The sequence below is a fragment of the Podospora pseudoanserina genome, chromosome 6 (genome assembly GCF_035222485.1).
Source record: "Podospora pseudoanserina strain CBS 124.78 chromosome 6, whole genome shotgun sequence".
NCBI lineage: Eukaryota > Fungi > Ascomycota > Sordariomycetes > Sordariales > Podosporaceae > Podospora > Podospora pseudoanserina.
In genome coordinates, this window is record NC_085925.1 from 2351691 (window position 1) to 2764793 (window position 413103).

At 52.4% G+C, this 413103-nt stretch overlaps 141 protein-coding genes and 5 non-coding genes across 146 annotated transcripts; 70 read left to right on the forward strand and 76 right to left on the reverse strand.

Annotated features, from left to right (window-relative positions):
* Positions 1 to 6396: 6396 nt before the first annotated feature.
* On the reverse strand, positions 6397 to 8730 carry QC764_600550 (uncharacterized protein; the record flags this gene model as incomplete). The annotated part of the gene is made up of 1 exon (XM_062948572.1): positions 6397 to 8730. The coding sequence occupies one exon, from the start codon at positions 8728 to 8730 to the stop codon at positions 6397 to 6399; it is 2334 nt and encodes a 777-aa protein (XP_062797703.1).
* Positions 8731 to 11251: 2521 nt separating this feature from the next.
* Positions 11252 to 12205, reverse strand: QC764_600540 (uncharacterized protein). The gene is made up of 2 exons (XM_062948571.1): positions 11674 to 12205; positions 11252 to 11612 (listed from the first exon to the last, which is right to left on the reverse strand). The coding sequence occupies exons 1-2, from the start codon at positions 11843 to 11845 to the stop codon at positions 11467 to 11469; spliced, it is 318 nt and encodes a 105-aa protein (XP_062797704.1). The 5' UTR covers positions 11846 to 12205; the 3' UTR covers positions 11252 to 11466.
* A 4892-nt stretch (positions 12206 to 17097) lies between these two features.
* Positions 17098 to 17316, reverse strand: QC764_0094940 (uncharacterized protein; the record flags this gene model as incomplete). The annotated part of the gene is made up of 2 exons (XM_062940969.1): positions 17098 to 17129; positions 17217 to 17316. The coding sequence occupies 2 exons, from the start codon at positions 17314 to 17316 to the stop codon at positions 17098 to 17100; spliced, it is 132 nt and encodes a 43-aa protein (XP_062797705.1).
* Positions 17317 to 20926: 3610 nt separating this feature from the next.
* Positions 20927 to 23611, reverse strand: QC764_607300 (uncharacterized protein). Its single transcript, XM_062949232.1, has 2 exons — positions 22133 to 23611; positions 20927 to 22070 (listed from the first exon to the last, which is right to left on the reverse strand). The coding sequence occupies exons 1-2, from the start codon at positions 22756 to 22758 to the stop codon at positions 20969 to 20971; spliced, it is 1728 nt and encodes a 575-aa protein (XP_062797706.1). The 5' UTR covers positions 22759 to 23611; the 3' UTR covers positions 20927 to 20968.
* Positions 22672 to 25261, forward strand: QC764_607310 (uncharacterized protein). Its single transcript, XM_062949233.1, has 3 exons — positions 22672 to 23947; positions 24014 to 24371; positions 24437 to 25261. Exons 1-3 carry the CDS (start codon positions 23354 to 23356, stop codon positions 25066 to 25068), a joined length of 1584 nt encoding a protein of 527 aa, XP_062797707.1. The 5' UTR covers positions 22672 to 23353; the 3' UTR covers positions 25069 to 25261.
* Positions 25262 to 25446: 185 nt separating this feature from the next.
* Positions 25447 to 25863, reverse strand: QC764_0094970 (uncharacterized protein; the record flags this gene model as incomplete). Its single annotated transcript, XM_062940970.1, is given in 2 exon segments — positions 25447 to 25645; positions 25658 to 25863. The coding sequence occupies 2 exon segments, from the start codon at positions 25861 to 25863 to the stop codon at positions 25447 to 25449; spliced, it is 405 nt and encodes a 134-aa protein (XP_062797708.1).
* A 119-nt stretch (positions 25864 to 25982) lies between these two features.
* Positions 25983 to 26975, reverse strand: QC764_0094980 (uncharacterized protein; the record flags this gene model as incomplete). Its single annotated transcript, XM_062940971.1, has 1 exon — positions 25983 to 26975. One exon carries the CDS (start codon positions 26973 to 26975, stop codon positions 25983 to 25985), a length of 993 nt encoding a protein of 330 aa, XP_062797709.1.
* Positions 26976 to 27508: 533 nt separating this feature from the next.
* QC764_607330 (uncharacterized protein) lies at positions 27509 to 28855 on the reverse strand (the record flags this gene model as incomplete). Its single annotated transcript, XM_062949234.1, is given in 3 exon segments — positions 27509 to 28171; positions 28179 to 28590; positions 28671 to 28855. Coding segments are annotated over 3 exon segments (1260 nt in total).
* On the forward strand, positions 28854 to 29319 carry QC764_0095000 (uncharacterized protein; the record flags this gene model as incomplete). The annotated part of the gene is made up of 2 exons (XM_062940972.1): positions 28854 to 28896; positions 29054 to 29319. The coding sequence occupies 2 exons, from the start codon at positions 28854 to 28856 to the stop codon at positions 29317 to 29319; spliced, it is 309 nt and encodes a 102-aa protein (XP_062797711.1).
* On the reverse strand, positions 29087 to 29619 carry QC764_0095010 (uncharacterized protein; the record flags this gene model as incomplete). The annotated part of the gene is made up of 3 exons (XM_062940973.1): positions 29087 to 29192; positions 29283 to 29423; positions 29588 to 29619. The coding sequence occupies 3 exons, from the start codon at positions 29617 to 29619 to the stop codon at positions 29087 to 29089; spliced, it is 279 nt and encodes a 92-aa protein (XP_062797712.1).
* Positions 29618 to 38475, forward strand: QC764_607340 (Type I Iterative PKS; the record flags this gene model as incomplete). Its single annotated transcript, XM_062949235.1, has 15 exons — positions 29618 to 30321; positions 30383 to 30827; positions 30894 to 30962; positions 31018 to 31141; positions 31200 to 31312; positions 31378 to 31828; positions 31899 to 32357; positions 32460 to 34597; positions 34667 to 34763; positions 34823 to 35748; positions 35887 to 36180; positions 36241 to 36315; positions 36385 to 36725; positions 36792 to 37269; positions 37330 to 38475. The coding sequence occupies 15 exons, from the start codon at positions 29618 to 29620 to the stop codon at positions 38251 to 38253; spliced, it is 7638 nt and encodes a 2545-aa protein (XP_062797713.1). The 3' UTR covers positions 38254 to 38475.
* A 253-nt stretch (positions 38476 to 38728) lies between these two features.
* QC764_607345 (uncharacterized protein) lies at positions 38729 to 39934 on the reverse strand (the record flags this gene model as incomplete). Its single annotated transcript, XM_062949236.1, has 1 exon — positions 38729 to 39934. The coding sequence occupies one exon, from the start codon at positions 39932 to 39934 to the stop codon at positions 38729 to 38731; it is 1206 nt and encodes a 401-aa protein (XP_062797714.1).
* Positions 39935 to 47454: 7520 nt separating this feature from the next.
* Positions 47455 to 48870, forward strand: QC764_0095040 (uncharacterized protein; the record flags this gene model as incomplete). Its single annotated transcript, XM_062940974.1, has 1 exon — positions 47455 to 48870. One exon carries the CDS (start codon positions 47455 to 47457, stop codon positions 48868 to 48870), a length of 1416 nt encoding a protein of 471 aa, XP_062797715.1.
* Positions 48871 to 49202: 332 nt separating this feature from the next.
* On the reverse strand, positions 49203 to 50015 carry QC764_600510 (uncharacterized protein; the record flags this gene model as incomplete). Its single annotated transcript, XM_062948570.1, has 1 exon — positions 49203 to 50015. One exon carries the CDS (start codon positions 50013 to 50015, stop codon positions 49203 to 49205), a length of 813 nt encoding a protein of 270 aa, XP_062797716.1.
* Positions 50016 to 50736: 721 nt separating this feature from the next.
* On the forward strand, positions 50737 to 53483 carry QC764_600500 (uncharacterized protein). Its single transcript, XM_062948569.1, has 2 exons — positions 50737 to 51289; positions 51986 to 53483. The coding sequence occupies exons 1-2, from the start codon at positions 51251 to 51253 to the stop codon at positions 52190 to 52192; spliced, it is 246 nt and encodes an 81-aa protein (XP_062797717.1). The 5' UTR covers positions 50737 to 51250; the 3' UTR covers positions 52193 to 53483.
* A 592-nt stretch (positions 53484 to 54075) lies between these two features.
* On the forward strand, positions 54076 to 55619 carry QC764_600495 (uncharacterized protein; the record flags this gene model as incomplete). Its single annotated transcript, XM_062948568.1, has 3 exons — positions 54076 to 54080; positions 54107 to 54169; positions 54249 to 55619. The coding sequence occupies 3 exons, from the start codon at positions 54076 to 54078 to the stop codon at positions 55036 to 55038; spliced, it is 858 nt and encodes a 285-aa protein (XP_062797718.1). The 3' UTR covers positions 55039 to 55619.
* A 178-nt stretch (positions 55620 to 55797) lies between these two features.
* QC764_600490 (uncharacterized protein) lies at positions 55798 to 58577 on the reverse strand. Its single transcript, XM_062948567.1, has 3 exons — positions 56882 to 58577; positions 56037 to 56832; positions 55798 to 55971 (listed from the first exon to the last, which is right to left on the reverse strand). Exons 1-3 carry the CDS (start codon positions 57078 to 57080, stop codon positions 55845 to 55847), a joined length of 1122 nt encoding a protein of 373 aa, XP_062797719.1. The 5' UTR covers positions 57081 to 58577; the 3' UTR covers positions 55798 to 55844.
* QC764_600480 (uncharacterized protein) lies at positions 57561 to 60197 on the forward strand (the record flags this gene model as incomplete). Its single annotated transcript, XM_062948566.1, has 3 exons — positions 57561 to 58073; positions 58129 to 59215; positions 59277 to 60197. The coding sequence occupies exons 1-3, from the start codon at positions 57922 to 57924 to the stop codon at positions 60195 to 60197; spliced, it is 2160 nt and encodes a 719-aa protein (XP_062797720.1). The 5' UTR covers positions 57561 to 57921.
* A 533-nt stretch (positions 60198 to 60730) lies between these two features.
* Positions 60731 to 62581, forward strand: QC764_600470 (uncharacterized protein; the record flags this gene model as incomplete). The annotated part of the gene is made up of 1 exon (XM_062948565.1): positions 60731 to 62581. The coding sequence occupies one exon, from the start codon at positions 60731 to 60733 to the stop codon at positions 62579 to 62581; it is 1851 nt and encodes a 616-aa protein (XP_062797721.1).
* Positions 62582 to 63006: 425 nt separating this feature from the next.
* Positions 63007 to 65014, forward strand: QC764_600460 (uncharacterized protein; the record flags this gene model as incomplete). Its single annotated transcript, XM_062948564.1, has 3 exons — positions 63007 to 63747; positions 63813 to 64371; positions 64440 to 65014. The coding sequence occupies 3 exons, from the start codon at positions 63007 to 63009 to the stop codon at positions 65012 to 65014; spliced, it is 1875 nt and encodes a 624-aa protein (XP_062797722.1).
* A 992-nt stretch (positions 65015 to 66006) lies between these two features.
* Positions 66007 to 68794, forward strand: QC764_600450 (uncharacterized protein; the record flags this gene model as incomplete). The annotated part of the gene is made up of 4 exons (XM_062948563.1): positions 66007 to 66187; positions 66245 to 67351; positions 67411 to 67999; positions 68066 to 68794. 3 exons carry the CDS (start codon positions 66007 to 66009, stop codon positions 67752 to 67754), a joined length of 1632 nt encoding a protein of 543 aa, XP_062797723.1. The 3' UTR covers positions 67755 to 67999; positions 68066 to 68794.
* QC764_600435 (uncharacterized protein) lies at positions 68158 to 69634 on the reverse strand (the record flags this gene model as incomplete). The annotated part of the gene is made up of 2 exons (XM_062948562.1): positions 68158 to 69115; positions 69276 to 69634. 2 exons carry the CDS (start codon positions 69632 to 69634, stop codon positions 68158 to 68160), a joined length of 1317 nt encoding a protein of 438 aa, XP_062797724.1.
* A 1910-nt stretch (positions 69635 to 71544) lies between these two features.
* Positions 71545 to 73953, reverse strand: TPO5_1 (polyamine transporter tpo5; the record flags this gene model as incomplete). Its single annotated transcript, XM_062940975.1, is given in 4 exon segments — positions 71545 to 71897; positions 71914 to 72566; positions 72620 to 73250; positions 73306 to 73953. The coding sequence occupies 3 exon segments, from the start codon at positions 73951 to 73953 to the stop codon at positions 72520 to 72522; spliced, it is 1326 nt and encodes a 441-aa protein (XP_062797725.1). The 3' UTR covers positions 71545 to 71897; positions 71914 to 72519.
* A 30-nt stretch (positions 73954 to 73983) lies between these two features.
* On the reverse strand, positions 73984 to 75065 carry QC764_0095150 (uncharacterized protein; the record flags this gene model as incomplete). Its single annotated transcript, XM_062940976.1, has 2 exons — positions 74126 to 75065; positions 73984 to 74064 (listed from the first exon to the last, which is right to left on the reverse strand). The coding sequence occupies exons 1-2, from the start codon at positions 74291 to 74293 to the stop codon at positions 73984 to 73986; spliced, it is 249 nt and encodes an 82-aa protein (XP_062797726.1). The 5' UTR covers positions 74294 to 75065.
* A 147-nt stretch (positions 75066 to 75212) lies between these two features.
* QC764_0095160 (uncharacterized protein) lies at positions 75213 to 81340 on the forward strand. Its single transcript, XM_062940977.1, is given in 5 exon segments — positions 75213 to 75555; positions 75692 to 76106; positions 76170 to 76908; positions 76964 to 79179; positions 79192 to 81340. The coding sequence occupies 4 exon segments, from the start codon at positions 75457 to 75459 to the stop codon at positions 77076 to 77078; spliced, it is 1368 nt and encodes a 455-aa protein (XP_062797727.1). The 5' UTR covers positions 75213 to 75456; the 3' UTR covers positions 77079 to 79179; positions 79192 to 81340.
* Positions 76228 to 77099, reverse strand: QC764_0095170 (uncharacterized protein; the record flags this gene model as incomplete). The annotated part of the gene is given in 3 exon segments (XM_062940978.1): positions 76228 to 76553; positions 76558 to 76872; positions 76955 to 77099. Coding segments are annotated over 3 exon segments (786 nt in total).
* QC764_600400 (uncharacterized protein) lies at positions 77160 to 79275 on the reverse strand (the record flags this gene model as incomplete). The annotated part of the gene is made up of 3 exons (XM_062948561.1): positions 77160 to 79028; positions 79100 to 79125; positions 79248 to 79275. The coding sequence occupies 3 exons, from the start codon at positions 79273 to 79275 to the stop codon at positions 77160 to 77162; spliced, it is 1923 nt and encodes a 640-aa protein (XP_062797729.1).
* CSK1 (mitogen-activated protein kinase) lies at positions 80111 to 81657 on the reverse strand (the record flags this gene model as incomplete). Its single annotated transcript, XM_062948560.1, has 3 exons — positions 81337 to 81657; positions 81194 to 81269; positions 80111 to 81136 (listed from the first exon to the last, which is right to left on the reverse strand). Exons 1-3 carry the CDS (start codon positions 81402 to 81404, stop codon positions 80111 to 80113), a joined length of 1170 nt encoding a protein of 389 aa, XP_062797730.1. The 5' UTR covers positions 81405 to 81657.
* A 149-nt stretch (positions 81658 to 81806) lies between these two features.
* Positions 81807 to 85435, forward strand: SYP1 (SYP1 family protein). The gene is made up of 5 exons (XM_062948559.1): positions 81807 to 82214; positions 82287 to 82379; positions 82431 to 82520; positions 82566 to 84255; positions 84309 to 85435. Exons 1-5 carry the CDS (start codon positions 82167 to 82169, stop codon positions 85025 to 85027), a joined length of 2640 nt encoding a protein of 879 aa, XP_062797731.1. The 5' UTR covers positions 81807 to 82166; the 3' UTR covers positions 85028 to 85435.
* Positions 85436 to 85515: 80 nt separating this feature from the next.
* On the reverse strand, positions 85516 to 88831 carry MAD1 (coiled-coil domain-containing protein mad1). Its single transcript, XM_062948558.1, has 2 exons — positions 87992 to 88831; positions 85516 to 87926 (listed from the first exon to the last, which is right to left on the reverse strand). The coding sequence occupies exons 1-2, from the start codon at positions 88193 to 88195 to the stop codon at positions 85743 to 85745; spliced, it is 2388 nt and encodes a 795-aa protein (XP_062797732.1). The 5' UTR covers positions 88196 to 88831; the 3' UTR covers positions 85516 to 85742.
* Positions 88832 to 89013: 182 nt separating this feature from the next.
* TAM41 (Mitochondrial translocator assembly and maintenance protein 41) lies at positions 89014 to 91065 on the forward strand. Its single transcript, XM_062948557.1, has 2 exons — positions 89014 to 89180; positions 89244 to 91065. The coding sequence occupies exons 1-2, from the start codon at positions 89139 to 89141 to the stop codon at positions 90780 to 90782; spliced, it is 1581 nt and encodes a 526-aa protein (XP_062797733.1). The 5' UTR covers positions 89014 to 89138; the 3' UTR covers positions 90783 to 91065.
* A 464-nt stretch (positions 91066 to 91529) lies between these two features.
* PMP3_2 (plasma membrane proteolipid Pmp3) lies at positions 91530 to 92060 on the forward strand (the record flags this gene model as incomplete). The annotated part of the gene is made up of 1 exon (XM_062948556.1): positions 91530 to 92060. One exon carries the CDS (start codon positions 91530 to 91532, stop codon positions 92058 to 92060), a length of 531 nt encoding a protein of 176 aa, XP_062797734.1.
* A 363-nt stretch (positions 92061 to 92423) lies between these two features.
* Positions 92424 to 96496, reverse strand: QC764_600340 (uncharacterized protein). The gene is made up of 7 exons (XM_062948555.1): positions 95323 to 96496; positions 95207 to 95273; positions 94864 to 95148; positions 94526 to 94813; positions 94236 to 94476; positions 94036 to 94181; positions 92424 to 93978 (listed from the first exon to the last, which is right to left on the reverse strand). Exons 1-7 carry the CDS (start codon positions 96102 to 96104, stop codon positions 92671 to 92673), a joined length of 3117 nt encoding a protein of 1038 aa, XP_062797735.1. The 5' UTR covers positions 96105 to 96496; the 3' UTR covers positions 92424 to 92670.
* Positions 96497 to 97573: 1077 nt separating this feature from the next.
* QC764_600330 (uncharacterized protein) lies at positions 97574 to 98644 on the forward strand (the record flags this gene model as incomplete). Its single annotated transcript, XM_062948554.1, has 1 exon — positions 97574 to 98644. The coding sequence occupies one exon, from the start codon at positions 97574 to 97576 to the stop codon at positions 98642 to 98644; it is 1071 nt and encodes a 356-aa protein (XP_062797736.1).
* A 1243-nt stretch (positions 98645 to 99887) lies between these two features.
* On the reverse strand, positions 99888 to 101107 carry QC764_600325 (uncharacterized protein; the record flags this gene model as incomplete). The annotated part of the gene is made up of 3 exons (XM_062948553.1): positions 99888 to 100343; positions 100398 to 100513; positions 100669 to 101107. 3 exons carry the CDS (start codon positions 101105 to 101107, stop codon positions 99888 to 99890), a joined length of 1011 nt encoding a protein of 336 aa, XP_062797737.1.
* Positions 101108 to 101522: 415 nt separating this feature from the next.
* QC764_600320 (uncharacterized protein) lies at positions 101523 to 102952 on the reverse strand. Its single transcript, XM_062948552.1, has 2 exons — positions 102264 to 102952; positions 101523 to 102207 (listed from the first exon to the last, which is right to left on the reverse strand). The coding sequence occupies exons 1-2, from the start codon at positions 102577 to 102579 to the stop codon at positions 101846 to 101848; spliced, it is 678 nt and encodes a 225-aa protein (XP_062797738.1). The 5' UTR covers positions 102580 to 102952; the 3' UTR covers positions 101523 to 101845.
* cdc4 (myosin II light chain) lies at positions 102931 to 104180 on the forward strand (the record flags this gene model as incomplete). Its single annotated transcript, XM_062948551.1, has 3 exons — positions 102931 to 103393; positions 103704 to 103857; positions 103918 to 104180. Exons 1-3 carry the CDS (start codon positions 103391 to 103393, stop codon positions 104178 to 104180), a joined length of 420 nt encoding a protein of 139 aa, XP_062797739.1. The 5' UTR covers positions 102931 to 103390.
* A 1025-nt stretch (positions 104181 to 105205) lies between these two features.
* Positions 105206 to 107582, forward strand: PRD1 (metalloendopeptidase; the record flags this gene model as incomplete). Its single annotated transcript, XM_062948550.1, has 2 exons — positions 105206 to 107094; positions 107157 to 107582. The coding sequence occupies 2 exons, from the start codon at positions 105206 to 105208 to the stop codon at positions 107425 to 107427; spliced, it is 2160 nt and encodes a 719-aa protein (XP_062797740.1). The 3' UTR covers positions 107428 to 107582.
* Positions 107583 to 108243: 661 nt separating this feature from the next.
* Positions 108244 to 108337, forward strand: QC764_0095300. Its single transcript has one exon. It is a non-coding gene; the product is annotated as a tRNA-Ile (tRNA).
* A 527-nt stretch (positions 108338 to 108864) lies between these two features.
* Positions 108865 to 111972, reverse strand: QC764_600290 (uncharacterized protein). Its single transcript, XM_062948549.1, has 2 exons — positions 110007 to 111972; positions 108865 to 109944 (listed from the first exon to the last, which is right to left on the reverse strand). The coding sequence occupies exons 1-2, from the start codon at positions 110643 to 110645 to the stop codon at positions 109213 to 109215; spliced, it is 1371 nt and encodes a 456-aa protein (XP_062797741.1). The 5' UTR covers positions 110646 to 111972; the 3' UTR covers positions 108865 to 109212.
* Positions 111973 to 112902: 930 nt separating this feature from the next.
* Positions 112903 to 115669, forward strand: QC764_600280 (uncharacterized protein; the record flags this gene model as incomplete). The annotated part of the gene is made up of 4 exons (XM_062948548.1): positions 112903 to 113061; positions 113117 to 113410; positions 113465 to 114311; positions 114357 to 115669. The coding sequence occupies 4 exons, from the start codon at positions 112903 to 112905 to the stop codon at positions 115667 to 115669; spliced, it is 2613 nt and encodes an 870-aa protein (XP_062797742.1).
* Positions 115670 to 116391: 722 nt separating this feature from the next.
* On the forward strand, positions 116392 to 116963 carry QC764_0095330 (uncharacterized protein; the record flags this gene model as incomplete). Its single annotated transcript, XM_062940979.1, has 2 exons — positions 116392 to 116804; positions 116861 to 116963. 2 exons carry the CDS (start codon positions 116392 to 116394, stop codon positions 116961 to 116963), a joined length of 516 nt encoding a protein of 171 aa, XP_062797743.1.
* Positions 116964 to 117017: 54 nt separating this feature from the next.
* On the forward strand, positions 117018 to 118378 carry QC764_0095340 (uncharacterized protein; the record flags this gene model as incomplete). Its single annotated transcript, XM_062940980.1, has 3 exons — positions 117018 to 117048; positions 117103 to 117205; positions 117259 to 118378. The coding sequence occupies 3 exons, from the start codon at positions 117018 to 117020 to the stop codon at positions 118181 to 118183; spliced, it is 1059 nt and encodes a 352-aa protein (XP_062797744.1). The 3' UTR covers positions 118184 to 118378.
* A 1557-nt stretch (positions 118379 to 119935) lies between these two features.
* Positions 119936 to 121771, forward strand: QC764_600260 (uncharacterized protein; the record flags this gene model as incomplete). Its single annotated transcript, XM_062948547.1, has 4 exons — positions 119936 to 120284; positions 120410 to 120889; positions 120941 to 121408; positions 121465 to 121771. Exons 1-4 carry the CDS (start codon positions 120136 to 120138, stop codon positions 121769 to 121771), a joined length of 1404 nt encoding a protein of 467 aa, XP_062797745.1. The 5' UTR covers positions 119936 to 120135.
* A 282-nt stretch (positions 121772 to 122053) lies between these two features.
* On the forward strand, positions 122054 to 125728 carry QC764_600250 (uncharacterized protein; the record flags this gene model as incomplete). The annotated part of the gene is made up of 3 exons (XM_062948546.1): positions 122054 to 122148; positions 122219 to 125300; positions 125354 to 125728. The coding sequence occupies 3 exons, from the start codon at positions 122054 to 122056 to the stop codon at positions 125651 to 125653; spliced, it is 3477 nt and encodes a 1158-aa protein (XP_062797746.1). The 3' UTR covers positions 125654 to 125728.
* A 145-nt stretch (positions 125729 to 125873) lies between these two features.
* Positions 125874 to 127155, forward strand: RIP1 (Cytochrome b-c1 complex subunit Rieske, mitochondrial). The gene is made up of 4 exons (XM_062948545.1): positions 125874 to 126350; positions 126461 to 126549; positions 126626 to 126776; positions 126845 to 127155. Exons 1-4 carry the CDS (start codon positions 125933 to 125935, stop codon positions 127024 to 127026), a joined length of 840 nt encoding a protein of 279 aa, XP_062797747.1. The 5' UTR covers positions 125874 to 125932; the 3' UTR covers positions 127027 to 127155.
* Positions 127156 to 127808: 653 nt separating this feature from the next.
* Positions 127809 to 128822, forward strand: QC764_600230 (uncharacterized protein; the record flags this gene model as incomplete). The annotated part of the gene is made up of 1 exon (XM_062948544.1): positions 127809 to 128822. The coding sequence occupies one exon, from the start codon at positions 127809 to 127811 to the stop codon at positions 128820 to 128822; it is 1014 nt and encodes a 337-aa protein (XP_062797748.1).
* Positions 128823 to 129181: 359 nt separating this feature from the next.
* QC764_600220 (uncharacterized protein) lies at positions 129182 to 130591 on the reverse strand (the record flags this gene model as incomplete). The annotated part of the gene is made up of 1 exon (XM_062948543.1): positions 129182 to 130591. One exon carries the CDS (start codon positions 130589 to 130591, stop codon positions 129182 to 129184), a length of 1410 nt encoding a protein of 469 aa, XP_062797749.1.
* A 2116-nt stretch (positions 130592 to 132707) lies between these two features.
* On the reverse strand, positions 132708 to 134074 carry QC764_600210 (uncharacterized protein; the record flags this gene model as incomplete). Its single annotated transcript, XM_062948542.1, has 2 exons — positions 132708 to 133073; positions 133137 to 134074. 2 exons carry the CDS (start codon positions 134072 to 134074, stop codon positions 132887 to 132889), a joined length of 1125 nt encoding a protein of 374 aa, XP_062797750.1. The 3' UTR covers positions 132708 to 132886.
* A 784-nt stretch (positions 134075 to 134858) lies between these two features.
* On the reverse strand, positions 134859 to 136370 carry QC764_600200 (uncharacterized protein; the record flags this gene model as incomplete). The annotated part of the gene is made up of 1 exon (XM_062948541.1): positions 134859 to 136370. One exon carries the CDS (start codon positions 136368 to 136370, stop codon positions 134859 to 134861), a length of 1512 nt encoding a protein of 503 aa, XP_062797751.1.
* Positions 136371 to 137865: 1495 nt separating this feature from the next.
* QC764_600190 (uncharacterized protein) lies at positions 137866 to 139214 on the reverse strand (the record flags this gene model as incomplete). The annotated part of the gene is made up of 3 exons (XM_062948540.1): positions 138927 to 139214; positions 138619 to 138876; positions 137866 to 138565 (listed from the first exon to the last, which is right to left on the reverse strand). The coding sequence occupies exons 1-3, from the start codon at positions 138998 to 139000 to the stop codon at positions 137866 to 137868; spliced, it is 1032 nt and encodes a 343-aa protein (XP_062797752.1). The 5' UTR covers positions 139001 to 139214.
* Positions 139215 to 139572: 358 nt separating this feature from the next.
* On the forward strand, positions 139573 to 140986 carry QC764_600180 (uncharacterized protein; the record flags this gene model as incomplete). Its single annotated transcript, XM_062948539.1, is given in 2 exon segments — positions 139573 to 140089; positions 140106 to 140986. 2 exon segments carry the CDS (start codon positions 139573 to 139575, stop codon positions 140984 to 140986), a joined length of 1398 nt encoding a protein of 465 aa, XP_062797753.1.
* On the reverse strand, positions 140034 to 144172 carry QC764_600170 (uncharacterized protein). Its single transcript, XM_062948538.1, has 2 exons — positions 143407 to 144172; positions 140034 to 143356 (listed from the first exon to the last, which is right to left on the reverse strand). Exons 1-2 carry the CDS (start codon positions 144124 to 144126, stop codon positions 141134 to 141136), a joined length of 2943 nt encoding a protein of 980 aa, XP_062797754.1. The 5' UTR covers positions 144127 to 144172; the 3' UTR covers positions 140034 to 141133.
* Positions 144173 to 144518: 346 nt separating this feature from the next.
* QC764_0095450 (uncharacterized protein) lies at positions 144519 to 145202 on the reverse strand (the record flags this gene model as incomplete). Its single annotated transcript, XM_062940981.1, has 1 exon — positions 144519 to 145202. One exon carries the CDS (start codon positions 145200 to 145202, stop codon positions 144519 to 144521), a length of 684 nt encoding a protein of 227 aa, XP_062797755.1.
* Positions 145203 to 145322: 120 nt separating this feature from the next.
* Positions 145323 to 146308, reverse strand: QC764_0095460 (uncharacterized protein; the record flags this gene model as incomplete). The annotated part of the gene is made up of 3 exons (XM_062940982.1): positions 145858 to 146308; positions 145663 to 145764; positions 145323 to 145584 (listed from the first exon to the last, which is right to left on the reverse strand). The coding sequence occupies exons 1-3, from the start codon at positions 145866 to 145868 to the stop codon at positions 145323 to 145325; spliced, it is 375 nt and encodes a 124-aa protein (XP_062797756.1). The 5' UTR covers positions 145869 to 146308.
* A 752-nt stretch (positions 146309 to 147060) lies between these two features.
* QC764_0095470 (uncharacterized protein) lies at positions 147061 to 147612 on the forward strand (the record flags this gene model as incomplete). The annotated part of the gene is made up of 1 exon (XM_062940983.1): positions 147061 to 147612. The coding sequence occupies one exon, from the start codon at positions 147061 to 147063 to the stop codon at positions 147610 to 147612; it is 552 nt and encodes a 183-aa protein (XP_062797757.1).
* A 1990-nt stretch (positions 147613 to 149602) lies between these two features.
* Positions 149603 to 152571, forward strand: QC764_600160 (uncharacterized protein). The gene is made up of 3 exons (XM_062948537.1): positions 149603 to 150032; positions 150150 to 150340; positions 150391 to 152571. Exons 1-3 carry the CDS (start codon positions 149655 to 149657, stop codon positions 152108 to 152110), a joined length of 2289 nt encoding a protein of 762 aa, XP_062797758.1. The 5' UTR covers positions 149603 to 149654; the 3' UTR covers positions 152111 to 152571.
* Positions 152572 to 153983: 1412 nt separating this feature from the next.
* QC764_0095490 (uncharacterized protein) lies at positions 153984 to 155620 on the reverse strand (the record flags this gene model as incomplete). Its single annotated transcript, XM_062940984.1, has 4 exons — positions 153984 to 154435; positions 154498 to 154599; positions 154665 to 155097; positions 155266 to 155620. The coding sequence occupies 4 exons, from the start codon at positions 155618 to 155620 to the stop codon at positions 154126 to 154128; spliced, it is 1200 nt and encodes a 399-aa protein (XP_062797759.1). The 3' UTR covers positions 153984 to 154125.
* A 633-nt stretch (positions 155621 to 156253) lies between these two features.
* QC764_600150 (uncharacterized protein) lies at positions 156254 to 158847 on the reverse strand (the record flags this gene model as incomplete). Its single annotated transcript, XM_062948536.1, has 5 exons — positions 158661 to 158847; positions 158248 to 158607; positions 157186 to 158186; positions 156681 to 157128; positions 156254 to 156627 (listed from the first exon to the last, which is right to left on the reverse strand). The coding sequence occupies exons 3-5, from the start codon at positions 157837 to 157839 to the stop codon at positions 156254 to 156256; spliced, it is 1476 nt and encodes a 491-aa protein (XP_062797760.1). The 5' UTR covers positions 157840 to 158186; positions 158248 to 158607; positions 158661 to 158847.
* A 238-nt stretch (positions 158848 to 159085) lies between these two features.
* QC764_600140 (uncharacterized protein) lies at positions 159086 to 160339 on the forward strand (the record flags this gene model as incomplete). The annotated part of the gene is made up of 1 exon (XM_062948534.1): positions 159086 to 160339. The coding sequence occupies one exon, from the start codon at positions 159086 to 159088 to the stop codon at positions 160337 to 160339; it is 1254 nt and encodes a 417-aa protein (XP_062797761.1).
* A 643-nt stretch (positions 160340 to 160982) lies between these two features.
* On the forward strand, positions 160983 to 162615 carry QC764_600145 (uncharacterized protein; the record flags this gene model as incomplete). Its single annotated transcript, XM_062948535.1, has 2 exons — positions 160983 to 161380; positions 161455 to 162615. 2 exons carry the CDS (start codon positions 160983 to 160985, stop codon positions 162167 to 162169), a joined length of 1113 nt encoding a protein of 370 aa, XP_062797762.1. The 3' UTR covers positions 162170 to 162615.
* Positions 162616 to 164101: 1486 nt separating this feature from the next.
* On the forward strand, positions 164102 to 165808 carry QC764_600130 (uncharacterized protein; the record flags this gene model as incomplete). Its single annotated transcript, XM_062948533.1, has 1 exon — positions 164102 to 165808. The coding sequence occupies one exon, from the start codon at positions 164102 to 164104 to the stop codon at positions 165806 to 165808; it is 1707 nt and encodes a 568-aa protein (XP_062797763.1).
* A 635-nt stretch (positions 165809 to 166443) lies between these two features.
* QC764_0095540 (uncharacterized protein) lies at positions 166444 to 170733 on the reverse strand. Its single transcript, XM_062940985.1, has 4 exons — positions 170174 to 170733; positions 169987 to 170116; positions 166648 to 169920; positions 166444 to 166569 (listed from the first exon to the last, which is right to left on the reverse strand). Exons 1-3 carry the CDS (start codon positions 170407 to 170409, stop codon positions 167683 to 167685), a joined length of 2604 nt encoding a protein of 867 aa, XP_062797764.1. The 5' UTR covers positions 170410 to 170733; the 3' UTR covers positions 166444 to 166569; positions 166648 to 167682.
* QC764_600120 (uncharacterized protein) lies at positions 166599 to 167715 on the forward strand (the record flags this gene model as incomplete). Its single annotated transcript, XM_062948532.1, has 2 exons — positions 166599 to 167203; positions 167300 to 167715. The coding sequence occupies 2 exons, from the start codon at positions 166599 to 166601 to the stop codon at positions 167577 to 167579; spliced, it is 885 nt and encodes a 294-aa protein (XP_062797765.1). The 3' UTR covers positions 167580 to 167715.
* Positions 170734 to 171128: 395 nt separating the features above from the next.
* QC764_600090 (uncharacterized protein) lies at positions 171129 to 171434 on the forward strand (the record flags this gene model as incomplete). Its single annotated transcript, XM_062948531.1, has 1 exon — positions 171129 to 171434. One exon carries the CDS (start codon positions 171129 to 171131, stop codon positions 171432 to 171434), a length of 306 nt encoding a protein of 101 aa, XP_062797766.1.
* Positions 171435 to 177482: 6048 nt separating this feature from the next.
* On the reverse strand, positions 177483 to 178882 carry QC764_600075 (uncharacterized protein). Its single transcript, XM_062948530.1, has 6 exons — positions 178451 to 178882; positions 178258 to 178388; positions 178174 to 178203; positions 178005 to 178121; positions 177761 to 177938; positions 177483 to 177705 (listed from the first exon to the last, which is right to left on the reverse strand). The coding sequence occupies exons 1-6, from the start codon at positions 178647 to 178649 to the stop codon at positions 177572 to 177574; spliced, it is 789 nt and encodes a 262-aa protein (XP_062797767.1). The 5' UTR covers positions 178650 to 178882; the 3' UTR covers positions 177483 to 177571.
* Positions 178883 to 180031: 1149 nt separating this feature from the next.
* Positions 180032 to 183121, forward strand: QC764_600070 (uncharacterized protein; the record flags this gene model as incomplete). The annotated part of the gene is made up of 2 exons (XM_062948529.1): positions 180032 to 180755; positions 180804 to 183121. 2 exons carry the CDS (start codon positions 180032 to 180034, stop codon positions 183119 to 183121), a joined length of 3042 nt encoding a protein of 1013 aa, XP_062797768.1.
* A 10-nt stretch (positions 183122 to 183131) lies between these two features.
* Positions 183132 to 185025, reverse strand: QC764_600060 (uncharacterized protein). The gene is made up of 5 exons (XM_062948528.1): positions 184876 to 185025; positions 184739 to 184814; positions 184491 to 184645; positions 183757 to 184430; positions 183132 to 183703 (listed from the first exon to the last, which is right to left on the reverse strand). The coding sequence occupies exons 1-5, from the start codon at positions 184934 to 184936 to the stop codon at positions 183326 to 183328; spliced, it is 1344 nt and encodes a 447-aa protein (XP_062797769.1). The 5' UTR covers positions 184937 to 185025; the 3' UTR covers positions 183132 to 183325.
* Positions 185026 to 185466: 441 nt separating this feature from the next.
* Positions 185467 to 188941, forward strand: QC764_600050 (uncharacterized protein). Its single transcript, XM_062948527.1, has 3 exons — positions 185467 to 185807; positions 185852 to 187017; positions 187081 to 188941. Exons 1-3 carry the CDS (start codon positions 185597 to 185599, stop codon positions 188758 to 188760), a joined length of 3057 nt encoding a protein of 1018 aa, XP_062797770.1. The 5' UTR covers positions 185467 to 185596; the 3' UTR covers positions 188761 to 188941.
* Positions 188942 to 193837: 4896 nt separating this feature from the next.
* Positions 193838 to 195132, reverse strand: QC764_0095610 (uncharacterized protein; the record flags this gene model as incomplete). Its single annotated transcript, XM_062940986.1, has 3 exons — positions 193838 to 194228; positions 194280 to 194866; positions 194935 to 195132. The coding sequence occupies 3 exons, from the start codon at positions 195130 to 195132 to the stop codon at positions 193838 to 193840; spliced, it is 1176 nt and encodes a 391-aa protein (XP_062797771.1).
* Positions 195133 to 198466: 3334 nt separating this feature from the next.
* Positions 198467 to 199459, forward strand: QC764_600030 (uncharacterized protein; the record flags this gene model as incomplete). The annotated part of the gene is made up of 1 exon (XM_062948526.1): positions 198467 to 199459. One exon carries the CDS (start codon positions 198467 to 198469, stop codon positions 199457 to 199459), a length of 993 nt encoding a protein of 330 aa, XP_062797772.1.
* A 1349-nt stretch (positions 199460 to 200808) lies between these two features.
* QC764_0095630 lies at positions 200809 to 200897 on the forward strand. The gene has a single exon. It is a non-coding gene; the product is annotated as a tRNA-Phe (tRNA).
* Positions 200898 to 203804: 2907 nt separating this feature from the next.
* On the reverse strand, positions 203805 to 205843 carry QC764_600020 (uncharacterized protein; the record flags this gene model as incomplete). Its single annotated transcript, XM_062948525.1, is given in 6 exon segments — positions 203805 to 204599; positions 204655 to 204782; positions 204848 to 204979; positions 204987 to 205145; positions 205275 to 205657; positions 205708 to 205843. Coding segments are annotated over 6 exon segments (1530 nt in total). The 3' UTR covers positions 203805 to 204007.
* A 505-nt stretch (positions 205844 to 206348) lies between these two features.
* On the forward strand, positions 206349 to 209131 carry QC764_600010 (uncharacterized protein). Its single transcript, XM_062948524.1, has 3 exons — positions 206349 to 208240; positions 208291 to 208758; positions 208824 to 209131. Exons 1-3 carry the CDS (start codon positions 207293 to 207295, stop codon positions 208947 to 208949), a joined length of 1542 nt encoding a protein of 513 aa, XP_062797774.1. The 5' UTR covers positions 206349 to 207292; the 3' UTR covers positions 208950 to 209131.
* Positions 209132 to 211737: 2606 nt separating this feature from the next.
* Positions 211738 to 213124, reverse strand: QC764_606200 (uncharacterized protein). The gene is made up of 3 exons (XM_062949124.1): positions 212520 to 213124; positions 212206 to 212454; positions 211738 to 212154 (listed from the first exon to the last, which is right to left on the reverse strand). Exons 1-3 carry the CDS (start codon positions 212685 to 212687, stop codon positions 211924 to 211926), a joined length of 648 nt encoding a protein of 215 aa, XP_062797775.1. The 5' UTR covers positions 212688 to 213124; the 3' UTR covers positions 211738 to 211923.
* A 3081-nt stretch (positions 213125 to 216205) lies between these two features.
* QC764_606210 (uncharacterized protein) lies at positions 216206 to 216890 on the reverse strand. The gene is made up of 2 exons (XM_062949125.1): positions 216570 to 216890; positions 216206 to 216476 (listed from the first exon to the last, which is right to left on the reverse strand). Exons 1-2 carry the CDS (start codon positions 216867 to 216869, stop codon positions 216261 to 216263), a joined length of 516 nt encoding a protein of 171 aa, XP_062797776.1. The 5' UTR covers positions 216870 to 216890; the 3' UTR covers positions 216206 to 216260.
* Positions 216891 to 221762: 4872 nt separating this feature from the next.
* On the forward strand, positions 221763 to 225571 carry QC764_606220 (uncharacterized protein). The gene is made up of 2 exons (XM_062949126.1): positions 221763 to 223647; positions 223698 to 225571. The coding sequence occupies exons 1-2, from the start codon at positions 222216 to 222218 to the stop codon at positions 225056 to 225058; spliced, it is 2793 nt and encodes a 930-aa protein (XP_062797777.1). The 5' UTR covers positions 221763 to 222215; the 3' UTR covers positions 225059 to 225571.
* A 1076-nt stretch (positions 225572 to 226647) lies between these two features.
* QC764_606230 (uncharacterized protein) lies at positions 226648 to 237044 on the reverse strand (the record flags this gene model as incomplete). The annotated part of the gene is given in 7 exon segments (XM_062949127.1): positions 226648 to 226773; positions 226789 to 232825; positions 232880 to 233054; positions 233115 to 233214; positions 233268 to 234469; positions 234526 to 234882; positions 234943 to 237044. 7 exon segments carry the CDS (start codon positions 236774 to 236776, stop codon positions 226648 to 226650), a joined length of 9831 nt encoding a protein of 3276 aa, XP_062797778.1. The 5' UTR covers positions 236777 to 237044.
* A 445-nt stretch (positions 237045 to 237489) lies between these two features.
* Positions 237490 to 237684, forward strand: QC764_606250 (uncharacterized protein; the record flags this gene model as incomplete). The annotated part of the gene is made up of 1 exon (XM_062949128.1): positions 237490 to 237684. One exon carries the CDS (start codon positions 237490 to 237492, stop codon positions 237682 to 237684), a length of 195 nt encoding a protein of 64 aa, XP_062797779.1.
* Positions 237685 to 237774: 90 nt separating this feature from the next.
* Positions 237775 to 239002, reverse strand: QC764_606260 (uncharacterized protein; the record flags this gene model as incomplete). Its single annotated transcript, XM_062949129.1, has 3 exons — positions 238609 to 239002; positions 238338 to 238549; positions 237775 to 237778 (listed from the first exon to the last, which is right to left on the reverse strand). Exons 1-3 carry the CDS (start codon positions 238846 to 238848, stop codon positions 237775 to 237777), a joined length of 456 nt encoding a protein of 151 aa, XP_062797780.1. The 5' UTR covers positions 238849 to 239002.
* A 3175-nt stretch (positions 239003 to 242177) lies between these two features.
* On the forward strand, positions 242178 to 243346 carry QC764_606275 (uncharacterized protein; the record flags this gene model as incomplete). Its single annotated transcript, XM_062949130.1, has 4 exons — positions 242178 to 242226; positions 242331 to 242533; positions 242617 to 242627; positions 242699 to 243346. The coding sequence occupies 4 exons, from the start codon at positions 242178 to 242180 to the stop codon at positions 242967 to 242969; spliced, it is 534 nt and encodes a 177-aa protein (XP_062797781.1). The 3' UTR covers positions 242970 to 243346.
* A 726-nt stretch (positions 243347 to 244072) lies between these two features.
* Positions 244073 to 244552, forward strand: QC764_606280 (uncharacterized protein; the record flags this gene model as incomplete). Its single annotated transcript, XM_062949131.1, has 1 exon — positions 244073 to 244552. The coding sequence occupies one exon, from the start codon at positions 244073 to 244075 to the stop codon at positions 244550 to 244552; it is 480 nt and encodes a 159-aa protein (XP_062797782.1).
* Positions 244553 to 245102: 550 nt separating this feature from the next.
* Positions 245103 to 245809, reverse strand: QC764_606285 (uncharacterized protein; the record flags this gene model as incomplete). Its single annotated transcript, XM_062949132.1, is given in 2 exon segments — positions 245103 to 245384; positions 245396 to 245809. The coding sequence occupies 2 exon segments, from the start codon at positions 245807 to 245809 to the stop codon at positions 245214 to 245216; spliced, it is 585 nt and encodes a 194-aa protein (XP_062797783.1). The 3' UTR covers positions 245103 to 245213.
* A 350-nt stretch (positions 245810 to 246159) lies between these two features.
* QC764_606290 (uncharacterized protein) lies at positions 246160 to 247330 on the reverse strand (the record flags this gene model as incomplete). The annotated part of the gene is made up of 2 exons (XM_062949133.1): positions 246531 to 247330; positions 246160 to 246477 (listed from the first exon to the last, which is right to left on the reverse strand). Exons 1-2 carry the CDS (start codon positions 246711 to 246713, stop codon positions 246160 to 246162), a joined length of 501 nt encoding a protein of 166 aa, XP_062797784.1. The 5' UTR covers positions 246714 to 247330.
* A 749-nt stretch (positions 247331 to 248079) lies between these two features.
* Positions 248080 to 249537, reverse strand: QC764_0095760 (uncharacterized protein; the record flags this gene model as incomplete). The annotated part of the gene is made up of 1 exon (XM_062940987.1): positions 248080 to 249537. The coding sequence occupies one exon, from the start codon at positions 249535 to 249537 to the stop codon at positions 248080 to 248082; it is 1458 nt and encodes a 485-aa protein (XP_062797785.1).
* A 21-nt stretch (positions 249538 to 249558) lies between these two features.
* QC764_0095770 (uncharacterized protein) lies at positions 249559 to 250499 on the reverse strand (the record flags this gene model as incomplete). The annotated part of the gene is made up of 2 exons (XM_062940988.1): positions 250035 to 250499; positions 249559 to 249940 (listed from the first exon to the last, which is right to left on the reverse strand). Exons 1-2 carry the CDS (start codon positions 250079 to 250081, stop codon positions 249559 to 249561), a joined length of 429 nt encoding a protein of 142 aa, XP_062797786.1. The 5' UTR covers positions 250082 to 250499.
* Positions 250500 to 251178: 679 nt separating this feature from the next.
* On the forward strand, positions 251179 to 252702 carry QC764_606320 (uncharacterized protein; the record flags this gene model as incomplete). Its single annotated transcript, XM_062949134.1, has 1 exon — positions 251179 to 252702. The coding sequence occupies one exon, from the start codon at positions 251179 to 251181 to the stop codon at positions 252700 to 252702; it is 1524 nt and encodes a 507-aa protein (XP_062797787.1).
* Positions 252703 to 255979: 3277 nt separating this feature from the next.
* QC764_606330 (uncharacterized protein) lies at positions 255980 to 257131 on the reverse strand (the record flags this gene model as incomplete). Its single annotated transcript, XM_062949135.1, has 1 exon — positions 255980 to 257131. One exon carries the CDS (start codon positions 257129 to 257131, stop codon positions 255980 to 255982), a length of 1152 nt encoding a protein of 383 aa, XP_062797788.1.
* Positions 257132 to 257846: 715 nt separating this feature from the next.
* QC764_0095800 lies at positions 257847 to 257939 on the forward strand. Its single transcript has one exon. It is a non-coding gene; the product is annotated as a tRNA-Ile (tRNA).
* A 2015-nt stretch (positions 257940 to 259954) lies between these two features.
* QC764_606350 (uncharacterized protein) lies at positions 259955 to 262185 on the reverse strand. The gene is made up of 4 exons (XM_062949136.1): positions 261797 to 262185; positions 261361 to 261739; positions 260433 to 261288; positions 259955 to 260379 (listed from the first exon to the last, which is right to left on the reverse strand). Exons 1-4 carry the CDS (start codon positions 262006 to 262008, stop codon positions 260159 to 260161), a joined length of 1668 nt encoding a protein of 555 aa, XP_062797789.1. The 5' UTR covers positions 262009 to 262185; the 3' UTR covers positions 259955 to 260158.
* A 478-nt stretch (positions 262186 to 262663) lies between these two features.
* QC764_0095820 (uncharacterized protein) lies at positions 262664 to 263153 on the reverse strand (the record flags this gene model as incomplete). The annotated part of the gene is made up of 2 exons (XM_062940989.1): positions 262664 to 262765; positions 262908 to 263153. The coding sequence occupies 2 exons, from the start codon at positions 263151 to 263153 to the stop codon at positions 262664 to 262666; spliced, it is 348 nt and encodes a 115-aa protein (XP_062797790.1).
* Positions 263154 to 263172: 19 nt separating this feature from the next.
* Positions 263173 to 263616, reverse strand: QC764_0095830 (uncharacterized protein; the record flags this gene model as incomplete). Its single annotated transcript, XM_062940990.1, has 1 exon — positions 263173 to 263616. The coding sequence occupies one exon, from the start codon at positions 263614 to 263616 to the stop codon at positions 263173 to 263175; it is 444 nt and encodes a 147-aa protein (XP_062797791.1).
* A 2868-nt stretch (positions 263617 to 266484) lies between these two features.
* On the forward strand, positions 266485 to 270094 carry QC764_606380 (uncharacterized protein; the record flags this gene model as incomplete). Its single annotated transcript, XM_062949137.1, has 2 exons — positions 266485 to 269512; positions 269574 to 270094. The coding sequence occupies exons 1-2, from the start codon at positions 267223 to 267225 to the stop codon at positions 270092 to 270094; spliced, it is 2811 nt and encodes a 936-aa protein (XP_062797792.1). The 5' UTR covers positions 266485 to 267222.
* A 677-nt stretch (positions 270095 to 270771) lies between these two features.
* Positions 270772 to 271875, forward strand: QC764_606390 (uncharacterized protein; the record flags this gene model as incomplete). Its single annotated transcript, XM_062949138.1, has 1 exon — positions 270772 to 271875. One exon carries the CDS (start codon positions 270772 to 270774, stop codon positions 271873 to 271875), a length of 1104 nt encoding a protein of 367 aa, XP_062797793.1.
* A 692-nt stretch (positions 271876 to 272567) lies between these two features.
* Positions 272568 to 273329, forward strand: XYN2 (Endo-1,4-beta-xylanase 2; the record flags this gene model as incomplete). The annotated part of the gene is made up of 1 exon (XM_062949139.1): positions 272568 to 273329. One exon carries the CDS (start codon positions 272568 to 272570, stop codon positions 273327 to 273329), a length of 762 nt encoding a protein of 253 aa, XP_062797794.1.
* A 396-nt stretch (positions 273330 to 273725) lies between these two features.
* QC764_606405 (uncharacterized protein) lies at positions 273726 to 274643 on the reverse strand (the record flags this gene model as incomplete). Its single annotated transcript, XM_062949140.1, has 1 exon — positions 273726 to 274643. The coding sequence occupies one exon, from the start codon at positions 274641 to 274643 to the stop codon at positions 273726 to 273728; it is 918 nt and encodes a 305-aa protein (XP_062797795.1).
* A 424-nt stretch (positions 274644 to 275067) lies between these two features.
* Positions 275068 to 275812, reverse strand: QC764_0095880 (uncharacterized protein; the record flags this gene model as incomplete). The annotated part of the gene is made up of 2 exons (XM_062940991.1): positions 275068 to 275265; positions 275786 to 275812. 2 exons carry the CDS (start codon positions 275810 to 275812, stop codon positions 275068 to 275070), a joined length of 225 nt encoding a protein of 74 aa, XP_062797796.1.
* A 10-nt stretch (positions 275813 to 275822) lies between these two features.
* Positions 275823 to 277496, reverse strand: QC764_606410 (uncharacterized protein; the record flags this gene model as incomplete). Its single annotated transcript, XM_062949141.1, has 1 exon — positions 275823 to 277496. The coding sequence occupies one exon, from the start codon at positions 277494 to 277496 to the stop codon at positions 275823 to 275825; it is 1674 nt and encodes a 557-aa protein (XP_062797797.1).
* Positions 277497 to 278688: 1192 nt separating this feature from the next.
* On the reverse strand, positions 278689 to 280144 carry QC764_606420 (uncharacterized protein; the record flags this gene model as incomplete). Its single annotated transcript, XM_062949142.1, has 3 exons — positions 279569 to 280144; positions 279327 to 279504; positions 278689 to 279268 (listed from the first exon to the last, which is right to left on the reverse strand). Exons 1-3 carry the CDS (start codon positions 279633 to 279635, stop codon positions 278689 to 278691), a joined length of 825 nt encoding a protein of 274 aa, XP_062797798.1. The 5' UTR covers positions 279636 to 280144.
* A 123-nt stretch (positions 280145 to 280267) lies between these two features.
* On the reverse strand, positions 280268 to 282930 carry QC764_606430 (uncharacterized protein). The gene is made up of 3 exons (XM_062949143.1): positions 282082 to 282930; positions 281455 to 282029; positions 280268 to 281406 (listed from the first exon to the last, which is right to left on the reverse strand). The coding sequence occupies exons 1-3, from the start codon at positions 282471 to 282473 to the stop codon at positions 280535 to 280537; spliced, it is 1839 nt and encodes a 612-aa protein (XP_062797799.1). The 5' UTR covers positions 282474 to 282930; the 3' UTR covers positions 280268 to 280534.
* TPN1 (Vitamin B6 transporter) lies at positions 282806 to 284847 on the forward strand (the record flags this gene model as incomplete). The annotated part of the gene is made up of 2 exons (XM_062949144.1): positions 282806 to 283884; positions 283938 to 284847. The coding sequence occupies exons 1-2, from the start codon at positions 283217 to 283219 to the stop codon at positions 284845 to 284847; spliced, it is 1578 nt and encodes a 525-aa protein (XP_062797800.1). The 5' UTR covers positions 282806 to 283216.
* Positions 284848 to 284949: 102 nt separating this feature from the next.
* Positions 284950 to 285041, forward strand: QC764_0095930. Its single transcript has one exon. It is a non-coding gene; the product is annotated as a tRNA-Glu (tRNA).
* A 522-nt stretch (positions 285042 to 285563) lies between these two features.
* Positions 285564 to 287882, forward strand: QC764_606450 (uncharacterized protein; the record flags this gene model as incomplete). Its single annotated transcript, XM_062949145.1, has 3 exons — positions 285564 to 287031; positions 287082 to 287193; positions 287252 to 287882. The coding sequence occupies 3 exons, from the start codon at positions 285564 to 285566 to the stop codon at positions 287445 to 287447; spliced, it is 1776 nt and encodes a 591-aa protein (XP_062797801.1). The 3' UTR covers positions 287448 to 287882.
* Positions 287883 to 287995: 113 nt separating this feature from the next.
* Positions 287996 to 288067, forward strand: QC764_0095950. The gene has a single exon. It is a non-coding gene; the product is annotated as a tRNA-Cys (tRNA).
* Positions 288068 to 288127: 60 nt separating this feature from the next.
* On the reverse strand, positions 288128 to 289003 carry QC764_606460 (uncharacterized protein; the record flags this gene model as incomplete). Its single annotated transcript, XM_062949146.1, has 2 exons — positions 288128 to 288683; positions 288763 to 289003. 2 exons carry the CDS (start codon positions 289001 to 289003, stop codon positions 288175 to 288177), a joined length of 750 nt encoding a protein of 249 aa, XP_062797802.1. The 3' UTR covers positions 288128 to 288174.
* A 713-nt stretch (positions 289004 to 289716) lies between these two features.
* On the reverse strand, positions 289717 to 290742 carry QC764_606470 (uncharacterized protein; the record flags this gene model as incomplete). Its single annotated transcript, XM_062949147.1, is given in 3 exon segments — positions 289717 to 289977; positions 290041 to 290143; positions 290155 to 290742. 2 exon segments carry the CDS (start codon positions 290044 to 290046, stop codon positions 289717 to 289719), a joined length of 267 nt encoding a protein of 88 aa, XP_062797803.1. The 5' UTR covers positions 290047 to 290143; positions 290155 to 290742.
* A 2295-nt stretch (positions 290743 to 293037) lies between these two features.
* On the reverse strand, positions 293038 to 294099 carry QC764_606480 (uncharacterized protein; the record flags this gene model as incomplete). The annotated part of the gene is made up of 1 exon (XM_062949148.1): positions 293038 to 294099. One exon carries the CDS (start codon positions 294097 to 294099, stop codon positions 293038 to 293040), a length of 1062 nt encoding a protein of 353 aa, XP_062797804.1.
* A 388-nt stretch (positions 294100 to 294487) lies between these two features.
* QC764_606490 (uncharacterized protein) lies at positions 294488 to 295588 on the reverse strand (the record flags this gene model as incomplete). The annotated part of the gene is made up of 1 exon (XM_062949149.1): positions 294488 to 295588. The coding sequence occupies one exon, from the start codon at positions 295586 to 295588 to the stop codon at positions 294488 to 294490; it is 1101 nt and encodes a 366-aa protein (XP_062797805.1).
* Positions 295589 to 296428: 840 nt separating this feature from the next.
* QC764_0096000 (uncharacterized protein) lies at positions 296429 to 297604 on the reverse strand (the record flags this gene model as incomplete). The annotated part of the gene is made up of 1 exon (XM_062940992.1): positions 296429 to 297604. The coding sequence occupies one exon, from the start codon at positions 297602 to 297604 to the stop codon at positions 296429 to 296431; it is 1176 nt and encodes a 391-aa protein (XP_062797806.1).
* A 562-nt stretch (positions 297605 to 298166) lies between these two features.
* On the forward strand, positions 298167 to 300003 carry QC764_606500 (uncharacterized protein; the record flags this gene model as incomplete). The annotated part of the gene is made up of 2 exons (XM_062949150.1): positions 298167 to 299503; positions 299566 to 300003. The coding sequence occupies exons 1-2, from the start codon at positions 298532 to 298534 to the stop codon at positions 300001 to 300003; spliced, it is 1410 nt and encodes a 469-aa protein (XP_062797807.1). The 5' UTR covers positions 298167 to 298531.
* A 17-nt stretch (positions 300004 to 300020) lies between these two features.
* QC764_606510 (uncharacterized protein) lies at positions 300021 to 301476 on the reverse strand. The gene is made up of 2 exons (XM_062949151.1): positions 300455 to 301476; positions 300021 to 300383 (listed from the first exon to the last, which is right to left on the reverse strand). The coding sequence occupies exons 1-2, from the start codon at positions 300850 to 300852 to the stop codon at positions 300143 to 300145; spliced, it is 639 nt and encodes a 212-aa protein (XP_062797808.1). The 5' UTR covers positions 300853 to 301476; the 3' UTR covers positions 300021 to 300142.
* Positions 301477 to 301713: 237 nt separating this feature from the next.
* QC764_606520 (uncharacterized protein) lies at positions 301714 to 304999 on the forward strand. The gene is made up of 2 exons (XM_062949152.1): positions 301714 to 302411; positions 302469 to 304999. Exons 1-2 carry the CDS (start codon positions 301748 to 301750, stop codon positions 304025 to 304027), a joined length of 2223 nt encoding a protein of 740 aa, XP_062797809.1. The 5' UTR covers positions 301714 to 301747; the 3' UTR covers positions 304028 to 304999.
* Positions 305000 to 305027: 28 nt separating this feature from the next.
* QC764_606530 (uncharacterized protein) lies at positions 305028 to 307543 on the reverse strand (the record flags this gene model as incomplete). The annotated part of the gene is made up of 2 exons (XM_062949153.1): positions 305028 to 306644; positions 306764 to 307543. The coding sequence occupies 2 exons, from the start codon at positions 307541 to 307543 to the stop codon at positions 305028 to 305030; spliced, it is 2397 nt and encodes a 798-aa protein (XP_062797810.1).
* A 2076-nt stretch (positions 307544 to 309619) lies between these two features.
* Positions 309620 to 310475, reverse strand: QC764_606540 (uncharacterized protein; the record flags this gene model as incomplete). The annotated part of the gene is made up of 2 exons (XM_062949154.1): positions 309620 to 310185; positions 310424 to 310475. The coding sequence occupies 2 exons, from the start codon at positions 310473 to 310475 to the stop codon at positions 309620 to 309622; spliced, it is 618 nt and encodes a 205-aa protein (XP_062797811.1).
* A 648-nt stretch (positions 310476 to 311123) lies between these two features.
* Positions 311124 to 313392, reverse strand: ADA2 (Transcriptional adapter ada2; the record flags this gene model as incomplete). The annotated part of the gene is made up of 2 exons (XM_062949155.1): positions 312747 to 313392; positions 311124 to 312617 (listed from the first exon to the last, which is right to left on the reverse strand). The coding sequence occupies exons 1-2, from the start codon at positions 312837 to 312839 to the stop codon at positions 311124 to 311126; spliced, it is 1587 nt and encodes a 528-aa protein (XP_062797812.1). The 5' UTR covers positions 312840 to 313392.
* A 148-nt stretch (positions 313393 to 313540) lies between these two features.
* Positions 313541 to 315133, forward strand: GAL7 (galactose-1-phosphate uridyl transferase; the record flags this gene model as incomplete). Its single annotated transcript, XM_062949156.1, has 3 exons — positions 313541 to 313959; positions 314014 to 314846; positions 314910 to 315133. The coding sequence occupies exons 1-3, from the start codon at positions 313859 to 313861 to the stop codon at positions 315131 to 315133; spliced, it is 1158 nt and encodes a 385-aa protein (XP_062797813.1). The 5' UTR covers positions 313541 to 313858.
* A 50-nt stretch (positions 315134 to 315183) lies between these two features.
* ERG28 (ergosterol biosynthesis protein) lies at positions 315184 to 316131 on the reverse strand. The gene is made up of 2 exons (XM_062949157.1): positions 315801 to 316131; positions 315184 to 315732 (listed from the first exon to the last, which is right to left on the reverse strand). Exons 1-2 carry the CDS (start codon positions 315864 to 315866, stop codon positions 315283 to 315285), a joined length of 516 nt encoding a protein of 171 aa, XP_062797814.1. The 5' UTR covers positions 315867 to 316131; the 3' UTR covers positions 315184 to 315282.
* Positions 316132 to 316301: 170 nt separating this feature from the next.
* Positions 316302 to 317662, forward strand: QC764_606580 (uncharacterized protein; the record flags this gene model as incomplete). The annotated part of the gene is made up of 2 exons (XM_062949158.1): positions 316302 to 316469; positions 316535 to 317662. The coding sequence occupies 2 exons, from the start codon at positions 316302 to 316304 to the stop codon at positions 317387 to 317389; spliced, it is 1023 nt and encodes a 340-aa protein (XP_062797815.1). The 3' UTR covers positions 317390 to 317662.
* Positions 317663 to 317858: 196 nt separating this feature from the next.
* On the forward strand, positions 317859 to 322961 carry QC764_606590 (uncharacterized protein). The gene is made up of 3 exons (XM_062949159.1): positions 317859 to 318557; positions 318614 to 321765; positions 321828 to 322961. The coding sequence occupies exons 1-3, from the start codon at positions 318263 to 318265 to the stop codon at positions 322626 to 322628; spliced, it is 4248 nt and encodes a 1415-aa protein (XP_062797816.1). The 5' UTR covers positions 317859 to 318262; the 3' UTR covers positions 322629 to 322961.
* A 755-nt stretch (positions 322962 to 323716) lies between these two features.
* Positions 323717 to 326371, reverse strand: QC764_606600 (uncharacterized protein; the record flags this gene model as incomplete). Its single annotated transcript, XM_062949160.1, has 2 exons — positions 326274 to 326371; positions 323717 to 326020 (listed from the first exon to the last, which is right to left on the reverse strand). Exons 1-2 carry the CDS (start codon positions 326328 to 326330, stop codon positions 323717 to 323719), a joined length of 2361 nt encoding a protein of 786 aa, XP_062797817.1. The 5' UTR covers positions 326331 to 326371.
* An 805-nt stretch (positions 326372 to 327176) lies between these two features.
* On the forward strand, positions 327177 to 330194 carry QC764_606610 (uncharacterized protein; the record flags this gene model as incomplete). The annotated part of the gene is made up of 1 exon (XM_062949161.1): positions 327177 to 330194. One exon carries the CDS (start codon positions 327177 to 327179, stop codon positions 330192 to 330194), a length of 3018 nt encoding a protein of 1005 aa, XP_062797818.1.
* Positions 330195 to 330297: 103 nt separating this feature from the next.
* Positions 330298 to 331182, reverse strand: QC764_606615 (uncharacterized protein; the record flags this gene model as incomplete). Its single annotated transcript, XM_062949162.1, has 1 exon — positions 330298 to 331182. The coding sequence occupies one exon, from the start codon at positions 331180 to 331182 to the stop codon at positions 330298 to 330300; it is 885 nt and encodes a 294-aa protein (XP_062797819.1).
* A 592-nt stretch (positions 331183 to 331774) lies between these two features.
* ALG9 (mannosyltransferase) lies at positions 331775 to 334085 on the reverse strand. The gene is made up of 3 exons (XM_062949163.1): positions 333829 to 334085; positions 333055 to 333736; positions 331775 to 333002 (listed from the first exon to the last, which is right to left on the reverse strand). Exons 1-3 carry the CDS (start codon positions 333921 to 333923, stop codon positions 331962 to 331964), a joined length of 1818 nt encoding a protein of 605 aa, XP_062797820.1. The 5' UTR covers positions 333924 to 334085; the 3' UTR covers positions 331775 to 331961.
* An 85-nt stretch (positions 334086 to 334170) lies between these two features.
* QC764_606630 (uncharacterized protein) lies at positions 334171 to 337162 on the forward strand. Its single transcript, XM_062949164.1, has 2 exons — positions 334171 to 334593; positions 334648 to 337162. Exons 1-2 carry the CDS (start codon positions 334495 to 334497, stop codon positions 336751 to 336753), a joined length of 2205 nt encoding a protein of 734 aa, XP_062797821.1. The 5' UTR covers positions 334171 to 334494; the 3' UTR covers positions 336754 to 337162.
* Positions 337163 to 339177: 2015 nt separating this feature from the next.
* QC764_606640 (uncharacterized protein) lies at positions 339178 to 341654 on the forward strand (the record flags this gene model as incomplete). The annotated part of the gene is made up of 2 exons (XM_062949165.1): positions 339178 to 339397; positions 339994 to 341654. The coding sequence occupies 2 exons, from the start codon at positions 339178 to 339180 to the stop codon at positions 341652 to 341654; spliced, it is 1881 nt and encodes a 626-aa protein (XP_062797822.1).
* Positions 341655 to 342496: 842 nt separating this feature from the next.
* QC764_606650 (uncharacterized protein) lies at positions 342497 to 344507 on the reverse strand. Its single transcript, XM_062949166.1, has 2 exons — positions 343436 to 344507; positions 342497 to 343376 (listed from the first exon to the last, which is right to left on the reverse strand). The coding sequence occupies exons 1-2, from the start codon at positions 343867 to 343869 to the stop codon at positions 342776 to 342778; spliced, it is 1035 nt and encodes a 344-aa protein (XP_062797823.1). The 5' UTR covers positions 343870 to 344507; the 3' UTR covers positions 342497 to 342775.
* Positions 344508 to 344510: 3 nt separating this feature from the next.
* On the forward strand, positions 344511 to 346102 carry QC764_606660 (uncharacterized protein; the record flags this gene model as incomplete). The annotated part of the gene is made up of 4 exons (XM_062949167.1): positions 344511 to 344858; positions 344927 to 345255; positions 345326 to 345869; positions 345929 to 346102. Exons 2-4 carry the CDS (start codon positions 345167 to 345169, stop codon positions 346100 to 346102), a joined length of 807 nt encoding a protein of 268 aa, XP_062797824.1. The 5' UTR covers positions 344511 to 344858; positions 344927 to 345166.
* A 280-nt stretch (positions 346103 to 346382) lies between these two features.
* On the reverse strand, positions 346383 to 349163 carry QC764_606670 (uncharacterized protein). Its single transcript, XM_062949168.1, has 9 exons — positions 348628 to 349163; positions 348548 to 348569; positions 348467 to 348493; positions 348338 to 348402; positions 348137 to 348278; positions 348025 to 348077; positions 347897 to 347971; positions 347629 to 347837; positions 346383 to 347575 (listed from the first exon to the last, which is right to left on the reverse strand). Exons 1-9 carry the CDS (start codon positions 348840 to 348842, stop codon positions 346728 to 346730), a joined length of 1656 nt encoding a protein of 551 aa, XP_062797825.1. The 5' UTR covers positions 348843 to 349163; the 3' UTR covers positions 346383 to 346727.
* A 185-nt stretch (positions 349164 to 349348) lies between these two features.
* On the forward strand, positions 349349 to 351342 carry cct1 (chaperonin-containing T-complex alpha subunit Cct1; the record flags this gene model as incomplete). Its single annotated transcript, XM_062949169.1, has 3 exons — positions 349349 to 349436; positions 349514 to 349599; positions 349668 to 351342. The coding sequence occupies 3 exons, from the start codon at positions 349349 to 349351 to the stop codon at positions 351198 to 351200; spliced, it is 1707 nt and encodes a 568-aa protein (XP_062797826.1). The 3' UTR covers positions 351201 to 351342.
* An 879-nt stretch (positions 351343 to 352221) lies between these two features.
* Positions 352222 to 353400, forward strand: QC764_606690 (uncharacterized protein; the record flags this gene model as incomplete). Its single annotated transcript, XM_062949170.1, has 1 exon — positions 352222 to 353400. The coding sequence occupies one exon, from the start codon at positions 352222 to 352224 to the stop codon at positions 353398 to 353400; it is 1179 nt and encodes a 392-aa protein (XP_062797827.1).
* A 25-nt stretch (positions 353401 to 353425) lies between these two features.
* QC764_606700 (uncharacterized protein) lies at positions 353426 to 354928 on the reverse strand. The gene is made up of 2 exons (XM_062949171.1): positions 354435 to 354928; positions 353426 to 354376 (listed from the first exon to the last, which is right to left on the reverse strand). The coding sequence occupies exons 1-2, from the start codon at positions 354627 to 354629 to the stop codon at positions 353606 to 353608; spliced, it is 966 nt and encodes a 321-aa protein (XP_062797828.1). The 5' UTR covers positions 354630 to 354928; the 3' UTR covers positions 353426 to 353605.
* A 2752-nt stretch (positions 354929 to 357680) lies between these two features.
* Positions 357681 to 358208, reverse strand: QC764_606705 (uncharacterized protein; the record flags this gene model as incomplete). The annotated part of the gene is made up of 1 exon (XM_062949172.1): positions 357681 to 358208. One exon carries the CDS (start codon positions 358206 to 358208, stop codon positions 357681 to 357683), a length of 528 nt encoding a protein of 175 aa, XP_062797829.1.
* A 916-nt stretch (positions 358209 to 359124) lies between these two features.
* On the forward strand, positions 359125 to 360222 carry QC764_606710 (uncharacterized protein; the record flags this gene model as incomplete). The annotated part of the gene is made up of 1 exon (XM_062949173.1): positions 359125 to 360222. One exon carries the CDS (start codon positions 359125 to 359127, stop codon positions 360220 to 360222), a length of 1098 nt encoding a protein of 365 aa, XP_062797830.1.
* Positions 360223 to 364364: 4142 nt separating this feature from the next.
* Positions 364365 to 367982, reverse strand: NWD3 (NACHT and WD40-domain containing NOD-like receptor 3; the record flags this gene model as incomplete). Its single annotated transcript, XM_062947592.1, has 3 exons — positions 367095 to 367982; positions 365432 to 367047; positions 364365 to 365378 (listed from the first exon to the last, which is right to left on the reverse strand). Exons 1-3 carry the CDS (start codon positions 367588 to 367590, stop codon positions 364365 to 364367), a joined length of 3126 nt encoding a protein of 1041 aa, XP_062797831.1. The 5' UTR covers positions 367591 to 367982.
* A 3090-nt stretch (positions 367983 to 371072) lies between these two features.
* QC764_606720 (uncharacterized protein) lies at positions 371073 to 372098 on the reverse strand (the record flags this gene model as incomplete). Its single annotated transcript, XM_062949174.1, has 1 exon — positions 371073 to 372098. One exon carries the CDS (start codon positions 372096 to 372098, stop codon positions 371073 to 371075), a length of 1026 nt encoding a protein of 341 aa, XP_062797832.1.
* Positions 372099 to 377899: 5801 nt separating this feature from the next.
* Positions 377900 to 378836, forward strand: QC764_606740 (uncharacterized protein; the record flags this gene model as incomplete). Its single annotated transcript, XM_062949175.1, has 3 exons — positions 377900 to 378244; positions 378304 to 378499; positions 378574 to 378836. Exons 1-3 carry the CDS (start codon positions 378107 to 378109, stop codon positions 378834 to 378836), a joined length of 597 nt encoding a protein of 198 aa, XP_062797833.1. The 5' UTR covers positions 377900 to 378106.
* Positions 378837 to 379122: 286 nt separating this feature from the next.
* Positions 379123 to 379719, forward strand: QC764_606745 (uncharacterized protein; the record flags this gene model as incomplete). The annotated part of the gene is made up of 2 exons (XM_062949176.1): positions 379123 to 379441; positions 379523 to 379719. The coding sequence occupies 2 exons, from the start codon at positions 379123 to 379125 to the stop codon at positions 379717 to 379719; spliced, it is 516 nt and encodes a 171-aa protein (XP_062797834.1).
* Positions 379720 to 380159: 440 nt separating this feature from the next.
* QC764_606750 (uncharacterized protein) lies at positions 380160 to 381274 on the forward strand (the record flags this gene model as incomplete). Its single annotated transcript, XM_062949177.1, has 3 exons — positions 380160 to 380621; positions 380687 to 380774; positions 380829 to 381274. 3 exons carry the CDS (start codon positions 380160 to 380162, stop codon positions 381272 to 381274), a joined length of 996 nt encoding a protein of 331 aa, XP_062797835.1.
* An 876-nt stretch (positions 381275 to 382150) lies between these two features.
* Positions 382151 to 382952, reverse strand: QC764_0096300 (uncharacterized protein). Its single transcript, XM_062940993.1, has 2 exons — positions 382608 to 382952; positions 382151 to 382553 (listed from the first exon to the last, which is right to left on the reverse strand). Exons 1-2 carry the CDS (start codon positions 382783 to 382785, stop codon positions 382492 to 382494), a joined length of 240 nt encoding a protein of 79 aa, XP_062797836.1. The 5' UTR covers positions 382786 to 382952; the 3' UTR covers positions 382151 to 382491.
* A 1839-nt stretch (positions 382953 to 384791) lies between these two features.
* Positions 384792 to 385024, forward strand: QC764_606760 (uncharacterized protein; the record flags this gene model as incomplete). Its single annotated transcript, XM_062949178.1, has 3 exons — positions 384792 to 384878; positions 384929 to 384947; positions 385005 to 385024. 3 exons carry the CDS (start codon positions 384792 to 384794, stop codon positions 385022 to 385024), a joined length of 126 nt encoding a protein of 41 aa, XP_062797837.1.
* A 397-nt stretch (positions 385025 to 385421) lies between these two features.
* ESF1 (pre-rRNA-processing protein esf1) lies at positions 385422 to 387635 on the forward strand (the record flags this gene model as incomplete). The annotated part of the gene is made up of 1 exon (XM_062949179.1): positions 385422 to 387635. One exon carries the CDS (start codon positions 385422 to 385424, stop codon positions 387633 to 387635), a length of 2214 nt encoding a protein of 737 aa, XP_062797838.1.
* Positions 387636 to 387744: 109 nt separating this feature from the next.
* Positions 387745 to 388749, reverse strand: QC764_0096330 (uncharacterized protein; the record flags this gene model as incomplete). Its single annotated transcript, XM_062940994.1, has 1 exon — positions 387745 to 388749. The coding sequence occupies one exon, from the start codon at positions 388747 to 388749 to the stop codon at positions 387745 to 387747; it is 1005 nt and encodes a 334-aa protein (XP_062797839.1).
* A 16783-nt stretch (positions 388750 to 405532) lies between these two features.
* Positions 405533 to 407017, reverse strand: QC764_606790 (uncharacterized protein; the record flags this gene model as incomplete). Its single annotated transcript, XM_062949180.1, has 3 exons — positions 405533 to 406331; positions 406394 to 406896; positions 406948 to 407017. 3 exons carry the CDS (start codon positions 407015 to 407017, stop codon positions 405804 to 405806), a joined length of 1101 nt encoding a protein of 366 aa, XP_062797840.1. The 3' UTR covers positions 405533 to 405803.
* A 393-nt stretch (positions 407018 to 407410) lies between these two features.
* On the forward strand, positions 407411 to 409959 carry QC764_606800 (uncharacterized protein; the record flags this gene model as incomplete). Its single annotated transcript, XM_062949181.1, has 5 exons — positions 407411 to 407751; positions 407808 to 407899; positions 407956 to 408786; positions 408848 to 409061; positions 409118 to 409959. The coding sequence occupies exons 1-5, from the start codon at positions 407451 to 407453 to the stop codon at positions 409957 to 409959; spliced, it is 2280 nt and encodes a 759-aa protein (XP_062797841.1). The 5' UTR covers positions 407411 to 407450.
* A 425-nt stretch (positions 409960 to 410384) lies between these two features.
* QC764_606805 (uncharacterized protein) lies at positions 410385 to 411109 on the forward strand (the record flags this gene model as incomplete). The annotated part of the gene is made up of 5 exons (XM_062949182.1): positions 410385 to 410487; positions 410547 to 410675; positions 410739 to 410868; positions 410923 to 410982; positions 411040 to 411109. The coding sequence occupies 5 exons, from the start codon at positions 410385 to 410387 to the stop codon at positions 411107 to 411109; spliced, it is 492 nt and encodes a 163-aa protein (XP_062797842.1).
* A 238-nt stretch (positions 411110 to 411347) lies between these two features.
* Positions 411348 to 412871, reverse strand: QC764_606810 (uncharacterized protein; the record flags this gene model as incomplete). The annotated part of the gene is made up of 1 exon (XM_062949183.1): positions 411348 to 412871. The coding sequence occupies one exon, from the start codon at positions 412869 to 412871 to the stop codon at positions 411348 to 411350; it is 1524 nt and encodes a 507-aa protein (XP_062797843.1).
* Positions 412872 to 413103: the final 232 nt, after the last annotated feature.

Here is a 413103-nt window from a genome sequence, read left to right on the forward strand (position 1 = left end):
GTCTTATGGCCCCTTTGAATCCTCTCATTCCCACCTCGTTTTCGTGATTGCATAAGCCACCAGGTAGGTAGACACCCCGTCTTTCCGGTAACCAGAACCACTGTCTGCGCAAGAGCTTCAATATGTGCATTGCTAGACTAACACTCTTCCATACTGTGTCCATCGCGATTCTGCAAGGGGATAAGAACCTGTTCGGCATCACTCCACGTTTCTGTTGTGATTGCACCAACTAGCCGACAGTTGTTTGTTTTGAAGTTTGTAGTGCAACACGTCGATCTTCGACCCTAGCCAAGTCCGTGCCTCCTCCGCATATCTCCACTTTGCCCAACGACATCCGTACTCTAATGATCGCCGGTCCCGGTCCCGGTCCCAGAGCAGGACTCCCGTCTCACAGATCAAACACAAGCAATCGCTTCGGGTCAAAGCTACAATACAACCATTTGTCATCGACTCCTCAACGCCATGCTATCGACTAAGGTATCATCGCATCCCTATTACTAACTAAAAAAGTCCCTCAAGAAGTCTTCTTCTCTGGCGTAGGACTCCTGCCCCCACATGCTTCAAGAAGCTCGGGGGATAAGGAGACCATTGATGGTATCAGCATCGGCGAATAGCCAGGCTAGCGTACACACCCCGCTACCGTATACCGAGGTTGAGCCAGAGTCACCTCGGAACTTGTTGATGAGGTTGGCCCCAACAACACCATTCAAGAACTGCAAGCCATGCCAATTGCGGGAGAGTGAAACCACCAAGGCGAAAAGTCCCTGGCAGTTCGGTAGACCCTCAAAGGTATAATGCCCCTCGCAAAATATCTGAGATCGAAGGCAGTGGTGGCAGGTCGTGGCCAACAGGGCGAGCAATTGTAAAATTTATTGGAAGTGGAAAGAATTGAAAGAGGAAATTTTTGCAAGAGAGAATTGAGGGGGAGATGTGGGAGGGAGGAGTTGAATATATAGCCGGTGGTCGTGGGTCTTTGCGTGCCTGCAAATTCTGGGAGCAGTTATAAATAGTCTGTGCGTGGCCTATAGAATCTCATGGACAATACCGTCGTCATCTTTAATGCTTTATTGCTTTCTGTTGTGGTCTTCTTTCAGTACCTGCCGCTGTGGGAGCAACCTTGATGTCTGAGGATCAGACGACAATGGGATAAGTGGGCCCAACAGACGGCGTGGAATCTCCTGGATGCTACTGTCATCAGCTCTGGGGCCTTCATTAGCTGTTATTGACGTGGGAAAAAGTACCTTGATGGCCCAACATTAGACGAAGTCGAGATACGTGGGACCGACGGAAGACACCTTGACACCTACGACTGTGCTAGCCTGCGTGCCTGTCGATCAGAAGACAACGAAGAGCTTGTCTATAGATTGCCAAGTTCTTCCTGATTTTACGTAACTCCCAAATTTCCACTTTGTTAGCTCTCTCTTTCGCTATTTCACCTGTCTATTTCCCTCTTAGCTTATATTTTTCAGTCGGCATTTCCCTCTTTCAAACAAAACTGCAATCTTAAAATAGTCTTAACCCGCAGAAAGGCTTACCCTCGAAAGGTGTCCAACTTTAGTATAGTAGCTAAAAGGTCTTGGAAGCGCCGCGTGAAGCGTGCTTCTGCTACTACTGCTACCGCTGCCAGTAATACCACTAACTCCTCGATTATCGTCACTTCCGTCGAAACCGATAATTATCTCGTATCCGGGCCCCCTCTCTCGTCTAGTCCCGGCCCCGGCCCCGGCCCCGGCCCTGCCCCCTGCGATCCTTCCGAGACTACTGGTATCGTTAAGGCTGACTGTCCCAACTTGCCTAATAAAGCGATAAACCTAAATAAATCTGATATTGTCTTAGGTGAATATCTTAATATATATTAATATTTATAACTTGTCTTACCCTTTACCTAGACCCCGCCACTTTGAATATTTGTTATAGTACCATATATTATATCCTGTAACCTATTTATTAATTCCCGTTTTCTAGGCTACCATTGGCTCTAATCATAATGCAATGTCTAGTTCCAACCTATCGTCGACTGTGCTCCCCGGACAAGGCAAGAAGCGTTACATTAAGGAACAGCGAGAAAAGCACGAGCTGAGAAACGATACTAAGATGCTGGTCAGAAAGAACTTGGATCTGAAGGCCCGGGTGGAAAAGCTGGCGAAGGAGAAGGACCAGATGTTAAAAATGCTCTCGGGTATGTAGGTATATGCGGACGCTACTAAAGATGTGTTGGCCTACCTGCTAAACTAACGGGAGGACAAGTACAAAGGCGCTAATAAATTAGTAAGAGGCCCCCTTATATTATTTAAGTTAGGTATTATATATTAATTACTTTTTTTTAAACTATAGCCGAATAGAAAGTGGAAAGATTTTAAGAGATAGAGCTATTAGCGTCGTCTATTTAAGATAGGCGTGGTGTAGTATAGCTATATAAATCTGGATTGGTTTTAATTAAGGTATTAGAAGGAATGTACGGTAGATCGGTTAGCTTAAATAGCTAAATAGATATCTATATTAAGTAGTAGTTTTATTTAATACTTAAGATCTAATAAGGCCGGTACGATGTTCTAGTTCTAAGATTATGGTCTAAGGGGGCTCTAACTCTGCTTTATTATCTCCTAAATATCTTATCCTCCAGCTTATATTTAAAGTACCGTAGATCTTTAAAAGAAAGTCTATATTTATTTCCCTACGATATCGGAGTAGAAAGATTATCCGAAGGCTTATAATTTAGTAAGCTGAGATAAGCTATAATAACTTTAAGATAAATTAAAGTATTGGGTTATCTATTCTCTCTTTAAATTCTAACTAACGTCCCCCGAAGTTCTATCCTAACAAATATCCCCCTAAGTAATAATTAAGATTGAAAGCGAAATTACAGTTTTCCTATCTTGGAACCTATCTAAATCTTTGCCCAGAACTTTACCAAAACTTCTCCCAGATTCATCCCAGAGTTGGCCCCCTGGCAATATTAGCAGTATACACAAAGAAAACCAAACCTATTCCATCATTAAACAAAACCACCAAAAGAACACCACCCCCCCACCCAACCCAGTCCAGGTTTCCATACTGATTACTACTACTATGAGAGTAAACCACCATCTAACGCCACCTCCACAATCTGGGCATCCTCACCCCCTCAAGTCCACAATCCCAGCCTTTTTCCCCTTCGGGCACCAGCGAGCCTCCCCATCACAGAAGTCAGAGTATCACCTGTTCGCGCTGCTGGATATTGGGGGTTGGAATGCAGAGATGGAGATGCCCGTCTGCGCGGGACGGTTACGGAGGGGTTGCTCAGAAAAGCAGCGACAGAATGCGTCTAAACCCACGACCAAAAGTAGCGTGAGCAGTTGCCGATACTGTTATCTAAGTATATGGGGAAATGAAAATAGCGGATTGAGACTTCGTTTCTAAGATAAGAAAGAGGAAAAGAAGTGCCAGTAATAATAGATCGATATAATAGAGATAAGTGTGAGAACATTACGACCTGGAATAAATGGTTAAAGTATAATTGTATTTAGGATAGATAGTAGGCTAGAAATATATAAAGTTAGGAGAATAATCAATATAATTTAAATACCGTTCGCAGTAAAGATATAAGAGTAATAAAGATAAATATAGTATTAGGAAGACATCCGGAAAAATAGTAATGGCCTTTAGATATAACAGATAAGCCTCCGTAAATAGGCAATGTCCCTTAAGAGATAACTACTCGGCCTTTCCAGGTCGTTTAAGGGGTTCTAAAAAAGTATTTTCGGCCTTTAAAAATGTTAAAAAGGCTTTATAAATATAGTTTAAAGCCCCCAAACGATTACCTAAAACGTCTTGCGAGGTAGCCTTGAGGTATAGTTCTAGTTTTCAAAGCCTTTCAACCTTATGCCAGTCTTTATTCTCCCACCTAGGCAACCTCCTCTCTGACCCCCCAACTAATACCATAACCATAATCCAGACTAACCTCTTTACTACCCAGTCCAACTCCCGTATATTCTCTAGCTCTATATTAGCTACCTTACTCGCGCTGGCGGGAGTGAAAATCTCAGGAGAGGTAGGCTGGTCGGGAATAAAGACGTATTTTTGCCTCCCGTGTGACCACTACGCAGGTGATTAACATTGATGGGTATTATGAGCAGGTGAGGGAGTTGATCATTCGGTGTCCCAGGGCAAAGAGGGTTTTATTTGGGGGGGGGGGGGGGGGCGGTGACGGAGTTTGCTGAGGGGGGAGGGGTATGAGATTGAGGGGAGGTAGTGATTGCTTATCGGGTTGTGGTTGTCAAGAGGGTGGGATGGTGGGGAGGGAGAAGAGGGGTGAGTTGGGGGGAGTATAGAGGGGAGGTAGGGAGATGAATGTTGGGTGATGATGAGGAGGTGGACAGGGAGGAGGGGATTGAAGTGGGGCATATGGACTTTGAAGAGGAGGAAGAGGAGGAGGAGATGGGTATTAAGAGGGTTGTAGTTAAGAGTGAGGAGGGGGGGGTGGTGGTTTTGAGTATGGACGATGAGGTGGACTGAAATAAGAACGTGAGTTTCCATTATGGGTGTCTTTGATATTACACAAGAAACCAATTAACGCTATAAGAGTTATTAAAGATAGATATTCGCACGATTCGCGGCTTAACGGCTTAACATACATTTACCTATCTTAATAACGAGGTATCCTCCCACCCCTCCCATCGCTCCGCTCCCTACTCTATCCCCTTCCATTTATTCTACTGGCCCTCCAACGGCTAATACTAAAGCCTATCCCCCTTAAGCTCCTCACTCTTCACCTACAAAACGTAACTTATCGCCCCATTTAACTCCTTCACCTGACTCTCCAAACTCTCGATCCTAGCCTTCAAGCCCTCCCCCTTAACCCTTAACTTCTCCCCCTCCCTCTTTAAAGCCGCATTCTCCTTTTGCATGTCCATGAACACGGCGCGGTTCTGGATGTTGATGGTGCTGATGTCGCTATTAACCTGACATTTGGCTTTGCGGAAGCGCTTGGACATGTGATACATGGTTTTGTAGGTAGATATTGCCCTGCGGGAGTTCTCCCGATCCACGACGCGCGGACCGGGGGTGGTGGCGGCGGGAGCGGCAGCGGTGGCTTCCGGTTAATATTGGCAAGGTATAGGCAGCATAAATCTTTGATAGTACATAATGCTTCATATTGAGTGAGTGATTCCATGTCAGACAAGCCTTTCAAGTGAGGACCAGACATCCGGATAGGTGTATGACCAGTGTCTCAGTTTGTGTTCGTCCAACTCTTGTTTGAATTCAAGTGTGGCTGACATCGGGATTTTGAAATGGCTTGAGCAAGAATGCAAGGAGACAGAAATGTAGTATTATCATGAGGGAAAATTTACAACCGGGGCAGCAGGAAGATCGGCCGCGGTGGGAGCGGCAGCAGGAGCGGCACCAACGGGCACGGCAGCGGGGGCAGACAAGCCAGCATCAGCAGCGAGCGTCTGGCGAGCGCCCTTCTTCGCCCGTCAGGTCGCATTCCTTCGCGCGAACCATTTTTGATTTGATCGACTGTAAACGCTCAGATCAGTAAATATCCCGATCAAAGTCTCCAAAAGATTGAAAGCTTACTTGTTTGTGATTAAAAATAAAAATAAAATTAAAATTAAAATTAAAAAAAAACGTCACGGGCTCTTTTGCTGCTGTTCTGGCTGCGGCTTGTGGTGTTTTGAAGAAATTGGGGACCACAGCAAAAGAGTTCCTGGCGACAGGTATTACCATTCAGTTGCGCTGGGGCAGCGAGGAAGGTGGTGGGGTACGAGCTGTTGAAGTTGTTGCTTTTCCTCGAGGTATCCCTCGTGCTTTCTTTCCTATCTAACCAGGAGCTATCTTTTCAACCAGATAGCTGGTCGGACTGGCTCGCTGAGACAAAAGCTGGGATGAGAGGGAAAGGGGGTTGAATGATTTCTTCTTTGCACCTGTTTGTATTTGAAATGCCTATTGAGCGATCTGAAGAACCAGACAAAGACTGGTGATGGGAGCTTTTGAGGCGAGAGCCATATTGCAGGTGTAACTGAAATCGACATCTCGGCTTGGATCGAAGCTTTCGTCGGGTTAGTTCATCGAGTCCAGCATCACCCAAAAGTCTATACCTTTTCCTTTTCCCACCCGACGTGTGCAATTCAAAGCGATGTATATTGGAATACTCCCTGTCGACTCTTTCGCTTTGGCAGGGTGAAAGCTGAAGTCACGGATGTATTGCTTCTCACTGGCGTATAAAGAAATAATAAAGTCAGAAGTATTATTGTTACTGATGCCTGTGATGCAGTGCGGGAAACACGGCCAATCAGGCCTGACTGAACCGCTAAAGTACTCAGACAAACCAAAACCCTATGACAGAAAAAGAAACCACCGCCCTGTCCTTACCATCCAACACTGCCTCTCTCTGGTCAAAGGCCCCTGTCCTGATCATTCAAACTCGATCCATTGTGTCTCCTCCATAAACCTCTGCACTTGCAGATCCCCTTGCAAAGCTCTCTCCAACACCTCTTTAACTGACTCCTTGTCACCCTCGATCTTGAGTCCGTCAAGAGTCTTGGCCCGAGAGAGGGCCACATACACCTGCTTGTCCTCAAAAACGTTCTCGAGATTGATAACGACACGCTCCAGTGTCATGCCCTGCGCCTTGTGAATGGTAAGGGCATACCCAGCCATGAGTGGGATCTGTGCCCGCCAAACAGAAGAGTACGGGGCAGGATCCCCCACCTCGTTGACCAGGCATTCCGGAAGAATGGTGCGCTCAATCCCGTTCTGGAAGCGAACCACGGGCAACGCGATCATGCGGGGCTCCTCGGAGTTGAGGTTACGGCTTGCAAAAGTGCCGATTGCTTCTTTCTGAGTGTAGGTAAGTCCCGGTCTGCCTTCGAGCGTTCTCATCAAGGACCCAACACTGTGAGATTCGAAGTCGACAATGATGCCCTGGCTACCGTTGCAAAGACCCTCGCGCAGATTCAGATTGACGAGCAACAGAACTGACATGTCTTTCTTGAGCTTGAGAACCTTTTCAAACCGGTGATTGTCGTCTCCAAAGTTGATTACTCTGTGGTTCCTGTCATCCCCATTTTGTTCGAGGGCGTATTTATACTCCAGGTATCGATGGTTTTCTTGTATGTGGCGACCATCAGAACATTTGTACGAGAACTCTGGGTCTGGAAGCTTCTTAAAGGCCCTCTCATTTGTCTCGTAAACCTCTTCTCTTGTCGGCATCAAACGGACGGCGTCTTCGGTGCTGGACTCATGGTTCATTAGAATATCAATGTCGGCTTGGCTGAAGGCAATGCCGGTTCGGCACTTTTCCAGCAAAGCTCTGAATTCTTCGTCTCGTTGGCGGTGTATCGTCTTGAGGTGAACATAGTTGAAGTTGCACTTCTGCCATGCTGCGCTGGAGAATGCGAACTGATCCTCAAGTCTGAACTGGCTCTGGCAACAGGCTCGATTGGCGCAAGTCTTGGTCGTGCTGAGCTCAAAGCCACACGTAACACAGTGTTTGAACGGCTTTATCGGTGGAAGCTGGCAAAAGTCCCCCGTCACGATAAGTTGAATGCCCCCAAATGGTAACGATGCAGGGTCTGGCCCTGTGTGCCGGCCTTCTTCGGGGTCCCTTTTCCTAACGAACCTCAGCGCGCTATCCATTCTCTCAAAGAAGTTGCTCTCCACCATGCTGATCTCGTCGATAATAAGAGTGTGGACCCGACGGAGAGCTTTTCGAACTCTTTCATTGGCCTTTGTTACCCCGCATAGCTTGTCCAATGGCATCTTGTTAAAGTCCGGAGCCCAGCCCATGAAGGTCCAGGTGGTTGAGCCATTGATGGCCAAGGCGACAAGGCCAGTTGGGGCAATGACTTTGACCACTTTGCCTTGTGCCTTTAGTCGCCGCTTAATCTCGTGCAGAACAGTTGACTTGCCACAGCCAGCAGATCCGGTGTAGAAGATGTTTCTGCCTTGCTCCGCCAGTTTCACAACTGCTTCTTGTTCCCGGCACAGGGGAGGTCTTTCCTCCAGCATTGGCTCTGGTCCTGGGGTTGGCTCTTGCGGCTCTTGAGAATTGCTTGATAGCTGCTGGGGGGAGACTTCATTGGGAACTTGATGCGGCGGAACAGAAACATGAGAACCCACCACACTGTTGTACTCTCGTCTCCGGCGCTCCGCCTCGACCAACTCGTAAATGGGCCACTGTGTCCCGGACCTGGGGTCGAAGTCATCAAGGCTTTGTTTTAATTGTTGATATTTGCTGACACAGTCTTTGATGGCCTGGTTCCGACTTGGGTCGACGAAAGGATCTAGGTAAAGGTCGGGTTCCGGGAGAAAATCGTGTTGAACCAGCGGAAGAGGCTCATATGTCCGTGACTTTGGTTGCAGGACATGATCGAGCATTTTCCAGCCAGCTGCCAAGCGGGTGTACTCTCTCCTGTGCTCAGCTTCAAGAGTCAGAAGACGAATGACATGCTGAGAATCCAGGTCGGCATCCTCAATATTGTCGATCTGCCTGCGGATCCTCCGCCATTTCTCTGCCGCATTCGAAGCTTGTGGGGTAAGGGGACGATTCCATGGGTCAAATTCAACGGGTGCCGGTCGACCATTGCGTCCATGACTTGCATCGGGGCTGGCCCTTCTCTTCCTGCTCATTGTGATGCTTTGATGAATCTCGCGTGTCGCTTGGGCGTGTTTTGCTGTCGTTCGGATAGCGACCGTGGTCTGGCTGGAAAAAGAAAGTGTGCGGTTGGACAAGGGGAGAAATGACATTGTGGACTCCTATCAAATCGTATATGGGGTGCGAAAAGGTGTTAATTCTGTTGTTTTCACGAGGGTGAGTTGCCCAGTTGGCTGGAAAAGGCCGAACCCAGCGGCTCAGGTCTCACTCCCAAGATATTAATTCCTTAACAGTGGGCCTCATTGACTATTCTGTTAACTCCCAGTGAATTTCTTGTGGGGCATTGCACGTGAATGCTACCACGATTAGCGCCTTGGCATAACTTTATTTTAACGTCTCTCCAATATACATATAAGTATATATCGGGCAACTCTCTGATCCATTACCGGCACTATTTCCACCTCTTTAGACACACCCATCAGGAAGCATAATGGTCAGCGGGGGCCATTAGTGAACCACAGCGGAAACCTATATATATTATATTTATCTATGATCCTTAGAGTCGACGAAGTCTTTAGACCTAATAGGTATATTAAAGACATATATTCAATGGGATTCTGATTTGCAGCCGGTGCTAATTAGGATAGAAGCTTTCTTTTTAATTGCCCTTATTCCTTCTTTCACTTTCTTTTAAGTTCGGATGGGTTGATTTGTAATGATATGTTTTACCTGGTAATGGGATACCTTATCTTGGAGAAAACCCGCGAATTGCATCAGTTTCTATAAGAAATTTACTATAGAGTTTGCTTCTTCGGTATATATTCTCTTTAAGCAACGGTATTTCTATAATCCGGTTACACCGCCCATAAGGTGCTCGACTTTTCCTTTTGCTATATTGGGTATAAGAGGATTATCCTTCTTTAGTAACCAAAGAAGGATGTCTGAAGCTAAAAGGCTTAGCTAATCTCAACGAGTAGTAATAGAGGTACGTCCCGTTAGCTGGAGCTCAGAAGCATTAAACGACACTTAGGTAAAAGATTATAGGGTCTGGTTTCTTAAGTAAGGTCTTTATATTAAAAGAATAACCCTGAAGTCGTTCTGGCTAGCAGATATAGAGACTTCGAACAGCCGTTAGGCTAAAGGTTCTATTATTGGAAGGTTCATATTGGTAGTTCATCTTTCCCCCCTACATTACTAATATCATCACTCATTGCTCTATCCAGGGCTTCCGTCATGACCCTTCTCGGAGCTGCTCTTGAAAGATAGGTCCGTGTGACTCTCAGCAGTCCAGCTGAAGGAGCAACATAACCATCCTCACTACCCCAACCACACCAAGAGCAACCTGGAATAGAAACATGTCCAATGACCTGAAGGTGGTCAATTCGAGCAAATGTGAAGTTGCAAGCGTGCACAGACCATCTACGTGGGGGTGTTATGTTGTATGTGTAATTTTTGTAGGGGGGTGGATGTGTGGGGAGAAAAGGGGGATATATACTCGACTTTCTTCCCACCAAATTCCCAACTCTTCCCTCTTCTCTTTTCTCAGCTCTCGTCACAATACCTATCTTTGCGTTTTGCCGCCCTTTTTTTCTGTTCCATTTTTTCTTCTTTTTCGGAAAAGAATCCCGCGCTGCCTGCTCGTCCGCAATAACCCAGCCCAACTGACACAAGCGTTCTTCCGAACGCCCAGACTTGGTAAGTCGCTTCCGCATCCTTTCCCCTCTGTCATGTGAGCCATTTCTCCTGCAAGAACCTCTCGGTTCCGGGGAAGTTTTCCGTGATAAGCTGCTTTGTCTCACTGGGATCACATCGTTGAACTGTTGGCTTCGCCCGACCAGAACGATGCTGATCTCGTTCAAAGTTGGAAGGTGATGGCCACCCAGGAGCCGCACTTGTGTTGGATTCGTGTGTCTGGTTCCAAGAGACCTCAGTCGCCTCACACAACGCCCCTGATGATAGGGAAGTGGTTCCACGGTCTCGCCGCCTAGATATCCTAGTTGCCGGTGCCCGGAGGGCCAAGAAGAGGTTCAGATTTGGAGGGTGCGCTGTCAGGTGCAGAGTAATGATAGTGGAGTCACTTGCATGGCAGCTTGGAAACCGACTTACTCAGCCTTTATGCAGATTCGTAATTGATGACTGGGTGAGCAGAACCTCTTCGAGCATTTCCAATTTCGCCCGCCGACGTGCCGCGTACAAATGTCATCAGCACGTAGGTTTGTCTCCAATGTATCCTCCATCTGATAGACACCAAAGCTCCAGAACCGAGTACAGGATACGAAGAAGTAGCAGCGCCGGATATATCAGCACTCATCTTGAATCTGTTTTTGTGTCTTTTGGCTACTTCATCAAACCTCAAACCTCACAGTTACCACTTGCTGGACATATGCTGGGATAAATATCTATTCGTCTGCAGGCGTTTCTTGAGTATTGGCTCCATCGTTTATACATGCCACACCATAAAGCTGGGATGCTATACATGCGCCACGCTAAAACGGCCAAGATTAACATTGACGCTCCCGCAAAACGTTGCTACAAATTTGTGGGCTTCAGTTCATCTTGATCAGAATGTCAAGAGTGTCACCTGACAGCTTTTCATTGCGTATCAATGTCTCAGCTGAAAACACTTAGTTTCTGTTCAAACAAAGAGTTACATCCAACGGAGACTTCTCATCAATGCGTCCAAGCTGGGATCTACCTCCTATATCCTAAAATCTCCTTCACCAGTCCACCTGACCTGCCAACACTTTTTCAATTCCAACGCAAAATCGACCACGCGAAAATAACTATTCAATTGACTCCCTAAATATCATACATCTACCACCAAACCCACAACAACAAATCCCACATCAATCTACTATCTTACCTCCCCCCGACCCACAATAACCAATCTAATTCGACCTCTTCTTCGTCCCCCCAAGAACATCCTGCACGGTACCCCCAATAGCCCCCTTATCAGTAAACTGCTTCCCAATCATCCCCTCGCTATGCAGCGGTCCACCAATGTTTTGACCAATGCTCCCGATAACGCCGTCCTCTGCTCAATTCATCACCAGTCAGTTCTCCCCTTTCTATCTATCTTGCAGTGAAGCACTGACCGGTAAACTGCTTCCCAATTGCGCCCTCGGAATCAAAAACCTTGGGCTTGTCCTCACCCAACCCTGCTGTTGCGCCTGTGGTGACGGAGCCGACCTTTCCGCCGGTGGCCTTGGCGCCTGTGTGGGAGTTTTGGGGGACTTTGCCTGAGGAGCCGAGGCCGGAGGGGTTCATTTTTGGTTGATTGCGGGGGTTCAAGTGATGTTGTGTTGAGATGCAAATATGATTGAAAATTGGAGGGAAAAAAATCAATGCTGTGAAGGGGATGAAAGAATGTTATATAGGTATGTGGTGGCCATTGTTGCTACCTGTTGTTTGGGGTCCAAAAGTGGTGACATAATAGGGGTTGAGCTGGGTGGGTTGGTGTGGTGATGTCATCATGTCGATGCGCCATATGTCATTGTTTCCCCCTGGGCCGCCGCGCCGGAGATAAGCCCGGATAGATCCTGGGCGGGTTCAAAGAGGGATTAAAGGGTCGGGATGGATAGCGAGTTCTTTTCTGACATGGTGGCGTCAAATCTGGTTGAACTGTTGTCTTTTGCACAAGGGGGGGTTGGTGCAGAGATTAGGGCCTACAAATGTGCATTGTTAGGCAGGCATTACCAGTACATAGGCAACTTCCACAAAAGCCGCCTTAACCCCTTCCCTTCAGATACGTCCCGCTTATTCCCTCCTCACTCCCCCTCAGAAACTCCCTCCAACCCGGCCAGCTTCACCCCCCACTCCTCCGTCTCCTCCCTCTTCATAAACCTCCCCATCACCCTCACCGCCAACCCAGTCGTAACAAACGGATCCTCGCCCTTCTCCCTCTCAACCTTCTCGTCACTCACCTCCTCAAACCTTATCTCCCTCCCCGTCACCCTCCCCAGTATCTCCATCACCTTTTCCGGCGTTAACTCCTCCCCAACAATTTTTACCTCCATCCCCTTCAGCCTCCCCACCGGATCTTTAAACGACTCCACGGAAAACTTGGCAATATCCACAGTAGCAACAAAAGGCAGTTTCACTCCCCTTTTGAAAGGCATCCTCCAGACACCGGTTTTCTTTCAGCCCGGGGTACATCCCCACCTTTGGCTCAAGGAAATTCTCCATGAAGTTCGCGCCTCGCAGGATCGTCCAGCTGTCCCAGTCCCCAAGCTTGATTTCATTCTCGATGGCTTGCTTAGACTTGAGGCTGGCGACTATGACAGGGCTGCTGTCTCTGTCGACGTCGAAGTACTCTTTCAACGAGGACAGAGCGGCGGCGCTGGAGTAGACGATTTGTTTGATGCCGGCGGATATGGCGAGGGAGAGGATGTTTCTTACTTGGGTGAGTTCGTGGGTGGGGTTGGAGGGGTCGATGGTGAGGTTGAGGAAGAGGGCGGTGCAGGATTGGAGGGCGGAGGAGAGGGAGGGGAGGTCGTCCCATGACCCCTGGGTGAGGGTGACGCCGAGGAAGGAGAGGGTGGTTGTTGCGGGGGAGGTGAGAGAGCGGACTGTGGCGTGGACGGGGCCAAGGGGGGGATTGGGAGCGGAGGAGACCAGCGAGGTTCAGGCCCTGGGATCCGGTGGCAGAGGTGAGGAATATGGTTGGATCTTGGGGGTTGGTGGTGGTCATGTTGATTTTGGGGGGTTGGGTGAGAGTGTGGCTTAGACGAGAGAGGGGGATCATCTGGAAGTGAGACGGTGGTTAGTTGGCTGTCATGGCAGTCATGGTGGGCGGGGAAGGTCAACTTATACTCTTGTCATGTTCTTATCTTTGCGGCTTGCCGCCCTGGATGGCATGATGGCGGCATGAGATGGTACCTTCACACCCAGAGAGTGTCTTGCTTCGTTCAATTTGACGTTTCCAGTGTTTTTGCAACACCAACAGGCAGTCAATGCCGGACCGATATGAGGTAGCACTATGCTTACACCGTGAGTAGACGACATTCCATTAGCCAGTCACAAGTTCCGCAGCGGCGGAAATCCGCCAGTTCTGCTGATAACAGCATGAGGACTGATAAACGCCACCGCAGCTCGTTCTACACCTCTTCAACTCGACGCCAAGTGGACAGCTCCCCAACCTCTGGCATAACTGCGCCGTTCACCCCATCCCCACGACTGTGGCAGTAGAGTCTCTTTTTGCCCGTTTTGCCTGGACCATTTTAAGCCCCCGTGTTTTCGATATATTCCTCCCCTCGACGTTTGTACAGAGGCGCCTGCTTCTCTAGAGTCACGAGAAGGGTAAATGGGAGACCGAAGAGGTTAGCCCTGAGCTGTGCAGGCAGATGTGGAAGAATGCTAGGTCGCGCTCTCCTAGGAAGAGAAGCGCACCGAGGTCCGACGATGCCGCTGATGAAATACTAGTAATGGAAAGCCCTAGTCCACATGATAGCGGCTGCTTTGGAAGGAATACCCTGGAGAACGATGACTGTTATAATGACGAGTTCGTTTATGCTAAGCAATATCAGGGGGAGCGTTTGGGGCGGCTACGGAAGCGGAAGCGTAGCTCCGAGGAGCTTGGTGATGTTGAGAGCTCATTTGCTACAGCAGTCTAGGAGCTTGGCCACTAAGATATAAGCTCCGATCCATACTCATTTTGAGGACCAGCCTTGTCTGTCAAAGCTTTCAAATGTCAATCTCAATTGGAGTTTTCGCTGACAGTCCCTGTTCCTTCCTCCTCCTCTTTTGTAAACCCTGCACTTTGACCTCCAAGTTAAGTCTTCCAGGTTGAGGTCACTTTTATTCTCAAATGCCCGTTACCCCCTCTCGACTATCCGTTTAATTACCCTCTATTTTATATTTTTAAATAGTATAGTAAGGTGTCACGATTCAGAAGAAGCGGGGACGCCAGGACTAGTGGGACTGGAGCGGGCGGTCAAGTGGGGCCTCCGGGGCAGGAAATAGCACGGGCCAGAAGATCTAGGATTTGGAAGGTTGATCCATGGATCTAGAGATTCAGAGCTAGATCCAGAGGATCTAGGAAATAAGAGATAGATCCAGGTACGGAGGTACTTGGAGCCCTAGGTCTATATACGCGGAGGAACTGGCCGGTTAGATAGACAGTTCCGCAGTATACAATTCAAGTCACAGTTGTTTGTATCTAGACTATTGTGATTAAGACAAGCCACTTATTGTACACTGTTTAGCTGTACCTAACCAGGATTGTTCAGAAGTGCCTTCGACTAGTATCCCTTTCAGAGGTTCTAGAGAGAGGTTCGTCACATGTTATAAGAGGAGAAGGCCGGTTTAAGGAAGCTGAACATTACTTTAAACTTTACTTAAAGTCGCCCAGACTCTCCGAGTCTAACCGGCTCCTGATATTATCTAATTTAACTGACTTTAACTACGAACTTAAGTACCGGTACACTTAATATTATAGGGAGAATTTAGGGCCGAGGTCTAGCTCTTTTTTTTTCCCCTAGTTAGGTAATAACTTATAGAAAAAATATAAGCTTTTTTAAGTTATGAGCCTTCGAAAGGATACCGACGGATACTACTCTCCTTGGTCGAGATAGGGATGAGGTTAGGGTATAAAAAAGAAGCCCGTCATAATGTCGATCAACTTCTATACACATATAGAAGCCTGATCGCACCAGATATCGTCGATCGACTGAGACACGTCAGGGCGATTATAGTTACCGCGCGCGTTTCCAGTCTTGAGAATGCTGAGAAGCTCTAGGCGGATACTTTACACCAAAATACCTTCCTTAATTCTTTAGAGGAGGAGGTTTTACATGCGGCGTAATCTACATGTATATATCCTTGGGGCAATACAAGCTTGGAAATCGCAATGAAGGTAGATAATATCTGGAACGTGCTCAGAGGGTCTTTAGGAAAAATGGAAGGCAATTCTTGATACCAGGGGTTGGGACCTATTTACTTGATTTTATCGTTAAGGAGATAGATAATTTGAATGGGTGGAATTGCGGGATCTAAAATCCTCTACTTCTTTCATAGTTATGATAATGCCTTGGGTGAAAAGTCTCTATTACGAGGTTTCTCTTACCTGGGCTCGATGCCTAGAAAGAGAACGCGATAGACGGCGCGGCGCTTCGAAGACAAGGAGAAACTCGATCCCGTCAGGTAAATCACCGAGGGGTCACAACCCCTCCTCCTGAAGCCATCCGAGGGCATTGAGTGGCTCCTCATGGTTGACGAAGAAGTTCGTATTGACACCTGAGACAAGATCCGCGCCCGGATCTGTTTTCTCGGGGTGGAAAAGCGAGCCGCAGAATTCAGCGTCTTTAACGTAGGCAATCGGAAAGCCGGCTATCACCTTGCTCGCAGAGGTTTGCATAAAACCGAGTGGGACATGCGGAAAAGAAAAGTCAATTAATAAATCTGAATGGGAAATATAAGGTGAGCCAGACCGGGTACCCACCGGCGCATGCCTTGGAGATGGCGATAAGAGCGGCCGGATAGGAGCTCATTATTCCAAAGATTTCATCATCTTTCTTACGAAGCTTCTCCAGAAGGCGGGTTGCGAGGCGGCGCTCCCTGAAATCGCGATGGACGACGAGTTGGGTCACCGGCACACTTGTCGACCCTCGTGGGCCCACCGGCAGGCAAATGCATTACCAGCGAGGGTGTTGTTAACATGGATGCTAACCTAGGAGGACAAGGCACCGACGGGTAGGTAATCCCTCCGGAGCCGAAGCGGGCTCATCTTAACACGGGTACCTAAAGCTAGTGTTAGCTACTTGCAGCGTTTCTGACCGGGAGAGGGCAATGGAGCGGCAAATACCTCGCTTGCCTCCCTGGCAGCCGTCAGGTGTGTCCCAGATGCCATAATTTTCACTGAACAGTTGAGCCGCCTCAGTGAGCATTTCATCCGTGACATGATTCGGCCCAAACTCCTTGAAGATCTCAGTAGTGATCTCGGCTGCCCTCGTGAGGCGATGCTTGCTGGTCGTTTGTTTCTCAAACTGAACAGTGGGTCTCCGAGAATCCAGCGCGGAATCGCCAGTGAGGCTGATATTAGGATATTGTTAGGGACGAAATAAAAAGGTTACTCTAAAGCTGGCCAATGCTCCCACCAAATTCACTAGTATCCAAATAACATCAACCGCAAAACTTGATCGCAAAGCAACTTCGCCACATCCGGAAAGTTGTCACACCCCACATGCCTGAGAAGGAAAAAAAACTTCGGCAAGTATCGGCGGGGATTGCCCCAATTAAAGGTGTAAGAAACGGGGAGAAGGCTCGACTGCGTGCGGGCGATTGGACACTACCATAACTGCACAAAAATAAGCTGCATGGCAGATCAACCCTGTGGCTGCAGTGTCAATAATTTCATCCAGACTAATTTGATTTAGACCACATTCGGCGACCAAGGTACCAAGGAAGTGGCGCTGAAAATGGCGCTGAAAACAGCACAACTTCTCGCAAGCCAGATTACACCCTTCCACCTCGAACGCTAGTCCCCAATGTGGCGTTGCTTTTCAGAATCCTTTCTTCTCTTCCTAACGGCTAGGCTCGCCGTAGCTGGTCGAGACTGAATACGTGTCAGAAACCACCTAGGCCTTGGCCACGGAACAACGCTGGGGGGATCAAGGGGTTATCAAGAGGGATCAGGACGTACGATTCTTGGCATAATTCCGACAGAATCCATGGTCACAGGCCTCGATCCACTCCCACTCGTTGGTGATGGTACTCTTTTCCCATTTGGGGTTGGGCGACATGTTCTTGAACCACCCACTCGTGTTACGCCCTCCGCAGTTGCAACAGGTCCAGCCGGTGCCGCCGCTGCGGTAGTCTCAGTTGACAAGCACACAAACGGCATTGGATGGCCGCGGAGCAACGAAGGTGACATTGGAACACGCTGTCTCGCATCCCGTCTTAAGGTCGATCAAAGCTGACGGGCAGCAGTGCAAAGTCATGGATTGGTGGCCACAACCGTGGATATGTGGATGTCCGTGACACATGATGGGCTATGTGGGGGGAACGAGTAATGGCTAAGGAGCCACTTTGGGATGCTTGAGGATTGTTGCGGGTGCTGCGTTGGGGGGAGTTGCTGGCGTGCGCTTTACTGCGGAGAGAAGGGTAGAAGCTGCGAGAATTGAGAAGTGAGATTTGGCAAATGGACGAATCCCCAGTGCTCCCTCGTTTTCAGAGTTAGGTTGAAAAGAGACACCGGAAGTGGCTCCAAGTTCAACAGAATCCCACGGATTTTTGACCAGGCTGTGGTACAAGCTGGAATCTGGCTCCGGTGTCGTATTCACACCCATCAGGGCGGTGAGTCATCAATGAATAGAACAAGGCGCGGAAGCCATTAGGGCCTTGCCCAATTCGATCGCGGCATCCATGGCAACGCCACAGCGTGGAAAGACAGATCGTGATGCTTGGTTCGAAGCGCAGAAACTCCATTGACTGATGGGATGACAAAGGAAAATAGCCAATGAACTAGCGTCTCCGGACAGTCGAGCCGCTATCGTTGTCAATGCTAAGATATCTGGTTTGCCAAGTTTCTTCAACCATTCACAAACTGTCGTCGCCCATCGTGTGCCAAGATTCGTGAAAATGAATTTCTTATTGGACTCCTGGAATGTAAGGCGGGACCATATCTTTCGCGCGTGCAAGAGGTCAAGATCTGGCGAATTCTGATCAAGAGGATTAGGTGAGCGGGACTTGATCTCGGCCATTGATAGAAGACAAATAAGGTGAGGGAATCCTCCGTCAGTACCAGAGGCAGAGAGGCGACAGACCCAGGATGCGACCATCCATTCGCTTAGGGTTTATCACTGACCTTGCAACAGGATATTCTCTCGGTACTGGTCGAGCAGGGGTGATTTGCGTGCGAGAAAATTTACTGTCGGGGAGAGGTTGTGGAAGGCCAAGGAGGCGGTGGGGGTTGGGGTTGAGTGGGGGAGGGGGAGGTGGTGGTTGTGAAGGATGTGGAGCGAGCTCTTTTGTCTTTTTTTTTCTTTTTTCTTGTTTCTTTCCCAGAAAGGGACTGTGAGTGATGGGGTTGGCTAACGATGTGAGTGTATCTAGTTTTCGAGATGTGCTAGGTGAGGCGAAAGTGGAGGAGGTGGATTTGTTAGGCAAGATGGTGTTGAGTAGCTTTTGGGGGATTGATGAGACGAGGGGGCGGTTGATGGGTGTTGGGGGGGATTTGTGATGGGTTTTTTGATGAAATGGGCTTGGATAGGGGTGGGAGTGGTGTGGCATCTTTTTGTTTAGCTTGGATCTTTCGGTATCAAGCATTGTTCTTTTGTTTATAATGAGAGATAAATGTCGACTTTGCTGTGACTGGGGTGGTTAATGTGCAGAGCCAATTCCATCCTTCTCACAACTTAGCTTGCGGGCTTGCCTGCCCTGAGGCTTTTCTTTAAGAGTCTTACTTTGGCCATAGGTCAATTCAGACTCGGGATGAAAAATAACAAGATCGGTGGTAAGCTTGTACCTAGTGAAGTTTCCAGATAGGTCAGATAGGTATCCCATTGTTCAAGCCGAAAGCTCGGTATTACCTACATTGTCGGCAAGCTACTCATAAGTCTTATCGGTAGTCTTGCAATTGGAAATTGGTTCTTAGGGGGGGCAGTTTGATAGGATCTTATAGGCCCTATACAATTTCAAAATTTCGTCACTTATGTAGCATCAGAGGTTCTATTACCCAACCAGCTCCAGCCAGCTTTTTCCCTGACAGGTTTGAAAGCGTCATTTGTGCGCGGCCATCAGCGACGAGGTCGAGTTGCGGTCTGGGTGGGAGCGAGCAGAGGTCATCTGCGCTTCGACGCTGCCCCACTTCTCGATTACCGCGTGATATCAACCTGTTCACCTGTCTACGACAATAGCAACAACAATAGTGACGCGTGGTGGGTCGCGGAAACTGTGAGTACTCAGTCGTGTGTTCTAGATAATGGGTTTTCACTGGATGACGGGGATGTTCTGGACATTGAGGTATGGCTGACTGGATGAGATAGGATGACCAGACACTGGCGTGGACGAAAGACGGCGAAAACGAGGTCACTCTGCTGAAGTAGTTGACATCATTTGGGAGGCTTGCGTATCACGTAGGTGTCAGACTTTGTTTTCTTGGACTGATTACCCTGACTTGGTCACCAGAAGCGTCCTGTGATTCATTGTACGACAAATCATCATCTTATGACCGTAACAAAGATTCTCCTCCCATCCCAATATCCTTTGACTCACCTGTCCTTTAAGCCCACTCCCATTGGCTTGCTCTTCGTCCAAAGTCGATCAAATCTACGCGACTACAGGTTTGCTCTCTGTCGCCGCCCCACTTGTCAACAACTGCCTATCGTAGCAGTAAAGAAAGATAAAGAGAAAGATTTATAATAAATAAAGTTAGTTATGATCCGGGGAGAAATGGAATGATCTAGGTCTTGGCATTATGTTTATATATACGGAGGAACTAAATAGCTTCTAGATAGTTCCGCAGTATGCAATTACAGCTTATATTCACTATATCTTATATTTATATTAAGATATCTTATTGTACACTATTTAGCTACACTGATCAAATTGTTAGAAGTAGCCTTTAACCACTATCCCATTCAGAGGTTCTGTATAGGAGTTCGTCACGCCCTCCCCATCCGGCCCCATTTTCGTCCTTGTAGGTGAGCGAGGCTCTAAACTTGAATATGAGGGCATCGCGTAAAGTTGTCGTTTTTAGAGAATGGCGAGCGTAAGGTGAGTGTAGGGTGAGCGGTGGTAAGCTAAAGGTGCGCCGTTAGCTGCTCCCTCCAAGCCCGCCAATGAGAGCTCCCATGACGAGGTTGATAACACCTCCCCGTGTCGGCATTGGGTAGTTTGCGTACCTGCTGCCTTCCTTAGATGCAGTAGTCGTTTCTCAAGCTCCTTCTCCGGAGTCGAGTCCTAACTCCCCGTTACCCGTTGTCGCCATAGCTAGCCAAAACTTTGCCAGGCAATTGGCCAGCATTAAGCAAAGCACCAACTTCAATGCCTTCCAAGAAGGCCGACGAGAAGAAACAAAAGTCGGTGAAGCAGTCTCGTGCTCAGATTATCGACGAGAAGGGGGGATGGGAGCCGGGTAGGTATCTTAGGAGACAGTTGTTTTCGAAGCCTAGGTGTCGGGCTTTTTGGTCCAGAAAAGACAGGTCTTTGTTTTTGGTCTCGGGGGATCTCGGAACGTCTGGGGAGTCCCATGCACCCATCCGGTAGGAGACGAACCACCCTGCTTCGTTTGGTGTCTGCTGGTGATGGAATAGGATGTCTAGGATGGGACGGGAGTTGACGGATTTCGGACTCGGAACGGATGAGATGGGGGTTCATGATAATCGGGTTGAAGGCAGGCCAGAAATCTTCGAAAAACATTCAGGGTACATCGGGGTGCATTAGGGTGCAACATCATTCTCCGTCCTTTCGGTTTGAACCCAGTCTCAAAATCTCTTGGCCAGACTCTTGCTTTTCTTGCTGGAAACGGTGGTCAGTGATGTGTTCCTGATCCATACTGTATTCCTTGATGGTAAACTGTGACAACATGGTCACGCCTGCCAGACCGCACATGGTCGCCCAGATAACTTGGAAAGTTCGGACAAGGGCGCCTCTCAACGCCATCACCAGCGGGGACCCCGAGGGCATGTTCTTCATCATGGATGCCAGCGCTACGGCTCCAATATTTGCAATGGCTGGTGGCAGCAGCGAGGCGATTTCTGGTTGCTGGAGTTCCACCTGCATGTGATTTTCTAGAATCGATCCACCGATGGCCACGCCGACCGCTTGTCCGAACGAGCGGAAGAAGAGAACCAGCGTTGCGGCCGTGGCCACGTCTGCGGGCGGGACCGAGGCTTGCAGCGCGAGCGTGATGGACGGGAATAGGATCCCCATGCCCAGCCCGGACACGGCAGTGAGGAAGATCCACGCCGGGATGCTGGTGTCGGCGCCCAAGAGTATCAGGAGCCCGCAGCCCAAGGTTGCCAGCACCCAACCGGTCCAGACAGCCCAGCGGTAGCGGCCGGTCTTGGACACGACCACGCCGACGAAGATGGCGCATGGAACTACCGTTGCAGTCTGGGCGAGAGCGGCGACGCCTGCAATCAGCGGGCTGTAGCCCAGGACGGCTTGGAAATACTCGGGCATGTAGTACACGAGAGAGTAGAGGATGAGCCCGTGAACGAAGCTGCCGGCGTATACTGCCGTTGTTGAGTAGTTCCGGAATATGTAGACGGGGATGAAGGGCGTGGACGTGCCGTAGCACTCGAACACAGCAACACCCGCCATGCCCGCAGCACCAAGACACAGGGGGACGAGCGTGTGCCAGCTGCTCCAGGGAAACTGCGAACCCCCCAGAGTCACCGATACAAGGAAAGCCGTGACGGAGGCGATGAAGAGGGTCGAGCCGAAGTAGTCCAAGTTCCGCAGCCTGGCCGTGGTGTCACCGCTCGGCCGGGTAAGCTTCAGGAAGAAGCCAATGCCAATCAAGCCGAGTCCGACGACGGGAAGGTTGAGCCTGCCGAGTACAAAGGTGAGCATGTAGTTAAGTACACAGGGCCATGTACGAGCGCAGCTCACCAGAATATCCATCGCCACTGGCCTGCTTCAGCACAAGCACCACCAATAATGGGTCCGGTAGTGCTGCCCACGGCCCAGATGGAGCTGATCAAGGCATAAAGACGAGCGCGCTCCCTAAGAGGTGCCAGATCGGTCACCAACACGGTGGTGAGACCAAGCACTCCGCCGCCGCCGAGCCCCTGAACGGTCCGGCCGGCGATCATGACAGTAAAGTTTTGGGAGACGGCACAAACCACGGAGCCGGCGGCAAAGATGACCAACGCCAGCATCAGAACGGGACGGCGGCCAAAGACGTCGCTCAGGGATACCCAGAGGAGCAACACGACGGTGCAGGCGAGTAGGTAGGATGTCCCGGCCCAGAAGGCCTCGGTCTGTGTGTTGCCATCGCCGCCGATGGCCGCGGATATTGCCTGTCCATGTTGTGTTAGCCCGGTGTTCACATCGTTTCTACTTGTGGGGGAGAGGTCGGAACGCACCGGCAGGGCGACAGATAGGGACGTGGCGTCCAAGGCTGCGGCGAGATTGGTCAGGGCTATGGCCCAGAAGGCAAGCCAGAAATGGAGCCCCGGCCCACGCCGAGTGTTGGCCCTGTCGGGCTCATTCACGTTGATGTCGACGCTGGCCATTTGGGAAGACTGCCACGCCGCGCGAGGTTAGGCAGAGGGTTCCAGAAAGGATGGGAGCGAGCCAGAGCAGTCGATGGTCTCTAGTACGCCTCACTGGGTATATTCACAGGAAAGTACGCTCGTCGGCAGCAGGATCCAAGGCAAGGGCAACGCGGAACTAGACTCCCAGTGGGTAAAATTGCCCTGCGTTACAGTTGGTTCAGTCGAAAAGCCATACCGGTGGGCCACTGCATCCACGCACGATAAGTCACCAGTCGAGCGGGCGTCATCGCAGTCCCGACTCTGCCGTATCAGCGACCCACTTTGGATCGGAAGTCCGATGTTGACACATGTTCGGAAGTCCGACCGCTTAGCGCTGACATCTTCCTGCCGACCTATGGACGGAAGCCGGGGCCGAATTCTGCCTGTCCACGGCAATTTGGCCGCCGGGCGGCTTCCGGCATCGCTGCGGATGTTGTCGTCTCTTACTTGGACTTCAAACCTGTTGGAAGGCCCGGACCATGCCGCATGCCCGAGCCCGTGGCATCAACACATTTGCCGCCTTGGTCTCTCGACTGTCATCAGAATCCTCTGCTCTTACCCAACAAGACCTTAGATGAACCGAAACGACATCGAGATGCCATACCCAATCTACTACTACGTTGCCATTCTTTCCATAGCTGCTCTCTTCACCCGCTCTCTCTATGTACGAATTAGTCTCTTCCAGCGCAAGCGGCGCTTTGCCCGCAAGCATGGCTGCGCGCCTGTGACGCGAGTGCGGGCGTGGGATCCCCTGCTTGGTCTCGACCATTTCGTCCGCCTAGGGAAGGCCGCCGCGCAGCGCCAGTACCTGGAATACTGGCGGAAGAACATGTTCGGGAGGTACGGCAACACGTTCGAGATCAACCTCATGGGCCAGCGCCTGCTCTTCACCAACGAGCCGCGCAACATCCAGGCGGTGCTGGTGACGCAGTTCCCTGACTTTGACATCGGCCAGCGGCGGCGCGACAACTCGGCCCAGCTGTTGGGCGTGGGCGTCTTCAACGCCGACGGTCCCACGTGGGAGCACGCTCGCGCTACCCTGCGTCCAAACCTCACGCGGGCTCAGGTGGCCGACTTGCAGCTCTTTGAGAAGCATGTCGGCGTATGGATGGCGGCCCTGCCCAAGGATGGCCAGGCGGTGGATATGCAGGAATGGGCTTTCCGATTTGTAAGCTGTCGATGGACAACGCACTCGAATTCATCTCGGCACGTCCTTTGCTAACATTGGCCACAGACTTTGGACGTGGGAACCGAATTCCTGCTCGGCACATCTTCCGGCGTACTTGATCCCCAAGCCACGGCGTTGGGGCGCCGCTTTGCCTGGGCCTTTAACCTCGGGGTGGACGGAGTGGCGCAAAAAATCCGCCTCGGAAGCCTGGCACCGCTCTACTACAATGCCGACTACGGAAAGGCCTGCAAGATGGTGCACGAATACGTCGACCCCATCGTGCTTGCAGCGATCGAAGCAACCCAGAAGACCGGGTCTGAACAACACAGCAACGTCGGAGACGAAAAGCGGTACACCTTCCTTGCCGCTCTCGCCAGCGAGGGTATCAGCCCGAAGAAGATACGTGACCATGTATTGAACATACGTAAGTAGCACTTACAGGGCATCTGCGTGTTTATTTGGAATTATCCGACCTGACCAACCTCTCAGTCATTGCTGCGCGCGATACATCGGCCTGTCTTATGAGTGCCGCCTTCTTCGAGCTCGCAAGACAGCCCGCCATCCAAGCCAAGCTCCGAGCCGAGGTCGACAGACAGCTCGAAGGACGGCTCCCCCGCTACGACGACCTCAAAGACATGACCTACCTTAACTGGTTCATCAAGGAGGCCCTGCGCCTGTACCCCCCAATCCCCATGAACATCCGCGTAGCGAACAAAGACACGATCCTCCCCGTGGGCGGCGGTCCCGACGGCTCGGCGCCCATCTTCGTCCCCGCGGGCCAGGAGGTCGTGTACCAAATCTTCTCGACACACCGGCGGAGGGATCTTTGGGGCGAGGACGCCGACCAGTTCCGCCCGGAGCGGTGGGAGACGATCCGCCCGCACTTCCAGTACCTGCCCTTCAACGGGGGTCCCCGCATATGCCCTGGCCAGCAGTTTGCGCTGCTGGAAACGAGCTTTGTCCTCGTGCGGTTCCTGCAGGAGTACTCGCGGCTCGAGGCGCCCGCAACCTCGCAGCAGCCCTGGACCGAGAATTACACCTTGACCTGTTCAGTGGGACAGGGTTCGTGGGTGAAGCTGACGAAGAGGGGGGGTGAAAAGGGGTCAGAAGTCTCGGCTTAATTAGGTAGTCTCGTAGCCAGCAGAATTGTAGTTGATGCAGCTTAACAAGGCCAGCATTAGCTAGATTACTGCTTAGAACAGAATGGAGTGTATTAGGAGAGACATTTGCTGGCGGACCTCCATAACGAACGGCCATGCACGGTGATGATAATCGAAAGGGCTTAGATACATTCAATTATCTGTGATTATGCTCAAGTTACATTCGCAGCTCTTATCTGATTATACTCAAGTTACATTCGCAGCTCTTATCTGATTATGCTCAAGTTACATTCGCAACTTTTATCTGCAGGGCCAAGTGCAGTGCAAAGAGATGGAGAGTCGCCCCAGGCTAAGTACTTGGGCCGGCAGGCCAAGCATCACCGACAACCGGTCAGTCCTTCAAGCCCCCTTGTCGTCTCCAAAGACTGCCACCGCGAGGAAAGCGGCAAGACACAGCGAGTGCAACGCCAAATGCACAGCCGGCCCTCCCAACGCGGCGCCTTGTCCTTCGCTGTCGCCTTGTACCTTGTATTGTAGACGCGGGAGAGCACGATGGATGGGCCAGGCGTGATAAGTGCCTAGAGCCGCAGCGAGAAGTCTCGTGGCGCCCGTGCCGCAAGAGGGTGGCTGGTGGTGGAAGATGGCGACCAGACAGACGAGGTTTGTTGAGAGGAGAAGCCCGCCGTACTGGCGCAAAATCAGCTTCGCAGCCGCGGAGCAGTCGGGCAGTTGTTGTTCCGGCCGGAAGATGAAGGACGCGGCTGCGGCTGTCTCGATGAGAAGATGGAAGACGAATGGAAGGGTTTGGGAGGCCATGGCGTCTGGGCAGGACGGGGGTTGGAAGGGTGGGACAGCAATGGTGCGGGTTGCCAGGACCGGATATTGAGGGTGCAGGCGACCCGGACATAAAAGACACAAGACGGTCTAGTCTCCCTTCATAGCTTTGACTCGCCATTTAGTTGCGGCAGAGACTCCCCCATCCAGCAGCCTTGGATGGCACGCCAATATTTGGTAGCGTCCTCGGTGACGAGTGCACAGTGGGGTGCCTCTCGGAAGAGCACAAGCCCAACCTCACATCCAGCTTCTCGCGCGAGCTGGGCATGGGATTGAACGTCAGCGGGTCCCACCATGCGGTCAGCACGGGAGAAGAGATAGAGCCGACGGGCGGCGGTGCCGAACAGGGTTGGCTTGTTCAGCTCACGCCGCATATCGTTGACTGAGGACATGAAGCCGGCCTTTTGCAGCGCCGTGACGGTGGCCACAGCCGCGAATACGGCAGCCGTGCCGAGCGCTCGGATGGGGGCCGAGCTGGTAGCGGGCAGTGACAAAATCGCCGCATTGAAGGCCTTGGCGAATGAAGTGTCGCCCGGGCAGCAGTCGAAGACAACCTGGCGCAGGTGGTCGCACAGAAGCGTGCCGGCCACCTCGGATATGGACAGGGCCAGTTGTATGGCCGTATTGCAGCCGCCGTGGGAAAAGATGTGGAGCAGGGCCTGAGGAATGACAGGATTGGTGGTGCCGGACTCGGTAGTCCGAGTTGTCGTCGGCGGCGGCTGCAACGCCTTGATGATGGCGTCTCGGGCTGGCCGCAGCCGAGAACGGACGGCCGCAAACGAGCGAGCCGAGATATCGGCAAAGACTGTACGGACCAAGACAAGGGTTGCATCGGGAAATGCTTTCCGGTAGCCCTCGACGTATTTGGCGACCCGTGGCGTGGTCGCGCCCCCAAGCCACGTGCAGAGAATGATCAGGGACGGCGGCGGGCATCCGCTGGCGCTGCCACTGCCACTGATCTTGTCGTGTGCCGCTGACGGGACACTGGGTTCAAACAGGAAAATGTTGTTGCCCAGAGGCACCAACGGAGTTGGAGGTGCTGGCAGTGGTCCCTCTGGGCTGCCGTCGTCGCCCTCCGTGTGCGGGAGTGTCATGGCTGTTGTGGCACGCCGGATGGGATGGTTGACGGTTGATGGCTGATGGATGTGTAAGGGGATAATCGAGAGTCTGTGAGTGTGTGTGCAGTGGATGTTTTTGTTTGTTGGAGCTATTCTTAATTACAGGCCTTGGATGATGTTTTGGTCCTCAACAAAAAGACCCGAACTCTAACCCTAACCCTAACCCTAAGTCCTCAACAAAAAGATCAGAAGCATGTAGATCAGACTCTGCAGAATACCTTCCTCATTCGTTGACTCGGCGATCGATTGGTCACTGTCGTCAACCCATGATACGTTTGGCTTCGTTTTAAAGCAGAACGTGACGTATTAGATGTCGAATGGTACTAAGAGTGACTACCTACTAATGGTAGTATTTCAAGTAACTTACCAGGTAGCGATTTCACTTGGTAACCGGGCCGGATACAAGTGACACTGAGTAGTACGGACTGCAAGCGTGTAAGTCGGTCTTGATTCCTCCTACACACAATTGCTGGGTAGATAACTAGTGCTCGCAAGTATGTCCATATCATTCAAACACCGTCGCCCGCCCGGCACCGTTTGAGTAAAGACATTTCAATAGCCAAGCCAGGGCCAAAAGATGTCGCAACAACATGATCCTTGCCGCGGCCCATCTTCCGCAACAGGTCCAGCACTGCCAATACAGTTGGACTGGATGAGTTGCCCCGCGTCCTGTATATCTCCCGAGTAGCCCGCAGCTGTTCGCTGGTCAAATCCAGCATCTCCTGCGCCCCTTGGATGATGGCCTCTCCGCCCGGGTGCAGAGCCCAGTCGAAGTCGGCCACATCGAGACTCTTCAGCCCCGTCTTCTCCCGAAACCCCGGCAGCAGGTCCCTGAACATGGGCCCGATGGCCGTCTTGGTAAATGAGGGCACATCACGGGTCAACACAGTACGGAACCCGGTGCCTTCGGCGTAGAAGGCCATGTGCTGCATCGTGTCCGGGATAGTCGCGTTGTCCCACTCGAGCAGCTGGAATAGCGGCTCAGCCCGACCTGAGTCCCTGCCGCCGTCGTCGTCACCGGCGTCGTCCTGCGGTAACAGCAGCCCGGCGTCGTTGCAAAGCACAAACGCGGCGGCGCCATCAGCAAACAACACGCCCGCGATGCTCACGTCGGCCGGGTCTGCGCAAGCCGCGGCCTCGGCCAGGTCGTGCCGCACGTTGGGCGTGCACAACTCACACGCGAAGGCCAGCACACGCGCCGGCTTGCCGGGACGCGGCGCCGCTGGCGACCTGGGCCGCCGCGCGCATGATGGCCAGCCCGCCGGCGCAGCCCACGCCGTGCAGCAGCATGCGGTCAACCGTGTGCGGCAGGCCCAGGCGGCGCGCCACTAGAAGGTCGTAGCCCGGGTTGCCCTGGTTCGTGCAGGTCACGGCGATGGTGTGCGTGATGTCGCGGGGACGGCCGCCCCATTCTTTCAGTGCCTTGCGGCATGCCTGCGCGGCGAGGTCGACGCCTGCCCGGCGGTAGAATTTGTCCAGATCGGCAAGGGTTGGGGCCTCCGGGCGGCTGGCGAAACCGGTTTGGTAGTCCCCGATGGAGGCGCGCGTGTCGATGCCACTTGTTTTGTTGATCTGGAGGAGCTTTTTCAAACTATTGCCAACCACAGCATGTCAGCATGGCTCAGAAGCGACAGAGTCAAGCGGGGAATGGATTCGACCTGCACCACTTACCCTGGCTTCTCCACGTCAAAGAACCTCTTCGCAAACTCATCCAACTTCTCTGGCCCTAGGAGATATGGAGGATATTGGGAGGCAATCCCCGTGATCCAAAGTCCTGGCATTGGCGGCGTGGCATGAGTGCCGTTAGCCCCATTCGTTTCACTCTTTTCACCCATCTGAGGTGCCATCACTGCCATGCTGAGACTGTCTGTGGAGTGCGATGGAATTGACGAGGCGCGTTAGAGATGTTGATGTTGGTAGCTTGGGAGGCGTATCGTCTTTAGGGACAGTTATGAGTGCAAATACCTGCAGGTCATTAGCAGTATTAGGCAAGCACTTCGCAACTAAGTCTGCTGGCGTTGGACCACTAACAGAATGGCCGCTGTGATGCCCAGGAATCCCGTCCGTCCGGAAGAGCCAGCACATCATCACGTCCGGCAGACTGGCTGTTTCGGTGCTGAGTGGAACAGCCGAACAGGCAACAATCCGACAAAGTCGGTGTCGTATCGGTGATCCGACTTATCGGTCTGTTGGCTGCGGGTTGCGGTTTGCGGATTCCCGACGCGTGTCTGCGGCGTGCTGCGTCAGAACCATGAAGCGTTCTTTCGACGCCGATGGGCTTACCGAAGTCTACGGAGGATTGCCGGGTGCACCAAGATGAATATGCCACGTGCAAGCGTGACATCCGGCCTCGCTGGGTTCGGAAGCCGGATTAGGGGAACAGACCAAAGGAGACATCCCGAGACGACGGATGCCACTATAAGGCTATTGATATTAATGCCATGTCTGGTATGTAGACGGGAGACTGTAGGCTGCTGCTTACTTGACTCTTTTGTTTAGCGTTCCGTACCTTGCACATTCGTCGAAGCTTTGTAACTCTTGCCTTACTACAACACAGCCTAGCAGTTACTTAGCACTCGTCGCCATACCTTCGCTTCTCGGTGCTTTCCACAGGAGCCATGGCCGACCTGAGGTTTGAAGATCAACCCGTGTCTCAGGAAGGACGGAATGGCCGAACCAATGGCAATGGCATTATGAATGGGGACCACCATCCGACGTCTGAAAGGACCACAAACGGAGACTCGGTGAACGGCCATCCCAATGGCAACGGACTCTCGAATGGGAGTGGTCTCCCCAATGGCAGCAAGACCCAAACCCCACCGCCGGTCGAGCCTATCGCCGTCTGTGGCATGGGCATGCGACTCCCAGGCGGCATCACCGATGCTGCAGGCTTCTGGGACATGCTCTACAACGGACGCAGCGGGCGGTGTGAGGTTCCAGAGGACCGATACAACGCCGAGGGCTGGTACGGCCCAGGCAAGATTGGGCACACAGCCAGCAAGTTCGGCTATTTCCTCGACAACGTCAACCTGGCCAACATGGACTCCTCGTTCTGGTCCATGACCAAGAAAGAAATCGAGGCCATGGACCCGCAGCAGCGACTGACGCTCGAAGTCGTCTACGAGTGCCTACAGAACGCTGGTCAGAAACCCGACCAGCTCCGAGGTAAGAAGGTCGGCGTGTACCTCGGCACTTTTGAAGGCGACTGGCTGGAACTCGACGGCCGCGATCCTCAGCACTACCACATGTACCGCTTGACGGGGTACGGCGACTACATGTCGGCGAATCGTATCCACTACGAGTTCGGCTTCATGGGCCCAAGGCAAGTTGTCACAACACAACTGCTTCGTTGGGGGTGAGCGAGGTGACTAATTCCTCTATAGTGTCACCATCAGGACAGCCTGCTCGTCGTCGCTGACGGCACTCCATGACGCCTGCCACGCTATTTTCTCCGGAGAGTGCGAGTCGGCCATCGTGGCATGCGCCAACGTCATCTGCTCGCCGCGGACGACCATCACCATGCAAGAGCAGGGCGTCATGTCTCCGAGTGCTCTCTGCAAGACATTTGATGCAGACGCCGACGGCTACGCCCGCGGCGAGGCCGTCTCGGCCATCTACGTCAAGAAGCTCAGCGACGCCATCCGAGATGGCGATCCGATTCGGTCCGTGGTCCGGTCGACTGCTGTCAATGCCGGCGGCAAATCCTCGACGCTCACGGCTCCGAACACGGCTGCTCATGAGGCTCTCATCCGGCGCGGCCACCAGCTGGCGGGCATTTCCGACTTTTCTAAGACAGCTATGATTGAGTGTCACGGAACCGGAACTGCTGTACGTGTATCCATGCGAGTGTGATATTGGTGTGATATGATCCTTATTCCGCCGTTCAACATCTAGGTCGGGGACCCCATTGAGACACTCGCGGTGGCCAACATCTTTGGAGATTACGGAATATACATTGGATCGGTGAGTAAATCCCCGCATTTTGATAGCTGTGCCTGGCAGAATCTGATTGAGGCAGGTGAAAACAAACCTGGGGCATAGCGAGGGAGCCTCGGGTCTTTCGAGTCTGATCAAGATGACGTTGGCTCTGGAGAACGAGACGATTCCGCCCAATCTCAACTTCACCACGCCAAATCCCAAAAGTAAGACATCAGCGCCCCAACCGTGCAAACCGCTTCTTTCTAACCATGTATGTTGCAGTTCCGTTCAAGGAGTGCAAGCTCACAGTCCCGACTGAGCCCCAGCCCTGGCCCAAGGACCGAGACCATGTTGTTGGAGTCAACAGTTTCGGAATAGGGGGCTCTAACGCTCATGTAAGAAACAATGCATAAAATGCACGCTGCAACTCAGACACTCACCTGTATCTTTATCCAATCAGGTCCTACTCTCGTCCGCTTCCTCATTCGGAGCTGCAAATGCGATGGCACACAAAGGCGATGTCGAGGCCTTCGATGCCGACCCCGACTTGCGCCTGCTTCTCTTCTCCGCCAAACACCCCAAAGCGCTCCAGTCGATGGTGTCACAGCATCAAGCCTACCACCTCTCTCACCCGTCACAGCTGCGCGACATGAGCTTCTCGCTGGCCCTAAAGCGCGACGCCCTGAGCTACCGGGCATTCTGCGTAACAGATGGAGTGGACGACTGGACGCCAGTTGTCTCGCCCCGCCCGGCTTCTCGCGAGCCGTCAAGGCTCGTCTTCGTCTTTAGCGGGCAGGGGGCACAGTGGGCGCAGATGGGCATGGCGCTGATCAAGAATGTCCCCGAATTCAGACAGAGCCTCCGAGACATGGACAAGTTCTTGCAAACACTTCCCGACGGCCCGCAGTGGAGTTTGATTGGCAAGTCATGACTAAGTTGTACCCCGAGTCCCAAGTTCCCAAGTACTAACACGCTGCATAGACGAGATTCAGGCTCCCAAGAGCCGCAGCCGCATTTCCTCAGCTGAACTGTCACAGCCCTGCTGCACCGCTATCCAGATGGCGCTCGTGGACCTTTTGACGAGTTACAATGTCACGCCAGGCGCTGTGGTCGGCCACTCGAGCGGTGAGATTGCCGCGGCGTATGCCAGCGGCGCCATAACGGCGAACGAAGGTATCGCAATTGCGTACTACCGAGGCAAGGTCATGCTCTCGGTAGATTCGACAAAAAAGCCAGGCGGCATGGCTGCCGTGGGCCTCGGGCGCAAGGAGGTCGAGCCGTATCTCAGCAGCGGCGTCCTGATCGGCTGCGAGAACAGCCCTGAGAGCACAACCCTCACTGGAGATAAAGACGCGCTGGAAGGGGTGATGCAGAATATCAAAGAGGCGAACCCGGACATCTTGGTTCGGGCATTGCAGGTTGACCGGGCATATCATTCTCGTGAGTAATCTCTCGTTCCCCCCTCGCCTGGTTCTCTTTGTGCATACACCAGCACAAAGCAGCCTCTCGGGGCACCTTCACGTTTGCTAATGACATGAACAGATCACATGCGACAAGTGGCACCGCTCTATGAAGAGCTCCTCAGCAACATGATCAACGCAAACGACCCCAACATACCGTTTTACTCCACTGTCTCCTGTAAAACAGTAAAGAGCGGCAGGGAGCTGGGGCCTGAGTATTGGGTTAACAACTTGGTCTCGCCCGTTCGTTTCTCCACCGCCGTCAGCCAGATCCTGCGGGAGCCGGGGCGCAAGACGTTTGTCGAGATCGGGCCGCACTCGGCGCTGGCCGGTCCACTGCGCCAGATACTCAAATCCGCCAAGTCCACCGACGAGTATATGAACATCCTGACACGCGGGAATAACTCCCACTCTGACCTGCTCCATGCAGTGGGCCACCTGTGGTCCGCCAACCAGCCCCTACATCTCGCCCCGGTTGTCGGTGAAGGTAAATTCCTCGTGGACCTGCCTCTGTACCCCTGGCACTACGAAGAGCCCATGTGGTACGAGAGCCGCCTGGCACGAGAGTGGCGCCACCGGAAGTTCCCACACCATGATGTGCTGGGCTCCCGGATTCTGGAAAGCACCGATTCCAGCCCTGCCTGGCGGAACCTGCTGCGGCTTGAGTCGGTGCCCTGGATCAAGGAGCATGAAGTCGCTGGCGACATCGTCTTCCCCGGCGTGGGCTACGTCACCATGGCGGGCGAGGCTGTGCGGCAGCTCACGGGCGCCACCGACTTTACGGTTCGGCGTGTGCACATCAAGGCGGCCATGATCCTAGTCCAAGAAACCGCGACGGAAACCATCACACAGCTCCAGCGCGTGCCGCTGACCAACTCGGCCGACTCGGTCTGGTACAACTTTACCATCTCCAGCTACCAGAACGGCAGCTGGCTGAAGCACGCCTTCGGGCAGGTCTCGGCAGGCTCCGAGTTCCCGCACGAGGCCCCCGATCTGGCGCCGTTGCCGCGCGTGGTTTCGCGAAAGGCCTGGTACCGCAAGCTGCGTTCGCTTGGGCTCGAGTACGGTCCCCGGTTCCTCGGACTTAGGGACATCACTGCCAACCCCGTAGAGCCAACGCTGCTGACGCACATGACAAACGATATCCGCGACGGTGAGTCGCTCTACGCCATCCACCCCGTGACGCTGGATCTTGTGCCACAAGCAATAGCCCCGGCATTGACCAACGGCCTGACCAGGCGGTTTGACCGGGTGGCCATCCCCACGTACATTGACGAGATGTACATTGGACCCCCGGCAACACCAGACATGGCCATGGAGGTCCGCATCACCGAGGAGCGCAAGAATGCGCGCATTGCAGATGCTGTTGCCGTGTCAGACGGCAAGGTAGTCATCTCGGTGAAGGGCATGCAGGTGTCCGTCATCAGCGACGCCGAGGGCGACGGCGGACAAGACCCCCACGCGGCTGTCGAGCTCGAGTGGAAGGAAGACGTCAACTTGATGGACACCACCACCCTCATCCGCCCGGCAAAGGACCGGCATGACGTCCACAAACTACTCGACAGGTTCTCGGCGCTGTGCATGCTTGACGCCGCCGAGCGGCTGCGGGTCGTCGAACCGTCCAGGCCCCATCTCGCGCACTTTCGACAATGGCTGGACGGCCTTTGCGTTGACATCTTGGGTGGCCGCTACGGATGCTTGTCTTCTCAGCAAAGCGATGTCGACATGTCCCCGGCTCGCCGCCAAGAGACGGTCGACACGCTGTACGCCCAGCTCTTGGACACGGAGGCGCACGCAGCGGCGACGGCCGTCTACCGCATCGCCAGCAACTGCGACTCCATCTTCAGCGGTACCACGGACGAGCTGGCCCTCCTGCTTGAAGACAATGTCCTCCACCAGCTGTACGATTTTATGCAGAATTCGGAGTACTCGGCGTTCCTTGATCTAGTGGCTCACCGAAAGCCCAACCTCAGGGTGCTGGAGATTGGCGCGGGCACCGGTGGGACAACGGCGACCGTCCTGCCCGCTCTCAAGTCAGCTTATGGTGAGCGCATGTACCTGTCGTACACCTACACTGATGTGTCCCCGGGCTTCTTCCCCGCTGCCAAGGAACGCTTCAAGGAGTATGAGGGCCTCCAGTATGCCGTGCTGGATATATCCAAGGACCCCCTGGAACAGGGTTTCGATCCCGAGAGCTTCGACCTTATTATCGCCTGCAATGTAAGTGACAGACCACAGCCACAGTGATGGTGGTGGAAGAGTGAGTGCTAATATCGATGCCATCGCTAGGTCTTACACGCAACACCAAACATCCACGAGACCCTGTCCAACGTCCGCAAGCTCGTCCACCCTCGGGGAAGGCTGTTCCTGCAGGAACTTTCTCCAGGTAAGTAACCGCATGTTCCTAGACGTGATGGCATCAGTCACTAAATACTCGGCTTGCAGAAACCAAATGGATCAACTTCGTCATGGGCGTCCTGCCGGGCTGGTGGCTCGGTGGCGCCGATTTGCGGTTTCCCGAGCCGTACATGGACAGCGCCCGCTGGGACACAGAGCTGCGCGCGGCAGGCTTCGCCGGCGCAGAAGCAGTCGCATACGACGGCTACCTCAACAACAACATCATCACCACGCCCGCCGCACCGCAGCCACCACCCCCGAAACGAGTCACCCTGCTCCATTCGGGAGAGACCGCTACCACCACCGCCATAGCCGTCATAGCCTCTCTTCGCGCCCAGCTCCAGCTCTCCGGCTACCAAATCGACCTGCACACCCTCGACACCCCGTCCCTCCCAGAAAACCAAGACATTCTCGTAGCACTAGACCTCGCCGAACCCTTCTTCCACAACCTCACACCGGGCCGGCTTGCCTCCTTCCAGGAGCTGGTGCGGCAGGCGCGCGACCGCGGCTGCGGCGTGCTGTGGCTCACGGGCGCGAGCCAGGTCGGCTGCGTGGACCCGCGCTTTGCGCCCGTGGTCGGCGTGGCGCGCGTGCTGCGCACGGAGACGGGGTTGGATTTTGCGACGCTAGAGTTGGATTGTTTGGGCCAGGTCGATGTTGAGTTTGGGGCCGTGCCGGCTGTGTTGGCCGAGTTTCAGCGCCGGGGGCCGGAGGAGGAGGATGTCAGGTCTGAGGCGGAGTGGGCGTGCGTTGGGGGTAGGGTGCTGATTGGCCGATACCACTTTGTTGATGTCGCAAAGGGGATTACCACGGCGGGTGATGGAGAGGATGGGCCCGCGAAAAAGACGGTGCTGAAGCTGGAGCAACATCGTCCTGGTCTGGTGAATACGCTATTCTGGGAGCGGAGAGCCGAGACGGCGCTGGGGGAGAATGATGTTCGGGTTGAGGTGCAGGCTGTTGGGCTGAATTTCAAGGTAAACACGGCCTCGTCTTTTCCGCCCCTTAATTTCTTTCTTTCCCTTCGAGCCGCTTGCTAGGTTGTTTGGCAACTTCCCTCACCTCCCTCACCCAACATACACCCCGTGAAGGCCAAGCTGACAGTATTATTACAGGATGTCCTCGTCTCGCTGGGGATTGTGGCCGAGCCCTACTCCATCGGGCGCGGCATGGGCTACGAGTGCAGCGGCACCGTGACAGCCGTCGGATCCAGCGTCACCGAGCATCGTGTCGGCGATCGCGTCATTGCCAGCTCGAGCGGGTCGTTTACCACTTCTCTGCAAGTGTCAGAAACGCTATGCGTCAAGATGCCAGATACCCTGACGTTTGAGGAGGGTGCCTCAATGCTCGCCGTTTATTGTACCGCTATATACTGTCTCCTCGACGTCGGTCGCCTAGCAAGGGGCATGGTAAGTCAGCCCAGTGATGATTGCGTGCTTCTCACAGCCAATACTAACAGACGTCTTTAGTCGGTGCTTATTCACTCGGCCACGGGTGGTGTTGGTATCGCGGCTATTGAAGTTGCCAAGATGATTGGCGCTGAGGTACGTGTTGGAAACGCCTCCATGTCCGGGGTCGTCGACATTGAAAACTAACAAAGTTACGCGGCGCAGATTTACTGCACCGTCGGCAACGAGTCAAAGGCCGAGTACATTGTGGACCGCTTCCACATTCCGCGCCATCACATCTTTAACTCCCGAGATGCGTCTTTCCTTCCCGCACTGCTGCAGGAGACCGGAGGGCGCGGCGTCGACGTTGTCCTCAACTCCCTGGCAGGCGAGCTCCTGCACGCGTCCTGGAAGTGCGTAGCCAAGTTTGGCACCTTTGTCGAGATTGGTCGCCGCGATCTTGTCGGTCAAGGGCTGCTGGCCATGGACGTGTTCGAGGCGAACCGGGCATTTGTTGGCTTTGATCTACTGCGCTTCTCCACTGAGCGACCCCTGATGATCAAGAGGTGAGTGGACTCGACGGCAGTGAGCCTGGCACTTGCTTTTGAACTGTGTACTGACGCCGCTAAAAGCCTCATGGAACGCGCCCTTGCCTTCTACACGCAAGGACATCTACGCCCCATTTCCCCCCTGACAACCCTGCCCGCCACCGGCATATCCGACGCCATTCGGTTCATGCAGAAGGCTCAGCACATGGGAAAGATCGTGGTCACTATGCCCGAGAATCGCAACGAACTCGTGTCTGAGGCGACCCGCAATCCGATAGTGTTGCGGAGCGATGGTGCGTATCTTCTCGTCGGTGGTCTGGGTGGCCTGGGTCGCGCCATCACAACTTGGCTTGCCGAAAAGGGGGCTAGACATTTTGTCTTCCTGTCCCGGTCAGCCGCGTCTGTTTCTGACCATGACCCTTTCGTCCTCGAGCTTGAAGCTCTGGGCTGCACGACCGTAAGGGTATCAGGCGATGTGTCCAACTATGAGGATGTGTTGCTGGCCATCAAGGCAGCGGGAAGGCCGATTGCTGGTGTGCTGCAGGCATCCATGGTCCTCCGGGTATGTTGCCTCCTATCTACTTACTAATAGTGCCAATGGGCGCTAACGTTTATTGTGCAGGACAACAGTCTGGTCGATATGTCGTGGGACGACTGGGTGACGGCGTCCCGGCCCAAGATCCAGGGCACCTGGAATCTGCACAATGCACTCGCCCGCGAGCAGGCCGAGCCGCTGGACCTGTTCTTCCTCTTCAGTTCCGCTGGCGCCATGAGCGGGCAGTGGGGCCAGGCCAATTACAACGCCGGCAACACCTTCCTCGACGCCTTCGTGCAGTACCGTCACTCGCTCGGGCTGCCGGCCAGCGTGCTCAACATTGGCGTCATCGGGGACGTGGGCTATGTCAGCGAAAACACGGACGTTCTCGACTCACTACGGGCCACATCCCAGTACATCATGGAAGAGCCCGCGCTGCTAGACTGTGTCGAGCTCATGCTCAAGCGGTCGGCGGCCCGAGCGACGACGCCGGCCGCCCCCGGCGGTGATGATGCCATGTACCGCTATGCACAGCCTTCGCAGATGGGTATCGGCATGCGCTCCCTGCTGCCCATCACGGCACCCGCCAACCGCACCGTCTGGCGCAAGGACCCGCGGATGCTGGTGTATCGCAACCTGGAGGACACGGGCGGCGCCGGGTCGGGCGGCGGAGCGTCGTCGTCGGACGAGGAGCTGACGCGGTTGCTGCGGGAAATCAGCTCTAACATGACGCTGCTCCGGTCGGCAGATACGGCGGCGCTGATCGCACGCGAGATCAAAAATACGCTCCTCGGCTTCATGATGCGGTCCGAGGACGAGCTGGACCTCGACGGCCCGCTGGCGTCGGTGGGCATTGACTCGCTGATCAGCATCGAGCTCCGGAACTGGATCCGTCGACGGCTTGGGGCCGAGGTTACTGTGCTGGAGATTGTGCGCGCGCCGAGCTTGAGGGAGCTGGGCGTGACGGTGCAAAAGAAACTCGTGGAGAAGTACGAGGCGCGGGTTGGATAGGAGTTGTAGATAGAGCACCACATGGTGGGAGTTTTGGTTGGTTTACTTTGCCAGTTTTCATGAGCACGCTTTCTCGTTTTTTCGGGCCATATCGGCCATCGACACACTGGTGTTTGAGGCACATTCAAAGACCTTAGAACCTCTAGATGGGTGCTCACAAGGGGCACTCTTCGTGGATACAAGCTGGAAAACCTTGTTTGGAGAGGGGGGACTGGCATAGAACCGCCACCGAGACTACCCAACGGCTTGACATAGGTACCTGTGTACATATTCATGTATAGCTAGTGTACGTCTGGTACCTATCATTAAATGGATTTTTCGAGCGATCTCCCGCCTCGTGGGGTCGCCTTCGGCAAATAAAAGCTCACAACAACAACGCTTTCTCGTTCGTTTCTCAACGGTGGTTGATGATTATTATATCTCATCATTGTTTGCACATCTCCATATCTAGCTCTTATCTTGTCTGGATCCGAGTCTAATATTGCTTCAATGCGCTTCTAAGCTTGTCTACAAGTCCCGTCACCACCGAGCGCTCCGCGGGCACAATGCGAATACCTTCATCCAACATGCCAAAGGTGGGCCACTGAGACTCTGCTTCCTGCCCCCCAGAAGATGTGGGGTCCTTCTCGGTGAATCTTAGTTCAATCTTCATCGAGATGTCGGTAAAGACACGCTCGGAAGCATCGAGCACCATCTCGGCCTGCAGCCGCTCACTCCCGTCGCCGAGACAGACTGACCCCAGCTGCACGCGGGGGAACAGGCGAAACAGCGGCGTCTGCGAGATGGTGCTGCCCTCGTCGAGAATCCGCTGGAGGCACTCGAACACGTTGCGGAAGATGGCTGCCAGGCGCGAATAGCACGAGAGGAAGAGCAGGGCCGTCGCCGGATCATGGGCCGGCGCCGACTGGCGGAGGATACTAAGCAGCTGGAGCGCTATCCGCAGCGTTTCCTCCAAGTTCAAGCAATCGCTCTGGCGGCCGCCATACGCCTGGGCTTCTGGCGACGCCCGCAGTGCGTGGATGGACTCTGCCGTTGCTTCCTGCTGACTCACCAGAAGAATGTTGAGGCGGGCGAGCTCGTGGACCTGAGCATCCAGGCCGGTTGTCCGGCTTTGTCGGTGCCCAAGTGCTTGTTCGCTATCGTTCATTGTGCGGTCAATTTGGCTCGCCTGGCTCCCCTCAGCTTCACTCGCCGAGGCATTCTGGAGCCCACCCAGCTGAGGCTTGCCGCCCAATGCCGTCGGCACCTCTGTGAGATGGAAGAAATCTTGGTACAATAGCGGATTGATAGGGGAGGAAATGTCAGATCCGCTCAGCCGTGGCCACGAGTCCATGGCCTGGAGCATACGTGAGTCGAGTGTATCGAGAGTGCCAAGACTGGACGAGTCCAATGCCTTGATATTATCAGGCGGTGTTGTTGAGCTGGTAGTGCCGCCCATGCTTAGATCCATGACCGGCAGAGTGGAGCCCGTCCCTTGGGTTGGATACACGGCATTGTTTAGATTCGCCGTCGTACTCGCAACCTGCTGGCCCCGCCGCGAGGGACGAGGGGAGCATTCGGCCTGGGCCCGGATGCACCGGTTGCATGCTCTCTGGTTGGGAGCCCTCCTGCAGCGCAATTTGGAACTGTGACACCGGTGGCAGGCAGGCCACCTGGTATGACCATCGCTGTCGTCATCCATGGCCCATGTGTTATTGCTGAAGCTCGGGATATTATTTGCTTGCTCGTAGCAACGAATCGGGCCGGAGGTGAATATTGGAGAAGGATTTCCGGTAATGTCGCCATTAAGGGCGGATCTCACACGGTTACTAGCATCTTATTAACCATGGGCCCCAGGGCCCGGTCTGTCGGCTTGGGGCATTCTTATATGGGTCGGAGATAGGCCGGCGTAGCCCCAGGCTACTGCCCCCAAAGCTCGCTTCTACGCCCTTAAAAGGTCGTTGGATGACCTTCACCGGCACCAAACTGCCGAATTCTGTTGGAAGAGAGTGGGTTTGCGAAGGCGCAGCCCAGAGCCAACTACCAATTGGAAGGTCCAGCCTATCTAAGCCTATAGTACGGTCCGGTGGCTGCAGTTGCTGCTCTCGCTACGCAGCCAACGTACTTATCAATGCGGTGCTATGTTACCTTGCATGCTTACTTTAGTCAGCGAGCGGAATCTCTGCGTATGAGGCTCTCCTTTGGGGTTTGAAAGCTGATAGATGTGGAACCCGCACCTTGTCGCGCATCCTTTATCACTCAGCACACCGATATTCTTTTAGTTTGCCACTTGTACACCGTTATGGATCCTCAAACCACCTTTGCTCTGGATGCTTGCAGGACGGCACCTTCCGTGGCCCGTGGGATTTGATAACCCTTTCAAGTGAAGGCGGCAACTCCGAGGTGAAGGAAACTATGGAACAGGCCCCTGAAACTCAGATGCAGACACATCCATCAATGGCGCCAACCCTTATAGGAATGAAAAGAAGATTGGCGAGGCTATCAAGCAGATCGGCGTCCGCATGGATAAGAGCTTTGTCAAATGACCCTTGTACAGGTACCAACGGGCAAGGGTTTGCGGTGGCCTAGTTGATGAGACTTGAGAGGCTGGTCCAATTAGCATACTTTACGCTGGTGTTCAGGGGTAATAGGGGTGCGGGACCTTGGCTGTGTGTGGCCTCGTGGATTTATTGTTACCTGTAGCAGAAGAAATATTGGAGCAAGAGCACGCCGCTCCCGTTACGTCTTTGCCAATCACAATTCGAAAGCCACGGGGCTACATGTTATCTTGATCTAAATAGGCAGTTCAGGCAGGAATTAAGAGGGATCAGTGATTACCTATCCCTACAATCCCTCTCCTTCTCGTCTCAGCTCCACCATATCCCAATATACTCTCCTTTGCTGGGTATAACCCTTACCTTGGTCCCCTTCAGCCCTCAACCAGCTTCGCCAACTCAGTAGCAGCTACATATCTCCACGGCAAGCCCTCCCGAGCTGCTGTTTATCCATCCGAGGTTCCATTGAATACTAAAGCTATTCCCAAGTCTATGACGCGGCTGAATCCTTCCATTGCTTGGCGTTGCACTAGGTACTACTTTTCCTGCTCCACACACAACTTAATTACGCCACTCTGACGCTAATCAGTTCAAGCAGAGTCAGCAGAGAAAAAAGAACAGGGGATACCGGACAATACATAGGCAACAGCTGCATTGTAGCAGCTCGACCCGCTATAGTGCACCGACGCAACGACCTCGTCGAGCTGCAGTAGCGGCAGCATATCGACGCTCAGCCAGTCCATGATCTGCACCCGGCTCTAGCGCAGATGCCCAGGCAAGACTGAGAGAAGGCGTCGCCGATGACGTCAGGGTTTCTGGGCATCTTCTATAGAACTTGGACGGTAGAATTGGCGAGGACGTGTTGGATTGCCTCGCCCGTTCTAGGGTATACTTAAACAATCTACCTACCTATATAATCACACCCGAAAATTTTTTTAGCTCAGTCCGTATTAGTCTTACGAGGTGAGCAAATGGTGAGCGCAGTGAGCATTACCCTGAGCTGAAGTAGGTCCAAGGACCGTTCGGCTATACTTGCTGCAACTAAAACTGATCATGACTTCCGTTTTCTTCTTACGCGTGCCAGGAGCCCGTTATTAAACTCACTAAAACCACCATTTATATTAAAATTATAACTTTAAATATAAAAGAACTTCTGCATTTTTCTAATAGAAGAAGATACTTTTAAATTAACGTTATGGTACGCTGTTCAATGTGGTGTTGGGGGTGATGCATGCGACCGGGGTTAACCCCAACTGTTTGCACTTACAGCTATCTTCAACCTTCCATTTCAACACCTTCTATACATCGTACAGGGATACAATCTGGATTTTTAAACATTGATTTGAACTCTATCAGATTGTCACATTTTCCTTTGTTTTAGCCCAAGTTTATTAACGGATCGTACCCCCTGTCTCCAAAGTGGGGCGGAGCTTTTGGTGCACTTTTCAACGGATTGTACTACAATCCGTCGGATAATAATACCTAGGGTTCGATGTTGTTTTTTCACGATATATATTCTCTCTTATTAATGCCAGTGTTATCTGCTACCCCGTTCAGGCGCGGGTAACACCATCCCTGCTCAAGATCAACCTAACTCCCAACTAAACGATCGTCCTTTGTCTATGAGAGAATTTGACAGAACCTGAAAAGAATAAGCTGTGGCTAACGTGCAATGACTTCAGTCCGGGAAGGTGGTACGCGGCTGATTTGCTCAAGTATACCATTGTTCATCTGCTTAAGACATATGACTTCATGCTACTTGATCCAGAGCAGGCTTGAGAGCCGATGGTTTGGACGACAGCTATAGTTCCTTCGTTTGGTGCCAAGATATCGCTTCGACTGAGGTGATGGGAGTCACAGGACTTAGACAAAACCGCATGTAGAGTTTTGCTACCTCTCCCTGTACAGTCCGACCAACAACCGCAGAACCTTCAATTTTGTGTAGACTAGATATCTGCCTCACCTGTCATTCATCCTACTGAAGCGAAACATAATATTTTTATATCGCAACTCTAAACCTAATTCTCGGTATCCATTCCTTCGAAGACTCTGGTCTGATATGGCCAGGGCCTGGTTCTTTTGTCCTATTGGTCACACCGAAATCTGTCAACCGAATGCCGCCGACGTTGCCACTGCAATCCTTGACTAAAAGCTCCCTGCCTCATTCCGAGGATACGAGGACTCCTGGCTCAAGCTGGTTCGCCATCAAATGTCGTCAACCTGGTTCGTCCCGCTAAGCTGCAGTCGCATGTACGGCACAGCAATGCACGCAAGTTGCATTCTCCCCTAAATGTACAAAATTAGCGAGGCCCCCCCGCTTCGTCAGGCCGGGCGAGACGGTATACCCAGCCAACGTTCCAAACTTTGTTCTCAAGACAGCGGCATCCGATGCAGTTTCATTATGACCACGAGATGCTCTTCTTCCCACGAGGGCCAAAGCTCAAGTCCGCTTGAATTCTTCAGCAATATACTCCTTGAAGATAGCCCTGAATATATTTGGACGGAACTGGAAGCTAAACTATCTGGCTTATTCATCACGCCCAACAGCAATTGTAGACTGGAGATAGTCGAAATAGTCCGTCCCTCGCACTGCTCTCATACGCCGCCGTCTACGACAAGTAAATCCCGCACATCTAGCGGCGAAGAAAACGTGCAAGAGTGGGCGGCATCTACAACAGACGAGCTCAATGCAGCCTTGGCGGTATGCGACTCCCTTCCACCTTGGTATTAGGCTTCCATTGAACTTAGTAATAACAAACTTACAGAAGACGCTACCGCTAGGCTCCTCCAGGGTAGTGTAGGTGATCATCCTACGCACATAACTATATGTTTAACAGCTGATAAGTTACTATGAAGGTTTTTACATCGCTTGAACTCATGGAGCCGGATAGATGTCACGCTTGAGATGTTTCAACGGATATACGTCTCACAACAACTTACTCCTTAGTTTCTAAATTTTGTTTCGGGGTTAGGAAGAAAGCTTTCGTCCTCGGATAAAGACTTCATGGTATGCTATAACTACTTTTCGCCGTCAAGACCCGGCAGAGCGTCGCGGAATAAACGTAGCAAGGCCGTGGAAGAAAATCCGGTATTTAATATATATCTCCGTCTTGGTTTCCATATAAAGAGACTAAAAGGTGATTCCAGACCTTTGCTATAACGTTCGTTATTTCGAACGCTATAGGCGTAACCTCGAGGATCTATAGTCTTATCGCCAGTCCGCCATTTAGCAAAAGTACTTCTTTAGAACTGGGCAATCGTGCTGGGTCATTATACAGCCTCCAGTACTGTTCAAATCAAGCCTAAAAAGCATTAACCCGACCTATATATTATATCCCATGAGCCTACATATCCGGTACCTCACTGATTCTACCCTATCTTGGAGGGGATATTTTAACTACATTGCCGATAAATTACGAACTTTCGTAAGTCTAATATTGTCCTGGTTCAGAGATTTCAGCGCATTTATGCATTATAGAGACAGTTCTAACTCAAGTATGCAATTTATCGCGATTGACAGGACAGCAATATAGCGATCTACAAGCCGTATAGCGAGTTTGGGCTTAGTTTCTTATCTAAGTAGTAAGTTTACCAATTACAACAGAAGCTGCACCACTCCCGCTCGATCCTGAACAACACACTAAGCACCGTATCTACTATAAATATACACGCAGAAGACTTTTCCCAAGCTTACAATCTCTCTATATCTACCCAAAATGTCTTTAAGCTGGAGCTTCGAAACCTCACTGGGGAACTTAAGAACTATCAGGAAACGATACGGAAACTGCTGAGGCTTGCGGATAATATTAGATTGATGGTAAGGCTTATCCGTTCGGATGTAGCACGCACATTATCGTTAACCATAATCTTATTTAAGTATAATAACATCTTGAGGTTTCACGGACAAGAGCTCTTCCACCACAACGGCATGGAGCTGACGCGAATTTCCCACAACCAATTAGTCGAAACTAAGCTTATAGTCTCACTTACTGATAAAACACGTCAAGATTTACGCACAATGCGTATAGCGACAGTTATTGCCATGTTATACTTGCCTGTAAACCAAGTCATGGTGTGTTCTCTCCATCTTGTTTTGGTTATTAGATGTCTGAAATAACGCGATGCTAATCCGGCTAATTCTATTCTTTCTTCAGTACCACCTTAGTGTGGTTTAATAATAACAGTGAGACAGCAACAAGCAGTGGCCAGGGCTTTGTATTGCGGATACATCGAGAGATTTGGATTGCTATTTTATCAATTGCTACACTCGCTTCTTGTACAATCTTAGCCTCTTCGTGGTGGGAACGAAGAGAGACAAGGCGCTGTCCCGAGAGGATTTGTTAAATAGACGATTGACGCCACAAACAGATTTCCTCCAGCTATGCTGTAAGCTCATGTTTGCTTAACCCATGCTCGCCAGCGTAGAATGATGATCAGTCCCAGGCTTATGTAATGATGGGGATTTCAACATTTGTATTGGTTGCTAGTGTAATGGGGGATGTTGTTTGGAAGTCGGCCATGAACCGTAACTACTATTGTTGTCCACAACCAAATCGGCTTCTCTGCCAATCGACTTTACGTCTCCCGCACGCTTTAACTAATAAGGTAGGTACCGAGTGATTTCCAATGTCTCCATCTTGCTATCATCCACATCAACGAATACCACCCGAAGTCTATCCTCGAGCCAGGGCATGAGAGGTAACTTTGTGGCCCTGTTGCAATGCAGGGGGCAACCTCCCCATGGTGAGTAGCCGGGGTCAGTAGTCTGCTCTTACAAATACTTCAAGCTCTTGGAAGAGGCGCGATAGTTGCTTCTCGTCCGGAAGACTGTATATGCTCTTCCTGAACATTTGGCTGACAGGATCGTTGAATACACAATACTGGTTCGGAAACGACGTCCCAGGCCCTAGAATACCGCAGAGCCCTTCATCTAGCTTGCTCTTGCCGGACACAAAAAATCCAGAAATCCGCAGATTGCCTGGAAAGGATGCAGCACAGGCTGAAAGACCGGATTTCTCATTCTTTGGAAAAGAGCCGCATGAATCACGTCTTACATCTCCCTCCAAACATTGTTCATCCCGGTTCACCGAAACTTTGGATAGTTTCTAACTTGATCAGGCATGTAAGATTGCATTTTTACGCTAGTTCATACTTGCCTTACGGAGCCGCCAGCCATCGAATGCTACCTTTTGAGTGGGTCTGTTTGATTCCTAGAGCTATGTTTGGAGCAGAGCCATTTTTGAGCAGAGCTAGTTAGCTTAACAATATAAAAAGGAACTTCTGCCCCCTGCAGAGCCAAAAACAGCTTCCACATAATTACAACGCAAACCATTAAGGCAAAGACAACGCTAGATTATAATATAAAATCTCAGCCTCTGTTAAAGCTAGAAACAGCTTCTTTTATTTTGTTTATATAGGCAGCGATGGTCTGCATTTGTTAGAGCCAGAAATAACTTTTACGTTTTGACTTAGGTAATAAGTATGGGGAATCGCTGCCTCTATTAAAGCTGTAAATAGCTTCTAATAGTAATATTGTGACGAACCCCGATCCAGAACCTCTGAGAGGGATACTCAGTTGAAGGTGCTTCTTGACAATTGATTCAGTGCAGCTAAACAGTACACAACAATGGCTTGTCTCAATCACAATCGTCTGATACCAACGAATGTGACTTGTATTGCATACTGCGGAACTGTCTATGAGCTATCTAGTTCCTCCGTATCTATAGACCTAATGCCAAGATCTGGATCATTCTGTTTCCACGAGGATCATGACTTACTCTCGAGGATCATGACTGATTCCTGGGAATCACTCATGATCCCTTCATGTCCTGAATGATCACCTCCTATTGGTCTATTCTCCTCTCTTCTGATTTTCCACCGAGTCTCCACTTCCCAATTGGTTGTTCCTTTCGAGTGTCCACATTATATTCACGACACTATTCCCTCTATATAATTTTCTATGCTCCTGTCTTTTCCCTGGTAAAAAACCTCTTAAGAGCCTTTTTTCTCAGTATTATAGAAGGCATAGTAGAGAGCTAGTGTAATAAAAATATAAGGCCGATAACGATCAACTAACGACATCTCCCAGATCTGGGAGGATCTGCAAGGTCTACAGCGACTGGGGATCTTGGTTCGAGATATTCACCTGCGCAACTATGTCGCCGGAAATCTTGTCGACTTTGGCAGGGCCTGGACCATGTTTCATCCATGCCTTGATCAGATTCACCCGTACTACTTGAAGAGGGAGCGGGAAGGATATCTCTTTGCGTTTCAGGAGCTGTTGATTGACTACTGGTACAACGAGGAAGTGACCACGGAGCTAGAGTGGCCGAAGGGACCTCGCTCGTGATCTCATGACCGAATCAGCCCTACACTGTGCCTATTGAGCTTGGCTGCTTTGTGATGACCTTGGCACTCCATATTTTGCCCTGCGGTTGGTGGCAGGACGGGGAGAAACGTGCCTGGTAGGTTATTAGCGCCACAACGTCAAGTTCCCCGTTGCCAAGGCCTCATTTCTTCTCTTTCATAGTCGCACTGTACATCTTGCCGAGAGACCCCTGTCATCACAAAGCTGAGCTCAGGTCTTGTATGCACCGGACTGGCCCTGCTGTCTTCGTTACGGTCTCTTCTCTTTTTCACAGACCATTTCGACTGCCGTATCCTCGCGATGACCAGTGCCCTTCAGCCAACATTGGCCAGTGAGTGGACAGGGTGGACTGGCACAGAGTTACAGGCCTATGCAACAACATACTTACCATATGGCTGTGATCCGGAGGACACTGCCGAACTAACATCATGCTACACAACATTTATTGCGGACCGCCCTTACAAGGTGAAGCATACCAACATACCCTCCGGCGTTTCGCCGAGGTCGACCACAATGGTAACCAACCGTGACTGGGACGTTGAAATGGTAATCATTATCCTGCCCGCCGACTCTATTCCCCGTTCAGAGCTCGAAAGCTGGTCCCGGTTCCATATTATGTCGACCCGGACCGAATCGACAACCGACAATTGGATAATTCACCACACTCTCACCGCCCCCGCCAGCTGCCCGACCTCATTTGAGTATACTACATCTACTCCGCTCGGTGACTGGGGCGACTACCTCCCGTCCGAGTTCCTCACCGAATATCTGCTCCCCAAAGCCACCATCCTTCCAGTCAAGTCGCACACAAGTACTTACCACGAATCCCTCACGATAACAAAAATGACCAGGACTATCCACGTCAAGGCAGCAGATCTACCCCCAACCCGCTACGGTGGGCCCCCTTTGAACGGAAACTACCCGTTCTACAGGTTGGATCTCGACATGCTCAACACATCCTACGTCCAACACTGCTATCTCCCTGGCGAGCCGCGACCGCCGACCCAAGCCGAGCTCTGCCCTTACACCTACGCGGGGAAATGCAGCAGGCTCGAGCCGTGGATGATTATGGTCGCGGCTGTCATTCCGTCTATCATTCTTCTTGGATTTGTCGAAAACTTCTTCTGGTTCAGGCGGCTGATGCTGGGCAAGACGTGTCTCCGGATGGGAACCGTGTGCTGGGCTTCGATCTTCATTTTCGTGGTCGGTTTCACGATAATAGAGAAAAGGAGGAGCCCTGAAGACCGGGCCGAGTTCACGCAGCAGTGGAAGACGATGCAGCTGAAAACGAAGATCAAGTTGTGGTGTCAGTTTGGATTTAGGCATCGGTATCCGGTGGCTTGGTTGGGGGAGAGGAAGGCGGTTCGTCACGAGGAGAGGATTGAGGTGCGGAGGGGCGGTGGTACTGGCGGCGGTGATGGAGGTCCTGCGGGAGGTCAGAGGGAGGAGGACGATACGCCTCTGCCGGCTTACCCCGGTCCTCCTTCTTCGGTGACTAGTGGGACTACTGCTGCTTCTTCGGGGCCGGTGTTGGTAATCCCAATGCAGTCCTCGCCTCAACGGGGTCCGGGGCAGCCGTCGTTGGGCCGACGTTGCCACCTGTTCAGCCTCAGTCACCTTCGTCTCCTCAGCAACCTGACGCGAGTCTGGGGTCAGCAGGTGATGGGTTCCGAGTTGTTTAAAGGACCGAAGGTTCATTGGTACATCCACGTCTAATGTTTATTGTTTTCTTCGAGAAATGTTTAGTCTCGGTGCCTAGGTATGTTAGATACTTAAAGACGTTAATCACAATGATAGTTACGTATAATTTCTTGTTTGCCGTCAATAAACTCCAAAATAAATTCCAGAAAAAGAACTGGATGGGAAGTCGAACCCACCATCAAGCGAAGGGTCAGGCGGGTCTACACACACAACTCTTGACTGGCCAGGTCGGGTTGCTCGCGGCTCTCTGACCACTGCGCTATACACAAGCTGCAGTGTTAGATACTTTGCTGGTGTGATGAGCCAAAAGGTGGTATATATTTCGCCGTCTTGTCTCTGTTGCTCACCTACCACCACCACCACCTGCACAAAACCGTCACTGCCACTGCCGCGATGCCCAGCTTGCTCCCTGCACTCATTCCAGGTGATGCTGCCGCTGAAACCTCCTCTCCTCCACCCGCCGACTTGATCGCCCTACTCAGCGGCTTAAACCAACACTCGGCCACCTTCTCATTCCCGGCATTGTTAGGATGCACCCCATCGCTGGTCATACTATCCGTGTCGAACCCCGTCCAACAATCCACCACCTCGATCACACTCTCCGTTGTATTCATCCCCTTAGCCCACTCTGGAATCGCTTCATTCAACCTGACCACTCTTTCCCCACACTCTTCACAAAACACCGAGTCCAACGGAATGATCTGAGCAACAATAATCCTCATGACCTTCTTACTCTCCCTCATCCAATCGACCATCGTCCCAAACGCCTGCAAGATCTCCGCCGTCGGCTTGTTGTTCAACACGTCGTTAGTTCCCAAGTGCATCATCACCACATCAGGCTTGGAACTCTCCAGCCACGGAACAAGTTTCCCTTCCGAGACGATTTCCGTGGCCTGTATCATAACGTGTCCTTCGTTTGCCCCGTCATATTCGAAATCGCACTGTTGACCAGACCGGGAGCCGACGAACTTGGTGTTGGTGATGGAGGCTTGCTGGAGGCTGCGCCAGAGGAGGGCTTGCCAGCAGCTTTCAGGGCCGCCGGTGATGGAGTCGCCTAGGGGTAATATCCTCACTGTCGACTGGGACCATACTGGGAGAATTGAAGCGCTGAGAATGACGATGAGAGGGTACGAGCTGCTATGTGACGGGGAGAGTCGCATCTTGACAGCCGAGGCGGGAGACAGTCAGGAGGCCCCGAGGACACTGACCAATGTTCTTTCTGATGAGAGAAGACGGCATTTTAAGAGACCGAGGCTGACGTGGTATGATCCTCCGTATGTGTGATCCTTGGCGGCCCCTTTTCTCCTCTTACCTAATGACCCCAGGACTTCCAGCTGCGGATTGGCAAAAGGGGAAAACAAAGCGCTTATTTCCAGCCTGGGTCTAGAACCAGTTGCCAACCCTGGCACTAACCCATGCTCCGCCTCATTCAGGTACCCGTGTGTGGGATTTTACACAAGGCCCGCGCATTTACGACGGCGCAGCGGCCCGTTAGCGACATCGATAATTCTGGGAATAACTTCAACAAATCTTTGAATGAATAAACATTTTTTTCTTCAACAGAACCTACAACATCTCAAGCTTTGGTAGCTTGTCTCGTCACAGGCCGACAGATGGGTAGCTCATTATACTCCAGTCGACTCCCACGTCCTGGAGGTTCATAGATATAACCGAATTCAATTGGCCACTTGAAGACGAGCGATGGGCATAACCTCACGAGTTGGATTTTATTTTTTCACCCAAACTGCCATCTCTACCCCATATGTATGTGTTCGAATGCTCTTCTGACGGCGCCAGAAAATTCAAAAGCACCTATGCCATCCCTGATGATGTTACATCAGCCGCCATGTCAAACTCCATCACATGGCAATCCGACTCAACCCCTTTCTCCGTGTCACTGTCCAGACAGCCGTGCAACATCTGAGTCCCGTCGCAATGGCATTGAACGTAATTCTTAGGAAGAGGTTAGCCCAACTTTTGCTTTCTCCTGCCCACGGCAGCAAAGCCCAAGTGTGCTAGAAAATGCTCACCCTAGAGACCCCGAACACGTCCACGTTTCCCTCAAACTCAAGCTCATATCATCGAAGTCAAATTGAAACTCAACCCCAGGGTCGCTGCATTGGGACCACTGCAGCTTTGCTAGGTCAACGTCCTGCGCCAGACACTCCACCGTTCTGTTCGTCGCCGAGGAGTAAGACGTGAACCCAAACGTGCCCTTCGAACCCCCGTTGTCCCAGTCGTTTACCTTTAGTACCAGATCATCGATTTCCAGTAGGAAGGGTATTGGGAGGCTGCGGTGGAGGTGGATGCGTGACTGAAGGTCCCTTCAAAGAGTTCGTACCTCTTTATACCCGATCACCCAGTACCGAGGTGACTAACTTCCTTCAACAGCTACATGGCCAACATCGGTCCCGGCGCCCCAGTGACGAACAACGTCCCCAAGAACCCCCTCCCCAGCGACGGCGGGTACAACCCCCGCTGCATGCGTCGCGACATCAGCGTCGACGCCGCCCTCGGCGCCACCGCGGACCGCTCGTACAATCTCATCATGAGTCCAAGGACACCAACACCTTCTACAACACCTTGTTGACGCCACCCCGGAATGCGAGTGACCCGTACAATTTTGGGATCCATACAGCTGGCCATTACATTTCTGGAGGAGACCCCGGGGGAGATGCGATGGTCTCGCCTAATGATCCGATTTTCTATTTCCATCATGCGATGCTGGATAGGCTTTGGTGGGTCTGGCAGATGCAGGATCCGGATAAGCGGGTCAATGCCCAGGTGACGCTTGGTGAGAGGGATGCGGCGACGAGGAAGCTTGATTCGAAGTGGCTTATTGCTGATGTTATCTCCGTTCTTGAAGCGCATGATGGGCTTGGGCGTGCGGGAGGGGCGTTTTATCATGTGTATGTATAAGTCTTCGAAATAGGTTGTCGCAGTGTGGTCAGCCTTCCTTCGATGAATTCGATGTTTTCATATACCACAGTGAGAGGGATGAATGACCCTTGTCTGGTCCAGAGCTCACACAATGACGAGGTCCTCTAGTCGTCTCGGAACCGCTGCTTTTGCCTTTATGTCATTGATATGCTCCCTAAAGGCCTCTGACCCTGTGATCCCACGGAAAAAGGAGGCTGCTACAAGCGTCACGACATTCCGCTCCTCGGAAGCCTTCTTTCTGCAAACAAATGGCATGTCTAGCTCTTCCAACACCCACAGGGTATCACCTATTCTCCGCATTCGCTGGTACGAGTCCGACGAGACCGGTGTCGGTGACAGCAAGTTTTTTGCCGTCACACTTGGAGAAGATTATATCGAGCTGTTGATGATCGAGTGATCAAAAATTGGCCGAGGAAAGTAGGGATTAGAAAGGCTCACTTCCATAGCCGTCACCTTTGGCCAGCGTTCTGTACCAGCGTCGAAGAAGATCATACCAGTGCTTGACCGGATCGATGCGGTGTCCACCTGTCGCTGATGCCGCCTTCGCTCTTCATCCGAAGCCAAGGGTTGATTTGAGTTGCAAGGAAATCCCTCCAGTTATGGAACTTTGAGCATGTATGATATCGGTAGTAGCGCCCAAGACCACAGAGTTTGTCCCATTCAGAGTGGGAAGAAATCATCGGCGATGTCGGTGAAGATCTTGGGGGCTGAGCGAGAATGGTCCACCTTGATCTCTGGTGACATGGTCCAAGCCTCTGCTTCTGGATTGCGTTCGGCTTCCGAATATTATTTCATACTTTTCGGGTATTGCTGAACAGCATTATCATTCTCGGCATTTGCAAGTGAGAGGATGGCGGTCTCACTTCGCGGCTGTTCTCACAGCTCTCGTCGAGATAAACGATGACTCTGGAAGCTGTCTGGTAAATACATGTCATGAGATTGAGCTGATGATTTCGCTCAGACACAACCGACTGGTTGATACAGATCGAGCGACCCACGGAATCCGGTCAGCTTCACGGCTCCGGAGGCGCTTGAGAGCTGCATGACGGTTGGCCGTGATGCATATTTCGGTGACTGGTTTGGTGCTTGACTTGTCTTCGTCAGAGAGCACCTCAATCGTAGAGGTCAATGTTTTGATCCCCCCAGGTGTAGAAGAGCGCTTCGTGGGAAGGAGGAGTTCGATTCGAGAATTTAACAGCCGTATTCTGACTGGCTCCTCTGGATGACCTGGAAGCAGATTCAAGAGGCGAATTGAATCATCGAAATCCAGCGGGAGGCCTAAATAAACCTGATAAGGGGTGTTTTTCATTTTATCGTCATGGATAAGCTTTTTTCAAGAGCAGTGAATCGGGAAAAGGCGGGCACTCTGGTCCAAAAGGCAGGTTGGGCACCAAACAGCCGGGGCAGAGGTGTGAAAGCCTGGGTGAAAGTGGGACTCCAGGCACCCAAACAACCCCGTGGTATGCACTAGAAGGGGGTGTTTGGCCCTGCGCCAACGCAGCGACCTTACCAACCACAATCTATCAAGCAGTGCAAACGTCGCATGCTCCATCCTGGCGATCAACCTTATACCCTTGGTAGTCCGGATCTTGCCCATGTCGTCCTGTCACGATGCTTTCTGACAGCATGCAAGAGACAGTTTGGAGCGAACAACAACCTGACGTCGGACCTATTCCCGGATGATATCCAGATTAGGGTTGCGAGTTAGAAGACTACGCCCCTCTGTTGGAGGCTTGAGAGACGTGTTAGGAATACGGAACTCCGTAAGGTTTGTTGCGAGGTCTCACCGATTGTGAAGGATAAATGAATCTCTAGGCTGTAGAATTCATTTCTTCTTTCTTCATTTTTATCTAACAATTCAATTTACTATTCAGGCCTACACCTGTGTCCAGCCGTAGTAGGCCCAGGTCAGGACCCCATAGCCGTCAAAACAATTTGCTTCACTTGCTCCCCTGAGCGTCGTCACCGCCACGAAGAGCTGGGAGCGACGAAACCGTCAGACCCATCCTCACAGGTGAATATATCGGAGCAATGAAGTCGCGACCGCCAGTGAATTGGACGGAGCAACCTGACGGGAAGGGAGGGCATAAAGCTTTTGCCTGCGATCTCTGCCATGCACCTTACCACTTTTCACCAAACATGCCATCCGCACACTGCCTTTACCATAATTCTCTTGCCAACTTGATCACTTACCTATTCATTCTCCTCTTCGACACAGATCTCCACTAGCTTCCTGGCAGAGCCCATTTTATATACACATTTTCTGCAACAGTACCGATCATGGGGTCAGCCGCTTCCTACGTCTGATCAGACGGGAAACGGAGCAGGGGAACAATGGCAACTTTCCCTACCGCGCCCTGGCTCATGATGTCCGGTTAGTCGTTATCCATTTGTACCTCTTGATGGTTTGTGCGAAAGATGTCGGCCTGCTAACCGATATTCTCGCCATTCAGATCCCTCGACGTCTGCGTTCAACACCCCGAGATCGCAAAGGTTGCCTACTGGGAGTTGGACCCGTCAAAGCCAGTCAGTCTATGCGACAAGATCATTCGGCTCATCACCGCCCTCCCTCAAGTTCGCAGTCTGAGCTTGGACTTGCGCGATTTGGACAATGCTCAAGTTGGCCATATGGTCACGCTGCTTCATAAATCCACCAATATCCTTCCCCGTGTTCGACAACTCAAATTCATCTCGGCTGAGGACGCTTATGGAGTGAGCGACAGCGCGTTCAACCCGAGCCTTTGTGGGCGCCTCACGTCCGCTTTCTGCACCGCGATGGGTACCAAAGCCGACGAGCTTACCTTCATTCGAGGCTCCGGTGCTGCCAACAATCAAGCCTTGCTCGACACGATGACAGCCTTTGCCGATATTCAACCAGGCAGCAGTCCCCACCGCCAGCTGAGACGCCTATTGATCGCCGGCTTGGGGTCCGCAAGCGGTCTCAATATCCTCCCAGCTCGCGAGATTTTGGAGACGGTCGTCGCGCCACACAGCGAGACTATTGAGACCATCTTTATCGCTGATGACGTGGACTTTGCACCTCCCGGTGGCCACCAGGACTTCAATACCAACCAGAAGGCAATTGACCACTTGGTCAACGCCCTGGCTGGGATGCCTGCCCTTCGCCGAGTCGCGTTCCCAATGGTGGGATTTCGTGTTGAGGGTATTGAGCGCCAGGACGATAAGAATCTCGAGAAGCTGGCTCTAGGTACGGCCATGAGGGCGATTGCGGGTGGTGTGTGATGGAGCAGCTTCCTCATTTGGAGCACGCGGCCTTCTGGTCTTTGTGGCAGAATTGCGGTGTGCATTCGAGACGTATCGATGGGGACATTTATAGCAGATGCTACGGTGTCCCTGATGACTGGGTGAAGCCTCTGCATGGACGGAGGGAGAAGTGGCCCATGGGGCTGTGGGGGTATCGGTGGTAGATCCGGGTGTTGCGTTGGGACCAGGTATCACAGGGCTGAGAGAGGAGATGTCTGTGCCATTGGCTGGAGGAAGCACCGATGGCATCGTGAGTCTCGGAGCCTTAGAGCCTGGAAATGCGAAGAAAGTGCTTTTCACCGAGTGGGAGATACACGTGGGCCAGTACTCCCGGCTGAAAGAGGACGTCTACATGATGGCTTGGGGGCATATGATTCTGATTCATGAGGTTGGGCATACCAAAAAGAGCTTTGATTCATGGGATAGTATGCAAACGTAAATATAAAGAATTAAAATGAAAAATACAATGATAAAATAAAAAAAGAAAAAAGAAAATTAAAAGAATAAGATATAAAATAAAGGAATAAAAATTAAATAAACTAAAGGCTATTTGCACAGATTCTTGATCAAGTCATTGGAACGTGGCCATCGTGAGCGATTCAAGGTTAGGCTTCTTGAATGCAAAAACTGCGACAAAGGACATGATATTCTTGGACTGATGATGCACCAGGGCTGGGACCGACAACATGAGGAACTGGAATCGACGGGACATCGTTCATATTGACATTGCCAAACCTAAACAAACTCAGATAATGCCCTCGACTCTTGTACAAATCCCTTGTACTCTACGCCGGGAGAGCATTGATAGCCCTCACATGGTCAGTAACCAAGCAAGTAGCCAACGAAGAACCATAATAAATCGTGAACCCATCATTATGTGTCTGCCCAGTACTCAACTGATCGCCCCATTGCCTATTATTCATCACAATTAGTACATATATCATCACTTCTCAACCAGGAAAAAAGAAACCACCTACCAAAACAAATCACCACTCATCCCATCCCTGCTCAGCTCCCTCGACGCCTGCTGCCAGCCCTTCTGCACATTACACCTATCACTCTCAAACCCATACTCCTCCAACAAACACGGCTTCCCCGCCGCCCTGCAAGCCGCCGCATGATCCTTAATCCACCCTGGCCCAAAGCTCGTCGGCACCCCCCAATGACCAGGATACATATGAAACGTCCCAAAGTCCAGATTCTTAATCTGCAGATTCTTGACGAAGTCGGTCCCCTCCCCATACTGATACGGATACGTCGTCTGCCCCGGCAACCCGAACCCCTCATCCCCAAGGGTGATCAAATGATCCTTATCCAAGCTCCGAATATAATCTGAAATCTGCGTCGCCCAGTTGAAAATAACATTCGTGTTGCACCCCTTGCACCTGGGCTCGTTGGCAAGTTCCCAGGCAAAGATTGCGGGGCTGTTGACATATCGCGAGACGACAGTCTGGATGTAACGCTTGTACTGCTCCTGAGCGCGGGCGTTGGTGTACCAGGATTCTTTTGTGCCTCCAAAGGCGTTGACGTAGGCTTTCATGCCGCCAAAGTCATCCCAGTAGTTGACCAGCGCGATGATGAGCTTGATGCCGCGGGTTTCGGCTGATCTGACGAGGTAGTCGAGGCGTTGGAGGCCGTTGGGGCCGGTGTTGATTTGGGAGCCTGAGGAGGCGAGGCGTTGGAACCAGACGGTGTTACCGGATGGTTGGTTGTTCACGTCGTTGAAGCCCCAGACGCGGAGGATTTTGAGGCCCGAGGAGGCGATGTGGTCCACTGGGGAGTGTTAGGAACGGTAGAGGAGAGGATGGTGGAAGGGACGAACAGGTTGTGTCGACATCTCTGTTGTTGGTCAGGAAGCCAATCCAGTAGGAGTTTGTTCCTGCAAAGTAGCCGGTTTTGCCGTCTATCACGAAGCGGGTGCCGCTGACTCTGGCTGAGGCGGCTGCTCCTCCACCTTGTGCTTGGGGGAGGGCGTTGACTAGAGAAAGAAGGCCGAGGCCGAAGGCGAAAAGTCCCTTCATCTTGGTGGTGATCGGTTCCTCGTCGTGTTCTTGTCAAGATGACTTCCGACAGACAGCCATCAACCCGCCATCCGCCCCCATTAAATACTTCTCCAGACCTCTCATGTTCGCCGATGATGTTCAAGACCAAGAAGTTCGCTCTGGTCCCCTCCGAGGTGTGAGGCCGTCGATATGAGAAAGCTCACCAATGAAATATTAGCCGCCTCATGAGGGCGGGGCAGCGGGCTCCGGTTAGCCCGTATTGGAAAAAGGTAAACAATGAAGCTGGGAGGAATGGAAAGTGTGAAAAGGGGGTAATAGTGATGCCAGGTGATCTCAAGTATAGTTACATGCGCACCGCTCAGTCTCCCAGCCGTAGGTAATGTGAAGCTGACGAACACACATGTGAGGGGTCGAGCTTAGGTGAGGGGTTGAGGGGTCGAGGGGCTGGTGATGTCTCAGGTGAGAATTGCCCCGCAAATGTTGGAACCAACCCCAATTCTCCAACAGAAAAAGAGTCCCAATGATGGGCTTTTGTTTTGTCTCTCCAATGGGCTTAGCAGGTCATGGGACGTGGCGAAAGGGACGCGCTGAGGGACAATTGAGGGCGGCTCAGTCATGCTTGAAACAAGCAATTTTTAGGGGTGGTCTGTGTCGGGCTGAGCCGCCGAGGACGAGGACCCTGGAAAATAAGCGACCCAACCGAATATGGCCTAGAACTGCCCGCCATCTCCATTGCGCCTGATCACGAACTGAGAGCATATCTTTTCATTCTTTCCCTTTCCCCTCCCTTTCCAGGTTGTCGGTTGCTTCTGCTGTGCTACGAGCGCTGCTTCGCTGCTTGCTGCCATCTCACCATCCAATGCCTATCCGTGTCAAGTCGCGCCCGCAGGGTGTGCAGCGCACCGAGAGCCTGCGCACCCCTTCCCCGCGCCACAAGTTCGGCTTCGTCGCGGAGCTCCCCGACATCAGCGAGGAGGACAGCTTCCGAGATGTTGTCAAGAAGCTTTCCGTGTGAGTATTTTCTACGGCATCTCCCCAATTGGTCTTTTACTGATCATCTTGTCAGCTATATTGCCGACACCGTGGTTTTGCCCAGCACTTTCGAGCAGCTGAGGACCACTGCTGCCGGAGATGGCCTTCGTGCGCTCGTTGACCATCTCGGCCGAACATGCACTCACCCCGCCATTGTGAATGCCCTCCTCGCCCTGAAGTGGCACTATGGCACCAGCGTCGAGGATAAGGGCTTGATGGACGCCAGAGCCAACGCCTGCGAGATTGTCGCTTGGCGCTTTCTGACCCACCTGTCCGAGAGGGAGGCTGTCGATTATTGTCTCTATGAGATCCCAGACCCCAAAGATGTCGAGAGCCACAGCCCAACTGATGAAGAGGAGGGCGAGGTTGACGAGCACAGTGCGCTTCTGGCCCAGGCCTTACACAGCAGTGTCGGTTCATCCCGTAGGACACCCCATAGCGCAAGCACCAAGCGCAACCTCTTGCTCAGTTCCATCTCGCGCCTGACTATGAGCATGACGGGAGACGATGAAGGTGGCGAGGGAGAGGAGGAGGATCCAACCGCCAACTTCACCAACCTCAATGCCTTGGAGATTGCCGCTATTGCCGACGCCAAGCGATTCCTCAGCCAGGCTGTTGTCCAGAAGATCATCACCGGCATCTGGGAAGGCTCCATCATCTTCTGGAAAGACCTCAGCGTGCACTCGGAGAAGAAGCCTCAGTTCTACAACCCCAGCACGGCCGACCCATTCTCTCGTCTCAGAGTCCCCAAGTATCTCAAGTCTTTCGAAGTTTTATTTTTCCTCACCTTTTTGGGCCTCTACTATGGCGTTTTGGTCGAGCGGGATCCCACCCGCATCACGCCCCTGGAAATCTTCTTGTACATCTGGTTTGCCGCCTTTGCTTTGGACGAGCTGAGCGAGTGGATTGATGCCGGCTCCATTTTTTATGCTACCGACATATGGAACGTGTTTGACATGGCCATGATAGCAATCGGCGCCACCTTTGTCGGCTTGCGTATTGTTGGCTTGGAAACTCACAACGAGGAAATGGTGAACCTTTCCTTCAACGTCTTGGCGCTGGAAGCTCTCTTCATGGTTCCAAGGGTCTTTTCTATCCTGAGCTTGAGTCCATACTGGGGTGTAAGTCGATATCCTGAGCCGAACAGCTGATTGAAAGAGAAAGCGCTGACAGCCACACCAGACCTTGATTCCTTGCCTCAAAGAAATGGGCAAAGATTTCATCAAATTCATGGTCCTCGTCGTAGTCATCTACTGTGGCTTCCTAACCACCTTCTCCCTTCTCGGGCGCGAACACCTGTCGCTTCACGACATGGTCATGTCCCTGACCAAGATCTTCTTTGGTTCCAGCTTCGTCGGCTTCGACCTGATCCCCAAAATGGACACCCTGCTCGGCCCTCCCCTCATGATCATCTTCATCACCCTTAGTTCCATTCTGCTCACCGGCTCCCTGACGGGTATGCTCTCCAACAGCTTCTCCCGCGTCATCACCCATGCCCGAGAGGAATACCTCTACGTCTACAGCGTCTACGTCCTCGAAGCTTCGACTAGCAATCGGCTCACCCACTTTTATCCTCCGTTCAACCTCCTCGCCGTCCTCATCTTCCGCCCCCTTCGCCTCTTCCTCCCATCCGACAACAAGTTCCGTGCCGCGCGCATTCTCTTGCTCAAGGCAACTCACCTCCCCATCGTTGCCGTCATTGAATTCTACGAGTGGCTTACAATCGGCTCGTCAAAGGGGACGCAATACAGCGGTTTCCGCGGCCCCAGACAGGCCGTGATCGGGAGCCCTCATCCGGCTGCTGCGAAGAGGTTTGCGCAGGCTAGGCTGTCGAATAACAGCTTGCGGGCTGATAACAATAATCATCTGTCGCAGTTGAGACCGCCAGCGATTACGGCCATTTCCGAGGGCGCAATTGCCGGTCGGAGGGCGCAGCAGCAGGCGGTGGACGAGGCGGTGGAGGGGAGGGCGTTTGGGCAGCATGAGGGGGATGTGGAGGCGAGGATTGCGGATTTGACGGCTAAGATTGACAGGCTGACGGAGCTGGTGCTCACGTTGCAGACGCAGTCGAGCACGACGTTGGGGAATGTGGGTGTGGCTTAGTAGGCTGCGGACATGGACGTTGATGTTGGGTTGTGAAGGTATGTACGGAGGGATTTTGATTTCTCTTGCGTCAGGTCAGGATTGTTTTGTATGAGGGTTGACATTAGGGAGAGGACTTGGCCAGAGGTAGTTGTTTGCTTGCCGGTCGGTGGTTGTGCTTGTTTGGATACTGTTTAGCGTTGGATGTAATAATGCTGATGAGATACGAGGGTATGAATATGGATAATGAAATATGAAATATCTCGTCTGAACTTTCTTTGGGACACCAGGGTGAGGTGCGCTAAGGTTTCATTGTCGGAGCTATGGGTAAAAAGGCCTGGGTCAAGATGAAGTACGAAACAAAAGATTATGCTGTATAAATGCCATCTCGAAGAGCTCACCGGGCAGCGAAGAGGAAAACAAGGCGCAAGAGGGCTGATTAATAAGCAGAGATTGAAAGGCACCTGCTCTGCCGCCTGCCCGCCATCCAACCGTTTGACGCAAACAACACCGACTTTCCTCTGCCACCATCGGAACCATCAGAAACGACCACAATGGAGAGCGAAGCTCATGCTGTCTATAGGGGACAGCCCCTCGATCTGGATGACTCTTTTCGTCTTTTGCAACTCCTACCAGGCCATCTCGACGAGCCTGTCAGAATCCGCCTGTTCAGTGCTCAACTCAGTGCCGCTCCTTCCTACGAGGCCCTGTCTTACACATGGGGAGATCCAACTTTGACATCTGTGATCGAGGCACTCTCTGACAAGGGCGAGGATGAGCACAAGCCGGGTGTCGAATTCCGCAGCACGGCCAACTGCCATGCGGCCCTCAAGCGTCTTCGAAACCCCGATGCCAACCGAGTTCTTTGGGTCGATTCGGTCTGCATCAACCAGTCACATATCCCAGAGCGAAACCACCAGGTCAATCTCATGGCAGGTATCTACCGAGCAGCTTCCAGGGTTGTTGTTTACCTTGGCGAGAGCGATGAGAATAGTGTCGTGGTACTTTCATGGGTTCGAGAACTCGACCAACCATCCGATTTCGGCAACGGGAGCGGTGCTTTGCCACCTAGCAAAGAGGCGGTTGAAGGATTTTTCAGAAGGCCGTGGTTCCATCGCATTTGGGTTATCCAGGAGATTAGTCTTGCACAAAAGGCAGTTGTTGTTTGCGGGAAGGATGAGGTTGACTGGGGAAGCTTCACTGTTCTTTACCAACACAACGAGAATGCGACACGGGCAGGCCGGCTTGAGTTGCCATACCCCGTCACGTTTGCGAGCCGGTACAACAAGCCATACCGGGATGGCGCTATGACGTACGCCAGGAGGCTGGTGCGGATGCTTGGAAGATCACGGCATTGTGAGGCGACGGATCCGCGGGATAAGTTGTATGCCATCATCCCGCTGGTGAATATCCGAGATGGCTCAAGGACGGAGGAGTCGTGGGGAGACGTTCTGGGGATCAGTGTGGACTATTCATTGTCTGTTGATCGGGTGTTCACTGACACGGCCGTTGCGTTGCTCAACCAACAAGTTCCGCTTGACGACGTTCTTCGCCATCACGTACCGGGCCATGAGGCACGAGGTCTGTCTTCGTGGGTACCAGATTGGAGGATTCAGCGGGAGAATGGCTGGCGTCATGCAAATTATGAGCGGATATTTAAGGGGTTTCCCGGATTTCGAGGACACCCAGTTGAATTGATGTTTGATGGGGTCCCGGGAATCATTTTGGACAAGAATGGAACGCGACCAGCCGTGGTCGGATATACGGATTCCTCCACGGAAAGGTGCCCGATACGTGTGCACGCCATCAATGTTGGGAATATCATCAAGACTGGCCCTGTTTGCTCAGTTGCTGATGATTTCTTTCCTGTTTCAAACTGGAAGCAACTTGTTGAAGAGGCGCGGCGACAGGGATCAGTCGTGCCAAAATTGGAGAGACTCATGGAGATAATGATTGCTTTGAAGTTGGGGTATCCAAATTCTGTCCCGCGAGGTGTTCGGCTTATTGAGCGGTATAACGAGCAAATGGAAAAGGGGACGTGTCCGAGGAAGCCGTTAAGGCAGGTGATTGGTGAGACGGCATCTCGTAGTGGGGCGAGGGCTCGGCATGAGATGGATGCGATCTTGTCAGTTTGCGATGGGAAGAGGCTTGCGATTACTGATGGTGGGTTTGTTGCTGTTGTACCGGGGAACGCGGAGGTTGATGATGCTGTTTGGGTGTTGGATCGGGTCAGGATGCCGTTTGTTTGTAGGAGGACCGGGTCTGGGGAGGCAAATGTGGTGAGGCTTATTGGAGCTTCTTTCTTTTTTGGTATCATGGAGTTGGAAGCTATGAAAGAACATGTAAGTGACGTGCGGGCTAAGGCGGAGGTTATGAGGCGGGTGGAGGAGCTGGTTGTTGAATGATGATGGGACGTGATATCGTGAGTGCCCTCACCTTGGGGACCAATGATGCCGCTGATACATCTTTTTCCAGATGGTGCACATCCAACTACCTCCAGACTGTGTGTAGGAAATTTCCTCCTCGTGTCAAGACAGGAGACCCAACGGAGTTTGGAGATCAGGGATGTCCTGATTCCGATCTAGTGATAGTTACCCCTGCTCTTCAACACTGCCAAGAGCACTAGAAAGGCCCACGAGTGGGCTTTGATGCCCCCGGTGATTGGGTCACCAAGTGCCAGCGCCTTCCCCCTGGAATAGCGTGACATCGCTCGGGTCTGGCCGCCGTCTACCCTGTTCGTTCTCCTAACCTTGTTGATGGATGCCGAAATCCTTCCTCTTCTAAATTTTTCTTCCAGTAATGGTTCATCAACATCGACTCAGACATCGCCATGGCCGATACTCAAGTGGAAGCCGATAATGACTCGTGGAGCGTCAAGAAAAAGGAGCTGCTGACAGAGCAGCCTGGTCTTGAGGTCGTCCCGCAAGAGCTTCTCGAGAGCAAGGATCATTTGGCACAAGCTCGCCCACCAGAGACCGCAAAATACCCAGTCTCGCCAACGGTTTCGACTCACGATGCAAAATTCAAGATTGAGAGCGGCCCGAGGACCGGAGATTGCTCTCCTGAGCCCGTAAGCACCAACTTTCCCGAGGTGGCGGATCCGCGACAGGTTGAGGCGGCCAATCAAGCTAGGCACTCCTCACGACAGAGACGGAGGAGATTGATCATCATCGGAAGCGTTGTCCTGGTCGTAATTTGCGTCGGTGCTGTTCTGGGCGGGGTGTTGGGCAGCAGGGCCGCCAGTCAACGAGGGTCCATGGGAGAGAAGGCAGCTACAACAACGGGTCCTGCAAGTCCAAGCAGCGCGGACAAGACGGCTCTTGGGTACCAAGCTATTATGGATCGCAGCTCCCTAGCCGTGACAGCGAGAAGAAGGCGAGATGGAAGCACTGAGGGTTGGTTGTTCTACGAAGACCAGGGTGGTGAACCGCAAATGCTCCGATGGGATACGAAGCGAGGAGGCATGCTGAAGGCCACCAACGAGTTTACAATAAAGGAGCCAGCCTCGTACCTAACTTCAAGGGCTACAGGGATGGCTGCAACTACGATTCTCCAAGGTCCTGAGGACAATGTTTGTCAACCTTCCTTGTGTAACTTTTATGGCACGCCTGCACTTACACTGACCATATTCCACAGCCTAGGATCCTTCTGCTCGTCAGCAAGATATTCGATAGAGGATTTCAAGCCGATTCAGATCCCAATTTGCCAGGCAGAGGTTCGGTAGTGTTTGGTTATGAACTGGACCGGGACGGTAATCTCGGCAACACAAGCCGTATAGGGGATCATGCACTGATCGTCAACAAACAGGACAGTATGGAGGTCCGCTTATCGAGTGCGTCCACTGTGACAGCTTACTGGCCTTGGATTATTCACGGGTCTGGAGGATCTCCTGCATCTGGCCCGTCTCAGGTCGATAACCCGGTTGTGAAGGTGATAGAGGCGCGCAATCAGATGGGCGACAATTTTGCGCAAGGACCAGATTGGGCCTTCCGAAACTTGTCTATAGGGGGAAAGGTAAATACCAAGGTCTCAATCGTTCCTCTCAGTGCCGACTTCAAGAAGTCATCAGACCCAAACTATGACAAGGAACCGCGAAACGGGTACGGCATGTTTTACCACGATCCAGACGACCGTCTCAAGTTCGTGCACCGAAGTTGGGGCACTGAGAGATCGCCAGCATTTTATCTACCTCAGCGTAAGACTTTTCGTCATCTTTCTTTTCCCCTTCTCTTCCAAAGCTAAAGGAAACCCGAACCGCGACAGTTCCCGATAAGAGGCTCCCGACCGATGATCAACTAGGGAGATCAGCCATCTCGGCTTTTGCCGTGGCGAAGCGGCCGCCAGAAAAGATCTCGACAAGCACCCAGCAAGCCACTTTTACTCTAATGATTCCCACTGAGACCGTTAATCTAGAAGTGGTGGTATGGGCTGGGACGGTGGCGACCCCAGAACCAACGGCCCTCGTGGATGCCGAGCTGCCTCCGAACAGCGTGGATGTCGGCGTTGCCTACATCAACCAAAATCGACAGTTTGAGCTCCTGTTTATGTCGACCAATACCGGATACAGTAACTGGTACACAATTGATACAACGGAAGTCAACAAGCTGGCGCCACCAGATCTCTTTACTGATGTTGCCTGTCTCACCTTGGCAAGCGGCGCTGTTGCTGAAGATGGGGAGGAGTGGTTGCTGCCACGGGATCAGGATGAGGAGGGGACCATCGCTACGTGCTTTTACCAGAGCGGCTCCAAGGTGGTCAAGGTGAGGTGGATTGGGGAAATGTGGGACACCAAGTGGGATGTTGAGTGGTTACCTATTCCGACGGGGGATTCTGGGTGAGAAAGGGGCGTTGGTTGTACGCACATGGGCGGGCAAGGCAACATATTTGAGGGTTGGATACACGATGGAAAACATACTCGCTACGAATACGACATAATAGACACAAGGATTGAGCTAAGACTCTTCCGGCCATTCTTGGAACACTGGAGCTGACAGTGCGTTGGCTACTACTCTGAACATACACATCACACCACACACGTCCAAAACAGGTGAGTGCTCGCTATCGCCAAACAACTGCTAACCCAGCGCAGGCTTCCTTCTGTGATCAGCACCGTTATACCCTATTGCGGCATTGCTCGAAATACCTCATTTTGTGCCAACTGGCTTGTCTGCACTGCCGATGCCTGGTCGCGGCATCGGAATCTTTTGGCTGCGAGCACGGCCCCCATTGGGAAATCGTCAAATCATGTCCCCAACCGTTACACGACGTGCATACGGGCATCGTTCCTGATCGATCCCGCTTCCGTGTCATTGGGTGGCCCCCTGGTCGCAAGTGGACGGCTGAAGACGTGGACGCCTCGCTGTTGGAAGCGTATATGCACAGCGAGCTTGGCGACTGCTACGCTAGGTCGTGGTCTTGCTCGTCAGCATTTTCCTCATTGGGCCACTCGTTTTGTGAATGGGTATCATGACCACGGTTCAGATGGAAAGAGGCGGCATGGCAGCCATAACCGAATATACCCGAGCGGTCAAATCCACTACCGTGCCGCGAATTACAACTTGGTGGCTTTTTGGTGGTGGCACGACGGGTCGATATTGTGGATTTTTGGAGGACCATGGACCATGGTTGGGTGAACGGCAGGGCACACGAACTGCGTGATATCGGACGAGGGGCGGACGGGCATACGAGTGTGACTGTTGGGCCTTGGTGCTGTTGTTTGTGGTACAGAAATGTCTGGCGCCGTGGAGGATATAATGTCTCAGACGTCTCGATGCCTTTCACCTTTTCTTTGCGCTTCTAGCGACAGGTCACAGCAGCATCATCATCCAACATGACGGACAGCAACGACCCACCAACAACAGCAACCTACACCCAGTTCGCCTGCATCGGCGCAGGCTTCTCAGGCATCGGCCTCGGCGCCACCCTGAAGCTCAAACACAACATCACCGACATCCGCATCTTTGAACGAGAAGCTGAGCTGGGCGGCACCTGGCATCTAAACCAATATCCCGGTATATCTATCTTCCTTCCTTTCTTCTCCCCTTTGACCTGTGTTAACACCACCCCAGGAGCCGCCTGCGACATCCCCTCCTCCCTCTACACCTTCTCCTTCGCCCCTTGCCCCCAATGGACCTCCACCTCCCTCCCCACCGCCCCCCAAATCAAGTCTTACCTCGTCTCCATCGCGGAAAAATACTCCCTCCTCCCAGGCAGAATAACATTTTGCTCGTCGGTCCAACAATGCGAATGGCTTCCCAGCCCCATCTCCCGATGGCGACTGACGGTCCTCTCCCACAACGCCATCTCCCACCACGAATGCCAGTTTCTTTTTTCCGGAACTGGGATTTTGTTCCATCCGAAAACATCCTCTTTTTTCTCCCTCCCCGGTGCCGGGTCGTTTTCTGGGACGGTGATGCATTCTGCTAGGTGGGACCACAGTGTTGACCTCGGCAACAAAAAGGTGATGTTGTTTGGGAACGGGTGTTCCGCTTCGCAGATTGTACCGGCGTTGCTTGGGAGGAACAACAACGCTGAGGTTTGCTCTTCCGGACGTGACTATAATGTTGATAAGATAACGCAGTTTGTCCACTCGAGGCATTATGTCATTCCCTCCTTGGCAGAGCTTTTTCCTTTGGCGCTTCTGGAACGGCTGCCGCGCGGGCTTCAAAGGTTGTTGTGTATCTTGATTGGGGAGATGGATTTCATCGCGATGAGGGAGAACAAGGTTGGGAGGTGGATCAGACGGAAAAAAACGGAGGAGGTGAAAAGGTATATGAGGGAGACGGTGCCGGAGAGGTATAGCGATTTGGTGGTGCCGGAGGGGGTTGAGTTTGGGTACAAGAGACGGGTGTATGACCCGGGGTATTTGAGGGCGTTGCATGATGAACGGGTTGAGTTGGTTGGGGAGCGGGTTGTGGAGGTGGTACCTGAGGGAGTGAAGACGGAAGGGGGGAGGTTGGTGGAGGGGGATGTGATTGTGCTGGCGACGGGGTTTGAGACGAATAGGTTTTTGGAGGGGGTTGAGGTGGTTGGGAGGGGGGGGGAGAGGTTGGGGGACCATTGGGGGGAGGATGTGAGTGATGGGGATAGTCTGGATGGGAAGAAGGGGGTGAAGGGGGTGGGTGCTTATGAGACGGTGGCGGTGGGGGGGTTTCCGAATTTCTTTATGTTGGCTGGTGAGTTTTCTTGTCTCTGTTGGGTTTGGGGGGATATCTTACTGACATGCGATGAAAAGGACCAAACTCTGTCACGGGACACACCTCTGTTATCATCGCCATCGAGAACGCCATCACGCTCGCGATGAACGTTATCAAGCCTATTCTCTCCAAAGGGAGTAAAGTGAAAGAAGTGGAAGTAACACCCGAGGCGGAGAGGCAGTGGGTGAGCAATGTGCAGGACGAGTTGAACAACAAGACGATCTGGGGCGGTGGAGGTAACAAGACCGCGGCGGAGTCGTGGTATGTCAAGCTTGATGAGAAGACGGGCAAGAGGTGGAACGCGATGTTGTACCCGGGATATCAGCTCGGTGCCTGGTACCGGGCGAGGAAGCCTAGGAAGGAAGATTGGGTGTATCAGTAGTGCTGAAAGGCATGATGGACAAGTACCAGCATCTGCACAGTAATTTTCTTTTTTTCTACATTAACATCTACTTTGGCATGCCCTGCAGAGAAAAAGATACTCTTCAGCTTCGCAAAGCTGGCCAACCTTTTTGATCTCAAACACAATTCGCCATGCCATCTGATTCCTTGCTTCACCGCACCATATCGCACAAGATGTCCGCCAGTACTAAAACATTATATTGAATACCCGCTATCTTCGAAAAGGTAATCTATACCCTACTACTTCCTAGAGAAACCCTCACCAATGCCACCAAACTACCACATGTCCAGTCTGCCCACCAACCTTAGCGGTAGCCAACCAGAGTTAACAACCAAGCAATCACCAAACCACCCTCACCACCCTCACCAATCCTCACCTATCCTCACCACCAACGCCCCCAAATCCCCATCGGCCACGCCCCCCTTCCACTTCTCGGCCGAATCCAATCATCCCTCACCTCATGAAAACTCCACCCCAACCCCGCCTCCCCATCCCCCTCCCTCCAAGCCTCAACCCCCATCTCCTGGTACTGCGACCAAAACGCCACATGATCCAAGTTGGGCAACCTATCCATCACCGCCCCAACAACCCTCCTCATCTCCTTCTCCACCTCCTCCCTTGCAAAATTCTCATCCCCAGCCATATCCCTCACCCCCTCACACCGAAAATCCACCACCGGAAACGCCACCCTTTTCAGATTTGGCATTTGCTCCAACGCGCCAACAATATGGTCAACAGCCCCGTAGTGCTCCCTCCACTCCTCCCTCCCCCCTTCAGGCTCCCACTCGGCATCATCCCCGATAAAAATCTCCTCAATGCTCTCTCTGTGCGGAGCAACGATTTGCTCCAAAATCTCCCTCGCGCCAAACATATCAAACCCATGCATCGAATCGGTGGACGCAACGAGCAATTTCTTCATTTTTCTTTCGCCGTTGGTGAATGCCTCCGCGACTTCAAGCAACGCTTCATTGTTTTCTTGCTCTGTGCCACGGATGAATTCAAAGTCCGTTACGTGAGGCCCGAGGGAGCGGCAGACGGCTGCGATGACTCGGCCGCAGGTGATGGGGTCGAAGCTACGCCGTTGTTGCGCGGCGTTGTGGTCGTGTTCCCCAGTGGTGAACCTCACTTGGCGAGCCTGGGGGAGGATGGGGGTTGAGTTGATACCCAGGAGGGTGATGAGGTGGGCGACCTGTGGTTGTTGGAGTTCTCTGAGGTCCAGGTTGAGGTTCTGGACGTTTGGGAGGAGGGAGAGCAAGTCGAGGATCTTGTTGGCTAGTTCGGGGTGGTGGGGTTCTTCACGGTCGAGGGGATCGTGGTGTTGGAGGTAGAGGTTGAGGTTTCTGCGGGGATGGGGGGTGGTTAGTCGACGTTTCAGTACGAGGAGGAAGAGAGTGAGGACTGAAGGTCGACTGGCACCTTGACCGAATATCGCTACAACAAATGACGGCGTACCAGAGCACCGTTACACAACAATCGTGTGACATGGGATGAAAAACATACTTGACATCCTCCACAAACGGCCGACAAGGCAGCTCGCAGCGCTGGAACCTGTCCAGCTCGGCCTTCGCGCGGGCAACAATTCGGCCCAGCTCCTCCCCAAACCTCGCGTGCGAGTCCGTCTTGAGCACGAGGGACTGCCAGATGGCCGGTCTGAGCATGTACCCAACCTGTTTGCAAGCCGCACCAAACGCCATGGCCTCCGCTTGTGTCAAGTACTTGCCGATTTTGACAAACAACTCCATGGGCAGGGTGAGAACGGGGGTGGCATCATCGGTCTTGATGATGTAGTTAGGGTTGGCTTTTGGGCGGCGGTGGTGGTAACGCCACCGCTTGGTGTGTCTTCGCTTTCCCTTTGACATTCTTGTTAAGAGATAAAAAGACGTATATATATGTGTGTGTGTCTCTTTGAGGAGACGTAGGAGCCAAAGCGATGCTGAATGGGAACAAAAAAAAAACAAGAAAAAGCGAAGAGGTTAAGCAAAGATGTGGTGATGATGGCTGGGGGAGGGAGAGTTAGAGAGAGAGATGGGAGGGAAGGATGGACGGGAGGTGGCAGCCCGTTGAATACCCGAGGAAGAGGCCCCGGGCAAGAGCAAGACTGGGCTTCACCTCCCCGTATTCGCTTGGACCCGCTTAATCCACTTTGCCAGGCTCATCTCGCCAAAATGGATTCACTAGGCGTCGGCGGTGCTCTTGTATATTCACTGGTTCCAACTTGGGGAGTAGAGGTGACGTGATTGTGGTTCTTGATACGGAAGTCGTTAGGTTACTCTCCCATCTTTAACGTCGGGATAGTGAATGTCACCGAGGCTGGGGGTGCTGGTAGGGGATGGGGGCTGCTACCACGGGGCACGTCAAGGACAAGAAAATAGAGACAGTCTCCGTGAATGAGGGCCTTGGAAGATGGTGAGAAGACATCGGTACACAGGGAGTTGAAAGGCCCATGGTGTAGATGATTGATCCTTGAAAGGATCGTCGGTAGACTTTCAAAGACGAGTAAGAGATAGTTGCGAAGCCTTTAAACATGGTCGGGAGGCATACTAACTATGTTCAAAGCCCTTGATATCTCGCCGCAGTCTTTTTTCTTCTGTCTACAAGGCCGTTAATGATAGTCTTGGGGCATGTTGGGTATCCCAAGGACGCAGCAAAGTTGTGAACAAAGGCGATGATATTATCATGTATAAAAAGAAAGAGGACAGGCCGTAGACTAGACTGAAAAGATGTAGAAGACGAAGGCAGTTGATCCGTGCCCACGTGACATGTCCAGGACTGTTTTTCACTCCCTTGATACCCCATCGCAGTCTCCTTTTCTGTTCACATCGTATGTGCTGGGTATGCACTTTGCGACTAGCAATTGGCATATTTTCACTTGATAACACTTGCAAAAGTGATCCCAGAATGTCAGGACGGAAGATGATGTTTGCTGTGATGGCTACCATGATGGCGACGGCTATGCCTTAGCATTCATGATGGGCAACCATACCATTGTGTGATGAATGATGGATTGGGTTTCCCCGGTTAAATATGGGAGTATAATGCTGTAAAACATTTGGAATCTCATATCCATATTGTATCATGGAACATCACGGACTGGCCTGTGCTGGGAAAATAGCTGCATGGCTCTCTTATACAAGGTGCAAATACCCCTGAATTCCCCCCTGAGCAACAAACATCAACAAACTGTGCCAGAATGGAAACACTGACCTGTCCCTTAGTCGATATAGATTGCAGGATTGCACATATACCAGCGCGCAAACAACATTTCACCATACACATCACCAACACCTTCAGATACCATTCTTAGTACTCTCATTAGGTGATCTCTTTTCAGCTGCTGCTACAAAAGACTTTTATACCAGCAGGCTCCCATTCATCGCTTAATCATACTCAAAGATACCACATCGCTACCAATGTATGAAAAGCTGAGCTGGGCAACCCTTCCTGGTTAGGTAGCCTATGATATGTTCGCTGTATCATTGTATAACTGAATCTGTTTTTGACTTTCTTTGATTGGTTTCCCTAGCCAAAGCAGAATGTGACTTTTGCAGCAAGCAGTCAGACCGGGTGACGCGCCGGAGGGCAAGGCAGCATACGACACAACATCTTTCCACTTGAGATCTCGCATCGCAATTTTCTCCTGATTTTTCCTTTCTTTGCATCTCACCAACATTTCTTACCAACATCACGAGCGAAGCATCGCGACATCTCGGGCAACAAACACATTCTCGCCGTTGCTACAGCAACCCTCAGGGGCTCCATGAAAGCATGATAGCAATCCAAGACTTGATTTTAGCCTAGTATACTAAACTACCGCCGAACCCATCGAGCGGAGATTCCAAGAAATCTATTCCCTTCATCTCAACAACCCCCATTTTCGCATTCCACTCCGGCCTCAACTCTTTTCTCACACTCTCTGTAAACCCCTCAAGAGCAAATTTACTCGCGTGATAAAACGCACTGCCAGGGGCGGTAAGCCGGCCGCCGATGGAGGTTATATTCAAAATCACCCCCTCCCCCCCCCCCTTTACCACCAGACTGCCCCACGTGTCGAACCGCATGTAAGGTTAGTAAGGCTGCGGACCCCAGAAGTTTGTCTGGAATTGGTCTTGGGCAAGGGAGAGGTTGGCGCGGGAGAGGTTGGCGCGGGAGAGGAGGATGGACTTGCTGTCCCCGGTGAGGAGGTAGCCTCGCGTTGTTGATTACGATGTCCAAGGCGCCAAAGTGGGTGAGGGTGGTGGATATGGCGGGGGTGATGGTTGAGAGTGTGTGTTCGAGGTTTGCTGATTGTGATGGGGTGATGTGACGATGTGCGGGAGGGGAGAGAGGTTGATGGCGGTTTATATAGATGATGATGAAGATGATTGGGGGGGGGGAGGGGGAAGCTTCGATGGCAGTGGGACTGCTATCGATGGACGGCGATGGTATTATTACCTATGCTACCAGCAACATATTCTTGTTGCCTCAATGACAGGCCGTACAGCAGGTAAGATATTCCCTTGTGTCATATGGCAGTCTCTCAATATGGCGACCCACAGTAAGCAATACCTATCGTAGCATCACAGCCTTAGCTCTGGCATTCTAACCCGCAGCCGAAGCGGACACTAGCGGATCAGGTTTAACGTGTTACCATCACCCGCCATAGCCATAGCCATAGCAATAGCCGGCACAATACCACTTGATCATCATAGGCCTGTAAATCTCAAATCAAATCTTCCATTGCGCTGCAAACATGCCTACCGTTCGATCACCTCTCAACTTTAATCCCATCCGACTCAGGAGGCCCAACATAAACTACCAAAATCATCAGCACCCACTCATCATCAGACCCCAAAGAATCAACTCACCTTTCCTCGCATAAACCCCATACCAAACCGCACTCAACACCATAAACCCCATAAACACCACAATCGCATAGTTCATCGTCACCTCATCCACCGGCAACACCTGCGGCATCGAAAACAGCACCGTCTCAAACACAATCCACAACACGGCAATCACATTTACCACCCACCCAACCTTCGCCCCCATCGTCCACCGCGCGGCATTCACCTCCCTCCGGCGATGCCACATGCTGATCGAGATGGGAATCGCATACGACACGGCAAGTGATATCACGCCCACAGAGACAAACGCCAAGAAGGCAGACGACGACCCAAGGTTGATCAGCCCGAGCAGCATCTGAACAACTGTCGTCAGCGCCAGAGCCCAGATGGGCACCCCGCGGCGGGCATCAACCCTGCTCCAGAGTCTCGAGACAGGTATGGCCTTGTCACGGGCGAACGCCCAGGTGCAACGCGACGCGGCGACGGTGATGGAGATGGAGCAAAAAAACGTGATGATCAGGACGAGGATGCTCAGTCCCAAGCCCCCAGCGGGGGAGCCCATGACAGCAGCAAAGATGTAAGGCAAAGCCTGGGCGACGGGGGCGTCGAGGATGTATTCCAAGGCCGGCATGGTGGCGCATATAGGGATGATCTACACCTGTGGTCAGCAACTCTCTCTCACGGACGAAAAGAATAGCAAGACATACGAAGAAAAGCCCAGCAACCCCCCCAACCGGCACACAAAGCGCAATCGCCCTCGGCAGCTTGACCGCCGGATCATCACACTCCTCCGCCATGGCCGACACCATCCCAATGGCACTAAACGTATACGCCGCCGGCAACACCCCGATGAAGAAACTGAAACCCCCCCACCCACTCAAACTGGTATCATACCCCCCCAACGTCTCCCCCACCTCATTCCTCCCCACCTCCGCCTTGGCAGATAAACAAACAAGCGTCGCCAAAATCGCCACGGCAGTAAACGCCGCGCAGGCGGTATCAACCGCCGGCAGCAACCTATTCCCGTAAGCGCATATCAAAAACGTTATACCGCAGATCGCGTAGAAGATGAGCAGCAACTGCCACGGCTCAATGATAAAATCAGGGTGGTACAGCGCCACGCAGGCGGCGATGAGGGAGGCAAACCCAAAGTTGACCGAGAGAGTAATTGTCCAGTTGCCTATCAGCCAGGTCCATCCTGTGACGAAAGAGAGGACGGTGCGGAAGCGGGGAGGGGCGAGTTGGAAGGACCAGTAGTAGGGGCCTGCTGAGGTGGGATAGCGGGAGGCGAGCTCGCCTAGGGAGAGGGCGATGCACTCGTCTACGATCAGAACTAAGATCCAGCCCAGGAACATGGGGAGTTGGCCTGGTTTTGTTAGTTATTATCATTTGTTCTGTAGGCAAGGAAAGGACTCGCCCCCGCCGTAGATGGCGCTGATGAGGGGACCGCCGAAGCCGTAGGGTATCTAGAGTTCAAATCACACATCAGTCTCCTCTTAACCTTGCCCAGCATGGCGATGATCGTACAGCAGCAATAGCCAAGCTCTGAAACAACAGCGTAAACATTGACCGGTTCCGCTTCAGCTCAGGCTTGTACCCCAGCAGATTGAGGATGTCCGTCTCGGGGGTGGCGTTTCCCAACTGCGCCTCGACAGCCCCATTGCCCACGGGCGGCTTCTTTTCCATGTCTGCCATTTCTAGAGGTGAGTGATTCGGTACGGGCCGAGAAGCTACACTAGGCAGTGTACATGCAGGGCCAAGACGGATGGAGGGTATTCTTGGCAGTAGCGGTGGTGGTAGATTGCAGTAGACAACAAGATATGAGTGCTCGGAAAGAAAGGCCTTGGCGGAGGGTTTTATATGCAAGATTCCACGGCAGCCAGTGAACCAGTACAGGGGGGCGTTGATTCCCTCGCTAGGATGGAGGTCTCACAAGCTGTGTGCCGGATCACCAACCAGCTGCCCCGCGTGCATCATCGGGTCGATAGTCTGGGATGGGGAAGCAACGACATATCGCCCGGGAAAGGGCGTGATAGGCTGAGGATGGTGTGTCATGGTGGTGGTTGTACACGACGGCGCAGGGGGCTCAGAGAATGATGGATGGATGCAAACCTGGGGATTCCGATGTTTTGTTAGCTGACCGAGTAGGTGTGGTAGTGAGAGTGCTTTGTCTGGAGCTGTAAATGGACAAATTGATCAACATCGGGGAGTCCATCCGGCGCTAATCCTCATCGAGCAAAAAAGTACAACCAACCAACCAACCAACCACTTACACATGCATAGCACCACGGCGTTGCATCGGAAGCTTTTGTTCCCCTTATCTCCACCGTAGCTCTTATCAGAGGGGGGGGCCGGTTTGTATGTACATAAATGTCTTATCAACAGGTATCACAACGCATCATCTCCTCCCCAACCCAACCCAACCCCGCTCTTGGGGGAGCTGTATACCACTTTCAGAAATAATTGGGAGAGAAAAAAGAGGAAAATGAACCCAAAAGAAGAAGGTGATTACCGAGGTCGTGGTTTTGTAGAGGAGGGGGGGAAGAGGGCGCGGATGGCCGGATGGGTACATATATATTGATCCTACCTACCTTCGCAACCAACAGCATGATGTCGACCATCTGCGTGCGGTATTGTTGGTTCTCAGAGGGTAATTTTCTTATCTTTTTCGACATTGGGAAGATATTTCTTGCTTGCTTGCTTGCTTGCTTGTTACACACCACGAACAGCACCTTGTTTATTGGGTTGGGTGAATGACACACTTTTTTACCTCGTTGCTTTCCTTGTATCCATCCGATTCATTAAAGTAAGCACGACAGACAGACAGACAGACAGACCGATTGGCAAAAAGAGGAAAAATGGCCTCCTCGGTCGTCGCCGCCTGGGAGGACTGCGATAAGATAGACACCCTGTTTATCCTCGTCTGCACGGTAATCTGCTGGACCATTGTCCCGACTGTATGTTTTCCCTCATCACCACACCATCATCACAAACCCTAACCCACCCCTTCCCTCTTTTCCCTTTCCCCTTTCCCCTTTCCTCCCCCCCTTCCCCTTACAAGTCATTAACACCCCGCCCCCCAACCCCCCACAGGTAGGAATAGCCTACAGCGGCTACACCTGGCGCCGCAACTCCCTCACCGCCGCCCTCCCCGCCGTCCTCGTGATCTCAATCTGCTCCATCCAGTGGTTCGTCCTCGGCTACTCCCTTGCCTACGGCCCGGGAAACGGCTGGTTCTTCGGCTCCTGGACCGCCCACCTCTTCCACCGCGACGTCCTCTCCTCGCCCGTCGGCACCATCCCCGCCATTTTGTTCAGTGAATTCCAGCTCGTCTTTGAAGCCACGGTCTGCGCCATCGCAGTAGGCGGGTTCGTAGAACGGGGCACCATCAAGTCCTGCGCGGTGTTCATCGCGTCATGGTCAACATTCATCTACTGTCCCCTCGCGCACATGGTCTGGGGGGGTGGTGTGCTGGGGGAGGAGCTTGGAGTGTTGGATTTCGCGGGGGGTGAGCACCATCCCATTTCAATATGCTCCATCTGTTTGTATTGACTGTGAGGTGGAAAAAAAGGAACCCCCGTCCACGTCTGCTCCGGCGCCACCGCGACCGCAATCTCCCTCTACCTCTCCTACCCCCTCTTCCGCTCCAAGAAATCCCCCCTCCGCACCCCGACCCACATCCGCCTCCACCGTCCCGGAAACTCCTTCTTCCAGCTGGTCAGCATGATCATCATCTGGGGCTCGTGGCTCGCCTTCGACGCCGGCACCGCCCTCGCGCTAAACTTCCAGTCCGTCATGGCCCTCTGCGTGACCAACCTCTGCGCCGCCTCCGGAGCCCTCACCTGGTCGGTGATGACCTTTCTCGAATCGGGCAAGTGGTCACTCGACGCGACGTTCATGGGCGCGATTGCCGGGTTGGTGATGATCACGCCCTCGGCGGGGTTCATCGACATGCCTACTGCGTTCTTCTTTGGTGTCTTCGGCGCGGTCGTTTGTCGCCAGGCGTTGAGGATCAAGTTCACCAAGCTGGCGCATAAGTGGAGGTGGGTCGACAATGGGGATACCTTTGCTACTCATTGTGTTGGTGGCGTGGCGGCCACCGTCATGACGGGCTTGTTTGCGCGGAGGGAGGTGGCGGCGTATGGCGGGCTGGATGTTCCCGGGGGGGTGGTGTTTGATGGGAACGTGAGGCAGTTGTGGGTGCAGATCGTCGAGGTGTTGGTCGGCTTCAGCTGGAGTTTCTTTGGGAGCTGGTTGATCATCGCGGGGATCGACTGCATCCCCGGGTTGGAGGTGCTGGCGGTTGACAAGTAAGTTTTCATTTCGGGGGCATCTGAAGAGGATGGGCTAACCTACCGTGATTAGGCATATCCATGAGGGGCTTGACTTTCACGAAACCGAGGAATCTCTCGGCGTTTTGGTGCACCCCGAGGAGGAAGATTATACCCCTACCGACAAGGGGACGATTGCTCTCGACTGAGTTCGCCCCCCGGCGTGTCATCTGTAGAAATCTTGACCTTCACTTGTGGTGGAGAGAATGTCTTGTAGTGTTAGGATCACCTCATCCGAATAGACTGTGGAGGCCTGTCTGGCTCATCACATCCAGCCAGTGCGTCCGACGTGCCAGCCCAATCTCTTCGTCATACGCGGTCCAGACAGCACGCAGCAGCTGCTTGGCCACACCAATCGGCTTCGGTGGCAGGCTGTTCTCCAGCTGATCCAACCGGGCCATGATGAACGACCGGGCCTGTGACGTCTTGATGGCATTCTCGGACATCTCGGGCGTGGGGGCGAGGGAAGAGTCCGTGTCAGCGACAATATCCGATGTGGGTGTGGGGATCGCCGCCGCAGCCGTCGACTCGGTGCTGAGCAGGAAGCTCTGATGGCCGCGACCGAGGGGGACCTTCCTGTCGAACCGCAGCCCGCTCCCCGCGCAGAGACAGAGCAGCGGTTGGATACATCGCATGCTTCCAACTGGCAGAGCCCTGAGAACATCCGTGACGTGAAGGGCCAATGGAGATACCCATGCACTCCAGAGAATGGCTCCATCTTGGTCCTCCAAATCGGGCATTCGCTTTGCGACGAGATCGGGGAAAGTCTCGTACAGCTGGAGGAGTGATGAGAGCCGATAGGCTTGCGTAGCATTGTACAGATCAGTCGATATCGTCGAAGCCGTATCAGGCGTGAGGCTGGTCTCGACAGGCGTGATATCAATGGACAGCAGTGACTCTTCGATCACGGTAGCCTCCTGGATGTCCCTCATGGCACCTTGCAGGACGCGATAGCTCGTCCCATCGTTATGCCGCCATCGTGTGCGGGACCGCCGGCAAAGGGCAACAGCCTTGCCGAAAAGTCGAAAGACGTCAGCAGAAACACCTGTCCATGCGTGCGGTGTTGCGGCCACCAGCGGTCCTTGATCTGTCGGCTCTGCCCAGCTGAGCATGTTGGCGAAGTCTATTTCCTCCTCCGACACCACACTCCTCAGCGCCTCTTCGTACAGCAAACATCCCTTGAAGAAGTCGAGGAGTTCCTGCGATTCGGAATCGAGCGTCTGGCGGTCGAGGATCTTCAGCACGTTGTGGGCCTGTCGTACGTATTGCTGGCCAAGTTGTCGCGACTCCATCCAGCACATGGACGAGCTCATACAGAACAAGGATAACAGGAGCTCAACCGGGAAACGCGGACGATAGCCTGTCGAGAAGGCGACGAGCTCTTTGTGGATGGCCTCGGCAGCCTTTCGCGGGGCGGCACGGGCCGTGTCTTTGATGACATGAGGAAGGCGCTCGACAAGCGAGGCTGCCGAGATGGCTTGGAGGGCATAGAACACGGGTGTCGATGTGTTCCACAGTGTCGAGGTTAGTCGGCGGTAGGGGTTTGTCTGAGAGTCAAAAGCCGACCAGGAACAACAGACAGACTTGAACCAGTGTTCTATCAGGAACGTAGGAATATCCACCACTTGCTGAAACATCATGGGTTCCTGTTGCCGATTCGTCGGAGTCAAGCCGCCACTCTTCCGGGCGACGGGAACAAGAGTGCCGCCATCACCGCCAGTACCATCCTCGACGGGAGCCTCTGACTGGGGTGGTGGCGAGAGGGTAAATGAAGACGGTGGCGGCGAGGCGGATAGTGTAGCCGACCGCGGTGCCGAGGAAGATTCCCGGCTTACAGCCGCAGCTGGGCTGGGAGTCGTCGGGCTTGCGGCCGGGACGTTGGCGTCAGACCCAGATGGGTTGCCGGCAGGGGAGGCGGTCTTGACGATAGAGGCCGAAGCAGCGGTGACGAGCTGGGCAAAGTTGTCAGGCCCTGTCGTGTTAACCACCGTCGGCCTTTCATGCTTGGTCGACCATTGGAGACGCTGCTGATAACCAGGGCACTGGAAGCCCTTCTTGAGACAGTTCTCACAGGCGGGTTTGGCTTCATCACATCGCAGCTACAGAGAGGATAGGTTAGTCTGGCCAAGGGACAGAAAAGTTAAACTCAGAATCATCCTGGGCCGCGTACCCGCCTGACTTTACAAGTTCGACAACCTATCGGTCAAAGTTAGCAACAGCGCGCGTCAGATAAGGCGGAGGAGGGTCATCATCATCAACAACAACAACAACAACAACAACAACACTGTTGATGAGGGGGACGAGAAGCTCTCGCGTACCAGTTCTCGACTTCTGTCTGTTCTTCATGGTGTGCTCTTCCTCATGATTCAATCCGGATTAAACACGAAAACAAAAAAACACTGGACAAGAGTGGAAAGCAAGGAGAAGAGAAGAAAGAGACTGGTTCGGGGGTAGTATGTCGGGATCATGCAGTCGACCAGCAGTAGTGCTTTCTTCCAGCCCGGGGGCACAGCCCAGTCAGCCATGGGCGACCAGCATCGAGCTGCCTACCATTCACCCCCCCTCCCAAGTCTCGTTGATAGGTGCATGGGCGACGGACCAATGATGGCGATCCCGACAATCAGAAGGTTGGTGACCCAGGCGGGAGCAGCCCCACTTCGGCTTCCTTGGAATCAGTGAGATCCAACCAATTAAGCCCGATGTCGAGCGCCACCAACAACCTCGATACCATTTCTCGTGTTGATATGAGTTTGAGGGAAGTGAGGGGGGGATGAGGGGGGAATATCATGACCCCCACCTTCTCTCTCCAAAAGAGAAGCTGAAGTGAACATTCCAATGTTCCACGAGCCAATTTTCTTCTGCGGTTCAACGGCGCAGTTCGTGTGTCATGAAGCTCTTATCGATCGGGTGCCATCCCGCCAAGCCTTCTTCACTGCGACAACATGATCCCAGCTCCCTGCTTCCCCGCGTGACTTTTGGGTCCCCTTGTCCGCCGCTAGGCCGCGTTGGGCGGACCCGATGTACTGGGGGGGGAAGGGGGGCGGCCGGTTCGGAGTGCCAAGCCGGCGCCAGACACAGTTCCCGGGTCGGCCCACTCCGAAGATTAACAGCTGCTTGTCCGGGCCGATAATGTCATTCTTGGTTGATTGCTTTGTCATTTGGATTTGGTCAGTCTAACCTCTCACTTCCCCCCTCTCAAAATCTCCACCGCCTCTCCAGCCCTGACCCTCCACCCACTCTGATACCTCACACACCTCCCCACCAGCTCCCTCCACCTGTCCCCCACCACCTCCGGCAGCACCTCCTCCCACCCCCTCCTTTCAAAAGCCCTCCAACTCTCCCACGGAACAGTCCTCAACCCCTCCTTCCCGCCCCTCCCTGCCTCTGGCCAGGTCTCCTCTGTCGGACTCCCAATCGTCTTGAAAATACTCAATATCAACCCGAGCTGGTTCCCATCTTCGTGTACACCCCTACTTTCAAACAACGGCCTGGGACACGGCTTCATGATACACTCCGCCAACATCACGCCCGCAGCCCAGATATCCACCGCTGTGGTGTACGACTTGTTGCCGAATAGCACCTCAGGAGCACGGTACTGGCTTGTGCCAATGTCGAGGATTTTGTTATCCGCTGGTTCGGTTGGCGGTGAGTGCTCGGGTGACCAGGCTGTGCCAAAGTCTATCAGTGTGATGCTGGGGACGGGAGATGAGGCGGAGAAGGGGGAGGATAAAAGCAGAGACGAGGGTTTGATGTCCCGGTGGATGATGCCTTGGGTGTGTAGGTAATCCAAAGCCGAGAATAGAGCGACAAAGATGTGGTTAGTTTGTCGGGATGGGAGGGTGGTGTTGGATTCGGTGTGTTGCTCGAGAACCCGGTTGAGAGTCAGAGGCATGTAAGGGAAGACGAGAACGAAGCGGGCGGATTGGTCATAAAATGTTTCGATGAGGTTGATGATGTTCTCGTGGGACAAGGACGACAAGAGCCTAGCTTCGAGGCGGGGGTTGTGAGGGGCGATGTTGGTTTCGACAATGACTTTGAGGGCGTAGGTATCGGAGCGATAGACTTGGGAGGTGGCGCCGTCATCGATGCAGTGACAGTTTGCATAGCTACCTATTTTGATGCCGGGACTTGCAGGAGTAGTGACACCTTCTGGTGGTGAGTATGGCGGAGAGGATGGTGGTGGATTGCAGGCGGAATCATATTCTTCCTACAACCAGTTAGAGCCCATCGGCAAAGTAAGGATAAGGTAGGTAGTGAAACCTACTCTGCTGGTAGATGTCTTGTAAGCTTCATCCTCAAAGCTAAACGCACCACCTCCAGAGGCAGTCAGTGCCTTGGTTCTGTTTTGTTGTGCATATAATCAGTATCAAAAAAGAAAAGAGCTAACAACAACAGCAATAAACCCACAGCCTCTGGATGTTGTCATATCGTTCCGAGGCTGTAAGTGCAGCCCTCCAATCAGCCGAGTCTGACATCTGGGAATGAGATGGTGGTGTCTGTGTGTTGAACCCCTGAATGCGTCCGCCCTGAGTTACCTTCCCGAGGTAAACGGCAATTGGGGAGGCAGCAAGCAGTAAGATTGGCTATTGTTAGCTGGGAACAGTGATCAACTCTGAGGACAGTCTGAGGGAAGTAAAGTTTCAGAGAGACAAACTGTCCGCATTGGCTCAAGGCAGGTCACTATGATGATGTTTCCAGAAGCTCTTTCAGGAACAGTTCCAGGGTCTTCTGCATCTGCTGTGGATCGAGTCTGATGCCCTGTGGAAGGGATGCGGCTGGCTGGCGGTGCTTGGCATCGCTGGCAGGGAGCTCAGTGATTGGCTGGAGGGCAATTTGTCAATTCAAACGACGGGCTGTGCAGCTTCCCCACAGAAAATGCGAGCTTCATCCCCGTGACATCAACTGTCCACACTGTCCAGGTCCAGGCCCGAAAGCCGCGAACTTGCAATTTCAGACACTGCCTGCACGCCGTTTAAGCTGCCCCAAGCAATTTATCGTCGTCCCTTTGTCTTTTTGTATTCTTTTGCCATCTTCTTCTCACTCTCGCTATCTATCACTCTTTCTTTCTCTCTCTGTCGCCGCTCGGCGGCCAAGTACCACGGTTGCATTTACTGGCATGAGTTGATTTAACCAAACCCAGCGCCGCTCCGTCCCCTCCTCTCTTCGCTTGGCTCGGCTCTTTTGACTTTTGGCCAATTTGCGCCTCACGACCAACTCGTACCAACACATTGCCGGCCATGGCTGCCACCGACGACCTCTCGCGGGCCGAGTACCCAGCTATGCTGGTAAGCTCATTTGTTTGCCTCCTCTGAATTCCCCTTGCGATGCTGACCGACTGCGTGTCTTCCCTGTCGCAGGCCAACCTCCAACCAACCCAAGCCGTGCAAACATTGTCCGACCGAGTCAAGCGCATCACGAAAGTCAACAACGAGATCGCCGACTGGCTCCAGGTACGCCTTTTCGACGCCCGGGAACCGGACAGGAGCTAAAGAGTGGAACAGGAACGCAAAAGGGTTGAGGAGCAGTACGTCGCCGGCCTGCGAAAGCTGCTTGTCTTCAAGGTGCCCAACGCGTCATCCGAGCTTGGGTTGGTGACTCTCCCGTACTCCTTGAAAGTCCGCGTTGACTAACATCAGGTTGCGCAAAGCGTCTTCCAAGCACCATGGGATAAGATCCTTCAGTCTACCGACGCCATTGCTGCTTCCCATCACTTGCTCGCTCAGCGCATCGAGAAAGATGTCGAACACTCCTTACGAACCTTTCAGAACAAGAAGGAGATGCAGAATATCCAGAACATCGGCGCGAACCTCCAGACTATGGCCAGAGAGCTGGACGATGCCGCCGAAAAGTCGGAGAAGCTGTCCAAGAAGGGCGGCAAGGCTAATGCCCAAAAGGTGGATCAAGCGGCATCCAGGTTGGAAGCTGCCAACCAGCAATGGGAGTCGCAGGCGCCCTTCATCTTCGAAACGCTTCAAGCTTTGGACGAGCAGCGCATCAACCACTTGCGCGACGTGCTGACCCAATTCGAGACACACGAGGTGGACCAGGCAACGCGAACCCAGGCCGCTGCCGAAGAGGTGCTGAACATGATGCTGGAGGTCAACACTGCCAAGGAGATCGAGAACTTTGCGAGCAAGGTCACGGCTGGGAAGCCGAAGATTGAAAGGAGGTCGACCAACACGAGGGCCTCCAACGTCACCACGCCAACCGCAGCAGCCCCCCCTAGCGTTCATGGCGGCCATGACGATGATGTTACTAGCGAACACTCCTTCCAACACCAGGGACACCCAGAATCGAAACTCCGGAGTCGGATCGGCACCATGTTGGGACGCCGACGACAGAGTGTCCATGCCGGGTTTGGGCAAATATCTCCTCAGAAGGGACTCGGCCCATTTTCTCGGAACCTCGGAAGCAGCCACGGCCACGCCCTGTCACCGAGATCTTCGTCTCACAACTTGAACAATGACTCTCAGAATAGGTTATCGTCCGTTGTCGAGACTCCCAAGAGCCCAGGTGCCGCGGATCATCGCGACTCGACAGCGGAGAAGGAGAATGCCAGGGCTTCACATGAGGGTCCTAACGGCACGAACGGGGTCACTGGTGGGGATGGCAACAAGGATGTGCAGTCATCCAGCCTTCTGAATGGAACCGCCGAGGACATCTTTGACGTTCAGCCACCTCCAGGGCCTCCGCCAGCGCAGCAAAAGGAGGAACCATCAAAGGATGCGGAAGGGTTCACGATTCCAGGTGCCATGAACGATCCCATCTCTCGGGCCCAGAGGGAGGCGGCGGCCGAGGAGGGGGATCACATGTTTAAGCTCAACATCCAAAACGAGCCCATCGCCGAGGAGGACCAGGATGCGAAGCAAGCAGCCTTGTCCAATGTGGCCAGTGTTCTGACGACCATGGGGGCGCCTGCTAGAAAGACGGGTACTGTCCGTGGCAGGAGAGATGTAAGAAATACGGTTTACATGCCAGCCCCAACACACGAAGTACCCGGGAGCGCATTCCCGCCATCACCATCACTACCTCCCACGACACTGGCAAGGCCCACGCCGCCGTTCTCGACAGAAGGGAGCCATACCTCTCGTGCTTCCGACACCCAGTCGATCCGCTCAGGCACCTCGCTTGGCGGCGCATCATCCTACAGCGGTTTTGCTAGGCTGCGGCACCCGGACATGCACGGATCCGAGCATGCGACCGGCCTGAACTCATCAGTGATTGAATCGGTGTCTGCCATCTTTGAAGAGGGCGAGGTCAAGTCTGTCAAGGTGACGGGCGAGATTGCGTTGTCCTACAACCCTGACCCCGACGCTGCCCAGCCAGGTATGTTCTCCTCGGTCTCTCACGGACGGGCGTAGTTAACCAACTCGGAACAGACCACGAAACCATCAAGCTTAACAAGTTCTCGCTGCTCGAATCCATCGGTCCTAACCGCACCTTTGTCGGCAACACGCTTTCGCCCGATGAGTTTACAGTCGATATTTCGCACCTCGGCAGCACAACCACCGCCTTCACCTACCGCGTCCACTCCGATTCGGATACGGCTTTAGCCAGCCAGTGTCCGATTGTCATCCACCCCGTATGGAAGCCTCAAGGTGACAAGCTTGGTCTGCTGCTGCAATACCGCCTCAACCCGGCCTCGAACCTGCCCCGTCCAGTAACACTCTCGAACCTCTCTTTCGTAGCAACATACGAAGGTGCCAAGGCAAGCGGCGTGCAGACCAAACCTTCGGGCACGCACCTGAAGGACAAGCACCTTGTATACTGGCGCCTCGGGGACGTCACCCTGACCCAAGACTGGGGCAAGATCATCTGCCGGGTGATTGGAGAACAAAACGCCGAGCCACAACCGGGTCATGTGGAAGTGAGGTGGGAGTACACATCTAATGAATCGGAAGGGCCAGGAACAGGCAGTGGGATTTCGGTAGCCAGATTAGGGGAGAGCAAGGGCAAGGAGAGGGAGCTGGACGAGGAAGACCCGTTTGCTGATGCGGGGAGCTTGGCGAGTCCGAAGGACACGAGGAGGTGGGTTGACTTGCCAGTGGTGAGGAGGATGGTGGCGGGGAAGTATATGAGTCGAAGTGAGTCGAAGTGAGTCGGGTTCAAAAAGATATGCGTTCTTGCAACGATGTGTGGAATGAAGGAGTTTCATGGGGAACCTATTAAGCCAGCATGGATGGATGGAATGATGTGGAAGAAGGCAAAGGAAAGCCTTGCTCTCGTTTATATAATTTTCCTAGGGTTTTTTTTTTTTTTTTTTTTTTTTTTTGTTAACTTTCTTACTTGTATCACTTTTAACTATTCTTATTCTTGGATTATTATCGCTTTTTTTGGGCGTGGTTGTGTGAGTGATGTGGTGAGTAAAGGTGAAAATGTATGTGAGTGGTGAGGAAGCTGGGAGGATGGGAGCATGATGTATACCTGGTGGGCAAGTACACTTTTGAAGAAATGAACATATTTTCTTTCCAACACGAAAGTTTTAGGCAGCTACATATCACAAGCCATCAAGTGTAGGACAGTGAAGCACAAGTTGACCAGTAAGTGCTGTCACGTCATCACAATACCCGAACCACCTGTTTTTGTGGTGCCTCTGTTTAATGTGTAATACTCGATTATCTCTTCATCTATGTCCTTCTTTGCGATGCAATGTTCATATTTCATTAAAAACCTTGACCCTTGATCCATGTAAAAACTCCGTTTTTCGCCCACAGAAACAAACAAACAAGCCCATTCTACGCCACCTCCCTTCCATACCACTTCCTCTCCCACTCATCATCCCCCTCCTCCCCCTTCATCCCATCCTCCCCTCCCTAAGAAGAGTGATCCTCCTGCCCCCCATGCCTCTCCTCCCAAAACTCCAACGTCAAAGCCGCCAAAAACCCCGGCACGCACCCCCTCTCCCTCACCCAGAATTTGATCAGATCCCCAATCCTCACCGCAAACTCGCTCCTCGGCCCACCACCAACCTTCATCGTCCCCTTCTCCCCATCAAAAACAATGCTGTTCTCGTGCTCGTCCGTTTTTGAGGGGTAGTAAACGCTCTCGACCCTCATCTTCCCCCCAGGGATAAAACTCACCGTCCACCCCAGCGTGCTAAAAACAGCCTCTTTGAACTCTGCCGACTTTGCCGCCCACACCTCCTTCAGTCGACGTGAACTCTTGTGCGCCGAGGCGGTTTCTGCTTTTGCCTCTGCTACCTCCCTTTGGGCAGCGGCGAGTTGCGATGTGGGTACGGTGGAAAACAGTGTTGGCTGACGTTGTATGTGAGCTACCAGCTCGGCGTTTTCGGCTTTCAACGCGGCCAAGGTGGCTGTCTTGATGGCTTCGTAGTCGGATGTTGGGTTAGACCTAAGAGACAAAACTCGGGTCGAGGCCCGTTCTTTTGCCTTGGCTAGCTGTTCAACCGTGACGGCGTGTTCTTTTCGTAAAAGATGTAGCGTTTGCTGAACGTCGGCAAGCTCAGCCTGGAGTTTCCTGTTTTTCCTGGCCAGCTGCCCCAAATGTTCGGATTCCGCGTCGTCAGAGTCTGATCGGGGACGCTTGCTCCCAATGACAGGCTGAACCGGAGACACAGCGGCAGATTCGAGAGACGTCAAATCGGCGTGAAGCGTCGCAACCTCGGTCTTGTACCGATCAACCAGATCCTCCAGCTCCTGTATCCTCTGCGCCTTTTGCTCGTCCACTGTCTCAGGCTGCATGGTGATATCCTCCATGTCAAACGTCCTGAGTTGCGCCCTAAGGTACTCAACCTCCTTAACGGCAAGGGCGCGCTGCCTGTCCAGACGGGCACGAGCCTTATCGTTCCCCCCACTGGACCCCCCAGGAGCCTTGAGTTTCTCAATCTGCTCCAGCAGCCCGGCCTTCTCCTCCTCAAGAGACCTAATAATATTATCCCGATCAGCAACCTCAGGCTGGAGAGACCCTATCTTCTCCAGCAAACTCGCCGAGCTGAGCCGCTCAGCAACAAGAGCCCTGGCCACCTCCTCAGGCGAGTCAAACTCAGCCTGCCCCTCACCCTCCAAATACGCCGCCCAAGCCATCCTCTCATCCTCCAACCTCTGCCTCTGCGTCCTCTCCTCCGCCAGCTCCCGCTCAACACCAACCGCAGCCTCCACCTTCCGCTGCAAAGACCTCTTCTCCTCCTCGACCACCTCCACAGCCTTGTGCACCTGGCGCAAGTGCCTGAGCTCGGTAATCTGCTCCCTATTCTTCGCCTCCAGCGCCCTAATATGCGTCACCTGATCCGACAGCTCCCTCCTGATAACAGCAATAGTCTCCGCGTCCCCCGTCTGCGCCTTGAGCATCAGCACCTGCGCCTCCAGCTCCCCAATAATCTCATCCTTCTCCCCCAACGCAGCCTGCACCCTCTCCAGCATCTCCTCCATCCCCTTATTCCCCTCCTCCAACTCACTCTTCCCCCGCTGACACGCCGCAAGCTTAGCCCGGAGGTCATTAACCTCCCGCTCCGCCACCCTCGCCGCCTCATCCTTCTCCGCACTCAAATCCTCAAGCTCCTCCCTCAGCACCCTCGCCTCATCCACCGCGCTCCTAGCCTTGGCCTCCAGCTCCCGTTTCTGCCTCTCCTGCTCCGTTCTCAGCTCGTCAAGTTCCGCCTGCAACACCTCAACCTGCCGCTGGGCACGTCCCTTTTCCGCGTCGGCGGCTTGCTTCGCCTTGAAGTCGTCTTCCGCCCGTCGCTTGGTGTCTCGAATTTCATTCTCCATCTGCAGACGCGCCAGCTCCTTTTCTTGCTCGTAGTTGCTGATTTGGTATTTTAGCGTGCCGACCTCGGCTTTGAGGTCCTCGATTAGTTTTCGCTGTTCGTCGCTCTCGCAAGGTTCGTGGTTCTCTTTGCTGCTTTCGCGACTTTCTCTGCTCGTTGCGGGGGAGGGTCCGCTGAGCCGTGACATGGTGCTGGCTCGGGGGTTGGGGGCGTTTGTTGGTTCGCCCGTGAGGAGGTTGTGGGAGGTTGTGCTGTTGCGAAAGGCGGCGATCTTTTTTGGTGTCTTTTTGTCAGCCTGATTGCTTCCGGCGCGCGTCGGGCGTCGCGAAAACTTACTCTGGATTGGGAAGAGAGCGTCGGTCTTGAGGCGCCGCCGGCAACGGTGGCGCGGAAGCTGGGGGCGCCGTTGCTGGAGACGGAGGGACGCCGGGCCGACCCGGGCGGCTCGCCTTTGGGGGTGAAGGACCGCATTAGTTGGGAAGTTTTGCTGTTGTTCACCGGTCGCGTTTTGGGTGTGTTTGGTTCTGGGGGTTCGGGCATTTTGGAGAGCGATTGTTTGGAAAGGGTTGCTGTGGGGGGAGGGGGCGATGATTGGCTGCTGGCAAAATAAAGCGGGACTTGTCAATAAAGAGGGCTCGGCTGGGATTTCGGATGTGATGGTGGCTTCTGGAGAAGAAGCTGTCGCGGTTGAGATGTTGAGGGTACCTACAGAGTAGGATTTGGAAGAAAAGTTAAAATTTTGATGGATTGGTCGGGTTTGTTGGCCGGGGCCTTTATGGGAGAGCCCAGCACTCTCGGGGCAGGAGCGGTAACTGCTGTGTCCAAAGTACTTTGCTGTTTGCTTTGCTCCGCTGTCCGCTGTTGTAGCATGTCTCCCAGTATTTCAATCCGTAGACTACCGATGTCCTGACATGGGAGTGCGATAGAATGGAGGCTCTCTCTCTCTTTCTCTCATTCAATGAATATCCTGAAGACGAGAGCTCTTGTCAGTCTGGCCGCCGTGGTTGTGTACGTCCAGCTTCGGCATTCAGCAGTCACCGCTCCGCCTGTTACGGCCAGATGTCGGTATGTATACTGAATGCTGAGAGCCCTGTCCAGGTGAAATTCCTTCCTCCTCCTCTACCAAGACAAGCAACACCAGAGATGCTTTTGTGATATTAACTCAGTAAAGAAAAGCTTGGCATGTCGATGGAATGCCCGCCAAGGCTTCGATCTGTGGGGAGAACAAAGAAAGCGCGTGTGCCCCTGCCAATGACGCGGAACCGGGAGGCCCGTGCCCGAGCTATGGCCCGCCCAGGGTCTTCATCGTCCTGGAGCTCCCAGCTTCAACTTTCCCTTGGTTCCACAACATCCATGGCTTTGGATACGGACACCAGGTGATACTTCCCGCGGCATCCGCTGCTCTTTTTTTAAGAAAAACAACATTCCAGAAGTATTCAATCTTTTTTTTTTATTTTTATTTTACTCTGAAATCCAAATCCCAATGGCTGCTCCCACCTCCAACCGCCTCCCGTTTCTGCTGAGGGTGAGTCCCCGTCCCCTCCAGTGGTTGGCCAACGTCATAGCTCACCAAAAGCTTTCCATCTAGGGTCGCCTCCCACTGCGCCCCCGGCCCACCACGACCAGACCACTTCCCTTTGGAACTGCGCGACGATACGGAACGAACGTTGAGGATAAGAATGAGCTGGACAAGGAGACAAGGGAGGGCGCCCAACACGATGCTGCCGCCGACCAGGCCACCGACACATCAAGGTCCGACACCAAGTCTGCCCAGGCCATCGCAGACGAGGCCTCGAGCAGATCCGACTCGGAGTCTTCGGTTGTCAGCGACCTCAAGGACTGGGAGACGAACCCAAACTTTAAGATCGAATCCTTTTCCGACCTACCCCACGCCAACTTTGGCGTCAACCAACACATACCGTTCGACGCCGAGTTCAAGGAAGTCTTGAAGGCTATCCCTTGGGCGTTCCGGGCGCCGATCCGTTATGCATTTGCTTATGGATCCGGAGTGTTTCCACAATCGAAATCCAACGGCAAAATGGCAACCCCCGAAGAAGTAAAGGCTATACATCCAAAATGCCCACCAGCGGTAGCAAGACATCAAGATGGCACACCGAAAATGATTGACTTTATCTTCGGCGTGTCCCACACGCAACACTGGCACTCTCTCAATATGAAACAACACCGCGATCATTACTCGGGCCTTGCCACGCTCGGGTCGGGGGCCGTATCTTATGTGCAGGACAGAATGGGTGCTGGTGTCTACTTTAACCCATATGTTGTTGTCAACGGGATTTTGATCAAGTACGGAGTGGTGCTGCTAAAGACACTGGAGGAAGACCTGACCAACTGGGACACACTGTATCTGGCCGGTCGGTTGCACAAGCCAGTGAAGATTCTGCGCGATGACCCCAAGATTCGTCTCGCCAACCAGATCAACCTGCTTTCCGCTTTGAGGACGGCCCTGCTGCTGTTGCCGCCAAAGTTCAGCGAAGAAGAGCTCTATGCCACCATTGCCGGCATCAGCTATCTCGGCGACCCACGAATGGCCCTGCCAACGGAGAACCCAAGCAAGGTCAAGAACATTGTCGGCAACAACATGACCAACTTTAGACGGCTGTATCTCCCACTTATCGAGACACTCCCCAACGTCGAGTTCAACGACCCGGGAACCAGCGCCAAGGACTGGGTGTGGGAGGCTAGCAACCTCAACCTCGTTCAGGATATGGACCCTGTCAAACGCGGCAACATGGTGCGCCGGCTGCCAAAGTCATTCCGGTCACGTCTCTACTTTCAGTACCAGAGGAAATTCGCCATACCGCAGCTAGAGTTCAACAAGATGATGGAGGAAAGTAAGAATGAGGACTCGATCTCGTTCAAGCGTCGCGAGGGCGGCGGGTTTGAGAGGCGTATTGTGCAGGACGACCCCACCGAGCTGCGCAGCTATATTCGGGAGGTGATTAAGCAGACTATCAGCTGGCCGGCCACGACACAATCCCTGAAGGGACCCCTCACCAGCGGCTGGACGAGGACGTGGCGGTATCTGATGGAGAAGATGGCCAAGTACCGCGAGGGAAAGGCCAAGGAGGCTGAGGAAAAAGAGGAGAGCGAGGGGAAGAAGGCTTGATGTACGTTTATGATGACAATAATGAGCGTTGTTTTTGGGCTACATTGGCTGGAAGCGGTGGTTCGGGTTGTGTTGGGTCATGATACACGGGCCTCGTGTTTTTTTTTTAGTGTACATATCACCATGCATATGACTGTAGAGTAGAGGTTGGCGTTTTGTTACTATGAGCGATTGAGAGGGATGGGTCATGAATAGAATGAATATACTTGGCATCTTGTTTACTATTCTAGGCATAGGTATGTGTGGCTTTGATGAAGGGATGTGGTTATAATGCCGCGCGTGCTAAACAGTGGGAATTTGGCTGGGCATTTGTTGAGCATATTTTGTGGCACGGCTAACACGGGAAGTAAGGCTAAAGGTTTTGGTGTGGCGGTGGTTAGTGGGTGGCGAGTGGTTGGAGCGAGGTCAGCGGGTGCTGGTCGGGTGTGTTCTGGGCAGAACGAACTATGACGTAGATTTGCCTGACTTACACGCAAAGCTACCGTTTGTGTCGATCGATCAGGCCGGATTGAGACGTCATTGAGGGATGGTTTGGGACCGTGGGGGGGAATATAAGGGTCTTTTTTTGGTGCGGTTTTGAATTTGTTCTTAGCGACAGACTTTTGAATCAAGCATCACCTTGTCACCTACAGAACTATCACGAGTCAAGCAAGTTTGATACCTACCACAAGTAACAACACAGTTTGATTACATACCTACAACATACCTACCTACTACCCAACAAGAGAGACCACGACCAGCTGCAAGATGGAGAAATCACCGGCATACAACTACAACTACAACAACAACAACAACAACGGGGGCATGGGAATGGACACGGGCATCACTGGCGGCACCTCCTCCTCCTCTGCCAACCCTATGCAACAACCTGTGTACACCGACAACACCAAACCCCACACCAACGACTACTACGCCGCCCCTCCTACCTCGTCTTCCGCAGGCGTAGGCGCAGGAGCAACACCAACAACCCACCCCGTGGGTATGGACCACACAAACCGTGACTCGATGGCATCCACCGCCGTACCCCCAGCTACCACCAGGACGAGTTCATCAAGTTTCACAGGAAGTGACGTCATCCTCCTCATCATGGCCATCTTCCTCCCCCCGGTGGCGGTCTTCTTGAAGAGGGGATGTGACGCGCATTTTTTTATCAACATCCTGCTCACGATCTTGGCGTGGTTGCCGGGCATGATTCATGCTTTTTATGTTGTGGTGAGGTACCCTGGTGATTTGGGGGATCGGAGGGCGAGGAAGGGGGAGGGGAAGAGGGGTATTTGAGAGATGAAGGTTTTGGAATGGGGCAATGAATGGGACAATGGTAGAGCATGGGGGGGAGGAGGGACTTGGGGGATATGAAGGGAGGGAGGAAATATGATACCAATTTGAGTAGCTATTTTGATTTTTTGTTATTGCGTCTTTCAGGTGTGTAATGGAGTGTTGAATTTGGCAACCGTGAACTCGAAAATGGCACCCGCAGGTAGTTGACCACGTCCTCACGCTGAACTTGCACAAACTGCCCAGCCCGTATCATTCCGCACCTTCTTGCCCAAAACAAAACCATCCGTAAACGCCACCGCCGAATTACAATCTTCCAGAGCATTCCCTGCGGCTTTTTGGCAAATGGTCTTTGAATACTGCAATAGAAACACAACGTGAGGAGTCTTTGTTTTCTTATATTGTTTCCTGCCAGAAACCAAACCAATGTTCCTCATCATGTCTATAGCTATTTAATTCAGTCATGCAATGCATACAAACTCCACCAGGTAAACGCTTCAACATGCACCTCGACAAAACCACAGCCATTTATCCCACGCTCCATGATTATCTACTGCAACAAAATACCCACATGCAAAACTATGTTCCCCTCAACCACTAGCCCCAAAACCCTTCAAGAAAACCCATTCAAAACCGTCGTATGAATAATAGCCTCCACATACATCCTGTTCCTCACCGTACACCCCGCCCCAGCCTTGACCTTGAACATCCCATGCGGCCCCATCACAAACTCAGGCTCCTCCCCAATCTTGACCCTCAACTTCCCCGCAGCAAGCGACACCAGCCTGAGCTGGTTCTCCTCCCCCTCGATCTTGAAAGTCTGACCGCTCCTGATAACATCCACCCGGAAAGCCACATCCTCGCACACCTCCACAGCATGCGTGCTCGAAAGAAAAGACTTGGAAAAGGCAATGCTCTCGGATTTGGGGTCCATCTCCCTGATCCGCCCCGGCGCAACCTCCCAGTCTTCCATTTCCAAAACTTGCTCCGCGATGATGAAGCCCGTGGTTTGGACACCGTTGGATGATGGTATACCTTCCAAAATGCGGCTTTTGGGTTGCCGCCGCTGGTGTTTTACGATGGGTGATGGTGGGGCTGGTTCTTCTGGGATAGACTCGTCAGGTTCTGCTGGAGCTGGAGGCGGCGCCTGTGGGTAGAAATGTCCCGACTCAGAAGTCCGCGCCCTCAGCTTGTACCGAGTGGAAACACCCTCATGTTCTTCCTCAACCCCCTCCACGGCAGCGTTGCGTGCAATATCCGCCGGCTGTTCAGCTTGCGAGACCTGAGGGGCCTGTGGAACAGCCTGCTGAGCCTGGGCTGTAGCCTGCGCAGCTTGTGGAGACTTTGGACGCGGTGGCACGGGCCTTTGATGCACATCCGACCATCTCAGTGTGTGCATACGATATTGTTGTTGTTGTTCCTTCCTCATAACCCCGGGCGTCTTAACCCCCGGGAGCCAAACATTCATATGAGCCCGGTTGGTTCCCGGTATTCTTCTAAGTGACCTTCCTGCCATCACATTGGCCATTGGTTCCGCCGGGCTCTGCTGTTCCGCTGCCCTCTGCTGCTCCGCCGCCATTCGACTGGCGTTCTCTTCTGCCACCGCCCCCTGACTAGTTTTCTCTTCCGCCTCCATATGATCCCAGGTGCTTTTTGGCGGCCAACTCCGATTAGCCAGTGCTTCATCGCCCACGGGCACATCGGCAGCAGCAGTAGCAGGCAACATATGATGCCGCAAGATCCACCAGTTCGCCGCCCACTCAACCGACCCATCGGGCCGCGTTTTGGCGACAACAATCGAGGGGCGCGGGTGAAGGATCTTGCCGCTTGGACCAATGTTGCCTCGCTTGGGGGCATATACACCAACGAGATCAAAGCTCCCATCTCCGTTGTCTTTGAGATAACTTGCATAATGGGAGCGCTAGGAAAGACATCAGAAAGGTTCGCAGACAATGACTTCTCCAGCCAGGAGACGTACCGAGAAATGAAAACCCAGATCCTTCACCTTTATACACTTTGTCTCGCAGCTTCTGATTGGACACCGGAACGGTCTCGGTCCCGAAAGCTCAGTATATCCAGCAGGAATCATGACTCCGCATAGCGATCTAGGGTCTCCGTTGTCATCTGCGACTCGTGAGTTTGTTTTGTCTCCATCACATTCATCAAATGCACACGTACCATCCCATTCCGTGTACCTTCTTCCCGGTGAAGCAAATTCGAAGCCGTCAGAAGATGAAACGGTCGGAGAAGTCTGGGTGGTGTTTGCGGTTAGCAAACCGACAGCTTGCTCCGACACATTCGACGTGCTGATGTCTGCATCGTCCCATCCTGGATCCTCGTAGTCCTGTTGGGCCCCTTGCCCGCTGCGAAGTATCCTGCCTGCCCTCTCCCTTCCCCGGTCCTTCAGAGTGCAATACGTCTGGTTAGGATGGTAAAAGCAGTTCGCACAGCCTGATCACCTTGCTAACAATATCATCAGGAGCTCGAGGAGAAATCATGACGCATGACTGAAATAGGCCGTTGCCACTTGCGCCTCGGCCACACGACTTGGGGGCAGGCTCTCCTGTCACTTGCAGGATTAGGGCAGTGATGTCTCGCGGGTTGGTATCAGAGAAGGGGTTGGTCCTGATCCGCATGTGGTTCCAGTCGAAATCTGGTAGTTGAGGAAGAGAAAGCAAGGTCCTGACATGCCCCTTGCTAGGAGGCTCCCGACCTTTGAAGTGCCTAAGGTAAAGGCTGGAGGGCTTTCCAGAGGGCTTTGGGGTCGCCGGGGGGTAGGAGAATTAAAATGAGATGCTGAGCTTACTTTGGCAAGACTGGTCATAGGACTCTGGGCACCACTATATTCGCTTCCAGCTCCCGATGGGGGCTGGCTGTTGTCGACATCGTATCGTCCGTGTCCTTGTTCCGGTAGCGAGGGAGCGACCATGAGAGGTTCAGACGGATCCAGAGCTCCTACCGAGACCACAATGCCCGGTTTCGGTTTGGCACCCGAAGCTTGACCTTCACCATCCCGGAGTTTGGCATAATGTCCTCGTACCGAGAGGGTTCCGTCCATATTGTCGTGCAACAGGGAACCTCGATGTTGACGCTGTGGCAGAGTGTGAGCAATCATGGGTGGAAAAAATACAATTGAAGGCAAGGCATACGACGAAATGTCCACCCAGCTGCTTTATGGCAGGAAAAAGCTTCCGACACGATCGAACAGGGCAGATCCTAAAACATTAGTACATACGACTTCAGAAGTAGAAATTCCGAAACCTACCAGGGAAAGCCAGGACGAGCCGAGGACCACTCATATCCATCTGGTATAGTGGTACCGTACATAGACTCATTATTCCAACGCAAATAAGGTCGTCCGGATGGAGTGAGGTCTAGGGCGTGCGGTTCGACCTTTGCTACTTCGGCGGCCTCGGCCTGAACCTGGCTGTTTACGGGGGTTGTGAGGACAGAGACCTCACCTACTTCCGACCCCTCTTCCCAGTCACCATCGTTACTGTCGTCCGGGATGTTTTCTGGTGGGAAAACAGGGTCCAACTGGTCCATCATCTCGACATCAGAAGTCTCCGAAGTAGACGACGATGATGCTGGGGCTGGTGCAGAGACAGTGGGACGGGACAGACTTTGAGCAGAGACATAGGCCGGCAGAGGGACGGGTGATATAACTGTGGGTTGAAAGTTGACCGTTTGCAACTTTTTGTGCTGGCCATGGCTTTGGTCATTGGCTCCCGAAGTGCGTCGTCGTTTCAAAGCGTCAGAGATGGCTTTTCTCCTTTCAGCATCGGTAGTATACTTTGTACCTTTGAGGCCGGCATCTCCCTGTGCAGTTGAGGCAAATTGGACTGCGGGGCTATGGGTTGCGGTTCGGGGGGGCAAAATGTCACTGATGATTGGGGGAGGCTCCGAGCCCGAGTCGGCGGGCGGCGGCAGGGTGGGGTTTTCCTTGGCGGGGGTGGTCATACCCGTGGACGCACTCTTGTCGCGACCTCCGAAAATCCAGCTTTCTATTGAGCCATTCGCAGCAGGGTCCTGAAATGTCCGCGGCATTTGAGCTGTGATAGTATTGGAGGGCTCTTTTCCAGGCCGCCTTACCAAGGCAATGCCCGCCTACACACCGTGGAAGGAACTCCGCCTTGCTGCTGGCTACGTCGACGGAGATTCGAGAGCTGATAAAGCTGCGGTAAGCCACCACGCAGATCCTGAATGGGCGTTTGCGTCGCAACTGTAGTAATTAAAGCCTGAAAATAAGCATCAGGCTGGAAAGCGTAAGTAAGTACCAGGTAGGTAAGAATTAGGTCAGCTGAAGTTTGAGGGCTTGTTGGTCGTCTGAAATGAGGTTTGTAGGAGTCGTCTTCTGTCCGGGATAGGGCTTCAGACGGAAAAAAGAAGTTTTGGTTAGGCTTTAGGCACTGTTTTGTGCCTGGGCTTAAGTGGCCTGTGCGTGCTTAGCGCCTTAGCCTAAAGTAGCTGAAAAGAGAAATATCTCTTTACTTTACTAAGCTAAATCCTTCAACTCAGTAGCAGGTTTTATTTACGTTTACGCTCATGTAACGAACTCTGATCCAGAACCTCTAAAAGGGATACATAGACCCGTGGATCACCTGGATCACCTTTCCTTCCTGTCGCTCACTATGCTCATCGTGATCCTGTCGCTCGCTCACCGGGATCACCGTGAGTTCGTCGCTTCACTTCCAATTAGTCAGTAATGTAGCCAGGGGCATCCCGCGCCCCGTGCGTTAGCTCTTCATCCACAATTGTACAGCTCATAATTCTTTTTAAGTACTACCTTACTTACAGCAGGCCAAACAGGCAGAGCCCACGAGGCTTTACGTAGGTAGTAGGCCAGACTACTCCTGTCGCTTATCGGCTCCAAGCACCTGCAGGGGCAAGCGCCCCAGACCCGCACCAATTGCCGGGCCGTTCCATTCTGTGTCTTTTTTAACTTCAACTCGAGACAAATCACACGACTACATGGCAAAGAATTCTCAAGACTACTATCAGCTGTTTGTCTCTACTCCCTTTCGTCTGACGAGAGCACTGCAGCTACCATGGAGTTCGCACAGAGCGCCACACAGCAAGCGGAGTCCTTGGCCATCCATCATGAGCATAGCTTCCAACTACCTACCCAGCATTCCCGCTCACCGACGCCGAGAACACGGAGCGCTGATCGAAACCGGTACGGCCATCTCTCGCCGAGGCCAAGGCGGCTCCAGTGGGCTTTTCCGAGAATTGGGTTGTCCCGGGTTCTTGGGTTGCATGCGGAGACGTGAAACACTTATTTACAGGCCGTTATTGTTAATAAACCCGTGCTGGGATCTTTGATTTCCGCCAACGATGTCGCCGCGGAATAATTGCCTCCGCTTTGGCGAACATATTAGTGACACCTTTCGCTCGAGGTAGCGGAGGCGCCTTGGGGGGCTGAGGTAGGGAAATATATGAAGTCAGCTACTTACCACATCTCTAGTCGGTAGTACTCCCCCAGGATTCCCTTCCCGGCAAGCAGTCTCGCATCAACCATGACGCAACTCAGCAGCCTCTTCCTGACCGCCGTGCTCGCCCTTGCCTCGGGTGTCCGGGCCCAATGCGGTGCAGGCAGCCCCCATGCCACCGTGTCCGGCTCAGGCAATTCTTTCAGGACAACCAGAGGCTCCACTCAACTCTACTCTGGTTCCGACTACAGAGCTGCCATTCAGGCCGGTCTCGATGGAATCTCCAGCGGGCAGCGTGTTGCCGTTCTCGCCTCAGGATCCATCGGCGCCGGCACCATCACCCTCGCCTCGGGCAAGATCTTTGAGGGTTGCGGTACCATCAACGTGGGCAACCGCGCCGGCCGAGGCGCCATTGAGATCCAAAACGTAAACGATGTCCAGATTCCTTTCCTCACCATGACGGGCAACCCTTACTTTGGCCTCCGTGTCTCCGGCACCCGCAACCTCAAGCTCGGCAAGCTCAACTTCAACCTCAGCGGTGGTCTCGCCATCCGTTTCGACCGCGACGCCGCCATGAACTACAACGTCGAGATGGACACCATCACCGTCACCGGAGCTGGGAGCCATGCTGTCGAGACCTGGAACATTGACGGCCTGAAGATCAACTCTGTCATTGCGCGCGACGTGGGCGAGTCCGGTCTGCTGCTGCAAAACACCAGAAACGCTTGGGTCGGTCTCGTCGATGGCAACAACGTCGCCACCGGCACTGGGTATGCCACCTTCCGTATGGCCAACGAGAACGGCAAGAACGCCAATGGGAACTACAACACCAACGTGTACATCGACAAGGTCATCTCCCGCGGTGGTGGTCGCGGTATCTTCTGCGTCTCTCGCTCTGGTGGTGTGGTTATCCAGAACGTCGACTTGTCCAACAACGGGAACAACGCCATTCTCATCGAGAACTGCTACAACGTCTCGATCCGCAGCGGCACCGTCAACGGCGGTGGAGAGGTCCGCCTGTCTGCCCGCTCAGAATTCCCCAACAACAAGGACATCTGGATCACCCTGCAGGTGAACAACAACTCTGTTCGTGAGTCGCCATGTGGCGAGAACACAAACTTCTCCATCAGTGGCAACGCCCGACAGCAGATCTGCTAAAAAGGGGCTGGTGGAGCCAGTACTTTTGGGTTAGAAGTCAAAAGGGGTGGAGCAAAAGTTGCCATGTATATACACGGTTAAGCACATAGGAATGCACTTTCCATAAATCTTGATATTCAAGCTCGAGGCATTTGCTCGTCTCCGGGGAGTTGACTGAGGGAGTTGACTTGAGCAGACCTTGTTGGAGGTGCACTCGATCGATCTCGGGACCCACGGGGAGTTGAGCTAATCACACCAGATCACACGTCGGCAGCAGCAGCCACAGGAGGATAAGCAACACGCGAGGCACAGGTGTACGGGAAGCACTAGTAGCAAGCAAGAGAACACGGGCAGGAGAAACACATGCAAGAGATATCACGAGTGTGACATCAAAGCATATCGAACGCAAGACATCACAGCAAAGTAAACACCAAGGTTCAACCAGAAAAGCATGCTTTGAATTTGTGCAGCTGTTCCAAAATTGAACAACAATAACAACAACAACCAAAAAAAAACAAAAAAAGACCCTCACTAAAATCCTTTCCTTGGTCCCTTCATGCGAACCACACGAGTAGGAAAAGAGTGGCCCCCTTTCTAAACCTGTCATCACACTCATACATACATCCAATCATGATCATGATCATCATCCATTCATTCCACCATCCATCATCCATCATTCATCATTCATCATTCATCATCCATCCATCCATCCATCCATCCATCCATCCATCCATCCATCCCATCTTGATCATCATCCAACCGTTCAAATATACTCCTCCAAGACAGCACGGGTGTGAAAACATAACCCTTGCCACGGGTCTATGGGGTACGACAACACGGCCTTTCACCATGACCGAGTTGCCGACGTTGTTGTTGATATCCCTCTTGATCATGTCGAGGGGCGTGGCGCGGCGAGGAGAAGTTGGCGAAAAGGTGCAAAGGGGGTGTGACTGTCTCCTCTGTAAAATCTGATCACGGCTTCTTAAGTTGCCGTCCTTGATTATATCCTCCCAAATCCTCGTTTTTGTTCCTGTTCGGACCCTCTCCTCACATGTATGTGGCGGAGCGGAGCGGAGCGGAAGGGGAAAGGGGGAAGGGGAAGGGGAAGGGGAAGGGGAAAAAGAGGGTAGTCAGTGCAGAGTGTGAAGGGAGGAGAGGATCAGAAGATATGTCGCTGCAGCCATCCCATCCTATCCGTCAGTTTCCACGCAGCCAGCCATCCGTGATTGTAACCGCCGCCTGGGCGGACGTCGTCATCGTCATTTCACTTTTTCCCCCTCTTCCTCTTCTGCACAACCGTGCACCACTGCCTACCATCTCCCTCCTCTTTCACCACACCACCACAACACTGACCGACAGGCCCGGCCGATAGCCTCCACTCTTCAACCTTCTGGACCTTACAGTCCTTTTCCCCATCTGACGACGACGTCCGCCTCTTCCTCTTATCGGTGTCGCCCGCAAACGACGCTGGCGCCTGGGAGCGCCGCCAGGATTGGTCAGTCTGGCGCGGTGGTGGTGGTGGTGGTGGTGAGGGACTGGCCGCCAAACGCGCCGGTGGAGTCGACGGCGGCGTTGGCAAACCGGCGAGAGAGGGCCCAGAGGCGGTGGTGGTGGCTGTGGTCACCATGGCGTTGTTGACGTCGCGCCAGCGCTGCGGAGCCGCCTGGCGCATGTGAGCGAGGAGGTCAGAGAGGGGCTCCCTCGTCAGTTGCTTGTTCTCCTGCCCAGGCCAGGCGCTCAGGCAGGCCGCCGGCACGGCCTAGACTCTGGTTACGTCGATCCACGTCGGGAAGTTGAAGTGGATGCCGTGCTGGAGCTGGATGAAAGGCCGACTGGGATCGGGCCTTTCCGAGTTGCAGTTGGCGGCTGCGCGGAAAACCTTCTTGTCGGCTGTGAGGTAGATGGTTAGCAAGGTTGGACATGAAGATGGATATGAGGGTGATACGATGGTAGCGGGAAGGTGACAGGAAGCTGACAGGAAGGTGACAGGAAGCTGACATGAACTGAGCACGGTATGCATGATAATGGATTGGCGATGTACTTACAATGTATCTTCCTGAGGTCTGGCCTCCCCCATGGAGCTTGCGCGGTCCCACGCGAAGAGCACCCGAACGACGAGATCAACGCAATCAGGGCCATGAACCCGTCATGCGACCGCTTCAGGAGAATGAAAGGGTGGCCAAAGCCTCCCTGATCCATCCGCGGTGTGATCTGGTTGATGTCGCTCTTGTGGATGAACTTCTCGCTCATCAACCTAACAGATTGCCCCGAGGGCATGGAGTCGATGGCGTGTGGTGCCATATCGTTTGCAAGCGATGGAATGACTGCGGTTGCATAAGAGAGAGAAATGGAAAAAAGCAAAACACCGGGGCAGAAGAAGAGTATATGTAACTGAAGTAAGCTTAAACTTTTTCGAAACCAATGTGGGCCAGGGAATCTCTTCAAAGCCACTGCAGTGACGCGTCGTGGCCGGGACTCAACCATCGTGAGTCTGATTATGGTCGATGTGGAGAAATGGGCTGGACGCCGTGTTTCTCAATTTGTCTTTCGATGCTTTCAATGCTTGTTGGGCACGATTGTGGACTTTGTGGCAGGACTGTCCAGTGAAGTGAGATGGAGACGGTCCAGCTGACAACTTGCAAAATTATTGACTGATTTCTGGGGAAGAAGTAAAAACAGCTTCTTGGGGAAGTGAAATTGGTATAGCAACCGGGATAATTTGAATATTCCGTGTGGCGGGATCACATAAGTTTCAATCTACTGCCACCTATTGAATATTCACCGACTTCTGGTTATAGCGTAGGCTTCCGGTTTTCTTTTTGGGTTCTGAGGTGGCTCTGAATTGGAGGCCCGCTGCCCCCGACTTGATCCACACATTGTTCCAACAACCCACCTCGAGAAGATTCTGCCTCGGTCCTGAAAGCTGATTAAGACTGAGGAAATGAAAACTGATATACATGGTGATGGGAGTTTTGGTTGTATCCTGCACTTCACAAAACATACTACGGAATAATAAATTTCCCAGGGGCGCTTTGTCTTATAATCAGAGCTACCTAGTTCCAGATTAGCAACTGTTCTATGAGACCGACTTCCCAATACACAAACCATTGTGTCTGCAACATAAGAATTCCAGTAACAAGTCATTATATGACAAGCACGAAGGAAACAGCAGATCAGGATTGAATCCCAACATCTAGGCTCATGATAACAAACTCGTCTCTCTCACAACTTCCCCACAGCCTTCAACCCCCTCTCCCCATCAACAAGCACACACCACCCCTCCCCTCCCCAACCCCCATCCCCCGCAACCACGGCCCTAAAGTTGTTCTTCGCAAAAGCCAGCACCTCATTGTTAAAAGTGCCCGGCTGCAAAAACACACTCGGGAAGCCGAGCTCCTTTGCCTCTTTCAAACTGGCAAGGGTAACAGCAGGGGGGGTGATGAACGAAACTGAGGTCTCCTCTGGCTTCTCGATCTCTTTGAGCGAGGTGACAACGGGGTGGTCCTCACCGTCGACGGGAATGGGCTTGCCGGAGGGGTTGATGGGGGTGACGGGGAGGTTGTGGTTGAGGTACCATTTGAAGACTTGAACCGGTGTTAGTATGTGTTGATTACCTAGGGATGAGGTTGGTGATAGGTACCTTTGTACCCGTACTTCTCCTGGTTGGCACTAGCTCCCACGACGGCATACTTGGGAGACTGGAAAAACGTCCTGAGTGTCATATCGGTGGCAGACATGGTTGCGAATTGAGCTGTCTTGAGACGGGGTTTGAAGAAAGTGCGGCTGTGAGAGTGTGATGCCGTTATGAGTAGAGCACAGTTATGGCAGTTTATAGTTGTTGGAGTGTGGAGAGGAAACCAGGTGTAAGCTGGAGAATGCACTCGAATGGATCGTGAAACTGGACGGTGAGCGAGGTTCAATCGAGAGGACAAAGAGGGAAGAAGCTGACGATGCATCTAAATGTATTTAATGCGCTTAGGTGAGAGGAAAATGACAAATCTTTGCGGCACACGCTGCAAGCCGAATCACACAATGTCAAGCAAAGAGCCGCCAAGGACCCTAAGAGATGCGGGCGACGCCGATGTTATAGCGGTTTACGCCCCCGCAAACGGGAGGTGCTAATGCCGCTGGAGGCTGGAGCAATGACGTGCCTCGGTCTGGGAGACGAGAGGTGCCCCGCTGGCTGGTAAGGTATCAGGCAGGGACAAAGGGGTCGGACTGCTGTGCAACAGACAGCTGATGGATTGCGACCTGGAGCTAGTCGGATAAGAGATAATCCAACCAGTGAAACTCAAAGAGACAGAACTGTGCCGATGTGTGTGCTGTCACGTGCCTGGAATGAATGACATCACGTGCTATGGCTTCCCCGGTCCTCTCGTTCTGGCACTCCTGCCAAAGATTGGTTGACCTTGCCTTGAAGGCCATCTTCGACTTCAACTTCAGGGAAACTGAGTGCCCCGTATCGATAAGAAAAGGAGGGGCAGTGCCAAGGCGTGTGGTGGGTTGTTGCTGGAGCCGTTGCCCCGTGAAACAATCAACAAGCACCGGCATGGAGGCACAGACCAAGACAGCGCAGCACGCCCATTTCAGCTGGCGGTCAAACCAAGGCCATAGAAATTGGCAACCCCCCGTCTCTGAATCCACTCTCTAGACCGCACATCAACTTCCGAATAGCTTCGTCTTGTTCTGCCCTCAGCATTCCAGCAAAGTTTCCTGCCCAGCCTTTTCCGCGCGTTCCTTTAGTTTTGCATCACACACGCAATCAAAATGGTGAGTACATTTGCCACGCACAGTTCGAGGATCAGGAGAGCGCCATCAAAGCAGCAGCACAGCCAATCAGCCACCACAGTCCCCCCCAAATTGTTAGCGCACCGATGCAGTACGGCGGTACGGCGGTTACCTGTACCTGGCGGGCAGTGGTGCCAACTTTAAAAGTTGGATGGTCGTCTTGTCTTTGACGGCGACGACAACGACTGACTGCTTTCTATTTTTTTTGCGCCCAATTGCTTCTCTCTCCCGACCTCGAATCATCGCATCGCATCCTAAAAAGATGGCCACTAATCAGTTTGACTCCCCGCAGGCTTCGACCAACTACAAGGAGGCTTTCTCTCTGTTCGACAAGCGCGGCAACGGCCGTGTCACCCTCGATAGCTTGGGCGATCTCCTGCGCGCCTGCGGCCAGAACCCAACCCTTGCCGAGATCCAGGAGCTCGAGAAGAACGTTGGCGGTGATTGTGAGCAGATGAACATGGAAGTGCACAAGGCACAGTGACTGACAGACGACTCCAATATAGTCGACTTTGAGACCTTCCAGCGCATTCTGAACCGACCGGGCGGCTTCCGTGACCCTGGCGAGCCCGACGAGTACTGCCGCGGCTTCCAAGTATTCGACAAAGACATGACGGGTTTTATCGGCGTGGGCCAGCTCAAGTACATCCTGACGAACCTGGGCGAGAAGATGACCGAGGAGGAGGTGGACGAGCTGCTCAAGGCGGTGGACACCAGCAACGGGCAGGTCAACTACACGGAGCTCGTCCGCACCATTCTTGCCAACTAGAGGGAGGTGAAGCTACCGGACGTATGGGGGTCTGCAGTATGACAGACATGTTTTCATTTTGGGGGCACTTGCATCGATTAAGAGGCGGGCCAGGCGTTGGAGTACTTTTGTGGCGATCTATCATGTATCGATTCTGGGCAGCTGGATGAGGCTCTGTTGTGCCCTTTTGGTTTGGGATAGTAATAGAGACTTGTTGGCAACATTTGATGAGACTGCGCTGGTGGCTGTGACTTGATGGATGGATGTGGATTCGAGCAGGTTCCAGCAGGGATATGGCTTTTCAGTCCCGGACATGGATACATGCAGTCTTCACTTCCCAACTCTGTTTCCAAATGTCTTCGCGAATACTGGGCTCTCAATGCCCTCAAAACTCCAAGTCCCGTGTCGACAACCCTGTATATGTCCCTTACGCCGACATCGACAGCAGGGGTAGATCGCCAGATGCACGGACCCCTGTCGGGCCTGGTCCTAGCTCAAACATAGCATGCCGGACCTCGATTACCGAACATCATCGTTCGAGCTGCAGCAAGTGAAGACAACACTTGACGACGGATGCCAGTGCCGCTCGGCCTCCTCCCTCGGACCACGTAGCTCACGATTGAACTTCTGTTAAGCACACCGCTCCCCCGCCTCTCGTCACCCGTCACCCCGTAGCACCTTGTTCTCTATCCCTCTCACAAACCCCGCAGTTGGGTTCCCTTATTGACATCTGTCTCCGTGCGTACAGTGCAGTTGTCAACCTGGCGCCCAACATTCCCTCCGCACGGCAGGCCGTCTTCCTGCTTCTCTTTTCCCTTCTCCTCTTCTCCACCGTCACCGTCATCCTGGCCGCGCCACGGTACGCCCCCCGCATTTCTGCGCTGTTCACGCAGTTACGGTACAGCCGGCCCCACCATTTCAAAGGTCAAGCTCCTCTCGGTCACGTCTTCAATGTGGTTACTGCTGCCACCACTACCTCCGCACGTCTAGCTACACTGTCGTACTCAACCCTAGGCTCCTTCTACACACACGCACCCGACGTCAACATGGCCAAATACGCCAACCCTCCCCAGGACCCCCCGCTGTTCACCGGCACCAAGGACTCCATCGTCGCCGACTCCAAGGCTCTCTGCGACAACACACGCTCCCTGCTCGACAAGCTCGTTGCTGAGATCAAGCCGAACGACGCTGCCACCTTCGAGTCCGTCCTCCGCCCCCAGATCGAAGACGAGAACCAGAGCTCGCTATCGGCTCGCATCCTTGGCTTCTACCAGTATGTCAGCGCTGATGCCGCCCTGCGCGATGCCAGCACCGAGGCCGAGAAGATTATGGACGAGTTCGGCATCGAGGTCAGCATGCGTGAGGACGTCTTCAAGCTTGTCGATGCCGTCTACAAGAACAGCGGGCTTGCTGAGAGCAAGGAAAAGGACAAGGACCGTCTGATCACCGAAGAGCTGGCCAAGAGCACCGGTCTGGAGAGCGTTGAGAGCGCCAGACTGTTGGAGAAGGAACACAAGAGCTACATCAAGAATGGCCTCGGTCTTCCCGAGGGTGAGAAGAGGGACCGCTTCAAGGAGATCAAGAAGAAGCTTAGCCAAATCAGCATTGCCTTCCAGAAGAACCTCAACGAGGAGAATGGCGGCCTCTGGTTCACCCTAGAGGAGCTCGATGGCGTTCCGCAGGATGTCTTGGACGGCCTGGAGAAGGGCACCGGCGAGAACGAAGGCAAGCTACGTCTCTCCTTCAAGTACCCCGACCTCTTCCCCACCCTCAAGTTTGCCAAGAACCCCGAAACTCGCCGCAAGGTGTTCATCGCGAACGAAAACAAGTGCAACGACAATGTAGAGCTGTTCCGTGAGGCTATCGAGCTTCGTGACGAGGCCGCTCGTCTGCTCGGTTACCCTGACCACGCCACCTTCCGCATTGAGGACAAGATGGCCAAGACGACCAAGACTGTTCTTGACTTCTTGAACGATCTCAAGGAGCGTCTCGGCCCCGGTGGTCTCAAGGAAATCGAACACCTCAAGGAGCTGAAGAAGAAGGACCACGAGGAGCGCGGTCTTCCGTACGATGGCAACTACTATCTCTGGGATCACCGTTACTACGACCGCCTGATGATTGAGAAGGAGTACAGCATTGATGAGAATGCGATTGCTGAGTACTTCCCAATCACCTCCACCATCGAGGGCATGCTCAAGATCTTTGAGACGCTCTTTGGCCTCGTTTTCAACCAGTTGACTCCCGAGGACCGCGCGCGTATCTCGCCTACCGGGAAGGCTGAGGATATCGCGTGGCATGAGGATGTTATCATCTTTAGCGTATGGGACGACAAGTCGGAGGGTGAAGGGTTCGTCGGGTACCTGTACCTGGATCTCCATCCCCGTCAAGGCAAGTATGGCCACGCCGCCAACTTCAACCTGCAGCCTGGCTTCATCCAGGCCAACGGTTCAAGACGCTACCCCGCCACCGCCTTGGTATGCAACTTCTCCAAGCCCACCAAGGAGAAGCCTTCTCTCCTCAAGCACGACGAGGTTGTCACCCTCTTCCACGAGCTGGGTCACGGTATCCATGACCTTGTCGGCCGCACTCAGTATGCTCGCTACCATGGCACTTCCACGGTTCGAGACTTTGTGGAAGCCCCCAGTCAGATGCTGGAGAACTGGTGCTGGACCCCCAGTCAGCTCAAGAGCCTGAGCAAACACTACAAGACGGGCGAGTCGATTCCCGACGATCTTATCGAGAAGCTCATCTCGACCAAGCACGTCAACGATGCTCTCTTCAACCTGAGACAGCTGCACTTTGGCCTGTTCGACATGACAGTTCACACACCCAAGTCGCACGAGGAGCTCAAGAAGCTGGACATCAGCAAACTGTACAATGACCTCCGGGCCGACATTTCCAAGATCAAGGGGCCCGAGGAGCAGGGTGAGGCCAGGTAAGTTTTTTTTTTATTGTCAAGGGCTCGAGTCAGTTTTCAATGCTAACTGTTGTTTGTAGCAACTGGGGTAATGGCCAGGCGACGTTTGGGCACTTGATTGGGGGTTATGATGCGGGCTATTATGGTTATTTGAGCTCGCAGGTGTATTCGACTGACATGTTTTATACCAAGTTCAAGAAGGACCCGATGAACGGGGTGGAGGGGAGGAGGTACAGGCATACGGTGCTGGCTAAGGGAGGGTCCAGGGATGAGATGGTTTCGTTGGAGGAGTTTCTTGGGCGGAAGCCGAGTTCGGAGGCTTTTTACAAGGAGTTGGGGTTGGAGGGTTGAGGGGTGGCCGCTTTTCTTTTGTGTTTTGGGCTGGAGTACTTTGCTAGCTATCGTTATCAGGAACAATGTTGCCAGTGTGTATCGTTCTCGAATGAAAAGAATTTTGGACTGGTAGATGAGGTGGCAGTTGTGCTGGGGTGAGGAGGCTGAAAAAAAGGCTTGTTTCGAGTTTGCCACTTCCGTTTGGGTCATCTGAACTTTTGTACATTACGCCTCGGCCCGCTTTCTAGTGTCTCCGAAGGGAAGTCCCGTCCCTCCATGTTGGACTACAAACGACTGCCGAGATCATCTAGATGTTTGTAACTACCGCGAGTCATCACGTAGCAGTATTGGAGATACTTGCGCTTCCTCATTTCCGAAGTCCGGTTCTGGTTCTGGAAGCTGCGGGTGAAGGATGAAAGGGGGAGAGGCTGGCTCACCGACAACGGCGGTGGGGGGGAGGTGGGTTTGGGCTGGGGATCCTGACTTGGACGGATTAGGAAGGTGAGGTATAGGATCAGCTCTTGAAGGGGCGGGTTGCCGGTGGAGGTGAGTCGTCGGTGACGGATTTGGCTGCCGGTTGAGTAATGGGGAGAGCTTCCGTTTGGCCGTCGGCAGTTGGAGGGGGTTGTTGTGCTGGGTGCTTTCCTGAGGTATCTGCTAGCTGGTGAGGCTGTTGGTCAGGCTGGTTGTGTACGGAGTACAATTCAACAGGAAAGGACTCAACTGACCCGTTAGGAGGAGGAGACGAAAAGGGGGTGACCAGGAGGTTTTGCAACATGGCGCAAAAAACAATGTAGGGTGAGGGTGGGAAGTGAGAAAATAGTAAACCACGAAGCCCGATTAGCTCAGCTGGTTAGAGCGTCGTACTAATACTGGAGACAGTATGTAGTCAATGCGAAGGTCAACAGTTCAATCCTGTTATTGGGCATCTATCTTTTCCTTTCCTATCTTCTTTTTCTTCTTTTTCTTATTGTCCATTTCTTTGCTCTCGTGGGTGTGACCTCCTGATGGTTTATGTATGGCTTGGTGGTTGTGATGAATGGCTATGTGACTATTGAAATTTTGGTGTGTAGATTTAATCAAGATTAATTAATGCTAAAAAAGCAAAGAAAAAACTATACATACATAAACACAGTGTGAGTCAAGATGTAAATTCCAAAGGTCCTGATGGAGCATGAAGGGTGTAAGTAAGACTTGAGCTTTGTTTAACCCAAAATGAAGTTGGGCTTGGATAAGCTTGGGTGAATAGTTCCCCTTATTTTCCAATGTGGGGAGTGGGCTGCTTTGTCAGAGGGAAGATGGTATTTTTGGACAGGCAGATTCTATTAAATAGCGAAATGTGATATTTTGGGATATCGATTTCTTGGGGTAGATTTAGTAGTGTGGTGGTTGTGCGAGGCGCTGAAAGAACAATCAGAAATGGCTACAAAACAATCACAACCAAAGACATCAAGATTGACACATATCAGGTATCATTACTCCCCTACATCTACTTTAAAAACTCATTGGTATCCAGTCGCGCGCAACAAAAGCAACGCTTGATAACACAAAAGAAATACCCCCTTCCCACAAGAGAAGAACAAGAAAAACGCCGCTTCCGACCCAAAGCCCAACACTAAGAAAAATGCCCACCATAAACCCCTCCAATGACCATGCCCATGCCCGATCCTTTTTGGCCATGAAACCCTCATGAATACTCCAAAGACATTACCAGTTATGAGTTATGAAGGAAATGTTTGATGTTGTAAAAGGAAAATGCCAAAAACTCCGAACCGATTTCCCCCCCAAACACCGTTGAAATGCTCAGCTCAGGTGAGTGGAGCGCAGCCGAAAGAAGTACCAACGGCACCCGTCTCGTAGCGGATTGTGATGTCCTTGACAGCCGAGTAGGTGCCGAGCCCGAGAATGACCATGCCCACAACGAAAGCCACCACGTTGAGCGCACCCAGCATGATGTTCCATGGCGTCCACTTGCCCTCCTTGATGAACATGAACCACATGATGGCCGGGAAGTAGAATGTGAAGCCGGACAGGAAGATGGCAGCGCAGATGGCCAACAGGGGCGAGAAGAAGGGAATGGCCTCGGCAACGACAAAGGCGACGATTGTGATGGCGGCATCGACACCAATCCAGGTGATCCAACCCATGGGGGTGTTGACGTAGCGGATAACCGAGTCCTTGAACCATTTGCCATGGATGTAACGGGCGCAGACAACGGTGTTGATGCTGCCAGAGATGTAGATGACGGGCAGGGCGACACCAAAGGCAACCTTGGACATGGTGGGGCCAGCCGAGAGGAGAGCAGGGGCCTGGACATCGTGACCAACAAAGGCGAACACGAGGGCGCCGGTGATGGTGTAGAGGAAGATCTCGAAGATGCCGAGAGAGAAGATGGCGCGGGGATAGTCGGCTGGAGTGTGCATCTCGTCCATGAAGCTGAACTGGCAAAGTGAGTAGCTGTATGCGAACACAATGTTGGTGACCGCAATGAAGCCCTCGTGCAGCGTCAAGCCCTCCTTGGGGTAGGCAGACCAGCTGACAGCAGCCAGACCGCCGTCAGCGTTGGCCGACTGGATGCCGGTCGCGAAGATAGTGACACCGATGGCACCAATGATGGAGACGAAATCGACGTATCCAAGAATGGCCATTTCGGAGAAGGTGGGCGGGATGGCCAGGAGGAACAGGAGAATGCCCGAGACGACGGCAAAGACGACAGTGCAGGCGCCATTGTTGGTCAGGTTGCCAAACATGATAGCTCCCGTCAAAACGTGGGAGGCGGTGGTGAAGGTGAGCTGCAGGACGAACATGAACGTCATGATAATGTACCCCCACTTGCCAAACATCATTCTGCCGGCGTCGGTGTAGTGGGCGATGTGGGGGTACTTGACCTTGACCTGACCGACGACATAACTGCAGTACATGGCCAAAAGACCCATGCTGACAGAAATGATAACGCCGAGGATCATGCCCAGTGATGCGAAGGCGGCCGGAAGACTGAGACTGCCCAGGGCGACGGCAGTCACGATGAGCACAACCGTCAGGCGTTTCCATCCAAGCTGGTGGAAAGCGGCCTCACCCTCTGCCAGCTTCTGTCTCTCAAAGTCGTAGTCGGCGGCGCCCCTGTTGGCGCGGACGTCACCCTCCATGGAAGAGGCATGGCCGGAGCCGGTTCTTTCGATACCGGCCTTCTCCTTCTCGGTAAGGCTCACGCCCGTGCTTGGAGTGATTTCCGTCATGTTGAAAAAGCCTGTCGTCCCAACACTAGGTAAATGACCGGCCTGCTGAAGCTGTTGAAATTCGACAGGAGCGTGGCGTGATGGGCCGGGGTAGTGCCAGGTAGGGCGATGTGGGGATGGCGAAGTGGCGGATGGATGGGTGAAGAGTGAAGAGAGAAGAACCGAAGTCCGTGGGGAGATGGACTTTATGAACGAGTGTTGCAGGTCAAAAATTGTTGAACAGAAAAATGACCAGGACAAGCACCATTGACACAAAGCCAGTTCCCAAAATGTGTTCCGGATTGGATGGAGAGCCGAACTGCTGGGGAAGCAGGGAAAAGAGAGAAACTTTAAAAGAAAGCGTCAAACCTCAGTTCCAAGCTCGAGTCAGGCAACGGCAAGCACATCCCTACCATGCCGTTCATGCTCCGGCCGATCTCGGTGAACGAATTGAGGCGCGGGAACACCGGCAGGGACGTCCCATCGCCACCGAGGAGGATACCCCGATGGTTATCCCGATGGCTGTTGCTGGCTGGCCAGTATCATCAGATGAGCAGCTGTTCACCCAACGGCCCCGGAAAGAGCTCTCCCCAGATTTTGTGAGTAACCAGCACCGGTCCAAAACACTAGCTTCCATTACCCAATGCCGCAGGGTCTCAAGGACTTCGGGCTATCCTCACACGGTGTGTTGTCAAGGCCAGGACCCCTCTGCAAGCCCTAGGCTGCCCTTGCTCCTGCATGTCGCAGACGGAGTTCATGGCCGGCCGGTCCACCCTCCCCGCATGAAGCATCTCTCCCACAGGTTCTAGAAGATGAGAAGCGGCAAACGGCGTATCTGAGAAGCCCTGTGTTCATGTGGCGGCTCGAGAATGTGCTGATTGTGGGGGCGCGATAGCGGACCTTCCAATGTGTGTACCGGTAGACGAATTGCCGTATCACTGGAAAACACCATAGGGCAAAAACGGTTCATCTCGACAAGCCGGGAACCAGCAATGAGCCAACTGCCAGTAGCGCCGGTACTTTGGTAGCTGGTGTGGTGACGACACTGTGGGACCCCTCAAACGCAGAAAAGGCGCCGTCTCGCCAGCCTCATGCCGATGTCCGCGGCAAAGCTTATTTTCCTCCTGATGCCCAATGCCAATGGCTGCGCTTGCACCGAGGAGGCACGGAGGTAGCACCCTGAAAAAGCTTGGTTCAACTGCGCTGTTCCGGACTGTCTGCGCCGTCTCCAGAGATCGTTGGAAGAGCTCGAGGTGTTAGATGGACCGGGATTCGCATTCTCGGGATCCTCGATGATTCCATCTCCAGCTCAGGCGGTGAAAATTGAGATGGTCGGCAACGTGCGAGATCGGTGTTGTGTCTCCGGGATCCCATCTCTCGTTCGCTGGGGGAGGCGGTGCAAACCCCAGAATGCAACTGCCAGTCCCCACCAGCCGCTGATGGGCGAGGCTTTTGTTGATGACCAATGCCAAACTTGTGAAGAAAACACTTAGTCACGGTTTGCTTGGGACCTGTCGTATATGTTTAATGTGGCCGCCTTGGTCTCTTGGAGTCTCTTGGGCACAGCAGGCCCAGATCTTTCGGGTGATCGTCTCGGGAGTCCACATTTTGTTTTGCCTTCTCAACATGTCTCTGAAGCATCAAGTAGACCGGCACTTGAGAGGTCTGTTGTGAAGCTGAGAAAGAATGGGAGAGCGGACCATTGTTGAAGGTGGAAGAAGCCAAGAAGTTGGTTTTTGGCTTCAGAAGCCGTGGAAGCATCCAATATTGACTTCATGCAAGATGCCAGGAAGTGTGCGCTTGGCACACATTCCCGAATCAAGTGAAGTCTGGGCATTGAGAAGATCACAACCCTAACCCTTCACTGGAATCTGGTGGCGCTATCTGTGGCTGAAGCGAAGCAAGGTGTGGCGCACGTGAGGCTTGGCCTCCACATTGAAAGTAAACAAACGGAGCGTGTTCTAGCCAATCAACGACGTCTGGCATTTTATTGACTGCGACTTCCCTGCTCCCCCTCCAAATGTCAATGGATCCCACAGTTTGACTTTTGACACCATCACCAAACACGCGACTTGGGCTGACGATCCAAGCCTTCCTCGATTGGCCCGTGATTGATTATTATCTGATATCGCCAGACGACAATGTCCGTATGTTATTGTTGAGGAGAAACGAACCCAACCCATATTCCAGTTAGCGGTAGCGGTAGCCGACTCGATCGCGTCTTAACTCGCGACAAACCCTCGAAACTCGACCTCTCTGAGCAAACAACCACACAAAAATGTCTATGATGGACTCGGAGGACGTGTTCTTCTGCCTTGAGAACCGGCTGGCATCGTTCCAAGCAACACAACCTGCCTCCAAAGGCAGAGCCTCCAATGCAAACTCTCGCGGTCCAAAACAGCTGCAATGGCCACACAAAACCCTCTCCCCTGTCGCGGTAAGCTTCCTAGCTGATTCCCTTGGGGTTTCAAGACTGACTTTTGCTGTGATAGTTTGCAAAAGCCGGATTCTTCTTCGAGCCATACCCGCAAAGCCCCGACAATGTTGTGTGCTTTTTGTGCGACAAGTCACTCGACGGGTGGGAAGAGCATGACAATCCTCTGGAGGAACACCTGAAGCACTCGCCAACGTGCGGGTGGGCCATCATGGCAGCCATCGAGGCCGGCATGGGCAACTATGGGAAGGTACACCCTCTCGACCCGTTCATGGTCGAGGCCCGCAAAGCAACGTTTGCCGGCAGGTGGCCCTACGAGACCAAAAAGGGCTTCAAGTGCAAGACTAAAAAGGTAGGAACGACGAACCCTTGACCGTTGGCCCAAGACTGACTCGCCGGAACATAGCTTGTCGAGGCCGGTTGGAAGTACACACCATCGCGGGAGGCGGAGGACATGGCCACGTGCGCCTACTGCCAACTCGCCCTCGAGGGATGGGAGTCGGACGACAACCCGTGGGACGAACACTACAACCGTGCGCCCGAATGCCCATTCTTCACTCTCATCAGCTCGCAACCGGCACCAAAGAAGTCGGGGAGAGCCAAGACAGCTAGACCCTCCAAGGCCTCGCGGCTCTCGGTGCAGTCCATTGCTACCATCGCCACTGGTGCCTCCGACTTGACCTCTGTTGGAGACCTCACCCTCGACCAAGACGACAGTGTTATGACAACTGCGTCCACCATGACCCAAGGTGCCAAGAAGACGACAAAGGGACGCAAGGCGACTACTGCAAAGGGCCGGAAGACCAAAGCAAAGAAGGAAGAGGTCGTCGAGATCCACGAAGACGAACCACAAGTAGAAGCACCTCCACCAAAGCCCGCCAGAGGACGTAAGCGTTCTAGCGACACAATGGAGGAACCTTCCATGATCAACGCCGAGGCTCCAGCTCCCAAGAAACGGGCCACACGCACCAAGAAGAACGCTGCCGTAGAGCCGCCCGCAGCGCCACAAGACGTTGATATGGTCGATGTCATTGAGCAGCCACCACCCCCTGCCAAGAAGAAGGGCCGGGTGCCCACCACAAAGTCCCGCAAGGTCTCGCAAGCCTCGGTCCAGTCGGAGCCATTGGATGTGCCAGATGATGATGAGATTGAGCGCCAATTAGAAGCCGATCTCGACCGGTACGAAGAGCCAGCTCTCGAAGAACCAGTCGTCGAAGAACCAATCATCGAAGAGCCGGTTGTCGAAGAGCCGGTTGTCGAAGAGCCGGTTGTCGAAGAGCCGGTTGTCGAAGAGCCAGCTGCTGCAGAGCCGGTTGTCGCAGAACCCGAGGTGAAAGCGCCACGGCCAAAGACAAAAGGAAGGCCCAAGAAATCTACCACTGCACGCAAGACAAGTCAGGTGGCGGAGGAAGAGAGCAGGATACACCCCATGTTCGACGCAACACCTGCAGAACCTGACGAGGCTGAGATCGATGCTGAATACAAGGCTCTTCTCGCCGAGCTTGATCCAGAACCAGAGGAGCCAGAGGAGCAAGAGATCATGGTCCCGAAGAAGGGACGGAAGGCAGGGACTCGGAAAACATCAAAGACGAAGAAGCCTAAGGAGCCTGTGGCCGAGCCAGAACTTGTGGATGAGATCGCAGAAGCTCCTGCGCCATCAGTCGGTGATGTCCAGTACCCAACCCTTAAGATGGAGGATGCCGTTCCAGAACCTGAGGCCAAGTCAGAGCCTCAACCAGAAGAAGTTGATCCGGATGCCAGCAGCGGTGCTGTTGTAACCCAGCCTGTGAAGAGGGGTCGCGGCCGTCCCTCGAAGAAGTCTTTGGCTGAACGGGCATCTCTCGAGGCACGGGCGTCTCTGGAGGTCCGGGCATCACTCGACGCACGAGCGCCCGTCGAGGACGTCGAACCGGCACCAGGCCCACGACGATCATCTGCCAGAATAGTCAAAGCTCGCGAGTCTGTTTTAGCGAAGGCGACGACGCCAGAACCGGTCCAGGTTGAGAAAAAGCCTGCCAAAGCTCCAATACCACCACCTGCCCCAGTTGTCGTAGCTGCACCTGTCCCACCGACCCCGATGAGAACCAACAAGTCTCTTCCGCCACCTCCTCCTTCATCTGCCAGCCAGCACCCATCAACGCCGAGAACACAACCCAGCCGACGGGCGAAACAAGCAACCATGTCCCCTTCGCCGTCGCTGCAATCCTCGAATGCAGAAAACACACGGCGATCGCTGACCAAGACAACAGCTGTTAGCGTCGTCTCCAACAGAGTTGCGCTAGCACCAGTTGTTGCCACCCCGAGTCGGAGTTCCCCGTCGAAACGAGCTACGCTGGGCGGACTTCAGAGTGCCACGCCCTGGCAGCCAACAGACCTCGAGATGGTATTTTCATCGAACAATCCAAACAAGGAGAATGGTGTCTCCAGGTTGCTGAGCAAGGGCAAGGACTTGACCAGCCCTGAGAAGGGCATGACGGTGGAGGAGTGGATTTACCACAATGCTGAGCTGGCAGAGCAGATGCTCAAGATGGAGTGTGAAAATATGGTCTCGGCCTTTGAGAGGGAGGGTACGAGGGCGATGAGGGTGTTGGAGGGGCTGATTGTTGAGTAGATCAAGGTTGTGTGGGTTAGCGAGGGTTCAGGGTGCATGGAGCATTGTTGGCACAGTAATAAGGCGTTGTTTGGGTTTCGGGCGGTTTTGCGCTTAAGGTTGTTTAGCTGCTCAATCAAGGGTTATTGTGTTGTATGCCTCAGACTTTACCTCATCCACACGAAGAACTCATCAAAAGAGGGCATATTAGAAGCTGCTGAATGTTTGTCAGCCAGAAGTTGTTGGACGCCACTCAGGATCAAATTGCGGCTTTTCTCCCTGGACTTCACCACACCGTGGTGTGTAACACCCCGCATGCTAGACGAATACGCTCGGTACGCTCTTGTGGTTGGAGCCATATGATTGGAGGGTCGACGGAGATCAACATGAGCATGCATGAGCATTGGATATGTGCACGGTGCATACACTCGCACCAACTACGAAACATCGAGTGAGAGAGCTGTGCGAATGATTACAGGTGGGAGTCGGGCTTGACAATCACTTTGATCATACATGGCAAGCCCTCCCCACTCGGGGATAGTTGAGCAGTGAAATGCACCTAATGTATGGCTCACACCCTTCCACACGAGTTGAGGTATTCATCCATGTTATATCGTTATATCTACCACTGGGTCCCTCGCCCATAACTACTCCGTTGTCAATCTTTTTTGGCCGCCCCATCTTACTCTCTCTCCTTGCAAATCCCTTGAAGAAACAAACCACCACCATCAATCACCACCATCATGTCCCACATCACCCTCTCCCTCCTCCTCTCCCTAACAGAACTAACCCTCTCCCACCTCTTCCTCCCCCCCCTCCCCATCCCTCCCTCTTACCTCCTTCCCCTTTTCCTCGCGCATTACCTCCCCTTGAAAATCTACTCCCTCTTCCTCCACCCCCTTTATTTCTCCCCGTTACGCACCCTCCCCACACCTGGGGGAAACCTCCCCTTGCTAGGCCAAACCCTCACCCTCCTCCGCGCAACCTCCCCCGTGCAAACATACGTTGATTGGGCCAACCGTTACCCACGTGCCCCGTTTATTCGGTTTTTGGGTCTGTTCCATTCAGAGATGGTACTAGTTGCCAGTCCGGAGGCGCACAAGGAGGTGTTGATGACGCACTGTTATGAGTTTAAGAAGCCGGATATCATGTACAGGTTTGTTGTGCCAGGAATTTCTTGTGGTTTTTTTTTTTTACTAAGATGATGCACAGGTTTATTGGGGATTTTGTCGGGAAGGGGTTGTTGTTTGCTGAGGGGGGGGAGCATAAGATTGCGAGGAGGAGGTTGAATGGGTTTTTGGGGTTGGGAGTGTGAGGAGGGTCATGGGGGGTGCTTTGGGGGGATGGGGGGGTTGGGGGTTGTGGAGGGATGGTAAGGAGGAAGGGGGGTGTGGTTGATGGTGAGTTGATGGCGAACGCTAAAAACGGGAAGGGGGCTGATGAAAAAGGGACAGTGAATGAGCTTTATGTCAAGGCTACTATTGATGTGACGGGGGCGACGATTTTGGGGGTTGAGTTGGGGAATTTGAGGGGGGAGGAAGAAGGGGGGGATATGGAGTATGTTTTTCAGACTTTCGGTTTGGCCATGGAGGTGCTGATATAGAGGGTAGCTTTCTCACCTCCTTCCGCCGCGTCTTCCAGCAGCCCCCGCTTTCCGCCCTCATCTCCTTCATCAACCTCTTCCTCCCCATCCGCCGCTTCCTCCCCATCGAGGCCAACCTAGGCTACCTCCGCGCCTCGGCCCAACTCCGCCGGATGACCCTCGACATTGTCAAGAACCGCGTCAAAGAACTGGCTCAACCGGACTATCGCAACCCTGTCAGCAACGGAGCTGACTTGCTCACGATGATGCTAGAGGGGGAGATGTCCCTCAGCAAAGCCGGCGACAAAATGACAGAAGACCAAATCACGAACGAGCTGCTGACCTTCATCGCGGCGGGGCATGAGACCTCGGCTAATGCCCTCCTGTGGGCGAGCTATGTCTTGGCTGTCCACCCTGACATACAGACGCGTCTCCGCAGGGAAATCACATCCCATTTCGAGGCTGGCAAAACCCCGACTTATGAGCAGCTCGAGTCGCTTGTTTATCTCCACAACTTTTGCAGGGAAATCCTCAGGCGGTATTGTCCTGCGTTGATGACGTTTAGGGAGGCACTGAAAGATCTTACCATTTGTGGCACTTTTATCCCAAGGGGCACCGTACTTCTTCTCCTCCCGGCGGTGGCCTCACGGACGGCCTGGGTTTGGGGGGAGGATGTTGACGAGTTCAAGCCGGAGAGGTGGGAGAATTTGGCAGGGACGGAGGCGGACAGCCCTTATGCTTTTGGGGCGTTTATGCATGGGCCGAGGATATGCATAGGGAAGCAGTTTGCCATGGTTGAGTTCAAGGTTTTGGTTGTGGAGCTGGTGACCAGGTTTGAGTTTGGGATGACGGAGGAGTTGGAGGGGCTTGGGGGGAGGGAGCCGAGGACGACGAACCCGGGGATGGGGTATGTTCCTGCTGGGGGGATGAGGGTTAAGTTTAGGAAGATTTGATTCTTTTTTGGGGTGTTGAATCGAATATTTTGTATCACCACATGGACGGCATCACCGGTGACTTTGGGGTTTACATGAACATTTTGAGTCTGATTTGGACACCGGTTGTCAAGTTGAGCACTTATTTCTAGAAAATTTCCATTTATGATACTGTGCAAGCTGAGAAAAGAGAAGAAAAGCTGTGAGAATACCTAGAAAACAGACACAAAGGAAGTTAGATGAAAGGTAGTGTGAAATGCCCAGTTCATAAATCCAAATGCCCCTTGTCAGGCCTTCAAAATCGGCGCTTGACCATGGCTTTCAAGATCAAGCCCTGACAAGTACCTTGCCGGTTACCTAAGTCCAGTGGTTACAGTGCCTCTCTCCGAGACCATTCACCAGAATATTGGTTTTTTTTTCGCATAAGGGATGATTTCTCTCTCCGCCGACTTGGTGCTTCATCCTAGTCCATCATCCTAGTCCATCACCCGGAAGATCACCCGGACACGCTTCTCTAGCATGTCTTCACCATCTTGGCGTCCGGAAAAAGATCACCCATTCGTGGCTACTTCAGCCGAGCTTGATTTGCTAGCCACCAAGGCCCATGACAGAGAGCGAATAGCGTATCGCTCAAGCCAAATGGTGGGTGGACGGTACCTAGGGAGCATGTCAAAGGACTGGGAATGCGGGGCGCCAGACTGGTTGAAAGCGGTGTTGTGAGGCCGAGTCGAGAGAGGCCCCGACCACGCCTACATGATACATTTACCGGAACACGGTTTCAGTCGTGTATCGTCCACCGCGGCCAACGGGAAACATGAACACGGGGGTTTGTAGAAGCGATGGAAGTCGACTTCTTGGAGCCAGGGTTGCAAGCACCTGACGTGTTGGTTGAGGAAGGAAAGCCCCCAAGGTATCTCGAGAATGGCTAAATAGGTACGTAGAATACACCACAGGAAGGCATCGACATAGCCTAGAGGCGGAGAAAGCAGCGTCATGTGAAGGTTCAAGTCTCTATTGACCTCTATCATGGCCTTTGCTTCTTCGCCGCTGATCATGAAGAGCGGTGGTGCCCAGTCGTGGCTTTATTACAGGAGGGTGAATAGCAAACACGACGGGTAAAGACAAGGTTTGCTTGGCCACCCCAGCGCATGCTGATTCGCCGGCTATCATTCCAAACTTGAGTACTTAAGGTAGGCTATGAAAAGGGTACTAGGTTGAGAAGATGGTGAGATTGAAGTAATTGGAGAATAATCGTTAAAAGCAAGTATATATGAAAGATTGGCAAAGCAGTGGGCTGTTGCTGTGGGCAGCGCAAGTCTGTGCTTCAATAGCCGATGAGCATCTCAGGGGTTTGTTTACATGCCCCTGTTTTTCTCGACTGCACGCCATATTCAAGGGCTGAGCTAATATCTTGGCTTGTACAACACGGTCTAGAATAGTGTGTCTCCGTGGAAATCATCTACTGAATATTCATCTTGCCCGAAGAATTTCCATTTGTGCAAAAAAAAAAAAAAAAAAAAAAAAAGAAAAGCCATTTTTGTGAACAAGCACACGAGAGGATCACAGCAACAAAAGCAATCGGCAACGCTAATATCCCCAGCGTCGGCCCGAGCACCCACCAAGCCGAAGCATCCGCACCGAAAGAGGGGCAACCGTCCCCACTACGAAGGAAGGATCATCCGATGCAAAGAACCAAGAACACGAAACTGGCTCTCTATTTATGAGAAGGGGTTACATTGAATGGCGAATGAAGTTAAACGTAGTAGTAGATTAAAATAAGGAGACGCATGTTAAATACTCCTCAGCCAACCCCTGACGAGTGAGTCAACATCGTGACAAGGTTTTAGTCCATCACCACCAGACATAAAGTCAGCACCTTGGACTCCATCGATCCGAACTTGAGTAAATCCCTTATACACATCCCTCCCCCCCATCGTCAACAAAAACAAACAAAAAAGAAAAACAAAACAAAAATGCAAACCTCCTCCCAAGACATCGCCGCCACGGCCACCGAGTTCGGCATCTCCACCAGAGGCGCCTACAACCAGCTGTACATGCGCGGATGGAGCTTTTTCGAACAATGTCTAGCAACACCGTGGTCACCCACGACTCCCGATGGGGTGTAAGTCACATAAACACACACACGCACATACACACACGTACACACACATACACACACATACACACACACATACACAGCCAGCCTCAAGACTCACACCACTGACACCATACCTACACACACACAAGAATCAACCTAGGCGTGGCAGAAAACTCCCTCATGCACAACCAAATCGTCAAATTCATTGAGCAAAACACTCAAGTCGACCCAATCAGTCAACTCACCTACGGCAACGGCCCCCGAGGCTCCCCCCGTCTCCAGCGTGCCCTAGCCAGCTTTCTGAACAGAAAATTCTCACCCCTTGAGCCGGCAAAGAGTGATGACATCATCGTCATGGCCGGCGTGACGCCCGTGATAGATGCTCTGACATGGGCGCTGTGCAATGAGGGGGAGGGAATCATCATCCCCCAGCCGTACTACACTGCTTTCGCGACCGACATTCCCGGTAGAGCAAGAGGGGTGATAATCCCGGCCACATTTCAAGATATCGAGGGATACAAAGGGTTTGACGATGTTTTTGACGCGGAGATGAACGTCCAGGCTCTGGAGACGGCCCTCAGCAATGCTGAGAGCAAAGGCGTCAAGGCGAAGGGGCTTATGCTGGTCAAGTGAGCACCTCTGGCTTTGGGTTGGGGTGTAGGTACTGACTGTTGACACAGCCCGCACAACCCGCTCGGGAGATGTTATCCCCCAGAGACGATCAGGGCCATCGCTGGTTTTTGTCAAGCTCATAACCTCCACCTCATCAGCGATGAGATTTACGCTCAGTCTATCTACAACAACCCAGACGCCACAGACGTAGTGCCGTTTACATCTGCCCTTGCGCTGGATCTCCCTATTGACACTCAAAAACTCCACGTTGCGTACGGCGCAAGCAAAGACTTTTGCGCCAACGGTCTCAGATTGGGGATGCTGCACACCCGGAACAGGGGACTGATGGGCGCGATGGCGAGCAATGCCATGCTTGGCTGGCCGCCGTACTTGGTGCAGGACATTTGGGCCGCCATGCTGGAGGACACCGATTACACTGATGAGTTCCTGGGGAAGAACCGGGAGCTGCTGGGGGAGTCATACAAGGTTGTGACTGATTTTTTGAGGGAGCAAGGGGTGGGATACTATGGGAATTCGTAAGTCACCACGGATGAGCTAGTGAGGAGAAATGCTGACGATGGGATGGGAAAAGAAACGCGGGTATGTTTCTTTGGATAGATCTCAGACGGCACTTGGTTGGGAAGAAGGAGGGTGGACAACCGCCTGAGTTGAGGGTTGGGAAATTGAGCCCGGGGGATTTGGAGAAGTATCTGGAGAGGGAACAGCATATTTGGAAGGTTTTGGGTGAGAATAAGATCTTGTTGGCTATGGGCAGTGTGTTTGCGAGTGAGGAGCTGGGGTGGTTTAGGATGACGTTTAGTGCGTCGAGGCCGGCGTTGGAGGTTGGGTTGGAGAGGTTGAAGAAGGTGTTTGATGCGCTGAAGAGAAGTCAACTGTAAATACAGCGGAGGGTTGGCTGGGTTGGGTCGCGTGTTGCGACGCGCCGCCGCGGGGTCAAATGCAATTAAGGGAGATAAGCGGGAACAAAAGTGGTTGAGCTTAATCTTATCTCCGACAATTGATTGCATCACCAATCCAACTGATCGTTCGTTCGTCCTCCACTTCAAGCAGAGCCGCAAAGCTCTGCAACAGCGCTCCCTATACTGCGGCTTCTTTCCGTCTTCTTCTCTTGTTGTTTGCGAGCGATATTGATACCCAGATCCGAGATTGTTTCCGTCATAATGGCCTACATCGCCCCAATCCACCGGCCAAGCAGTGTCGACCATGCCCTGCTCGCCAATGTCTATTCAGAAGAGGAGCAGAGCTTGGTTCTCTCGTCAGGATCACCCCCTTCTTTCGTTCTGTATACTACCAAACCAAGTTTACTAACAAACATCGGAATGCAGACGAACAAACCGAGTAGAAGTATGGCGCCCCTCCCCCGACGGCCTCCTCTCCCAAGCCCACACCACCAACGTCAACGGCACCATCGCCATGCTCCAAAAACTCCGACCAAAAGATGCCGAAACAGACCTCTTATTTGTCGGAACCGACCGCTTCGAGTACTTCACCCTCTACTGGAACCGGGAAACGTCCCAAATGGAAACCACGAATGCGACCCGCGACCCTGGAGAGCACTTTATGCGCAACTCGCAGTCCCTCGACAGAGCGATTGTCGACCCGTCAGGACGGTTCATCGCCATGCACCTATGGGAAGGCGTCATGACGATCGCCCGCCTCGGCACCCGCAAGACAAACGCGGCGCAGCTGGACTGGATGGGACAGATCAGGCTGGCGGAACTGTTTATCAAGGCCTCGACTTTTTTGCATAACGAGACGGGACACCCGACGGTTGCTTTTCTTTACCAGACTAGCGCTAATGCGCAGGATTCGAAGCTGGCGACGTACCGCCTTACGTCTGACGACAGGAACACGGTGGCCAGCGAGTTCAACGCGCAGAAACACAGGATCATTGATATCACGATTGCGGATGCGGGGGCGAATATGTTGATTCCCGTGAGGAAGGTGGAGGAGGAAGTGAAGAGGCACAACTTTCGCAATACGGGATCGGCTAAGCCGCATCTTGGGGGGGTTGTTGTGGTGGGGGAGACGAGACTGCTCTATATTGACGACGTGACAAAGGCGACGGTGGAATCGAAGCTTGACAAGGCGAGCATTTTTGTCAAGTGGGCCGAGTACAATGTTCAGACGTATTTCCTCGCGGATGACTACGGCTCGTTGCACTTGTTGACGATCAACACGGACGGGGCGGAGGTGAAGGGGATGGTCTTGACCAAGATTGGGGTCACGAGCAGGCCGAGCGAGCTGGTTTATCTGGGGAATGAGATGCTGTTTGTGGCGAGTCACCATGGGGATTCGCGACTGTTTCAGCTTGACTTGAGCGCGGATAAGCCGGCGGACAAACCTTTCCTGACGCTGATCCAGACGATATCGAATATTGGGCCGATTATGGACTTCGCGGTGATGGACATGGGGAATAGAGGGGGGGAGGATAGCCAGTTGGGGAATGAGTACTCTTCGGGGCAGGCGAGGATTGTTTGCGGGAGTGGGGTTTACAAGGATGGGTCATTGAGGAGTGTGAGGAGCGGCGTTGGGCTGGAGGATGTGGGGTTGTTGTTGGAGGATCTTGGGCAGCATGTGAGGGGGGTGTTCTCGTTGAGGGGGGCGGTTGGGGAGGGGAAGATGGACACGCTTGCTGTGAGCTTTTTGACCGAGACGAGGGTTTTCAGGTTTGACTCTGAGGGTGGGGTGGAAGAGGTGGGGGACTTTATGGGTTTTGGGTTGGATTGCCAGACGTTGTTGGCGAGGAATCTTGGGGGTGGGATGATTTTGCAGGTTACGACGAGGGGGGTTGTGTTGGTCGATGCTGAAAGTGGGGTTACGGTGGCGACGTGGGTGCCTCGGGATGAGAACACCATCATCAATGCTTCTGCGGACGGGGAGTGGCTGTTGTTGTCGGTGGAAGGGACGGGGCTGGTGTCGATCAGTACTGCTGGGAACGAGCTGCAGTTGGTGAAGGAGAAGGATATTAGCCAGCAGGATCAGGTTGCTTGCATACATGTTGCGCCGCAGTTACAAGGGATCGGTGTGGTTGGGTTTTGGACGTCAGGGACGGTGTCGATTATTGACTTGAACACACTTGAGCCAATGCATGGGGAGTCACTACGGCAGAGCCAGGACGACGCGTCGATACCTCGGGAGGTGGTGCTTGTTCAGGTGGCTTCGCCTAAGGTGTCAGGGCCAACGCTCTTCGTCGCCATGGAGGATGGCCATGTTGTCACGTTCAACATCTCGGCCGATTTTGAGTTTTCGGGGAAGAAACAGGTTATCCTTGGTACACGGCAAGCCAGGCTTCACCTCCTCCCGCAAGACAACGACAGCATCTACAGCATCCTGGCCACGACGGAGCACCCAAGCTTGATCTACGGCGAAGAGAACAGGATAGTATACTCGGCTGTCACCGCAGAGGAGGCCATGTTCATTTGTCCTTTTGATACAGAGGCATTCCCCGATTCGATCATTGTGGCGACGGACACACAGATTAAGATCTCCAAGATCGACCGCACGAGACGAACACACGTTCGCGAGTTACCCATGGGCGAGATGGTTCGTAGGATCGCCTACTCGCCAAAGGAAAAGGTGTTTGGTCTGGGTTGTATCAAGCGGTCGTTGGTGGACGGGGATGAGGTTGTCCAGAGCTCGTTTAGGCTGGTGGATGAGGTTATTTTCCAGCCTGTCGGTAAGACTTTTCAACTTGAGAGGACAAATTACGTGGAGCTGGTTGAGGCGGTTGTCAGGGCTGAGCTTCCAGACTCGTATGGGAATCCTGCCGAACGGTTTATTGTCGGGACGAGCTTCTTGCCTGACCCGGATTATGCCATGACTGGTGAACACCGAGGGAGGATTTTGGTGTTTGGAATTGATGATAACAAGGACCCCTACTTAATCCTGAGCCACCTTACCAAGGGTGTGTGCAGGTGTCTGGAAGTCTTGGACGGGAATAAGATTGTGGCTGGGCTGGCCAAGACGGTGGCGATTGCGAGATATGACGAGACTTCTACGACGACGGCGACGTTGACGAGGCTGGCTTCGTACAAGCCGTCGACGCATCCGATTCAGATTGCGGCGCAGGGGAATATTATTGGGGTGGCGGACGTGATGAAGAGTATGACGCTGGTTGAGTACATGCCTGGTGACAAGGACAGGCTGGTGGAGGTGGCCAGGCATTGGCAGTCGGCTGCGGGCACCGCGCTGTGTCATGTTGATGGGGATGACTGGCTGGAGGCGGATGATCAGGGGAACCTGATGATGTTGAGGAGGAATGCGGATGCAGTGGTGATGGAGGATAGGAAGATTATGAGCGTGACGGCGGAGATGAATTTGGGGGAGATGGTGAACAGGATCAGGGCGGTGAGGGTTGAGACGAGTAGGGGGGCGATGGTGGTGCCGAGGGCGTTTTTGGGGACGGTAAGTCGCTCGGTGGTGTCCAATATTGAGACGGTTATGCTAACAAGAGACAGGTCAATGGCGGGATTTACATGTTCGGCACCGTTGCGCCCGAGGCTCAGGACTTGCTATTACGATTCCAGGAAAAGCTGGCGAGGGTTGTACACACGGCGGGGGAGATCGACTTCAACTGCTACAGGGCATTTAGAAATGCAGAAAGGGAGGGGAGCGAGCCGGTTAGATTCCTAGACGGGGAGCTATTAGAGCGGTTTCTAGACCAGGACGAGGCAACGCAGAGGGAGATTTGTGAGGGTTTGGGGCCGAGTTTAGAGCACATGAGGAATGTTGTGGAGGAGTTGAGGCGGATGCACTGAGAGATATCCGTAAAATGTACATGAATTGATCTGCTGTCGATGTTGATAATGACCTCTTCTTCAGTGAGACTCTTCATGAGAATGAGTGATGTCAGCAAGCATGAGTGTCCTGTGGATAGTGTAGTGTAAAGCGGGCTTGGCATGCCACGGGAAGAATCGGAGTCCTTGGGGTCTGTCCAATCACCAGCCAGGCAATTGCAAATTAGCTGCCTCAGGCACGCCACCTTTGCCAGACGTTTGACATTTGGTGCACAGGCCAAGTTCACAACTGGTCGGGAAATGTGGGAACAGCTCGGCCCAGAGAAAGCGAAAGTGAGACTAACCAAAAAACCTCAGTCCACGGACGCCGACGTCGACTTTGTGTGTCTCTATCTCCTCTCTCCCCTCTACCTACCACTACCGCTCTTTTTTTTTAAAGAAGCAGAAGCAACAATGGCGCCCCTCTCGACCGTGACGCGCGCCCTCGCCCGGCCCTCCGTCCTGCGTGTTGCCGCCCGCACCATCTCGACGACCCCGGCCGTCCGCGGCGACTCTTCCTACTCTAGCCCTTTCAAGGGCGAGAGCAACAGCACCAAGGTGCCGGATTTCTCAAAGTACCTGTCGGACAAGAAGCCGAGCTCGAATGCGCTGATTAGCTATTTCATGGTGGGCACGTTGGGTGCGATCACCGCGGGGGGGGCGAAGAGTACCATTCAGGGTAGGTGATTTTGGGGTTAGGAAGGGGGGGGGGAAGGGATGGAGGGGATCAATTGGAGGGATATGGGGTTGGTTAAGAAGGGGGAGGCTGACAGTATGGTTGCTATACAGAGTTCCTCGTCAACATGTCCGCCTCTGCTGACGTCTTGGCTTTGGCCAAGGTTGAGGTTGATTTGAATGCCATTCCCGAGGGCAAGAATGTAAGGATTCTTTCTCTCTGGAGAATAGTTGGGAAGGGATAGGAAGGTCGGCTGACGGAGACAAAAAAAATAACAGGTCATCGTCAAGTGGAGAGGCAAGCCCGTCTTCATCCGCCACCGCACAGCCGCCGAGATTGAGGAGGCCAACAACATCAACGTTGCGTCGCTAAGAGACCCCGAGGCCGACAGCGATCGCGTTCAGAAGCCTGAGTGGCTTGTCATGTTGGGTATGTCAAGAGACAAAAAATATGGGGGGGGGGAGGGTGATGGATGATACTGACAGCAACACAACTAGGTGTCTGCACACACTTGGGCTGCGTCCCCATCGGCGAGGCCGGTGAGTACGGCGGCTGGTTCTGCCCCTGCCACGGCTCCCACTACGACATTTCGGGCCGCATCAGAAAGGGCCCTGCCCCTCTGAACCTCGAGATTCCCGCGTACGAGTTCCCCGAGGACGACAAGCTGGTTATTGGTTAAACGCTTGCTACTTTGCTGCGGTTTTGTTGCGGAGAAAATAAAAAGCGAGCGAATCGATAGAAAGAGAGAGAGAGAGAGAGAGAAAGAGAGAACCTAAAATGCAAAAACTTGTATATTCTTGTCCACCACCAATTCGCAGGTTTTCTAGAGGGGTTAGGGGGTTGGGGTAGCTGGGAGGAGCTGACGTTGAAATTGTTGTATTAGTACCATGAGAAGGGGAGGCGGTGGTTTGAGCAATATTGATAGACGTGTCAAACAGACAGATGAGAGAGGGTAGAAATGGATATACTGGAGACTCAAGCACGCAGGGAATTTTGAAGTAACCTGTTGTCTTTGCCAATGCTAGTGAGTGTTTCTTTGGCTCAACATATGGCTCAACTTTGCTGTTCATGGCTGGCGAGGACTGAAAATTGTCTTGTATTTTGAGACAAAGCACCCACGCCGCTTTATTCCAGCCTAATCAAGTCGACAACATGAGTTTTGGTGGCAGGGTTCCGGAAACGTGCCTCTTGACGAAAGAAGCGGTTCGGAGTTAGTTGGCTGTTGACTATTACGAGAGTGGTGTTGTTAAAGTATCCTCTCCAGCCTTTTCCGGTGATGATGGTTAACCCCCCTTTTAATACGGGAGTTTATAGGACTGGGACGCAAGTAAAACTCTCTGCTCAAAGTGAACCTCTAGGGGTTCTCGTTAACAAATACGTTGTCTGCTCTTTTCTTATGGTGGTAGCCCTCCCAGTGGGATACGCCAGCAAATATCCCTTTTTATAGGTACATCCATCAACATGGCCTCCTCCTCCTCCTCCCCCCGCCGCGCCCTCCTCAACCACGTCCACCAACTCCGCACCTACCTCTCCTTTTCCCCCGAGCAAAAAGCCCGCCGCCCCGTCCCGTTTGTCCGCTGCGACATCTGCCGCTCCGAAACAGGTGAGATCATCACCCCCGCGACCCCCGGCTCGGCATTGACAACCTTCCCCCTCAGCCCGACGGACCGCGTCCGCGCTGGTCTTGTCTTGCCGTGCGGCCACATGTTCCACACCGAATGCTGGGACCCCTACCCAGCCACGTTCCGCGGCAAGGGCGCCATCACCTGCCCGCGCTGCCGCCTCCGGCTCAACTTCTCGGGGATGGAACGCAATAGATGTGCTGATCTCCCCTGGCGGTACCACATGCCCGAACCGGACAACCCCAGCTGGAAGTGGGAGATTGAGAAAATCCCAAAGACGGCGCAGGAGTATATCCTCGAGGGGAGGGAGGCCGAGTTTGAGTTGGGGGCCATGTGCAACGTTGACAGGTTGATCGGGGCGAGTTTGCTGGGGAAGAATATCGAGGTGGAGAGGGACTTGGTCGAGGGGAGGGGGGAGAGGGTCGAGTTGAGCAAGTTGGTGGACAAGGTGAGGGCGGATGGGTGGTTTTTTGAGGAGGAGATTGATCTTGCTTTTCCGGGGTGGTTGCCGAGGATGGAGTTGGGGGATATACGGCGGGAGCCGCCGAGGGGGGGAGGAGGAGGCTTGGGTGGAGGGGCGGTTGAAGAGGTTGATGAGGAGGGAGGGGTACACTTGGGGGGGAGCCGCCGCCGGGGAGCAGGAAAAGGGGCCGTAATTTGTGGAATATTGGTGGGGATTATGATGAGGATGATGAGGATGATGAGGATGAGGATGATGAGGATGAGGATGATGATGATGAGGAGGAGGAGGAGGAAGAGGAGGAGGAGGAGGAGGAGGAGGAGGAGGAGGATAGTGAGATGGATGATGAGGAGGAGTAGTGAGGGAGGGAGGGAAGGGAGGTTGGTGTTTTGATCTAGAACCAAGAGATGTCTTGTGTATCTGTTTACACACACTCTTCTGGCCCCTTTGATAACCCGAGTGCGGGTACTAATCCACATGAGATGTAAGCCCCAGCTCCAAGACATTTCACACAAAAAGTCACACTTGCAGGATACACACTTCACCAAAAAACACACAGACAACAAAATAGTAACTATTCATTTCCGTTTCCATTTCCCTCCTGCTCCCTCTCAAAATAATAATAATAAAAAGTCACGCCTCACAGCGTAAAGAATACCGGGTTAAAACTGTTTCCATGATTTACCCTTCATATATCAAAAGTATACATCCTCCTCGAACTCCGCCCCCTTCACAAACTATCCTACATCTGTTCACAACCCCAAAGCAGCATTAAACACGCTAGCAGCCTGAGCACCCTCAGCCTGACTAGCAGCCGCCGCGCCCTCCTCACAAGCCTCGATCGTCTCGGGGCTAGCCTTGCACGCACTATCCAGCCTCTGGCAGACAAAGAACGAAATAATATCAATGTTGAGCGCAGACCCATGCGAGAAATCAGCCGCGTTCACAGGCTGGAAGCTCTCCTCCTGACGCCCGTCAAGCCCAGCAGCGAACTGAATAGCGGGGCTGCCGCAGCTCCCAAAGTCCAGGACATTCTGGCGGCGACCGACGACGGAACGGCGAGCCTTGCGACGACGAGCAGCAGCCAAGCAAGCGGCCTCCTGCTGGTCGCACTGCCCAGTACCACCCTGGATCTGACCAGAGTTAGCAGCGTTGGCGCAGGCGTTCTTCTGAATGGCGCACGAGCGCTGGATGGCGGCGCCGGCTTGGAGGAAGGTGTTTCCGTTGACGGAGAAGGGGCGGTTGGAAGCAGGGTCGGAAATGACGGCGGGGGCAGGGCCGCCGAGGGCGCCGGTGAAGGTCTGGACGTTCACAGTGCCGGTGGGGACCTCCTCAACGGGGGGTTCCTCAACGACGGGTGGCTCCTCATCTTCAACGACCGGCTCGCAGACCTCCTCCTCGTCAACGGGGGGCTCCTCGACAGCCGGGGGCTCCTCGACAGCAGGCTCGTCATCAACAACAGGCTCGCAGACCTCCTGATCGCCAACAGCGGCGAGGATGTCGGCCTCCGAAACAGCAGGCACCAAAAGGTTCTGGGAAATGATGCACCCAATCGCATCGTTCTCGTCGTTGCAGGTGTTACCAGCAGCAGTAGGGTCGCCAATCTCACCAGGGGCAAAGGTGCCGCTCTGCAGAGCAAGAAGCGGGTCGGCCCCGATGGAGAACAAAGCCTTGGCCACCTCGAGCTCGACCTCGGCGTTGTTGGCCGCCTCGGCAGAAGCAGGGTCCTGGTGCTGGTTGATGTTGACGAGCTCGGCATTGACAGGAGTCTCGTTGCAGAGGGGGGAAGCCTCGCCGACGGTCAAGGTGTTACGCTCGAGGGCACGGAAGAGGATGGCGTTGATGGCCAAGTCGAGGTCGTTGGCGGCCTTGGCGTTGGTGAGAGCCTGGTCGGCGACGATCTGCTGGAGGCAGTCGAGGCGGTCGGCCGAGATGTCACCGGCGCCGTTGGCGGCGGCGGCGTTACCGAGGAGGGGGAACACGCAGTCGAGGATGTTGTTTGGGTTGTTGAGCTTGAGGGCGACGTTGCAGGCGCGGAGGACGGCCTCGTGCGAGTGTTCCTGGGGAACCTCGCGCTTGGTGGCTCGGAGGGAGTAAGTGGGCACATCGCGGGCCGAGGCGAGGCCAACGGCGATGGCTACAAGAGCAGTTCCGTACTTCATGGTGATGGTTGGTGTTTGTGGTGGTGGTGGTGATGTTTACACACAAAAAGGGACTGATATGTACAGTTGAAAGAGAAGGGAGGCCCGGCCTAAGGAAGTAAAAATGATCGTGTATCAAAAGAGCGTCTTGGAGCCAAGTTCACAGAACTAAAGCTAACAAAAAAGAGAGGACGAAGTCGGGGTGAGCGTGAGGAGAGAGGTGGAAAGGAAACGGTGACATTGTGAAGGGTGGTGGTATCTTATATACGGAGTATGGGCATATGCCACTTGCCTATGCCAGGGGCAGGAAGATCGGGAGGATGTGCCGCCAGACGGGGGGAGCATGGATCCTGGGATTCTCTTTCTCCTTGCCAACGGTGAGCAAGGACTGTACCGATTGTCAGGACGAAGCTAGAGACCATGACTAGCAAGGTGGTCCTTGTCGATACACCAGCTACAGGGTGCTGTGAGCCGCTGGCCTAGAAGGGCGCCACCGGTTGCGATGTGTTCCGGAACAAGACGAACACCGCGAGCCGCGTGGGCGCTTGTTGTTGTGGGGTTTGACCATAACCCAGCTTCCCACTCAGGAGGTGCGGCAGACCCATGCTTGTTGTAAGTGCGTTGGTGAGAGTCCGGATTTCCCGTTTGGACTGACGACTGCCTGCTTTGACCCCTTGGCGATGCCTGGGCAGCTTGAGATTCTTCTTCCTGTCATGATTACAACTGTTCGGAGGTAAGGATTGCGGTGGACTTGTACAAGATGACAAGGTCGCATGGCAGGGCGAAGAATGGCCGTTCTTGGTGTTGGCAACCGAGAGAGGCTCCAGTGGGCTCACCGTAGCAATTTCCTTGTGATGTCACATTGGATTCCTCTCTGAAGTCCATGATCAGATCAGACGGAACATGGGACGTCGCTTGTCTCACCTTGGTGGATGCATGGAGAGAGCCGCATGCAGGGGGACGCTGAAGGTACGTAGCGCCCCGCTCGAAACGATGAACGGTGGCTCGCGAGTTGGCGGCATCATCCCCGCTAACACCGTTCCACCCAATTTCTGTTGCCAAGTGTTAGTGACGGTCCATCGGAGATTTCCTCAGACACCACAGAAACATGTCGACTGCGACGACATTCCCCTTGAAATCCCCAACCACGGCGTCGACCCAACGTGTACGCGAGCAAATCTTTCCTGCCGTTTTCATGATCACCACTGTCATCCAGCCACAGGAAAAAGAGACAACCCTCTCCGGGTTTCTTGGAAAAGGTCAACATCAGACGAAAACGAGATGAGCTTGCGAGCCGTTAGATAATGGCATTCGCCCGTCTTCACTTGGCTGAAGAGATGGGATTTCGACATGGTATTTGCCGCCCTCTGATACAGCATGTGATGTACCTTCGATTTCGAGCATGCTCCCATCTATCACAATCGATCAGATCTCATTCGGCCTGTCGTCCGAACAATTCTAACGCCTCTTCCGCTGTGGCTGTCTATCATTCAACTATCACGGATCTCATCCCTATTTCCCACCATTTACTACGCAACATCCTCTCCTGCTCAACATTCCCCATCCCATCCCATCCCAACCCCCACGCATCACCCCCCCTGCCCAGAAACAACGTCACTATCACCAAGGCATAAACCCTCCAACCGGCACATCCATTCCCCGAATCATCAAAATGACACTCAACCTCTTAACCTCCAAGCGCCTGCATGAACCGTTTTAGGGGCTTCGTCTCCAAAAGAATTTCCCCTAAGCAAATACATGTCGGGTAGGTCAAGCTTCAGTAACGTCAACCGGTACTTGTATGATCGGCGCCCTATTGAGGTGACAGTACCACTCTTTATCAGAGAAAGGGGGTTATATGATCAAGGCATATACGCCTGGGCAGCAGGGGTGCAGGTTCATGATCGTTGACGCATCAAACAATGTGACCATCCATCACCGGTGCTCGAACGTACAAGTACTATACGAGTACGCGTGCCAGCTCCCAGAGGGTCGCTATTTGCTATCGAGACTGACAGTGCTCGATCATTAAACACCTACCACTGTTTCTCGCCTTCGATCGGCATGCCCCATTCTTGGAAGCTGGACCCAAATCTTGTGCAACAGACCCGAGGGCAAGGACCAAAGCAAGTCACTCTCGATCCATCATTGCCCTGTGGACTTGATTTCTTCCGAGCTGTATACCTATCCACGCCAGGTCAGGTCACCCGAGGTGAACCCAAATGCTTCGGAAATATATATACGCTTGCCCATCACGCGGTGTAACTGGAGCTCTCTGGAGCAGTAGCAATCTTGCCCAGCTTACCAACCCCCAGCTTAGAACATCTCCCACAGCGGCGGTGGCAAAACAGGCAAATGCTGCTCCTTCACGGCCACCTTCCTCTGCTGCTGCTTCTTCACCCCCACAAAAATGACCTTCTTCCCCTTGCTACCCTGCCCCTGGACGAGAAAACTCTTAGAGTCCAAGCCATAGTAATCAGAGATGGAGTGCGTCAACCACCGCCTAAATGCGCGCTCATTAGCACCCTCGTATCACACACACAGTCACTGGGCAGGAGAAACATACTTAAACGCACCCCCAACCTCATCATCCCCCGCCGTATCAAGCACCATCCCCCTCTCCTGCTCCCCACCAACCCGCCTCGTAGCACTCTTGATCTCGGTCTCCACGGGCGGCTTCCCCTCCCTCACTTTATTTCCCCCCCTCCCCACAAACACAATCTCCTCATCCTCCGGATCCGTCTCCTCACTCTCCATCGCCTCCTCCTCCTCCCGCCTCTCCTGCTCCTCCACCGTCACCGCCAGCCCCCTCTCAACAACAAACCTCCTAACCGGCTCCTCCAACACCCTCAACCACCTCCCCACCGCCGGCGTCCTCTTCGCCGTAGCCCGAAAGTTCTGGGGTATATATCCCAGCTCCCCCGGGGCCGGTTTAGTTTCCTGCCTAGGATGCTTCCTCCCCTCCACAACCTCCCTCAACCCCCGTTCCCAGTACCCCGCAAGTTGGTACGGCACCGTGGGCAAGACAGGATACGTAGGCTGAATCTGGTAATCACTCGGCAGAGGCGGCTGCGCGTTGGGGACCCCCAAAAGGTGATCATTCTCCCACCTCCTCCTCTGTCTCGACCCAGGGTTTCCCTTGATCAACGCCTCCCGTTTCTTCATCGAGTCCCTTCTTGACGGGGGGCGGCGAGGAGGGGTGATTGTTTGCCCTGCTGCACCCGCAGCGGGGTCAAACCTCAGCTTGAGAGCCGCGGCAGGGGGATCATGGCTATCAATCGGGATAGCGAGCGAGTTCGAGGTCCCGCGCGCGACTTGGGGGGTGATGTTCAGGGACTCGAGCGCCGAGACGGTCCAAGCTTCGATGTCGACCGTGGCTGTTGAGGCGGAGGAGAGGGTGTGCTGATGCAGGGGAGCGGATGGGGGGTGCTGCTGTTGAGGGTGGCTGTCGGAGTGTTCGCCGTCCTCGGAGGGGGCGGAGGGGGGGTGCTGGGTGATTGCCATTGTTTTCGTATGGTCAACCAATACCAACTTGTAGATATCGCGCGCGCGCGCAAAAGCCAGAAAATCTTCGCGAAGAGGTTGTGCGAAGAAGGGTGGACGGCGAAAGCGCGTAAAGTGGCGACCGCTGGCCGTTGAACTTCCCCGGCAAGATGCCAAGAACGGGGCTTATCTCTCGGCGATAAGAACCGCGGGGCAGCTGGAATAGAGGTCCGGATAGGAAAAGAAAAGAGTTCAGGAAAAAGAAAAGGAGAGGGGAAAGGTTGAAAAGTAAATAAAAGAAATCCTCCCCAGTCCCAGAAGCGGTGAAACAATGCTTAGGAAAGATGGCCGATGATGAAAGAGGGGGAGGAGATCATGACTGGCAGTGACACATTGACTATTGTCCGGGGTGAGCAGCCAATCGGAAGCGGAGCGCAAGGCATGCGGAGCTCGGCGAGTGACTCCAATTCATCATCGACGACCACATGTCTCAAAGGCACGCCTTATTGATGATGGGTCTTGGATGTCTGAGGAGGGCCCGAGCAACGGTCGATAGGCTCTGTCTGACAAGTTTTCCAATGCCCGCCCTTCTCAAGTCCAGGAAACATGACTCTTCCCCTCAAGCAGAGCGTTTTGAACTCGAAACATTGGGAACGATAGTGAGCAGCACCAAAATAAACAGCACATAATAACAAAATGGTATTACCTCCAACTCCACCTCCCCCAAAGACAATCCTCTATCCTACCCGCTTTTGTTGCCATAGTCCGTCCATCCATTCACCATCACCAAACATTACTACACCCCTCACGACCACCGATTCTGCCCCAACCCATTCAAACTACTCCTCAACTCCCTCAGCTCCGCCCTCCCATTCCTAACCTCATAAACCTTCACCCCTCCCCTTTCCCCTTCCTTTTCCCCTCTCCCCATCTCCCCCTCCTCAATATCCCCCAGCCTCTCCATCCCCCTCCTATCCCTGTCCCCCACCATACCCAAAACACTATTCCTCACACTATTCCTCCTTTCCCCGGTATTTACTTCACTAAAATTCCCCATCCTCCTCCCGTTACTACCCACAGTAGAGCTCCTACTCACATTACTATTCCCTATCCCCACCGGCAAAGGCGGAACCCTCGGCACTGGACTGGAAGACCACCGACTAGGCAACCAAGCGGTAAACAACCCTGATATTGGCGACGGTCTAGAAATGTTCCTTCTTGGCTCGGTTGGGGACGAAGAAGGGGATGATTGCCTTCGGCGTTTGAGCATGATAAAGGATATCACTATCAGTGCTATGGCAGCTACTGACCCGACGACGGGCGCGGCGATCCAGGCGTTGCTTGAGGGGGGGTCTATGGAGGGGTCGTTGGCGCCGCCGGAGAAGGTGTCGGGGAACTGATCTGGCGAGGCTGAGGGGGCAGGGAATGGGAAGGCCGGCGGCGGAGCGAGGGTTTCAGTGGTTGAGCTGATATCAGGGACCGCAGTGGTGGCTTCGTCTGGTAAAGCCGTTGTGGTGGCGGCGGGTGGGAGCTCAATAGAAGATGGGGTTATGGATGGGTTCGCGGGAGGAGTGAAGAAGACCACCCCGTTGCCATTCGCCGCTCCCCCCGGTGGCACCGGAATAGTCGACACCCCCGGCCCGGGCGGGGGCTGATTCGGGTCAACCGCCGCCAACACACGCGCCGAATCCGTCCTCCGGTCCGCGGCTAAATCTCCAGGGTCGGCGACGCCGGTCTTGAGATAACAGTTCTTGAACCCAAGGTTCAAGGTCGGATCGTAGCTCACGGCTGCGCACCCTGATGTAGCAGCACACTGTCCCAAGCAATCCTGGAATGTCGGTGCAAAGTTCTGGCTCATGTCACTCCCAGCAATAATGAACCCGCACATGACCTGGAAGTTTGTCCCCAGTGCCACCTGGGTGCCGGGTAATGCAGGGCAGTTGGACGAGGCTTCGGGGAAGGAGGCGATTCCGGAGTCGATACCACGCACGAACTGCCTCGGGTCGACCGGTGCGAGGCGGGTCTTTAAGAAACATCTTGTCCCGTCGTACGACGCCCCATCGCAGCGAGGGTGGAAAGAGGAGCAGAGATCCATGCATGCCGTCAAGTCGAACGCGTCCAACCTCTCCACAACATCCCCGTCGAGGTTGGTGTTGCAAAACAGGGTAAAGTCCTGAACACTCCCTATCGTCGTCCCATTCCCGCTCGCCCGAGTGCAGGGATTATTCTGTCGTCGATTCATCCTCGCTCGATCCAGTATTTTCGTATGTGGTAGAGTGTGTGAAGGTGACATTGTGATATGTGTGTGATCAATCATCCAACCCAGTTGGAATGTATGTGATGACAAGTGTGATGGGAGATCAGTGTTCGAGGAAAAGTGTCAGGATAATCCGTCATCTAGACAAGCAATAAACATTATGATGAGACGTCCACCATCCTCAACACACTTTGGCAAGACCAAGAAGAAAAAGAGAAGGGGGAATCGAGCACACCACAAACCCCAAAAAACCTGCCCAACACCCTTTATACCAACCAACCTCGCGGAACATCGCCAGTCAGTCCCCCAAACCCGTCGCAGACAAAGCATATCGCATACGCCAGACCTGATCGACCTTACATCAACCCAATGCCGGACAGTGCTTCACCCACCACGACCACCACAGCTCCAGCCCATCTGGTCTGTGGCTACTTGTGGCGGGTAAACTACCACATGAGACGGCACTCTTGAAGGATGTCCCAACAGCCTTGTTCCATGTAAGCAGATCATCCCCCTCAACCCGTGCCCCTTCCGGTTCGCCAAACACCCACACCACCGGAACAATCCCCCCAAGAGCCCCAAGCCTTATTTCTCTACCCGCTGCCCCAATCCCTCAGGATAAATACCTCTTCAAGTTTGATGTTTTGTCGCGGCCATCGATCAGGACAGACAGGCATTTTGCCGCCTGCTTCGGAGCCAAATGTTAACCAAAAAAGGGGTGGTCAGCCCCCGGGTCATCACCATCGAAGGCAATGCACAAAAGAGAAAACCAGCCCTCCATCCCTCCCAGATACAATCTGCAGGGACCCACGATCTATCCCAGATGTGTCCTCGCCCGTCAAGCCACTGGCGTTTGGGTTCTATGCCCGTGCGCGCGCGCGGGGTTGCATCAGATCGCATTGTCAAGCATATCGCGCTCAGATGCCAATCCATCCTCAGACAACAGGCCTTCCCCAGAAAACCCATCAGACGGGGCGTGCAAAGATCTGGGGAGGAGGAGGAGTGTCGCTTAGCATCTTGCAGATTCTCGGGGTGGGCGATTGTCGAAACAACACGATCCGTTCAATATCACTCATGGTCGGCGACGCCGTCGCTGTCAGTCAAGCAGTCAGTGCTGCTGCAGGGGAAAAATTGGCGTAAAGATAGTCGTGTTCGTATTGATCAACCATCGTACCGTACCTACACATCATGTAGCATGATCCCCAAATCTGCGATTGCTGGTAAAAGTCGAAAGATAAGAGTCGCTCAAGCAACCGACCACATGCTACATGCACCCTAACCCTAACCTAACCATCCGTCATCCTCCCCAAAACACAGAACCACTCTGAGAGCGCTCCTCTTCCCTTTAAAGCCAAACGCCATATATTTCAGACTCGATAACCCTACATGCCAAAAGATGGGCTCAAGCCGCCCTCATAACGCCGCCTCCCAATGTAATGCAAGTCGTTTAGATACCGGACAGAGTCGTCCTCTGTTCCTAACTGGTCAAGAAATGAAATATGAACCTAACAATGCTTAACCGCCCTCAATACGGAATATCAGACTTTCCGTTATCCTATCCACGGTTGGTGTCAAAATTCCTGTGAGGGTCGCCAATACCGCCGGGCTTGAGCAGCGGTGTGGTCTCCGCTGCTGCGTCGCTATCCTGACGATCCAAGATGGTCTGGAGATGGTCTGGGGAGTTGGCGTAGTGTTCGGGGTGAGAGGTGTACCGGCCGGGAGTATCATCATCAAAGCCATTAGCGTGAAGATGTGATGGCGGCAGGCTGTCAATGGTTGAACTGACGAGGCCGTTGCGGGATTGGATCTCGTAGTAGATGGCGAGGTACAGCAGCAGGCCTTGCATGGTGGCCGTCAGGACGAAAATGCCCCACGAACTCCAACCAGCCAAGCCAAGGCGCGCAAACAAGCTGGCCGCAAAGAGGAAGCCACCGGGCGTCTGGATGCACATCATGGGAATGCTGAGACTGCCCACATGCTTAAGATGGTAAGTCGTCCAGATTTGCGGAACGTATTGCACTGCCGCCAAAAGAGCAGCCATGACGCCCAGTACGTTGGCCCAAATTTCCAGGTGGTCCTTGGCAAGCGTCGACAGAATGCCCGTAACGAGAATGACAGCGAGGCCGTGGAGCAGGGTCAACGAGGCTACCAACAAAGCTGTCTGCCACCTCGGCTGGTCCTCCTCTTCACCCAGCTCTTCGTTATCGGGGTCGTGGGCGGGATTATATCGGAAGAAGACGAGGAACAAGACGAAGCTATGCGTTTGTTAACAACGGGATCCCGCCATGCCCAGCAAATAAAGACTTACATGAAGGTGAAGCAAATCCACTGCACACCTAGTTGCGCAATCCCAAGCAGTCCAGCAACACAGTGCAATGTCTCGAGCTCCTTGCAGCAGGCGACGTCTTGTCTCGATTGTGGAAGCAGCAAGATGTTGGCAAAAGCCGATGTCGCCGAGGTTGTACCGAGCAGGATAAAGTACGGGGAGATGCCCTCAGAGGTGCCACGCGAGATGATTCGGAAGTGCTGGGGTAGGTAGCTGATGAGCATGCCAACCACGATGACGCTGCGGGACTGTCAGTACAGGAAGAAGGCATGAGAGAGGATCAAGCCCACCTCGAAACGATGAGGTTCACAACGTTAAGGTCGCGAAGTTTCTCGCAGCGGTCTGCACTGAATAGTGACTCCATCTTGAATACCTTGATGGGTTTGATGATGGCTGATAACGGTGGAGGCGCTTTTGTTGCAGGGAGTTCTCAGGAGATGCTGGCACCAGGGCTCCTGCTCGACGTTGGTTCTGTCCCACAAAGAGTCTCTCTCGTATGACACTGCGTCTCAATCGTCTGGTAACTTTGGTGAGGAGCAGCCGCGACTCTCGAGGCTGATGTCGCGACTGGATGTTTGGTGAGCTGGAGAAGGCGTCAGGCGGACAGCTCATGCACGGTTGCGTAGCTTTCCCCCTGCAGTTGCCTGCCGGGCGCTGGTCTCCAGGGCGCCCGCCGCCATTGTGGGGGAGGAAATGTGGGGCAACGAGGCCCTAGACCTTCAAGGTTCTCGCTATTAGCGCTTTCCATTGATCAAGGTACTTTATCAGCAAATTCATGTGAGAAGATACTTGACAAAGCGGTCTACACTATTTGCAGCTTGACTTCAATTCTCATCTCGTCGCAACTATCATCGAGCTCAATATCAAGACGATTTCCCTCAGACTCTCTCTCATTCAACATTGACTCGAAAAAATACAAAATACAGAGTATCCAAGATGTCGACAGAACCCAACAAAAATCCCCCGACTCACAAACTACCCACCCAACCACCAAGAGAACCTACTCCCGAAATTCAACCACCAACCACGAGCAAACCCTCCCTCAACCTCCTGACCTCAACCACCTGCCCAACTACCTCCCCCCCAAAATCTCCCGACCCCCGCAACCGCGACACCCCCTTCTTCAAATCAGCCCAATGGACAGCAGACGGCACAACCCTCCTAACCCTCACCTCCCACCCCTCCATCCAAACCTACGTCCTCCCCTCCACCCCCTCCTCACCCCCCCTCACCCCCCCTCACCCCAACATCAACCCTCCCCTCCCAGAACCAACCTCATCCTTCTCCCCCTCCCCCTACTTCTCCCTCTCCCACCCCTCAACTCAATACCTCCTCACCGCCACCACCGACCACCCCATCCACCTAACCCCCATCTTCTCCCCTGCTTCCCCCCCCTCGCCTCCTTCTTTTGATAAAACCAGAAACAGAATCCTACCTCCCCATCACCTCCCTCGTCTGGCCCTCCCCAGGTACTCACTTCATAACCGGAACAACCAACCTCCTCGCCTTATTTGACATCTCCCGCCCTGATTCCCTGCGCTCTACCCCCCTCTTGAAAATCCCTACCATCCCCTCCACTCGTCACATCAGCAAGGGAAATGGTATAGGAATGCGAGGGACCGTTTCCGCGTTGGGGCTTCAGCCGACAGGTGCTGGGGAGGGGATACTAGCTGCGGGAACTTGGACAAGGTGGGTGGGGTTGTACGACATTTACCGCTCCGGCAGCGTCATCGCCAACTTCAGCGTTAAATCCTCCGCTGATCACGAAGTGGGGATTAAAGGCAAGGGAGTAGTCCAAACAATCTGGAGTCCGTGTGGGCGGTACTTGGTTGTGAATGAAAGAGGGAGTGAAGGGTTGCTGGTTTATGATGTGAGGGGGACGCATAAACTGCTAGGGTGGTTATCCGGCAGAGATGGGACGACAAATCAGCGACTCGGCGTCGACGTCTTTCCCGATCAAAACGGCAACGGGTTTGAGGTTTGGGCTGGGACCAAGAACGGGACGGTGGTCATGTATGAAGGGGTTGGGATGAACGAAGAGGAAACGAAGCCGACTTGGGGGTGGGGGGTGAATGATGGGGAAAGTGCGGTTGGTGCGACGGCTATGCATTCGAGTGGGAGTGTGCTGGCTACTTGCTCGGGGAGTTGGAAGGTGGCGGAGGATGATAGCAGTGATGAGGGTAGCAGCGATGATAGCGACAGCGACAGTGAGGATGACTCGTCATCCGGGAAAAAGCCAGCTTTTGTCGTCGAAGAAACAAGCCTCAAGGTCTGGAGTATTGATGCCAGCAATGGTACGGCAGCGCAAGAATTTGAGCCACTAGAGGGAGATGTGGAAGAGAAAGAATGAAGTTTGGTATTTGAGCAAAGCATTTGAGCAAATATCGCAAGGGGTCAACACCACCCATAGCTACCTGGTATCGAGCAAACGATTTTCAGAGCAAAAGCCGGCAAAAGATCCGAGTACACCATCCGACATCGATCGCCTCCCGCCATCTTACATGTCAGAACCTTCAAATACATCGTCATCGTCATATTCGCCAACCGCATGTTGGCCCCACGGCTCATCAAGAACCCGGCTGGCTCGTTCCAATATCTTCCGCCCCCCAAGCAATTCCTCAAGCATGGCGATTCTATCCTCCAACGACATCATCAGAAACTTTGGCAATCCATATGACTGCCCTCTCTTGCCTCCTACGGCCAAGTCATCTGCCGGGACAGGCAGTTTTTTGAGAATGACCTGGGCGGCAAACACGTTCATGCCTGCCCGGAAGAGAAAGGCCTCGTGGTGAGTTTCCGGAGGAGTCAACAAGCTCCTCACATCAGCTTGCTCGCTGGCATGGTCACAGATCGTCTTCGCCACCCACTTCGCCAGCGTCTCGGTTCCTCCTCCTACATACAACACACGCACCTCTGTGTCCAAACCGCCCACAAATCCCTGAAACTCGGCCAGCGCCTTTGCATCTGACTGAGACAGCGGTGTCATCGCCTCATTGAACTTGTTGCCCTCAGACACAAAGACGATCAACCGCTCGTACCGCAAAGCAGCATTCTGGACCACGCCGTGATAGTTCACTGTCTTGTCCGGTTGGCCTGGCATGGGCCTTTGACGCAGCTTTACCATGGTCAGCAGCATAATCCCAGTGGCAGGGGATATCGTCAAGTCAGCGTCGTCAAGGTTAGGCGAACGAAGGCCTGGGAACCATGTAGCTGGTCGGTGAAGTTTGTAGTCGCGACGTACAATCTCTATTCCGGGGAGGAGCTTCGCTAAGAACTGCGCCATCGGGCCAACCGCCGTGAAGGATGCAACTATTCTGGGCCGCTGTTCCGGAGGCGCAATGTCTGGAGCAGCTGCTGGGATCTCAGGAAGAGCAGGGAGCGACTCCGCTGGTTGTGTGGCCCCGAATAGTTTATTGACCCGATAGCTGGGATGGCCGTTGTTGGATCGGTCTGTTACAGCGCGGAAGTTGACCGCAACAAAAGAATCGAGCAACGTTCTGAAGTCGGGGTATTCTTGCACAAGCCCCCCGAATAGATCTGTTGTTGGGACCGGCGGGAGGTTATCACCTTCAGCTAGGCCAAGCATGCGGCGCGTTGGTGGGTGGGCAGATGGCCTTGGTATTGGCCTTATCTCTATGGGATCTGCTCGAAGTCTTTTTTGGCCGGCCAAAACCGCAACGGGACCTGGGACCGGCGGCTCCATCACACCATCTTCGACTGGCCGGGCTCGGTGTGTGACTGTTGTGCCGGACAGTGGTTCGCTCGAGCTCCCATCTTCTCGATTAGCACGTGAAGTGGTCAATGTCGGGTCTCCCGTGGAGGACAAAGGTAGTAATTCTTCATCGTCGTCAAGATGCATCTGCAAGATCAACAGTCCTGGTTTCTTGCGCACCAGGTCTTCACTTGTCATCACATGTTCGTCTTCTCCATGTCCTAGGAAGTGGTCAAGGTGCCCCTGGTCTACCTTGATGGCCTCAGGTGCCAATGTCTTTGCTTTCATATGCGCCATAGGCGTCCAGACCATCCGCTGATCAGCCGCTCTGTTGTGACCCCACTTGGTCCCTTGCCAGTCGACGTCGGTTGTCCCTCGAATAAAGCCGAATTGTGCCCTGGCGCTCTGGAGCTGTTGCTCCCATGCCGGGGTCGGCAACGAGAAGTCCATGAGAGGAACTGAAACCCGGGCTATGGCGTCAAGTGGCTCGAGTCTTTCCTGTTCAGCGTATCGCACGAGCGTGGCAGCCTTGTCGTCAAAGAACCTTGAAAGATGGCGTTCCTCCTCATAGATCTCTGGGGACATGCTTCTTGGCTCAGTCAGAACACCTGCATGCGTAAGGTCTTCGAGCCAAAAGGCATCGTCAGGTTGCGAGTGCTGAAGAGGTGGAAATATTGGCACGTCGAGATACGGGTGCTCGGGGAGCGGGTGGTGTATCGGTGGCACCACTGATGACTCAAAGAGCCCACCTCTTATCATTTCCGTGATGTCCATATCATCAGAGCGGTCGGGTGAGATTTGAGCTGTCGACGCCGCATCCCAAAAAATCTCGTCTTGCCGAAGAAGCTTGTTCTCCGCAACCCGGATCTCTTCACTGATGTCAGAAAATGGAGAAGAAGGTTGCGGAACCCGACATGTCTCTTCATCAGGAACAAACAGATCGTCGAATGGTTCCAGCATAGGACTCAGGGGCGGTGACAAAGGCTCTGTAGCTCCAAAACTTGGAAGCTTCACACAATATTAGCATCTAGGCCAACCCACGAAGCTGCCGAACTTACACCATGATAAGTGCTGTTACTAGCCAACAGATCCCTCTGATCTTTGTCGATCCACTCCGTCTTGAGAATCTGCACAAGATATCCTACTGTCTCCTTTGTAACCTCGAGCGGCTCAGTTGCAGCCTTCTTCAACAATTCCTTCTCCATGGCATTTGCATTTTCGGCAAACTCAAGCCCTTCACCCTCGGCCACATCGGCATCATCCAGGGGAAGGCCGTGGTCTGGCAGCGTGTCCTTCCGGAAAGAGGTGACTCTCCGTCTCAACCTGTGGCAGTCGCTATTGTGGTCGCTTCGAATGATGGGGGGTTCGAGCTTGAGATTTTTCAGGCTAGGGGCTTCCTCCAGGCACAATTCTTCCATCAGATCGGCAACCTCAATCGTAGTGCATCGTTGAAAGGTCTGTTGAAGCAGTTGCATTGACTCAGCCGGAACCTGCCATTGCTCCGGTGCGGGGATGATGGGGCGGAAGGCGCATTCTTGCAGTGTTCCATTTTCGATCAAATGACTGGGTTGGACGTCGACAATGGTGGCAGCAATGGTGCCGGTTTCGTCGAGAATGTCGGACCAGGGGTCAATACCGGGGAATGTAAGGCCATGGTGGAGGGCATATTCGTCCGCCTCCATGTGTGCGGGTGAAACCTCGGTCGGCGGGGAGGAGGGACCTGGACTCCAGGATGAGCCATCCAGAGAGAACAGGTTAGACTCTGAGGTGAAGTCCATGTTGCTTGCCGTGTTGGGACAGCCACGCTGCCATGCTTTAGTTCATTCGGAAGTTGCTTCGGAAGAATTGCGAGAGGTCTATTAGAATAAAGCTTCCTTGTGTGGGTCAGATCAGCCACAGTGTGGCTCTGAAAACATATCGAGGGCACCGAGGGGAAGGCACGACCATATTTGCCTATAACCCACCTTCCTAGTAAAGTTCAGATATATGACGCAAGCAGAACAGTCGAACACGTCGGGGAAAATATTCTAGGAGGGTGGGTGCTCGATATATTGACTCTGCCATGGATCTTGTACTGTATTCATCTTGCATTGTATAAGGTAATCTATGACATGATCTCCCTGTCATGGCACACTCTGATGCCCATCACCAATGTAGCCTCAACAAAGAATCACGTAGTTGACGGTTCTCTGGGTCGACCAGCGGAGAAAAATGACATCTGGCCAGGTGGTGGGGAGGTTATTGTAGCGGATGCTGGGCCAGTTGCTTCGTTGGCCACGCGCGTCTCAAGAGATGTGGAGATATCGGTTGGTTGAACAACAGCAAGGCCCTCGTTAGAAGTGCCCGATACATCAAATGACACATTGGTGTCCAACGTCGTGGCCAAACAATAACAGCCTGCCGAAGACTCCGAAGAGGCAGCTTTCTCATTTTCAGCACTTTCAATGCTGGCATATCTGTTAGCCTCCTTGGCCTCCAGCACGGAGACTACACCAACCGCAAGCGAGCCTGTGGCGATGAGAAAGCCAATCAAAACAAGAACAAGCTCAAGGAGTGCGATCCAAAAGGTCCACCATTCGCGAAGGTTCCGTCGGTCTCGCCAAAAACCCAGGATGGTCTGGGGAGAGGCACGATTGTAGGTGTCTTCAAGCGCCAAGAGTCGGGCCTGCCAGATGCGAAAGCTGTCAACCTGCCTTGACATGGGCATGATGGTGGGACCCCACATCTGGTCGCTCGGCTCGGTGGTGTTTGTTGAGGAGTCGATAGTGTTGTGCCAGCTTTTTTCATCTGTGATGTGGAAGTGTGCGTCGGTATTCCGGCCATTCAAGACCACCTCCCCCATCTCGCTGTTCATCGAACCGCGAGGCTGTGTCGAGGTTCTCGACGGGCATGAGTAAGCCCAGTGTCTTGAGGGTTTCCTCTGCAAGCTCCCGGTATGGGTGCTGGCCCCCAGCTGCGTATAGCCACATTTGTCTCAGCACAGTTGCGTGATGAAAAACGTAGCTTGATGGCTTCCTTTTTTCGAAACTTTGACAACAAGATGCTCCAAAATGTCATTTGTCCATACGATGTGGAAGGACGTGAGCCTCATCATGTGCTGGGGGGAAAAGGTGGCTGCAAAGACACGCGCACTTCGCTGGCCGCGTTGACTTTCCGATGAGGATTTTTCAAGAATTCCAAGATATTTGGCCATCCTCTCAATAGCTATTGAAGGATCCTGTTGAGAGTTGTCAAGGCTATGGGAGTTGCCGAGTTTGATGAAGTATCAGTCTTGTGGCGTCAAGGGCGATATGATAGCCATCACAGCCTCGTACAGTGTCTTATCTCCATCCCACGCAAAGCCACCTTCCCTCTCCATTTCAAAACCGAACATGAGCCATAGGCGTGCGGCCAGATCTAAAGAGTTGTTAAGGCGCCTGGTCTGGTCGAAGTCAGCACCGCCCGAGTAGGTACCTGGGTTCGGTACGTAGGTCCCGATGAAGGTCACACCAAGAAACAGAATAGCCTACATTGTGGCCATGAGGAAAATCGTGGCGATCTTGTTGTGCGATGTCAGACTTTGTCACCCCAGAGGAGTCTCGTAAGATCCTAAAGAGGCCAAACAAGTCGCCAAATTTTCGAGTACGTGGTCTTGAGGGTTGAATTTGTACGGTAGATATTGTTCTTCAAGGCCGGTTGCATGGCCGGGGGGGTACGCCGTTCATCTTCAGGAGTTCCTGGAAAGATTAATAGCCTGAACCCCGACAAGGGGGGAGGAGGAGAGGGGGGTTCCGCCATAATTTTCCGGGGTGCAAACCGTGGTGGTGTTCGTGGTTCGTACAGATGAAGCTAGATGGCTGCCGAACTTGTAAGTGAGGCCGAGATGGGTAGGTCCTCACATCCATCGCACCATATTTCCTGCCCACAGCAGACATGCCGCTCTTATTCAGTTGGAACCGGGATATTCCAAACGCGAACCGCCGCGTCTTGAACCAATGTGATTTGCGTGTTCTCACAAGTGGCGGCCACACCTAGCTCTCCCGCTCCAGCTGCCCTCCAGCCTGCCTCAACTTTCAGGCTGGGTAAGCATCTTAGCGTTGCATCACATGATCACATGCAGTGTGGCGTGCAGTCCATCTGTGATGCTCACCCGTCACCATAGATCTCACAGCGCTAATCACCATGCTCAGAGCCTTGTGATCATTGGTATCGTCCCAGCCACTTAATTGTTTGCGTAGATGGGTTTTAGCTGGCGTCTTGTGTGCCAGTATGGGATTGCTAATTGCCTTTTGTGGAGGAAGAAAGTGAAAATGTGTAAGGTGCCCTAACAGTGTTGTTTGAGGGGGCTGTCTTGGAAGAAGTGTAAAAGGTGGGAAAATGTGCCTCATGATTAACGCTGCTGGTATCAGAAATGAGGCGGGAGGCCTGGTCACCGTTATTTGCAGCGCTGCAGCGCACTTCTTCCTTCTGACTTGGAACTCCCATCTTGCCTTGTATAATCGGTTTCTGTCACTTGTGCTTTCTGCCTCTTGCCATCTCTCCCGCCTCCGGCGTCAAAATGCGACCCCGACGTAGTTCGATAGACAAAGGGCAATTCCGAACAACTGTAAGATTGTCTCCCACCATGCCGACGGACTACATATTTCGCATGTGCACATCGACCCATCGTCCACATGCAATCGGCGACGATAGCCCTGAACAACGCGACTGGCAGATAGTTGCTTTCGGCAGAAATGAAGTTACCCCCCTCGACAGTGAAGCCAAAAAAGGTGTTCGAAAGCTTCCTACTACGGCTGATCTCGATTGAACGAAATATTCCACTTTCCTCCATCAAGCAGAACAAACCTGCGGCGAGGATTCCGAGCACCACGATAGCCGGCTACCAAGTTACCAGAACAGACAAAGCGAACGATAAGGGTGTGGAAGCGGTAGTTATTTGGAGCAGCCCGCCTCCATTTGCAAAAGAGCTGAAGAAACAGATACTACGGACACGCACTCTGGAATCCGGGAGAAGGAAATTTACAGTGGTTGTTCCGAGTTCGGAGGAGGTACCGCAGTGGTATTGCCGCTCTGATATAGCAAGGGGCGGACCCGATCCACTGGGATACCGACGGATAGGAGTCGGTCCCGAGTCTCGCTCACGGCGGAGGAATCGCACCACCAAGTGGGTTCTAGTGCGTCTCTTTCGCCCATTAACGCACCTTGTCAGTATGCTGAGTACGCTCTCTGGTGGCTCACGCCGGCGAAAGTCGAAAGAGCGGGATAAAGAACTGGGATATACATAGGGATAATCACGATATTTGGCTCATGTGTAGCCTTGCCAATACTCTCGCCCCGCGCTGGCTGTATCCCATCTATAAAGCACAGGTTGTATCTTCATCAACCGAGTCTTCAGCTGAGCGATGGACAAGAACACACGGCCTGTTCCTCGTGATCATAGGCCTCTTAGTAGTCTTAGTATCACTCTTCCTCACCAGCTTGGCAACCTAATAGTCATCAGTTCCAAATGACTAAGGGTCGGCAAGCAAGGGCCATAAATCGGCTTTGACGTAGGACAACATCTCCACTCCCAAGGAAACATGCGCATCATGCTGCCTCTGAATCATGTGGAGCTTTCGAAACCCAGTAATCATTAGCCCACATCGAGGAAATGGTATTCCTTTTGTGGTACCTGAAATTACCAGAAGGTACTATGTCTTGAATTGCCAACTCGTGGGAAACAACCGCTCTGATTGCCACAAACTTACTGACCTCCGTCCCACCAACCACTGTTAAATAGCAGACCGCTGCTAACACCAGCATGACGATGACGAGTCATCTCCCAAATTGTTCATTGATTGTGGCCGTTATAGGGCTTTCTTGATTTGCCAAAATACCTACGTTACAGTACCGAGATGGGAAGCAAGGTCTCCAGGTCGGGTGTCAGTCGTAGCACAAATGGCTGTTAGCAGAGGGATTCATGCTTGAAGTTGTGCTGGTAGCGGCAGCTCTATCTGATGACAAATGCACTGATAAGTAGGTATTTGAAAAGTGAGAAACGGATTCCATCTTGTAGACCTTGGGTGCCATTGGCGCTCTATCAACACTACCTCAACATCTTACACATCTGGACGTCCCATCTACTTCCAAATGTTTCGTACCAATTTCTATACACGCGGAGACCTGCGTTATGCCGTCTCCATGCCGTCAAAATGCTTCCGTAGCCTGATAATTATTGGGGTTGCCTGACGGCATCAAATCATGGAAGCTGCCGTGCGTCAGTTGCTGGGACTGTGAACCTGCCTCATTTGTTAGCACATGAGCATAGGTAGTAGAGGGTGTAAAAGATGACCGGCAGGCACTATGCTCCCTGGCAACTGAGAGATTACATACTCATATTCCTCCTGCAACCCCTCTCCCAGGCGTGAAGTTCTACGAGTGAACCCAATCCTTGTTCTGGAGATGGTCTGATGTCCTGGAGGATTGTGTAATGGCAGCGGTGAGCTTTTCTGGACTCTTGCTGCTTGGAGATGTTTGTAGGAAAGGTAGGCCGTTGCCATTGTCAGCAAGGAGGCAATGATTCCAAAAACAATGACTTGAATACTCTGGGACTGTGGTGATGTCCACACTGGTGTGCTGGCGGGGTCGTGATTTTCTGTAATGGAAACAGCCATGTTGTAGAACACAATGGTCAATTATTAGAGCAACACACCTGGTGAAGCAGGGATAGGTGGTTAGAAAACAGAGGGAGATCAAGAGTGTTTAAACCTAGGTTATTGAACATATCCATTGCGAAGTGAAGTGTGATGATGTGGACAGATCTGAGGGGACCAATCGCAACATGGGAAGATCAGAACCCGGTAATGCCCTGAGCGACATAAGGAGTTCTGTCAAGCTAAGGTATCTTTACTCTTGCGTTGCTACAACGTGCCGGCATTTTACTGTCATGATCGTTGCTCATTCCCACAGCCTCACCGAACAGCAATCGCGAGGGCAGTGCACATCAGCACAGTCGACAGCATGGTGATGACATAGGTACATCCATGGGTAACGTGTCCCCGATGGTGGACTGAGACAAGTATCCAGCGGGGGCGTTCAGTCGTTGCATAATGGCTGGCCCTTACTGAGAAGGTACGAGTAAGATGCGACGAGTGCAAGCAGGTGCGATATGTGAGGCATGTGCGACAGCAGGTGACACAAGTGCGTCAAGTGCGACAGGTGCGACAGGTGCGATACCTGATGTCGGTTGAGGCTGCCCTGCGCCACCACAGCATGGTTTGGAGTTGCACCAGCACATGCACATCATCACCAAATAAAACGAGTGAAAGATGGCTGACCGGATAAACGCATGTTAGCGGCACCCATGAAGGCACCTCAGCGCCCAAGACCTTTCCCAATACATTGCCTACCTTCATCAACCCCCCGGGAGCCAATTCCAGCCGAACTTGCACCACGCCAGCTGTGCGGCATCCCGTTTTTCCTGGATTGCGACACCATATATCTCTCATTCGGGACTGTGGTTCTCTATACTGCCTCCCTCAAGCTTGACGTCGCTGATATCTGGGTGCGAGGCACTAATTGCCCCCTTCTCACTGGCAACAGGAGCATTATGGAAGAGTGGCAAGTCCAGCCACAAACGATGAATCCTACTGGGCCATTGGGGCGGGGCTCCCGTGGGAAGCTCGACCTTGCGAAATGCGATCACTGCCGTAAAGATAGGAAGAAGGTGAGTAGATATTTCACCTCTTCATAACGTGCACTTTAGGACTTTGGAAATGGAAGTAGCTACTATAAACCAACCTCTGTTTCTGCTTCTTTTCTCTTTGACTAACCCGCAGAACAGTGCACACCACAACTACGCCAATGGCCTCAGAGATGTGATCGTTGCGAAGACAAAGGCTTCAAGTGCTCGCCCAGCACACAGGCTCGCAAGCGAAGAAGAGAAAACCCAAGAGGCCTCCTGCTCTCGGCAAGCTTCCTTCCTCAGGACCGCCCATCGACTCATCCTTGTGACGATTGGACCCATGCAGATTTGTATGCAACCCCTACATGTCCCAGAGTAAGCGTTTGCTGACAGACTTCAGGTCGGACGCGATTAGCTTCTTGAAGATTTTGTATCGTGTGAGAACGAAAATATCCCTTTGGGAAAAGGATCTAGGTACTATATATGTGCGGGAGGACATCGAAACCCTTTGCAACATCGAGTGTGAATTCGTTACTGTCATAGAGACTCTCCATGAGAATCTCCTCGAACACATCGCTTCTAAAATTGCTGGTCTTTCGACCGGACAAAACGATTCGGAGAACGCGGCGTTAGAAGCCTCCAGATTACACCTTGCGGCCTGCAGCATCCTGCAAGCCAAAAACACCGAATGGAATGAGAAAGACTACGAATCACTCTCTGTTACCGAATCCACCCTCATCAACTCGATGATCAAGAGTAATCTTCTCAATGACGAGATAGGTGCTGTTTTGATCTTGGAGGATGAGCTTTTGGCCAAGAGGGCACATAGCCGCAAAGACAGCTTACATGCCGTCGAAACCCTAGTCAGTCGATTTGAGATGTTCCGTCCTGTCATGGAGAAACTCTGGAACTGGTGCACGGTGCCATCCAAGGCAACTAATCTACTGTACGGAGGGATGTCTGTAATTGAAAGGTTTCGAAATGCTTCCGTCATTGACGTCAATGCTACTTGGATTCGAACATTGGTCATGGAAAAGGCTACCTGGAGCCTGCAGGACTGTCTTGGCTCCCCCATTCTGCATGGTATTCTTCGAGGACTTGGCCGAGGGCTGTGGACCCCATCACGAGAAGAGGAAAAGTACCTATACAGCAACATTGGCCCTTACTGCGACCAACACAATCCGGCAGACATTCTCGGTCGCTCTGCCATACACATTGCCGTTCAATACAACGTACCTGGAGCTGTCACAGCTCTACTTGAGTCAGGTATCAATCCCGACCAGGAGGCCGACAACGGGAAGCTCGCACTGCACTTGGCAGCCGCCTCAGGACATTTGGAGGCTTGCAAAGTTCTCCTGAACCACACCGAGAAAGCCCGGTGCCCTGATCACCTCAAAAAGACTGCTTTAGACTATGCTTTACGCAATGACAATCGGGATATTGTCAGGCTTTTATTGGAGAGTGGCATTGGGGAATACGACGTCGCGAGCATTTCGTGGATGGCACTAATTGATGCAATGGAGCAATATAAAACCTTTGGTGTGTGCACAGAGGTTTTGAATTGGTACGAAATGGCATTTTCCCCTGCCTCCCTTGACACTATCCAGGATAGCGATGGAGCCACGGTGTTACATATCGCAGTTCTTGTGGGCAATCTCGAGGTTGTTCAGGAGCTTGCAAAACGGAGTGCCAAGTGGCGCCGGGGCTCGATCAACCTACAAGATAAAAACGGCCGAACAGCGCTATGCTTAGCGGTGTGTAAAAAAACAGAAAAGGACTGGTTAGCTATCATCCGGACTCTTTTAGGGATTGATGGGATTGACATCGACGTTCGGGATCACAAGGGAAAGGCGCCAATGGATTATGCAAAAGAACGCGAACTATCTCTGGTGGTGCGCATGTTGGAAAATAAGCAGAATGCATCAACTCGAGGGGAGGCCACCAATTCCAGTAAACACTGCCTGCAGACAACTCATTCTGTGCCAGAGGGTGTCGCTTTACCTATACCTTCGCAGCAGCCACTTCACCTCCTGCCTCCTCCTGCTTCAGAACCAGGGTATTGGTCGCAAGGTTATTTTCCTCATTTCTCCCAAGACAACAACAACAACCAACCATTCTGAGCCTTCACCTTCATCCCGCCTCGGTCATATACCATAATCAGGCCAGTTTCGTTGGTCTACATGTGCCCCGAGGATGGTCAACGGCGTTGTCGGGTCTGTCTTGAAGTCAGGGATGCGAGTTTATTGGTGTGGTTTCCTTTGCTTTTGTTGTTGCAGATCCATTCATCTGTGTTCAATTTCTTTCACGATATGAAAGGCCATGCTGAGGTTGGGATGAACATAATGCCGCCTTCAAGAAGCTCATGGGAGACTATGTAGGTACCTAGCTAAGCCTCTCTACTAATAGATCTCACCGAGGGAAGTCGGTTTGCTTTATCAGAAGTCTCAGGTAGTCTGCTTACCAACCTTGGATAATACCGTTACGAAGTTCGTATAAATCGTATAAAACCTTGGATGCCTCAGGTAACAGGCTTCTTTGTAAGGTCGGGTATTTGAAGCTATTGAGAACCTTATGCCTGCAATCATCAGGAGGGCGCATCTCTTCGGCCTGCCCTTTTGCTGGAGGTGCAGGAATAGGTAACATCATGTAGGTAAGTCATGGCGCTATGCCCACTCAGACGCTTATGTCTTCGTGAGGTGTGGTTTGAGAAGATGGGAAATCTGCCAAGTGGCGTATCATGTTCTGGCTATTGTGATATTTCTATTTTCTCTCTTTCCATGGCACCCGCCATCTTGTTTCACCTCTTCAGAGCCACCCTGTACCATTTGAATGACTATACCTAGTATGACTTCAGCTACCGTGCAATCAACCTTGCCTACGGTGATATTCTCAACACCGACATCAGAAGTATCCCAGAGCTTGACCCCTACAGGACACCACCAGAAGCCTCATACATGCCTACGGAAATTTGGGGAGAGCCCGCTCTCATCGCCCTTCGGGATAAACTGGTCTTGCGACATTGTCGGAGGCCCACTTAAGGCAGCTGCACTTGCTCTTCGCCCGCGATGGACTACTCAGCCAACCTCCCTGGTGCCAACCACTTCAGGGCCGCTGGGTGTCACTCTTGCGCCGAGGAAGGTCGATTGGGCCTGCCGGGGACTGAATGGATCTCATCGCAATCTCAGCATCAAGCCGGACTGGGTGGTATTCGATCGCGAACTACACAAGGAATACGCGTTGGATGGAATAAAGGTCGAAAAGCCTGTCGTTGATGAGCGGCTTTGGCCATTCGAGCAAGTCGCGACCTACTGCAGGTACGGCGAGACTCGATACGCCTTTATCGTGACGCAGAAAGAGTTGATGGCTCTTTGCGTCAGTGCTCTTCCAATGCAGACTGAGGTGGATGCGTATGAGAATGGTACTGAGTGGCATCACGCTGCTGTTGAGTATGCCTCGATTCCGTGGGATGCCGCTGCTGCTGATGGCCTCACTGTTCATCTTGCGATTTGGGTGCTGGGTTGCATGGGCCTGAACGATCAGAATCGTGACCTCGTTAGTCCTGAAGCAGTGACGAGACTTACAGATTGGGTTCAGCACCGGGATTCAGAGATTGGGACGGTCTATTACGAGAATTTGATTTCGAAGCGAAGGAAAAACCAGGTAGATTGGTATCCAAGCAACTCTGAGTTCCTTAATATCCAGGGTTCCACCTGATAGAGTCGTCTAGCTCGTGGGACACGGGCCTGACTGAAACTGTGTCACACAGCTTCAATTGACACAGCTTCAGTTAGACAGCAACTAGAAAACATGAATCTTGGCTTTGGATAATGGTACTAGATTATTTGAAGACAAGAGCAAAGTTGGTTCGAGACTCGGGTCCCACGGCGGGATGCCCGTACAGAAGACACAGATCCCAGCAGTTCCAGTCCACAAACCCAGAAAACCAGAGTTCAATCCGAGCACTTTGGTTACTTCATCCAGACATTATAAAGACTTGGGCGTGATTCTTGGGTACATTCATCCCCCATGGAATAACTTGGCCTCTTTAACACACACCCATTCCTAAGGTACCTTACCTATTCTTCCCCAGATCTCCCCCCTTTCTCTTTACCTAGCCAAGTCCCACACGTCCTCCCTAATCACCCACAACCTCACGCGTCACAGTCACAGTCTTCAGTATCCCACCATTCCCGCCATGCTCCTGGATCAAGTCTTGACTGCTCTCTGTCCCCACAACTTTGGCTCTCACAGGCACTGCCGCCACGCCATGCGCGGCTGGCCAAGTCTTCCATTGACCCAGTCTGATGTCAGGCTCTGTTCTCTGCTTGCACCAAAAGCCAGATCTCAATGTCGCGTAGAGTCGTGTTTCTGTAAAGATGCGAGTCCAAAACGTGTACAAAGCCGGTGCAGAGGCGACAATCACAGTGCCGAATATTTCCACATATCTATCCATCACGTCAGCTGGGTAGGTAGACATCACCAATTGAAAAGAAGGCCTTCAACATACGCAGTAACAGCCACCTCAGCCCCATCCCAAGAAGGGTCCTCAGTCCCATTCACCACAATCGATATCCGATACGCCAGACTGACTGTGCTTGTGGCAATAATCCTGCCATCAAATATCTCATCAGCACATAGGTAAAGTTCCCAATTTCCCCCAAGGACGACACTCACAGAATCGCAAACCCAAACAACACCACCAACCCCCTCTTCTTATCCCTCCCAAGCCTCAACCCCCTGATAACCGGAAACGGCATCCCAAACAACATCACATCCGCCACCACAGTGAACACCCCTCCTGCTAGTATCAACGGCCCTGTCTCATCACACACAGGCAGCTTCGAGTTCTTGGGTACGCAACCAGCGACGTACCAGAGCCCAATCATACCGTATATAACCACCGACAGGCTCAAAAGAGAGTAACACATCCACCTCACCCAGTGCACTGTCCCAAAAAGCCGGAGATAAAACGTCAGGATGAGGGCCTTGGTGTTGAAAAAGGAGATGATACCCAGAACAGTGTGCGCAGCCCAGACTTGGTAGACTTGAGGGTTGATGCTGGTAAGCGGAATGTCCCAGGCGTGACGGGCTACGCCTAGCCGGGCGACTTTGAGGGTTAGCTTTGAAGGCCCGGATGGTGAAAGAGTGAAGGTGGGGAGCGCTTACGGCGGTACATCATTGCCCATTGGGCAATCCCAAAGGATAGGGTGAGGAGACAGACGTCTTTTGATAGTGTCAGCTCTTGATCTGCCAGGTAGGTCATAGGGATGCCTACAATCGTCAACATGCAGTTTTGAAACTGCCCGCCCGGTTGCAATCCGGACCATCGCGATGGCGACAGTGATGGGCATCAACGCCGCGCCTGTTCCCAGTATAACCGGTTCCAAGTTCTCGACTTGACCCGATGGTGAAGGCGGTCGGTTTCCGTTGAGGTTGCCGGTGGTGGCATGCTGCAGGGTAGTCATGTTCCAAGACTGGTGGTTTATTCCATTCTCGAAAGGTAGTTCAGACAGTGCATCAGAGTTGGAGATAGGCAGAGACTGTATTTTGGTTTCGTATTCTAAGAACAAACAAAGAGCTGGTAAATAATGGCCATCGGGTTTGCTGTAGACTAATTCCCAGAGTCGCATCAATCAGACACTGGCTGTTGGCTATGGCGGAAGAGGATCGAGCCGCTTACATGCTTGGCCTACCTATCTTGGGCCTATCAGTGAAAACAAATCTTGTCAGTGCCTCACCTGAACATAGATCGAAGGGACCATAGATTGCGGCGCGCCCGAGACATACGGTGTCTTCCCCGAAATGTCCGACTGGTTTGCTGGGCAAAGGAAGCCTGTGTGACCTTCCTAAACCATCAGCTCTTGTAACGTGGTGTGAGGGGGCAATGCGAATGATGAGAGATGCTCTATAGAAGCCGAGCGTTTTGGTCAGATTTGAATTACATAAATCCACTTCGTGTCTGTCGCAGGCAAGGCAGAATCCACTGATATCCCAATCGTGTCGTTTTCCCGTCACACTGACTTCTCCGCCTCCCACCCGCGGCTTGCCATTCAACGGTCTGCTTTCCAGCTGCTGCATGGCCAGTCAGTCCAGGTGTCTACGTTCAACCGTAGGCACCTTGGCGGCGGAAAAGCATACAGCTACGGCAAGAGTTCAATTCCACTCTGCACAACAACGTTGCGTCCCGAGCAAAAGTCTCCGCCTTCAGCCACTCCTTGAAGTAGCTCTGGCGAGGAAACTCTATTGTGCCCCCCCGCGCCGGCTCATGGTATCGGCACCACCCCAACCTCAGTCCAAATCAAACCCTCAAAAGCTACTTCAACAACAGTGCCATTACGCTGAAAATAACACCGCACTTCGCCACGCTCCAGCGGGACCTCCTTCCCTTCCCAGTCCATGTTTGTGACTGCCAGGGTGGAACATGCAATGTCCGAATCTTCATCAACCTCCTGGAAAACCGCAGGGAATTCCTCCCTCCAAGAGGATGAGTTCTCGCTGAACCAAACGGCAAATTTGCCAGTGTAACTCTTGATGACAAGGTAGATGTCCACGAGGCTGTCGTTGTCGTTGGAGCCTCGGGGGACGGCAAAGGCGGCCATCGGAGTCTGGGGCGGGAATGTGTAGAGCTCGGGGAATGCTAAAAGTTTGGTTAGTCGACACATTGATGGGCCGTCTTGAGCGATGACCTACTTTCAGGAACCCGTTCGAGCTGCACGGCGTCGGGCGTGCCTGGCTCAAAGGCAGGGTAATGGATGGCCAAGCCCTGATTGGGCTTCTGGTAGACTACACCATAGGCTTTGGATTCCTTGATCTCGGTGAAGCTGGAACTGGTGGGTACTATGCATAGCGACGAGCCCTCGTAGGCGGTGATGTTGAGATTCTGGACATACCAGTCCTCGGTGGGGACAAGACCATCCCCCAGCATGTGATCAACTTGAATGATATCACCCGTCTCATGTTGAGCCACGACATAGGGCCAGTATGCCGCAAGTTTAGCCGCGTTACCCATGGCTAGGTCCGCGAAACCACGACTGTACCCTCCCGAAACGTTGTCGATCAGAATGTTTGGTTGTCTGGCTTGATTGAACATGGTGCCGAAGACCTTTCTGTCCGCCTCGTAAAACAATGCAGTTTGCGGCTATCGGACATCTGGTGAGCTCGGGAATTATTGTAGTGACAAAAGAGATTGACATACATTGTAATCTTTGCCATGAAGGGCAATGGTGGCTGCCAGTGAGGTGCCGTTGGTTGCTTCTAGGTCAAGCACTGGCAGCACTTCCCATGTGGAGGTAGAATTGCCCTTGCCGGTGATACTTCGCGAGCGTCTGATCTGACCTTGAGGGTCGAGATAAAAGAGATACCTCTCAACATAACCATTTTCTTTGCGCCAGCCCGCTGCTGAAAGCTTTGAGCCTTGGCGGATGGTTTCTGGTCCCGACGTGCCATTTATGGCGGCGTTGCCATCATTGTTGCGGGCTTTCAGTGATAGCACAACACCTAGAGTAACGCCGACAACAATGGCAACTACTGCACAAGCAGTACCGCCAATAATCCACCATTTTCGCCTTTGGTAGGATTTGCTGACAGGAGGAAGCGTGCCCTTTTCTGTTGAAGCTGGGCTACCAACCTCTATTTCCCCGTTGCCGTCGACTACCTGGGGATAATCTTCGCCGAGGACGATCTTTTGATTCTGATATTGAGCCGGTGACAGATAGAACTTTGGCTCTTCCTCGGGTCGAACTTCGGGGAGGTTATCGTGCGGCACGACCTCGAGGCCTGGCTGGTCGTCGAGGGGCTGTGGAGAAGGCAGCTGCACCGAAGGCTGCATGGAAGGTGACGAGTGGGCCATGTGCTTCTCTCATAAATGCCGGTGCTACCCCGGCTCAGGCGGCATGTGGTTTTCGGTTGTCGTCGTTGGCCCTCCGGTGTCAGTTACAAAGAGCAAAGAAAGCAAGCCGAAAGTCCGACGGGATTTTGAGGGTCACGCTGGCCAGCTTTACGTGCGAATGGGAGGAGACGCGGTGGAAACAGTTGGGCTTGCCAAGCACCTCGAATTTCCACCCCGAACACACCGCTTGTGTACCGGAACATTTCCCCTAGATTCCGCTCTAGGAAAGGGGGTCCTCTCGCGTGCTCTCGTTAACAGAGATGCTCCAATCACCTTGGTCTGTGCGTATCAACCTCAAGGGTTCTGTTCTGGTTAGACAGCTTGACAGGCCAACGCTAAACGAGGCAGGTCCACTTGGTGCTCGCTCACCCTTGTCATGATCTTCCTCACCGTGGTCAACGACCTTGATGATTGATAGGTATGGAATAGAGAAATGCTGTGTCGAGGCTGGTCATATTGAGGGCTGGTGAGACTGCGGAATCAGATCCGTATGATCAAATTCAGCTATTAAATTCTCTATGTCTCATGTTACGGATCACGTACCTGCTTCGGGCTTTGCCTGTGTTGATAGACGTAACGGCAACCTGGAAGTCATGATGATTTGTGTGTTTGGGAGTAATTCAGCATCCTGAGTTCAAAGCCCAACGAGAATCTTTCATATCAGTTTTCTTGTGCGGTGCCCGGAATCCGAACTTCGGAGCCTTGGAAGATGAGATGGTGAAAATGCACCTAATAACGTCAGTGTCAAATTGAGGTCACAATCGGACAGGAAGGGAACGGACCTGTGGTGTTCTCTGATGTATGTAGACATTCTGGAGCTCTTTCGATTGTTCGGTTTTATAAGCGCGCCCTCTCACGTCCGAGGTCATCCATACCTACTCTGATATGTGTGCCCGGTTGTTGAGTTGAGGGGATCACCCCCAACCCTTCCAGGGTGACCCCAAAATTTGAACCCCACTACCCACAGGGCTGTGTGCCAAGCCACTCCCGCTCCCTAGCGCTAATTAAACGCGATTCCAGCGGCTCCACTCAGAAGTCAATTCCAACGGCACAGCGCCGGTCAGCACTGCAAAACCGTCTCTTACCTCATATTCCCATTCTCAACATGGCTAACGCCAACACGCACCAATTTTCTCGTCCCGACAACACCAAACACACTCCACGGCAATTCTGTGCAGGGTGAAACACTCCCTCAAACAGCGATGAAATGAAACCACGAGCCCCTTCTCTCCCCTCCTCGCGATTACTCCGCACCCTCCTCTCCCGCTCAGCCCTCAAGAAGGTCCTCCTCGCCTTCTTCCTCTGGACACTCCTCGAGTCCCATATCATTTACTACCGCCTCATCCGCACCGAGCGAGAAGCCCGAGCCCATCACTCCCTACAAACCCGCCGAGTCTTCATTGCCAGTTTGCATTGGAACAACGAGAAAATCCTCCGCTCTAGCTGGAACGCCGCCGTTCTCGACCTGGTTAACACCCTCGGACCAAACAATGTCTTTGTCAGTGTATACGAAAGTGGAAGTTGGGATGACTCAAAGGGGGCGCTAAGGGAGCTGGATGAACAACTTGAGAAGACGGGAGTAGGGCGGAAGATTGTGCTGGATAAGGAGACGCACAAAGACCTCCTACACAGCACCCCGGGGCAGGAAGGGGGTTGGATTGCGGTGGGCAAAGAGAAGCAGTTGATGCCGAGGAGGATACCGTACCTCTCGAAACTGCGCAACAAGTCTTTGGAACCGCTGATCGAATTGGCTGAGAATGGGACGAGCTTCGACCATGTGCTATTTCTCGGAGATGTAGTCTTCAACACGCAAGATATCATGATGCTGCTGGATACCAACAAGGGGAGCTACGCTGCGGCATGCTCCATGGACTTCAGCAAGCCGCCACAATTCTACGATACCTTTGCGCTGAGGGACTCGGCTGGGCATGAGCATGTAACACAGACTTGGCCATACTTCAGGTCAGGGAACTCCCGCTCAGCTTTGATAAACGGACTACCTGCGCCGGTGTCCAGTTGCTGGAATGGTATCGTGGCCATGCCAGCGACGGCTTTCATGGGGATCCAAGGACTGAAGTTCAGGGGCGTTCAGGACAGCCTTGCGGAATACCATGTTGAAGGGTCAGAGTGCTGCCTGATTCATGCCGACAACCCGCAGTCAAGGACGAAAGGAGTATTTCTCAACCCAAATGTCAGGGTTGGGTACAAGCCGGAAGCATACAAGGCCGTGCATCCGGTGGGCAGCAGCTGGGTGTCGCTGAGCCAGATCTGGTTTGGGCTATGGAAGAATCGGCTGGGGCGGTGGCTCACTACGCCTTGGTTCAAAGAGAGCACGATACGCAGGAGGGTGGCTCAGTGGGCAGGCGAAGGAGGAAAGGGAGTAGTGCGGGAGGAGAAGGGTGGGTTTTGCCTGATCAACGAGATGCAGGTGGTAGTGCATAATGGGTGGAAGCATTTGTAGGATGGTGCATAATATCTGGCGTTTTACTACTCATAGACACCTTAGGGCCGGCGCTCCCGCTGCTTTTAACATAAGCTTAATACAACGTTATATGACTCAGGTACCGTAGCCTATCTGCAACCAAAACGAGATCTGATATCCCCAGAGATTCGGTGGCAAGCCTTTGCCCTATTGGACAGAGGGCCAACAGAATCAAAACAGCGGCAGCGCGTATTATCATCAGCTTCCTACTAGGCAGAGCTCTTCAACATCCCGCTTCACGCTGAGTTTCTTGCAATTGCGGGGGTGGTGCAGATGTCGAGCTTGATCGTGGGGCGAAGCTCCCAATGAGCATGGAGAATGCACGTCGAGGATGCGACTCCATTTTCCCATTGGCAAGTCAGATGAAAGAGGCATACGAAAACATGCCAAAAGGTAGCTGGAAGATTCGATCTGCCTGGGCACCATTGCAGACTGCCGCGGTTACCCTAGTTCATTCATGCCAACTCACTCTTGTCCAGATCGATGCGTGGTGTTGTGGGAAAGTAAAGACGGGCTAAATCCCAGCAATATTTCATGAGGGAATGCGCGGTCTTCAGCCATTTCTGATTATCTTTCTGCCTACCTGACCCGGACAATTCCAAGGTACCCCGTCTTAACAACAATGGATCCATTTTCTATCGGCATTGGCTGTATCACCCTACTCGAAGTTGCGCAAAAGACAATTAAACAGCTTTACCAGCTTAGCAAGCGTTATAATGACGCCCGATCAGATTTATTCAAGACTATGACTCAACTTCGAAGCCTAACCTATGTACTGGAGCTTATTCGGTATGACGAAGGAACCCAGCACACGGATAGCCCGAACCGAAAAAATGATCTCATTATGGACCAAGTCAATCTCTGTATGGACATCATCGAGGAGCTCCAGGTTGTGATTACCTCCATCAACGACTCACGCGTCAAGTGGGCCATCTCTGGCAAGGCTGCGGTGGAGAATATCCACAAGCAATTACAAACGGCGACTGAACAGCTTGAGCTTACCCTGGGGGTGCATACGTTGTGAGTTGATACCTACAGCTATATTCTGTGACCATCGTAGTGTGTTCTAAACTTTAGTACTAATGGCTGAACAGAGCCGTCGCCAAAGATATCAAGAACGACGCTACTGAACTGCTGTTGGGTCAAGAACAGATCGGTGCCCAGGTTCAACGCCTGTCCGAACATATGGGACTGAGGGATAACACCGGACCGTCCCATCGGTCTAGTCCCACCACCATTCCATCATGGTCAAGGACCTCACAAGGTGTCGGTGTCGAAGTCAGCGGACAGTGCGCTTCATCTGTTGGTGCCATGGCTGGCATTCATGAGTCTGTCAACGATGGAAACTACACCAACGACACACCATCACCAACAAACAGCAGTCAATGGAGTGGATCAACTGCATACTCGCCACTTGCTTCTATCTCTTCTCCCATCAGTGTTATCGACGTAACTGCCACTCTCGTCACCCCCAACGTCAACCCCATCTATCATCATACAGCCGAAACTGGATCGTGGTCTCAATACCAGGACCCGGCTACAGTAGCTCCAGATACTCCCGATATCACATTTTGGTTTAGCGAGATCCAGTACTCACCAACAACCATGGCGCATAAGACCGCGAAACTCTCTAAAGAGATCACCGTTGAACATGTCGAGACACCCACCGCTCCCTCAAAAGAAGAGGTTATTCGAAACCAGTTCAAGGAAGCCGCTTGGTCATTAGCTCCTAAGAAGAAACAAAAGTCAGTCAGGGAGACATTCAAGGAGATGGTCAGGCTGAAGGCTGCTGCGTCTGTCGCTGCTTGACTACAGCATACAGTGTACATTATCCTAGCAATACAGTCTTTTTGTCAAGGCACGCTGCACCATCTATCTCGGCATATAATTACCTCCACAATTTGAGCACAGATGAGAAGGTTAGTTGATCCTAAATGGCTTAAACCACGGCGTCGGTATCATACCCTCCAATAGGCAAGCGTGCGGCGTATGTTCTCATGATGCTCCACCGCGACATAGGCACTTTAGAGCCACATTTGAGGCACAGCTTTCCCGAAGCCGAGATGAGCATCAGACCAAGTTTTTCCGCTCCCTTGAGTGCGAGTGTGGGTCAAATCCAATTCCAATAAGGAACACTGGCCCAAATGCAGGTTTTCTCGGAGCCGTTGATCGGAGGGCAAACAGTTACGCGTATGTAGACAAACAAGTGCAACCAATTGACTTGCTGCTATGTAGGTATCAGTGACCTCCCCACCAATTAACCTCCAAAATACCATAGTAGTATGTGGCAACCTTTTTATCTCTGGAACACAACCATAAACTTGGTTCGAGGGGAAAATCCCCAAAAGTGAAGCCGTTTTTGACGTTGCCATCGATGTCATGATGGAGCACCCCTGCAACGGTGACCCGCTTCGCACCGCCACAGCTTCGGCAGCAAAGTGCGCTAGCCACGCTAGCCAAGAGTGCGGGGTACTAAAAAAAGAACTTGGGGGGCCACCGGGACGGGGACAAAGCCCTGTGGTGATCTTTTTACCTTTTCATGTGCGCTTCGAAGACCCATTCAGCGACTGTCTTCCCTTATGACCGTAAAACACTGGAGAGATTTGTCCGAGATCCGAAGATGGCGACTTGGTTATGCGGATTGCCGGACGTTTGTTTTGGATGTCTCGTTCAAAGTGGGGATGGGTTGATAACGGGCACCAGTCCCCGTTCCTGGCAAGCTGTGGCGTTGATGGTTCATTGACTTTGCTTTGAACGGTTACACAAGGCGATAGTGCCGCTCCTCTACCATGCCCGAGGAGAAGGAACGTAACGGTTGGGAATATCGGCTTACAGGCCGCTAAGACAAGCCGACGGCATTGGGAGCCGATCGATATTCCTCATCAACCGGGAACCGTCGACTTCAAGCTTTGCCCTCTTGTGTTTCACCGGCGACTCACATCCCCCAAGATGGCCCGGTTTGCAGGTCCACCAGCCGGTAATTGCATGGCTGCTGCTCACTGCACAAACTACTGCAGATGCACGTCAGGTTCCAAGCCGGACCTCCAGTCTGCTCCTGTTGGTCGGCGGTTTCTGCTAACCACCTCCGCCGCAGAGCCAGGGCCGTGGGAGAACGGCCAAAATGGAATATCCAGTTGACATTTAGACATCCAGGTTGGCAACGTGTTGAGGTTTGGGAATATCCCAGGGCCTTCAATGATGGCTTATCCGGGTACGTCCTCGTACCTGAGCCTGAGGAAGTCAAGATACACAAGATGCCCTTCTCCGCAGTGGGGTTTGTGTACCTGACACCAGGGCATGCACCCGAACATGGGGGCGTCAGTGGAAGGACACCACCCGACATGCAGCGACCATCCTTCCAACCAAAGACCCTGAAAGGCCTCCCCCCCCCCCTGCCGAGCAGATCCCTGCTTGCCCTGGAGGCTTGGATTTCGCATTGCGAGCGAAGCTGCGTGGTGCTGCTCTGGTGGGTTAATTGCCTCCGCCACTGTGCCTCTTCCTGCCACCAACTTCCTCCCAGTTTGTAGCAAATCCAGATCTTATTTGGTCTCTTTCCATTCTTCCCTGCCCCGACTGTTATAACCCTACCTGCCTGCGCGCCCTCGAACCGCGCCGTTGTTTTTTTTTGGTCTCTTTCTGGATTCTGGAACCGGCCGAGTTTAGGAACCACCACCAAACACCACCACATCTCGAACAATAACCAAGCAGGCGCATACCGAATGCGCGTGCGATAACAGCGAGATGAGATCCGATTTCTTTGATCGATTGCCACCACCGACAGCTCTACTGTTGCTATCGAGTCTGCTTGATCTGAGCAACGCCCATATTCTTCAACCGTTACCCAGGAGGGTACCAGTTGTTCCGCCAACCACAACGGTCCTATACCACCCATTGAGTGTTGTCTCATGGCCTCTTCGACCAACACCACCACCTTCACGAGACCTCTTTGCTCTTCGTCGGCGACAGGACAATACAGTATGCGGTTACTTGGGAGGTGACCAGAATTTGGCAGCGACGTGTAGCGCCGGTTCGCATTGCGTGCTGGATACGGAGAACAATGTGGTGGGGTGCTGCCCAAACGGAGAAGCTTCTTGCACGGCAGGTGTTTTTACCGGATGTGTAGATGCGAACAGCGGGCCACAGACGGAGGTGAACCCATACGTTTTTACCTGTGGGGGAAGTGATGTGTGTTACAAGAATGTTTTTCAGGGAGGAGCTTCTCAGTACGGGTGCGGTTCTGCGAGCGACCTGGCCACGATCGTTTTGACGAGCGCAAGTGGTTTGACGACGCAGGTCACCTTTCCCACCGTGAGTCTCAGTCTGACACAAGCTGTCTCTACGCTGAGCGAGCCAACAACGCTGGGGACGGTAACCGATACCGCCTCAAGCTCAACAGGAACGGAATCGGCCAGTTCAACAGAAACAGAGTCGACAAGCTCAAGTGTTTCGCCCTCCAGCTCTACTTCTCCCTCAACATCAACCTCCTCACCATCATCAACGCAATCTTCAACACAATCATCCTCCACCTCCACGCCAACCACCACCGAAACCACCTCCCCCGCAACTGACGCTCCGGAAACTGGGCGAGCGCAAACAACGAACCGAACTGGCGTAATAGTAGGCGCCACAATCGGCGGTCTCGCCGTCCTCATCGCCCTGGTAGCCCTTCTCGCCTTTTGCATCCGCCGCCGACAAAACGCCAACGCGAGATCGGGCCCCGGGAAAGGAAGCATCCGCGGACAAAACATCAGCACCCCCCGCCCCGGTCCAGGAACAGGCTTCGCCGCCATCCCCCAAGACAGCGACGCCTTTGAGACCGGTCCCAGCCCCAACCCGATGTTCGCCGGGCAAAACCAACCCTCACCACAACAACAAATGAAGAGTATACCCCTCATGACAGCAGTGCCGCCCCGCATGCCCTTCCAAAACGACGTCTCACCCATCGGCCAAGACGATATTTCTCCCTATGCTTATTCTGGCGCCGGAGGAGTGGTCTCAGCTATCACCCCCCACTCTCACACCTCTTACCCCCCTAGCGACGAGTTGAGCATGCAATATCAGCATATGCAACAGCAGGGACAATACCCGGCTATCTACAGCGGCGCGGCGGCTATCCCTGTTGTGCACAACGGGAGGGGAGATGAGAACAGACTCGAGTCGGATCAGGTACCGCTCACAAGGGAGATTGACGATTTTAGCCACGGGTTTAGTGCGGCGCTGGATAGGATCGGGGAGGAGGATGAGGAGGATCATTTGAGGAGGGAGGAAGGGGGGGATGATTTGGGGGAGATGAATATGAGTGGTGGTCGGCGGGGAGATGTTGGGGAGGGGCCACCAGGGGATCATAGCAGGGTGGCGAGTTCGGTGTATAGTCGGGGGAGCAATGGGGGTGGGAGGCCCTTGTGGCAGCAGAATAGACGGCCGAGTAAGACTGGGATGTGGATGTGATGACTTGTGGAATTGGAATACATGGGATGGCGTTTTGAGATTGGGATACGGGAAAAAGATGACTGGGTTGGCTTTACGGGGTGGGCTGGCTGTTGGAAAGGGATGGGTTATACTTGTTTTAATGTAATTATGAGCGAGCGAGCGCGCGCGGCATGGTATGGTTAGTTACTGTTGGGGTCTTTTGGGTAGGAAATACCTCTTTGTATAAATGAACTCTACGGCATTGGGTACCGCTTTTTGCAGTTTGTTCCGTTCCCTTTTTTTTTAATGATGGGAACTCGCTCATGCTCCGGGATTGGCTCGGGGAAGCTCAAAGGATACCACGATAAAACCTCAATTCCACCCATCATCAATAAGCCATTCCAAAGCCGCCCCCTTCATCGGAATCTTTGCATTCAACAATCACGACATGGTCAAAGACGCAAGCTTCCTCGGATTGCTATTCCATCCCAACACTTTCCTCTGCGCTACCGTCGGGTTATTTATCACCCATGCCAAGACTTTGAACATCTAACTCCGATCAGGGAGATAGGCGATAACCCCCCTTGAGTTACCCTCGGAATCGAGATTTTCTGCCATGATAGGTTTCGTCGCATCTCAGGGGTCCACCATTCCGTTCTTCTGAGAACCCTGGATTTAAGAGATGGCGGCTCACCCCACAATCCAACATTGATCGGATGGAAACTGTTGGAATTGGGTTGAGTGTGACGTCACTGTTACATCGAGGGGGTTTTCGGCTTAGTGAGCAGGACATGCATCACCTCCACCAAAGGGGCCGTCAGAATTACCAATGGAGATCGGATCGTGGAGTTTGGCTTGTGAAAGAAGGGGGCTCGTACATAGCTACATAAAAGTTTGGTCTTTCTCTCACTCACTGAACATCAATATTTCACTCAGCCAACACCACCACCACCACCATCAACAATACCACATCTCACCAACGCAACAAACACAACAATACAACAACACACTCACGCCCAAAATGTCCCCCTCCATCCTCGTAGTCCTCACCTCCCACGCCGACCTGGCCGACACAGGCAAAAAAACAGGCTGGTACCTCTCCGAGTTTTCCCACCCCCACCACGTATTTGCGTCTTCCTCCCCTCCCCCCAAAATCACCGTCGCCTCCCCCCGCGGCGGCGCCGCTCCCCTGGACCAGTCCTCCATCGAAGCCGCCAAAGACGACGAGATCTCTGTTGAGTTCTTGCACAAGCAATCCGCCCTCTGGGAGGCCACCACTCCCCTTTCCCAGATCCTTCAACAAGGCATCGACAGCTACGACGCCCTCTTCTTCCCCGGCGGCCACGGCCCCATGTTTGATCTCGCCGGCGATAAGGAATCGCAGGAGATTGTAAAGAGGTTTTGGGAGGCGGGCAAGATCGTCAGCGCTGTTTGGTAAGTTTTTACCATATAATTTATCGTGCTTGTTTCCAAGTCGAGAGAGAGACCATTTTTCAGCTGTTGGCTAACAAAGACACCCAATTCAAATAGCCATGGACCTGCCGCGTTGGTGAATGTCAAGTTGAGCAATGGGGATTACCTCCTCAAGGGGAAGAAGGTGACCGCTTTTAGCAATTCCGAGGAGGACGGCGTTGGACTTTCGGAGAAGATGCCTTTCATGCTGGAGACCAGGATCAAGGAGGTTGGCGCGGAGTACGAAAAGGCTGGCCAGGACTGGGGGGAGAAGCTCGTTGTTGATGGGAAGCTCATCACGGGGCAGAACCCTGCAAGTGCAAAGGCGGTTGGGGAGGCTATTCTGAAGGTTATTTAGGTAGTTTGGTACCTGGCGATTTGGTCTTTGAGCTAGCTGCATAGAAATGATGAATCAGTGCCTACATGGGCACTGGTTCAGGATGATGAATATAACCTCCCATCTAGAAGAGATAAATGCGACGTCTCTCCCAGTACTTTTTAAGCTCTATTGGCATGATTGTTTCCGGCAACCATCCTGGCCACGGGTTTGGCAGCTTCTTTTTCTCATCCGATGATGAAGGGTCAAGATAGCAATCTCCAACCACCGCATATGCAGGACCTTCGAGGGATTCATCGCGCTCAGGTAAGCGGAACCGGAGCACAATAGGTGAGCTAGTACCCGGAAGCATCATCACCTCATCTCCCACAGTCATGCTCCCCGGGCCCAGCCCAAGAGTGCTGTCGTTCAAGGCGAACATGACCCTCCCCGTTGTTGCAAGAACGAGAGCCTCGTTGAGAGGTTTCATGTTTGCATCGTCTGGGAAATCGTGACGTTCAAGCACATGATCAAGCCACTCCAGAAGCAGCGCTTCCACAGTATCACGATGGCTCTCATCTCCAACTCCATCGACTTCAGCTGTACTCTGTAGTGTTTCGGTGAGATTTGTTTCGCCCAGCAAGGTCTTGGCCAACTTCACCCTGTGATACCCTGACATCTTTTCGTAGTAGGAGACCCATTTCGAAATCGTGCTGAAAGCGGAATCGCGATCGTCCCAGGAAAAGATTCGCTCGCCAACATGTCTTACGGTACCCAGAGGCATGGATTCCATTGACAAAAAACTCTTTCGTCTGCGTCCATCAGGATACCATCTCGATTCATCAAGCTCCCATCTAAAATGATGCTGGATAGCAGTCTCCGATTTGGGGGTTCGGAAAGTGACCGTTTCATACCTGATCACCATCCGATCAAGCCAAGCCGCTGTGTCTTTTCCAAACCAGAAATCATCCCGAGATTCTGAGTCCATATTGGGGGTAACTTGGCCAACCTCAGACTTTGATTTTACCTCGCGATAAAAAGCCGCCGAACGACCAAATGCGCTGATAGAAGGGTGTTTGGCGAGGTCCTCATATGCACTGCCCCAAGAACAGTGAGCTTTCAGGTTGATGCATAGCTCCTGTATCCTCTCGACGGTGGTTACCAACGCGTTGGCGCCTCTCCTCCGGTAGAAATCCAAGCAGGTGATGTTCAGTAGTCGGTGGTACGAGTCGAATTCCTCCTCCATGCGTTTCGGTAGTTTTCGTTCTTGTGGATTCTCGTTGATCCAGTGCAACAACAGTGTCATTCCTTCGGCCACAAACTTCCAGTATCCCCCCTCTGATTGTACCACAGTCAGTTTCCACGCCGAACTACGTTCGCCCTTTTCACTGCCACCTCTTTGTGCCCGCTGGCGATCACCTTCATCGTACACTGCGCTCCAGTCTGGAACCCAGCTTGCAAGATCTCTCCTGTTCTTCCGTGCCAAGTCACCATGCCATATTTCCAGAGAGTGACCCCGACGAATAAGCTCCACGGCTGTTGCTCGGTACACATCGGCAACTGAGTCCTCATAGCTTGCCAAGGCAAGGAATCTCTGAGAATGGGATGCCAACCCCAGCAAGGCAAATACCTTGTCTCGCTCATCAGTTGCCCGTCTCGCGCTGAAGTCCTGGAGGAGAGTCAGCATAGGGGCGCCGAAATTCTTCTTCCACTGGTTGTGTAAATCGCGGAAGCTGAGAACCTGGCGACAGAAGTACTGAAGCACCTTGATGCTATCGGGACGGAAGATTGTGGACATGTCGACAGAGGAGCTCGAAAGCGATGAGGCGGCAGCAATAAACATGTCCCATGGGCATGTCACTGTGCCGCAACGGACGACTGCCACTCGACTGACAATCATCTCCTGCACGACCCAGATGCGCTGCCACCATGGGTTGAGGAGCATACAGCGCAGGGTTTCGACCATAGTACCAAGCAGGTCGCAGGAGGGGTCCATGGCGGTGAGTTTGCGCATCCTGTCGACAAGGTCAGAAGTCAAGACTTCGTCGCCCAGTACCCGGAGGAGACAGAACATGTGGAATGTTGAAGAGAGATGCCGAGATCGGATCCGTGGCCGTTTGCTCCCATCGTTCATTGGGAGGGAGGGCATGGCTGAGGCGGAAAGTTCGGCCCAGAACTCTTCAAGATGGACCCCATCGCGTTCGTCATTGTAAAAGTGTTGTTGGGTAGGAGCTTTGGAGATTATGTGGTGCTCGGAGAGGCGCTTTGGTCGGTGGTTCTTTCCATCGCCGAGGTACACCACAACTTGTGTGCCGCCTGAGTAAATGTCCTTCATCAGCTGGACTTGTTTACCCCTCTCCTTCAGATTGGATTGATCAATGCACTGGTATCAGGCTCTCATTAGCACCCTGTTTATACTTGAACAACCGAAGAAACAGGGCACACAAACCAGCGCATCGATCCACATTTTCACAGGCTTCTCATGGTCTCTAAGGAAGAGTAGAGCGTTGGCCAGGTTGACAGTAACCGGCCATGTTCGACCCTCGAGTATGATGTTTTCGGCAACTCGAGGTGATCCCCTGTCCTCACATGTTCAGCTGACATAACTGTTAGCAGGGCAGCATCGTACCACATACCATGCATACGACAAGGTCGAATACTCAGTTATATCATCGACGTCCAGCGAGTGGCATGCCAGCTCACAGCTGATTGGATCCGTCCATTTTCCCGGCTTGATCGTCACCAGCCTTATCTCATCCGCATCACTCAATTTATGGTAGTGATACGGGTCGTTCTCGTCGGGGACCTCTGTGATCTTTAGCATCAACTCCTTGTTCGTCCATTCATCCTTCGGCGGTGCGGTTTGCTGCATGAGGAAAGCGGTTGACAGGATTGTGCGTGGTTTCTGCAGAGCAGCTCAATTGAGGGGTAGCGCGGCGGTAGGGGCCCACAAATGTCAAGACAACGAGGCATGAAATCCAACCTGGTGACACAGCTGAAGATTCTGGTATGAGAGCAGACTGCTTATGGCTGGAGATAATATTTCATAACAATATTGCAGTTTGTGAGGGTGAGGGTGAGGGTGAGGGTGAGGGTGAGGGTGAGGTAACCGAGCACAGCCACGAGCATCTCATGCAGGCAAATCTCACAGCGGCCTAATTCTGCCCGAAAAGGCAATAATAATACTGCACCTTGGATCCTGCATGAATAATGAGGCCCCCAAACTATGCTGGTGATAGTTGAGCATCTTACAACAGCGGCATTCCACCAAGAGCCAAGCTAGCCTATTGCCTAAGTCGACCAATCGTAACTTTACATGGATCTACACAGCCTTTCAATTCCGCCCAAGCGTGAGATGGGTTACATCGCAAGCGGACGGAGAGAGGCTGTGCATTTGAACAGCTGACATCCTGATGGCGGTTATAAAGAAGATTCAACTCCCCTGTAGGGTGGCACCCGGTGTTAATCGTTCACCAACAACAACAACAACCACGACAACAACAACAACAACAACAACAACAACAACAACAACAACAACAACAACAACAACAGACGAACACCTCGGCCCAATCAGTGGTCCCACCGCTCAAGATGGACAGCAAATCCCAAGTTTCAACTGCACAGAACAACAACACGAAGAGATTCTCTCTAGAGTCTGAGTCTTCCGTCGGGCAGTTTACCCTGAAAGAGGGACAATCCTCAGGCGAGACCAAGCCAAAGAAATCCAGCAGACTGAGCAAATTCTTGTCGAAGATGCAAAGCCCTGCCGTCCGAAACGGCGCGCAGATGCAAGAGAAGGACAAGGAGGAAGAGAAGCGCACGGGGGTGAAGAAGAAGGATAATTCGGAGAACCCGTATGTGACGGAGTTGATGTCTGACTATCGCTATGTGCTTTGATGCTAGCTATGGTTCACAATGTGAGGAGTTAAGGATGGGGACGGGAGCGGTGGTACGCTGCATAGATAAGGTACCTATGAGCTAGAACCAGGGTTTGAATAGGCCATCTTGTAGATATCAAAATTCCCGTGTTCATTGATGAAGTACGGAACTGTCCGAGGTCCCTTGCACTCCATTGTTATGGACCATCTTGCTTTGGGCTACAATAGGTAGACATAGCCTATACCTAGAAACGGAAGGAAGGAGAAAGATCTGGTGCCTACAAACTGAGAGCTCGTCGGTCTTCTTAAGCAAGATATGTGGACGTTGTGTCCCTCCCAAACCTCTCATCTAGAAGGCTCACCACCAACCACCTAGTCATAAAAGACTGCCTAATCACTTACCTACCTTGGGCTGGTAATTCTGTTGTTATCCCAGCCACAAAGCCTTTAATTCAATCATATTGAAGTCTGGTCTAAACACTTTGAAGCTCTGATCCAAGCCCTTTGAAGCCGTTATCCTAGCTTGATATAAACGTGATCTGAGCATTCGAGCAACTGTATCCAAGCTCGGCATCCCGATGAAAATGCCCCATGTCCAATTTAGGCAGTCTCTTTCATTCATGGCAATAACCAAGTATTGACCGGATTATGAATTTTACTAGATGGGTCAAATTTAGCTAGAGCTCGCGAAGATGAAGATATGTTTACCTACACGAGACTCTGGGCCAATAGAAAAAAAAGCGAAAAGAGGCAAAATACCGTGAGCGTTTAATGTCTGCCTCCGGCTTGACTTCACTTGCCGATTTGCAAGCCTTCCGGTGGTTTTCCGGCCCGGTTTTTGGTAAAATACAGGGACTAACTTAACACTTTCACTACTATAACCCAGCTATCATCAGTATCTATAGGGGGAAAAAAAAACCTTACAGGCCTTGGCAAGTCGGCAAGTCAAGCTTACCCTGGGCTTGAATTGACTTGCGTAAAAGTCCGGCCGGTTTGGCTTGGCTTGTTGCCCACCCTGGCAGGGCGCGCAGTACCTACCTGGTCAGGCAGACTGGTAGAGCCACGTGTCGAGCTGACTCCGGCCACCGGGTGCGGTACTCCCATGAAATCAGCATCAGATCTTTCAGGGAGGCATTGATTTAGCTACGTCGCGGGAAGGTTCCCGTGGAAAGTAGGACGAACAGGGGAAGTTGTGGTACTGGTACTGTGGCGAGGTTGAGGGCATAGGCATCGCCATGCCCATGAGAGTCTGAACCCTGTTAGCGTGCTGGCTTGTTAAAACATGGCAGGATAGAGTTACGGCTCAAGGTTTAAACTCTAAGACAGATCCTGGAAGATGTGCATGAGATAACTATATAAATAAGGTAAGGTGTGTGACGATGGGATGTCGTCAAGTGGGACTGTCAAACTGTTGCCCATGACCTTTCCTCCCTGAATGGTTACCCTCGCCACTACCGACAACAATGAGTCCCTCAACGAATGTGACCCGCACAACTTGCAACAGCTCTAGGACCGCCATATTCCCTTTTTTTTCAAACGCCCCCCCCCCCTCTGCGACTTGCAATTTTGCATCGTTCCCTGATGAGGCCTGCTTACACTCCTCCGCCCTCCAAGCTGGATCAGACGGGATAGACGGAGGGACCTTGGAGATCTCTCCGGGCCTGTTGCGCTCGTCACAGATGGGAGCTCTGACCCCCCTGTCTCGTCTTCCCTTTCCCCATACTCCAGCGGTGCATTTTTGCACGATAACCTTGAAAGCTTGTTCCCTAGAGTTGGACAGAATGCCGCTTTGATTTATCGTCCTCTTGACCTCCCCGGCAAAAGCTGTCGAGTTCGACATGACGACGGCAGCGTTGAAGGTTTCGGATAATAGTGAGCCCCTTTTGTGTAGTGTGTATCCTTTGATTGTCGCCACGGGGGTCCTCCCCGTGGCTGGCGTCCGCATGTGTCGGATCATGCCCTCGATTCGGGCTCGCTTTGGTTGAAACCCCTTTTCAACATCTGGATCGAGATTGAGGACATCGTAATTACCGAAACAGACTACTTCCAGTTGCTCTTGATGACGACGTCGGGCGATACAATTCTGGTTCTGTATACGGGGGGGGACGGGCAACTGGATGTGCCTTTAGAGGGGGGGGAGGGCATTGTCGGCATTGGTATCATTGCTTGTTGTAATCTTGTCGATGTTTCGACATGCATCGCCAGCTCAGCGCATCACTGCTGGACAGAGTGTCATAATTGTAGTCATATTCTGATGTGATGAGCTAAGGTAGCACAAATTGAGAAGCGGCTGAGAAGGAAGCAGAATTCTTTTGAAAGAAGATGGGATGAAAGAGGATAAAATCTGACCTGGTACAAACACGAAATTTCTGCGAACTGTACAGTACCTATTTATACTGTGAGATCGGTCTTCCTCACATCCCATTACGGAGTATGTACCGGAGCTCATTTCCCAGACGTTGTCGGTTGGGGAGTGCCACAGCCGGACGGCGTGTCAATGAGTCAAACCCGATCAGCACATCGGGTGGGGTGGAATCCAGGGACAGACCCTCATTGCGGCCAGTGTTTCCGTCTGGAATCACCCTCGTGCTCAACTGCCCTGGGTAGCATCGCTGAGTAGGGAGTGTATCACAGCTGCGGCTTGCCTCCCCCACAATGAGCCAAGTATGTCCAGGCCCGAGGCACGTTCTGCGCATGATGGTTCGTTACCAGAGTGATGTATCAGCCTCGACGACGTGTCAGGAATCTGTTAACCTTCAAGTCAATAATCGGCTGCCAGACTCTGTCTTTGCCTTACAAGACCGCGATCCCCTCAACAAAGTTTTTTTTTTCCCCCTTTGTTTTATTTTTTTGATAACTCTTTGGTTGGGATCAGTCCTTGTACCGCCCAAAAAATACCCAGCTAGCAGCTGGCGCAGTCATGATCGCCAACGGGGCCTCATGCTAATGATGAGACACGAAGCACCGCTGCACTAGGGCGGCGTGATATGTTCAACTGTAACAAGTCGACGCTCGTGCTCCCGTATGGGTAAATTGATCGTCCAGAATCACCTTACCTTACGAGGGCGTCCATGTAGCATGAAATGCCCACAGTCCGCGTGCGCCAGGTTGGTCCCGATCTCTACTGAGCATGGCCTGCTCTTCCATCTCCGAGCAGGCATGAGCTAGAGAAGCCTAGACCCTTTTCACCAATCATTTCCACAAAACACGATACAGCGCCGTTACCTTAGGTGCCTATTCTCCGACTTACGAAACGTGTTCCGCCTGCGCACATCTCTGTCTTAAGCATCATGCAACAAATCCCTCAGGGTGACATACGGCGAGAATATTCGCTTACCCGGTTGAGTCAGGTAAAGCTCGAGGCACTCCAGAGGACCAACTATATGAGGCTCCCGGTTTTAATCGGCATTTAAGGATGGATTTAGGCTACCGCGCAGCGCTAGTCGAGGGAATATGGGGGACGAGACTATTTGATGCGACACAGTTTGACCCTTGTGCCCACATCACGACGAGGTAGCTATCAGCTAGACTGACACAGGACTCGCCGCAGGGAAGAACACCAAATCTTTCTGCTCGGTCCTCAGATGACCAACTGGACACGAGAGACCTTGCAAAAGCTACAGCAAAAGCTTTTGGAAGAGCCTGATCTCGGCTTCATCAGACAAGCCCTCCTCACTCTGCCTTCTCTTTCATCCATACTCGGACAACAACTCGGCCTCGACTTCCACCTTGGACGAAGCTTTCATGAGCTGGCTAACTTTGCTCAGGGCGGTCAGCTTCTCCTTGACAATGATAGCTGGCGACACAACACCTTGCTGGCCCCATTGACAGTCGTGTCTCAGGCGATAGATCTCGCCGTTCAGTTTTCTCGTCTTCATCCTGACGAGCCTCTGTTGAAATCCCATCAACAGGTTCAAGGCTTCTGCGTTGGATGGCTTTCTGCGGCCTCCCTCTCAGCATCCAACAACTTTGGTGCCTTCAAGCGGAATATCGCTGCTGCCCTACGCCTTGCTGCTTGTATCGGCACAACAGTTGATGCTGACAACCGGATCCTTTCGGACCAAGCATCGGCTATTTGTGTTCGACTCAAGACACAAGCTGACAGATCATTGTTGGAGACATTGTTGGACCAAATCTCAGGTGTAAGTGCCCCTATCATACCCTCACTGAAAAACACTCACACTGAACAGGGCTACATCTCTTGTTTTCTGGATGAAAATGTCTTTACCGTCACTGTCCCCAATAGCAAACGACATTGGCTGGAAGCACGGCTGCAGATAGCAACCTTTTCATAGACCGACATTGGCCTCTCCGGTATCTACCACCACACAAAGCATGAAGAGAGAGCACAGACCCTCAAAAGGATCTGTTTTGACCCAGAACTCCGACTTCCCGCCGCTTCAGAACTGCAATCACCACTCAGATCCACCGCCGACACCAACTTCATAACATCCGACTCGGCACCACTGCACGAGATTGCCATTGATCTCATCCTGTGCAAACGAGCACATTGGATCCGGACGTTGCGCAAAACCATCGAGAACGTTGGCAACTTCATGGTCATCCCCATCGGGTCACACACTAGTGGTCTCGTGCCCCGTTCTCTTGTTCATCCTACATCGCCCACCATGCGTTCTCTCGGACCAAAAGACGAGATTGCCATTATTGGCATGTCTGCTCGCTTCCCTGGTACGGATTCTCTATCAGAATTCTGGAACCTCCTGATGTCTGCGGGCAAGACTGGATTCGGGCCTCTTCCAGGATCCCGGTTTGATGCATCTCACCCTAGCATCACATCGCGCTGCCCCGAAGCAAAATATCACGGAAACTTCCTTCGTGAAGACATTGTCAAGGGATTCGATCACCGCTTCTTTGGAGTTTCAGGACGAGAAGCCAAGAGCATGGATCCCCAGCAGAGATTGGTGCTTCAGGTTGCCTATGAGGCATTGGCGACCGCTGGCTACCACCAGGCCAGAGCCGGAGCATAAACCTCTGAGGTTGGGGTGTACATGGGCGTGGGCGAGGTAGAGTACCAGCATAACCTTGCCGGTCACCAAGCCACCTCTTTCAGTGCTGTGGGCTTGTTGAGGAGCTTCATCAGTGGCCGCATCGGCCATTTCTTTGGTTGGAATGGGCCGGCGATCACGGTTGATACGGCCTGCTCGTCAAGCGCGGTGGCGATCCATACAGCTTCGCAGGTACGTACCTACTCTTTTACTACTTTGTCGTTCACTAACATTGGTGACTAGGCTCTTTTGGCTGGTGAGTGTGAACTCGCCCTGGCGGGTGGAGTGAATGTCATTACCAGTCCAGAGCTACACTAGGCTCTGGCTGCGGGGTCCTTTTTGAGTCCCAATGGATCGAGCCACGCTTTTGATGCCTCTGCCGCTGGCTATTGTCGAGGTGAAGGCGCGGGGGTTTTGTTCTGAAGCCCCTGTCCAAAGCAATCGCGGACGGCGACAATGTCTTGGGTGTCATCTCAGCTTCAGCAATCAACCAAAACTCCAACTGCAGTCCCATCACGGTCCCCGAATCATCCTCCCAGAGCTCTCTTTACAGGAAGGTTTTAGATATGACCGGAGTCAGCCCTGGAGAAGTGTCCTATGTTGAAGCGCACGGAACAGGTGAGACAACTCTCTTGCATTGGGATCAAATGACTAACAGGTTCACAGGCACTTAGGTCGGTGACCCCAAAGAATATGAGAGCATCAGAATTGCTCTTTCTGGACCCTTTCGAAAGGATGAGCTCTTTGTCGGTTCGGTAAAGGACAGCATTGGTCACTGCGAAGCGGCCTCGGGGGTCGCGGGCCTCATCAAGACTATCCTCATGATGCACTACAAGACCATCCCTCCCCAGGCTGGATTAAACAGTCTCAATCCTCGTATCAAGACCGGCCCTAGGGACATGATAACTGTCCCCAAGGTTTCTCATCCCTGGAACCCGACCCATTCTAGAGTTGCCCTGATCAACAACTATGGCGCCGCAGGAAGCAACGCCCGCAAGGCCGTGAAGCGGTACAAGAGGGATTTGAGTTTTTGGCGAAGCGTGTGTCCTGCTGAGAGAAATTTGTTGGCCACGAGCTGTAGTGATTTGCAATCGATGATAAAAAACTGCTAGTCTAGGCTGCAATAACTCCCCGAGAAACCACCATTCGCTTATCCAATATTGAAACGTGGAGATCTCTTCTCCAAGAACGCGGCTTGTCCTTCACGGAAATCTCCCAAGTCAAAGGTCGAATAATACAATGACTTTTCCAACGACATGCCGGCTTCAAGATGTGTGTTCTCGGCTAATGACACAGTCAGACACAAACACGACAAGGGGGCTTCACAGTGAATGCTTACCGGTGAGAACAGCTTTCTTGCCGAACTTGAGCACGGGGGCTGATTTGGTCGCAATTCTCTGAGCGAGTTTAATACTTTCACTCTCCACTTCCTGACGGGGAAAGACTTTGTTGACAAGTCCGTACTGGGCGAGCTCCGAAGCTGAGATGGAATCGCCAGTCAAGATCAATTCCATAGCCTATAAGTCACCCTGCGTTAGCCAATCTAATGTCACTGTGAAACATGTCGAGCGCGGCTTACGCACCTTGTGCTTGCCCAACGCTCTGGCCAATCTTTGTGTACCCCCAGCGCCAGGGATGGTGCCAATTTTGATTTCGGGGAGACCAAATAGTGCATCGTCTGCAGCATAGATGATGTCTGCCTGTGTGCAAGTCAGTATACAAAACGAAAAGAATGGGGACATAACAACATACAGCCAATGCCAATTCGAACCCTCCACCAAGCTGTGATTCTATCAGCTATAATCACTCGTGAGCAATGGTGATAGGTACACTCACAGCAAGTCCGATGACCGCGGCTATGATGGGCTTTGTGAGTTGTGCAAACGCATCCGTCAGATCTTTGAGAAACGAACGTTCGTGAGCAGCCAAGGTGTCGAGTTGTGATAGCTCATTGATGTCCATGCCCGCTAATAAGCCACAACTTGTTAGTTTGGCCGAAAATTGTGTCACTCAAAGAAGTATCTCTTACCGCAGAATGGTCCGTCCGGGTTGCCTGCTAAAATGACAGCTCGTACAGAGTCCAAAGCATCAAGGTGACTCAAAGCCGAGACCAGCTCGTGAATCGTGTTCTGCGAGAAGGCGTTCCGTTTGGCTGGACGATCAAGACGGATGATGGCAACACCAGTCGAGTCATCCAGACTCAGCTTTACATCTTTCAACGAATCCATTTTGCAGAGGAAGAAAAGTTCAACTTGGATTGGAACGGCGGCGGCGGTGGTCCAAGTGCTGCATCAATTGTGTCATCTTAATACTTTGGATGAGATATTCCAACCACTTATCATCCGATATTCTCAACATCCACACGGCTTGGATCCAAGTCGCTGCTTACCCGATTTATCTTCACATGATGAGGTGGCGTTTGGTGCACAGACTGGATGGTTACAGTGACCGATCGTGGGGCTAAATTACAGTTACATTTCAAACGGCGCTGCCACCTAAGGATCTAAAAGATCTGATCCACTGCTGTGGTAGGTGCACAACGGCATTTTTTCCACGAGTGTCACTGGCAGATACCCTAACGCGCTACCCGGTCAGGTAATAACACCCGTGTTCTGTAACACCACTCATTCTTTACCCGCTGGTTGGCAACTTTTATACGAGGAAAGATACTATCCCAACCTGCTTGCATCAGCATGACAAAACTCGGTAGAGAAGGTTAGCGAAGCTGTCCCTGCAGCAAACGTCTTGGCCCATGCCAGGTTTCCCCGGACCGAATGGAAGATGCCGCGATGCTACTGCGCGTATAAGTCGATGGCATCTTGGCAGCATGTCTTGAAGGGGACTACACATAATTGAACAGCCATATCTGGATCAGGGCCGAGATTAGGTGATGGTGTCAACCATGGGAATTAGTATCATGGTGCAAGCGGGTGAGTGACCGAGTGTTTCGGGTTGAGATGACAGCTACCTAATCCTCACTGATAGTACCATCATACCTCACAGTCCTCAACGGCCAAGACCGGGTCTTGCTTTCGGTGTCATCATCTTGGCGTGATCTGCCGATTTTGAGTTTTCGTTAATTAAGCGGATGGATGGATGTTAGAGCACAATAGAGCTGGCTACCTATGCACTGGAAGGTTCAGGCTTCTGTATGAACAAAATACCCTTCTTGGGAGGGCCTCACACCTCAAGAGACTATCCAAGCAAAGAGTAAGAACGGAGCAACTTTTGAAAAATTGGTTGAAAATTTTTGTTTGAGCAAGAAATTAAGTTGGCTTTGTGGAGAAGGGAGATGCTTAGATGGGAAGACTTCCAGAATCGCCGTCCCCAGAATGGTAAGACGCGACGTGCTGCAGATGTGGAAGGGTTCCATTCGCTAACAAGTTACGTCCTGTCCTAGCATACCATGATGGAATCTGTGTGGACATGCTTAGGTAGTGATTAATCAGCGTAGAATGGTAGTGCGGATGGTCACATACCTGAGATAGGAACCTTCTAAGCAGCCTTGTATCACCAATCGCCATCTCCATTATAAGGGGACAGTGTCCCTGGAACTGAAGACTGTTCTATCACCCAATCAAGCCGGCCACCAACGATCATAGTCGTCAACATGGGCTCACAGGTTGAACCAGGCTCGTTTTACTCTCTTGAGTCCCTATCGACAGAGGACCAACTTCTCTTCAACCGCTTCGGACGTGGAGAAACCATCCCACTGCCCTTCACAAGAGTCCACCATGCATTCGAGTCGATAGCTTCACAACACCCCGGCGCAACAGCGGTCCGACATTTCGATGGCACCTCAATGACATACGGAGAACTTGACCGCCATGCCAACATACTGGCCAACGAGCTTCTCACTCGGTTTTGTTTCAAGAGAGGGGCGCGAGCGGTATTGGTGTACTCGCGCACCATCGAGATGGTCATCTTTATCCTCGCTGTGCTCAAGGCAGGAGGGCAGTACGTTCCCATTGACGGCGGCATCATTCCAATCGAAGCCCTCAGTCACGTAGTCTCGGACTCTTCAGCAGATATCGTCCTTTGTTTGCCCAAATACTCCGACAAGGCCACCGAGGCATGCCGCCAGGGACCAGCCATTCTCAGTCTCAACCTCTCCAGCGACATCTGGACATCAGGCGTTGCCAGCAGACCAAACGTGGACGTTCAGCCTGAGGATGGAGCCTACGTTATTTACACCTCGGGTACGACTGGGCGGCCAAAGGGCGTTGATGTCACACATCATGGTGTTTGCAATTCCTTGCTGGTTGAGCCTGCAAAGCTAGAGATCACTGTCGGCACAAAGGTGGCACAACAGTTGAGCGTGGCTTTCGACATGGGTAAGTAGCCATCCATTTTAGGCCCGAGTTTCCAACTAACAACCCTAGGCGCTTGGGAAATTTTAGCGACCGTCATGAACGGCGGAACTCTGTATATCAGAGGCAGCGGAAATGACCTTTGGAACGAGTGCCTCAAGCAAGTCGACGTCGTCATCTCCACCCCGTCCGTAGCGATCAAGCGGTTCCCCAATTATGAAGACTTCCCCAACCTCAAGACGATCGTGGTGGGCGGCGAGCCATGCCCAAAGACCCTTGCTGATCATTGGGCGAAGCACACTGGGACGAGGTTCCTGAATGTCTGTGGTCCCACGGAAATCAGTGTCCTCAACACCGTCCACGTCCACAAGCTTGGCGGACCATTGACCATCGGCAAGCCGAATCCCAACACTACACTCTACATTCTGGACGAGGACGAGAACCCAGTCAAGATTGGCGAGGCTGGTGTCATGTGGGTGGGAGGAGTCGGTGTCTCTAGGGGGTACCTCAACTTGCCCGAATTGACTGCGACGCGATACAAGCTCGACAAGTTCACCAGAGATGGCAGGATGATGTTCAACACTGGGGACCTGGTCCGATGGAATGCGGACGGATGCCTCGAGACACTTGGTCGTCGTGATGATCAAGTCAAGATCGATGGCTTCCGTGTTGAGCTAGACGGTGTTTCCCGCGCCATCGAGTCTTGCCCGGATGTGATCAAGGGTTGCGCTCTCAAGATTGACACGAGTCTGTGGGGCTTCTACTCTGCCATTCACCCCATTGACCAGGCCGAATTGCACAAGGCAGTCAGTGCACAGCAGCCTTTCTATGGGGTCCCCAAAGTTTGGCACTATCTTGGCCCAACAATTCCACTCACGGCAAACGGCAAGATCGACAAGCGTGTGCTGCGGGAGTTGGCGACCGCTGTCAACTCGGGTGCTCAGCAGACAACTCCACCCGCAGAAGTTGGGCTTCTGGCTCCGAACATCACCGACGTGGAAAAGGCGTCTGTTCCGAGCAGCAGCAGCTCGGCTACCGACGAAAAGCCCGACCCCGTTGCACCCATCCCGCCCAAAAAGGGGTTTCATGGTTGGCGCTGGCTGCGTCACCGCGGCCTATCGGCTTACCGCAAGCTCTTTGGCATTATTTTTGTTGCCAACGCCATTGCCTTTGTTGTCATGCTTTGGAAGAGCCGAGAGTCCAACTTTGAGCTGCCCCTCGACAATCTAGCCACGGCCGTGAGTGCAAACTTGCTGGCATCTGTCTTGCTTCGCCAGGACTATGTCGTGAATGTGGTTTTCTGGCTTGCAACTCGAATGCCAACATCCGCACCCCTGGCTATCCGACGACACCTCGCTCGTGTCTATCACTACGGCGGGGTCCATTCCGGAGCATCTGTTGCCGCTTCGCTTTGGTGGCTGGTGTTTACTGTGGCTGCCACTCGCCGTCTTGCTCCAACAGGGTCTACCCAGCCGTCTCAGCGAATTGCGGTCCTGGTGTTGACTTACTTGATCTTTGTACTCCTCGTCGCCATATTGGCAATGGCATGGCCTAGCATCCGTGCCAAAATGCATGATCAGTTCGAGTGGACGCACCGCTTCGCCGGTTGGACCGCCCTGGCTTTGGTCTGGGCTCACCTCATGGTCGTCACCGCGGCGTTGCCCAGCACCCAGCCCTTTGGTGCCGCACTTGCTCGGACGCCTGCGTTGTATCTCCTCAGCTTGACAACACTCTCCATCGCCGCTCCGTGGATGCGTCTCCGCCGCGTCAAGGTGGTTGCCGAACCCCTGTCAAGCCATGCAGTCCGCTTGCACTTTGACTTCAAGACCCCACGAGAATGTTCATCTTTGGGTATCCGCATCACCGACCGCCCCTTGGTGGAATGGCACGCTTTTGCGGCTATCCCTGAGCCGGACAACAAGCCAGGACTCTCCATTCTTGTCTCCCGTGCTGGTGACTGGACAGGTCGCATGATTGACAAACCACCAACATATCTTTGGACGAGGGGTGAACCAGCCTCGGGAGTGCTGGCTATTGCACCTCTTTTCAAGAAGATTGTTTTGGTGGCCACAGGCTCTGGAATCGGTCCTTGTCTTCCAGTCATCATGGAGCGCAAGGTTCCTTGCCGGATCCTGTGGAGCACCAAAAACCCACTCAGGACATATGGCCAGGGCATAATTGATGAAGTGAAGAGGTGTGATGATAGAGCTGTCATCTGGGATACGGACAGTATGGGAAGACCAGACATGGTTCACTTGGCTTGGGAGCTGTATCATGAGAGCGGCGCCGAGTGTGTATGCATTGTCAGCAATGCAAGGACAACTAAGAGGGTCGTGTATCAGTTGGAGGCGAGAGGAATCCCTGCCTTTGGACCGATTTGGGATTCGTGAGAAGAGATTGTAACAATATAAGTTTCTGAGTATATGATAGGTATGATTCATTCTACTGTAAATTTTCCATTCATATAGGGACTTCGACTTAAAGATATTGAACAGTTGATCTTTTAACTTAGGCATTAGCAATGGCTTACAATGCCATGTAATTTGTTCAATGAGGGGTGATGGCTATCCTTTCATGCCAGCTTGTCTTCCAACTCAAGCACGTTGCTGTTCCATATTGTTTAGCAAAATGCCCCTTTTTCCCGAAGGAGAATCGCGCGGCCTTGGCTGACTTGAACAGCCAAAGAGTGAAGCTAGCCCGCCCGGTAATCGCAGCTGGTCGTTTTCGCTTGCCTTCCAGAGTAGGAGAATGCCAATGGTAACAGGGATGGCTGTAGCAAAGAGATACCAGATGTCTTGATTGACCTGCATGTGGTGCTCATTATTGTCCGGGAAACTGAAGAATTGTGTGCCAAAGATAGAGCTTGCGGCGCTGAAAGGGATGAATATCAAGCCGACAATAGAAATGATCCGGACGCTGCGGCTGTTCATCATGCCGATACGACTATCTTGGGCATTGTTCAAGTGAAAAGCCTAAAAAGAGTTTGTATGAGTCTCTGTTCCACACATGCTTCATTTGTACGTACCAGATCCACTGCATTCTTGATCCTTTCGTGAGAACTAACAATCCTGAGCCTGGTGGAGTTGAAAAGCTCGCTCCGGTATCTCAACAATCGATGGGTGTTTTCCCATGTCCGATCCTCCGTTCTCCACTTGTTTTTTGGATCATGCAGAAGCTCCTTGTGTGCCGATAGTGCCCTGTCAACTGCTCTAAGGATAGCGTCCAAGGCTTCAGTCAGGTAGATGGCGTTCTTAGCACTGGTATGAATTCCGTGTAAATCCAGGCTTGAGAGGTGACGAGAGTGTGAGCTAGGGTCAGTCGTTTCAAGTATCTTTGCCCGCTCAAACAACCTTTTCTCGTCAGTCCGTACAAGGTGAGTAACATCCCAAGCAATACTATCCACTCTCTGATACCAAGATGAAAGTGCCACGTCCACAATCACGTAGGGATCGTTGTTGACATGGTTCCAGGTTGAAGACAAAATGAATGTCACCAAAGCCTGGATAGACTCAAGGGGAGGCTGGAAGGCAAGGAAAGTGACACAGTACTCTGAGTTCTCTGGTTCCACAGTGTCTCGTTCAGTTGGGGTCATAGGTTTCGGCTTCCATGTCATGACAAAGCCCCATTTTAGCCAAGGCTCATGTTGGTTGGGTTGGGAGGCTGTTGTTGGAATTTTGACCAGAAAGTGCATCCAAAGAGCTGCAATCCAGCGTCAGCAAACATCCATTATTTCACTGTAGATAAGGCTAGCGGACTGACTCTCTACTCCATTTTCTCCCAGTTGGTGGCCAAATGAGTGTGTGACACTCCGCTCACGCTCAGCCACAAAGTCGTCGGGTATGTCGTACAGCTGAATTAATTGGTCATATTCTCCCGATGGCGCACCTCGGTATCTGCCGTCCAGGGGCGCAAAGCTGCAAGGGACTATCAGTCTTCCATCCATGGATAACGGATTCCAAAAGAGGAAATTGGGCGTGATGCGACAGTCCAGCCGTGTGAGCACGCACATCATGTCAAAGTCGTACCCTCCCCATCTGGTCAACTCGGTTACATCTGACTGTATTCTGCTGGGACGGTCGTCCCCTTTTCAAGCCAGAAACAATTAGTTTTGCGATACAGGGTAAATACTCAGAAGGAATGGTACCTTGTTGCCTTATCCATCTCTCAAACCGCAGGAAACCATCTTGTTGATTTGTTGATGCCATGGTCAATGTGATGTTGATTACAAGCCAGAAGAGAGAAGCGCTTGCATTGGAAGCTGAAGAAATAGAGGAGATGGAAAGTGGGAGATGGGGGGTAGGAGGTGGTTTTTTGGGCGTCTTTTCTTGGGAACACACCAATGTAATTGCCAACTGTGGGCGAGGGGCTGAGCGGTGCATGCTGTGTCACATACCATGCTTGCGGACTACCATCAGGCTACCAATAGAACAACATGGTTAACCACATGTTGGGCGTCTAGACCACGGCAGATGCAAAGAAAAGGAGCAATATTGACACCACAATCATGCCATTCCCTGTCCCAGCTCCAGACCCTGGGAAAGATTGTTTCCCGAGACAGCTGAGCCTCATGTGAATACTGCGGCGTTTCCCGGGGACAGGAAACTCTGTATCAGGTAAGTGACCATTGCAATAAATGGTTTTTTCAAGATATGACGGAGACGTTGCTGAAGTGCGCAGGGAATATCATCTGGGTGGACCTAATATTTTGTCCAGGGCTCCGGACGCGAGACGATCAACAGATACCAATGTCACATTACCAATCTGACAAGGCTCTCAAGATAAATACTCTTACCCTCCCTCTCTTCATAAAAATCTGTTGCCTTTGTTCTTTTCTCCTTGTCACTCTTCCCAGGCTTACTTAACTCATGGCATCCACTGGACGCCAGGTAGACTATCACGGTGCAGACATCCAGCCCGATCGTGATCGGATCAACGGGTTCCTGACTTTGATGAACGAGGCTGTCCCTCCAGCACAAGTTCATTCGAGTTCCCAGAGCGTCTCACACCCTCCCCAATATCCTCCCGCCCCCCGACCAGTTACAAACACACCAGGATCAGGAGCTCTCCCTGCCAACAGTGAGTCAACTTTCACACTACCTATAGAAATCATTCTAATTCAGACAGGCAATACTGCAGCACGTCCGGCTTTCACCAACAACTCCAAGCCCAAGTCGCGACGAAGACTCTTTTGCTTCTAGACACACCGGGTACCGCTATGTCAGAAAAACCTCTTTCTACGGGCTCAGGGGCGAGCTCCCATCCTAACCCATACCAGGATGTGTCCAGTTGGTGGGCTGCCTTCTTCAAAGGGGGCTTTTCCTGGCGTTGGTTTGGTGGACCTCACCTGTACTTTCGCCCCAACCTCGAGTATGCCGACTCGACACCGTTTTTCGTTACAGATGGTCTGGGAAGGGAAAAGGTGTACAACCAGCCGTTCGAATGCTACATCGACCCATTCACCGGAAAGATTGAGAAACTTTATGTCCAAGCACCTTCTTCCATTTGTCTCCTTGGCTCTGTCGACCCCAATTGCACCTGGAAGCGAACGCCTATTCGAAATGTGACACCGTTTCTCTTGCGGGTAGGCAACCTCCCCTTTCGGTTTATACCGGCCGAGAGGAGGGGTCACAGATCCAAGTTCACCTTTGAAGATTGGTGCATTGTCATTGGAATGTGGATCCCGTCTGTGGCAATCTTTCTCATGTCGTGGACGGTGTATGACCCCTCAGGCCCCGTTGAAGGAAAGGATCCTACCAAATATCTGCCGCTGATGTACCGCGGCCTAAAGTATCCTCGCCTGGCCCGCAACATGCTGGAAAATCGGCACCAAGTCGCTCAGTTGCTCTACAGGTACACTTCCTGGAATACCACGGCGGCACTCTCGTCATACCGGACTTTTCGGCCAAGGTTCCTCAACTACCTGGTGCAGACAGAGCTTCCAGATGGCCGCAAGTTGTTCTCGTTTGAAACACGCCCGGTGCCTGACAATGACATCACCCCATTCATCATGATTGCCTGGTCTTCGGCACACTATGAGCTCAAGTCGAGGGAGAACGAGTCCGGGCTGCCCCGCAACAACGAGGGCGACCTCGACGCTCTTCTCTCCGTGGGCGTGAAGGCGTCTGTCAAGTACTTTGGGCTCGAGCCTGAGAAGCAGGATCTACGTCAGCACCCCAAGGCCTTTTGGTGCTCTGCAAACTGTATGCCGCCGACGAAAAGGGTAGACCACCTTGGAAGAGTGGTTAATGTGGACGGAGAAGAGAAGGAGCTCCTTGCCAACCAAGATGTAAGCTCGATACTCCCAGTCATTGTGCTGGATGTATATGTCTGACTGACTTTGCGTACCTAGACCTACAGTATCAGCGATATTATTCGAACCGCACAGCATGTGGCCGTTGTGGTTGGTAACCTGCAAAGACCCTGGGATCCCAACGCACTCCGTGTGTGGGGTGAACGAGTCTGGACTTTACCAGAGATCGTTCTCAGCAAGGGTGAGACAGTCACCGTCTGGCACTGCGGCACTCGACCTTCCATGAATCCATACGAATTCACCGAGATACCCAAAGCCCTTTTCCCAACCTGTGCATGGGCAGACGCCTTGAACTCGCGCCAGCTGATCGAGCACTATGGCAACCTTCACCTCAGCCGTCTCGAGCTCGTCAAGATTGCTCTAGAGTGCTTGATGAGCCGCCATTTCCGTGCGATGCATCCAGGCGACCGTGTTTACGTCCTCATGGGTCTCTTGCGTATCCGGCCTCCCATCGACAGCACCGACACTTCTTTCCAGGCCTTTGCTCGTTTGTCTCTGCCTCAGGACAGTGATCGTCTCATGGAGCGTCTGATCTGTCTTTTGCCCGACTTTCCCGGGCAGAACTGGGAGCTCATGACAGACCAGTACAAGGCTAGCTTGTGGGATGTGTACCCAAACACGCAGATCTGCGCCATTGGCGAAAATGACACGGTGGTGATAGACGATGCCAAGGGCGCCCAGATTCAGTGGTCAGAGTTCACGCGGGTTCGAACGCTACGGAAGCTGACGGCGAAGCGTGAATTCTTCATCTACTTCCTCGTCTGGTCCCCTTTGGTCTTTTTTATCGGCGTCATCCTTGCAGCCCTGTTTCAACCGCCGCCTCCGATGCCGAACTCCATGTATAACTACCCAGTGCCTACCAACCCAGCCTACCAAGCGGGTGTTGCTATCACGGTCATCACTCTTCTCTTCTTCATTCTGCCGGCCCCCTATTTCCTCTGGCACATTTACTCTGGAAAGCTTTGGGAAGTGGAGCCGTGCTTCTTTGGAATTGAAGGCTATGTTCCCATCGAGGCGATTGAAGAGAAGCTGTTTGGTACCAGAGGTAGTCATGCTCGTCTTCAGTGGAGCACATGGGGTTCACCTCTTTCTCGACACACCCAGGGCAGAGTCACTCGCGAGCGGTCGGTCAAGTTCAAGTACCAAGACGCCATCGACCCTGGAACTGGTATCCAGAATGCGGTGCCGGTTCTCAGTCTCGACGGGAACATTGACACGTATCATGTCGAATCGATAGACCCTACCAGCCCCTGTTCGCACTGCTCAAGCAACGCTAGTGGCGGGCGGTATTGTAGCTACCATCCGACCGTGGCTTCCTGTCAGGACATGAGCCGCAGCAAAATGGGCCAGATGAAGGTGTTCACACTTGTGGACACCTACAACATGACCGTCACACTGTTTTATGCTGTCCGTCCTCCCACGGTTCTGGTACTCGGTGGCAGCGAAGGCGGCATGAAGCGTGCCATTGCCTGTTCCTTTGATATCACGACCGGAACTCTGTACAGGGAAACTGTCTTGAGAATCCCTTCTCAGAGTGCGGATCGCATGGAAGGGCTTGGCCGGCTTCGCCTCGGGCTGGTTCGGCCGTTCCTTGACAATGATGTGCGAAAGACACTCTCCAGCCAGCCCGTACAGCAGCAGCAGTCCTCGACAGTCTTTCAGGAGCAGGCCACTCCCACATCTGTCCATGTGCCCATCGTCCACGAACCAAAAATCTGAGGGTCTCGATGATGTTCAAGTCCGGTTGCCAGCCAAGTCAAATTTCTGTGGTCTTGTCTTTCGTAACGCATATAGAATGTGATTCTTGGCTGTCTGAGTTTGCTAGTCTTTTCCATAAAAATATATTACGTACTTGCCTGACAAAGATGGCGAAATCTGGGAAGCCAAGTTAAACTTTGAAGCTATTCCCAGACGGCCAAATAAAGTGGGTATTTGTGGGTTTGTTGGTCGCCAAGCCAACGCTGCCATGACGCGGATGGGGGCTGTTAAATCGTATATGGGGTGCCAAAAGGTGTCAATTCTGTTGTTTATTGTACCAGGTTGAGTTGCCCGGGTGGCTCCTAAAGGCCCAGGTCCCACTGCCAGATATTAATTCCTTAACAGTGGGCCCGGTTGACTATTTTGACAGGGGCAAGACCCTGCGAGCGATGGTCTTGGCATTCGAAGGGTCCCTCCTCCATCTCGCCCGGACACGACTGGGCTCACTGGTCTGCGTGTCTGCCATGGACAACGCAGAGACGGGCAAGACAACCAATGTGGATGCTCTTCTGCAACGACTCCGTCCTACATCCGAACTCCGAGCACGAGGTACCCCACCAATCAGCGTCACCGTATATCATCAACCTGGAAGGCCACTTTGAACCGCGTGCACCTCTACGGCCACTTACTTCAGCACAACGACCGTGGCGAGTCCAGAGCAACAGCCGCCCATTGCCACGAAGGCTCGGGAATCGTGACAATGGCGATTGCTGAATAATACACCTTGAGAAAGAATGAGAGGAAGGGGGAAGCGGGGCAATAGCTATGTCGCGATCTTGCATCTTGCCCCTCACCATGCGGGGTTGACGTGACGGTACTTGGTGAGGTATGCGTGTCCATGGGTGGTAAGTGGTATGTGCTTGGTCACTGTTGGTGTTTGTGTGTGAGAGAGAGAAGAGCGGAGTCGGCGACTATTCTAAGATCCAGATGCTTCGACCGCGATCTGCACCTCCCGTCGGACCCCTCCGGCCCTCTTTCCCCTTCGCACAGGTATGTTAGGCAGTGGCCCCTCTTCTTCCGCCGCCGTTTCCCGCCTCCCCTAACTTCCCCTATTCATCCTTTTCACTGTCTTGAGCAACCTGTGGCTTTGCTTTCTCTCACTTTGCTCCAACACCACACATCACACACACATCTTCAAGTCTTTTTCTTCGAGTCGTCGACAAACCGCCATCATGGGAGAATGCCCCGTCAAACACAGCCCGGTAGCTGGAGGTGGTACCCGTAACCTCGACTGATGGCCGAACCAGCTGCGTCTTAACATCCTTCGCCAGCACACGGCCGCCTCCTACCCCTTCCACAAGGAATTCGACTACACCGCCGCCTTCAAGTCCCTCGACTACGATGCCCTCAAGAAGGACCTGACCGACCTCATGACCGACTCGCAGGACTGGTGGCCTGCCGACTTTGGACACTACGGCGGTCTCTTCGTCAGAATGGCCTGGCACAGTGCCGGCACCTACCGCGTCTTTGACGGCCGTGGAGGTGGTGGCCAGGGCCAGCAACGCTTTGCTCCTCTCAACAGCTGGCCCGACAATGTCAGTCTCGACAAGGCTCGCGCCTGCTGTGGCCCATCAAGCAAAAGTACGACAACAAGATCTCGTGGGCTGATCTCATGCTCCTGACGGGCAACGTGGCCCTCGAGTCCATGGGCTTCAAGACCTTTGGCTTCGATGGGAAGCCGACGAGTCTGCATACTGGGGTGGTGAGACTACATGGCTGGGCAATGAGGCTCGCTACGCCCACGGCCAGGAGGGCATTGCCGGCAAGGGCATCGTCTCTGGTGACGAGTCCAAGAAGAGCCATACCGACATCCACAACCGCGAGTTCGAGTCTCCTCTGGCGGCCGCCCACATGGGTCTGATCTATGTCAACCCCGAAGGCCCCGATGGCAATCCAGACCCTGTCGCGGCTGCCCGTGATATACGCGTCACCTTTGGCCGCATGGCCATGGATGACGAGGAGACGGTGGCTCTGATTGCCGGTGGCCACACCTTTGGCAAGACCCACGGTGCTGCCCCTGCCGACAATGTTGGCGCTGAGCCCGAGGCGGCTTCCATTGAACAGCAGGGCTTTGGCTGGAGCAACAAGTATGGCTCGGGCAAGGGCCCAGACACCATTACCTCCGGCCTTGAAGTTATCTGGACTAAGAACCCTACTAAGTGGACCAACCAGTTCTTTAAATACCTCTTTAAGTACGAGTGGGAGCTTACCAAGTCTCTTGCTGGTGCCAACCAGTGGGTGGCCAAGAACGCGGAGCCTTTTATTCCTAATGCTTTTAACCCCAATAAGAAGTATCTCCCCCGCATATTAACCACCGATCTCTCTCTTCCCTTCGACCCTAGCTTCGAGAAGATCTTTCGTCGCTTCCTGGAGTACCCCGACCAGTTCGCCGATACCTTTGCCCGTGCCTGGTTCAAGCTTCTGCACCGTGACATGGGTCCCAGATCCCGCTGGCTCGGCCCCGAGATCCCATCCGAGGTTCTTATTTGGGAAGACCCCTCCCCCCTCTGGATCACCCCGTTATTAATGCCAACGACATTACCGCCATCAAGCGCGAGATTCTTGCCACCGGCCTTGCGCCACACAAGCTTATCTCTACCGCCTGGGCCTCGGCCTCTACCTTCCGCGGCAGCGACAAGCGCGGTGGTACCAACGGCACATGTATCCGCCTGGCTCCTCAAAAGGACTGGAAGGTCAATAACCCTGTGTAGCTGGCTGAGGTTCTTGCGGCCTTGGAGAACGTCCAGAAGAGGTTCAACGAGCAGGCTACGGGTGGCAAGAAGGTCTCGCTCGCCGATATCATCGTTTTCGGTGGTGTCGCTGCCTTGGAGCAGGTTGCCGGTATCTCGGTGCCCTTCACTCTTAGCCGCACTAATACTTCCCAGGAGCAGACTGATGTGCACTCTTTTGAGCACCTCGAGCTATACGCTAACGGCTTCCGCAACTACGGCCACGGTAACGATCAGGTTAAGACTGAGTAATACCTAGTGGATAAGGCTCACTTATTGACCCTGACTGCCCCCGAACTTGCCGTGCTCGTCGGCGGTTTGAGAGTCCTCGGTGCTAACTATAACGGCTCCAACCATGGCTTCTTCACTGCTCAGCCAGGTAAACTTACCAATAACTTCTTTATCAACCTCTTGGACCCCAACACCGAGTGGACCAAGGTCGATGACCAGGGTGAGCTCTTTGAGGGCAGGGATCGCAAGACTGGCGAGAAGAAGTGGACGGGTATACGTGCCGACCTTATCTTTGGTTCCCATTCCGAGCTTCGTGCCATCGCCGAGGTGTATGGCCAGGCTGATGGTCAGGAGAAGTTCGTCAAGGACTTTGTGGCCGCGTGGGACAAGGTCATGAACCTGGACCGGTTCGACCTCAAGCAGGGTGCTGGATCAACCCCCAAGCTCTAAAAAGTATCGGGGGATGGTGTCTCATGTTATGTCATGGATTATAATGCTGTGAATGAAGTAATGAATATGCCAAACGTCTATGATGTCACGGCTTGAGCTTTGAGTTTGGTCACTGTTGGCCTTGAAAATGTATATAGATCAGGCAGGAAATCCGAGATCGATTACACTATGGCTTGCAGAATGTGTCATTTCACGTTACCTCCCCCTCATTGTGCCGGTCACATTGTCGACCGAGTTGCTTCCACATTGATCGCTTCATTACATTAACTTTAGATATACTCCTACCAAGCAGCATTATTACGCCTTCATTGGCCCCTGATCAGCCGCCCACTTAGCGTTTTTGGCCAGAAACTTTTGTCTGCACCTGCTGATGGGCTTAATTCTGCCCTCGAGCTTGATATCCACCGGTGTAGTGTACCCAATGTAGTCAACCAAGACTGTATCTTGGGTGTCGAGGACGACCGGGTTCTTGAAGGGGGGGTACAAGAAGTTGTCACCACCTCCAGCCAGGAAATCCAGAGTCACAATGCGGTACTCGGCCGCCTTGTCCAGGGGCTTGCCGCCAATCGTGACAGCAACGAGTTTGGTGGTAGCCGAGGCGTCAGGGTTGTACTCGATGACGATTCCGCGGCTGACCTGCAACAGGGAGGTGACGGGACGGCCGTTGACCTGGTTGACCTTAGACATGATGCCCTCAAGAGTCGACCAGAGGAGCATGGCAATGCGGTTTCTCAGGGTTAGCCAAGGTTTAAAAGACGGAGAAAAGGGTATATACTCGGCCATGAAGTTGCCCAACAGGCATTCTTGCTGCAGGCACAAGGACTGGTCCAACACCACCTTGCTCTCTCCCACAACCTGGGCGGCAAACTCTTCAAAAGGCTTCCTCCACCCGTCAATCTGACTTTGCAGATCCTCGTCCTGAGCCGTCGTGTTTGTCAGGTGGATAGGGACTCCGTGGTAGTCCAGGATCCTGCCGGCGGCATCGTAGGTAACGTCAATGTAACCAATGTACTCGCCCCACGGATACGCCTGCACGATAAACACCTCCTCGCCCTCCGAGTTCTCAACAATGGTCGGGTACTTGCCCACCGCACCGGCAAAGTCACCCAGCGGGGTTTGGCTGTGGCCTCCCATGATCAAGTACAGGCCGTTGGCGTTGCGGGGAGACATGGGCCATGCAGTATGCACCGATGATAAGCACACGGCAAGTCGAAGATGCTCAAAATTCAACGGCCCGGTTCGAGCCGATAATGTTTGTGATGGCATGAGACAAAAGATGGATTGGAGATGTTGGTCTGATTTCCAGGCAGCTAATGGAAGGTCTGGAAAAGGGACTGGACTCGGACGACATCACCGCACTGTGCCGGGTACCTGCAGCATGACAAATTCTCAAGCGTCGCGTCAGAACCCATTGACTGTTCAAATACATTACTTGCGTCTTTATACTACTATCTTCGGGGTATCATAAGAAATCACAAGTCGGCAATGGCATATACATAATACATAATACACGTTTTTTGAACGACAGACATCGAGTATAACACTCGCACCATTGAGGTGAACCCCCTCCCCCCCCCCTCCTTTTTTTGTTGTTGTTTTGGCTTCCGCTTCGCCTTCGCGTCTCCAAATCACCATCCGTCTGGTTTTGCTACCCGCTCGGGCTTCCTGTGCTCATTTTGCACATTCGCCCCCATGGCATCCGGTTCCGTCAGCTCGGCGGTGCTGCAGTGGAACGAGCGCTCCTCGAGGATGATGTATTTGCCGTCGGCATCCATGTCGTTGATGGTGTCCAGCTGCGAGATGGACTTGCTGCGCGAGCGTCCCTTGTTCTTAGCATAAGATCCGATGGTGACGACAGTGTTGGTGCGTCCAGTGTTTCCACGGTACCCGCCCCCTGATTTGGAGTTGCCGCCCGTTGGACCAGAGGTGCCCCCGAGAGCAGAGTTGCCGAATAGCTTCCTGATGAGGGGGTAGAGGCAGGGAATGCAGGCGCCAATGATGACGCAGTTTGCTTCGATACTGTTTGCCAGGTTAGCATTGTCCGTCCACATGTTCCGTCAAGTTGCTTACTTTGTCCAGAGAACCACATCGTCGACGGTATACGTAAAGTCCACGACCTCGAGGAGGCCACTCAACGTGTAGCACTTGTAGCAAGTGATGACACCGGCACAGTATCCGAAGCCCAACGACGACGAAAGAGCCAGCTTCTTCCTCCAGTTGAGCTGCAGCTGGAAAAGAACGACGGTGGGATAGATGGCGAGATAAAAGTCGAAAAGAACCGAATAAATTCCGAGGGCCATGGCATAGTCGACCGTGATCTGACGGTCCCAGCATTTGCCTGGGGCGTCCAACCACTGCGCACGAGCTGGGGTGCATTGGGCAAAGTTGATGACGAGCATGCCAATGGCGAGGAGGCCATAGATGACCGAAACCACCCACATGACCATGCGGTGCGCCCGGCCCGGGTTCAAGATCTTGCGCAGCAAAACCACCACGGCAAACTTGGGGATCGTAAAGGACGACACGCCAGGTACGAACGAGATGACGGTGTAATAGAGGGCTTTTTTGACATCTTCAGGGCTTAGGGTATCGAGATGTCTACCACCACCATGCGAAATGGCGGCACCAGCCAGTCCAACATATATAACACAGAGAGTCTAACGGGGGCCCCGGGTCAGCTTCCAGTCCATCCAAGCGTGGCTTGCTTCGTTCGACATCAGCTTACAATGGAAAAGAGAGTGATGTAGTCGTCGAGGTAGATCTTGCCCATCGAGATCACTCTGCTGTACACTCTTGCCGCCACAAACACGATGCCCAGCAACGTCATGGCCGACGTGACGCCTAGGATGGTTGGGCCCTTATTTTCGGCCGCATACCCAGGATAGGGCTCCACGAAAGGGGAAGAAGCTTCAGTGGCAGACATGTTGTCGAAGGATGGTCGTCCTCGTCGTCTTCGTCACAAGAAGAAAAGGTGTGGGAATCGAAAGGTGTTGTCGACCCAAGATGGGTGCTCTGCTGGTCGATCAAGACCAGGCCTGACCGTGAGGAAGATCCAGACAGACGGTACGGACGGGGACGGGGGATCCAGGAAAGTTGGGGAGCGGCAGGGTGATCTTTATCAAAACCTCGGGACCGTTCAAGAGGGCGAACCAGAGGCCCTATCACGGGTAGGTCAACCGCCACTGGAAAAAAGGCATTTGGGGAGCGTCAAACGCAACCATGGGACTCGCTTACACGCCAGGGTAGCAGCGATGTGTTTCTCTGAATGTCTGACCGGTGTGATGGACGTTGGGGGTCCTGCTCGACGCAACAGATGCAAGGCACCCGAAAACCGAACCCGGCCTGCAGGGAGCCCAGCGGTGGGTCACGGGCAGAGCTGAAGACTGACAGTGGATCATCATGAGATTCTTCGACTCAGGCCCGCAGCATGAGCATCTCTGAAGGGAAGCACGGACAGGCCGTCAGCATGTGGCACGCAACGCTAAAACAACTTGAGCTGCCATTACCGACCAAGATCCCAACGCATGGTCAATCGCTCAGTGCTTAACTCGAGTAAAGGGCTTTTCAGAACCTCTCTATCCCCACCATTATCGCCATCGTCCGCCGTTGCTTCTCCATTGCACAAAGTATAAACGGAAATGGCCTCTCATGCTCTTCACTTTATCCGCACCCAGTGACATGGAAGGTGAACAATGGACAGGGCTCGGTACCTTGGCAGGTCCCATCAAGGCTTGGCGGTGGTTGTGTGGCAGGGCTCTGCTGCTGCAGATGTCCCAGCTGATTTCATCGGATGTTATCAGCGGAATCACCCCGCTTCTCTTACACGACGGGGCACTGCGGAGCAGGGATACGGATCGTACGACTTCACGCTCGGTCGTCTCTCTCACATTCGGGATGGTTTTTCTGCAGCGGTTTCTTGACTTGCCGCAAACAAGAGCAACAACAACACGGCACGGCACGGCAGACCAGAGAGGTTGTCTCGGTCCGGGATGTCACAGGTCGGGAAACTGTGTTCTTGCCGTCCCACCAGTCTCAGCAGCACAACACAGGAATTGCCGGTAGCTATCATTAGACACTCCACAGGACTGTGTTGTAGTGTGCACTATCTGGCGGGTAGAATGGAGAACATCGGCCAGTTGAAAGAGGAAAAAGACCGGGCAAACACCGTGCGCAGTGTCGGCAGGCTAAAATCAGGACCTCGATCTCAACGGTCAATCCGCCAATGGACAGCACTAAGGATAAGAAGCAATCTCTTCACCTTGCTTGCATAAAGAACCCCGAATAACATGATTGCTGCATCCGGCCGACTGCAGAGAATACAACATGAGTGAAGAAATGTCAGTCACACATTGAAGTGATGCTGGCAGAGGCAGGGCGGCCCCTTTTCCTCCTTACCCTTTCGGAAGTTGTGTACTCTACCCCCTTTCCATTTGCGTCCTTGCTAACAGAGGCCAATGGCAAATGGCAAGCTGCACAGTCAACCCAGTCCATACAAAGCTCCGACACTCGTGGGATTGCGTGGAGGACGCTGGAGATCCGCATGCCGATGCGATAACGGCATTGGCAAGGGCTTCTCTCCACATGCTCCACGGTATCCGTTCAACTACGATTTTAGCCTATCGTTCAGGAGTTCGGACGACGTTTTGTTTCCATCACGCTCACAAGGCAAAACAGACAAGACTTTTAGCAACGCGTGTTAGAAACAGATAGCTCCTGCCAAGCTACCTCGGTCTGTTCTGCAGTAACCCGGGATCCGAGCGAGTACTCGTGGAAGCCCCTGGCGTGTTTTTATTTGGTTAGCTGATGGCATGATGTTCCCAAAGAGGGCAACCAGCCGAGGGCTGGGCGAGAAGGCTGCGAAGTGGCAAGCTAAGGTACCTTACGGTGCTGCCCTCAGATAAAGAGAAGGGACGCAGTTTGTTGCTGGCCTCGTGCAGCCTTCCTCTCAGAAGTCTTGACACATGCAGAGTTGCTGGTCCCTTTTATCGTCAACTCGGTCAAGCAAGGACATGGGATGGGTAATTCCGCGAAAGTTCAGATTCTGAACCCTGCCACTGATCCTTCACCCCACAGTCTAGGCTAACATTAACCCTGCAGCCGCAATGGACCCCTCTTTCTTTTCCAGCCACGGTCATTCCCCGCCAATCAGCGTCATCAGATACTAAAGAAAGGCTGGGGAAGCTGAAAAAGAACTGAAAAGGTCCAGAAGGCCTCCCTTCCTGGCAACAAGCCCCCGGGACGTGAATTGCTTTTGGTGATTGCCGCTCGGACTGGGGTCGAGTCGAGGCAGAGTGGCAGACAAAACTCGGGGCAGGCAATGGCAGGATGAGTGCGGATAAGAAATAATATTCATGCATTCCATTTCTGATGTCACCCACATCCCGTACCAACAATGCTCGAGGTCACATTGGTATACTATTCTCCACTCACCCAATCTTCTCCTGGTCTTCATTCGCGTTTGGTATCGTTGCGTTTGTTTTGGTGGTGAAAGATAGCCAGCACCACGTTCCTCTTCGCCATGCCCTGGGTATTCGGACCGGGTCTGTTGTGGCATTATAGCACTAGGTAATTAGTACAGTCTAACCTCATTTTCCTCGTCGAGGTCACTTCCAAGACTGCCGAGGTGAGCAGTGGGCGGGGTACAGCTGGTCAAAGCGAAGTTCTTCAGGGTCGCAGTGCAGCTCACTGCCTTCGCCAACAGCATGCGTGGTGCTGTCGGCAATGCAGCTGCAGCGGAAATTTTAATGATGTCTGCAGGCCATCATATCGTTGGCGCAGGTGGTCGAGCCGCTAAGAGGGGGTTATTCCATGTCTGTCAAAGTCTTTGACCTTTTCCAAGTCTTGTCCATTGTTTCTTAAACCAAATGACGAGGACTGGACAAGACGATATATCCCAAAAGTCTTTGTCATCGGCGAGTTGCATTGCAACGTTGCCTGGAGGAAAGAGGAACAGCCTGGGGTGCTATTGGATTCTGCTCGCCGGCGTCACCATATCCGGGGACCTGACGAGACCCGTCTCCTCTCCTTTCCGGCGAACATCCTCGACTACCACGTGGAACTGGGGCTCGGCAGCGGACGGTGACCGGGCAGGTTAAATAGCACTGGACATCCACCCCCTTCAACCTTTTCATCTTGTTGCAGCAGTCACTTCCAGCTTCAGTCACTCATTTCTCCCCCAGCTGCAGCTCTCTCCGCACACTCGGTCGCTTCCGTACGCGTATTTTTCCTCATTATTAGCCCCCCGGGTTGCAACCATCATGCTGCCTTCTCTGGTTCTCCTTCCGGCCATTGCCGGCCTCCTCCCCTCCGTCTCGGCCGCGGCTCTCTCGAGCAACGCCCAAAAGATCGAAGACCGTGCCATCACTCCCCTTGCATGCCTCTTCTTTGGTGATATCGTTTCGCCATGGTGGCTCAACAGATGCAAGCAGCACCTCGACATGGTGGTCATTGACCTCCGGTCCGCTGAAGAGTATGCCGTTTCCCACATCCCCGGCAGTATCAGCGCTCCCTTTGAGCCCATCTCCGCCTGGTCTCAGATGGGCCCCGGCGATCTCCTTCTCGAGCTCCCAGAGTACAATGACCTCGCCGCCTTCCTCGGCTCCATCGGCGTGGGAAACTCCCCATCCACCGCCACCAAGATCGTTCTCGTCAACGGCGTCGGTGTTCCCGCCTTCCCTCAGGCTGCCGGGCCCCGTGTGGCCCTGACCCTCAAGTTTGCCGGTCTCTCCACGGGCCGTGTTGCTATCCTGGATGGTGGATTCCCTGCCTGGACCTCCGAGTCTCTTCCCAGCACCACCGAGGTTCCCGTCCCTGTTCCCAAGACCTTCATCTCCTCTCCTGACAGGAGCTTCCTCGTCGACATCAACTACGTCGCCTCCAAGATCAACAAGAACAGACAGGGCATCTTCATCCTCGACGGCCGTGACCAGGCTGTCTACAACGGCTCTATCCTCGAAGAGTGGGCTCAGAGACCCGGCCACATTCCTTCGGCCAAGAACCTCCCCACACAGAAGGTCTGGAACCCTGATGGAAGCTTCAAGAGCACCTTTGAACTTCTCGCCCTGCTCCGCCAGCAAATCGGCTATGGCGCTTCTCGTTCATACGGTGAGATCATTGTGAGCTGCGGCGTTGGCGGATACGCCTCGGGGCTTTACTGGGTGCTCACGAGAATGCTTGGATTCGACAATGTGAAGTTCTTTGACGGAAGCGCCCAGCAGTGGAGCAATGAGGGCTACCCTATGGAGTTGTAGCCACAGAATGGAGGAGTGAAGAGTGGGGCTTTTTTATATAATAATAGTTAAACAGTGTACCTTTGCAATTGGACATGGATTTGAACTTGGTGGTCGTGATCTTGGTGTTTCGAATCGCGATTGTTTTTGGTCTCTAATTTTGAGCCTTTTCGATGTCTGATGCCAAGATTGAGCTTGTACCAGACAGACCATTCGTACTGTAGACTAGCGTCATGGATGAGATAAGATGGTTGGCCATCAATCGGTACACTCTGCAGCACTGTGGGCCCAACCTTTTTAATCAGACCTCACCCTTTTTTCTCACATGCACCACATGTCTGCGCAGAAATGGATCACGATATTTTTGTGGCGAACCACACTTCAGATGGACCACAAAGTGGATGGGCAGCAACAACCAAAGTCAACAGAACAGGGATATCTTGGTATCAATTGTCTGCATCGGTGAGGTGTGCGTGATGCTTCGGAAATTACTTGTGTCTGTGCTCGCTTGGTCTCCTTGGCGTGTATCATTCATGAATCACACCTCAATGCCCCCTTCAAAAAAATCCGAGTTGTTTATTGACTGAAGAATTTGTTAAGACACAGGGGGAACAATCACTACTACAACACAACTGATACAGGAGGAGGCAATGAGCCTGAGTGAAACGCTCTTCCGTCAGTGTGGTATTGCCTGTTGTTTACCGAGTGAGACTGTTATAGTTTGGGACAATGAGACTGGAAATGGGTTCCTCCCCGATGCAAGAAGCCCAAAAGAGGTGAGGCAACGTCCCTTTTTGACCGATATCGAGATTTTGACGTGACCACAAAATTTTCTTTGATGGATCGTGGCTGAGGTATCTTCCATGTTGGAGTCTGCCGTGTGCCCGAGTTCACAAAGAAGGTTTGGTGATGCTTGGCATCCAAACCACCTCTTTTTAGTGTAGGTAGTTTCACCACTCGGAGAATTAAATGCCTTCCTTCATGTTCGGGTTGTCAACGGCCGCTAAGACTTGAGACTTGAGACAAGCATATCTGTCGTCTAAATAGCGCAGAACTAAGCATTTGTCCAAAAGTCCTTCACACCACGAAGGATTTTCACCTTCAGGTAATAGCAAAAGGCCTCACCAACGAACCTGCGATGAAGGCAATTGACCTGGGCATTAGTGCGCTGATGTAGTACTCACGTACTCCCGTCACTGTCACTGTTGCACACAAGTCGGAGCTTTCTTATTTGTTGGGGATTGCAAAAAAGAACAACTTTATGTGGCAATGTGGTGATATCAAGTCAATTCCCAGTCGATTTTGGCCGTGGGAGCTCTGCCGAATCGTCATTTGATGCAGATAACTCCACAAAAGTGTGCAAAAGAATATGCGGTTTATGTGGATCGAACACATGACCTTCAGATTAATGATTGAAGTGGACTTCAGTCTGACGCTCTCCCAACTGAGCTAAACCCGCAAACTTGGATGGCTCAGCAACCAGTCTTTTGGTCTGAATAGCAGTGGCTGTTGACTGTACATGTCACACCACATGGTAAATAAACAACAGTAGGTAAATATTGGTGAACAAACATGTGGAAGTAAATTGTTTTGAACAATGAGATTGCAATGGGTTCTATAGAATATAAGAAGGCTGTCAAGTATACCTACTCGTGAAAAGCCAGCTAATTGGAAATGATGATCAAGTTCACTTTGCAAGATCATGAATTGGTCTCACATCATGATAATAGCTATGTAGCAGGTTTAATAGGGGTTGAATGATAGTCTACAGTGCCATTTCTTCTGTGTGGGGGAGGCTTATCTACCAGTTGAATGGTACTGGCGACATTTCAGGTTCATGATGCCAATGTTATTGCCGCTGACACCTCTCAACATATCATCAACCGAGGGTCCCACGCCTTCATGAGAAACTTAAGACCTGTCCATAACACAACTCAAATAAACAGCACTGCATAACGTGAATAAAGCCAAAGGATAGAACACAAGTGTTGAAATGCGATACAAAGGCCTTCAAAGACAGTGAAAAGGTGTTGTAAGGTAGTTCAACCGACATTGAAAGCTAGTTTTCAGGTCTTTGGAGATAGCAACAGGCCCTAAAAGATTGTTGATGGGGGCTTAATGATATCTCACAGTGCCCCTGAGGTATCTTGTTTGGGGTGTGGAACACAGAAAAGCAACCCCCAAACAATTCATTCGGCCTTTATGTTACTCGCGACAATATTTACGGTAGAGATAACATGCACCGTCGTAATCGAGGGTAATCGCACATCCCCTCTCCTCCCGATCCGCACCGCACAACATTCCTGGAACAAACCTTCCTCTCTGGGAGACATAAACCTGGTTTACTTCAGCGACGGCTCAGCAAACAAGAGACCAGCGGCATGTTCTTCCTGCCCCGACCCCAAAGACCAATCAAAGTGTGGCGGCTACGCCATCGTATGCAAAGAATCCTGCCCCGGTGATGCTGGCCATGGCGAGGTACACGCCTGCGGATGGTCCATATCCCCCGTCCTGCACAACCACCTAGCTGAAGCAATCGCGGTCCTCTAGACTCTCACCCACGCGCTCCAGCAGCTGCGCCCGGCCGCACTCAACCGTCCTCTCCCAAAAAGAGCCAGCTTACAAGTTTTCACCGACAGCCAGGGTGTGCTGAAACTAATCGCCTCAGGCAAGCACCCGCATGCCAGCCCAGTCTTGTCCCGGTTTTGGTCGCTCGTCCTGAACAAGACCGACACAGCAGCGTAGGAGCTGGCCGTGTTAACCAAGATCAACATCATCCTGCACTGGATAGCCAGCCACCTCCCAGAGGACAAGGCCCCCAAGGCAAAACCGCACTCCCTGGCTGACAAGCTGGTCGGCAAGGCCACGCAAAGGGGCCAAGCGCTGGCCTCTGACAAGAAAACGGGGTTGTATAAAGAGTTGGATGAAACCACCGGGGTGTTCAGTGCGTTCGAGCACGAGTTTTTCCAGGCTTATGTTGTTGTGGGGGGTGTACCGTTGCCTACAATGCCGAAGGCCATCATGTCCCACTACAAATCGTCTAGCGTGGTCGCTAGTGTCGCCTCGCCGCTGCTACTACCACACCTAGAGACGACCAGAGTAGCCCTCTGAGGCTTCGGAATTCCTCCTACAAGTCTAAACAAGGATTTGCGACCGAAAATTGACGGCGGGAATACACCGACTGTCGCGCCAGCAATGTCATTTTCCAGTAATCCTATTACCTGTTAAATGGCAGGCATCACTTGTCAAATTTGATTTGTTGCTGCCCCTAGATGATTGTTTGACATATATTCTTGTCCTGACCTTAGATGGACGGCAGAGCAGGTGGTGACAAGTTAAACCCTGTCCGTAGCTATACCAGTGCTCTCGAGCCGCAGCATCAGACATTGCAATGAATCTTGGAGAGCTTGTGTAAGCTAGTTGAGCAACCAACAAGGCCTCCTCACCTGGGGCATGTGTATCCGTCGCGAGCCCACAAATGGTCGGCTGACAGCCGTGAAAATACAGAGCGTTTCCCAGAAGAAGATGAAAAGGCTTGACACCAACGTCATGAGGATGGAAATTGAAGAAATATATCGACAATCCAGAGGCTATGTTGATCTCGCCTGGAGGCGTTACCTCGGCCTCGGGCGTTGCTGCGGTGTAGGGGGGAGTATCACGGCGCTCGAGTTCTTACATTGCTCTATATGTTGTCAAGAACATACTATTCGACGGCTTAGCGCAGGAAGTGAAACTAGGACTCGAAGTGCCAAGGGGGCAAAACATCGAGAGATCTTGTACAAAACGTATTACTACACCCTTCAAGTCCTACAGAACCAACTCATTAACCCCACAGATGAGCCCGCTTCACACCAATTTCCATCAACCAGACACAAGTCACTCCTCTTCCATCTCTTCATCAAACCAAGCCCTATCCCTCAGAGCCTTCTCAAACTCCACCGCGTCCAACCGGTATCTGGACCTCCACAAGACCGCCTTCACCCGCTCCCTCAGTCTGCACACGCGCACTGCGATCGATATCTGGTTGTCCACAAGTGCCAACTCCAGTCCATTACCAGCCGACTCGAGTTCATAAGGTATTCCAATCAGGTCCAACGTAGTCGTAAATGAAAGAATGACACAAAAAGAAAGAGAAGCAGTTCTAGGAGCTCCTGTAACTGCAGGTTGAAACAGGAGTCGCATCTGGAACTGGTGTCGCAACTGGAGCTGGTGGAGGTCGGGGAGAACTGCACGATGCTGCACATTTGCGATTGAGAAGTTGGAGCAGATCAAAGTTCAACATGAAAAAGGCCCAAGCTCCATTCCGAGCTTTGTGGCTTCTTCTGTGGTTGGCGAGGGAAACAGGCAGGTGCTTCCAGGTCGGCCGGTGGTTCCTGCTCTGTCTGCTCCAGAGGGCCCAACAACTTATCCATTGCTCGACATCCATGAGGTTGACAATGTTAAAACCACCAACTGTGTTGAAATGTAGATACATGTAGGGCCATAATTGACCAGTCCCAGGCCCTGAAAATTGTCCTCTTCCATTTAGGTCTACATCACCTGCCACCCCACAACCACACCTACGGCTCATCACCGAGGCAAAAACACCGCCTCAAAAGGCCCAGCCTTCAAAATCAAATTGTCCTTCGACTCCGTTCGGATCCTCTTCCAATCCTCCCCCGGCGCCTTCTCCCAAGTATAGTTATACACCGTGTACGCCATCACAAGCCGAAGGACGCTCATGGTCATCCTCTTGCCGACACAGTTATTCGGGCCGACAAGAAAGGGGATGAACGCCTCGGCATTTTTGACATACTCTTTGTTGTCGTCCAGCCACCTTTCCGGCCTAAACTGAGCTGGCTCGGCGTAGAACTGTTCGCTGCGGTGGAGGGCGTGCGCCGGGACCCGGACCGCCACGCCCCCGGGGATGTGGACGCCATCGACCGTGATGCCTTCGGGGGGTGTCTGTCTGGGGTCGTTGCTGGCGATCAGGTTGTCGACACGCATTGTTTCGTTGATGAGGGCGTCGAGGAGGGAGATTTTGGAGAGGTCTTGGTTGGTGAATTCGTCTGGGATGGTTTTGCCGTAGGCCTTTTGAAATTGGACGTGGAGGAGGTCTTGGTAGTGGGGGTGGTTGGCGAGCTGGTAGAACAGGTGGGCGAGGACGGCGCCGATGGTATCACTGCAATGATGGAGATCAGTCACCGAGAATATCTCCTGAGAAAAAAAAGACCTACGTCGCTCCGGTCAGGACCAAAGCCGCGTCCGAGTACAAGATGTTTTTGTTGGTAAAGGCAATTGACTTTTCGGATCTCATGTCGTCCAGGAAGTGCTGCAGGATGTCGCCCTTGTTGTTGTCTTCCGCCTGTTTTTCGGTCTTGTGTCAGCTTTGTTCATCTTCAGACCAACAGTATCACAGTCCTAACTTACCGCGGCCCTCCTATCAGCCATCAACATTGTCAACTGGTCAAACTCGGCGGCTGTCTTGCTCAGCTTCACATTCTGGGCAATGCTAAGTAGCCACGTCAATTCTCCCATTTGTCCAATCTCTCCAAACATGCTCTCTAACAAGTGTAGCATCCTGTGTTCCTTTCCGGCTAATCGATCGGAACTCGTGCGAAAACTCAACCTTTCCCATGTGATCAAAAGAGATCAAGAGCGAAAACAACGAAGTGTCAATCGGTTTACCATTGAAGCTTGCAACCTTTGCCAACCAGGTATGGCAGACCTTTCGTGTTTTCGGCTCGTGGATCGCCAACGATAAAAGACAAATTCTATCAGTACACATGCTCTCCCCCGCAATGATCTACTACTACGCTTTGTACTCACCCTTGGTAGAAAGCGCCCGCTCCCCCACCTTTCTCCGAGGCGCGTGTTCTTCCCTCGTCATAATGGAGTCGAGGTTATACTCCCCCTCGGAATGGATAACATCATAGACTCCGGCATTCAGCTTCCTGCATCCGCTGTCTCTCACGTGGATCTTTCTGATCCCTTCGACCGAACACATAAAGACTTCGTTAGGGGCTACGCGCACAAAGTTGCCGTATTTTTCAAACAGGGCCGCTTGCTCGAGGTGCTTTTGGCCGTTGCGAGCTGCGTACAGGCTCGTGAGCTTGGTTATCTTGGCCAAAAATAGACTGCGGATGTGGCGTAGGGGGTGGAAGAAGAGGCGGTAGATGATGATGGAGGTGAAGAGGGCGGTGAGGTAGGAGAGGAATAGGGTGGTGAAGAGGAGTAAACCTGGGAGGAGGGAAAGGCGGCCTGTTGCGTAGACGGTGAGGAGGAGGTACGAGGTGAGGTGGAAGAGGATGATGCGAAGGGCGGAGGTGTCGTGAAAGCCATGGATGAAGTAGCAGGCGTGGGAGAGCAAGCCTGTGAACGAGGCAAGGAGGCAGGGGAGGACAAGAGGGGGAGGGTTGGAGCCATCGCTAGGAAAGAGGAGGAGGTCCATTTTGGTGGAGGTAGACATGCGGAGAGGCGAAGAGCATGAGAGCAGGAAATGGGATTGTGGCTTCTATGTCGCTATCTATAGGTACCAAGCTCCAAGACCTTCAAGCTGGAGTCGTGTTAGTGTCGTGCCTCACAAGAGGTGTGATGTGGCATGACTGCGGGGACTGGAACACCAAGACCCTGTTATCTTGGCGGATCCTCGCTCTGCAGTAGGGAGTTGGTAACTTCGGGCCTGGACAGAGAGATCAGATCATCGCTGAAGTTGTGGGGTAGAGGCCTTTATAATGGTTAGCTAAGATCTTCTCCCGCTGTCGAAACAGCGTTTGTCTTATCCTTGCTGCTGACGACGCGGCCCGGGTGGTGCATATGCATGCCGACGGAGTTCGGCGGGGGTTGTCTTATCCCCTGCCGAAAGGCATGTTGGTGAGATTTATGCGGGCCAGTGGGTAGAATATAATTGTACTCATGCAACGAACTTGTGCAAACGGGTATGATGACGGCTTGTGTGTTTGAGGCTCGCAAAACCAATGTTGTGAAACACTGCTGATAAATAGATATTTCGACGATCTCCCGTCATTGTGATTCAATATGAGCGACTGGCCGGGGACGATTGGTGAGTGGCGTGATACTAACTAGCATGCTGACATGCTACAGACAGGCAATTATTGATCGAGAAATGCAAATGTGGTTCAGCACTTGGTTGTCCTTTCTTCACATCCCGTTAGACCTCCTTGGCAAGCATCTCTGTCTGGCCAATTCAAGGCAGCGAGTCGCAAACCGCCTATCTCTGCCTAGGTACCCCGCCATCCCACGTCGACAGCGAATGCAGAGTCAACTGCCGGTCCACATATCAGGCAACCCGGGGAAAATGAAGTCGTATTCCACCCCATCCTCGCGAGTCCCCGACATGAATCACGCTTACACGATATGCAACAACATGTGCCTCAAGGGTACAGGGCGGCAGCGAGGTGAGCTTGTGTATCCTTTGAACAACTCCCCTGCGCACTGGTTTCCTAATTCGAAGTAGTGGTGCAGTTATGGCCTTGATTCTATTCACGATCTACACCGTGGGGGCCTCTGAGAAGCCGCAGCGTTACATAAACGCGGTTAGTGCTCTGGTGCGACGTTACACCTAGTTTACATGCATGGAACTATATGTTGATATTACCATGTCGGTTCGCATCTTTTGCAGCTCTCGAGGAAACCGGTGAGATATAAGACTATGTTCTCCTCGTCTTGGCTACAGCAAGGCAGACCTTGTGGCGAGGTCGGTATAGGATGGGGGTTGCAGCAGCACCCATGTGAAACTAGAAGGCAGTGAGCTTCGAGTACAAGAAGACCACTCACCCTGGCCTGTGGAGTTTATCTTGAAGATCCAGTCCCTCCTGTCAAGCCTTTCTCATCCAGGCCCAGGATCAAAGCAAAATGGACTTCTTTGACGACCTGATCAACCTTAACTTCGACCTCAACCCCACCACCGCCCTCACCCTCGCAGCAGGCTCCTTCGCAGTCTGGTACATCACCACCGCTTTCATCTCCTGGTACCGCTACCGCCACCTCCCCGGCCCCTTCGTCGCCAAGTTCTCCTACATCTGGCAGGTCTACACTATCGCCACCGGCCACGTCAAAGAAAACTACATCAACCTCCGCGAGTATGGCCCCCTCGTTTTGACCGCCCCGGGCACCGTCGTCACCAGCGATCCCGAAATCTTCCGCAGGGCCAACGGTGCCAGGAGCAAGTATGATCGATCCCCTTGGTACGCGGCCGGCAAGTTCAAGCATGACACCACCAATATGGGGACTTTGATCGACACCCCCCAACATGACGCGATCAAGTCCAAGACTGCCGGGCCCTACGCCGGGAGGGAGGCAGAGGGTGGGTTGGAGAGTGTCGTTGATGCCCAACTGGTGAGACTTGTGGATTTGATCAAGCGAAAGTATGTCTCTAGGAACGGGGAGTTGGTGCAGACGGACTTTTCCAAGATCTCGCGGTTCTTTACACTGGATGTGATCTCCAAGCTGCTCTTTGGGACCCCGTGGGGCCATCTGGATGAGGGGATCGATGTACTTGGTTGGTGTGTGGCGATGGACGACAGGTTGGTGTTGATGTTCTTGATGATGGAGCTTCCTGCGTTGAGGTACCTCTTTGGCGGAAGCTATGGACTTTTGAGATGGTTTGGACCGCAGCCAGGCGATAAGTTTGGGTTGGGAGTGGTCATGGGCTACGTTAACAAGCTCATTGGGGAGCATTTTACCGACAAGGATTTGAAGCAAAAGGACATGATGAGTGGCTTCATTCGCAACGGACTGTCAGAGATGGAATGCCAGGGTGAGGCACTCCTTGTAATTTTGGCGGGCTCCGATACTTCTGCGGTTAGTTATATCACTACCCAACATGAGAAAATACAACTGACACATCCCAGGGAACCATCCGCTCCACCATCCTCTACCTCATGTCCAACCCCCAAGCCTACGGCCGCTTCAAGAGGGAGATCAAAGAAGCCCTGCAGCAAGGCAAAGTCTCCTCCCCCATCACCAACGAAGAAGCCCTCAAGCTCCCCTACCTCCAAGCCATCATCACCGAAGCTTCCCGGATCGGCACCCCCTTGACCTTTGGCCACTACAAGGTCGTCCCCAAGGGCGGCGATACTGTGAACGGGATGTACCTTCCGGCAGGAACGGAAATCGGACATAACGCCCTCTCGTTGACGCACAATAAGGAGATCTTTGGTGAGGACGCGGATATCTTCAGACCGGAGAGGTTTCTGGAGGCGGACCCGGAGAGGAAGGCACACATGTTGAAGGCGTTGGATATGCTGTTTGGGTCGGGGAGGTGGACTTGTGCAGGCAAGAACTTGGCGCTGATGGAGTTGAATAAGATTTTCTTTGAGGTAAGTTGATGGGTGTGGTGATGTGGTGATGTGAGGAGAGATTGCTTACGAGGTTTACTTCACAGTTGCTAAGGCACTTTGACTTTCAGATTGTCAATGTGCAGAACCCGGTCAAGGAGAGGGCGTATTTGACTAAGTTGCATGAGGATATGTTTGTGAGAATTACGGAGACGGATTGGAGTACTATTTGAGGGCTTGCTAAAGGGGTTTTCGTGAACTTCTTTGTATTTGTTATGAGTTGTTATGAGTGGATATTTGATGGCGTTTATCTGGTCTTTTGTATTCTTTGATCAAACGCGTGGCCTTTGTCTTCCAGAGATTAAGAGTTACCTAGCTGGAATGAAGTTTTGAACCAAAGCACGATATAGTGAACTGGGCATGCTCCTCTTAAAAAGAATAAAAGGCACAGGAGCTTGAATGAAGGACTTAAAGGGTAACTAACAGACTAACAAATATAGTGGAATAGAGCAGACCCCCAGTACACTAAGTACGGAGAGCCTTTTAATGCCAACCTATAGGAGGCTTCGAGTGCAACGAATGGCCGGATAATGGCACATCTCCCCCCCACTACATACAAATTCTAAATTACATATGGATAGATAAGGTAATGCAGATTCTTATAAATTATTTAATAATTTAGCTTAGCCAGCGAGTCGAGACGGTGCGGAAATTAAACCACAGCCTTATAACAGATTCTTAGGCATATGGTTAGACTGGAGACTAAACTGGAGAGCACACAAAGGGAAGGTAGTTGAAAAGCTGAGGACTCAAGACTACGCACTATCCAAGATTGCAGCTAAAACCTGAGGCCCAGGCCCCACCAGAGCGCGAGAGGTATACACCAAGTGCATCAGAAGCGCCATAGCTTATGGGGCTGTCACTACCACACACCCACTCCAACTCGAGGTCAACCACGGGGTCTAGCGAAGAGGCTAGCGAAGGCTCAGATAAGGAACCTCAGGATAGTGGCTGGAGCATATAAGGCTACACCAATCAGAAGCTTGGAAACCGAAACCTAGATGCCACCACTGGACCTATACCTCAACAAGAGACTGGCAGACTTTAAAGCCCGGCCACAGAACCCATGCTTACACAGCGGGCAAGGACTAGATGCATTAAAGCACCCACTAGGGCAGCTCGTCTAAGAAGCGTGTAATAGGATATACCGACGCTTGTAAAGACGGAGACTAGGCTGAAGACCCGTCTATTAACAGGAACCCACAGTTATTAAGAGAATTGTTATTACCGCTAACCAGTAGGTTAGCCAGCACCAGAGCCAAAGCGAGAGCCAGAGAGAGACCCCGGTACCCACGATAAAGGTAGCACTATACTAAGTATGGGAAAACCGCTAGAAAAAACAGGTCGAAGGCCGACCTGCCAGGATAGTAGACGAAGGACCACCAGAGATGCTTTTCACAGACAAGACCCTGAAGAAACATAAGGATTTAACTAAAGCTTAGAGCTCTCTACTAGTCCAGGCTCGTACAGGAGCAATAGGTCTACAGGACTTCCTATTCAAGCAGCAAATCCCAGGCCTAGCCACTCCCTACTATACTTGCGGAGAAGGCTGTAAAACAGTCGAGCACCTCGTTATATAGTGCCTAGTATTACCGAAGCCTAGATCCTGGCCAACAAGCAGTATCGCACGCACCGAAATCTTAGCCTTATACTGTAAGGTATAGGGTCCCGGAACCGAAGGCTGTTAGGAAAGGTCTGGGTTGGCTGATGGATTTCGCCGCTTAATAGAATATAGTTTAGCGAGGAAACTGGAATTAGAATAGGAGGATATATTCATAGGAGAGGAAGAGGTGGAAGCGGCGGCTGGAGCGGAAGTCGAGGACATCTAGCCCTCAAGGCCTTGTTGGGGCCTTTCCTTATTTTGCAACTATCTGGCTTTTTTAATAACTGTTTCCTATTTGTTACCGATATTGTTTTTCACCCAGCCTTAGGGCACGGTTTTCCTATGTAAATAGCATCAGCAGGACCGGCACACTCTTTTTAGGGTAGAACGGAGTAGGAATAATAATAATAAATAAACCAGCAAGAATCTCCACGCTTTCTTTATTTTCACCAGGTGGAAAATCAAGGATGTCAACATCTGTCACAGCGGTTGCATCGTGACCGTCGTTGATCCACTGATGGAGCTTAGCACGTGCAGAGCACGGCCAATGCGACTAAAAAGGTTTTGCATCTCGCTGCCGCCAGACCTGTTTGTAGCTCTTTGAGCTACGTCTTGACAATAGAGCCTGCCCGTAACAGATGGAATAGAGCCCAGACTGTAGTTTAGCTGAATACTACTGTCATCAACCTGTCCACCTGTCCTACCCGTGACAGCTAGCACGAAAATAAAGAAGGTTACCCACTAATTCTTTGCTCTACAGTGCCTATAAAGTTCTGTAGCCCCAGTGCCCCAGCAGTGAGCTACAGATATCAAGTGACAACTTCCGCTGCACTAAGTGTACTATAAATACGACCGCTTACAGGGCCCGTAGGCTGGTATGTAGCTCATATCCTTTTAACAGAACTGTAGTAGCATAAGCAGTATGTTGGTTTATATCACGATTCAACTAGGCCTTTACCTTGATTTGCAAATTCGGTATTCGAACTTCAGCTGGTTAATTTGGACATTTCGAAATCAAACACATTTTTTCCAAGCTGAAATTGACAGGGGAGTAGGGTGGAAGAGGCAGCGCTGCTCCTAACTACACACCCCACCCCAGTCCAAAAGCGGCAATACATTTCCCTTGACCGGGAAGAACAAGGATGAAACAACTTCATTTTTGTCCCCTTTCACGGCGGCTTCTGTTGGTGGTGGATGTGTAGCATGTTGCTGCACCATTATGGCTGGAACTTCAGGCGCAATATCGTCTCTGGCAGCGCCAGTGCTGCAGACGTCCACTGCCACGGTCGTCGTTGTGGTGGAGATTACATGGACTACAGAAACCTACATGTCCCTATCAGCATCTACGGCTTGCCCAACCTGGTCCAGCACAAGTCTAAGATGGGACATGGAATATCAGCAGGTATCTCAGAAGTAGGCAAAAACACTGGAAGTCAACTATCCATCTCTGCTTTGATACTCGTGTGTCTATCTCCCTAACCATCTCACCTCACCCGCTTTCCGTTTTCTTGCAAGTACATGCCTGTCTCATCTCCCTTTCCGCCTTAGTCGTTGTAGCAGCCACCGTTAACGTTCCCACCGGGATAAGGGTAGGTGTGGGGGAAGACATTGGTGGCGTGGTTGCAGTTTCCATAGCCGAGCCAAATGCTGTATCTTCCGTCCTGGTAAATGTGCCCAGATCTTCCAGCCCTGTAGCCTCGGCAGCAGTTGAGAATGATATGGTTCACCTGTCTCCCGGCAGTGGAGCAAGGGATGGAAACATCCGAGCTGTTCTCCTGCAAAGAGGGTTAGCACAATGTTACATGGGACGGTGAAGGAGGACTTACACTGCAGATGTAACTGGCGGTGGTGGATTGGCATGTCATGCGGCGGCAGCGCTTGGACGGGGCACCGCAGTTCTGGCCTAGCTTCTTGAGATCATTGGCAGCAGTGATGGACCGATCGAGGTCGCCGGTAGCCATTGTTCCGCAGGTGAGCACCTCGGCACGCTTCTCCAGGGCCTCGAGGGCATCCTCGGGAGCGATCTCGGCAGCGTTGTACTCGGGGTTGATGGCGAGAATTTGGGCGAGAATTTCCTGTAGGGCAACCGCTGGTCAGTCAAGGGATTCGGGAAGTGTTGTTGTCAAGGCAAGATGTATACCGTAGCCGTGCCGTGAAGCTCGGTGACCTCTGTATCGGTCTTGAAGATACGACCGGTCCATGTCATTCCATCGTCCAAGTCAAGATCGGGAGCACGAGGACTAGCGACAGCAGCGAGCACGCATGGGATGGCGGCAAGGGCGAAGAGGATGCTCTTGGGGAGAACCATGGTTGCTGTTTGGGCTGGTGTTGTTGAGGATGGAGCTGTGGAGTCTGAGGAGTGACGACTGAAGAGTGAAGTGAGAAGAGAGTGTCGAAACAGTTGAGGACGTGCCTTCTTATTGAACGAACGACAACCTGATTCCCCACTGACCTCGGCTTCTCAAAGTCTCAGCTCATCATGGTTCATGGCTGCTTCAAAATCCTTGTCAAAAGGCCGACTTGTCTCACCGATCCTTGATGTTGACTGGAGACCTTGATGACCGGAAACCACTCTTCTTCACGGAACATTGATGATCGGAAGGAATTAGCCGGTAAGCTGGATGGATCACACTGTGTGTCTTGTGGAGCTGGCCAGCCCACGTATGGATGAAAGCGAATGATATCTTCTTGGTGGATCGGAAACGAGCCTTTGTTGATATACGCAAATGCAACATGTAAGATCTCGAGTTGTCATGATATCCACCTTCTACTGCATCCATTCATGCCGTCGGACTTTGACAGCAAAGCTGCGTCTAGATGATAGTGCGGATTGGTTGCACTCTTCCCGCACTACCTTGGCGGTGGAGCAATTGTAGCGGGTTATGGCTGCCTATAACTGGACTCTGTGCTAGTTATTCTCCTGCCCTATCGCTGACACCGAGACCAACCCTGCAAAAAAAAAGATCGTCGAGGGCCATTAAAGTGGAAAAGATGATTGGCTGTCCCGTCGCATCCTCATTGCAGGTTCCAGTTCTAGTTTCGAAACCGGCTAGACATCATGGACCACGAAGATCCATCACCGAGACGAAATGCGAACTGCAGGATTCATATGGCTTTTAGCAGGCGAGAGAGTCGCATAGAACTACCAAAGGGCTCAGGACGAGTAATGCACCTTGCCCTTGATGCATCTAGATCGTTCATCGACACGAGTTGTATGGCTACTAATTATAAGCATGGCGGAGTTGTGGAAGCTTTCTGTCCGCGCCAAGCTGTGTGATGATCAAGTTGCTCTCTTTGAGACCAGCAGTCAGGTTTCTCCTCAACCTTTAGCCTTGGGGCCCCAGCTTGGCCCCAGACTCATAGATATTGGTTTCTTTTCTTTTTGCTTGTAGCTTTTTCCTATACACTACGAATAGTACCATCCTCTTCTACACAAAGGGCGTCCGACAGAAGCTCAGATATTTCCATTGAAATTACTAAAAAGGCTCGAATAATATCTAGGGTGGTCAATAACACGAGATCTTCGTGGCTTTTCTTGTTAGATGAGGCGGCAAGTTAAGCCAGGCCCATGATAATTTTACGCAACCGAGTCCAGCCTCCTATCGGTTTGTGCTGTGGTATTGCAATCTGTGGGCCATCTACGGGCCACGGCTTCCCCAGGCAAGCCATCAACTCATGCAGGCCTTCGTCGCTCATGAGAATATTCCCCTGCCATCACCATCCAATTGCATACTTAGTCTCGGGATTGAAGGGCAAATAGTTCATTAATTTATACTGATATTTACCACCACCGCATCCGCTATTGCGTGTCCTTGATTTCCAGTATCTATGTTATCCACCAGAATGTGGGGCTAGATTGGATGTTTATGAGGAAAACAAAGTCAGCTCGTTCTTCAAAATCAAGGACACAGGAAGTAGTGGATAAAATCCGATATCGATAGGTTCTGAACTGAACTCAGTAGTGGAACAAGGCCGGTTAATATATACATAGCGCCTGACTGGATGAGTCTGAGAAATGACTTCCAGTGGTGAGTCCTGAGGGCAAATCGAACCTGGTGTGAACCAGCCAAGCCAAACAGGACCAAACAGGCAGCCCTTTGGCTTATTCTAGATACTTCTCCTCCTGCCTGTTTAGTGATGAATGAGACAGAACAGAACCTTTGTGTTGATTAGGCCAGGGCGGTTAACAAGTTAAACTTGACTTGACTTGCAAGTTCAACCGCCAGGGCAAGTTAATCGGCCCGATTTTTACGCAAGCTGAATTAAATCCGGCCTAGACTTAACCTTGAGGATTTGCCAAGGCCCATAATGTATTTTTTTATAGAAACACTAGTGGTCGATGACTGAGTTCATGGTGGTGAGGTTATTGTTAGGTGTGAGGTTGGCCTCTGAGTTTAGCTCGGCAGAACCCAGACCGGAACCTCTGGAAAGAAAAGGCGCTAGAACCCACTACTGTAGGGAGTTTAACGCCAAAGAGCTATAGATAGTTGAGAAAATTGAAATCCGATTTGCCCTTACCTACTTTGCTAAGAATCGGGCCGGAGAACTACCGGAAGCTTGCAAGTCGGCAAGTCAAGTCAAAGCGGTAAGGACCTTGAGTCAAATCAAGGACCTGGGCGGCAAGTCAAGTTCAATCGAGGACCGACTTGACCTGACTTGACTAGTTGACCACCTTGGATCAAGTATAGTGACTTACAGCTCGAACTTTCCCGTAACCCAACCTATTCTCCTCTGGAAGAACCTTCGACTCGTTGGTTTACGTGGGTCTTCCCGGATAATATATTCCACTGAGTTCCTGCTCTCCTGCCCTTTTTCTCCGATTGAATTTCCTCTACAGCTTTTTTCATGGCCTGGATGGACGTCTCCGGGCCACCTGCAATAATAATTGCGTCGAGGGCGGCTTCAGTGCTGCGTTGAACCTTGTTTGCAGAGTTTATAGCCCTCAATAAACGCCTGGTCTGACCGGCCGGTTGCGGGTGGTCTGTCTCGAATAGTTCACCTCACAACATCTAGTTTCGCCGTCCTTGCTCGAGATCTCATGCCTCTTCCGCGCTGAATGGGAGGACGTTGTATATCGCGCCATTGACCTCAACCACTTCCACACCGGTAGGATCGTCCTACCTCTAGCCTTCCGTGCTGTATTTTGGCTGGTGAGTGGGCAGGTTATTCGAGAAGTCCGAGGAATGGAGGGTGATGATGGCGGGGGCACTGAGTCATGGGCGGGGTCAAAATCAGCGGAAGAACGGTATAAGATCTACCTACGCCTAGCCGAGCTTTATCCTAGCGTAGTAGGGACACTATCTAAGCTTCTTCTATTAGAAAGCCAAGCTTCTTCTGTCTAAAATCCAAACTCTCATACATAGTATCTAAACTTTTACATCAGCTATCTGATAATTATAGGATTCCCATATCGAACTAAATTCAGTCTTTTGATAGTGGGTAAGGCCACTGTTCAATGTTTCTTCCGTCGGCTCCAGCCTTTTTCTCTTTTTCTTTTTTTTCCTTTTTTCGTTAGACTCATGAAATTCCGATTGGGCTACCTTACCTCATACTGCGCGAGGAAAGTTGTGTGGGTTAAAGTAGCATCTTGAACCTATAGCCCAGTCAGCAGGACGATTTCGCCGCCCTTCGGTATCTTTAATTAACTCCAGCGCTCGGGATAAAAGCCGAGTTCAATGCAGAGTTCACAACTCGCATCCTACTGTTACATATGTAGTAACGCCGCGCTTAGGTACTGTCACGGGACCTGAATATTTTGAAAGCCCCCTTACAGAATCAAGAATGTGATGATATTGGGAGTACACGTACCAGGAACAAAGCTACAAAAGAGCATCTTCATCTTCCTTGCCCACTCAGTTCCGTCACTGACAACCACCCCCCCTTAAACAAAAGCAACAACGCCAAACACCGCCCCAGCAAAGACCCGCACCAGTGAACCACCAGCCCCGACAACACACCCACCATTCCCCGTCGCCGTCGTCGTAATCGGAGTAGTAACCTCCTCCTCCTCATCCCCAACACTCGGCCCATCAGTAATCACCGCCGATGTAGAAGTCGTCAATGTCGTCACCAAAGGAACTGAGCTACTCCCAGTAGCCTGTGACTCGGAAAGTGTGAGCGCGCCGGTCGAAGAGTCGATCGTCTCCGTAGAACTGGACTCTATCACAGTAGGAAGGGGCGTAGGACTGACAGTCGGCTCCTCCGTGGTGAGGACAAGCTTCCCAGAAGTGAAGCACGGCATGTAGGAAGCCTCTGTCCTGAGGGTTTCGGTGCCGGTGTAGAAAGCGCAACCGGGAACATCTTTTCTAGGGGGGGCGCGGCCACCGCCGCAGTCGTGAGGGTCGCAGATTTGACCGTCGTCGGGGTCGTACCAGTGGACGATGTTGTCTTGGCATACGCCGAAGGTGTGTTGGGCGCAGCCAACAGCGAGAGTCTTGCCCGCGAGGAGCGCTAATGGAAGCAAGGTTGACACGGAGGAGAAGGGCTTCATTTTTCCTAGATGTCGAAGCTGTAGCCCTTGGATATGGTTCAGCTTTGCCGAGAAGATGAGGGCGAGGAGGACGCTTTTTTTTTATATCCGTGTTGAAGACTCGAAGGATTCCTGGGAGGCGGAACGAGGCGTCTAGCTTGCCCCTTCGCTAAGATCACAGCGTTGGATCTAAACCGGCTAATCCCTGTCATTTCATTAACCCGAGATTAAAAGCCCCGTCCTCAAAGCCGTAGGGCTGGACCAGTTTCAAAAAAGCAGGCCGACATCCTCTGACATATGCTTTCTCCATAAAAGGCACGAGCTTTTAGATAGCCAACTTTTTGCATGAAACTTCGCCTCATATAACTTGTGAACAAACCCAGGGGCAATTGCATGTCCAAACCCCCCCTTTCCTGACGTAAGTTACCGCTGAACAGTTGCCATGGCAACCGCTTGATTGAACCATCGAGCGATTACCCCCTATCATACTGCCATCTCCAACAACTGATGAAGAGAAAAATGCGAAGCTTGACGTTCCATTTTCTTCCTTCTTCTAGAGACTCCTATGCTGGAACCTTATCAAGGGAGACTACAGGTAGTTGATGTTTTGGGTTGATCCGCCGAAAGGAGGGTTGTCACGGTTGGCTCAGCGGCCGTGGAGCTGATGCATGTGAGAGGTCGTAGATTTGATGCTCAGAATCTTTTCATGGGGACTACCTGGGGATGCTGAGGGGATGGTGGCCTGCACTAGTGAAGACGTTTCTCGACCAGCATCCAGTACGACGGCCGTTGAAGTCTCGTTGTTGTATGCCATAGTTAGACAACAGCAATCCACCTGCCCGCTGAGATATTGGGTACCGGCAGCGGAGTCTGTCGACTAGCAGCTATACTCGCAAACCTGTTGGCCTCCTGAGCTGCGTTCAATTGCAAGATCCTTCCAATGAAAGCTCCAATGGCGAAGATCAGCCCGATGGTTACGAAGACGGGGCGTAGGCCGACAAACCAAAAGGTAAAGTATTCGCGTTTGTTTCGCTTGTCAAACCGAAAGCCGCAAATAGTCCGTGGTGCTGTGCAATTGAATGTCTCTTCCAAGATTAGAAGGCGAGCTTTCCAGAACTTGAACCGTCGACCTGTCTTGACACAGTATTGATCCTGTCACCCCACATTTGAGTATGGGGCGGTACTTCCTGGGGATACAGCAGCTGTGTGCCGGCCCTGGGGTCAACCCCTCGCACCTTGCGAACATAGCCAGGCCACGGCATTTCATCGTTATGTAGCTTTCGCTGAAACCAGAGGAGGTTGTCAATGTCCGTGTCGGGGATGAGCAAAGCCAGGGTCTTTAAGGTTTCTTCAGCGAGTTCTCGGTATGGGTATTGGTTTCTGGTGCGAGGATATCTGGTGAGCAAAAGTCATGCGATTTGTTTTGGAAGCACTGCTCGAATGTCATGCCCTACTTGGTCCTCCATCTTCGTCTTGTCGATGATGCCCAGAAACTTGGGCATTGTTTCCACTACAACTTGTGGATCGTGCATTGGGTTGGTCTGGTAGTCGGTGTTGCCTAGACTGATGACATATCGGTACTGTGGTGCTGATGGTGGCCCCAGGGTGGCCATTACGGCTTGCTGCAGTGTCTTGTCGGCATCCCAGAGAAAGTTGGAATCTCCCGAGGCAAAGCCGAACAGCAGCCAAATTCGCGCGGCCATATCCAGAGAGTTGTAGACGCGTCGGACCTAGAGTGTGGTAATACACCAAGCGTGCTGTGTTAGTGATGGCTGGTGTTGATGTGTTTGACGGACTGGAATCATGAAAACAACACTATACATCAAGCCCATGGGGATAACCAGGTCCATAATTTTGCGCTAAATCAGACTTGGTCATTGCGGTACCATGTGAGTTCCTTAGTGTCGCAATCAAGCTGAATAATTCGCCGAATATCTCGAAGATGCAATCTTGTGGTTGGTTGTCATCGAGTTGTCTCTCGAGGTACACTACAGAACTATCATACCCGTCTTCACCTTTTACCCGAAATGCATATCAGTGAATAAGATACCATATTGTGGGAAACATAGCTTACAAGACAGTGTTACCATACCCATTGCCCCAAATGCCAGCGATAAGTTGGTCGCGGTAGCTGGGTCCGATCAACTGTGGTCGATGGTTCGGAGATGCGGGATTCAAAGGCTGATTCTAGGGAATTCCTTGGAAAGCTTTAAGTATCAAACGCCACAACGGCACCTGAGAATGAGCAGAATTGTGTACCGGCATGGTAGCGAACAACCAGGAAGAGAAACCAGAACGCCCATTTCGTTTAGGGTGGAAGTAAGACTTGGCGAGGTTTGTAATAGCTCGTGCGTAGGACGAATTGAGGAGTTGTGTTCTGAATCCTGCAACTCGGAATAATGTGTTGTCAGTAATACTCTCAACACCCCACAGAACTAGGAAACCCAAAGTCGTAACGCAAGACACAAAGTGTACGGCATCTTAAAAGGATGTCTACATACTTTGGCCATCTACTGATTGAGGGCAAAAGAGAGACGGGAAGGAAAGTCAAGCCACACCGCGCCTTGTAGGGCAGGAGAAGTTGGGCTACTTGGCCTCTCGGAGACCGGCGGTAACAAAAATGCCTTCTGGGGCAGTTTTACGGCTGCCCGGGTCCCCGCCACCTGTTACACCCCAATACGTGTTGCAAAGGCACACATTGCCACAACTTGTCACATCAGGTGGAAGGAACGACGCAATTGAACATTATCTTTGGTAGGTCCTTGCGACCAAGCCTCCACGTGCCTGCCCGCGTTTACCCTCTGGAAGGCACCACTAAAACAACTGATTAGATAAAAGACGGTTCCAAAGTATTCCATACACAGATCTTCACGATGAAAGGCTTCGACTCGAAACCGTGACACAACTCTATAGCTAAATCCCCTCCACCCTCAATTGCCGAGTCAAGTTCACGACTTCCTCCACTCAGACCAAGGGTATATGCTGCCCGAATGACTGCAGCCGCAATTAACGATAACGTCCCGTTTCGCTGTACACATGTCATCGAATACGATGATGCCGAGAAGCGCAACTGGCGAATGGTCGGGTTTGGTAGATATACGTCAGACCTCTCAGCCCCGAAGCCGAGCAAGCATTCCAGAGCATCCGACCGCAGCTCATCTCCATCACCCACAACATACCATTGGCTTCCATCAAATGCAGAGGACCTTCTGCGAGAAGTCCTGCGGCAACTGTGGAAGGGTACCGGGTCACAGACAAGAAGAAATCCGACCCGGATCGAGACGGCGTGGATGCCGTGGTGCTTAGGAATAGCTCGCGACCCTTTGTAAAGGAGATCAAGGAGCGGATCAAACAAACCCGTATCCTGGAGTCTGGTAGAACCAAATTTGCATTGATGGTGCGGGATGAGCCACCCGGGTGGGATTGGCGTCCAGAAGGAGCGAAGGACACCCCGGAAGAAGCCAAGGCCACAGAGTAGGCAAGGTTTCTCTTTTGTCGGCGTTATCCTGGTACTGTTTTCGGATCATAGACTATGTTGGAGGTTCTTTATCAGCATCCAACTGTTCATTTATCATCTGTGTTGCTTTGCCTTTTCTTCCAACTATGTCACCTGGTTGAGAATATTATCTCAGCTTTCCATCACTCAACCTGAGCTTGATCTGAGCACTGTCTGGACCTGATCTAAGCATTATATGGACTTGATCTGAGCACTGACCGGACCTGATCCAAGCTTCCCAGCAAATCTGATGATGGGGCGTGGCTGACTAGCCCTATTGATATGAGCCGTGCAGACCACCGAGCCATAAGAGCAAGCGTGGGACAATGAAGCATGTGATTTTCTCCAGCCGCGGTGTGTGTCATTGTAAGCGCTAATAAGCGCTGCATAAAAGTTCCTTTTTGGTTCGTTTAATGATTTGGAAGTCGAAGAGAGATGAAGATTTGGGCCATTCTGTTCATGTACCAAGCTTCCAGAGACAGAGATGCATTTTCTGTAATACTATGATACCTACCTTGCTGTCCAGTGCCCCCTCAACTCAATGCATGCTTCCAGGTTCTCAACCAAGCATGAGGCATTGACACATGACAAAAAGACAGATGCGCAAATAAATACTTTTAGTGATAGGCAATGCGTTCAATGCACTCATTGTGGGTATTCTAGAAGGCTGCAAAGCATGTTGCATATGCATGGAAGCGGAATCCGAGGGGGCTTGGCACTGCAGCAGCAGCAGCAGCAGCAGTTGCGGGCTGAAGACAATCCGAGGGAAAGAGCGCACAGGAATCAGGTCATGCTGCTGTTCTGCACCTGCAATATTTGAACAGTGCAGTTGATGAAACCGGAGATTTATCTGTGGAAATCAAGTGACCCAAGAATCGCATGTCGTTGGGACAGGAAAGAAAATGTTCACCAGGAAAGGGAACCGGCCCGGCTGCCGAGAGGACTGGCCGTTGCAACCTCAACCTCGGAGAATTGACCACCGCGTTCTTTTGGCGTCTGTATATCCGTAGCGTCAACAACAACACGATGCCTAAAAATACTGCGGCGCAAGATGTAAACACCAAGGCTGAGACGGCAAACACGGCCATTTTTAACGCTGTTTTCTCGATAGCGTCAGTGCGTGGACTGGGAGGGATGATGATGACAGTTTGTGGGGGGAGCACGGGGAGCAAAACCGTTGTTATTTTATAGCGGACCCGGAAAGGCAGCCCGATCAGTTTTTTATCAGATCTCCCGTCCCGAGCTCGTGGGCAGAGAGAGGAAACACATCAATCTGAGATTGGCGATGTGACCCTGTTGCGGTGCTTGGGGTACAGGGGTCGGCCCCAGGACAGGCTGCCTGAACCAATAGGCGGCCAGCACTGTTTAATTGGCCGACGCCACACGGTAGCGATCGAAATTACGCGGTCAGGGGAGATTGCGGAAAGCGCGAACTGATTCTTGGGGTTTCTTGGGGCCTTTGAATTCTCCAGTTGTCAAACTTTTGAACTTTTGCGACTGGAGAAACATGACAGGCGCCGACATCTCTTGTTCGGCAGACTGACTGACTGACTGACTGGTCAGGGTGTGTCGTCCTGTCCGTTGGACCCAATCTCTCTTTTGTTATGCGCTCTCTCTCGTCGTTCGTTACAGCCAACCCACTCTCTCTGCCCATTCGCGCATGAACAGTCACTCCTTTGATCCCGCCCGAGTCTCCGCATCCCGACACCTACCTACGAACCAGTCTCGGTGTACTCCGTCTCTGACCACCCGCGCACCGCGCGCGCGCTGTCTTGTCTGTCTTAGCCTGCCTTCGATAGGAGGAGGGGCCTGAGGCTCGAGAGCCTGACCTGACCTCATTTTATCACTGACCTGGCAGTTCAAGCATCACCATGGAACCCCGCGGCAGGTCCCCCGTGCTGTCGTCGCGTGTTGCACAGAAGGGAGGCAGCATGAATATATGCATCCCCCTTCGACCACGGCACCATGACCGGAAGACTGCAGCCGCCGACATTGACCTCAAGGCACAGGGTCAAGACCCTGTTGACCGTTACTCCAGGCCTGCCGCAGATGCTTTGTCTCTGTCTGGGTCAACACCGCCCCAGAGCCCAACCATGGCCAGCTTTGGCGTTGGTGGAGGCCCCAAGGTTATCATATCAGATATGATGACCAAGCCTCATAGCCGCCCTCAGCTCAAGTCCGTGGACTCACGCAGCAGCCTCAAGAAAGCCAAGGACCAAGACACTGCTGAGTACCAGCCTGCAGACAAGGACTTCCGCAAGACCCATCGGGTCGTTGGGTCCATCGACTCCATTCTCACCTCCACAACCTGTGTCAACACTGCTTCTTCCTGCAGCCGCGCAGAATCACGCCTTTCCCGGGAGATCCGCATCGAGGTGGAAGATGCTGACGACGGAGAGGCCCCGATACTTGCCTACCACCCCAACCTCGCCAACATGTTTTACTCGGAAAGCAGAAATCATTTGGGTGTGCCATCCCGACCTAGTTCCAGCATGACTTGCAAGAAGCTGGAGGAGGAAGGTGAGCTGGACAAGGACAGGCTCATTGATGAAATCTCGTCCTGGGTCCTGCGGAACACTTGTGGCAAGGATGTCGATGACTGCGCAGCTCCTTTGATGATATGGGATTGCACATACCGCTATGTTCAGGAGCTTTCCAGCGTGGCCCAGGATGGAACCATGGGCATCGTGCAGGTAACGTCTGGACAGGGGACACCAACGTCACAGGGTGGAGGTACGCCGGGAGAAGGAGGCTATGATCAACAGTCCTCCGGTGGTTATTTCAGCAAGGGGAAGAGAAAGGCTGAAGGCGGAGGCAGCGATGATGGAAGCGGGCTGGGAGGCCGGGACCACATGGGAGGAGGGGATGATGGGGATACCACCATGGCCGCCCAGGGGTACACCAGTAAAAACACAACAAACTTCAGCTGTCCTTACAGAAAGAGAAACCCTCTTCGATTCAACGTGCGAGACCATTATGTCTGCGCTACACACTCATTTTCCGACATGTCACAACTCAAAAAGCACATTCGTGCTCACCACCCACCCGTTCAGCGAAACGCGGGTCCATTCCTTTGCCCTCGGTGCTGCAAGGGCTTTCCTTCGAAAAACGACCTCGACTCTCATTTGCGGCAACCAGAGCCGTGCCGCCTCTCGGTTGATCACGGCGGAGCTAACCCGGAAGATGGTATTACCCAGAAAATTATTTCGTCGCTCGAGGCCAGAAGTCTCAAGGCCAAGATCGACAACTGGAAATCATTGTGGAAGCTCTTGTTTCCACATGACAGGGAGATTCCGGAGCCCGGTAGGTCATGTGTTTCCTGTCGTGATGGAATTTGACTGACATCACAACAGCGTTCATTCCCGTGATGGAGGCTTTTGACTTCATCTCCGAGTCTGAGAAGTACAAGGACCAGCTGAAAGAATTGCTGGAACTGCAGTATCGACATGTTCTTGATGGGGCAACACACATTGGAGATATTGACATGAAGATTCACCAAGGGTTGAAAAGAAGCATCAAGTCCATCTACAACTGGATTGAAACCGTGGTCCAGGATTGGGAGAAGAAAATATCAGGCGCGGTATCTTTCTTCAATGTGAATCCGGTGGAGAATACAGTTGTGGATGTTTCCGACACGGCCAGCTGGGCCCCAAGCGGACAACGGCTGACACCCTCTCCTGCTTCCACTCCAACTATGCTATCAGGAAGCACAGGTATGGTCAGCACAATGGCCGGAACGACACTGGTCGGAACAGAAAGCCCTGGACGCGGTGCTCCTTCGGCTGCAGCAAGAAGACGTCCCAACCCCGTGAAGAGGATCAAGAGAGCCGAAGTTCTGCCCAAGACGCAGCCAACCACGCAGATCCCAGTGCCCATCCAGCGAGCACGAACTCCCCAGGGACAAGCCAGGGTGATCAATACCTCATTCAGGCCACCGTCGGTTCTGCCAAGTCAGTCTGCGCTCATGCCAGCTTCAACAAGTGGACAGATGGAGCAGCCAATTGTAGCCTTTCAGCATCCCAACTGGGACTCGCCTCCTGTCTCCATGCCCGCCAACTATGCCATTCCTTACACCACTGCCGGAGACATGTTCCAGTCTCCAGATCTCATAACAGCACCAGCCCACTACTCACCTGTTCCGATAGGACCAAGCCACCTCGAGGTTCAAAATTACCTTGCAAACCAAGAGCACCAAGGCGCAGTTCACGTCCCTACAGGCGACGGGCTCCAGCAGCACGACATGGTTCCCCGACCACAATCCACGGCAACGATCCGAGCAAGCCGTCTCATAACACCCAGGTCTTCCGTTGCCTCGACCTGGATGCGTGACGAAAATCGCGACTCGGCTCAGACTCTCGTCGAAGACCACCCCCCAGGACGTTGTAACAACATGTACTGTCCTTCCTGTAGCAAGCCCTTGCCGGATGACATGGGGGTTACCATGCATGTCCAGTCGCCGATAGGCATGCACCACGGTGTTGTCGGACCCGGCCATCCTCACCAACAGCAGCACAGACATCAGCTTCATCAACAGCAGCAGCCACATGAGATTTACGGTCAAGGTGGCCATACCACAATGCCTGGCTTTACCCCGACTACGGGGCCAATGGAGATGCATGGTCTTCCCGGAAATGAGGAGGTCGAATGGGGATTTCACGGAGGGGCGAACCCGAACATGTTTGGTGGACATGGAGGCCCGCAGGAGGGATACTAATAACATCAATTATTCACGGGGAAAGCAACAAGGGGACGACACAAACGTCAAGAGGACACACTAACGAGCATAGCTCTTGCTCTATTTCCTTTGCTATATGTTTTTGACATTTCTTGTATTTGACTTGCTACTAATGTAATCACTGAAGAGGGGGATGATATCGGACATTGATGTGTCAAAAGAGGTGGACGCATATATGTGCATATACGGGGGTAGATGTATCTATACACGAGTGGCTTGGGCTTGTGGGAAGGGGGGAGTTTTTGGCTGAAGGAGACGAGTCAAGCAGAGGAGTTGCACGGTGATTCGGTGTTGTGAAGGAAGGGGATATCAAAATCACGACCGGTTATGACGACATGTATGAACATTGTTCGATTTTTTTTTCTTGCGTTTGATGTATTATTTTTATTCTTAGAATATATTGTCTAGTTTTGGGGGGCAGTAGAAAAGGGTGTTTGGCTGGTTTGGGGGTTGTGTGTAGCCTAAAATATACTTGAATTCAAATTCTTTGAACTTTCTGGTGACATGATCTTGGTGTGAATGGGGGGACTGTCGGGGGGTGAGCCGGCATGCAAGACTTGAAGCACCGTGCTTTCCAAATACCATTGACAGGTAGTGTGATGTCACCAGTGTACTTCACAGGGCACTCACATACATACATGAGCATTTGTTTCCTCTCATTCCCCGTTGGCCCATATAAACCTTGGATTATAAAGCTTCCCCCCCACGACCTAAATTCCGTTTTGCACAACCGGGCTAGTCACACAAAATTCTAAACAAAGTTATTTGTCTAAGCTTTATCTGTCTTTTGCCCCAGCTATATTTCTTCTTAGGTACCCAAGCTTTATCTATCTTTTTGGTTTCACCCAAGCATTCTACCAACTCTTTCCGAGCCTTTCCAACACACATTACCAGCGTCTTACTCGAATGTGTATTGAGACTTCCAAAAATCCCTTTGAAACCAGGGAGCTCACGCGCCTTTCTGTAAGGAAGTCCTGTTCCAGTACTCACCTAAGCTGGGATTGGGGTATTAAAAGGCTTGGATTACGACTTTAAAATGCGTGGAGTGGGCTTTAAAATGCTCGGATTGCGAAAGCTTGTCATCTGGGACAGAGATTACAACAAGGATTCACGAGCCAACTGGAGGTATGGCAAAGAGCTGCAAGACACAAGCAGGCAACGATGATATCTTGTCCTCAAAAGTTCCAAACATCATACCACTGGGCACTCAAAGCAAACACAGATCAAGCATACTCGTACATCATCTGTTCCCACAAAATCTAACATGCACACAAACTCCTTCGAAATTACCCCACCAGGCCCCCCCAAACACCCAATCTATCTCTATTCCCTCAAATGCCATGTCCCATGTCCCATGTCCCATGTGGTATCAACAAATCTCATACAAATCCCGTATCCCAAATCCCACACAACTCCCAATCCCAATCCCAATTCCATAAACCCGTTAATCCCCCCACCCATTCAAATTCCCATGGTATCATACAACTGAAGCCAATCCCCAACTCCAATCCAAACAAACAAAAACTACAGGACAAAAAAAGAAAAACCTAAACTCCAACCCTCACACCTCAAGTATAATACTCCCCCCTCTCCGACGACCCCGAATCCGTCATCTCAAGACTCCTACTCCCCGACGTCATCCCCGACGAAATTTCACACTCCTCATACACCACCACCTCCTTCCCATCCTCTTCCTTTTCCCACTCCTCCTCTTCCCACTCCTCCACCGGCACCCCAACATTAGCCCCCATATCATCCAACCCCCCATCAAAAAAGTCATGATTCTCCTCCTCCCTCCCACTACTATCACCCCCCAGACTAGCGGCAGTAGGCAACCCCAACGGCGCATCCGGCGTGGGCAACGGCAAAGACGTGCCCCCAAAGAAAGGGTGGTCTTGTTGCAAAGGCTTGCTCTGTGTCAAGAACCCCATGGGCGTGTGAACAAAATCCTGACCGTGTCTCCTGACAGCAAGCCACTCTTGCAAAAACGTCAATGGTCTCGGTGCAAAGCTGTTGTTGGTTTGGGTGTTCCTCAGGGTATCATCCTCATCAGCCGCCCCATCACCTCCATACCCCTCATCCTCCCCATCAACAAGACCCAAGCCCTTAACCGTTCCGTCGCTGGCGTCCACACCGAGGAACGTACACAGGGCCTCATATTCCTCCCACTCAAAATACAGCCTGCCGGCAAGAATCCCAAGCTCCGTCCTCAACCACTGCGGCGCGACCCAACCCTCTGGCAAAGGCGGCATGCTAAAGAAGTTGAGCTTGTTAAACGGAAGCATACTCCTCGTAACAGGGGAGGCATAGCAAATAAGGTGAACGCAAGGGTGCGTCACCTTACCCCGGATCATCTGAATCAGAATCTCAGCCTCCTCCGGGATCAAAACAATCGCCGTCTGCGTGAATCCGCTCCACAGAACCCAGTTCACCGAACGCAAAAAGGTGTCCTTGGCGAGATCAGTGTGAAGCTTGACCGTGCGCCCAAACTCGACCGAGACAAACAACCGCGAGGTTTGGTCCTGCGCCCTAATCTTGTGTTTTCGCCCCAGAGCTGTCTTTCTAAGGAGCTCAAAAACGTGGCAGACAGAGAGGCTTCCAACAGGTATCCTGCCAGTCCGGGCAAACGTGTCGATCTCTTTGCTCATGCCGGGAAAGGTGAGAGCATCGTACATGACCGGCCTCTTGACTTGGCGAACAGTCTCAACCTCAAAGGCCACTTCGCGCTCTTGTTCCACCTCTTGCAATGCAGATCCGTGCACCGCTTTGCCGGTGTCTTGGAACCCCTTGCGGCGGTTGTTGAGCTCTTTCAAAAACCCTGCAACCGTTGGATGTGAGGAGCCCGCCTCAATCGAAAGCTTTGCAGCTTTCACCTTGGTCTTGGGCTCATACATCTCCTGCAACGTCTGCAGCTCGTTTTGCTTGATAGCTGTCACGTAGTCCGCCTGCTGGCCTGGATGAGTCAAACAGTCCGGGTTATCGATCGCTGCCTGTGTTCTTCGGCAGAAATCCATGCCCTGGGAGAAGTACAAAGGCTGCAGCTGCTCAATGCCATCACAGGTATTGTCGAGAAGCCAACAAATGACATCGTGCGAGTCGATCTTGTCAAACACTGACTTGTTCCGAAGGTCCTTGATGACCTGGTTGACCTCTGGAGGGACGAAAAACATGACAGACTGGCTCTTCCCCAACTGACGCAGTCGCATGGCAGCTTGAACGGTGTGATCCTTGGATTGCCCTTGACCCACTGTCAAGGCACCACAGGCACCAAGAGGAAGTTTCAAATCTGTGCCCCTAGTGTGGGCTTCGTCAAGATAGACCAGGCATCTCGACAAGTCGTCCGCATACGGCGAGGCCAAGAGAGGCGTTTTGCGCCTTTGTTTGTCAATGACCCATGGCTTGTTTGACGAATCGAAATACAATGCAGCACTGCAGCGTCCGTCTATGGACAGCCATGTCTTGGCGAGAATTTCATTATCCATCTCTAGAATTTGTGCGCCGGCATCAATCAGGACCTGTATGTTACGCTCCCTGAGTAGGTAAAGCAGATCGCGCTCCGTTGCTCTCTTCCCGTACTGGTTGGTAATGACTTGGCACCGCCGGGACCGTTCGTGAAGCAGGTATGTTAGCACTTCGGCGTTGGTATGGGACAGTGCGGGAAGATCCGCCTGCTGAATAGTGAGCGGGAGCATGGTGCGGTTGTCATTGGTGCCGCTGAATCCTGTTGTGAGTGCCTTTGACAGTTTGGCGTCCTTCGTTTCGCTTGAGAAGAGTGGAATGTCCCAACCACTGGATTGCAGCTTGACCTTGAATTGCTTTGCGTGGCGTGGGAAGACGAAGTTGTTCAGATAGTAGTCAATAACCACAGTCCGGTATCGGACCGCTCTCCAGATCTCGTGGATTTGGACATTGTCCTCCACATTGATCCCATTCCACGCCTTGAGCGACTCTGGGAAGCTATCGCAGCTTTGAACCCACTTGTCATACTCGGTCGACGGATCATCGGATTTGAGCACGCGAGCAAGTGCTTGCCTTAGCTGCGGTTCCAAGATTCCGTCGTAATAGAAGACGAGACAAGTGAACAGAATCGCTACGTCTGGATGGCCCCATTCCGACTGATCACTTGGCACACCCTTGGCATGGAAAGGGACGGCCACCGGATCACGGTTTGGATGCAACCCATATTGCACGTTCCATCTCTTCTTCAGGGTCATGATCAGGATCCGGTTCACCAACAAGCCACGGAGGAGATAGATCGTTTTCCCCACCTCGGGCCTCTCAGGACACAGCTTTCTCACCTTCTCCAACGTGATGGGGCCGAGTCTAGATTTCGTTGGGGACAAAAAGTCGACCACAGCGCGCCGCTCGCCAGCATTCAGGTAATGCATGGGGAGGATGTGACCCAGGCCGTTGGTGATGTCGACTGTCAGCCGGCGAAGCAATTCATCCTCGACGTCCTGCCGGAGAAAGTATATCAAAGGAAACCCGCCACCAGGTCTCCTCACCACTTCGAGCGACTTCGGGAAAGAAACCTGCAGACCATAAAGATGTTGGTCAACAAGGCTGAGAAGGGCCTGAACAGTGAGCCAGCGATGGGGACGACCATCGACTGACATCTGAGAGCCTGAAGGGTAGATGAGCTGGGTGCGCGTCGCCAGGGTGTAGTCGGATTCGTCCAGAATGTCTCGAGAGTGTGATTTAATCCAGGCATGAACCTTCATCATCGGTTTCGCTTCATTGATATTGCCATCAAGAAGCCTCTGCTGGCCACTCAACATGAACGAGAGATTATGTTCAGGCAAACATAGCATGACGCCTGCCGTGTCTCGGCTTTGCTTGTGGATATCAAAGTAGAGCTTGATATTGCCCCCCCGTGTTGATGTTCGGCGAGAAAAGGGCACATGGCGAACGTGGCGGTTCAACATCACCCCAAGACGAGATTGAAGCAGCAGTGCCGTTTGGAGCAACAGGGCCTTCGGTACAATTACCCTCACAAGATTCTTCGTGTCAGCCATGAAGGCTGCGCACATCGGAATGATGCATGATGTCTTGCCTTCCCCCATGTTCATCTGCAGAACCGAATTGCTCCCGGATTCGGGTGAGATGGTGGCCCGCGCCACATCGATTTGGCCGGGTCGTATCAGGAGGTTGGCCTCAATCTCCAAGAGTAACCAGTCGGGGTGTTGAGCTGGGTCCCAGTTCTGATGACCAGTGTTCGCTTCCTCGTCCTGGTAGCGAGAGACATCACCTGCCATGACACAGTCATTGAGCCGCATTTCTCGCTGAAGCTTGGTTATGGCAAGTCCAAACTGGATAAGGCCTTGGCGCATGCCTGCCCCGAAGCATGTGCTGCTGGTTGACCGCAACTGTTCGAGTAAGGCTGTGGTGGTGATGGCAGGCCACAGGCCTCCAATCCTCAGCCATTCAATTCGGCGGGACGAAACATTGGAAGTCTCTGCAACCAATGACGCCTTCAACACCTCAAACAGATGGCTGACATCGCCCTTCGTGCCGCTGTTTGGCCGGATAGCAAGAAATGGCTTCGCAAGTTGGTCCGGAGTTTTGAGACTCCTGAGGGCCTGTAAACTGCCACTGAGATCCTGAGCATATTTCTTTCGGACCAGTGACTTGCTGTTGCCTAGTGTATCAACAATCCCCCGCAGCTCATCTATGTATCTCTTGACCTCGTATGCGGACATCTGCGGCTGTGCGTTGCCGACAATGGCTCTGTCGTTGACCTGTCCGGAGGCACGACGCCCATCATTGGGCAAGCTGGCAAGAGGAGACCACTCAGCGGCAGACCTTGTCGTCGTTGTGGGTTGGGACGAAAGCCGGGGGATGAAATCTTTGCAAAGGAGGTTTACGCTTAGCGTAGGCACTTCGCCTCCGCGAACCCGACACGATAGGACCTCTTCAGCCGCCGTGACAATCGCAGGGCTGTACTCGACATCTTGAAAATGCTCATCCAGTATCAGCTGCACTTCCTTGAGATGGTTCCAAAGCTCTAGGTTCCGGTATAACCGCTGCCACTCTGGAATAACCGCCTGAACTGCGACATCGACCTCCAGCAAGAGATCGCTGGTTGGTAGTTCCGACAGATCTGGCTTCTCAGAGGGCCACTGAGCGAGCATGATCTTGGCAAGTTTGTGGCAGTCACTTTGACTCCGTATCTCGTGGGCGTCCTTGGCTGCTTGTATCTTCCGCCGCAACTTCATGGTGAGGAATGCGCCCAGCTTCTCTTTCTCGTCCTCTGGTGGTGGTATCCTGAATGGCAGTAGTAGCTTGATGACGTCTTCCAATTGAGGCACCGCTGCGGGGCGGAAGTTGAAGTACAGAGGCCAAGGTCTCGGTAGAGGCAGCATTCGAAGGTTTCTCAAGATAGCAAATGCAACGAGCCCCTTCAGAAGCCTGTCATCCGTAGCCTCGCGAAAGGCCAGATTGGCGAAAAGAAACATGAGGCTGTAGCATGACTGGTTTGGATTCCGGCAGTACTCCACGAGGGCGCCCCAGTTCTCTTGGATGTCTGTGTACATCCGATCATTGAGGGAAACCTTATCATAAGCCTGGCCAAACCCACCCACGACATTTCCCAAGGCAAAAGTAGAAGCCAAGTTGGTCGGAGTTGGGAACTTGACTGGCCGCGTGCGCAAGAGATGGGTTGTTTCCATGACCCTTCTGTACAGTTTGTCCGAGTTGACACTCTTGTCGCGTGCAATGTACACTCTGTCCGTCCTTCCTGAAGTGAGCGGTGTATCGTTACTCTCAGAATCCCTCTCATACAGCTGCCGGCGCGCCAATGACCTTTTGTTAAGCCAAACTTCGCCACCTGCTGGAAGAAGATCAAGTAAGTTGTCTTCATTATCTCGGGGTGGGTTGAACATCCTCAAATCGTTCGAGATTGATAGAATCTTTTGGACAACCAGTCGATAGAGAGGGTGCTGTATGTGAGTGGTAAGGTGCTCGTTCCAGAAGTCTGTCTTCATACCCTTGAGGCCCGATGGGTAGTACTCCCTTATGGGGGTAAGACTCGCAATCTGCTGCAGCAACGAAACTTCTCTTCCGAGAACTGTCCAGGGGCGACAAATTCCTGACTCGAGCCAATGAAGACTTTCTTCGGTTCCAGTGCGGCCAGTCAAAGGGTCCGGTAAAGGAAAAGACGTGAAGGCGTGAATCAAAGCTTTGGCATACACCAGTACAGGTTCAGCTGCACAGTCGATTCTTCCCAAAGTGTCATTGATGTCGAACTTCCCGTATTGCTCGCTCCGCCCAACGACAAGTTCAACATGACAGCCTGATCTTCTTAACTGAAAGGCGCCCGAGGGCAGTGGTACAAGAATGGTCCGACGAAAAGGATTGTGTACTTTTCGACAGACCAGTTTATGTTCAAGGCCGTACCAAGTGCCAGCGTCTTGCAGTGGGTCGATTTCGAGTCCAAGCTGTGGTGAAAATAGGAGGGAGTTGTGGTTGACAAAGAACAACAGTTCCAGACTGTGAACCCGAACTTCGAGTGACCCGTGAGACTTTTTCTGCGTAACGAGAATGTGCTGCCCCTGCGCGAGGCCTTGAACGATGTTGGCAATTCTCTGGAAAAGGGGAGACCTAGGATTCACCATGCTCACCACCTCCCCGTCATGCTGTCGTCGCTGAGCGTAGCCTCTGTGTATGTCCACTTCCCAATTCGAATAGTGGCCGAAATTCCACTTGTTGTGGGATGGCGTGATATAGAGGCGGCCTGTCTTCAAATTCCTAATCCTTAAGTTAGCCTTGCGGCGGTCTCGCTATCAAGATAGAAGAACATACAGCCAGTGAAAGTGTTCCCATATCAGGGGACTGGGAAGATCGTGAAGATCTTTTCGACAAAAGCGCTCTCGAGGAATTAGACGAACAAGCATGTGCTCGTATTTCGCTAGCACAACCGTCTGGCCCTTTTCGGATCCGATATGCACGGTCACACGCTTCGGTGTATACTTGAGAGCTGATGGTTTAGCAGAGTTAGCCATCACAGTCACATGCGGTCGGATGTTCAGTTACGTACTGTACGTCATCGATGGAAGCGATGATTGGTACACCATCAGGGGCTGGTCGCCAAACAATTCTTTCACCACAACCTCGTTTCGGGTATCCTGGGGAAGCCTCTGTTTTCCAGTTAGCTTCATCTGCAATTAGAATGTGCGGACGCTCAGCTTACTCCAACAGGTTTGCCATTGACGAGAAGTGTCCCGAGAAGAATGTTCAAATGCACGGCTTGATGTCGCTCAACATCCGTTTCAGGGAGCTCGCACCGAATCCAACCCCGACCTTCAACTTCTACAGTGGTAGTAATGGGGTCCAGGCGCTCAGCATCAGGCCAAAATTGTTTCAAGGCATTATAGAGTCCTTCGGGGTGCTGGTTGATCGACTGGATGAGAAGATTTTGAAGCTGATATGACAGCTTTGTTGCGAACACGAGGTCATGGAGGGTGGTCTGGGAAAGTGAGTCGACATCACTCGTCATGTTTTCCTGGATCGCAACAGTGGACTCGATATATGCTTCCAAGGACAGAGGATCAAGAGGTGTTGTTTGTTCCAGGTTGATCATGAATGTACGTCGACAGAGCAAAGCAGCGCCCAGTGCGCGCTCCTGTAATTGCTGCGCCGTGGATATATCTGCGCAATTTTGCACTTCCTCGCGAAGCATCCTGAGCCAGCTAATGCATGTCCTGCGAGCTTGAATCACCGACTCGAGGGCTTGAAAATGAAGTTGGGCCAGCCCTGCACTGCTGGCCAACTCCTGTATGCGCAAGGTAAGCACAATCGTGATTCTCATGAGGTGCGTTTCTCTCCAACTGGCCAAGGCTGACAGGGTGGTAAGACGCGTGTTGACCTGCTCTAGAAGCTTCTGCACAAAATGAGCATCGCGAAATACCGAGTGCACAAGGCGAAGAGGATCGTCCTTGTCAGAGCTGGGACCGCACTGGAGTGCTAGATGCAGCAACAATAACATGGTGCCTTCGCTGGACCAGTTCAAGTTTGTCGAGGCCAATTCCGTCAAGATCGAAAGCCATCTTCGCGCTGCCCCCGATACGAGACTTTTCAGGGTCAGGAACTCGTGAGGGTTCAGCCCAGAAGGGCAGTTGTGCTGTGTAGCCATGATCTCGTACGAACTCGGACCTTGCCCCTCAACGGCGAAGCTTTTATGGCTCAATATGGGGCGGAGAGGAGACTTTTCCGGCAGCTTCAGCTGAACATGATGGGCAAAGCTTGGAGTCATGAATGTCCTACCTGTCCACATAGTTGTATCGCTGTCGATGTAAGCGTATGCAAGTCTCAGCCCGTTGGGTTTGCACAGTCCGTCTCGTCCACCTTCCCACTCGACGGGAAATCTGACAATGGAGTAGTGGGTTTGCAAGACTTGGGTACGTTAGCAGGTATCACAAAGACAAAGAAAAGGCCGAGGTAAAACATACATGATTTTGTCAAAGATGCCAGAGTGAACTTGGGATAGATGTTTGCGACGGTGTAGAGCTGAGAGTAGCCATTCAGCAGGCATTTTGGAGTTACACCCACAGTAACCTCCGGGCTTGCAAGCTTGGATATAAGCATCAACGTTGTGTCGCGATAGTTCGCGAAGGCTGGGGGGCACCGGAGCTCAAACACTGCGGCTTTGGCAAGGTGAATATCAGAGGGGAGAGATTCCTCGTAGATCTGGATCCGTATCTTCTCCAGCTTGTGCATTGCTCGACACCGCGGGCAGTGATGGTCATCGTGAAAGCTACGTCCAAGGGGGTCATCGTCGTCCACGATGAGGATGCATGAGCTTCCATCTATTCATAGATTAGTTGCCATGTTGCGTGTATGTCCAAGTGGAAGAGACTTTTACATACCAACCTGTCGAGTCAGGTTCTGGAACTCCTCAGTCTTCTTTTCCCACTCTTTGCGTTTCAATTCTTTCCTCAAAACATCTGCATGGGTGATATCTGCATACGAGTTACGCATGGCAACAGAGTCGGGATGCATGCCATCAAAATATCTCGCTGCAAAACAGCTGGCAGAAGGATCATCGAATATGGTGCATCTGGGAAGAGAACTTGCGTGGATTCTCTGTGAAATATGCTTCTGGACGGCTTGCAGGCGGACCATATCTTTGTAGGTGGCCAAATGCAAGACATTGAGCGACTCGGGTGTGAAGACAGGATGGTAGTCTGTCAAAAGCGGGAACTGGAAGCAGGTCGTTTGGTCAAGTCTCATCCACATTTCCATTGCATTGAGAATGAGGATACTGAGTTGCTCGGGATTGCCGTGGAATAGGGGAAGTGCGGTCTGGAGATAGGTTATCAACGACTCATTTGGCGAGCAATCTTGAAGAAGCATCTCTTGCTGGGTAACGTGGAATAAGGGCTGCGCAAATTCGCTCAGATGCTTGTTCGTAACAGAACCCAGATCAAAGTGTTCCGGGACCACCCATCTGCGGCAATGTCCCCTCGTCGTCTTTCCCCAGCTCGTCTGTAGGTCCCGCAACATGTTGCCGCTGAGTTCCAATGGTAGGTTCAAGTCGGCGGGGCTGGCCCTCTTTGGCAACTGGGGAATGGGCCTTGCATGGGCCTTTTTGAACGCCTCCCACTCGGTAGCCACGCGCCTGGTGGCATCATCAATGATCTTGTTGATTCCTGGAGTGAGCTTGCCGAAAAGGATGTCAATATCTGGCAGGGTGCCTGCAGATTTCACATTGCCCCTATCCACATCCAGCTTCACCAGCCGACGGCAGAGCTTGGTTTTGAGGAAGTGAACCTGATCAGCTTGCAGCGATGCCTGTGCCGATTCCAGGAAGGTGGCCAAGGTGTTGCAAATGAAGAATTTGTACTGGAAACGGCCCATCTCTGCCCCCAAAACGAGCGAAAGATATCGAGCGATGGAGACTCTGAGGACGAGCCAGTATGGGAGCCGGCGCCAGGGCTTGCGCGCTTGATGCCAAGAGATGTCGTCACGAACTCGCTTGCGGAGAAGAGGTGTCGAGATTCGGCGGCCGTTCTCTTCCAGGATGGCCATCAACATGGAGCTGATCATGGTTGGACTCGATGTGTCTCGATACTCGTGGATGTCAGCTCCTGCTTTGAAGGTATGAGCAGCAAACATCTTTGTCGACTCGAGAGATGCTTGCTCCAAAAAGGTCGCCAGGCTGCCCTGAAATGCTCCATCTTCAAAGGTCGCCAGCGGGATGGCAACAGCGCTTCCTGGAAAGTCCCACTGCAAGGCGTTCTCGGCGGCGAGGACATCGTCATTTCTTGGTGAGGTTTCGAAGACTTCAAAGACAACCTCGTCGCGGACTCCGAGTCGGTGGACCAAAAGAGCGGCATTTTGACTGCTGATGTGAAGGATCACGGCATTTCCTTGGGCTAGATGATGAAACTCCGACAGCAGAGTCGTTCTGTTGACTCGTCCGTTCCGATTAACAGTCTTGGACGATTCGAGGCACAAGCGAATATACTCCCAGGCCTTGGAAATCGCGGATGGGTGAGCGCCAGGTTGGTACGGCTGTCGAAACGCTTGGCACATAATGCGCACATTGCTGATCAAGTGATCGGTCAACTGAATTTCAAGATCACTCAGATTGCCATCTTCAGACGGCGGAACGCGCAGCGGTAACGCTAGGTGGTTGTATAGTGCGATCTCCATGATGGACTCGCGACTTGATTGGACAACTTGTTGTTGGTTGAGCATGCGGATTTGGTGTAAAGGGTAGTTCAGAGAAAAGCTTCGTGAAAGAGACAGAGAAGAAAGAAAGGAAAGGAAGAAAGCAAGCTACAGACAGACAAAATTGGCTGCCTTGCAAACAGAGTTCGGTCGTGGATTGCAGTCGTGAAGTTTCAAATCGGGATTTGGCTGAGAGGACACTAACAGGCACCAAAGCTCAGCGCCAGCGTGGAGCAGGCTATACCCTAACCCTGCTGTTACCAACACAAGTGTAATTAACCTCAGACAGTGAGGCCTACAGTCGGGTTGAAGTCGCGGCCCAAAGTCTTCCAAACTGTCCTGTATGGAAGCTGCGTTTGTCCTCTGTGGCAAGATTGGGAAAAAAACAAAATCCATTGGCTGGGACGCTGCATGTCCAACAGCCTGAGGTCCGCCACTGCCACCGTTCCGGCCACTTTTGACACCAATCTCTGCCAGCTGGAGGGCTGCAGCCTCGAGCTGCCAGTCTGCCACCAAAACGATCATTTCTTCTTGACTCAGCCAAAAGTCATTCAGCTGCTCAGCCGATCTCGACCGACACTACAAGCAGGTGCACATTCCCGAAGACGAGAAAGGAGAGTACCGCTGCGACTACAAGAAATGCCCTCGCCACGAAGCACCCTTCGGTGGTCTAGACCACTTTAAGGGGCATCTCCGTGACTTCCACAAGGAAGATCTCATATCGCGAACCAAAAGACAGGATGCAAAGTGGTGGGAAAGCCGCGCACCACGTGCAGTCTTCAACGGATGGTGGCGCTGTAATAAATGTCTGGTGGTGCGCGTTGACATTGAGACCGACGGTTGCACCTGCCCAGCCTGTGGCGATCCTTGCGAGAGTGATAGAGTCAGGATTCGAGAAGCCGCAGCTGGGATGTCTCAACCAAGATAGAAATTGACGGCGACAGGGTAGTAGCATGGGTTCAAGGGCCTTATGTGGGAGGAACGATGCTTTATATGACTGCACTCAATATCTTTTTAGTACTTACCTATCTTACCAACCTATCTGTTAGTCTTATGACTCATGAAGTTTGAATCAATATATTCATGCCTCAATTTCCAAGTTTTCCATCATCTCCACCTTGATGAAGTACCAGAAAGAAAAATTAGGTAGCACGCTCCTGTCTTGGCACCACAACCTTTGTTGCATGTAAACAACCAACAAAGGGGCAAAAAAGGGGCTCATGGCAACCAGATGTAACTCTAAACCCAACACATGTCGCCTCAATCCTTTGTCTAAAGCATCACCATTCACAACATACAAAAAAAAAGCAAAACGTGCCCTTCGTGTACTATTAATACTCCTCTACCGGGAAAAGCACCATAACCAATCATCCCACACGACGAATAAAAGCATCAACCAGCCAAGGATACCAACGCCACCATCCCTTCCCCAACCCTCTCCCACACGCCCCCCTTCACAACCACCAACCAACAACTTTCCCCCCCCCCCCAATCAAACAGTAACATTCCCCCATACCACCCCCTCACATTCCCCCTCGGCCAAAAATCACAATAAAACCACCACTCCTGATCCGGATTCCCCACGCACCTCTCCCCGCTAAAAGCACACCCAACCCTCTCCGTAGCCTTCCAAACCGTCTGCGTAAAGTGCGCTCCCCCCAGCAAGTCCCCAGCAACATAAGCATCAATCTCCTCCTGCGAGTTCCAGACCTCAAACGCCCAGCCTATCTCCGCTGTAAAATCAGGTTGGTGCGTAGGCGGGTAGTACCATGACCAGTAGGCGTTTTCGCCGTATGGGCCCTAGAACAGAGAATTAGACATTGACCAGGAAAGGGGGGGGAAGAGAACAAAAAAAGTACGGCATGGTTAAGCCGGCATCCATTCGCCTTTTCCAACGCAAAAGCGGCGAGGTTCGCGTCCCAGGTCAGCGGGCGGGCGGCGTGGGCGGAGCGGTAGGCGTTGGCTGTGGCGAGGATGGTCGAGATGAAGGAGGGGTTGGTCGGGGGTGGGGAGGACTGTCGGGGAAGGACTTGGCCACCCGGGGAAGGGGAGGAGGTGGTGGCTGTGATGAGGAGGGGAAGGAGGGAGAAAAAGTACATTTTTGAGGAAGGATCAAACTGGCTAGGCAAGCAGCTGGAAATGAATTCTGGGCAGAGGTTGGCGGTTTTTTACGAGACTCGGGAGGATGCTGAACGCGATATATGACCGAAAAAAAAAGGACAACGACATATGGTTTTGGTGGTTGCGCTGAGTGCTGCGGCTAACATTCCAGTCAGGATGAGGTTGGGCGCTGGGTTGAGACATCGATCTCATGGGCGTTTCGTCATTTGTGAGACAGCTCTCGGGTGGGTCGCGAGCAATTCTGGGAAGGAGCATAGAAGTGGGTGTAGGGTATTTAGAATGTGAGGTCAAGTGATGTGATGGTGTAGTAAGAACATGCAAGATTAGTGAATAGTAAGGAATGCTATGACAGCGACATGTTCCCGTCTCCGAGAGTGCCGGCTACCTGATGAGAGATATACGCATGGAAGCGCATACTTTGCAAGTCATGTATAGGTACAGAACTAGTGAACATTTGAACACCTTCTATGCGTCGTCCTCTTCATCTTCATCGCTCACCCATTGTCCTTCATCGTCCTCATCCTCTTCCTCGTCATCTTCATCCTCCTCATCCTCCTCATCCTCCCACTGAACATTGTCGTTTGTTACTGTAGCCGGTTCAAATTCCCAACCATCGATTGATCCGTACAGGTCTTGATGTAGATCATTGACTAGGTTGGATGACAAGGAAGTGGACCACATATGGATGTGGCCCAGGTAGGTTTGCACTACCCAAGCCATCTACCAACATTTAACCCTCCACAACCCTGGACCTCCGAAAGCTCCCCGATATCAACACACACTTTATATTCCACCCACAGAGACCAAAAATAAAGCTTTTCTTTGACGTTTTTTGCTCTAAGTACTAACTAATAGCTAAATATACCAAGGAAGATATTAAAAATGCCTAGAAAGATATTGCCGCTGGTATAAGCTAGCGAAAAGCGTCTAATAAATACGGGATTTTACGTTTTACCCTAAAGTACCGTATTAATAGTACTCTACTAAAGAACCTTACCTATAAAAACTAATAGCGACTTTTTTACGGTTAAGAAAACTTTATTATTTAAGAAATTTTTCGTTAGGAAAGCTTTAGTTATGTTCTTACATATATTAATATAAAAGTTTTAACGGTTAATGTATTAATTAAATAAGGCGATCTTAACTCCTTTAGTAGGTATTAAGTATTTTACTTTATTGATTATTATTTTAATATTAAAATAAAGTTTAAAAAAATTAATTACGTTAAAATTAATAAAGTTTTTCCGGAAATATTAATAAGTTTTTTATTTTATATTTTATCATACACTAGATTAAGCTTAAGTATAAATATAACTATAATAAAATAAATATAATAAAAGGTTAAACAAAACACGGTTTAATTATTAGGTTTTCAAAGTAGAATAAAAACTCTATATATATTGTTAAAATATAGCTTTTGTTTGTGGATTTTACAGTGTATCTGAGCCCTGTATATTACAGGGCCTCAGAGTCAAAACGATGGCTTGAATCAGCAGTGTTTAGGGACTGCGGTTACCGGAGCGGAGGCTCGGCCTCCGGAAGCAATCCGAGGTCCCGGGAAGCTGAGCGCTAAGGCCGGTGCCCTGCAGTGGTCAAACGGTAGCGGCAACGTGGCCTGTAACGTGGCCCCTAACTTATATTTGCATAGCGCACTTAGCGGGCGTTCGGGCCCGGGAAACGCGCGTTCAAGCCCGGGAACGGAGTCACCCTCAAGAAGCAAGTAAGAGGCCGATGGCCTATAAGACCTCTGCCTCACACCCTATCCACTGTGGTATTTTTTAGTCTATAAGGTTCAATCAATATACTGGTTCACCACACTCATCAGTGCCTCACAAGCCTATGTTACAGTGATTCTCTTCTATATATTACAGGGCACCGCCCCTGTAATCCTCCTTCCTTCAGTGCCACGGCAACTGTCGAATGCTGCAGTCAAAGTCTTCTTCGCTCTCAGTGTACTGCGCCGATAGCTATTTGAGCCTATATTTACAAGCCTCAATAGCACCTATTTCAACACTTAACTATTAATTTACTTATAAAGGTTTTTATATTAAGGATTAAACTTAAAATTTATTAGAACTTTATTTTTTATTGATAATAATTATAACTTATATATTATTGATAATTTTATAATCCGGTACTATAAAAGTAATATTTACTTTCTTTTCCTACCTTTCTATTACTCTTACGTCCTTTAACTCTTTAATACTAATTACATTTTTAATATAAAACAAGTATATAAAAGGGTTATAGTTATTAACGACGCTCTTACTAACTATACGCTTAACAGTAAGGTCGACTTAATTAGGCTATATAACTTTACCTGTAAGTAGGGCTTTAGGAAAGAAAATATTACTAGCGGTTAGCGTGGGACAGGATTATAACCTATACGTAGGCGTAAACCGCTCTTTTTAAGCTAGGTAGTAGTCCCTATAGTGCTGTTAAATCTCTCTTTAAAAATACCTACTTTCTATTCCGTGGGGGATTCCTAGGTGGCCAAGAAGGTTAGGGACCTACTTAAGAACCATATACCGGCCGGAAAACGGCTTACGGTAAGGACTCTCACTAGTTTTATACTCACACTAAGATCTGAGGCATCCATCTACAAAACTAATGCGGTAAGGCACCAATAGAACGCCCAGAAGGCCCAGAAAGCAAGAAAAAGGCGCAAGTTGAATAGAGAAGACTCGAATTCCAAGTTTATAAGGCTCTGTAAACTGGAAGAGCCCCGCATTGAAGGGAGGGTGGTGGAGGAAGAAGTGGTAGCCAAGGAGGATGTGGAGCAGCCAGAGCCAGCCCAGCCTGTGCGGCGCAGCGCACGTCATCGGGTTCAAACCAGGTGCAAGCGAGAAGCAGATGCAATGTCTGACTCTGACAGTGATTGAGCTTCGTTTTGGTATAACGCCCATAGAAATTGACCCAATATTAGTCTTGTTGTGGCCAGTGTGAGCATTCAGGGGTAATCTCAACAAGGTTGTGTGGCTGGTGTGGTGGTGGTGGACCAGATCCACATGTGGTCCATTTCCTGGTCATCCAACCTATGTGCAATGCAGATCCAGTTGGCAAATAGTTCCAAGGCTTATCATTGTGGTTGTTACACCTTCTGAATTCTTGCACTTCACTTCCAGGTTCCCTGCATTTCACTTCCCTCGGTTGCACGGGCGTCCGTGATGGGTCAGCCGAACTGCCAAACCACCCCTGGTAGTGTATCCTCCTGAATATTTGAAACCAGTATCTACCTACCTTACTTTGCACCCAACAGCGGCGGCAACCGACCCCTGTGATTAGAACCAGAGTTCAAAGCGATAACATGGCAGATTCCACCCACTATTCCCCGATCGCTAAGGCAAGCTGGCCTTGTACGACAAATACCGCCTGTCCTACCCCACCCAAGCCATCCATCGTCTCCTACCCTCTCTAAGTATTGCTGATGGTGAGGTCTGCATCCTTGAGCTCGGTGCAGGGACCGGGAAGTTGACGGAAGATCTGGCTGCGTGGTCTCCCAAATTCCGCATCATTGCTCTCGAGCCACACGGACAGATGAGGGACTTCCTTGCTCAGAAGCGACTACAGAATGTTACCGTGATGGACGGGTTAGCCCAGCACATTCCACTGCCGGATGAATCCGTCGACTGCGTATTGGCTGCTCAGGTAGCACAACACTTCGTACTTGATTCCTTTTGGTCTCGCAGTTATCCTCTCGTATTGCCACTAACTAATGGTGATGTTATGCTACGCGTGTAAATTAGGCCTTTCATTGGTATGTATACATTTCCCAGTGACACCTCTCTGACCTTTTGTATAACTTAGCTTGCTGATAGGGTAGACTAGGTTCGCCAGCGTTCAGAGCCTTAGTGAGATCTGTCGTGTGCTTAAGCCGAGGGGTAGTCTGGGTCTTATCTGGAACGTGGAGGATTATAACTCTCCTCGGTCGTTTCAGGTGCAAACCAAGTGGGAGGAACAGCTCCGCGAGATCATATGGGCCCTTGACGACGGACAGCCGAGGTTAAAATCCGAGATGTGGCAATCCGCCTTCGACAGTTCAGTTGCCAAGCAGCTCTTCCGTTTACCATTGAACCTTGAGACTTGGAGGCTGTCCTAAATGGTTGACGAGACGGGCGCTAGAAAACCGCATATTTTCTTATTGTATGCTTCAAAGTGCGCCGCCTGAGAAACGGGATTGGTACAGGCGGCGGATTCGAAACATTCTACAGAAAGCCAGAGAAGACAACCAAGAGGGCAGTAGTGGGTTCAAGATGCGGTTCTCAACCATCGTGGCATGGGTCCACAAGTCCTGTACGACACCTTCGCAAAACCAAAACCAGGCTTAAAGTCGTTACATAATATCCTGCCATATCCCTCAAGATGTAGCTCTTTACCTAGGTACTCTGTGTGTAGGCACCTTTGTAATTAGAGGGTCAATCGAACGGGCAACCAGCTACTGGCGTAAGCTAGAGTTTGGCGGCATCTTCAATTCCATCAATTCCTCTAGAGCTACAGTAGTTGATCTCAAAGGTGAACAAAGATCCAAGAATGCCCAAAATTGGCTCAGCCAAGTTCAGGCAATAAGGCACCCAATCCCTTATTACGTTGATATCACGTATTCTTGGCATTACTATTATGCACATGTTGAATATGAAGCATGTAGGTGGTACGATACGGCCGGGCTGTTCAAGCAAGAGACTGGACATGATCAGTAAGGTGTCTGGATCCTACTACCCCTTAGGGACTTGGGACGGTACCTTGATAGATAAGGTAAGAGCGACAGTGTGGACTTTGCCGGGAGGCATTAATCTGATACATGTGGATGGGCAGGTGGGTATCTATCCTCGATGGTCACCAAGGTACCGTGGCGCTAGTGTCACGAACGCACAAGATGCGCACTCAAGGCATATCATGCCATGGCTTTTGTGGCTATGCTGATCCTTTGGGCTCTTGGGCACATATATTCACACAATGGCAAGGCAACAAACCGTTGTTCTCGCCTGTGCCAAGTGTGGCTGTGCAAACAATAAGTGCATTCCGATATCACTAGACCGTGGAGTTGGCTGTGAAGAGATGCCAAATGCAACGCTGACGAACGATTTTAAGTGAATTGTCAGGTACGACGGCCCAAAAGGCGGGACCAGGTCTCGGATATAAATGCACAACCACCCATCACCCTGGCGCCCTGTCTTCACCTCTCCATTTACGCAACCACAGGCAATGACATCCACGTTAACTTTGACGAAGCCCAGACGCCGCGGAAAGAAGATCGTGCCACTCCGCAATATCAGAAGAATAAGATCAGAAGACATCATCCACCACAGCATGGCTTCCTCCTCCTCCCAGCCTCAAGAGGCAGGCCAACAAAAGACTCTCACCACCAAAGCCTCCAATGAATCCCTCGCCACCGCCTCGACGGTAGTCCCCGACAGCGAGGCCACCACAACGGGAAAGCAACCACAGGCACCGACTCGGTACCTCTACTATGAGAAAGTGGGGGAGCCAGACCCGAACTATGTCCCCAAGCCGCCCTCAAAACTGGCCAAGTTCATGGCCAAATTCCAGAGCCCGATGGTGAAAGCGACAGAGGCCAAGAGACAGGCCGAGATTGACGAGGAGAAGAGAACGGGCATCAAGGTTTATACTCCGGCTGGGGCGCCGATGGGGAGTGGGCAGCACATTGGGAATGCGTTGAGTTAAATTTTTTGAAGGGATGGTGGGAATTGTGGATTGGATGGCGGTTGATGGTTTACGAGGAGAAGGTATGCCCTGCATTGGATAGTGCTGTTTGTTTCATGTTGCTATCGGCAGCAATTTCAGTTACATCTTCATGAGGGTGTTCCCACAATAAGGGTGCCCAGATTGGTAACCAGCTCTGTCAGCCGCCTGCAGATAACCCCAGTCTTGGTCTTTTGAAGCCTCATTAATTTCAACAACACCTTTTGGCACACCGAAACTGTTTGTAGTAATCTTACTGGCCCAATAATTTAGAACTTTACACGACTAGCTACAGAAACGTTACATGGAGTACGCCTCACACGCGCCACTCAGCAAGCTATCAATGAAGTAGCGCTATCACACGAATGTTGCCGGTGATGACACACAGTCGTTGCCAACTAGCTTCAACTAATATCATTGGACTGCTTCTCGAACTTCGTGAAAACATGATGTAGGTATTCTGATCACGTATCAGACCTTGAAACAGCAGCCACCAAACGCCACACACCTCTCAAAGGATTAAGCCCTCCGAACCTGAGTAAGCCAAACGACGAAGAGCATAGTATGATCATGAGTTTCCAAGCACTTCAAACCAGTATTCAACAGCCACCCCAAGTGTCAAGTCACAAAAGTATCCCTCATCTCACGACCCATCTCCCACATACCCACCTTCCAGCCTCCAGCCAATCTCGCAAACAAAAATGCACCTCACCACCCCCCTCCACACCCTCCTCACCCTCACAACCTCCACCCTCGCCCTCCCCGCCCCGTTGACCGACCTCGCAGCAAGGTGCACCAAGGCCGGCGGTCCACCCTGCTAGAAACATGAGCCAGTAGTCCCCGAGGTTGAGCCCCGGTACCAGCCGTGGAGGGCGCTCCCTGCTGGGAGAAACGCAGCCCTGTCCCGGAACTGGAAACTCGCTGCACCAAGCCGGGCGGACCGCCTTGCTGGAAAGAGAAGCGTGAGCCGGAGCCGATGTGTGGCGGGCCTGGGAGGCCGCCTTGCTGGAAGCAGGTACGAGATGTTGGTAATGCTTTTCGTGTTAGGTTTAAGGAGCCAAAGGTCTGACTTGGGAGGTTTAGGTCTGATTGGTCACTGATGAGAGGGTGACAGGCAGGGGGGAAGCAGGGCGGAGCTGGTTTGGAAATTGGAGATTCCATAAGGTAGTTGGATTTGTGTTCTCGTTTCAGAAATCTAGAGTGCTGTGGTTTTTGGGGTGGGACTCTGCTGAATGTCATGGTTGGCTGTTTGGTTGGTCAAGGGGAGACGTGTTTATTGCAAATCCCAAATTAGAATAGGTACAGCTTAAGTTGCTAGAAGGGGCGTGTTGTGTTGTTGGGGGGCAACCGGGGGAGTGGTGCGCAGGTGCGTGCCGGCTGGTAAGCACGTTTGCCATGCCATGCGCTTAGTACTTGTTGTTTAAGGGGGAATAGTGAAGATGATCAGATGACCCGGCTGATGTATTGCACTACCCATCGTTATTCTCTCGTTAGCTGTGAGGATATCCCACCATGTACGATCCCACCCTTCCCCTCCCCCTCCCTCCAGTCCACAACACACGCCACCGCTAGAGCTTCGCTCCTTAAGCCTAAGCCTGCTCCTCAAAATTCTCAAACCCAGCCGCCCTCGAAATATCAGCCACACTCAACCCCGCATCCGCCAACGGAGCCTGCAAGCTCGCTGCCGAGTTGGCATTCTGAATATCAGCCCCCTCCACGGCAGGATCAACCAAGGGAATGATTCCCCTCAACTCAGGAGTAGCCGGCAAAGCAGCATTGCTGCAGATGGTGGGGATGTCAACAGCGAAAGGGTTGAAGTTCTTCTCCGCGGCAACCAGGGCGGCGGCACCGGCGATGACCTGGGGGTCGTTGCCTAGGGTGGCAACAATCTCGTCGGCCAGTTCGAGCTAGGGGAAATGTTAGCAGGAGGGAGAAATGAGGTGAAAGAGAGGTAACGGACCTTGGCACAAGCACTGGCGCCAGCAAGGAGCACGCTGGGGGTCTGGCCGGCGAGGGTACCAGCTGCGCCTGGGGGACCGAAAGCGCCGAGAGCTTGGATGACGCTTTGGACGAGGCCTTCCTGTCCGAAACGGGCAGAGGCAACAGAGGCCAGGATGGCGAGGAGGAGGGTCTTGGTTTGCATGGTGAAAGATGGAAGCGAAGCCGACTAGCGGTGTCAAAGGTATTAAATTGATAATTAACGGTCTCGCCGTGAAAAAAAGAGCGTGATCGAACCGGTCGGTCAGAAAAGAGTGGATAGGGAGATCAGGAAAAGGAAACAACTCCTGGGTTGGCGAAGAAGACTTCTTATAGGGATGCACATGATGGTGCCGGTGATGAGGTGATCACCAAAGGAGCCGGCAAAATAGTGGTTGATGTTGAGCCCCTCGGCGATCATACTGTTGTTTGCGACAGGAATTGGCTGGTAGTTTTTGGGTGATGTTTGAGGTTCTGCCGTGTTGCTTGTGCGGCAAGGCTCGGCGCATGGCATTTCCAGCAGAAGCCGATACAACAATGCCGTGTTGACTTGTGGAGATATCAGACGAAAGGACGATCTTGGGTGGTTTGGGTAAAATTCATCCAGGTTGTCAAGGACAATCGTGATCATCCAAACTGAGTTTCTCAGACTCGTCTCGGGCAGTCAAACCAAGAGGACATTGCACAGGACTGGGTTTTGGGACGTGATAATGCTGGCTCCCGTGTTGGTTATCTGTAGTCCCACGTGTTGAACAATCCTCTTGTCCGTGTGTGTGTGTGTGTGTGTGTGTGTGTGTGCATCCATCATTCCACGTGGTTTTGCTGTCGTTTTGTTCCATCCCGTCGTGGGGGTGCCATCGTCGTTGATGTCTCGAGGTGGGGGCCGCTCTTGGCAGCAGACGTCACTTGGTGTCAAAGCTGAGTTTGATGGACGGCAGCAGGTGTCCGAACTGTCACGAACACGGGAAAAGGCGCTCTAGAGCCTCCCTTACTGTGGCTCGGCATCATGTGATGCCGCCCGTTTCTTATCGAGACCTCACACATTCTTGCTCTTGGCCACATCTCACCATCAACCCACAGACAGCAACTGTCATCCCATCAACAAGCGAACTGCGACCGTTTATGGATTTTTTCTATTAATGTATCGTAATAATGTCTTGCCGGCGACCAAGGCGCCCCAAATACACCAGCGCGGACATGCTCTTCGATCAAGTAGGTACCCGCACTTGACGCGAAAGAGCAGTTATGTACAAGGTCAGTTCCCATCCAAACATCCCATACCCGAAGCGCCCCACCCAAATTGATATTACAGTAAAGGCAGAGACATATACACCGGGCTCGTATTCTTTTCGTCTCTCGTTGTCGTCGTCCGTACCTTTCCCAGCTCGGCTCGGCCATGTGGTGTCACTGCCGTCGAGCAAAGTGTAGCGAGGACGCCGTCTCGTCATTAGTTGTTATTCCCCGGAATTCCTTCGCCTCTTGAAGCAAACACTCTCCGGCTCATGATGATGCTGTTCGCAGAAGAAAAATGCTCATGAAAAATGCAGCCACCCCTTCTTTTCCTCCTCCTTTCTCTTCTCCTCTTCCTCCTTGCGCTTGGCCTCTTGGGCTTCGGCCTTTTTCGCTTCGGCTTCTTTCCTCTTCTTTTCCTCCTCCTCCTTCTTCCTCTTCTCGGCCTCCTCACGGTCCTTCTTTCTCTTCTCCTCTTCAGCCTTGGCCTTCTCGGCGGCCTCCTTCCTTTCTTGCTCCTTCTGCGCGACAATCTTCCTCTGCTCCTCCTCGGTCATCTTGGCAAAGGCCTCGACGTTCTTGTCCCAGGTCTTGACGCACTCATCGTTCCAGTTGCACTTCTCAACCTCACCATAGGCAGGGTGGCTGTAGCGGGGATGTCTGCTGGGCCAGTTGGAAGCGTGGTAGTGGTGTCTGACGAGAGCAGCTCGGGCGTCGTGGTTGCCTGAATCCGAGTGGCCTTGGCCGGCAGCGAAAGCCTCGACGGTGAGGACGAGGGTGCGGCTCACGAGCTTGGATTCCTGGAGGTCGTGAAAGAGATCCCAGTCGACCTTGATGTTGGGGTCCTCCTTGTGAAGATCCATCTCGGCGAGAATGGCGGTGGTGAAGGCAGATGGACCAGTACCGCTGATGATCTGGTCGAAATCGAGCTTGACGTCGGCAAGAGGGACGTTCTGCTCCTTGGCAACACCATTGAGCCATGTCATGATCTGCTCAATGAGTCTCATCATGACGGGCAGCTGGGGCTTGCACATGAAGGTCCACTGGCAGAAAGAACGCGACTTGGGACCAAGAATGGGGTGATCCTTCCAGTCAGGCTCATCAATCTCGACGCCAATAACCATATCGATATCCTTGACGTTGTAACGATCGGGGATGAACTTGGAGAGAGGCTTCAAGGCCTCGACATCGATATCGGCGTACAGACCACCCTCGGCATACATGACGATGTAGCGGAGGAGATCGGCCTTGACAATGGCAGCCTTGACGTCGCGGTAAAAGTTGACAATGTCGGGGCGGTTGAAGCCCTCGGGGCCAAAGTGCCACTCGACGTACTTCATGTCATTGTCGTCGGTCAACACCTCGTATCGGTAATCGGGGTTCTTGCCAACCCATGAGCGGGCGGTATTGATGTCACGCTCCTCGAATCTAAGAGGGTTGACCTTCCATGTCTGCCAAATCTTTCTGGGGAACTCGGTGCGGACGGCCTTGGGGGTCTGAGCTGGTCCTACTGGCGTGATGGGCACAGCTGGCGCAGCCACCACCGGGACCGGTGGACGGGCGAGGGCGGCGGCGTTCGAGGTGACTTCGCGAACACGCGAGTGGAAAAGGTTCAGGTTAAAGGTGAAGAAGATGAGGATGATGGCGGCAACGTATATTGGGAGGCAACGGCGGAACTGTGTTGGTAGGCGGTTGCGGAACTGAGCTGTGGTGGCGGCCAAGGTTGGCGACCCCAATGGGGAACCAAGTTTGGACATCATGCTGGGCGACCCGATATTTGTTCAAGCGAAAGTGAAGCTACTCGTCAATTCCGTGAATGAATCGTGGTTTCCCGGTGGTATGACGTGGGAAAATAGCGAGCGCGGCCAGACAACAGTACTTGGAGTCGTGAGCTGGCTGACGAGTCGGTGTGCCGTAGTCTGGAAAAGTGCCGTTGGGCGACAACGCCTGACCCCAGTCCCCACTGGGATGTATCTCTCGAGCAAAAAAGCGAGTGTGACGAGACAAGACGAGACGAGCAGGAGGTGAGGTCTCGAGACGAAGGAAAAAGTGGAAGAGAGAAGAGGAGGATACACGAGTAGCAGTATCACGAGGTCAGGTAGGAGAGAGAGAGAGAGAGCAAGAGAGAGGTCTAGGCCCCTCCAATCGGCGGCCAAGTGGTTCCTTATCTTGTCAGCACTGGCACCAGTCGGTGTCTGCCTCTGCCGGATGCAAACTCGCGCGGGAAATTCATCATGGACGCGGCCATTTTGGTCACCTAGCGCCGACACCTTGCCGGGGTCCCCAGGCCCCAGATCCAATCATGGAGGCCCGAGAAAATTCTTCTGACACTGTCCACGCCCAGGGCACCAGGGGCAGGCCATGGACAGCTGTGTTCACTATCTTCCCCACCACTCTCGCTCTTGTTTCCTACAGGTTCGTGCAGGTTTTAATTCTACTCTGATGAGTGCTTGATTCGTGGCGAAGCTGCTGCGACTGTTGCTGATCCAATCATGCTGTTGGCATTCGTGAGTGTCCCATCCGCCCGTCAGCCAGTGAGATCTGTCAGACGCGATAGGGGCTGTTTTCCAAAAACCGAATCCCCTGCCCGGTTGCGGGAGCGGTGCCCCACTGTAAAGCAGGCTAAGCTCACCAAGCTGCCAACCCCTGCTCGACGCGATCGGTCGTTGCCGTTTTTGGTAGACTTGTGTGGGATTGATCTGTGCGCTATCAGCCAGTCATCGGCCGGGGCTATGGCGCACTGTGCAGACAGGCACACCCCAGATATTGCCTGGTGTACCGTGCACCCCCTTGTCTCGCTAGGCTACCTGGGCGGGCGTTGAAATCAAGATCTCAGTGCAGGTACTTCCTAGCTTCCAGCTTGCCATGGCCTCTCCGCTGGAACGCAGATACGGCGGGCGACAGGCGATGGTTAATTATTTCGTCATGATCAGTTTGTTCCCCGCGTTTGCATTTTCTGCTTGTGATTTTTCCGCTTTTTTTCGTGTAGATAGAGAGAGGGAGCGTGCGTTTTGATACGAACTGTTGCTGCCATCTGAAAACCTGGGAGGCTTATCCGGTGTTGATCCCGCCAATCCCGCTTCAACTTCAAGACCCCGACGGTGCCACAGTGTTTTCTTGATTCTCTCTGTTCGACCGCTGGCTCTCGGTGGATTTTCTTCTTTTTCCCCTGAAGAATATTTTCCAGCTGAGTGGTCTCGGAGTCGTACGCACTCACTGGTTCCCGAACCGCAAAGTCGACGACGACAAAACGACTTTTCCCTCCTCTCTCCCTCTGGCACTTACCGCGCTTATCTCCTGAGACCTTTTCGCCCCACAGCGGACAGATCGGAACCTCGACATCTTTGTTTACCTACTTTCCACTCTCGGGCAGGCAGACAGTCAATGTCGCCGCCTTCAAAATGCACTCCCTCCGCGAAGGCATCCTAGACGGCACGGGAAACGACTCCTCCTCCGCCGTCAAGTCAACCGGCCCTTCCTTCTCCCTCAAAGCCATCCTCCGCGGCCTCCGGCACATCCTCTGGCCAAAAGCCGCCTCGGCAGACAGCTCTCCGCGACAGCTCCGACCAACAGCCTACCTCGACGGTCTGCGCGGGTTCGCCGCCTTTCTGGTGTACATCCACCATCACCAGCTCTGGGCTCACGGCGCGGAGAGCCTGCAGTCTGCAGTCTACTTTGAGAACGCCTACGGTTTCGACGGGGAGTTTCGGCTGTCTACATTTTATGGCGTTAGGAACTTTTTTACCGGGGGGCACATGGCTGTGGCCGTGTTTTATGTCATCTCGGGTTATGTCCTTTCCGTCAAGCCGCTGGCGTTGATGCAGAGCGGGGAGCATCTCAAGCTGGCGGATAATTTGGCATCGGCGTTTTTCCGGAGGTGGTTTAGGTTGTATCTGCCTATTATTGCCACTACGCTTGTTTACATCACCTCGTGGCATCTTTTTGGGTACTGGAACTTTGCCTGCCCTCCCAAGGAGACGTTCGGGGACGAGCTGTGGAATTGGTATGTCGAGTTCAAAAACTTTTCGTTCTTGTTCAAAGAAGGGGGTTGGATCTGGGTCAAGGCGAACACGCATACCTGGTCGATACCGCTCGAGATGAGGGGCAGCGTGATCACTTACATGGCTTGCATGGCGCTCTCCCGGGCGACGACTAAGGCGAGACTGGTGTGTTTGGTTGTGTTGGTGGGGTATTACCTTTATGTGGTGGATGGGTATTACGGGGCGTTGTTTGTCGCGGGGATGTTGCAGGCGGATTTGGACTTGTTGGCGAGGAGGGAGGGGGGGTATTTTCCTGGTTGGCTGAGGAGGTTGGAGAGGCACAAGACATTTATTTACTATCATCTTTTTGTGGTGAGCATGTACCTTGCCGGTGTGCCGTCGGCGACGAACAAGGTGGAGGATTTGAGGGCGAATCCGGGGTGGTATTGGTTGAGTTATCTCAAGCCGCAGGCGGTGTTTGATCCGAAGTGGTTTTATCTGTTTTGGGCGGCGAATATGCTGGTGGCGGCGGTGCCGAGGATGGGGTGGTTGAGGAGGTGGTTTGAGGGGAGGTTTTGCCAGTTTTTGGGGAGGATTTCGTTCGCGTTTTATTTGGTGCATGGGCCGATTTTGGCGACGGTTGGGGATCGGCTGTATCATGTTGTTGGATGGGGGAGGCCGGTCGAGGCTGGGGAGGTGGACATGCTGGCGGCGTGGAGGGATTTGTTGCCGTTGCCCAAGGTTGGGCCGATCGGGTTGGAGTTTTCGTTTTTGGTGCCGCATTTGATCTTGTTGCCGTTGACATTTTGGGTGGCGGATATTGTGACGAGGATGGTGGACGAGCCTTCGGTCAAGTTTGCGGCTTGGCTTTATAAAAGGGTTCAGGGAGGAGGGAAACCAGAGATGAAGCCAGAGAGTAACGAGATGATGCTGAGACTGGCTTGAGGCTAGTCGAGGTCATTGGTCAGGGAGGACGAAATTGGTTTATGTGTAATGCATTGTATGTCATGTTACGGCGTGGCTTTTTTTATCTTGATGATCATATTAGGAAAGGTACATGTACATTTAAGCACATCCATGGCTGGCAAAGTATGGGTTTATGCAGCCTGGATCATCTTGGTCATCCTCGTGTTTCTTGGTTTCAATCGGGTACGCTAGAAAGTGGCCACAATAAGGGAGATTCTACACCTACAATTACAATCCGAGTGAAGTTAAGCCGGACACCTTAGTGGCACTGTGGACACAACTCTTGACCGTCTGCATTTGTGAGGCTGAAGTCTAAATAAACTTCCAACGGGACTGGAATGACAGACGGATGAACAGACCGGTGGAAGCCGTGCGACAAACGGCTGCCAACATCCATTATCGCGGGCCGCACCCGACGGACGGTATCCCGTGTGTTGACATTGTTCAGGGGTTGATGCCACGACAACCAACCACAATCACAGGAACAAAGAGCATCTTGATGCGGTTTAGCCACTTTGATCCTTCGTTGATAATCCCACACCTTCACGCTCAACATCATCATCATCATCATCACTTCATGCCATCTCGCAAATGACTTCCTTCCCCTGATGTTTTCACAAAAGCTCACAGACATCTTACCTATGTACGTTTCGAACACACCAAAACGCATGATTTTGACTGATGGTGGGTGTGGTGGTGTTTGGAGATCAACAGGGGCAATTCTTTCTCCAGCAACGTGGGTTCTCTCCCCTACTTCACACATTGCCTGCAATCACTGTGCTGCAGACTCCGGAAATTGGACAAGGCCGATCACTGTTTCTGCCCAGCAGAGAAAATGTAACTTTCTCCAGGTTTTTTTTGGTTTTGGCAAGGGGCGGATCGGGGTTGTCGCTGTCGCCGTCGACATGCCCAAAAGCAGTGGATACCGAGGTTTGGCGTCAGAAGCTTGTGATGCGGGGGCTTTGACTGGCGTTAGGCTGTAGAGGGTTAGCTCCTCCGAGGTGGAGGTGTCTTCCCCCGCGCTGCCCCAACGGATTTTTTTGACAGTCGCGCAACGTGTGAGTTTGGGGAGGGGTACTGTGGTGTACCTGCATGCGGGAGATTGGTTGATGTTGTTGCTGATTTATCGGTGCATTTTGCGAGGTTTAAGAGAGAATCGATGGCGATGAGAGAAGAGGAGGTGAGAGGTGGTGAGATTTGTGACAAATGAAAACTGAGAAAGTGGGATGATGGGTGAGATGTGGATGCAAAGATTCGATAGTAGATTGATTAGATTAGATAGCAGTAGCTGATTGGTCCCAGGACACTTTGATGGCTTGCGCGCCTTCGGCGGATTGAACGCGTGCTTTCGGGCTTCAGCTTCAGCTTTACTGGCTTTTGCAAGCTGGACTAGAGCAGAAACGGTGTGAATTGGGTGAGTTGGCTGATCGTTGGGTGATTCCGACTGCCAAACTGGACAGTGGGACTTGCGATTGTCACAGTGGGCTTGCTGGAAGCAGGGATTGCTTTCACGAACTGTTGTCTGCTTCAACAAAGCATCGGATCAGGCCCTGGTCTTCCCCGCGTTTTCCACATTCTCGTCACCGTTTTGCCCTTGCTTTTGGTGGTGGTGTCCCTTTCCGCAGCAGTCGAGACCTTTTGCTTGACAAAAATGCTTGTTTTCACGATTGCCAAGAGCAACCTACCGAGGAGGCGCGCAAGGCGGGAGAAACATGTGAATTCTGCACGTTTCGCTGCAGGAAGAGGATTCCGTTCCCAGCCAGGATGGAACGGACGGGTCGGGTTTTGGGTGTGATTGATGCAGCCACACCACCATTGTGATTGTTACCGAGTTTTTCTCATACTGTGATGAGAGCGCTCTGGAATGAATGACACTGTGCTGACTGCCTCCATAGTGCCTCAAAGATCATCAGCGGCGGCCGTTTGCAAAATCTCCTTGAGTCAATGGTGAATGTCTCAGACGTTGTGGTTCAACGGTTACTCGGCGCTCGCTAAAAATAAAGCTCTGAGGAATGAAGAACGCAGATCCCGTGATATTGGGAACACAAAGAAGGTTTAAAATGTTATTGTTGCCTTAGTTCACTTGCTCACAGAAGTCATTCCAACTGTACTGCCCGTTTTGTAAGCCCCAAACCTCCAGGGTCTGGGAACGATCGACTGGATTGTTACCTGATTTGTTGGAAGTGTTACGCGGTTTCGCAGATCTGTTAGCTAGGCTTTTGGTGTATACCTATCCAGCCTTTATTATTGTTAGCGTGTGACTTACTTACCCGATAGGGAAAAATACAGACATTTAATCTATTTCCTTCAAAGCTGCAGTATTTCCAAACAAGCTATTTTCCTACACATTTGTAAGTATTTATATCATTATCAATATCGAATCAATACCCCCTTAACTTCAATAACTTTTTGCAGTCTTTGGGGCATACTGTGGGCCAGCGAAAGAAGCTAGTTCCTAGGTACTGCTTCCCAAACTAATTAAATTGCCCTACGTAAAGCCTAGAGCCTGAGGTCCTGGATATTTGTAACGGCCTCCTAGCTAGAACCTCTAATAGAAATACTTTTATAACGGAAAACTTTAATATTTAATAATTAACTTTACTAATATTTTCTATATTTTATTTCTTTAGTTAATATCGTTAATAAAAATCGCTTATATTAGGCCAGTAGTAGCTTATATAATTAAAAGCTTATTAATACTGGCCGGAATGTTATTACTTTTTTAAATTTTAAAAAAGTAAATTTTTTTCTCTGTTTAAAAAGCCGCTTTAAAGCAGGGAGCAACCAGAATAGTAGCCCCACATATCCCCAGGCACAGTATATACTGTGACAGCCTCCACTACGAAGCCGTTGTGTCTTGATGTGATAGGGCAATGTTGTCGAAGTTCAACCCTTAGCTTAAAAACAAGGCTGAGTGGTAGAAGGCCAAGAGGTTGAGGTAGCGGTGAAGGAATGGCGAAGCAATGTTACCAGGTTGATTACAGCTACCAAGGCTCTGATCATTGCAAGACCGCTCGGTGAAGAAAACAGTCCCTCCGATCACGAAGGTAAGTGGTTTGGGCTCTTCGGAGAGTCGGGAAACTCATAAACTGATCTAGCAATTTCGGGACGCTGTCAGGTGGCACACTCAAATTTTCCTGTCTTTGACTTTGACGTAGAAAGCGATTCAGGGGAAACAGGCTGTTGACGCTGAAAATCTTTACTTTCTATTCATGTACTTTATCCAACCTGCTCGCTATGCAAAAGAAAAGTAAATCTAATTCCAAGCCTTGATCCCCTGGCCGTAAACCTTCTCAAACTCCTTGCTAAATGGCTGATCAATGTACCCCTTGGGGCTCTTGGGAATGTAGAATGACGACCTGTCATACTGGTTCAGATCGATACCCTCCCGGATTCTGAAAACGATGTCTGGCGTGGAGATGAAGTACCGGCCAAATACCGTCACCACATTATCCCTCTCCTTCAACTCCTCGTCAACCAGCTTCCTGGCAGTCTCTGGTGTCAACCCGCCAGCAATGAGAACTGGCCCCTTCCAGATATCCAACGCGAAGTCTAATCTCTCTTCATCGTTGTCGTTCGCCTCATCTCTGTTGCCGGCAATTCTTGTCTCCACCAAGTGGAGGTAACTCATGTTGGGGTGTCTCTCGTTGATCTTTCTGATGACATCGGAGAATTGGGGAACCGGGTTCTTCATCTTCATGCCCTGGAAGACGCTCCAAGGGCTGAGTCTGATGCCGACCTTCTCCTCTCCAACGGCGGCAGTAACGGCGTCAACAACCTCGACGGCAAAGCGGGAGCGGTTCTCGATGCTACCACCATACTCGTCGGTACGCTGGTTGGAGTTATCTTGGATGAACTGATCAACGAGGTACCCGTTGGCACCGTGGATCTCAACGCCGTCAAAACCGGCCTCAATAGCGTTCTTGGCGGCTTGGGCGTATTCGGCGATCTTCTGCTTGATATCGTCGATTGTCATCTCCTCTGGGGTAACAACACCGTCGGTATCTGGGATGGCAATGGCTGAGGGTGCTTTGACGGTGAAGCCCTCCGCCTTGGCGACGTCACCGAGGGCGGCACGGCCAAGCGCCCAGAGTTGGAGGTAGACAAAGCTGCCTTGGTCATGGACGCCGTCTGTGATCTCTTTCCAAGCAGCGATTTGCTCCTTCGACCAAATACCCGGGACGTTGTTCATGCCACCAGCGGTGGGGGAGATGAAGGTACCCTCTGTTACCAAAAGAGTCCCACTGGGAGCGGAGGCGCGCTGTGAGTAGTATTCCTTCATGAGAGGAACAATTGGAACGTGCTCGTCAGTGGATCGGAAGCGAGTGAGTGGCGCCATGGCGATACGGTGTTTGAGGGTGATGGAGGGGGTGAGCTTGAGCGGCTGGAAAAGTTTTGAGTCCGACATGTTGAGCGTTTGGTTTATTTCTTGTTGTAGTAGTTGGGTGAGGGTGAAGTGTGATTAGAGATGCTTCAGGGTATCTTGTCGTGATCTATATGCTGTTGAAGGTAAAATGAATTTTGTTTTGTTGTTGAAGGCGAAAGCATGGTTTTATAGTAGTTGAAACAGGCTTATAAATCACCTCGTCGCAGGCGTGGAGAATGTTGTTGACTTCCAAGACTTTTTTGCAGCTTCGAAACAGTTCCAGGTGTGGAGTAATGATGGCCCTGACATGCCTGCACTACCGGAATTCCACTGTTTTTCCTGATGGCCAAAGATGCTGACCTCTCATGGTCATCGAGTACCTGCGAATCAGATTTTGCTACTTCAATGGCGTCATGCTCCACACCGGGTATTCCGATAGATCGGTAGCATCTGTGCAACGCCACATCAAAATCTCACAGCTCTAATTCGTACAAGCATTTGTAACCGTCTTGGTTTCTAATCCGGGATTACTAAGTTGACCAGCAGCCGAACCGAGATATGTCCGGTGTAAGCCTGATTACTGAGACCCGACCTGACTCCGACGTAGGTTTTCCCTCTCTCTAACATGGACCATTCATCGTGGATAGGTATAACGGGGAAGCTTTTGACATAAAGCAGTCAACGAAAATGTAACCATCAATTACAGTGGCCCACTCGATTACTCTATCTTCCAGCTTACAATGCATCAATCACCCAAGCCCGATTAGCTCAGTTGGTTAGAGCGTCGTACTAATACTGGAAACAGCATATAGTAATGCGAAGGTCAACAGTTCAATCCTGTTATTGGGCATCTTCTTTTGATTTTTCCTTCCGATATATCATCTTTGAGCTTCCACCCTCTCAATGATGCAAGACTTTTTTGCTACTTAAGCTCTATCTCTTCCAGTTTCATTACTTCTCAGTTTAACATCCTGTCTCCAATTTGCTCCGCAATACATCACCATCCACAACAGCGGACTAAACCCCAACCATGCCCCGGCGATGCTCGCTGACGCCCACCCCATTCCAGCTCGCTCAATAATAGGCATCGCGACTGCAGTAACCCCAGCAGCGACCACACACCGTGCTAATTTACTCGCTGCAACCGCCGTGGCTGGGCTGTCGGGATGGGTGTTGACGACAAGAACATTGAGCCCATTGATCGCTCCAGCAAAGAACACTCCCAAGAAGAAGAGAGCAATCTCGATCCCAACCAACGAAGAAGAAGAGAACAATCTCGATCCCAACCAACGACGACTTCGTTTTCACGGTCCACCTGTACGCCACAACAGTCCCAAAAAGAACATATAACGCACCGAGCGCAACTTCCAGTCATATCTTCTCGATAGGAACCTCCTCTAACCGCTGCTGCCTGTCTAGATCGAGCTTCAACCCCAAATTCCGTGCCCATCGTCCAAAGTTCTAGTCGAGAAGCCATCCTACCGTCCATCGTGATGCGAGCATTCCGGCTGCCAGCGGCAGGTAGCACACACCCACGATTATGGGACGGAAACTGAACCGCTCGGAAAGTTGAGAACCGAGCGTGATCAACACCATTAAATACCCGCCCGAGAACAGCACTCCAGCCATTACTGTCACAAACGCCTCTTTCTCTCCCAGTATTCTCGCTGAGGTGTGTATGCTGACCTTTTTCTCTGCTGCCTCCTCCATGGTATATCTGCCTTCTTCCTCCTCTGTCATCTCGTGCCTCTTGATGTACTTCAGTACATCCCACCCCATCCTACTCCACCGTTTCTCGGATCTCACTGACCCATCGCCTACCACGTTTCTTCCTGTCTCCGGCAACAGCAGCCACGTTAGAGCAAGAACGTTAGAGCAAGAACGTTAGAGCAAGAACGTTAGAGCAAGAATGACCCCCGACAACCCAAGCAGAAACCAGTATGTCCCCCTTCAGCCGTGATACTCCGTCATTATCCCTCCCAGCACCGGTGTAAGAGCAGGACCGAGAGTCAACCCCAGCGCAGCATAGCCGATGTATTTTCCCCTTTCGGCTATGGCGATCATGTCCGCTACGACTGCACTCCTCAGGGAGATTGTGACCCCAGCTCCAGCAGCTTGGACACATAATAGCGATATCAAGGCCGGAAAGGAGGATTGCAGCGCAGGCCCTATGTTAGACAGTGCGCACAACGCCAAAGAGAAAAGATACATCGGTCGTTGGCCATAGGAATCAGAAAACGGAGCGATAAGGGACGGTGTCAGCCCTGAGACAAAGGTGTAGACTGTTATTGTCAGGTTTGTTAACGACATGGACATGTGTAGGTCCACAGAGATGGCGGAGAGGGCAGGGAGGTTCATGTGCCCTGATAGGGGGGAGATAATGGCGAGGAAGGTGACTGAGAGGGTGATGAGGATTTTTGAGGGGTGATGAAGGCTGAGTAAGGGGGTTCTGGGTCGGCGTGGCTTGTTGATTCAGAGGGTGTTATGGAGGGATGAGGCTCTGTTTGTGGTGCCTGTTGTGTCACCCTTGGGATGTATGTCATTGTCGACCTTGGCCATGATGAGTGTGTCGATGAAGATGTCAAAGAACTGGAATAAGGACTACAATCAGAATTACGACGTGAAGTTGCAGTTGTTGTTCTGACATCCTAGTAAGAAAGGCACAGCCAAGGTATTACACCGGTCAGCACGAGGATTCTCATTGTCAGAACTCAATAGACCTTCGATGTAACATCATCATGTTGCTCTGTGGAATACCAGGCTAGTGCAAGGGAGTACGCACTTGGTGTCTCTCATGCTACTGCAGTACCTGCCTAAAAGACAGACGTTGCCTTTTCCGGCCGAGCTGGACGTGGACTGGTTCCTTTGAGCTCGAGTTGAAATATATATCCTGCTGGCATCAGACAGATGGATGAGCTCGTAAAAAAAAAAAAGTCGTCAAGCTAACCCAACAGAATATCCAGATTCACACCTCAAAAGATGACCAGCATACACCTACCCCTAACGATAGCTTACAGACCTCTGAAGTTGCTCAAAAGGTGTTTAAAGATAGGTAGCCAAGAACCGCAATTACCATCGACGCGTAAACCGCACCCTCATCTCCCGATCAGGCGGCACAGAAGCCGCACCAGCATACTTGACATCGTTTTGCGCCGGTCTGTCAGAGGGAGTCCCGTCTTTATTAACCCATCCGACCAATTCAAGATCAAATCTCGCCACAATGATGGCTGTTGTCAGCATGATCTCTTGCTTGGCAAAGTGTCGTCCGGGACAAATCGAGATACCGCCGCCTAGGTGTCTGGGGTAAGCATCACCAGGTAAATGCAGGGTTAAGTAAACGTACCATACGGAAACCAATCATTCTGCCTTCCCGCCATGGAGAACTGCGGCACTTTCTTCACGTTGCCATTTTCGTCTGTCTCGTCGACGTACTTGAGGTGTCGTGCTGCCCAAAACTCTGTCGCGGGATGGTCCTCGTCGCCCCAGACCTCCTCGTCAAGATGGGAAATTTCGGTGCAGGCTTGGATGAGCGATCCCTTGTCAAGGGTAAAATCCCCTAGCTTGACCGGGGCTATCGCCTCGCGGGTGACGTTCATGGAGACGTGGAGGCGTATGCACTCTACGTAGATAGACTGTAAAAGGGGCAACGCCAGCAGTTTCTGCATATTAATTGTGCGTGCTCCTGTATCGGGGTCAGTTTCCAGCACGGTGTTGACCTCTTCCTGGACAGCCTCGAGCAGTGACTTGTCTTCGATGACCTCCATCAGACACCAAACGGTGACGGGAATACTGTTGGCGTTTGTTCCGAAGAGCATCGCCACCATGGTCGAGGCACCCATCGCCTCGGTGCTGAACCCGCCTTGCTTCATCCACCGTATCATTTCCCGTTGGAAGGTCGAGCCCATGATTGGCTCCCAGTTGCCGTGGTCAGCCTCTAGATCGAAGCCCTTCGCGAGTTCTTCCTCGATGTACTGTTTGCAGGCGTGGCGAAGACTGTCCCGAGTTTCCAGAGCGGAGCGGTTCATCCACCGCGGAAGACCCCAGACAAGGCTGGCGGCGACTTTGTCAAAATCCCAGAGCCAGTCGATTAGTTTTGGCCAGCGGGCGAGGATGCCTTTGCCGGCTAGGGTTGCTGTTGCTGCGGTTGCCATGTGGACATTCAACAGTTGTTGGACGCCCTCGACAACGCCTTCTCCGAGCTAGAGTCATGATGGCAACAATGGTCAGTGCCGCTTGGTTGTTTTGGAAGGAGATCCAAGGTCAATACGCACCGGAAACTTCCCTTCCAACTCTTCCGCAAAGAAGCGCTGGTATATGGCTGCGAGCATATTCGACTTGGCCGTTGCATTGAGGTGATCATGGAAAACGGCATGCATCCCCGCAAAGTACCTCTGCTCAGGAGGAACGTTTTCGTAGCCCGGCAACGGCACCTTCCCTCGCCCAGAGTTGTCGTTGAGAAACTTTTCGCGGTCGGCAAGGGAAGCGCCCCACAAGTTCTCATAGATCAGGTGGAAGAATTTATCTGACGAAATGGCGGGATTGGGTCGGAAGAGGGCTTGGATGTGGCGCGGGGAGGTGACGAGGTAGACTTTCATCCAGGGTGTGAGGTTCCAGGCGAGGATATTTTTGGAAGTTTTTCGGAGCTGAGCTCTGAAAAATAGGGGAGTTAGTGCGAAGATGAAAAAAGTAGAAGGGGGAGGGACCTACTTGGAGCGCTCGTAGAATGTCTTCATGTTTGTCATGTAGTGGTATGTGTTTGTGACATAGGGGATGGTAGAAGGGAGTTTGGGAACCGCGGTCTTGTCGCCAGATGAGCGGAGGAGTGAGATGGTAGGGAGGAGCAGCATGGCGATGGCTATGAAAGTTGACGTGTAAGGCCGCTCAGTGAGCCATTCACTCACGGGGGAAGGAGACGCCATGCTGCTGAAGTTGGTGATGGTGTTGCTCGGAGAAAGAATGGCAAGGAGGGTGGATGAAGAGATGGAGTGAAATCACTCTGGACTAAGGTACGTGGGTGATGAGTGAGGGCTCGCGAGACCATCACTTTATTGGTGCTTGCAGCTTAAGGTACCTTAGGTGTGATTCTCCACCGTGGGAACTTTGGAATGCCGGCCGCTATCAACCAACGTCAAAATTCAAGTTTTCAACCCTGGAAAAGTTCTTGTTCATGACAAAGCGTAAGCAGCGCCGATGGCACTATGCAGGCAGTGCATCAATACCAAGCCAGTGATGGGTGACCCCGCATTCATGTTTCACAAACCACCTCCTCTAGTGGACGTGGCTTGGGTTCTGCACCAATAGAACCGTATGGCGGCAGCTGGTCCGAACATGAAGTTCATGACCTGGATGCACATACTCTCTGTCTGGGTTCCATCACACCAGGTAAGTTAAGTAACAATGCTGATACCCACCTACCTTATTCACTATCCTCTACCGCCTCATTACTACGGTCTACCTATCCATAACTAAAACCCGACAATCTTTCTAGGGGTGTATATCAAATAGCAATCTGTCTTCTCTCATTCAGCACGTATCTACTGGCATGGTTCCCACGGGATTCAATCTGGCCTCGCTTTACAGACCAATCCACGAAAGCCAAGATCCACTCTTTCTTTGCAACCTTGCTTCTTCCATCAACCTTAGCAGCTCTGTTTTCTTGTCCTGTCCAAACACCTCCCCGTGTCATAGTATATACTGTGCCTGAGGTTATGTGGGGCTACCATTCAGGTTGCTACCCGGTGGTTATATTCTGGGCCTGCAGGGCCGTAGTAGTTTTATTATGTGTAGCACTTTGTAAATATACACCGTTCCATAACACCCCGAGTATGCCCTCTACAGTCAGTGGCTTGCTTGTATTGTTGTCAAACCAAGCCGTAGAGTTTGCATGATACCGTATCATCAACTTGCAAACACGGAACCATACTTCCTTCAACAACTTGGTAGCCTCGTTCCTGAGGGCTGATTCATAGCAGGACACCAAGAAGAGCGCCCATACAGTCCTCCCTTCGTTGAGATGAACTTGCTGGTTCGGATTTGCGCCTCTGTCCAAGAGTGATTGAACCATTTCGATGTCAATTCCACACTTATCTCTTACCGAGTGGGACGACATCGTCATGGGAGTGACCCTTCTTGGGCGGAGAGCATAATCCAGTAAAGGCCTTCCCGACTTGCTTTTCAGAGTGCCTGGTTCGGCGTCTAGTTTTGTCTTGACATACTTGGTGAGTCGAGCCTCTATGGCCAGGGCCAAAGGTACAGTTTCCCCCCTCTCGGTACTCGTCGAGACCTCGTGCTCGAGGCATGTCTCGAAGGGGAGTCCAGTAGTCTCGCATGGATCTCGCCGTGGAAAACTTGTTAACTCTGTCCATTTCGTACAAGGCAAAGGCCAGAGGTGACTCTGAACAGGTGCTCCGCTTCTCAGCCTCGTGAGCGTAGTAGATCAGCTCATCGACGATTTGAAAGAGTCGTGTAATGTATGATGCGTTCCAGGCTTCGATTAGGGGTAGGCTCTTCAGAAAAAAGAGCATCATGTTCCCGAGAGAGACAAGAGGATGGAAATTGGACCGCAGTTCCTTGAGCAGTTCCTCGTAGTAATAGTCTCTCAGATAGTCCCGGACTGTGCGATGTAGAAAATCCACTGGGTGATCCAGAAACACCCAGTTCAAGACCCTAAAATCGACACCATGAATTTCCCTTTCCTTCTTCGGAACTGAGCGGCTGCCGCCTTGGGCTGAGCCAGACTGAGCCAGACTGAGCGAGGGGGTCACAGTTCTGGGCTGCCTCGGCTATAGTTGCCACAGGTCTAAAATGGCGGTACAGTTACGAGGACCAAGTTTGGGACCTCAACCACTACCACCTAGCCGCGCTTTCCTTCACTCTAACTACATGAGAAGAAAGAATATGCAATTTTAATGTTGAAAAATCATGGATATTATATTCGGATTTCAATGTGCTGCTCTCGACCTTTCCCAGTGTCTCTCAACCCGTTGCACCCAGGTTAAGTTGTCCATTTTTCTGAATAACTTATCATTTTAGACACTTCTTTCACCAAGCGTAATAATGATTAGGTAGTGCGTTATGTATCATCATAGTTTAGCGCCACGACTTAGGATTGCCAAAGGAGGAAAACGTTTGTCACGACAGTTATCACCTGTGGCGGACAGGCCACCATTTGGGCCGGAATAGCCCGACGTGACCCCGATGCACCCGCGTAAAATAGTGCAAACCACAGTGCGGGCGACTTATAGCCCGAATTTGGGACAGCAGTTGGAAACTGCTAAGAGGCGCACAGTGCTCTGATGGCCCGAATCCTGGACCACGGTCCCAAATCTGGCCCAGGATGTACCAGTACATTCCCTGGGATAGTACACAATACCCCAGCTCGAAATTTGGGATGGTGCGTGACATACCAGCACCGATGGGATGGTACATGATATACCAGCACTAATGGGATGCCCCACAGTATACCAGTACATGATAGGCATGAAGCTCTCTTCATGACGGGAAAAAGGTGTTCTGGCTTCTAGAAACACAGCTGACGCCTTTCGGGAGGGGTTTCATGCTGCCCAGCCACAGGAGGCTCTCAACTTCTGGTTTCCATTAGCAGTCTAACCAAACTAGGTATTGCAAGAAGCCCCTCCCACTCAGCTGAGAGGGTTGACCTCCTTGCACCACTCACAGCATCGGTGCCAAGCAAGTCTACCTGACTGAAGCAGCTACCTAAGCTTTGGGATGGGTGAGTACCCAAACCGTTTCATTTTGAACCCGAACAATCGAGCCAGCCAGTGAAGAATTTTTCCAGCTTCTGACACTGTGTGATGCCATATAAGATACGGCAGAATTACTTTGCGAATCTCAGAACATACCCACAAGCAGGCGGTTGAGCTCACCAACTTCTCAATCCTACCATGCGTCGCCTCTCCGCCCAAACTCAAACGCCCAAGTGGTCGGAAACCCGGGAAGACCTGTACGCACTGCCCACTCATCAATGATTTATCTTCCTTAGCGCCTAACATAGTACTCTAGATCATCCCAAAAAGTTCGATGGCCTTGGCCTTTCCGAATCTCCGATGCCAACTAGAGCAGAGGACCAGGATGATGATGAAATTAAAGTCGAATTAAATGTGGATGGGAACGAGGAAAGGCAGAGTGTCCTGGGCGGCAATCGATATTCCTCAACACCCCTACAGGAGCATGATAACGCCTTGTTTCGCATCCCAGCCCGAGTGGTTATAACAACTTCCCGCTTCATAAGGATGAATTTTGTGCTGCTTTGCTCCATTATCCTCTTTATCTCAATTCTGGCAGGTTTCATTCTCTCTAGTTCTATGAGGAGAACCATTGCAACATCATTTGCCCCTTACCGAGCGGGAGGGCCTGACGAGGGTGCAATTGGATATGCCTTTGAACACATGTTCGCACGGCTCTAAAAGATATCGATATACTAAGACGTGGAAAATGTTCCATGAGTCCCGTGGCAGAAACTAGCGACCTAATCTACCTACATGACCTCTTAAACCCCCTTGATTGGGAAGTTTGGTAGCAATGTGTCCATGTCACCTCTCCCGTCAAGGCAGTGGAGAATCAAGGACTCTTCATCTCGGTTTCAACAAAAGGTACCTGCTATTACAAGACAGACTGTGGCTCAGCGAGCAGGCAGTCAACTGACATGGAGGAGCTGGAAAGCCGCACCTGTATGGTGAAGCCTCAGGCCTTTATGCAGCAAGGAAGAGCCAATCATGGTATGGCTGAAAAGCGAGCAGATCTCGATTACAGATTGCATCAACACCTACTGCATGCAGTGGGCTTGCCAACATGAAATGTCAGTTTCCTCCATCACGTTCTCGCCGCTGGATTCCATGAAGAGGAAGTTTGACATCGACCGATACAGGCGGTGGACGTCGGGGCAAGTGGGCAACCGGATCGATCCCAAGGGGCCCCGATTGTGCAAAGGTCTCACCCGACACATTCACTTCCCTCAGCTTATTCCTGCCGTGAGCCATGAATAGACCATCACTAACCTCCTCGGTGCCGAACAAACCCCCCAAGATGACGACGACAACACCAACACCTCCCCCCAAAAGCGGTATCACAAAATCAATAAGGACACCTTTCAACCCAACAACCACCCAAAACCATTCCACATGTGGGGGGAGCACAAGCTAAAGTAAAAAACCCTCTCAGTCTTGGCAAGCCCCCCAATAGCGTATCTAATAGACCGTTTCAGCAGGTCGATAGAACGTCCCGAATATTCCGCGCCGATCCAGAAGGTAGCACCGAGCCACTGATGCCGAAGTAAAGCCTACCTTACTCAATCTGAAGCGAGCTCTGCCACTGCCGAGCCATGAGCACGCGGGCGTCAGGTTTCAGAATGGATGCTACCCTGGTCGGACAGTATCCGCCCAATTGCTTGCGTGCTTTGGTTCGGGATGCCACACTTTTTGACAAGACGGGCAAGACGACACCCCCATCGTAGGCTCCGTGGTAGCATCCAGCAGAATGGCGATCAATGCGGGGTACTAAAGTTAGCATTAACCACCACACCCACACCACACCTACCTACAACAGCCACAAAAACCGACAACATCAGATAGGCCGGCCAGACGGGTCATCTGGTCCGCGATCTGCCTGTCAGTAGTGGGGGCAACTTCTTCGATTGGCTTAGCTGATAGGACGCACTTTCAGCTTGCGGAAGGAGACTCTCGAAATGGGTGCCATCCAGCACCGAGACTGGTGTGCGCCACTGGAATGCCGAAACGGCAAGCCCTTCGCTTCTGGACCACACAGCGGCACAAGCCAATAATGCGGGGACTTCGGCTTGTAGTCTTCCCTTGCCGTCGAGATCGCCACATCGGTTGTATGCTGCTGACAGTTAGCAATATGTCTTGGGTGTCCTAGAAGAAGTCTGGTGAGAATGGGTCTAGTGTAACGCGGGGAGAGGCAAGATATGGGCCCAGACGGTCTGGCTGGTATATACCCCCTCAGTGCACTGCCGCTCGATATTCTGACGGTTATTCCTCTCGAAGCGTTGTGCGCGGAATGCAGCATCAAAACTGTCCGACAAAATCATGACCTGCTCAATATTCTCATGATTCCGATTCAAACTGAGGCATAGGGGGTGAGACGACAGCGACAAGATGTTTCAGGACCCTTCTCGTCGGTCATGGCGGACAGGAGACGCCCCCGTGGTTCTGACACAACCATCTCCGCTCAGCCAAGCGGGCAGTTGGAGAGACTATGAAAGAGACTTCATGCCCGAGGTTCGGGCGAAACCAGCCAACATGGCTCCCCGGAGAATGGCGTCCCTGCGCCGGATCTCGCCACCAGATTACAAGCCGACGCCGTTGAGAAGATCGTTCCTGGTGATACTGATCGTCTTGCTGCTGGTCTGTATCGTGTTGCTCGAGTGTGCATGCCAGTTCCTGCCTACAGAGCAAGACAGGAGGATCATACCAGAGCCCAAGCCGAGCCCGACGAGCAACATCAACAGCACGCCGACAGGCATCGACAACCCTCCGTTGCTGAAGCCGAGATTGCAATTATCGAGACGACTGTTACAGAACGCAACGTTGGATGACGAGAGAGACAAAGCACCCGCCAATTCTCCAGCGAACACGGTGGTTCCGATTACGATATCCACTGATTTGCCAGACTCAACTTCGCAAGTAGTACCGGGAGACTTTGCACAGATCGGAACCGTAGCAGTTGGGTCATCTCCCACAACGGCCGCAGCAACCGACGGCAGGCCTAACCCGCTAAGGTCTGAATCTACCGCTACAGAACCCCCCCTCACGCAACCATCAAGCAACTTTGCAGATATCGGCACTCAGACCTTCATCTCAACCAAAACAGACCCCGACAACCCCCTCATCGGCGACAGCGGCAATTTCGGCCAAGACGGCACCCAAACCATCACCGAGGCCGCCCAAGATGCCAACCCCGCCGGCTTCATCGGCATCGTCCTTCCCTCCACCACTCTGGACGAGGTTGTATCAACCGTGACAAAAGAGACCACCATCATCGGAGTACCAGCGACAACAACAGTGATAGGGGTCACAACCGAGAGCGGCCTTGTCCTCTCCTTCACTGAGACCCGGACCGTCGACCAAATTGTGACGTTGGTGCCATCACCAACGACAATCTTCAATGTTGTTACAGCCGTGTCACCATCGTTTGTGACGCTGTCTGTTGAGATCTTGAGTGATGATGACGGGACCCCGACCGTCACAGTCATCAACACTCCTCCACCTGTCTTTTCTCCGGAAGTTATCACGGTGACCGACTCGAGAGGTGTTCCGACACTGACAGTTACCACAGACGTGGTGGTACCGCCGAGAACCAAGGTCGTTACCAACTTCCAGGGAGTCCCAACAGCCACCATCACTGAGTTCCCAACCGTCCCCACTGATACCCCAAAGGAGCCCCAAGCAGAGGTCTCAGTCTACTTCATCTCTCGAGCCCAATATTTTGTCGGATTCTTTTTGCCAACAATCCTGGCAGTCATGCTCACCATCCCCATCCGCATGATTGACATGGCCGCGAAGCAATATCAGCCCTGGCACGCCTTGACACAACGCATGGGCGTCCCCGCTGAGGAGTCGTTATGCTTGCGAACAGGAGGGTTCCATGGGATCGTGTCCAGCTTCAAAGCGATGGCGACAGGTCAGATGTTGATGGTCTTGACGACATTGTTGACGATTGCCTCTGTATTCTTGGTGCCGTTGTCCTCTGAGGCAGTGGCGTTGAAGCTGCATGGCAGCTGTACGCCCACCAACTTCAATGGCTGTGCCATGACCTTGGGGGTTTTCCTCGGTCCGGCCCGAGCGACAACCGCCCTGCTCAGCTTCATGGTCGTCCTCCTGATCTTGATCATGATTGTGCTCCGCAAATGGCGCACTGGCGTAGCAGCCAATCCGTGGACCATTGCTGGTATGGGTTCGCTGGCTACCAACAGGGAAACCCGCGCTGCATTCTGCTCCCTTCCTCCCGACAAGGGGAAAGGACTTAGTCACGACAAACTGGTGAACGGCTTTGGTGACAGGACGTTCAGACTGGGCCACTTCTTCAACCACTACGGTATCCCAGAATACGGCGTCATGGCTAGTAGGGCCAACGTCACTATTGTTCGTCCAGACCGACCGGATTCTGTCAGCACAGGCACGACCTCCCCTCAACACGAGTTGCTCGAGGGTCAAAACTCCAACGCAAAGGCCGAGCGCCACCTGCCGTTCCTGATGTTGTCATACAGTGGTAGGATTGCATTCCTGCTTCCCTTGACCGGGATCATGGCCGTTGTGTTATACTACAACAACACCGGTGGTGACACGGGCTTCGAACGGTTCATGAGCACCCAAAACTTTGGCGTGAGGTCGTTGTTCACGTTGATGGGTGTTGGGATAACCTTGTTTTGGAGTGCCTTTTTCACGAGTAAGCATTTTTTGTGACATCTCCGCATGGGAAAAACTCACTGACCTGTTCATCTGTTTAGGCCTGGCTATTCTCAGCCCGTACCAGCTCATGTCTCAATCCCCTCGGCCGGCCCATCAATCCATCACTTTGTCTCCGCCAATGAACGCCTTTTCCGGCATCGGGAGCGCAATCAAACGCCGGCACATCTTCCTCATCGTCGTTGCCTTTGTCGCAATCTTGTCCGAATTCCTTCCCATCCTACTGAACAACGTGCCGTTTCGTGTCACGCAGACGTGGATTGCATCGCGGGTGTGTACCTGGCTGGCGGTCGCTATCATGGCCATCATGTGGATTGTCGTCGCTGCCAGCTTTTTTATCAAATGGCCGCACATGCCTGTTGACCCTAGCACGATTGCGGGAGCAATGTATTATGTGTGCGATTCGTGGATGTTGTGGAGTTTGGAAGGGTTGAGCCAGGTTCCCAAGAAGGAACGCGATCGGAAGGTGAGGGAGATGGGGATGCAGTACGCGTTTGGGAATATCGTGGGACAGTCGGGGAAGAAGAGGGTGGGGGTTGATGGGGTGAAGGAGTTTGCATGATCAACTTGAGCGAGAAAACACAAGCATAGTTTGTATATAGAACGATAGAGATGATGACATGAAAATAATGAGTTGATGTTTTTCATCGACAGGGAACCCAAGGCTGTCAGTGATTCCTTCCACACGCCAAGAGAGCGGCCCGTTTGGTGGGGCGGCGATCACCCGCTAGCAGTTGGTGGGGCCTGTCCTGAGGTGTTGCCTCAGTGTGGCTGAACGAGCAGGCTGAACCTAATGTGCAATCACCAAACACGAGCACACGGTATCCAAGGCTAACTGTGGACCAAAAAAAAATACGTCGAGAGATTAATGTTGGGCTTCAATTGACCCTCTTCATTAATGATCAAGAAGGTCTTGATACCAGCTCCGAGCCCTTCGACTTGGCTACCTATATTCAAAGGCCGTTTTATTACCATCTTTCGGCGGTTATCGTTGATTTTTAGAGTCGTTATTTTGTTCCAAGTCCCAGTTTCCTTATCTAGGTTCTGTCCACACATGATAACCTGACGACCTAAGGGTAAGCAAACTTCAGCCCGGTTCAGCCATCAAAAAGTTCGACACCACCCAGGTAAGTAGTGGTCACCTCTCTGCTTTCTTTCTTAGCACTTAGCACTTCGCACAATGCACCACAAATTGCATCACACGACCTTCGTCTCTACATCCAGCAGAAATCCATCACCATGGCCGAGAAGAACAAGATGCATCCGCAAGGAGAAAGCTTGTTCTTCCGAAGACTGCCGCAAGAAATGCGAGATCACATCTGGACTCAGCTCTTCTGTTCTACGAGGTTCACTTTTGGATTGTGGGAAGGCCCGGACTCCCGTGACTGCAAGCGCATCAAGCCTACACCGAGTGGCCTTGCGATGCTTCGCACCTGTCGTCGAGCACAACTCGAGATTGGCGACTCATGGCTACGCCACGTTCTGTTTTGCTTCCAAGACACCAAGTCAATGATGGACCGGCTTTCTGTGCTACCCGCAGATACACTTTCAAAGTTGCGGCACCTCAGAGTTAGTGATAATGCTTTACTTGAGCTGGGTGACCCTGACGACGGCCGCTATTATCTTTTAACCTCATATTTCAAGCTCCTTCCAGGCCTTCAGCTCGACCAGCTCACGGTCCTCGGTGCCCGTTTATTTCCGCTCAGCTATGACACGCTCGACGATCTCATCAAGGACGGCAATGGATGGAAAACGTTGCACTACATCTCCCACAGCTCAAAGATGCTCGGATTCGCGTCAGGATACGGCCCCTACGGCCCAGGGTTGGGAGGCAATCCCCAGTACTGCAGGAAGTCACAGCCAAAGCACTGGCAAGGTGTCTTGGAAGATCGTGACGGTGTAGCCTCGGGTCCTTCCGCGACAATCTACAGAGCTAAGGAACTAGCCCAATATGGTTCGATCCTAGACCCCAACAAGCGGGTGATATTCGAACAAAAACCGCACTGCGGCCAAGATCTGCAACCGAATGAATTTCATGAGGACCCCGAACTCATGTCTGGAGATGAGAAAAAGAAAGAACTGATGGTCGTTGTGAAGAGGGGCACTGGGGTCAAGTACGAGGAACGGGACTCCCCGCTGATTGAATGGGATTTGCGGCGTGACTTCCCGAATATGACGTGGGAGGAGATTTTCGATCATTATCTTCAAGAACCAGGTTATCCCCCTTATGCCGAGGAAGAGGAGAGAAAGAAGAAGGCTTTCATTTTGCCCATCCAAGAAGATTTCTACAAGGACGTTGATGAGTATGTGTGGTCTGGGTACCACCTTGACGAGGGATATTAGTAGGGATCAATCACATCATGCTAGGTATCAAGGGCTCTAGAATTAGGACTTCTATGGCTACATCCCTAGTATGGAAGGGAATTAATCATCTTGCCATACATCTTTTTGCATTTGATCTCGACTTCAACCCGATTGGATCGCAACTTGCACCCAACTCGATTTGAGCTCCCTCTCGCGCCCATCTCAACTCGCAGCCAACTTACCTTCGGTCTCAGCTTACTGTCGACTTTACCCAGCTTAAAGCCGGTCATTTCTAGTGGTTCATGTACCTACATTTAGGTTATATCACTGCTGAGAAACCACAAACGTCCGCACGCCCGAGCTGCTGTCAGCCGCCTCAATAGGAAACGTCCCTCCTAGCCGCCCAACTTTCCAGAGGCATTGGCATCAGAAAAACAAATATCGTGGCGCCAGCAGATCACCATAGTTCGCGGGTACACGTCTTTACAGTAAACATACTGCGGCTTTAGCCGCGAGGATAAAATCCCCGACGTGGTATACCCGGACTTGCATCATCTAAATCTCCATGTCGGGTGACCGGGAGGTACGTTATTGCAAGACCAAATGCCGAAAACCTCAGCCCTCCTTGCTTGGGTATAAAAACTTTCCCTTTTCCCCAATTCTTCGGGCTACCAAATCAGAACATCCCACCGCTGTTCGCCTCACAGCTTCCCTCCCCCCCATCCATCACCATGCGTTTCTCCCTCCTCCTCACCGGCCTCGCAGCCACCCTCGCCGCCGCCATCCCCTTAGACGAACAACTCTTCGGCCGCTCCCTCGACCTCGGCTCCAAGCTCCACTCTTCCGACCGCCGCACCGCCCGAGGCGACCCCGAAGGCAACGGCTTCCACAGCGGTTACTTCTACTCCTACTGGTCCGACGGCCGCGGCACTGTCGACTACCGCAACCAGCCCAACGGTACTTACACCGCCACCTGGACCAACGTAGGCAACTGGGTCGGCGGCAAAGGCTGGAACCCCGGCGGGCCCAAAGTGGTCCAATACAACGGCACCTGGTCCGGCCGCAACGTGAACTCGTACCTCGCCCTCTACGGCTGGACAAAGAACGCGCTCATCGAGTACTACATCGTCGAGAGCTACGGTTCCTACAACCCCAGCAGCGGGACCTCCCGTCTCGGCACAGTCAACAGTGACGGGAGTGATTACGATATTTACCGCACTCAGCGGGTGAACCAGCCTTCTATTGTTGGGAGGGCGACGTTTTACCAGTTCTGGTCTGTGAGGAGGAATCACCGGGTGGGCGGGACCATCACGGTGGCGAATCACTTTGCTGCTTGGGAGAGGAGTAACCTCAAGTTGGGGACGCATGATTACATGATTTTGGCTACCGAGGGGTATGGGAGTAGCGGGTCTTCTGCTATTACTGTGAAGGAGGCTGGTGTGGAGGGGGTGCCTTATCCTAATGAACCTGACTCGAGGAGGGACAATAACTAGGGTGGGAGATGATGCGAAGGTGGGAAAAGGGGCATCGTGGAAAAAGGGGTGGGTTTTATGTAGCTAGTTCTGAGATGGTACATATTTTGCGAGAAAAATGTCACAAGCATGCTTTCTGTGATGCATATTGTTGGCGGTTCGGCGATGAGGTAATGTGCAAGTTCACTGTCTAGAGTAAGGTACCTTACCTCGAGTCGCCTGCATCACACAAAAGAGAGGTAGGAAGGTGTCCCAGTTGGCGGATGGTAAAATTAAGACTTTCATTGAAGACACAATCGTATGGTGCAGGAGATTCATGCAATCTCTATACACGGCGGTCTATTCTAATCTTCAAAGATCTTCAATTCTATATCTCTAGCTCTTTTCACACCGTTTAGATCTCACCTCTCTGTGTTCTTAGACCGAGCAGCTCTCCGGTTTAACAGGCCCCCTACACGGACATGCATCATCCCGACTACTTCCACCCCCAAATATGCTCTGATACCCGTCCCGTGAGCCTGCTTTGCCCACCTCCGCCGCCTCATACCGCGCCTTGGTTAGCCATACTCGTGGTCCATCCTTCTCTTTTACCTTCCCCTCCACCTTCGATCCATCACCTAAACCACCCGCATAAAACCTCCTCGCCACCTCCACCCTTCCACTCCCACCTCCTCCTCCCCCACACCTCCGGCCTCTCCTCCAATCTCTCCTCCAACCCTCTACACCTCCAACACCTCCTCGTTTTCTCATCAAACGGCCTCTCCGTCCCAAAACACCCCTGACAATGAACCCCACACAAAAACCTATCACACCCTCCTTCCGACAAGTTCGATTCCACCCATGATCCTGCCCCAAATGCGCCCCCCACCTACACCGTTTCAACCTACAATCTTTCCCCGCATGCGAGTCCCTAATCCCGCACATACAACACCGATAAGTACACATCATCGCATTCCCCTTATGTCTCCCCGGGTCGGGATGTCCACACCTCGGACGACATTTCACCATACACCTCTTGGCCGTGTGATAAACCGGAAACGGCATACACTTACACCTGTTATTCTTAGCCTTAGGACAGTCGGGCGCAAAGTGGCTCTCCCCCGGCTCGTGAATGGAATCCCTGTCGGGAAGCTCGCCTCTTGCAACCATGTGCCAGTATACATCATACTCACCTGGTGACCACCCCCCGCAGTGACCACACGGCATGTTGCAAACCGACATGACATGATCCTCGCCGTAATTGTCGCACTCCCGATTAGGCTCCATGCATGCTTTCCCACAGTCTGAGCACCCTCCTCCACCCCTCCGCCTGGACGTATTGATGCGAGTTGACATTCCTTAAAGGTTTGATATCCCATCTTGTCATCGCAGGGCTCTCTAGGAACCTCTCCCTCGACGACTTCGTATTCTTAACCGACCTCGGCCTGACGTCATGAACCATCCTGCCAAAAATAAGGCGACCGGCAAAACGTGCTGAACGAGTTGAGGTCGTGCTCGATGTAGTACCTCTCGAAAGCGGAGAGCAGAATATCGCCAAGGGATGGTGGCCGTCCGGAGCGGGGGTTTTGGTGCGATCATTTCTTCTTGTAGGTTCCAAAATACCACATGGATTCATCTTCGGGTGAAGGGCCGAAATTGGCCGTAATCCTATGCTGAAGGGGTGATCGGCTGAGCAAAGATTCGTGCAGAGAAGCAATAGCGTGGACGCGTTTCGGGTCAACTTGGTGGAGGGCCCGCAAGGCGACACGCCAAGGGATGCTTATCGATGGGGTGAGGGGCCTGCCATAAAGGGAGGCAGTTGCTGGGGGTTCATGAAGTCTTGGAGCAGGTCGGCGATGAGGAGGTCAAAGTCTGTGAGTTCAATGTGGTGGTAGCGGTTGAAGGGTGTGGCGTGTGGGATGTCGACGGGGTAGTGGCGGGCATGTTTGCTGTGTCCATTTGGTTCTTCCATCTTGAACTGTGAGATGTCAGGGTGAGAAAAGGTTGAAAGTAAGTGAGAGAAAGATGTGAGGTATAAGAGAAGGGGTCTTTAAGCTGCCTGGCTTGGCAGGTGATTGGGGCCCCACCACCTGGCGGGCCTTGGCGGGCCTTGGCGCGGGCCGGGGGGATAAGGATGAGCTGGGCCCAAAGCTAACAACCATAAGGATGCGACTACAAGATATTTGTGTGTTTTGGAGACTAAGTATTCTTGTAGTAAACTGCCTTGAACAATCGGAAATGTCATTCACATCATGCATTGTCTCGTCATGGTCATATATGCCTATCAGCCCAAACACAACAGAACCATATCCTACCCCATTCCTATTCCAACACCAAAGGTATACTGAAAACAATCCCTCAAACTCCGCGCCCATCATGCCAGCTACAAACCAAGATTATGGACAGATGTAGAATAGGTAAGCCGCGCACTGCATGCTAGGAATGCGAATCGAGGTCTGGAGACAAAAAGCACAAGGGGGTATAAGAACAAACCAAACCAGCAAGTCACCGAAGATCCAACCCATGGCTTCCTCTTCAAAAGACGTCCTCGTCCTCCCATCCCCCACCACCTAAATCATCTTCATCCGTCATTTCTACCTCCACCTTCGTCCCTAACGCCTCTTTCCCTTGTCTGATCATCGCCATTAACCTTGCGTTGAAAGCATCCACTTTCATGTCAGCGTCCCTCTCCGCGGCCAGCTTCCTCGCTGCAAGCGCCTTAGCCTCGGCATCTAACCTTTGGCTGGCCTTGATCTCCTCCGGGTCAACGCTCGCAGCTAATAGTGAGTGCCTCCGAGCCGTGGCAGACGCGCCACTCTGATTGCGCCGGTGAATGGTGCTGGCTGTCGTTTTTGTCGGCGATATGGGTCGCGAAGAGACCCCACTTCCAACACTCAGCCGTGGACTTTGTCGACTGGACGGGCGGGAGGCAGAGGTAGGTATTGGTAATTGGCTTGGAGAGGCAAGGGCGGCGAATGGGTTCTTCGTTGCAGGCTGTACCGGCATCGGAATGCGGCTAGGGGTAGAGGGAGCAACAGGAGCCTGGCGGGGAGAGGCAAAGCTTGCTGGTTCACGGGGTGGGACGAGAGGGGAACCTGCGTGGGAGGTCCGCAGGGAAGGCCGAACTGCGGCAGCCCGGGTCGGTGTTCCTGTGAACCTGGAGGATGGGACGCTGATACGCCGGCCGGAGCTCACGGCTGTGGAGGAGTAGTATCCAGGCCGAGGGGAATGTCGCACTATAGAGGCCGGTATTCTCACTGGGACCGCCCTGGCATCGGAGCCAAATCGCCTTTGGTTTGTGTTAGCCGGACCGTCCACCATTACCCAATTCTTGAGTTCGTCGTTGTTGTAGCTAACTTGCCTCCGTTTGGCGGCTGGTGGTTGTGGAGTAGAATCCGGTGATTCGATGTAGGAAACTGCATCCTGGTATGGGGAAAACGGCTCGTAGGAACCGGCTTTCTCCTGGTCGTTTTCTAGCTCGGGGTATCCATCCTGTATCCTTTGGTCGGTCATGGTCTCTTCGCTCGCCGGAGTAGGTTCGTCGTGCTGGTTAGCCCACGGCTTTCCTGTAGTTTCGGGGATCGTCGTTCCATTCGCCGTGTACGCTGTCCCTCCGCCCGCCTGGAAGCCCCTGAATGCGCCTTTTGTGCAGAACTCCCATACCTTCCCTACAACCTCACCCAACGTGCCCAGCGTGAATATCCTCCATGTCGCCGAAGTCGACGGTTGTGCGTTCGGGGTTTCGTCGTGGTGCGCTGATGGCACCTCGAAGTCTGGGGCAACCTTGGTGGGACCTAAAGCTCTCCTGTAGTCAACATCAGAGTAGACACTGTCCTCCAACAGGCCATTCTCAACCCCGATGGGAGCCCCCATTGGCGTTGCATTGATTTGCCCTGCCAGAGTATATCTAAACTGACGACCCTTCTCCTCTTCTCTGATGTCGTGCGCACCGTCCATGTCCATGTTCCATCCCATCGGTGTTGATGACCTTGTACTGGCACGTTTTCGCTTGGCAGTGCCTGTGCCGAGGGCACCGTTGCCGTGTGTGTTCGTCATTGAGACATCAGAATACAGGCTCCCGTAGGTCGAGGCGGTCGGTGATGTGGCCGGAGGTCGAAACATGCCTGCGCTAAGTGTCTGGCCAGATTTTGACGACGTATCGAAGTGAAATGTGCCAGGCACATGGAACTGTGGTGAGTACGACGCCATGGGGAACGGCTGGGCGGTGCCGAAGTGTCTCGATCGCGATGTCGACGCCCGACTGTTCCAGCGCAGAGCTTGATGGTTCAATGATCCGACAAGCTGATGGGGTGGAATGGTCGCAGACTATTGATTCGCAGGCTCTCAGTCGCAGTGGATGGCGTGCATTCAGCAGACACACATGGTCCGCCTATAATCGCTATTCGTTCTTCGGTCTGAACTGCTGTCTTTTCCGCGCGGTGTTCAAGGTTGTACAATCTCTTTCCTCACAGTCTCGTGGTCCCGTGGTTGAGTTGTCAGCGAGTGGGGTTGTTGAGCTGGCGGAGCTTGACGAACAGCCAACCAGATGTAAGGGCTGGCGAACTGGTGAGCGCCCGGTGCAAGTGGCAGCTTCACCGCCAACCTCAAGCCTGGATCCCTATCTTGCGATTGTTGTCGCACTGGAGCCGCTGTGTTCAAATGGCCACGCCGGGGATTTTGTCTACTGTCGGGGCATATAAACATTGGCCGTCCCAGGAGTTGGAAAACGAATGGATGAATCTTTGCTCCTTCAATTGTGGGAAAGCACCGTCGCCGAATGTTTTTTGTTGAAGTGGAATGCGCCTGCGCCAAATATTCACCGCCTAGCTGGTAGATCCCGGCACCAAAAGGGGGTGACGTAGCGGCGGGTATGTGTTAAAGCCGTTCTGACAGTTCTTGGCTAGGGACTAAGCGCAATGCTGAAGATCCGAGGGACTGAGGCAAAGGGAGGTCACAACCTCACGGTTGTCACCACTCTTCGAAGAATAATAGTTTGGGATAAGTATCAGGTTGTCAGCGGTCATTGGCATGTTCTGGTCAACAGCGCGACCACGACGGTTGCTGTGGCAAACAAGGACCATTGAAAATATTGATGGTGGGGTTTGGAACAACACACCAATGCAGAGAAGGCAGTTGAAATTTGGGGAATTTGTACGTACAGTGCATTATTGGAACCCGCCCCCACCATTAAATCCGGGGTCTTCTCCATATCACCGACTCTTAACATCATATGCTGCCTATTGTAATGGTGCAACTAATAGTTGTAGTTATTGCTTCTAAACCTTGCGGTAGGAATAGCCTCGTCATGCCATGCAAGTCCCACACAAAACCCAAATACTCCGCGCAGAAAGCCCGTTCATAAAAAGCAAAAATCATGGCATCATAACCCTGACCTCGCCGTCTACTCCTTGTTGTAGTAGTCGTCCTGCATAGCCTTCTTCTGAGCAGAGACGCCGGAGGATTCGACGGCTTTGTCGCCCCTAACGTGCTCATGTCCAACCCAGTACGCATTCCACTCCTTCAAGAGATCGTCCGCCCAGGCCTGAATCTCGGGCAGTACGATCCTAGTCTTAACATAGGCAAATTCACCCAGGTCTAGCTTGTGGTCACCGCGCTTCTCGTACTCTACCATCTGCAAAAGAAGCTCCATCTTGTCGATGTCGTGCACATAGTGGCTCTCCAGTGTCTTGGAGTCTTCGTATTCTTGCCAGATGGCGCGAATCTCCTCGCCCACCTTCCCGCCGTCCACGTTGCCCAGCAAGCCCTTGGTGATGTAGTCCATAGTTGTGGCCTCCCGGCGGCTCTTCTCCTGCTTTGGAACTCCGTCCACGGGTGTGATGTCGCCAACAATCGACTCGGCCATGTCGTGAATCAGGCACATCTTCATGCACTTCGCCATGTCGAGTTTGCTAGCCAGTGCTGGGGGGGCAAACATGCTGATTAGGGACATGCGGTACATGTGGTCGGAGATGGATTCGCCCCTAAAACAAAATGTGTCAGTCTGGTCTCACAGAGTCAACACTGCTTGGAGCAACCCACCTGTTGATTCCAAATCGCCGCCACCCCTCGCGCTTGTTCGTCTTCAGCTTCTCGAGAATGTGGAAGAAGGCTAGCGGTGAGGTTGTACCCTCGGTAGGCTTGTCGCCTGGAAGCGCATCGAGAACTTTGTCTACGGTCCACTCGCCCTCGACTTGGGGAAGTTGTACTTCGGCCACGTCTGTCCAGTCCAAAGATAAGCATCTGAGTGGCATGCACAAGGAATTCTGGGTGTCGAAACCTACCTGGAACAGCATCATGGCCGTTTGCGGACACTCCATTCGAGCCGTTCTCTTTGGCGCTTGGAGACATATCTTGGCCCTGGTGTGTGTACTCGAAAAGGCAGAATGACGGAAGTGGCAGAATCGCCCCAGCTAAGTTGTGTGGGCGTTGACACAGTAAACCGTGAGGGCGTCGACGTGGAAAGAACGAGCCAAACGTCAGAAGAAGTAGGGTATTTGATGCCAAATCTCTTCTGTCACTGAACAGCAGGTAGTGGGTTTTTTTATACCTTTTCGCAGGAAAGGAAAACAAAGAGAAGCTGGCAGCAACCAAGAGTCAGATGAAACCCCAGATCTGGGTGCAGCTGTGGAGCCCTACACCGCTGGCGGCCGGCATCTCAACAGCCCCACGTCAGCGGCACTGGGCGATGACTTCCAGGCCTTGAAAAGACAGGGGGGTTTTGCTACCAACAGCGGCCCAGCGCGGGCTGCTGACATTTCCAATTCGGTGCCTGAGAGAGGCACGGCCGGATCGGCTCGGGCCCCGGAAGATAGACGGGATGGAGATCGCTGAACCCTTTCAGTGGATGCAGATTTGTGTGATGTCACCGGCCCTCCAAGTTAGGCTGCAACTGGCCATATTCTCCAGATTGCACGCACCTCCATGCGACTTTGATCTTGACCTTCTACTTTTGATTCAAATTGCTCTCATACACCACATCACCCCATCACTCCATACACCATTGCGAAAATGGGTCAACTTTCGATCTTGAGTCACATTCGGTGTGGGCAGCAGCATTCGCAAGTGATGTTCAAGTCATCTTCGACCTCCAGTCGGCCCCGAACCCAGTTGGCAGCCGAGACCTGCCTTTAGAAGGTTATCAAGTTGTCTCGTTTTTGACTCCCATCTCGTGGCTATTTGCAGAATCTCACTCAACACTCACTCTACCGGCCGAGAGATTTGTTTGGAACTCCGCAGGCTAATGACCACTAACTTCGAAGTCCAGCATCTTCCAAAATCATGTCGGCTCCCTTCTCACCAATAGCATAAACCGTAGCCTGCAAATGCGCGCTGATATGCAGCGGCATCACGCTTGCATCGATCACTCTCAACCCCTTCACGCCGTACACCCTGAGCCGTTCATCAACCACACCGCCTGCCTGCCCAACACGACCGCCCATCGCACAGGTCCCTGTCGGATGCCAGTCTGTGATGGTATTCTCAACGATCCATCCTCTCAGGTCTTCATCAGAGACCACTGCCGATGAAGGAGAAGCAGGACCGGGGATGACATTCTTCAATGGCTTAGTCGAGCAAATCTTCTGCGCAAACTTGGCACCATGCAGCATAATCTCAAGGTCGAGCTCCCCATGAGGACCAACATAATACTGCGGATCAATCACCGGCTGTTGGTGCGCGGTGGCTGGTACCCCATCAGCGGTTGGTCCATCTTTAGGATCGATATGGATGGACCCTCTCGAGTAGGGATACTGCAGCACCAACAGCATGGAGCAGTATCTCTTGCCCTCTTCCTTAGGCGCAAACGACGGGTTCCAGTTGCCGAGATCAAAGACGAATTCGACTTGGCCGAGCTGTTTGTCGGTGTCGAACCTGCTAGAGAGGATAGACGTTTGCTCGGCGCCAAAACGTTCCAACTGTTGGGACCTGGACGAGAGCGAAGCCACATCTTCTTTGGGTGCCAGCTTGGAAACGGGAAGATATGCCATCGAGCAGGGGAGGACGGTCAAACGACCGGACTTTTCTCTTTGGTATTGCTCGTAGGCGGTGGCGGCGATTTCTTCGATGAACAGGTCGTCTGGGTGGGGGAGCTTGGGGTCTACTTCGAAGACCATTGGGAGCACTGGTGGTGATCAGCGACAGACATACTCAACGTTACAGTAGGACTTACTGATATGCTCCTGCAGGTTTTCACCCACGTTTGGACTCTCAACTTTTAACGGAATTCCCGCAGCACCCAGAACATCAGCCCGGCCAACACCGGACAACTCCAAAAGCTGTGGTGACTGGACGCTCCCTGCTGACAGGATGACCTCTCTAGCAGCTGAGGCGACATATTGCTTCCCGTAATGACTGAACCGCACGCCAGTAGCAGCCCATTCCCCGTCCTTCTTATCCAAAACGACTTGCTCAACGAGAGCCTCAGTAAGGATATGCAAGTTCGCAGGCGGCGTCAAGCAGTAATGAGTCGCATATGATCTTGTGGCGGTCTCTGGGTTGACGGCCACAATGGTAGTCCACACACCCACATTTGATCCGTCCAAGTGAGCTGGATTTGACTCGACCCCCACCTCGTTGAAGGTTGCATGCCACAGAGCATGCGAAGGCGAGAAATCTCGAGTGTATGAAACATTGATGGGCCCATCTTCACCCAGGAAGCTGTTTGGCTCGTTGTACGAGGCCTGGTGGTTGTCCTTAAAGTTCGGCGGAGGCGAGTGGAATCGTTCTGACCTTTTGAAGTAAGGGCTGTCAACCCGTCAGTTCTCAACTCACGCCTGTCAGAGCGAAAGATACTTACAGGAGAGAATCCCACCCCCAACCATCATTCCCCAGCTCCTCCCAGGCATTATAATCCTCCTTGCTTCCACGATTCCAAGTCATATAATTCAGCGCACTTGATCCGCCTAGGACCTTCCCCCGGTTCCATGGGAGAGTTCGTCCGCCGAGACCGGGCTGGGGCGTGGTCTGGAAGTGCCAGTCGTAGGGTCCTCCCAGTGCTCGGCCAGAGTAGGCTGGGATGTCAATGTTATCGTCGCCATAACCGCTTTTCCCTGCTTCGAGGACGCCGATGGTGAGGGAGGGGATTTCGGCTAGGCGGGAGGCGACGGCGAGACCAGCTGTGCCGCCGCCGATGATGAGGTAGTCGAACTTGATGGAGGAGAACTCCTGGGCGTCAGTTGAGGTAGCCATTTTCTCAGATTTCTCTTATCACGGCTTAAAATTGAGTGCAAAGAGGTAGTGAGACGAACGTCGTCGGGGGGGCCAGGCTGTCAGTACTGTCGTTCCCGTTTTCCACGTTGGAATTCTCCAACAAATGTCCACACTCATATCTAACGTCTCGGCAATGAGCCGCTATTCCCATCTCTCCCCCTCTGTCGCACAAACCCCCAATCGCAGCATCATGTCACATCACATCTGCAGCACATGCGGGGTAACACTGTAACCCCCCTTCTCTATTCGACATAACCCATCAAATAGTCGACCTTTTGTGGCGTCTTTGGCGGCTGACAACCCCAACAGTTGCCGTTCGGAGCAGGTTACCAAGACTTACTAGACCTGATATGCCGGAGTGTCTAACGCGGTGGGAGTGTAGTGGTGGTTACACAAGTGTGATACAGTGTTACACAGACGTTCAGGTGCAGGTTGCGATCGGTTCGGTTGGTCAATCACAAGGAGGGAGTAGAACCAACGACATGGAGCCGAGATGCAGGGAAGATACCCCGCTCGGTGGGTGATGGCGATGGCTTACAATCTTTGGATGCTGGGGTTGGAGCGGTTGGTTGGTATCACCTACCTTTGACGTGGCGTATCTCACCGCTGGGATAAGGCTGGGGTCAGGGGTGATAAAGTCGCGTCTCCCAAGTCTCATCAGGCCAGCGCGTGGTGCCAGCATTTTTTTAACATCATCCAACTTGGATGACATCCAAGCCAAAATGACAACCCCCGATCTGGAGAAGCAGCAGGCTGCTGCCACCACCGTAACAACACCAGCAGATCCCACCACCAAATCAATCTCCTCCACTGACACCCCCCAACAACAACAGCCCCAAAATGCTTCTCCTTTCGAGGTTCCCCATTTTTTGATCAAGATCAACAACACCCTCGAATCCCTCTCCGGCTTCGAAGCCCGCGGCATCACCCGCGTCCTCCCCTCCGAACGGCAACCTCCCTCCCACCTCGCAGACGCCCAGGTATTCCTCCTCTGGTTCGGGGCCAACATCTCCGTCAACAACCTCGCAGTGGCCCTTCTCGGACCATTAGTCTTCCAGCTTGGCTTCACCGACTCGGCATGGTGCGCTATTGTTGGAGCCTTTCTGGGGAGTTGTTCCACCGCATACATGAGTATCTGGGGACCGGCAAGCGGGAACAGAACAATGGTTATCGCGAGGTATTTTATGGGTTACTGGCCTAGCAAGATACCAACAGCGCTGAATATTGTTTTGATGGTGGGGTATATCACCTTGAGTTACATCATTGCGGGACAGATGTTATCTGCGGTGAGCGGGGGGGGTTTGACGATTGTGGTTGGGATTGTGGTTAGTGCTTTGGTGTGTTGGGTTGTGGCGGTTTTTGGGATGAGGGTTTTTCATTTTTATGAACGGTAAGTTCCTGTTTGGAGATGGGAACGGGAGACAGCAGCTGATGGAAAAACAGGTTTGCGTTGATACCCCAGATATTGGTCCTCTTCGCACTTATCGGGTGTGCGGGACCGTATTTTGACACCACGATTGAGTCCCAGGGAGATGGGACGGCCATTGCGGCAAACAGGCTTAGCTTTTTGAGCCTGTGTCTTTATGTGCCCAACTCGTGGGCGGCGGCGGCGAGTGATTACTATGTTTACTACCCTGAGAGCACGCGCAAGAGGAAGATCTTTTGCTTGACGCTGTTTGGGCTTTGGACGTCGTTTAGTCTGGTTTATATGATTGGGATTGGGCTTGCGACTGGTGTGACGCATCATACTGCTTGGGCGGAGGCGAATGCTATTTCTGCTGGGGCGTTGATTGTGGCTGGGTTTGGACCATTGAAGGGGTTCGGATTGTTCTGCTCTGTTATTGTGGCGTTGGGAATCATCGCGAATAGTATCCCCGGGTGTTATTCAGCGGCGTTGGGCTTTCAGGTTCTGGGGAGGCACTTCAAGGTTGTGCCGAGGTGGGTGTGGACTTGTACGGTGGTCGTCCTGCAGACTGTGCTGGCTTTGGCAGGGAGGGAGCATTTGTTTGTGCTGTTCCAGAACTTCCTCGCGCTGATGGGGTACTGGGTAGAGTTTATGATTTTGATCTTTGTGTTGGAGCATGTGCTGTTTAGGAGGACTAGAGGGTTTGACTGGGCGAGGTGGGAGGATAAGAGTTATTTGCCGGTTGGGTGGGCTGCGCTGGTTGCTTTCTTGTTGGGCTGGGTCGGGGCCGTGTTGGGGATGTATCAGATTTGGTATACCGGGCCATTGGCAGTGCTGGCAGGAGCGAGCGCGGGGGGTTGTGATGTTGGTGTTTGGGTTGGATGTGGGTTTGCTTTGGTGAGCTTTCCTCCGTTGAGGTGGTTGGAGTTGAGGATTATTGGGAGGTAAAGGACAGGGGGATATGGTGTTCCGTGTGTTTGATGGAGACTGATCATAGTGGCTTAATCCACACGAAGTTTGTATCAAATCGGAGACCACACACGATTTCAATCGGGTATGGTGTAGCGGTAACATCGTTGACTCTCACTTCTCAGAAGTGTCTGTTCTCTCAACAGCCCCGGGTTCGACTCCCGGTATCCGAGTCTCAATTATCTTTTGCGTTTTTGACCATTTTTTGAGGTGTGCCCTTCAGTTTTCTGAAGTCCTTCATTTTCTTTTTGTCAGCTCAGATGAAGTTGCTGCAGCTCAGATGAACCAGCCAACTTCCTGCAGGTGCGGTGACAGTGTTCTTGACCGTCAAAGTGGGTCCTGACCCTGGCGCAATCGCAACATCAAGTCGCGTGCGGGGCTGGACCGTCCACCGCCGTCTCACTTCCCTCCTTCAATCTTCTGTTAACATTGGGAATTCGCAAAGCCAGCGGCGCAATGTCTTCTGCTTTTAAGAGCGGGCAGAATTCTGCCAGATCAGATACCATCATATACAGTCGTTGTCATCGACCGAGGTGAAGACGCGGTCTTCTGTCGGGCGGTTCGAGGATCAGTCAGCGACAAGGTCTCCTGCGACTGCTCGCGCTTTGATCACTCCGCATCATCACGCAGGGCCTCAATCTCAGTCTCCAGCCATCTCAGCAAAAGATCTTCAACACGGCGAACCACTGGCCAACATGACCGCCTCAACACCCAACCTCAAGCCGGCGGGGTACGGCACCGCCTCTTCGTCCTCCTCTGGCTCATCCACCCCCCAACCATCACGCTCTCCCAAGCAGAACATCGCCCCCGTCAGCATCATCAATAATACCGACGTCGAGTCCCCCCTCCTATCCCCCAAATCCAATAATCCCCTCTTATCCAACCCCCAGAGCCTCAGCCAAGAGCACCAGATTGAGTCCAGATCCCTCCAAAAGGGCCTCTCCCAACGCCATCTCTCCATGCTGGGAATAGCAGGGTCCATCGGCACCGGTCTCTTCCTCGGCCTTGGCGGGGCAGTTTCTACGGGTGGTCCTCTCGGTGCACTGCTAGGCTATGCAGTCATCGGACTAGTCGTCTGCTCCGTGCAGTTTGCCCTGGGAGAGGTGACTGCTTTGATGCCTGTCACCGGATCATTCGTCAGACACGCCGAGGTGCTGGTTGATCCAGCCATGGGGTTTGCTATCGGGTGGAACTTGGTTTACGGCAATTTGTTGAGTATACCTTCTGAGATTGTGGCGGTTTGTGTGCTGGTCAAGTTCTGGACGGGGGATGGGCTGAACCCGGCGGCGGTAATCTTGCCGTTTATTGCACTCACGGGTGGGATAGGGATGGCTTTTGTGAGGGTGTTTGGTGAGGTGGAGTTTGTGTTTGCCTTGTTGAAGATCTTGCTGGTTGTCTTTTTGATCGTGTTGGGGTTGGTGATCAATTTGGGGGGAGTGCCTGGGACTGAGGTGATTGGGTTCAGATATTGGCGAGATCCGGGTCCGTTTGTGGAGTATATTGCTCAAGTAGACTGGGGGAGGTTTCTCGGCTTCTGGGCAGTGATGACCGGGGCGGTGTTCAGTTTTGCGGGGGTGGAGTCTTTGGCTATGGCTGCCGCTGAGACGAGAAACCCGAGAGAGGCTATTCCCAGGGCTGTGAAGAGGGTCTTTGCGAGGATTGTCATCTTCTATGGTCTGGCGGTGTTTGTGGTGGGCTTGTTGGTGCCTAGCAATGATGAGAGGCTGAAGGGGAGTGGTGATACCGTGGCACAGAGTCCGTTTGTGCTTGCGGCCGCAGCAGCTGGGATCAAGGGGATCCCGAGCTTGGTGAATGCCATTGTGATCACGTCGGCCTGGTCAGCGGCGAATCAGAGTTTGCTGGCGGGCACGAGGGTGTTGTATGGATTGGCACTGAAGGGACAAGCACCGAAGATCTTTTTGAGGACCACGTCTTGGGGCACACCATATATGTGTGTCTTGTTGTTTACGGTCTTCATGTTTTTGAGCTTCTTGAGCCTGTCCGAGAACGCCATTAGCGTGTTCTGGTGGCTGGTCATGCTGACGGCAGCCGGGGTGTTGGTCTCTTGGAGTTCCATTCTGCTGAACCACATCCGGCTTCTCAAGGCTATGAAGAAGCAAGGCATTTTGACCGACAGACTGCCATGGCACAATTGGTGGACGGGTAGGTCTTCATTCTTGGATGTGAGGGAAGCTGAAGTTGACAATCAGCAGAGTACACATCCCCAGTCGGGCTTGTCATGTGCCTCGTCATTTTGTTCACGAGCGGCTTCAGTGTCTTCACCACGGGCCATTGGGACGCCGCCAAGTTTGTGTCGTCGTACCTGTCAGTCATTTGATTGTTTCGTGCAAACCTGTTGTCCTGATACTAACGTGACCTACAGTGACATTCCCATTGTCCTAGCTGCTTACCTGGGCTGGAAGTTCTTCCGCAAGACCTCGATCACTCCTCTCGATCAAATACCCCTTGAAGAAGCGTTTGAACAGGCCGAGGAGAACCTCTCGGTACAAACCCAAGGTTTCCAGCCAACAAAGAAGACTAGAGGCTGGACAAGGTTCGTCAGCTGGATATGGGACTAGTATCTACTGTCTACCCCTCTTTTTCTCGTTATCATCGTTATCTTGTATGCATTTGCCTGTTATCGGCAAGGTGGAATTGTTTCTCGAGCAATTGTGTTGGAATCGAAGCATTGCTAGGGTTCGCAACGGTTACGGGACTGGTCAATTGTCCGAATGGTAGCACTGTCATTTTTTGGCGTTGTTCTTTCAGATCATTGACTAGTGTTCGAAGCGTTGTCAACCTGGAAATGCTTTAATTGCAGCGAAATTGGTCGAGGAGCGGCTGTCGGGCATGGAGGAAATGACGGGTACTGCAAATCAGAAGCCCACTTGATCTACTGCACTGTATCTATCTTTTATCCTCATTGAAGAGTATTCTGACAAGATTCTATCTCGTTATTCGGCGTGTGTGTGTGTGAGTCACGTTTATTAGCCGAAGGCCACCCAGCAGCGACCTCGTGAGAAATACTATTTCGGGATAGGTACAGGCCGACTCGTAATTGCTGAGGAGTGTTTTCCCCAGCCCATTCAAGCCTTTCAATCACAGTGATGGTAATAAAAAAAAATCAAGGACTAGACGCGATTTGAACGCGTGACCTACCGGACTGCAGCCGGTTGCTCTACCCCTGAGCTACTGGTCCTCTTCTTATTCAGATAACAAGCTGGCTTAATCCACCCTAGTTTACATCTTTCAACCTAGCCCTTTGACCATCAAAGCCACCTACCATATCCATTACCTGCACCCCGCTCACTCCCAAGAATCAACCTCCCTCATAAACTCATTCTCCCGAACCCCATTCTCAAAAACCTCCCACCCCAAATGGCTGGTATGCCCCCAGGGCTTTAGTTTCTTCTCATTGGCGATAGCAGCAGAGAAACACCCGCTCCAGCCCTTTCTAGGGTAAGCCTTGTTCACCTCGGCCTTGGTGTCTGGGTGGATGAGATACGGGCGAAGGGACATGTTATCGTAGACTGTGGCTAGTTGGAGGATTTGTCCCAAGGCTGTGATGGTGCCTACTGTGCCGAGGTCTTGGTGTCGGATTATGGCTTCTGCTACGGCTTCTGCTTGCGACTTGTTGCCGTTGAGTTCTTTTAAGAGGTCAAGGGCTATCACCCCGCCTTGGAACTCGAATGAGAGGAGGGTGGAGGATTGGTTGGAGGGGGTGGTGCCAATGTCGTGAAGAAGACAGGTCAGGGCTATGGTGGAGGGCGAGATGGGGGGGAGGGAGGGGAATTGCTGTTGCATGATTATGGTTGCTGGTTGGGGGGGTTAGCGAGGATGGGGAGGGGGAGGGGGAGGGGAGAGGGTGGAGGGGAAAGGGGTGAAGGGGCGTACACCAGTAGAAAACCCGCATGGAGTGGTTGTAGGTTTGGATTGGGAGCTTTTCCTTCGCGTACTCCTGCACCTTAGCGACCAAGGGGTCGGTAGAGCTTGGATAGGGGATGGACGAGAGAGGGACCGGGGTGGGTTGGTGGAGAAATGGTTTTCCCTGGAAGATGGCGTCCTGGTCCACGGGGAGGGGAGTGAAACCGTGGAGGGATATGAGGTCGTCGCGGGAGGGGGTGGGGGTCGTCATCGTGAACTGAGTATCGTTCTCAGTATTATTGGTGTGAAAATAATGTTTTACTCCTGGTGAGGTGAGGTTGATTATGAGATTCTATACCCCAGTTACTGATCGTGGAGACGATGAGTCGAGCTTTGTCATCACGACGTCAACACATGCACTTACTAACACCCATCATGGCATGATGCCTGCATAATCCACATTTACAGTCACAGCCGCCTGGAAACCCTCTTAAACACTTATCCTCTTGTTCTTGTACTCATATTAGAGGACGTCTAAAGACAGAAAAGCAGTCCCGTGAATGCCGAAATGTGTCCGAAGGGCGGCACAAACGACAATATTGTAGAATGCTTAGTCAACGCCGGTGGTAGATGTTGACCCTGTGGGGCCTTTCTCCACGGGCAGCAACACGCTGTCCTTGATTTGGTGCAGAAACTACTTCCATATCAAGAATCAGGAATACACAGAAAGAAAAAACAATGCTTCGATGGCCCCATCTCTTTTTTCAACACCTTTTTCCTTTCATATTCTCTCTCCAACTTGTCCCATCCTCATACTAAGTGTGGGCTGGGTATTGCTGGCAGGATAAAAGCAGAGCTTCCAGCCTCGATAGAATTTGTGTTGGTGGGTATTATTCCTCCTCCAATGCCCGTCCCCTATCTAGTCGTCCATTATCTGGCTCTTGGTCCTCCTTCTTCATCCCCGATGTCGGGTCTGGGCACAATCTATTCGCACCAGCAGTTCTTCTCGCACTGGGCCATCATGTTGTTGTGAAACCCGGTGGCATCGCAGTATGGCTTATTGCTGTTTGACAGGCAAAAATCGCTGAGGCCCTGTGTCCTGCATCGGGGGATACCGGCGTTGACGTTGCCCACTGTCGCCGGCGTGTTGGTCCCTTGCTCCACTTGATTGACTGAGTCTTCTGGTGTGGGAAGGGCAAGGGCGAAGGGCAGGAGGAAGAGGGTGAGCAAGTGCGTGGTTGGTTGCTACACGGGCCAAGGTTAGTTAGATGTCACGGTGCGTGGTCCAAGAGGGAAGGTTGCACATACCTTCATGATGGCTAATAGACGTTAGAAGTGAGGGGTGACAGAGTTTGATGGAGTGTCTTGTGTCAAGCGACGATCTTTTCAGGGGAGTTTTTTTTTAAAAAAAATAAAAAAAACAAAAAAATAAAAAAAATAAAAGCGATCGGCAAGATGGTGTCGATCCAGCGGAGTGGTGAGCGGGAGAGAACCTAGTCGGTCACGGCAACGTGGTTCTTTATACTGCTGTATCACCGGATGGACAGGGTGGAGCCGATGGGAGCAAGGATGCTTCAGAGAGCAAGTGGGAGTCGTATTCTAGATTAGCTCGTGGTAACGGTCGGTGACATGTTCTAGGCGTGATATCCATGGATCGCCGACACCGAGAACCAGGCGAGGAAGGACAGGACCGGATTTATGATACTTGTTTAGACCATGACGAGTCCCCAACTCCCGGGATATGCACGTCTCAGGCCGGCACGACGGTCGCTGCAATGGAATGCAACAGCAGGTGCGAGGTCCGGCGGGGGAAATTATTTGCAACCTGGGCGCTGGGAATGGACGGGTCCGCTGCCAAGGGGCAAAAACACTCGAAAGAGCAAGGCGGAAGGGGTCGGATCTCCGAATAGGCAGTTTGGTAACTGACAAGTTGGGATGGTTACACTCCTGATAGAAGTCGGAGCATGGCAGGCAATGGAAGGTGGGGTTCCATGCCCCGCCAGGCATGTCTCACTGCCTCACCTGCCCCAAGAATTCTTTGCGCCTTCTTTTTGTTATTTTTACTCTTCTTCAAGTTCCGTGTCTCGATTTGTCGGGAAGCCCTGCACGCCGTGTGCATACTATCGCCGAATCAGACAGCATCCCGGATGGATGCAACGACTGTGGTCTCCCGTCCCGACGGTCCAATCGCCCTGTGGTAACACTCGGCATATAGTGCTGTTAATTTATCCAGATTTCACCCGCAGACGAGGGGTAGTCTTCAAGTACAACAAGTTCAACTCTTTTATGCCGGCATGTCCTTGCTTTATGGTTATTTTGATGAGTCCACCACATGGAGCGGGTAAGCACAGACAATTCATTCCCCTCTGCCTGGCTGGAATCTTTCTATTTTTATACACTTGATCATCACGAGGTTTTCGAGTTCCTTGCAGACACTCGCCCACATGCTATCGCTAAAGATGGGGCTCGGTACCTGTTCCGTGTGGTCAATTGATGTCTTGTCAGTCAGGGCAGCAGGCAGAATATATGTTCACAGTCTTCATCCTCTCCATCGTCTTGGACAGTCTCAGCGCGGTGATGATCCCCCACCATGGTCCAAATCCTGTTGGGTGTGCCCCAAACCCCCAAACACGAGCCACTTCAACATCCGGCTCCTTGAAGGTGTTTGTAGATCGCCGGAGATGCTTCACAATCTTCGGTCAGAGATAGTAGTGGCTTGTATCCATTCCCCCTCCACCATGCAGAAGTTGGTCCCAGCCACCCGCCTCCACGCCATACAAGAACTCCAATAAATTTGCCCACGTTGACCCTTGCTTCGAATGCTTAGTGTTAACCCTTCCCACGCCGTTTAGTTGTGTGAATAGCGTCTCCGGACCATGAGTTGCAGCCCGATGACTCCGCCGTCGAGATACGTATAAGCGCATGAGACTGCCTCGAACCGGTCAAAAGAGCACGCGATGCTGAGGAACGGGTCGATGCCTCCGAGGCGTTGATACAGGTGTTGCTCCCAATCTGGCCCGCTGTAGATCCGGAGAATTTCTGGTGACAGTCTCTTCAGGGTGATCACATCCTTGATTGGCATGTGAATCAGATTGAGGTCTAATATCTCGAGCGGAAGGTCCAGGGGAGGAAAGCTGGCCTGTACAGTCGATCTTGCTCCGGAAGAGGCCGCATGGTTGCAAATGTCCAGCGTGAAACTTCCCTGGGCTACCTTGCTTGATTTGGTTCGACTTGATGCCAACGGTTGACAGTTGGCGTTCAGTGCTCGCCGTGTGATCTTTTTCAGTAGGATTTGGACTGAAGGGCAGATCTCATGACGCGGATGCTTTCAAGCTTTGTCATGAGGAAAGAAGGACAGCTGGGGTGAAGGTTCCCATTTTAAAAGATGGAAAAGAAAGATACTTTCTGACAGCCCAGCCTCTTGAAAACCTTAATGACGCCACAAAGTCAAATCACGGACACCCACATCCCCGCATACCAACGAGTAGCTCCTATTTATCTGTCAGGTTTAATTTGTTGCACCGAAAGTTACCACATAGTGTGCTTTACACACAGTATGAGAAGGGTTTTGGAGGCGAAATGCTGAAGCAGACTGGGATGGGCCCAGATGGGAAGCTTGCGGTATGTACTTTCGATTTCTCAAGAGAGAGAGAGCTTTGTTATAAAAGTTGTAGAAAAGAGGGTCGATTCTCACAAGCAGAGTGGATCAACCGTGCTCCGAGCCATCGAGCAACTTAACCACAATGGATCTTTGGAATAGCTCCAAGTGACTCCCAGTGATTGTAAGAGGATCATCTGGTTAAGTCTTTAGGCTAATTGCGCTGGGGAAACTAACAATGCATTTTTCTATATCTCACTTGTGCGTCTAGACACCCAATGGAGGCTTCTGACTGTCCCATCCTCACAAACGTGAGACCTCATGCTGCTGAAAGTGGATATAAAGCCTGTAGTAGGAATCTAAAACACACGAGTTGCCAAAGTTTTCACAGTCAGTCCACAGAGCAAATTACTGGTTGAAACACTGGAGAGCTTCGGTGTCCTGGTCAATTGTTGGAAAGGTAATAGTGTAGGTAGGCACAAAATCCACATCTTGAGAATATGCCATGTGATTTATACCCAATGTCAATGCTTCGTAACCGTTGCAAACTGCGCTGTATTCACCACGTTTATCCTCATCCTTGTGTTATAGTTGGGGGTAGCTCACTCCAAGACCCAAACAATAATCCATCAAACACCAGGCTGGATGTTCAGAGTGCATGCAAGAAATCCAAAGCCAAACATCCCCCCCTTTTGTGCAAACCTCCATCACTCATCATCCTCCAAGGGTATCCCCGCCTCCTTCAACCCCTCCCTAATAGCCTCCACCACATCATCCAAATCCTCCCCCCAACCCGGAATCTCATGGCCCCCCTCATGAATCGCATACTGCACCTTATCCTCATCACACATCCTCATCAACGCCCTCCCCTGCACCCTCCAAGGATCATTCCTCCCATGTATATGCACCGTCGGGATCTGAATCCTCGCCTCCTCCACATCAGGATGAAACATCTGATAAAACGTCCTCTCCCCTTTATCCACCACCACAGTCTTATCGGTTTTCCTCGCCCCCCTACACCCCTCATGCCCCTCAAGACTCATACACAACCTCGTCTCCGCCCTCCAAACAACCCCATCCTTATCCACCCTCTTGACAACATTAAAATCCTCCTCCCAAACAGTCTCATGCTCCTGACACTGGAAACGATTCTGCTCCTCGGTCGGTAACATCTCCCCCGGCACATCCGTCGGCCGATCCTTCACCACCTCAGGAGTCTCCCCCTCAATCCCAAAAACGTGCCGCGCGTTGTAACCCGCCTGCAAACACTTCGCGTATGGGATCGTAGAGCTGAAAAAAACCCCTAGTTTGAACTCTGACTCCCCAATCTGCCAATCACGCTGCTCATGCAACAGAATTGAGGCCGCTAGCGCGGCGCCTTGGCCGAAGCCGAGGATGATGTCGTACCCGAGACCGTTGAGGAGGGTGTACAAGTGGACTTGGGAGTGCGCCTCGTCGATGTGGTGCGCCTCGGGGGTGGGGTAGTAGCTTCGGCAGGAGTGTTCCCCCGGGGGTGAGGTGCTGAGCGGGACGGGGTAGTCGCCGTCGATGTAGTGCCACTCCCAGGATTTGGGGAGGCGGGAGCGGATGGGTTGGAGGTGCTTTTCTAGGAGGATGCCGTTGGAGGAGTAGCCGTGGAGGCAGAGGACGCGGACGGGCCGAGGGGTGGGGGGGTGTTCATCGCTGGATTTGGTGGCTGGGGAGAGGTTGGGCGAGGGGATGGAGATGTTGGGGGAGGGGAGGGGGGAGGAGAAGGCGGTGTCTGGCATAGTGAGATGTGAAGAACCTGTGGATAAAACAGAGATAATGGCTGGCAAAGCATTGAGTCGGAAGGTTTAGTTATATCCTCAGAAAGTCAGCGGTGAACTGTTGAGGCCGCCGCCACCCGTCCTCATCATGTTATACCCCTGCTAGTCACCCTGAAAAGAGCCTCCAGCGCGAGCCAAGACGCCATCGCCAGAAGAGGGAACTTGGAGTTGCAGTGAAGTCTTGTTGTGGTCAGACGCTTATGCAGTACACTAATAACTCTCACAAACATGCTTCTGTTGGTGAGTTTTCAGTACACATCATCCAAGTGTTGAAAGAATGCTGAATTGGTAGAACAACGTAGATAAAAAAAAAACTCCATGCTGACCCAAGCGGATGTGTTTCATCATATCAGTCTTGCTCAGCTTTCACAGTCACCCGTTTATCCTCACCCACCTCCTCACCCACCTCACTGATTTGGCAATTCTTCCGGGCATGCTCCGCAATAACAAGCTCAACCAACTCCCTCTCCGCAATCTCACAAAGCATCGAGACCTCCTCATCTCCTGTTGTAGGTCCACTCACATCAGAGCCAACCTTTGCGAGATACTCACCCACTATCCTCCGCCCGTGTTGTTCCCAGTAATCCCTCGTCATTGCTACTGCCAACGGCAAGCCCTGGCTTATATATGCCGTCCCCCTTCCAGGGGGCTTGTTACCGGGAAGCAAGATCCTATAAATGTTCCGCCAGCGGTCTTCTTCAGGTAGGTGCGGTTTGTCACGTCTAATGATCTCCCTGAGCGTAGACTGGGAAACGCCCTTGATGATGTCAAGGCTGCGAGGCTTGCAGGTGCGTTCCCGAATGTGGCTGTCGCAGGTGGGCTCATTGGCAAAGGTTTGACTGCAGATAGGGCAGTAGAAGGGATTGGGGTGGTGCTTGATAAGATGTTGGACGACATCAGAGATGGAGCGGAGGTGGTGCTGTAAATTACAGAATCCATGATGGGATGGGTTGGAGATGGCGAAGGGACATGGTAGAGGGTAGTAGCCATCAATTCGAAAGATGAGGACGGTTGAGGGGTCGGATGGGTCAGATGTCTCCATGAGTATGGATCGAGGTGTTGGGCTAGAGGTTTTGGAGCGCTTTGGAGGTGGGATCCTGATAGTAGGGGGTGGGATGTAGCGTGCGGAGTTCATCCATTGAGAAACAACTGGAAAGGTTTGACTGGCTAACTGGCACGCCAGGTGTTGAAGATTCTTAGGCAAGTGTGGCTGTAACAATGAGGCTGTTTCGTCGGGGGAGACACTGCCGCAGTCGCTTTCGAGGGCATCTTCTAGGTCGGTGCTCTCGACAGAGTGTGTTGAGGTGACGTCGTCATGACTCTCATGCCGGTAGCGTTTCCGGCCCGTCGCTGGACGTATAGAGTCGCGATGTCGGGATGACGGATTCAGTGCCGAGGTCTTTTCCCTTCTTCCGATCGTGACCGACCTGCCATGTCCGGGCTGTGGCATGATCTTGGGAGGATCTCTATCCTGGATATTCCAAAGATGCTGTGCTCAGGGTGGTCCAGGTGCTAGTATCCACCAGGTTTTTGTCGAGATCAATAAAAGCTGTTTCGCAGATAGAGACTGAATAGAGGTTGGACTGTATGAGGCGTGGTAGACTCATTTTGGAGGGCAATGGGCTGTTTTAATCGTGTCGCCATTGACTGTTGACTGGGAGAGGTTAGGCGAGGGGGACGGGGTCATGTTATGCCGTTTGGTGCCTACTGCCATCTTATATTGTTCCACCGGGTATGCGGCTGTAGCTGGCGCAGTGGTGCTGGCACAATTGTGCGGGCCGTCGTCCCTGTTTAGTGGTGAAACTCGCAAGGTCGGGGCAATTATTGCCCCGCTGCCGCCCCAAAATAAATCCAAATGTCTAAAAGCACCGTCTCTCTCCGCCTAGATAAAATTCCCGCGGTCAACTCATCAACACTTACCTGATTTTCTAAGCGTTCCGCTCACTTCGTAATTTCACGATAGGCTAAGTTCCCGAATATTTCAGCACCCACTCTCGTCGAGGTTCAACAAGTTTGTTTGTCACTCGCCCACAAGGACAACATTTGCCAATCCATCCCCCGTTTTCTACGGAAAAGGGAGTTCTCTTGAGACTAATCACAGTTCCGTATCTGGTACACACTGGCTCACGAAGAGATAAGGTTATCACACATTTTTAGCTTTACCTCCAGCTGACAGGTAGGTGTTTCTACACCTAACAAATCACAGAAAAATGCCGATGCCCCGACTTTTGACTCTTAAAGACCATCACATCCGAACCTTTTTCCTCCACGAGACCCGATACTTCCCACCTCAGAGCCCTGGAATGTAACCCGTGGACGATGAAGGCCGGATGCCTGCGACCTCGAAATCGAACAGCTCGGATTCTATTGCGGCCAGGCTTTGGACATGGGTGGACCGGATCGGTATCGAAACCTGTACTGCCGGTGTGTTTCCAAGGGCCCAGAACTTCCTCAGAGCATCCCGGTCAATGTGGTCGTAAACGTCACTCCACTTGGGACCATCCGGTTTAAACCATGAAATCGGGTCTTCCATCAACCTTGCCAAGATCCCATCCGCGGTCGCCCAAGGGACCAAACACACGGTTCGCCAAGCGTCGAAGGAGTTTGTTTCAGGGCCCTCACCGCTGGTGGACGCTGGTTGTTGAGGTACCGATATCGGTCGGAGGCTAAAGTTGGTTGGCCGAGGGGTGACAGGACTGACCACAGCGGCAGGGTGAGGAGAAGATTCTCCGATGATTGGGAGACATGGTTCTTCTGGAAGCAATGCGTGTCGCGCTGGTGGAAGGGCAAAAGCAACGGCCTCTGCTTCCATTTCTGCGGCCCTTACACCCATAGACCCATACCCCGAGGCTTTCAAGTTAGCCGGTATCCCATTGTCACCGCCACCCTCGCTGTCGCAGACGCGATAAGGTCTTGCACCGGAATTTTTACGGAGCAAGGCTTCGCGGACCTCGTCGGCTACTGATGAAATTTCCTGTTGATCAAGGTGCAGTCGCGCCTTGAGAACTGACTGTATGGTAACAGGGTCGATCAAAACGTTTTTGGCCTCCACGACAGCATCTTGAAAATAGACAAGCTCTCGAGGCAGTGCTGGGAGCTTGAAGAATGTCGTCCACAACCACTTCCATTTCACTTCACAGGACTTCGTTCTAGGGCACCGCCGCGCTGTGGTCCATTCGTCGTATGTTATTTCGTCGCGGCCAAGCGTGATTGAGCAGCGCTCGCTCACGATGTGGTTGTTTCTTGCATCCTCACTTTCAAACGACCTGAAGCAACGGGCGCAGTGATTCTTCAGGATGTGTTTCCTCTCGAGGTGCTTCTTGACCGCCTCGAAGCCCTTCAGCTCGTAACTGGCGCACGCGTAATGGCGACATGGATCATAACGGAAGAAGGGACAAGCTAGCCTTGGCTTGATGTTGTCGGCGGTGGCAGGCTCAGCAGGGTGCATCAGTAATGGAGCTGACATGTTTGCAGCCGCATGTACAAATCCAGAGCAGATCAATGAGTCAAATCAAGTTCAAGTCTTGAAGGATATGTGAGTAATGGAAGTCATGGCCAACACGGTGGGTCGGTGGGCTGTCTCTATAGGATCCTGAGTGGGCCATTTGCTGTAAACACCTTTTGGACAAAAGGCTGAATTGACAGAATTGGTCAGCCCGGAACAACTTAGAGAACAAACCCCAAACCCTGTCGAATACTACCGAATACCCCAGTTCAGACAAATGTCGAAAATCCCGCGATGAGGGGGGTGGGTGTCTCCAAGTAGGATCCAGGCCAGTGTCACAGCTGATTGGCTCTATCTGCAGACTCTTGGCTTCTTTTCAGTCAAGCCTACATTAGTGAATGTGGTGTATCCCCCAAGAACCAGCCAGCACAGCACCTACGAGGCACGTAACTGTGCGACTAGGCGTCCTGGCACCCTCACCACAAAATAATTGGCACACAAAGGTAGGTTAACTCACATCATATCGTGGAATATCTATACCTTGGAGGATAATTATGAGGCCTTCAACGATAGATAATAGGCCTTTAATAATATTCAAGGGCCTATTTAATATTTCATGAGGTATAGTTTATACTATCCTATGGGTTGACTTACTTTGGTGTGGTAACCATTTTGTCGGGAGGGGTGCCTGAGCAATTGGAAAGTTGGACATTTGTCTGAATTACCGCATGCCACGGCGTCATCCAATAGGACAGACCCTACTAGCGCATGACCCCCATGTGTTGAGAGTCTGCCTTGTCCGGCCAAATCGAATTTGGAATTTCAGATGCCTGCCCTCTCCTGACATCTCAGTCAACCCATTTGTTTTGCCCCCCGATGTATAGCGCTCGCCTCTCGTATCTCTCTTTTCCGCCCTAACTGACAGCTTCATCCAAATAGTCTCTGGCTATGATTGCAAACAAAGCGACATCCGACCTCTCATATGAGCAGACCGTTAGGCCAAAGAATCACAAAAACAAACGCAGATGTGAGATCAAGAACTACGACACCGACGGGGACAATGATATTCCATACCTCGAGCAGGAAGACAAGGCTCCGGGGACTGGATCTTCCGATATATCGTGGAGTTGTCCATTCTGGAAGCGGGACCCCTTCCACCATATGGATTGCATGTCCTACAAGCTTAGACGAATTCGAGATGTCAAGCAGCATCTCATGCGCAAACACTACGAACTCCCGTTTTACTGCCCGATTTGCCAACACAAGTTTTCAGACATCAAGGAACGCGATCATCACATCCGACAGCGAACATGTACGGAAGATTTGAAAGGGAGAACAGACCCACCAAACACATCGATTCCGCCTGAAAAGCAGGAGCTGTTGCGAGCGCGGTTGGGTGGGTCAGACAAGGAGATATGGTATCAGATTTGGGATATCCTTTTTGAAGCCAGGACACCACCGGCGACACCACATCAGAAGACCGTCATCGAAGAGGTTGTCGATGTGTTGCAAGGGTTCTGGAGTGAACACCGATTGGAAATCATTCTTGATGTCACCCACGGACAGGATTCATACGACGAAGACGCCGATTCTATCAGAGCGCAGCTCCCAGGCTTGATGTCAACGGCATTGTCTAGTCTCGTGAGGAGAGTGAAAGAGGCTGTCTGCAGGATCGACCATTGTGAGCCAACATCACCAGCAACTGAGAATTATGGGACACCGGTTACCAGCACGCCATCCAGCTTTACGTCGACATTCCCATCAAAGAGACACGAAAGCTTCATGAAGAAAAAGGGTCAGAATGACGCTCATACGAGGAAGCTGGGGAGGGTGTGCAAGGAGTACATGAGTATGCGCAAGGAAATTTGGCAACCCCTGGCGGCAAGGTGTGAAGAGAAGTGGAATGTGGTTGAAATGCAGGTTTGTTTTCTTTCCAGACCCCCAATCTGTGAAAAACCAAGGCATATTGACTTCCTAAACAGTGCATGTCCAACGGCCTCAAGGGCATTCAATCCCACGCTCGTGCTTATACCAAATCGGTGACACCCGCCACTAGCATGATGGAAACATTGGCTTGTCAACCTCCCGCAACGCCACCACCACAAAGCTTCGATAACCCCCAGTTCGAAGGTTTCGAAAACTTCTCGCCATCTCAAGAGGTCGACGGCGGGTTAGTACAACCCTTTGGCGCAGGTCACGACCCGGGATTCGATATGGGGAACGATGGCACAAGTGATTTCCTCCAGGATTGGGACTCTTCGATTATTTTCTCACTCTTCCCTGGAGGTCATGGGGCCAGATACTGGAATTTTGGGGCCAGTTCGGCCAGTGCTCATTCCGAAGGAATGAAGTATCCGCCACTATCAAACACCACGACCAGTGAGGGATCCTTTCTAAAATGGGATGGTGGTGACGGCTGACAGGGGCATTGGATTTCATAACTTCAACAGCAAAAATTTGCATTATCCTCATTGCGTAGCTAGGGTATACTATCATCACAGATTGAAAGTAAAGCCAGGGCGATTATACCTGCTCATATCAGACTTCAAACAAGACTTGTCAACTCCAAACAAAGCTCTCCATCAACCAAACCCAACCCATTATGATCAACGGCAGCAAAGCAACACCAATAACCAACAAGACCCATCTCATCTCCAACGTCACCGGGCCCCTCAACCACCTCTTGATTTTGGTTTTGAGCTTCCTTGCATGGGGACAGGTCTCTGTGCCGTAAATTAGACAGCCTAAACCAGGTCGTGATTCACACTCGATATGCTCTCTTCTTCGTTGCATCAATAACCTAAACATATCCTTGTTAGCCTTCGGCTATTCTCGAAGATATCAGTAAGAGCTAATTGTGACGATACTGACTTTACGCTCCCCCTACAAAACCGCAAGTCACTCCCCAAATCACATCGCTGATTACTCGGGCATTCCAGATGCAGCTTCCTCCTCTCCATGAGCCAATCAACTTTCAGTTTCACGCCGGTATCGACGAGCCGGTAGAAATAGCGAGAGGTGTGCTTGAGGGATAGGGCATCAGGATATATGAGATGTTGTGTGATTATCAGATGGATCTCTGGTGGCAGTTGGGAAAAGCCCCTTTTTGGTTGAGCGCCGGAATCATCATGATGAGGCAGTTCGCAATCGGCCGCCGGGCCGGAAGTGGAGTTGGGTCCGGAAGACGTCAATGCGGGTTTCCGGTTTGGCGGCGGTGTGGAGCCCAGGTTGTCCTGCAGAACGTTGCGGCGGCGGCGGATGTGGAACATTTCTTCAGCGGGTTACAAATGACAGACAAACAAGAGCTGGACAGTGGTTGGTTTAAGGAGAAGCAGTCAATCAGACATGCGGGTGAGGTTGGAGAACACGGGTATATATAAACACCAGAAACGAGATTCTGCCTGGAGTCCTCCCCATCGTTCAAACTGGCATCAAGTGCGAGGGGCTCAGCTGAGTGATTCGCGGGTGATTCCAGGGTTGTTGAGACAAGACCTGTGGCGCTTGGTTAGCGGGCTTTGAACCCCTGTAACTCGCATCTCGTTTTTGGTGTGGTGCCTGAAAAGAGCCCCTGAGGGCTGCGTCATCTTTGCGACGACTTTTTTGGAGGACAGGTATTTGGATGGAGCGCAGATAGTGGATGAGATACCGTTTAGATGATGCTGAGATGGTGGACAGTGATGCTCAAGAACCTCTGAGCTCGAGGTATCGAGCTGGTTAGCTTGCTTCCCTCACCACAAAATAATTAGCTGTCGAAAGTAGGTAAGGCCCGTATTATCTCACACACCATACCTCGAAAGATAATCGTCTTACGTTTTAAAATAGTCAATATGTCTTAAAAGATAGTTCATAAGCCTTGAAAGATATTTTAAGGGCCTAACAATGTACTTTTGAGGCATGGTTCACAGTATAATATGGGGTTAACTTACCTGCTGTGCCCATTATTCTGTAGCGAGCATGCTTGTCTGAATGAATGTTTTCTCAACCGGGGTTAGGGTTGGAAAGTCATGAAACCCAAGTCCAGCGAACCCACGTGACCACGCGCCTCGCCAGCAAAGGTGCGGGGAAGAAACCGCCGAGCGGGCATGAGCAAGTGGAACTTTGGGAGCCTCACTGAAGCGCTGCGTCTTCAACAAAAGCACACGATGCCGTCCTGAAGCCGTGGCCATGTCGAGCCTCAGGTCGTATAGCGACGACGACGACAGCAGCGAGTATGGCTACAACCTGAGCCCGGAGGAGGAAAGACTTCTTTGCGCGCTTGCCGACCGCATTTCTCCCGTGGTTCCAACGTCGGCCCCGCCAGAACCAGCGCCGACGAAAGTTCCAGCGCCCGCACCGCGGATCCCAGCTCCGCGTACGTCACGACCACCGCCCTCCCCACCCAAGCCCTCCAAACCCTCCCAACCCACAATCGATTCAAAGGCCCCATCTTCATCATGGGATTCGCCCGTACCCGAAGTTGTTTCGGTCTACAGACCCCCAACAGTGCCCCAGAATAAACCGAGGCCATCGCAGCTAGTCAAGCCGAGGTGGGACATCAGTGGCGGTATCAAACCCGATGCTTCTCAAGCCGTTGATGAAGCGCTCGACGCCCTCAGTGAGAACGACTTGAAATTTGACATCATCCAGCTCACCCCCGAAACGAACCTTCGTACCTATCGTCATGGCTCGGCAAATTCTAAACATGTGGGCAGGGAGAGCGGTGACAGTCAGGACAGTGGAATCTGGAATGCGCCGCGCAGCAGTGGCAGCCGTGTGTCTTTCAACGTCAAGCACAAGACAGCGCGCATGTCTACCGTGGATACAATACCGGACGTCAACTACCCGGACCGTGAGTTGTTTGCCCCCGGCTTTGTCGCCTGTCTAACTGACCAGACACCTCGACTAGTGAGTCAGGCGCTTGCTGGCGTCAGCGACACGTCGTTATCTGTGTCGGATGAGAACCCCCAACACATGCTCGAGATAGAAGTCAAGAGACGCAATGGCGTTGTTCCGTCGCCCCTCGCCCAGTTTCGATCCTTTCCAAAGAAACCACTGTCTGTTACTGATCTTACAGCTGGGCTATGGTGCGAGTTGCAGCACTACTACACACTGTCGAGACTTCCGTTTGGCAGAAGGACGCAAACTCCTGCCATGAAGAGGGGCTCCAAGATTCACGAGAAGCTCGAGCGCGAAGTTTTTCAACCCGTTACAGTCACCATCGCTAAAAAGGTGGACAATTTAGGTCTGCAAATGTGGAATGTCATTTTGGGTTTACGAACACTTCGCGATACTGGCTCAACCCGGGAACTGCAGGTTTGGGGCATGGTAGACGGCAACCTGGTGAACGGTGTCATTGACTACCTCAGCTACGAGAATCCCGATTCCGAACTAGAAGAGGAGACTCTCAGCAGTCGCGGAAGCCAAACCACCGCCTCACAACGCCTCGCTGACACCATGATGCAAGTCTACATAACCGACATCAAGACTCGTCTCACTCCTAAGCCTCCGTCTAAACCCCAGGTTCACATGTCCCTGATCCAGCTGTTCCTGTACCACCGTTTTCTCAGTGAGATGGCCTCGGACAAACTCGACTACTTCCAGATCTTTGGCCGGTATAACTTGAACCCAGAGGAACCCTTCTCAGACTCGTTTATGGCTCAAATGGGCGCTCTGCATGAAGAGGTGTTTGAGAATGGGGATTCAGAAAGCGAAAGGGAAGGGGCGTCAGAAAGGGGGTATGAATACGAAAGCGCCAGGACCACCACTACATCCACGACAACCACCACGACGGAATCCTCTGCTTATTTCTCTGCCCCGGCGTCACCCGGTGCAGGGAAACGACCCAAGGGTCTCAAGTACGGCAATCTCCAATCGTTGCTAGGGCTTTTGAAGTTTGAGCTCCAGGTCACCTTTCCACGTGGAGCATCGGATATCGGACAGATAGTAGCTGTGGAATATCGCTATCGAGGCAAGGGGAAGGCACCGGCTGCTGCTGAGGAAGAGGATGAAGACGAGATAGACAAGGATGAGGGGAGGGTCATCTCCACGACTACGTATTTTGTCGAGCCGGGCACGCTGGATACGTATCTTGCGCAGACTATGCCTTGGTGGAAGGGGGAGAGGGAGCCGAGGGGGGTGGAGATGGAGGATGCGTTCAAGTGTGGGTATTGCGAGTTTGCGGGGGAGTGTGAGTGGAGGGCGAAGATGGATGATGAGGTGGTCAGGAAGGCGAGGGTGAACAGGGCTAGACGAGAAAGGAAGAGGATGAAGGAGGAGGGGGCGGTGGTTGTTGGGGAGGGGTTGGAGGGGGAGCAGGGGGAGAAGCCGGTTTTGGAGGAGTATAGTGGGGATGTGGAGGAGAGCGCGTCGCAGAAGAAGAAGAAGGGGAAGAAGAGGGGTGGTGAGGAGAAGAAGAGTAGGAGTAGGAAGAGGCAGAGTGCCAGTCAGGAGGGGATTGCGTGGTGATGGTCAAAGCGGAAGAAAAGAAACCAAGAGAGATTGCCTCGGTAACGGGGAGTGAAACAAGTGTGTTGGAGATGGGGATGGACTTTGGAGGTTATATATGGTGTTTATGAGGAGCGATAAGGAGAACTGCTTTGGAGTAATCTTTTGGACGGAAGGCAAGTGGATGTTAAGACACCATATATACGGAGTGGTGATTTTCATCGCACGGGGAATGAGATGAGGACATGAGGGACCCTGCTGAGTTTGACTCTAGTTTGACATTGTGAAAAGAGATAAGATGTGTAGAAGGGGTGGAAAGAAAAAGGAGGAAAAAGTGAGAGGATCACCCACCCTTTATCATCTCCCTCGCCATCACAACACAGCAGCAGAGTTTCTCTTCCTCTTTGCTAGCTCTTGTGCGGTGGTTGCTGTTGGCTGGGTAGGTGCTGGCGGGTTGGTGGTCTTCTCTCTTCTGCGATGACGAGAGAGCTTGGAAGGCAATTTTAGAAAAGCAATTAGCGATGGATACCCGGGCTTATGACTATATTCTTTTCTTTACAGTCCATTTCAGCACATCATCATTTTGGGAGCATTTTTTTGTGTTGTTATAGGTTGTTTGGTTGTTGTTGTTCATCATTACTCTTTCTCTTTAGTCTACACTACTACCCATGTCTGCCTCTACCGCCATCAAACCAGTCCTTGTTCTATCCATCAGTCCCTATCCTACAATGCCCCTTCCTGGTGTTAACAGCTGCCAAAAAAGAAGAAGAAAAAGACAAAACTGCACAATGCATGCTCGCTTGCTTTTCAAACTTTGCCATCCCACACCCACCCAATTTTGATAGGTACCCAAACTTTCCCATCCCGGCTTGCAAACAGAAAAGAGCCTTTCCCATATGTACTGATTCATTCCTTTTGTGACAGGTCCAACCCCTTCCAAAAAAAAAACAAAAAAAAAAAAAAAGCGCATAATCATAACAGTCATTTCCCTCATCATCCACTTTCGGCATGCCCCAGAGCCTCAAATAAACTCCCCACTTCCCCCTCCCGTCCCCGTCCTCTTATGATTATGCGGCTGCGGTGGCGGTTTACTATCCGCCCTCCCTCTCCTCCTCCCCTTCTTATCACTCCCTGACCCAGAACTACTCCCCCCACTCCCACTCCCACTCCCACTCCCACTCCCACTCCTCTCCCTCGGCCTCTCCTTCTCCCCCTCCATACTCCTCCGCTCCTTAAACCTCTGCCTCCTCTCCTCATAAGCCTTCAGCTCATCCTTTTCCACATCTTTTTCCGTCTTCTTCCTCGGAGGGGAAACATTAGTATACCCCTGCGTAATACTATGCCCATACTCCCTCGCCTTCCTATCACCCCCATCCCCCCCAACAAAAGGTCTCTTCTCCTGAACATGCTGCTGCTCATCCTCGCTGTCCTCCTCTTCCTCCTCTTCGGAAAACCGCTGAATCTGCAGAGCAGGCATCGACTTGGCGGCCAAAGGATGGGGCTTAACCAGCCCTAACCTCTCCTCCTCCGTCGCGCCCGTGATGCGCACCTGAGGGGACGAGTACCCCCTCGAGTTGAGCCCGCTTCTCTGCGGGCTGCCGCCACTCTCCAACGCCCCGTCGATGGACTGGGCTTGGTTGCGTTTGAAAATGTTTTGAAAGGAAAACTGGCGCTTTGCAGAGTGAGGCGGGGGGGTGGGTGGTGATGGGAGGGGGTGTTCGCCCTCGTTGTATTCCGGGAACTGGACCCGCCGTTTGGAACTCGAGGCGCTAGCTGTCGTCCCTGATCTGGTTTGTCTTGCTGCTCCCAGTGGGTGCAGAAAATCATCTGATGGGTTGTTGGAAGAAGCGGGATTGTCCTGACCTGGCACTGCTATCGAGGTCAACTGGACGGGGTGCATTGGGCTTTGCACCTTTGTGGTGGAGGGGTTGTTGCTGGGCTTGTAGTCGGGGTGCCCTGGGAGGAGGGCAGACCGGGCGCGGCTGCGGATCGTGCCCATTATGCTAGAGAGGGCAGGCGAGACAGGTCTACTCGCCTCGGCGAGTTCCTCCTCGGTGGGGAAGTGTGACCAGCCGAGTGGAGGGTGAGGTGTAGGAGGAGCGAGAAAGGGGGCGCCAGAGGGCGCGGGGGAGGCACCAACACCGGTGCCGGGACGAGTGCGGTGACTGCTGAAGGTTCCGGTGCGCCTTCTTCGTAGACCGTCCCATTCGTAGAGAGGAGCTCCATTTTCGCTGACAGGGGCAAGACTCTCTTGAATCTTCTCCTCGTGCAATCGTTTGAGCTCCTCCAATTCCATCTTTTGTCTCGCGGATGACAGGCGCCTGACAATGGCAGCGGTGCCTCTAATGGCGTCCGCCTTGGGCTCGGTTTCGGGCTGGGGCTGCTCGGCAATGGTCTGGATTTGGTCGAGGTCACCGGCAAAGACGGCAGTGTCTGGGACGTCCTTGGCGGACTTGGACAGCTGCAGGAGAACAACCCCCGAGCAAATAACCAAGAATCCCATCACCACGGTGATAATCGATGTCGGTGTGCCATTGAAACCTCTAAACAGGATTGCCGAGGTGATAATGGTGGTACTGGTAAAGTAGACATAATAGGTGGGGGTAACCAAGGCGGCGTTGAATAAATTGAGCGCTTTCTGCATAAAGGTGTCAAAACTCCCGTCGGGTCCAGGGGTGGCAAGAAGGATTTGCAAAGGATTTCACCAAAGCCCCGTCGGTGTCGTTGGAAAAGGGGGTATATAAGGGAGGCACTCACGTTGAGGTAAATAATCTCGGTCAAGAGCGTAGCAATAACGAAAACCAACAACACATACAAAAACCACTGGTTGAACTGAGGCTTTCCTCCCGCCTGGGCGATGATGGCGGCTCCCAGGCCCTGCGTCGCCACAACGCTCAGTCCGCCGATCCAACTGCAGATGGAAATGTACACCATCATATTCTTGGCGCCATACTTTGGTCCCAGCCAAAATGCGACAATAGCGCTGCCGACGATAATGACGCCCGCATAACTCAAAAACAGCGGATGTACGACGAAGCCTTGCATGTCCTGGATGTCCTTAACAGCCGATGTTTGCGGTGCATTCATGACGATGACAACCGACCCAACGATACACAGAAAACAAGCAACCTTGCCGACCATGCTCAAGCGCTCCTTCAAGAAAATGGCCGACAAGATGGTGGTGATGACGACCGACAGGGCTCCCAGAGGGGTGACCAGAATGGCATCGGTGAAGGCGTACGCAGCGAAATTGAGTCCCTCGCCCAAGATCATCAGGACCATGCCCGCCCACCAGTAAAAGTTCTTGAGATACCCATATCCCTCGCCAGCCACCTCGTTGTACTTTTCGTTGGCGCGAAGCAGGCCGACCTTTTTGAGCACGAACGAGGTACCGATGAAGGCGCCGGAGCCAATGGCGAGGCCTATGCCGATCGCCTTGAACACGGGTGGTCTCTCGGAGGCGGGTGGCCCGGCGCCGCCGCCGGCGCGGATGTAGAGTTGTTGCACATGGTCGATCGCCTGTGCTGCATGCTCCATGGTGTGGGTTGCGCTGGTCGTTGGCGCAACAAGCGACTCGACCGTCGCTGACCTGGTTCGAATACCGAGGGTTCTTCTATCGCTGGTCTCTCGAGCAGTCTCTGGTCTGAGGCGCAGCTATTACGGTTGGAAGAGAGGTTTCGCAAAGGTGGTTTGCGTTATCAGGTGCGATGGAGGAAGCGGCATGAACTTTTCGTATTTGCTCTCGGAATACAAACGATTGACAACACAGGGAACTAGAACGGGCCAAGTAAGGTGTTCGTAGGGGAATGATTCGGGGTGTGGGAACAGGTTGAGACGATGGTTGTGCGAGAGCAGGCGATATCGCGCGCTGGGTGTCTGTCGAGTCTCGCTCCTGGTTGCTGGTGCAATGACGACGACCTTGTTCGACAGGGGGGGAGTGAGATGGAGCTCTCCACACCAAAAAAAAAAACAAAAAACACAAAGCAGCTTCAGGGACTGAAACAACCAAATCAACACTGCGAAAAATGCAAGAAATCGCAAAGACACCAAGACACAGGAAGGTCGAGAACAGAGATTGGGATGATGGAACGGAGGACCCTTTGACGCCCAGCGACGCACAAGGGACACCGGCGCAAAAACTTGCTTGCACCAGAGGGGGCAGGTGCAGGCCGCAGACTGGGGGGGTTGAGGTGGTGGGGTTTCTGCGCCACCAGCTTGGGGTTCTGGGCTTCTGGCCCGGTAACCGAACCGTTGACCCCTGCCCGCCCAAAACTGTGGGGTTCGCTTCGTTTTGGGCAGTTCAATCGTGAAACCACTGATCGCAAGACTTTACTTTTATATCTTCTACAACAACTCAACTCTTTTATCGTGCTGTTGGCGTCATGTTTATTCTGTTCGTATGTACTCAAAATCATACCATTGCTAGCCTCCTCTTTCCTCCTCACTTCTCCTCCCCTCCCCTCGTATTCTCCCCCACCTATCCCGCTCATAGCTCCGTGACTTCACTCCACTCTTCAGCTCCTCTCCTGTGCAGCTGCATCTGCAATCTGCATCTAGCGATAGGCGTATCATCCGTCTTTCCCCCCAGTTTCCCCCGTAGTCTATCACTCTATCTCTAGATAGAATCCCCCTTCGCCGTGCAGCTGCGCAAAGGGTCGTCGTCATTCAGTGGCATCAGTGGCTAACCGCCATACCACCCTGAGCGAGCGCCTCGCCAGACAGTGACGATGATGTCAACTGGGCCACGGAACACGTGCAGATCCCCAGGATTGATAGGGTGGCACGCCTTGGATGTGAGACCTGGTTTCGCAGCCACATGCATGAGTGATCTTCCAATTGATGGCTTGCCAATCAATCCTTGGTCGCCCGTTGACAAGCTTTTGACCCGGGCCCGTTTGACGGTTGGCATCCAATGTCCAACGCCGGCCGGGCCTTTTTTTCGTCTGATGTTGTTGGCACCGAGTCCCCGGAGTTGTATGCCCGATGGGTAAACATAGCTGTCGGACACGGGTTGATAGTGCAGCCCGGGTAAAGGGATGCAGGCCGAGCACAGCACCAACACCGAACCCAACACTTTAGATAATCAATGGCATCTTTTATTAGGCCAACGGACCACAGTCGAATGTTGGACACTTCCACATGCAACGGAAAACGTCTCAACGATGGGCAACCTGCACTAACAGATTTCGGTGGAGTGTGCGCGAGGATCTGTTAGTGGGCTACCCCTGAACCCCTGACGAGCAACCAAGAGTCTCAACAGTCGCCCGAGCACAACACCAAGCGCTTGGAACTGGATATTTCCAACTTATCTCCAGTATAAACGCCTGGAGCTTACTACCAAGGCAAAACACCCCCATCCCACCTCCAAAACTGCCCCGAATTTTCCATCGTCAGCTTGTCAATCTACCTTGATGTCAGCACTTCTCCAACTATGATACTAAGGGTAACATACCTGCTCAACAACCCCCCTCGCACTCTCCCCCACCCCCAAAGGCGGCCCCGCCTCAAACCCAACCGCATCCGCCAGCCCCTGTCCCATCTCCGTTTTCACCCACCTAGGTAGGTACTCATCATCAGCATCTCCATTCCCACTCCCAACACTTGACAGAAAACTCACCCCGGATGAACGACCCCAACCACCACCCCCTTTTGCTGCATCTTAAGTTCCGCCCTCAACTTCATCACCCACCACCCCACCCCACATTTACTCAACCCATACCCTCCACAAACCAACATCCCCCCCTCCACCTCCCCCTCCGGTGTCACCAAACCCCCTATACTCCCCACCGAACTCCCAATCACGACAAATTTCCCTCCTTCCTTCTCCAACAGCGGCCATAGTGCTTTGAACAATCTGATTGGGCCGAGGGTGTTGACATTAAGGTCAGCGAGGTACTCTTCCTCTGTCGTGTCAAAGACTGATTTAAAACCTGTGGCCGAACCGGCGTTTGCGATGAGGGTGTTGATGTGGGTGATGCCGAGGGGTTGGAGGCGGGAGGGTAGGGTAGATGATGATATCTCATCTTTTGCGTCGTCGAGAAGAATAGGGATGACGCAGCTGGTGGCATGGTGGAGGGTTGTAGCATCGAAGGGGGAGGGAGTGGAAAAGGAGCGGGTTGTGGCGATGATGGTTGTTTTGGGACGGGCGGAGAGGAGTTTGACGATGGCGAGGCCGATCCCTGATAAAAGGAGGAAGGTTAGTTAGTTGGGTGGTGCTTGATATTGGTGGGTGGGTGGTGGGTGACAAATACTGGGGGCGAACAGAAAAAGGTATGAGGAGCTATAAAGAGACTGTGAAAGTGTTATGGAAGGGGGCAGTGGTAAAGGGTTAATGCAAAAGGCAGATGAGGGAGATGACGCGGGGTTGGGATGTGCCAAGATGGCAGTGTCAGCAAAGAAAAAGGGGTAAGTAAATACCCCTATTCGCCCCAGTGACCAAGTAAACAGTGTTGGAAGAGTGATCGGCCATTTTGCTTGGGTTGACAGCGGCGACAACGACAAAAACGCTGCAATACTGTCAAGGTCAATTGCGTACAACACAAAGAAGATGAGCAAAGGATGGAGCAGACACTGAGAGGTAGAGCAAGCAATGGAGAGGGTAGCAAGCGAACAAGACAATACAGCTGAAGCCGACCGACAAGTGTGATCTCACGAGAACCACGGCACAGAGAGAAAGGGAAAAAGAAAAGAGGAGAACAGGATGAGGAACAAAAAAGAATGGTTTAAATACCCTGAGACAGAACCCGCAACCAATGATATTCCCCCTCATCATGCGTGACCACCCATCCATCCATTGCTGCCCTCGGGGCTGTCGCGTCGGGCGGGTGCGAGTTGGTCCGAGAGGAAGGGCTTGGCCGCATTGTCATCACTCATCCCGTCCGCCACACCGAAGCGCATTTCCAAAATGATCCAGAACGATACCAGAAAACATCTTCAATTGCATGCCATCTGCGATCGCATGAATAAAGTACAGAATAGTCTCAACAATCCCACCCAAAACGCACTGTCCGCCCAATGTGGTATCCCGCTCATAACCAAAAACGCCAGAGTACTCCAGCCCTAACATAGGAACGAAAAGGATAAAGATGTCATATACATTCCCACAAATAAGGAGAGGTCAAGCCTTGATGACCCATCCAGCATTCACCATAAAGTCAAAGATGCGCCCTCCCTTTTGTGTATCCAGCCTGCAGATTTCCTTGGCCTGCTTCTTCTTCAAGCTGCCGTTGCTCTTGACGGCCTCCTTCAAAATCTGCTCCTTGATCATCAGATAAGGCTTCGGCTGCAAGCGCAACGTCTCGCAGAGCTTCGCTTCCTCCGGTGTCAAAAGATGGAGATCAGGCGCGTTGTCTTGCGATAACGGCAATGGCTGGATGCCTGGAATCGGTTGCGCCACAAACTTCTGTTTCGCTGGCGTGCCATTGGCAACCACCATGCTGCCTCCGTTGATGTGGTTCCCGTTGACCTGGTTCTCCTTGCCCTCGATCTTGATCCCGCCATTCACCGCATCGCCATTTGTGCCTCCGACTGACGCTGCCGACCGGATGGGAAGCTCTGGCGCAACCAGCAGGGCGGCGCCGCTTGGTGGTTCCGGTGGTGGCTGGTTCTTGCCACGTTGGTTTGCTGCTAGGCGGTCTCGGTCCATGGATCCCATAGGTATCGACTTCTGAATCCGCAATGCCTTCTCCTGCTCGTACTTCTCGCCGCTCTTGAGGTCACCAATGCGCATGCTTCGCCATTCTTGCAACTGAGCAATGGCTTGCCGTAGGTTGAGTTCGTCAATCAGCCCCTGACAAAAATTCTCGAAATCTTCCCGGTTCATCATGCGCGCGAACGGCTTCGCCTTGTTGATCAGGTCTCTCTCTTCCTTGGACCGCTTCTTTTCTATTTTGCTGTTTTCTCGGTAATCCAAAAGATTGTGTTCGAAGATGACCTTCTTCCGTTCGGCTCTCTGTGTTAACCTGCAGTTGTAGATTTCCATAACTGTGAGCTTGAGCTCCATCTCTGGCTCGAGCTCGCCGGTGCGTGGGTTGATGCCATCGCCTGGGTCGAATTGCATAAGTTGTACTGCTTCTTCGGCCTCGTTGGCATATTCTGTCTCGAACTCCAATCGACCGGGCATGTACCCCTGGATTTCGTGACAAGACGGCACACTAGCCGTCGGTTTCGTCTTTGGTTGCAGAGCTGGGGCATTCTTTGCAGCCTCTCGTCGCTCTTCGATCCTGCGCTTCTTGCGAGACTGGAACTCTTCTCTCGAAATCTCGTTTGCCAGTTCCATATCGTGAGGGCTGCATCGTTTCGGAAGCGGAAAGTTTTCGGACTCGATGTACACCTTGTAATAGTGGTCGCGAACCTCATCCTTGCTACGGTAGCCACCAATATGATCGGCAATGTCGGCCCAGGACCCTAAGCCATATATCTCGGCTCCTTCTAGGAGTAGCAGTTCCTCGTCGGCGCCCCATTCGCGATCAAATATGGGGAAGGAATTCTGTTCGATAACTCGGAAGGGGTGGGTGGCAGGCTGGTGGGAACCGCTGGAGGAGCCATTGGCGAAGCATTGTACACAAAGATCGTACTCATTGCAAGCGCTGTGTGCGCATCGTATCCGGACCTGCCGGGAAAGCTGTTAGCTTGGGGATGCTCGACGGTTGTGTTGTCGACCCCACAGTTGCTCCGACAGGAGACGAGATGCGACTCGAGCCGGCCATCGCGGGGTAGTAACGGCAGCTGGATAACTTACAGTAGAAGTGATGTCTGCAGAGCAAACGTCGCAAACATACTTGACACCGCCCTCGCCGCCTCTGGCAGCAATCTTTTTGCGAATGACACCCATTGTGAGTGTGACGAGACGGGCTGGCGCGGGCGTGGGCGCGAAATGATGCGGATGCGGATGGAGAGCTGTCTTTTGGTGGAGCGACAACTATTGGACAGGGGCCAAGCAAAGACAATCGATGAATCAAGCACGCCTAAAACTGCCAAAAGGCACGCGGAAAACCCACGGGAAAGCGGGAATGTGATTGCGCATACAGGAAAGAGATGGAGGCGACGCGTATTTTTGATGATTCTTGGTGGTGAGGGATCCGAATTTGATGGAATGGGCGCGTGTGGTGATGGACATTGATGTTGCGATCGAGGGTCAATCCTGGACAAGGCAGCTGCGCGATGCCACTTTGGGGACACGGGCCTTTGCGGAGAAGCTGCCGAGGATCAGCCGGCCTTGGAATGTGTCAGCCGGCCTGGTCTGTGCATCGCTTCGGCCTGTCCCTTCCCCGAGCTGTCGGCGGATGATGTCACAACCCTAACCCATTGCTAGCCGCACATCGTCGAACGAGTTGTTGCTTCAGAGCTGTTCGCCCTGGTTAATCTTTACGTTATACACAATTACGAGAGTGTAGGTTGGGAGTACGGCGGCATTGTCGCTTGACCAGCGATCTGGTATAAATTTGATATGATCACATGCTTCGTAACTCAGGCAGGACCTTGACATGATGGGGAGTAAGGCATGAGCAGCTTTTCCCGTAGAGCTCTTTGCAACAGAACATGATTCCCGGAAATTGAAAACTCAATGGCACACAAGTGCGGCACTAATTAATACCGCCGGAACAGCGCCGAATCTGCGAATCTGAAAATTCGATCTCATCCAGTGACCCCGCCTCGTGCTGTCGCCAAACTGGCAAGTGTGACCCAGCAGTGTGGGCGCGGGGTTATTTGCTGCAAGATGCTGTGAGAACAACCCAATGCAAACGCCGCTTCTTCTCATCGCAGACCCTGCATATTAGTAGTGCTTCGACTGCATCTTATTCCTTTCCATCAACCTCACCTCATCGAGATTCACAGTCACCTCTTTAAAAGATGCCAGACGAAGTGCTCAACGATATCTCCCACCGGCGGTACAACCCCCTCACCGGATCATGGCTGCTGGTCTCCCCTCACCGGACTAAGAGGCCATGGCAGTAAGTGAAACCTCTTCATACACCTGACGGCCAATCAACTCACGGTTCCTGTAGAGGAGCACAAGAAACCCCCTCCAAGAATACCCTCCCCTCGTACGACCCCAAGTGCTACCTCTGCCCCGGCAACAAACGTGCCCAAGGAGACAGCAACCCCCGCTACAAAAACACATTCGCCTTTGTCAACGACTACTCCGCCGTCAAGGAAACCCAGCAAGACTACCATCCGGAAACCAACAAGGACGATGTTGCCTCCCTCCTCCTCCAAGCCCGTCCCGTCACCGGCAGGTGCTACGTCCTCACTTTCTCCGCCAAACACGACGCCACCCTCGCTGATATGACCCCCGAGGAAATTGTCCCCGTAATTAACACATGGACACGTATCTACGCCTCCCACCTCTCCCCCTCCCACCCTCTCAATGGCCAAGCCGCCTATGTCCTCTCCACTATCCCAGAGAACCCAGACGGCGAAGTGACCCCCCCAAAGCACCAGCTCAAGAACATGCAAATATTTGAGAACAAAGGCGCTGCCATGGGCTGCTCAAACCCTCATCCTCACTGCCAGATCTGGACTACCAGCACCCTCCCTGAAGAACCAGGGAAGGAGTTGGTTAATATGAGGAAATACAAGTCCGACACAGGCCGGCATCTGCTAGGCGATTACGTCAAGCTTGAGCTAGAGAAGAAGGAGAGACTAGTCTGGGAAAATGACTCCTTTGTTGTTGTCTGCCCGTGGTGGGCTCTGTGGCCGTTTGAGGTGCTCATCATTTCCAAGCGTCATGTGAGGGCGCTGGTGGATCTGGATGATAAGGAACGGTTGGAGTTTGCGCAGGCGGTGCAAGAGGTCGCGAGGAGGTACGATAATTTGTTTGAGACGAATTTTCCTTACAGTAAGTTTTCCTACCCTGATGGTGAGTGTGTAGGGGATGGGTCTGTTGACATCTCAACAATAGGTTCTGGCATTCATCAGGCGCCGCTGGATTGCACGGAAGAGGAGGCGGAGATGAGCTGGTTCCACATGCACTTTTACCCTCCGTTGCTGAGGTCGGCCACGGTGAAGAAGTTTTTGGTTGGGTATGAGCTTATGGCTGAGCCGCAGAGGGACATTACGCCGGAGCAGGCGGCTGCGAAGTTGAGGGATTGTGGAGGGGAGTTGTACCGCAAGTCGCTGCAGTGAGAAAGGCAACAACAGGTGGTATTATTGATATTAGACAGCTGCTAGACGCCTGATTACGGAGTCCCTATAAACACGAGGGGATGCTCGTTTCCGTGTTGTATTATACAACCTTTTTTAACACAAATACTCCTGACCCCCTTTCAGCTCACTTAGACAACGTAGTTGCTGTACTGGAGCAGCATCCAAGTGGTACCGCCGTAGGCAGCGAGGAAGGGGAAGATTTGAGGCCCGCTGAACCGGATGGTCTTGAAGATGAGCATCTCAGAGGTGAAGTGAACGGCGGCAATGACGTGGGTGAGGATGCCCATCTGGTACAGAGCGTAGTTCTCGGGTTGGTAGCTGGCGTAGAGCCGGATGATGCCAGCGACGAAGGTGTAGGTGCCAAAGACACGAGCGGCCAGGGGAGTGACCTGGTCCTTGGCCTTCTCGGCGTCCTTGCCGGAGGCGGGCTTGAGGATGTTGGTGCTGTCCTCGGGGCTGTGCTTGCCCGTGGCTGGGGGCAGCGCGTGGTTCGGGACGAAGCGGCCGTTGTAGATGCGCCGGGTGTAGTGGAGGGTTACGTAGTTTTGGAGAGCGTTGCCCATGGACACGATGGAGATCTAGAAGGAGGATTGATGTTAGTGTTGATGCCGTGTTGGTCCGAGGGTTCCCGGCAGGTGCGACTTACGAACCACAGGTAATAGGGGAGGATGCCCTTTTCTCCCGAGGGGAGGAATGCTTTGAGTTGGTCCATTTTGGCGATTGAGGTGATAGAATGTCGATTGACTAGGCAAGGAACGGTGATGTTGTTCAGTGACCGTGTCGTCTTCCAGCCAGCAATCTTAAGATTGGACCAACAGCCTCAAAAGTCGTCCAATGAATTGAACACCATCTGAGGTGTGCCAAGACACTGCTCAGCTCAGGCCCAAGCTAGGGGACGTGTTTCCACTGTCAGGGGTCTCCTTTGGAGGCAATCGCCATTGGCCGAAGCTCGGCGGCGGCCCCGCAGCGGGATGGACGGTGGGTGGTCACAAAAATTTCCCTGGCGGGACCCCCAACATTTTTTGGGGGAAGCGCGTTTCTCGTCTCCAAGCCCGAGCCATCCGGACCCTTTCAACCTTATTTCAGGACAAGACACCACTACATCCAGGGACATCGCTATCTCGGAATACGCACGGCGATCAGACACATGGCTTCGCAAATAACCCAGCTCCTGGAGAAGGCTCTCCACTTCTGGAATGCTGTCCCTCAGCCACTCCAGTACACCTTTGCTGCTCTCGGCGCTCTCTACGTTCTGAGGGGCGCTCTCAGCTTCGTCCGCCTCCTCTTGAACTCATTCATCCTCAGCGGTCCCAACGTAGGTGGCTTCACCATTGGACAAAATTACACCAGAAGCATGCTAACCTCTCAATTTCGGAACAGCTTCGCAAGTATGGCAAGAAGGGCACCTGGGCCGTTGTCACCGGTGCGTCTGATGGTCTCGGCAAGGAGTTCGCCTCTCAGCTCGCCTCCAAGGGCTTCAACCTCGTCCTCGTCTCCCGCACCCAGTCTAAGCTCGATGCTCTCGCCAAGGAGTTGCGTTTGAAGTGGTCCGGTCTCGAGACCAAGGTTCTCGCCATGGATTTCTCCCAGGACAACGATGAGGACTACGAGCGCCTGGCCAAGCTGATTGCTGGTCTTGATGTCGGTATCTTGATCAACAACGTCGGCCAGTCCCACAGCATCCCCGTATCCTTCCTCGATACCGAGAAGACCGAGCTCCAGAACATTGTCACCATCAACTGCCTCGGCACTCTCAAGACCACCAAGGTCGTTGCTCCCATCCTCGCTGCGCGCAAGAAGGGTCTCATTCTCACCATGGGCTCCTTCGCCGGCACCATGCCCACCCCCTACCTCGCCACCTACAGCGGCAGCAAGGCTTTCCTCCAGCACTGGAGCTCTTCTCTCGCCTCGGAGCTTGCCCCCCATGGCGTTGATGTTCAGTTTGTCATCTCTTACCTCGTCACCACTGCCATGAGCAAGGTTCGCCGCACCAGCCTCCTCATCCCTGGCCCCAAGCAGTTTGTCAAGGCTGCCCTTGGCAAGATTGGTCTCGACAGCAACGAGAACTTTCCCAACACCTATACCCCCTGGTGGAGCCACAACGTGTTCAAGTGGATCATTGACAGCACTGTTGGCAACACCAGCGCTTTCACCATCTGGCAGAACAGGAAGATGCACGTTGACATCCGCAACCGTGCCCTCCGGAAGGCTGCCCGTGAGGCCAAGAAGCAGTAAAGGGTTGCCTTGGGGATAATGTAAGAGTAATGAAGGCATGGATGGGTTAGGAAAGGAAGAAAAATAGGGTGGCAATGGTATTCATGGAAAAAGCGTCGATTTGGCGGGGTACATGATCAGCCGATGCTTTAGTTTGTAGACTGTTGTAATGACTTCGATTGGTTGTCGAGTTTTTGGATCTGCATAGAAATGGTATAACCATTGGTTCTCTATCTGTTTCTGTGCTATTTGTGAATGACAATGGGTCAGTTGGTCTCCAGTTGCTGTTCTAACACCAATGTCAACAACAAAACAAGCTCTTGGAGCAAGAGGTGACAGTGACGTGGTGGATGTGGTCTGTGCGTGCCGGTTGAGAGCCTGAACTTTGAAGGCGGTGACAGAGAGGGCTGCTCCCAATAAGGCTTAGTGCCTTCTACCGTCCCATGCAGCGCGTTCGCGTGTCCGTGCCATTCAGGTCGCTGCCAATGATCCTTGCTCTCCAAAAATTGTTTACGGCCAGCCTCTTTCTTGTTTCCTGCCACTGACTGCGAAGGCGCCCATTCATCGTGACCACCGTCCCTTGCAACCGAACAATACCACGGCGAGCTTCCCGACAGCCCTGGAAGCATCTATTTGAGCTATAATCGCGATACGAAACACGGCATCTCTACGAAACAGCTGTTGATTGCATCAGCCGGGGATAGAAAGGGCTTGGTTTGGTGTTGGTGTTCGTTCAACTGGCTGTCGCAGGGCCAAGCAGAGGTCAAGAGCCGCAGGAGAACCGAGAGAGACCTTTCATCTCTCGACCTTCAATTGCCTTTCACGAACAGCTCAAAGGACCCCCGCGACCTGGGATGAGATTGTCTGCTATTATATTTGCTCGATACCCCGACAATGGAGCCCTCAACGCCCATGCGCCCCATCCCCGGCGCTTACATTAACACTCCTGCGCCAAACACCACGCGACGACAACTCTTTACCAACAACCCTGGGAATGGTGTGCCACCACCTATGGCACTCCCACCCGCGAACCCAGTTGGCCCCGGCACTCAGGCTCTCGTGACAGGCCAGCTTCCGGCACCGACTGTTGCCCGCGCAGACGTCCCTCTGATCGAAACGGCTGGTCATGTTGTCAACTCAAATCTCCTCAACGATGAAAGCTATCCTGACCTGGACTCATACTGCCGACGTGTGTATCATCTCTACGAGCTTCCGATTATCAGACACTGACAGACCTTGAAATAGCCGGCGCTTCCTCCGAGTATGACATCCATCCGCCGGACAGGCCATGGGCGCCTTTTCAAAAGACCCATATGTACCAAATTCCTGACCAGATCTTCGACTTCCTTAATGGGGGGGAGGTCTTCACGAAACTAGGCCTCTTCCCGGAGCTCGGATATGCCTGGGCCTCCATCGATAGTTCGCTCTTCCTCTGGGACTACACGCATCCCACGCCAGAACTTATCGGGTACGAGGAATTGACCACCACCATCACCGCCGTTGCCCTCGTTGCGCCAAAGCCAGGCGTGTTCGTCAAGACCATTACACATATTCTCGTCATCTCCACAACAACTGATGTTGTTCTTGTTGGTGTGGCGGCCGAGACCAACGCGTCGGGAGCCAAGAAGGTCACGCTCTACCAGACCAAGATGGCTGTGCACCGTGGTGGCAGTGATGTCAGTTACATCGTCGGAACCGCCAATGGGCGCATCTTTGTCGGTGGCGAAACGGACACCGACATCCACGAAATTGTTTACCAGCAAGAAGAGAGATGGTTCTCTAGCAGATGCAGCAAAGTCAACCATACCCATCCCGGCTGGTCCTCTGTTGTACCACTGACCAACTTGCCATTTGGCCCCCGGCCACACGAACACCTCGTGGGTCTCTATGTTGACGATACTCGAAACCTTGTGTACTCGCTATCTGACCGGTCGACCATCCGAACCTATCACATGGAGGGCCCCGAAAAGCTCACCAAGGTGATTGAGAAGGACAAGACCAGCATCCTCCGCGACTTTGCCCACTTGGCAGCCCCATCACCTCTCTTCACCGACAGGACTACCATTGTGTCACTCAGTCCCATCACCGCCACCGAGACGTCGAAACTCCATCTCATGGCTCTCACCGATACTGGCTGTCGCCTTCTTCTCAGCGCCACGAGCGCTGCTTCATACACCATCGGCGGCGGGTCATCCACCCTTCCTCCTCAAAGTATGCAGCTGCAGTTTATCAAGTTCCCTCCCAGGGAGGAGTACCAACGGACTAGGGATCACAGACTCCAACCTATCGAGACGGTACTAGACAAGACATCGCAGCTTCTTGAAATTAGCGCAATGGGTATGCGCTTCCCTCCAGGTTACTTCTTTGACGTCGTCCGTGACAGGACCGCTGCTTCGGACAGGCTTTTTATCTCGGCTCCCGATACGGGCCGGATCAAGTTGACACAGCCTACCTCGGCGCTGAAATACTTTGAGCAGGGCACGTGGATCGACCTCGGCGCTGGCAACCGAACCATTGAGATCGGTTTGACGACCAAGCCTTTCTCGGCAAACAGTCAGCCTCTAGGCTTCGGCAATGAGCTCGCTGTTCAGTTCGACCAGGCTCCCGGGGAGTTTGCGATTCTCACAAACACTGGCGTACACATCATTCGCCGGAGAAGGGTGGTGGATATGCTTGCGACTGCCCTCAGATCTGTCCAAGGTCAGGGCGACGACGTGCTAGAGCTGGAGGTTCGCCACTTTCTTGCTCAGTACGGGAGAGTGGAAACCTGCTCGGCGGCGCTGGCAGTAGCGTGTGGTCAAGGCAACGACTCGCGGACGGGTATTGGGCGATCCTCGGACACCAGCCTTGCAAACCTTGCCCGCTTGGTATTTGTGGAATACGGTGGCCAAGCCAGAGTGGCGGAGTCAGACGGGCGCATGGCCCCTCAGGATTCTGTTAGGTTATCGTCCCGTCACGATGCGTTGGTGCTGTACTTTACCCGCCTTGTCAGGACACTCTGGAAAACCAAGGTCGTCACGATTGCCAAGGACGGCAAGGAGGTGACCTCGACCGTAGACGTCAAGAAACTGGTGCAGGTTCAGGAACAGGTCGACCGTCTGGAGAATTTTTTGGAGACCAACAAGGGCACGATCCAAGGCCTCTCTGGCCCTCCCGGTACTCTGACAAACAGAAACGACGAGATTGCTGCGCAAAAGGAACACCAGGCTTTCCACGGCATGCGTCAGCTCATGAAGAGTGTGACGGAGGGCATTTCCTTCGTCACTATGCTTTTTAGCGAGAGAGTTGCGGATATCTATGGTCGGCTCGAACCTGCCGACCAACAAAGGCTCTCTCAGCTTACCTATGAGCACCTGTTCTCCCAGAAGCCCGGAAAAGACCTCGCAAAGGTGTTGGTCAAAGCAATTGTCAACCGCAATATCGCTAATGGCGCCAATGTGGATACGGTCGCTGATGGCCTAAGGAGACGTTGCGGGAGCTTCTGCTCGCCTGACGATGTGGTCATCTTCAAGGCCCAAGAGCAGTTGCAGCGCGCGAGTGACCAGGTTGCTAATGCCAGCGCCGCTCGTCTGCTGCTGGCCGAGAGTTTGAGACTCTTTCAGGAGGTCGCTGGCAGTCTTTCTGCCGACAACCTCGAGAGGGCTGTTAACCAGTACATCGAGCTCAAGTACTACGCCGGTGCTATTCAGCTGTGCTTGGTGGTTGCCAAGGAAAAGGACCGGGGCAACACTGCATTGACATGGGTGATGGACAACAGGCCGGCGGGTGATGTTCGTGAGAGGGCGTACAATGCCCGGAAGAACTGCTACATCCTGATTCAGCAGGTTCTTGACGCGCTCGAGGGTTACCTCTCCACGGAGCCTGAGACGATTGATGGGCGTCAAACGGTCGCTGCCACCAAGAGGAAAGAGGCCTACGATGTGGTTAACAACTCGGATGATCAAGTGTTTCACATTGACCTGTACGAGTGGTACATCTCCAAGGGCTGGATTGATAGGCTACTTGCCATTGACTCGCCACACGTTGAGGCTTACCTTCGGCAGCTCTCTGAGCAGAATTACACTCATGCTGACCTCCTCTGCCGGTGGTATACTCACCGCAACTTCTTCTTCCAAGCGGCCCAAGTCCAAGCCAACATTGCCAAGTCGGACATGGCCATCCCCATCAAACACCGCATCAAGCTGCTTGGTTTGGCCAAGGCGAATGCCAGTGTCAACACTGCTGGCGTGAGCCGTCAGCAGCAACAAATGTTGAACCATGAGGTGTCTGAAATGCTCGAGATGGCGCACATCCAGGATGATTTGCTACAGAGATTGCTTGCAGACGGCCGGATAGACAACAGCAGGAAGGCCGAGGTCAATGACCATTTGAACGGGCCGATCCTCAGCGTGAACGAGGTACATTCGAGTCCCTTTCGTTTACCAACAAGGACTTGTTTTGCTAACGTTGTGTTTTCTAGCTCTACAATGACTACATTGACCAAGCCGGGTACTACGACCTCAGCCTCTTGATCTTCCACCTTGCCGACTTCCAAAACCACCGCGTCATCGAGGAGACGTGGAGCAACCTCATCCACCAGGTCCACAACGAGACGGAGATCAAGGCGGAGCTGTGGAACAAGCGCGACGGGAATGGGGTACCTGCCGAGCTGCGGGATCAGATCCCCGAGGCTGAGCCGCCGAGGCCGTGGGAGTGTGTAGCGCAGAACGTGCAGATTATTGCTCACCGCGCCTCGCTGGACAGTCTCGTCTTCCCCGTCGACAAGGTCATCCCGATGGTGTGCGGTTATGCGATTGAGTACAACCAGGATTTGGAGAGCCCCAACTGGCCGATGGCGCTGTTTCAGCAGCTTCATGTCCCGCATGCGCTTATTGTGCAGGTGTTGGAGGGGGTGCTGGATGCGCAGGAGGTTCCTTTTGTGGGGAGGAAGAGGAAGAATGTGGCTGGCTGGGTTGTTGCTGTTGTGGAGGATTGGGTGACTTCGATTCAGATGAGGGGGGGGAGGAATTCAGCTGATGCTGGGGGGGTTGGGGTTTGGGTTAGTGAGCTGTTGGGACGGGTGGATGCGTTGCTCAGGCAGTTTCAGTCTGCGGGGGCGAGGACGGAGGCGGATAAGAAGTTGAGAGACGAGGCTGCGCAGTTGAGGGGGGAGTTGGCTACCGTCAAGAGGAGGGTCGATGGGCTTGTAGCGGCGGCGGCGCAGGGGGGGATGGGGGGGAGTGTGATGGGAGGTTTTGGTTTTAGGGGCGGGTTGGCTTAGGAGTCGACTGCTTCTGCTGAGGCTGTTGTGGAGAAGAAAGGGGTGTCACTACCGGGGCGGAGTAAACCCCGTGGGGGGTATCTCGAGGAAGGGAGGAGGAAGAAAACGAGGATGAGACTTGGGTAAATTTATGTGGGAGTTTGAAACATAGATTGATTTTAGGGGAAAGCGAGCGGGAAAAAAAAGTCGAGATGGGAAGGGAATTTGGGAGGAGGTTGTTGTTAGGAGCATGGCTTGTGTAGGCAGGGTTTTTGATGTAATGTGTTGTACATAGTTATGGTGTAGGGATTGTTGGACTTTTTCAATGTCTTGTTTTGTCTAGCTAGTTTGGGGTGTTTTATGGGATTGGGGAGGGGGAGGGAGAAGGGGGGGAGAAAAAAAAATAGACAGTTACGTGTCAATTTTGTGTGTGTTTGAGGGTGATAGTGATGATTTGAGTGAGTGTGAGATTGATGTTTGAATGGGGAGAAAATGTGGTTGGCATGTGTAAAGGGAGAGAACCTTTACGGAGTCCCTTATTTATCTTATCAATACCCCCCTCCCTACCTATTTACTTACCTTTGCTATAATATAGTAAAAAGCCTTAAGAGAAAAATAATAAGCGTTTATTTTATCTTCAAAGGCCCTTGAATTATTTTTCATAGCCTTCAAACTCTATTTCAAAGCTCTTAAACTATCTTTTAAGCCTTTTTACATATCTTTTAAGGCCTCCTAATTATCATTGTTTTAATATCTTTCAACTATTTCTGAAGCCTATTAAATACCTTTCAACCCTTGATAATTATACTTTATAAAATAGTTAAATCCTATATTCAGGGGGGGTGGTTTGGTAAGATCAATAGGGGGCTCCATATAGGTTCTCTCATTGCACACCACCTGATCAGGAATTGCTATGTAATCGATGCTATATATCTGTACTTGATGTGCTATCTCTTTTGAAAGGGAAGAAGGGAAGCAGAGAGAGAATGTGGGTATGCGTGTCGCTGAGGCTCTGAAAAAGGAGGTACATGAAAGAATGTGTGAAATGCCATCGGGTGGGAACAAAGTGTGGGTTGGGTTGTTGTGTCATTCATGTCGGTGGAGGGTTTTCAGGCATGTGCCTCGACCATCGGCTGGGCGACAGGGACAACACGAGAGGGTGGTTGATGTTGGGTGTGGTTGCCGGTGTTGGTCTCGACCTGAGGGTACAAGTCCTCATGCGTAGTGATAATATCCCACGTCGCAACCTTGAACTCATCCAGAGATCGCAAGTTCTGTACCTCTTCTTCTTCTGCTCTCGTGGCCTGCCGCGAAGGCATGTTGTTCTGACCTTTCGGGGTGATCTTCTTGAAGAATACGTCCTCGCGGGCATCCTCCGGATGCAGCCAGGCGTGAAGGTCTGGCTGGGAGTAATGCCGGAAGTTTGTCGCCTTGCTCGAGATGAGAACTATAATCTTGTCGTGCATTTGGAAGCCTGGTTGTTGGGAGGCGGCTTGGAGCTGTGGGGGGACTGTGATGTTGAGCTTCAACTTGGGGTCGATGGCCTCTCTGGGGTAGACTTCGAAGCTGTCGGCGCCTTCGTCAGGGAAGATCTGTGTTATGCCATAGGTTGGATCAAGGTTGAAGATGGTAATGAATTGGGTGAGGGCTTCCTCTTCCTGGTTTAGTATCCGGGTAGGGCGGGGTTCGGTGTTTTTGAAGACGACCCCGTACTGCACCTTGGCGGGAAGCGTGGGGCTGTTGGACCTGTTGACATCGTGGATCCGTTTTATCTCGAATTCGTACCTAGGGTTCCACGGATTTGTGGAATCTTCACGGGCGGCGAGGTTGGTGAGACGCTGGTAAGGGGAGAGGTGTTGAACGATGAGGGAGAGTGTTCTAGCGATGCTGTCGTCGTTATGGTCGAGGCTGGGGACATTCTCCATTATCTCTGTGTTGTTGTTGTGGACCACAAGATTTGTCCCATCCTCAGAGGGCTTGACGTAAAAGGTGTCAGGACAAGTGACTTCTGGGACAATATCCGGATCAGAGTGTAGTCTCAAGTCAGCCGTGGGGCGCAATAGGTCTTCCGGCAATTCTCTCCAGGAGTTTTGGAGACGAGTAGCTGCTTGATCAGAAAGATTGACTGTGTCAACGTAGATTACGGGGCGATGGTTGCGTTGGACCAAAACGGCGAACCAACCAACCTTGGGAATATTGGCAAGGTTAGATGTGGTCGGAACTCGCGCAGCAGCCGTCATGTTGGTGACCTCGAGAATGATAGCTTCGGCAGCTCGCTCCTCGTCAGGGTTAAGTAAGCCGAAGGTGAACTGATCCGGTCTGTAGAGGGCGAAGCGGTCCCCAACCTCGACCCCATGGGAACCACCCCTGCTGATAGTGACAAGAGTGAATCCCACTTCTTTCTCTGTCTTTGTGACATTGCCCTGCATCACGCCTGTAAGAGCCGACTTGGTATTTGTGCCAAAAGCCAGGCGGTTGCGGTTTCCGAGAAGCATGGGTTGTTGAGGGAAAATGTTGTTGCGGATGCCGGACTTGGATACAAGGTGAGTGATGAGCATATCGTAGGTGATTGGGATGATGGAATCTTTCAGCGCCGTCACGGTTTTGTCGAGATGGTATGTCATTGTCCCCCTTCCACCAGTTTCATATGCGAATTCACTTGGCTGACAGGCTGCGAGCAGATTGTGCCTCCGGTTGCGATACAGCCAGCTCTCCTGTACTATCACGTTGCGGCCATCGTCATTACCACGGCCCACTTCAGTGCCAGAATCAATCTCATCATCTGAGTCCGAATCGGGAAAAGGACACCGAATGCTAACACTCTCAAGTCCGGCGGCATCATGACCATCCAAAGCATCATGTCCACCACCAGAGCCTGAATACAAGCTGTCCCGATCGGCGCCTCCTGAATGACAACAGTCGAGGGACACAAATACCGTGAGACCCAGCTCATTCAGCCCATCCAAAACATTGGAAAGCTCAACATCCATTAGGGGCTCTCCCAGAGTGCACAACCCCTCATCGTAGGCACCTTCAGACTTCAAACCACCATTCTCTGGCTTATGGTAGATTGTTTTGGTGCGCATGCCGTGGCCAGAGTAGTGCAGGAAGAAAAGGGCACCAGGGCCGCTCGCAACCGCTCTTCCGGCGACCTCCTCAATCAGGGCAAAGACATTGGTTTTGGTCGGCAAAGTTTCCGGTGTTGACCCATGAGGGGACGTGAGGGTATGAACATTGCCGGCTGGAACGCGGAGGGTGGTTGTGAGGAGTGTATCGATGATCTCTACATCCTTAACACAACCGTATAGATTTTTGTACTGCCCGTGGTAGTTGTTGATGCCAATCAACACGGCAAATATCTTCTCAGGTGCGACGGCCATTGTTGCTGGGACTGAAAGCTTCCGGTCTTGTGTCTTGAGTGAGGTTGGTAATTTTGGGCCTGGCAGGTCAACGAGTGTATTGATGAAACTGATCACCGGGTAGATTGTGTGGCAGGGAGCATGAGCTTATATCCAAGTCAGTAAGCGTTCGGAGAGGTGGGAATTCTCAAGACAGTGGATGTCTTTTCCCAGCCTCGAACAGTATGTACGGGTCAGGTAACCAGTGCAAGACACGTCACCAAATTGTTGGTGTCAAGTTACCTTGGGAAATACAGAAGGTACGTACCAATGTGATCATTTTGCCATTGATATTCCACGCGGCATCGGCGGCAGAAGAAAACATCCAACCGTTAGATGAACGACGGTCACCTTACATATCCCTACATGTAACTTCCAATGTAACTCTGACACTGGGTAGAAGAACTTCATGATTTGATGAACTGCATGCATACCTGATACTTTTTTTTGGCCGAAGAGTCTAGATCCTCTCTCTAAGGTAAAATCGATAGAGCTGCGCCAAATAAATACCGAGGGCCACACATATGCCAGAACTGTGCCCTTGCATTGGTCAAAAGAGATGTTTTGGAAAAGGCCAGCCAAGACATTGACATATGGCCTTGGCGAGTCAGGACTCGTTAGATATTCGACCTGTCAATGTTTAGTGGGTGTCCTTTCTGCCTAACCAAGTCGCAAAGTACCTGCCAGAGATCAATGGAAAAGTGTTACATCTGATAACTATCGGCCACAGACTCACGAAAGTGAAAAGATGGAGTGCCCATGACCAAGATGAAAAGCAGGGCGAACACCCCACACATCTACTAAAGTTTCCGATAGCATACATTGGAATTTTGTTGATAATTCCAAGAGTAAAACAGCAAGAAACTGAGCTTGGCATAAGATACGAGTAGATCAGGCGGTAGTTGAGCATATGCTGGCTGCCCAAGCTGAACTGCAAGGTCGGACATGCAGAATTTCATGACTGACCCGGAACAGTCATTTTTTGGATCCGAGTTACGCGAGTCTGTCATCCCATCCTCCAGAGTTTTCGATCCCAGTTTTGGCAACTTTCTGTCTGAGCTCGAGACGAAATTTACCCCAGCAGCGGCCTTTCTGCCTCCAGCTTTGATAGTTTGATCTGAGCATCGGCACACATTGTTTCTCCAAGACCACCAACCAACCATTAGAAGAGATGGATGCTTTTTGGGAAAATCTCTCAAATTCCATGACCCTGCAAGACATAGAGTATGTTCTTGAACGTTTTCAAGAGCTCTTCTCTACGAGGCAGCCACACGACTCTCCTAGCATGGCTTATCTCCTGAGCCAGGAGAGTCTCACATGGCAGTTGCACTTTGCCAAAACTATGGACAGTGCTTCTCTCCAAAAAGCGCTCGAAACAAGCGACGCTGCTCTCTGCCATTTGCAACTTGATGGGCCCAATGGCCCTGATTCTGACAAGAGCGCGGTCTATGAGAGTGTTGCCAACAGTCGCTACGCTCACTTTCAAGCAACTGGAAGTTTTGACAGCATCAAAGCTGCCATAGACAACTGCATTGTGGCACTCAACTTTGAGGAGGCCGGAACTGCACGGTGGAGTGCTCTAGCCGTTGCAAAATTGAGCATTTACCTGATGGATCGGGTCGTGATGCTGCCTACACAGGAGCACGTTTCCGAAGCCGTGGAATTCTTTCGAAAACATTCTTCTACAGCAAACAAGCTCAGTCCAACCTACCACGCGCAGTTCCTATCTAGATTCAGCGTGGCTCTGTTCCACAAGTGCATGTTCGTTTCTGACGAGCCTGCCATCATGGAGGAAGCTCTGAAGCTTGGTTATCGGTCCATCGACATCATTCCGCCTGAAGCTGCAACCATGGAATACACAAATTGTGCCGGGATTCTTCAGCAACGCTTCCAACAAACCCTTCAGTTCAATGTACTTGAGCACGCTCTTCAGATCTCCCGGTTGGCTGTGAAACATGAAGCGTCGAAGGACGTTGCGGAGAAGGCTGGGAAGCTGACGGCTCTCGGCAACATGCTGGTAACCAAATGTCAAAGATACATTGAAACCAAATCTCGGGAAGCGTTGCAAGCTTTAGAGGAGGCAATCCAGCTGGGTCGAGAGGCCGTCCGTACTCTGCAGCCAATAGACCCAAGTTCCAATGCACTTCTCAGACACGAAAAGTCCCATACGCTCACTTTGATTGCACCATGGTTCGCCCTCAAATCGAGTGTAACCGGAGATCTTCGGTGTGCCGAGGAAGGTATTGGGCTTCTTCAACAGGCCCTGACACTGACCTCGGATGGGCATCCAGCACGTCACCGAATTCTTACCTACTTGGCTCACATCCTCGAAACTCAACACCAGATCTTGAAAGGCTGTAAGAATAAACGGCAGGCAATGGAAAAGCTGGACGAAGCCTTGAGATACGGCCGAGAGGCCGCTGAAGCAACACCGGAACTGGACCCAGCCCGAGGCGAGCGTTATATGAATGTTGGCAAGATGCTTCTGAGCAAATGGCTCTTGAATGGAGACGACCAACCCGAAGAAGATGAAATGCTCGTGCTGGAGGCAAGGAAGCACTTTTGCTATGTGGCCAACCTAGCCTCGGCGCCACTTCTGTTGCGTTTGCCTGCGACAATTCAAGGGGCTCGACTACATCTGGAGAAGGGTGAAGTAACCGAAGCACACCAGCTCTTGCAGACCGGAATCTCCCTCTTGCCGACCCTTCACCCGCAAATTCTCTCTGCCGAAGACCTCAGGGCTACGTTGTCTCAAGTATCCGGCCTCTCTACATTGGCCGCCTCAGTCACCCTAGAAGCCGACAAAAGCCCCTTCGACGCCTTGATGTTTTTGGAGGCCGGCCGTTGCATCATTTCTGGGCTCTCCATGAGTCTCAAGACAGACATGATTCAGCTTCAGCAGAGAGACAAGGGGCTTGCCGATAGCTACGAGAATCTGAGAAAGAGGCTGGCTGCAGTTAGTCGACCTTCCCCCAGCGCATTGACCAGACCGCGACCTGTCGAAACGCAGCAGGAAGAGCTGCTCCAACAACTTTCACAAATGGAGGGAGAGATACGAAAGTTGAAGGGGTTTGAAACCTTCCAGTTGCCCCTATCTGAAGAGATGGTCAAAGAGCTGGCTCAAGAGGGGCCCATTGTGGTTATCAATGTCACATACCGACGAAGCGACGCCATCATCATCACTCCTGATGAGATCAAGTCTGTCCAACTCAAACATCTCAAATATGAAGAACTGGACAAGAAGGTTGTTGTCTTTGAGAAGCTTGGAAACGGATCAAGACGCAACGTCGTAGTTGCAGATGAGTGCGAAGATGAGCCAGGAGACGAGGGTAGTGAAGCACTGTATTGGCTTTGGAATGTCGCAGCACGTCCAATTCTGGATGAGCTGAGGGCTCATCTGGGGGATTCGAAGCGAGTTTGGTGGATTACCAGCGGACTGGCTGGGAGAGCGCCTCTCCACGCAGCCGGAAGCCATGGCTTCAACTCCACTGAAAACACACTTAGCCATGTCATCTCATCCTACATCTCATCACTCAAAGCTCTCCGATACGCGAGGCAGGCTGCCACATCTGTCAACGCACAGCCTAAGAGGAGCATGCTTCTGGTGACAATGCAAAAGAACCCTCCGCCGCATTGCAAACTGGATACGAGGCACGAAGAGAATGTGATTCGAAGCGTTTTTGGACAGGACATGCTACATCTCGAGCATCCAGATCCCGAGCTCGTCCTCAAGGAGATTCCCACCTGCTCTTTTGTCCACTTTGCCTGTCATGGGGCCTCCTTTAGTTCCGACCCGTCGAGAAGCGGACTTCTTCTGATCAAGGACGGGAAGGCCGCGATGCTCACCGTGGCTCAACTTGAAGAGGTTGATACAGAGCAGGCGGCGGTAGCCTATCTGTCTGCATGCTCGACAGCGCAGCAAACAGAAGGCAAGCTGGCCGATGAGGCGATCCACCTCGGAAACACATTCCAAGCTTTGGGCTTTCAGCATGTAATTGGGACAATGTGGGGTGCTAATGACAAGGCGGCTGGGGATGTGGCAAAGAGATTTTATGCCAAACTAACCTCTGCGGGTGATATTGGTGTGGCACAGGCGTTGCATCAGAGCATGTTGGAGTATCGCAGCGCCACCACGGGCGATGAGAGACATTTGTTGGCTTGGTGTCCATTCATTCATATCGGGGCCTAGGCCTTACAATCTGGCGTTCCCACAACCATGTCCTTACCTTATATATCTGAGCTATTTCTCCACATACCCTCAAGTCCCGCTCTCGTCATCCCAACGACCCTATTCAAGAATCACTATCATCCTCATCCGACGACACATCAGACTCACAAGCCCACCCAAAAACAACCCTCTCCCCATCCACACTCTTCGCCTCAAAAAGCGCCTCAGCCCCCTGCCCCGTACCCTCCGCCAGCCCAGCCCCAAGGTACACCTCCCTCTCTCCCTCCTCCTCCTCACCCCGCCTCCCACCAACCCCCTCAACAACTGCCTTCCACCGATTACTAACCCCCAACTCCGGCCTCGCGCTCCCCCCCCAAAACTCCCTAATCTTCACCTTCCGATAAGCAATAGCATATATCCTCTCCCCCTCATTCCTCACCGTAGTCCTCACCCCTTTCCTCACCTCCCTCCCCCCCTTGACCTCAACATCCGTCAACCCAAGCAAATCTCCCCCGACAGCCCCAACCGGCATCGCAACCCCCCCCTGAACCCCAACCCCCGACCCCCCCTCCTCCCTCTCAACAGTAGCATTCTCAAACGTCCTGAAACCAGTTATGAACTGCGGCGACAACCGCCTCACCCGGCAGTTCTCCAACCACCGCTGCATCTCCCCCCCGGTCTCGGGACCAAAAACGATGGACTGGAAGAGCTCGTCCGGTTTGTTGAGGGAGTAGATCTTGCCCGTGTCGGCCAGGATGCGGAGAACAGTCGACTTGCTGTACGACACAGAAAAGGACGCGAACTTGGTGGCGAGGACGTCGAGGAAGGTTTTGGAGCTGGCGTCGAGCTCGGCGGAGAAGAGCGCGTCGGGTTGGATCGTGAAGGCGGATTCGGGGACGGGGTGGTAGGGTCGCTTGGCGTCTTGGTGGGGTTGGGTGAGGTGGGGGACGAAGCTGGCGAGGGAGATTTGGGAGAGGAGGTAGGGGGAGTTTGTGAGCATGAAGGCCATGGTGGTTGAACTTTGTTGGGGGTTGCGGGGGTGTGTGGGCCGGCGTGGGCTCTTTGCGCTGATGAAGAAATATCTATGTTTGAATGATGTGAGTAGTGAATGATACTTCTGTTGGGGGACTTTATGGTTTACCAGACTGGTAACAATCAAAGATCTCCCTTGACAGAGTTCGGGTCTATTGCCAAAAGTCTAGATATCTTGAGACGCTGGAAATAAGCAAGACGGTCGACATGGCTTTGGGCTTGAATTGAGAGACTTGGGTGGAGTATTTGGGTTGCATTCAGGCATGAGAAGACCAGTTACACGAGGGCGAGTATTGCTTTGTCCAATTACACAATCAATTCAAGATGCTTATTCAAATCTCTCTGCCCAATTCGGGTCGAATGTGGTGCCACACGAGGAGTCCTTAGGCTTACGCGGTCATAACATCGAGAAGCACCGGAGTCATGAAATTGGGATGCCATTCCCACTGTCAAAACTTAAATTCTGTCCTCGAAATGGGACAGTGGTATTAGCTTGTCTTAATCCTCGGCTCACAATTCGTACAGGTAGTCTTGATACAACGCTTCAAGCATCATGCTTTGATCAAGGAGTCGATGTGATGGTTCATACCGTTTCGATACCTTTTCTAAGGTATATTCTGGAAACAAACCTTCCCCCAATCTATGATACATATTACAGACATATACCACCAAGTCCCATTGTAGTCATGTACTCTATACCCCCTATATACCCACCCATTTAAACCCTCACATCTATCATCATACAAATGACCCCCTTTACCTCCTCTGCTTCAGCAAACAATGCCTCCCCCACTTCCTCCTAAACCCTTCAGGAATAATCTCCCAATCAGGCACCCAAACCGCCCTCGCCAAAAACGGTGTGCTCTCCGCATCCAAGAAAGGAAGACACTTGACCTCCTCCCACCGATCCACATTCTTCGCATAGTCCGGTTCATTTGGCGGAAGCTCCACATCCCCCCTCTCCGGGAACTGCGTATCCACCATGAAAACACACATCCTCAAGTCGACATACTTGCCCATGTCCTCCTCGTTCTTGTTGTTCAACCCGATGGTAGGCAGCCAAGTCCCGCCAAAGAAGCCAAACCCAGTCGTGGCCTCGCTAAACTCTCCAGGAAGCAAGCCACGGAACTCGGAACGGACAAATTTGGCGTGCATATCCTTGGGGAGGAAATACGAAGTAGGGAAGCGGTACCAATCCTTGCCAAAGCAGACTGTGTCGCCCCGTCCGCCGACCTCAAAGAGCGGATCGTAGAGGGACAATGGGGCGTGGTAGGCAGTGTACATGCCACCAATGCGGGCAAGACCGACAATAGCTGACGCCACGAGCCCAAGGCTGACCACAGCCAGTTTGAGCTTGGCAGGGATCTTTCCCACGAGCGTCCTGGGGCTTGCGTTACCAAAGAAGGTGAGGAAACTGTGGAAGGCCAGGGCAGCGTTGAGAGCCAGGAAAGGGTATACAGGGTACATGAAGCGCTCTTCCTTGTGGGGCTGAAGGGTAAAGATGCCCAGCCACATGTAAAAGGGCGTCAAAAAGACAAAGGTACGAAGCCCAGACTGGAAAGTCTCTCCTGTTGAGCGCATGAAGAGCTTCTGCAAGAGGAACAGCGGTAGAGAAACCAGCGCAAGGATGAACCAGATGTTGAAGTTGAGCAGCAGGTTCTTGAAGTAAAAGGTCCAGGGCTCAGTGCCGTAGAGGTCGGGGCCGCCGGTCTCGGAGAAGATGTTGTACTTGATGATGTTCCAAGAGACAAGTTCAAACCTTCTGTAGAAAAAGGTGTTGATGGAAGCGTCAAGGCCCTATTGGCTAGTTAGCGTTGGCGTTTGACCCAGGCGGGTCATGAAAACTTACAATTAGAAGAACTCCGGCCATAACACCACGAAAAACACGAAGCGCAGACTCAAACATGCGATCCTGGTCACTGACAGCAGCAAAGAAGATCTCCTCCGCAACGAATGGCGCGCAAAGAGCCGCGGCAAACGGCCAGCCAAGAACGCCTCCTACGGCGAACCAGAACATGCCCATCGCTGTCTTGATCCCACCGCGCCAGTTCATGAAGGCGGCCGCGCCAAGACAGGACATGTACATGGCAAAGCTCGAGGGAAGATAGGCCGTGCTCGCGTGGAAATTTCCGGGGCTAAAGATGGTGGCTATTATGAAGAAGATTCCAACACGGGGGCTCAGGGCCAGGCAGATGGAGCGCCACATCAAGGTCTGACAGAATGCGCACCCCACGGCGAATGCATAGCGGAGGAAGTAGAACTCGGCCACCTTGTTAGAGTGAGGCAATAGACGGCGAATATTGGCAACAATGGCGTGGATAGCAATGTAGAACCAGCTCCTGATGCTGAACTCGGGGGAGTATTCCCAGGTCTGAAGACCATAGCCATGGCTGAGGTAGTGGGTAGGTTCCCAGTAGTTGAACGTCTCGTCGCAATCTTGGATCGGGGAGAAGAGAGCTGCTACGGCATTGGCGGCTAGGAAGAAGTAGAAGGCAGAGATGGGTTGGATCGCGAAGGCATCTTTGATAGCCCTGGCGGAGAAGCGCATGTCAGCTCAACATTCCCAAGTATGTATTCGCGGCGCACCCGGCTGGGACATGACGTGGGTAGCAGAGAAACTCACTGTTTCCTGGCGTGTTTTGCTGATGGATGTACGAATTCTCTCTTCTCCTGGCTGGGGGCAGGCTTGGGAGCTGCTGGTTTGGCTTTGGGAGCCATTGTGTTGTTTTGGACCCTATTCCGGGGCTGAAGGAGGAAAGTGATTGCATTCAGCTGCCACTTTTTTGCTGGAGCTGAAGAACACACACAGACGTCAGCTCTCCAGCGTCTTCGATGTCCCCAAGCCAAGACGTGCTGGCAGTCAATGCCGCTAACCGCCTCCGGTAAGGCGCCATTAAGCGAGCGATCCACTTCCCGAAGAGAGTCCGTGCGCGTTACTTGCCGGCGTTCTCTGAACTTTTTTGGATCCAGACTTTTTTTGCGTGGCCATCAGAGAACCTTTGCGACTTCATCAGAGGTTTTGAACAGTCTTTTCTCTGGTCGGAATAGGATATTTGGTTCATCTCTTCTTTTTTTTCTATCTTATCAGATCAGACTCTTTTCACGTCGAAATATCTTCTCTTTCTACCATCTCGATATCATCGCCCTCACGACTTTCTTATCGCACCTGAGTCGCCTTATCGAGTATTGATCGATCGGAAAGCCTGTGAAGCTACTTCACCCAGAACTACAGCACCCTACATACTTCCCACCTCTTTTCACCACATTTTCCATTCAGGGAGTACAAAGCATGGAAGGGTCCTCTATGCAGATCCCCGGCCTCAATCTTGGCCAGGGGCAAGCTGAGGAGAAGCCAGCCAGTGAGGTGACGCAAAACACTCCTGGCGTTGTAAGTTTTTCTCTTCAGACTTTCACAGTGCAATTGGCTAATGTTGCTCTGCAGTCGGAAAAGCAGCAGGAGAATCTATCTCCAGTGGTTGAGGCCTCTGCTCGCCCGGATGAGGGCATGGATCTCGATGTCCAAGAACCTGTCATCACCAACCAAACAGAAACCAGCACAAAAAAAGTGGTGTCTGTTGATGCTCAAATGAAGGCCACAGATCTTGATGTCCCAGGCAGCCCAGACGTTACTGACGCGCTTGAGGCTGCTCTTGCCGCCGAGAATGATGTCAAAGACATGGTGGCTAAAGCCCAGGAGTCTGTTACTGCTCCAGCGACTGTCACTACAACGGAGAGCAATGTCAATGTCAAGGACACAGTCATGGCTACAACACAGGAGACTGATATTACAGAGACCATCAGAAATACGACAAACGAGACTCCCGTCCAAGATGGAGAGCAAGAGGAGGGCGAGCACCCAGAGTGGGAGATCGACTCTTCACCCTATGAGTCCTCAAGCTCCGATTCTTCAGATGATGACTCAGATGATGAAGACTATCCAATTCTCGGCGTCGAGGAAACCGCCCGGATGTTGATGGCTCTCGAGCATGATGGTGATGTGAACGGGTCTCGAGGCGTTAGGGAGCCAATCCGATCCAAAAACGAGAAGCCTGAAGAGGTGATCCCCAAGCCTGATGTTCAAATTCTCCCCGAGGATAAGATTGAGCTTTTGGGTCAGATTCAGTTCATTGTCGAGACCAATCTTGTCATCCAATCCTGCAAGTCCGCTGCAGAGCAGGTTCTAGACACCGGCACTGTACTGTGCAAGGAAGACCGCACCGTCATTGGTGCCCTGGCTGATGTGTTAGGCAACGTCAGAGATCCCAAGTATACGGTGGGCTTCCCTAACGAAGAGGAGATCAAAGAGCTTGGGCTGGAAGTTGGAATGCCCATCTTCTTCTCAACGAGGCATGCCAACTCTGTTTTCACCAAGCCGCTTATGCAAGCGAAGTACACGGATGCGAGCAACGTGCACGATGAAGAGCTTGCTCCCGAAGAGATGGAGTTCTCCGACGACGAGAAGGAACAAGAGTACAAGCGGAACAATAAGCTGCAGAAGCGAACGAACCGCGAGAAAAAGCTCGGGATTGAACCAGGAACTGGTCGCGGTGGCGGTCGCGGCGGAAAGTGTGGTGGTCGAGGCGGAGGTTCAGGCTGGGGCGCCCAACATGCTCCTAGCCCCTCCGTTGCGACAACAGCTACGCTCGATTATGATGACGACGATGGGCCTTACCGTCCATTGGCCAGACCCCCTGGATTTGGTTTACCTCCCAGGCCCCCGAGTCCGGCTCGCGACCAGCTGAACTTCAATCAGCATGGTGGTTTCGACAATCGAGGCCGTGACGATAACCGTGGTCATGATGGCTTCCGTGATCGAGGAAACAGCCGTGGCAGGGGCGGCTTCAGAGGCAATTTCCGCGGTCGCGACAACGAAGGGGGTGCTCGCGGCTTTGGTCATGGGAGACATTCGTCTGTCTCGACTGATGTCTCCACCGCAACATCCGCAACTCTGCCAGCTTTCTCCGCCAGCGGCAGCCCTTCTCCCTACAGCTTACATGTCCGCCCTCCATTCCCACCCGTTCCAGCTCCTACCCAAGGCGCCTGGCCCGGCATGCCAGCTATTCCTTTCCCCCCTCCGCCGCACAGTTATTCAGCTGCTCAGCAGGCACCGTGTCCACCCATTCCCGGACAGCCGCAGCCTCCTACGGGTGGGTTCACGTTTAACTATCCCGCCTGGCCGCAGGCTCAAACCCAGGCCCAGGGGCAGGGGTACGGTTATGCTCCAGCGGCTCCATCCCCAACCCCTCCCCAACAGCAGACTGGGTACACTCAGCCGCCGAACTGGGCCGGCGCAGCCGCGATTCTTCATAATTTGGCCCAGGGTGCCTACGGGCAGCAGGCTCAGCAACAGGCTCAGCAACAGGCTCCGCAGCAGGCTCAACAGCAGGCTCAACAGAGCTATCAAGGTCAGTCTGCTTATCATCCCCAGCAGGGCTACCAAGGTCAAGCTGGTCACCAGGCCCAGCAGAATGGAGGTCAGCAGCAGGCTCAGACGCAAGCTCAGCAGCAAGCTCCGCAACAGCAACAGAATCAGTACTGGCAGCATTAGGTACGTGCCATTCACTATGCTAGGCTTCTGAGCGAGCAAAACGTGGCCAACGGCCAGCAAGGCTCGACTGACAGTCAGGAAGGATCGGCGAACGACCGATCCGAGTCTCGACGTGATGCCTAACTGATCGAACGAGCGCCTCCTTTGTTGGTTGTCGAGGGTTAGGACGTGGTATGGAGGTTGGCTCATCGTCTTTGAGCAAGTGCTCCACGACAAAATATGGGTTTCTCTTTGGAACTCGGCGGAGCGATTGCCGACTTACACCAATAGTCGATTTTTGCTCAAGTTATGAGCGCGTGTGGAACGCACAAGATAGACCTGGCGGATGAGTCGTCTACCATGGGTTTTTTTTCCCCCAGCATTTTTTTTATTGCTAGACTCGGGAATTTCGAGCCATAGGGATACCACCCGTCGAGTGGTTAGTGTGTACAGCAGAGGTGGAGGGGGAGGATTTCTTGTTTGCATAGTGTAGCAAGGATGGATGGGCGGATGAGCCGGGTGCATCATGGTGTTTCGATTTAGCAAGAAGGCACTGTCTATGGGATGTAGGACTACTTGTTATAATGATACCAGCACAGAGGTAGACAAAATGAAGAGTATTGTAAAACAAACCAGACCGTCTCATAAAGGTTGATGGATTAGTGGATTGGAGATCAGGTTGTGAGCAGCTTCGGGACGGTAGCATATTGCTTCGCCGCTGAGGGTGGCAAGTTGGAGGTGAAATACACCGAGCTTGATGCTCCCGTGACAGTTGCATTTTGTTTTACGCCGTGATGGCTTTGCGGCGAGGCATAGAGGCGTGGAAAGGAGCTGGGTTTGCCGTGATTCCCCGTTTCCGCGTCATGGATCACCTAGGTACGGTCTACAATTCCGATCAGATATTGATCACTTGGCTTATTGGTGCATAATATTGATGTGGGTAGTTGTTCAAAATTCCAGGTTTATGGCCCATCGTTGGCGATGCATAATTCTCATGTGGGGAGTTCCAATATCTTGGACATTCAAGCATCGGAATAACCGTCAATGGAAGGAAGATCAACCATAGCAAACCTTGATGAACCATCGAAGCGTTGTGTTCTCATCGCGTTGATGCATTTTCTCAAGACAGATATCACCATTGATGGACACAGCTTCAACACCAACCCCATGCTGTTCGGATCTCGGAATGGCGTCACCTTTCAATCTTATCTCATCTTCCCCGCGGCTTTACCGCCCTACAAATGGAGAAAGACAAGGCCCTCACGGTCGCAGGTCGCCGACCCGGCCGGTGCTCTCGGGCTCGGCGGCCGAGACAAAAGAAACGGGGGGACCCTGAAAGTGCTCCGCTGATCGCGCGTGGAGAAAGAGGATTGAACGGCGCGGAAAAGGTGAGACGTTAGCGGCCGGCCCACACCAACAGTCCACTATCAACGACCACCACCCATCAAAAATTCCGAGATGGGAATTGATAAGACAACCACAACAGGAGACAAGATCGCGGCGCAGTCTGGAGGGAAGCCAGTGCGGAAGAATTTTTTTTTATTTTTTTTTAAAAAAAAAAAAAAAAAACAGGTCAAGTTCTTGTTGGCCTTAAGGATCAAAGTGATCAACTTGCAGGTGGTTATGTAAAATTGTGCATATGAGGAGGGAAATGGTTGATCAATTGCCTAGAATGAGAAGGTGCATGAGGCCCGTTGTTATGTAGTAATATAGTAGGGGTGTTGGTTAGCAGTGGTGGGTTGGTTTGCGGCGTGGAACGGAGTGAATAATTTCTTGGGTGTTTGGTGAGGCGTAAAATGGTCAGCAGCAGGAAGAAAGCTGAGAATAGAAATTCCGATGGTGTTTGGGACCTGATGGACTGGAGAGGAAACTCAGCCACGGGGATTTGGTGAGAGGATGGACAGAGAGGGCGAGGAGAGAGAAAGGTCAAAAGTGGTGATCCAACAGCAGACAGGCGCTCCATTCTCACCTTCATCGTCTGCTTGGCCTGCGTGTGACGAGCGAGTCGCCTGTGTTGCCCTCACCCACCCAGTTGTGTGTTTGGAATGCAAACACCCATCGGGATCTCGCATGGGCGGCAGGATGGTGGCAGCAGCAGCAGCAGCAGCACAACACGTGGTGGGTAAAAACGAAACAACACACACACACACACACACACACACACACACACACACAGCAAAAGGAATTCTCGAAAGAAGAATGGAAGCCTTTTCCACGAGGCATCAAGAGACGGCGAACGACAGCGGCCAGTTGGTGGGGGGCGGCGTTTTTGGCTGATGCCAAAATAGTCCTAGCGAATCAAGGCGAGCAGTTGGCTCCACCTCGAAATACCCCGGCGGGCAGTTTTTACCAGCCAATGGCATCCCTGCCGACAATCTCGCTTCAGGGGTTGATCTGCGGCCCGCCAATCAGGAAAATGCGGTCCCTGAAAGGTTGGACGGGTCCATGCGTTGGGGTAGGGGAAGAAGAAACAAGCAGCGAGAGCTCGTGGAGCTTGATGATCCAGAGGTGGTTTGGATGAAACGAAACATTATCGAATGGTTTTACCGTGATACGAGCCGATCGGAAGAGAATAGAGAGAAGGGATGGGAAAACAGGAAAACGGCGCAGTGTAGCGACGATCCCAAGAAGGGGGGACAAGGGGAGGCACAGCAAACTGCAACTCGTTAGACCCTTCCCTTTTGCATCGCTGTGACCCTGTAAGCTCACGGCTTGGCCTCACACACAGCCTGCGTTCCTTTCGAGCATCTCGCTGATCCCGGTCACCCCTCCCCATTCCCAGCGACACCGTTCAACAGCACCACCACCTTGCTGCTCTTGGGCTGGTCTTGGCTGCCATTCTGACTGCAGTTGCCTTCTCCTCTTTCCCTCTCGCCCTCCCTTCTCCTGCATCCCCCATTCTCGCTTTTCATCCTACCACCTCACCGTCTCCGTCCACCAGACATCGCCGTCCTGTTGTCGCCGGGCATGCTGTCGTGGATGTTGTGAATCCTGACCATGATGCGCAGAGATTGACGCCAGCGAACGCTCACCTCTTCTTCTTTTCACCCGCCCTCTACCTTCCCTTGCAAGAGACTCTCTGTTTGCTACCGACCCCTTCATTCTCTTCCCGTTGCCGTGTTCCCGAACCAGTTTGACAAAGGACACCAACACCATCGCCGGGACATTGCGATCCCATCTTTATTTATTATTATCTAGAACAGACGCTCATGATTCGGACGAGAAGTTGAAGTTTACCAGAGATACCCCGTGCGACGACAGCTACGATGACAGCACGAGAAAGGATGAGGAATGATGTGGTAGAGGTGGAGGCGGTCATTGCTGCGGCGCCGGCTACGAGGACAGCGGAGGAGAAGCCACTAAAGACACCACATATCGAGCTGCGAGGCCTGGAGGGGAGACAGGAAGCGATATTACCTGACCAGATCGACCCAGTGACCAACGCCCCCAACGACAGAATCATCATCGACAATTCGCCAGTGACCTCAACCCTCGTGGCACCTAGCGTCACCCCGGAGGTGTCAACCTCTCGAGGCACGCCATCATCCAGACCAACACAGGATACGAACACCAACACTGGCAACGCCGACGAAGGCGTAAGCGTCGCGGTCAAAGCTGGCATCGCAATGGGCGTCCTCGCCGGCGTGCTAGTACTCTTCGTGGTGGTCTGGTTGATAATGAGCATGCGCAAGAAGAAGCAAGCCCGCAGACGCCAGCAGATCGAGGACGATGAAAAGATCCACGGACCTTTCTCCGACAGCGCAGCCATATCGAGAAGCCCGCCCGCTGCTGCTGCCCCCAGCGCGGCTCCCAGACTGAGCCTCCGTCCGGTTTCTCAGCTGTGGCAGAACTTGGCTCCTAGCGGGCACCCCGAGCGGAGGGCTTCTAGGGGTATCCAGCTCACCGTCAACCCCGCCGGCCCGTCTCATTCCCCGACAAACTCTCTGTCGCCGTTGAATCGTCCTAACCAAGGGGGTTCAGCTTGGGAGCGCCACAGGATGCAGTCTACCACCCCCACCGGGGACAACCGCCCTGGCACCCAAGGGAGCGTTTACTCCCTCAATCCCTTCCACGACAGCCACTCCACCAGGAACTACAACAACGAGCCCGTCAGCCCGGTGTCTACACTCGCGCCAGAGTTCCCTGCCGTCCCTAGCAAAAACCGCTCTCCAACACCAGAGCCAGTATCCCCAATAGATCAGGACACTGACCTCCCCGATTTTGGCGCCGGCTCCAAGCCTCTAACCCGCAAGACGTCCATCAACCACCACAATAAGGGGTTGCCCAAACCACTGGACCTGACGAAGCCACCGTCCCCGTTATACGCCCCCGGCCCGGCATCCCCAGCAGGAACAGAATACAGCATGCACTCCATGTCCCCCTCAACTATGGTCCCCTCCTCCACATCAGCAGCCGAAATCGCCGCTGCCGGCGGGCCCCAAAACTCAACTGTGCATCGTGTCCAGCTCGATTTCAAGCCCACTCTCGAGGACGAATTAGGTCTCAAGGCGGGACAGCTGGTGCGGTTGCTGCACGAGTATGATGACGGCTGGGCGCTTTGTATTAGGCTTGATCGGTCGCAGCAGGGGGTTGTGCCGAGGACTTGCTTGTCTACCCGGCCGGTGAAGCCCAGGCCGGCGCAGAACGGGCCGAGGGTTGTGCCCCAGGGGGGGTATAATAGGGGTGGGAATGGGAATAACACGGGGGGGTTTCCATCCCCGCCGGGGCAGCAACAAAATGGGGGTTGGCAGAGCGCGGAGAGGTCCGAGAGCCCGGGGAGTTTTTACTCGACGAACCAGGGGTTCAGTCCCAGTCCGGGGGGTGGTGGGAGTGGTGGGATTGGAACGATGAGGGGGCAAGGGGGGGGCGAGTATGAGATGCAGATGGGGGGGTTGAGCCCGGCGCCCGGGCAGGCTTATTAGGGGGGCTTTGTCTGCGGGGAGGGGAGGATGATGAGGTATGTACCTGGTTGGCATGGCCCGAGGGATTGGGGTTTGAGTTTGAGGTGCCGGTGGGGAGGAGGGTGAGGGGAGGATATACGAGGTTTCCGGCGAGGCCTAGGGAGAGGAGGAGGGGGTCGAGGTTGCCACCACGGCCGTGAATGGAGGTGCTTTGCGATGGGTGCAGTGCTGTCGTTGGCAGCAGGACCGCATCATGTGAGAAACACAAATGACGATGGGGAAGGGAACGACAGGAGGAGAGGGGGGCTGGCTGTATCTTGATCCACGCAACGGTGTAAATGTCTTGCTCAAGTTATGGGTTTTCGGAGGGTGGGGTGTTTTATGTATCTGGTTCTGGGAAGGGAGTTGATGGCGTTAAGGGGGACCTTGGTGTGGCATTTTTTCATGTTTTTGGGTGGGGATGAACTTTTTTTCATTTTTTTTGTTTTTTTTTTTTAAAAAAAAAACCGGGGATCTTCAAGTCACTCATTTGCGACCTTTTCTCTATTGGAGAAAGGTATTTTTTGGAAGCTTTTTTTGGACCTTGTTTTGGAACTATGCTATGGACCTTTTCTCTTTTGGACCTTTTCTGTTTTGGTGGATACCTAACTACGACCTGCCCTTTGTGCGGGAAACGTACAAGCTTAAAGATATTCTTTTCCTTACTTTTGTGTGGCCTGTTGATGGCTTTCTTGTTTTGTTGAATACTGGTTGGGAGTGTTCTTTGATGATCCAAGGGGGGGGATGGGGGGGCGATCAGAGTTGTACATTGGCGTGTTGTTACAGTAGTACACGATGGGAGTTGTAGAATACAAGAGTTGTACCAAGACTTGACTGGATTTGAGGTTTTTCTTCCCGCCAAAAATGATATGATGTCTAATCATGCTTCATGTCAACAGTACCTAGCACACAACTCCAGCTAGACGCTTGAGCTTGATCCGCCGAGCCCCCACATTCTGGCAATTTCAAGAAAAATACGCCCTCCTGCTTCTGGGCCAAGAGAGGACCAGCTGTTTATACGAGTCCGGAATATAGCTTCTTCCAGTAACCTAGATAGAAAATGCCCATGGTTAGTTTTCCTCAAAACGCTTTTCGCTGAAACATCATGGGCCCCTCAACCCCGAAGCCATCAGATGCACTCGCCAATTATTCGGTCTCGGTCCCCTCTCAACCACAAACGGTGCGCCCTCCAGGGTCTCGTTCTCAAAAAAGTGGTGGCTGGGCAGTCCACGCTTTGGCTTGAGGGGCAGGTCCGGGAGGGCCAACACAAACTGGTTCCTGTCCTTGACCTTGACGTTGAAGAGCTTGGCAAAGAAGCGGGTTTCGCTCATGCGCTTGTGCCAGTCCCGGAGGTCCCTCGTGTGGAACCAGATGTGGAGGCTGTGCAGGTTGGGCAGGAGGGCGAGCTGGTCGCAGACGCGCTGCCAGGGGTTGGAGTGCATCGTGATGCCGGGGTGGGAGTCCTCGCTGCGACCGTTGCTGCTGTTGCCGTGGCCAAAGGTAGGGTTGGGGCCTTCGTTTTCTTCCGAGGTTGGGAAGTAGAGCTCGGTCATGAGCTGGGTGGTGAGGATGCAGATTTCGAGGGAGCGGATGGGGAGCTTTTCGGGGTTGCCGCCGTAGAGGGAGAGCCATCCGTGTGCTTCGAGGAGGTCGGTGAAGACGAAGGTGGTGTTGGCGACGAGGGAGGGGAGGGCTTCGCGGTACCTGGTGGCGTGGACTGTTAGTTTAGGGGACTGCGGGGATCAGTGGTGAGGGTCACATACATCCTCTTACACACCAGCATGGGGTTCATGAAGCCGCTGGGCCCGGCATGTCCGACATTCTCCTCTTTCCACGAGTCGTTGGGGTTTTGGGCCCTGTGCCATTTGGCTGTCGACTGCTCGCAGCACCAGTGATAACACCATTCTGACTTCAACCGCTTCACCCAGTAGTACTCCTCCTGCGATCCTCTGGCGCTCTGGGTGAACTTCTCAAAACGAGTATCTCCAGTGGAGTAGTCTGCCACGCAGGGAACATGAGACCACGTGTCGTTGTCCTTGTATATGTGTTGCCTTGAACCACTCTCGCTCCAGATGTCCTGGTAGATCAACTCCCGAATCTCCGGTGGCAGGAGGGAAAAGAACGGGGAGTCGTCCTGGGCTAAGGTGGTGGCCACCATGGTGTCCTGTGTCTGTTCTGGTGTCTCTTGTCGTCTCATGATGGGCCTTCAATTACAGGATATCTGCGAGCACAAGAACAACAAAAAGGAAAGAAACATGGGAGTAAGGTTACGTTGCGTTTTAAGTTCTGGGCCATGCCTGCCTTCACCGACCGCAGCTTTTCCCCCGCCTGCCACTCCTGCCTAACATCCGACTTACCTGGTAGCCTATCGACCGGTGCAGACGGAGGCAACCCAATTGGATGGCCAGATGTCACATCGGTACTCAGACGCAGCTCAGACGCATGGACTGGTGCATTCATGCGAGCTGTCAATCTTGACTGGCGCGGTTAAGCATGGGCTCTGTCAACTTCAACGTGGAGGACACGTGAACACGCGAAAACCTCCGTGGGAAGTGTGGTAGGTAGGGTAACACTGGACAAAGTTTTTGCCATCTTGCCATGTGAAACGGAATCTGGTTTTCCGGGAAGGTCAGACAGCGGGAGGGAGACCAGAGGGAGGCCATCGTGATAAGCCTTATCGTGGTGGAATGCGGGGAAGGCTGGAGCTGAGCCGGCGTGCGTGCGGAGTGGGCAGGTGGGGTAAGCCCCGGGCCCGGACCTTGGCCCCCGCGTTGGGGGGGGGTGGTTGATAACCTCTGGTCCTTCGGATCATGCCGGTCTTTCTGCGGAAGTCGAAACAAAATGTTTCGGAAGAAGTGACCAGGTTCACCGGACACCGCCGAAGAATGGGCCAACTCCCACGCTCCAGACTCGGAGACGGCCCCGAGCTGGGCCTCCTGTGGAGAGCTTGGCTTCCAGAAGATTCCCGTTTGACAAATCGACAGATCGGGGGGTTCTTCAGCCATGCCCCGCTTTCACCCGATCCCGCTGGCCCTCATCAGGCAGGACCTCCCCGCCGTGGGGTGTGTCCGCTGCTTGCTTTGCTTGCTCCGGAGCCGCGATATCATTCACCGTCGAGCTGGCCTTGTTAACTGTCTGCTTCTTGCTCGTGTTACATCCTGTGGGCAGGTGACCAAAACTGCAAAAGTAAGTTAACACATATCGTATTTCAAACCACGCCTCAACACCTAGTTAACAGGCCTCTCAACTTTCAGAAGGATGTAACTTGACAATAACTACACGATTTACTGACTTGCAATACTAGTTATTTTCCCCAGAACCTGTGTTACTACCAGCCTGACATCACCCTCAACTTTTGGCAACAACGCCCCAAACCTTTCGAGCTTGATCAGCCCTACAACAGCGCCCACCAGTACTTACAGAGCTACCTACCTATCCCCCTTCCAGACCTTCCATTCGATCCCCAGCGACAACCGCAAAAGCCTAAACCCACCATGTCCAAATCCCAGCTCCTCCGCGAGGAAGGCAACCGCCACTTCCAAAAAGGCGAATACTCCCGCGCCGACGCGCTCTACTCCCAAGCGTACGCCCAGCTCACGGCCCATATCCACCCAAACCCCCCCCCTTTCTTTCTAACCTTTCTCCCCCCTTAGCCTCAACCTCGACCCCACCAACCCAACCCTCTACACCAACCGCGCTATGGCCCGCCTCCGCCTCTCCCAATGGGACCTCGTAATCTCAGACTGCGAATCCTGCCTCGGCCTCTCCCCCGACAACCTCAAGGCGCACTACTACCTCTCCCAAGCCCACCTCGCCCTCCGCGCTTACTCGGACGCTCTCGAGCACGCGTACAAGGCGCACAAGCTGTGTGTGGCGGCGAATGATAAGTCTCTTGGGAACATCACCGCTCAGGTGTTAAAGTGTAAAAAAGAAAAGTGGGATTACGAGGAGAAGCGCCGGAGGAGGGAGACGGCTGATTTGGAAGAGGAGGTTCTGATGCTGTTAAGGAAGGAGAAGAAGGAGGCTGTTGTTCTCTCTGGGGAGGAGGCGGAGGAGCTGACGAGGGAGTGGGAGGAGAAGCTGAGGCGGGTGAGGGAGGTTTTTGAGAAGGCGAGGGAGAAGGAGGAACGGAGGAGGGAGGTGCCGGATTGGGCGGTGGATGATATTACTTTTGGGTTCATGGTTGATCCTGTTATTGTGAGTGCTGCACCGGGACAGATTGGGGGGTTTGACTGGGCTGACAAAGGGCACAACAGACCAAAACAGGCAAGTCGTACGAACGAGCTGCTATTTTGGAGCACTTGAGGAGGTCACAGACAGATCCTCTTACCAGGGAGCCGCTTCAGGCGAGCGAGCTCAGGCCAAACTTGGATTTGAAGCAGGCTTGTAGCGACTTTTTGGAGGAGAATGGATGGGCGGCTGATTGGTAGGCTCACCTGCTGGAGCTGCATATTTCTGGCTACGTTTCAAAGAGTTTCACATTCATTGCGGTTAGGTCGGTGGTGGTCTGCATTTTCTGGGAGGGCGAGCCAGGCGTTTCGCGGGAACCTCAGATTTGATACCTAGCAGTGGGGGGTGGGGGGTCATTTGCTTCTGGGTAGAGGTCAAGTACGTGTCGAATTAGCGATTCATGTATCTTTCTTTTTAAACTTTTGCTTGTATGTATACACGCCGTGTACAAAATAACTGACACTTCAAAAGTAACTTGACGCGCCATGTTCATCGGGGTTATAAACCCTGTCCGCCCTCTGTTCTATATGCCCGCCCGAACCAGCACATCACAAACGCCAGAAGAGCAAATGAATGGTCGATACTTTGTCTATTGCCTAAGGAAAGAATAGGGATCGAGCTAGGCAGCCAGAATCGCTTTCCCTCCAGCCAAAACCGCGACTCCTAACCCCGTTAAAAGATAACCCTTCCCTTATCCTCCACTCTGCAAAATGGAAGCTTTTGTTCTCTGCCCAAGCACATGATCATCTCCGCTAACAGGCTTTTGCTTACCCCCGTGAACGACAAAGAATCGATTTATTTTGTTTTCCTTCCCCTCTAGATTACTCAGTAAGAGCGACCAAACATGCAGAAAGACTCGGCAAGGCGACCACACTCTGGGTTCAAGCACTTGGTCTCACCCTTGACCAGACCCTCCGGCTGCTCAAAGGGAATGCAAAGTGACTTCATGCCCATAGATGGCACCTTCTGGCCGTCAGGGCCCTCGGGAAGATCCTCGCCACGAGTGAGCTCCTTGATTCTGTCCTCGCAGGCGGGGACCAAGCAGCTGGGGATGATGACAACGTTCTTGGCATCGAGAGCGGGGACAACCTCGTCCCAGTTGGTGATCTTGACGCGATGCTCGCGGAAGGTCTTCTCGGCCTTGTTGTACATGTCTTGCTGGATGGTCTCGAGGAGCTCCGGGACCTTGGTGGTGAGCTCGCCAATGGGGATGGTGCCCTTCTCGCCGGTGTCACGGCGGGCGAAGGAGACAACGTCCTTGGCCGCATCCTTGGGACCGAACTCAAGTCTGACGGGAACGCCCTTCATCTCCCAGTCGTTGAACTTCCAGGCTGGGGTGTAGCCCTCGCGGGTGTCGATCTCGGTGCGAACGCCGGCCTTCTTGAGAATTGCCAGCAACTCATACATGCGGTCGAGATGCTTCTCCTTGTCCTCTGGGGTGGTCTTAGCCGTCAACCCAACGGGGATCAGGATGGCCTGGGTCTTGGCGATGCGTGGTGGGAGGACAAGACCCTTGTCATCACCGTGGATCATGACCATGACACCGATCACTCTCGTTGACAGACCCCAGCTGTTTTGCCAGACGTGAATCTTTTGGCCCTTGTTGGCGGGGTCTTCGACAGTGATGTCGAACATCTTGGAGAAGTTCTGGCCAAGGCAGTGACTTGTGGCACCTGATGTTACGTTAGTTGAACACATAGACACAGCTTGCTATCGATGTACGTACCCTGGATGCCTCTGCCATTGCTTGGGATGTAACCCTCAACGGTGGTGGTGTAGTAGCCACCGGCGAACTTTTCAGCCTCGGTCTTCTTGCCTCTGACGACTGGCACTGCGAGCAGTTGCTCGTAGATACCGGCATACAACTCGAGAATTTCCAGAACTTCCTTTCCTGCTTGCTCCTCTGACACGAAAGCAGTATGACCTTCTTGCCACCTTGAGAAGGGTTACAGGTCAGCATTGTGCAATTTGGTGCCGCTTTATGAGATCCTTACATGAATTCTCTTGCGCGCAGGAAGGGCACTGTCTGCTTAGCCTCCCATCTCACAACTGATACCCACTGGTTGAGCCTTAAGCTTGGGGTTAGCAGTGCCGAGAATGTTTGGAATGAGTTTGAACTCACTTCAGGGGAAGATCACGATGACTCCTGATCCACTTGGAGTAGTAGGGATACATCTTTTCAGATCTCCGTCAGCATCTGATTGACCCAGCGTTGCGAGGAGCGCTCAACGTACCACCGCCTCGGAAGTTGGGCGAACGGCAACTGGCACTTCGAGGTCCTTCTCACCAGCCTTGGTGACCCACGCGAGTTCTGGGGCAAAGCCCTCAACGTGGTCCTTCTCCTTCTGCAGTGATGTAGAGCTGAGGAACATGGGGCTGCAATGTGGTGTTAGTAAGATTCGCAACCCGATGCCGGGACAGGGATGAAGACGAACAAGTTGCATTCCTCGACACCGGCAGCCTCAATGCGCTCATTAAACCATTTTCGGATAGTATTCCACTGCGCAACAGTCAGTCCCTCACCAAAAGACAGGCTTGGCAAGCTGAGATAAGGGTTGACCCACGATGTACATGGTGTTTGGACGCATGACCTAAAAGCATATAAGTCAACTCTGTCGGAAGACTAGCCATAGAACACAACGTACGAAGAAACCGCTGATCTCGGTGCTGCCCATGTGTTAGAACCATAGCTCTCACAGATAAGCTAAGGGACTTCAGCACTCACTAGTACTCCACCATCTCGGCCTTCTGGACAACTTCTTGATACCAGGCGCTGAAGTTCTTCCCCTTCTTGGCGGTAATACCAATAATGTCGTCCTTCTTGCTCTGGATGGGCAGGGCAGCCTGCTTGGCCGCCTTCTCAGCTTTCTGAGCTGCCATCTTCGCGGCCTTCTCAGCCTTCTTCAACGCCGACTTGGATTGTTCGGTCGAGTCGCCCATGGTGATGCCTTTTCGCCTGTTGAAGTGAACTGAGGTGAGTATAACGTTCAGAGGTCAAGATGGAGCCGCGTTTTTAAGGAAGAAAAAAAAGGGCGTGACTCTCGACGGCGAGGTTGAGTCAATGCCGGTCTCAGGTGTCCAGACGGCTGGGCGTTTTCAGAGAGGTGGCTACCCCACCATGGAACGGATACCCCTCCTTCTGATAGCAACGGCGGGAACAGGCCCAGGCCCATAGACTTTTTAGCGGGGCATGCCAGTGACCCAGCCAATTACAGGGCTGCCTTGGAGCTCAAGACCGGGATGGGATTATCTGCACCTCCGATAAAAAGTTCCTGAGCTAGGAGCCCGCCTTGCAGGGCAACGACGAAAGAGAGCTCGAGTCCCGACTGTGCCTGGAGCCTGTCAACAGACACCCAACGCCCCCTTTCCCCCTTCCACCCCTCCATCCCCCATATCCCCACCGCCACTCTCGACACCGTCAACACTGCACACATACATACATCGCGATGGCTTCCATGTTCGAGCAGCCGAGAAACGGCACCCTCTTCCTGGGAGGCACAAAGATCTCCGGCACTGAAATCCGCGACCAGAACGGTTAGTCGGCCTCGTCACCCACTATACAGCGGGGAGCTGTTCCGAAGCTCGATCATCCATGCTGACCACCGTTGCAGTTCTTGCTACGCAAGCCATCGCCAATGTCGTCAAGAGCTCGTTCGGCCCCAGCGGCCTCGACAAGATGATGGTCGATGATATCGGTGTGAGTGCCTGCTGCTGCCCCGCCCCGCCGACTGACCGCAACATCCCCCTGACACGAAGGACAAACAGGATGTGACGGTGACAAACGACGGCGCGACTATCCTCAGTTTACTCGACGTCGAGCACCCCGCCGGCAAGATCCTCGTCGACCTTGCGCACCAACAAGATAAGGAAGTCGGCGATGGCACAACGTCGGTCGTTTTGATTGCGGCCGAGCTGCTGAAGAGAGGAAACGAGCTGATGAAGAACCGGATACACCCTACCACCATCATCACAGGTTACCGTCTGGCCCTCAGAGAGGCGGTCAAGTACATGAACGAGCACATCAGCATCAAGGTCGACAAGCTCGGGCGGGAGTCTCTGATCAACATTGCCAAGACTTCCATGAGCAGCAAGATCATCGGCGCCGATTCTGACTTTTTCGCAAACATGGTGGTGGATGCTATGCAGGCTGTCAAGACAACGAGCAACAAGGGCGAGACCAAGTACCCGGTCAAGGCTGTTAATATTCTCAAGGCCCACGGCAAGGGTGCTCTCGAGTCTGTGTTGGTCAAGGGGTATGCGCTCAACTGCACTGTCGCTTCCCAGGCCATGGTGACCCGGATAACAGACGCCAAGATTGCCGTTCTTGACATGAACCTTCAGAAGGAGCGCATGAAGCTCGGCGTGCAAATCACCATCGACGACCCCGATCAGCTCGAGGCGATCAGGCAAAGAGAAGCGGGCATGGTTATGGAACGCGTGGAAATGATTCTCAAGGCCGGCGCCAACGTTATCCTTACCACCAAGGGTATCGATGACCTGTGCCTAAAGCTGTTCATTGAGCGCGGTGCTATGGCTGTACGTCGATGCAAGAAGGAGGATCTCCGCCGCATTGCCAGAGCCACCGGCGCCACCATGCTCAGCTCCCTCTCAGACTTGAACGGTGACGAGAAGTTCGAGGCCTCCTATCTTGGTCACGCCGAGGAGGTTTCACAGGAGCGCATCTCAGACGACGAGTGCATCTTGGTCAAGGGCACCAAGGTTCATTCTTCGGCCTCCATCATCCTCCGTGGCCCCAACGAGTTCACCCTCGACGAAATGGAGCGCTCCGTTCACGACAGCTTGTGCGCCGTCAAGCGGACGCTGGAGAGCGGCAGCCTTGTCCCCGGCGGTGGTGCCGTCGAGACTGCGCTGCACATTTACCTCGAAGAGTTTGCCGGCACAGTCGGCTCCCGCGAGCAGCTCGCCATTGGCGAGTTTGCCCAGTCATTACTTGTTATTCCCAAGACCCTGGCCGTCAATGCGGCCAAGGACGCCTCAGAGCTCGTCGCCCAGCTGCGGTCGAGACACGCGCTGTCGCAGCGCATCCAGGAGGGCGAGGCGAACGAGGACGAAAAGTCAGTTGCCCGCAAGAAGGCGTACAAGAACTATGGTCTTGACCTCATGAAGGGCAAGGTCGTGGACTCGATCAAGAACGGCGTCATGGAGCCAAGCATGAGCAAGATTAGACAGCTGAAGAGCGCCGTAGAGGCGTGCATCAGCATCATGCGTATTGATACACTCATCAAGCTCGACCCAGAGGCGCCAGCGGATGACGGACATGACGGACATGATCATTAGAGGAAGGGAAGAGAAAAAAGTTAGATACCTTTAGTTCTGCTTGACATAACACTTGGCTTTGAGTGTAAAAAAACACCGTAAGACATATAATGAAGGGATGAGCAGCCTTTTTGCGTGTTGCTATCTACCTATGGAGACATATTATACCTCTCCTATCATATCATATCTCAAGAACTGGGTTTGGCGGTCGGTGCTGGTGCGGTGACGGAGGTGGTGCCGGGCCGGATACCGTCGGCTTACAACCGAAGGCCCAGCGCGGCCCCTCATCCGCTGTGGTACAGAGGGGGAGTCACGCCGGCGGCCGGATGACAGCCGCTAGACGAGACAGCAAACAGCAAAGTTGGCAAGAGTCTTTTGTGACGTAAAATTTCCGGGGTTGGGCAGGTCAGATGGTCTGAGTTGTCTCTGCGGATGGTTTCTTCTTTGAGGTGCTGATCGGTGGTTCGACCAATGGGCAACAAAGAGCCAAAGGTACCGACCGGGACAGGATTCAACGGACGGGATGCTGTGCCGCCTTAAAGCTCAACTGTTTCTTAGTTCTCAAAGAGGAAAACAAATCCCGATACAATTGTAGATTGAGGAGACAAGATAGCTCCGTATGATCACTAGCCTTCTAGTCTTTTTCTAGCGCTGTGAGCGTTGCCAAGTGCGGTAGGTCGAAGGGGGACCGGGCGGGGCGGGGTGTGCCCCGGTGCCGGCGTGCGGCGTTGCGGAGCCCGGATCGGTAAGCCACGGGTATCAATGGAAGCAAACGTTTGTCGAACCAATGATTGATCCACTTTTGCCGGGTTTCCGTTCCCCTTTTTTTGCGACTCGTCAATTGATGACTTGATTTAAGCTTCTGGCCAGCTGCTGCTGCTGTTCGATCTCAGGGGCTGGTGCTCTTCTGCTACCCCCTTTCTTTGTTTCTTTGAACACAGCACATTCTTGCTTGGTTGATCTTACCCCTTCGGATAGATTATTTCGGCGACAGCTTCACCCACCTCTCAATCTCACTCTCGCCCTCATCGCCACCACCAAAATGGGCTCCAACAACCCCGACTCCTCCCCCGACTCCCCTCCCGACTCCTCCTCCCCTTTAATCACCCTTACAAACCCCCACCCCTCCGAACTCCCCAAAATCTTCACCCTCTCCCACCCCAAATGGGGCCCCGCGTTAACCCTGCAAGACTACCTCGACAGAGAAGCCTACCTCACCACCGTGCCCCTGTCCAAAAACGGGGGCATCACCCACTGGCTTTTGACTCTGTCCTCCCCCCCGTCCCCCTCAGGGGAAAGACCAATCCTAGCATCATGCGAATCCATCAAGAAACGCGCCTTTTACACCACCCCCTCCGGCTCCGTCCGCGAGGGTGTCGCCCACGGCATCGCCTCTGTCTTCACCGACCCAGAGTACAGAGGCAGAGGCTACGCCTCGAGAATGATGTCTGACCTGGGCCAACGGCTCAAGACCTGGCAAGACGGCGGGGAGGACAGGCCGGTGGTGTTTAGCGTGTTGTATAGTGATATTGGGAAGGGGTTCTATGCCAAGCATGGGTGGGCGCCGTTTCGGTCGAGTCACATTTCTTGGACGCCATCGTCCGCTGCCGAGTCGCCTCGAGGGAAAGGGGTCAAGACGATTGGGTATCATGAGCTGGCGGAGCTCTGCGCCGTTGATGAGAGGTTGCTAAAGGAACGACTGGCCGGGTTGGCGAAGGAGGATGGCGGGAAAAAGAGACATGTTGCTTTGGCGCCGGAGTTGGATCAGCTGCTTTGGCATTTGATGAGGGAGGATTTCATGACGAAGCATATCTTTGGGAGAACGCCTGAGGTTAGGGGGGCGGTGGCGGGGGAGAAGGGGAGGAGGGTCTGGGCTGTTTGGACTAGGGGGTATTATGGAGGGCTGGGGAAGACGGAGGGGAATACGTTGCATGTGCTGAGGGTGGTGGTGGAGGATGAGGAGAATACGGCTGAGGAGGAGCTCGTCGAGGGGTTTAAAGCGATTGTTGGGATTGCGCGGGCGGAGGCGGACGAGTGGAGGAGCCATGATGTGCAGATGTGGAATCCAACGGGGTTGGTGAGGGGGTTGGTGGAGAAGATTGGGGTTGAGTATGAGTTTGTTGAAAGGGATAAGGAGAGTATTGCTAGTTTGATGTGGTATGGGGAGGAGGAAGGGGAGGAGGTGGACTGGGTGGCTAACGAGAAGTATGCTTGGTGTTGAAGGTTGTGGGTTTCAGTCATTGGAAGCGATCTTTCTTTCTCTACCTACTTCTTACGGGATATATCTTGCATTTTGCTACATATCGCATACGTGGTATCTCAAGGCACTCTGACATCATCGAATCTGTCTCCATACGAGCGACATGTATCTGTTCAGAGCATGGGAATCGTTATATTCTTTTTCATACGCCTCAACAAGATCCTCCTCAAAGTCCAAACCACTCCAGATCAACCACCTCAAACTGCGGCACCACATGCCCCACCCCACTAGCCGAATATCCCACCAGCTTCGTCCCATCCCCATACACCATCTTGGTGTAGCCCGCCGCCGGAACATTCGTCTCATTCCTGGTAAACTCCACCCCGTGAATCGCCCCCCACTGCTCAAGCTGCTCCTCAAAGTTGTGGAAATAGTTCACGAAAAAGTCATTATCCCCATGCCAGGTAGCAACCTTGGGATACTTCCACCCCTGGTTTCCTTTCCCTTTGCCCTTGCCCTTCCCCTTGCCCTTGCCCTCAGGCAAAGGCGCCATCCCCCTCACCACCTCAGCCCATTCCTCCCCCGTCTTTCTGATCCCCCCGTTTGCGCACGTCTGATCGGCGCTGATGGGGCTGCTGCCAGGGGAGCCAGCGAGACAGCCGGCTGGAACGCCGCTGTAGCAGGACACGGCGGAGAAGAGGTCGGGATAGGCCGAGGCCATGACGTTGGACATCATGCAACCTGAGGATGACCCGGTGATGAAGACCTTCTTGGGGTCGGCGTTGAAAGTGGTGGTGGCCCAGCGAACGATGGTGGCTAGACCGGTGGAATCACCTCCTCCGTCGCGGGTGAGGGAGGCGGGGGAGGCGACGTCCCAGCAGTTGTTGTCGTTTATGGAGGATGGGTAGAGGACGACGAAGTTGCGGGACGAGGAGAGGGTTTGGAATTGGGAAGTCATTTCGGCGTGCCAGGGGCCGGAGCCGAAGCAGCCGTGGAGCTTGGAGGGGTGTTAGCATGGAGATAATGGGGAGTTAGAAAGGGGGAGGGGTGCTCACAGCGAGGATGATGGCTGGCTTGCCGGTCAAGTTGGAGGGGGCATAGAGGTGAAGTTGGAGGTTGGTGGGGTTGGATCCCCACGACGAGATCTGAGTGAGGACATCACGGGGGATGTCATTAGCACCAGGAGCGGAGGGAGCACCGTGGGCCACGGCAGCGGTACCCGCGAGGAGGACAAGGGACTTGAACAACATCGTGATGCCTAGGTATGACTGAGGTGAGAAGACAGACCACGGTGTAGAGTAAACAGAAACTAAATCTTTTTGGGGTGAGCGGATATTGGGATATTTGTACCTTGCATATCTTACCCCCCATAAGATCGCTCAGCTATAATTAAGCAATCAACGCACACCACCGGTTATGATCTCATTACCGAATGGGACGGTGGCACTCGGTAGTCTGGTCCGTGGGCCGTAACTGTGCCTAGGTAGGTATTTGGCAAACGTGAGTAATCCATGGCTCCGTTCCCCAGCGGGTTTGGCCTCAGTGGCCCCTATTCCCAAGGGGGAAGCAAGTCCTTGTTAGCACAAGCATGAAATGTATGTGGATAACCAGCGTTGCAATTGGCGCGGCTAACTATACCCGACGCTATTTTCTGAGCGCGTAAGTTTTGTGGTTACACCACCGCACTCGGCTGGACTGCCCTATTAGAGACGCTAGCGTGAGGTAAGGATCTATACTTTCACGATGTTACGGATAGAGTTATTGGAGGACGTCAGCGGTCAGACCTAGTAGTCAGCAAGCCACGTTCGAATATCAAGAAGCTGAGGCGTCCAACTGCTTTATATTGACTTGGCTGTTGCGCACCGGCTGTTCCTGTCGGCATCTGTGCTGGAGATGAAACTCGGACTTTTGCAACTTGAGGGAGGGAGACAAAGTCTGTCGTTTATTTTAAACTCATAATTCATTTTGTCACAGAGAGTGTAGAGTCAAGGTGTTACGCGCGGAAAAGACAGCGTGGATGTTGTGCAAAAGAATGCTCGCACCGGATTTAGGCAGACATATGCTGTATCGTATGTATTTTGACGAAGTACACAAGCACCTCTTGAATGCACTGAGAATGACGTCGCCGCATAAGGTATGAAGCTTGGAGCCACAAGTTGGGAGAACATGGGGATGCGGCTTCTCCTTCGAGAGCCAAGATAATCAAACTTCACTCCCCCGTGGCCCCCTAACACAAACGTCCAGTGAGAAGTCTGGCGCCAGCGGTGAGAGTTGGGTTGCTCTATAGCGCGCCGGGCGCCGGGTACGAGGATCTGGAGGGGGTCGCAGAAGGATCCGCTTACGAGAAGAGCCGCTTCAGGCGAGTGAGCTCCAGCCGAATCTGGATTTGTATCAGGCTTTTCTTAGAGGGAAATAGATGCACCTCTACTTGGTAGATTGTGTTCTATCCATGGTGTTTCACTTCGTCATTATGTCTTTTCCGAGAAGCTTCGTGCCGCTGTCATTGCCCGTATTCTCGCAGTTCAAGATCCCTACGTCTAAGCGCTCGTTCCCATTCAGCATCGTTAGGGCGTAGAATTTGGCAACACCTTTGATAGGGCAGATGGAGCGCCCCGATACGCAGCTGGAAATGTAAATCACACAAAGAGCTATGTGCCCATCATGAAACCGCAGAATTCTGAGAAATATTCCACTTGACACATTGATCAGGCAGTTTGCAATTTCATGAATAACATCAGTCTTTGCAATATGCGATAGTACTACCAGCTCTAACTAAAGTATCTCTTGCTCCTCCTCTTCCGTTTCCAACACCCTCATCAAATCACGGCCAAAAATCCAGGAAGATTCGCCATGCTGATCAATCAAACGCTCGATGACCTCCATCGAGAATACGAAACTGGAACATGGCATTCTGAAACCTCATTCTCGTTGGTGAACTTACATTCACTACCTTGCTTATCAAGATTGCGAAACCAGCGTCATCGGTGTGTGGAAATCCCCTGTTCATAGTTGAACAACACAAGGCAGTTTTCTTCCCCTTGTCACCACGGAGTGGTGATCAAAGTGGAAAAAAAAAAAAAAAGAGTTCTGGTTGCATCAGCGGTTTCAACAAGTGTTGAGCTAACTGGAGATAGTAATACCAGCCAGCCCTGAGAAACTGGGCGGACAAGCAAGAGAAGAACGGCGTGGGTACAAAAGGTTTCCCAGACACCTAAGTAAGTTCGACATCCAACTGCCCCCTCGCGGGGAGAGGACCACCAAGCTATCCACACAGCCCTCAAGAGGAGTGCGAGAAAGCTCGGGACGATACCATCGATAAAGAGCCGATACCCCCTGGCTAGAGGCTCCGAAACATCAAGATAGCCGGGAGGATACCGGCACCGCTCGAAGATACGACCAGAGACAAAGGCGAGGAGTCCTGGGCCAAGGTACTGAGCAAGTAGTCAGAGGCACTGCCGTGCCGTAAGGTCGAGATATGGGGGAATAACGCTGTTTCGCTGTTGATTGGCAGACCCGATCAAGAAGAAAAGAGGAAAATTCAACAGAATGGATGGAAAATGGTCTTTAAAGCCAACAGCACCTCGAATCTGCACCTTCCATGACTGCAATCGTAATCACCTTGATATTATTGAAGTGGCAGAATGGAGATGAACAAAATGGGAAGTTCGTGCTGTCGTGGAAGGAGAGACGTTGCTTTGTTGAGAAGCAATGGTGGAACATGGCCGAGATGACCGAGATAGCTAAGGTGTCGATATGGAAAGGAAGGTAGCTAAGCGATCCCAGTTACGTACTTGGCCCTCTTGCAAGAACTGACTTGGGTTGCAGGTTACCTGCCTTACTCCGAAAGTCACTCTTCCCACGTCACTCTTCCCACCATGCAACGGAATGCGCTGGGTGGCAGTTGTACCTAGTTGTTGACACCACCTGGGGGAGGAAAGATGTTGTCTGACTGAGATAAGGCGGCTACCTAGTATTCAGTCCCGTCGTTTCCCATGGGCTGGTGACAGCACGGCACATACCTAGAGCAGAACCAACCATGCCCAATCGTGTCCTCCCCAAACCAGCCGGCGGCTTCACCAGCCCCGACGACATCCTGTGGGACTCCTGCCTGGACAGGTCGAGACTGTTTCGACGGTAGAGAGTTACGTGAAATGTTACTGGATTATGTTAACCATCTACAAGAACCTGGCTCCATCTCATCCGCGCTTTCCATCCCTCCTTCCCACAGCGCAGTCAGTCTGTGGAACCAAACGGATACCCTACCCACAGGGTAGGCCGGGTGGGTACATATCTCTACACAGTCACACCCTCCGATAAACCCACACGCCCTCCCCCGCTTCGACGGCACCCTTCCGCATATCCTCCCCCTCCTTGTCAACAGCCCACTCGTCAAATACTGGCCCAAACTCCTCCATGTCTGCCCTAGGCCCGATCCAAACTACGATTTCCCCTTCCCACCTTGCCAGATAAGCTTGTACCAAGGAGGGCTGCCTGGGGTAGACGAACAGCAGCGCACCCGCCTCCTTCAGCAAGCCACTGTCAACCACTGCCCATGTTCCTGTCACTGTCAAGGTGTTTTGCTCGGGAAGAAAAACGTTAACTGGCTTTGGGGCCGAGACCTCCACGCCGTAAATGCTATTGGAACGGGCCGGGTAGTGGTGTAGGAGCAGAGCTTCCAAGAGGCCAGGACCGGAGCCGATTGAGAGGGCTAGACTGGGAGGAGGAGGAAGGATGGTGTCGAGGAGGGAGAGTAATGGGAGCGAGAGGGAGCAGCATGAAGAGGGATGACGAATGGGGGAGGTTGATAGTTGTGGAAGACGAGTCGTCATTTCTGATGGGTGGTGGTTGTGGTGGTTGTGGTGATTGGTTGGTGATACGAAAGTTTCAAAGTTTAAGCCGTTAGAATTTTCTACTGTTTCTACTGTCAGTGACATGGCTCCACAAAAATTTGACAAATTAACGTTATCTACCAATGAGATCGGACCAGGTTCTTTTCCTTTTCACTTCGACGTCCCTCGCAAGAGTTCTCACACCTTGTTACCTACCTACACATAAACACCATCTTTTCATTCTTTCTTCCTACACTAGCTGACCAACTCGGACTATTGGAAAGAGAAGTGGACCCATAGTCCGCGTCTACAAGAATTTGGGCTGGCTGAGAACAAGCCACAATCTTCCCCTCAACCGTTGGCTTGATGCTCACCCGTGGCGCGCATTGTCCAAAGGAGACCAGTTCATCAACTGATAGCTTCCGACCTAACCTTTATTTGACATTGTTGGCCGCCATCATACTGTTTGGTGCTTTAACATCACCACTCCTTACCACTTGGTCTGCGAGCCTCATTTACTCAGAGGAGACAATATGGCACCGCCTAGCCTATCAACTCGCACTCAGAGCCATCAAGTTCTATTTCAAGATCGACCATCACGACAACATCTAAATATCGTTGACTTTGCAGCCAGCCACAATGACAATATTTCACTGCTGACTCTCTATCGCAGCACTTTACGCAGATCCGTCCGCTGTTGATCCTTGTACTATGGCAGCCATGAAAGATAACCAGCCAGAGGATATCTGGACTCCTATCGAAGACCAAAAAGTATTTAACGGCTTGACGCGCCGTCGAAACTGACCTCTCGACTGCCAACCTCTCAGTATCATCAAGACGCATATAGCACCTTCTAAATCTTACCTTTCTACTACACACACTTTACCTTACCCTTCTTTACAGCACGACACTGAACATGAGCTGGTGGAGCTCTCTCATCCATGGCGTCGGTTCTGCCGTGGACTGGGTCAAATCAAACTCGGGCACCATTGGAACGGCCGCTGGGATCATCGCAAAGGTTGCCGGAGCTATCGCGGATGATCATAGTGATCCTGTCGCCCAGATATTTCCCAACTTCATAAAGGCGGCTCAAAGACTCAAAAAGAAGGCCCAAAAGGGGGCCCAGGCAAAGCTCGACGAGGTTTCGGCCTCTCTCCCCGATCGCATCAAGAACGACAAAACTCGGAAAACCGAAGAAGCCGCCAGCCTGTCAGATTCAACCTTCATGTGGGTGGACCCAGCACCCTTGAACGCAGACGGCCAGCCGAACAAGAGTCTTGTTCACGATATCGGAAAGATGCTCGCGCAGAGCAGCTTTCCAACTGTTCTCAAAGCAGGCAACGGCAAGGGCAAACGAGAGGGGTCCGACTCGGGCTTTCTGGACGTGGCACTGTCCATCGGGCAGGCCATCTTTGCCAACATGGCCACCGACGCCGAATATGCCGACGATGACGGGATTGTGGTGTCCCCCTTCAGCATCTCCAGCACCGACGGCTGCTGCACCATCTCGGGCTGCCACGCCTACTATCCCATCCCGCTCGGACAGACGGGCGCCAACTCTGTCTGGCACGCCGCGATAGCCATGAACAAGACCACAACGGAAGCATACCGGTTCCACGAGTTTGCGAGCACCAGGGCTCTGACCATTTCTCAGCCGGTCAAGATGGACAACGGCAGCGGCAACCCGCAGTGGCTCGTCACGATGAGCGTCCCGTGGGAGGACGCCGTGTCTGCCTCCAAGCTGGCTCCGGCGCTGCTGAATGAGCTCCAGAGCACCGACGTCACCCAGGTTGGCTGGCGGCTGTACTACCACTCGCTCGACGGGACGGACCAGCGGTTGAAGCTGCAGTGTCCGGACGGGTTTACCCCTGCCCAGGCGAAAGGTCTCGTTCGCGGGTGCATCAAGGATGTGGTCAGGTCCTCGGGCATGCTGTTGTCTCCCAACGCTAGCCCGTATCTCACCCCGGATATCCTAGTCACCATGTCTACGCTTGTCTTTGGCGGTGACAATTGACGAGGCAAAGTCTTGATCGGATATCCAGTCATTTTTTTTTTTTTTTTTTTTGTTTTTGGCACTTGTCTCTTTGTGCTGGCAGGAACACAGCTGGGTGGGTAGGTGAGGTAGGTAAGAGGGAGCGAGTTGGAGGCTCGCCAAACTCGGGTTGGTCAAAGTGGTTTTTCTTTTTCATGAACTTTTTATCTCTCTTTTATTTTTTCTTGTTTCTTACTCTTTAAGTCGTCCTTCATTGAACCCCTTTCCCTCCATTTGGCTCACTGATGTCTTGTCATTGTTTCGGGATGTTGAATGGGGGTGCCCAGCCGTGTAGTTCACCCCCACTTGACACAGACCATTTTACTCTTTTGGGCCCTTTCCTACTTGCGAACAATCGTTTCACCATGATCAGTTTTGTCATCTAGTCTTTTCGGTGAAGATTGCATGAATACACTCGATGCCTTGATCAGCCAATTTTTTTTTTTTTGAAAAGCTACTCTTTTTGCAAAATGCATGGTTGTTGTTGTTGTTGTTGGGTAGAAAAATTGAGGTTAGGTCGGCAACTCTGGAAAAAAAGACGCAATTGGCTGGTTGTCTGTGCGAGATTACATAAAATTTGCTCACAAATGGTCCACAAAGCAACTGGGGATTTCTTCTGTCAGTATCCTACCTACAAACATAGCCAATTGTCTAAAGCCTTGAGTCAAATGTGTAGCATCAGAGGAATGGGCGACAAGAGCCGAGAATGAGAGACATGGTTGGCTTTGGTCAGGGACGTTGACTCTTTCAACTTGACATTGGGCCGAGGGGGGGGTGTGTCATATGGCTCAGAGGAGAGAGAGAGAGAGAGAGAGAGAGAGAGAGAGAGAGAGAGAGAGAGAGAGAGAGAGAGAGAGAGAGAGAGAGAGAGAGAGAGAGAGAGAGAGAGAGAGAGAGAGAGAGAGAGAGAGAGAGAGAGAGAGAGATACCAGAGGACAAGATCCGAAAAAAGTTGGTACGTGATGGAGGGCCGCAGTGGATTCAAGTCAACTTCTTCAAACTTCCATCAGGAAATTCCCCGACTGTCTCATCACCACTTCCCACGGAAACTTTAACATAGACAGAGTTATCAGGGCTATTCCACTGATCTACATTGTGAATTACGGGCTTCCACCGACAAGAAACCCGGTAAAGGTAGATTTATAGGATTTGACGCGGCTTCATGGAGGAATGAAAGGCCCCGAGGGAACACCTTCCTTTTTGAGACGAGGTGAAAGGTCGGTGTCAAAGACTTTCTTGCATGAGAGGATGGCAGCTTGGGCATCTGAGAATTTTGATGGCCAAGCCAAGAGTATGTATGAGACTTGCTCCCCAGCGAACCATTTCTTCTGTCTTCTTCAAACCCCGATTCTCTCAGGTATTATAATGAATAATCTCCAGGGGAAAATTGATACCTGATATTCCTGCAGGGGCAGGAATATCTTGATTGATGAATGTAGGATTTGCAGATACATTAAAAACATGATTGGCTCATGACTGGCGATTCTACATATCCAGCAGGAGTATGGGGAAGGCGAGTATGTTGAGACAAACAACGCTGAATCAGGGTGGCAATTAGGTGTCGAATTGAGCTTTGTCATGATCATACATACGAGGTGGTGTGATAACGGGATGTAGACCCGATTCACCGCGTTGCATCTTGTCAGCCGAGTGTGTGCTCCGGAATCATGGTTCCAGCATGGGATATGTTGGGCTTCAGTGATGGACAGAAAGTAGCTCCAACTCCAACTGTCACCATTTCCTGATCTGTGATTGATTTGTGACAGCGAGCCATCTGGATTAGCAGAGCATGAGGTGATATTGGAGCCCAACGATGCACACATCAATCCTTCTTGGCTGCGGGGGTATCAGAGAGGCGGCTGGAAATCAGGCAATTGAACATGAATTTCATATTGTGAATTTCCAAGACTTCAGAGAATCAGATATCAGGTATATAAAGCAGGAGTTCTCGTTTGATTCTCTGGCCTCCCTAACTGGCCAGACATCTCAGATCATTTCTCTCTTGTATCACATCAACATCAACTCAATTTGATTCTAGTTGCATCGCCCGAGCCATAGGCAAAGACCCTGCTCTGAAGATCACGGCGGCTACGGCTTCAGGGCCAATCGACTTTCTTGTGGTTTGAGCCCTCGCCGAGTGACTCTAACGGCTAGCTGGACAAAAGTCTTGTTCAGGACGTCAGCAAGCTACTCGTTCAGAAAAGCTACCTCACCGGCAGTGACCCCACCTGGCTCGTCACAATGTCCATCAAATGGGAGGACTCAGTCACGGCCTCCGGGCTGCCCCTTGTCTTGAACGGGCTCGCTCCGGACTGATGATTTGCACGCCGCTGGCTGGGTTCTCGTCCACCACTCGCTTGACAGTATGGACAAGCACATCAAACTGCAGTGCCCGGGTAACAACCAACACTCCCGCCCAGGCCAGAGGTCTCGTGCTGCAGTGTGCCAAAAGTGCCATCCAATCCTTGATCGCTGGGGCGATCACCCTGCCCTACCTCACCCCGGACATCAAAGTCACCATGTCAACGCTTGCCTTGCCAACAGCTGCATTCTGACTTGCAGCATCGGAGAGCCGAGGCCACCCTAAGGTACGATGGGATGTGGGCTCACCGATAGAGGACGATGCCCGTCGTATTGACCTCTTCTAGAGGTGTAGGTTCATCTGATCAAGTCCGCGCTGAGGGAACCTTTGTTGTAATGGGACGGGCGGTATGTAAATGGGGTCTTGTTAGTGGTGTATTGTTGTGTCGAGGGAAATTTTTTGCCGTTTTTGGACTCGCTTCCAGGGTGTATGGTTAGCGAGCGGTAGCCCACCCCTCTCTCCAACACGATTATTTTCGGCTTTGATTCGAAAATAATATTAAGACTACAAGTTGATTGAAAATCGGTTTATAACGTTTAAGATATAGAGTAATGTAGAATTTGGTCGATGAGAGCGCTGCAAATGCAGGAGTCTCAAGAGGGTGACGCAGTTACCCAAAAACTGGCGAGCCTGGAACTGTGCTGCTGAATACGACGACGTAATTGTCGAAGGAAGAAAGTGCAACAGAACGTAATTATCTGTAAATACAGAAAGTAGTGTACTGATATATTGCGGTTTCACACTGTAAAGAACCAGTTGTATTAACTAACTTGACTTATCTTATGGAGAGAAAGAAGCAAGAAAACCATCACAACAGGAAAAGGGCTCTTAATGAGCACCTCAACTTCCCTATCATCCTTATCGCTCCCTATCGCTCAGTGGTCCCAGTTGGCTTGGATCCATGGTTCGATAAGGTCATGTTTTTATATGGGGTCGCTGAGAGCACTGTAACTACAGGGGTCTCAGGAGGGTGAAGCAATTACCCAAGAACTTCGCGAGTCTCGGACTGTGCTGCTAAGTACGACGACGTGGTTGTCGAAGGAAGAAAGTGCAACAGGTATTACCTGCAAATACAGAGAGTAGTGAACTGGGATGTTGTAGTCTTATATATAAGATACTGTAAATGATCAATCTCATTGACTGACTTGACTTATTATATCTTAAGGAAAGAAAGAAGCAGGAATACCATTGCAATTGGAAGAGGGCTCTTTATGAGCACCTGAACTTCCTTATTATCCTTATCGCTCCCTATCGCTCGGTGGCCCCAGTGGCTTGGATCCATGATCTCGTTGCCGATAAGGTGCTCGAATCGCTCATGAGGCTTCTCGTATCTCTCATTGTTCGGAGGTCCAGTCAAGAGTCTGTCCGGAGATCCGGTGAGGAGTCCTGCGAGCCGTTGAGAGCGCTTGTGGGCGAGCCGTTGAGAGCATTGTGGGCGAGCTGTTGGGAACAATGTGGGCGCAGAATTCCATAAACAAGTGCTGTAAAATCCCATGAATAAATGCTGCATTTTAACAGGTCACAAGGGGCCCAGGTTGCCGATAAGGTACTCGTATCGCATCGTGAGGCTTCTGAAGTCCCCTTGTGATCTATAGCATGATGCTATTGCTCGGAGGTCCGGTCAGGAGTTCTGGCAGCCGTTGGGAGCGTTGTGGGCGCAGAATTAATGATGTTGAGATTGCTGGGAAATTCCATGAATAAGTGCTGCATTTTAACAAAATATTACGGATGAGTTAAAGCGACTCGAAATGTATTAAACATCTCATAAGAAACCAATCGTAAAAACACGTCCCGAAGCACAGCCAATGGATATCATCCGCCCTTGGATTGCAGAACAGTGCGCGCGGTATTCCAGTGGTAGCGATAACACTTTTCGGCCATTGCAAATAATCCAGGACCGATCCTGTCCTAAGCCGTACCCATGCCACCTGGAATCGTCAGGCTGAATTGGGCTTTCCGTAGCTGTAGCTATTTCAATATACCCGGCATTGGTAATGAGGCGGCGGCTGGTACCGTTAAACGATATGTGGGTTACGGAAGTACCGACATTGATAGTTTCAAGGCAGCTTCCCGATTTCGCTTCCCAAATCCGGATAGTACGATCGTTCGACGCCGATGCGATTCGGCTACTATCCGGCGAGAATGCTACCGACCGAACCGAATCGCTATGGCCTTCGAGCTTCCGTACCTCCTTGCCCGATTTCGCTTCCCAAATCCGGATAGTTCGATCGTCCGACGCCGATACGATTCGGCTACCATCCGGCGAGAATACTACCGACCGAACCGAACCGCTATGGCCTTCGAGCTTCCGTACCTCCTTGCCCGACTTCGCTTCCCAAATCCGGATAGTTTGATCGTACGACGCCGATACGATTCGGCTACCATCCGGCGAGAACGCTACCGACAGAACCAAACCGCTATGGCCTTCGAGCTTCCGTACCTCCTTACCCGATTTCGCTTCCCAGATCCGGATAGTCCGGTCGGCCGACGCCGATGCGATTCGGCTACCATCCGGCGAGAACGCTACCGACCAAACCCAGTTGCTATGGCCTTCGAATGTTTGAAGACACGGACTCCAGTTTTGCTCGACCACTGGCTTCGTTAGCACCCAACTAGGTTCTTCTCCGGCGAATAATCGACGGATGGTACTGTTAGCTGGAGTGAAGAGCAGCGCTGATACGTATGTCTGTAGTGGAGCCTGTTCGATAATCGACCGGTTTAGTAAAATAAACCGATATGCGTCTTCGATGAGGTTTATAAAACCGTCTACCCTAGTCTAATCCGTCAATTTAGTTCCGTTATTCGAACTAGCAGGGAGTCGGCACTTACCTCGACAATGGTTCTGAGCCTAGTAAGGGAGAGGACTCCGTTCGCTATATCGCCGAGGAGACTCAAGGCTTCAAGCCAGTGCAGGAAATGGCGGTGGAAGAACGTCTTAATCAACTCTCTTATTCGGATACTCTTGGATCCTGTGGCATGCTGCCTGAATGTCTTTATTAGCCGATAACGCCGCGAGCCTTGTAACTCGGCCTTGTCCGCTTCACAAACGTGGTCAATCCAGTATGCACAGGAGTATCCCACTCCAAGTAAAGGATCACTTGCGGGCGGCCGCCCCTTCATATCATGGATGAGTGTTCCTGGATGCACCAGTTGATACACGTCTCGCCGTAGTGCGTTCTCCATCGCAGCCAAGGATCTTTCGACGATGCTGAGTTGAACAGCATGTTTCCCAGATGAGAAAATCTTATCGACGGCGGCGTGGCTGACTAGGTAGTCCTTGGCCGACTGATGAATCGGATAAACGTGGTTCTCTACCAGCGTAAGAAAGGAACCGCACATGTCGACAATCTTCTCCAGATCAGCGGTGTCATATATGAGTCCGGCTAGTGTTCGGAGTTCGAGAATGTGGAGTGGGCGGTACGCTAAAGTTGCGATTGAAAGCACAGTAAGACACGCGTCCCGGTAGCCGTCCCTAGACTTGGCGATATCTCCCATCATCCTATCGTAAAGCGGCGGTAGACCTGACGGTATCTCATCGATATGGCGAGCAGCATCATCGGCTAAGACGCTATGGATAGATCGCAAGATTAAATCGACCCATAAAAAGGTACCCTCAGCCTTCTCGAGTAGTTTTTGCTGGACATTATCTCGCTGAGTAGGGTCGGATCTAAGCGACGGGAGTTGGTCTACCTTGTGCTCGATGTAGGCTTTGATCGCCTGAGACACGGCTTCCGAGTTTACTTCCAGACTTAACTTTGCATCTGGATTCTCTAGTGCGGGACCCTCGTCAATGTCGACTCCATTGCGGCTTGTCACGATCCACTTCAGGCGGTTTTGTTGGAGAACAGTGTCTCTAATCAGGCCGAGGAGGTTCGGCAGGCCGTCTTCGCATTCATCGAGAGCGTCAACAGCCAAGTAGACGGTTTCCGACCGCGAGTGCTGGATCATTTGCCTAAATACGTTTGACAGTACGTCGAAGGCGTTAACGTTTTTAGTGACGTCAAAGATTTCCTTGCCCATTCGGTCGTAGTCGGTCTTAAGGTATAAAACGAGATTAACGTCCTGGATCAGCAAGAGGTATATAAGCCCTTTCAGGACGGCGACTGCATTGTTTAAACGGTCGTCAGTATTCTGACAGAAGAAGAACGACAATGACGAGCTAGTGGCGGTGTGGTCGGGTTTGGTTCGGGATTGAAGTTGCTTAATGATTGTGGCCAACAGCATTGTCTTCCCCTTGCCGGCACCGCCCTTGATCCAGAGTAGCTTGGTTTCACCGTCTCGCCACTTCTGGTAATTGGGGTGGGAGAGAATCCAGCGGGACGAATCTTCATATAGAGGCCCCTTCGTTCTTTCAATACGTAGCTTGTCGATGGTGGGATCGGTCCACCTCAGGTCTTTGAGTAGGGAGTCTCGTTCGGTTTCGCAGGTAGCGGACAAGTGAATGCCTGTTCGATGTTAGAGATTTCCTCAGCAATCGGTCCTGGAGAGATACCTTGTGGTAACGATGTCGGGATTGCTGACACTTCTTTTATTGCCTCCCGTATTACCGCCGCGACACTGGTCTCTGTGGGCAGCTCCGCTACGCGATTGCTGGTCAAAAGTTGGACATCTTCCAGTATGCCCTTCATGAGCGTCTCCACTGTGTCTCCTTTACCCAAGGTACGGACCGCATGCACATATCGCTCCATTCTCGAAGCATCAGCCTGTGGCACAACACTCTTAAATATTTTGTCTAGTTGTGTTGCCCTATTCTCGCAGCGCTCTAAGACAGGCTTTATTGCCTTGCAATATTCTTCGTCGGGGTTGGTGTTATTGAGGTTTCTGGAGACAGTCTGGAGGGTTTTGCGGACAAGAGGGAGCCGTGTCACAATATCGCGGAAGGCTTCTGGGAGGCCTAAGGCATCGTTGGTGGCATTGTAGACCTTCGCAGTGGCGTCGACAATGGCGATGATGCCAGAGATGATGCCGATGACCTCGGCGCCCGACATGTCTCACGGTTCCTACAACAAATGCAGTTAGACTCTCGGCTCCGTTAGGTAGGATACTCCACTAGACGGGAAGATGCGAATTAGAGCGTTCGAGGAGCTGCTTATGATAACTAGGCGTCGTTAGACGGGTTTGGCGTGCTGTGTTCTGGTCGGGCCGCGGAGTCGATGCTGGCCTCGATTGACGAGATCGGGCTGCGGCATTTTGGGCAGTCGGTAGCGCATAGCTGCCCCGCGTTACGCCGTACGGGCCAATCGAGAAGCGCAGGTGTGATTCGCTGTTGTGAGGCGGCGCTTGCTTAACAAATAGGAATTCCGAGAGGTTGTTTTCCGGTGTCGAGGAGTCGCCTTTGCGTATTCTTAAACTGTAGACGCTCAGCCGCACATTCTGCTGCGAAAGGGAACTTGCTCTGTCTATGCACACAAAACTGGCGTCTGCTCTGGCACTCTTTTAAATGTTTAGGCACGGACCAAATGTACTTCAGGGACATTCAGGTACACTGCAACACCAGTAATAGCTGACATTGCCAGCTTCTTGCATCGCGCAAACAAGAACCGTAAAAACTAAGTAAATACTACAGGTGGTCTTGCGTGATGTTCCACACAGTAACAACGGGCCGCTGCTATAACTAGTTCAGTGGGTAAGCTGGGGCAAAGTGAACGAGCGTGTTGCACCCACACTCCTGTTTTTTGTAAGAGACCTGTGTGATTTAACCTATTATGTCACGACCCTGACACATGTGGGGCGCAGAAGGGCACCCCGACCAATTAGTGGATAAGCCAATGAGAAGAGGTTCACCATTAACATGCGTGATAAGCGGGCCGACCGGATAAGCGAGCCGACCACTTTCCAACACCCTACCATAACTATCCTTAATTACAATACACTACCCTACGAAATAACAATAACTGAATTAGAAACAGATAAATCAGATAATTCTGCAGCCTCCTGGCATATGCGTACATTATAGCCAGGCTTGTCGCACACACTACAGAACCGAACCTTCATACGGGACCCCCTGCACTACCACCGTTTTGTCGTGTTTCCTGGATTACCTGCTCACCCACAGCCTTCTAGTTAACCAGATTTTATGCCTCTTATACAGTAAGTGATCCTCCACGGTATATATGTGTTTCCTTGACTCTCTGTCTCTTAATTAGGCCCTTATTAGCCTTGCATAGCAAAGAGACCTCTGGACAATGTCACAGTTAACCCAACAGCAGGTCGCGCCACATGTGGGGCGCAGGACGTCCCCAGCCAATCATTAGGGAAGTCAGGAAACAGCCAATCAGGGTTAGACAAAGTGCTATGGCACCACGGCCCACGAGCACTCTGTAGGATGCAAGATGCTAAGGGTGATCGGAGGCATAGCACGACGAGCACGTTGCAGGATTCAATGTGCTAAGGGTGATCGGGGCCGTAGCAGGGTGAGCACCTCGCGGTCCTAAGGTCTATATACACGGAGGAACTGGCTGGTGTAGATAGATGGTTCCGCAGTATGCAATTTCAAGTCACAATCGTTGGTATCTAGACTGTTGTGATTGAGACAAGACATTTATTGTACACTGCTTAGCTGTACCGAACCAGGATTGTTCAGAAGTGCCTTCAACCAGTATCCCTTTCAGAGGTTCTGGATAGGGGTTGGTCACAGTAGGTGACTGTTTACAGGGCCTTTAGGCCTGTAAACCCCATATCCTATTTTTTTCAATAATTATAACAACAGATAATAGCTGGACTACTAATGAAAAAGGCATGGATTGGATTCGGCACTTCGATTTCCACACGGCATTTCGTACGAAGGGCAAATATCGGCTGTTAATCCTTGATGGCTACGAGAGCCACTACTCCGAAGAAACCGAAACCTACTGCCAGAAGTACAATATTATTACATTATGTATACCTCTGCACCCCCCCTATATACTTCAGCCATTAGATGTAGGCTGTTTTGCGCCATTGAAGAAGGCGTATAGCCGCCAGATTAAGCAGTTGATGCGGATGAATATCGCACACATCAGCAAATTGGAGTTTCTTTGTGCGTTCAGAGAAGCGTTTTTTGCTTTGATTACAGAAAGAAATATCCAGGGGGTTTTTGCCGGAGCCGGTGTTATGCCGCACGACCCGGAGAGGGTGATATCTAAGCTAGATATGCGCATTGGGACTTCAACACCCCCATCCTCAAGGCCGGGCACGGCATTACCTTGGCTCTTCCAAACACCACACAACCCTCGAGAAGCTACTTCACAGTCAGAGCTTATTAAAACTCGGATATCAAACCACCAGGGTAGCTCTTCAACATCTATGTTGACTGCTATGGATCGATTAACTAAAGGTACGAAGGCTATGATGTACAAGGTGGCTCTTCTACAAACGGAGGTCTCGGCACTGCGAAAGGCTAATGAAGCACTTTAATACGAGACGGAGAGCCAAAAAAACACGTGTGAGGCTTGGAGGGTCACTTACTGTACAAGAGGCACAGGATCTACTGGATCAGAAGACTGTGGGCGAGCAGGTAATCCAGGAAAACCGACAGAATGGTGGTAGTGCAGTGGGGTCCCGTATGAAGGTTCGGTGCTGTGGTGTATGCGGCAAGCCTGGCCATAATGTACGCACCTGCAAGGAAGCTGCAGAATCATCGGATTCATCTGTTTCTGATTCAGTTATAGTTATTTCGTAGTGTTGTAGTTGTGTAATTGAGGATTGATGTTGTAGGGTGGTGGAAAAGTGCTCACTCGCTTAGAATGCTCACTCGCTTATCACGCACGTTATACTTTTACCGCCCGTCTTATTTTCAAATTTTATTTTCTGTCGGCGGTTATGCGCCTGAGGTGCATTGGAAGAAGGAGGGGAGTGAATGTATAAGATGGAAAAAGAAATAGTCCTCAGCTTTTGGCAGCATGTCTTCCAGAATAGGCATTAGATTTCCCTGGAAATGACAGTCTGGATGTAGTGCACAATCGAAACCGAGCCTTGTTGTCAATTGCGTCGGGTCTTCTACATCATGCTCACACGTCTGCCCTTCACCAAGTAGTTAGCCAATAAGCAACATTTCCCATGAAGTTCCGTGCAATACATAGATGATGGACGGTGCCTTCAGTTCAACTTACACCCTTTCAACCTCTCCAGACCTATTTTCGCTCAGGGGTCCTCTTGGGCACCCCTTGTTCACTTCCACAACTCAACCTCAATAAAGAAGTGAGTTTGTAGCTGGAAAAAGGTCATGTTACCTTTCAATCTAAATACCTAGGTAGTCTAGCCTCAGAAACGAGCAAAACTTGTCATCACGTCGTAGATCATGACCCGCCCCCCCTTTAGCCCCGTGTGATCTTTGTTTCCCTCAAGACAAGAGAGAAAAACAACAGATCGGATATCAAAATGCCCTTCCATTCCTTCTTATAGCTCCGGGAAACAAACCAATCAAAAACTTCCTTCTGAAGCACTCCAGAACAAAACATAGAAAAAAAAGATGAAATGAACGAGTAAAAGTTCACCTCACAACCTGCTGTCCGGCCTGCCCACCCCCTTGCGCATTATTCCCCTGCTGCTGCTGTTGACTCTCCTCCTTCTTCAACAACCTCTTCCGGTTATACAAATCCGTATTCAACACATTGACATACCCCCTCCTCCTAAGCTCCTCCTGAATCTGGCTCACCAACCTCCCCTCCCTCAACCAGCCGTCCACCTCGGCGCTCACGAAATCCGGCAGCTTCCTCGCCCTCGGGTCGCTGGTGTCGGTGCTCGGTCCATGATTATGGACTTTATGTTCCTCGTTGGGGTAATGCAGCACCCAGACGTCGGAATCCTTGGCTGTCTCGATGACCTCAAATTTGAAGAGACAGCCGCATTTCTTGGACGTTCTATCGGTAGTGGGCTTCCGCCTGCCTTCCTCTTTGGCCTTGACAAACACCGAGGGGTCGACGGGGGGTCGGTGGTGGCGGGCTTCGCCGCCGCGGAAGCAGACCCAGCGGACTTTTCGCTTGCCGGTTACTTTTGCGCCGGCGATGCGCATGGAGTAGCCTCGCGGGAGGGTCCAGGCGTCGAGGGTGGCTTGCATCGCGGCGCGGGAGTTGATGACGAAGTTGGGGGGTGGGGGTTCGAGGGGGATTATGGGTTGTTGGGGTTGTTGTGGGATGGCATGTTGCTGGTATGCGAGGTGTTGTTGCGGCTGCGTAGGTTGGGATTGTTGACTTTGTTGTTGCTGCTGCTGCTGTTGCTGTTGCGGTGGTTGTTGTTGACCCCCCTGTGATAATGATTGCGGTGGTGGTGGAGGCGGCGGGCCGCCAGGGGCACCAGGAGCGGGTGGTCCCGCTGACGCCGGCGCAACGCCGCTGACTCCGCCTCCTGCCGGGACCTGGGCTGGGCCCCCACCACCGCTAGGTGCTGCACCACCACCAAAGTTTGGGTTCTGGCTGATCTTGAGGACAGCCTCGATGCGACTGAGGCGGCGGTCGATGGCAGTGAGGGAGTTGAACAAGGTGTTGAACTGGCTGGGGGTCAGGGTGTTTGCTGCCATGGGTTCTCCAAAAGTACAGGGGATCCAGGTTGACAGAGAGCGATATTTTGTTTGCGCCGCACTGTGTGTGTGTCTTTCCCCAGCTTTTTGGTGGTTTGTGTTGACAAAGTCCAGCCAGCCAACCGGGCGCCTGTCGGGTCGCGGAGAGTCCTGTGCGCTTCGCGCGCGTCACTCGGCTTCTGGTTTTTTTTTTTTTTTTTGGAAATGGCGAGGATATCGGAATAACAGCAGACACGAGCCAAACAAACCAAGGCGAACAGGTTGCGCGCAAAAGAAAAAAAACAAATTCACATATCGCGGTTGGTGAGTGTCAGATCAGGGAAACGATGACGATGGGCCAAAGGCTGATAATGGAGATGGCTGAGAGCATCGGGTTCGCGATTCTCGTCACGTGGTCTGCACGAATGAACGAGGCGGCGCTGCGGGAAAACAAATTGTGGGTGCCGCCCGATGCGGGGTTCGCGCCCAAATATTCAACCTCAGGCTTCTTTTCTACCCCTCTATTTTCTTTCTGCAGTGCAACCTATCACCATCTCACATCTCACAGACGCAAATGCGCTGCTCTTGCATAATCAGCTTTTGGCCAGCAGAGATAATCAGCTATCGTCTTGTTAGCAGCCATCGTAGAGGATCGTAACTTGGAAAGGGAACAAGTACTAATGCTGCCGGCGTACCGAAATCGTGCATCTCTTCTCACGCAATTCTCTCAGATCTGAAATCCTAGAAACCAGGCATGGACCCCAACCAGCCAGTCTGCACCTTAATGCCATAAATCTATGACGGTGTCTGAGATAGGGGGATGATAACTATCGATCGAAGTCTCAACACTCTTCTGGGTTGGCCACCTAGTCTGTGCAAGCAAAGTGGGTTCTGAACGTTTCTTTTGGCCCCAGCCTGGTGTGAAGATTCGATTCCCAAACCATCAGCAGAGTACTAGCTGTTCAAGAAGTAGCTTCAGGAGAATGATGTGCTTCCCGAATTTCTGAGGTTATCCAAATCAAAACTACAGAATATTGTCATTTGCCCCAGGGCTTGCTTTGTGAAGGTAATGCCCAACTTGATCTTTGTTTTCTCTCAAATGAGTAAACTCTCCAAGGAAGTCAGGAATCACCTGGTGTGCCGACTGTGTGTTGAATCAGTATCCCCCACTGGCATTACCTCATGCTTGCAACCCAGTGAGACAGTGGCAATCGGCCAGGCAACTCACTCTGCTGTATTCGCACTTTACCAGTGCACCAACGGCAGACTTGGAGATGTTCGAGCCTGTCCAGGGCCAAATACCAGTCATCGTCTCAGCCATTGCCAACTCGAACCAACTAACCGCCGCTATCATCAAAGAGTTGCAAGACAACCACGCTGCCATCTTGACCGCCATCCAAGATGGTTTGCTTATTATCCTAGATACTGCCGAGAAGGTAGGTACCTATGTATCCGTCTGCGTGGTCCAGAGTGATGTTCTGACGCAATTCCCAGGTGCGAGTTTGGGCAGCCGAAAACCCCGACAAGATAGCTATCACAATTGCCGGCCTCATCTTGGTTGTCGCCCCAGGTGTTGTCGCTGGACCTGTCCTTTCTTCGGTTGGGGTTGGCGAGGGTGGTGTAGCTGCCGGTAAGTGTCCATCCTCTACCTCACACCACGATCCATAGCTAATACAAGATATCAAGGCTCACTCGCTGCGTTTATTCACAGTTATATCGGCAACGTCGCCGCGGGGAGTATCTTTGCCGCTCTTCAGAGTGCCGGGCCAAGATGAGAGCATTGACAGGACCTGCGAAGTACGTGTTACCGGCTGTGGTCGGTTGAGTAGGCCCATCAACGAACACCAGCAGGAGGCCGGACTTGCGTCTCTCGCCCAGCTCCTCTTCCAGATCTGGTTCGTCTTCAAAATCCTCATCCCATCGCACGTCACATTTGGTGCCAAAAAGTTGAGGCACGCCGTAACCGTCGGCAGAACTCCTGGCCGGACCTGGGGCTTCGACCTTTGCCTTGCTGAACCTCCAAATATACCCCCGGGTCGGGTACGCTTGCAGGCAAATCCACGCAGCGACGGCCCGAATGCGCAGGATGCCCGATACAAAACTGTGCAATTCTGAAGCGTGCTCCGCTTCCACGGAGGCGTGCAGTACCTCCAAGAGATATACTTTGCTTTTGTCATCTCCCCCCGTGGTAACTATCATTATCTACCCGGACAGGTTTCTGACAGCTTGCCCGGGACCAAGCAGGTGCGAGATACAGCCGCGCTCTGGAATAAATTCCAGCGCATGTTGCCGGAGAAGTTACCGGATACCAACACAATTGATTGTTTGTGTAGAAGTCCTGGGTCTGTTTGCAACGTAACCGTTGTCGGCGTCGCTATCTTTTGATCCCTGTCTGTCGCCGAAGCAGCCTTGAGTTCCGTTCTGAGCCCATGTTGCTTGCAATATTGCGGCTCGCATGTTTGTAGACTAAGCTCATCAAGGATGATTGCTCTTTCCAGTCGGCTTCGTCGTCCTGAACCGCATGTGTCGCGGCTTCGCATACCATGCGTCAAAAACTCTCCAGTCTCTGTAGAAGGCCATAAAGAAAAGAGCATGGTTTTGTTTTCGTTCCCCTAGTATCCCCCCAACCCGAATCATGAAATACCGCCCCCCTGTCAAAGAGTCGGGCGTGAACATGATAACGAACTTCAACAGAGGCTCGGCTCGCCCACACTTATGCAAGAGGACCCTTATCCAGCCCAACGCCATTACAAAATCATGTTGGACGGCTGCTTCAAGGCGTAGTAATCTGGTGCTGGAGGATGACTTTGGTGAGAGTTTTCATTGTCGGGAAAGAAGTATGTGAAAGCTTTACCCATCCAAGCCCGGACCTCAATAGAAGCATCCATCTGGCATCCTTGCCATGTGTAGATGTGTATTGAAGTGCGAACTGGCATTTTTGGCAAACCATGATGAAAGATGCTGTTGCTGAGAACAGCATAGGTACCAGAACTCAACCAATAGAATGTGGACCGAACGCGATAAGCTGTTGGGGTCTTCGGGGCGTTGCAAAGCGACAGGTGAATACAAGTTGTTCAGAAGTTGCAGGTCTGCGTATGTTGGGCAGAGATTCGGCAGGAAAGGCATTCGATGCCTAGCCGTCGACCTACATGTTGTTTGCAGCGTGACGGAATTTTCCATGGCTGACTTGCCACCTGACCCTGAGTTTTTTTTTTACCTTGCCATTGCCCACGAAGTCGTTGAGATATTATCTGAAGTAGCGATGAAGGAACTCGAAGGAAACCAACCGGAGACTCTTGACGGCGCAAAGGGACTGTGACTAGAATTAATGATGGTGCTGAGGGTGTATCTTCTCCTGTCCCTACTTTAGAATGGCTAAGGGCTGGCCGAGTATCTTATACTTGCTGTTGCGACTACCCGAGTTCTCGACTCCGCGGAATACATCGTGTTCAATGTCAAACAATATACCAAAAACACCCTCTCCGGTAACTGAAACAGTCATTGACCATCCTATAACCTGTCATCGGAGGATAGCATTGTATGGCACTCGACATCAACAAAAAATCCCTTGTCCACTTACTCCAACACCACTCTCTCCTTCCTAGGCCCCGAGCATACAAAGTCCACTCCTGACAAAGTATCAAGTGTGATGAATGTCTCCCTCCTGGCAACCCCTGAGCCAACTCCGCCGAATTCCAAAACAATCATAAAGACCTTCTAATATACCGGTCCATCCCTGCTGTTTCGGTAGGCAAATCTCTCAACGACCAAACACTCATATCCGCCAGAAGGAATCGTATTACCGTGAATAAAATCTCGTTCTTTAATATACCCTATCATCCTATCTGTCCCAAGAAGCACAGCCTCGCTAAGTGGCTCAGTGCGTATCTCTTAACAAACTCGCCATCCTTTTACCTCGATCTAGGCCCCATTTATACCCAAGTACTGAATCTCCATGTCGCATGTCAAGTCACGAAATCGCATTCTTCTCTCTTCCCTGGACATCTGCAGCGCCTTATTGAGTAACACCTCCCCTTCCTAACCGGCCCATAACCAGCTCGGAAATGCGCTTCTTCTCTTCGGCGTCCCGCCTTCGCAGAGATACATCCACCCCAAAAACCGTGGAAAGGCTACCAACGGAAGCCCCTAGATATAAGCCGCAGCTAGAACGTTCTTCTCTAAGACCGTAATATTCCCGGCCAGCGTGTTAAGCGAATCTTTATTATTCGTTATCCGTCGAGCCGTATAGTCCATAATATAAGTCTAATATATGGCGCCGAGTAGATTATTAGGTGCCTGCTTCCACTGACTTAATACCAACTCTATACTCTTCGAAATACCCGGCATTAACTGGGGCCAGCTTGGCATAGTCTTTATAATTTCCAGTGTTTTAGGCACCCTATGCTCAGGACAGGCAAACTCGATCTGGGTGCTAGTAAAGAAGAGGTAACGGACTGAAAGCATCGATTCCTATAGTGTCTATGCGCGTGTTGACCAAGTGGAGGCAGCGATCTCTTCCCTAACGGTTGGGGGAACGGTGAAAACGGTGTGGCCTGCGATGGTCTCGCGCAATTGGTGAGTGCGGGGGCGGGCCACCCCGGAAAGGCCAGCATTAGAGTTGTTGCCTGCTACGGCAACGAGGGTGAGTATGGTAGAGGAGTAGATCTGGTCTATAATTCTGAGTTGCTTTTCCTTTTCTTTGCGTTGGATGGGACTCGGGTTTGGGGTCTGATCGATGTAGAGGGCGTCGACCCAGAGATAGCGCCGACCAAGTTTATATGTGACGGCGATGGCGTCTTCGATCGTGTCGGGAAGCGTCTTGCTATCCAGAGCATCTGCGGCCGGCATGACGCCACCCCACACATAGTTGAGGGCAAAGTAGTCGCACCCGTCAGGATAAGGGACGACTTTACGGTTAATGATATCGATTATACGCGTGAGGAACAGTTCCGGTGAGGCAGTGACCTGGCAGGTAGGTCTGTGATTCTTGATGCCATCTTCCAATGCCCCCGAGAATCTTGAGAAGTCGACAAAGCGGTCAAGGTGTCTCGCATTGCCTGATCGTGTGGTTCCAGCAAGCGCAATCGACTCCCCAGTCGTATATCCAAAGCAGCGAACCTCGCCGCCCAGTGGCCGAGGTTCACGCTCACTAATAATTAAAGTGCCCCCTGAATTAACACCAAGGAAAATGGCCGGGTTTATTCTTAACTACGCTAGAAACGAGTTCCACCCCCCTCGTTAGACGTAGGGCCGGAATAGTACGAGCTTAAGCATAATATCAGTGGTTCTAAGACCTACTTTAGGGAAGATTCGAAAAACAAGTGATAGAACGGGCAGGATGGGGACAGTACCAGCGATGCCAGTTCGCCGAAATCCATCTCGTACTACCGACTTAAGTGGCGGTAGTCGAGCGTGTGGTACTCAGGCTTGGAACTGTCTAAGAGGGTTGAGTCCTTGAAAACCCGAACAATGTCGAGGGCGGCATATCGTTGGCAAAGTGCGCTGGGTTGTTGCTGGAGTCAAGGATGAGTGCCTCCTCATGGGCTCGCAGAGGGGCAAAAAACACAGAGCTTGGTTGGGGTTGCCATCTTGATTTCGGCGCGGTGTAGAGTCGTGGCTGTGTGGATCTGCTCCTTCCTGCTGAAGGTAAGGTAGGAAGTATCTTGATCATCTCCGTTCAGCCACGGATGGTAAAAGAAAGCGCGGTGGCACGAGGTTGCCAGAGAGTTCCCCGCAACTGGGAGTGTCAAATCAAGAAGCAGCAACGGCAGCCTCGTCACGCAGCGCGAACCGGAATCTTGCTGCTGCCCCCATTTGGTTGTGTTATGGTTGCCAGAACTGACAGATTGAGGCTACACCTCTCTCATTCTTTCCTCATACGTTCTCACCAATTTCAACCATGCTAAAATGATTTCTCCCCATCAAACCCGAACTTGTTTCCTTTCCCTTCGACACCCGTTCCTCCAGCGTCCTCTCCAGTAGCGATATTCGCCACGCCCCTAGAGTCTCAAGCATCAGCGTACCTCAACATGTCAGAAAATATTCCCAATAGACTCTGGCTCATGACTCCAGCGAGACGATCGGCCCTGGAAACTTCCTGTCCCAACCTCTTGGCTGCCTTTGACGCGGGCTTCCTTCACATCGCAACGATACATCACCAGAGCACTGTAGGCAAACATTTTTGTCTGTGTCATTCTTTTCTCATGTGTGCTGACACCCCTGGAAGAGCGACCTGCAAGACTTGGTTCCTTATACTGAAAACGGGAGTGAGACTATCGCAATTTTCCTTTACAATCACGACGCCTACTTCAGCCATGACACTGGTGACGCTAGTCTCATGTTGGTGGCTGCCCCCGGCTTTATGCTTCATGCGACCATAAGAGACGGCGCCATACATCCGCAACCACGGTTGGATCCGAGTCGTATGCCTTTCCACACAATTCCTCGTTGGCCTTTGGCTGAGTGGACATATATACTGACGAAAACGCCTGCTTAGTGTCGATTGGGGCGGTTTGCAGGACGATCGATTTTGGCGACTGTGGCGCCGCCTGTGTGATTGTGGATAGGAATGGTCTCAACGAACTCCCTTGTGAGCTGGTAGAGATTGCGGTGTTGGATTTGAGGCCCGGGGCACGAGGACGTACCTGGCGACGGGCTCTGGCTGCACGTCTGAGCTTGAGGGCACGAGGACGCACCAGGCGACGGATTATGGCTACACGTCTGCGGACTCTGGCTGCACATCTGAGCCGGCCAGCGTGACCATGCAGGCGGGTGCCATTTTGTTAGCGTTGGGGTAGAGGCATGGGGATATGTTTTCAAGCGTAGTATATTAATAATGAGCACCCTTTGACAAACCTTGGCTAACTTGAAACTGCCATGTGAGGCCTGTTGGCTGGGTATTTTTCAACTTTCCAAGACTTAGGTCACGATGTGGTTAAGCTAACTGAAACTATGCAATGCAGTGAGGCCTGCCAGGCATGGATGTTGTGCAACCTGAAGTGTTTATCTCGAATCAAAATGCAGCAGGAGCAAAAGCAGCAAATGAATGAAGGGCATCCGTTTGCTGCTTGACACGTGTGTCGTTTGCTCTTTCCTTTTCAAAAATATCCCGAAATACCAGTCATCGTCCCACCACAACACCGAGGCATCCAGCATCAGATCATTGGCATTTTCAACACGAAGACTGTACACATCGAGAATGGCTGCCCTCGTCAAGAACGCCGCGGGAATGGTAGCCCGCAATCCCGGGACTGCCGCCGTCGCTGGGGTTGTTACTGTCGGTGCAGTTGCGCTTGCTGCTCCGCTTGCGATTGCTGCGCCGGTTCTGGCTGCTGTTGGGTTTACTGCTGAGGGCGTTGCTGCTAGTATGTTTGCACTTTTGGGTTGTCTTCTTCCAGCATAAACACTCCGTTGCGAGCACAGCTAACGAACGTTGTGATTTGTAGCTTCCATCGCCGCCGGGATCCAAGCTGGCATCGGAAACGTCGTCGGAGGTAGCGTGTTCGCCATTTGCCAGAGCGCTGCTGCTGGAGGGGCTGGAGCGGCGGCTGTTGCGACTGGTACACAGGTTGTTGGGGGGGTTGCTGCTGCGGGGGCTGCGTTGGGCAAGTTCCTCTGGGGAAGGGGGCGAGAGAGAGAATGAATGCCGGTGGGAGGATATGCTGGTTGTTGCTGAGGAAGATGACGTGCTGAGATTGTGAACTGGTATGGGTTATGGGTAACATTTGATGGCAGGGAACGGATATGATTTTTGATGTTGCACTTGGTTTGGAAGCAGGTACGAGATCTCTTCCAAACGTGAACTTATTCCCACTTCCACGCATATGCACTTCGTCTGATCTCATATCCTCGCCTGTGCACCACTTTTGTTCTCGCATCGCCCAGCACAATCGACCAGGCAGGATTGGTTTATGATCGCATATACCGGGTACTTTTCGGACACAATGAAAGTGTGCGGCCACCAATCAATCATAGCATCATGTTCTAACGTCCAACAACGGACACATTTCGGCAACATTATGTACACAGTCACAACAGCCTCAATCACCCATAAAAGACTGCTATTCATCTGCTCGAGATGAAATGATTCATCCCAATCATTTACTATCACCATCCACATTTAACAGTTGCAATAGTAGCGAAGAAATCATCATGTCCGCCCAAGCTGCCATCCACAAAGCCGCCAAAGAGCTCAGCAAGCTCTTTGAAACCATCGACAAAACCGCCTCCTCTGCCACCGCATCTTGGGAGGATGTCCTCCTCGACAACGCACGCCGAGTCAGCACCCCGCTTGTTATCCAGATGCTCACCCAGATGGGCATTGACTTGTATGGAACCAAATCGGTCGCCCCATTCAGGCTGTTTGAAAATGCCTGTGGAGCAGGTGTCGTGGCTCCTGTGCTTCAAAGGACTATCAAGCCAGATGTCTTGGCCAAGAGCAGCATTCTGTGCGGCGACTTCTCCACCCCTTGTATAGGGCTGATTGAGAAGAGGATCAAGGAGGAGGGGTGGGTGAATACTGAGGTGGAGAGAATCGATGCCCAGGTTTGTGTTTCCAATGTCTTCACAGATTTAAACACTTGCTGATAGGGTAGTGATCCCTTGAAAAGAAAACGAAACTGCCATCAGCAAGCTTCGACTATGTGACGACCAATATTGGGTTCCATGTCGTCCCTGACTCGGAAGCGGCTCTCGACGGTCAGTGAGAGTCCCTTGCCCCGTTCCCCGAACTACTTGCTAACCCTCGCAAAGAAACTATCCGCATTCTCAAGCCGGGCGGTGTTCTTGGCTTCACCACCTGGCACCTCCCCCCAACCTGGGTCAACGACATCCGAGAAGCCTTTGCATCTTTCCCCTTTGAGGCACCATACACCTGGGCCCTGCAGATGACGGCCTGGGGTAAATGGTCTGATGTCTACTGGGTCCGGAAAACGCTCGCTGCCAAGGGGCTGGAGGATGTCAGTGTTGATATCTATGCTCACCTTAGCAAGGTGGACAACGCCGAGTATTTCGTCGGCCAGTTTGCCATGATGCTCGACTGGATTATGGATAGCGCTTGGAGTGGGGAGTTGAGGAAAGCGCACCCGAGGGAGGAGGTGCAGGGGTTGGTGAAGAACTATCTGGAGGAGAAGTACGAGGGTGGACCGTGGGATGTCAGTTGGGTCTCGGTCATTGCTAGCGCAAGGAGGCCTTTGTAGTAGACATTTGGGTCTATCAAACTCCTCGCGCAATGGACCTTGAAGATGTTGGGAAGCATCAGGCACTAGATGAGGTCAGAAAGCCATGACAGGAAGCTCGGAGGGTGAAGGGGAAATGCTTGGAGAGATCCTAGTAGAAGCCACGACCATATAAGACTACTGTTGGGATAGATGATCCCTCAAGCTTAGACGGTGGACCGTGAAAGCTAAGACTGATTCTTTCGTATACTATAACGCATATTATGATTGCTATCCGAGGTATCCAGCCACAGCGTCTCAACCTAGCATCATAAATTGACAACGCACCCAGCCTTCTTCAACTCCGTCATTATCAACCTACCAGCCCCACAATCCCCAGGCATCAGTACTGCAATTTTAGATGAGCGCCACCCTTTGACATTACATACTGTACATGAGGCTGAAATAAGCATACCATTCACCCGTCGTTACCGTCCCATTCAGTTGGACAGGCTGAGCAGACTGAACCTGAGATCCCCACCAATTTCCAGCAAGCCGTCCAGTTACCATTGATACCACCACGCGGAGGATCACTGGTCCTACACCTCCAGCCGTGGTGTTTTGGAGGATGACAAAGACAGCGCCAGCGGCAACGTTGCTGATAAAAAGTTGGGGTGGTACTGCTTGTGGTCCTGAGGCCGTGGGCATAGCAGCGAAGAACATTTTGCTGGTCTAAAGGGGGTGTTCTATCTCGGAAGATGGGTGAAGTGTGGTAATGTGTAAATGGATTCTGTGTTGGTGGTGATATTGACCGGGTGTGACCTTGTTGGAGAAGAAAAGAGGGCTTTGAGGAGTTTACTACTTGTGAATATATACGTATTCTGTGGGCCTTGTTGTTGCACGGATTGGAACCAGTGGAGCAACCTTTGATGAGAGAGGTTTCTCTTCAGGAGGGTTGTGGGTGTTGCTTGTAGGGCTATGTGGGTGGCAGCTCGTGACCTGGAAATTGGACGAAAGAAGGTCAAATCAAATGAACTCCAAACTCGAGTGACTTTGCGTAAAAGTTGGATGCTTGAGATTCGATAAAAGAATAAGATACCTTGTCGAGATAAAGCCAGGATCCTGCCACACTACCGGGCTGCTTCAAAGCAGAGAAATATCAGGTATGTGCGACTTCGGTGATGAGCAGCAAAAAAGCTTGCTGAACCCGGTCCTCCACTGTTCCCAAAATGGTGAGGATAGGATCTTGAGTTATGATGTTAGACGCTTGCCGGAATCCTTGTTGGCCATCGTATGATCAAAGCCACCAAGTCGTCCTCTGCTGCAAGAGAAGAGTTAGCATCAGACCAAGTGAAAAGAAGAGAGGAAAGTTCACCTTGTTTGCCGTAATCAAGCTGGGTGTGGTATGCGTTACCATTCATATAGGCGTGACAGGCTGCTTCGGGCTCCATAAAATCAGCAAGCCAGACGGTCACTGCCCATATGCCGTAGATCAAGTTGTAGACAAAGGTCAACACACCAGCCAAAGCCCAGCTGATCCAGATCAGACTCATGAGGGAAAAGCGTCACGCTGAGTCCCACGATGCGGTGGCGATGGTTTTGAAAAGCAGACCAAAACATCTCAGCTGTCATGTCGCTAACGTAGCTCTGGATCCAGGAGCTAAGAATTCGTGTCCAAGTTTTAGGTCGGCAAGCAGAAAATCGTAGTCGCGAAAATGGAGAGCAAGTATTACCAGCGACGGTTGGAGAGAAGCGTGCAAGGCTGAGAAAACATCTGTTGCTTTGATTACCTAGTCGACAAAAAGGCAGGAGGTCGCAGAGAAAGAGGACAGCAAAGGACAATTGGCTTCTGGAAAGTAGAGCTAGCCTATCACGGTGAGTGAGTGCTAGTTTCTGCCTTATTTCCTGTTTTACGTGGCACACGATAGCAGTCCAGCGCTTCTCCCTATTGAAACCATCCGTTCTCGTTCCAAGAGGCCCGTCTTCTAGATGCCTGATGACTGCTCGCCTGTCTAGATATGAAACTCCTTGTTTGTACCACTTAAGGGGGCATTTGGTCATCGCCAGTGATTCCATCTTGCCATCCCTGCGTCGCTTATCCCATTTGTTGGGCTGTTCGGTATCGATAATCTCAGTACTACCTTCTCTTAATCTAAACCTCTATGGATTTAATTATGGTTTTAAAAGCCTACTATCCAGGCTTATGAGATTATCTCTCTCAACAATAGTCTTTTTATTAGTCCTAGCTTCTATTAGAATTTCTCCTACCATTGCCCATTCACTATCCGAGCAGTCCTGTGCTCGCGGCCGAGACGTGAAGAAGTGATAACTGGGCGGTTGATAGGGTACCCAGATCCTTCTGCAAAGACGGGACTCCATGGTTCTTCAAGCCCTGATCACTGGCCCGGACCGCATGCCATACCACAAGGACAAATGAGTCTGGTAGATAATAGGAAGAGATGAGTGATCCCAGCAGCTAGATCGAAGAAAGGACCCAAAGAGGCGACCAGGACGTAGGATATATTCTTACAAACTTCGGACTCGTCAGAAGAACCCGAAGGATGATGTTGGACAACATAGGGATGATCCTGCAAGAGGTCCAACCATCAACAGCCAACCGCAGCGTTGGTTCAAGATCATGCTGCGTAACCTCAACTCCGAATTTTCCAGTCTCACAACAGCCGGGCATGCTCGATTCCTTCATCCATCATACTGACATCTGATAAGCACCAGGGCCAGGCAGTTGGCAATCCCGTCAAACACCAACCCCACCAAGCATCGGCATCGACGTCAACCAAGATCAAGAAACAGATGGATACGCGGGTTTTTTGTCTCTGGCGTTATCCCTAGATCGGAAACCAGCCCCTATGAGGAAAAGCTTGATGGCTACTGCACGCCTGTCAACTGGAGGTCGACCTGGCATCCCAAGCGGGTATTCTGCACGCCAAGTTGGATAAATGGAGTGCTGTTCCGGATCTGCCAGAGGGACTGACTGTATGAATCGAATCTCCCCAAAATCGAGGGCGTCATCCATTGTGAGACAAAGTTGGTTTGGCATTGAAAAACGGGTTTGTATCATTGACTCGGGGAGATCCTTTGGGTTGTCTGCGAGACAAGATGATGAAATGAGATGGATTCCCGGGAAAAGTCAACCGCCAACTGAAAGCGGTTGATGGAGTCAGCCCTGGAGAAAGACCTGCCTGTGTTGGCTGAATGCGATGGCGCGGCTCAGCCAACCGCCCGCAGGTGGACGTTCGCCCGGGATTGGAATGCGGGCTCCTTTTTTTTTTGGTCAACTGATGCGACGTGACAGTGCATTCTTCATGTGAACAAAAAGGCCACCCGCCCAAGAAGTGGCCACTTGCTTCAGGCAGTCAAGCTCCGAAGTTTCCATAGAAAAAACGCTGGGGGCGGGAAAACAGGTATATAGGTCTCGTGCCGTCCCGCTTCTTCTAGATTGCCCGTCTCTTCCATCGCAGATTTTGCTGTGCATATTGAAGTTCTGTTCGTCCTAGATTGTACCCCTCTTATACCGATATCACCGATACTCAACGCCGCCATGAATCTCGACAGCTACAAAAAGGTCAACACCTACATGGAGGAGGAGGATCGAGAACAGGGGACCGGCGACAGATTGACGTGGATTGTATGCGGGACGCTTGTGGGCGCATTCCCTTTTGCTGTCTGGATTTGGAGCAAGTGCTGATGAGCGATGGTGAGTGCTTCCTCTCCCCGCTATTCTTCACGGCACCAATGCGCTGACATTCTGTAGCCCAGCAAGCAGTGCTCTAAACATTGAACGATTCTCTATTTTTCGCTAGATACCCATCAACCAGATTGAACGCAGGAGGAGAGGAGGGAAAAAGCTATGGCGCACAGGGAAGAACGGGAGGACACATCTTCACCCGCGGCGCATTGCGCGGCCAGGCGGCGGCATCGGAAACAGCGGGGGGAGTGAGTTCGGATTGGATTTCCAGCGCAACGGATTTGACAAGCCGGGAAAAGGCGGGGCCTGACCCGCAACACGATTTAGTTTGCATTTTTCACCGCCTAACTGGCAGAATTAAGATACCCCACTAAAATTTTCAAGACGGCTCCAAAGTCGATCGCATTTCCCAAGCTCTAGCTTTTGCGCGTTGCTCCAATTTGTGTTCATTTTGTCGCAACAACCCCCCCCCCAACATCCAAAATGCCCAAACCAACAAAAAAGAACGCCGGCGCGGCGTCCAGTATCAAGGACGCCCGTTTTGCCAATTTCGAGACCGATCCCCGATTCCAATTGCCCTCGAAAAGAAACATCAAGACCAAGCTTGACAAGCGGTTCTCCAAGGTGCTCAACGATGACGAGTTTTTGGCTACGGCCAAGGTGGATCGCTACGGGCGGAAATTAGAGACTGATTCGAAGAAGAAGGCGTTGGAGAGGTTGTATGAGGATGAGGAGGAGTCTGGGGAGGACGAGGAGGAGGTGGTGGATGGGGAGGTGGAGAGGGATGATATTGTTCGTCGCGAGCTCGAGAAGGCTGATAAGAAATATGATCCGGCGAGAGATGGCGGTTTTAGCTCCTCGGAGGAGGATTCGGACTCTGAGTCGGATGGGGAAGATCAGCCAGAGGTGGATGATGGGGAGGAGGAGTCGCGACCTGGGATTCGGTTGAGGAGGGAGAAGGAGGATGTGCCGGAGGGTGAGATCACCAATCGGTTTGCGGTGGTGAATATCGACTGGGATCACATCAAGTCTGTGGATCTGATGGCGCTTTTTAGTAGTTTCGTGCCGCCAGGGGGGAGGATTGAGAGGGTGTCGATCTACCCCAGTGAGTTCGGCAAGGAAAGGATGCAAAGAGAGGAGCTCGAGGGCCCACCACGAGAGATCTTCAAGCAGGGCAAGGGCGAGAACAGCGATGATAGCGGCGAGGACTCGGAGGGTTTCAGTGACGAGGTTGAGGATGATGATGACGAGGACTCTGACGAAGATTCTGACGAGGAGGTCAAGAGGGAGCTGTTAGCTGAGGGCGACGACAAGGACTTTGATAGCGACAAGTTGCGGACATACCAGCTCGACAGGTTACGGTACTACTACGCCGTGGCCGTCTGCTCTGACAAGGGCACAGCGCACAAGATTTACGAGGCCACCGACGGCACCGAATATCTCTCCTCCTCCAACTTCCTCGACCTGCGATTTATCCCCGACGATACCACCTTTGACGAGGAGCCAAGAGACGAGTGCACCGCTGTGCCACCGGGGTACAAGCCAGTCGACTTCGTCACCGACGCGCTGCAACACTCCAAGGTGAAGCTCACCTGGGATATGCACCCGGAAGAGGTCAACAGGAAAGAACAAATCAAGAAAGCCTTTTCCGGCAGCAAAAATGACATTGCTGAAAATGACCTCCGTGCCTACCTTGCGAGCGACAGCTCCGACGATGGGGAAGACTTTGAAGATGAAGAGGAGGGACCAGAAGCCGCCGCCGATGCTGCTGGAGGCGAGGAAGAAGAAGCCGAAAAGCCCCTCGACAAAAAGGAACTCGCCCGCCGGAAAATGCGCGCTGCTCTGGGCCTTCCCGAGGAGCCCACGACCAAAAAGTCCAAGTCTCCCGCCCCGGCGGGCGCGATGGAAATTACGTTTACACCTGCCCTGTCAGATTCGAATAACAAGAAGCCTGTGGAAGAGGAGACCACAATCGAGAAGTACAAGCGCCGCGAGCGCGAGAGGAAGGAAGCCAAGAGGCAAAAGATGCTTGCCAGACGCAACGGTGGTGATCCTGACAGGATGGGCGAATCTGATGTCGAAGAAGTTGCTGCTGCCGGGGACAACGCGGGTGGCGGAGACCTCGGCTTTGACGACCCCTTTTTCACTTCTGAGCCCGTCGAGAAGTCCAAGTCTGCCATCCGCAAGGAGGAGCGGCTCAAGAAACGGGCGGAGAAGGAGAAGGAAGAGAAGGCTAGCAAGGCTGCCAAGGCGCAGCTGGAGCTGCTTATGGCTGATGAGAAGGGTGATGCGGACCATCTGGATCACTTTGACATGAGGGAGGTGATCAAAGCGGAGAAGCAAAAGGGCAAGAAGGGGAAGAAGAACAAGGGGAAGAAGGCGACGGACGGGGAGGGGGAGAAGGACGGGTTGCAGGATGGGTTCAAGATGGACGTGGAGGATGAGCGGTTCAAGGCCGTGTTTGAGAGCCATGAGTTTGCTATTGATCCTTCCAATCCGAAGTTCAAGGCCACCGAGGGGATGAAGAAGTTGTTGGAGGAAGGGAGGAAGAAGAGGAAGGCTGGGTATAGGGAGGGAGAGGAGGTGGTGGTGAGGGAGAAGAAGAAGGTGAAGAAGGATGATGGTGATGGTGATGGGGGGGAGTTGAGTAGTTTGGTGGAGGCGGTGAAGAGGAAGGCGAAGGCGGGGAGGAAGTAATTTGTTTGATACTCTGGAGATATCACAGTGTAATAAAGCCAGCCAGCCCAGTCACAAAGCAAGTCAAAAGTCCAAAGATTCCCATTGTCAGTTGGCAAACCTATGCAGTCTACCTCTCAGCCCCAACAACAAGGTGACAAAACCTCGGGTGAGCATCACTGCAAAGCCTTCCCCCGACCACACCCTCAACAGCGGCCTCGTTCCCATTCATCCAAGCAACCACCTCCCATCCCAACTCCCACAATGTCTTTCCCGCAAGGAACATCACCCCAAGAAACACAAACCCAAGCAGCATCATGACCAAAAACTGGAAAACACACCACCAGCTGCTCTGGCAGTCCCCATATTGGAGCTTCTCACTCTCCAAATCCAACCCCTGAACTAAACTAGGTGTGATCTCCAGCTCCTCTTCCATCTCGTCGTGGTACCAAGATGCGTATTCTTTCTTGTTATCGACAGTGGTGAAAGCGCCCAAAACGGATGTCAAGATATTGGGCTGGGTTTTAATCTCTGCGGGGGGTTGGTACCTGTGGTGGACTGGGAGGAGTGGCATTTTTGCCGAGAGGGTAGATAAATGCCTGCTTTGGTGGACTGGGCGAGTAGAGGGCATCATCTTCGGGGCTGGGGAGGGACGGGGGAAGAACGTCAGTGAGGGAGGGGCACGAGGTTGGTATTTCTTGTGTGAGCGGGACTTGTGGCTGTTGGTAAAGGAGGGAAAGACGGGGGCGGTGGCTACGGTGGGGGAGGGGGCGAGGTAGGAATCTAGGTCTAGGTGGTCGGAGTAGCAGTCTGAGTCTGAGGAGGAGTCGTTGTCGGGGTTGGTAGGGGGAAGAGAAGGGAAGGTGTGGTAGTTTGGCGAGGGGGTGTACGGGGGGTGGAACTGGGAGTAGGTTGGGGGAAGGGGGAAGAGGTCGGTGTGCCGGGAGATGGCGTCGTCGTTTTCAGTGGTGTTGGGGGCGGCGTGCTTCATGTTGGCTGGGACGTAGCGGTAGCCGGAGAGGGTGTTGTTAGAAGTCATCGTGTCAGAGGTGTTGTGGACCGAGTTGTCAATGCCAATGTCAACGGTGTCCCAGTTGGTGTGGTTGAAGATGGGACTCATGGGTGAACGGGGCATGATGATGATGTTGAGAAAATCAGACGCCCAGATAGTTGGCTGCGGACGGTGCGTCGAGTCCTCCAATGAATCGACCGTGCTGTGATAGTTGTCCTGGGAGCGCGGGAGGTGACTCCTGACGAACAAGAAACAGAGCCAGGCTGCAGAGCGGACAGCATGGTTTATATCGATCTTGCCAAATGTTTGCAACACAATGCTGGCGCCGTGGTGGACCCTGAAGGATCAAAGTGTATATGTTTGGCGTGGTCGCATCTGGAGAGACGATCAAGTCCGAACAGTGGTATAATTTCTCTCCTGTGGCGAGAATCATTCATAAGATGTTTCCGTCCTGCATTGGCCGTCTCCTGGTCGGGCAGGTCGATTTCCTGGTCGTGGCCCCGCACGGGCCTGGGGTGACCATCCTAGAGGTAATCAAAAGCTGACATGATCGGGATGCCGCTTACGTTGGTCGGAGAGATTGGAATACAGAATTCGCTCGGTCCAGGTGTGCGTTTGCTTGAGACTCAAATGAGAAATAACCTTGCATCGTAACTCGAATAGAGCCATGGACGCCATCGAGTTGTCTTAGTGACAGGTGCCGCTGGTCCGTAAATTGGTGGAGATCAACAGGCGCGGGTTTCGAACATGGAAATCATTGGGAATCGGCCGTTTTCATGGGCCTGTCGTGGTGAGGCCATCATGGTGGCCTTCATCCGCACAGGTGAGGGTTCCTTCAGGGTGACCAGATGGGTCTGGGAGCTTCCATATACTGTTAAACAACCAGAAAGATAAATCAAGAATATGACGGTTTCTTTGAAAAGAAAGTTGTAGACCTGGAGATATGGATACTCTTTGATGTCGGCGGTACATTAATGGCAGTGTGTCAAATGAAGGAGACAACACTGAATGCTCCTTCCCCTCAGCCTACCTATCTCCCACGTGTATTTCAGCCACCAACCTCAATGAGAATATTCATATATCGTGCATAAACCACCAACAGCACAGTAAGTACCTTCCTAACTCACCAAGCTTACCCACCCACCACAAATGCGACTGAGTTTACCGTGAATAGTGTGAAATTCATTCATGGCTTACAGGGCCATCCGCAATCTACCTGGGAATATAAGACGACCACTCATCCAGCAACAACGCCTCAAGTCCAGAAACCCAAGACGCATCTCATCCCCACAGGTGTACGCAAGCTGGTTAAGCTGCAGAGGACCCTGAAGAATAATGTGAGACCCTGGCTCCTTTTTCATGTTCTCCGTTTCTAACTCTTCCAGCATCCTATCATATTCGTTCCTCACAGCCTCGGCGGACTCATCCTCAAGCGGGTAGGTGGCTCCCCTTTCGTAAGCCGGGCCTGTCTCGTGACTTATTCTAGACACTTTCCCTGATGGAAGCTAGTTTGGACGACAGATATCGCCTGTTCTTACAAAGGGTGACCTGCATAATCTTCTGCAACTGTTCTCACAGAGGATCTGATGCAGCATCTTGGGGTCTCTTGGCCTCAAGGCTATTCGCCGTTGCTCTTGCAGACTCGAACTCAAGGCTTCTTTCTGATCTGGAAGTTGATTCAGACATTCTTGATTTGACTCACGAGGATTTCTTGAAAACGTTGTGTCGCACTCTTTCTCAGGTCCGCATACGTTCTTTCATGGAAAGCCGGCCCATGACAGGTGTCAAGGGACTCAGCAGCCAGGTATTTCCCCCCTCAACTCCCCTGGATGCTGCTTTGAGGCCTACCTTAACCCGACTTGGCAAATTGTCGATACCTATTCCTCCAAATTTGGGTGGCCGGAAGAGATATGTGAGACGATAGACGCAGATCACCGTAACATGGTTAGAGAACCCGGCGTGAAAGATATATCGCATGTCTTGCTGGATCTAGCAGAGGAGACGAAGCAGTTACTGAAGCACACACGTACGTAGCTACTTTGAAACATGGCATTCTCACAATAACGTTGATATTTTTACTGTGTAGCGCATTTGATGACTATCACTGAAGATTTATTCCGGAGTGGAAAGATCTTTTGCCCAAAAAGTAATGCAAGCATCTCGGCGAATGGTTCAGTTTCGACTATCAATATATCCCGGATAATGTCTCCCAACGATTCCCCGGCTCGTGCTTCCTAGATTCTGGAGACGGAATCTTTTTTGGCGTGGTCCCGTCGAAATTCCTATGGCGTATTTTGGCTGCATGGCTATCCTGGACAAGGGAAATCAGTGATTGCCAAGTATCTTGTTCAGGAGATCATCCCAAAAAGCCACACTACTCTCGTGCAAGATGGCGAGTCAGTAGGGGAGCCTATAATAGCCTTCTTCTTCTGCTCTTATTCCTCTCCGGGGCCAGAACAATAATGAGTCTGTTGTGCTCGTTAGTCCATCAGCTTCTTTACCAGCTCCCTCACACACAGAGATTGCGGGACACGATGAGGCAGCGATATACGGCACCACTTTTACCCTTCGAAGAGGCATCACCTTGTGTCTAGGGCGTATTTGTTGATCTGCTATCTGATAGCGCACTACGACATCGCAATCGGGATCCTCGGCATGCTGGAGCGACCAGAAGTGTCTATATTGTTCTGGGCGCCCTTGATGAGCTGGAGAAGCATGATAAGGCCACATTTCTGGAGCGTCTAAGTAAGATGGTACTACAACTTGGCACCAAGGCATCGGGATCAGTCGTCACCAGCCGTGTCGATGCACTTATCACCACACATATGAACGCAGCACAATTTTCTCTCCTACGCCTACGAATACTGGTTTCACCATGTTGAGGGCCGCAACGATCTAGCAGAAGACATTTGGCACTACCTTTCACGGCTTTTCGATCTGTCAACAAAACGTGTGAGGTGGTATGATATTAGTGAGCTCATTCTTCGTTTGTGGCACCATAGCTTGTATCGCCTGTTCGAATCAGGGGTCAAACCGCCTTTTCAGCTGGATCTCAACATTACCGACACTTACGGCGATCACTTCATACATGTTGTCATCATCAATATGCGCAAGTTGCCACTTGAGGCTATGCGCTTTCTGATCAGCCTAGGCCTATACATCAACGGCAGAACTCGGTTCAGACAGGCTCTATTACACAGGTGCATTCGAGAGTGGCAAGGTGAACAAGACCTCGCCATCCTCCGGGAAGAAAGCGGCGAGACTCAGAAAGAGACCACCGAACCATTTGCATCAGAGAAAACACTTTACTAGATCCTTTCCTGTCCTGGGGTTGACCCAGACGTGGTTGACGTGTGGGGCAGACACCGCTGAGTTTTGCCCTCCATGCGGTATTTGACAAGGTTGTGTCAGTTCTTCTGGGCTGGCCAGACTTGGATTTCAGCAACGATTTGCCAGCATCACACAGGGCAACACAGGAAGGACTCTTGCCCTGGTGGAAGCCCTCCTTAAATCAAGGTACCTCTACTCAAAAAAAGACAGTACAGGGAGAAACAGTCCTCCATGTTGCCGCACGCAAAGGCCATTTCGAAGTCCTTATGCTTCTAGCAGCCAAGTGCCCACCCCATGTCCTAAATGCAAAAAACAGCCAGGGATGGACGATTGCGCATCGAGCCATCACCTCTGGCAACGACGACATTTTTATGTAGCTGGTTGAGCACCTCTTGATTGTCCTTAGTCTCCGGGATAAACACGGCCGCCGACCCGTTGCCTTTGCTTCTGCATATGGGACTTTGACCATGCTGAAGGGGATACTCTACCAGCTGCCTCAGGACCTGACACATGTGGACTCGTTTGGGAATACTCTCTTCCAAATGGCAGCCTTGGGAGTGAGCATCAAGGACTTTACATATCTCACTGAACTTTCCCGGGAGGGGCATATACGTCTTCCAGAAGCCAGCAGTTGGGGTAGAACAGGGGTTCATCACACGATGGGTAGGTGGTCGTTTCCGGGTGCTTTCCATGACGAGGCTCTAGATAAGGCCAGTTTAATATCCTCAGGCCGTACCCTCTTGTCTATCTGGAAAAGTGACTCCCAAGGCGTGGACAGAGTAGGGTCGTGGATATTTGACAAGTCAGCTGGTGGGTCTGGGAAGAATCGATCGGCGAGGGCCGTGGCTTTTTGGTCGTGGGTGGTTAACAATGGGCCGGCTTGGTCTTTGCAGGTAGGTAGCCGGGGAAGGTCAGTTGGTTTGAAGCTCTTGCAGCGAGCCCACCGTTCCAGCTTCCACAGTAGTGCAGTATCCTGTGAGGCCTTTTGTAGTGTAGCCCTCCAAGTCTTGGTATTCGATTCCTTGACTGCCTTCGATGGACTCTTGTATTTGCGGTTAACTTGGGTTTTGTTGTACTCCGTGGGTGCATTCTTTAGGATTCTCTCAGCCTTCCTCGCATCTGTAGTTCTCTCTTGGATCTCAGAGTCCCACCATGGTGCTTGGAATCCGTTGCTGATCTTCTTTCTAGGTGTGCTGGCATCTGCTATTCTTGTGAGTTCGGCTATTAGCCAGTTGAAAGCCCTGTCCAAGCCCTGGGTAGTTTGAATATTGTCGTATAGGTGGGAATAGCTGGTTTGATCAAGGCCAATAGCTATTGGTAAGAGCTCAGCTTCAGCTTTCACTCTCCCCTCGTTCATCTTTTTCCAATCCCACCCCGTGATCAGGGGTGGTGGTAGTGGTCGTGTGACGTAGGTCTCGATGACTTGGGGGTAGTGGTCAGATCTTCCCCTCTCCGCGATGCCGTAGTAGGTGTATTGTATATCTCCCGAGGTCCATATCAGGTCCAGTGTAGATGGTCTACCTCTCTGAGCTCCCTGTGGTTCTCCAGTTATCGTGCCTCGAGGGGTGACTAGGTCGAGCTCCCAGTGGATAGCCAGTCGAAATAGAGCTTCAGAATCCGGCTCGTATCTATCAAACTGGTTTCATAGTGGTGTAGATTGAAGTCTCCTGCGAGGACCACTGGGCTAGATGGCCTGGACTGGGGGAGTTGTATGTTGACCAGACCTCCAGGCTCTCTATACCTAGGATCCATACCTTACACCAGTCCCTCGTAGCCTCATAGTTCCATTGGCTGATGTCTAGTGTTCTCTTGACGAAGATAGCTGCCCTGTCCTCTGGTTGATAGACTAGGTGGTATTGACTGCTCCGCGGGCAGTAGGTTGGTTTGGTGTGTAGATTAATCCATGGCTCTTGGACGGCTAGGAAGTCGAATTTCGCTTCCTCCATTAGTAGTTCTAAGGCTTGTTTATTGCATCAGGTATTCCATTGTAGTATTGTGATTCCCATTATAAAAGCAACTTTTATCATTCATCTTTATGGTGCATATTAGGGGCAGAGCTGAAGTAAGATGGTGATGGGGTCTTTGATGGTGCAGAGAATTCCAGAACATTAACACGGGTTAGGGTATTGGGTGGCTGGAGGGGGGTCCCAATTTGCTCGAGGGGGTTCCCAAACAAACTCCCCTAACATGAAGCTAAAGGTTGGCCGATCGGCAGAGGGAGGAGCTTCACTACTTAGTAGAGGTCGAAACATTCCAATCAGAGACAGAAATACTAGGATTATTCGAAGCAGCGGCAACGACCTGGTCAACGACGAACTTCATCGACAGGGTTGATCCTCGTCGCCGAGAATCTCCTCGTTGTCGCACCCGGATATTCCTGTCGTTGGTTGGCACTACGCGCTATGAATCCAGCCGCTCTGCGCCCCCGTAAACATCTGAGCAGCATTTTTATACTGGGAATGGAGGGGCGAGAACTGGTAGATTGGGAGGGAAGGAGAGTAGGGTGGGCGGGGTTATTACCTGCCCTGGGTTGGGCGTTGTTTGGTGGATAATGTACGATACTGGAGTCACCTTCCCAGCAGTTAGTTAAGAGGGAGATAAAAGGGGTTTGTGAGACTTTTACTGAGGACTCATTTTAGTATCTGTATTAATATAACAAATGCTTGGACTATAAACTATCATTTATAAGAAAATATCTGGTAGAATAAATGACATGTTTTATCCTGGTATCGCTATCCAAGCGCCATCTTTGTCTACATTTCTCCTTCCCAAACTCAAGGAGCTGTTTCTCATCCCTATGTCAGCTCCTGAGCTTTTCTAGTTAAATCAACATGATTTCATATTAATTCTACTCCCAATTCGGATTGGAAACAATTTCTGTGTTATGAGCACTGTTTAGCTGCGCCGAACCATTGTCTAGAAGCACCTTCAACTGAGTATCCCTTTCAGAGGTTCTGGATCGGGGTTCGTCACAACCAGGAACATTGGAGCCAAACAGAATCATGACAGTAGAGGCAACACCGGGAGGTATGGCGTTCTTCTATCTGGCCACAGATCGGCTTGGGGGGTTTCTTTCGGAAGACATCTTTACCTTCTCAAGTTGCTGTTTTTCTGGACGGAGGTACTCCCAGTCCACAGTCAACACAACGTGCACAAGGCTCGTCATGCTGCTCCATTAACTCAACAAAAAAAAACGAAACACAACTAAACCCTGATTACCCATGCCAAGTGTTACCTCTATTTGCTCGTCTTTCCACTCTCAAGCTTCGATCGTCGCATCAGCAGCCGACGCACACGAAGGCGAGTCGCCCTCCAAGAGGTCTTCCATACACGTCCAAACCCCCCTCCTGAAGCCTGTGGCCCTTTCACCTTTCGAGGTTTCCCCCGGTTCTTCACCACAAGACGCGGGTCTTCAACTTTGAGGTTGGCGAGGTGTGGCGAGTACTCCAACCAAGAGATCAGGAACTCCAGATTAACGCGGGTAAGCATCTTGTGACCGGCCCCGGGGCATTGTTTTCCATCCTCCCAGCAGAGCTTACAGAGATCGTAAGATTTCGGATCAGGCGAACAGTCGCAGCAGTCTAGAGCTGTCAGCTAACTCTTGGGAACAACTGAGATGGTGACTTACGATAATAGAACCCATAAATCTCCCTCCCACAGCGGTCGCATACCATCAATTCAGCAGGAAAGTTGTGATGGGTACAGGGAGAGACATATGAGCGAGCGACAAGTGAGAGGTTGTCCACCTCTTGCCCTCTTGCTTTAGATGTGGCTGCCATCTTGTCCATCAAAAGTGCTCTGCACCCCGTATCCAAGGTGACATCCAGAGGATGGCGACCACGGTTATCTTTGACAAACGGGTCGGCGCCAGCACCGACAAGCATCTCCAGGATTTCGCGGTCACCTGCTTGTCCGGCATAAAAGAGGCTCGTGCGTCCGTATTGGTCGACCTCATCGACCAAGTCACCCTCTCGGAGCAAGTCTGCCACAGCTTGACTGTCCCGGTGAAGGCTAGCCATCTGAAGATATGTCTCTTTCAAGTTGAAGAGCTCAACGGCGGGGGTTAGGCTAATATCTGCTCCAGCCTCCTCCAAAATTTTGGCCGTGCTATGATGTCCACGACCAGTCGCCATCATGTATGCCGTGCGCCCATATTGATCTCTTTCGTCGAGCGGATCGCCTCTGGCAATGTAAAACTGGACCATGGAGTCTATACCTTCGGCAGCCACTACATGAAGCCCAAAATAGTCATCTACGAAGTCCGTGTGTCCGCCGAAAAGGAAATTACAGACTTGGCACCAAAACCTCACGTTGTTGTGCGCACCGGAAGTGAAGCTGTCCACCAAGGCCACCAACTCATCCGTTGGCCTCGACACTCGTTGCATATGATAAAACCAGGATGTGGCGGCATACTCGAGGAGTCCAAAGCTTTCAATATGAAACTTGAATGCATCGACGAATATCACGTTACTTTCGGGGAACCCACGAAATGGACCTTTCTGAAAGTCAAAGAATTTCAGCACCGTGATAAGGACGGCGGTAATGTCGCCATCATCCAGCATCGGGACAGCTTTCAGAGGTGGTCCGTATTTTGGTGCTGAGGGTGCCATTCCCGCTTTGAGGATATAGTCCTTGGCGGATTGGTGAATGAGCCTGATCGTTGGAGCCGGTGTCAAAGTCTGTGACGGTGCTTGCCACAACATTGAACTGTCTGCCTCGGTGGCCTCTCCGTCAGAAGGTGGAACGATTTCGAAAAGCGCTATGCGCCGAACAAAGTCCTCAATATTGGCAATCCTTCTTTGCTTGGAATCCTCGAAGCATGTATCGCCAACATGCACCGACAGCGCGATGTCAAGCTCCGTCAATGTTAGGGGCCGACGTGCTTGAGCAACCCATAGCATCGCCTTCCAGATCAGAATCATGTCTGATTCACAACCGTCCTCATCCAAGGTACTCCCCAACAACGGCTCTTTCTCGTTTTCATCATCCCCGTATCCATGGTACTTCTGCTGAAGACTTCGCAAGATCCGATCATAAATCTCGGATACTCCAGATGGTAGACTGTCGACAACCCTCCTCAGCCACCCAAGCGTGATGCTGAGCTTCCGCTTGATCTCTCGGAGCGCAAGGACAGCCCACAGCACCATGCCATTGGCCTTGGTCACCAGCTTTTGTTTCAGCTGAGCCACTTCGTCCTTTTCGATCGAGAGCCTTTCCTCAAACTCGGCAAAACCGGCGTCCACGATGTGCTTGATATCACTCGATGTGAGCTCTGGCTCCAGCCGAATTTCCAGGGGACTCTTCGTCAAAGAAAAATGGCGCAGGATGCCACTTTCTCGCTGCCAATCCGGACGGCCGCTGATAAACAGTTTGAGCGCCGCTCCATTCCCACCTCGCCTTCTGGAGTGCGTCACCAGCCGGCGGATGAACTCGCTAGTTGTATCGTCCTGTACACACTCGTCCATAGCGTCGATGATGCAATATATGTGTGATTTGGAGCTGGTGTCGACCAGGGAGCTGAATACACTCCACAACATGTTGAAAGAGAGGTTAAACTCCTCGGGTTTGAAAGGATCCCAGCTTGCCATGGACTCGCAACGCTCTGTGAGACGAGAAAATTCCGATTTATCGGTCCATAGGTACTGGACGATGAAGGCACTGAGGATGTTGAGAGTGGACTCTTCGGGTCTTTCTCTGTTGTTGCAAAAGTAAGACAGTACTGTAGCGTCTCTGGAGGCATCGTTGCGGCTGACTGATTGCTCTGAATAGAGCTTCTCCACGATGGTTTTAGTCAAGACACTTTTTCCCGTGCCTGGCTTGCCGGACAAGAGCAATGTTCGCTGCTTATTCGTCTCAGTCCACTCGCGATACGCTTGGTGTTCCCAAACCCAGCCAAAAGTCAACGGCAGAGCATCCACGACTTCATCTCTCGTCCGGGGCTCTGCTTTGAGCTTGAACAGGAATGCTGGAGCTCTGTTAGACTTGCATTTATTTCCACTTGAACGGATAGAATCTTACCTTTGCAGGACCGTTCATTGATGTAAACTGCATGTGTCGGAATTTAGCATAGCTCAGTAGGTCCCCGGGAGCGTATAACTTACCTTTCAGCCTCTGCAACACATCCCCGTTGGGCTTCCAAGTCTCCTGGACTTTTGTCATGTCGGCGCCCCACAGCATCTGAAGCACCTTGCTGCTTTCGTCTTCTTCAACCATGTTATTTTCACGAGGTGCTGTAACTTGGGCCTCAACCTTCCACAGACTGTCGCTCAGCAGTTTCGAGAAGTCGGCCTCATTTGCCTGCGGTGTATAGGCAGGTGGTGGGGAGTCATTTGCCTGTGTGTGTGCCTGGGATTTTGTTTGTGATTTTGGTCGCGAGAAGAGTTGGTTGAGGCCGCTATCTCGTCGGCTCAATTTCCCCGGCTCTGCCTCTCCCTTCCATGCCGACCATGGAGACCCAGGGGTTGTCTTTTGCTCGGCAGAAGATGTTCGGGCACTGTTCAGTTGTATTAGCATGGGAATTTCACAGGAGATGACATGGGCGTGCAAAACATACTATCTTTCATCAATGGCGATAGCGATCACAAGGTTCAATTTTCTGGATTCCAGCTGAGCGATATTTTCCTTGATGGAAGAGCTTTTGATGACAGTCTTGACGGATGCCCATGCAACTTGAGCCTTCCCCCGGTCGCATGCCTCTTGAAGGGGGTTCAGCTCTTTTGCAATTTTCCTGAGGATTTTTTCACAACTCTTGACAGCCTCTTTTGTTGCGTCGTTTGGCGACTTGTGCGTGTCGCTGATGGCGCTGGACCGACTGTCGACATCGGCTAGACGGTCGAGGGCGATTCTGAGGACAGCGAGACTGTCGCCGAGCGCGGTCAAAGTATCGGGGGCATCGCGTACCGTGTTGATCAAGTTGATAATAGTTGAGGTTGTCGAGATCGCAAATCCAGCCAGCCCGACAACGCCGGATACTATGCTCAATGGGTCAGACATCAATCAAAGTTGGCGAATGAGCGAGCTTCGGCAATTGTGTCTGGTGAGGTTGAGAAGAGGAGAAGAATGCAGACACGACAACGCACCAAGATATGGAGGTTCAGCTGTCCCCAAGCTCCAATACGCCGGTGGCGGCAAGCGTGGAACGTCGCCAGCATGGCTGGACCATGGCTGAGTCTGAGTGGACGAGAGATGGCGTGGCGTGGTGGTTGGCATGATGAGCTACTTTTGTTATTGGTTTAGCGTCTTCGACCTAATTCCAAAATAATTGACTGGTTTGTGCTTTGTCGCTGATTCCAGCGAGCCCAAGACAGATAAGCAATTCTGCCGACGGCAAGCGCGGATAAGAGTCACAAAACCATCAGCATAGTTCTGTAAGGTAGGCAAGGCCACGACTTCGCCGAGGTGGGCTAGCTTACGGGGAGGGTGGCATCAGATTGTTGCCCTCTTGAGACATTAAAGAGAGAATCTGTTTGAGTTATTGTGGGTATGCGTCCCGCCTTTTAAGGTATCTCGACTGTGTCGTTTTGGAGTGTTGGGAATCCTGGTTTCATAATAAGTTCAATATAGCACTTATAATCATTTGTTTCAGTACAGTTTTGTAAAGGCTGGAATACAGTGCACTGACAGTAATAACTGTTCATGGAACGAGACTTTGGAAAATGCTGGTAGTGTTGGGTGCCGAGCCATTTATAACCCTTACCCTACCTGACGGGGTGTACCCTGAGTAAATGTAGGAGCGCGCCCCGAGAAAGTGTTATAAATATTTCATCCGATATGTTGACCTCGGCGACAGACAAATGGTCTTTGCTCGACTTTCGGGCCCAGTATTTTGACCCAAAAAGTGCGTCCCTTCTCTCACCAATTTTCCCCTCCTCTCTACTCCCTCAGGCTCACCCAAACGGCATTCCTTGCATGTGGTCGACCATTCATACCCGACCATCAGTACTCGCCTTTGCATTCCCACTCTCACTTGTATTCAAAGAATATAGCCACTATGTCGTATTCCATCTCGAACGACTTGGAGTTTCTTGAAGCCACGTATCAAGACATCGTGCACCACGTGTTCGACGATTCCCTTCTCGACGAGTCCATGTCCGCCACTTCCAACCACAACTCTCAGACCGGTAACTCATCTGGATCTCAGCCCGCTTCTGTCTCTCAACCAGTCCCCAACAACACCCAAGGTGGTGGCCTGCTGTAAGTTGTTCATTCATTGCTGCTATCATATACACGAATCGAGTTCACCTTGACCAATTCCTGTCTCTCAAACTCAACGGCTCCGGCAAAAATTCCCACTCAAGCAACCTTGGTCCTGGTCCCGGATCATGGGGTGCCTTGCCCTTTGAAGCCTTAAGATTGGATGGGAAAATACGCTAAAAACGCTCTACGAACAACCGGCTAACAAACTTACCTTAAACAGTAATGACAACAGTCATTCACCCGAGCTGGATATGTGGTAAGCTGGAGCTCTGAGAGCGCAAGCTGCTCAGCAACAATCTCATACAGCCGTCATTCGCGACCCGCCGCTACGGCCCAAGACTGTGACAAGGGCTGTAATATCAGGGCTGGGAACTCATGGTTCAATTCAGGCTAATAATCTTCAATGGCCTCGAAGAGCGTGATACTGAAAGATAAAGAAGGAAAATACAGTCTTGGTGATCCTGAACGCGTATTTTATCCTCCCTTGCCTGGCCCGTGCCCTTGTTGGCCTCAGGCCGCTGCCAAGTCCTCCAATATCATACAGGGCCAGTGGGCTTCCTTTGATAACCGCCATGCCTTCTGATTGTCTGCCTCACTTTGACGACTGGTTCACAACGTGCAGTTACCCCTCCTTGCTGTGGTATCGATAGTGTTGTTGGTGGTGGTTGTGGGTGGTTGGCCTTTGCCGTGTGACAAAGACGGAGCAATCGATCCTCGCTTGTTCCAGAACTCAGGCAGTTCAACTGTTGTTGATTTTTCCCAACAAGGCGTGGAAGCTCACCACCTTTCTTACACATTTCTCTTGGATCGATCCAATGGGACCGTGAGCCCTCGCCTCACCCAAAATTCAGGCGGTAGTTTCGATGCTCCCCAGCAAGGCATGGAACCTCATCAGCTTTCCTACTCTGGTATCTTGAACCAGTCAAATGGAGCCGATCTTCTCAACCAGCAAGACGGCATTAACCCTAACCAACTCCAAAATTCAGGTGGCGCTTTCGACCCTCCCCAGCAAGGCGCACAGGCTGCACCTGTTGAGCCCTAGAATGGCTCCGCGGTTGCGGGCCGTGCTACCAAGAAACAAGGCAAAACGGGAAAAGGACTCAAGCCGCGAGTCACTGGGGAGGAGGAGGACACCCCTCCTCCTAAAGCTAGCGATTTGGACTAAAGTATGCTGGAATGAATGAAAAGGGGAGGGCCGCCGCTAGGGCGGTTGCTATCCAGGTGCGTAAGCGCTGGACGGACCACCACAGAACGGTTCGGCGATGGGCGGCTAGAGACAACTTTGACACAGTTACACAGGGTATGCTTTTCTGTGAGCAGCGTCCACCCTCCCCGGGCTACCAAAGAAGGCTTGGATCCAGCCTCGCTTTTGGGCGACCTGTGATCAAAAGGCTGTTCTCTGTAGGAAGGGCCCCTATTGCAGCAGGGCGAGGAGCAGGAAGAAGACATGGAAACGGAAGAAGGACTCTCGGTTACAGTGATAAAGGGAATGGATCGAGAGAAAGAGGATAGTAATCTGGTGTGTAGGAGATCTCCTGAGTCGTTTATCAGGTGGAGGAAGGTTCGATAGCTCTGAGCAAAACAATCGATGTGGACTTCCTGGAGACGGGAGTTAGTGACAGTTTGACTCAGATAGGAATGAAAGAGTAGCTAGAGTAATGCGATCCATTGCCAGTGACATGTCCCATTGGAGAGAATAATGTGATCCTGTGATGATTTGCAGGTGTTGTGATAGCGAGATGGTCACTGTTTGTGACTATTGCAGGGTTTCAGGTCAATCACAGGCAGTTAATGTGACAGAGTCATGAACATGGAGTTCATCAGGGAACTGGACTGGTCAGCGTCAAACTTGTATAAAGGTTTCGCCTTCTGAGGTGGTCTTTGAAGGTGACATGCTTCCATGTCTCAACGTTGATGAGAGTTGCTTTGTACCCCGAAACACTGTTTCTAGGGAACATAAGTAAGGTACTTTCCCATCGTGTAGGTAACGTATATTATAAGCGAGTCGTGGGTACAAGCGAGCCGTGGGTTCTCCACTACCTACCAACAACTATCCTTAATTACTACATACAACACTAGTAACTAACTACAATTTCCTCTGCAATAGATGTATCAGATGATTTTCCAGCCTCCTGGCAAGTGCGCGCGTTATGGCCAGGCTTGCCGCACACACCACAGCACCGAACCTTCGTATGAGCCACCCCTGCACTACTACCATCCGGCTGTGTTTCTTGCACTCCCTCTCCACCCACGACCTTCTTGTCCAGTAGATCGTGTGCATCCTGCACAGTAAATGATCCTCCGAGCCGCACACGTTTTTTTTTGGCTCTCCGGCGCTTACTTAGTGCCTCATTGGCCTTGCGGAGTGAAGTGTTCTCTGCACGTAGGAGAGCCACCTAGTGCATCACAGCCATTGTACTTTTAGTAAGCTAGTCCACAGCAGCCAACATTGAAGTCGGGGAGCTATTTTGATGGTTGGCAATGCGAGTCTTAATAAGCGTTGACTGCGAGTTAGCTTCTTAGGGGTTGTGTGGTGTCTGGAAGACCCAAGGTTGTGGGGTGCCGGGCCGGGAGGTCGGAGGTGTTAGCATACGAAGCTTCGCATCCAGCTTAGAAAGCACCCTTTCTGGATCGTACGGTATAAGGCTAGCACCCGCAAAACCACCCTGCATATTCTTCTCCGTTATAGAGGCGAAAAAGGCCTCGCGGAAGGCATAGAGGAACTCGACCTTACTTACGTGGTTGATATGCATGCGCATCAAGTCCTCGATCTGGCGACCGTACGCCTGTTTTAGTGGCCCAAAGCAGCTAACATCGAGTGGCTGGAGGAGGTGGGAGGAGTATGGAGGCATGCAGAGCGTAATAATATTGTTTTGCTAGCAGTAGCGCTCGAATCCGGTCGAGTAGTGGCTTTCGTGGCCGTCGAGGATTAATAACCGGTATTTGCCCTTTATACTGGACGCTATATAATAGTCGAAGTGCTTGATCCAATCTAGGCCTACCGTATTGGTAGTCCAGCCATTATCGGTGGTTGCGATACGCCAGTCGGCTGGAAGGTTACACTCGGTATACTAGTTGGCGAGGTGGTACTACGCGGCTAGTATAAGGTATAGAATAGAGCCTCGCTGCAGCTTTAAGGCTTAGCTTAAGGTCATTTTTAAGGGCTTCAAGTGCAAGAATAACTTTTGCCTCAACTGGAATCGAAGACATCTTAGTATGGTGGAAGAAATTGATGTTGCAGGTAGAGAGCTATATCGCGTGCGAAGTCGATCTACTCGCTTATCCGATCCGCTCGCTTATCCTTTTCGAGCGACTATAAACTTAATCCTTCACCGAATTCTGTTTCCGAGGTTCCCTAGGTATTATATTTGTAGACCCCTTTTACTAGTACTGTAAAAGTTCTTCGAGCTTCCTTTACCTGGTTACCGAAAGTTTATTGGATTTAGTTAGTGTTCGAAGAGTGCTAGTCCTTTATAGTCGGATCGGTGAAAGTAATAACTATATCTCTATTAGGAAGTTTCCGGGTAGTTATAGCCCCTTTTTTATTTGAGGCTTGGTTAATAGCTTGGATAATCTTTTAAGGGTTTCGTTTAGATAGGTTGTGCGGTAGGTTGTTTCCTTTGATTAGGATTTCCCGGTTTAGTTTGGCTGGAATTACTTTTGCCGGCTGGTTCAGAATCGATAGTATGGCGGCTATTGTACCCCGAGTAATATTTGCCTAGGTTCGTGTAGGTTAGATGGTTCTCGACGGCTAGGTCTCTCGAAGAGCCACCCTTATCTCTTCCGCTACTACCTTTCGTATATCCGGTAGTGTGGTTAGGTTAGTTTTGGCTAACACTGCTGTGGCTTGCTAATAAGCTTGCTGGATATCTTTGGCTAGGCTCTGTGCCTTGTCTTTGTTGTCTGTTGGTACGAGGGCGATGAGGTTGTTGACCAGATTGTCGAAGGTTTGGGTAGTGGGATAGCTCCTGTGGTTGTAGTCTGATCTGGCTCGTTGGGTCCTTCTGTGGTTCTGTCTAATGCGCCGAGCCATGGGCTGGGAGGGCTGGATCACAGAGTCGTCTCCCATATTGGTATCCTGATTAGTTGGTTCCATCAGGACTGTCTACGGCAGTCGGAGCCAGGGGGTGGCTCGTGTTACAGGGGTGGCTTATCGATAAGCTCAGCAGTATGAGCTCGTCAGTTTTGAAGCAGTCAGTCGCGTGCAGTCAAGCCGCAGTTCCAGCCTCCACTGCGGCCGCGCTTCTAGCACCGCACGGCTGCAACTGGTGTAGTTGTGTAGAGCGTTGTGAGAGGATTCGATCGATGTAGGTTTCAACTATTTTGCCGGCCCTGCGGGCGAGCGTACAGCGTTTCAAAAGTTTAAAGGCGTAGGCTATCCAAATTAATGCCAGCACAAGTAAGACTTCATGTCAAGGAGGGCGGCACCTAGATACTGTGGGTAAGCAGATAGGATTTGGACTCTATCTCTTGGGTGTTAACATACGGTCCTGTTCCCAGACGACAACTAAGACTTTTTTCTTCCAGAAGTTGTAGCTTTGGTGAGAAATTCTGCTATGTCGCAAAGCCCTGCGCAGCCTGGTGTTAATTTCATTGGCATGATCCTTTAGCACACGCTGCTCATATCTCTTCTTTATTATACAAGACAGCTCCCATGATGATTTAACTGCAGTAAATAAGCCTGTGAGCGGCAGCTGATGCTAAGGAACTAGGAAAATATGACGCCATAAGTGCTAATTTGTTGATTGAATGCGATAGAGGAGCTTAGGTATGTATGTAAATATGAAACGGAACTGTAGTTAAGGCAAGCAGTATGTTGGTTATATGACGATTCAACTAGACCTTTACCTTGACTTGCAATTAGGTATTCGAACTCAAGCTGGTTAATTTGGACATTTCGAAATCAAACACATTTTTTTCTAGCTGAAAGTGACAGGGGGGTAGGGTGGAAGAGGCAGTGCTGCTCCTAACTACACACCTCACCCAAGTCCAAAAGCGGCAATACATTTCCCTTGACAGGGAAGAACAGGGGTTGGTCTCGCACCAACTGACGAGATGCGGGCCTACCTATTCGAACTTGGTTTCAGCCATTCACCCAGATATTTGGCGTTTCAAAGGCAGCTAGCAGAGGAAAACCAACAGCTTTGGAGGTTGAAGCTTGCCGAGATTCTGCAAGAGAGCTATAACGATGAACGGGTTTTGCTGTGGACTGACATCAGGGAACGATAGAAGAAGGAGCAGGAGAATAGGGAGCAAGAGAGGAGGGAACAAGAGATCAGGGAACAAGAGAGCTTGAAACCCGAGAGAGACGCGAGGATAAGAACTGGAAGACAGATAACCATTGAGGTGCACACGGCGACATTTCAAACCATTTTTCTAAGGGAGCTATCAATTCCTTACTCCATGCTACGGTACATACCTATCCGAGCTTTTGCAGATATATCTACTTTCCTTCTAGCGCAGTTTAACTCTACATTGCCCCAGAAATCTCGTTTAGAAAAAAAAAAACGCACGCACGGGTCACTGAGCCTTTCGTTCCAGGCCACGGCGAAGCTGGGAGGAAGGTCCTATCGGATGGTTCTTGGCCGTTCGTAGAAAGCAAGGCGGCCGTTCTGTTTCTAGTCGCAAAGGAATAAAACATGTAGACGGTATCAATACTCCAAAGCAGCATCTGACCCATCGGCATGCATCGGCACGTTGTCTATCAGCTTCTGTACTGCCCCATTCCCCAACTTGGCCGTGATACTGTCCCTGATGCGTGCCTGGACTTGCTCGTAGTGCCGTCTGGGAATTAACACACCATCGCCAGCGGTGAGCAGCTTGAGCACGACCTGCAGCGAATGGTCACGCGTGGTAGTCCAGTCCCCAGACACAATCTGGTTGCGCAGATCAAGAAGCCCGCGGCAGAGACGAGTCTCGGCACTCTGCTTATCTGTCACGTAGCTGTACTTCTCGCCAATATCCTGTTTGAGCTTCTCCAGAACGATCTGAAGGCTGTAGATAGCAGCGCTGAGGTTTCTCACAGTCATGGCAAGCTGGTAATAAGCCCTGCTCATGCTTTGTGCCCGCTCTTGCTCCTTCCGGTTGTCGGCGAGGGCGGTGTGGGCGAGCTTGAGGCGGTGCCTAGCATTTCGCATGACAGCGCGGTCAAAAAAGTTGGCAATCACATTTCCGACGTTCTGTGGGCAGATTATCGGTTAGCACACGCTTCGGACATTTCTAGATGAGGGTCATAACTCACGCCCAACGCGTTTTGAGCATTCCGATAGTGATCTGCAAGAGCCTTTTCACGACTACGCCTTTCGTCAACTAGGCGATCCTGTCGAGCCTTTTGATCAAAAACGTGTGGAACAAAGCTGTTTAGTTCCGAGATCTTGGCCTTGAGGTTGTCGAGAAAGCACCCGACGCTGTCTTTCAGCTCCATGCAGTCTCCTGCCTCGACACCAAGCTCCCACATGTTTTCCTCTGATACCTGACTGAGGTTCGAGAACTTGGCAGCTGTGGAGTCCAGTGTTTCCACAATGGTGCTGCTTTGGCGAGATAGCGTCTTGTCTCCTCTCTCGATGAGCAGCAGAGAGTGGACAACCACCTCGAGCGATCCGCAGGCGACTTTGGCTCTGTCTTCGGTCCGCCGAACAGCTTTTGCCTCGAGTGAATTTATAGCCTCAGTCTTCTCTTCAAAAGCCTTGATATATCGGTGCGTCTCAGGCAACAGGAAGGCACTGTGCTTGTTCCGAAGTCGGTCTATTCTGGTCAGGAGATTATTGATTCAAGCTCGATTGTTGCAGGACTTGCCGATTTTCTTCAGCGGATCTTTCAGCCAATCACAATCATCCCTCCATCGTTCCTCGAAAGCGTTATCCATTGTGCTTGCTCTACAGGGTAGGCGGTGGGATATTCACTCGGTAGAACTTACCTGGTATTGACTGCAGGCCTAATCCTGAGTCTCCTCTTTCCTCTCGCCTTCAAGAACCCTGCGTTAGGTCGGTTGGGTTGGGCTGGGTTGGGCACTGATGATCAACCCCGGCCAAGAAAGTCGTTTGGTGCGTGTGGTCCAATCAAGGCAACTTCACAACTCGATACAACAACGCTAAAATAGCCAGTAAGAGCCAGCCAGCTTTCCAAGGTGACAAATGAGAACGTGGCCGTGTGAGGTAACTGGCACTTACGGGTCAGGGCTTTCCGGGATCGAGAGGCGGTCGTGTATAGGGGCGGGTTCGAACATCAACTCAACTGTCTTCATTTCAGGAGTAGATGCCAGACTCTACATCTGTTTCTTCACCCCGTTTGGCTTCACTATGGCACAGTCAGCTCTCCTAGAGGTCCGGCAGATCCAAAATGACAAGCTCACGTCTGAGTATAGAGGCAAGCTCTCCAATCAGTTCGTCGATGAGTTGAAATGCTCTACGCTCTTTCAAGCCGACTGGTCCGAGCTCATCAGCGCCGCTCCCACTGCGCTCTCGTTGATGGGTTCTCTTTGGGTCGCAGCAGCAGACCCCATGGCCGAGAAGATTTCCATGGCCAAGTGCATGCCCACAGATGGTTTCCGATATATGACGAAGCGGGCTGAGCCAACGCTCAGATCATGCCTGGTTGATGGTATTCAGACTCTGTCTGCCAAATTACGGAGATTGTACATTGCTAACCGCATGCAGTCTGCAACAACGGTGGACGAGCGGCCTTCACCAAAGCAGGTGCCAATATGGACGCACTGGAGATAAACAGCAGGCGTATCTGCGAGGAGCGGGTGAGTCGGTAGAATGATCTCGACGCTTGTCATCGGTGCTCATGATGACTACCTAGATTCCTATGGTGTTCAAGCGTCTTGGACCCTGCACAAAGGGGGAAGAGGAGCTGGAGGACTTCCGCGATGCGCTTGACGCTTTCAACAAGGACGCAAAGCGATGCGCCGCTCTCGCCACCGAGACTCGCGAGGCATTCACAAAATGGGGCCTGATGGTCGGCGAGCTGAATGCCTGTACTGAAGCGGAATCCGGGAGAGCGTCGATTCAGAAGGACGCCATCAAGATTGACGAGGACGTGGCCAGGGTTCGGGCTCAATTCGAACGAATACAAGAGAAAACGGCGGTGGAGGAAGTAAAAGCGGCCGAAGTGGCTCTCAAGCGAGCCGAGAAACGTCTCGACACAGCTATCGACAAAATTCCCGGGCCGCTGGAGAACCTCGTGACAGGTATTGTAAATGGGTACTTCTCGGCGATCCCCACCATCGTCTCTGCAGCTATTCCGGCCATTATGGCCAGCGTGAGTCCGGTGGGTGCAATGACTTCGGCAATCTCCTCGGTGAAGCAAGGCGTCGGCGCTGTGTTTCCTGGCGGCCACGCGGGCGCAGTCCCAGAATCAGCAATCACAGCCCCCGCAGTGCTAAGAGACCCCTCATACGCGGCAGCAATCGCGATTCGCGACTTGGTCAACCACTACTATGAGTATCTTGGTGGCGAGACTGGCGAATTTGATCAATCGAAGTTTGTCGAGCATGAAGAGGCTGGGGCTCAGGGGATTCCCCAAGGAGTGTCATACTTTCTTGGGACACTGGAAGGGCAGCAAGCCCAGCTGGAGTCCACAAATACTGCTGCCAACAAAAAAATGCAGGCTGTGTTCAGCACACTCATCAAAGTTGGTTGAATATGCCCAGGTCTTGCAGTTGAAACGCATCGTGCACTGACACACCCCACAGGTGACCAAGGACATTCGGACGCACTTGAGGGAAGGCGAGAATGGCATGTCTGATGCAAGGTTACCGGCTGACAGCCTGCGGAAATGGAAGAAGAGCGTCAAGAAAGCCCAGCAGGATGTCCTCCGCCTGAGCGTGGCTGGAAACACAGCTAGCTCTACCAATGTGCCGAATCCCTTTGCAAACATCAAAGTCAACCCAGTGGACACCTCAGCCCGTAAGACTTTTCTGTCCGTACTCGCAATGCGTCCCCATCCTGACCCAAAATCACAGAGACTGCCCAGCTCAACTCAGCCATGCAAGCAGTCCAGCTGGCTCAGTCAGCGGCCGACGCCAAGCAAGACGCATACGACAGTGCCCTGAAGAAACAAGCCAGGACCGCAGCAATGATGGTGGAGATCCAGCAAAAGCTCACTCGACTCCAGGCGCAGGGCCGAACACTCGAGGAGATCAAGTCGGTTCTCCGCAGCTGTATCTCAATCCTGGTCGACCTCACGGTGCAGATTGCCAAGATCGAACAGTTCTTCACCATGCTGAGCACGGTCATCGACGAGATCATCCTGGTGCGCGCTGCCGAGTTCACGACCGAGATGGGCAAGGCCGGCCGGCGTGCCAAGGTCAACGGGCGGCTCAAGGTCGATGATCTATCAAAGCAGACCATCTACGCCGCGACGCTACAGCTCAAGGGCTACTTCTCAGTCTTGCAAGACATCAGCTCCATGTACAACCGAGTTGACAAGCCCCATGTACGCGACGGTCTGGACCTTTGCAGCGAGCTGTCCAAGGGCGCGGCTCTCGGAAATGGCACAATGGAGATGCAAGATCGGTTGACCAGATACATGGAGGGGTCCGGTGCGGCCGTCGCCAGAATTGTGAAGGACAAACAGGAAGAGCTCACTCGTGGTCTTCGCAGGCGCATCGATCAGGCGGCAAAGACAGCGCTCGAAATTGAGACGGCCATTTCCTCCCATGGGCTTGTTGTGGATCAGGAAGCGAAGCATGCCATCCAAGCTGGTGCTGAGACGGCCAAAGAGGATGCGAAGAAGCAAATAGAGGCAGCCATGTGGGCGGGCGAGAGAGACAGCTCAGAAGAAATTGACGGAAATGACTGGTGATGGAAACAGCGTGAAGACATTTATGAATCGTACCTAACTGAAAAGTTCCATATCAAACTCGCTCGTGTCAGGGAGCTGGGAAGGAGGCCCCTGTGGGTAACTAGCAAGTCTTCGCCATGTTTAAAATTGAATGAGTGGTGGCCCCCGGCAGAGGTGTGTTCCCATGGGAGGGTGTAGCGGTAAACTAGCATAGACTACCTAGTCAAAAGTTGGGCTTGCATGTCACAGAGGTCCACGTGGCGTCATGGCTAATCACAGGCCGCCAGTGGGGAGAATCTGGGCCTCGGCATTTGGGTATCAATGGGACATGATTGGATCTGTTCTGTTACCTGCCCTGGCACTGGAGCTCTATCAAGGTCCCCATCTTCCTTCTTTTACCTTGGCTGCCTCTAGGCTGGACCCTATTTCTCCTCGACATTCTCGTCATGTCAGAACCCGAGCAAGACTACCTCCTCCCTGATGAATGGAACGGCCGCGTGGTCTACCTCTTCAGCGAATCCACAGGCAATGTCCTCGATCTCCATGGCGGTCTGTCCCCGCCCCAATCGCCTGAACAGCCCTTCAGGAACTGACATGTTACCTCAAAGGACAATCTCACAACGGAAACAAAGTCCAAGGGTGGCAATACCTAGGTAGCAAGGCGCAGCAATGGCGATTGCAAAAAGTCGATTCAGGGCCTTTCGGGGCTTGGGTTCTTCACAATGTTGCGTCTGGGAGTATGTTACGTTCACCTCACTACCTGGATTGGTGTTAAGGTTGCTAACGGCTGTCTCTTGAAGCTGTACTGGACCTCGACGGTGGTAGCCCAGATGACTGCACCAAAATAATGGGGTGGAAGTATTATGCTGGAAACGGAAATCAAGAATGGTTGATCATTACCAAGAAGTATAACAACGGGTCACAGTGCATGTGAGTGACGGTTGAGAATTTCGGTGTGAGTTCGACTGACTGACAGAGGGAAAGACTCCAGAACAGGAATTCTTTCACTGTGGCTGACATGTCGGAAGGAAAGCGGGATAATGGGTATGTCTTCAGTTAGTTTTCCAGTGATGGATCTGTTTTGACAAAGAAAAATCGCAGAAACCCTGTTATTGGCTATCAGAGAGAGGCTTGGAATAAGAATCAGTTGTGGAGGATGAAGATTGCGTAGAACGCCGCGGGGTGGGACATACCTACAAGGGAAACGCGTGGACGAGAATACGCCATCAATGGCCAAGAAGCCGCCGGAAGAAAGTGCAGGGAAGAAGAGGACGACCGGCATATGCTGAAAGGGAAACAGGGAGGCTCACTTCTTGAGTCATTGCCCCAGAGCAATTTTCCATCAGATCATGGTCTAGCTTTTACTGATCATCTCTAGAACCTTTCACCCCTGAACCCCCCTCCCCAACTCACATTCCCCAATCCTTCAAAATCCTGCAAACCAGCGCAGTAGTCCACCCCCTACTGCCAATCCTCTGCTTCTGCACCCGTCCATAAGAACAAAAATCCCCCGCTGGCCACCCCCCATCCCCCTCCTGCATCCCCAACAAACTCTCCAAATCCCTCTGCACAAACCCTCTCCCCAGCCCCAAAAGCTGCCAAGCCCTCACCCTCATCGCCAAAGCAAGCGCATTCATAGGCACATTCAACCTCTCCCTCAACGCAGCTTCCAGCTCCCCCTTCAACTCCCCACACAACCTCGGCGAGGAGTCCCTGCACTCATCACACAACATGGCCAGGTAGTACAAGAAACTCTCTGGGTGGGGGTAGAACCTATTCCCATAAACATTCGCCCGGTACCGAAGGCAATCCGCCACCAATTTTTTGGAGGGTTCGATCCTCTCGTCGGTGACGTCAAGACTAGGGAGGTCAGGGATTTGGCCTGATGAGGAGAATTTGTTCAGACAGCGGAGGACAGAGACGCAGACTTCTGGGCTTACGCGGCCGTGGCGGTCGGGGGAGAAGTACGTCTCGAAGTGACCGTCTTTGTTGCGAATGGCGAACATCGCTTCTGCGATTAGAGATGGGGGCGAGAGGAGGTGGTAGTTGGGGTGGGAAGGGGTGATGGTGAGGTAGGCGATGGAGGTGGTTTCAATGTCGGGAGGGAAGGTGGTTGTTGTTAGGATGGGGGAGGAGTGGGTGAAGTAATTCCAGAGGGTGGGTTTGACTTCGAAGTGGTGCAAAGAAGGGGAGGGCGAGGATGGAGGGGATGTGGATGAGGATGGGGGCGAAGGGGCGGGTGAGGGTGAGCAGGAAGCATCGGATATGGGGGTGGGGCTTGTGGTGTCCATCATGTCTGCCTCTTCTTGGGCCCTGGTAATAATACCATCTGGCCAGGTAAGGTACACAATGTCCTCCATGCCGGTCAGTCCCCAGATCATGAGCTGGGCAAAATTGTCTTTCAAGACGATATCGTCCTTTCCCGGCATCGAGATGACAGAGTCAAGCTTGCCAGCGTGCATGTGCAGGAAACGCTCAGCACGGAGAGAGGCGTCCTCCAGGAGTAGGTTCCTGACAATGTTGAAAGCTCGGGTTCTCTGGTCTGGGTCTACAATCTCTCCACGTAAACCCAGCAGTCGTCCAGCACAGATGTTCTCGGACTTGTCATCCAGGTACAAGGTGGTGGATGGGTTGCAGCCCGTCTCTTGAATGACATGGCGATAGAAGGAAAGATCTGGCTTTCGCATGCCGGCGTCGAAGGAGGTGAAGATCCTGTCAAAGACGGGCCATGGGAAGGAAGGAAGCGCTTGGACGATGTCCATGTGTTCCTTGGCGATGTTGGACATGGCGTAGATTTTGAGCGGGCGGGCTCCCTGTGCCTTTGCTGCGGCAAGCTCATGGATCAAAGCCAATGCTTCCTTGTTGACTCGCAAGGTTGACTGGGCTTGGTGTAGAGCTACCTGAACAAGTGACGGGTCGAGACCAAGATCCATCCCAAGTTTCTAGAGAATGACAAGTTGGTAAGAACAGGTCAAAGGGCTGAAAGGGGGGCCATGTACCGTGTACGCCTCATCAGTCGACATGCTGTCTTTCTCCAAATCATGCCAGGTCGCGGTGTGCATCATAAGGTGGATCGTCTTCCGAGGAAGGGCAGTAACAGCTGAAGAGTCCCAGTCGAAGAGGACATCGCCAATGTCGAAGATGACAGTGTCGTAGGTGTTGGGT

What these genes read in the sequence shown, in the direction of transcription:
- QC764_600540 (XM_062948571.1), bottom strand. Translation starts at nt 11,845, where the DNA reads ATGAACCCCTCCGGCCTCGGCTCCTCAGGCAAAGTCCCCCAAAACTCC. An exon ending in AATTGGGAAGCAGTTTACCG is followed by an intron (nt 11,613 to 11,673) that starts GTCAGTGCTTCA and finishes TGAATTGAGCAG; the next exon opens with AGGACGGCGTTATCGGGAGC.
- QC764_607300 (XM_062949232.1), bottom strand. Translation starts at nt 22,758, where the DNA reads ATGGCCAGCGTCGACATCAACGTGAATGAGCCCGACAGGGCCAACACT. An exon ending in CAGTGGCGATGGATATTCTG is followed by an intron (nt 22,071 to 22,132) that starts GTGAGCTGCGCT and finishes TGTACTCGGCAG; the next exon opens with GCTCAACCTTCCCGTCGTCG.
- QC764_607310 (XM_062949233.1), top strand. Translation starts at nt 23,354, where the DNA reads ATGAACCGAAACGACATCGAGATGCCATACCCAATCTACTACTACGTT. An exon ending in AGGAATGGGCTTTCCGATTT is followed by an intron (nt 23,948 to 24,013) that starts GTAAGCTGTCGA and finishes CATTGGCCACAG; the next exon opens with ACTTTGGACGTGGGAACCGA. An exon ending in TGACCATGTATTGAACATAC is followed by an intron (nt 24,372 to 24,436) that starts GTAAGTAGCACT and finishes CCAACCTCTCAG; the next exon opens with TCATTGCTGCGCGCGATACA.
- QC764_600500 (XM_062948569.1), top strand. Translation starts at nt 51,251, where the DNA reads ATGGCCAACATCGGTCCCGGCGCCCCAGTGACGAACAAC. An exon ending in GCGCCCCAGTGACGAACAAC is followed by an intron (nt 51,290 to 51,985) that starts GTCCCCAAGAAC and finishes CCACGGAAAAAG; the next exon opens with GAGGCTGCTACAAGCGTCAC.
- QC764_600490 (XM_062948567.1), bottom strand. Translation starts at nt 57,080, where the DNA reads ATGAAGGGACTTTTCGCCTTCGGCCTCGGCCTTCTTTCTCTAGTCAAC. An exon ending in CAGAGATGTCGACACAACCT is followed by an intron (nt 56,833 to 56,881) that starts GTTCGTCCCTTC and finishes AACACTCCCCAG; the next exon opens with TGGACCACATCGCCTCCTCG. An exon ending in ATGAGTGGTGATTTGTTTTG is followed by an intron (nt 55,972 to 56,036) that starts GTAGGTGGTTTC and finishes GATGAATAATAG; the next exon opens with GCAATGGGGCGATCAGTTGA.
- QC764_0095160 (XM_062940977.1), top strand. Translation starts at nt 75,457, where the DNA reads ATGGCCTCCTCGGTCGTCGCCGCCTGGGAGGACTGCGATAAGATAGAC. An exon ending in GCTGGACCATTGTCCCGACT is followed by an intron (nt 75,556 to 75,691) that starts GTATGTTTTCCC and finishes AACCCCCCACAG; the next exon opens with GTAGGAATAGCCTACAGCGG. An exon ending in GAGGTGCTGGCGGTTGACAA is followed by an intron (nt 76,909 to 76,963) that starts GTAAGTTTTCAT and finishes TACCGTGATTAG; the next exon opens with GCATATCCATGAGGGGCTTG.
- SYP1 (XM_062948559.1), top strand. Translation starts at nt 82,167, where the DNA reads ATGGCTGCCACCGACGACCTCTCGCGGGCCGAGTACCCAGCTATGCTG. An exon ending in AGATCGCCGACTGGCTCCAG is followed by an intron (nt 82,380 to 82,430) that starts GTACGCCTTTTC and finishes AGAGTGGAACAG; the next exon opens with GAACGCAAAAGGGTTGAGGA. An exon ending in CCCCGACGCTGCCCAGCCAG is followed by an intron (nt 84,256 to 84,308) that starts GTATGTTCTCCT and finishes AACTCGGAACAG; the next exon opens with ACCACGAAACCATCAAGCTT.
- MAD1 (XM_062948558.1), bottom strand. Translation starts at nt 88,195, where the DNA reads ATGCCCGAACCCCCAGAACCAAACACACCCAAAACGCGACCGGTGAAC. An exon ending in CGCTCTCTTCCCAATCCAGA is followed by an intron (nt 87,927 to 87,991) that starts GTAAGTTTTCGC and finishes ACACCAAAAAAG; the next exon opens with ATCGCCGCCTTTCGCAACAG.
- TAM41 (XM_062948557.1), top strand. Translation starts at nt 89,139, where the DNA reads ATGGCTGCTCCCACCTCCAACCGCCTCCCGTTTCTGCTGAGG. An exon ending in GCCTCCCGTTTCTGCTGAGG is followed by an intron (nt 89,181 to 89,243) that starts GTGAGTCCCCGT and finishes CTTTCCATCTAG; the next exon opens with GGTCGCCTCCCACTGCGCCC.
- QC764_600340 (XM_062948555.1), bottom strand. Translation starts at nt 96,104, where the DNA reads ATGCCGCGGACATTTCAGGACCCTGCTGCGAATGGCTCAATAGAAAGC. An exon ending in AGCTGGGTGGACATTTCGTC is followed by an intron (nt 95,149 to 95,206) that starts GTATGCCTTGCC and finishes ACTCTGCCACAG; the next exon opens with CGTCAACATCGAGGTTCCCT. An exon ending in ATCTGGGTTTTCATTTCTCG is followed by an intron (nt 93,979 to 94,035) that starts GTACGTCTCCTG and finishes TGTCTTTCCTAG; the next exon opens with CGCTCCCATTATGCAAGTTA.
- QC764_600320 (XM_062948552.1), bottom strand. Translation starts at nt 102,579, where the DNA reads ATGCATCGTCAGCTTCTTCCCTCTTTGTCCTCTCGATTGAACCTCGCT. An exon ending in GGAGAAGTACGGGTACAAAG is followed by an intron (nt 102,208 to 102,263) that starts GTACCTATCACC and finishes CACCGGTTCAAG; the next exon opens with TCTTCAAATGGTACCTCAAC.
- QC764_600290 (XM_062948549.1), bottom strand. Translation starts at nt 110,645, where the DNA reads ATGACGGAAATCACTCCAAGCACGGGCGTGAGCCTTACCGAGAAGGAG. An exon ending in CCATCATTGGTGCCATCGGT is followed by an intron (nt 109,945 to 110,006) that starts GTCACTATCTTC and finishes GGCTGCTGTCAG; the next exon opens with CTGGTCTGCCTACCCCAAGG.
- RIP1 (XM_062948545.1), top strand. Translation starts at nt 125,933, where the DNA reads ATGTGGGAACAGCTCGGCCCAGAGAAAGCGAAAGTGAGACTAACCAAA. An exon ending in CCATTCCCGAGGGCAAGAAT is followed by an intron (nt 126,550 to 126,625) that starts GTAAGGATTCTT and finishes AAAAAATAACAG; the next exon opens with GTCATCGTCAAGTGGAGAGG. An exon ending in TGAGTGGCTTGTCATGTTGG is followed by an intron (nt 126,777 to 126,844) that starts GTATGTCAAGAG and finishes CAACACAACTAG; the next exon opens with GTGTCTGCACACACTTGGGC.
- QC764_600170 (XM_062948538.1), bottom strand. Translation starts at nt 144,126, where the DNA reads ATGGACTTCACCTCAGAGTCTAACCTGTTCTCTCTGGATGGCTCATCC. An exon ending in GTAACAGCACTTATCATGGT is followed by an intron (nt 143,357 to 143,406) that starts GTAAGTTCGGCA and finishes TATTGTGTGAAG; the next exon opens with CTTCCAAGTTTTGGAGCTAC.
- QC764_600160 (XM_062948537.1), top strand. Translation starts at nt 149,655, where the DNA reads ATGTTAGCGGCACCCATGAAGGCACCTCAGCGCCCAAGACCTTTCCCA. An exon ending in GCCGTAAAGATAGGAAGAAG is followed by an intron (nt 150,033 to 150,149) that starts GTGAGTAGATAT and finishes CCCGCAGAACAG; the next exon opens with TGCACACCACAACTACGCCA. An exon ending in GATTGGACCCATGCAGATTT is followed by an intron (nt 150,341 to 150,390) that starts GTATGCAACCCC and finishes GACAGACTTCAG; the next exon opens with GTCGGACGCGATTAGCTTCT.
- QC764_0095540 (XM_062940985.1), bottom strand. Translation starts at nt 170,409, where the DNA reads ATGCAGCAAACCGCACCGCCGAAGGATGAATGGACGAACAAGGAGTTG. An exon ending in TCGACCTTGTCGTATGCATG is followed by an intron (nt 170,117 to 170,173) that starts GTATGTGGTACG and finishes ATGTGAGGACAG; the next exon opens with GGGATCACCTCGAGTTGCCG. An exon ending in AAATGTGGATCGATGCGCTG is followed by an intron (nt 169,921 to 169,986) that starts GTTTGTGTGCCC and finishes GCCTGATACCAG; the next exon opens with TGCATTGATCAATCCAATCT.
- QC764_600075 (XM_062948530.1), bottom strand. Translation starts at nt 178,649, where the DNA reads ATGGATTCGTTGAAAGATGTAAAGCTGAGTCTGGATGACTCGACTGGT. An exon ending in GAGCGTTGGGCAAGCACAAG is followed by an intron (nt 177,939 to 178,004) that starts GTGCGTAAGCCG and finishes GGTGACTTATAG; the next exon opens with GCTATGGAATTGATCTTGAC. An exon ending in CAAGAAAGCTGTTCTCACCG is followed by an intron (nt 177,706 to 177,760) that starts GTAAGCATTCAC and finishes CTGTGTCATTAG; the next exon opens with CCGAGAACACACATCTTGAA.
- QC764_600060 (XM_062948528.1), bottom strand. Translation starts at nt 184,936, where the DNA reads ATGGCATCAACAAATCAACAAGATGGTTTCCTGCGGTTTGAGAGATGG. An exon ending in GGGTACGACTTTGACATGAT is followed by an intron (nt 184,646 to 184,738) that starts GTGCGTGCTCAC and finishes AGTCCCTTGCAG; the next exon opens with CTTTGCGCCCCTGGACGGCA. An exon ending in GGGAGAAAATGGAGTAGAGA is followed by an intron (nt 184,431 to 184,490) that starts GTCAGTCCGCTA and finishes GCTGGATTGCAG; the next exon opens with CTCTTTGGATGCACTTTCTG.
- QC764_600050 (XM_062948527.1), top strand. Translation starts at nt 185,597, where the DNA reads ATGGCATCCACTGGACGCCAGGTAGACTATCACGGTGCAGACATCCAG. An exon ending in AGGAGCTCTCCCTGCCAACA is followed by an intron (nt 185,808 to 185,851) that starts GTGAGTCAACTT and finishes ATTCTAATTCAG; the next exon opens with ACAGGCAATACTGCAGCACG. An exon ending in AGCTCCTTGCCAACCAAGAT is followed by an intron (nt 187,018 to 187,080) that starts GTAAGCTCGATA and finishes TTGCGTACCTAG; the next exon opens with ACCTACAGTATCAGCGATAT.
- QC764_600010 (XM_062948524.1), top strand. Translation starts at nt 207,293, where the DNA reads ATGGACTTCTTTGACGACCTGATCAACCTTAACTTCGACCTCAACCCC. An exon ending in CGGGCTCCGATACTTCTGCG is followed by an intron (nt 208,241 to 208,290) that starts GTTAGTTATATC and finishes GACACATCCCAG; the next exon opens with GGAACCATCCGCTCCACCAT. An exon ending in TGAATAAGATTTTCTTTGAG is followed by an intron (nt 208,759 to 208,823) that starts GTAAGTTGATGG and finishes TTTACTTCACAG; the next exon opens with TTGCTAAGGCACTTTGACTT.
- QC764_606200 (XM_062949124.1), bottom strand. Translation starts at nt 212,687, where the DNA reads ATGGTTCTCCCCAAGAGCATCCTCTTCGCCCTTGCCGCCATCCCATGC. An exon ending in AGCTTCACGGCACGGCTACG is followed by an intron (nt 212,455 to 212,519) that starts GTATACATCTTG and finishes GTTGCCCTACAG; the next exon opens with GAAATTCTCGCCCAAATTCT. An exon ending in CCGCCAGTTACATCTGCAGT is followed by an intron (nt 212,155 to 212,205) that starts GTAAGTCCTCCT and finishes CCCTCTTTGCAG; the next exon opens with GAGAACAGCTCGGATGTTTC.
- QC764_606210 (XM_062949125.1), bottom strand. Translation starts at nt 216,869, where the DNA reads ATGAAGCCCTTCTCCTCCGTGTCAACCTTGCTTCCATTAGCGCTCCTC. An exon ending in TCACCACGGAGGAGCCGACT is followed by an intron (nt 216,477 to 216,569) that starts GTCAGTCCTACG and finishes TCCGAGTCACAG; the next exon opens with GCTACTGGGAGTAGCTCAGT.
- QC764_606220 (XM_062949126.1), top strand. Translation starts at nt 222,216, where the DNA reads ATGGAACCCCGCGGCAGGTCCCCCGTGCTGTCGTCGCGTGTTGCACAG. An exon ending in CAGGGAGATTCCGGAGCCCG is followed by an intron (nt 223,648 to 223,697) that starts GTAGGTCATGTG and finishes ACATCACAACAG; the next exon opens with CGTTCATTCCCGTGATGGAG.
- QC764_606350 (XM_062949136.1), bottom strand. Translation starts at nt 262,008, where the DNA reads ATGGCGTCTCCTTCCCCCGTGAGTGAATGGCTCACTGAGCGGCCTTAC. An exon ending in AGTTGGAAGGGAAGTTTCCG is followed by an intron (nt 261,289 to 261,360) that starts GTGCGTATTGAC and finishes TCATGACTCTAG; the next exon opens with CTCGGAGAAGGCGTTGTCGA. An exon ending in GAATGATTGGTTTCCGTATG is followed by an intron (nt 260,380 to 260,432) that starts GTACGTTTACTT and finishes CCAGACACCTAG; the next exon opens with GCGGCGGTATCTCGATTTGT.
- QC764_606430 (XM_062949143.1), bottom strand. Translation starts at nt 282,473, where the DNA reads ATGGCTACCTCAACTGACGCCCAGGAGTTCTCCTCCATCAAGTTCGAC. An exon ending in TGGGGGTGGGATTCTCTCCT is followed by an intron (nt 282,030 to 282,081) that starts GTAAGTATCTTT and finishes ACGGGTTGACAG; the next exon opens with CCCTTACTTCAAAAGGTCAG. An exon ending in AAACCTGCAGGAGCATATCA is followed by an intron (nt 281,407 to 281,454) that starts GTAAGTCCTACT and finishes GATCACCACCAG; the next exon opens with TGCTCCCAATGGTCTTCGAA.
- QC764_606510 (XM_062949151.1), bottom strand. Translation starts at nt 300,852, where the DNA reads ATGTTCCACATCCGCCGCCGCCGCAACGTTCTGCAGGACAACCTGGGC. An exon ending in TTTTGTAGGGGGAGCGTAAA is followed by an intron (nt 300,384 to 300,454) that starts GTCAGTATCGTC and finishes GGATATGTTTAG; the next exon opens with GTTATTGATGCAACGAAGAA.
- QC764_606520 (XM_062949152.1), top strand. Translation starts at nt 301,748, where the DNA reads ATGTCGAGCCTCAGGTCGTATAGCGACGACGACGACAGCAGCGAGTAT. An exon ending in GGACGTCAACTACCCGGACC is followed by an intron (nt 302,412 to 302,468) that starts GTGAGTTGTTTG and finishes CACCTCGACTAG; the next exon opens with TGAGTCAGGCGCTTGCTGGC.
- ERG28 (XM_062949157.1), bottom strand. Translation starts at nt 315,866, where the DNA reads ATGGACCAACTCAAAGCATTCCTCCCCTCGGGAGAAAAGGGCATCCTC. An exon ending in TCCCCTATTACCTGTGGTTC is followed by an intron (nt 315,733 to 315,800) that starts GTAAGTCGCACC and finishes TCCTCCTTCTAG; the next exon opens with ATCTCCATCGTGTCCATGGG.
- QC764_606590 (XM_062949159.1), top strand. Translation starts at nt 318,263, where the DNA reads ATGGAGCCCTCAACGCCCATGCGCCCCATCCCCGGCGCTTACATTAAC. An exon ending in CCTGGACTCATACTGCCGAC is followed by an intron (nt 318,558 to 318,613) that starts GTGTGTATCATC and finishes ACCTTGAAATAG; the next exon opens with CCGGCGCTTCCTCCGAGTAT. An exon ending in CGATCCTCAGCGTGAACGAG is followed by an intron (nt 321,766 to 321,827) that starts GTACATTCGAGT and finishes TGTGTTTTCTAG; the next exon opens with CTCTACAATGACTACATTGA.
- ALG9 (XM_062949163.1), bottom strand. Translation starts at nt 333,923, where the DNA reads ATGGCTCCCAAAGCCAAACCAGCAGCTCCCAAGCCTGCCCCCAGCCAG. An exon ending in GCAAAACACGCCAGGAAACA is followed by an intron (nt 333,737 to 333,828) that starts GTGAGTTTCTCT and finishes CTTCTCCGCCAG; the next exon opens with GGCTATCAAAGATGCCTTCG. An exon ending in TGGCCGGAGTTCTTCTAATT is followed by an intron (nt 333,003 to 333,054) that starts GTAAGTTTTCAT and finishes ACTAGCCAATAG; the next exon opens with GGCCTTGACGCTTCCATCAA.
- QC764_606630 (XM_062949164.1), top strand. Translation starts at nt 334,495, where the DNA reads ATGGAAGGGTCCTCTATGCAGATCCCCGGCCTCAATCTTGGCCAGGGG. An exon ending in CGCAAAACACTCCTGGCGTT is followed by an intron (nt 334,594 to 334,647) that starts GTAAGTTTTTCT and finishes GTTGCTCTGCAG; the next exon opens with TCGGAAAAGCAGCAGGAGAA.
- QC764_606650 (XM_062949166.1), bottom strand. Translation starts at nt 343,869, where the DNA reads ATGAGACGACAAGAGACACCAGAACAGACACAGGACACCATGGTGGCC. An exon ending in ATGCTGGTGTGTAAGAGGAT is followed by an intron (nt 343,377 to 343,435) that starts GTATGTGACCCT and finishes CCACGCCACCAG; the next exon opens with GTACCGCGAAGCCCTCCCCT.
- QC764_606670 (XM_062949168.1), bottom strand. Translation starts at nt 348,842, where the DNA reads ATGGGCGACTCGACCGAACAATCCAAGTCGGCGTTGAAGAAGGCTGAG. An exon ending in GTCCAAACACCATGTACATC is followed by an intron (nt 348,403 to 348,466) that starts GTGGGTCAACCC and finishes ACTGTTGCGCAG; the next exon opens with TGGAATACTATCCGAAAATG. An exon ending in CAATGGCAGAGGCATCCAGG is followed by an intron (nt 347,576 to 347,628) that starts GTACGTACATCG and finishes ACGTAACATCAG; the next exon opens with GTGCCACAAGTCACTGCCTT.
- QC764_606700 (XM_062949171.1), bottom strand. Translation starts at nt 354,629, where the DNA reads ATGTTGTTCAAGTCCCTTGTCCTCCTCGCGGGTACCGCTGCCGTGGCC. An exon ending in AGCCAGCCATCATCCTCGCT is followed by an intron (nt 354,377 to 354,434) that starts GTGAGCACCCCT and finishes CACCCCTCCAAG; the next exon opens with CTCCACGGCTGCTTCGGCTC.
- QC764_0096300 (XM_062940993.1), bottom strand. Translation starts at nt 382,785, where the DNA reads ATGAGTCTGATCTGGATCAGCTGGGCTTTGGCTGGTGTGTTGACCTTT. An exon ending in GCTTGATTACGGCAAACAAG is followed by an intron (nt 382,554 to 382,607) that starts GTGAACTTTCCT and finishes CTTCTCTTGCAG; the next exon opens with CAGAGGACGACTTGGTGGCT.